Raw genomic sequence first — 563,321 nt, forward strand, 5'->3', positions numbered from 1 at the left:
TAAAGGCATGAAAACAACTGAACGAGACCAGCTCTACACTATTGATTTTTAGACAAACAGCCAAGTCTGGAAGCGACTGCAAACACGAGAAGTGTAGCTGGACGGAAAGTTAAATGCTACTTTGGCTCTTCTACACGCTTGTTTGTCACACGGTCTGTGGAGATTGGTTATCAGAACTGCAATTTGGTTACCACTACAACAGTTTCAGGCTTCCTAGCAGCAGCTTGCTGGAGCTGCTAAGGTTCAAGGCAAATTTCCTTTTTAAACTCTTTGAGTGGTCATTAAACATGATTGCTAAAGGAGCAAACTGTCAAAGTTGTTTCATTTATTTCTTAATATCACAGCTGTACAATTTTCATACATACAGCAGGAAATGCGCATTGGTTACACAATGGCATTTGGCTGCATTTCCAAGTATAATACAGTAAGTGCAACTCCACTTAAGAATGTACATTTATACAACTTAAACAAATTAAGGATCGCTACACTACTATCTGTGACAGTATAAAGCTTCATTTATGTTAAGTTCTCGTTACTAAACCACTTCCTGGTTAAATATAAAACATATTCAATTATTTTAAAACGGCCCTCGTGGTACTTGGCCAGCATATAAAATATTTGTTGTGTAAAATTTAACCATTAACTTTTTCTTTTCTTTTAAAAATAATCCTCTAAGCCTATTTAAACATTTGCTATTGAACTGTTATACTGACACTTTGTAGCAGGAACCAAATTTTTGCCCTCCTTTTGTTTGATCTCCCACTGCTCATCGCGGAAAGAAGTTACATTTGTAATGTACTGCAGCTTTATTCAGATACAACCAGATGGCTAAGCTATTTAACAATTCCGTTCAAATGTAAATAACATTCTTCATTAAAGAAAAAGAAATTACATTTCGGAAATATTTGTCATCAAAATTTTAATGGGTAGAGTGCTACCAGCACTGGGAGGAGAAAAAAAAAAAAAAAAAAAGCATTAATTTATCTTTTAAGACCCACCTGAATATTCGGTTTAAACTCTTATAACTTTACTTTTGGAATACATTGGTCCACAGACCATATTCTTGTTACAGCTTACCAAATGAAAAACAAAAATTGCTCTTATTGCCGTCCCTATAACAGGAATGGTTCAGTTTTAAACCTCCTTTAAAAATATACATTTTACAATCCATTCACCTCAACAAAGGTGACACTGACAATAAATACACTGGTTTGGTGGTTTTATTTTTCTTTGCCGTGAAAAGTCTACAAACTACCTGTTGTAGGCCCTTTCTTTTTTAGACTTCTCCAATGCCTTGTCCATAGTTTTCTCATTTTCTCCTCGACATTTGGGGCAGTACCATTTGCCCTTTGGTTTATGGTTGAGTCCCACACAGGAAAAGTGAAACCACTCGATGGGGCACTCGTCATTATCGCATCCTATCATTTCTCCATAGGAGACTTGGTTGCATAAGCAGTATGTTGGCTCATTGGGATCAATAGGAAGGTCTGGAGGAGAAGCTTCCCTCTCTGCCTTAGCCTTGGATCGCTTCTTCTTCTTGGATGTTTTTGCTTTCTTCTCCTTTGGAGTTCCTGAGGTGATGTCATCGTGATCATGATTATTTGAAGCATTTTCTCGATTCTCGTTATTCCTTTGCCGCCTTGACCTCTTATTGTTGGGCTTCTCAGCCTGGGCGATTGTCTCGTTCTTTGACTTATCTTGGCTGGCTTTGCCGCTGTTCCCAGTGGTGTCGTTAGTCTCTTGGCACGTCTCAAACAGTTCCACGTGGCTGTCCACTTGCCTGGTTCTGTTCTCAACAAGCTCTACCATCTGACTGACGATTTGGATCTTCTCATCGCCCAGCTCCTGACTCCGAATCAGCGCTCTCTGTATGCAGTGCAACATTCTTCTCTTCTGCACGGCATCTGTCTCTCGTTTGAATTTTTCATAGTAATCATCCAGGTCCTTCAGAATCTCTGCAGGGAAGAAGTAAAAACTGTAAGTATTTCAGATAGAGAAATCCCGCATTTTTCCTTCCACACAGCAACACCTTTTTGTAATGCACGAGGCTGATCAAAGGCAGGCTCCCTGAAGCTGAAATCTGACAAGTGGCTCATGACTCCAGCGGAATATTTTTGTCCCAGGAGGTCCCTCAGGAACAGAACGCAAGTGCTGATTTAGAAAAAAACGGGACTAAATATAATCTCACGCACGGTGACAGCTCTTCCCTTTATCAGTAATTAAAGAGAACAGAAAATACACGGATCGCCACAAGTTCCAGCATCAGCTGTGGAATTAAAAGGGGAGTTAATGGATTGTTTTCTAGGGCATTTTCTGTCCGATAAGGCTGATGCTTGTGGTCAATGACGGAGAGTGGGAGAAGAGAAAGAAAGCACAAATTGGTGCAGGAATCAGACAATAAATTACTTAATAATTGCTATCGTGCCTGGCAGCTGAGACACGACCCCAAACACACAGGGCCAGAGCTAAGTTATGGTGAGATTCGCCCGGCACTGCCGCGGGCGATGAATTCCCTGCGGGTACAGAACTGCCGCTGCTGTATGGGAGGCGTGGGGGCTGCTTTCTCCCTGCGGGCTCTGTACAACACCTGTGGCTTACTTTTTATGTAATTTTTCACTAAATATTTGCTGCAAGGAAGGAGTTAAAATTAAGGAGCAGCGTTAAAGATGATTTATGGCGAGGGGAACAGATGAAGCTCCTTGATGATTTAAAACGCTAACAGTGAAAGGCCGTTGGGCCGTGAGTGACACCTGAAGAGAGCTTAAAGAGTTTAAAGTGAAACATTCCTCAGGTGCTCAAAGTTCCAGGGAGCCGTTTACGAGCCCATTGGAAGCACCAGTTTCCGAGTTTTGCTTTGGGGGATGCCGCCTGCAGCCCCCCGCCCGCGCCCAGTAACGACAGGAGCTGCGTTAATCGGTTCGTTAATTGTTTATTAACCGGGAGCGAGCTTTATAACCGCGCTCCCAACGGCCCCAACGGCCCGCCCCGCGCCCCGGAAGCGCCGCGCCGCCAGGCCCGGCCCCTGCCTAGCAACCGGCCGCGCCCCGGAAGTGACGCAGCGGCTATTGTTCTCCGGCCGGAAGCCGGCGGCGGGCCCCCGGTTGGCAGCGCAACGGCCGAGGCGGGGGAGGAGGGGCGCGGGGAGGGGGCGGGGCCCCGGGAGGCGCCGCGCCTATCAGAGGACGCGGCGGGCAGAGCCCGCCCCCTCGCGCCGTCCAATCAGAGCCGGGAGAGTGAAAAAGGGGAGGCCAAGGTTGGCCCGCCCACTGCCGGCGCCGCAGCCAATCAGCGCCCGGCGGCCGGGGCAGGCCGAGATATTCAAATCAACGCCACCGAAAAGTTGCTTCTCGAAACGTCACGGGGGGAGGGGGCGGGGCGCCGGGCGGGACGGCCCGCCCTCCGAGCCAATGGGCGAGCGAAGGCGGGCCGGCCCCGCCCCCCGCGGAGCGCGCCGCCCTATCAGCGCCGCCGGGGGGCGGGGCGAGCGGCGCTATGCTAACGAGGGGCGGTTATAAAAGCCGCGCCGACGCCGAGCGCCCCGCACAGCGCGGAGGCGCCCGCTGGCCGCGCGGTGCTGGGACGCGGGAGCGGCGGCGGCGTGCCTCAGCCCGCCCTGCCCCGCCATCGCCGCCTCCCCGCCCAAGGAAGTTTTCCCCCGGCCCCTTTTTTTTCCCCTCTTCTCATGGGCAGCCGCGGACAGCGAGGGAGGGCAGGGGGCTCCGGGCGCCCCCTCCCCGCCCGGCTGTCAGCGGCGCCGGGGAGAGCCCTCCCCTCCCCCTTCCCCTTCCCCAGCGGACAGCGAGTGACAAAGCTGCCACAGAGCTGCCACAGGGCTGCCCCGCGCCGGCCGGCCCTGCCCCTGCCCCTTCTCCTTCCCTCGGCCCGGCAGGGAGGCAGCTGGGCGCTGGGCACATCCGCGGGGCCGGCCGTGTGCCCCCCCCTTACACACACGCACAAACACACACACACAGAGCTCCCCCCCGCCCTCTGCTTCAGGGGGTGAAGCGAAACCCACCGGGGAGGGAGCGGGGAGAGCGCTCCCTGCCCCCCTCCCCTCCCCTCTCCTCTCTTCCCCTCCCCTCCCTCCCTCTCTCCCTCCCTCCCTCGCTCGCTGCCTCTCTCCCCTACTACAGCCATAATGAATACTGTACATTCCTAAATGTTGTGCTGTGATCTCCCCGTCCGCACGGCACTTTGTGCCGTACCCCCCCCCCCCCCGCCCCGCAGCCCCTCTTCCATCGCGGCCCCCCCCCCCCCCCTTCCCCTGCTTTGTGCAGCGCGCACCCCGCTTCCCTGCCCCCCGCCTTGTCGGCCGGCGATTTACACAGAAAAAGCAGAGTCCTTGCTTCATGAGAGAAGCCGGAGACCTTTTGTTCCGCCCCATGACAAGAGCTAACGCTGCAGATCAGCCCCTCTCCCTCCCCGGCTCTCCTCGCCCGGCTCTCCCCCTGCTCCCGGCTCCCCAAAACCCAAGTACCGACCCCGCGGGGGGCAGGGGGGCGAGGGGAGCCGGGGCGAGGAGCAAAGCCGCCCTCCCCCCGGCCCCACACGGCACACACGCACCGGGCGAGCACTTACCTTGATATTTGGCGTCAATTTCCCTCATCAAGGAGACATTTCGCTGCAGATCGAAGGGCATCGACTCGATGGAGTCCAGGTAATCCTCCACATAGTTCACGAGGTGCAGCTGCTCGCCGTTCGCAGGACTCAACATTTTCATCCGGCGAGAAGGAAGGAGGGGGGGGGGGGGGTAAAAAAAAAAAATAATAAAAAAAATAATAAAAAAATAGATCCTTCTCCACGCGCTTCTCTCTCTCTCTCTGTCTCCGTCCCCCTGGCCCAGCGGGTGCTGCTCCCCCCCTTGAAGGAGGCAGGAGGGGGAGATGGGCTCGCCCCCCAGGAGCCGAGAGCAGCTACATCGGAGTGCTCGCGTGTGAGGCAGAGGGAGCCGCACGCACACACACACACACCACACACACAGAGACACACACACACACACACACCCTCCGCCAGTCCCCCTCCAGCCAGCAGCAGCTGATTGAATGGCTGTCGTCGTGGGTAATTCACGGAGGAGGCGGCACGGGAACAATCGGAGGGCTCCGTGTGTGTGTGTGTGTGTGTGTGAGTGAGTGTGCGTGGAGGGGGGGGGGGAGGAGGAGGAGGAGGAGGAGGAGGAGGAGGAGGGAGGCGGGGGGCTCGAGCCAGCCCCTCCGAAACACTCCGCAAACAAAACGCGCCCTGCGAAGTGCCTGTCAGGGGCAGCCCCGCCGCGGCTGCTCCTCCTCCTCCTCCTCCTCCTCCTCCTCCTCCTCCTCCTCCTCCTCCTCCTCCCCTGCCGGTGCCGCCGTGCCGGAGGCGCGCTGCCCGCAGCCCAGTTTCAAACACTTGGGAAACATTCGGGCCCCGCCGCGCACGGCGCATGCGCACCCCGCCCGCCGCCGTGTGTACACACGGACAGACGGACACACGGGCTCCCCTCCCCCGCCCGGAGCCTTCCTCCTCTCCTCCTCCTCCTCCTCCTCCTCCTCCTCCTGCCACGAGTTGGGTGCTTTGCTTTCACGGGACCAGCGCGGCGCTGAGGGGGCACCGGGAGCCGTGCCCCCCCCCCCCCGCCCTACCAGTGGGGCCGGGCGCTGAGGAGAAGCGCGGCCCCCCTCCTGCCTCCTCCCCGCCCTCCCTCCTTCTGTCCTCAGCGGGCAGCCGCAGCCATCAGCCCCGCGGCGCCTGGCAGCCCCGCCAGCCAATCGCCGCGCGGCTCGCCGCCCGCCCCGCGGCTCGCTCAGCCAATCACAGGCAGCCGTGGGGGGGGGGGAGGGCGCCGCGGCGACAGCGCTGCCCAGGATACCGGCCTGGGCACAGGGGGCGGGGACACCGAGGAAGGGGGGGGGGGGGGTGCGCATGCGCGCTGCTAGCGGCGCGGGGAGAAAATGGAGGCGTGCGGGGGGCGGCCCCGAACTACATTTCCCGGCAGCCCCCGGGGCGGCGCGGCGCGGCCCTTAGCAACGGGCGGCCTGCTCGGGGCTGAGGGGCCGGCGCGGGGCGACCGCCCCCAGCCCCGCTCCCCGGAGGCGGCCCCGGCCCGAGGGGGACGGCCCTGGCCCGAAGGGGGCGGCCCCAGCCCGAAAGGGGCGGCTCCGGCTCGAGGGGGGCGGTGCTGCTCGGCTCCCGCCCTTGGAAATGCAGCGGCGTGGTGGTGGTGGTGGGGGCGTGGTTTTGTTTTTTAAAAAAAAAAATAAAAAAAATAAAAATAAAACTCTGCTGCCTCCGCCCCGAGGAAGGCCGCTCTCTGCCTCGTGTGTTCTCGGAGCGTCACCGGCTCGGGGGCAGCCCGGTTCCCTCACGCCTGGCCGGCGCTGAGGCGCTGTCGGCGATTAAAGGCAGCTAACAGGGCTGTGAGCCGGTAATTACGGCTCAGCAGAGGAAAGGCATCCAGAGGGAGTTCAAGCGAGACCCAGGAAGAGTTGTTCCTGCAAAAAAGTTAACCACCGTGCCACACACGGGGCAGTAATTACACATACAAATAAGATAACACTTCATAAACCAGTTCAAATTATCCCCACTGATTTGCTGAGCAAGAACTTTTGTCCATCATCACAGAAGAAAAAAAATAGGAAGGTGCATCTTCTAAGTATAGTAGTGGCTTGCCAGGCTTCAGTAATTTGCCCAAAAGTAGATCTAAAAGTAGATAGTGAAGATCTAAATTTACAGCAGTGAGAACCAAGGGAACCTGCAACCAGAGCGACAAACCGTGCAACTGCTCTGTAACTTATTTTGTAGATCTACCACATCATTTATGTAACATAAATACTCCAGTAGCTATGTTTTTATCAGCATAACGTTCAGAATTCTTAATATGAGCAGCATCCATTTCAAAACCTTCAGACACATTCCATAAATGCAGATACTAAGGATATAACAACTTACATATATATACGTATAAGAAACACTGCCCCCCTTCTCTTTCTCTAGCTTAGCTGAATGTTGCTGTATGAAATACTCTGTAATTACTACAGCGGTGTTCCCCTTTATTAGAAAAGATAGCGTCTTCTCATCACTAGTCATTATACTTTATAGGTACAGACAACTTGGATGAGTTATTCCTTCTAATAAAGTACTGTTTCTTCACCATTTAATAGCTTAATCCCTTTCTTCTACAGTCACATTTGTTTTTCTTGTCTGTTTGTTCTTTACGAGGCTACATTCATACTTACATGGGAGATGATAATAGTATTTTACAAGTCTATTAATCTTGCTTATGGTTGAAAGTTTTGAAACAAAACTACAGAAGTTTAGCAGGAAAGATGAGCAGAGTTGAATTTTGCAAGTATTAAGGCCAGGAGACAAGTCATAGTTTGTACTTTCATGCAACAGGCATCACTAGACAGCGTATACCATTTACAGGTATTTGGGCCAGAAATACCTGCTTGTATCATAAATTATACAGGATTAATTGTTCTAAAATCTGGAAAAAAAAAATAATAAAAAATCTAGCTGAGTTTGTCCTTCTGCTGCTTCCCAGGAAAGGCTCAAGAACTTCTCAAACATCTAACCTAAGCCTTCCACTCTTTTTTTTTTTTTTTAAAAAAAAAAAAAAAGTTTTAAGTCCTACTTTAAAAAGCAAGCATTTCACTGGCTACAGCTCCCCATCTCTTTGCCTGCTTGCCTTGAGACTGCTAACCTCACTACTTCTTTCACACGTGTTTTCTGGCTGCTGCCATTTGCACCTGTTGCACTTCATGCGCCTAATAAGCACTGGCACTACAAGTGCCCTAAAAATGCTGATTGGAACCGGTAATTGTGCATTGCAGTACAAGGCCAAGGCAGAAGTACAGCTGGAGATGACACAGAGCAAGGGGAGCTTATTCCATGGGCTCCACAATCTAGAAAGAGTTCAGAGGAGATGCACCTCAACAGCTGGAAACAACCAACAGACCAAACCTCCAACCAACCTCTGACCAAATTCATGCAAAATCCCCGGCTTATTTCTGTAAACTGCAGCACAGGAACCAAATACCTCTGATGTTAAACTTGTAGCATCTGCTAGAGCAGCTGATGGATAGGTTGACTGAACAGCAGTGGTGCTGAAAACTCAGGGTCCAGGCCTAATGGCTCGTAGTAAGAGCAAGAAAGTTTATTACATTAACTGTTCTTTATGTCCACCAATCCTGAAATTTCTTTTCAGTTTTATTTCATTTCCCCAGAATTACTCTTCTAGAATAGGTATCTCAAGATGATTTATTATCTTTATAAAACATACTCTTCTTGAACTTTGGGGGAATGGCTGCTCAACATTCACAACATTTCTGAGTCAAGCATTTGTAATAAGCATGAGACAACTTTTATTCTCATTTTAAAAACTAAATTGGATTCTTAGACAAAAAGAATTTGTACATTTTGTAAAAATAAAAAAGCACTATAAAATGTAAGTTGGAGTGTGTCTATTACAGAATCCTCCAGAGTTCTAAGAATAAATTCAGTCCACTGCAGGGGATTTAGCTCGTCTTTTCTTTTGGTTTGTAGTGTTTCTTCACAGCATTTCTTCCCCCCTTACCTTCTCAGGTTCAGATCCCGTTGCAGGTTCCTGAAGTAGAATCAGACTAGATGGGCCATTGATATTAGAAATGTGCTCTTGTTAACCCAACACACGCTGCTTTTCTCCTCTGTCGGCAATTCTAAAACAGCCTGGTTTCATTCTTAAGATAAATGTAGCACCCCAAGCAATACATTGGGAAACTGTAAATGTTACAAATCATGTATCCCCTAGTAATAAACAGAAAAGAACAATTTTGTAGCATAAGCTTTATTTGCTCTTTACTTGTGATACAAGGCATGCTCTGGGATTTGCCTGCTGATACTACATACCTCTTGGGGACCAGTCTTGCATGCGGTCCTGGTCTGAATACCCGAGACTGGAAACTGGAAATCACACGAGGAACCAGGTGAGCCAGAACACTCAGAGATCATCCCTGCCCACCACAGAAACATTGCAGACCTGCAACACGTGTGTGTTTCTACCATTTTTTCCCTTTCAGTCAAGCCTAGAAGGGAAACATTGCCTTCCTGCATGTGCAGGTACAGAAAATAGATCAACTCATTCTAAGGAATTCTGGAGTCACAGCCTTACCTTTGAGTTTCAGCCTGTATTCAAGAGAAGGAAGTTTTAGCCTTGATGGCTCCTATGAAAAAGGTGAAAACATGAGCTGACAATACTAAATATGTGTGTGCCCCCTTGAAACAACAGCCTACCTGAAGCTCTGATAGACACACCTCATTGGGATTTTGACTAAGCGTTTTACCCCCCCCCCCGCCCCCCCCCCCCCCCCCCCCCCGCATACTGCATCTCCTACTAACTAGTCAGCAGAAAATACAGAAGTAACAGGTATCAATCCGGTCCCCTGGCTCCAGCTGCTGGCAATGTCTGAAGGCATCTTCTTCCACTCCAGATGGCAAAGAAGACAAGTCTCCCAATGGAGGCAGAAAATCCTTTCCTGATATTATTCTGCTCCTCTGGTAGATGAGGACCTCATTCTACGTGCTCCAAGATAGGAATAAGGGTATCAGGAAGGGAGGTGGTTATAGGTGTCGTAAGTTGAGGTGTGCTTACAGCCACAGGCTGTTTCTGAGAACATCTATTAGTTTTTTCTAAGGTACATAATTTATGGTTATAATATATCAGCTATGGTTATAATATATTGCTTGCAGGACACTTTCCACAGTTCCAATGAATTTATTCTGCTGCATTAAACCAAATCTAAAGTGTTAACAATGTTAACTGTTTATTTCAGGCATTAAATTATTATTATTATTAATAATGACTGTATAGCCTTTACTACCCTCAGATTTATTTATTTTTTTTTTTTTCAGGACATAGACATTTCTAGACTAAATGCTAAATTAAAGCTAGTTGGAATACCAGCGGCACTAAGCCTTCTGAAACCATCAAGGAAAGAAAAAGTTTCTCCATTCTTCTGATCTGCTGGCAGTTTCATCCATGACAGCTAAACCTGGAATTACAGCTAAAAAAACATCCATTGTTACTTAGTATTGATTCGGCCTCTCTCAAAGTGCTTGGCACTGTACAGAACAAAGAAGACAACAGAGTTAAAGACAACTCTTAACAGGATGTGTGTTGAATAGTGAAGACATCAAAACCAGCCGACTATGGAAACTGGAATAATTAGCTTCCTGAGAAACGTCTAAAGCAAACACTTACAAGGTTACTGGATGGTATCTTTAGTTTTATCCTAGCTGGTCTTGAAATAGCAAGCCCATAAAATAGGTTTCTTATCTAATCAAAAGTTCATTGATAAATGAAAAACATTGTGGAACACAACTGTATATTATGAAGAGCAGAAAACATCTGTCAGTAGTAGGGCTGTATATCTGATACTCTCTACAGCTAAGCCAGATACAGACAGACTGCTTGGATGAAGAGAGGTTTCTGTTATTATGTAAAAGCGGTGATTTAAATGCTCATATTCAAGATGAGAAAAAAAATTCTAAGAAACCTATCCCTGGCAGATTCAGGAGAACACAGCATCAGGATTTCTGCAAGGCAGTTCACCACAGCCAACCCTATTCTCTGCAGAGTGCGGTCAAGAAAGGCTGCAGTCACACACTATTACCTTCCACGCAGAGGCCAGCAAGATGCTTTAGCTGGTGGCCACTGCAGTGCTGTGGGAAAGGAGAAAAGGCTCTGCCCCAAACCAGAGGTTTGTGGGGAGAGAGGCAGCAGGGAGCGGCACAGCCAGAGCGTGCTGGAGCTGGTGGTTCCCTCCTACCACGCAGGGCTAAGGGCTGCGGCAGGTGGAGGGCATCTTCAAAATAGGCCATGAGGACTGCTTCTAAAACTGACAGCGGGCCTGTGGTGCTCCTTGCCAGAGGCTGGAGCTGATGTGGGTTTTCCCTGGTGGCTGGGGAAGTTAACAGAAGTTAACTCACTGGGAATAGGTTAAAAAAATATACATGGGGAAAAAAAGTAGTGTCCGGCTCAGGAAGTCACCCAGTCAGAAGCTGGGAAACTAGGGGGGAAAATATTATATATGCTTGTTCAGTTGTCACTTGTTTTCTTGGTAGCTGCTCTCAGAACCATTAGGTTTGGAAGAGCCCTCCAAGACCACCTGGTCCAACAACCCCCCTACCACCAATGTCACCACCAAACCATGTCCCCAAGCACCAGGCCCAACCTCTCCTTGCACACCCCTAGTGACGGTGACTCCACCACCTCCCTGGGCAACCCGTCCCAGTGCCTGGCTGCTCTTTCTGAGCAGAAATGGCTCCTCATTGCCAACCTGAACCTCCCCTGGTGCAACCTGAGGCCATTCCCTCTGGTCCTATCACTGGTTACCTGTGAGAAGAGGCCGACCCCAGCTCCCCACACCTTCCTCTCAGGTAGCTGCAGAGAGCCATAGTTGCTTAGGGGTTACTTAGGAGAGCAAACAGCAGCTTACAAATACCGTGCGCCTGCTCCATGCAGCTTTAATCACCCCAGGTGAGCAGCTCGGAGCTCCCAGAGCAGGTCCGGGCACTCCAGCCGGTTCAGCCCCGCTTCCTCCCCGTGCTCTGAGTCACCAAACCCAAACCCGAACCCAAACCCAAACCCCGCAGCTGCAGCAGCCCGAGCAGCAGCAGCAGCAGCAGCAGCAGCACATCCCGGCCACCTCCGGGCTGCCGGGGCGGCACGGCGGGGGCGGTGACAGCCGCCCCGACCCCTCCTCTTCCCTCCTGCCTCCCCGCCTCGGGCGAGGAGCGGAGCAGGGAGCGGTGGGGGGGTGCCGGGTGCCGCGGCCATGCTGCGCGGAATGGCGGCGGCCGCCCGGCGGGGCTGGCGCGGGGCCGCGCCGGCGACATGGCGGCGGTGCTGCCGCCGCTGCTGCTGCGGGCAGGCGGGGCGGAGGAGGCAGCGCTGGGTGCCCCCGGCGGGCAGCCCCAGCGGGGTGGTGGCGTACAACAGCCGCAGCCGCAGCAAGGAGCCGCTGGTGCTGGCCCGGGAGCGAGTGGCCACCTGGTAGCGGCGGGGGCGGGGAGCCCCGGGGCTCGGCCGCCGGTCCCTGCCCGCAGGGGGCTGACGGGCGCCGTTTGCCTCCCTGTGTCTCCGCAGGTACAGCTGCGGGCCCACCGTGTACGACCGGGCGCACCTCGGGCACGCCTGGTGAGTGAGCGGGGAGGGGAGGGACGGGGGTTCTGCTGCGGCTGCTCGCGGAGATCCGGGCTGCCTCTGAGCCCCCGGCTCCTAACCCTGCAGGCAGAGGGTGCCTGGGGGTCGTGGGGAGGGAGAGGAGTGAGCTCTGCTGGCTGCTGGCACACCAGCAGGGCATATATGTGTATATATATATATATATATATATATATATATATATATATAAAAATATTCCATATCCGTGGGTAACTTCTATACCCATTACCCCTGTAGGTTCACCAGGACAGTCAGCAGGGGCAACAGCACGCGTGCTGCATTTCCAGGAGGCTGGGTGCAGCTCTGCTGTGCATGGTGCTGCAGGTGCAGGCTCTTCAAAAACTTTCCTCTCTGGTGATATTCCACATAGCTTTGGCACAGTGAACTATTCTAAGATACAATAACGCTATATTATTACATGTAATAATATTCCTGTTATCACAGCTATTCTTTTCTTGATCTTATTCACGTCTTTCTTTCAGCATCTTTCCTCAGTGTGTGTGTGCGTGATGCTCTTTTAACATAAAGTTTCAGTAATCAAACTGTACCAAGGAAGGAGAGGTGCAGGCATTGCCTTGCACAGCTGGCCTGTGGAGTAGAACTTATACCGCTTCTATAAGTGCTGCCCATGTTTCTCTGCTAGAACAGATACAAAGTGGTATGTATAGTGGGTCTGGAGTACAGCATTTATAAAGCCAGAGGACTTCAGCTTCAACTTGGATCATTATGTGTCTTTTGAGTGTCTCAGTCAGTGGTTCTCCACGTTCTCCTGATTAAAAGAGTAGATTAAAAGAGATCTGCTATTTTTTCCATTCATTTTTAGCCTATGTCCAAACTAACAATTTCAAGCTTCCCTGGTCTGAAAGTTTGCCATATTTCTGTGCCACCTATTCCTGACCTTTTCACTTATAGTATAAGAAAGAACAGTTAGGGCTGTATATCACATTCACGGTGGTGTGTCACGCAGATAAGGAGCTATGTTATCATCCTTCTGCCGCCTCTTTAATGCCTTCACGTGTTTTCTGTAGTACAGCAGGATGCCTGTGCTAAAGATCTTCCTCTCTCTCTTCTGAACAGGTGAACCCTTCAGGGGGCAAGGAATTAACTGTTCCCTCCCAGTGTCTGTGGTCTTGCAGATCTCAGTAGTGACATCTCAGCTGCCCTGTTCAGAATGTTTTAATTTTTATTTTTTCCCAGTATCTAGGCCTACTTGCAGAGCTACAAGAACATTGCTTTTGTTGGCACAGCTGAAATGAATGGGAGGCTACAGATCAGGAAATGCTCTGGAAAATAGCACAAAGTCACATGGAATGATGCATGTTGCTACAGGGTCACTCCTATAAAATACCCTCATGGTGTTGCACTGTTGCAGCATCTGATCTTATCACTGGAATTCCTTTTTTCCATCCTTTTTCCATTTCATTTGCAGTGAGCGTAACAAGAACAGCAGATCATGAATAATGGAAATGAGCTTGAGATCCTCAAGAGGAATTTGGAAAGAATTGCATTACTATTTTTCTTTTCCCCACTAAGACTTCCTACTTCTCTAGATAATCCAACTTTCTCTAGCATGTTGTGCTTCCAGACTTCAAAACAGGCACCCTGTGTGTTTTCAGACAGTATCCATAATTTATTCTATATATTAAAAAAAAAAAAAAAAAAAAAAAAGATGCAGAAAATGCCACCTTTTCCCTCAGTGCTGAGACTGGCTTGGATTTTACTGATGTGGGCTACAGCCTGGTTAGGGCCATGGTAAGAATAAGCCCAAATAGGAGGGAGTTCCTTCATGCCATTTTGCCTGGGAACAACACAAAATTTGTATATCATTTGGGAACTAAAGCTGCAGAACTGTTAAATACAGTTTTAAGCTTTTGGTGCTGGCATTGTCCCTTTGAAAGAGGTCCAAAGAAGAATTTAATCTACTGGAATTGTGTCACAACATGAGATGCACATTGCTCCCAGTGAGCTGCTGTTCATTAATATCTCTTTTCTTGGCAGCATGTGCTACCTTCCAAAAGGCCTTTTTAATACGGACACAGTGCAAACAACAAAAGTAAAGTATTTTCCTTCATCAAGATACTAAAATCATCACAGAATCACAAAATGGTTTGGGTTGGAAGGGACCTTAACGATTATTTAACCCCTCCCCCTGCCATGAGCAGGGACACCTTCCACCAGCCCAGGTTGCCCAAAGCCCCATCCAGCCTGGCCTTGAGCACCTCCAGGGATGGGGCAGCCACAGCTTCTCTGGGCATCTTGCTCCAGTGCCTCATAGGAAATAACTTCTTATATCTAATTTAAGTCTGCCCTTTTTTTTGTTTATGTCATTCCCCCTTGTCCTATCACTCCACCCCCTGACAAGGAGTCCCTACCTCCCCAGCTTTCCTGTAACCCCCTTTAGGTACTGGAAGGCTGCTGTAAGGTCTCCCCAGAGCCTTCTCTTCTCCAGGCTGAACAACCCCAACTCCCTCAGCCTGTTTTTACAGGAGGTGCTCCAGCCCCTGATCATCTTTGTGGCCCTCTGGACTTGTGCTAACACTTGCATGTCCTCCTTGTGCTGGTGGCCCCAGAGCTGAATGCAGGGCTCCAAGCCCATGTCCTTGTTACATAGAGTCTGAATCTTAAGGTTGCCTGGTCCCCACAGCTGAGGGGAAGGATGCAAACCCCTTGGCAGTGTTTGCTTACACTCATTTTCTTTGACGGACACGGTGGGTGCAGCCCATCCAGTGGTGTGGGTGCCATGGAAAGCTGCAGCTCCTGGGGCTTTTCTTTGCTCTATTGTGCAGACGCAGTGCGCTTGGGTTTCTTCACAGCCAGTGGAGGCTGAGGTTTCTCCTCATCTTGCAGGACAGAGTGCGAGCCTGGAGTCACCTTTTGTTATTTCACACAGTAATTGGGTTTTACCGAGTCAAAGCATGTTCTGAGAAGGAAGAGCGGGGGGCCTGTGAGGGTCAGCAGGCTGCCGCAGGCCTGCACCACGTGCAGGTGGATCCGTCTGGCCGCGCCAAATGTTCAGCTTTGTCACGTACAGCCTGGATGATATTGAAGATTTATTCTCAGCTGTAAATAAAATAAAGTAACCCCCCCAGAGCAGCTCTTCTTTGCTGTCAGAAAAGATCTGTGGTGTGTTAATGAAATAGCTTGCTTGTAGCTCTACCTGTTACTCGACCCCAAGCAAAGTTAACACGAGCTCTATCACTCTGTGTGGTGGACTTTGAAAGCCTGCTGGCATACACAGACTGAGGGCCTTTTATTTTAAAAATAACTGATCCGTGTCTCTCTTCTGTACTGTTTGCTTGGGAAAAGTCTTCTGGGTGAGAGGCAGCTTGAAACACAGCTCAGTGTTACCATAAAGAGATGCAAGAAAAGAAAGCGGAGAAAATTTGCTGTAATGTGTCACTAATGCCAGAAGAGGGTAGAGCAGTTCAACTGAAATTTGCTTGACTTTTGTGCAGATTGGAACTAATTTTGTAAAAGCATTTTATGCACTCAAGACCACCTTTTTTTTTTTTTTTTTTCCCCCAAGTATTAGGGTATTGAGAATATCTCTGTGGCTGTCAGCGCTCTTTGACATTTTTATCAAAGTTTATTCCTGTTGCTGCATGTTTAAAAACTCTTTTTTTTTTCTCTCTTCCAGCTCCTATGTTAGGTTTGATATAATCCGAAGGATACTGACTCATTTTTTTGAAACTGAAGTTATCATGGTGATGGGGATTACAGACATAGATGACAAGATCATAAAAAGAGCCAATGAGGTGGGTATTTGCTACAGTCTTTGATCCAAACTTTTGGTATTTCCTAGATATAGTTATGTAGGGAAATAACCTAAGTTTGTTTTTGTTGTTGTTGTTTTTTAATTTATTTATTTTTCAATAGGTAATACATTTTGAGATTTTTAGCCCTCTAGCTGCTCCTGGGGCAGGTGCAGCTAAGTTGAAAGGTGGCCTTATGCCTTGTCTGGAAGGCCAATGGAAAAGAAAAAGCCATGGCAACCCATCAGCAGAGTTGAAGCATATCTTTTTCCAAAAGCAAACCGAAGCCAGTAGCTTCTGGCTGTTTTCTGAAGAAATGTTTTATGTTGTTGAGCTTTAAAGACAGTAAATGATGATATACAGGGTTGAGGGCAGTTCCTGAAAGGTGCCAAGCACTCTCTAGCTGAAAAGTCAGCACCTTGAGACGTGTCCTTAGTCTTGTCTGAGTTCATGGCCTCCTTGAAAGTTGACACTTTTGGGTAAGGCTTGGTAAGACAGGGGCCTGGTGGTTGGATCAGTACAAAAATACAGAAGGGAAAAAAATAAATCAACACAACCAAACTTTTCACTGAATTCTCAGGGTTGTTGGCATGATTAAATGTTTTATGGCTGTAAGTAGTTCTCAGATGGATTTTAATCAGACCTTTTTAAACAACTGTGCTTGGTGAATGTTTAATGTCATTTTTAAAAAATGTTTTTGGTCCCCAAAATACCAAGAATTTATTCTGCATTTTGATAGTCCTTTTATTTGCATTTTTTTTTAAGACCAGTTCTCTTTAACCAAAAAAAGAAGGCTGCGTTTCACATTTTTTCTTTATCATCAGAACATCAAGGAGATTTTATTTTGTGTGGGGAAGGTGTTTTAAAAGAACGTGTGCTTATTTACTCCATTCTTTGGTTCTAAGAAGATCTATTTTATGTAGCATTTTTGTGTATTTTTGAATGCCCTGCTCTGCACGCTTTGGTTGTACAATCAAAGTCTCTGCTTCTAAGATCTCTTTTTTGCTTTTGGCTTCTGTTGTTGCCAACATTTGTAGCTGAAGTATTAGTGTTAGGATCAACGTGCCTGACGTTGTTTTTCATCCTCTGGTGGGACTCATATAGAGGGATTCTGAAAGTTGGGCATCTGGTCTGTGAGAAGCATGCTACATTCCCTGAGTGGTCCTTTGAAAAAGAGATGAGTCTGTCTGTGCTTGGAAATTTTCCCATCTTCCTTTAGGTGCTTTTGTCTTTCTGTTGATCAAAGAAGCAGCTGAGCTGCGTGTTGAGGTGAATCCCATTGCTGGAAGAGCTCTCACTCTGGTCTGCAGGCAGAAGCATGCCTTAGCACTGAGCATCTTCCTCCTTCCGTTGCCAGATGAGCATCTGGTCTTCACCAGAACTCCTGCCTAGTCCACTAACTTGTCTGAATAGAGGTACCCACCCCTTGAAGGTACTCCAGTAATGAACTCAAAGCAATGAAACTGGATTGATTTTTGTTAACAATTCAGTAATCTGCAAGCTGGAGAGGGTGGCAGTCTGCTGGCTCTTCCCCAGTAGGTTTTCCTCAGAGAAGATGTAAAACTTGAATTTGAGATACACTGATACCATGCTTTTGCCTGACAGGGCAGGTTTTGCCTTCTTAACGTGATTAAATTGCCTCTTTCCTTTTGGAGTGCACTTCTGCGAGGATCCCAGTTCCTGTCAGTCAGCTTGTGTATGAGAAATGTGGAGAAGATGTTTGAGAACTCCTGCACTTGGCAAAACACGGAACTGACTTTCAGTTAATTTTCCCTGACTGTTACTCATATTTCAGTACAATCAGCTGAAATATCTCATTTTTCTTAATCACTGGAAATTAATATCCTGTCTCATCCTGCAAGTCTCTGACAAGGAGGTGGTATCGGTGTCCCCTGCCAATAAGTTGAATGAATTTTACATCCGTGCACTGTAGTGTATCTTGTAGGTACAAATGGAAGATGACCCTCTCAAGAGGAAAATAATGGGGGAGGGAAGGAGTTCATTATTTTAATCTTCTGTTGCTTTCTCTTAAAAGTTATCTATTAATATTTTGGTAGTTCAGGAGCCTAAATGAAATACTACTTTTAAGTTATAAATAACTTGCATCCCCTTCCCGTGAATGCTAGATTAATAAGCCTTTCTGACTCTGTACCTTGGGGGTTCTGTAAGTCTTCCAATTAGCTACTAACTGCCTGATAAAAGATTGCAGTATTTTATGTTATCGCTTTGATTTACTGATCTTTTTTTCTTTCAGATGAATATATCGCCAGTAGCTCTTGCTCGCATTTATGAAGAAGACTTTAAGCAAGATATGGCTGCCTTGAAGGTATAGATAATTGAGCTTCTAAATTTTAGAGTATTTTAATGCAATTTTTCTAGTAAGGAATCCTTTTTTGACAGTTTGATGTGGGGGGTTGGGGAAGGACACAACAAAACACAATTGATTGCTTGTCTGATGAAGTGTTGTTCAGAAACTGAGTAGTGATTTACTTTCTCATTCTTCTGGGGAGAAACAGGCTTTATGTTGCACACCATCTGAAGGAGGGGGAGAGGAAGCATGGCTATTCTGGAAGAGGAATGAAGAAGTTAAATTTATTTAAGAACACAGACTTCCTGCCCCATACAGTAAAGCCTTGGTTCACAGATAATACTTAGTTACTGTCATGCAGAAATATCCTGATCTAAAGCATATAAAACATCAAATATTCTGTCACTGAGTTCAGGTGACTTTGCTTCTTTTCCAGAGTACTGTCAGAAGCAGGCAGTAAGCCACTGGGGAAAACTAGTAGATTTCTTTTTCTGTCCCTCTTTTTTACTTTTTTAATATTATCTGCATCTTAAATAGTGCTTGCAATCTTTCTATGATATTTGCAACATTGTTTTTTGTAAGATAAAATTAAGAAGAGTGGTCATTAAAATTTGTTTCTGACGTTGGAGTGGCTTGTCAGTAGTGTATTTCACACAGTCTAATGAACTGTCACCATTTCTTTGTTTAAGGTCCTTCCTCCTACAGTGTATATGAGAGTTACCGAAAACATTCCTCAGATAATTTCCTTTATAAAAACGATAATTGCTAATGGACAGGCTTATGCAACCTCGCGAGGTAAGATTTGCAGTAAGGCACCTCCTCTTAGTGATCCTGCTTAGGGATCAGGTGAGATATGCTGTACCGGGTTTTGTTGATTACTACTGCTTGAGCAACTCGTTTGTGATGATACGAGTGTGCCAAACAACTCTTATCCTATTTTTAAGTTAAAAGTAGTTCATTATTTAACATAATTGTTTGCTGTAATGAGCTGCTGTCTCAGCTCCTGTGGGGAAGTCCTGGCCTGGGTTCTGCAAGGGAGCTGGGGGAAGCTTATAGCTGTAGCAGGAGCTGGATATCTGCCATGTACTGTAAAAGACATGCCTGCAAAACACAATATGTGGAAAATTTTTTAGTAGCACTAGTGGCTGTAGAAGGATGCGAGTGTGTTTTAACTGGAACACTAGTAGGTAATAATTCAGTCATGGGAGGGGATTGCTAGTTAGCAGGGGAAAAACCCAGGCAGATGTCCAGAAAACAGTGTTGTCTTAGGTGCAAATCAAGAAAATGCCATGGGGTTACTGTAAAGCTTAGTAACATGGGCTGCTACTTCTGCAGCATTTCTGGTTTTCTAAATCAGAATTTCAAATGGAAGTTCAAAGGTACTTTGTTTTGTTTTGCTTTCAGGGAAATACTATCTCTCCATCATATCAGCAGAGTGAATGTGCCCCATCCTTGCTCTAAAACTAAATATTTCTTTTCTATTAGGCAATGTTTATTTCGATGTTAAATCCTGGGGAGAAAGATACGGAGTGCTAACTGCTATTAGTCCTGACACACAAGATGAAGCAGGTAAGCTCATGGCAGCAACTTGTTTGTGTTAATGCTTCGTCTGAACTCATGATGTATCTACGCATAAACCTTCATTCAACAGTTTAAAGCAGTTTTGTAACTTGTACATAGCCAGCGTTTTTAGTTAACTAAGACATTGTGTTTTAGTGATTGCTTATTGAGGCAGTGCAAGTGGAAACTGTCTTTTTTCATGCTTGGTTTTCTCTATGCCGTTGTTCTGGTACTTTAGAACAATCATGATTCTTAATCAATTTTATTTAAATCCTTGGGAGCGTTGTATACAAGCTGAGTGATGAGGTGGTGCTGTCAGCCCTTGCACTAGCCAGCAGTGAGGTGGGTGAGGGGAAATGCTGGGAAACGTCACCTGCCACATTATTGTTGGGCAGTTGCACCCTTCTGGTGTGTGCTAACCAGATGCATTTACTTCTTTCATTATTTACCACCGGACTACTGCTAAGCAGAGTGGTTGTGTGAGCCCTTTTGATGGGCTGTGGTAATGTGCACTTGGCTGTGTTCTTCTGTTTTTGCTGCTGTTTTGCTGAGCAGGGCTGCTGATCCTCGCAGTAGTTTCCGTAAGTTGGCTCTGACCAGGTCTCTGCATAGGAGAGATCGATGCAGGTCTCCCGTGTGCTTTTCATGCTGAAGTTCACTACCTCTTCATTGAAAAAAATTGTGTTTGCAATTACTGGAAATGTCTAGGAGGTGATACTCAGGTGAATTGCAGCCAGAAGCTTCTCACAGCTCCGCTCTGGAGTTGTTTCATTACAGCCCACAAAGGGAACGTTCTGTAGGGGCAGTAACTGACAGGCTGCAACCATCCTCCTGATTAATCCTAGGCACATAGTAGCATAAGGGTCCCCAGCTGAATATAGGCGAGGATGTCCTGCATTGTATTGTGTTGTGTTACCTTTCTTGAGTTTGCACAGGAGGCATTTTGAAGAGCTGTGCCCTCCTGTTTGCTGCTGGAGAACTGCACTCAGAACTGGCGTCCTGTGGTGTGTGCTCTGCTTTACCAGGTCCCCAGTTTCTTGGGGCCTTGGGGTGTTTTTAGTGACAATTGGAAGCAGACAGGTGCCAAAACAGGGCTTTGCCTGCTGTCTCCTCTCTTCTGAAATTAAAAACCAGAGAATTGTAGGTCACTCTCATTCTCTGCGAATCCAGAACGTTTCCAGTCCTAAATGTCCCAGACAGCACACTCATCGCCAAAGCAAACTGTGGTGGCTGCAGGGCACAGTGTCATAACCAGCATCTCCTGAACAGATCCCTCTTGCTGCTCTCTGACACGAATAAGCACTTGGTTGTAGAGCTCTGTTAACTCTGTGGGCTGCCCTAGGGTTAACAGAGGCCCTGGGGAGCCTGCTGTAGGTGAGCCGGCTCTGGTTAGGGTTTGGAAAAGATGTTTCCAGAGGCGTCTCATGGCTGCAATCATTCATATTTTACCCTGCTTCCCCTCAATTCAAATTCACTTACTACTGAACTTACTCTGATCTCTAAAGATTCAGTGACCGTTCCTTAGTTTATAACCGAGAAGATGAAGAGTGCTGTTTTCGCAGTAATATACTCCAAAAAGGCAAGAGAGGGATGGAATCAACAGATGCAGGTCAAACAGAGCTTGGCAAGACAGTGAAAGCTGAGATGAAGATTCAGTTGGTAGAGCTCAGGTTATATTTCTGTCCCTTTATTTCTTATCAATTTTGAATGATGAAGCAGGTGTAATGGATTTCGGTAATGTGCTCCGCTTAATATTGCATGACGCTCTGAATAAAAACAGCCTCTATATAATATCAATAAAGGACAAGTGGAGTGGATCAAGAAAAATGACCACCTGATAGAGCCCTGAAAATAGCTGTGAATCATCATTAAAATGTGTTGGTAGTGGAATGCTGCAGGGGTAGGTTTAGACCCAGTCATACATGGTGTTTCTGTTAATGATCTGGAATAAGTAGAGAAAAGAAGTAAATCTAACGTCACTGCTGATAAAAACAGATGAGCAATGTTAAATAATTAAGGATTTTTTTCTTCTGCTGCTGCAGTCCAACCTGTATATCCTAGGAAACTAGATGATAAGTAACTAAGCGAATGAGATAAAACCAGAGAAAGCCAAAAGAACAGAAAAGATGAGATGTATTAAAGAATCTTGAATCCATCTTTTTAGCCTGCAGAAATCAAATTCCACATACTATTTTTTCAAAAGCTTGATCAAGGAACTGGAAGCCCAAGGTAAGCAGGAAAGGAGGAAGGGCACAGAAAAAGGAGTTGGGCAGAAAATAAAAACTGAATGGTTCACTAAGCGCACATTTCTGCTTTCTTTCATTTGTTCATTATTTATTTTTCTGAGACATGTCCCATTAACAAATCCCTTTTCCATGGTAGTTGATACTGATAAACGCTACAGTAAAGATTTTGCGCTGTGGAAAGCTGCCAAACCTCAAGAGTTATTCTGGACTTCTCCCTGGGGAAAAGGAAGGCCTGGATGGCACATCGAGTGCTCCACGATATCAAGGTCAGATTTCTGGTATTTTAAATCCATCGCTGGTTTTTGTCATCAGTCGCACTACAGTAGTAGAAGCAGTACTGGTCTTTTTTTTTTTTTTTTATGATCAGTAGAAAGCACCAGTTCTAATCTGAATACTTTCCATAGCTGCCTTGTTATATTTTGGCACTTTCTCTCCTTAGAGAGAAAAGCGTGCATTTAAAATAAGCCATGCAAGATCACGTAGCTGATTAGGGACTCTTTTAACTTGAATTGAGTAACTGAAGTTTTTGTGAAAGTTAAGAAAGACCTCTTTCATCTTCCTCCCTTCCACGTCATGTAATCTCCAGCGGACCTAGTCAAGCCTGTAGTGCTGTATCAGGACACAGGAAGTTTTGCTGACATTATCTTGATGGCACTTGTGGATGTGTCTGCTAATCATCTATCATTATTCAGATTTCTTTAAAAGCCAGCCACACTACTAAATATTCAGATTTCTACGTGGCAGTATATTCTGTGGGCATGATGTGAATTGTGTACAGTAGTAGTTTGCTTAGAGGTGTCTAGAATTTGCTCAGAATTTAGAGTTTTGTTTTATTTTTTCTACAGGACAGGAATACTTTGTCCCATGAAGTGTCAATTTATGACCTATTAATTTGTGTTTGGAAAAAAGAGGCTTTAACTCTTCCTTTGTGAAACACTGGTAGAGGTACTTAGTTTTGCATTAGTTTCATATCTTTTTTTCAAAGCTAATAAGAAATTACTGAGTTCTGACCTTGTGTAACTTGAGAGTTTTGAACCCAAGCTGAAAGTAGGTGGAACAACTGCTTCAGGTTTCTCTTTCATAGGCCGTGCTGGTGCATGTAGGGACGTTAGTCATTACTACCTGCTAGCAAAAAGCATTATAAAGGTGATTTTATGTCACTAAATAGTTTCAGTGCTGTGGAGCAGTTCTTAAAGCAACCCAAGTGCACAAAGGCATGTTGCATTTGAAGTGCAACCTATGACAGAAGTGCACTCTAGGTAAGAAAGGACAACTGGTTACAAAGTGGCCTATGTGCTAATGTGATGCTATTTAGAGGATGTATGTATTTTCTGTACACTGCACTGTGATGAGACTCCTGCCATGTAAATAGGAGTTTACCCGTGGAGAGCGGAAGTGTGGTAATCTGGGACTGTGAGAAACAGGGAGCTTATTTTTGTAAGTTACCTGAGGTGTTGTACTGTCACAGTCAGCTCTCAAGTACCCGTTTTATGTAATAACTACTTGTCTGTTTTGCCAAAGATCTCAAAACTCTTTAAGTTAGGTGAATTAATTTTGAAATATCTTTGAAGTGTGTGTGTGAGAGAGAAAGAGAGAAGGTGAAGGGCATCGGTCTCTAGTTTAGTCCTGGAGAAGGAGGGAACCATCTGGTGTGACTCAGGTCTGATCTGGAGCTTCACTTACAGTCAGAGATGGGCTGCAGCTCCTGTCCCTGAGCATTTTGTCGATCTTTTTCCCTCTCCTCAGCTCTTATTTGTGTTGTCGGAGGAAACTGCCAATGGACAGTGTTTGCCTCCAGGTGGCAAGAGGGAAGGGACAAGCTGGGGTCTCTCTCTGAAGGTCCACACTTAATCTGGTTTTGAAGCAGGCAGGAAGAAGCAGTGGGGTATGAGCTTTAGACATAGCCACAGACAGTCTGTCTTCCATTCTCTCTTTTAGTTTTCTCCTGTTTCTCTGCCCCAAACTGAGAGGGTCTATAAATGTAAAAACCTATAAAGATATATGCCTACAAATACCTGAAGGGAGGGTCCAAAAAGATGGAGCCAGGCTCCTTTCAGAGGTGCCTGGTGCCAGGACAAGAGGCAGTGGGCACAAACTAGAACACTGGAGGCTCCCTGTGAACATCAGGAAACACATTCTCACTGTGCAAGTGACGGGGCACTGGCACAGGCTGCCCAGAGAGGCTGTGGGGTCTCCTCCTAGGAGATCCTCAAAAGCCACCTGGGGATGGGCCTGGGCAGCCTGCGCTGGGTGGCCCTGCTGGAGCAGGTGGCCTCCAGGGGGCCTTTCCAGCCTCAACCACTCTGTGGCTCTGTGAACTAGAACTGCAGTGCCATCACGAGCCAGGGTGTTTTGTCCCAAGAAGGGACAAAAATTTTGACATCTAACCAGGACCAACTTGTTAGTGGGACATAAGGAGAGACTGTGTGTATCCAAAGTGCACATGTGTGGCTTGTCTTTCATTTTCTGCTTGCATAGACATTGTGTCTTCCCCAACTTGAGTGTCTGCAGTTCCTGTGCAGTTAGCATTGGTTTGTTTTGCTGTGAGCTGGTTAAGTATCCTCTATGGAAGAGGCAGGCAAAATAAAGTGACCAGCTTGCCCAGCATGACCTAGCAGGGACTTAATGAAGCAGTGGATACATTTGATGAGCCTTGACTTGTGAGGCTTAACCAGAAAGAGGTTTGTCATACTGCCACGTGAATACCTTCATTCCAACCACCAGTATTTTAGAGATGTCTGTGCCATGCAAGCCCTTGGGTAACCCACACGGAGTCGTCATTGCTGTTGGAATTAGAGAAGTGGGCTTGGGAGAATCAGAGGCAAGGGGCTCAGATAATTCCCTTGTCATTAACCCATGTGCGTGTGTAATTCAGGCTGCGACTGAATGAGAGGTTTGCATTTCCAACAGGTCACTTAGAGATAGATAATATGCATGGCAGTGTTGTTTCTCCTTTGGTTTCTGGCTTTTCAGTGAATTTGTTTCTTCAGTCTCATTCTCATGCGTCCAGAATTAGGCATTTTCTTTTGACTTTATAACAGTGTAGGACTAAGCATTTTCTGTCATAACTGTGTACAGTATTGCCTGTATTCTAACAGGAAAGGTACAAGATAAAGCATAGGAACACCAAATTTCAAGAAACGTTCATCTCTGAAGTTGTTTAGTCTGTAGATGAAGGAAGCTGTCTGATGCTGATACCGTAGCAGAACAAGGAAGGGAGATGTCCTGCTTGCCGTTCTTTGATCTAAATTAGAAAAATAATTGCTCATACAGGCAGGAAGATTAATAGCAGGCAGTTGTGGTCCTGTCCACACAGGTTCTACTGCAATTTTGGTATTAAGATCTGTGTAAAATCCTCACCTGAAACTGTAATCAGTCAATAATGTGTTTATATTTATGATGTTTCACCTTACCATTTTCTGCATTTCTTTTACAAAAACCTTTTGTAGCGTTCCCCTTGCTGACCAGGAAATTATTGTTACAGCGCAGTGTTTGGAAAGCAGCTGGACATCCATTCTGGGGGAATAGATCTCGCGTTTCCTCATCATGAAAATGAGATCGCGCAGTGCGAGGTGTATCATCAGTGTGAGCAGTGGGGGAATTATTTTCTGCATTCTGGTAAGTGAAATATCAATCACCTGAGAGGCCTGTACAAGTATAAGGTTTTTTTTTTTTATTTTTTTTTTTTTTAAGGTTTGACATCGTATGGCATGAAATGGGAAGAAAACCTTAGAAACAGATACTGTACTGCAGTGGCCAAGTTCTGTCCTCACTAAAAGAAGAAACATAAATGAGTGAATCTTGAAACTGTAGAACGAATGCCTTTATTAAGTGGTTACACTGAAATACTAAGTATCATCTGTACAGCGTTTATTCCTAATTAAAAATGTGGAAAGAAAAGTTCTTCCGGCAGAATCTCATCTCCTTTCACTTGATTTCTGCAAAATTTGAGGGCACTGGGTATGATAACAGTTTCTTTTCCAATTTTACTTTGGCTGTGACAGTCCTGCTGGAAGAGGGTGAAAAGAATTGATCTTTTCTATATGGCCTCCTAAAAATAGAAATTCCTGCTGTCTTTGAGATAGAACCCTCGGTATCTGGAGGCAGGTGAGGGAAGGTGACAGGTAGCTGATCATAGTGTTTTAGAAGCTTTGAAACTGGAATAAACCAGTCTAGCTCTCCATCATCTCTCAGCACCAGTTGCCTGTGAGCTTAAAAGACAGTTTTCAGTGGAGTGCTGAGTAAAATAGCCTGTAATTATGGATACAGGGAACAGGCTCTTCTCTTACAAAGACTCCGTACTCCTGAAGGATAAGAATGGAGAGAAGGCTGAGATGCCTGAACCGATGAGCCAACAAAGCTCACAGTTGTGACTCTGTAGAGAAACATCCGAGCTGGGATGTTTTGAAATGTGGGAGAAACCTAACAAGCAGATGCTCTGCTGCAATGAACTGGAAGCTCTGATGCATGATTCACGCACCTGTAACTATTTAAATTCTTCTGAGAAGCTTGTGGGTTTTTGTTGTTTGTTTTGTTTTGTTTTTTAAATCCTCCGGTAGCAGTGTGATGAGTGATGAGTAAGAGGTGCAAGGTTAATGCCGAAGACTGAGTCAGACACTTTGGTCTAGTCTGCTCAGGCGTGACCAAAGAGGTTGCTGCTGGGTGAGTGACTTGGTCTTGGGGTAGCCCATCGATGCCACAGACCTCTGCGTCTCGTTCCCCTAGAAGTGACCTTGCTGCCTGTGCCTGACTAAATGATAGCAAAGTGTCTTTTATTCACTTGGTCTTCAGCATTATGATATTGCTGCTGTGTAGAGCTGCTGCCTTATACAGTAATGCTTCAGTGAAGATTGTGCTGCGCAATGCTCTGAACAACGCTGTTATGTGATGGGGCTGGCAGCGTCCTTCTGGGAGAAACTGTGAAGTTTCTTCTTCCTATTGCAGTTGTAGTGGTTCTGGGTGGTCTCCAAAGGACCAAAAGCAACAGACTGCAGATTGAACCTGCCTTTCTTCTTGCTGAACAACACTTTGTGTAAAATCTCTTGCTGCTTGTTTGAGCAAGAGCTGTGGAGCTGTGGTACACCCTGGGAATTACTGAAGCCTTTATATATTTGTGCTGTTTGGGGTTAATACCGAATTCTAGTTTCAGTTCTCAATGTAGAGGCTGTTAGAAGTTACCAGATGCTGTCCAGAGGCTGGTGCATCCTCCAGGGTACGCTTCACTCCTGAAGTGTTGGGAAATTGTCTGTGCTTCCAATGAGATAGACAATACACTGGCTACTGCCAGCTGGAGCCCTCTGCCAAAAAAAAAATAAAATACAGTTAATCTGAGTTCTCTAGCTTGGAGTCAAAACTATAGGGGAAATATCCTTTGAAACTAAGCAAATAAAGAGGATTCAAGATTTCTTTTCTCAAGAAAATGAAGAAAAAAAAAATAAAAGCTTGATTCCAAGGGCAGTTTGAGTGCTGAGCTTCTCCAGGAGCTGACAGATTACATTCATTAATTCAAAAAATGTTGCTGGAGGACGATAACGTGAATTATTTAGGGCAAATGAATCAGCTTCAGAAACAATTTATTCTGGTAACAGACTTCAGAATTTTAGCAGGCTCAGAATTGGAGAAGCAATCCCCATTAGAGGAAGAAAATCCCTGCACTGGGGATAAATCTTCTTATAAGGACTTTATTTTTAGACTACTTGTGCTCTGGGAAGAGCGCCAAGCCAAAGTTATGAAAATCCTTATATTCTGTGATTCTTTAATGAAACCATTCCAAGCGCTGAGGCTCCTGAAGAGGAGTATTACTTCAAATTCAGGTGTTACCTGTGCCTTATTAAGACAACATGGCCAAATTGCTCGAAATTGGGCTGCCTACAGTTAAGTCAGTCAATATTTAGGCAGCTTCACAAAAGCTAAATAAATCAATAAGTAATCATACCCAGGCTATTCATTTTCCACTGGTGAAAGTTTGTGTATGGGGGGTTTGTTTTAGTTGTTAGAGCTACAAGTGTCCAGTGTTTCTGGCAGTCTGCATGTTTTCATTCAGGGCCCTGAATTTAGCTACAAGGCAATGGGAATGGCCTCACCTGATAGCAGTCAGGACTAAACATCATGAAAATGAGGTTTTTATTGAATTGTAAGTTTTTGTTGTAGCTGGTCCTGGATCCATACAACTCTTGATTCTTTGCTATCCTTGAAAGGGTGCTGTGCAAATTTAGCTGTGCAGGTGGTGGAGGTAGGACTGGAGGTGGCTTTCCCCAGGAGAATCCCCACTGACTTGAACCACTGTCGAAGGAGCTAGGAATCCAGACACTTCTCATGCCCGTTCACCAGGCCCAAGAAGGTTGCTTTTCTCTTTGGAAGAGTTGCTGGGAATTTTGTCCCCTTGGAGAAGGGAGAGGGCTCCAGTCAGGGCGGCAGAGCAGCGCTGTGCAGAGTGATGCAAAATTCAAGCATCAGACTGGGCTGCTTCACAAGATGTGAAACCTCTTCCACCAGACGTTTAGATGTAGAGCTTAGGGAAATGGTTTAGTGGGGACTGTTAGCGTTAGGTCAGAGGTTGGACTCGATGATCTTGAGGTCTCTTCCAACCTAGAAAATTCTGTGATTCTGTGATCTGTGAAAACGGAGCCGTAATTGTATGTAGTGTGTCCACCCCGAGGAGCACCCGGAGGCAGCAGGTATCTGAAGGAATGCAAGGTTGCTGGTGTGCTGTTAAAGAGTGAGGAAAGTTCACGCTTAAAAATCTGCATCTGAGTAGGGTTAAGTGCTGGGTTCTGCAGTTAACAGCATCTGAAAACTGTTAGTTGTGGGAGCTTGGTAACTTCCAGGATTACTCTATTAGTAAGAGAAGCCAATTAAAGCTTTTAACTGCATTTCTGAAATGGTGCTGAGTAGCATTTTATTGGCTCTGTGTTCAGCATCCCTCTGGCTCTGTAAATAATTGATGTCTTCTATCAGTGCTGGTGGTGTGGCTAGTGCAGACAAGGTCCAGGAGCATACAGCCTCATCTCCCGCATTGCTTTGACAGAATTTTATCCTGAAGCCAAGCTCTGCTTACTCTAAGTGTGATGGAGATCATTACTTCCTTTTTCTTGCATCACAGCCCTGCAAATGGAGGGTCTGTGCAGCTATTGAAAGCTGTATTAGTGCTTAGAGATTACATTTTAAAATTAATTCCAATTAGGCATCGCAGCTATAACTTTTCCCCTCTTTCTTTACACTACATCCCAGCAGTGAGCAGACAAATGAATCCCTTTCTTCAGGCAGAACTTGGGCAATTTTGAGCATGATCTGGCTTTGAAGTTAGCCCTGCTAGGAGCAGGGTTCAGCTGAGCAGCCTGACGAGTTTCCTTACCAGCTAAATCCCCCTGTTATTTTCCTTCTACCTCACCAGCTCCCCAAGGCAGCAAGAAGGCAATGAGTCCTGGTGGAGGACCTGCAGGGACCCTGCACATGCCAAGCCTGTGTGAAAAACCTGCACTGTGAGCAGCATTAGCATGCAGCTCCTGGTGCCACGCAGACACACTCCTTGTGCCTGGAGTGCTCCAGGGCTGCCACACCACAGGGGCTGTGGTTAACAGGCACGTGTGCTTGGTGTGACACAGCTGAGAGCTGTGCAGGGGGACTCAGCACGTGGGGAGAAGGTCTGGATGGCCACCTTGGATGCTCCCCACTGCCTTCACTAGCCCCACTTTGAGGAAACATGCTCCCGGATAGTGCCCATGACTTCATTTCCCAAGTACAGTACTCCTCACTAACTCTTCTCTGTGACTATAAGCTCCTGTCAGATTTTTTGGCATAAGTATCCAGAAGAAACACAGACGGCTTTTTCAGAAAGTTACTTCTGAGCAGCAAAATCTACCAGTTGCCTTTCAAAAGCTTTGACTTGCTTTATGGTATCTCTTAAAATCAAACTTCAGAAAACAGATCCTCAGATATGAGTGTCTTCCTTATCCCCTCTAATCCATTCTGGCAACCAAATCCTTCCAAATTTTTGGTAGATTGAGTTTCAGAACAGGAGATGCACAGAAAACTTTACACTTGAGGTATTTTGGATTAACACGATACACTTTTGGATTAAAAAAAATAGTAGTTAGTAGTACATACAGAAAGTTGGGTTTCAAGAACATCGTATTGCAGGATAATTGGATGATCTTTACAAGTCTTAAAACATTTCTGGGAAGTCCAAGGTAACAGGTAAAGTACTTTTCTGTGAAGACTGAAAAGTGCTTGATTGTTTGTTTTTTATCAATTCATCATCAATTTGGTTAAGGAAGACTTTTTTTTTCTTTTATTTTTCCCTCATGTCTCTGCTCCTAGGGTGGTTCTTGTTTGAGTAACATTTTCTTCTGTTTTAAAATTCACCCAGCCCATGTTGAGGGTGGCATGGCCAAGCTTTTGAACAATAATTTACATGTTGCATTGAGATGGTTGGCACACGTCCATCTCAGCGTATGCCTCCTGAGACTCCAGAGTTTTTTCCTCATTCGCTGCCCATTGAGAAGAATACTAACTTATCCCAATTCTTTTTTTTTTTTTTTTTTTTTTTCCTAGGGCATTTGCACGTTAAAGGAAGTCAAGAAAAAATGTCCAAGTCATTAAAAAACTACATAACAATTAAGGTAATCTATTTTTGTGAGCTGAAGAGATGTATGTATGTAACACGTAAGTATTAATCACAGCTTTCTTTTGAGAAAACACATGAGCGTTTGCTTATAGTGCAGTGGAAGAAGTGAGGCAGGGTGTTTTTCTAATGCAGATGTACCTGTTACTCTGTTGGGACGCAGGAAACCTGCTGTGACTCAGGGATTGTTCATAACTTGGGTCTCACTGAGTGGAGAGTGTTTGTAGGAGCAGCATTTGTGCCTAGTACCAGAAATCTGCGTTGCAATAATGCTGTACACTTATCTATCATGTATGAGTTTGGGATTTAGGCAAGGGTGGATATTTTTCCTTGTCCTGCTTTAGGTGAGAAGTGACATAGTCTCAGCATTTTCTTAGTAATTTATCAGGTATTCTGCAACTACACTATCACAATGGGCTCTTGTCTTCTCCTTTATTTTATTTCTTTTTTTTTTTTTCTTTACTTTCACCTTTTTGATGATGTACAGAAACCTTTGTCTTTTCATACCTCCAAGCTGCACAAATACGTCCTGTTTTACCGTGTCAGAGAGAAGGAGCCATTCACCAGAAGCAGTTCAGTGAGTCAGTCACTTGTGGATCCTCTCCTTTCCTCCCCGAAGGCCCACAAAGGGGTTGAGCCAAAGTTTGTGGCACAGCGCAGGGCAGGGTTTGTGTCAGCATGTTGGTGATACGCTGTACTTAACACCATCTCAGCTCCAGCGATGGCTGACACCTATTGTTCGAAGCGGGTAATTTTCCTCCTTTAGACAAAGCTTGAGAGGCTGTTTCAGCACACACGTTCCCCTCTGCCCTCTCGGAAGACTAATTACAGTCCTTTGAAAGGGAGTTCTGCTTTATTCTGAATTCTCCCATCTCGTCTCGTGTGTGTACAGCTAAGCCTCTCCTCCCCTAGGAAAATTATCCATCCCTCACCATTTTCACAGCACTTTCCTGAGTCCAAACAGATGCAGGGTGGAGGATTAGCTGTGAATGCAATGCACACAACGAAAAAAAATGTATAGAAATGCTCCCCTGCATCTGTGCAGTGGCACTTCTTTGTATGGAGCAAAGTGTTGTGCAGGAGGCACGCAGAAATTTCTTTGTAGCCAGCAGCGATGTGCTCAGCAACAAAACATTCAGGGCCTTCTCCCTTTCCTTGTGGGTTTCTTCTTTTAATTTCTGCGATTAGACATGGTGAGCAAGTATTAATCCTCTCCGGCAAGTAACTTTCAGTCCAGTGAGCCAGATTTCTTCCCATACAGTCTTTCTGCAGCCTGGGCGCTAAGCCCTGTGTGGAGCTCCGTGCCTGTGCTCTGAAAAATTCACGGCCTCGGATGGTGCTGGCGGCTTTTCCTTTGTCTCGGGTGGCAGAGGAGCGCGGAGCGCATTCCTGGCAGCCACTGAGGCATGGCTCTCCTTTCCTGCAGCCGTGCTGGATGCTCTCAGTCCAGCTGCGCTATTTTTCTTCCCCCTTGTTCGTGTTTTTTTTTCTTTTTTATATAAAGGCTATTAATTCTGACCTCCAAAATCAAGTGCGTGGCGATAATGCACGGCCAAGCAACGCGCTTGGAAAGATTTACGGGTACTTTCTTCCTCCGTGCTCTGTTTTTAATGAAACGCAGAACTGATTTCTGCAATTTGGATGACCCCTTCCCAGATTCAAAGTTTTCCTCAGTGGAATTTATTTCCTTACTTTAGTGACTTTGTTTTCCTTCTGTGTATTCGCATAAAGCTTCTGGGAACACTGAGTACATAAAGTTATGGGTTAAGTTTATTTCCCCCCCCCCCAAAAAAAAAGAAAAAAGACCACTTAGTTTCACAATCTATTTCTTGATTTAGCTTGCACTGATTGCTTCAATTATTTCTATTTTCACTTGAGAGACTGCACATTGCTGACATTTTGCTACCTTCAGTGTTCAGGCTGGTTTAGTCTGGCAGCAGAAGCTAAATTCCAAAATGTGCATCTTTAAGCAAATGACACTTCCCGTGTTTTTTTCTTCTTGTACTGACTTCACCTTACGATTTTCTATTTCAGTGGTACTTCAGTGTTACAAACTTACTAGCACCAATTTGCAAATTGGGGGTAAAAAAAAAAAAAGAGGCAGGTGTGCGATGTTCAGTTAATCTGCCACCTTGTTCAACCGGCTTGCTGAGAGCAGAGCTGTCAAGGGATTGAATGTTTTATCCGCGTCCCTTCCAAGCACTGAAATAGTTCTTTGTCAGGATAGTAAATTATTTTTAAAGCTAGATAAGTAGCAGGGTGAAATTAATGAGGCTTCACAACTAGCATAGATAAATTTCTGTGATATTTTTTTTTAAAAAAGCTTTTTGTTCACTCCCCCATTTTCCTTCATAAGCTACTCCTCCAGAAAAGGTACGCTCATTTTCTTCTTCAGGAAGTTTTTCTTTGTCAGAAACTTTGCAAAAACTTAGGAGTTGTCCTTTCCTGTAGGATTGTATCCACCTCTTAGTCTAGTAATTTTAGTTTGTTTTTGTGCACAGGTCTTTATTCAATGCATAAACATTTGATCATCCTAACAAAGTATTTTTCAGTGTTTTATATTTGTGATGGACATTACATGTATACTTATATATTCTGTGTATATATCACATTATATGTCGATGGAATTCGATTTTATTTAGTTCAGACTCTGAACAAGTTTTCTCATTTAAAGTTTTAAACCTAATTTAAAGGACAGGGTTTCTTTGTAATGCCAATTTGTCTGAAATATGCTGTAAAACCCGCGTAAGAGAATTAACAACAGATTAAGAAATGATCTGACGCGATACTAAAGCTGTCTTTTTCTGGGTGGAGTTTAGGATTTTCTGGAGAAGTCTTCATCGGATCAATTCCGGATGTTTTGTCTGCGCAGCAGGTACAGCTCAGGTAAGGAAAAGCTACGCCTGGCTTTTCACACACAGCTCCCCGAGCGGAGACCTGGTGGTGCAGAGGAGGGGGCTCCTGCTGCCGTGCCCCGCAGCTCCCACCATAAGTGGGCAGGTTCGCTGTGCTCTGTGGGGTTGCTCTTAGGCTGACATTTAGGAAGGCATCTTTACCGAGGGCAGCACTTAACTGTTTGTCTAAATACCTTCCTGAAACTGAGGTTAATTACAACTCGGAATTAATTACGCTTTCAATTAATGAATTACCTGCACCTCTGATTTGCATCTGTTGCAGCCAGTTACATTTCAGTCACAACCAACTGCTTTTAGAGACGTGTAGGTAGAGCTTTACCTCCTGTTCCTCTAGGGTACGGCAAGGGTTTACTAATAATTTTTTATTTTTATTTTATTTTTGTCCCGTGGAGTTGCTTGGCATACAGGGCGGTGCAGCTCACTTGGGCGAACACTTGATGAGCTGATGATCATGGCAAGCTGGCAGGAGCTGCTGGCAGGGAAAGCTGTGGGGGAATTTTGCTGGCTTCCCTCTCTCTCCACCAGAGTGTTGCCATCAGGCAGGCGCTGCTTTTAACCAGAGGAGGTTTTTGTGTGGATAGCACCAGGTTTTTTTTAAACCAGTTCATTGATATCTGCCAAAAGTGGATGGTAGCACCATGGCTGCTGGCGGATAATGTGATTTGTCAGCGCTCCTGGTACTGTGCTGAGATGCTGGAGCACGCTGAAACGCCTGCTGTGTTATTAATCCAGCCTCCAGATGCCTCAAATAAAGCATACCTAGCAGTAGGACTGGGAGAACTGACGTGGTGAAGGCTCTGTGGCTTTGCTAATGCCTAACACGCTGTGCATCCCCACAGACAGGCAGTTACTGGGCCGGGAGATCTTTCTGCTCATTAATACCTCTGGCTGCTTGCAGGAGCTACCTGCCTGGCGGAGCCTTGCTTTTCCTAAGGCAGCCAAAGGCACCGGGAAGGCTGCGTGTTCCTGAAATACTTGGAAGTTTGGAATAGTAGGAGAGTGAGTGGTGGGAGTCTGGAGTGAATAAAACAAAGGATGAGGAAAAAAGGCCGGCACCCGCAGCATTGTCACACACGTGTTTGTTCTAGAAACAAAAGCTGAGAGGCTGGGTTGCCTTAGTTGCCTCAGGGGTGAGGGATGGCACGGGCAGCCCTGCAGCTGAGGATGCCTGCACACCTCTCTGCACTGCTCCTGAGCTCCTGGCTGCCTTTGAACCAACCTGAGAAGTAAGGCAAAGAATCGCCACGTCCTTCTCAGATAAATATCTTCCTACGATAAAAAAAACAGGCTGCCTGTGCAAATCTAGGTGGCTTTGCTGAAAGGAAGCGGTGGTGTTGTGTCAATATAATGCCAGTAAGCCGCTGTGCAGACAGATACGGGTTGCTGGAGGGTGTGCAGCACTGCCACATGATGAGGCAGGCCCCTTGGCAGACAAACGGGCAGAGCCAGGCACTTACTGTGCAGTGAGTCAGAGTGTGCCCGTGCCGTCAGCTCAGTTCAAAGATGACCGCTGCATTTCTTCTTGCTGCCTGCTTCCACAGTATTTTTATTAGAGGTGAGATCCCGAGCACTTTCTGTTCCTAAAACTCTTCCTGCAGCCTGAGCCTGTTGGTGGTGATTCCTGCCATCCCAGCCTTGGAAGGAGAACACGTTACCCTGCTGGAATATCAGCTTGGAGAGGTGGGCAGTGTTCATTGAGCCCGTAAAAGGCCTTCAGGAGCGCTCAGATGAGGCTGGTGTCTTCCTCTGGAAGCGTGGAGGTGCTGTCTGCTAGGATAAAGCTCCTCTGTGAAGAAGGGGCTGCGTTGCCTGGGGCTGGGGGCAGGTCACCACGGGCTGCAGCCATCGGTGCTACTTAGCAGTAGGAGCACACAACAGCCCAGGAGACACGACCAGTGAAACAGCTTTGGAAATAAAGCCTGAGAAATGAGGCCTGACAGATGCTAGTCGTCTCCCTCTGTGCTTGGGTACTGCGGCAGTGACAGCCTGCAGTTTGCTCCTCTGCTTAAAGAAGCCAGGTAGCAAATGCTGGGTGGCATTGCCACGTGTGGCTTTCTGCCTCCAGCTTAGCCCTGTGTGTCTGCTGCTGTGCACGCCAAGTGCTGAGCGGGGTGTTAGGGGAAAATAAGACGGGCAATAGAAGAGCAGCGTGGTCTGCTGCTGCCACTGCTGATGCTGTAATCGCTGATTTGTGGCCTCTCTGCTCTCCTTACTGAGTTTTTCACTCTGAGGATATCAAGCACATGGTCAGTACTTCGCGATTTCCCTGGATATTTCAGAGATGGTCCTTTGGTGCTGTAGTTTGTGTAGATCTAGTGCTCGTCTTGTGCCTTTTTGTGACCTGTGTTAGGTTTACCCCAAAAACCCTCTGCTTGCCTCTGGAACAGGCTCAGAGATACTCTGTACTTGAAGGAACTGAAACACTTTCCTCGTTCAGGTCTCGAACTGTCGGTGCTAGCAGCAAACACTCGGTTATTCAGCATTTAGCAGCGATGGTTTCCGTGGCAGGGAGGGAAGGGGTAGATGGAGAGCTGCTCGAGCAGCCTGTGTGCCCCGTGGTGCGTTTGCAGCACGTGGCGGGTTAGAAGAATGCCCTGAATCAGTGGAGAAGAATGGCTTTAATCAAAGCTTCATCAGAATAAACTTTCATCAAGTATTCCTCTCGGAGCCCCTGTAACCAGCGTAATCAGCTGGGTAATCTTAGTGGATATAAACGATCTCCTTCGATATCCCGCGGTTTCCTAAAAGTCACTACATCGGTCTTTTTAAAAGCTTAGTAAAGCTTAATTTTAAAACCAATGTTAACGAGCCAGGAATGCAGATTTTTTAATTACACACAAGTGGAAAACCCGACAAGTACAGTCCAGACTAACGCCTCAGTTACACGGGGACAAATCCTGCAGAAAGTCTGTTTGGACAGCTCAGCTTCTCCGGGATTTGTGCTAATGGCACCGAGATCAGGGCTCGCATCTGGCTTCTGCCCTCGGTGAAGTTACCTGGTGCAGACCTAGATTGCAACATGCTGGGTGCCTCTAGGCGTTTAGGTGCTGGTGACACAGTCCCTTAGAGGTAAGTGCCTGTATTCCTCAGTCAGTGGTGAGGGTTAGGGGTCTTCCGAGGTCTCCAGAGGCTGACTGTGTCTACCTAAATTAAAACTGGAACGAAATTCAGGGGGAGATCAAAGGTGGGTTCTCCCAGCTTTAACCTGGAGGGACAATTAGAAGTACATCCCATCCAAGTGCGTGAGATTAATAACCAGGCAGAAAGATTCAATACTGAAAAAATACTTGAATTCAAGCAGGTGTTGCTTCAGAGAGCTTCTAATCTTCAGACCAGTCTGAAGCCTTTCCAGTAGGTTCCTTGTTGTCACATATAATGATTCTCTCTTATGTTGATCTAATTCACCTAGTGCACTTGAAAAGCAGAGTTGCTAATTAAATGTGCAATTAAGAAAAGTTTGCTCTGACAAGTGACTACAAACTTGTGTTCCTGGAACTACCGTGGCTCAGGGTATCGTGCCCATGTGTGACAGCAACGTCCTCCATAGCACAGTGCTTGTTTTTTTTTCTTCTTAGCAGTAGAATTCAGTGACGAGACCATGAATGATGCAAAGCACCTTCTCCAGGCAATCTCCTCATTTATTAGAGATGCAAATGCTTATATAAAAGGACAGCTGGTATGTGACCCTGTTAGAGAAGACATACTGTGGGAAAGGTAAGTGTGCTTCCTCTAGATAGAGATTGTCATTATGTGAGCAGTAATTTGCAAATTGCTGGCAGGCTCCGAGGGCTGAACTTCGCAACATACTGAGTTCTGCTGAAGAAGAACTGGGAAGCAGCCTTCCCTGCTACCCTCACCAAGGGTAGCTTTTTTTCTTATTTTTTTTTTAGCCAGCTGTTTTTCCTCACAGTCTGCTATACTTGGTGCATTGTATTTGTGCAATCACGTTGTTTATCTGGTGTGTCTGACCTCATACAAGCACATTTGCACCTCCTGACTGATGTAGAAGGAAAAGCTCTGTCTGAAGTTGCAAAGCTACCCAGGACATAAGAAGAACTGTGTGCTAGTGACTGAAGGAGAAAGAAGACAACTGGAAAGCAATAAGCCTTGGGTACAGGAGCTTGTAGTCAAACTGGCAGACAGGCTGATGTGAAGGAGGGGAGAGTTACTCAAACTGGTCAGGAGAGATTTCATAGGGAAAGAAGACGTTCTGTTTGCTGGGACCCTGGCAGTGATGAGGAGAATCTCTTTTGGAGTCCCTTACAAAAACTGGGTCATCTTACAGGATCACAGAGTGATTTGGGCTTGAAGGGATCCTTAGGGATCACCTAATTCCAGCCCCTTGCCATGGGCATGGACGCCTTCCACTAGAGCACCTTGCTCAAATCCAGAGATGTGGATGGTGGTGGGAGTAAACCTGAGGAGCCCGGTGCTCTGGATTTAGGGTGGGAGAGGCAGTGAAGCGCCACGCGTACAGGCAGCTCTGAGGCGTGCGATCAGAGGGGAAGATAAAGTGAGAGACAAGTTTCTTGGTGGTGCGTGCACAGTCGTATTGAAGAGCTCGTGGCTGTGCCGACTGCGTCTCACTGTGTCTCATAGGGAGCACCGGAGCATGTTACAAGGAGAGGGGGTGAATTAGCTACTCGTGATACTGGGCAGCTGAAGCTGTCCTTCAGCTGGAGGCTCCAGGGGACTTGCTGGTGAGGGATAAGGCTTAGAGGTGTGAGGCATGTAAGGAAGCCAAAATAGAGTGTCTGTGGAGGACATATGAGAGGGCAAAACTTGGGTATCTCTAAAGTGCTTATTTTGGGAAAGTGATAGATATTGAATGGAGAAGGAGAAACTCAGGAAATAGCTTTGGGTGAATGGATTTAGGGTAGCAGTCATTTGATCCCTGAGAGAGGCAGGTACTCCAGGAGAAACCACTCAGAAACAGGCAAAACGGGGTTGAGGCCATCCCCAGAGGTACTACGGTAGCTTGAGGCTCCCTGGGTAACTCTGCTCCTCCGGCTTTACTGTGGAGCAGCATTCCCTTGTCAGTGGCAGTAAATATTCAGTTCATCTAGCTTTGTACAAGAGAGAGTCCCCAGCAATCGTTGGCAGCTTGCTGTTTGTTCCCCCTGCTCAGCTCACCCTGCCCTGCCAAGCGGCCCTGCCTGACGAGTGCAGGCCGCTCACAGGCTGTGTGAGGCGGGCTTGGCTTTTCCACCAGACCTTTCTCTCACCCTACATCTCACCCTATAGATAGACCTTTATCTCACCCTATAGAGCTGGAATTTGGCTACCCTAGGAAACAGGGAAGCAGAGCCTGCCTCGGAGCCAGATCCTGCCCACAGGACTCCCTCCTGACCCAGCCCAGCTCTCCCGCTAAGTGCTGGAGCAACACATGTGGCATGGCTTTGGGAAAGAAGCGTGCCCTCAGCATGAAGAATGGGCTGCCAGAATAAAAGGACGTAGCAAAACTGCTAATGTGCTTCATATCAAGGCAGCTTTCCATCTGTTTTTAAACGATGAAGGCGAGCATCGCTCCGCGGCTGGTTGCTGTGATTAATGATGTGTTTATTGAACGGATCTAGCGCTTTGGGGTCTGACAGGCGTCAAGTTTTTTCCCGAAAAATGTGTTCCCTCCTGATCGGCGCGGCATCTCCCCTCCTGGAGCAGCTCAGGAGGAAACGGGTGTCCTTCCCGTGACTCCTCCCGGCTAGCTGACGGCTTCAGCCTACTGCTGGCATCTTGTTTGTCTTATCTTAAACGTTACCTTTTTTCTTCTTGAAGGCTAGCCAGCACAAAAGTAAACGTGAAGGCTGCGCTTGCAGATGACTTTGACACCTCCAGGGCTGTTGCAGCAATTATGGACCTCGTTCACCATGGCAACAGACAGCTTAAGGCTGTTACTAAGGTAACCCATTAGGATACAGAGATCAGAAAATGACAGCTGTCCACTGTCCTACTGTTTAATGCAGACAGATTAGTTTATTGTTCACACGAGAAACCAGCAGAAACAAAGCTCCATAAATTGTTGACCTTAATGGTCCCCATTTGTCCTGGCTGTAGCGCAGGAATTATATACGACTATTGTATTATGCCTCGCTGTGTCCAAAGTATCTCTCTTTGCTGCTGCCCGATATTATTTATACCTCGGCTTTTCGAAAGGCCCGAAGCCTCTGTGACATGCAGCTAATTTTTAATGCTGGTTTTACGGCCTCATCTTGCTTCTTTGCTTCGTATCCATGCCTTGAAGTTGGCCTTAGTAAGGAAAGGGGTGGTGGTCACTTCTGGGGGGTCTGAAGACTTGTTCTCTTTTACCCACAGCTCCCTTTCTCGCTCGAGGCGAACAGCTCAGCCTTGCTGCTGTGCTCCTTAATTGCTGTTTTCACGACGGCCACCTTGTTGGGCTGTGAAGGAGATGTCGAGCATACAGCAACAACCAATTTTAAGAGAGAATTTGCTCATTGCTTTAAACATCCTGCCTCCTCCTGGTCTTGTTTTGGTGCCGATTTTGAACTCCCTCTTCAGCCCCATCTGCCCCTTTTTGTTACAAAATCACTCGCCAAACAGATCCCTGGCTTAAGCCAGTTTGCAGTAGGAATCTGCAGTAGCATTACTGCTCCGTAAATACACGTATTGCTGGTCACTGCTCGTTTTCTCTGAATTCGTTTTGTCAGCTGGGTCTTGGTGTCTTGACGCTCCTCTGGGTGCAGTCCAGCTTTTTGTTTTACCTCCTAGTCAACATGTGGGTGCTTTTTCTCCTTAAGAACTGAGTGAATTCGCATCAAAAAGAGGAATGAGTTATGTTTATCTTCTCAAAATTTTTATCTCAGTTGGCACGTGCCTGTTTCTTTCCTCAACAGCTCACTTCAGCTCCTTCCAGTTTGGAAGTTGTAGGTTATGGCTTTTCTCAGACCCTGGTGGAGATACCAGATAAAATCCAGCACCAGCTGCTAATTTGGTTGTGTATATCATTATTCTGTTTTTAGTCAAGCGTTAGTCCCTTAAATCTCTTTTCAGTCCGTCATTTAATTTTGAATTTATTTTATTTTTTTTAGTGCAATAAATGTAGAGGAGAGAAAGAAATACCCGTGTCCTTAAACACTAGTCCATCACTGCTGCGCTGGCTGCTGCTGCTCCTAGGGCACGACAAAACGCCATAAGCAATCTCAAAGCAGACTTCACGTTGTTTAAATCAATAAGACACAAAAAAGGGTGTTTGTTTTTTTGACCTTTATTTTAAGGATGCCCTTGAAGCTGCGATTTTGTTCTTCTGTTTGGTTTCCGTGCGCAGCAGTGCTATTTTTAGGTCCAATTTACGTGCAACGCGCTGTGCTTGCACGCATCTCCCCTCCTCGCCTGGTAATAAGCTCGTCCCCTCCCCCATTTACTTGCATCTTTTCCCCCTCACGGCACAAAGGGGATTGCTGGAGGTGCTTTTATAGCCACGTAAAAGTTCCTGTTTGGGGCAGGTTTTACTGGCAGAGGTGGAGCTATCGAATTAGCGGTAGCTCTCCCTCGCGACCGCGGCTGTGGAGAGATGCCGAGCTCTGTGATGTGTATTGACTGGACAATCTCTTTTGAGTGTTTTTTAAACAGGATGGCGGCTCTCCCAGAAGCTCTGTTGTGTATGGAAGCATTATTTCCTACGTAGAAGGCGTTTTTAAGGCCCTTGGGATGTCCTTTGAAGAACGACAGGTATGAAACACCTCTTCTGTGTGCACCGGTACACGGTAGTGGTGCTAGCGTTGGGTGCTGTGCAACGCTTCCTGAAAGCATGAAGTGTAACAGAGCTGTCTATGGCTTCAGTAAACCCTCCTGCATTGCTTGTGGTTTCTGCTGTGATGTTGTAGGAGAGCGTCTGAGCAGGCAGAAAAGGGTAAAGCACAACGGGGGCTTTTCTCCTTCCTCTGGGTATTCCTGCTTGACTTCTGCAGCGATCGCATTGTAGGAATGAAAGTTGGAGGAACAAAATGAGAAAAAGTTAGTGCTGGAGGCCTTTACGTTGGTACTGTTCTCTGTCTGTCTTTTTCCTGGCTCTGCCTCGTTTTCTGATGGTTGCATCCAGGCTGACTTTGGTAGCCATACAAATACTTCTCTGCCCAGCAGGAGCCAGGGCTCGGCTCCTCTGCAGAAAGCCAAGGTGAGGAGGAAGGGGCTGCTCTGCCCTCAGGAGGGGCCTTCACTGGAAATACCCTACCTATCTTCCAGTGCTTGAAAAAGGGCAGGAACAGGGAGGGAAAAAAGAGAGGAAGAGCCCAATGCAAAGTGCTGCAGAGAGAAGAGGACAATAAGCAGGCAGGTGATATCCTGGTATATGGAAGGGGAGCAGTTTGAAGGTTTGGAGATGAGCGAGCTCTTCTGTGCTCACCTCCTGCAGCTCCATGAGGAGTGTGGGGCTGAAGAATGAGAAGTTAAAAACTTTCTTCAGAGAAACCCTTCTACAGAAATTTCTTTTGAGGGAGGGGAAGAGGGGAATAGGGAAATACAAATAACCTTGTTCATCCAGTACAGCAATCAGTGCATTCAGTTACTTTGCTTCCTTGCGGATTTTCCCAGAAAATTTCTCCTGAAACAGCTGCTGGATGCAGTTCAGCTGTTCGCTGCTCCTCATAACGCACACGTTTGCCATGTTTAGCATCCCACTAAATACTCAACACTTACATTTGTGTGTATATTGAATATTGAAGCCATTCCTCCTTATTCTGAGTTGTCTGTATGCAAGTGAATATTTATTTGTAGTGCAATAAGTGCCTTAATGCTTTTCTTTTTTTGTGTGCTGCTACTTTCTCTGGGGTATCGGGGTCAGCAGCAGATGCTGGTGAGAGGTAGGCAGGAAGGAAGGAACAGCACTGCAGCTCCTTCCCTGACTCTCTGCTTTTTCCTTTTGCCCTCAAATAACCGAATCAATGAAAATCTTGATTTACTCAAGACACCACAAAGGTCTGGGGGCTATGAGAGTAGATAAAGACATTCCTAGCCAGGTTGAAGTCCTGTAAACATTTTTCTCTTGGCCTTACCAGCTACTGCTGGGGGCTTCTAGCTGGCGAGTGGAAACCATCGTGCCTCTTTAGAGCTGGGGGGCACAGGTAAGGCCTTTAGCTCGCCTACAGGTGCTGTCGTCCAGGTGTGACAGCTGATCTTCTGTGGGAGAGGCAAGGACACGTTTCTGCATAAAATTGTTATAAGCCCTTTGGATTGGATGGTACTACGGAAGAAGAAAATGGAGATCAGGAGACTTTATGCAGTGCTTTACTTAGGAGGTGAACTGATCCCATTTCCCAGGCTGTCCCTCCTTTTGGAGGATCTTGCCTTTGTGTCATGAAGTAAGTGCCTCATTTCAACTTTGCCGGTGTCTGTAGAGGCTTGCTCTTATCCCCTCTCATCATTTGTCTTTTCTCTCCCTTCTGCATTTAAGCATTTACTCTGCTCTTTTCCTGTCCCAGGTTACAAGGGGACATTCCTGGCGTTTAGATTTATTTCCTCCTTCATTCTCCTAAGCCATTTCTTCAGCATGTTTACATCTTTTGAAAGTTTGGGGAATTTGCTGCCTCTTACAGTCCTGGAGAGCACCGAGCATCTCAAGCTCTGGCCCCTAAATAGCTTCCTCCTCGCCTCCTCCTCCTCCTCCTCCTCCTCCTCCTCTTTAGTTTGCTTCAGCCAGTGACCTCTGAAAAGGCTCCCTTTCATCCCCCCCCGCTGTTCTGTGACTAAACACAGTCGGTCCCCTCTGCCTTTAATTACTTGGCCCCTCTTCTGCTCCCAGTGCCCCTGGCAGCTGCCTCACCCCGCGGTGCTGCTGTGCTCTGCATTTTGCTGCAGCGTCTGCTCCCCCTCCCGTGGACACTGTCCTGTGTAGGAACACCCCCGAGCTACTCCAAAGCACGACTGGGCCCTAACTCCTGCCCAGCACGAGCAGGGGGTGGGATGTGTTAATCACACCGCTGCAGTGGAAGGTGCACGGCCGTGCGAGGTGACAGGAAGGCCTCCGTGCACGCAGCTGAATTGTGATGGATTTTGGAAATCGTTCTCAGATGTTTTTAAAACCCTGCGTTTGATTTACAGGTTGCGGCGGGAGGAGGAAACGCGGCTCTGCTCTCCAACGTGATGGACGAGCTCGTGGGCTTCCGCACAAAGGTCCGTAATTACGCGCTCGCTGTGCCAGAAGCAGCGGACACCGTGCAAACAGAAGAAGGTGCCCAGGGATCAAAAGGACCAAACCAAGAGCAGAAGGAGAAGAGACAGAAGTTAATGCAGGAGAGAAAACCTCTCCTGGAGGCTTGTGATGGTCTGCGTGGGAACCTTGCTGCCTTTGGAATCCACATCAAGGTAGACGACAGCTACTTGCCTTGTGAGGCTGCTAGGGTCTCTAAGGCAGTGTTATTTCTGCCCTTCCTGCCCCCTCAGCAACTTTCCTCGTTACACCCCGCATCCCATACAGCTGCAGTGGCAGGAGGCAGCAGCTGAGCTGAAGCTGAGCTCTTCCTGATGGTACTGCTGGCCTTCTCTTCTGCTCCCCTCAGCCTCGTGTCTCCGTGCACGCTGTAGCTACTGCAGTTACTAAGGAAGTATTATTTTGCCACTGATAATCCCCTCATGCTCAGAAATCCCTAAATTGTCCGAGTTTAACACACAAGAAAGGCTAGGAGTAACGTGTGCTATTTTAAGAAGGCTGCAGAGGAACTGGAAAATAAACTGAGATGACTTAGGAAAATAATACCTTCCTCTACCTCCTCACATTTCCCCACCAAAAAGATAAGTCCGTGCAAGAAAGCCTCTTCTGTCTTTGGCAGGTGCAATCCTAAATGTCCCTGAGCCACAAGTGCTTTGCCTGGTTCCTGTCGCACTCCTTTTTCTGTGGTGCTTTCTGCTCTCAGCCCGTTCCTAATGCCACTGTTCCTCTTTTTCATTCCCCCGACTGTGTCTCCCGCTGAAGAGAAATCCCCTCGTTGGCTCACTGCTTCCTCCCCGTCTCAAGATGCTGCACGACTTCCTCCGTGTGCGCTGCTTCTTCCACTTCTCCTGCTCCGCTGCCCTTTTCATCTCAGCTCCATGGCATTAGTTTGATCTTGTTCCTCAGGTGCAGGATCACGCTCCACTTTCTGCTCAGCATCCCTCTCCCTCCCTGCAGTTCGTGCTGCTCCTCGCTTGTGTTTTGAGCCTCGCGCAGCCTCCTTGCATCGTTTTACCACGGGAGGCCGTGAAGCACGATTGCATTAGGGGATAGCAGCACACATCCCCTATAATTGCCGAGCGTGAGAGCTGTCACTCGTCGATGCACCGAATAAAATCAAGCGCGAGCTGTGGGCAGCGCTCGGGATTTCATGTGGAAGGGATACAAGCGGGGTTGGGGGCCGGAGCCCGGCGGTGGCGAGCTGCAGCTGTGAAAGCAAAGGGAGCCCGTGGGAAGCTGGAGCATCGGCTTCCTTGTTTGTACGTCGCTAAATCCTCAGCCTCGCTGCTCTGTCAGGAAGGCAAATCCAAGCCTTGGAGAGGAGCGGCCCCGTTTGATCCATCTGGCCAAACAGCTGTGCCCCCCCCCCCCAGCCCCTTTGAAGATTTGTTTTGTTTTGTTCTTAAAGGGATTTACGGATATTTAATAACCTCCTAGAAATTGGCCTTAGCCGGGATCCAGCCCAATTTATTTTAGTTTTTATATGAGTCTCCCCGGTCCCGGGCCATGTTGCTTATTCCCTGCTGCGATCACTGTGGCCGTGCCCCTTTGGAGGAACTCCCCAGGTGCAGGCTGGCTCTTGGCGGCGTTTTGACCCCTGATTCTTCCTGCGTGCTGCAGGAGGGAGCCAGCTCCCTGTTTCGGTACTGACAGCTCCCACCTGGAGGTTAAATGTGGCAGCACCCAGCTTGCAGCCTTTTACCTCCTCTGGCCGGCTCACAACTCGAGCAGAACACCAGAGTTGCGTTGCTGTAGCGTGCTTGTATGAGATACAGCAAAGTGCTTATTTTATAAAGGGAAATATTTTACATAATTCCTGTTTATTACCACTGGAGCAGTTCTACTGCCAGCCTCACCTGGCCTTTCATGGCATGGCCTCATGGCTCTTTGTTCCCAGAACTTTGTCACAGTAAGTGTGCACTAAATGCAAGATATCTCATATAATGAAGTGAAATGACATAGTTATTTAAGCATCACAGTTTTCACTTCAATACAAAGAAAATCCTACATTGTATTCCAGCCTCTCTGATGTTAGCTCCTTTAACATTTTAGCTTGTTGAACATTTAATATTCAGATAAACTTTTGTCATTTTCAACAGCTCTGGTCAAGTGACTACATCAGAACTGAAATTATCGGTTTGGTTATGATACTCTTCCAAAAATATAACATTGCACTACAGATTTTTACAGCAACAGGCTTCTATCCTTCTAAAAATTCACAGAGAGGAATGCGTTAGGCAATATTTTCTTGTGTACTGACCACAGAAGAGATGTTTTCCATGTAGGCCAGCCACTTAAACACGAGAATATGATTATGAGTGCCTAACATTAAAAAATATATATTGTTTTCTTGTAGTGATTTTTTAAATTATTTTTTTCTTAACTGTGAAGAATTGTCTGGGCTTGTTTTACAACTACTGAGCATTGGTAGCGAGGGCATTCCTGTGAGATGGTGTCACCACCTCTTTTCCTAACTTGATTGATAGCTTTGCTGCGTGACGTTTGTGTTGGAGTAGACAGAAAAAAAAAATAATATCTGCACACTCATTGAGCTCCATCTGGTACATTACAGGGCGCGCTGAACGGGCTGCAGCCAGCTCCAGTGATCCCTGTGTGATGCAGGCTGATGAGAGTAACACGTTTCCTTGTTCCTGCAGGACAGAAGTGCTGTTTCGACCTGGGAAATTGTGGAAGGCGGACGAGTGGAGCAGCAGACTGAGAAAAAAAGCTGAACCATCATTACAGGACTTGGTTTTGGTTGCAGCTGCTCAGTGTTGTAAATACCTGTAGTATCCAAATAAAATCTTTGGAACAAAATGTCTAACAGTGATGTAATCTCACCAAAAACATTGGAACTACTACTAGGTAAATAAGTACTGGCCTTGAAGAAGGGGCACATGAGATGCAGGGCATGCGGGCATCCAAACCACCCCTAGCAGAGGTATTTTTTTCTTAGGCACAGAAGGAGTTGATAATGTTAAGCCTTGAAGTAACTCCTACTACAGTGCTGCTGGCTTGGTCCGTGAAATCTTCTCCCTCATTACCACGCAAGCACCTACCTGTAAGACTTGGGCTCCTTCCAGTTTGTTTTTGCACAGATTGCCCTGAGCTTTCCCTAGTGCTGGGACTAGGGCAGGCTCAGGATCCAGCTCTCAGAAGTGGAAAAATGCAATTAGCACATGTGGTGTGGTACCTGGGTGGTCATTAAGCCCCTGTGAAGTAAGTAACCTGAGCATTTTGGAGGTGAACGAAATGCCTACCACTGTGTTTCTGTATGTTCAAATCACTTTGTGAGATGCTGAATAAGAAGATGGGCTTATACATCTGAAATTACACAAGTGATCTATTCAAAAGGATAAAGGCTTTCTTTTACACCAAGTGGCATTTATTAAGCTAAACCCATTTTTAGTCACCAGCCTTCCTTAGCACTTAGGCTCAAGTGCCTCTGCTGGGATTTTACATCTGTTAGTGGCTGCATTGCTTCCACCAGTGGCAAAGGAGAAGGAAGGGCAGACACGTCCCCCAGCTCGGCTTCTGGGGGCAGCGTAATCAGAACACACCAAACTCCAGCCAGTTCATTTGCTATGTTTTTTATTTCCTACTGAAAGAAACCGCTACATTTCCAGAATGCGTAAAAATTGTAACAATTTGCATACATTAGTGAATAACAAAGTTACAACTTTTGTGTAGGTTTAAAACCGACATGGCAGGTTGAAATCTGTACGGATACCTGGGGCTTGATTGCCTTTGCCTACAAACGCCGTTGGGCTAGCATACCGTGATGGTCTACATACAGAAACGCTCGGTATTTGGAAGAAAATCCAGCACTGACTTTATTTAAAAGGAGTTGGGCTTCCCCAATAGGTTCAGGGGGAAAAGTAATAGTAGCTTGGTTTCCCCAGGGATGTAGACAGTTTACAAAATTGCTTAAAATAAACCCCAAGAATCCATCTCTTAGGAGCAGACAGACAGTTGCTCTAATCTAAAAAGAAGTCCGTGAACCCTCATAGACCAAAATGAGCAAACATTTAAAAACCTATTTTAAAAAATAGGCAACTGGTTTAAAAAGAAAAACCAAAAATGCATCGGGGTGAGGTAGTAGTCACAGTGCATACAGAAGTATTGACCGTAAGGGCGGGAGGGGAAGGACTGAGAGCAGCCTGACTTCAGGTGCTTCTTGTGGGGAGCTATTGCAAGGAACGAGAACAAGAACCTATGAGCGATGCCGTGTTCCAGCCTACAGTCAGACCACTGGGAAAAAAGAGTGGTTGCAATGAATATATAACACCTGCTGTAAGAACTAGACACATCTTCGTGTGCTTGTTCCTGCGCTTTAAGGAGTATATACACTCAGAGCTGGGCCGTAGGTCCAACGGTAGCACCCGCTGCCAGACCTCACTGAAAGTTTTGTGACAGCCCTTCGAGTGAGCTCGCCCCTCTCTCCACACTGCTTCAGTCCTTACAAGCTTTGACTGAATTTCCAAAAACTTCAGAAGCGGTATTGTGCAAAATCCAACTTCCCCTTTGTATCCAGCACTCATCTGTTCTGCCCGCCAGGCAGATGTGTTCGTAACAGTAGATAGAGGTAATAGATTGGCAATAATGGCAGAGCAAAACGCCTCTAAACCCAGAGCCTGAGCACCTGCCACCATTCTTCTGTCCCTGTCTTTGACTTACGACTGCCTGTGTATCACTAAGAGCAGACAGATGCGTGCTGTTGTCTGCCTTTTCCTTCAGTTCCTGCTGGTTAATAAACAGCCACCTCTGTACACGTACACTCGTGCTCTGAGCTCCAGTCCAGCAGGCAATCTGACTTTTAAAAGCACCTCGCTCTGCCGCTAGCCCCGCAGCCTGACCAGCTGAGTTAGGTGGCACTACACTCCTTACCCACCTAGCACCTCTCCCAAGGATAATTTCACACAGTTCTTCACGCTGAGCTCCAGGTGAGCTGAGACCAGCTAAAGGAATTCAAAATAGTTCTTCTTCAGGCAAACACAATCACTGTTCCCTGCTAATATACCTACAGCGTGTCCTTATTCTGCAATGGGGGGATCTTCTCCCAGAAAGCCAGACGTGGCAGGCAGGGGTGTGCTGCTGGGAGGAGTGCTGCCCCTGGGACTGGGAATGGAAAAAGGCAACTAGTTACATTCAGAATCTAAAGCAACTTCATGCGTTCCCTTTCCAACGAGGCTTAGTTTTGCTTCTTAAAGTAAATATACTAGCATGGCAAAAAATGAAGTGCAACAGTTAACTCTAGACAGACGGCCTAAGGATGAAATCATGACAAGCTTGGTGCAATCCAAGAAATTCAGTTGAGCTGGTGGAAGAATTTTATTCTTATCTAAGTATCAAGTGCATTTATTATTTATTTATTTTTTGCTGTTCAGACTTTAGTTATTGCTCAATAACTATCAAAAAGAACAGAGGAATACTTTCAGTTTAGTTTTATTATATTATAACAGATCTGCAACTACAGCTTATTTCAGCCAAAACATTTCTGTATTCCAAACTCTTAGAAAATATCTACATTAATCATATTTTTCTATTCTTAAAAATAAAAAAAAAAAATCTACCTAGCATACCAATGCTGCTACAGCACTTGAAAGGGTGCATTACTTATTTCAATTCTACTGTAAATGCAATTACTCTTGCAGTCATTGTTCTTCCTCTTCTTCTGCGCTGCTTTGGCTTCAGGTTTCAAAAAGTTTGTTAAAAGCTGTTCCAACTTCTGAAACCATGTCAGAGGCAGTCATTGAACGTCCGAATTTTTGGAAGGCTTGGTTGTTACACTGCCTCGTAAGAGAGCAAGCTCCAAACGCAGCCACCAGAAAGGGATTTTGACTAAAAGGAAACAAACACAATTACAAACAATATCTGAACACTGCTTTTCTAAAGCAGCTTTGTGTAATTCGTAAGGTGGCAGGCGTAACCTTTGTACCCATAAACGTTTGTCAGCCCTGCTGGGAAAGACTCTTGAGAAAAAATCCTGCATTTCTTAAACTCTTGTGTTGCAGAGCATCCTTGGCTGGGAATTTTTTAACTCATGCTTCTCTTCCCATGGCTCAGCACATGACTAAGAAACAACAGTGCTGAAGGATGCAAAAGGAAAACACACGTGCTCAGGAAGTGGGTCAGAACGTGTTCCATGGCCACGGACAACCAGGTGGTCCCTCACGGACTCAGATGATGTGTAAACACCTCACCAACTGTACTGGGAGCCATCACGTTTCATTAAATCAGCTTACAGAGAGTACGATGACAGCTGTGGGCCACACCAGAAATTAAGGCACACTCTCTTAATGCTTTCTACGTTTACGAGCTGCCTGACAGAGCATCTCCGTCCCCATCGCTCAGGCACTGAACCTCCCCTGGAGAAGCACAGACCTGGCACCTCCAAAGCACCTTTTACAGGCCGTGGGAGCCACTTCTGCTGCCTTTGCAGTCCCTGAGCAGAGGAAAAAAGCAGAATAATTTAGCAACCAGCCCTAGGCACCAGTTGTTGACTTGTTAAAACCAGGACAAGGATTGCTACATCTGGAATTTAAGACACCAACTAGAGAAAGCTGGGACCTGAAGCAAGGCTCTGGTGATTACTGCAGACAGCCATGCTCAGTGGGGCAGCCCAAGAAGGCAAAACTCATGGTCAGAAGCTGCAAAAACCAAGAGCCCAAACAAAAACCAGGGAGGTCAGCTACATGCCTTAGCTCAGCACTGTGTTTAGCCCTGGACATCTTGTCTCCAAACAAATGCCCCTGAGACTGAACAAGGTCAAACAGGATTGAAGAGATACCTAGAAAACAATGGACTCCTATAGGAGGAAACACTGAAAAGAAAAGCTTTGGCAGAGACAAACAATGAGACAGTAATATCCGAATTTTTTCAGCAGAAGAAGTGGAGCTCTCCACACTGACTTCTCATATAATCTGTGATCTCATACAGTAGCAAAGGGCGTACTGCTACTACTGCTACTGGACTAGAGGGGCACGCAGTCACAAGAGACAACGTATCTGAAAGGTGTATGGGGAAATTTCGTTACTTCAGACTGCAGTCTACAGTTCATAGCTCATTACTTACTGGGAAGGGACTGCTGCTCCCTCACTACTTGTCTTAAGGTTCCTTTCAGTGTTATTTAAAGAAGCTACTTTCACAGGAAGCCTACACAGCTATAGGGACCAACTAGTCAGAGCGGAACTGACACCATTTAACACAAGAGCCAGCAGCCAGCTGCAGGTGGGTGTCTGCTTTATGTACGAGCAAACCAGCCTGCCCCTTGGCCTTAAGACAGTCACCCTCTTTGAAACTGTGCTTTGTTTCCCAGTTTCAACTTACCTGTCCCTCTGCCTTACAATGCAAGGTAACTCACCGAGTTACAAAAACAAAACTAAATGACCTATTTTTGAATTACAGAAATATTACTGAGTGACCATCACTTATTCTTCATATTTTTTGCCTGCATTTAACTGTTTTGAAAACATATAACTCCATACGTAAGTGTCTTTGGGAATTGAGCCAGGATCACACTTTTCTGCCTCAAATGTGGGAGATGTTAGTTTTTCTTACCGTAACAGGAACCAGGGGACTGCACTAAAACACACTTACAGTTTTAAAAGTACACGGATATTTTAGTCCCAATTTTATCTGAAAAGTTCTATGGCAGGTCTACAACAGCTGCCACAGGGGAACGCAGACTAACGAGAATTAATAAGTTATTAATTAATATTCATACCCATTTGTTTTCTCAGCTCCAGCCATGAATGCCCAGTGCGCTAAGACTCCCAGAGAACCAGAAAGGAGGTCTCCCTGTCCCCCGCACCTCCGGCTGCTTCCTTCATGGCTGCACACCAGCACTGTGAACAAACAAACCAAAAACAGTCGTGCGTTTTTTCGTCCGTTCACAATAACAACGCTGTAGCTGCGAGGGCTCATCTCGGAAGAAATTCACAGGCAGCAGTACATGCTGAAATACACCACTCGTCAAAAAAAAAAAAGTGTTAACATTTAAAAAATACTTTTCCAATTGCTTTTCAGTCTTTACTAAGTAACAACACAACGCATACACCTTACGTTTTCCATCTCAGACATTCAGTCACTGATTCCTGTTGATGTACACTACTGATGCTGCCACAACATGCACACAACCCGAGCTGGACCACATCCCTCCACCAGCCACAGCACAGACGCAGCTCTCCAGAGCCTCTGACCTCCAGTGTTTCCAAATGTTAAGGCAAGGTGTTTCACAAAGAGCAAATGCTCTCTGAACTCAATGGAGCAACATTCTGAAGCCTCCTTCCATGTCCATCAGAAAGACACCACTCAAAGCTGTCTTTTCCTGAGGCTTTGTAAGAATACAGCCAAAAAAGGGATCTCTTTTTCTGCCAACCAACAGCACCCTGAGAGCCCATGCCTTTCCGTCAGCAGTGCCACCGCGGACAGGCTCTGTCAGAGTATCAGATGTTCCGTTTCTGTGTTAAATATACAAAGGTCCTTTGTCAAACTGATCTCTGCAGAGCTTTAACTACAAAGAACATGCAAATATTGTCACTGAATGTAACTCCCTTGCTCTCCACTCTCAGCAAGCCCAAGGAAGAAGCCTGGAGGATCCGTAAGGCACGGAAAAAGAGACCACCACCAACTCTGCTACCCTTCTCCAAACTCTCTTGTAGGTATGTATATCTGCCCTTAGCTCTCCTTGCTAGGCTCTGGAAGGAAAAAAAAAAAAAAAGAAAAAGAAAAGAAAAAAGAGAACCTTCTTCTCCTCTCCTAGGAGAACAGAAGAGCTGATAATATCAGTAGTGGCCATGTAGCAATGTTTAGGATCTCCAGGCAGGTACTCGGGAGCTATGGGCTCTGCACATCATGGATTGTGCATTCCTGGGCAAGCTACGTACACAAGCAAGTACTTAAAGAAAGACACTGCTGGGACAACAGCCTTTACCCCAGTTTCCTGCAGTCACCTGGGCTGGGTTTCTCCAAGACGTATGAAGAGAGCAGCACAGGCGTTTTAGAGGGAATGCTATTCATATTTGTAGAGGGAACATGTCTCTGAGATAATGGGACAAATCTGAAGGCCTTGCAGGTAAAGCCTTCTTAAATAGAGAGACATTAAAAAACTGCTCAGCACAAGCAAGCTGTTTCCAGTTGATCTGCATAGCTCATTTCTGCTTTCTGTTACACAGTGCACCAGAGAATTGCACTTCGTTTCCATTTCCTACCCATTCTTCCAGCGGGAATTGCTGGGCTCACGAGGCCAGGCAGCTGTGCACTTCTGCTGCCACTGGGAGGGCAAAGAGCCATCAGTCACCCCGCACACCGCAGACACCCCGGCAGCGTTCCCCGCAGCTAATTTTCCCAATCACTCCTCTCCCCTCCCCTCCCCCCGTCCCAAATTAAGATGCTGGCTGTGTTCCTTGGTGAGCAGTAGTTAATGTCAAATTTCACAAGCGTAATACACTTCGGAGTTAGGTATCTGAAAAAAAGGTATGCCCTTTTAGGTGGATTTTTTTTTTTTTTTTAATACAGCGCTTTGGAGAAATTACCTCTAATTCTGCTACTTTGAAGATGGTATCTCACAGGATTTTCACTTTGAGGTCTTGAACTCCTGGCAGGAGGCAGGATGGAAATCCTCTGTTCAAAAGCTTTGAGGCCTTCTGACTGACAGCCGAGCACAAGCCCCTGCTTATTAGCTGTATGTCACCATCTGCCACTATTCTGTAGCCCTGCAACCTTCCAGCCAGTTTTGAGCTGTGTAGGAAAGTAAGATCTCCTCAAACTAGGCCAATTATAATACCCTGCTACAAAAAGTGGTCTTTTGTTTGTGTCCCTTTTTTTTTTTTTATGTAAGTAAGTCTCAAATATGTGCAGACTACCTCACAGGCAGCAACAAAGGCAGACCTTTGTACTCCGCACAGAGATGCTGGAAAACAAATCCATGCAATAGCTTCAAAGCAGCAGAATTACAGGAAATTCACTTGAATGAGGGGGGAAAGGTATAATGCTTGGCAAGTTCTTGCACAGAGGCTCAGTTCCTCAAAAAAATACCTCAAAATAAAAGCGTGATGAACGACAGGCAGTGTGGAAAGGAATGAAAAAGTCCTTTGAACAATCGTCACTGCTGAGGGCTTTTAAAATAAAAGAAGGAATCCCGCACTACCGTCACGACACAGTGGCGTGCTGCCAAACCCACAAAGGACAAAGTCTTCGAGATGCTTTTCTCAACTTTCTCCTCGAGCAATAAAAATGAACTGTTATCTTCCTCATTCTCAGCACCAATCCAACATCCCTGACCAAAGGTCCATGGCCCACTGGATCGAGCATTTCTTCAGCGACCACGTGGGCGACCTCCCGATGTGTTGCCCCAAGCAGCAACCACCAGTGGCAGCCTTCCAAGACCTCAGTTAGATGGACATGATGGGATGTTCAGCGGTGATGTAGGGAAGGCAGATAGCTCTTCCCTGGAGAGATGAAGAATGATGTGTTCGCATGAGGATGAAGCATTTTTCTGCCCACTGCTCTGTGAGGCTAGCGATGAAGACTGTAAATGAGAAGGCCTAGAAAGCAAGGTTCATCTAATTCTGGAAGAGCTGAGGAGACCAAGACAACCAAACGCTGAACAGCAGGGACACTGGGAAGAGTGAAATCACCACTACTTGTCAATGCTGAAAGACAGCAATCGGGGCTACTTAAGGTCAAGTAGTCTAACATCAGTCCCAATCAAAGTAACGGGGAGGTTCACCTATAGTCCTACTGACAGGCCTTTACAGTAGGAACAAGCAGCTAACACCAGCCAAACCGGCTGCTGGGGCAGGGAGTCTGCTTTTGTTTCTTAATAGGTCCTGGCAATCAAATATGAAGGCTTTATTTCAAAGGGTGAAAAATTGAAAAACTCACTATAACTAATAGGTAGAATTTTAATGAAAACCAATTTATGCCAAGCGACTTCCTGAAAAAAAACCCACAACCAACAAAGCAACAACTCCCTACCACCTATCCATGGAGCATCCAGAGACTGTAGTACGAAAAGGCCAGCTGAAATAAAATTGTTATCACTTGATGAAATCGCTGAATGAAATATGGTAAGAAAGGTCTGCTGAACTCAGAAAAACCACAGCCCTATTTCAACAGTTTCAACATAGTCTCAGCGATTAAACAGCACGTAAATATTGCCAGAGCTGTGTGCAGCAAACCCAACATGTTGGTCATACAGTCACCCAGATTTCTTGCTTTGCCTAAGTCCATTAAAACAATTTGTACTGAAATATGAGTGCCACAGAAACAAAAAATAAAAATAAAAATGAAGGCTGTCATGCTGACAGAATACTGGAAAGTAGAAATTTCTAGAGTTTTACGTATTAAAAAAATCAAAATTCAGCCCCAAACTTTAGGGGTAACAATGGGCAAGTTATTAAGTAGCTTCTATATATACGTAACGTACTTCAGGACATAGAGTAAGTTATCATCACTCCCTTTTCAACATACCTTGAAGATAAGATAAAAACTAGCATTTGGGCAAGCATTCAGATCATGGCTTCTTGCTTACCTACACCGCTGCCAGCAAGCCAAAAGTGCCAACAGCCCAAACTGTGCTGGCAAGTCAAGCCCCAGAAGCATGACAAATTTATGGCTATTATACATTTAATTAATAAAACAGCCTGTGATGTAACTGAAAATAGCTGTCTTGTGAGTTAAAAAATAAATAAATGAATGTAGTAGCTTTGCTGAGATCAAAGGCTGTGAATTAAATGGAAAGCATGAATTTTGATACAGCTCTGTACAGGCAGCCCTATTTATACTAGCTACTAAATGGGTCGCAGCTAGAAAACTGAAGGCTCACGTACAGTGTAAAAAGTAACCTATGTCTGCAATATTCTTGATTCACAATATTCACGGTAGTGGAAAAAAACACAGGCAGCTAATTTTTGATGTTTTTATTTAGAGTACAGACTGTGAAATATGGGAATGCTAGTTAAGGCTCAACACTTATTGCTGCTGATGATAATGAAGGCTAAAGAGTCCGTGAAGCACCACATTTACTGAGTCTGCAGACCAAAAGACAGCCTGGAGATTAAAATTTTATTCATGATTTTCAGACATCCTGAACAAGTCCTCTGCACTTGTTTCCTCTTACAAAGCAAGAGAATTGTACTTATCCTAAAGGAATTAAGGATGTGCAAATGAAAGGTACAACCATTCTGACTCCTCTATGACTCATCAGCTACCTCACAGAACAAATAATCTCATTTAATTGGAATGTTTTATGTTTCTACTTTCTATGCTGTATCGGGTGGCAAGGTTTTGATAGCGGGGGGCTGAAGGGGTGGCCTCTGTGAGAATCCAGAAGCTGCCCCTGTCAGATAAGGGCCAGTTTCAGCTGGCTCCAATGGGACCTGCCGCTGGCCAGAGCCAAACAAACGTTGTTTGTACCTCTGTAAGAGCAGATTTAAGAAACGGGAAAAAAAACTTACTACACAAGAGCAGCTGGGAGAGAGGAGTGAGAAGCAGCCCTGCAGCCCCCAGGTCAATGCAGCGGGAGGGCAGGAGGTGCTCCAGGCAGGCAGCAGCAGTTCCCCTGTGGCCTGTGGAGAGGCCCCTGGTGGAGCAGGCTGTCCCCCTGCAGCCCATGGGTCCCACATGGAGCAGATCTCCACACTGCAGCCCCCCCATGGGTGGAGGAGCCCCCGGTGGAGCAGGTGGATGTGGCCTGGAGGAGGCTGCGGCCCATGGAGAGCCCCTGCAGGAGCAGGCCCCGGGCCGGAGCTGCAGCCCGTGGAGAGGAGCCCACGCAGGAGCAGGGGTCTGGGGGGAGCTGCCACCCGTGGGAGACCCGTGCTGGAGCAGTTTGCTCCTGGGGGATGGATGGATGGACCCCGTGGGACGGAACCGTGTGGGAGCAGTGCTTGGAGAGCTGCTGCCTGTGGGAGGGACCCCACGTGGAGCAGGGGCAGAGTGTGACCATGAAGGAGTGGCAGAGACGAAGCGTTAGGGACCAGCTGCAGCCCCCATTCCCTGTTTCCCTGCACTGCTCAGGGGAAGGAGGTAGAAGAGGGTGGATGGGGGAGGTGTTTGTGGTTTGTTGTTGTTTCTCAGTGTTTTAGCTAGTTAGCAATAGGTAATACATTTCTCTAACATCCCTATGTTGAGTCTGTTTTGCCCATGATGATAATTGTTGAGCGATCTCCCTGTCCTTACCTCACCCCTTGAGCCTTTCCATCACATTTTCTCCCCCTTTCCCTTTGAGGAGGGGGAGTGAGAGTGGCTGTGGTGGAGCTCGGCTGCCTGCCTGAGTAAAGCCCCCACATATGCAACATAATGTAGCCAGCTATCAAGAACCACTTTGTTCCATCAAATGCAAGATTCAGGTTTAGACCATTACCAGATCCTTAGTAAAACCTTTTACCAACAAAACCATAATAAGAAGAAATTTATCTTTTTCCTTTTGCAAGTTAGTTCACAAAGCTATGTAGCTGGAGACTGGAGACTCCCAGAAACACGTTCCAGACTGCATAAAGACAGGGCAACCAATATTAATGACCTGGGCTGGAGAAACCTCACTCGACTGATGTGGAAAATGTAAGTTGGCTTTTATATAAAGGGTGCTTATACTTTTGTATTCCCTAATCACACTTTTAAAACTTAGCTAGGTCCTTGAGTGCAAAACACCAAGCAAATTAGGTCGAAAGAAAATCTGAATTTTATATTCCTCTCCTTGGATAGGTGCAGGAGCCAGGGGATGGACGTGATAACAGATGAGTACTGCCAGGGAGGCAACAGGCTGGGCCACACATGCAGTGACAAACAGGGTGGGATAGCGGACAGGAACCAAGACCTCCCTGTTTTGTTCAGTCTGCAGAAGCAGGAGTGGAGCTCAAGGTACTGAGCTCAAGGTACTAAAATCTAGGCAGAATCTGCAGGGCAGCTGGACACTGTAAGAGCTTTTAGCTAAGGGAACCGGGGACTGATGCACAGAGTAGCCTTATTTCCAGCTGTATGGCAGATTAACAGCAGAAATTTTAAGTACTGCTTGGGGATTTAGTGCAAGAGATGGCTTTTTACCCCATACTCAGTACTCGATACTCCCTCTCACATGCTTCTTTGCTTCTCTTGACCATAGCTGCAGCTGGGCAACAGGAGGGAAACACTGACTACTGGCTCCAGGTAAAAGTAGTCAGAGGCAGCAAGTGGTTGGTTACCCATGAGGTCTGCCTTTTGGAAGGGAGCAGAGGACAAACACAGGTGCTGGGGAAAGTACAGGAAAAAATTTATTGTAACGTTAAAAAATAAATAAAAAAAGAGAAAACAACCAATAAAACAAATGATCTAATTCAAGGACCTAACCAAATTTTAAACATGCTAGGAACTATGACTGGTATAACCACACTTTATTATTGACCAGTTCTCCAATGAATAATAAAAAGAAAACCTTAGAGAGCTGTGCCGTAGTGAATAAAAGCTGACTTACCTTCTACCCACAGGCTGAGTACTCATTCCTACCCTGGTCAGTGATGGCACTGATATCACCTACCAAGAGCATGGTGAAGCTCATCTTTGTAGAGCAGGGAATCAACAAGTGTAGACCAAGCTATATAGTGAAATTGCAAAAGGAAAGAGAAAAAGAGTATATAAAACTTAATTTAAAATCTTGCTGATTACGTTTACAGGGCAGTTGGCAGCTCGTTACTGAAAGTGAGACATTTTAGAAAAGCCTTGTTTGTAGTGGACGGCTGTTACTGATTTCACAGAGGCTATGTATGTGATTCGGTTCTGATTTTAAGGCCACAAAGAACCACTTGGATGTGGCCTGTAAAAAATGTGATCTGTAAAAAACAACCTCAGAAGTGTCCTTTTTTTTTTCTTTTTTTTTTTTTTCTTTTTTTTAAAAAAAAGTTTGGGCATTTATCAAGGTTCTAGTTACACTATTCTAAGGCTAATTTCTTTGACTCTTAATAAAATATGCCTTACTTGTCATCTGAATTGTTGATACCTCAGCTTCCAATCAGAGTTTATTGTGCCGGTTTGCTCAGATTAGAGTTGTTTGCTAACAGTAATCCTTCACCAACACCTTTACTTCCAGCCCACTGTCAAATCACTTGATAACCTTCCTGGTCTTAAACTAACAGAAGTAAACCTTCTACTCACTCAATTTCCTACAGACACATGTACAAAAGTATTATGGCAATAGCCACTACAATCACTCGAAGCCAAGAAGTATTCACCAAGACACGGATTTCCCAGCTGCAAACCCTGTATCCTCAGAAAGTTTTCTTTCCACAACAGCCAAGCACTGCACACCAAAGATACATAGCTGGGTTTGCAAGTTTTGTTTTTTCTGGAGAGCATTCAGACTTCATTTTTCAGGAAGTATGCATGCATTATATGCCCGAAGGAGACAGTTTAGAAGTGACATCTGGAAACTGGAGTATCAGCGTGCTAAGCATATAAGATCAAACAAGAAATGCCTGAAAATAGGTAAGGCTTAAGCACAATAGACAGGTGACAATATGAAAAATAAGAGGCAAGAGGAGTACACAGATCTTTTCATAATGTTTCATTGTGCTCAGAGGACATTGGCCTGATCCAAAGATCTGGATTTCGCTCACACTGGAATCATTTGTGTTGTCTCAGCTGAAAAAAAATGACATCAGATCAAAAGAACAGACAGATGAAAAAAGCAGAAGTTAAGAGCGGAAAACCTGGTAGAGAATTCAAGGTCAGTGGCACGACAACATGTTCTGCGTTACAGCCCAGAGCAGACAGTAGGATCTCCTTTCTCCATGTAATTTTGCATTCAAGCCTTTCAAAAACTGACCAACAGTAACTCCCAGACCCAAGGAACATTCTTCTTAAAAGGAAGCTGATGTCTTTAATTTCTGCAAAATTCTCAGGAACTTTCTTACAAGCTACACAAACGCTAAAAACAGTGTTTGTAGTCGACACTGTAACATGCATTAAACCTGACAACTGCTTTCTTATTGCTCAGTAATGCTACCTGTAATGTCTGTAATCCAGGAGAGAGAAAGCATCAATCACAGAGCCAATGTAAGAACACAAAAACAGCCTACAGCTATATCAAACAATTGCTATAAAGCCACAAAATTGTTTTTTATTTCAAATAAAAAGCCACTTAACTAAGAGAAAAAAAAAAAATCAGTACACAAGACAAAGAGGAGGAGGGAAGGGGTAACAATGCAAAGCCCCCAAAGCACACCAGGCATACACCAAATTTGTGCCATGCCTGACCGTTCAAAATTGGAATTGCAAAGACTTTCAGATGCTTCCCCTTTTTGAATCCTGCGTGACAAGAGACAATGGATACTGTCGCTTTTCTCCTGCAAGCAGTGGGGGTACACTTATCTCAAGAATAGCAACTCAAAAGAACAGAGAGATACTAGCAAATGTGCTCGGTCTAAGGTGTCACCAATTTTCCTGACATTCATTACAAAGGCAACAAACCTGCATAAAAATAACCCAGTTGACACAAAAACACAGCAAGAAGAGATGCCACAGTGCTCTAAAGCTCTCTAGCTGACGTAAACTGGAGCTAGGCTATTTTCTCCTCTGGCAGAGTTCATTCTCCCTTCAGCACGGACTGATGTCCAAGGTTACAAACCAAGCCTGCCATTGGTGCACACACGACAGCAGACTTTATGCAGAGCTACTTGGGAACTGCATGACCTATCGAAGCCCTTCACCACATAGGCATAACTACATCATTTCCAGTCCCAGCGTGCTTCACAGTCTGCTACGGTGTCTGTACTAATGGGGGGTACCTGGAAGTGGCTCTGCTCAAACCAACTGTCATGTTACATGTTTTTTTTTTTCTCTTATAAAAGACTCCCATGGCTCCAAGTAATGAAAAATTGACTGCAAATACAAAAAGATTCTGAAAACGCATGAACATTTATCAGAGATTAGCATTTCAAGTAATTAGGGGCAGAGCTGCTGCTTGTTATGTACGTGAAGTAATGCCATGTAGTCAAAATGGGATGAAGGCACTCATGAATTAATTTTATACTTATCACAGCAAACGATCTTAGCATCAGATAGGCAGCAAATTTAATTAAGTATACTTTAACCATATTAGTAAGTGACTGTTTTAAAAAGTTGTAATGGCAATCTAGAGCTAAATTAAAAAAAATATTGTCAGGGCTAACATATGAGTCATATATACACACACACTAATCTACAACCCCACGGTGGACAATAAGCAGTCCATGAATCTCAGGAAATCTTCATTTTTCAGACTCGCCAATATATGGTGAAACACCACTATTATTCTTCATTAGTTTAGCAGTGACATCTGCACTTAGACCAGCTCAGCTAAGGATTTTTAAACAGCTTATAAGAAGTGAGATTCTCAGTATGTGTTTAGTGTAAAACATTATTACAGTCATTTAAATGAGAAATACAATCATTAACTTTTCCGGCAACTAAGTTGCACTCTTTTAAAATATCAACTTACATAAAGCATCGAAAGGTTGATATTTTATGCTTTTTAGACAGCCTTCCCTCCCCTTCGATCATCAGGGGAACAGTCAACCAGTTACTATACAATCCAACCACTGGACTATGTCTGAAAGCAAACAAAAAAATCACATTGCTAAAAGCAAAAGGTTTCACTTACCTTTATCTCCATCTGAAATAAGATCTCGTTCTCCCTTTTGAACAACTGTCAAATTCCCCATGGCTTGGCTGAGTCTTAATACACATCCATGATGATCACTACTGTCTACGGGGTCTCTAAGCTACAACACAAGAATTCCATACACAGTACGTATTTTATTACTAGAACAAAATATTCTAACACGTCACTTCAGCGTGTGTAGGGAAAAGAAAAAGCATCACCATCAGCCTTCCCAGGTATTTTTATTCTATACCCATTGCAGTGCCAAAAATACCTTAAAAAGGGTCTTCTGTAAAAAAAAGAGGTCTGTTGAAGAATATGCATTGTTGTGGCAATTATCCCCTGGAATAAAAACCCAGACAATGCTCATCTTGCATACGAGGAACAGCACATAATGTTTAGTCCAATAGTAATGTGTTCATTTATATAAAGACTACAAGACTAAACTTGCACATACTTTAATTGAAAAAAAGGAAAATAGCTCACCATAGCTTCATATAGTCTACTAAACTCCATATAGTTTGGAGTAAGAATAGCTCGCTGGTAGCCTTGAATAATAGAAGGCTGCTGGGAAATAAGCCACAGTCCATCCTGCAAAAAAACAGTAAGAAGTACACTTTCTGAATAGATTCTTAAATGTCAAGCCACTGAATGAATCAAAAATGTACTTACAGCATCAATAATGATAGGAATTCCTTTGAGTTTCGATTTTTCTATAATACCCTGCAAGAAAAAAATGTAGATAACTTTAAGAAGCTTGCTAATTTAAAGCTTTTAACATCCAAAATAAATTCTGCATTTTCTTCCTGTCTAGAAGGTAGGTGCTGTACAATAAATCTGGTCATATAAGTTGCTTTTTCAGAGTGAAATAAAACATTCAGTTATGGTCATCAAAGTTAGAGAAGACATTTTCGTATCAACTGGTAATTTTACAGCTGCTTTGCTCTCTCCCAGTCTGAAGCAGTGACAACAGGGTTTCTACAACTGACTCCCTGGTGTTGACATGCAAACAAACAAACAAAACAACAATCCAACTCACTCTCCCTGATCTAGAAGGCTATATGCTAACTGGAGTCATACATAGCAAACATATATTTCCAAATAAAAAAAAATAATAATCCAAATAAGTAATGTCATAATAAAATTCTACCCATAACTCTAGTACTAATCTTAGCTGTCTGTCTGATGATGCCCTCGTTGCAGTACTCAAGTTCATATACAACAAACACCCCGAGACAAGCAGTACATCATACATGTCATTCCACTCATGACCCCAGAGGTTTTATGCCTTCAAAACAAAACAGAAAAGGTCAAGAGAAAAGACTGTTTGCAAAACTGTTTTTCAGCAAGCAATATGTACCAGCAGACTGCCTGCCCTTGTTTTCTCTCCTAACAGAGCAGTGGCAACAACTGATACTCAAGATTTTTAATGAGCAGTGAGTGATAATCAAGCTTTTTTGGATGGTGGTCATTATCAACTTCTGTTGTTGAAGCTGGAGAGTTTATCTCTTCCCTGTATAAGATAACAGAGAGTGGTATCCATCCAGAAGTCTAACAGTTTTTGTACATTAGGCTTTTCAGATCAGCTATCATATGGCACCGAGCTCCACAGGTTATCAAGAAATTAGGTAAGGAAGAAGGAAGAAGCATTTAATTAACTTCCCAGGTATTGAATGTACCTTTGTTCTTGTATTGTGGTCAAAAACACAGCCCATGTTGCTTCATGTACATTATTAATGATGGAATCTACATATCCTCACTCCTACCTGACTGTTTTTTTCTCTTCAGTTTCAGTAGACACGTTTCCCTTCTGTTTTTAAATGGATGACCAGAGTCTAGCAGCAGGCTTTAACCTAACATTACTTTTGTTTGCTTTCATGTCCTATGTGTGAGAGTGAAACACTACCCACTGCAACAAGCCTGAGGACATCTCTCAAAACACAGCTGCAGCTAAATTGGAAGCCACTACAGAATATAATCCTTTCCATTACATGCACACACGTGCACAGGTCTCATCTTGGGCAATGCCCACTAGGTGTCCATCCTTCTTGGGTCTCCAGGGGATCACCACAAGTCTTCATTTATATTCAGCTACTTAAAGAATTTTGAAGCAATAGCAAGTTTTACACAACTCATACTATCAAACTACTACTAAATTATTCAAATTTACAAATAAGCATATTTAACAGCTGTGCAAGGAGGAAATCTTAGAACGTACCTAAGAACTAGTTGTGACATATTGAAAACTAGGCAGCCTTCCTTTCAAAGATTTTAAGAAATTTATGAGATGGAGTCATTTCTTTATTCGTTAATATTAATCAGCACAGATGTGCACAGCTCAGTTTTCCTTCACAGAAACTGTACCGCTTTGCCCCTACTGTGTTCATTAACAATTACACTTAATTTGACTCATTTGGTTATATAAAATAAGGCTGTGGATATGGCACCCTGTTTTTTTTCCTGCATAAATGAATGTTATACATCCAGAAGCCCAATTACTTTTGAAATGTCCTAGGCTCTTCTGATTAGATATCACACTGCACCGAACCCCAGAGGTTAGCAAGACACTCTGTAAGAAAGCTTTCAGATCAGCCCCCAGAATTTTTGGCGACACAAATGCCATTCACTGCAACCTTATTTTATAACCAGTTTTAATTAGACGGAATATTTTTGCTCATTGGCAGCTTCCCCAAACCCTTTCAGTACACTTAAATGATTGCTGTCCCATTTCCAATTAATACGACTCCTCAGTTTATTCCACTGTGTCGGTTTCAGTACGCCAATCTTCCACGACAGTTTGCTTTTTTAAAACCAAAAAAGATTTCCCCTAATGAAGCCTGATGCAAGACACAGATCTCAGAAGTCAATACCCATCCAAATGACTCTCCTAACTTCATTATGATCAATCCAGTGAATTAATTTGGCCAAATGTTTTCTGTTTCTGAAACAGTTAAGGTTTGGCTGCTGCTGTTATCGTCTGGCCCCTTTTCATGTTTTCTCACAATTGTCATTTTGCCTAGTGGTTGCAATTTCTCTACATACCTAACAATAGGCTAAATCAATGACTTCTGAAGATCCACTCTCTACCTGAAGATTGTATGCTTAATTAAAAAAAAAAAAAGCGGAAGCCACAAAGCACAGAAGTATATGTACGGGTAAATAGCTTCTGGAAGGTGAGGTCACTGGTACCTTCTGGAGAAATAAGGCATTTCTTCCTAATGATGTTTTGTGCTCTCACTTCTCTAACATGCCCTCCACGGTCTGTGAGAGACATCTGACCTCTACTCTGAAGAAAAATTTCATCTTGTTAAGTAAAATCTACTGGCCAAGCAACTTTTGTTGTGTACTGAGTCTCTGAGGTATCAATTTCTAATCTAACTTACTGAAGCGATCTTTGCTTTCTCTTTCTCTCCAAATAATCAGGGGATACAAAGTCCTTTGCCTTGTTTAGAAAGCTCATTTATTATTCCACAAACACAAATCCAAAAGTAATTGTTCTCCTTTCCTCCTGTTCCTTAAACCCGGACAGAAGCTGCTTGGAGACAGACGAGGAACCTCAAAGACAAAGCCTTAGGGAGAGAGGGAGTAACGCGGTAACCATAAAAAGGGAGATAAGAAAGCCCCCATAAGACAACCACCTTTTGAAGGACACCACAATCATTGGGGAACCTCTGCTTCATATTGACTGGGGACAGGACTCACCTCCTGCCATTTAGGGGTGAAATGTCTCACCGTGAGAATGCCATTGGCTTAGGCACTGCATTTAGGGTGGGATGCATCACCAGCAGACATACGTGTCCCTCCTCAGTTATCACAGAGAGGAGAGAAAACTTACTGCTCTGTTTCTAGACATCAAGAATTAGGTGAAACGAACCCCGCTTTTAAACACTATTACTGCAAATACTGCATACAGTAATTATTTGAGTAAGAGGGGTACAGAGCAATAATGGCTACATCCTCTTCTATTTTATTTATGGAAGCACAATGAATTTTCAGCCAAATCTGTCTCTTCATATCTGGCACGGACTTTCCTGTGTTAATACTTGTGGCATACAGAAAAATCTTCTCTGCTAATTGTATAATTAATACAGCTCAGACTAGCTACTTTCACACCAAAATCTATTTAATGGTTTCTAATGGGACTCTTTGTATGAGCAGGAGCCATCTGTTCACTTTTATCCTGTGTAACAATTACTTATATGCAGAAGGATATGGAAGAGAACATTGCTAATTAAAACTACTAAGAAATGCTACTAAGAATGCACCTGGTATCAAGTTAAGGCAGGTTTCCAAACGCCAGTCACATAAGTAAACAGCACCGCATACAGGTATCAAGGACAAAACCACAACACTGCCCCTTCCCCTCAAATGGCATTTTGAGCATTAAGACTTCGGAGATTCGAGCTCCAAGATGTTCCAGTGGACTACACTTCCTTACACAGAAGCTATTATTCTGCAACAGCAGTGGTTCAGCTTTTTTTTTTTTTTTTTACCTACTCCCACTGCACTGTTGAAATATGTAGTTCCCTGAAAAATCTTCGTTCTGTGACTGGGCTTCTGGGACTTGGATGCAAGCAACCTACGCAGTAAGGACTGAGAAAGAAGTTGTGCCATAGTAGGAGTCACTGCTCTGTCTGGGTAAAGGTAACTCTTTACTGTGATCACAAAAATTTGCAGAGTAAGGGCAAAAAAATTCAGTTTTACTACTTTTATTATGGATTTTTGATTATTATGGATTAATATTTATTATTATTATTTCCTGAAGAAATTATTATTATTTCCAGAAGAAACATGAACTTAAGAGGGGAGTGGAGGGAACATTTTTGGGGGGGAATAAATTTCTCTGGAGCTCCCAGGTACAATAGAAAACCCATCAGCCAAGGAAGTCACAGAGCACAAGGCTCAAGTCCTGCTGCATGTGGAGCAGACAGCAGGAAGCACAGTCTGAGTGAGCCTCCACAGCCTCGTGCAGAACTCTGCAGTTTGGACACCTCTCTGCAAGCCCACAAACCAGCAGCAACATACATATCCTGTTTACTCTGCCTGTGTTCAACAGTATACAACCTGGCCCTCCACGGCTCCTCGGAGAAGACAATTATGCATTGTTTTGCCTACACCTGACTTAAATATGTTTTTCAGCTTTTTTAATTAGACGTGGATTGGCAGCAGAATGCCTGCAATGATTTTGGACTTATTATTAGCCGTATCGCTCCTTGTGGCTTTCCTGATGAACTGGTTTAGCCACACAATAACCTTGGCATTCGGTATCTGCAAAGGGAAGAATCAGGAAATTGGAGCCAATGGTTTTAACAGAAGATTGAATTTTAATGAAATAAGCAGCAAACCACAAGAGCAGCATATGACTCAACAGCTATCCCACAGCGGTAATTAATTTTCGCTAAGGATACATCACAGCCATCTTTCTGCCTTGCACAGGAGAAAGATTGTGGCCAAGGCTTCCTTTACCAACACCAGCAATGAACGCTGCACTTCCTAGGTCCCTGCTAAAGAGTCACGTCTTGGCTCACTCTTGGCAAAATTCCTTACCCACATGTTCAAAAAGCAGCTCAAGCCTCAGCATGCTGGATAGCACTGACCACAACGACATCCAAACACTTCAGTAAGCAGAATAATCTTGCTCCCAGCCCACCAAAACGTATTCTAGTGCAATCTGCAAATGCCAAGCACGTTGTGAATTTTTCTGCTAGATGCTCCAAACGAAAGACAAAATGCATTAGGAGGGCTGTTAAGCAGGTGAGGTCCTTTAAGCAACAGCTTGCATGCCCACAACTTGTCAATAACCAGATTTCTCAGAGAGATGGCAGGCCCATTCTCTAAAAGCTCAAATACCACTTCTGAAATACTGGTTAACACTGAGGTGACTGGTTCTGCAGTCCAGCAGTACGTGCTGCTGACCTGACACCGGGCTGTCCGACTAAGCTGGAGCAGCCAGACTCGAGGCAGCAACAATTCCTAGCTTCTGGAGTGGCAGGGACATGCAAAAGGGCATAATCTTGCCCTGGGTATGTATTGTACAACCACAAATGATCAAAAAGGCATAGCAGCCCCCTTTACAGATAAAACACTACTGGAAGTTGCTACTGTCTTCCAAGGGTCGGAAGGTGCTGCTGAAATGCCTTCTCTGTTTGCTTGTGTTTTCCACATGGACCCAACTCTCATCCACCAAGCCTAAATCCATAGTTTCTTCCGGGAGAAAGAGATACAAAGGAAGAAATAGGCAGAAATTTCGCTATAAATACTGCAGCTGGAAATGTTTCCGCAGCCCCCACCTCTCACCAAGGTGCCCGGGAGTTAAAAACAAGTCCCGCCCCAGCACACTGCACACCAACTCCTACAGAGAGGCACTAAAAACCCGAGGAAGCATTTCTGTGTTCCTGGCTTCAAACCTGCCATAATGCAGAGGTAGCATGGCCTCGGCTGCACAGAGGTCAGGATGCAGCTCTGTGGCAGAGAGGCTTGCAAAATGGGCTTGGCAAGCACAAGTGTGTAATCTTGCACAGCTAGGGGTAGGCACTGATTCCAGGTCCAAGCTGTGTTCAGGGCTACAGCCACGGTTGCTGGGGGGAAGGCAGGGAAAGAAGCTTCCCTAAATAGAGTAGATTTGATACAGAAGGTTTTGAAAATTGTTAAAACTGGAGTTTCTCTGCTTGAGGCTCTTTGCACTGGAGACACCTTTTCAGTAACTTTGAATGATCCTGTTTTTGCCTTTGTTACCTTAGTGTCACCCACAAAGTTAAACAGGAATTGCTCCTCCTTTCAAAATTCAGCATCAATCAGAATTTAACTTTGTAGCCAAGATCTATATAAATTACCTTTAGTTAGCTTAATTGCTTCAGTTTTACTTAATAGGTTTCTGTATGTGTAACTATCACTGGCTTATTAATCATTCTAAGCTCTCAAACCTCACATACAAAATGATTAACTACTAACCACAACTCAGACCACCTGAATGACTCATTTAACAGAGACAAATATCCCTTCGTCAACACAAATAGCATCTTTATCTCATCATTTAAGCTAAATTCAATTTAACTGTGTCTTTTGCCTTTTACCTGCATTATCATATGGCTAGGCCCCATTTTCCAAAATCAATTTTGAGGTGCGCAGGAAAGTATTTCTTTTAAGCCGGTGAAACCAACTCTAAAGAGTACCCCAGTACCTTGGGAGATGTTAAAAGCTGTTGTTGCAACTAACAAAGCTGAAAATGCTGTAAGATGTTGGTTAATCAAAATGGTTCTGTTCCACATTAAAAAAAAAAACTAATAAAAAAAGGTAAGAGTGATCCACTTCGGGATTCTCTGTTTGAATTCAAAGCAGACCAGTTGCTGACTTGGAAGAAAACTGCAGCTTAATGTCTGCCTCAATCATATGTTAAATTTTAAAAGAAGTGACATAAGCGAACATCACGTCTGAACACAAGAAGAAACACAAGAAAACAAAGCAAAAGCCTCTGAAGTGCTATCCCAGTTACGCAGAAGACAGAACGCTCCTTTTTAGTTATCCCTTGCGAATTCATGCACAACTAGATACCACTTGGGAAGCTGTATTTATGTATTCCCACCCCTAAACCCATCCAAACCCAGTTTAAGCAATAATCCTGCTTACTCCAATCCAAAGTGAGAATTGTAAATCAGAATAAACGAATGCACTGAGTTTCCACATGCTGTTTCATCCACTGAACATTCACACTCCCACAGCAAACTCTTTACAGTTTCCAATTTATGGTTGGTTATGTTAATGTTAAATTTGGCTTGGGATATTCATGGTGAGCTGCTGGCGTTTTGTCTTAAAAAGAAACAAATAAACTTAAGTTGAACTGCAGAATTTATCACTGCCAATTTCTTTTTAGCCTTCTTAGCTGAATACTGCTCAGAAAGTTGAAAAGGTATTCAGTGCCAGCATTTTGCTTACAAATGCTTTTAAGAATCAAAATCAAGTTAAACAACAATATAAGCCTGCACACAGAAGGCAAATAAACATCCCACTTCACTGTGAATGACTTTCATCAAGACCCATTACATATATTAGAAAATAAATTCTGCTTGCAAGCTGCATAAACCTGTATTTAAGGTCCCGTTAGCATATTTTCAAACACTGTTCTTCTAATCAAGACATTTGTGAGGAAGCCACAGAATACTAATAGTTCTGAGCATAAGCAGTTGTAATTCGTAGCGTAACCGACAGCATTTTTCTGCTTAGAGCTGGTGCTCCCAAGCTTGATCTGCACCAAAAACAACTGCGTCAGACCCCAGGAGCTGCCTCACCTTAGGTGAAGATCTCCATGGATTCTGACTCTCATCAGGCTGTCTGAAAGCAATGACTCCTGGCTAGTTAGAAAGTATTTTGTCACTGGGTACTACCTGCAGTATATGCATCCATCTTAGGGGTTGTGTGGGGGCTGAGAAAACGATTTACAGATGTATTTTCACAGTGGATGCACATACATGCCCTCTGGTTTTTGTCTCAGCAGTACCACAGGCATAAGACTCCATCCACCTCACCTCCTCCTAGCTGAGGGCAGAAGACAGAAAGCAGCACGTCCTCGGCGCTACTCATGTTCCCTATGAACTGCTGAATCCCCACTGCAGGAATCTCCAGAGGATTTTGCAGATGACATAAACAGGGCGGGAAGCACATGCTCATGTTACACGTAGCAAAAAACTAAGTAAATAAGTAAAAAACTAAGTAAATAATTTTTCTGCTAATTTGAGTCCACGAGCGGTGTTCCCAGAGAGGAACGCATCCTGCTGCTCACACTCACACACAGCAGTAGGCATCGCAGACAATGCTGATCTAACAACCACAGCATTAGCCTGGGGTGCTTCTCAGATGCCTTTTAATAAATACAAGCAGAACCCAGTGCGTTTAGGTATCTGCTCAGATAGCAAGAGGAGAGCGCTTCTCAAAGCCCGTGGAAGCACATTTACCTTAACAGACTGCTCTGACGACAAAAAGTGGCTCCATACTCTGTAGTCCTTTTCAGCTTGTAAAAACCAGTGCAGACAGAGCATACTGAAGCACCTGGTCCCTTTCTTACCATTTATTAAGGCTGTGAAGTGTTGAGTAAATCCTGAAGGCATGAAGGCCCGAAGGCAGGAAATTAATCCAAAACAACAAAAAACAAAGGCAGAAAGGCTGAAACCTCGTTTGAGGTGGGACTGAGAATCCATCTAAAATGGACTCTCTGGGCACACCCCATGGAGGTGACCCATGACAACGACCCAAACTTCTCTCATGCCTTGCTGGAAGTAATTAAAGGCAAGGAATTTCCATGCAACCATAAGTAGCTAGTTATTCAAGAGGGGTGGAAGATGAGCTTTCAGAAATTTATGTCCTAGCAGATAGCAGAGATCTTCAAGGAGAAAATAATATTTGAATGACCGTCTCAGGAGCCTCAGGAGCTCAAGCCCTCATCTTGGGGTAAGGAGGCTGGGGGGAGAGGAACAGAAATATCATCTACCACCAGCAATGGGCAGAAATGGGAGCTAGGCAGGGCCTCAGTCAAAAGAAGAACCCAGGCTGGTATCCAGAACATTTTCTTGGAGCTAAAACAAAGATTGAGAATTGAGTAAGAGGAACAAGCGTGTGCTTTGAGAACCCAGTTGATCTTGCTATTAATCATTACCTCTCCTGCAGGAGGAAAGCAAGCACGCTCTGCTGAAAACAGCTATCTTCCTTTGCTGCTGCAAGACAAAACACAAAGAAGACCGGAGTGGCCAAATGCAGGATTCACTGCTACCAGTTCAGGGGAAGAGGCAATGAACCCAGTGACAGCAAAAGATGATTTCAACGTCAAAGTCATGCTTCGATTAAGGATAAGGCTCTTCACAAGGCTGAAGGCTTTTCTCTGCCTGCTTCCAATAGTAACCACTACACAACAATTCCAATTCTGTATTGGTCCATCTGACCACAGGGCCAGTAATGTACCCCATGGAGATTCACCAAACTCAGAACCAGAAAATTTGACAGGAGTATCACATTCATGCCAGGAGGAGAAGGGGAAAGGAGACGACAAGAGGCTGGAAACCGATACAGGAACAGCTAAGCCCATAACTTCCTGATTGCCAGGCAGCAGGCAGAATACAGGAACAGCCTGAAGCATTAGGGAGTATCATCTACCCTCCCAAAAGGCTCTGCAAGGAATACAGTACTCCTTTCCAAATTCTTCTAAGGAACTGCACTCATCATCCTGCAGGGCAGGAACTTGGTTGGTGGTACAGTTGAGGATTCTCCTGGTTCCAAACCTCAGGCTACAAGAAAATCAGATCAGACTAAGACCAGAAGTGCAATCATCATCCCTGGAATGGCTGAAGGAAGTGCTCTGCAGTGGGGACATATAATATGGGCACAACACCTCTTCTGTGTGAAATACAAAGGTGAGTAGACAGTAGCTTTGGAAATATGCTGCCTCTAAGTACTGACAGAGGTCAATCCCAGGAACCTTGGCCTTGTTTGCACAAGACAGCTGAACTGTCTCAGGGTCTAAACCACCAGCAGCTTGCATACCAGCTGAGGTGAACACAAAGAAGCAGTGGTAGTGTCACTGCTGGCCAGGATCAATCACAGACAATGAAAAACAGATGGCCTGGTATTGCCTACAAGGAAGCTGGCTGTGGCTTTCTCTTTCTGGAGAATAGCCTGGAATGCTTATTTGCTCCAGAGTTGGAAGGTCTATTCATGCCAAGTCTAGAGCTGCCACACCTGCATGGGATCCAAACAAAAAAGGACCCAACAGAAGCTTTCTTTGGTAGATTTTTCTGAACCTGTAGCTCCTGGTCCTGCAAACCTGTAACTAGGGAGCTCTGACAGAGCATCAGACCTCATCCAGGTGACTGAGGAACAGTATGTGAGGGGGAATAAAACTTGTTGAGTAGCTTCTTGTAACAAGACTTGCAGATGGAATTACAGCCAAAAGCAGACAATCACAGGAAGCCAACAAGGACATATTCAGAGCACCACTCCACTCAAGAAAAAAAGTAGGAGGAAACCAATCACAAAGTGCTTCTTTTCCATCAGACTGTTGGAAAGCCCTTAAATGCCACAATGCATGCACATTAAGCATGAAGGAGGCAGATGATACCATAAGGACACTGAGAGAACAAAGGGTCCTGGGTGAGAAGATGCACCACCTGGTCAGCAAGCACACGATCTATCACTCTGGCCATATACCAGAAACTGCAGGTTGCTGCCTTAGTGCCTTGGTTTCGCAATGCTCAGAGGAGAAAAGTAGCCTGAACACCTGACTGTTTAGACAAACATATTTGCTGGCAATGTGCTGGCACAGTTTGGACAAGACCCAGACAAGAACAGCGTCAGAGAGGTGACAGACAACTAGGCCTCATCACCTAAATGGGGCAGAAGGAGGAAGAGGAGAAGCCTCCTCCTGTTGTCACCACCGCTCTGATACAAAACCCTGAAACAAAAGCAGACACTAATCTACATCTCAGCCTTGTGTTCAAATGACAGCATGCTGAGGTTAGCTTAAAGAGAGAAAATTATATACCCAGTCAGCCTCTTAGAAAAGTTTAAAATAGCAATGCTATCACCACTTTCTTGTTTTTTGGAAGGTGAAGAGTGATACAAAGCTTAAAATTCACTGTCGAAGCAAGAGGGAGGCTCAGACTTTCCTGAGCACAGAGAAACACCAGCCCTCCTCAAGCAGGTAACCAGAGTTCACTTTTCCCAATTACATGGACTTCTTAAAGCTTTTGGTTGAACGAAGAATTTAGAAGATTATGGTTGTTGGATTAAAAAAAACCCAAACAACACACACACACATACAACACAACTGAATAACTAATGAACATTTACATAATTATAGTGAAGACAAAGAACTTGAGCTTTAATGTGGCTCGAAATTAACAAGGTCGGATCTACAGCTCACATAAACATGGCCCTAGTATGGAAGAGCTCCCAAACAGCTTGTCTTCACTGACTGGATTTGTTTCTTTAACTTCATGAAAGCTCACGCAGGACACCCAGGCTGAAGTAAAAGTATGATTGTAATTCACCAAGAAAGCAAAAATTATTTTTAGCAATGAAGGAAAAAATAAAGGAATCTTCCACATACTATCTTACAGATAAGTACATGACAGATACTTAGAAAGCCCAGATGGACTGAAGAAGCTTATGTTAGATCTTGTAGATATTCTAAACAAAGCCTTATTTTCTTTTGTTTAAAGTTAATTTCCTCTAGGGGGAAAAAAAAAGTAAAAATAAAACAAAAAGGAAAAATCAAATCTTTTTTTTTCTGCAAAAAGAATTCGAAGGAAAGTTTTCAAAAACCGTCTTTGCTGAAAGTTTACATTCATCATCAAATTTTATTTCTTCATCAGCTATAATAATTTTATTTATTGCCACTCTCCAAAGCCATGTTTTTTGTTTTTTTTTTTTTAGTTTTGCACCTCTACATCATAAAACAATCACTTTTTGAAAGCAGAAGGAGAATTAAAGGAGTGAAGAACTACAACAGCAACTTTCTCTAACCAAAGCCTAGCAAAAATGCCCTTATCAACCTCAAAGTATTCTGAATGTCTTGGATGTCAATGTGGTCTCCAGTCTCTTGCCTCCTCACTTGTAATTTCACTGTGCCACTGTTAACATTTCTGTAACTTCTATTAATTGCACTTGTTAGTAACACTGATTAATTCAGTAACAGTCCTCAGAATTCTTTCTTACATTAGTGTCACTCTAATTTTGTGCAAAGTGAAATATGTACTTTGAACGTGCAGAGATCTATTGGTAGTAATACAAGACATCATCTGGAAGACTGTGTAAGTGCCTGTTAGTTAGAGCACAGAGCTATCTAAGCTCCTGTTTTCAGCTTTCCACTAAGACTTGACAGAAAATAGGATTACTTCTTTATCCAGAGTAGAAATCTGCAACATTTTATAATTAAGACTATTATTTCTTATTGCAAGGGGACACAGTCTCTGTTCTTTGGTCCCTTTCCTTTCACAAGCTGTCAGACACAGCTCCTAAAATTAGAAACTGAAATTCATATTTAGGTTCTTACAGTACAGGTGCTCGGCACCTAGGAAAACACAGAGCCCTTCAGAGGTGCCAACATCTATTTCTTAATGAGCAACTTTCACAATCAAAGCAGAAGCAAATCAAAACAACTATGTGGGTGCCTGAACATAAAGCATCGCTCTTAATTTTAATAATGAAGACCATAATTAACAGCTGCAATTTTCTGTCAACAATATCCAATTAAACTCTTCCCTTTAAATTATAGCTGTTACAATAAACACTAACCACTCATAAAAAATAAAGTCTTCTTAAAAAAAGTAAAATACTTTCTGTAGTTCATTCTTACCACAGAGCCCCCTTTCAATCATGGAAATATATTGCAACAATTTTACTTAATCTGTTAGTTGTTAACCAGAAACATCAGTGTGATCACATAGATATGGAATTGGTTAATAAAATTCAACGTGAAGACATAGAATAAAATAGCAGGAAACATATTACCTTTGCGTTCTCAAGTAGAACTTCATCTCTACCTAAGCCAGGTCCTATGACAACTGAGTGCAGTCGTGGCAACCACTTCTCCACCTCATAGACAGCATTCGGACTATCACTAAACAAAATTAGGGGGAAAAAAAAAAGCATGTTCAAAAAGGCTTCATTTTAGTATTCTCAAAATCTGAGTTCCAGGTGCAAGACATGAAGAGCTCTCTCATATCCTGAGTGTCAGGCAATTTTATCCTTCAAATTACCAAACATTTGTAGCCCAGGAAATGTGGCGTGGTTGTCCAAATAGCTAAAATGAAACATTTCTCTCAATTCATTCCTTAAGGGATACCACATAAAAATGAGGAAATAATTACAAGTATCCCCCAAAGCTATTACAAAATATTAAAAGAAAAAAAAATTAGAAGAAAAGGGCGGGGAACCAACAATTATTACAGTCTGTCACAGTTCCCTATTTAATGTTTCCCTGTAGAGATTACACCTGGGAGAGAGATCCACCATCTCACAAGTGTATACTGCAGCTTGCTGGGAATTACGCAATTATTTATTATTCTATATAGCAAAATGATAAATCTAGTCGTTTGCTTTTTTTGTCTGTTGTTTCACAAGCATTTGTTCCAACTGAACTGCAGCCAAACCATCCCCTTTCCCCAAAAGGCAAGAGAAGCAGCAAGCTGTTCGCCACGGGTATCATGGGGTCGTAGTGTTTAAGATCTCTGTAGTGTTTAGGTTTTGCCTGTGTTGGGAAAACGACATGAATACCCACTGCCAAATGCAACCACTGCAATCCAGCAGCTCACCAGAACCGTTTATGTTGTTTTGATTGGTTTTGTTGTGTAAATAGGTCAGAACATTTTGAAAGCACAGCTGGACAACGCCAAGTAAATCCTCACTGTCAATACGGAGGGGAAGTTTAGCCTCCCTCTCCACCTCCGGCACAAGTGGCTGATAACAGATGAACATTTTCACCCAAACACAGGGGGCAAAAGCTCCCTGCAGGCTAAGCCAGGAGGTGCTGCTAGACGACAGCACTCCTCAGGATATTTTCAGCTTGTGATACTTCGACAGAGCACTGTGACTGCGGACAAAAGCCCCTGCATGTTTTTCATAACCGACAGCTGTACCGCTGGGACACACCACTCGGGAACAAGTGTTTAGCCCGGCTCTGGCAGAATCAGCAAATTCCACAGCGATTTCTGCAAGTGCCAGGCAGGAGCCAGCAGCTCGTGCAGCTGCAGCAGGCGAGGCGGCCTGCTCGCGCCTGGCTGCGGCCCAAAGGCCTCGCCACCACCAAGGGCCGCTGCACAAATCACCACGCTTTTATTTATGTATTAACGTATAACGTAGAAACTGGTTTTAGCTTTAAGACCAGGAGAGCTGATCTACAGCAAAGCCCTGCTTCCTTGATGAGGATGTTTGAAAGGACTGGATTCAAACCAGCTTTGGATAGCGGAAGACGAGTACTCAAAATAAACGTTACTTTAAATAGAGCGAGGATTGTACCAAAACTTCCTCCGCAAATAATAAACTTTCTCATGCAAATAATCTCAAGGTAGAAAGTTTACTACTTTATTTATATTCAGACTTCAAATAAGATAATTTGGTCTCCAACCCAACTGATAATGTACGCTCTTCAAAACAAAGGCATCTCTCGGGAAATGAGCAGTCCAACATGAAGCCACTCCTGCTCACTTTGCCCCTGGTAATAATAAAAACCTACTGGAGAGCTTTTCATCTTCAAAGCATTTTACAAACATTACGTTTCACATAACTCCTTCGCAATTCCGCATCGAGAAGCAACCCAAGGCACATGAAGGGCCAAGAGATTCAGAATGGTGATAATGACTATTACACTGCAAAATCAGCTATTAAAAACATGCCGAAAAATATCTGATGGAATTTTATTCTTTATAAAAGGAAGCAGAATAAATACTGCCTCCTCGTAGCACCACACCACCCTCACTTCAAGGTACCGGATGCTCACAACAGCTGCAATTACGCACCTAAGGACACCTTATAAACTCTCCTGGCTCTGCTTGTCTGGAAGTGGAAGGGCTTATCACATCAGGTTATGGCTTAGTCCCACACACAGACATCAAAGCAGCAATATTTTAAAGCTGACAGAGTAAAAATGACCACCGTGTAACTTTCTTCAGGAAGATGATAAATGGGTATCATCTCCAACTTTCCTGACCACAGGATGTAGCATAGAGAAACTCTTTCAGCTCTTAACACAGCTACAGTCTACACACAATATTTAAACATCCCCAGATTGGTTTTCTGATGCAGAAGTCAACCAGCCCCTGTAAGGAGCCCACTGTAAGGCTTTAGAGCAGGGTTAACAACCAAGCTGCCTACCAGGCACAGCCCCTGGACTGTAGTAATTCCTCAGCAGTGGGAGAAGTCATTTAGGAAAAGCTACATGGCATGGGCCAAAACCTTGCCCAGGATCATTTGGCAGCATGGATAATAATGCTCAGGTAACTGAGAATAAATATGCCTTGGCTCTGTTTAGTTTACTACTGCAGACAAAGCCAACATGTATTCTTGTTTCTCTGGGGATTAAAAAACAAACACAGAATATTTCAGAAGTACCAGCACAAAACACAAATCATATCCTCAGCTGTTTGCTGGGTGCTGTACTCACAAAAATAACTGTTACTTCCTTTGTCCCTTCATGCCAATTGCTCTGATTCCTAACCTGATTTCAAACCACTCCATTTAATTATCACCTCCACTGCCAAAGACATGCACATACAACTTAGATTAGCACCGTTTTTTTAAGCATCTATAAAAGTATGAGGTATGAAGATGATGTCCCCTTGATCAAAAGAGATGTAATCTTTAGTCTTAGATAGAGAGGGATCGAGTAAACAAGAATCATTATTGTCTTCAGGGGTGCAGAGCCATAAGATAAAGAATCATGGATTCTTTCCAGAACACGAATCATAAATGCAATACTCCTACTCTGAAGAGCAGAGCTAACACTAATATTAAAGGAAGTCAGAAGATCTATTGGGAGGCCCCAAGACAACAGCATCTGAACTTCTGCAAAGAGTGAGAGAAAGAGCTGTTATCTTCCCTGATCAAGACTTTGATTAACCAAAAGTTAGTGTTTTCACAGAACTACAGACTAGCCGAGGCTGGATGGGACCTGTGGAGGATATCTGGTCCAACTTCTGCTCAAGCAAAAGGAACCCAGGCCTATCTCCAGGCGGCTTTTGAAGGCCTCCAAGGAGGAGACCCCACAGCCTCCCTGGGCAGCCCGTGCCAGGGCTCTGTTACTCACACAGCACAGAGGTGCTGCCTGGTGTCTTGATGGAACCTCTTGGGTTTCAGTTTGTGCCCATTGACTCCTGTCATATTTATTTCCCAATTTTCTCTTGTCTTTTATTTCCCAAAATAATCTAACACAATGGGAATAATTTAGGAAGCTGAATCGAAGCCGTAACACTAGTAAACATGGATAGAGAACTACAATACCATTGTGCAGATGCATGCAATAAAACATTCTGGTGACAGATCACAGTTGCAGATTTGCAGGCAATGAACAAATCTTTAAAGAGCTATCTAATTTCCAGCTAACCACTATTATGTGAAATGTTGTCAGATACCATTTTGCAGGAAATCTAGATTATGACAGCTCACTGTTGTTCAAGCAAGCAACTAACCAAAACCCTTCCAAAACCCAAAGGCTTTGTCAAAGTCTTAGCTTGTCTGGAGAGCAACTGATAAAGCTCTGACTGCATACAGAAAAGGACTACTTACTGCAGCATAAACACGAAAATAACATCTGCAAGACAACAGAATTATTGTTTTTCAGGCAAACAGAAGAAGCTTGCATAAGCCATCTAATTCCTGTGAAGGCCAGTAGGCGAGGAAGAGTCTAAAGCTAGTGTCAAGTGTCAGAAAGATAGCCTCCTGTCAAACAATCAACTTTACACATTGTCCATTAGTCAAAGCAGAGGTAAATAAATAAGCAATCCTACAGTCTCACAGTGGGGCACACTATGAAAAAGGGCCCCACACATGTTTCTCTGATCGATCTTCCCTTGGCTGTTAGTGAGAGGCTGAGGAGACAAAGCCTCGCTCAGTTCATGAGGAGAGGACTGCAGTCTCTTGGGAAAGGAGACACAACAGCTTTATCACTTGCCTTCCTTGAACCCCCTCTGGAGACAGGGCCAAGGCATGGTGTTCAGAATCTTACATGTTTATCTTTTTGCTCTTTTTTCTGCCTTCAGAATGTAGCTTTCATGGAAAATCCTAAAGAGATAATAGCTTCCCTTCAAATTTAAACACCACCTAGTCTCTGAAATGGTGAGGACAATTTTTGTGAATTACTGGTAACTTTAGATAACTTCTACCAAACTAAAATCAGCACATGCTGAAAAAAACATTCTCTTGGCTTTCCACTCAAATTGTTTTTACGTACAAGAACAGCACCGGTTTCGTTACTGTGCTTATGACAGTAATTGCTAGATTCAGTACTGCCAAGTCTCATTGTTGCCTCTTATCTAAATGCACAGCCTCACAGCCTTTTATATCTTTTGGTTTTGAACTGGTAATAAGGAAAATAAAAACTTTAAGCTTTTTGCTCTTCGGGACTCTTCTGTATTTCACTATCACACAGTAAAAAATGATATAAGACAGTTCTGTAGATCTTTATCTTGGTGAAAGTTTGCTGTAATAACCTTTCCAAAAAAAACAAAGAGCCTGAAAATAGATGGTGACTATTGCCCTAAGATCACCCACAGTTTCTAAACATCTTCCAGAGCAGTTTGTAACAGATATTTGATAGTTGCCATCTGCTTGAAAGTCTGCTCGAGCTGGTCACTGTCCAGAGTTGGAGAACACTTGACAGCTAGGGCCTGAAACATAACTCCCCTCTCCAGCCCCCCAAAACAAAAAGAATTTTGCTGTATGCTGTATCTTATTCAAAGGGTGGCTTTCACCCAGTGATCAAAAGCTGTCAAGGCAATAGCTTTAAATTATCACAGAAAGGTCTAAACACAGCAGCTTTCCCCGTGAATGACAGTTACTGTCATTGCTTTCTAGAAGAGGGAAAAGGAACAACGATGAAAAGCTGCAGCCTTGTCAAATTCTACACGGAAACAAGAAACTGAAGCAAAGTCAGCATGGGTATAACTGGGAGCTACGGAAATAGTAGATAACCACAAATGACAGCGCGTACAGGAGGCAGCAAGACAGCAGCTTTTCACATTTGTTTTAGGCAGGTGGAATCACCTAGGTAATCCGAGTAATCTTCGGTTTGGGCTTGGTAAAATGCCAACCAGTGGGACCTCCTGCTAGAGAAGGTCAAGGGACACGACTGCTGTCACCCGATCAACCACACGGCTCCTCACAGGAGAAGGTATTTTTTTAAAATTCTGCTCATTATCAGTGTGCACTGGGAATGATTGAGCCCAACTCCAAATGCATTAAAATGTATCGTTGCAAAAGTCTGTTATGTAAATGCAGACAAAGACATTTTAAGTGGGCAGTTTCAAAAGCCAACCTGGAGTCTTATCTTCAAAGATGAGAAAAAGTCTCTGATCTGAGGATGAAAGAGTTTTGGTTTTGTTTGTCCAAGCACTGCAGGTAATTATATTAACGTGAATCAAATGCTAGACCTGCTGACATTTAGATCCTGTCATATTATAAAGTACATCAAAAGAGCAAAAGACGGGACATAATGTGTAGCTCTAGAATTTAGGTGGTTATCTCAGAAAGCTAATTATTAACTATTGTGGTAAACCTCAGGTGAAGTCATTATTGGAAAATGGGCAAATAAGATAGGGAGAGAGATTATTCTCCAAAGGTTAGGTCAAAGGAATTACAAGCAAAACCAAACAGTGCAAAAAATGAGCATAAAATTAAAATAATCATATATTCCCAGAGTAGCTGTATTTCTCCATGTTTAAATCATCGTTCTTGTAAATTAAATCCAAGCTTCCAGAAGCCCAAACTTTTCACGTGGCATCTCTCAGCCCCTTGAACAGAACTGGAAATAACAGCTTGTTCTAGGAAACCTCATTGATCCCATAATCAACTCATGGGATCCAAGCACTTCTGCCAGGCAGAGTCAATCTCAGTGATGAGAGTGGTGTAAAGTTGGTTGGATGCAATTAGAGACCAAAAAGACGTATTTAGAGAAGTAAGATTAAAACGCCTAAAACAAAGTGACAGGGAGGAAAGTGACAAAAAATGAAAAGCAAAGGCCCTAATGAGGGAGGGATTGAATAATATTAAAACCAATTATTCCTTTTCTGCTACTGAATAACCAGGCATATGTGATAGGCTTCATTCACATATTAACAGCAGGCAAGAACAGCAAGCCAGCAGCCAGGAGGAGCAGTGGTATTCCAGGTTCACGGCCAGAGACTGCCCTTTATGTGCAGACACCACAGTCTTCACTTGCTGTATTCCACCTTCAAGAGACTGTGAGCGTGGATTACCTATCAAGGTACGTATTTGGAAAAAATGCCTTGGTTACCCTATCATACCTTTCACATTGTAATAATGACGACAAAACCCCAAACATATTCCACAGCTGCTACAAAGACACCAAAGACCCTCATTTCAGGCACAATATCTGTCTCACCAGGCACTGGGCACGTACATTGTCAACACACTACAGGCATCGGAGCCAACCACAGCCTCATTAATAACAAACCTAAATACATTACACAAACGGGGTCACCTCTCTTACGCAGAGCAGGGCCTCATATCCTGCGAGAAAGAGCCCCAAAGGAGAAGCAGCTATCGCTTCAATCTATTTTCTGAGATTTCTCACACAGACATGACGACAGCACTCAAGGGCAACCTCATCCGGCCTCGTAAAGACACCACAAGTACCAACACAATTATTTCATGGCCTTCATTTAGATATATCCAAACCTTCAAAGCAGTTATAGTACATTTCGATCTCAATCACATTACCAATGTAATATTACATCACATCACCAACGTGCGTTGCAGCGATCCACCCCAAAAGTATCATGATAACCAAATGTCTCAACTCAGCTGTTTTCATATTTCAGAGTTAATGGAAGCAGTCCTGCCCTATTAATACTCCCTATAACTGACTTGGTAAGTAGAATCTGTCAAAAATCCCTCCAAACAGACTGCAATCAACCCAAACCTGTGATTTTAAGTGACAGAATGAAGCTGGGATGACAATGTAACTTTCCTCAGAAGGAAGCAGAATTAAGATGTCCCGGGAAAAACTAATGCATGTTATTTTTACTATGTTGGCTGATAAACAAAGTGACAAGTTTATATTACATTGGTATCACTCTCTAGTTTACATTCTGCTCTTAAGGTACAGATGATAGTTGAATCTGTACCTGGAAGGCTTGAGTACTTCAAGTCAGCTCTCTACACCTGAAAAGACAGAACAAGTCTCAGCCCAAACATGTTTTGGTGATTGTCAGCTGGAAAAAAAGAATGAGATCCTAACAGCTTCAAATAATAAAGAAAAGCAAATACCATCATGCCTTTCTTTACTCAAACTCAAGAAAAATTACATACCAAAGAAATCAAATCGCAGTGTCAAATCATAGCAGCATAGCAAGTAGGAAGAATTAGCAAGAAGGATGAATTTGACCAGGACCTAACCCGAATACAATGCACCTACACATGTATATTTCTTTTTCTGACATATCAAGATACAGCAACAGCAGAGCGACCCCCCACAGTGCAGTCAAAAATGTTTTACTACATCTTCCATTTTGAGGTGATAAAACATCTGTAAGTTTTCATCTGGGATAAGGAGCCCTGCCAACAACAGGGAGGAGAGGGGCTATAGCATGAGGTGAACACATCTCCTTTCTTTTACTCACTTGGCAGCACAAAACAAAGAAACAGCAGCTTTTTTGAACAAACTCAGTTTATCAGGAGCTCACTATCCATGATTCGCTTTCACGTTTTTTTCCAATTATCAGATCACGGACAACATCAGGTAAAAACAAGTAAATACGTCCCAGCAACCACAGCCTAAGCTAAGCTTCTTCGTTAATGGTAACCGGCCTCATGAGTTTTATCCTCAATCATTTTTATTTCAAAGTGAGAAAAAAAAATAAATCTTTTTCAAAATCCAAAGCAAGAGTTGAACTCTGCAATCATCTGTAAGACTTCTGGTAATTCTGTCAATCTTTCCCAGTCCATATAGACCCATAGCTATGACCAGCTGGGAGAAAGGTATTAGACCTAAATCTGTATTTTGTTTAAGGAAGGTTTTTTGTTTGTTTGTTTGTTTGTTTTTTTGAGAATGGAAAAACTGCATGAGTTCTTCTGGACCACAAGAAATGTATGACCTGACACCTCAGACAGCTTCTCTGATAAAACTCTGCGGAACAAGGAATATACAACTATTGACTTCACAAATACATTTGACAAGAAGGTTATAAGTGGGTTACTCAGTAGTATCTTGTTCTTTCTAGGCCTATGAAGAAGGAAAAGATTACAACAAAAGTCCTCGTAAGAGGACTTAGAGGTGAACTAGCAGCATAGATTTACTCTTACCTCCTTTTAAAATATAGCCAGCTCTGTTCGTATAGCTCATTTAACTCTGTGATCACTGACCTATCAAGACAGTATAAGCTAACCCAAGAAACGTATCCAAGTAGGCTACTCAACCTGACCTAAACCTAGGAATTAACAAAGGCAATATAAACACACTCCTGAAAACTGTCTTCTAGAAAGTTCCAAGCATTAAAGCATGAAAGTCTGTACATATCTGCAGCAAAGATCCACACAGAAAATGCCAAAAAACCTTGGCTTTTGCATTTCAATAAGTTTTATCTTGTCTGTATTTGTGTAGAAGTTATGGTAGGAGCATGCTAACAGAGAAAACGGAGAAACGTAGCACAAAACACAGGTGGTGGTGGCAGGAGCAAGGCAGCCATGACCAAGCCTTGGTATACTCCACTATTCGAAAGACCCCGACTTCTGCAATACATATTTCTCAGTTCTCCACTGGAAAGCAAAAAGTCAGTCAGCAGAATTACTGAACTGGCTAGCTGGTTAATTTTTAATTAATGCTTTTATTAATACCGTCATTGTTGAAGGGACAATAATGCCTTTGAGAGAACCCCTGACTAAGAAGGAAAAGCTGCTATTGATAATATTGACAACTCATTGTCCCACGAAATACAGCTATAATTTTTCAGCTCAGGCAGTGAGGACACAGAGCCAGGTGTTAAAGCTTCCTCTTCCCAGATCCCAGGCTGCAACATGCAGTTCTGGCTCTCTTACCTTCAGAGAATGAAGTCACGAGATAAAAATCACACAGAAACTTGCATTCTGGGTGTTTCTAGCATGGGATGTTACACTACAAATGAATCTCAGAATGATCTGGGGCTGCAGCCACACCAAATTGCCCTGGTAACACTGCAGTGTTGGATGCCCGTTTTCATAACCCTTCTGCAATCCTACTCAATCCTCCTCACAAAACATTCTTCATATCCTCGAAGTGACAGACGCATGCCAAGGACCTGAAACACAACCGCACAACTTGTAGCTCTCACACGCCTCCGCTAGTCATGTTGTCACACACCGGCTACTGCAGCTCGAAGGAGCCCCTGCGTTCAGAGGTGCTCTCTCCTTAGGGCGATCCCCCCTGAGGCGAAGGCAGATACCCCCGAGAGGTAGCAGCAGCCAAGTCACCGAGGAGATGATAAAATGTCAGACTCCTGGCTGTACAAAATGGCAGTTGAACCCTGGCAAGGCGCCAAGTCGCTCAAACAGCGAATCGAGAAGTCCACAGGGCCATAATTATGATTAGCATAATAAGAGAGCGCTACAACAGCTACCTTGTTACTCTGAAGGGTCACGGAAAAATTATCACAAAGCAAAGTTTTAGGGAGGGACACAAAAGACAACAATGACGTAGCTGGGAGGTTTTTACCCGGAGTTTCTCCCATGCATGAAGCGTGGCCCGGGAGAAAGTACAAAGGCTGTGTAAGAGATCAGGCTCTGAATCAGGAGCAGCCAGCCATGCGAACACAACTCCAACTCCTCTTCAACTTATAAAAGATCATACGAGAAACGTGACACGGAAGACAAAAGGATTTCACCAGAAAAATAGGCGGCTTGTGTAAATTTGAATTAAATACGGGCTCAAGACAGTCAGGCAGGATTCTTTCCTTTCTAACTAAAAAAGGCTATTTTCTCCTTTCTTCAGATGAAACAGAAGAGATAAAAATAACAGAAATTTAACTGACAAAATTTGAACATTCTGGTATTCACATTTTTTCACTCTGAATGTCATATAAGCAATATTTACAGAACCACTGATTCATGCAATTAGCCAGCTGTCTGGGTGAAATTAATCAGTTATAACAAAAGTGTTAGACATTATCATTGATTTTCAGACTTAATGCTAAATGGCTACGAAAATTTTTAGATTCATCACACTTTGTACAGGAATTTATAGAAGAGCTGAAGTTTAAACTCAAAAGTTCTTTTTGCAAACAGAAGAATAAGGGTTTTCATTGAGATCTGAATTGCACAGAAGACACTGATTGAGAATCTGCATATAAAAACGCACATATTTAGCAGGCACAGTTTGGTCCCGACAAGCAGAAATGCTACTGTTTACACAGTCACTTCCACTTTTGATTATGCTGCTTCTGTTTTTCCTATAAGACTTTTCCCTTACCACAGATAGCTCAAACTAAAAATGCTTCTTGCGAGGCAAGGTCAACCATTCCCATAGAAGGCAACTGTACGCTGTATCCCAAGTGGCACTCACCAAGACAGCCTAAGTTACAAGCTAATATACTGCCATTAAGATTTTCCATCCCATTTGTTACGATATGGTATCAGACAAAACATCAACTCAAGATCTGCCTTTTGGATTTTAGAGGCTAAAGCAGCTGGACTTGTAAAAACCCTACCCTGCTACCTTCCCCTTGATCTCAAATTCCCTGTGTAAAATCCACAAAGTCAAGGGTTTTCTAATAAAAATAAAAATCAACCCTTGGCATCTGTTTGACTGACCTCTTTCTAAGCACCTTGTTCTACAGACAGGAAAGAAAACCACCTTTAGACTGTAATATACTTCTTTCAACTGCTACAGCTTCCAATTGTAGGCATCCCCATAAGGGAGATATTCTACTTCTCACACACCAAAATATTGCTACTGTCATAAACCTTTCCTGACAGAAATATCTGGCAAATATGGTTTTAAATATTTTTTTTTTTTTTTTTTTCTAGCTTTGCTATGTACACCAATGGACTTTAACACACACAAGCTAAGCTCAGGGCCATAAAGGTAAGGCACACATCCTAAATCTCATTTACAGTGTTCACTGTATACCATTGCTACACCTCATTGAAACAATCTATTCTGTTAAAATTTACCAACTGGTAGCACATTTCAGAATACAAATTCAGGGAAGTGCATGCTGATTTTCCCAATTAGGACAGCCGCTTATCAAACCTGTCATCTTCACGTTAATAAACCTTTTATTTTAAGTAAGAACATCCATTTATTCCCAGAATTGCTGCGTATCTAATGCAAGATGCTTACGAAGAAACATGCAAACAACTGCCCCTCTTGCCCAGTAATGTCAAGCAAAAGACTATAGACAAAATAATGAGAGGAAATATACACTACTGTTAAATATTTTTTGGACAGAAGAAGCAGGAGAACATACTCTATTTGTCTTTCAAATGCAGATTCTAAAATGCTGACTTGTAGTGAATCTTAGCTCTGGATTTTGCTACTGCTCACATTTAAATGCATTACGATCACAAAACACGTCAGCAAGTAGTGGAAAGCAACATCGGATACTACTTTACAGTACTGATAGTACTCTGATAGTAATGAAAAACTTAACAACTGATTCAACTGATTGTTCTGCAACAAATACCTATCTGTTTTTAATGAAAGGACAAAAACAGGCTTTTTTTTGTACTCTTCATCTCACTCATACTGTAACTAAGAAAAAGAAATGACATAAACTAATCAACTGTCAGACTGAAATGTTCAAACTAGTAATCTATACTTGTTCATTATATATATATATACACTCATTAAAAAAAAGGTAAGTCACTTACAGGACAGGATGAACAATCAGCTCTGGACTATATGATTTGATTACTGTTGCTGCATCTTTGGTACAAAACACGTGGGATAAATCTGCACCCTAAAAAAGAAAAAAAACAAAAACCAAATAGAATCATCAATTCTGTACTTAATAACAACTTAGTCATTCCAAAGCTTACTCAGTAAATAGTTCATCTACTATCAAATTCCTACTTCTTGGTGGTTGAAGCAAACTTTTTGTATTTTTTCTATTTTGGCTTATCACACCATGCAATGTTTTGGAGAAAATTTATACAATTTTTTTGCATCTACCTTCCAAAATGTGTTTTTTTTTTTTTCTTTTTTTTTCTGTTTCTCAACAAAAGGATGGCCAAAAACACAGATCTTGAACTTTTACTCGCTTGAGCATCGTTTCTCATTTCAGATTACCAAAGACTAAAACAGCACATGTACAATAGGAAAAAAAGGCAGGAGAACATAATTGAATAAGAGATAAGCTGCACTAGAGAGGAAAAGTAATACTGTAATATACTTGCAAAATATAGCTGTAACAATCTACAAGTACTATTCCAGTCCTACCATTTTTACTCAACAGGCCAAATCCACAGCAGATAAAGGCTGGCACAGTTTCAACAGCTTCCCTTCAGTTAAATAAAGCTGAGGAGTTTAGCCTCAAACTTCCACTATGAACTCAAAAAATCCAAAGTACACTTAAAAATTATGTAAGCAGTGACCAGAAAGCCTTGTCTGCTATTTGTCTTCCATGCTGCAATTTCACAAGGTTAAGGAAGTGTCTCCTCTGCTTTACTTCTACACGTTTAATATTTCAGGTTTCTATGCAATTCTTAAATTTGATCCTATGGTTCCTCCTATGCAGATGTAATGAGCTGCGACCACGCAACTTCAGCAGAAGACCTCCTGGTGTACTACTGTATTTGCACTTAGTGAACAGAAAGCTGAGTGCTTTAGCATTTTATAAGATGCCAATTTAATAAGATTATTAAATGATATCATTTCAGTTTTAGGATTTTTTTTAAATCCTTGAGGGACTGCATCTTTTGGGGGGAAAGAGGAGAGAAAAGATCTAAACATGCCTTCAGAAGGAATAAACATATGCGACGAAAAGGAAGTACTGAAAGTGCTGGTACACAAATAGAATATGTGTATGTGAAAAGTAGATATACGTTATATAAGCATGACTTGTTTATATTTGTATAATCACAAATGTATTTCGGTAGTATGCTGTAAATATATTTTTAGCCAGTTAATATGTCACTAAAATCACTTCTAGGAAGAAAAAACATTGGGAAATACTTCTGCTAGAGCTTATAATGTAAATAAAATGTACTACTAAAAAAATACATTAAATTTAACCAACTATGGTCAGACTTACAGCATCCAAGAATTTTATTAGCTTAAACCTCTAAGTTTTGAAAGAAAGTTACTTCATTCAACACACTTAGCAAGTATGGAAAGAAATTCTGAAGATTTCTGACTGCCACACTGAAAATGTAACTTTAAACACTCATCTAAAGATATTTGAGAAACTATTTCAGCAACTTTTCAGATTTCCTATCTGAGCCTCTGATAAAACAGTTCTCCCCTAAAATCTTCATTTTTTTTTTTGACTTAGCTCTAATTTTACCTTATACAGAGGAAATACTTCCAAGAAACAGCAAGTGACACACACTTACAAAATATTTCTACAAATCCAGAACTAAGAATTTTCTTTGTTAAATAGAAGACCTTTTAGAACTCCAATTTCAAGTACAGCACACAGCAAATGCTTTTTAAAAATGGCACTAAGCCAACATAACTGATGAAAAGTTCACTTTGGATTGGTGTAGAACACGTACCGCTTTGAGAGCTGTAATTGCAGCAAAATATGGTGCTCCCGTGTATCTAGAATGAAATACAATTTAGGTTAGGAAGCACATTCATGAGGTTAGATAATCTGGAAATCACTCTGCCATAATGAAATCTCAAATTCAAGGGTAAATTAAAAAAAAACAAAACAAAAAAAAAAACAAACAAAAAAAAAACCAAAGCTCTCTCTTTTGTTTGCTGTCAAAGACAGACTAAATCCTGCTATACTGAAGCCAATCTCAAACCTTGCTTTGATTTGAAAGTAGCCAGGATTTCACCTTGGACACCTGATCTTTTCACAGAAATATTTATAAAGATTATGCCATAAAAAAGCAAACTCTTCTCAGACAATCGTCTTAAAAGTTTGGAGACAGACAAACAAAACAATAGTTGAGCACTGTTTGCGAGCCAAGTCTGGGATCCTTGACCTAGATCAATCCCATCTGGTTTTAGATGCTGAACTGAAGTACCTAAACTGGGACTACAGTTGTCCTGAATTCTCTTTATGAAGACTGAAAAGAGGGATATGGGCAGAATCATCCTCCAGAGGTGTCTGCTTCTACCACCAGATAAGAACCTAAGTCCAGTAGACCAACAGGAAAACTAACTCCTGGCTAATCAACCTAGCTATAATATAGCACGTTTGCTCGTTATAGAATGTTTATTAATGGCAGATCTCCAGCAGCAGATCTCTTTTACAGAAGATGCCACCTCTATTTCAAAAGGGGAAAATGGAAAACAGGAAGGTATAGTGGTTTGTGCAAAGTATTGTGCAGATTATTGAAAGTGACCAAGAAACTGAACAGAGGTTTTATTTCTTGGTCAGTACAATGTTTAACTGGTATACATTGTATTTTTTTTTTTTTTTTTTGAAACATTCTATTTCTAGCACTCCAAAACATCATACCTCAGGGTATTGATAGATTCTAGGAAATACCACAGTTCATCAAAATAAAAAGCTCACAGTGACACAACATTCTATTCCTCATTTAAGAGATCCAGTTCCCAAGATACCAAAATACAACAAAGATCAGCTGTGCCACTGTCTTAGTCTATTTACTTCTACAACCTCATCACGCAATGGGAAAAGACATTAATACTGAAAGTAAAGACTGTTAGGGTAGTCAAAAAAGACTGAGAGGGTAGACACAGACACCAACCGCACTCAAGTTTCAACACAAGTTTCAACCATATTCCCTGCCAAAGTTTTGCATCACAACCTTAGGGCAACGAGCTCTTTCATAAGCATGCACGGTCACAATGATGGACTAGTAAAGCCCTCTAGAAAATTCTCCTCAGGTGAGCTCGAATGGCTTCCAGAAGCAGCAGTGATATCCACAACCTCTTGAAAACAACGCTCAGATTTCTGTTTAACTTACTCTTGACATCCTCCAACAATGCCTATCCGTCCATCTTGACCTTTATGCCTTTTCCCTGTTAGAGGAGGGATAACGTTGCGCACCAGCTGAAAAATATTCTCCATATCCTTCAGAGTGTGTGTTCGGTGCAGTGAAAAGGTTCTCTCTATAACTGAAAAAGAAAGAAGTCTTACTGTAAAACATGTTCTTTTTTAAACTAACATGAGCATTTAAGTACTCAAACACCAATAAAGTCACTCGAAGATATACAAATGGACGTACTTGTAAAAACCAAAAGCGTTACCACCTCAAAGCCTTTAAAACACCAAGTAAATAGGGAAGATGATCATTTTTAAAATGAATTTAGCGTCAGAGGCGGTGAACATTCTCACTGCTCACAGTCCTAGCTTAGAGCTCAAGTACAGAGAGAAACAACAGCCCAAAATAGTTACATGTACATTTTGCAACTCAACTATCGTCAATCTGAAATCACTTCCATAATTAAGCTCAACTGAAATAGGTACACTCAGTAAGGACTAAGCACATCCAGACACGGAGCAAGCACAGAACAGCTCAAACCACATTTTATATTTATACCCTACCTTATTTTCACTTCCCCTTAAAGACTTCCACACCTCAGCAGAATCGGGGCCTAACTCACTGCTCTCATTTTGGCAGGTGGCTACGAAGCATAATGCAAAGTCTTTCTGCAAAACTATAATCCACTGCACTAGATGCAGCAAGCATTACAAAAATAACACAAACAAGTTTGAGCTGTAACGCAACTACTGATCTCTGATGCAAGGTTACATTTGACACTATGTATTAAAACAGCTATACACTCCAAATGCTGTATGCTCAAATTACTGTTTCAAAAGACTACGAAAATTTAGCAGAAAATAATGTATCAGCAATTACAACTAAAGCAAATTAACGTTTACCTATCACGGGACAAAACAGAAGACCAGTACTTACATCAATGACGGTTTAACTATAAATTGCAGTAAATAAAGAATAAACTCTTGTATTTCAACAAAACTCATTTACTGTACAAGTTTGTTGAGAAGAGTGGTTTATTTAAACATTATATTTTACTTCTTCACTTTATCCACGTTTCTTTTTTTTTTTTAACAGATCTCCAAAAATATTTCAAGGAACTGCTGCATATTTATAGAAAATTACATAAAAAATAGCTCCCACAATTGTCCTGATTTCCACTTGCACAAAATTTAGTAATCCCACCCCTCAACCCCAAAAACTGGAGGAGAAAGAAGAGAAAAAGATGTGCCAGAAAATTTGGACATAATAATGAAAAAAAAAGTAATAAGCAAGAAAACTATCTGCACGCTATCAGCAGAAAGCATCTTTTTCTCCATCCTTCACAAAATCTAAACCTAAACCTAATCATCAGCAATAAAATGCTTTAGTATTCAATAATAATAAATACTCCTTGCTGATCTTTTGCTTCTAAAATCCTCCTATAATACAGGCATTCTGCTTCCACTGAGGTAAAAATATTTATATATATATATATACACATATATATTCACGTGTTGGATTACGGCCAATGTAGCATTGCAGCAACCCCTAGTAAAACAAAACACTCATCTCCTCTGGAAATAGGGCAGATTAATTTCTTTAAATCACACCTCGTACATTAACTGGTTTTCAACCTCACATTAAACATCCATATCGTACACCTTAGGAGGACTTGAGAAACTCCTCTGTTCCTTTGCTGCTGATTTTTGTTCGATTGTAAATATAAAGTGATTATGTAATAAACAAGAAGAAAAGGGAATCATGCTGAAAGACATTCTTCGTGGAGCCCCACTTACCTACATAAACACTAAGGCATATTTAGCTATCAACAACTGCAATCCTAACTCCTTCAAAGATGTGTTGCCTGAAGCGTGATTTTTCACATTACAAACACTTTCTTTCACCTTCACCATTTGAAAGGTTAGGAACCTGAGTTTCTCATTACTACAGTTAAACATAAAGCATTTTTGCACAGTGTATTACAGCTGTACAACCTGTATGGTGAAATCCAGCAGGAGAAACTAGACTGCAGTTTCGATCCCATACAAATGATAAAACTCCTTCAACTTTTGGCAAGAAAAAGAAACATTTTAGAAGCAATGGTAAAGCCTTGTAGGTACCATCACCCCAGCTGAGCACCTCAAATAACTTCCTTGGAGATTTTCTAAAGCACTTTAGGTTTCCTTTCCTTTAAAAGTAAAAGCAGTGTTTGAAACACAAAATCCATAAACACGCTGTAATTTATCAATAAGTCTTTTGACATAGAGTATTGCTACTGATCAACTAGCCGATCAAGAAGAAACACAACTGAGTCACCTAGCCTAAACCTGTACAGGCCTGAACACACAGTTCCTGATCAGTTTTACAGGGAAATGCCAGAATATTTAACATAGAACTGAAAAGGTTTCAAGGTCCTCTCAAGAATCAGAGCATGCCCTTTATGTTCTGATGTGCAGGATTATTATTCTATGCTGTGGATTTGGGTGTTGTTTTTTTCTTTTCAAACCACAATTTCTTTTTCCAGCAGTGTGAATTTCAGTATTACAATGAGACTTGTTCCAAGACAGCAGGCTACAACCACTGAGTCCCAAGCTGACTCTGGTTTCAGCACTGACAGAATACCCGTTTTCCTCCTGCCCATGAAGTCTACCTCCACATACAAAGAGACTATGATAAAGATAAGTGACACAGAACCACAGAGCTCAGAAGTCTGTTAATGAATGCTAATATCTGATTATCAGCTTCTGGCCCACACATAAGTTACAGAAGAAAAAGGTCTGCGCATAAACACCAAGTCTAGAGTTCTTGCTTTGCCTTCTTCTCTAAAATAAATTCAGGCCCCCCAAGAGTTTATAGATGAACTGGTATAGAATAAAAATACATGCCAGTATTTCCATCTTGTACTGCGCCTCCTACAGTAATATGGTGTTTAATTAAAAGATAGGATTCAGAATACATATTTAAAGAAATTTATTTTAAAGCTGGACTTTAACATTTGGCTTACTTGAGCGTAAGCAAAATTCAAGTCTTTTCCCAATCCTGGAAAAACGTATGCATACCCTTAATTTCACACACTGAATTAGGCCTACTAATTTCAACAGCAGCAGAATTTCTGCTACAACATACCCATTTCCACATCCTTTTCAGCAAACGTACTACTTGTCTTTTATATATAAAACTTCTCCTAACTTTGTTTTACAGACACGTGAATGTGGAAAGAACTCCCCGATGTTTACAGGGTTTCAGAAGTGTTACTTCACTCATTAGAGTTTGTTATAACTAACGCATCTATGTTATATAATCAGTACAATGGTGCAAGTGACAATTTCGCTTTACATCAGACAGACACCTTCACCACGGTATTAAATAATTCCAACTACCTTTTATTTTGAAAAGCTGCTTACTAACAGGGCTTTCACATCGAACCTTTAAAAAAACACAGCTTTTATTTATGCTATAGAAGGAAGTACCTATCGGTGGAGAAAGTGCTGCTGTCACAGCATTATAATTAAAGTTATCCCCATATGAGCGATGGTTTGCCCTCTGAGGTGGACTCGCTGGTATAGATTGTGACCTTTGTGATACCGTAGAAGAAATTCCTGCCAACATCTGTCCCAACATCTGTAACATCTGGAGCTCTCGAGCATGCTCAGCTTCACGACGCTTGTCCTCAATTTTGAGCCTCTGCTCTTCGTATCTGTAAAATTTCTCTTCTGTATCCACGCTCTGTTGCAGAAATTTTTCCATCATTTTATCCAACGTTAAATTTGCATGGCGTTTTTTTGATCTTTTGGGCTGATTGAGAGGTGGAGTAACAGTAGGAGCACTTATTTCTTTAAAGCCTAAAACAAGAGGAGAGAGAATTATCTTTCTGGAGGACTAAGAAGAAAGCACCCAAAAAATCTCCCTGCGAGATGTGGACCTAATGTGTCACTAAGTTGTTATTCTTCTCAGTGAGAACTGTAATTATTTCAGATATTTGTATTTCAGAGTACCAAAGCAAAAAACCTCAAGCTTCTACAAAGTCGCAAAGGTAGCACAAAAATCACGCAGACATCTTTTAATTGTTGTAGTACTAAACTTCAACAATGGGAGTCTTTTTGATCTCGTAAAAAGGTTTAAGTGAAGGCTATTAAACAGTAGAGGCTCATTTGTGCATTGCAGGTAATTACATTAATCTAAATTGAGTTTCAGTCTGTTGGCATTCTGGATTTGCATTTCAAAAGGACATTAGTGTAAACAACCCTTTGATGGGGTTTATGTGTAAAAAGAAGGTTGGTTAAACGTCAACCAATTGGCTGATTCCTCAGTGATGTCAACTGCTGAGGACAGGTTCACGTTTGTATTAAAAACACGGCTCTAATCTAGCTTCAAAACAAACAAATAACGCTGCCCCCCCACCTCCACGACACACACACAGAGCCGGGGGGAAAGAAGGAGAGGGGAAGGGGCAGGCTTTATCTGAAGACTTCTCCTGTCTGCCAGCAGCCTGCTGAACTTGGAGGCAGGCTTTCCGAAACAACCCAAGCCGTTAATTACGTAAAAGCTACCCCTAGCTCTCTGGCCCGTTTCTGCCACAATAAGCAGATTTTTTCCAGGCATTATCTTCATCATCATCGTAATGCCGCTTAGCGGGACCGCACGTCAGCCGAAGGGAAGGGGAAAATCCTCCGGCGAGAGGCGCTCCCTGACGCCTCGCCTCACCTCCGCTGCCAGTCGGCTTCCCCCTGCTCAACCCCAGCCAAACCTCCTCTCCTCGGGGCCTCCATCCCAGCGGCGTCTCCCACCTGCTCCCCTCCCGGGCACCCTTGGGAGGCCTGGAGGAGGCGGCAGGTTCGGGAGCGAGACAGAAGCGGCCGGAGGGGAGGCCGCCCGCTACTCACCGTCGCCCGGCGGCACCGGGATGGCGAAGGGGGGACACTCCACCTTGATGGGGTGGTCGGCGTAGGACGAGCACTCGCCGGAGTCCTCGGTGAAGTTGTCGCGGGGGGACTCCAGCTCGCCGTCCTCGTCCAGCTCCGTGTCGACCTCGCGGCTGTTGTGCGGGGTGCCCGGCGTGGGCGGCCCGCCGTGGGGACCCAGGGGCTGGGGGCCGTCGGGCAGCGGGGCGGCGGGGGGCTCGGGGGCTCCGTCGGGGCCCCCCCTGCAGCTGAGGATGCGGTCCATCTCGTCGTAGTACTTGCAGATCTTGCGGGCGTGCCCGTTCTTCTTCAGCCCGTCCCGGGCCTGGTAGTACTGCCTCTTGAGGCCCTTGATGCGGATGCGGCACTGCTCCGGGGTGCGCTCGAAGCCCAGCTCGGCCAGGCGGCACGCCACGTCCCGGTACACATGGCTGTTGCGAAAGTTGCCGTCCAGCGCCGACTGCACGTCTGCCTCCCCCCAGATCTCCAGCAGCGCCCGCGTCTCCAGGTCGGACCAGAGGAAGCCCCGCGTGTTGGTGATCATCCTCGGCCGGCCGGGGTCACCGCAATGGCCGCGCGCCGGGGAGAGGAAGGCAGGGAGAGGGAGGGACGGAGGGGAGGAGGAGGAGGAGGAGGGAGGGGGCTCAGCGCCCGCTCGCCGCTCGCCCAGGGGGCGCCTGCACCAGCCCCGGCCCGGCAAGCGGCGGGGAGCCGAGCCCCGGGACCCGCATCCCAGCCCGGGCCGCCGCCCGCACGCCAAACTTTTCCCGGCGCCGCCGCCGCGGTCACCTGCAAACAGGGAGGGAGGGTTCCAGGGGGGGGGGGAGTGGGATACAAAAATAAAAAAATAAAATAAAAACCCCCTTCCCCCGCCGCTCGCTCGCTCGCCCTCCGCCGAGAACAACGAGGGAAGAAAGGAGGCGCAGCCGCCGCCGCCCCGCTCAGCCCAGCGCCGCCGCTCCCCCGCCCCGGGCTCCTCCGGGAGCAGCAGCAGCAGCAGCAGCAGCAGGACGGCGGCGCTGCCCGCACTCGGAGGCCCGGCTCATGGCAGCGCCTCCCTCCTCCTCCTCCTCCTCCTTCCTCCTCCTCCTCCCCCCCGTTCCTCCCCCTCCCTCCGCAGCGGAGCGCGGCTGCCCGCACGGGCACGGCCACCCTTGCACACGCCATCCCCTCGCACACCTTGCACACCGGGCTGCCCGCGGGCACACGCACACCCCCATTTTACGCCCACCCCCATCCCATCCCATCCCAGCAGGTGCCCTCCTGCTCCGACCCGCTGCGGGGACACCGCAGCCCCGCGCCCTCCCCCGGGGGCTCCCCGCTTACCTCGCCGCAGCGCGGGGCCACCACCGCCACCACCACCACCCACCGCCGAGCGCGCAGGCAGGCGGCGCACCCAACTCATGGGCTCGGCTTCCGCCTCCGCGCCGCGCCGGGGCTGGGGCCGGGGCCGAGCCGCACCGGGCAGGGCAGGGCAGGGCCGGGCTCCGCGGCCGCCCCTGCCCGGCTCCGCTCCGCGCCTCCCCGCGGCGCCCCGCGGCCATCCTGCCCCCCGCCGGCGGCAGCCAATGGCGGCGCGGGGCCGCGCCGAGGCGGTGGCCGCGCCGGTAATGGCCGCCCGCGGCCCGCTGGCGGGCGGCTGCCTCAGGGCGGGCGGCCGGGGCGCTGCCCGGGGTTGTCTCCTCAGCGGTGAAAAACGCAGCGGAATTACCGTTTTTATTCATCGCCGCCAGCCTGGGGAAGCTCCTCGCCACCCTCATCTCCCCCGGCTTTCCGGGGAAACCTCCGATTCGGGAGCGTGATACGCGGCGGGGTTGCTATCTATATCCCAGACACGTCATCTTAGAGCACGGTTCTTGTAAGATTTTCTTTAAAACGCGCCCAAGCCGGTGGAAATACCCACTAGTGTTCATCTCTGGTCCTACAGCACCTACATAGTCAGCGCAATACATCAAAATACAAGAAAAACCGAATTTTTTAGGCACGAGATACCTGAAACGTTAAAGCTCAAAATATTCCTAATTTCTGCCCTACGCTTCTGGGTATTCCCAGCAAGACTGTTGTTAGTAGCTCAGAAGAGCTTCTGGCCTAATTAGAAGTAAGATGTCAACGTCTCGATCAATATTTTGCTAGGATGAAGACAGACAACATTGTCTTTTACAATTTTTCTTTACACACAGGATGTGGACAAACAACCTGCTGTATTTGCCTGGACCAAACCCAAACAAATGATTTGTGCCCTTCAGCTTTGGACGCATCGTTTTAAAAAGCCATGCTGTCTGCAAATTGCAAGACAGACGAGCTGGGCTTTTAATAATCCAGATCGGACAGTAACACAGGTACCGAAGCAGAAACTTGGATGCCTGACAAGTGCACTGTCAAGTTTTAATTTGTTTGCTGAAAAGTTACTCTTCTATAGGTCCCAGTATCTGATATGATTTTAAAACTAATACCAGGGCAGTGAAACTTGCCTTGTATTCAGTCAGCACAAGTAATGCTTTTTACCCTTTGGTTATTTAACTGTACCACAACCTAAAAGGTAGGTTCAATGGCAGATCATGCTTAGCTTTCACATGAATTCTAGCCCCCAAAAGAATTACCAGACTGTTGAACATCACGTTTCTTACACACATTTTGATTCCAACTGGAAGAATGAAGGCAAAGTAGATTTCCTGTAATGCCAGCACCAATTTAATGTCCGGGAAAGAGGGGGAAACGAACAATGCAGATGTCTTTTTTGATCCCATCAAGTATTTCTAGCTCCACTAAAAACATGTTTTGTGCCCAAAAAAAGAAAAAAAAAAAGGAAGAGAGATAGAATTGTAATGTTGTTCTTCACTGTCTTCTCTGGTTTCCTTCATAGCAGAGTAAGTTCTGATGTTTTAGAACCCTTACTATTTTTTTGGGGATCAGTGGTGTTTCTGGGACCCAATTCTCAAAGTGGAGAAGAAAACCTAAAGGTTGTACTATGTGCTTCCCATATGCCAAACTTGTTCATGCTGTTATACACAACCCTTAACATCAACTAATCTAGTCTCACCATACTTGATCTGTGCATTAGCAAACACGAGTGTAAAACCTTTGAACAAAACGTATTGCCACTCTTCCAACATTCTACTGCTCTGCATCTAACTCTAGTTACATTATTTTCGTATTGTACTGGCTGCTATTTCCATACATTGTACAGTGTGAATCCACAATTACTAGTGCTATCTCTGAGCCCAGCATCAGGACTGTTACTTAACTGGGGGATGAGGCAGGAAAAAAGAGCCATTTATAGAACTACAGAAGATAAAAGGTAGATGAGGTGAGAGTTCACATGCCCAACAGAGAGAAAATGCAACTGCAAGAGGCACTGATTTCTTTGGGTAAATACTGTGTGTGTGTTTTTTTTTTTTTACTGAGTTCCCTTTTCTGACAGGTCCGTCCATTTGTCTGCTTGTTCATCTCTCACATGAAGGAAGGGAATGACTGTGCAAACTTCCCTTTCATACTTTGGATTAAAATCCTTCTTGCTTCATTGCTGGTTTCTCTGTTGCTGGCCCCTAGCTCTTGATGTCAGCTTTCAGTTCCAGCATTTTATCCCTTTTGTAGCTGCACTGTCACCGCAACATAGCTTTCTCATTAGTGGAATTATTACTGCAAAGAAAAGCTGGACATCATTGGCCTACCTGAAAATTTCCTACTCCTGCCAAAGCAGACAAGCAATTGGAAGTTTTACTTAGTAGTAGGTGGCCATGGTCGCTGACAGCAGTTGCTTGCTGAGAACAGAATGTATATACAGAGATGAGGTGAAATATGGGCTGTAAGCTAGATGTAGAGACCCCCAGATCATGATCACTCTGGACCATTGTTCTCATCTGCAGGCTCCTGCTGAATCTCCATTCACAACTGCTTTCTTTTTCAGGTCACTTTGTGCCTACTCAGTCCTTGCCATTTATTTGGATCCTGTGATCCTGCCTACCCAAGCCAATCCAAGGTGAACGTGGACAGCAGGTGGCAACAGCAGAGCTTGCAACATCCTTTGATTGCATTCTCCATTCAAATAAATGTCAACCTGTATTGCAATCACCGCTTTAGGTCAGAAAAGCATATCCATGTTAATAATTGCAACAGAAGGTTTAATTGTGTGGAGTGAGGGAATGGAGGAACTCAGAAGTAGTAAGTAGCTTGGAGCTGCCCATAAAATATGACCTAAGATATTTTTTGTTGTTGTTGTTGGAATGGGAATGTGAAAGCATTTTTCATCATGAAAAGGGTGAAAAACTGAAAAGTCTTTATTTCATCTGAATGTTTACCTAGTTAAATTAGGGGTTGGAATTGACAGTAGTAATAGAGAAGACAGCAGTGCTGTAGGTGTTACGATAAAGAAATAAGGAGCCAATTCTGCAGGTGTTATGATCAGTTAAATTTACTGCCATGAAAGTGAGTGGAACGAGCATGTTTTACAACAAATGTTGTGGTTTTCTTAGTACAGGACAAAATGGATTTTTATACCGTTTAATTTTATTCTCTTAGTTTCGATGTCTCTCTAGGCTGTGAAGAAACTAAATGTTTTTAGTTGAATAAGACAACCTGAAGCTATAATTATTCCTGCCACTATACTTCTGTGTGTCCTTATATTCAGGAGAGAGGACAGCAGCAAAGAATTCATGACAAGCACTTACTATAACACAACATACTTTGGTTTGCCTGCAACATTTACTGAACAGGAATACCACATGGCCTGAAGAGTGGAAAGGAAACTGTAAATGGGAACAAGTTTACTCACACTTGATTAAGTAGTTTGTAATAATTTAGTCTCTACAGTTTCTGTAATTCTTCATACTTTTATGAGTGGTACAGATATTTCTGCTTTTAGACATATTGAGTATGATAACATTTTGAATCCTGTGCATCACTAGATATTTTTTGTTTTATACAAAGTGGGCAGTAAGGTCTTTTAATTTTACTAAGTGTTAATGGTGAAAAAAGCAGGTAACAAGGAAACTGTAAAGAGAGTATTTCTGTTTTTTCTTCTTCTTAGAGCAGTAAATATGAATGACCTATGTACTGCAGTAAAAGTGAAGATGTTTTTGGGGGGCTTACCCAACTGATTCAAACAAGTTCCTGATACCTGGTGCAAACAAGCATACATACAGTTGCACGACTCTTAAGCAACATCCAAAAAGTTAAAGCAAATGGTTTATTTTGGTAGCCTTCTATCATGGGGTTACAGCATTGGTGGACAAGGTTTGAGCAACTGACATAATCTACCTGGACTTGTGCGAAGCATTTCACACTGTCCTGCACCACATCCTTGTCTCTAAATTGGACAGACATGGATTTGATGGATGGACCACTCAGTGGGTAAGGAATTGGCTGGATGGTCCACTCAAAGAGCTGTGGTTAATGGCTTGATGTCCAGGTGGAGACCAGCGATGTGGTGCTCTTCAGTGTGGGAGTGTGGCCGTGGGGATCAAGCCCCATGGCTGGTGATAACATCAGGCTCTTAATGATGAGGCCATGAGGAACTTAGAGAGTTTAGAAGGAACAAAGAAGGGTGATTCAGGAGATGCCTTGCTCTCTGGACTGCTTGTTCTCCAGCCATTAAGGCATGGAAGTTGCTGGGTGTTTGCTGTTGCCAGGATGTGGGCCTGTGCAAACCTCATGAAGTTCAGCTAGGCCAAGTGCAAGGTCCTGCACCGGGGCCGGGACAATCCCAAACTCAAATACAGGCTGGGCAGGGAACGGATTGAGAGCAGCCCTGAGGAGAAGGACCTGGGGGTAGTGGGAGACTCAGCAGGAGCTGTCAATGTGCACCTGCAGCCCAGAAAGCCAACCGTATCCTGGGCTGCATCAAAAGCAGCATGCCCAGCAGGCCAAGGGAGGTGATTCTCCCCCCCCCCCGCCTTTTTTTTGTGAGACCCCACCTGGGGCCCTGTGTTCAGCTCTGGGGCCCCCAGCACAAGGAGAGCACAGGAGTGTAAGAACAAGTCTAGAGGAGGGCCATGAAGATGGTCACGACCTGGAGCACCTCTCCTATGAGGACAAGCTGAGGGAGTTGGGGTTGTTCAGCCTGGAGAAGAGAAGGCTCCAGGGAGACCTTACAGCAGCCTTCCAGTACCTAAAGGGGGCTACAGAAAAGCTGGGGAGGGACTCTTTTTCAGGGAGTGCAGTGATAGGACAAGGGGGAATGGCTTTAAACTAAAAGAGGGTAGGTTTGGGTTGGAAGAGACCTTAAAAATCACCCAGTTCCAACCCCCCTGCCATGGGCAGGGACACCTCCCACTAAGATCAGGTTGCTCAGGGCCTTGTCTGTCCAACCTGCTTTTGAACACCTCAAAGGATGGGGCATCCACAGCTTCTCTGGGCAACCTGTGCCAGTGCCTCACCACCCTCTGAGTGAAGAATTTCCTCCTAACATCTCTTCTTCAGACTGAGCCTGATAGCTTAGCTTGAATATTGTACATACAGGAAAGTAAACCCCTTGCACAAAACGCAGCTTTCTGGGCCTTTAAGAGAGACATAGATTCTCAAAATGATGGACAGATTTGTAAAGTATAAATTGGTTTTACTTTAACTGACACATTTCACTTCAGCCTGGGAAACACAGAGTATACATTGAACATAACTGCTAGGAGAAGACTACAAGCTATATTCACAAAGGGATTTGAACACTGAAAGGTTCCTCTTTCAGGTACCTTGCTTTCCATTTTTTTCCCTGTAATATATTGCTAGTCATCTCACACATCCAGTATATCAAATTTAGTGGTGTCCCCAGGTGTTTCTGGAGACTTTGTAGTAGCTTTCCGCATAATGCCCTAAACCTTGCATTTGTTGTCAATCTCAGATTGCTGCATGCCATGGGTGATGTCTTTGCCTCCAGCTGCTTCTAGAGCTCTGCATAATCTTGTTGCTCAAAGGGAAAAGCTGCAGTTCTCTTTTCTCCCTATGAAAGCTCTTCAGGTTACATATTCCTGAGATCTCGTACATGAAAAATATACTCCAGTCCTCAGTAAGTCTTCTCTTCAGTATACAAGTATTATAATTTAACACGTGTTCCTGAATTTGATTACAGCATCCTTTACTGGAAAGGTAGCATATATGGAAGTGTATTATTTCACTCTAGTTGCCACAGCTGTATAAATGCATGGCTAGCAAAAAATCATTTTCTCAATGCTGAGGCCAGCTCTACGAGTTTTATTGGTATAATTAATCCTACTGGGGGAAGGGAAGGTCATTTAAAAATAAAAGCCAAAATAGGGCAAAAGTTGTAGGGTGCATGTAACTGTCGCTATAAAGACAACACATCAGAGCGATGATTTTCCTTGCTATATGGGAATAACTATCCCAGCATAAAGCACTTTCGTACAAATATGACCATAGATGTATTAGGAAGTTGGGATAGGAGGGGAATTTTATTACTTTAGATCTATCATGATAATTAAAACAGTACCTGTTTCTGACAGATGAGCCCCAATTAACCTATGGAAATTTTAAATTACTTCATTTGGCCAATGCTTTTCCACACATCCCTTCCTGTGAAGTAAAATAAACTTTTCAAAAACACATTTCCATTTTCTGCCCTTCACTATCATTAACGCCTTTCCCGGGAAGGTGTACTGTGTCAGTGAACAGTGCTCTTCTGCTAGTACATTTGCACAAAGAGTAGTTAATGAGAGCGCAGCAAAGACCAGGAGGGGCAGGAATTTTGTGTGTAAATGTGGGAAGGAGAGTGTTGAAAGATGGTTCCCCAGAACTAGGGCTGACAAACACCAGGTGTCCAGAAAGCTGATGTGTGGCTGGAGATTAAGAGAGGTGGGTAGCTGCTCAGCCCGTGAGCTGCTGCTGCTGCCTCTGGGTTCACATTAGAAGTGATCGGGCAGCTCACAAAGCCCCTGCCCCATTCCAGGGTCATCACTCCTTACCAACTACCCTCCCTGCATTGTGCTCTCCCACTGTCTTCCAATGCTTTCCACCAAAATTGGCCTTGATCACAGGTTGAAATAAGATTATTAATTTTATTTTTGCTCTCAGTAAGTAAAGGGGAGAGGTCTCTGCATGCCCACACAGAAATCTTGCTGCCTGAGGCCACCCAATGGTGTTGCCCAGCTCCAGAGCCTTTCCTCTCCCCCTGTGCCTGCCCACTCAGCCCTTTCCCTCGATGGCCATATTGCCAGCTGGCTCCAGCTTCTCCTGCCACACACTGAGGCTGTCCACTTTGACCTTCTGTTCAGACACTCCCCATGGAAGAAATGGCTCCAGCTGCAAGGAGAACAGCATAAACAGCCCACACTTAACCAAAATCCACCCAGGCAGGACTCTGATGGCAGGAAAACATGGGGTGCATGCAGCAAAAAACAGGTGGTAATGGTCAGAATGTCTTGGGATGCTGAGGCTAGATCTCAGCTAGGGATGCAGAACTCAAATAATTGCCAATACCATCATTTATCATCTTCAGTCTGCAATGTCAGGTGAATTCCTATCACACTTAACACACCTCTTCAAACCCACTCTCTCCTCCTTAAAAAGGAAGAGGACTAAAAACCCTTTTTAGGTCCCCCCACTCTGCAAATGAGGCCCCCAAGACCTCTTACCTTCTTTCTTCTTTAATTACACATCCCACTTCCTCAGGCTAGAGCCCCTAACTTTTGCATCCCCACCCTCTCCTTTTTTTCTGCTGAGTACTGCTGCCTCACTGCAGTGCACAATTGGTTCCCTGCTCTGCATTTGTATTTCTTTTGGATATATATATTTTTTTCATTTATGTATCCTTTGGAAAGCGGATCCCAGCACTACACTGAATGTGAGGGAACACCTTGCAGTGCAGCGGGTGCTGTGGCTGGGCGCCAAGGCTCACACACTTTCACAGGACTGATGTGGATTTCCATACAATACACTGCATGTGCCACAGGTGGCCCGTTTCTGCAGGCCACAGAAGAGGGCCAAAGAAATAGTCTGCAAGCTGCCTTCGTCCCAGTTGTCAGATGGTGAGTTACCTGCTGTAAAAAAAATCTTTTAAGGCACTGCTTTCCAAGTGGCCATGAAGGCTTCCTCCCATTATACGGAAAGCAGATTATTGCTGAACTTATTTGATCCACTCCCAGGGAGCAATAAAAAACACATTTTTCTCAGTAAAAATTCCATCTGGTCTCTGAGATATATTGGTATGGCAAGCTTATGCCTTCCACCGTTGCTGCTTGCATTCCCCATCCAGCCACTTATCAGTTCATCTGTCATAAGAAGCAGAAAGATTCCCCTTGCTCAGACAAAAAGTCACCTCCCAGCAGCCTCTGGTAACTGGTCCTGCATCTATTCTGGCAACTGAAACAGCCTGATTTTATAAGGTTGCAACAACCTAAAAAGGACTTTAACAGTCTGCCTGCTCTGTTCAGGCATTCAGAACTGCCTCTACAAAGAAACTATGGGGTGGGGAGGGAAAGCACTGGAAAGAAAAATTAATCACCCTTGTGTTTTGCTTTTTGTTTGTTTGTTTGTTTCCTGTGAGAGGTCTTTTGTAATGCTTCACAGCAGATGGGAGTTTGCAGTTAGGAAAATCAGCAAACTGAATGCTATTCTTTTGAGATAAAATCTGATGCCTTTCATTTGCAGCTGTGCACACAGAGTCTTAATCCACCCGGTGGTTATCAGGTTCAGAAGCAGCTTTATCAAATTCACTGAGGAAAAAAGGAGAGCCATCGGTTTGGGCCTAACTCCCTTCCTGATACCTGTGGGTCAAGTTTGAGACCTCAGGTCTTTCCTCCCATTCCTGTGCTAATTAAAGCTGCTGACCCGTTGCAATTCATCGTGATGACACAAGTGACACAGTCACCTTTCAAAAGCATCACGTTATTTCCAGATAAAAACCACTGAAGAGTATTATCATTCTGGTAAATATTTGATGGGAGAAAAAATACTGTTTATCAGGTTTAACAGATGCTTGAGGTTATTAGTTCTTCTGCCAAGTGCATGCTTTCTGCATGTGCTTCCTCTAACCCTCTTCAGAGGTGCCCTGTTTCTGTGCCCTTCTCCCTCCCTGGTTTTTGTCCTGTTGAGCCAGAACTCACCAGTAATTTTCTTGAGGGCAGAAGGCCTCTCAGGCTCTTTTACCCACCCTAAGAATAATGTTAACTACTCTCCAGTGATTCTGTGATCTCAAAGATACAAAGGATGCCTACTGATGCATTAGCCTATGAACATCTCATGTGTGCACAGTCTGGAGATACAGACTTTTTTTTTTTCCTAGGCTTCCAAAGTCTGTTACAAAGCCTCTTAGCCTATTCAGTGTGAGTAAAAAGACTCAGAATTGGAGGTCAAAGTGACAAGGATGACCTAATTGTGGAGGTGTGTGAGGACTGTTTCAGAGTAGCGGAAAAAGTGGAAATAAAGGAGGTCAAATAGTTTCAGAAGATGCTTCTGGCTGAGTATTTTTGCCAGGTCATGAGCTGTGACGGGAAATATGGAGTGTAATTCAGCTCCAGATTGTAGACCTCTAAATTTAGCTGTTAAATGTAGGTAACTGCCTGTGAGCCACATACCTAAACTTCCATTTCAAGGAATGGAGATCAAGTCCTTAGAGTTATTGGGGCCTGGAGAGCTACTGAGCTCATCCTAAATTAGACATCTTCCAGGCCAGTCAGTCAAAGACCCGCTCCTGCTGCTGCTACGGTACTTCTTAAACTTTGTCAAGTCTATTTGGCACTTACCCAGATACCTAGGGTACCTGAGGATATGCTGGGCTCCCTGAAGCCAGAGGAGCCACATGCAGCCCTCTGGTAACTGTGTTGGCAAGGGGAAATTATGTACCCTTTTGCCCACACAGGAGCACGCCAGATGGTTGGGACAGCTGAGTGTAATGCATCCTTCAGCGCAGGCCTCCTTGAATGTCCCAAAAGGGCATGTCCCAAAAGCTGCTCGTTTATTTGCTTGGTTTACATGGCAAACACAAGAAGGGGTAAACATGGCATCAGCTGCCCCTGGAAAGCTCAAGGGCTTCTTCTGTTCAGAGTCTCTCAGCCAGGCTGACTGATGTGGCTATGGGCTGGAGCTGTAGGAGTCAGGGCTGTTTGATAAGGGTGGCCAGATATGCAGCCACTTTAATCTGCAGTAAACAATATTAACTGAAAAGATGTGGCACACAACCCTGGCACCGTATAGGTATGGAGAGAAAGGGCAGTCTCATGTATTTCTCTTTTATCTTACTCTCTGCTCAGCCTAAAAGGTAAAAAACAATCATTCAATCTAACAAACAAACAAACAGCCCAAAGAAACCTACAGTGACATTATCACAGCTTATTCTTATCTATTCGTTTGCTGCCTTTGCTCACAGATTACAAATCTCCTTGATATATTACACAAGGAGTACAACAATTTAACTGCTAATGGATTTTCACAGTAGAAGAAGAGTACAGAGCATTTCTGGAAATACTGTATGTTCATGCAGAAGAGGATATACACACAGACAACTGACTTGCACTTCATGAAGAAGCTTTTGGTCCCCCGCTGGTCATTGCCCGTTTCCTTCACAAGGTGTTCCTGCTGCGCATTGGCTTTAAAAACATTATCAGCTTTGTCTGTGCCACTGTTTCTACACAGTCATGTCCTTCCTTGCTGTTGTTAGGCTTCTGTTTGCAAGTAAAGGCTGTTACTTCCATCTGCTCTGGGCAAAAATCTGCTTCTGAAAGACTCTTGTTGTCCTTTGGCAGCGTGCCACAGAAACGTTTCTTCACAAAAGCAGTAGCTGTCGGTTCTGGATTTTAGGGACTGCAGGATCACCTTCAACACGCAGCAGCACGCTGTTCAATTAGTTGTCATCAAGTCCCCCCCCGGAGATGAATTTTCTGGGCCTGGACACATACAGACAGCCTGCTGTTAATGCAAACTTTGAGCAGCCCAGTAAGTGGCAGTGCTATGAATCTTCTCCTTCCTTTGCTCTCTCTTTTAAGCAAGAACTACTGAAAGAGAAGTGATTCCTCTCCTGTAACCCACATCTGTCACTGTGCTCTGCTGTTCACCCAACAAAAGATTTCCTTGCTCCTGTGCCCTTTGTAATCATTATTGACAGTGCAATTCTTCTGACTGTTGATCAGATTTATAACTTGGGCATCACCTCCAGGTTGAACTTCGTTTTGAGTTCCTTCCATCTAAACTACACTTAAATCTTGCAGGTAATTTTTGCCTAACATTGAGAGGAAGTGAGCCTTCCTATCTGCTCACTCGAGCAAAAAGCTTGTTAAAGACAGATACAGCAATACCAGAAAAACAGTAAAACTTGCTGCTTTTGGATTTTTTTTTTTTTTTTTTTGTAAGAATCCTTATCTGTAATTACTGAATTACTGGTGTGCTAGAAGCCCTACTTACTGATCAAGACTCTGTTGCATTAAGAACTGTGTAAAAAGGACAGGATCCCAGAAAAATGTTAAATCCATGTATACCGGGCAACAAGCAAACAGGAAGATGCAGAGACTCAAGAAGTCCTTATGGGTCAGCATGGGGGTGACAGTACTTACAACATACCTGTAGCAGAATTGTTTTAAGATCTTTGCTTGAAAGTTTTGAAAAGCAAAGTGTGTTCACTGTATACATATTTATGGCACTCTTCTCCCATATGTGATGGCTGAATAGGAGGAAGCACCAGGCATGCTAGGAAGGTCCTTGAAAATGAAGACAAGGATATATTTCACGATAAAAAAGAGCAAAGAATAAATTGGGGTTCAAAGATAAGCTGATGGAGAGGAAATAAGAAACTAATGATCGACAGAAGTTGTAAGGATGCAACCTTTAGCTCAGCAAGTCTCTAAGATGCAGACTGGGGGAAGAAAGAGAGGAAGCCTCTAAATTTCTGGCTCTCTAGCTTGTGCGCTGATTATCTCTGGGACTGCACAGGTGATTTTGAGGAGTGTGGGATAAGGTAAATGTGACAAAGGTCTTGCAAGTAAAGTTAGGTAAATATTTTGGAAACTGCACTGAAATGTAATTGTCTATATATTATTTTCCTTAAGTACACCTAATGACCAAGGTCATCAGTATAGACGCTATATTTTTGCTATCAGGACAGAAGAGTGAAGGAAACTCAGCACCTCTTGCACTATAGCCCTTTATCCCTGGAAGGTCTCTGCCTTTGAAGCTGCTCACTTCACCTCAGCCTTTCTCAATACCTTTTGTCTGTTCATCTGAGAATGATTTGTGTTATCCTTAGCACAGGTTAGAAGTGGAGTTGCTGAGCTCTTGGTATTTTTGCAAGTTTGGAACTTTTCCTGTTTTGTAATAGAATAAAACCTGAGGGTTGGAATCTTTCTGCTAAAGGAAATACTGGAAACAGTTGGATCATTTTTGGAGATATCATTTTCCAGCTGCAAAATTCTCCCTCTCCCCAGTATAGAATAAAATAAGTTTTGAAACAAACATCACTTACAGTGAAATTCCTTTCAGCTAACTCTTGTAATTTAAAAGATAGCCTATTCATCTAAAAGTCAATCTACTCATTCAGCTCTGGATGACTGAATCCAGAGAGTGGTTCACTTCATCCCTTGAAAATAGATAGACATTTACATTTTCTAAGATCAGATTGTAAGTCCTTTAAGATAAGACTTCAATTTTTCTTGACCTTGATATCAAAATGGTGGGTCATGTGTACTCCAAGGTATATCCTGGATTGCTAGACACTGATTGTGCACATTGAGGGATCTGTTGGCCTACATCATTGCCCCCTCAATTCTCATGTATCTAGATTTTCCTCGGATTGAAAAGAGACTCTGGGGAGGAAAAGGAGCACAACCACCTGGCTTTCCCCCTAGTATACGATCAGGGTAGAGAAGGAGTGTGTATCTGGGTCCAGATGCTCTTTAATCTATGACAAATTATACCAAAAACTTAATCTGTGACGTATCCTACCAAATACCCTCTTTTTATGATTGTTATGTGAAGGTGGTTGTATTTTTTGAGCTGTCAGACATGGTATGCAAATCTGCAACTATTCTACAAAGCAGGTCAGAAAATCCAAGAGGGGGAAGAAGGTAATAGGATTGTGTTCAACGGCCTTTGGCAGCCACTTCTGTCTAGTTCCTGTATCTTATAATAACCTCTTAAAATATTATGATGTTGTTTTCATATGTGTTTTCCCCATTTATTTCTTGAGAATACTTATATGTCTCTTGTTCATGGGTCTGTCTGGTTTTCTCACGATTCTTCTCATTTTTAAAATGTTCACCAATATCTTTTTTTTTTTTTTTTTTTCCCAGGAAAATAACAGTGTGTGCAATAATTTACAGGCACGGTAAACTTCAGAAAAGCTGCTCAGGTTTCTGAGCTCTCAGTTTTAATGCTGTCTGTCCCTTTAATGTCAGCTGAACACTTATTACTGATGAGAAGACAGCTGGTTGCTCAGACATGGATGTACAACATCTGCTGGCTGCTGTATAAGCACAAGACTCGGAACAGCTTCCACTTACTGTGCACCTGACTTTTTTGAAAATGGTCCAGTTTTTGTGTTTATGAACTGATTTTGTGTCTTTATTCATGGGAGGGCTTCTCCTCATCCTTTCTTTATCCATTCTTGAATCTGTGCCACATCATCTGAAAATAATGATTGAAGAACAGCTCTTGGTGTTTAGCTTTTACACGGTTCTTCAAATATTTCTTCAGTTAAAACAAAAAGAAATGATTTTTGGAGTGCCTGCAAGCCTGTGTGTCTCTTTGTCTCACAGGTGGCCGAATTGAGAAAATAAAACACCCAAATTTTCACAGGCTTGGATCTGTGGGCAAGGGGCAGCTGAAGAATCTCTGTAGGGGTGAGGAGTCTCTGGTTCCACAGCAGCTGAACTGTGAGGTCTCTGAGAGGAAACAGATAAAGCCTGTGACTAGTAAGTGTGACAGACAGTTGAGTTAAAACAGCAGCACTGGAAAACACTCACTATAAAGAAATTTAAAGAGCATCTGGGTCTGTGATTGTAGTTAAGTGAGCATCCAGCTAGGAGAAACCTCTCCAGGGCTGTAACCAGCATTCAGAATGGTACCTGTCTTGCTGGAGGCTTTAAGCAGAAAGCCATAAGACAGTCTGCAAGTATTGAAAATGCAAATGTACAGATGGTGGCTTTCTAATTCTGTGAATTGCTTTCTTTCCAACACACAGTACATGCATGTCATTCTGTGTTGGTGTGAACGTGCTCATGCAGTTTGCTAAAACTATCCTTTACATCAGAGGGAGAAATGGGGACATAGGAACTCTATTTACCATCAACACCAAAGTAAGCGTGGATGTATTTCACTGCTTGTTTCCATTCCATCTCAGTCACTTTACCATGACAGAACCTACATGGGCATATGCATTCACTAAGAGGGTGGTCGGGCACTGGGACAGGATCCCCAAGGCAGTGGTCATGGCACCGAGCCCACTGGAATTCAAGGAGCATTTGGACAGCACTCTTAGACATAGGGCTTGATTTTTTTTGGTCCTGTGTGGAGCCAGGAGTTCGACTTGATGGTCCTTGTGGGTCCCTTCCAATCTAGGATACTGTGTGATTTTATGACCTGTCTAACTTCAAGCATGCAAATAAATTTCCAGAGTGGGTGGGAAGGTGTTGATATGCTCAAAACTCAAGGTTAAGAATTTGTAGACACAAAGTTGTCCTCCTAGGCAACTGCATATATACATGTTCAACAGCGTGTTCTTACCCAAAATTCTTGCAACCGTGTTTTGTGTCACATCACTTGGATCTCTCAGTTATGCTTAATAGCTCTGGCTATGAAAACTTCATGAATGTGTCTGTGCATGTTCTGGACTGAAGTTAGCTCCCTGGAGTGTGGGTGAGGTGAGCTTGCTGGAATAAGTATCGAGTACTATCAAGTGTTCAGCACAGGAAGAGCTTTGGTCTTGCTCCAAACCCATATGTAGTATTGCTGAAGAAGCAATACCTTCTGCAACTTTGTCAAGATGTAAGAAGATTTGATGCTTTTTAAGGAAAGAGGGAAACTGTTATTTAGGGTTTCAAAGATCTGTACAAGAGAGATTTTTGTTCTTCTTTGTTGAGGCTTTGCATTTTGACCCCTTGTTGAACTATGTTCATTGGATCATTGCCTAAGCTCTTTCCAAGCAAAGTTCATGAACAGTGCCATGAAGTGTTGGCTTTTTAGGTCTTTGACTCACCTGCGCCGGACCAGATAGCCATGGTGATTTAGACTACAACCATTCAGCAGCTGTCCGCTCCTTCTCTATGCCGAGGAGAATAGAATTTCTTATTTTGTCCAGGCTACTATAATCAATAGGTCATGTTGGCAAATCCAGTTCATCCACATTTTAGCTACAATAAAGTTTGAACTGAAACACTTCACCAAGTATGTGCTTGATTATGCTGTGGCGGTGTGGATGGACAGGACATTTTTTTGCTGACTGTAGTGTCCTCGCCAAGTTCTCCACAGATGCCTTGTGAGGAAATATGGACACACCAATCTACATTTTTGATTGTAGACACAATCAGACTTGAACTTACATCAAGTGTCTTTTCTTGTGTACATATCCCAAACCTCTTGTGAGGTGCATTTCTTATGGTTAAAGGTAAGAAGAGAACTCATTTGCTTTAATTTAGGTGTCAAAAAGTAAAGTTTTTAACCTCAGATTTTCATTGTAGGCTCCTTTTATAATCAATAATGACCAAGCAAATGTACCATCAAAGGTGATAGGTGTAATCCTAAAATGAAGGAATGAAGGCCTGTGAAAAGTTATGCAATTAAGAGAAAAGTCCTCTGTTTCTTTCCATTATGTTTAAAGAGAACTAGCACAGTAGGGTACTAGCTCAGACTTTTGCTCTCAAAGGTTGGTGGCAATAATTTAATGTTTGCTGTACTGGACATACCTCTTTGCAGGCAACAGAAGTAGAATATGATTCTGAAGGCATACAAGTAAGTGTCAGAAGGACTTGGGATAGACATTTGCAGTAACCATCAGGACTGGATGGCTCTCATCAAGGAGTGGTAACAACTGACTTGTTATAAAATACCCGCAAGCGATCATCTCACATGGGCCATGCTGAGACGAAACCCTAGCCCTGCCTAACTCTAGCCCTAGAAATACCAGTTAAGTTATAGATGTTTTATCTTGGCATTATCCTGAACGGAAATACTGACACTCTATTTGCTCTAAAGAATTTCAAGAGAAATACCAGCCAATCTATTCTTATTACTGAGAATAATTATTAGCAAATATTGAGAATGATGAAATCTTTAGATGGTTATGATTTGAGGGCAAACGGACATCTTTCATGAGGATGAGTTCTGACTAATTTTGTGTCTTTTCTTTTGGTAATAAATGAATAAAAGAAGGGATGAAGAAAACCACGCAAATAATTTACTGGCTGAACTTTCACACAACAGTCTGTAAAGGAAACTTGAAAACCATGGGATGGGAGGAACAGTTCTGTCATTAATCAAAACCTGCAGGAGAAAGGAAGCAAGGGATAATAGTATCAGTCTGGAATGAGTTTAAATCTGAATTGTTCCAGTGAATAGTACCTGGAAAAGTTTCAAGTGTACTGTCATCAAACAGATTTAAAAAGAACTAGCCAAGTACCTTAAAAAAAAGTGTATATTTAATTAGCAAAATGTTATAGTTCTGAAACATTATTTCAGGTTGGAGATTAGCAACTATTTTTCTTGGATTTCACTTTACCAAGCTATGCTGCAAAATCTTCTGACAGTGTTGTGCTGTTCAAGTGTCTCTTAGAGTGAAGGAGGATCCAGTTTCTTCATTCAAATCCCTGGAATACATCCATTTGCTAAGTTGCAGGTTCTGCATTTTTTGGTGTCCATGGAGTAGGATGGGAGTGCAGCTGGTCACAGTTGCTCATGCTTTATACCTCTTGACATATAAGAGCCTGAAAAAAGGCGGTGAGCATGCCATCATGGGTATGCTGGCTTGAACATTTGGCCAATGGCATACAAAATGTAACCCCTAATGTGCAACCACAGCAAGTAAAACACACCATACTGCAATACTGCCACAGAGGAAAAAGAAAATAACCCTTAAGGTAACACTAAGCTATGGTAAAAATCTTATTCCAGCTTTAAAACTTTCTCTGGACTTTTGCATAGGTTCACCATCCGCTTTTTTTTTTTTTTTTTTTTTTAATGGACTGGTGGTAACAGAAGCTCAGCAGAACTGTACAGGGGATCTTATTCACTGAACAGTTGCACTGGCCAGGTGGTCCTGTGAGGTTGGCTGGGGACACAGAAGCTTCTTTTTACACTTTCTAGGAAGTGTCCGGATGCAATTAAGTGAGCCAGGAAAAAAATCTGTTCTTCATTCCTTGGAAAGCTGAGGGACTACAGAATAAATGCTTCGGGTTTTCCAGAACATATGCCTAAAACGGTTTGGTGGAGAAGCATGACCAAACACAGACAATCCAGTATTATGTGTTTGGAGGGGTCAGTGTAAGGGGGAACGATTCCTGTAATGTGGACACAACCTGAGGGTACTCGTTGTTGCCTTCTACACCTTGTGAAACCACGAAGAGGTGGGAGAGAGTCTGTCACCAGTAATCTTCCCACACCCTGCAGAAGCAGTTTCATTTACCTCTCCTCCAAACTGGCTGCTGGGATTGAGTGGAGAAGGTCTCAGTGTGGGCTAACTTGTGCTAGAACTACTACATTGCTCCCAAAGATGAGAGCAGTTGGTCTAACTTGGTTTGACACGCTCTTAGCTTCACTTCAATCCCATTAAAGACAGGGTCTTTATCTTATCCATTCTTTTTACACATTTCCATTCTTAAAAACTTGGAAACAAACTGCAAGTAAAATTTAAGGAATATGATCATCATTTGTTTGTTTCAGCAAATCACGAGTTCGTGTGTTTCAGCAAATTTCACTAGAGATTGTGAAACAAAATTTTGAAGATCGGGACTGTATTATTCTCCTTATTGGAGACATGAACTGAGAGATGAAACGGTGAAGGAATATGAATAACAAAGAAGAAAGCCAATCCTAAGGTTTTGATCAGGCAGGCATATTCCCAATGAGTTAATGAAGACTTTGCAATAACCCTTTCTTTTTTTTTTTTTTTTTTTTTTTTTTTTTTTGCCTTCAGCTCAAAATGCCAGCTGAATGAATCAAAATTAGGAGTGTTCAGCAGAGCAAAAAAAAAAAAAATACTGCAGGGAACTGTTCCTGCTAAAATTAATAGAGATGTTCTGGAACCCACCCCACTCAGATGCATAAGTGAATCTGTAATTTCAGCTATCAAAAATTTGTTATATATGTAGCTCTGGGAGATTTAACAAGCTGTTTGGAAGACGGACAAGTATAAGATAAATGAAAAACAAATTAAATATGTTAGTTACAATATCATTACTTCATTTTGCCTTCAGAAAGTGACATGTATGATTTGGCTGAGCAGACATACAACAGTTTCTTTTGATCAGTCTGAATTACAACACGTTTTGCCTGCTGCAGCTCTCTGCTACTCCTTTAGCAGCTCAGGTTGCACACAGTTTGATTAATGTACATGGTTTACATTGGGGTCATTTTTTCTGTTACAGCCCCACTCATGATTATGTAAAAAGAGATTATCTATTCTGGATCAGAATTCCCTTATTAGAGAAACACACACACAGCCTTTTTTTTTTTTTTTTTTTCCTCCCCCCTGTATCTTTGCTCTACAGTTTTCAAAGAAAATAATTTTGAAGCTCATCACTTTTATTCTTCAATGAACATATGAATTTCTATTGGTCTACGGATCAGGAAGACCAAAACTCCAAAACTCCAAATAACTAGAAATAATTATCCAGAGTCTCTTACAGAATACTGACTTGACAGCTATAAATTTGGCCTGATGGATCACATTTTTAATAGAGTCTGTCTCATTAGCCTTACAAATCTGATGATCTAATTTTAGGTATCCAAGTAAAAACAGTTATCCTGAACTATTTCGTATTTTTTGTTTATCCTGAACTTGCTATTGATATATTAGAACGAGTGTAGTGGAGGGCCACAAGCATGATCAGGGGCTGAAGCACCTCTCCCATGAAGACAGGCTGAGGGAGCTGGGGTTGTTCAGCCTGGAGAAGAGAAGGCTCCAGGGAGGCCTTACAGCAGCCTTCCAGTATCTAACAGGGGCTACAGGAAAGCTGGGGAGGGACTCTTGGTGAGGGATTGTAGTGATAGCACAAGGGGGAATGGCTTTAAACTGAAAGAAGCTAGGTTTAGATTAGATTTTAGGAGTAAATTCTTTACTGTGAGGGTGGTGAGGCACTGGCACAGGTTTCCCAGAGAAGCTGTGGATGCCCCAACACTGGAGGTGTCCAAGGCCAGGCTGGATGGGGCTTTGGGCAACCTGGTCTGGTGGGAGGTGTCCCTGCCCATGGCAGGGGCTTGGATATAGGTGATCTTTAAGGTCCCTTCCGAACCAAACCATTTTGTGATTCTGAGATTTATTTTATTTTATTTTATTTTATTTTATTTTATTTTATTTTATTTTATTTTATTTTATTTTATTTTATTTTATTTTATTTTATTTTATTTTATTTTACTTATTGCAATTGGAGTATGTGCAGTTGATTGTCAGAATACAAACCAATGGGATATTATTGTGCTAATATATATACACCACTGCTAAAAGACATAGCCTGGCTCCAGGCTATAAAAAGTTCAATTATCCCATTTCAATATGGAAAAAAAAACAAATCTTGTTTTGTAACTTCCCAAAAGCTCATGCAAAATTTAATTTCATCCAGACTTCAGAGATGTTTTGATGGTCATATAGATGTAACTCTACTGGCTTCAAAACACCCCACATAAAAGTTACTTAACTTTCAGAATTTCTGTAGTTGCATTGAAATTATTCAGGTTGTATAAGCATTTACAGTACTGAAAATGGTGTCAGACTCCATCTGCTTGAAAGTAAGTCAACTTTTCAGCTAGTCACTTTATTTCTTTATTTCTAATGTCTTATAAGAGCGCACTGTATTACTATTACAAAGAAGTCTTGAGCCTGTGTTCAGTTAAATCCAGCCTTCTGGCTACATCCGAACCTCAAGTAAAGCAAAGTATCTGATTAAGAATCTCCTTTCTCTAATATTTCCAGTTATTTCCTTGAATGTCTTAAGACTGTTTGGAAAGCAATGATTTTTCCTGTCCTGCACTTTAAAGCAGCAGAAGTAAAAGTGGCTCTTCTTTTTAATAACCCCTTTACATGCAGTGTCACTGATAAATCAAAAAGAAGATGCCTCACTGCTGGGAAAAGCATTTCAAACTAACCGCAGATAACAGAGTAATGCTCACTTTGCAAGTGCTGCTCCCATGCCCAGAGCTGGCAGAGCCCTGGAGCAGCTGTGGAGAAGTTTTTACTCAGCCAGAGTAACATACACCATTAAAATACGTTTGAGAAACCACACATGACCATTAAACTTAATTAAAGATGGGGGGAAAAAAAACACCTAAAACTCCCAGCACCACAGTTTGCGTCAAAGGAGATCTGGAGCTTATTTTTGCTTCCAATTGCTCTTTCTTTATTTTGACTTTTGCCATGCAAGTTACGCATTCTGGTTTGGGTTAAGACACAAGGATATTTCGACCATGGCTAACTCAGAATTATTTATATGCTTACTTAACATGCAGATGGCAGTATTTTTTTCATGCTGTCAGAGTACTTGATCCAGTCAGAAGGTAATTTCCTAGGTAGGTGAGGAAACAAAAAGTATGGGCATTTTGTTACTCCATATACACTGATAGCGTGCATGAATATAAATCACAATTTGGGAATGGGGGATGTAGAGGTGAATAAAAAACACTGATTGCTGGCAGAGTATCTGGGAGCTCATCATGCCTTTTGGTCCCAGCAGCCTATTTCAGGATGCCTGCCCATTCCCACAGGCTGCATAGGGTAACAATGCAGAGGAATAGGGCAGAGTTCCTCTTCCCAAAGCCACAAACACTGCCAGAAGTGAGGAACAGTGTGTACTTTAAAGGAAATTACTCGTTTTCACATCTTTACGGGATGCTGTCAGTCTCTATGCTTGTCAGAAACAAATAGCAAACAGGTTTCCCAGAAAAGTGAGTGTGATCTTAACAGTGTCTGACTGCACATGTGAACATTTTCTGAGTGCAATGACATTTCTATTGCTTTTTTATGTAAAGTATCCCCGGGAAGAGTACTCCGTAACAGAGAACTTGCTGTAAAAGCAAGGCAAAAAAAGACTGAAGGATGGAAATCCTCTCATTGCAGTGCCATAAGCACGGAGGTGGCTGTTGGCATCCTGCATGAAACCCAAGGGATCTTGCACTCGGCGCTCTTCAGTGTGGCATCCATTTAGAAGGGGTGTAAAGAGGGGTCTCACGCTGGTCCCCAAATCCCAAAAACCAACAGTCCTTGTGCTGTCATGACAACCACAAGCCTGTGGTGGCTGCCTCCGGATGCTTGTGCACACACCTGAGCTGCTGGCAGTGGGGTCTGGGACTGATCCTTTAGCATTAGCTGAACAGAGCTTCTTCCAGTTCAGAGGCCACGAGAAGTCATTTCCACTGGGCTGGTTATTCCTATTGCTGCCTTAATGGTACTTTTCTGATTAATGGTACCAGGCTATTCTGGGAAATAATGAATCAAATGACCTTTTTATCTATGGTCTAAAAAACCCTACGCCCTCCTTTGTTTCCCAATTTGGCAGTGGCCCCTAAACCTTTTCCTTCCTAAGTTCATGGCCATTTGTGATTATTACAGTGGTCGACTCTGGCCTGTGACAGGGAACAAGAGCAGCAATATCCAGAGCATGTCAGCATCTCAGCATAGTGTGACAGCAATACAAATGGTTTGTGGGCTCCTGCTGTGACTATCCAGGGGAAAAAGCTCTCCATCTCCACCACGGTACCCTCAAAGGTCTTATCAGCAGAGCTTTTACCGAGGATGGACAACCTGAGCAATCTCAATCATAAATCTTCATTAAGTATTTCCTGCTGTGATAAGCTTTCTCTTTAATTCATGGATGGGGTCATTCATATTCAGAGTGGTGGTAGCAGAGCTGTACCCAAATAGGATAAAAGCTGGTCCCTACTTGCCATGGTGTTTCTGCAGCTCCATGATGCTGTTGTTGGGTTGGATGAGGGGGGTTAAAATACCCAATACTTAGAGGCAGCCAGTCTCCTGGGCCCTTGGAGCCAGGGGGCTTCCCAAGCTTCGAGCCCTGTGCCTGTGGGGCTAGCCACCTCTCCTCTTGGGTCATGGCACATGCTTTTCCCTTAACTGAATGGCTAGCTAGCAGTCATGGGCTTTTCAGAGGTCAGGTCTGACTCTGTAGGTTTGCATCCAGCGGTGGGTCTGTCCCACTTCTCCTCACTCGCTTTCCTGTTAGCTCAGCACTCCAAGCACACAAGCTTGCAGGCGTGGTGGAAAGCTCTTCAGCCTCCAGGCTGGATTCCATCAAAGTGGGACAAACGGGCTTATTGTGAGGGCCCTGCACAAGGTCACAGGTGCGCCATGAATTTCCCTAAAGCCATTTATATTTGGTGTCATGCTTAAAAGTGAGTCTACAAAAAGAGCATCAGAAAAGTGTGGGCAGCTTGGCTGTCCCCCATTGTACCACTGAGAACCACTGGGATTCTGAACGCAGTTTATTGGCACACTCAAATGAGTGAGCAATAAATAAAACACTTGTTCCAGGTGACCCCAGCAAAAACACACATGAATCGTGCTGCTGAGCAGATAGATGTCCAGTGAACACACCTATGGACCTTCTCCTCTGCATTCACTCACACTCAGCCCTTTGGCCTGTCTAATTTGCTCCAGGCTCAAGGGGAACTTGTCTCGATTCCGCTGGTACATCTGCTCTGAAGTCAGGAAACATGCACTCATATTAATAAAAACAAGGCTGGAAAGAAGGAAGGGTCCAGCAGAGCAGAGCCCCGGAGCATCAAACAGAGCATCCCGCGCTGCGACCCCCGCGGGACGCTGCCGGAGGAGCAAGCCCTCGATTATTAATTAAGAATTACCGATAACGAACGAAAAAAGCCTGAACACTGCCTTGGCAGGAGCGCAGGAGCCCATAGGAGAATGCCTGCTGCCACCTCGCGGTGCCTGGGCTGGAACAGCAGCCCAGCCCCGCTCCTGCTCCTGCGGAAAGCCCCAAAAAGAAATCCCAACAGCCCCGGAGGGCAGGGACCCAGGGCTTCGGTTTTTATTACAACGCGTCCTTATGCTGCTTCCCCTGACACCAACTGCCCAGGTGCTCTCATGGCCAGCAGTAGTCACCTCCAGAAATCATCTTTTAAACTTCTCTGTGACCACACATGCCCCAAGTATTCATGCAACATGTTTTATCCTATGTTGTAAAACAGATACACATGTAAAGCAGATAACACATACTACGTGCTTGACAGAGGTGATGACAAATGATGTCTAAGAGAAGTGGTAATCACTTTTTTTTCTTTGTAGGAGCTTGTTTCAGAAGTAATTCCCCCAGAGTAGGCTGTGCCAGTACTGCTGGTGTTTCTGTACTACATGGTGTCACCTGCAGTCTTGATTTCCCTACTTGTCCAGATAAAGGCACCTGTCCAGGTTTGCTGTGGAAAACCTTTGCTTTGTGGTCCTCCTGTCTGAACATCAAGTTTTCTTATACATGGGAAAAAGGACAGAAAAGGGGCATGTATGGTGTTTCAAGCTTGGAATCAGGACAAGAAATCTTAAGCATCCAAATTCGGCAATAGCGAGATGCTCCCATGCCCCATAACGCAGCCATATTCTCAATGTCCACCTGTGCTTGGACCAGTTTGTGTTTCAGGACATGACAAGACAAATTCACAAAACCCCCATGTAAAGTCCCCCATGTGTGGGACTATGCACCAATTTATGTTGCAAATTAGCACAAAGGGCAGCCACTACAAATCCCTTAGAAGTGCAGAAAGAGCATTTCACATCATCACCGAGGACGTAAGGGTCACAGTCACCAGACTCCCATGACTTTGGACAAAACCCTGTGTGTGAATTGTAAGCCATCTACCAGGGGTGGCATGTGTGAGTGGAGAGCTCATGCTTTCAGCTTCTGATAAAAAAATGTTCTTAGTCAGAGGGAGGAAGTTGATGCAACACATTGAAATCCTCACTTTCTTAGCCAAAATAGAAACGCCTCTATGGGTATGCCTACATTGCAGCCAAATTCACGACTGCAGCTCCAAGTAGTTCAGACTATCATAATTGCCACCCACAGACTTCTGCTAGCAGTAGTAAGGGGTAAAGATATATTGACTCAGCTTTCCTCTCTCTGACATAATTTGGGTCACATGGAAAGCATTTTTTCCTTCTTCTCACTTACTGGAAAAGGTGTCAAGGAAATGACCTGGAACATTCAACCCTGAAACTACAGTATCATGTGCAAATTTTTATCTCATTCCAAATTAATATCTTGCTGTGCATTTTAAACAAAAACATCTGGGAGTTCAGAAGTGAAACACACACTCTCAAAGGAAAAAATGCACAACAGAAATTAATAAAACCCCTACTATATTCGCCTGGCTTGGCCCCTGATTTATCCTGTATTTTTGATAACCTCATATAGCCAATCTTATTAAAGTCATTCAAAAACATTCAAAAATTTAGGCAGCCTGGTTCATGCTGGTACCTATGGTACAGGACCCTTTGTGGGACAGTTTCCATTGTGAGGAAGGCTAGAAAGATGTTCTGTTAATTTGGATAGACATTATCAAAACTGAAGGCTAGACTGTTACTCCCTCAGTACACACTGTTGAACAGTTACTTCTACCACTACATTTGTGACTATATTATATTAATGCAGTTAACATGCACAAACAGTCTATGGATAATGAAGGGGCTATTTTATATATGTATATATATATATATGTATATATATATATATATCTGCTATCAGAAACTTAGTTTGTCAAGGTCACAAGTCATTTTGCTTCAAGGCAATAGCTGATCTCAGACTGACCATACCAGCTTCCATCTACTGGTTAATAGTTAATAGTTCATTTCAAGTGCCAGATGAATTCTGGGTCAGAACGCCTGAAAACATCTGAAGGCTCAGAGTTAATGTTTATTTTAGCAGAGTGAAAATATGAGCCACTTATTTCTGTAGCCTCTTGTGATTTGATTTTATTTCCAGTGTGAAACAAGTGGGGCACAAGCAGCCACCTGCCTTGCCAGGGAGACCTAATAAAAGAGCTGAACAGAAAAACCTCTCAGAAATAGAAGATCAGGTGGGAGGAAGCTACAAAGACCAGAACAATAAGTTACTACTGCTATCACACAGTTTAGGATATAAAAGACCAAGAGCATTAATTCACTCTCTGACATTCTAGCATTGTTCCCTACTGTTTTTTATTATTATTATTATTATTATTATTATTATTTTCATTTCTAGTTTTAAAGGAGATTTAGAAGAGTTTAAGGTCTCTCCAAACTGGAATGGTACTCCACTGATTCAGTTGTTGGCCCTCCTGCTACAAGACTTGGAGGTATTGCTTCTTTAGCTATCTCCCCCAGAGAAAGTGGGCATCTACCCTCATGCAAGTTTTTGCAGGACCTGTTCAATTCTATCATTCTTAAATATTATCTCTACAATTCTTTGCTTAATTCTGCTGTATATTATTCTACTTTCATAAATCTACACTGCTTAATTTATTCTTTGCTTTCACCTAGCGGGATCAAGTAATCATAAATTTTATGACCCTTCCAGCTGATAACTGAGAAGCTCTTTTGCTTCACTTTGCTTCTCAGAGAAGCAAAAGAGCTTCTCAGTTATCAGATTGCTATTCAAAATCTCAAAAAAATAAAGCTTTGGACAGTTGGTAGCAATCAAGTGGCTCTAGTTTGTACTAGAGATGAGCTAGATCGGAATCCAGGAGCCCTCTGTAGCTCCCTTCTACAGTCACCTCCTACCCTGATCACACCACTAAATCTCAGTGTCCCACAGAAGGGGCCAATCAGTGCTCATTTTCACCTCCTGACCTGCCAGATTTTAGGTTGATGCTTTAAGACAAGCTGACCCAAACTTCAGGTTGTGTTTATATATAACTGCAGAGGTTTAGGGGCTGCTTCATAAAACCTTTCCTTTCCCAGAGGTGAGGATGATTCAAGTTCAAATGTGGGTGAAAATATAATGTGTGTACAGATTCTCTTGCCTGGTATGTCTGAGAATCAGGGGTTTGGGGACTTTCTGATTTCCATTACTTACTTTGTCTAACCTTTTTTAAACCTTTGGCTTCCACAAGGCAAGCAGTTCTGCAATGTAATTATGCACTGAGAAAAAACAACGACTTCCTTCTGTTTTAAACCTTCTACATCATGCCCTCAGTAGTGCTAACTCCCAAGTAGTGTTTTTTTTCACCCTTTATATTGGCAATTTTAAGAGCGGAGGCAGTGAGATAAGTGTTTTACCTGGAGAACAAATTCACTTCCATTCCCTGGACTGCCTAACTTTTTTTCCAGTTTAAATAGACCTTGAGTTTCAAGTTGTCATGGTTCTTGTGACAAGAAAGGTTTATTACAAATCTTTCATGATCACAAAATGTACTTAGAATGAATATAAGTACATTATGAAATTGCACGCCATATCCATCCAAACACAGACTTTGACCTAAAGCTTGCTGAAACTGATGGATTTTGTTCTTACCAGCTCTGAAGAACACAGCCAACAAGTGTTCTTTGTGATTTCTCCATTTGTGCAGTTTTTTTTTCCTTTTGTTACTATCCATTTTCTGCTTGTCTGAGTTAGCTAATGCATAACCCTAATAAAAACCTCAGAATTTGAAATCAGGGACATCCTTCCTCAGTGAGTAATTTTAGCATATGCTTTTAATGTTTGTATGCATTTGCTTAGATATGCTTTTAACTGTTAACAGTATTCTTAAGAGCAGAGAAAATACTTCTGACCAGCTGACTGTTAACATGCTATGAAATCAGGTCCCAGCTTGACACAGAGAATGGAAATCCTTTTCTATATTCACTGATGTCTTTCATCCACTGTGGATATTCCTAGTTATTTTTCTTTTACCCATTTCCATTCCTACTTTCCATGCACATATTCTACAGTGAAGCTTTCATTTTACGCTGTGTATCCTCTCTCTTCACTTTTGGATAAAACCTCTTTTGTTTCACCTTTTAATTTCAATTATTTCTTCCATTCAGTTTCATCTATCTACATTAAATTAATTTTCTCCTTTCTCCTTTTTCTGATTTAAGAATAGCAATCTTGCTATGCTATTTTATAGTAATCTCCTCTGAGCTTTACAGAATTACAAGCATCTTTATTGGAATTAAATAGGAACGGGCTCACTCCAATAATAATATCTTCCATTAACATCTCCAATATGTGCTAGAAGTGTTCTTTACTTTTTGTTATTTTTACTCTTTAAACAGACCAGCTTTGACACAAGCAGGTGTTTGAAGTCAATTAGATTATATCATATTAAATTTGGAATGAGTTCCACCCAGAACTTCTGCTTAAATTAGGGATTTAATTTAAATATCAACACGCATAACAATTTCTGCAATTTCCTTTCACTTGTAGAAGTACAGAAAAAGATGTTTTCTTAAAAAAAAAAGTTAAAAGGATCCACGTAATTCGCTGTCTATGAAAAATTATCTCTTAACGGAGTGTAACTTTTTCCTCAAGCATTTTGCTTCTTAATCCCCCCCCTCCCTTCCTTCTTCCACTCAATTTTTGGACCCAAAATTTTGTGTCCCAATGGACCCAACTTTTCCCTCTGAGTTGAGTTACTTTCCCTGGGTGTGAAGGGAGGTTGGGATACCTTATACTCAAAAGCTTCTGGAACCGATCAATGACGTCAGGTGAAATATGGAATTGATTTACTCCCATAAGCCATTTTAGCAACATTGCAGTGAAGTTGGCATAGGTGTAAACTAGCACAGAACATATGGCCACAATTCTGCAGTGCTCTAAAAATGAAAATGTCATGAAAATACTGTGTTTTACTAATAATTAAAGAGCCAAAGAAAAGCAAAGTGCAATTATGTTTACTTCCCAATTGGCATTTCTCGCACATGGAAAAATAGCAAGCAAACAATTTTTCAAATCAGACTTTCAGCTCTGAAGCCCGAAGAGGAAGTACCAAAGCAATTGCTTCAGCAACTTGCTTGTATAAATGAAATCGCCAGCAACAAGTTTCATTTCTAGGTAATTTCCCAGGCTCCCAAGAAACACAGCAGAATCTACAGTCTGGAAAGATGTCAAAACAGTAGCATGCAATTCATTGCAGCTCAGAAACAAAGTGCCAAAAAATACACTGCATGAGCAATCATCATTTGTATCAAATTTTCCCATAGCAGAACTACATAGAGGATAATTGTATTATAACAGCAGAAAAAAATTTAAAAAAAAATCTGTGTCAGCTGCAAACAGTAGGCACTGTTTGTCAGAGGAGATTTTAAATTTTTTTGCTCTTGAATTTAGAGCAGGAATATATCTAGATAATTAGATGGGAGGGTATTTCTTCTGAGGTGGCCGAAGGTCTAATTCCATCACACTTATTTATATCTTTGCTATGAATAGTTCCATTGATCTCAATAAGATTTCCAGTGGGGTCCTCAAGGTGAGTGATGATGGAAAATACGGCTATAGAAAAGAAAGGGCAAAAGCAAAATATTACAGTTTTATAAGACGCATTAACAGCAAATTCATACACGCTGAAATTGAAAATGCTCTAAAGGCTGACACGGAAAGGAATTAAAAAAAAAAAAGGGATGTAAAGGGATGCACTCAGGAGTGGTGCATTTTATGGTAATTATAAATACACAGCTAAAGACACAGAAGACTAGGAAAAACTGAAAGAGCTTTTATCTTTATAAAAGTTCTCTACAGGGTTTTACAGGGTTACAAAGGTAATGGTGTTTATATGCTTATGCCTTGTTTGAAACTATTTTAATAAACCTTAAAGTTGTTTCAGTAGGCTTTAGTGCAAATATATATTGTCTGTATAGTGAAAGTCCAACAAACTAGGTATTAATCCAATTATATTTACATATTCAAAATCCCACTTTGATCATTCCTCTGTCTCCTAATCTCCTATTTCTTCACACATACAGCTAAATCATTAATCTCTTTATACTTCTCACTACATTCATATTTCCTTTCTAAAAAAATCCTATTATTCGCCAAGACCTGGTGCATTCCTAACCCAAAGGCCAGACCTAGGTGGATGAGGCACAAACCCATGAATGGCTTCCCTGATTTTAGGAGAAAGCATTGCCACAAATTTAATTTCACAGTGATCTCTTTACACTTTGACGGTTACCACATTATCTTTCTATGTAAAAAGAGGGCGGCTGTTCTTTCCTGCCAGATTCAATCACATCCTTTAGACCTTTAGCAAGTGCCCAGAGGAGAAGTCACAATTACTGCCACATACTGCCCGTCTGGGCTGGGAGGGGTTCAAAGAGGAAGGAAAAAAGGGATCACAGTGACTCCTCCAGCCCAGGGGTGAAAAAACAGTGTTAACAACACGGCTAGAGGCAGGACAAAGCCTAACTGCTGACTGGAGCTGGGTTTGCCCTGAGGCTTAGACCATGACTGCCTTCAGTGGTCTTTTCAGCCCGATCAGAGCAGTACTGACAAGCCTGGCACCATGTGAATTCTTCATAGGGAAGCGTGGTGGCTGTGGCTCAGAACATAAAGGAATGAATTAAAATTGGGGTAAAACAATAATATGTGTAATAAGCATAATATGATGGCATTGCAAATAAAACTAAAGCTTTTCCGAGTGCTGCAAACCTGGATTGTGAAAATAACTTCACATTCAAAGGCCACAAGCTGTATTCATTTGGGCTCATGTGTCACTATTAGTCACTGGGCTTGTGCCATCTGATTCTGCCAGGCCTGCACTCAGCTTCATGTCAGCATGCTGCCTATGGGACTTTACATAAAACTTAGACCTTTTTATCATGAACAATATACAATAATCTTCAAGGCTTTATAGCCACTAGAGCAAATTCTGTTTTATTGTCAGCAAACTTGATTGCTTGTATGATGCTGGAAAGAGTAAAAACCTAATAAATCTTTTTATAGGCCATAATTCTGTAGCTTCTCATCGGCATATGGACATCCACACGCAGTGCCTTGTTAAATTCTAGAAGAATAATATAATAAGGTAGGCTTGGATTGTTATGTGTTGATGGAGTCTGATTAGACTTTAATGTTGCAGTCAGAAAACAGAAATCTAAGGAAAGTTTGGACCTGGTGCTTAGGGACACGGTTTAGTGGGTGACTTTGGTAGTGGGCTGATGGTTGAACCAGATGATCTTGGAGGTCTTTTCCAACCTTAATGATTCTGTGATTCTATGCCAAACTTACATGATGTACACTTACCTGAAGTGCTTGTTTTGTGGTTACTTTGAATCATGGTTTCTTACTTTCTGACTGAGGCCCTGATTCTCTATTGCCATGTGGTTAGGTGGGTGCACCCCTGATTTGGTGAGCCTGCTGAAATTCAGGAAAAAGGTTCTTCCACTCTTTCATTTACAGACTGGCTATTAACATCTTTTTATAGTATGCATAGCAGAAAGTGTAGAAAAACTAGTAGTTCATTCCCGAGGTAGCACATATCAATGTATCTATGTGATTTTGGTGAGACAGAAGGATTAGTAAAGAGACAATTTGGCAGGGTGGTGAAGTGGGGACAGCAGCCCAGCTTCCTTCACCCTGTGCCAGCTGCTGACTGTTCACAGACTCATACTCCTTGCTGAAGGAACCTGATCTGAGTCCTCAGCTCACAGGCTAGAGACTAAGGTGAAACTAATTTTCACAGAAAGCCTGGGTGGGGAGTTCCTCCTGGGCCCCTCTTTCTGTCTTCATCTCTTGCATCTGTGCCTCGAGGAAGTTTACTGCATCTCAGTGACTCTATCTACAGCTGAAGCTGCCTCATGCTTTTTATTCAAGACTTTCTTTTCATATGCCTGTAGCACAGGCAAATTGTCATCATTCAAGTCAGGCTTTTCCATGACGAGGATGTCTCAGGCTGGTTGACTCACCTGCCTCATTTTCAGGGCGCTGTGATTCAGACACCCACCAGGCAGAAGTAATACAGCAATACGCTCGTTCCATTGCTGTGACAGAAAACTGTCCTGCAGCTGACGTGCTCTAAGGGCTGCGTGGTTTGGAGCAGGGCCAAGAACAGGGCCACCTTATGAACTGCCAGGCCGAAGGGACCTCAAGCTTGTTGGTCCTGAATTGGGGCTGCCTCATCAGCCTCCTCCACGCTGCCTCGGTGCCAACCTCCTGCAGATCATGAAAACAGCAGAAAAATGCTCACTTTCATTTCTGAGTTGTTTTTTATATCAGCTCCTCAAGCTCAGTTGATCTGGGGAAGGGTAAAATGGAAGCCAGAACCAGCACAAGGAAGGGAAAGGGAAAAGGTGAGGGAGGCGGAAAAGGGACTGACTCTTGATTTGAAGTGCAGAGCAATTTTCCTTGATTAGGGAACCTAAGCTGTGGGCTGATCTGTGAGGTGAAGAGCAAGAATCTAGTCTATTTAGGATAAATACACATGCAGAGTAATGCAATGAATAGTACTCTTAGGCTTTGCAGAGAGTGCCCTGAGAGAGAGCTGTAGTTAGGGCTGCCCAGGAGATGAGGAGTGTGAATGTCCCTGTTTAATGAGCATGCACACTCATTTGTTCCTTTTGAAAAACTAAGTCATAAAGGAAGGCATTAAGCACAAACAAAGCCAGATATTGCCATGCTTCAAAAACTGCTAGCTGCTCACAGCTCTTGCAGTGACCTCACATCTCTCAAAGATGTGCAATTCATAAACCACTGGAGAACCAGCACGTTTTGAAGATGAAGAGTAAGCCTTCCTTATTGCCCTTCTCTTGTGTTCTTAAGACACTGGATAACTGAGGTACACACCCCTATTGTATGGATTTGTCTGTTTAAAGAGCAGCGTGTTTCTGTCAGCAGTTTGTACCTCTTTTGTCATCGAAAACGGCCCCGTTCAGTTCCCCCCCCCCGTGATGTTTCCACGAGGCACTCTCTCTGGTGGCAGGTATTCAACATCCCAGAAGACAGAGACACTGTGAGAGGAGGAAAAAGAGACACAGGTGCTGACATCACTTGCTCGGTTTGTCCCTAAAAGAAGGTCAGCTCAGCAAAAATCAACCCTGTTCTGTGACAAACATTTCAACCCATGTGAACTTAAAAAATAGTGGCGGCCCCGAGGCTAAATGAGGCCCATGGGCAGGACAATGTATATAAATACCTAGGGAAGGCTGGCAAGGGAACAACTAAACAGGCTCTAATTTTCTCCTACAAAATTAGGCAGCTTTCATACCGCGGGAGACTAGAAAGGTTGAGTTACCCTGACGCCAGTACCGTCATTATTGGCTCAGCTTTTTTGGCTGGCGTACAAGGCTGACGTTCCTGCTCTTGAGGGGATTTTACTGTAGCACAGAAATTGGTGGGAAACTTCAGTGTGTCAGCCACCTCTGTAAGCTGGTCCAAACTTCCGAATTCCAGGACATCTGGAGACTGACCACGGTGGCCATGTCAACGCTCTGTCAGGAAGGCTAATGAGCAACCTCACTGTAATTAAATGGTGTCCTCAGGTGCTCTAAAATTAAAAACAAAACAAACCCCAGACAACGTGTACAGCCTGCATACACGTGCTATTATCCAAACCGTAACGTATTCCATATGCCTTCCTATCAAGCAACTTCCTACCTTCTTTAAGCCCACACTTACCACTTTGGGGACCTCCCAATAAAATGCAGTGATTTGGGGAAACGATCTTGCAATAGGCCTACACATCTGAGGGCCAGAGAGCAAATTACAGGCTCCTAATGTTTTCCCAAATATCTTCACATATGCTCTGTTATTATCTATATTGCACTAGAGTGTATCATGACCTATTTGACATTAACAACATACGACATAAATTGCCCGCGGAGGACTGGAGAGCGTTCGTACAAAGCGATGTTGGCAGTCACAGCCACATGCACTGCACGGTGCCCGGTGGACCTGTTCTCCTGAGGTCGCTGGAAACTCAGGCTGCTAAGGTCTTCACAACCTTCAGTCCTCGGCTTACCTCAGGAGCCCTTCTGCACACCAGGAGCCTGGCCACATTACCAACTATTTTTCCAAAATCCTCTCAAGTGTCTGAAACAACATGCAGTACTCTCTGATCCTATTTGCATCCCATTGTTAGCCTGAAATGCTCATGCTGAAAAGTGGAGGGTCACAGGTATCTCTTTCAAGCAACTGTGGTAAACATCCATTAAGGGCATCACATTCTCTTTTATAGCACATTAATTAACAAAACCTAAATTCCTAGTTGCTCTTTCACCCTGTTATTGCATGTTTTCTGCAATTTTCCTAACTTTCCTGCATCACTTTTAGAAGCTGTTCATACCTGTTTCGGACACTGAAAAGAGCTGCATTTCAGCAGCACATCGGTAGTAACTCAAGCACAGCAGAACCTTGGTAAAGTACAGAAATCATTGTTTTAAGTGCTGTAAATCAATAATCATACTTAAGCATTTAGGACTTTTTTTTATTACACAGACAGCAAGTCCATGTGTGAGGTAGGAGTATATATACTGAGGACCCCGGAATACATATATGGTATATAAGTATATATACTATATATAAGTATATATACATATATATATATATATATATAAGTATATATACACATATATATATACTTATATATATATATATATATATATATATATATAGTATATATACTTATATATACTATATAAGTATATATATAAGTATATATATATATATACACAGGGGACCCAGAAAAGAAAAACAAAACAAAACACCCCCAAACTAGTTGCTTTGCTCCACCTGGAAGAAGCACTTTGAGCTGGTGGGTTTCTTTTCCCCAATTTTCGGATTACGATGGGAATCTGGGAAGGAAACGGCAATCAGAGGTGAAGGTGAAGGTGCCACAGCAAACTACCTCAATGCAATGATCAAAGTGAAATAAAGCCCACAGGTTTCGCATGGCTCTGAATCGCATTCAGCATTATTATTTTGGAGTCTTTTGCATTTTTTTTTTTTTTTAAAGGATTTAGCAACCTTTCTGTTTGTGTAACTCCAGAGGTTTGCGATCTGGAGGGTATGTAAACCTGAACTGAAATTAGGTATCTCCGGAGGAAGCCTAAACCGCTTATCTGGGCAGTAAATGCAGAATAAGCAGGATTACTGGCACGGCTTCAGTAATACAGAAATACTGCTTTTTGAGCAGGTTTGCTTTGAACAAAATCTCGCTGTTCTGCCTGGAGCCAGGCGGCTGTGAGGACGCCTGCCCCTTTACCCCCCTTCCCAGTGTGTGGGGGCAGCCGACAATAAGGTGACTTCTCCCAGGGACACCCCAGATTCGCCTCCCCTCTCCCGGCCCCGCTTTGCCCCGTTTCTGTCCCACAAAAAAACTTTCCCCGGAGCTTTTCTCCAGGCCCGGGGCCGCGCAGCTCCCGCCCGGGTCCCTCCCCCTGGCGCCGGCGGGGGCGGAGCGGGGCCGGGCCGGGCCAGGAGGAGGAGGAGGAGGAGGAGGAGGAGGAGGAAGAGCAGGGCCCCGGGGCTGGCGGAGCCCCGCGGCGGCGCCGTGTCGGTGTGCGATGAAGAAGCCAGACGGGAAGGTGGTGCTGCTGGGGGACATGAACGTGGGCAAGACCTCGCTGCTGCACCGCTACATGGAGCGGCGCTTCCAGGACACCGTCAGCACCGTCGGCGGCGCCTTCTACCTCAAGCAGTGGGGGCCCTACAACATCTCCATCTGGGACACGGCAGGTCCGTGGGGTTGGTATTGGGGCTGGGGGGGGAGCGAGCTTGCTGCGGGGACGTGGCTTTTCCACCGCCGGGCTCAGCAGGAGGAGCGGGGGGAGAGGAACCGCTGGGGAGCCGGGCAGCAAAACTTCTCGGGAGTTTCCGAAGAAAAAAGGACTTGTGCTTCAGCAGGGACGTGTTTTATTGCGTTTTTTTTTTTTTTTTTTCTAGTAAGCAGGACCCGCGAGGGTGGCTAGCGGTGGGCTGTGCTTCAGCAGAAGTATCGCCAAAGGCTGGCTTCACCAAGATGACTTCTCTTACGCTACTCTGCTTTTATTTTTAAATATATACTGCGAAATAATCGGGTCCGAGCTGAGCTGGGAAGCTGGAAAGCCTCCAGAGATTCTTCTCAGCAAGCCAGGCAAAGCACCCAGGCGATAGGCACCTTCCCGGGGGCTCAAAGCCTGGCTCCTTCCCCGTAGTTGGGGTTCACCCCACAGCGGGACCGCTTCGGGTGCTGCTGACCACGCAGCGCTGTGGCCGGAGCTCCTGTGGTTTCCTGAGCCCTGGCAGGGTGTCTGCTGGTGAAATGTGCCATGCTGGGAGCTGTGGCTTCCCCGTTCTTCCCCCCGGTTGGGAATTAGCCTTTCAGAGGCAGGCACGGCTCCTGGAGGGTCTCCCTGTTGGCTTGGTGCTCCTGCGGAGCGGTGCGAGTAGCTCTGGGCTAGGCAGCACTGGGACCCGTGGGCTGTGGTTGATCCTCTCGTTAGTCTTCTGAGAACTTGTAGCTCCCAGGGCACGTACGTGCCTTGTTTCTGGTGAAGAAGTAGTGGACCTTGTGGGTGCTACAACTCTGATGGTGATAAGATTAAATGTGAGTTTTGTCATTGTTTGCTTTTTGCTTTTACGGTCCTTGTGCTTTTGTTGGCCACGACGTGTCTGCAGTCCTTGGTATGTGGGTATTACTCCTCCATGGTGTCACTGTCATACCTCTACCAGAGGAGTGCCACCTAAGCTTTGAATTTTTATAGCAAGGAGGAGCTTAAAATTCAGTGCTGCGTTTGTTTATTAACCTGGCATTGCTTACTATTGAATTCTTATGAGGCAGTTACAGCGTAATCAAATACAGATACATTGTTCAGTGTAACTGTGTATGCACAGCTCTGTAGGAGAACCCAAAAGAAAAGATCAGCCTGGAGATGAAAAATGCTCCAGCACAGCAGTAGCGAATGTATGTTTATTTTTGTTTTGGCTTATCAACATTTTTCTGGGCACTGCTCTCTCCGTAGAAGTCCTCTTTATTTTATGTTTAGTCCAGTCTGGATGTTGTTTGTTATTGGTAGGGGTTAGGCAGCTGCCTGTAATAAGGTAGATGTTAATAATAAACTGAAACTTTTTTTTGCTGTGTTTTTACAAGATTAGACTTCAGTGACTGATGAGTATCAGCAGTGGCGATAGATCAAAAGTTACTTATGTGTGGATATTAGTACTACCTCAGTTCAGTTGCTGATCCTCTGAATTATTTGAAACATACCATTTTTACTCATTGTTCTGGTCTTCTTGCTCTAGAAATATCTTACCTGTTTTCCAGATATAATTAAATCTGCGTGCCGATGTGCTCGGGGTGCATGTTGTTGTGTTATCACTTAGTAAATCACAGAAATGCACACCTCACATCTACCAAGGGAAGTTTGAATAACAAATCAGCTCTCCTAGGTAGGGCTCCCCTCTTGGCTGTGCATTCCCACCCATCCTTATCCTGGAAAGATCAGCCGCTTAGTCTAATCTACATCTTTGATATTCTTATCCACAGTCTTGTAAAATGGGTGTAAAGAAGTTGTCAGACTTGATTTTTTTTTTTTTTTTTAATGTAAATGCTCACAGCAAAGAACTTGACGTTTCCAGTTTTCCAATCTGATGATTATGAAAGAAGTTGTTTAGAAATTGCATTGAACCCAAGGAGGCAAATAAGCTACACAAGGAAGAATACTTGGGAGAAGCACTGTGTGCTTGCTCTGTTTTTTTTTTTGTCCTCTTTCTTTTCTTAGCCACCTACTTTTGACTGTTTTTTCCATTGTCAGAGGCCTGGCTAGATGGTCCTCATGTTTCACCCAGTGTGGTGGAGTGGAGAATTGTTTGTTAACTCATATTCCTTGGATACAAATTATATTTACGTGTTTTGTTTGAGTCAGTTAATTCAAAAGAATTAAACAAACAAACCCCGATGTGCTTAAAGTATACAAAAGAAGAGGAAAACAGTCGAATTCTAGTGTTTGTTTTTTTTTTTTTTTTTTTGAAGGACTAGTCTGCTAGAGGGCCTTGGTCTCCAAAGCATCTGAGCGTATGCCTCGAGACCTTCCTAGCAGTATTTTTCAGACCCAGGGAACGTAAGCAGTAGCATCAGCCAGAAGAACATTCTGCAAACGAATCGGAGGCTGGAGGCTCAAGGGTGTCCAAGTGTGTGTGTGTCTGTCTTCTACGCAGTGCTGACAGCAGCTTTGGGGTAAACCAAAGCTCTCTGCTGGGTGTTGGTGGGGTGCAACACCATGCTAGTAGGTTCTCTCTTCTCTCTGGCAGCACAAATGTACCTTGAAGCTCTGGGTCTCGGTTCTGCTCTACCTTTAAAGGCGTGTGGTGTTTTTGCTTAACAATTCAGTGGAAGTGTTTGGGGATTTCACGTGTGTTTTCTATGTCTTAATATTTCAAAAGGGAAAAACTTGTTTGTATGTTAGTTTTTGGTCTTTTGAATTGGACATTTGTCAGGTGATGCCCCCAGAAGCAAGGCTTTTTAACTATTAGTGGTCAGGATCCATTGTGTTGCTGGCTTGGTATCAAAGCAGCAGGCCAGTAAGTTAATCACAAGTATTTAACAAAATTCACTTCGTGATGCTGTGACTGCATTTTAAGAAAGAAACCGGCTTTTGAATTTACCATGCGGTGAGTAATGCAGCATGGTAATGAACATAAAGGTTAACTGGGAAAGTGAGCTTCCCTTCTCTTCCTTCCTCTCATCTTAAGCTAGGTGGCTGAATGGGAGAACTGATTTGATTATCTTCTGTGAGTATTCGGCTCTCAAAGAAGTAGAGCTTAACTGTAGCAGTCTGCAACGGTGTTAGGTTCCTCGCTGACTTTGTCTTTGAGCCTCTTAACTTTGTTTTTGGAGGTGGAGGTCTATAGGGGGAGAAAAGAAACTACAGATGAGGTGGGTACTTGGGTTATTCAAAGCCCAAGAGGACCCCGAGGCAAGTGGGACGGCCTTTCTAAGCCAGGTGAAGGAGTGACAGAGTAGCAGCTGACGTTGGGTCTTGATCAGTGTTTAATGAGGTATGTTTGAGGAGGTTTAGAGGATATTACCCCAACAAGAGTCTTGGGCAGGAAGACTCATTCAGTGAGTCTGTGTGTCTGGCTGCGCTCAGGAGCCTGGAACTTAAAAAGGTAGGAGATGAAAACCACAGAGGATAACCTGTCTTAAGTTTGTTGCCTGTGAGTCATACTCTTGGTAACTGGACCCTGAGCTGTCTGAATTTTTGCTTTTTGCCTCTGGGAAGATTATCCTGCAGAATATGATGTTGGCCTCTGCATATGATAGCTGAGGACCAGCGCCTTCATGCGCAGAGCTTCCTTGTGTATGGTTATAGTCCCCACATCTTGAAAAGGAAGCTGTCAGAATGGAGATTCAAAGAGATGGGGTGGTTAGCTGCTGAGAAAAATCTCCTGTGTATTTGGGGAAGCCAATGAAGAGAGTTCACTGTCACTGAGCTCTGTATCTAAAGCCTATGAAGCAGGCTCAGAAACAGGAATAAAGGTTTTGCTTTCAGACGTCCGCAGAAGCCTAGTTTTGTTGTTGTGAAACATTGCACTAGGGGATTTTTCTGCAATGAATCTTCTCTGAGAAGAGCAGAGTAACTTGGGAGGTGATTAAAAGTATGAGGAAACAATGAATTGTACAGAGAAAGTCCTCAAGAAACTTCTGTTTTTTGTGTCCTACAACTTGAGAATATAGAGATGCAAAAGTCAAAGGTGACAAATTCACTGCTGCTGACAGAAAGTGCTTTTTTACACAAAGGCAGTAAAAAAATTGGAAATACCTTGTCACAGGGAACTGTGGGGAAGAAAACAAAAACGTGAACAACACATGGGGGACAAAATCAACACGTTTTCTTCATACAGCTGTGGCTAACTCACTTTATTGAGGGGGGATTATGTTTCTATTGTGTATTTTTTAGTACTGACTCTTGAGGAGGCAAGCTGTTGGGGAGGGTAGGCCACTTGTTTGTTGTATTTAATACAGGCCAAGATGAGTGTCACGTATGGACCTCTCTGGTAATGTCTCTGTTCAGACTTCCATGTTAAATCCATGCTTCAATAATAATGTGCAAAGGGACTCCGCTAGTCCAGCCCGAGTGGGACCTGAAGGTTCAATATGACTCTCTCCAAATTGTATCGGTAACCTGGGATTTTCGCCTGGCTACAGCTGGCAATGTGTTATGGCACAACATCGCTAATGTTTATCAAGCCGTAGCTAAGGTTTGTGGCTTTGGAGTCCTCAGGAGCACCTCGACTTATGTGAAAAACGATGTTGTCTTTGCTTTTTAATTTTGGCCTGGAGTGGGGCCTGAGTTTTAGAGTCACACTGTAAAAGAGTGGAGAGGGATTAATATTAACTGTTTTCAAGAGCATCTAGTGGGAAGGAAAACAAGGATGTGTTTGTCTAGTCTTTGGTGCATGATGTGTGTTCTTATCTTCCTGTGAAAACTCTGCTTTGTGTCTGTGGCTGATATGAATGAGTTTGTACAAGTCCTTGAATTGACTGAACATATCTATTTTCAAACCATGTTTTAAAGCCCCAAATCCTAGGTTGAAGCAGCACTGATAATCTCTGTAATGAAGAGCTTGTGCCTTTGGCATTGCATCCTGTCTTCCCTGCTTACTGAAGGAAGAGGTGTGTTTTCCAGATATCTCTGTCAACATTGACGTGACAGCTGAAAGGTTAGTTTAAGTGATGACTGCCTGCTTAATGACAACACTGACAAAATGTTTGTGAGAGAGAGGCATAAAAGAGGGAAATGGCTAGTCAGACAGTGGAAACAAAATGGTAGACTTGCTTCAGGGTTGCTGACAAAAAATGCAAATGTATGAAAATTCATCTTGCTGGTGGATCAGAAGCAAGGTGGGAAAAACTGTAGAAAATTTCAGAAGGATGGCCGTGGACTGGATTATTTGCTTCAGTAAATTTGTCTGCTAGTAGGGTGTGTGCGAAGGCTTAAATAGGTATTTTGTGCAAGAAAGCAAGTCATTAATGCCTTGTTGCGCTCTTCATTTTGAGCTTAATATCTGTCAAATGCGTGCCTGAGCTGTCTATGAACACTCTTTCAACTATTTGGAGGTGGAGGGGAGGACACAGGGACAGAATGGGACGTGACACTCTTTTTTCCTTGCATCATCCTCTGTCTAGCTGGGTAAATAGTGGTATGCTCCTGACACGTAGGCTAATTTGAGTATCTTAACTTCACGCTGTGATCACATATCATAGCTTAATTGTTTGGTGCACAACAATTATTTGCACTCAAGCCAATTGCCATGTGAGCTTCCAAGTGTTTGTTTTTTCTGTGGCAGCGTTTCTCTGGATGAACTGAAGGTGAACTTGGTAATTCCTTGTCCGAGTCACGTTGTAGTATTGCAAAACATCTAAACAAGTCACCTTTGTTTGGGTCTCCACAAAGAAAGACACTGAGACTGTGGTGGATACGTTCGGAGATGTCAGAAATTATGGAATAAAAAGAATCATTTTCTCTCCCAAGTCTGGCTGATTAGCTTTCTTCTGGGTGAATGTTGGGTAGGACCTTCTGGGATATGATCAAAAGGTGTCAGAGTTGTGATATATTACTTTTCCTGTTTTGTTTTTGTTATATTAACTATAGCTTCATATGCAGTGCCCAAAGATGTGCGGGCCTAGGAAATGGATTAAAACTTAGCTTACGTGAGCGGTACTGCTGAGAGCAGAGGTGGTCAGAGGAAATGAGTTTTGGCTTTTTCTTGTCTGAATTTGAACATTGGCTCATTAGAGCAAAAATACATCCTAGTCTAGTTTGTAGCATGGTGGACACTTCATGTACAAGACTCCAGGAGGAGGGACATTCAGAACTTTCAATATTCAAACAGGTTATAGTCACAAATTGCCTTACTGTGAATTAAAGCTTCTGTGCTTTCAGGTTATTTCTGTTTATTATTATTGAGCCCTCTCCACCCCCTTCAGTTCTTTCAATTTTGTTTTTGCTTTTTTTCTGTCATGAAAATAACTATTCGTATCCTCAGTTTAAAGAATATACCATTTTCCTTGTTTTTCTGGTCTCCAGGTTAATGAATTGAAGATTGAAACAATTATGTTCAGTAACCATTAAGTGTCTGACGTAGATACCTCTCCCTCTTCCCACAGCATGTCCTCTCCCCAGTTGATCCAATGGCATTTCTCCCTTAATTCATTATATATTTAGTATTCCTAACCACCGTTTTTATACTTAAGGATATTCTTATGAAATACAGGAAAAAGATGTTTTCCAGCCATCCAACTGCTCTTGTATACTTTGCTTAAAAATAATGGTTTTCAGTACTGCTGAAATAGCAGGGTGTATTTGTTCTACCATTTGTAGCTGATGACTACTTAACCTTAAATGTGTATGGTTGAATATTTTGTATGACTTAAGTATTTGAGTTTTTATTCTTCTCTTAATTATATCATTATCCATAAAGTGAAGGGTGGCTTAGTTGGGCATTCAGGGAAATGTTGTTCCTGTAAGAATATATAAACCAGGCACCTCAAAGAAACAGTTTGTGAGGTGGGGCAAGGTAAGTGAGTGTAATATGCTTTATGAAGAATGTAAAGTAGAAGGTTAGTACATGGGAATAGCCTTTAAAAGAAAAGAAATACTTAAATTTTGAACACTGGCCGTATAACAACTACTTTAAATGGAGACAGCCAACTTTGGGATACCTGCTTGCACTCATGTTCCTAATGTACTGAACTGCAATGGTATAAAAACATACACGTGTGGTGGTGTGCCCTGGCTGAAATGACCTTCAGGTGAGCTCTTGCTCCCTTCCCTCCCATGTCCCGAGGGGTTTGGGCTGGCTGACTTCCCTGTCTGGCTGCGCAGGTTGCGACACTGCTGGGGCTGCGAATGAGTGCGGTTCTGTGCTTTATGCCGTGAAACTTCTCAACGTTCGTTTTCTGTTCTTCATAGTGAGGTCTGTCGTCTGGATGTACAAATCTGGTGCTACTCTCTTATTAGCTCCCTTATTTGGAAAGAAATAAGGCTCTGGGTTATTCAGAGGGTTTCTTGTTTGTTTATTATTTATTTCTACTCTGCTGTTTCTGACAGCAAACGGCAGCAAAGGATTTTGTTTTATTCAGAAAATTGGGAAGTTACAATATCTGTAGTGATTTATGGTTTAAAAAAAAAAAAACACAAAACAAACAAAGCAAGAGTCCTATGTAATTTAGTCATCATCCTCCAAGCTTTGTAAAAGGGATCATCACATCTCTTGGGTGACACGTGGAACACGTTTTGGAAAATAGCTGGTATAATGAGACTGATTTTTACTTATTTTTTTCTGAAAAGCTGTTACAGACTGCTTATTTAAAAATAAATCTTTAGTTTCATGAAACCAAAAACAGCTCAAACTGCTCACCTCTCCCTGGTCCCTGCCTGTGTGCCTGCTGCTTATTTTTATGAGGAGGAACAAACACTCTCTTGGACTCTCCTTAGGACGTGAGCTTTCCCTCCCACAACAGATAGCTGTCTGTATCACGTTCCTATTTCCCTTATCTCCTTTCCCCGTGTAGCATTGTATGCACCCTCCATGTTTCCACATTTTCCTTCTCAACTGTTATTTTTTTGTTAAACCTTGGAAGCCCAGTGGCAGTGGAGTAGTCGCTGCCTTCCTTCTAGCAGAACAGTACTTTGTGACCTAGGGTTGCTGCCTCATTGCTTTCTTAAGACTAGAGGGGAAAAAAAAAAGGATGTAGCACATGCAAATCTGCAGTCAGTTCCCTTTCAGTAAGTGGCTTCCCCTCGTGTCATGAAGGTTCAATGGATGGATGCTGCACAGTGCAAGCAGATTGCTCTGCGTGGCATATGCTGTGTGTGAGTTCAGAACTGAGCTGTTTACAGGTCTTAGTGGTACTCCTTTTGTGCCAGGCTAGGGAGTGTTAATAAGACAAGATCAGTTTTATTTTACCATCCCTGTTTTGTGGTTTTTGTTTCTTTAATCCTTAAATTAATGCATCTACACAGTGAATATTAAACATGCTCTTAAGAGTGCAGGCAGAGAAGCAAGAAGTGGAACTGGAAGGGAGAAGAAGTGCTGGAAACTGAAAGCCACGTCTTCATCTTCATCAGCAGATCTTCTGAAAACCCAAGCGCTGTGTTCCGTGATACGATTACCCAAATTCAGTAAACCTCTCCTGTTAAATCCTCGAGGCAGCTGTATGTCTGGCACAGTCTCCTGTTCATGGTGCTTGCTGAGGACAGCCCGCCGGGTCACCAGAACTTCCTCCTGCTTCGGACAGACAGCAGCTATCCAAGGGCATCCAGTGAGGGAGACTTCAGCTCAGTCAAAGCTGGTGGCAGCTGGTAATGAGCAGAAGCAATTGTGATTTTCTTGTGGATAAATTAGAACCGAATAAATTGTGTATGTTCTCAGTTGAGAATCTGCCTGAACTGATATTGAAACAAATCATTTAAAAATATGTCTGAGTGGGCCTAGGTTTATGTCCCTTGTTACTGATGTGAGATGATCTTCAGCAAATGAAATAGTAGATCTTTATTCGCTTTACAAGATCCATATCCTTCATTCTACCCATTCGACTTTCTACCCTGAATTACAATTTTTCAAATAGCTAGTGAAGGCTAGGCAATTGAAGTGTTAGAAACCAGGCGTTACTTGTAGTTATCTACTACAGCATGGTTTCATTTCACCATGAGACAGATCAACCTTAAATGTGAAGCACTTATCAAGTATCTGCTGGGGCAGACCATCTTTAGGTGCTTGCTGTTGGTCTGAGAAGGTAACTTAGTGAAGTAGTTCAGACAACTATTATTCATTATGTGTGCAAGAACCATTTCTCAGTTTTAAAGCATGTGACACAAAAGGTCGCTTCTGACAACAAGAACTGCCAGCTCTCAAATGTTGGTTTTTTTTTTTTTTTTTTTTTTTTTTCCTCTTTGTGGAGCCTGGTCTCTATATTTTTCAGAATCTGAATGTTGCATTTCTGCATGTTGACTTTTTTTCCCCTCCTCAGTGGCAAACAGTGGTGACTACCAGCATGCAGCTGCTGTTTTACACAAGCTTCTAAAAGCTGTCATTTTGAAATATTTCAGCACTCTTCTTCCTGTCACGTAGTCCCAGTCAACTTGGAAAGGTACTGGTAAGGTAAAAGATTTATGGAAGTAGTACTTGAGGTACCATCTGGATATGACTTAGCAATTAATTTTATCTCCAAAAGGAACCACGGCTGATATATTCAGGGCACATTTGGCCCTTTCTGTATGCCCTAGAGTGTCTGTACTGAACAAAGCCTTGTTGTTGTGGGAGAACAGGATGATCTCTGGCTGTGGACAAGGGTAGGAAAGTGTGACCGGGTCGCCCTAAATGTCCTCTGGGCTGATCACTGAAGGCTAAAAAATTACTGCTTCTGGTATCCTGGTGCCGTGGTGGAAGCACGCCGGAGATCCTTGAAAATGTCTGAAGCCTGAACTTTTTTCAGTTTCTTTGTGGTTGGATACCTAAACTTAATTCACAGAGGACCTGCTTTCATTAGAGAGGAAAAATAGTGCATAGTTAAAGTGTTGCTGTCCTTAATTAGGATGTGTTTATTAAGTTTATGGTATTTCCTCACTCAAAGAATGGCATGATGTAAAATATTGTAGTGACTTGGTGTGTGCGTAGTCACCCGTCTTCAGCAAAATTTATGGGGAATTTCAATTATTAAAAGAAAAAAGTCTGTATAAAGATGACTAGGGTGAAAGTAAAGTATCTAATGAGGAAGCTGAGAAAACTAAGTAGACTTAAAACAGTGATAAAAATGAAGAAAAACAGGAAGCATTTCTCATTTGTGAGGGAACAGGCAGATGCTGATTGCTAACTGTCTTCACGGAGAGGAGGAATGACTAATAGTGCCAGGGTTTCAAAGGGTTTACTGATGTGCTTTTAGGAGAGCAATCTCAACCCCACCCGCCTCCGATTATTTTTTTATTATTTTTATTTTCTAATATCACACCTGTATCAATGTTTGCTTGGGTGAATTGGAAGCCAAGTTAACTCGCGGTTCTGTATTAAGTAATATAACACATCCAACTTGTCTTGAGTGACCTCCAGGGCCCTGCAGTGCTGGCTGAACTGTACTAAAACAAACCTGGCCCTGCATTCCTGTGTGAGCTAAGGACCAACTTCTCCCTTTGAAGAGCAAACTTTGGGCGGGATTGCAGGCTTTGAAGTTCTCTTTTCTGGAGGTAAGGACCTGGTAACAAGCTCTGCTTAGCAATTGCACGAAGATTGTCTGCAGCGCTGGTTCCTCTGTGGAAAGGAATTGCAAATTTAAGGAAAAAGTATCAGATTTTGGGTACTGGAAAGGGAAACAGGCTGCTTTTAGAGTTTGTCCTGTGGAAAATTAATTGCTTTTCTGTAGGAGTGACTTTTCTTTGAGGTGACGAACTATTGTTCCAGAGGGTGTTCTGGCGAAAAGGCTTCTTGCACAACCCAGAGCTGAGAGTCTGACGTGGCCATGGTGGTTTCAAAGCCCACTTCACTTCTGTAAGTGGTCTCTTTGTTACCTTCACTGAGCAATAGCTGGCTTTAAGCCCTGCTGCTGCAGTTAAGGAGTCGGCGTTATTGCTTCCTGCAGAACTGTTCCAAAGTAAATCCTAAGGTTATTTTTTTCCTCCTCATAGTTTGTTTCTAATCATATCTCTCCTTAAGCAGGTCATCTGCCAAATGACCAGTTCTTCTTTGAAGCAGCAGTTTTAAATTGCCTGTTAAACGTAAAACTTCAGAAGAATTTTACATCGATGCTTACATTTTACTTTCTCAAATTCAAATTTCTCAATTCAGCCTTGCATTCCTGCTCACACCTGTACTGAAGCTTCCTGATTTTAATTCTCTAGTGCTCTGCCACCTATTCAGTAGAGGTGGTGTTGATACTGGAGTTCTGGCACTGTGTTTCCTCTTAGACAGAATGATACTGTCACACGAGTCTGGCATCACCTCATTTATTTTGCCAGACTTAAGCAGATAAAGTGTCTTCTAAAACATCATAGTTTTGCAGGGAAATAGATAAATACCGGTGTCATTTTGTCAGTTTGTATTGCAGATACTCTTGAGATATGCTTGCTGGACTGGAAGGGCTAAGGTCATTTTTACATTGCATTTACAAGGCACTGCATTTCCAGACAGCTGAAAACTGCTTGAAGCTTCTGGGGTTATTTTCTTCTCCTAAAAAATACATATGGATCAAGAGAACTAAATATAATAGGTGGTTTGAAAAAAAAGAAATCTCATTTAGCTAAATGAAAAAGTTACTTGGCGTGGTAGAGGTGTCAATGGGACCTTTAGCTGCAATATATATTTATTTACAGGGGTACCTATTTATATATATATTCACTTACTGGGATACCCAAAGTTTTTGTTGGCAAAAAGCACACTAGATACTGTGGTTAGGAGCATTTTTCCAAAATGTTTTGTGTTACAATAATACATGGTTTAAATTTAAAACTTTGGATGGAAAGCATACCGGTAGAATAAAATTGGCCTGTCAATGGGAACTTTTGATTTTGAAATGAAAATTCTTGTGAGTTGAAAAGTTTGGGCTTAGTTCTAGTAATAGTAGGGTGAGTTTTGATTTGTCAGCAAGAAAAAAAAACAACTTACGAAACAGAATGGACTCCAGCTCCTCTTTTATCCCAGAGAAGTTGAAAATAGTTCATGGGCTAAATCTTGTGGATAATGGGGATCATCTCTGATAGTATTTATTGTCTTTTATTATAAGAGTTATGCAGCTCCTTTGTCTGGTGGAGGCATTCCTGGTCAGATACCATGAACACGCATTTAGTCCAAAGACACTCAGCTGACAAGTCTATCTACAAAAAGACTATTGCAGTTAAAAACACGCAGACTAAACAAATGCGTAAGGTTACAAATATAGACTAATGGCCAAGCTAGGTTTTGTTTGCGCAACAATACGTGTTTTGTTGCAAGGTCCATTGAGCTGGTAGCAGATGACAAACCAAGCTCTTAATGTTTTGTGGTGTCCCAGAGCCCAAGAGCTGTTCCGAAACGTATGTGAAGCATAGAGATGAAAGTAATGAAGAATCGGGGTAACCACGCAGTGGTGGTGACTCTGTGCTACAGTCTTGGTTATAGAGTAATGCAGAAATGTTGGAGAAAAGAGCTACAAGCATGGCTAATGGATTAGAGGCAAAGAGCCTGAGTGTGAAAAATTATTGACTTCTGTGGCCTAATTAGAAGGTTAAGTCATATAGGAGTATCTTTTAGTGAAGAGTTGGGTTTTTTTAAAGTGAATACGGCATAGGAATTTGTGGAATATTAACTCCTCTTTGGTTTTTCTATGAAGTACAGATTCTTCAGTTACAGGATGGGGGCTGAATGAAATCCTGTTGTTACACAGCAGATGAGACTCAAATGAGAATTACAGTGGCTGATCTCTGGCTTTACTCTGAATGTTTTTTTTTCTTTCCTCTCCTTTCTCCTTCGTTGGCTTGATCTCCTTAAACTTGTAAATGGGTCTGTCTTTGGGAACTGGTAAATGCTGGTAAATCTTTATTGCTGGTTATGGAATGAAAGTTTTCAAGGCTGGATTTAAAAAGTTTCTGGCTGAAACTGATTATTCTGACTGAATAATCAGGGATTTCAAAAGATGACTGAGCAATATTTATTTTATTGAGGATTGAGTGAGAGGATTTCATCTGCAGTAACATTTTTTTGATACTTCTGTGGCTTGGTATATTCTGAAGGAGGTAATGGTGGATCGACCTGCACCAATGTAAGTTGCTAGTTACGTGGTTTTAGTTTAGCTGCCTTTAGAATGAGAAGCTAACCATCCAAAGAAATAAAAAATGAAAGAAACACACCAAAAAATACCAAACCAACCCCAAAGCCGACTTTTTCTCATTTTTGGTCGTGGACTTGTCAGAGGTGTGCTGGGAGTTAAGCCTATGTCTTTTGAGTCATTTCTTTAGCACCTCAGAAGAATGTTGTAACAAGATGTTTATTTTGGAGTTTCTACTAGTGTGTGCCTAGAAAGATAACCTTCTCAGAGGGTACAAAATAAAACTAAGCCTGTAGCAGAAGTTCCCATTACTTTCTGTTGTTGGAGAAAAGCGTATCACAACAAGCCATCATCTTCAGATAAAACTCAGATGATCTTGTAGATCATTAACCAAGTCTTCGGGTGTTTGGCATGTGACTCACAGTACGCTGTGCTGGCGTGGTTCTTGCGTAACTTCTCAGTGTGCTGTTTGTCCTACCAATAAAAGGCCCATTTAAGCATACTTCTATGGAAAAGATCTCTTACGTGAATTGCGCCGAAATATCACTTCTGAAATGCAAATGGAATCAATGTTTTAATAGCTATTAAGCAATCAGTTGAAACTGCTTGATCGATTGGCATAGTTCAATCTTAACAGCAGATGCTCATCTCGGAAAGTATGGAGGCATGAAGGTGCTTATTCCCCTGGTCATTCAGGACTGTTCTGTAATCACTCTGGAAGCATACAGCAAAAAAAAAAAAAAAAAAAAAGAAAAGGAAACAAAGCCAAAATGCAGTGATGAACATTTTTTCCTGATGGAAATCGTAACAGCGGAAGGAAAATAAAGACAATTGCAGCTGTTCATTTCAGCTTGCTGTTAAGGTGACTTTCCTTTCGGAAAGGCTGTAAACCAGGAATCTCTAAAGAAATATAAAACTTGAATCTCTAAATAAATATAAGAAGCATTAGCAAAATTATTCATCCTCTTAAGGAAAGGTTCCTATTTTAGAAGGTACCTTCTAAAATGTCTAAAGACATGGCTAAAATTATAGGACAAAATCTTTTCCCTGTTTCATATTTGACAATCCCTTCTGAAACATGCCCTGCAAAACTTATTGGTGTATCTGTTATTTTTAGTTTAGTTATATTTAAAGGGGAGGAGAAAGAAGTAGGCAAAAAAAAATCAGGATAAAATAATTTTTCGTTATATTTATTAATATTTGTGGGTATAGAGTAATGAAATTTCTGTTCTCAGAAAGTAAAAGCCCCCTTTTTCAGATGCTTTCTAGTATTGCTGTCTTCCAGTGGTTCTTCTTGTATGTAAAGAGTCTGAATTGGTGCCTTTCCCAGCAATGCTGGTGGTGATTACAACTGGAGAAAAAAAAAAAAAAAAGAATTCATATGCTGGGTTTGTATTGGAACAAGCAAAAAGAGCAGAAAGGAAAGAAAAAAAGGCAAAAAGGAAGGGGAATTATTGGATGGGAATCCATTTTTTTTTTTCCAAATACTACCGTGTTTTCCTCTCTTTTTCCATGGAGACTATATTAATATCTGTTAAATATTTAGGCATAAATTTGAAAAGTTACCCTCCAAAGATAATTTATGCTTCTTTTTTAATTGCATTTAATTTTTAATTTAATTTAATTGCCTTTTCATATAGTCCTTCAATTGTTCATCACTGAATTTTTCATCTTTTTTTTTTTTTTTTTTGATTCTGAAAAAACTTGTAGGTTTCCTAATAACAGAGTTTATGTATGTTTGGATATGTTTTTTGGATCGCTGATGGCAGATTGCTGGGCTTCTCAAAAGTATCTCTTTAATATTTTTATTTACATAGACGGGTGCAGCTTAATCTCTCAGGATAAAAGCCATCCTGTGGTATCATAGCTCATAAACCCGTGATTACAGTGTCAAGGTATTTCCTGTTTTATGAAAACCATTCTCTGCCTCCAACTTGATAACTGGTTGGATTTTCTTGAGTAAGTTATCAGGCTGTTCGGACAAAATTAGAACAATAAACTGAATATTTTAATATTTGAAAGAATCCTCCTCTGTAATCTGCCAGTAGATTGTGTTAAGCTCTCTGTACGTGAATTCAATGGAGACTGGCTTATAGTGGGATAATGTAATGCCACATCCAGATCGGGAAGATAACATTTTCCTTTTGTACAATAGTGCACTGAGTTCTTGAGGGCTGCCTTTTATTTAAATGCCACTAAATTAAATGTATTTGAGAACATCTTCTGCTTCACTGTTTATAGTTAGTGGGGCTTTTCTGTCTCTGATGAGTAGTTCAAACATTGTTCTTCTGATTTTGGGACTTGCCTCCATTTGAGTATTGTTCTCTATTTTCATGTGAAGATACTTGTCCTGCTTGAAACAAACTTCCTGCCTGGACACCAGCTCTTAGGGCAGTACTGGAGCTCATTCAGCGTATTTCCTTTATTTATAAGGCAGTATAAATTCCTAAATGCTATCAGGCCTGAGGGGTTTTAAGCAATTCATAGCTAAAGATGATGCAGTGGATAAGTTGTAGTCTTTCTAGTCTTCACTTTTTATGTCCAAGTGAAACATTTGTTAACGGGGGGGTGTTATTTGTAGGAAGATAATTAAAGCTGCCTGAAGGACAGTGCTCAGGTTGAAGGCAAGACAAGAAATTGCCAAAGCGAGGAGTGAATGATGGCTCCTGCTTGTGTGGTTTTCATGCTCACACTGAAGGGCTGTGTTGCAGAGAGCTTTACAAGCCTCGGATGCTTCGTGTTTGTAGAGTGGGAATGTTTGCAGGGTGTTTGCCAAATTCTGAAGGAGTCTGAAATTCCATGGTTGTTCTTTAAGGTAAAAACATAGAGATTTAAGGGAGAAGATTGTCTATTTGGCCATTTAAAGTCTTCTTTTAATATGAGACAGATACCTCACTTAGCAACTGGGTGTAAGTTACATCTGGAAATGCAGTAGGATTGTCCCAGTCCTATACTACATACAGGTTGCTTTCCTGGCTGTTTGGTTCTGACAATTTTTCTTCAGAGGGATATACTGAAGAATCTTCCTTTTTGTTCTTTGTTCATTCAACCAATGCAGTTTTTTTTTTTTTTTTTTTTTTCTCTTTCTACTTTACAAGATGAAAGTGAAGCCCTTTGGGTATGAGATCAGGACTTTCCTATGTTTACATTATGTTCTGCTGTGGCCAAGGCATCCGTACACTTCATCTTAATAACTTAAGTAGGTTCTCATGAAGTAGGGCATAGTTCACACCTTGAACGTTGATTAGCTTCTGAGTAATTAATATAAACAAAATAAATGTTGTCTTGATCTTTTAGTAGAGCTAGAGGTCAGTTGTGCTCTGAAACTTCCATGCACCCAAGTATATTCTCTCTTATACCATTGTAAATGTAAAATACCAGGTAAAGGCAAAGCGTAAGTGAATTTTCTAGTTACTCAGCATTAAATGGTTTGGTGTTTTGTTTTTTTCGTTTCCCCTCTCCAAAACTTTTATTCTATGGGGAATTTTGTCTTGGAGCAAAACCAAATGTTGACATTTCAAGTGGATCAGGAAATCATGTATTCAAGCAGCTTCTGGGTATGTGAAAAAATTGAGCTCTTCAGTGTTCTCAGGCTCATTTGTTTCCACTAATTCCTACTTATGTCCTCCATGCTAATCCTTTGTGATGGAGAGCTTTATTTTTATCCGCAGGTAACCACAGGCATAGTCCAGCTCTTCTTAATAGAGTTCCTGGCTGTAAGGGAAATGCGTTAAAGCTGTCTAGAAGGAATAAATATCAATATTGACCAAGAAGTGACGAACTCTGACTTCATCAATGTCAAAACTTTACAGCCCAAGTCACATGTAGGCAGGGGAATTTTCCTGAAGCCTTCAAGGACCTTTATTGCTTGCTTTTTGATAGTCAGCCTGTGTTTTGGTATACGTGTGCAAACAGAAATCTCGGTTTCTAGCCAAATTATTTCCCCTAATGTCAGTTAAAGGATCATAACATTACCGGTCTGTCTGCAAACAGAAGGAAATGCTGTTTATTAAGAAGGAGCTTCTGTGTATGGTCTTGTGATTACATGGATGGTCCTACTGAAGCAAATCAAGAGCATCAGGCCCACCCTTTGAACCTCTGTCTTGCTGCAGCTGAATCTGCGTTTCTTTCTAGTACTGTTCTCTGTGCTGTCTCATGGGTGTCATACTTCAAGGGAAACCAGCTGCTGTGATCTTTTTGGACTTCAGCAAGGCTTTTGACATGGTTTTCCATAGGATCCTACTGGACAAAATGCCCAGCATACTCCTTACCAAAAACATCATACGATGGGTGAGCAATTGGCTGACGGGCAGGGCTCAAAGGGTTGTGGTTAATGGGGCCACATGTGGCTGGTGGATATCACTAGTGGGGTCCCTCAAGGCTCCATTTTAGGGCCAGTCCTCTTCAATGCTTTTATAAACTATTTGGATGTAGGACTAGACGATGTTCTGAGCAAATTTGCCGATGACACCAAACTTGGAGGAGTTGTGGACTCTGATGAGGGTGGAAAGGCCTTGCAGAGAGACCTGGACAGATTGGAGAGCTGGGCAATCACCAACCATGTGAAGTTTAACAAAGGCAAGTGCCGGGTCCTGCACCTGGGACGGGGCAACCCTGGCTTTACGTACAGACTGGGCGATGAGACGCTGGAGAGCAGCCTAGAAGAGAGGGATCTGGGGGGTTATGGTTGACAGCAAGTTGAATATGAGCCAGCAGTGTGCCCAGGCAGCCAGGAAGGCTAACCGTATCCTGGGGTGCATCAAGCACAGCATCGCTAGTTGGTCGTGGGAGGTGATTGTCCCGCTCTACTCTGTGCTGGGGCGACCTCACCTCGAGTACTGTGTGCAGTTCTGGGCACCACAGTACAAGAAGGACATTAGACTGTTGGAGAGTGTCCAGAGGAGGGCAACGAAGATGGTGAAGGGCCTAGAGGGGAAGACATATGAGGAGCGGCTGAGGGCACTGGGCCTGTTCAGCCTGGAGAAGAGGAGGCTGAGGGGGGGACCTCATCGCAGTCTACAACTTCCTCATGAGGGGGAGTGGAGAGGCAGGTGACCTTTTCTCTGTAAACACCAGTGATAGGACCTGCGGGAACAGTGTTAAGCTGAGGCAGGGGAAGTTTAAGCTGGACATCAAGAAGAGGTTCTTCACCGAGAGGGTGGTTGCACACTGGAACAGGCTCCTCAGGGATGTAGTCACTGCACCAAGCCTGTCTGAATTTAAGAGGCGTTTGGATGTTTGGATTGTGCAGTCAGTCACATGGTCTAAACTTTTGGTCTAAAATTAGACCTGAGCAGTGCCAGGAGTTGGACTTGATGATCCTTATGGGTCCCTTCCAACTCGGGATATTCTATGACTCTATACTTCATTTTCTTTCCTGTTTTGGCTACCGCCTTAGGGCACAATTCCTGTTTAACTTTGCATGTGCTTAGATTCAGACTCTCTTTTAAAAGAGAACTAGAATTCAGAAGGGAAAATCTAGGTGGTACATTGTGTTTGTGCTTATTCCTCCTGCTCAAATTACAGTAAAAAGAAAGCCTTGAAAGAGATCTGGCTTTATGGGCTGTCTCAAAAACTTTCTGGACAATTTTGCACTTTTGTTTATTTTGAATACAGTACTAATATACTTCTACCACTCACCTTTGTGTAGTTTTCCATACAACATGTTTACTTTAAAAACTCAGAATTTGGGACCGTTTTCAGACTTAGGTATCAGAATAACATCACTTTTTTCAGTGTTTTCTGGAAGACCTTTTTGGCTCCTTAGTGTTCAAGGTGCTATATTCCCTCAAGACTTCAGGTAACAGGCTGTTTTGCATTCTTCTGTGTGCTCAGCATTAAGAGATTTAAAACTCGTTTTTCCAGTGGAAGATGCCTTGGAAGTGTGTGTGGGAAGTCATGTTTAGAAGCTGCGGTGAAAGCCTTTGCAGAGGTGTTAGGTAAGGAACAGATTTAAATCTGGCTGGAGGAAATTTTTACTCTCCTAAACATCAACAGCGACTCCATAAGCGACCTGGGGTCTCATTCTCCAGGGTGGCCAGGGACAGAGCTCCAGGAAGCAGCTGGGGACAGCTGATCCCATGGCTGGGAAGGGAAGGGCAAGCTTGGTCAGGTTGTGGTCCTGTCTGGAACAAGCCTTCAGGTGGGCTGCAGCCACCCAGCTGTAGGTCAGGCTGGCTAGATCAGACATAGGCCTTCAGTTCTTGTCTTAGAAGACTTCAGAATCACAGAATCATTAAGGTAAGCCCTCCAAGATCACCTGGTCCAACCACTCCCCTACCACTAATGTCACCCACCAAACCGTGTCCCCAAGCACCACGTCCAACCTTTCCTTGAACACCCACAGGGACGGTGACTCTGCCACCTCCCTAGGCAACCCGTCCCAGTGCCTGACTGCTCTTTCTGAGCAGAAATGTCTATGTTTCCAATGTGAACCTCCCCTGGCATAACTTGAGGCCATTCCCTCTAGTTCTATCACTGGTTACCTGTGAGAAGAGGCCGACCCCAGCTCCCCACAGCTTCCTTTCAGGTAGCTGCAGAGAACAATGAGGTCTTCCCTGAGCCTCCTCTTCTCCAGACCAAACACCCCCAGTTCCCTCATCCGCTCCTCACAGGATGTTTTCCAGGCCCTTCACCAGCTTCATAGCCCCTCTCTGGACATACTCCGGGGCCTTGATGTCCTTGTAGTGAGGGGCCCGAAGCTGAACACAGTGCTTGAGGTGTGGCCTCACCAGAGCTGAGTAAATCTAGCCTTGCTCATTTATCAGGTTGGCCTCTTGCAAGATCTGCTTTTCCCTTCTTTTTCCAGTGGGTTTCTTACAAGCTTTAGGGTCCTAAGGTCCATTTGGCTCCAAATTCTTTGCTTATGGCAATCGCCACAGAATTTTGAAAATGCTTCTTGGCTGTGCTGCTCCTGAGTGGGTGAAGAATACAACAAGATTTCATATGTTTGCTGGAAGAGCCTTTGTAATACAAATGGTGCTGCAGGGAATGATACAGCCATAGGGGTTTTGAACTGCTTAAAATAAGGCAAAACATAAAGAAAAACTGAAATTAGTTTTCATTGCTTGGCTTTAAAAATTTCTCTAATATTATTCTTTTGTTGTTGATCTTATTGTTCTTGCAATTCCTTTGATTGCAAATTATTTGATATAGTTCTGCCACTCTTCCCTGTTACCTTTCTTTTTTTGCAAGGGTGAAATTGTTTCATCCTTCGATCCAGGGTTTGCAGTTTTATCTAGCTGACTGTGTAAAAAGGCATGTTGTTGGAGTGAGACCAGGTCCTTCCAGACAAGGAAGTAACTGGTCCTAAGAGAAGGATGGCTATCTCTCTGTAGTAAGTTTTTTCACATTATGTCTGATATTATTTTGACCTTCATTATATTGACTGAGACCTTGAGGATAGTTGAGATTCTAATTTAAATTCATTGCACAGTTTTGACGGGGGGAGTTCTGCATATTCCCGCCTATGAGTGCTACCAGTGGTCTGCACAAGGAGACTGTGCAGAAAAGTAAATTATGCATTTTCTGCATGTTTATGTAGATTAAGATGTGTGGGTGAGCAAAAGACTGTCCATAATTCCTCCAATATAATTAATCCCTTATGCAAGGAAAATTCTTCTTTCTGCTTTTTACCCTTTTCAACAATACGTTAGTTGTAGGAATAGTCGGTTCGTGGTTAGAATGTAATTGTGTCGTGGTTTATGTTGTGCTGTGCAAGATTAGATTAGCATACAAATTCCATAAAACAAGCAATACTATTGTTCTAGCGTTCGGTTGCTGTAGCAAATGATTTTGGGGGCTGGATTTAAGCATCTCAAGTGGGAGAACGAGGAGAATATATGTTCCATTGTGGCTTCCAGACCACAGTATAATAAGGATTCTGATGAAAACAAAGTAGGTCATGGCACAGACTTCTCCTAAAAAAAAAAATATGGAGATTTCTAATAACTCACAGTGCAACAGAAAGAACAAATATGAACGTGAGATTTGAGGAGAAAGTGTGAAAGTACTGACCTCCTCCTTCCCCTACACCCCAATCTCCCTTGTTCTTACCTAGCATAATGAAGCAAGGGCATCTCTTCTTTTCTTTATTCCCCCTTATTTCTGATTTCTACATCACTGGTTAAAGAACTTTTTTTTCTGGAGGAAAACAAATCAAAAGTTATACAAAACTGCACAGATGCAGTTCTCCATAAACGTTGTGTAATGCTTTCCCAAAAGCCGTTCACTGAATTTTTGACCTCTAAAATGTGATAAAACAGCAATTTCCATTATTCACTCTGTAGGTAAGCATTTAAACTACATGCATGCTTTTTTTGATGGGGTATCCTCATTTTCTGTGCTAAGAGGAAGTAACCCAGAGACTACCCAGAGAATTTATAGACATCCATTTATATCCTTTTTCAATCATTCACCATCATTTTTGTTTTAACTATTTGATTATTGTTTATTATGAGTATTTTTACTTACACAAGTTTTCACCATTTCTGGGCATCCACACCATCTTCCTTTATACCTCTCTATATTTTACTCTGCATGCTTTTAGATTAATTTCTTTAGCGGTTACCAGAATTTCAGTCAGTGTTGAAGGACTCAGATGGATTTCATATTTTTAGTTCTGTTTTCCAGTTTTGTTTTACTGATACTTTGATACCTTTGATACTAATGTACTGATACCTTGTCTCTCTTCTGGCCGCCATGGAGTAGTGTCCTGAGGTTTCTCAAAGGACTGTGTACAGTGACTCAAAGGTCTATTTTAAATTCTGTTCCTGATGGGAGGTAGGCTCTAAGTTACCTTCATCATGTGCGTCTTCACGTGGCAGATATGTTTTCCTAATACACGCTGACCTGTGTCTTTTGGCATGGATTTCTACCTTTCCTGTTCTACAGTCATTCGCAATGATTTTGTGATACTGTAACTCTTGGTGATCAGTAGCTTCCTGAAAAAAAAACAACACACAAATGTAACCAGATCATTTCCAGATTTTCTATAAATGGAGGCCCTGTGCGAAGAGACCATATGAAAAGTGTTGATAAATGATGTTAAATGTTCAAAAGAGTGTAGTTGGAGTTGTATTCTTGGCTCTCTGTTATTTCCTTTGTTCATTCACAGTTCTGTTCTGTAGCGACCAAAGGCTGGCTCCAATGGCTATTTGAAGTCTTGTGCATTTAATCTCTTTCTCAATCAAGTCTGGGGAAGAAAAGTGAAGGTGCTAGAGCAAAATTCCTTATGTCCTAGATGTTTGGAAAAGTTGCAGTTCCCTGTCAGAAAGGAAAACACTGTTTGTCTGTCTTGAGTCTCATTTCCCTTGGTTCCTTTGCAGCCACTGAAGAGCAATGTTTCCTTCTCAGAGTTTAAGGTAGAATCAGTTTTGTCTTCCAAGAAACAAGTCAGAAGGAGACCATTGAGGCTTAGGTGGAAGTGATGTTAGGTATTTGCTGGATGATGATTAGGAGAAAATGTTTTGCTATAATTCGTGGTTATTGAGTGAGTCGGGACAACTAAATTGAAAGGTAAATTACAGTTAAAGTGAAGTTATGGTTCATTTGTATCTGTTTAATGCCCTAAAAAGCATAAGTACTTATGATGGGACAGATGCATAATAATATAGACCATATACGGAAGTATTAAATGACAAGGAGTCTCTTCCTGTAAAGCCAATGTACCTGGGAACAGTGGACATGTAACAAAGCACTACATTGCTTATGAAAACCTTCAAAATCTAGGAAGAAGTGGTCTTTGATCCAGATTTCTGAACTAGATGTACTTTGTAAAGTATGTATGTACTCACTTTGTACTGACTAATAAACTGTAGCAGAACTTGACACAATAAAACTTACTTTGTGTTTATAAATGGTCCAATAGGTGGAAGGAGACATCTGTGGATGCAATCAGGGTAGTTACTCACGTGACATAAACCAATGTTTGTTTTTTTTTTTTTCTGCAACTCTGAATGCTTTGTCACACTTGCACAGTCGCTTATCTTTACAGGTTCCCTGCCCTGAATCAGTGTGCAGTGAGCTGAGCTGTTCTGTGGCACAGTTGCACTCTCAAGGAGAAGTTTAAAAAAAAAAAAAAAAAGTGCTAAAAGTAACATATTTTACCTTCAGTGCTCTATCCCATTTTGTGAAATTGGCTTAAAATTTCTTAGAATCTTTCACTTGGTTAATGATCTAGCTTCCAGTACACTAACTTCTTTTGTGTTTAAACCTTTGCCAGGACGGGAGCAGTTTCATGGCCTTGGGTCTATGTACTGCAGAGGAGCAGCTGCCGTGATCCTCACGTACGATGTGAACAGCCTCCAAAGCCTGATGGAGCTGGAAGACAAATTCTTGGCGCTGACGGACAGTGCAAGTGCTGACTGCATTTTTGCTATTGTTGGAAATAAAGTTGACCTCACTGATGACTGTGCTTTGCCACCGGATGAAAATAGGCCTGAAAAGTCTGTTGCCAGCTGTGGCGCAAAGGTGCGAAAACAAGTCCGTGCAGAGGATGCGATTGCACTCTATAAGAAGATACTGAAATACAAAATGCTAGATGAGAAGGATGTTCCAGCCGCTGAGAAAATGTGCTTTGAGACCAGTGCAAAAACAGGATATAAGGTGGACTACTTGTTCGAAACTGTGTTTGAGATGGTAGTGCCAATAATTGTAAGGCAGAAAGCTGAGGGGCCACCGCAAACTGTAGACATTACTGACTACAAGCCAGCAAAAAGGACAAAATCTGGTTGTTGTGCCTGAAACATTTATGTGACGTAAGAAATGGGAGGGACTGTTCACTCTAGCAGACTGAAGACTAAGAAGTTCTTACAGTTCACCAGAAAACAAAAGTGAAAGAATAAATAGACTGTAATGGTTTATGTGGGAGAAAATAAAAAGCCCCACCCACAGCCAAGTCTCCTGAATATTAAATGTTTCTGGGAAACTGTGTGTGAGAATGTGAGTGAAATTATGGAGGAGGACTTGCCAGTTTCCAAGGGCTCAGAAGGCAAATTGTGTTAGTACGTTTGGTAAAGACAATCATTTGAACAGTTGTGAAGGAGTCTTATTTTTAATGACTCACCATTTCATGTTGCATATAAATGATCTATTTGTATACTCTATACAGTTTTCAAATGATAATCATCTTCCCCCTTGTGATTCTAACTTTGGAAGATTGAACACATGGTACTTTTTTATTCTTAAAGAGAAAAAGAAAATCCAGATATAATTTATATTTGTAGCTAATAAAGTGATTACAGTCTTCTTATGTCAGATATGACACTGTAAGATTCAGAAGCTGTACTATTAAAATCACTGTGGATATGTGCTCTTCGTATGGAGACTTTATTTACGTGAATTGTAATGCTGGCTTTCATGTATTAACAGAGCAACATCATAGATCTTGCTGCTGTAAATGGAAGTTGCAGAAGGAAGTTTTTTCCTTCGTTTGTCTCGTGTTATTTCTTTATGTGGAGAAGCAAATTTTTTTTTGTTTCTTTTCTGAGAAGGAGGGAAAGAAACGAGCATGATACCTCTTTATGGTGACTGATACCATAGTGTTGAAAACCTGGGTTCTTCATCCGTTCCAACTCCTCCTTGGCTATGCCCAGACAAATCCACGTATTTGATTTTTATCAGCTCTGCTATACTACCTGGGGGGGAGTATTTTCTGATTTATAACAGGAGGAAGGGAAGAGAAGGTGCGTGTTGTATTCCTTTGTGCAGCTTTCTGTTGTACTAAAGAGGTGCACAGTGACCCTTCTGACTGCAGTAGAGGACGGGTTATTACTTCATAGTGCTCCTAGAGCTTCCCAACCCCCCCAGCTACAAAGAACTCATGCAGTGATGCAGTATCTCACACTGAGACATGGTAACCAGAGAGAAGATGGTTAGTAAAAACAAAACATTGCTACTACTGGGGGAAAAAAATGTAGCTCGTGTGTTTCCAGTTCTGCAAGTTCTTGTGTAGAGTCTCCTTCGTCTTCCTATGGATGCTTCTGGCTTCATTTCCTAAAACTAAAAGGTTGGCTGTTCATATGCTTTGTCACTGCCTTTTTCTGTCCCACCCAGCTCATGGTTGTGTAGTAGATAGGAAGACCATTGCTAAATAAATAAGGAATTAAATTATTATTAAGTATATCTTAAATATTTTTATTTTCACAAGTATGTCCTCTTGAGCAGTTTAGCTTCTCTGCAGCAAGTTGAAGGTCAAAGCAGCTTTATTTGCTGTTTTCAAGTTAGCAGAGTACATAGTGGGGAAGAATGGCTTGTGAGAAGAGTCTCAGTCACATTTAAGGGTTATCTCTTGGGTTTGTTAAGGGTTTGCGGTTTAACACCTGCCAATCTGTCAGACTTAATTGTGCAGGCTCTGTGGTGTTTAAAACATCAGCTGTGTTCAATTAAAAACTTAGCAGTTATTAAAAAAAAAAAGTTCAAGGCCAGTACCAAGAGGTCTTTCTGGACTGGGAAGAGACAAAAAGGCTTGCTTGATCTTGTGATCTGCAAGCACATCTGTGAAAAGTCTGCTACTGGCTTTGCTGCATTTGGTGACAATTGAACTTTGTGTGCTGGCGTGCAAAGGCTGTGCTGGAGCCTTTGGTCACTTGTTGCAAGATTCTTTACACCTAGAACAGGAAAAAATGTTTGTAAACCTAACATCTAACACTTCATAAGGTATAGGTACTCAAAATTCAATTTCTCCAGCATTTTATTCAAAGGAAATCTTCAGGAATTCCTACACTCTTTCCAAAAGCTATAACCTGGGTATTTTTACTGAAGGGGTTGAGACAGGAAGCTGTCCTGCATGCAGTACCTTTGCCTAAAGGGCTACAATTGTCTGGCATGGTGTTAATGGCTTTTCTGGTGTTGCTGGCTATTGCTCCTTGAGAAATGCATGGGTTACAACAGGCGGTCACTCTCAACCTTGTGTTGGACAAGGGGGTTGCACAACAGAACACAGGAGACTCAGTAATGCATGGGGACTATTAATAAGATGTTAGAAGGGAATCTGGACTATTCAATGTACATGCTAGTCCCATTTCTTCACTACTTTCTGAAGTCAGATTGTGCCTCCAAACAAAATTGGAAGGCTTTTTGGGGTTTGATACAGGATTTTTTTTAGTAGTAACTTGAGTTCTGCTGCAGTTGAGCTCCATTTAACAGCACAGTGTTGATGCTCTGCTGCAACAGTGCCTATGCTGTCTTCATGTCTGCAAGTGTGATCACAGAGCATGGTTCAACCCTTGATGCTGAAGTTGCACAGATTATTTTCCTGTTTAGTGGTACTTCTTTATCAACATAGATATTTAATACAATACGTCCTGCTCTTGTGCTTCCTACATGTCCTGTATAAATTTGTTTATTTCCTTGCTGCTTCTGCAGTAGCATCCTGGTATCCCAGCACTGCAAAAGGCATTTTATACCCCCCTTCCTACATAATTTTACTAGAAAATTCTGCTTGACTTAATGAGGGGGAGGAGTAGGATTTCCCCTGCCCTTCCAACCTTGCTTTTCCCACTGATAATTTTGATAGGAGGCCTGGATTCGGGCCTTTCGTGGCTGCATGGGGAGGGCTCTGCATGAGGGTTAGCAGTGGTGTATGAATCCTGACGGGGAGGGAAGCTTATTTTACAAATATTCATTTTTTCTGCTCTTCCTTGTTTTGCTAGACCAGATTATGTGGAGTGTGTAGACAGTGAAATAGTTGCTATTTTTTTGTAACACCACCTGAATGTGAGCTATGGGCCTTGCCAGGCTGGTGCCCATCTGCTTCGGCTGGGCTATGCCACTGTCCGTGTCACGGTGGAAAGCACAACACCATGGGAGCAACAGCATTCAGACCAAACACACGGCAAGTGTGTGTCTTGAAGGTGGTGTCAGAGAGAGGCCAAGGCAAGGTTTCAGGCTCTGGCAGCCAGATAAGGTGCAGCCAAACCCATACAGCAGTCGGTGACCACGCCACCTCTCTGCTGGCAGCGGTCTGATACCGCCTGTTATAGGGTCATGTTTACTGCCTGCACATTGCTGATTTTCTGTTCCCACATGCCTTGGACAAGCCCAATCACTGTGAGAAGACATGACAGATTTGGTTAATACAGAGAGAAAACTTTTTGGTGTCAAGTAGCCAAATTGCATTGACTTCACTATAGCTATGCTTATACATGTATATTGATGCACCATTACCTATGGAGGGGAATATAACCTTGCTGACCTTTTCCAGGCTCAGCAGCATGTTACACTTCAGCATGTTTTCAGACAGAGAAGTGTAGGAAACAAGCAGAATGCTTGGAAGCAAAATTTTTGACTATTACTCAGAAACAGGCAAAATACTTGTGGTTTTCACATCCTAGGCTGGAGTGGTACAGTTCAGTGAAAAGATTGTTTTGAAAAGTCCTGTTTCCTGAATAAAAATGTTTTAACTTCCTGGGAGTAGGTGCTTTGGGGAGGCAAATTTATCTAGACAGTTTCGGACAAGGCATTTCCCCTGCAAGTGCAGTGCTGTGCTCCAAGGTAGCTGGCAGGCTGAAACCCTCTGGCTGCTGCAAGCATCCCACGTGTTCGTGTGTACTTGCTCCCTCCCCTTCCCAGACAGTGAGTAAGCGTTGTTTGGAGAAACGTGTATAAGTACATGGACCTGAAGCACATGACGTACACAAAAAAAGTACAAAAGTTCACTGTGGTGTGGCATAGTTTTTTTTTTTTTTCTTCTAACTTCCTGAGTGCATTTCAGCTCACCACTGCTGATGATACTGTGCTGAGCAAACTTGCTTAGAACAGCTTATGGGAGTCAGAAAACTAATAGACAACACAACTCGTGGAGAAAGACCTATCTGCTGAGGCTTTACACGCAAAAAAAAAAAAAAAAAAGCTGTATAGGGACATTATGCAACATAGCAGCCATTAAAGTCTGAATAGTTAGCTGTTGTTGCTGACATAATTGTTTTTTACAGGTTTGTATAACCTGTACTTGAATTCTGTTGAAAAAAAATTCACGTGCTGCACTGCAGGAGTTGCACGCTATAAAAATCACAAGTGATTTAACTGGTCATCCGACAACCACTGATGACCTGGAAGAGGTAAATTGATGATTATGGGGTGTTTGTTACTGCAGTGTGTAATTTAAAAGGATTGGCAAATGTGGAATAGATTTGGCTAATGTGCACTGCAATGTTTTCAGTTCTAGGTATTTTATTTGGCTGAAACAAATACCAATGGAATTAATTTGTTCAGAGGCTGCCTTTCATAGCTAAAGCATGGCCAGAAAACTGATTTTAAGCTCATGTAATTTCTCACTTCATGGATATATCTAATTATACGCACAACTAATCTCAGCTAGAAACTGTGCTAGCTCAGAACTTTAACTGAAGTTACACTTTAAGTTTTTTGCAGAGGTAACACTTGCCAAGTCTGGTTAATGTTGGTTTCTTGAATGTTGTGGAACATGAATAATACTTTGCTTTAATTTGCAGCATCACAATTTATTGGCTTAAATTCCTCTTTCTAACAACAGATTAAATACTTCCATCTCCACAGTTCAGCTTAAAGGAGCAATTTTAGAACTGCACTTCCCTTCTGGAATGGTTTAAGTGCCACAAAATGTATTCCTGGTTGAAGAAGTAGAATGGAGCGTTATGGTAATGCTTTTATTTTTCTTTCTGCCTTAGGTGCAAACAAAGTAATTCAAAAGAGCAGTCCATATGCATTTTATAGAAAACAAACAAACAAACCACTTTACAAAATGGCAATCACCAACAAATAGAAGTGTGGAAAAAAAACAGATTTTATTTATGATACAGTGAGGATGGAATGTAATTACAAAAGCCAATAAACACCTGAAGCAGGAGTGAACAGTTGAAAAATCAATTGTCATTGTTAGAGAAGTCTCTTTGATTTCAGTTTTTAGTGTTTGGGTATATAAGGAGATTGTGTCAATGGGAAGAGAATCATTTGCAGCTGTGCTTTTGCCCCCTCTCCTGTAATGGAGAGAGACAGCTTTGTGTTAAATGGCTTCTTTAGAAGGGAAGCGCTATCTGTTGTGGCCATTTCTCAAGCCTGGTATGCAATGACATGGTTTTCTATGGAAAAAGATTGTGCCAAATAAGTGCTCTGCTTCCTTCCCCTTTGCTTTTGCAAGGAAGGATGTATGCAGGCAGATACGCTGGTCATCACATTGCCACATGTCCCCAGCTGCCAGGACTACATGCCCCCTGACAGACAACTGGCAGGTCTGCAAGTTTTGACCTTCAAGGTAACATGGCATTGAACAATAGGCTGTCCTGGAAGACCTACCCTACGTGTGACAGCAGCTCCAACAGCACATGGGTAAGACCTGTTTGTGATGAGTAACCTGGTTTCAGAGGGGAAAAGCTGCAATGCAAAAAATACTCAGTGATGTGAGCTGAGTAACATGACACAGACCAATGTCCACAACACGGTGGAGAAGGAGACCTTTGTAACGATCCTTTGGCCTGGAGTATGTCTAGAAAAAAAACCACCGGACTTGTAAAATAATATGCTGATCTTCATCATGTAGTCTCCTAACCAAAACAGGAAGAGATGTGCATTTTCTGGTTACTCTTTTTGGAAGGCTTGTGTGCTTCTCTGCTATTTCCAGTGATTAAGTGCTAAAGAGTGGTGAAGCTTAAAAAAAAACAACAAAACACAACTATAAGAAAAAGATGATTGTTCTGGGTGTGTGTTTGAAATGCCCAAGCATAAAATACTGTCATTAAAGTTAGGTTTTAATGCTGGACATGAGCACCTTCCAGTGTACATTTTCAGTACTGTGCTAGGCTTTTAAGGCTTAGTGTGATCACAGTGTGTTAATTGTTTGAATGAATGGTAGCTGTTAGTGTTTAGTGTTGTGACAAATATAGTTAATAGAAAAGATGCATACTTTATCTTAAAGTAAATGCAGTGGGTATCTGACCAAGTTATTCATTTACTGCTGAAGTTTTTGTGTTTCAAAGCTGAGTATTTGTAACATTTGGCAAATGACAGAATGTTAGACTAGCAAAAAAATACATATATACTGTATAGCAGGAGAACACAACACTAGGTCTGTGTGTTAGACTTGATTTCTGTTACACTTAATTTGCTTTTACAGACACTTACAATTAAATTTCCATTCAGCTTTTGAGGTAATAAGTTAAAAAAAGCACCAACATGATTTATTCAAATGTCTAAACATCATAGAAGGTTTCATAGTACAAGAACTACAGGATAAGCAGGTTCCTTATACTATGAAAGAATTCTATAAATTTTTCATACAGACTTGGCATCTGCTGATATGGCTTCGGATGAGTCCTGCCTTGAGTGTATCTGCTGAGGGCTTGCTTTGGAAGGACTGGTCAATCGTAGTGAGCCAGAAGCTGTATTTATTTGCAAAGTAATGACAGGTTCCACGTGCACCGTTGCATTCGATGAAAGGAGTAGCTCTGAAATCTTCCAGGCAGCTCCCAGGAGAAACCAGCGACTGTCCTCCACCTTCATCACCAGCTGCAGTGTGCTAAGAGAGACAAGAAGGGCAGCGTTCAGAGTACAACCTCAGGCAACGCTGTCAAAAACTTACATGTGGGGAAAAGAGAAAAAACACTAGAAGTGCTCCTAATCCTTAACTCCAGAGCAGAGAGAAGGCTAATCCTGCAACCATGTAAGACGTAAGGGTTTGGCTGTCCTTTATACAAAGGAACAATCTCATATGCTGATGCCACTTCTGACAAACATCTTTACTATAGTTAGGATTTTCACTGTTTCTAGTCTTAGACCTGGAGAATCATTTGGGTGAGAAGCGCTCTGGCACTTGAGCCAGTTCTCTGCTCAAAGCAGACTCAGCTTCAGCGTCACACTAGGTTGCTCCAGGGCACTGTGGAGTTGTTGATACCTCCAAGGATGGAGTTTCCACAGTCTCTATGGGCAGCCTCTGGTTGCCATCATTAAGTAGAACATTTTGTCATATAGCTAACTTGAATTTCCCTCATTATAAAGTCTTATGTACTCTGCATTGCACTTAAGAAGCACTGTGGAAAAAAAAAAAAAAAAGCTTCTATACAGATAACTTCCCTGTATCATATATTCATTAACAGCACATTGTAACAGCATTATGCACCTTTAAACCACTCAACTGTTTCCTTTAACACGTACTGTGGTAACAAACTGAATGTTACTTATGTTCTGCCAAAGGGATCTCTAACAAAACAGGCATTTCCACAGTCCCTTTGAGGGCTGTACAGTTGCATATTTAAGTGCAGTTGCTTAATTTTCTGTTAAAAACTGAAGGTATTTGCAATACAAATGAAAGCAGCTGGAAAAGTTGCTAAATAGTTTTGTAAATGTGGGAAGAAATCTGTTGGCCTTGTTTTATGCTCAGAGGCCTGCTGTGTCCATATAAATGGGTAACACAAGCAGCCACCTTTTAATGGGGTAAAGGATCTGACCTCTGATCCCTTCTAGCATCCTTCTAGATAAACAAAGTTGGTAAGAAGAAGGGCTAAACTGTTCATAGTTTTGAGGCCTCTGCAATTGGAGCTGGAAAGCAGCTGGAAAGCTGCACATGCTATCTAAGCAGTGGCCTGGGAGTTCGACAACCTCATTGCAAGGGCTGTGGCCTTTCTGTGCTCAGTGTAGTCTCCAGCTTTGTGCCTGTGATAGCTTCTCATTTACTAGCCAGGGCTTCTTATCCCTCAGTAAGTTCAGTGCCCTCTCTGCATTAAATCTTACTGACTTCTGAGGTGGTTTGGGCAGGAGTCCACAGTGACTCCCTTCAGGATTGTACCTTAGCCAGGGGAAGGAGGTAACGAATTTAAGCCAAGAAGTAAAAGAACGTGTACTCTGAAATAACCACAAGCATGCCGTACTTCTCCTTCAAGAGTTGCATAAGAAGCAAAAAAAATGTGTATGCCAAACACGTCATTTGATCTGAGCACTAGATGGGAAAATGTGAAAGCTTTAATCTTCTGAAACTCCTCTCACTGTACGTTCCTTGGTGCTGGCAGACTTTGTCCCTGCAAAAGCTTCTTGCTAAGGTGACAACTGTGCCCTTAACAATGCTGAATGTTTACATGGGCTTTACAAACAATCAATCCTTGGAATTCCTGTGAAGTAACTATGAGATCCGTATCGGGGCTTTTCAGAGAAGCAAAAGAAAGGTCAAACATAATACTGGACAAAAATTGGATCTGCCTTTTCTCAAATCTTTTTTTCTACAACTAAATGAAAAATATCCAATTTCCTTTTATTTTTTTTTTTTCTTTCCTGAAAAGTTGAAGCTTTTGGAAAGCAAATAATCTGCAGGAAGGGCTGACTACAGCTATTCCATGATGTTTTCTGCCAGAAAAATCTTACTCTTTTCCAGCCTTGATTACTTCATCATTCAATCCAGCATTTAATGCATTAACACAATATGGACATATTGTTGCAGGTTTTGACTCTAGTGTGCATCAAGCAAGTCAAGTAAACTACTACCAGCCGGATCATTCACTGACATATTCTATGTACTGTTCACTATGTTGAGTCCTCCAATGCCTACATGATCCCTCTGTACTGTTCTGCGCCCAGAGGTAACTGTTTGGAGTGAGACAAAAAGAGGTGAATCTTTTCATTATGTTTTACACTGCACGCCTAATGTTAAGCTCTTTTGTAAGATCCCATTTCCTAATTATCTTGTAATCACACGATCTACGAGATCCTTTGAGCAATAGGATATACAGCTCTGCTCCTGCTGCCATTAGAGGTATGACACTGAAGATTAACTTTTAAAACAACAGGAGGCTGTCTCTCTTTCCAAACTAGATGAAACACTTTGGCTTCTAAATCTTCTACTAAAAATCAGTGATTTTCAGTTTCTAAAAGAAAGGGAAAAAATGTCTTTTTTTCCCCCTCCAGATCAGCCTCTTAACAGTGATGTTCATCAGTAACCTCCACTCTTTTTCTAGCTGTGAAAATGCTCCATAGACTACTGCCTACAGAGTGCAGTTTTACTGGGTAATTCACAGCTGTACCTGTGCTGTGCTCTCAAACACTATTTTGTACATAAAATAAGGGCTCCAGATGCTATTCTGACAAAGAGGCAATTTTCTCTGCGGTTCACAGAAATTTTGCTCCTCACTCCTGTTTCCTAGAAACAAGTTTCCCAGGATGTTGCATAGTTTTGATGTTACTGGAGCTACGACAGAGCAGCCGTCCTAGGGTCTAAGACGTCCTTAAAGCCTAGTGCCACACACAGTGTGATGCTGAAGGACAAATACCATGAGGAAGGAATATCCAATCCACAAACTGCGCCAGCCTTCAGGGCAGCGAGGAATAGAAGCTTCTTGGCTATGGACAGCAATCGCCACAGCTGGGGCCTCACAGACTGAGCAGCGGCTGATATATGGTCTAATTTCTTCTTCTGCCACAGGCATCATTGGGAGAGGTGCTGTAGTCGAGAGCCAGTAGGATTTATCATTTCGATTTGCATAGTAACAAATATCCCCGGGGTTACAGTAGAGGAATGGCATCGTACTGAAACGAGCCAAGCATGAGCCGGCCAGCCCTGTTAAGAAAGAAAGAAAGAAATTATGGCAATCATTTTTGCAGAAGACAACGCGTGTTTTCAGTTTATTGCTCCTTCCCAAGTGTGTGTCAGTAAAACCTTGCAGTCCATAATGTGTCTCCGGCTTTCCTGTTCCCCTCAGATGGCACTAACAATTTGCAAAGTCTCTCTCAGGGATATGCTATGCAGGTGTGGTTTTTATCTTCTCATTTTGGTGCTTCCTAAATCTGGCTGTTGAAGTCCCAGCTTTCTATCAGTAAGCTCTATTTTTTTTATTTTTCATTTTTTCCTTCTTCTCAGTCAGAGGGATGGAATTGCAGCTGCTGCCAGCAATACCTGCACGTACCTAGGTCCTGGTTGTGTGCTTTCTCTTGACCTTCGAAGTACAGGAGGCTGTATCCACTCCAGAGTTTGTTCATGCCGATTGGACACATGGGCTCTTGGTCGGACTGGCTGTGCTTCACCAGCAGGTAGCCGATGCTGACGCTGCGACCCGGCATGCCTGGCAGCCCAGGGCTACCAGGGCGGCCTGGCTGGCCTTAGGTAAAAGGGAAAAAAAAAAAAATACAGCTTAGTTTGTGCTCCCACAAGTGCTCTTGTGCTAGCTGGTATTTCAGCTAAGCTGCCCATGAACAAAGATTGATTGCACAATAACTCTTCTTATGGTAAGTTATTGTTAAAAGAGATGTAGCTCTAAGGTTAAAGCAGTTGATTTTGAAGTAGGTTGGAGCTGGGTCAGGCTCCCTGGTTTCTAAGATATTTCACTATGAGAGCCAGGGAAAGTCACATATAAGGTTCTGATAAACTTTAGCATACTTTGTGCCATACAGATGCGCATCTTTTTTCCTTCAAAACATTTTCTAAGAATAACCACTAGGTTTTGAATTGCTTGCACCTGCTTTATATGGTTAAAACTGTATTCTGCAAATATCTTCTGGTCTGTGTATTTAGTAGTCTTCCCGCTCTTTGACTAGATAAAGACACGGGTATTTCTTTCACAGGTACATTTTCTTAAATGTTGTTCTTGCAAGTATCATCTATGTAAACATCCATTTCTATGAACATAACAGCTAGTAAAACTCTATGCTGAAATAATTAGAGAAAACCAACATGAAAATGTACACAGATCAAAACAAACTCATTCACGAGTGGACTGCCATCTGCAGCTATCAAAACTTATTTTGAAAACATTGCTTTAAGCTACCTCTGTTGAAAGTTAGCTGTGCCTTGTGAAGAAGTTGTGAAGGAACAAGCCGTCTCTCTCCTCCCTCCTCCCATCCAGTGATACAGTAACTACAGAATAATTATGGCATGGAAGTAGGAAAGAGGGAAGAAGTGCTGTGTGACATCTCTTACCTTCAAATCCCACTGGACCTTGAAACCCCATTGCTCCTTGTTCACCTCTGGATCCAGGAGGAGCTGGAATGCCACCTCTGCCCTGGAGCCCTGGGTCTCCAGGTGAGCCTCTGAAACCTTGCACCAACAACAGTTATGAGCACAGTGGCTGCAGAGATATCAGCATGCTACTTGCTCTGATAACACGCGCTCTACTTGCGTGCATTCAGTCCTGTTTACCAGATTTACCAATTTATACTAAAAGTGATATCCCATGGTTCCTGCTCAGGCAAAAAGCACTAACTTTGGAAAAGGCTGCTGGAATTGAGACAACATGACACCCGCAACCTTAATCTCTCACTCTTGCCACCACCATGCATCTCTGACAAGGCCGTTAGCAAGAGGTGCACTGTGTCTGGTCCACGTATTGCTAACACTACATCTCCTGAGCCAAAAACACACCCGCAAGGACGTGTGCCTTTCCACAATTGCATCTATATCTGGTGTTGCTTTGGCAGTGAGTGTTGTCAGAGTTTATTCCTGTTTTGCTTAAGTTCTGAATGTTAGGAGGGGGAAGAAAGCCAAGCCCTTGGCTTTGAAAAACCCAACTTTGACTCTCATTTCTGACCTGTAGAATTTAGAGTTGAAGAGAGCTAAAGCAGTGCTCTGGAGCCCTCTCTCTGCTGAGGGCAACTGAGCATTTGCTATGAGTGTGCAATTCGTACCTGGATCGCCTGGTGGACCCTGAGGGCCCATATCTCCTGGGCTTCCCGGAGGTCCTGCGTTTCCACGGGGACCTGGTGTTCCTTGCTCAGCAATCAGCCTTGGAGGAACAGGCGGCAGCCCAGGAGAGCCTGGAGGGCCCTGAAAGCCTGTGATAGGAGGCAAGATGAGACAGTTTCATTAAAAAATATGCACATTTTCCTTAATATGCTTTCATCCACAGACATGTTGCTGTTAATTGGCTGTGTATGTGAAAGAGGGACCGTGATCTACAGTTCGCTACCTTGGGTATAAGACATATTTATGATCTTGGAGGAACATATGTGAGGATTGGGATTGTCTTGGACTGCACAAAGATAAGCAGAAGGAAATGAATGGCACTACTGCTTCCTCAGTTACAACGTAGGAGGTTGGGATGGTTTCCCCAGACAGCCAACAGCTCTCTGAGGTAGAGCACCATCTTTTGGTGGGCTTCTGGAGACACAAATACACGATGGCATAGATACTGCTAAATATGTAGTATGTCTACTCTGCAGGATTATTTTAAGTCAACATTTTTTTTTTTTCTCTGAAAGCGGGTCTAATTTTGGAATTGGCGCCTCATACAAAATAAATTACTTACAGCAAAAAGTTAACTACTCATGTTAAATTCAGGCACCCATCCCCTACAATGGGTGCTCAATGAGCACCTACGATGAGGCTCAAAGCAGGGCCAGCTGGATCAGCTGTGTGTTCCTAAACAAAATGTGTAGAAAGGAGCCATGCACCTGACTGCACTTACTCACCAGTTAGTCCTCTGTCCCCCTTGGGTCCGATGGGTCCCAGATCACCTGGAAATCCTACTGTGCCCATAAAGCCAATGACACCTTGCTCACCCTTGCGACCTTTAGTGCAAAAAGACATATCACATTACTGCATTTCAGTACAGATCATATAAATTCAGAAGTCAAGCTGCTGTAGCATAGGGGGTTTCCCCCTGCAGATGATCAGCATCTCCCATCCTTACCTTTTGGTCCAGGGTACCCGGGAATTCCAGGTCTCCCTGCTAATCCAGGGTCACCTCTTTCTCCTTTTGGGCCAGTTTGTCCGCTCACACCTGCTTGCCCGCTTTCTCCTTTGCTTCCAGGTGGAGCTGGTACTCCAGGCTGCCCCTGTAGTCCTGGATAGCCTGTTTAGAGCACATTCAAGCTGTTACCTGTTTATACTGCCTCAGTACCTGGGCACAGATGAAACTAACAGATCTAATTGTATCCCATCAGGTTTTATGTCCTCAGTTTAAGCAAGGAGCTTGTGCTCAGTTGACCAACAGATGTATTCAGCACTCCTGCTCCTGCTCTCAGACTGGCATACCCTTCTGCTGCAGTGCAAGAGGAATCAGCACAAAACTCCCACAGAACCCGGTGTCATCTCAAGCAAGATTTCAGCAGCCATGAGATGCCTGCTGAGATGTGGCCTTTGGTGAGCTACCCCTACCCCAGCAAATGCCACTCTTCACTAGGTGCCTCCCTGCTTTGTCCTAAATTCTCCAAGCAACTAGAGGGAAATCAGATATCAGCAAATACCTGACTCGGCGCCAGGTGAGGTGGTAAATATGCCAAGGACTTGCTGTTCCATGTACTCTGGTACTTCAGTTGAACACCTGGATACAAATAACTACTTCACGCTGTCTTGGCAGTTACGGGAACAGCTTCCTTTTCCAGAAGTACCTGTTTTCTGAAGCTAAACCTGGCATGTTCCTACCTCTGCTGCCTGAGAGGAGATTTGGACCCTGTTTCCAAGGGGAGAAGGACTTAGTAACTAGGGTTTTCCGTGGGGCATCTCCTATGCGGCCTGTTTCAGTTGGATCACGTGTGGGTACTAATGCAGGATGCTTACGGCAAAGAGCCATGCCTATCAGCATATCAGGTGGCAGATGGTCTTCCTGTTCTCATCCCCCTCTCCTCACTGCTTCTATTTTTATTTTTTTTTAACCCAATGACTGCCTAGGGAATGGGAATCAGTATGCAGAGTAAGGCCAACTAGCATTCTAGTCACATCTGGAAACCTAGGTACTGTGTTGGCTCCACAGCCAGTTTGCCTCCTGTAAGTTTTTGCTGAGCTTACATTAAATTTCCACACATCATAGAGATGATAATGGGACACCTGCAACTTCTGCTACAAGCACTGAAGTTTGAAATGATTGTGCAGTCCAACAAGCAGCAGGATTTTCAGCTTCTAAATGCAGAGCCACACTGTAGCTCTTTCATAGGCTTGAAAAATGTGGGCTCACAGAATGAACTTTCAGAAAGAAGAGCAGTTAATGGTCTCCTATGCAATTTCACACAGGAAAATTCTGTGAATGATTAAGAAAGTATTCTGTAGATTTGCATATCTGCCACAGATCTAAATTTTAAAGTAGAAAGTTAGCATAGTGCTTCTGAAAGTTGTTAAGGGAAATTTGGATGATCAATTAAATCTGTTATTTGCATGAAAATCAAGTCCTTCCATTAAGACACCCTGCAGGAATGGCCTTTGGCATCAGAGTTCTGTCCCTATTATCTTTTGTGCCATTAGTTGTGTCTAACAATTATACAAGGAGCATCGAGCCATGTACTTCAGTGTTGCACTTAATAGGGATATTTTACTGAACAAAGATTGCAATAACTACTGCTGTTGCTAACTTGCTACTTAATCTTCTGTGTTGTCTGAGGGACACAAGGCATGAATTACCTGGCACTCCGTCCAGACCTGGGGAACCTTTATCACCAGGATATCCTGATATATTTGAAATCCCAGGAGGCCCTGGAAATCCATCCTGCCCAGGAATGCCAAAGGTTCCTTGGATCCCTGAAAAGAAGAGAAGAAATAAACAGTACTGCAAGGAAAATGCACAATTGCAATTATAAGGACTCACCTTTGACTACATATAAAAATGGGATTTTCAAAGTCGAAACACCTGCAGTTCCCACTGATTTCCTCCCCCCCCCCTCCCCCCCCCCCCCAGATGATATGATGTGGAGGTTTTTCTTAAAAACAAAACAAAACAAAACAAAGCCCACAAAAGCTAGTTCTGTTTCAAAGCTCTCTGGATAGCTAATTGCATCTCACTGTGTGGAATGCTAATAATTTTGCATCTGCCAAGTAAAATATTATTTCAAAATAGGAAGTACTTAAAATATCCAAGGTATATTGAAGCAGACAAGAAAGCAGCTTTTTTTTTTTTTTTTCTGTGTCCTATTGAATCAAGGTGACAGACATTTTTTTTTTTTTTTTTGGGTGGGGAGGAGGAATTCAATTAAAACCAGAAGTTCAAATTCAAGGAAATTCTCTAAGATGGAAAGTGTTGAATGGCCAAAAATTTGCTTCACCTTTTTGCTCAAAATTGTCCTTTTGAGCACATGGAAGTTGTCAGGAAGCCATAAAAACCCTCTTGTTTAGTCTTGTAAAAAGAAACTAATATATTTAGTTCCAACAAACAACAGGAATAAAATAAGCCAAAAAGTTATTTCTTGCAGGGCTTGGTACTAAATCTCTGAATGGTGTTTGCGAAGACGCAGCATGTTAGCAATAATAAAGTAGAGCACCAAAGAGCATATATTCAATGACACAGGTAAAAGCAGTAAGTTTATTTTATTATTATTATTATTATTATTATTATTATTATTATTATTATTATTATTATTATTATTATTATTATTTTTAATCTGCCAGTCCTTTTAGAGCCAAAATGTTAGAAAAACTTTGTAAAAAAAGTAGTAGTTGTTCATCTGTAACATGAGTCTGGTGACTCTGTGATGGAAGAAGAACTGGTGGTGAGCCATACTGAGGTAAGTGCTGCCTGCAGGTGGGTCAGAGCTGGAAAGCCGTACGCTTATGTTGCACAAGGGTGATGGTATGAGTAAAGCACTGTGCATGGAAATAGAGCACAGGAGCGATCACAGGGAAAAATCACATGTTAATGGACAGTGAGGCTTTCAGAAGAAAGGTAAATATTGAAGGATTTGCAATGCAAAGAAAGAAAGAAAAGCCATAGTGTTGGTGTAACTGGATTCTCTTTATAAATATTTTGGGAAATGGTGGCTAAGAGCAGCATTTGCAGCGAGCTGAGCTCTGGGTGTGCTACAATGAGCTGCTACTGTGGGGAAGGACCCAGGCTGCCCAGGAGGAGCTAGCTTGTCCAGCACTGGGCAATACACAGTGCTGTTTCTGAGCAAGGTTTGGTTAATTAGCAGCAGGAACTCCATACAGTCTCTCCTATATCTCTGTCTACACTGAATTGCATTTCATGACATCCTTAATGCCCACAGGTGGAACAAAAACCAAGTAGCTCACATTCTTCAGGATACAGACCTGGAACACCTCTGTCTCCCTTCTGACCCGGAGGGCCTCGGCTGCCTTCCACTCTGCTCGGCTCTCCTGCTTCTCCTTTGTCACCCACGGTGCCTGGAAAGCCTGCAGAGCCGTAGCCATCCGGACCTGTTGTGGAGTAGTTCAAAATTAAGAAGAAAAGTTTCTGCATGTAATAACGTATCATCATGCTAACATACATGTAGAGAACGTGTGGGTCTACTGAATACCTGAGCCTAGGGTGACTCATTGAAAAAAAAAAGGAATAAGTAATGCTTGTAATGGAATAAAATGGTCTCGAGGATTTCACTTTGCAAGAGTAAAGAAACTATGACTTGAAGTTGTGTTTTAATTCATCTGTGTGGCAGCATGTAAAGTGTGTGAAGTGTTTTGCCAGTGTCCACAAGGAGGTAAATTCCACACTGGGCTTTATAGGGCACGGTTAGGAAAGTCCCGTTGCAAAAATCTCACGGACCTAACTTGCAGCTAACACAATGCACAACCTGTGAACCGGCAGACTAAAAGTCTCATTTACCTGGTGATCCTGGAAGCCCCTTAGTGCCCGGTAAGCCGTGCAGTCCACTGATTCCTCTCAAGCCAGGCAAGCCTGTTTTAAAGTTATAGTCATGATTATTTTAATAGTTTCTATCAGTCTGTATATATTCCTCAGCAGAAAACTGAAAACCTTGAATAAATACGATTCTGTGTTAAACTCTTTCATATTATATGCAAAATGATTAATTGCGATAAGCTTATTATGAAATACAGCACTCTATGTTTTTTCTTCTTTGATTAGCAATTTTGTTATTATCCAATAAGCTCACTATGAGGTATTTCTTAAAATATCTCTGATCTGTCTGGTAGCACACCATTAGTTCCAGTCCTGAGACCACAATTTTGTTAATAACCGTTTATAGTTTTCAAAAGTCTTCAAACAAGACAGCTATGGGATAATTGTACACTCTAAATGTGATTATAATGAAACCATCTTCAGGAGAAATTCACCGTGGGTCATTAAAGAAACCAACACCAGTTAATAAAATGTCTAATAGCTGTCACTGCTGGTAAAATGTATCACATTTATTTGTACCTATCAAAAAGTTAAGCGTGATTTTAAAACTAGATGGGTACCATCTAGTTATCAATGGTAATCAATGGCCAGAGTTCTGGAGGACAATTAAACCTTCACAAAAATAAGTGTCTGCCTCTCTTCACTGTCTATAAAGGCAGCCTTCAAAACCTTATTAGCTTCAATTTGATGCAGATTCAGATAGATGAATCTCACTAAAAATAGGGCAATTTTTGGCTGTACTGTAGAGAAAAATCTGCTTACTTCATACATTAAGGAGTCAGGTAGCAGACAATGAGATTCTGCATCCTGTGATACAAACAGCTTAGTTCGAAACTACTGCCTTTATTTTGAGAGCAGAATTCTGCCTGAGCCATAAGTCAGATGTAAGTTATCCAAATACATAAAAACACCTGTGGGATCAGTTAGTGGTTTCTGAGGATGATGGAGAACAAATACACTGTTTGCTATCTAATGCCACATTATAATATTCTAATACTGTACATCACCAGTCTTGCTGCATTTTAAATATCTTTTTGCTTTTCTTCCCAGCTGTCATGAAAAATGAAAATGTTTCTTGAAAACTGCTTTCCTGGAAAAAAGAGAGGAAGCTCACAATCACTTAAAGTGATCTCAGTAGACACCAGTCCTTTAGAACCCATGAACCACACACACGGGTCTCCATTAATGCATCTGGACTTTTTGAGGAACACATGTTTACTAGAGGGAGCTCTGCCACTGTGAATTGCAAAAAGTCCCCTTTCTTCTTCTTTACCCCAAAAGAGCAACAGCAAGTGTTCACACTGAAATGACTGAATAGCTGAAGTTGTATAAATACCTGCTTGTCCAGGTAAGCCAGGCCAGCCGGGAGTTCCCTTTTCACCTTGAAATCCAGGTGTCCCAGGGCTTCCTTGCTGCCCTGGGGGGCCAACCAGTCCTGGCAAACCTACGCGACAATGATAAAACATTGTTTTTGAGTGTCCTTAAAAACCAACAGCCCAAAACACTGGCTTGTGCTACCTTCATTCTCCCAGGTAGCAAAATGAAGGTTTCCCCCCACCAGTGTCATTATATGGCACTCCACCATACATCTGAGTGGAGGAAGTAAGAGAGAAAAGGTAGGATGGGCAAGGTGAAACAGAACAGTTAACTGCAAATTTCAGGTTTCTGACAACCTCAGAAATATACTGGGCTCCTCCTATGATAGTTTTACATCTATTCCCAGTTACAATAATTAATTTCATTTGTGTGTACTTCAGTTTCCCCATCTGCCCAGGTTTTCTGACAGGAAAGCTGATCAGACTAGTGCTGTTTCTCAGTGAGGTGCCTACCAAAACGGCTCCAGTCTTGGATGGAGCTTCTAAGCCCTATCATTAAATGAGAAATGTGGAGCAACTGCTCTGAAGGAGCATTTTCGTGATCATCCTGCAATGAGACATGTTGCTTAAGTTGCAAGTTTATGATCCAGCCAGAGCTGGACCTCATTTCAATTTCCTTGTATTCTTGTACAGTCAGCCAAGGAAACTGGCTCAAAGGTTCCCCAGCTGGCTCCTGTGGGATATTTATTTCATTTATGGCAGAAAAGAGCATTGAAATGCCCACCTCCTTGCCATATTGAGACAGCATTAGAATACCAGCAAAGTAAGCCAGCAATGGCTTACTTTGACTGGACACAATTGCTATAAAAAAAGGAAAAACTGGAATAGAGTTATTCTTTTGAAATTTCCTCTTAATAAGTTCTCTTGGGAATTCCATGTCCTTTTTGCTGCTCTTTACCAACTTACAGAATGATCAACATTTTAAAAACTTAATGACTTTCTTTCCAGAGTGTAAGATTTTTTTTTTCTCCTTTCTCATCCAGTTTTATTCTTTGGGGTGTTAAAAAAGAAGAATATTTTACCTTCTTGTCCCAAGGAGCCAGGGACACCCTGTATGCCCTTGATGCCCTCAATGCCAGGGACACCAGGGTCACCCCCTTCACCTTTTTGTCCTGGGCCTCCTCTTAAGCCTGCAAAAGACACAAAAACACATTATTCTCTCAATAGTCTCTGTATGATAAAAGTAACCTGCGTAACGTGAAGTTGGCTACTTGGTGAGTCCTGATCTTGCTGCATAAAGACATTCTTCAAGTCAGAGTGCTTGGATTGTCTGGGAGAACAAATGTTCTTCTACAGTAGGTCAGCCAATCAATCATTAAATTTGTTTTTTAAAAGTACTGCTCATATTATGTGGAATATGACACCAATGTTCAAATGTGCTGAACGTGCAGAGATAGCTCAAATTTTACTACATCATCTAACCAACCCAATCAAAAATAAACCTGATTCTGCTATCCCCTCTTACATAATTATGGCCTTATATTCCTCTTTTGTCACCAAAGGCAAAAAAAAAAAAAAGGAAATGTTTTACTACAGCTGCATGTGACTGATATTTACTGCCATAACCGCACTTTCATTTGAAGAGGTAACCCAAGCACATATTCAAAGATGCACCTCTCTCTTCAGGAGCTCAACAGTCATCAAAAGCATACAGGCTAAGCTCTCCCTCCTTTCCTTTATGGACTTTAGTATATGAAAAATTATACCTCGAGTGACTGTGAAATGAATACCTGTTAGGCCTGGCACACCGACTTCCCCTTTAAGACCGGGCATTCCTGGTAAGTTTATAGTATCTCCCGGCTCACCTGTTTCAAGTGAAAAAACAAATGAGTGGCAAGGCTTTAATTTAAATAGTATTTCCTGTTGTTTTGAAGGAGTTTGGCAACATCCAAGGCAAAATTCTGCAATAATTATCTTTCTAAATATAAAGAAAAATAAGTTTAAGGAAGAAAAACAGCCTCTAGAACAATGCCCTCACTATGCCCCCCATGTATTTATACATGTTATGTGAAATTAACAATATCAACCTTTTCACGGCCTCTCACATTTACAATAACATACTCTAAGACTGTACAAGGATCCTTTAAGACTGAAAACCCTACAGAAATTCGTGTTGTGCACTTGATGATTAATGAATACAAACAATGCTCAAATAAGAAAACAAACTCACCTATTTCACCATGGGAGCCAGGAGTACCAAAATGGCCTGAAATTCCCGGGGCACCCTTATCTCCCTGTTATGTGATTGGAAACAGGTATGAGTTAATGATGATGGGGATTTATTCAACCTTCCAAACAGCATAAGCTTAGATATTGAACAAACATCTTTAAATTTACCTTTCTGTTTTTTTTTTTTGTTTCACAGTTCTTTATAAGTGGAGTCATTTGGTTGAAATTGGTTAAACCAAACCAGTGCAAACCAAGTCAGAAGCTGTGTTTGCAAAGTCTTAAATTTGAAACAGAGAGCTTCATGTTGCACATATTTGGCACTGCTTCTCTATTACATAAATGATATGTGTGAATTTACTGCCACGCCTTTTGCAAGACTTCTTTTTGTTTTCATTGTAAGTCATTTTGCTGCCAAAGTGAATAACGGTGAATTGTGCTCAAGGAACTTAGGTTTTTAGACTTCTTACCATCAGGTGAGTGACAGTGAGCAATTTTTGGCAGTGGCACCATCAGTAGGAGAGAAAAAGAAGAATAAATATAGTGCTGAAAATATTTTTTTTTTTTTTTACCAACAGCTATGGTAGCAAAACCAGGGACCTTGAAGAAACAATCTGAGTCCTCATAGGCAAAGGGCTGGCACCTGAAATCTGAATGTCTCCCACTGAGAAGACTGCGCTTAATGAACGTTAGAGGGATCAAGGAAAAAGATTTGGTCTATTTATTCCATTTTTATTGCATTTTAGTCTTTGCACTGTAGCTCTTTGGCACAATTTCAAGGGGCGAATGCCACTCCCTAGAGAAGCTGAAAAGGACACTGTGTTGCCACCCGTGGGCATGTACTCACCCTGCCTCCTGTGCTGCCAGGGAAGCCTCTGATGCCAGGAGAGCCAGCAGGACCAGGATACCCTTTCACACCTGTCGTTCCTTTTGCACCAATGTCCCCCTTCACACCAGCCACGTAACTGGGGTGCCCTGGAGACCCGGGAGTTCCTGTCTTACCGGGGAGGCCTGGCATTCCCTTGCTACCTGCAGGCGGGGAAAAGAAAAATAAAGAAGACTTAAAACACTAGAGCAGGGAAGGATGATAAGGAGTTGTTAGTGTGGAAGAAGTTTCATGGTAGCAGCCTTCCCTAAACACAGCATCACAACGTGCTGGCACAACAGGGTAGCACACATGAGTGGCATAAACACGAAGCACTTTCTTTGGTCTTTCTCTCTGTGAAACTCAGCTGTGAGCTCAGCTTTTCTTGTCAACCTTGTGGGCTGCAGCACAGCGGTGCATTGAGCAGAAAATATTTTATATGGCAACTGAGAAAATACTTAGACACTGATCAATAGCTGTGAATGTGCTTTCTTTGCTTTGTCGTGACCACTGACCTTTCAAGCCAAAGAATCCCTTGGTGCCGGTTTCTCCAACATCTCCTTTTTCACCTTTAACTTCCATCATCATGCTAGGCTTAAGCTTTGGGGGCTCTCCTGGGGGACCCTGTTCCCCACGGTCACCTAGAGGGTAAGAAAACAATCGTATTTTAAAAAGCTAGTCAGCGGCACTGTGCTGGAGAAAGCAAAAACAGAAGAGTGAAGTTAGCAAAAAAGGGATTACTGGATAACCTTGCATAAGCTATGGAAAACCCATCTGCATAAAAAGTTGCCTGCATCAATACAACATGTCAGCAGAACAATTAAACATAAGAAACCATGGAAAATGAGTTAAACCTTTTGTACATACTATTCTGGGGATCTGGACACAGACTCCTTTGCGATAGATAATCTGCCTCTCAGTAGATCAGTTATCTTGTGTTCATAAAAAAGAAACCACACTGGAGAAAGCACAAACAAGTTGGTAGTTCCAGTGAAAGGGAAACCCTCAGATAAACAGGGTAACGAGGTGTCTGTCTCCAACCTGACCATGTTCAGGATTCATAAAGCCCTCCTTGAGCTTAAAATCCAGGCCTCTGTGCCAGAGGCCCATGTGTGAAATAGGTGGAGAAATGTCTGAGCTAACCCGGCTATGTCAAAAATGTGTTGTCTTTGTCTGTGCACCCTTGCAAAATAGTTCTCCAGATGTGAAAAGCAAACACTGGTACCACCCATAAGCAAATACCTTTAAAGCCTCGTGCGCCCTGTGCGCCTTTATCACCCCGAGCCCCGAATGAACCAAATTCTCCTTTGATTCCTTTGATTCCTGGTCTTCCTTTCAGGCCTGGCATGCCTTTGAAACCATCAATGCCAGGTGAACCTTTTAGACCTTTAAAGAAAGAAGGGGAAGAGAAGTGTTACTTTGCTCAGCGTTCTGCAGACTGAGTAAATGTAAGCTAGTAATGCTCAACTAAAGCTGTATAAAAACCTCACTGCTGCAGTATCTACTTCTGGGTTCCTTGATGCCTAGGGCAACGTGCTGCTTTGTATTAGGCACCCAAGCTCTATGAGAGGTAGGTACCCAAACAAGACCAGGGCTTCACTCAGTTGTGAAGATGGACAGAACTTGGCATCATCTTCTGAAAAATCAATTCAACCCCTGTCCTACAGCTAGAGAAAGTTAGACTAAATTCCATGCAGAATTTTTAGGCAACCCCTTTTTCTGCTTGCACAGATACAATTGTAGGGCATGCCAGTCATAAACCTTTCTCAACAAAGATGACTACACTCCTCTTCTAAACAAGTAAACAAGAGGATGATGTTTTACATGGGTCATGCTAACAAGCAGATGATCATTCCTCTCAAATGAGAGCTAAGCAGCACTTCAGAATAATTTTAGGAAAAAAAGTCTTAGTTGAGTCTGATCTTTCCAACTGATGAAATTGCTACATGCATTTTTAGATATGCACCCTGTCTTCTGTTTTAGTTGGCTTCGCATGGAGTTGAACTTTGTTGAAACTCCCTCTGTGATGCAGATGTAACACTTTTGTGACTGGAAAGTGTGAATCTCACCTTCTTTATACAAAAAGATCGGTATCCCATTAAAATTCAACATTGAGGTCTTGTGTCTGGCATTGCTCAGCATGCAGCTGCTAACTTTCGAAAACTTTAAAGTAAAGGTTTCGAGGAACATCTCTCAAATTCCACTGAGAGCTGGTAGGACTGGGACAAAGGAAAAAACTTTTGGAGAGAGCAAATAGTAAATACTGTATGTTCTTCAAAAGAAGAAATACAGCAGCCATTGCCCTTCAAAAAAGGGTTGCAATAGCTAGATTTTCACCAAACACAACACAAGGGAAAACCAACAGTGATTCTGGAATATACTAGGCCTATGAACATAACTCTTCTGTTTTAAAAAGGTAGCCCAGCAGAAAGCGTGGCTTGTTCTTTTCAGCACAGAGTAGCTTTAAAGAACATCATTTTTCCCAGTGCAGCTGTTCAGAGCTTACCTTTATCTCCTGGAAAGCCATCCATTCCACTGATGCCAGGGGGACCCATCACGCCAGGTATACCTTGCAATCCTGGGTGCCCCATTTCACCTTTGTCACCAGACAGACCTTTCAGGCCCACGGGACCAGGAAAACCTTGCTCACCATCTTCTCCCCTTGCACCTGGTGGACCTGCCATGTGAACATGTGAAAAGAGATTAAAGGTGTTTGGACATACATGATGATTTCACACAAGGTAGCTCAAGAGGGAGAAAAATACTATCATACCAGCTTCAAGTTGAGGGGGGGGAAAGTCTGGATTTTTTTAATCAAAGAACTTCAGAAATGATTATGAATGTAAACCAGTCTTGCTACCAGTCTGGTTCAATACTCAGTCCTAACATGACCTCCCCCTCCTCTTTAATTTAAGAATAACTCCCCTTTTCTACAAGACTACTCCTATTTGGTTGTTCTGTTCTCCCAGTCTGCCACTGGAAAGCTCTGACCTGGCCTGGAAGGTGGCTACAGAAGGAAAAGCAGCAGCTCTGCCAGTGAGGACCATCACCACCCCCGCATCCCATTTGTGACACTGGCACGATTCGCTACCACAGTACCTGCGCTACCTGACTGGGAATTAAAGCCTGGCACATGCCACAATCCCAAGATTAACTTTCCCCTTGGTAAACCATACAGTTGCCTTGCCACAGAGAAGTGGGAGGAGAAAGTGACACAGGACAGCAATACTTCCTTACCAAGGGGTCCTTGAGACCCAGGTCCTCCGTCTGGCCCGGGGTTCCCTGGTGGGCCTGGGAATCCGTGTGTTCCTGGTGATCCTGGCAAACCCATCAGACCAGGGAGACCCTGCAGCCCTGGATCGCCTTTGGCTCCTGGCAAACCTGGGCTACCATCCGCTCCTAAAATACCATAATCTTGCATTAGAGAGCATCAGTATCTAGACAGCTGATTATTACATGTAACTTCTCGAAGCAGGCATATGTACACTGTTCTTTCAGGTTATGCTTTTCCTCTGAAAATTAGTGAGAACAGGAAAAGCGAATTAAAAGACTGCTAATTAGTTTTTAAATGATTGATAATACTGGTACTAATCCAATATTTGCATCAGATAGGTTGAGAATCAGAGAATCAGAAAGGTTGATAGGCTCTTTCCACTTGATGGAAGTAATTTGCTACCAGGTGGATCTAAACAGAGTAGGTGTCTTCCATTTCTAACTCCAATAATTCTGTAATTTCTGATCTTTTCCTTTTATCACATAGTTCTTTGTAAGAACTCGGTTGAGTAACTGACCAAAAGACAGAAACAATGTCTATATCTTTTCTAAAATATGATTGGCAGAAATGGAAAAATTTAAATCTGACAGGGTTCTTGCTTTGTGTTATTGTTCAGAACTTTTCATGTAAGGTATTGTGATAAGATTCATACAAATTCCTAAGAAAAATGGCCCTGATTCTACACTTAATGTATTGAGTGAAAATTTACATCTCTACAAAATAAAAGCAAAGGGGTTGTAAAGCCCTTCAAGATTTAAAAAGCAATGCGCACTTTGCATTAAGATTAGAGAAGCAATAGCATACAAGACTTTAAAAGTACATGGCACTTAAAGTCCAGGCCAACTGGATCTGTTTGTCTTTATTCTGATTTTACATCACAGTAGGTCCATAGGCTTGAATGTAGCTAGATGTGCTTTATAACAGAGAGAACCTAAATGGTCACATACAGTGAGTTTTCTCAACAACAGGCTACAGACTTTAGTTCCCTGTTCTGAAGGGCTAAGAGTTTAAGTGGCACGGATGATATAAAGTATTCACTAACCACTTCATATGAAAGTAAAATAAAATAAAATAAAACAAAATAAAATAAAAGTCATTCATATAAAAAAATCACAAGCCTTTTCTTTTGGCTGTTTGACCAGAACTGTGAAATACATCAAAAATTGACAGACTAATAATGATTTTTATTTTACTGTAATTATTCTTTATAACTGAAAATTTAGTTCTACAGAAACACTAAGAAAGAAGGTGCAAAGTCACATATTTTTTTTCCTTTTCATTCTGTGTTTCCCCTTGAATTTCTTTACATTTTCAGAAAAATAGTCTAGAGGCATTAGTGTCTGCCTTTTCTCAGACTTTCCAAGTATTACCACAGTGCAACAGAGCTGCCTTTATTCTATCACTTCACTCCATGACTCTACTGAAGATGAAATCAACTCCCCTCACTTCAAATAGCTCAGGTAAAATGGCGTGCTCTTTTCTTTTTCAATTTGTATTGCAAATCATGAGAAGAGTCTCCGAAATGAGTTCCTGTGACACACTACTTTGCTTTGAGCTAGTCACAAAATTACTTCTCCTTCCTCATTTCCACAACAGGGCAAGAGGGTAATCTTCAGTCTTAAATTTAACTGTGTGTCCAACTGCTGCAGAAACTGTGCAGAAGGAGATGCTTAACTCCCAAAGGTACTTTTGAAAGTCCCCCACTGAACTCAAGGAGAGTCAAAGTCAGATTTTGTGGAGAAGCTATGATTTTCTCTGTCTTCTGTATGGAGAAGACATATTTTTTTGTAAAAAAAAAACCTGTAAAATAACAAAATAAAATGAACACCTCAAAATTAAGAATAAATACATAATGCTATCCTTCCCTCGTTCCTGAACGTACAAAGACCGATCAGGTAAGACAGATGATTAACATTTTACTAAATATTATGTCCTCTCAGCTAAAATTTACAATTTCTGATGTGAAGCAATTTACTATTCTGCAAAGCCATGTGTTACCTAAACATTTTCTGGTGTGGGAAGTAAGCTCAGTACTATGCAGTATGTGAATGAAAAGTCAGGAAAATTAACTACAATGGGAAAAACTAAAAAGTGTGTCTGAACACAACAAAGATGAGCAAAGTCATGTTCTTTAGTATCCTATTGCAGCTGATTTCATGTAGTACAGTGTGAAGGAGTGTTGGTCATAAGCAGTGGATCTCCAGAAGGTTTATGGAGGAGCCAGGTCCTTTGGTAATAGGCAAGGTACATGGGGAAGGGATGAGAGACCATCAGGCATGGGTATTTGACACTGGGGTTATTGGTAGCTCCAGTGCATTTTGCCATGGTCTCTTACTACTCTCACCTATCCTTAGTTTGGGAAGTAGGCGTTACCTCTAACTCCTGGTACTCCTTGATCTCCAGGTGCGCCTTTCAAGCCAGGGAAGCCAGGCAGCCCAGCATCCCCTCGAGAACCTGCTGTTGCTCTCAAAACTTCACCAGGAACACCCTTCTGTCCTGTCAGTCCTGGAGCACCAGGCTTTCCTGTAAGGCCTGGGTGTCCTTGTAGTCCAGGTAGTCCATTTAGGCCCCTGTCTCCCCGAGGCCCAGTAAAACCTAGAAATAAAACAGGGATTAGGCATCACAGCATTCTCTATAGATGTTGCAGTGCAAATCCTAGATACACCAGATGTGTGGGGAAAAGCAGAGGCGATGACCCATCTCAAGGGACAAATGCCAATTTCTTCAAACTCTTGATAAACCATTGCCAGTATGCCTGTCTTCCACCCTGTAGGTGAATGACTGTGAGGGAGCAAGTCCCCATTCCCACAGATGATGGGAGGAAGACTGGGAAACTGGACCTCATTGTTTCAAGTGCTAGTACTCTGTCTTCAATATAATCAGTATAATTTATATTAATGCTGGAAAGAGTTAAATAGAAACACTAATACTACTAATTTCTTCATTTCTGCAATCATCATTCTATTTCATCTGGAATCTGAAATGTCTTATTACTGAATTTCCTTATTTCTATATCAACTTAATGAACTGTTGTATCTGTAATTTTGCACTATAAAGCAGATTGAAAAAGGTTGAAGTCTATTTTACTTTTCACCATTAGAGAACCTTCAGAAATTCATTTTGGCTTCAAAAAAGACAGTTTTTATAATAGCTTATTGTTTGATCATGACATGGAAGATAAATGAAGATGCATCTGGAATAAGGTGACAGTGCTCCTGTGACTGTAGCAGAGGTCATAAGTACATAACGAATGATTAATTATTTCAAGATACCTGGAGGACCTGGCAATCCTTCCCGACCTGGATCACCTCGTGTACCATTGAGCCCTGGGTATCCCACTGGGCCTGGGTCACCTGGGAATCCTCTTGCACCTTTAGCTCCTAAATTATATAAAAGAAGTAAAAGGAAAGTGATGATCTAAACAAACAAAACAGAAATTTGCATATAATGTAAGCAAAGATAGTGGTAAATATCATAATTATGTATCTCCAGGTACAAAGATAAACTTTAAAAAATATTATGGGATTATACTGTGCTCAAGATCCCAAGAATAGATCAAAACTAAGTGCTCTTACAAACATGGATTAAAAGGACTGCCCCTGACTTTAAGACTAATGATAATGGTGCCTTTTAGGGTGAAAATCATCAGTTTCATAGGCTTTTTGAGACCTTTTAAAATAATATTTTGTAATTAAGCGTTTTAGCTTAAGGTTAAAAGAAAATGTCAAAGGAAGAATGCTCAACAGTAATGGGCACAGGTGAGATAATGTTGGAGGAACAATTTTTTCCCTTTCCTGCTAAACTGATCACAGGACAAAGCTGACTGGTTTAGATAACCAGAAAAAGAAATGTAAGGCTAAAGGTTAGATCTACTTATCCTAGAAACTGAATACAAATTAACTAGCCTACTTACTATTTTTGTAGTAGTGCGGGTTTATAGCTGTGCCCTGAAAAAGTGTTCCTCTGGCACTGAACTCATGTTCATATTGATTTATCTCCTGAGAGGTAAAATGAGACCTCACTTCCTCGTGGTGTAATACTTGACATCTGGGTAAGTACAAATATTACTGTTTCTTAACATCGCAAAATCTGGAACCATTTCATAGGATTCTTTTCTTTCTGTTACGTTTATAAAACTATTATTTGTGTTTTTTTTTTTTTATTTTTTATTTTTCCCAAGCAATAATTTTATTACATGACTCTTGTCAATTAATTGTATTCCAAGATCCAGACATTTGGTGAAGTTCCTTCAAAATAATTCCTGGGGAATGCCTTCTTTCTCTCCCCTCCCTAGCTCCTTGAACTCTTTAAGTTCTCAGCTGAGGATTGAAGGTCAGGAACATGCTTTAACCTTTTAAGTGTTGTTGCTTAGCATCATCATGAATTACAACTCATTTATTTATTACACTGAAAGTAATAAATACTCAAACTATGACAAAACAAGGAAAATATCACTTGAATTTTGGTATTTCTTTCCACTTTAGTTTTCTGGATTTCTGATCTAACCATTGATTTTTGCATTTTTAGCTGGTTTGTGTATGTATGTGTGAAGCAGAGAAGGAAACCTTTCGAAAGCCAGAATTGAAAAGCACATAAACAGCCTACGCAGTGTGAAAAGTATTTTCCCAGTGCAGTACAGGACTATTGTTCTCTCTCTTATATGAACAATAACTTCTCAGAAAGCAATTTAAAAGAAAATCCTAGGCTTTCAGGTCTCAATGAAAAATTCTAACATGTCTCTTATCCAAATGGCATCTTCAACTTGTTTCCCATCTGTAATAACTGACTTTCATTTATTCTGCTCATTATTGTTCTAATTAAAAAGCCATGCTAGAGAAAGAAGGCAGCAGATGGAGAATGCATCCGCTGCTAACATGTATTTCAGTAATTCAATATATGATGCTATCTGGTGTTAACATTGTGCCAAACAGCAGTAAGAAAAGTTTTTATTTTAGAACAATGTTTAATTTGCAAGCATTTTATCTGTATGTTTGAAACAGAAAACTTAAGTATCTTATTCAACAGCAGTTATGTAGGTCCTGAGACTACTGAATACGAGGATGTAACTTAGGATAAACTGTGCGTGTTGCCAGGAATTTCAAAGGAACACAATAACATGAGGGTGTGAGACTATAGAGATGACTTTTTGCTTGATATACTGTCATCAACAACTAGGACACTGAGAGACTTGATTGTTTATAGCTGAGCTCCATCCTGGCTGAAAAGAAGGCAGGAAGTCTTGAGGACAAAACCACAACACCCTAAGCAGAGAATGAAAGTGCTGTAAAGGTGTTGGTGCTTTTGTCAATATGGAGAATGTGGGCAGGAATTATGCCCTAGGAAATCAGACCAACACAGCTACAGTGACAAGAAACTGAAAAGACGTAAAATGTGTCCTGTACCTCTGAGTTTTCCAATTCCAGACCTACCTCCAGTTGAAAGAAAGAGAATGCAGCAGAGTTCTGCATTCTGATCAGCAAGGGCCTTTTTCCAGTTTTTGGAGGGCAGGAAGGCAAAATAAATCTTAAAGTTTATAAAACATATACATTGATGAAGATAGATTTGTTAAAGAGCTAACCGAAGCTACAAAACATAAACCACACAAATCTCTGATTGCAGCATCACCTGCATGCAGCACTCTTAGAGCTAGCAGTCTGACTGCATTCACTGAAAGAAAAAAAAACTGCCAAGTTCATATGAAGGAAAGAAGAAACAAATAATCCTACTTAGAAAGAAGTTACAAAGATGGCAAGGAAAACAACATTCAGAAACATAGATCCTAATGCCAAACTAAAGGCATTGGGACTAAGGTAACACAAATCAGAGATAGTCATCATCTTTCAATAGAGATAAACCATTCCCTTTTAAGATCAATGAATTTGTTATAAATCAATCCATGCATGCCATAATAAACCTTGTGCTGGGAAAAAAAGAAGTTGACCTTAAATGTTATAGTCCAGATCTCTGATATTGCCTGAAGCACAGAGGGAACGGTTCAGAAATGGGTACATCAAGAATTTTACATTTCCCAAACTCTGAATAACCCAGCGATTTATTTATTTATTTATTGGTCAGCTGGTGATAGAATTATTTACTAAAAAAAAAACCAGCTTTATTGCTTAGGCTGTAAGTGTATAAACTTACAGGAACTTATAGTTTGTGGTGCTGGTCAGAAATTCCCTCTTCAAGGTTAATGGTTATGATTGCTCCTCACAACTTCTCTGTGGTTCTCTCAGTTCCCATCTCACATAGTCCTTCAAACCCTGTCCCCATGCCCTCTTTGTTTTGGAAAGTGGTGGGGAACCTGCAGTGCTGTGAAGGCCCAGGATCACCAGATGGTCCTTCTGGGCTTGGTTGTAGACCAGCTCTGCAAGGAAGGCACTTGGTGCACCAGATAGGGCAACTGCATTGCATCAATCTGGCCCATTGCACCAAGCCACATTAAAGAGATTACGCTCACCCTTGCAGAAGGGACTCTGTATATCTCACGAGGAACAGTAAGAAGCTGTCACAGTCCTTCATTGCAACTTGTCAGGTGCCCAGTCATCTTGGAGAGACCTCAATACACTCTCTACCAATATACTTGTATATTTTCTCTCTTGACTTACTTGCACATGCAGAACAGCTTTTTGCTTTTTGTTTCATGTCTGACACTCATTAACACAGGCAGAATTAGTTTAGGATTGGTGCAGCCACCAGGGCTGTGTGCTGCTTAGAACCCTCTGCCTGCTTCAGGTCAGTACTTCCCTCCACTGCCATTTCTAAACTTTAACTTCTTAAACTTCTGACTTTAACAGGTTTGGCAAGATCTCCCTCATAACGTAGTGTATATGGGAAAAAAAGGTGAAGGCAAAGCATTACCTGTGGCTCCTGGCAGTCCTGGCTTGCCTTGGGACCCCTTTGGTGGCCTTACACAGCCCCCACCTGCAAAGAAAGATGGTTAGTCACACCATGTGTGCTCACATGCTGCCTCTCACCAGCTCTGTGCCTACAGTTCAGACAACATTGTTAAAGCAGATGAATGAAATTAACAGGCAAAAGCCTAATTTTGTAAGTTTTATTCTTCATTAAAAAGAAAACAACAACAACAAAACATTGGTTATAGGTGGCATTTTCTGGGTGGCACTCAAGCTGAGCTCCATCCCAATAATCAGCCCAGCCTATTTTACAGAGGCTATGGTAACTGCTCTTGTCAGGCTGTCATGGGAAAGCTATTTCAGGACACCTGACTTACCAGAATAAGAGAGACACTTTGTTTGCCTGCTAGCAATTTGTACCCCTGAATAAACCAAGTCAATTTCTGGTACAACTGAAGGCTCTTTAAACATAAAATTGCACTAAAACTCATTACTCAAAGTTCTTCAGAAAAGTTTCTTAAATTCCCTTTGGTAATTCATTTCTGGGATTGTTGCCATATATTGCATAGTAATCATTATTTTATCGCAATAAACACTCAGGAAAAATGAAACAAGGAACTTCTGGATGGTGAAGGTAAAACTGCAAGAATTTTAGAATATTTTCAATTTGATTCAATTACTTTTGAGCTACATACTCTATATGCACGGTTATTTGTGACCTGAACTTCAAAAAGTTTTCAATTAAGAGTATCCAAACCAGTCATCAGAAAGAACTTATCCAGCTTTAAGAGTTCCATAAGACTAAATATGGAAATACATTCAAGCCATTTGTATGTTCAGTACCTGACCATATTGGTTCAGTTCCGTCTCCTCTAGAAAAGTCTTCAATGACCTGCCCACAGTCTACAAGCAAAGAATGGGAAAGGATAGTTATCATTTAAAAGTGGAAAATCCTAAAACACTCTCATTTCTAAACAAAATGTATATTATAACATCATATAAAGTGTTCTCTTATGTATTATGCATTGGAGAAGCTACTTAAAGCCTATTTGCTATAAAACACTGAAACTCTCTGTCCATATATTAGTTAGAACTAGGCTTGCAACCTAAATTTTCAAATTTTCAAATTAGGAGCCTATATATCCCAAGCAACATATAGGGTTGGCAGGTTCCTGCTGAGGCTTTCATATTCTGCTGAACAACCTGAAGCCAAACAAAAATACTCCAAGTCTGAGCTTTTGGGAACATGAGAGGCTCAGAAAGTTGTGAAGATACTACAAAGAGCTCTGAGGGAAAAATACGTGATTTTCTCTGCTCAAATAAAAGATGAGGTTGGATGGGGTAGACCAGACAAAACCCCCTGTGAGTAATCTAAAGGCAGTACATTGCTGCATTGCCTCCAGCTGTTCAAGACACAAAAGACTACTTGCTGACACAAATATATTCACTTATGCTGTTTCAATACTCTAATTGAAACCAATAAAACTACTGGGACTTCTGAAGTGTTTTTTTTTTTTTTTTTTTTTTTTAAGATTTCTGGACAACTAATATAAGCAATCCCTTTTCCTCCATATAATCCTCCACCAAATGCTAACTTTTCAACACTGGTGCCACACACAATTTAGTAGTGATCTTCCACGGATTTGATACAAGACAGAGTCATCTTTCTTACCTAGTTGGCCAGGCTCTCCTGGTGGACCGGGCAGACCTGGAGGTCCAGGGCTTCCATCTGTTCCATGGTCACCGGGAGGACCACGGTACCCTTTTGGACCAACAAATCCTTCACCTGGAAGACCCGTTTCCCCTGGAAAGCCCTTTGGGCCTAATTCGCCTGGATAACCAGGATCGCCTGGGAAGCCCCTGATAGTATCACCCTGTGGGAAGTGAATAGAGGTGATCACTCCTAACTTTGCTGAGAAACAAACAAAAATCAAACATAAAGTTCTCTCATGAATAACATCTTACAGACAGCTATTCCTCCTGAATTGCATCCCAGCTCTTTATATCAACATTGCAAATAAAACATATTTGAAATTATCAGACATTAATTTAGACCCCACAACACCAAGGGCATAAGAGAAACTCTCTTAGAAGGAGCATTGCCCTAGAAATGATGGCCAATGAAGAGCATTTGGACAACATGTGTCACTGCTGTGGACAGCCTTACTGCCCTTTCTGAAATGCCCTGAGTAGATTTCGGGGAAACTACATGCATCACTAAAGATGAACTAGGTTTAGTTCTGATGTGGCATTTAGTTCATACATCTTGAGAGGTGCTGACATAAAACTGTGCTCAAATGGGTTGGTTCTTCTTGTTCTGCTACTGTAGTGATGTCACTGCAATGCTGAATCTACATCTTTAAAACATCACTGGGAAATGTTTCCATTCACAGAAGTAATGAAAGTACCATTTTCACTGGCAGTATAACCCACCGTGGTCCGTATTGGATGAAATGGCTCTAGCTCATCCTCAGATATGAGGCAAGAGCATCCCAGTGGTCCAAAACATTTGTGAGATGAGTCACTCTTCTTTTGCCTACAGACGGATCTTAGAAGACCAACTGAGACTACGTGTCTAACTGCTTGATGGCTACAATTACTTAGATGAGGTGCTACCAAGTGCATATATGACAACATGACCTATGTTTTGAGGATGTAAAATTGTACTGATTATTGCTTTCAACTCCCTCAAATCAAATTGTCACACAGAATGGCTTACACAATGCTGGATAACAATAAACTGCTAATTATCACAAGTTAACCTCTAATACCAAATTGGCCTAAATGGGTTATATATTACTACATGTACTTATTTGCTTAAATAAAACAGAAATAAAAGTGAAAGGTAGCTCAAAAAAACCCTGAGGATAAGATCAATATTTGATATATCAATAACTAGCACAGCCAGTTTAGTTATGCATCTTTATGTGTGTGTGAAGGACAGCCTGGTAATCTGCTCAGAATGAAATGCATTAGTAATTAAGTGTACTTACCGGAAGGCCAGGCTGTCCCGGTAAACCATCTAATCCATCTCTGCCTGGAAAACCATCTCCCCCTCTGACACCAGGAAGCCCAGGGTCTCCTCGGATTCCTTTGGTGCCTAAAGTAGACCTTTCATTTTAAGACTGCTCTCTCATGAAAGGTATAAATAATGCAAAATAATGTGACACGAACTTTTACTCTACCTTTAGTAGTTATGTAAAAAGAGTCTCCCTTTTGTCCTTTTGGTCCTGGAAATCCTTCTTGACCTGACAATCCCTGATGTTACACACAATGAAAAAAACACACAAAAGAAACAGGAATTCTTAAAGAATAAGTATACATACTTGTATTCCCACTGTTCTACTTAAAAACTTGTTGAAAAAAAAACAAATCAAAACAAAACCAAAAAAACACCACCAACCCTCCTTAAATTTCACTGCTTTTCTGTTACTCTCCGTGTATGGTTTCCTCTCCAGTAATCCCACTCTAGTGCCTGAATCTTTATTAACATGTGCTAACTAGGACCGAGGTCTGTGTGGCATGGTAGGGTGCTTCTGCATGAGGATGTCATTGGAAGACCTGTGGGTTTTCATACATTCGAGTCCTGTAGATGACTGCAACTGGAGAACTGCATCAGTACTCCATCAGTCATTTTTCCCTATCTTCCTTTTACTGAATTTCAAGGCAGACACTGAATGAAGGGAATTCCTGGTGCATTTATTTTTTGTTTGAAATATTCCTTTGCCATAAATTACTTAATATGATATCTTTTGCATCACTGTCTTTTACTGACATTCTCCAATCTTCTCTGAAAAAAAAAAAAGCATGGTGGAAAAAGCATTGGTGAAAAGCATGTGTGGAAACTGTATCTCAGCTGCAGGTCATCTCAAGAATACAGGTTCACACTTCTGTAAGTCTAGAAGGGGAGAGTAAATTTGAGCAAAAAGATCCTGCTTTACCTGTCTGTATTTTCTAGCTGTGGTGGACAGTGAAGCCCCATGTAGAGATGCTTCTTTTGAACATTGCTTTATATAGGCCAAAAGAAATATCAGGAACTTAATATGATGCTGAATTATGTCATTGACTATATAACTGCAGAAATTTTCAGCAATAACACTGCATTAATAGTATGATGTTCACTTTGCTATTTTTTGCTTTCAACGTTTAGATGTGCATAATGCAATTTGGCACATAACGTGTATTTGAAATGGTTTACAGCTGTTCCTAATTTCTCTTTCTCTACAGAAAAGAATGCCCATGGGTTGGGATAAAATTTTACTTTCATTAAATTGACAAAGATCTGATCTAAATGAAATGTATTTATTATCTGTACACAAAATTTACTGAACAAGCTCAAAGAATTATGAAGTCACTTCTGTCTAAGAATATGGACCAAAAATAGCTAAGGTAACTTGTTTTATGTTGAATTTGTTGCAAACCAAAAACTGAGATAAAGTGCTTTCCCGCTGGATGATATTTTGCTATAATATAACATGTCTGTGTATGTCTTAATTCTATAGAATTCTGTGTCTTAAACTCTGGAATTCTGGGATTTCTGGAACAGAAATCATTCATTACAAAGGCAAAAAATCTTGCAAATATGAAAAATTTAACCAAAGTTCCAACACTGAATGTTTCAAAAATACTTTTGCCTTTTTTTTTTTTTTCACAATTCAAAGAAAATAAAAATTTTCATAAAAGTATTTTGAATTTTTCGAAAAAAAGTTTGTAACTTTTTTTTTTTTTTTACATCAACAATCAAGCCAAAGTTTATTTTATTTTAATTCTAAAAAAAAACAAACCACGAAAATCTAGATAGTTGCAAGTGAGTTTGGTTCATGTTCAGAAAGCCAAAAGCACTAACTGAAAGTACTACATTATTATTATTAGCAAAGCACTCTTTTCAGGGCTGTTGACAGTGTTTTTTAGGAAGACTGTATGCATTTATAAACAGGAACCTTACATTTAATCAGTTTGACATATGCATCTTATTAGAAACAATTTGAAGGGACTACTGAAATTGTTACCCTTCTGGCCAGATCATAATCGGTACTACAGCTGCTTTAAAGTGTTTTGCTGAAACAGCTTTGTTTAAATGGAAAATATATTTTGGATTTTGTGGAAATCTTTTGCTCTTCTCAAGATATTCCATTTTCATCCTCATCCCAGCATCTTTTGGCTTTCAGTATTTTGTAGCAATCTGAAAACAATTGAGGTGGTACAGAAAAAACTACTTTTCATCATTATTTTTTTCCTGTGGAGTATAGCTGTTTTTAATTTTTCAGTAGGCATAAAAAACTGCATCAAAGAAACAAATATCTCACTTTTGCTCCAGGGTAGCCAGGAATACCATGTGGACCTTGATCACCAGGTTCTCCTTTTCTCCCTGGCTGGCCAGGGGTTCCTGGAAAACCAGGTGGGCCAGGGGGGCCAGTGGAGCCCCTTCTGAGTTCTTCACCCAGAAGGCATTTACTGCAATCCCCTTCTTCGCCTAAGGACATGTATTGGGAAGAGAAGAAAGAACACTCTGTCACAACAAATACACTTTCAGCTGTACCCATTATATATATATATATATACTTGAAAACACTCGAGCAGTTTATCAAACACTTGAGAAAAGTGCTTATTTTTTTCTTATAAGACACTAACGACTTTACTTGTGTTAGCCTCAGATCGAATGCATCACTCCCTGAGTCATAATTCAACTTAACTCAAACTGAATACAATGGAAGTTTTACACAAAGAATAACAGTAGAGCATCTTTATAGTTATGTATTATAAACTACCTTTGGGTCCTTTTTGTCCTCTTGGCCCAGGGTAACCTTGTGTGCCAGGTCTACCTGGTGTCCCTTCCCGTCCTTTTAATCCAAAGAGAGAACCTACAAGTTTAATTGAATAAAAAGATAAGTTAATGTATTTTAGATTTACTTTTCCTGTTTCCTCCCTCTTCAAGCTGGACTGCATCTGCCTTTTTTTCTGTAACCCTTAATGTCATTGTCTAACCCAGCTTGTTATTTTTGTTGTCTTGTCTTTTTGCTTGTCTCTGCATTCCTCAGTACTGCTTGCTTTCATCTGCTTGCAAAGAATCCGCCTTTGGTATTGCTCAGCATGGACAGTCCCACCTAGACCAGCTTTGTCAGGCTTTTTGTCCCTCTGGCCATGACTGTACTGCATGGCTGGAGCACTCCAGTGACCAGGAACTGGCTGGAGCACATGTATTTGCTTGGCTGGAGACCAGCATGAGGGGTTCAGGGAATGTATATGCTCCGACCTCATTTCAGCATGGTTACAGGACATGGCCTTGACACACATACAGCCCCAGGACCCAGGTCTTCTATCACAGACCTTGTAACTTCTTCCCAGCCCCCTACTCCTCATTGCTTCTTCTGTTATGGTGGATGATTCTTTCAATTCTTTGGTCTCTTACACCCCAAATTCCTTTGCTTTTATCTCTCAGCACAACATACTTTGCAGTACCACAGACCAATGGATTACTTCCTGCAATCCTTTTCTCCACTCCCACTCCTGCACTGCAGTGTGGTGCTTTTCACGCAATGTCTGTCAGAAGTGGCCTCTGGAGACCACCTGGTACCTTCTTCTCAAAGCAGGCCCAGCTTCAAAATCAGAGCAGGTTGCTCAGGGCCTTGTTCAGCTGAGTATTTCCAAAGCTGAAGCATCTATACAACCTCTCTGGGCAACCTGTTCCAGCAGTTGACCACCCTGAAGGTGGAAAAGGATTTTGTAATATCTAAGCAGAATTTCCCCTGTTGTAACTCACGACCTTTGCTTCTTGCCCTGTCACTTATATTCTTGGTGTGTCTGGTTCCATTTTCACTGCGACCTCCTAAGAGGTACAGGAAGACAGCAGTAAGATTTCTCCTTAGCTTTCTCTTCTCCAGGCTAAGGAAGAAATCCAGTTCTCTCAGCCGCTCCTTCTATCTCAAAAGCTTTAGCTCTCTAAACATCTTGTTCATCCTTCGTAAGACTCTCTTTACTATGTTAGTATCTTTCTTGTGCTGGGGAAGATGAAAAAAATGAACTTTTCCAGAACTTCTCATTTTAACCTCTGTTTGCTAAACTTATTATTTACAGTCAGTGTTCTCCATTCCAGACCCTTTCCAATCTACCTCTTATCTCTTGCACACTTACTGGGACACTCTTCCCAGAGTACTGGCACATATCTTTTGTTTGAAATTTCATCTGTGAAAATTATTTTTACCTGAGCAGAATGCAAGTTTAAGCATATCCATATCCCTCCACCAGCCCCAAACAGACCTCCTTTTCAAATTTTGCCAGGAATGTCTAAAAATCATGCAAGCCTTTCTTTCATCAATGCCCCTACAACGCTTCTACCCTATGTGTCTCCCTACCACCTGTTTTGTTTCATTCCCTCAACCTACTTTTTCACTTTGCTTTGCCAACAACTATCTTTAAGATAAGCAATGGTGTTCCCATGAGTTCTCCTCACCTCTCTTCTTGTACTTACCGGGAGTTCCAGCAGGACCAGGAGGACCACGCTGCCCTGGTTCACCGTGTCTACCTGGTGACCCAGGCGGGCCTGACTGATAAGCAGGAGATCCTAATTCACCTTTTTCACCTTTTGGTCCCATTTCTCCAGGTAAGCCTGGCTTATCCCCATCTCCTGAAAGAGAAGCAGAATTGTTCAGAACTCAGAAAAATTTCTTAACAATGCTGCACAAGGAGCTGTAATGTAACAGAAAAGACAGTTCATGCAAACTGCACGTAGCACTCAAGGAAAAATGGAGACATTTAGTGCACAGCAAAAATGGCAACCACACTTTTCACTTGAGCAAATCAATAGCAGGTCCTGAAGCAAGGCTCTGTCATCATCTCTACTTCAGTTGTTTTGCCAGAGCCCCCCTGGGCTGAAGCACGAACACAAAACACACCTCACAGCTAGTTATCTATTACTCTGCACCACGTATTTCACCAAGTGCACATGTGTTTTCTCCACCTCAATCCTGTACCAGTTAAAATTTGCTATAAAGTCTAGTTGTTGGAACAACTGTTATTGAGGTATTACCATCAGAGAATCCAGGCAGACCAGGCAGCCCACGATCTCCTTGCTCTCCTGGTTCTCCCTGTAGTCCAGAAGCACCTGGAAAGCCTGGTTCACCTCTTGTACCTGAAAAACATCCCCAGTTCCACAAAACATGTTAGTGTGATGCTGTTTGTGACCATAAACGCTGACTTGTGGTACACTGCAGATGTCCCAGTTTACTGAAATTCTCAAAATATTAAAGTTTTGAGAATAAAAACAAACTTTTATTCTGTTTTGTTTTGAGAAAAAAAAAAGAAGAAACTTCCTTTCCCTGGAAGTTCTGGTCTTTGCGAACTTTTATCACTTGATGTGGTTCTGGTCTGGTCACCCTGAGCCAACACAGCTCGGCACAAAAGGTAACAGTGGGCAAAACAAGCCTACTGAAAGGATCACTGAAGATATTTATGACCCAAAGGAAAAAGACAAGTCCTCTTCTATTCCTCAAAGATTCTATTTTTTTTTCTTAGCTTTTTTTTTTTTTTTTTTTTTTTTAAAAAAAAACATTAGATTAGATGAATGAGCTGTCAGTGCTGCATTTTATCCAGAGAGTCTGAAAAAGGATACAGGACACAGACTCTCCATTTCTTCCTTTCACTGGACAACAGTCACACTCTTTTATTGTTTTAATTAATTAATTAATTTTCTCTGTGGACTCAGAAATGCATGGATGCCTTTTGTATAGCAATCCAGCTTCAGCACAAAAGACAAAAAAGCCACCTTGTCTGCAAAAAGGTGATTAGTGATCTCTCTTGGAAGGAAATTCTACCTTCTGGAATAGCTTAGCAAACCAAAGTTTCTGAAGGAGTTGAATTCTCAGTCTTTCATTCTTTTGATCTGTGTAGCAAGTGGTAAAACATGGCTAAGATAAGCAACCTAAGCAAAAGAGACCTACCTTTTCTTGGAATGGGGTACGGAACATAGACAGGTGGTCCAGGAGGACCCATCTCGCCCTGCTCTCCCTGTTAACAGAAGTTGAAGCATTGCATTTAAGCACACTATTCTAAAGATTTTCTTTTAATATTGAAACAAAAGCCCAAGAAACACACACACACACAAAAACAACTTTCAAAAACACTACAGAAACTTTTAAGAAATCTGAGACATTTCAAGTTAGCAAACAATGTGACTAGTTCAACAGTGCAAACAAACTCTTTGACTGTTGTTACATCACAGAGAAGAAAAATAAAAAATACGTCTAGTTTATGCCTTCTAGCAAATGAAATTAAAGCAGTACCTTGGCACCTCTAGGACCGTATCCACCTGGTAGGCCATCAGGTCCTGAAAAACCCTGTAATACACATAAAAAGGGTTGACTTTTCCTTTAGCAGAGAGACAATAAAATTATTTGGTCTGCAGCAGCTGGCTTCCCCTGATGTTACCGTGAAAATTATGCAATAGAGCTGAGCAGTTTGCTTCCTGGTGTGTATCAATTCAGGTTATACTATTAAGTCTCTTTGTGCTTTAATGTTCCATCCATTAGACCAAACCTAGCTCCCATCAAAGGCCAGAGGAACTTGCTGTGGCACAGGTTCTGGCAACGGTGCAGAGGGATGGAGCAACTACACTTGCACCATCCCCTTGGACACTGCAGGGTGGGAGAGTAGAAGGAGGATGTCCTCAGTGCTGGTCAACCCTGAGGACCATGGACCAGACAGACAGAACATGCCAAACTGTTTCACCAAAACTAAATGAGTCTGAATCATGATGAGTGCACTTCACTGGAATGCAAACAGCAAGCAACAAAATAGCATGAAGTGCACAGGTCCTCTTTGCTGTTTTCCAAGCAGACGTAGTTGGTTTGGCCAAAGAGAAGTCCCCCAGCTCAAAGAGAAGAACTTGGGACCACCCCTGAACATGCCTTATTCTACCTCTCCTACCCTCAGGCAAGCTGTGTCCTAGAGAAATTTTCTATCCCCACCTGCCACAGAAAACATTTCAGTATCTAAGGTCCTACCCACTTCACTCACTTAAAATGGTCGAAACTCGAAGTGTGTGTATTAAAACACGTGGCAAAACACAACACATCCAATCAAAAGGACATATTTCAGCTGCTGGAGGTGCACAAGGAAGAGTGCAGATTTCAGTGATGCAGATACAGAAGAGGTCAGAACCTGTATATTGTACTCAGTTTCTTAAAAACCTTTGTTCTCTATAGAAAACATTGATAGGTACTCAGTAAAAGAACTGGGGTTAAAAAGGTGAGCTTTTAGTAGAAAACAGTGGCCAGATCCTCAACTGATATCAACTAAAGCAGTTTCACTGAAGCCAGTAGATTTGTAAAATTCACAATAGTTAGATTATTACCCAGCATTTTTAAAACAGCATCTCCTAATTTTCATAATCGGAACAGCTCCTACATGGAGCATTAATTTTTATAGCATGCTCTAAAAGATATTTACACAATTCCACCACTCTCAGCAAGACACCATGAACTGAACCATAGGCATCAAGGACCTTTCTGTAATGGCAACTATACTGCAAGCTATCAGAAAAGCAGCATTAAGTATCAGGTGTAAAATCTCTTTACGCTAGGTGGAGCTGGTGGTCTAGAAGTGAAGCCAGCAGCTTCCTAATTAACCAATGCTTCATATAATGTGGGCAGGCAAGGCAACTATCCTCTCTGAAGAATCAAATCATTCAAAAAACAACAAAGATGGTATTATTGTGAATCGCAAACCAACCAGCCTATTCATAGAATCACAGAATCATTCATGTTGGAATAGACCTCTGAGATCATCTAGTCTAACCTTTAACCTAGTATTGACAAGTCTACTGCTTAACTATGCTAATTAGTACTGCAGCTACACGTTTCTTGAAGACCTCCAAGGATAGTGACTCAAGCACTTTCCTGGGCAGCCTGTTCCAATGACGCACATCTCTTTCAGTAAAGAGATTTCTCCTAATATCCAACCTAAAAAAAAACAAACATAAGAACTATTCCTTTCCATGCATGTCCAAACCAATGTACGTTTCACTAAAATTGTTGCCAAAATTTACTTTCAATAAAGGGAAGCCATTGACCATTTCTGACCAAAGTGGGAACCTAAGTTGAGGTCAATCATTTGGCTTTAATGGCTTTTGCATCACTCTCTCCACACATGTATTACTGCCACACCACCAAGTTTTGTGATCAACTGAATACTTGCACAACAGTTACTTTTATTGCTTCATGTGCTTTACGTCCCATGTGTTTCATGTTATTATTGTTTTACCTTGGTGGCAGGACAAATTCATAAACCTATTAAAGATAGAGAAGCAAAGTCATGCAGCTCATAGTTATTTGAATACTTCATGGAAGTGATTTCTAATGCTGACTGAAGAAGCCTTTTTCTGAGCATAAACAGAAAGTATGAGCTCTTACTTGTCTGACACAATGCTATTTTAAATATTTGGGTGTGTTTCCATGGGGACAGAGATTTAATGGTGTATTGGTGTATTTATCAGTTTCCTTCTTTTTTTTTTTTTTTTTTTTTTTTTTTTGATATCCAAGATGTAGCATAGACCACAGATCTCAACCATGTCTGTGTGTCTGCAGAAAGCTGTTCAAACTAGTAACTTTTTGCATCTAAGAAGAAAATTATAGAAATCATGGTAGCAGTAAAAGAAGAAATGAAAAAAACAATTCCCCACAGCACTTTTAAAACGTGGTCATGTAGAAATGGAAAAATGAACTTTAATTACAGGACCATTTTTTTCTCACTGATGAGTAAACTAACTGACACAAAATTACAATGATAGAAGAATCCAGATGATGCTTTCTAGACTACAGTTGGTGGAATTACAGGCAGAATTTGTCCTCTATAATTTACTTTTCAGACAGATTGTCTACATGTGTGTTGGAAACAACAGTCATGTATGCAATACTCACTCTTTCTCCAATGAGTCCTGGATAGCCATCGATACCAGGTAGTCCCTATGAAGGCACATTGAAATTAATAAATATAAGTAACATCATAATAAATCTTTTAAGAACCATTACTATTTCTTAGACAAAATAAGTCTGACAATTATTTCGAATCTCTAAAACTGACAGTCAGAGTTCAGATACTTTTCCAATGTGATTCACGTATGCTGCAAACACGAAAGATCTGAAATTTACTCTGGTATTAGATTTTTATCTTCTTTCTCTTAATCGGGAGATTACAAATCAACCATGAAGATTTTAAAGTCTCTGAGATTTTTAAAAAATATATGCTGAGTACTGTTCTTAGTCTGTTTAAGCACCTTAGAAACAGTGCTCCCAGAGAAACATCCGTAGATGCTACAAGGTAGTAGGATTTATTTATTTATTTAATTATGTTTCTGGGGTAACTGGAGTCAAACTCGTGTTTGCTGAACACAGTTTGAAGAGAGCTAATGTGGAAATCGTAAAATTAAGACTATGCTGGGGATCAGGGGAGGAACGATCCTCCCCTGGGGAGATCCATGGGGATCGCAGTGAGCGAGCACAGCTTTGGGTGAGTGATGCATGACGTTTCCCCGTGAGGGTGTAGTCAAACCTGTGAGTCATGTGGGGCCCTCCTTCTGTTACCATTTCACAATGCCATTTTTCTTTTCCTGTACCAGGGATTTCAGAGCTGCCCATAACTTGGAAGACATGGGCTGAAGGGCTCTCATGTCTGTGGCTTGTTAACCTATGTTTTGCTCCTAAAGGCAAAGTCTCAGATTGGACTTGCACATTTAGCAATACTAATTTTACCTTTGAGGAGTGACTCACCCTTTGTCCTGCGAAGCCCGTTACCCCTTTTTCACCTCTTTCACCAGTGTATTGTATACCCTAGGAAACATTACATTCAGATAACATATTTCTACATAAAGTGCAAAAAAAAAAACAACAAACAATTTTAATGGAAGCTAAACAGAAGGAAAAAAACATCATTGTAACACATGCATGATCTAATTATAGCTGCATGTGAAAGAACCAGTGTCTTTAAAGTAGAGTGCAACATGCTTGCTTCATTACAATAGCAGGATCAGGCCATTAGGCAGAGGACAGGGTTTCCCTTCTATCATCTCCTCCTTTATTTCTTTTATATCTGTGACTCTGAAGAGAAGCCAAAGCAATTGTTCAGCTATACAACCAATTAAGCAACTCAGCGTATGTCCAAATTATAGCTTTAGAGAACTATTTGGCAAATACAGGCATGCTACTACTATTAAAAAAAAAAAAAAAAAAAAAGGAGAAACATATCTGAAACATATCCCACTCTGCTACATCAAGATAAAATCTGTGGTTTTACTAATAGAGTCACAACAAAATTCTGCATGTATAAAATCTGACCATCAGCTAAAAATATGACTAGGAAGTGCATACGGAGGGCAGCAGGGCTTACACTGCAGGTTTCTGCCATAACCCATAACCTCATTGGGAAGTTAACCAGACTGTTTGAGAAAATAAAGCTCTGCAAAATGCCCAGTGAGGCATCCCAAGTTGGTGAAGACTGTATTTTAAACCACTCTGGGAAGTAAAAAAGAACCACTCAATAGTAAAGCTATTTGGACAGACTAGAGTTTGCATGTGAGTTAATTAAACCACATTCAGTCAAATTCAGTTGACAGCTCTAAAAGACACAGCAACACATGGGATTATTCTCAGTCAACAGACCTATGAGACCAAAGGTTTGTATGTGCTGGGCAGCAGACTGAGAAGGATTGAGAACATTTCCTTACATACATATTTAATGGGATTTAATGTAATTTTTAACATAGCAGACCATCAGCAGTAAAGAGATTTATTAATAGTTATAGCTAAAATTAAAATAAAAGTGTGAGGGAAAATCTTATTTTGGTAAACCAGCAAGAAAAGAACAACAGATTATGCTGTGAAGTTCTTACACATCATGTTGTTTAGATTTCCTAAAGCATCAGAACTGGTGCCCCTATTTGTACTGCTCCATATTATACCATTTCAGTGAAGAATGCACCAGTATTAACTCTGATATTGTTTGTCTTTGATGTTCTCCACTTGACTTACTGGTTGTCCAGGTTCCCCTTTTTGCCCTCGTTCTCCTCTTTCACCCTAAAAATGAAGAAAAAGTGTTCAGATATGTTAGGCATTCCCATTTACATTTTATTAACTTTTTTTAATGCAAAGATACAAATCTTTTTCAAAAAAAAAAAAAATTAGATTTTTTTAAAAAAATCTATATATTTCATAGTTTTTCTGAAAATATTTCTAGGAATATGAACACTGTAGGATATTTCCAGGCTTGTTCATAAGATGCCTGGGTGATGAGTGCCTGGTTAATGCCTATAAATAAATCCACTTTCTTCAAGTTCTACCTATTGCTTATCTGTGAACTGTCTGATCAGATGTAAGAATTCCTCTTAGGATGAGAAAAATTGCAGCCTACTCATGATATTGTCTATATCTCTAAACTGACTACAAAGACTGTCCAGACAACTAGCTCACATCTCCCCTTAGTCATGGAAATTCCATCTTGACACCAAAGACATTTTTACATCTTTCAGTATCACACCAGTTTACTTATATTTCTGGAGCCACATGAACTTTGTAGCTTCAAACTCAGAACTGAAAACTACTGGTCTGGACATTGGTGCTCACCACAGAACATTCCTATATGAGGTATGACTATCTCTGCTCCCAGTAAGAAGCAACAGATGAGAATAAACTGTATCTTGCTGTAGAAGATTTCTCCAATACCTATGGAGAAGCCTTTACTATAAGTATACAAACATCTGCACCACAGAGATATGTTACATAAACATACACGACAATTCTGATTGCTTCCCTAAAATGTGCTTCTTACAGGAGGATGATTTAATTCATTATTATGGAAAATGAGATACTGAATGATTTCTCAGATGGTATTTCTGGTTGTAAAATCAGAAGACATCAGTGACGACCAGTAGCTTCATACTTGGGTTTATTTAAATAGAAATAGCAAGTTTGCTATGATACCTCCAGTCTTACGTTGTGAGAAGTGCTTTCTCAACAGCCAACATAATAACAAAAAGTACTTTATGATTCAAGCTGTAGAAAAGCAGCAGATTTGTCTTTTGACAAACTAATGTCTTCTACGTACTATATGTAAAAGCACATTTGTCCAATATTTTAGTTTTGATAGTAGAGAGCTCTTAATTCCTCTCACATTTTGGGAAAATATTCTGTAGTTACCTTGTGTTTGTCAGAGGGGACACCTGTCAGTTCTTTTGTAGGAAGCCCGGGTGGACCTGGTGGACCTGGTGGTCCCTGCAGCGAAAACGTAAGGGTATGTTTACTAACAGTTACAATACCTTGTCAAGTTGTTGATCATCTCTGGCTGATGAATAGAATGAATGATGAGTAGAAAAAGAGGGATGCATATTTTCCCCTGCTAAGAATACAATTCTAAACCTCTAAATAAATTGATAGCAAGAAACAAGTTTACTTTGTGCTGTGATAAACATAAAGCAATATGTGCTCTTGCCCTGTATGCTTCCAGAATAACTTTAAAGGCTATTGCTTTATATAAAGGAGTCTGGCTCTACACATTTCAGAAATGTCACCTCTGATTTGTGTTGGTGTAAATGAAGGCACAGTTGGACCAAGACTAATGTAAAAGTTAGATGTAAAAATTAGTTCAGTTATGACATTTGTTATGGAGATTATCGAATATAGCTTTCAAAACTATGTTTGTTTTTCTATTATAATAATGTAATATAGTTGCCAACTGATAGTGTATTTAAAATAGGTTCCTTTATAAACAGCAAACAACATCATCCTGTCCTGTAGTGATACTAATTCATCAGTTTTTCTTTACCTGTTCGCCTTTTTCTCCATAGAAGCCAAGGCCCCTGTTGCCCTGCAAAAGCAATAGGTCAAGATTTACTAAAAGTACAACCTGGTTTTCAAATGCAAAATTCAAATTTAAACACACTGAAGGGCCTTTTCAGACTTAGAACTCTGTAGGATGCCACTGAAGAAGAGTAACAAGTAATAATCTAGTTTTACCTCAAAGTATTTTTAGAGATTTAGAAGTATTTTTATAGATGTAAACATCAGAAAGATGACTCTAATTGAAATCTCATGTTACCAGTGTTTCTTATAACAGACTTTGAGTCATTCGCTGAGTAATGTTGTGAAAAGATCAAGCACTTTAGCAATTTTTTTACGGAACCAAACATTAAATAAAAATACCTAGGTGGGTCAGAACAATTAACTTATATATTTATTTTTTTTTTCCACTGAGATACAATTGAATATTGTGCAGACTGCAAGGATTCTCTGTTAATGGGAAGCTACTGTGACTACAGTAGCAAATTAAATCTGGCTCTAGAACTGGTTTAATCATTTCAGGGCAGCCGATCCCAGTGTAAGATTAACTTCTTGTGGTATGCAGCCAACACAGAAGGTCTTGTGCTACACAGCCTTTGGATCAGCCTGTGGTTCTTTATTTTACTGCCTCCAAGTGGGTCTTGGATAAACCTTAGTGACACAAAATCAACATGAACAGCTTTGAAACAAAGACTTACTTGTGGTCCTTGTGGTCCTGGGGGCCCTGGTGGTCCCTAGGGAAACAGAATATGTGAGAGCAAGTTACTTGTCACTTTGTAATCAATGCATGCAGGTCAGTTACTCTATGTCAGAAATAAAAGCATGTATTTGGAAAATAGTGTAATCCTTAGAGCTCAATGTACTATCCTTGATATATTAGCTGTGTTTACTGCTCTGAAAAATACTCTTCTAAATCGTATAATAATCTTTCCTAACAGAATAAAAGTCTCCTGGTTTATGAAATTCTGAAATTAATGAAATTCTGTTTTATTTCAAGTAATAAGAACTTGTGCTTTGGATCCTGACCTAGTAACATTTTAACTTCAGACCTAAAGTTAAGCACATCTTTAACCACTTCACTGGACTAGTGTCTTGGTACTGCATTGGTGTTTAAAGGGTGTTAAACTACCATGAGTGTATATCAGGTTCCCAATTTGGTATATTACAGAATGAAAAAAGAAGATGGTGGGAAATGAAACTAGAACAGACACAAATGCTTGTCTTAAAATATAGTCTTACAAGAAGAGCAGTAAGGAAAGCTATTAATTGGACAGAAAACCTACAGTGCTTCAGTCAACTAGGGTAGTTAATAGGCTCCAAAGGATCCTAAGCATTAAAAACTGTCAAATGTGGGAGAGGTGGGGTGAATAAGAAGCATGAGCTTTTCAGAGAAGGAGATGGTGAATAAGAGGAATAATAAAAGTGAGACAGCTGCCAATGGAACTGACCACCTGCTGAGCCCCAAAGGGGGTACAACCTGGGTTATGCAACATCAACCCAAACTTACAGAAAAAAAGATCATGATGGTCAGGCGAGACCTAAACTTGTTATATATCTCTCCTTTGCTATGTGTCTTTGTGTAAGTACACAGTAGACTGGTTCTGACAAAACAATGCTAAATCAGTTTTGGTTAGTCAAGGAGTCTGTGAGCTGTTGCCTAATCTACAGGGCAGATGCACCGTGCAGGCATGCTGCCTCTGGAGGAGCCACGTTTGCCTTCATGTGGGATCTAGGACTCAAGGATGAGGAACGGTGCAAACCTGGAAGCATTTCCCAGGTCCCTCCCACAGGTCAATCACAGTTTCAGAGATGATAAAGATAGTTTGAACTATTTTGTTAATAGTGGAGATGGTGGGTATCCATCTACTGTGGCAGAGTGTTCAAAAGAGATGTTGAGATGATTGTAACCAGAGGGATGTACTCATAAGGCTTAGAAAATGCACCGTCCATGTCACTCTTTACATCTTACATCCAACACAGTGTCCTGGGAATAGTAGGCTGGGTCTTCTGTGTGAGGCTCATGAAACTAATGAGTTCACTCTAGGAACAAAGTAAAGGACTGAGAAGATTTTCTTTCAGGAGGTTCAGAAGAGAAAGGTAAGATGCAGCTTACCTGCAGTGATAAAGCAGACACTGCAGAAAATTAATTTTGGAGAGGCTTAGCATGCTGTGAATTTAGTCCTAGAATTTTATTTTATTTTATATTTTATTTAATTTATTTTTTGGGGGGAGGAGGCTGGGTGTCCCTGATAAAAGGTTATGGAGGTCATTTGTAAGAAGCCCTGAATTTGATTTTTTTTTTTCCCCAAAAATTAGTGATGTAGAGAAGGTCTGAAGTAAATGTTGACAAATAAAAAGATGAAAAAGTAAGTAAGTGCTATAAAGTTTCTTACAGGAAAATAAAGCAAGCCTAAATAAAACAAAATAAACTGAATTTGAATATCTGCTTTTCACCCATAAAACCGTTAACCATGGTAAACAAGAAATGTAGAAAATGATATCTGTAGAGAACACAATATTTCCAAAGAAATAGTCAGTACCAGTTGTCAACTCCAGTGCTGTAAATGTTGACTTTTGAAAAAAATACTGAAAAAAAGTTTAAAAATAAAATGGTCTTCTAAAAACTAATAAAGAAAGTTATCTATTCAATCTCCTGTAGGAAGGATGAATAGCTGATAACCACATCCTTCATGAGCAGAAAAGATTACATATTTAGATTCTGATATCTCAGAGTAGGGGGGCGTAGATTCTTAAATGGACTGCAATAAATAATCTCTACAAAGAAAACTCTTTCAAGGAGGTTAAAGAAATACAATATAAATCAAGACCTTTAGGTAATACATGGTGAAAGAAAGTATACTTCTTTGTGCAATACTCATCACTGTAGAACCACTGTCTTAGTACTTTTTTCAAGGTTTTCTATCCAAGCACACCTCCTTGCTATTTCTAAATTCATTTTTTCTCTTCATTTGCTATGCTACAGTTCAACATAATGAATATTGCTGAGATGATTCTTTCATTAGGTTAATTTCCTACAGAAAATATTTTAAGCATACTTACTGGTCTTCCTCGTTGTCCTCTTGGACCAATAGGTCCTTGAACACCCAGTATACCTGGAGATCCCTTTAAATTGAAAAAAGAAAAACCCAAAACATCAATTCATGCTGTTTTGGTATTAGTTACTGTTGACACTTTATCACATTTGCTGTACTATTACTTACAGGAAAACCACTGAATCCTGGATCCCCAGGTTCTCCCTAAAGAAAACAAAGAAGTAAAAAATGCAGTAAATACTATACACAAAATTGAATAAAATATTTTCTTACTAGCTTTTTCTTATTCCAAAAGCTATTTAAAAATCATAGTATATATTCCATATAAATCCTTATATACAGATACATTCAGTGAATATTTTGAGATAATTTGAGATAATGTGTTTTATCATAGATTGATTTTATACTTTATATAGTATAGTTACATACAATATACTTGGAAGGTACAAAGATGGTTAGTGAAGTTAGGGATCCAAACTGCAAGACTGAGACGGAATGTTTAATTCCTTTTTGAAAGACCCATCTAATCAGTAGCTTAATTAGGGATACAACATAAGCTGAAATGTACAAGTTAATTTTTCATGAGTTGCATGGGAATTACCAAATCATTTTGATTCTCTTCTGAGTCACTGAGAAGCTCTTGGAACATACCGTTTTCAGTGACCACATATTTTAACTGCAGTACATGTTGAAATGTTTTTGGAAATTGGATCCAAAAATGTTCTAGTGCAAAGACCTTTCAAGCCCATAAATAATACAGCATTCAGTCCAGACACCTTCAATCATCTTAACTTTTTTTTTTTTTTAATATGTCTAGATAATTTGAGTTTAGTTAATGTAATGATCTGTGGAACCAAGTACTTTTTGAAATGAATACAGGTGCCAGTACCTATTCTTGACTATAAATACTTGAGTAGTTCTCCAATTACTACTAATGAGTGAACAGAACTTAAAGTTTCTGAAAGGAAAAGATTCCATTAAAAAAAGTCAAAAGACAAATATATTTTGGCACTCATCACTGGCATAAAATTTACTTAAATGAACTTAGCAGATCCCAGTGCTGAGTACAGTTCTAATGTAGCTTTGTACTTAAATTTGTCACAGTTTATACTCTAACAGTGTATATAACCACTTATCATTATCTGATATTTTCAACTTATACAAAACCATATATATGAGAAAAAGACTCAAGTGATCACAGAACAAGTTTTTAGGATTAGATAGAGTAAGGGCACCCAGAAGAATACTTGGGGATAACTAAATAACTGAATAATACATTGAAGCATATATTATCACAAGTCAACCAAATTCCTACATGGAAGTTATACAGAAAGGATCATAATATTAAATGGAATCATTCAGTGGAGAAAACTGTGAGAAAGGAATTATTTTACCAGGAATGATATATGGGTAGTCATCGAATAAAGAGGATAATACTTGAACTACAACATTTACCACTTTTATTTAAAAGTACAATGTTACAAATGTTTTAAAATCAACAGGTTTATGTCCTTGTCCAGTACCTCTGCAATCCACCTGCAAACTGTAAGTCCTTGCAAGTAAGCGAGTGGACATTTCCTCCCTGGATAGGCTTAGCTGTAACCAGAGACAGAAGAAGCCGCCTGGCAAAACCTACACAGAATTTAAGTGGGTCTCTAGGAACGTGTCTTCCAGAATGTAAGGGAAACTCATTCTCCATCACCTGTTTTAAAAACAGTATTGAGCATTGACTGAAAATTCATCAGCTTGAGGGAGTGACACACCTACCCGGTATTGGCTGGCAATGTCCGGTGGTAGTATATATGGCTCCCCCTTCTGGCCCTTTGGTCCTTGGACTCCCTGGATGTGACCGAAAAAAAAAGGAAAAGTAAGCTTTCATATCATCTGTGAATGCATAAACAGTTACGAGTAATGCAAAATATCTGTAAGGTTTTTCATGAGCATATATGTACAACTGTTTGAAGGCAGAGACTACGTGTATGTCAAACTCTGGAAAGCTGTGGTTTACAAACAAATTATAAACCCTTGTGGTACCTTTAGGAATGGATTTAAAATACAGGGGGAAGAACTCCATGTTACTTAGGAGTGATATTATGGGATGGCACCTGCCAGATAGAGCCATGGCTGCAGCTACTTAGGGCTGACACATAGGCTGGTAAATCAAGGAGCTCCAGTGCTCATTGCAGCATGATCCTACATATTGCGCTATGGCAAGCCAGTATGTTGGGCATGGATAGGGAAGGAAAAGGTTACTTTCATCAGAAATTGTGAGTCTGATATTCTTTTACTGCTTTTGGAAAAAGTTGTACAGGATTTCTTGAAGCAATGACCCTGCAGGACCTACATGATAGGTATGGCAGACCTTCCAGCCCTAAGTGTTATGAAGGTCATCTGGGTAGGTCCACAAGGATGCTGTGCTGGGCCAAAAGGGCCCATCAGTTTCCAACACACACTTGCATGAAATACAAGTACTTCAGTAATGATCTTCATTTTAGGTATCCATTTGCTGTCATCTACTTACAATGGTACCAGGGAAACCAGAGAATCCAGGAGTTCCTGAGTCTCCAGGGTCACCTACTGTCCCGTTACAGCCATCATGACCCGGTTTCCCCCTTGATCCTGGCTGCCCTGGATGACCCTGTTGAGGAAAAAAAAAGTGTTTATCTATCCATCTGTTTCTAGTTTTCCTTTTCCTGTAGTCACACAGTATTTAGACATTCTCACATTAAGCCCAAGGCTTGGATCCATGGGAAACTATGATTTTCAAAGAAAGAAACAGACAGTGCCTTTTTTTAATATAGCTGCAGCTTGAACCAGATGCCCCAGACAGTATGAAAAAAATGAGTAGTGAAGGACCTTTCAGAAAGGGTAAGAAAGCTATGTTCAATGCAGTCTCTGTTAACCAGAGAACTAAGCCAGATGAGACTGCTGTGCAGGGAGCCACCAAGAACTGAGATTGTTAAGAATTTCAGTGCTTCACACTGGAGGAGTGGGAAGAAAGGTTCATTACTGGCTTTGAAGAGCTTCCAAGCTAGGAAAAAAAGTCAGTGATGCCTTTGGAGCTAGGTTGGGTGCCATGATGAAGCTGTAAGTACAGAGATGGGAAGAGATCAGGTGGGCTCAAACCAAGGGCGCTGGGGACACTAAAGTTCCACACTGAGCCTCAGGAAAGCAGGAAAAAGTTACTCCTGCCTTAAAACGAATTTCCATTGCAGTGCCTATGTTCACCTAAATTACACTTATGATTGCTTTGCACTGGGATTGATGAGAAGCTAATCTGCCCTTGAGCAGCTTTCTTCCAGGGGGCTCAGTCAGCAAAAAAAACAACACAGAAACTAACATAAATAGAATACTTTTCTTCCTTCTTCACTACTTAGAGCAAGGGCTTTATTTTTGCTTCTGCTCACTTTCTTAAAAGAAAAAAGAGATCTGTCCATGCCCTCACCTAGCTCCATCAAATACTCATATTCCTCACTCCAGAACAGACCCAGGTTTGTCACCCTCCTCTCTTGGTCTTTAGCCCCACATCCCAGCACTTTGCTGTTACAGTTCATATATGTGCCTATTTGCCTTCTCTTCTTGCCGTGGTCAGCGTTGTGCTTTGGCCTAAGAAAACTGGTTGGAGAACATAATCAAGCGGGAAGGGTGGAGGGCTTGAGGATGCATGCGGGTTCAAATAGTATCTGAAGGCATTTATCCCCCACAATGCAATTGCAGAGGTTGTGAAAACAGGGCTAAAAAAGAAAACTTGCTCAGGTAGCAGAAGCGGTCCAGCTATAGTAACATGGAGCTTCAGAGGAGAGTGATTTACTCGCAGGAAGACAGAGCACTGAGAAACAACTCAATGATGTGGTGGGGAGAATGAGATCCTTGGCTACAGAAGGTTTCTTCTTCCTTTAAGGGTGATAAGGAGAGAGAGGAAGAAGAGTGTGTGAGAGAAAGCTCTGAAACTCGATACAGAGCTCTTTAGGAAACAAAAAGGGTGAAAGCAGAGTGGATGTGGATGTGTGGGTTGCAGAGTGAGGCCCCGGTGTCAGAGAGCACTACAAAGGAAACCCAAGCCTGGGAACTCTGTCCAGGGATTCCAGTGACTCAGATTTCTTTGTTATTTTATGACACAAGATGTAAAGGAGTGTAAGCTGGGAAAATACTGTGCTGTGAACTTTACCCAGTTTTCCTCTTTGAATGCTTCAGTTTCATGGACCTGGACAATTTGTTCAAAGTTTTTGAGATAGTTTTTTTTAAGACCATCTCATGCAAGCTTTATGAGATATAAACCAAATAACAATGGTTAGTATTCTTACATTTATTGGTCTTTCTATGTACTTTACAATTCTGAAATAATTAAGGCATGACCCACTGGTGTCCTTTGCTCACTAGCCTAGGAGATGTGGAGAACTTATCTCACAGCTCTTTCCTACAAAAGAACACACTTAGCTGGGTAACCTCCAGCGACACAAGAAATTTCCTTCTGTTTTTGTCCCTTTTTACAAGAGGATTTCTACAAAGGACAAAGCAAACGGACCTTAATTATCAGAGGGAATGAGCGGGAGCACAGATTCTATTCTTTTGCTGTGCATCTGCAGTTCCACTTACTTTAGCAAATGCCCTTAGTTTAACAGCGCGTACGTGGCTGATGCAGAATTCAGCCCAGAGACTTTAATTAAAGTACAAAGGCATTAAACCTGTCTGCAATATTTGCAGTTGGTAGTTTCTTAAACATGAGGTAACTGGATACTTACAGGAACGCCATCTGCCCCTGGGAATCCAGTGACTCCTCTTAGCCCCTAGAGTGAAACAGCACAATTAAAATGATGTTCTGTCTAGTATTTTGCTCATTAGCTAAAACATCTGATATTCAAAAGTTACCATTTCTCCTTTGGGTCCACTTATTCCTGGATGTCCTCTTTCACCTTTGTGACCTTTGGGACCTTGCACACCTGGGATCCCCATCAATCCTGGTGGTCCAGGGAACCCCTGTGATCCAAGGAGTCCTGGCTGGCCCTGATAAAAGTAATAAAAAAGCATTTATTTAGGAACAGTTATGATGTGTGAAGCTGGGTTAGTTATCACTCCTGCAGTGTAGTCAATCTCTTCAAGAGAAAATAAACAGAATCTCTTTTCATTCCAGAAGAGCAGACTCTGATGAATGTCATCTGGAAACACCATACATAAACTCCAGCAAAGTGACTACATTGTGCATGACAAAATGAATACATGGGAATGAACTCTCAAATCAGTATTCACTACTCGAACATTTGCTGCTACTCTATGAAAAAAGTGTTTTGTCTGGAGTAGGTAGAATGACTTCTCAAGAGAAGGAGGCTGATACTGAATGTCATGAATTTCTGCCTGCATTTCTGCCTTTTGGGGATGGTATTTCTATTTAACAGTGGAGCCTGAAAATTATTAGACAACACCATTAGGGTATGGCATCCACATAGGTTGAAATGTTGCATGCAGGTTTCCCTATCATTAACAGTTCCCTTCCAGAGCTGGTTTGGTAGAACAACCCTAATGACACTCTTCAAGCCATTTCAAACATTGTTTAAAAATAATTCTCTGTTGACTGCCAACATCACAAGGCTCATCACAAGGGAAAAAAAATCATTTTGAAATGACACAATGGTGGTTTAAATAATGGGGCTGTGACAGTATGTCTGAGATCCGTGAACCAAAGTATTTGAAAACCATTCCAAATGCAGTGTCACCAAGGCACATATGTTTTGTATGCTCTGTGGTACTCACTGCATTAATGACAGTAATAGTAAATTGATAGTCTTTTCTGGAGAGAAATGCTTAAATGGCACAAAGCACCATTTAACAAGACATTCTAATGAAGCAGGTTCTAATGAAAGTATTTTTAAAATGCAGCTAGATTTTCACAGGTCATTCTGCAACAGCATTAATATCTCACAAAGCAAAAATTATAGGAAAACATGAACAAATAGATGTATATTTATACAAAAAAAAAGATAAAAAAAATCAGTATAAAATATATAATGCAACAGTTTAAAAATAGTGTAAAATATATCCTATCCCATCTTCCTACAACAGCTTACTTCCTTTTCCACTCTCACCCATGCCTGGAAAGAAAGAATTAAAAAATGAATGTAGTCTCTCTCCAAGAAATGCAGTCGTTCAACTTCATTTAATGTCATTGAGATTGTCATTGAGAAGTGAAATAAGACAGCGTGGGGACTTGAAGAAGTGAACACGAAGATATCCTAATCCTAATTTCTTTGTATTCAGAAAGCAGTAGACAAGCTACCAAAAAATGTTTAATTGATTTTAGGCGAACTTTTATTCTCCTATTAAAGGATAGGCCCACTTGTGACACAGTTTCAAAATGTATTTATCAACCACGCAGAAAATCACAAAATCACAGAATGGTTTGGGTTGGAAAGGACCTTAAAGACCACCCAGTTCCACCCCCCTGCCATGGGCAGGGACACCTCCCACCAGATCAGGTTGTCAAAAGCCCCATCCAGCCTGGCCTTGAACACCTCCAGGGATGGGGCATCCACAGCTTCTTTGCCAGTGCTTCACCACCATTTGAGGGAAGAATTTCTTCCTAATGTCTAATCTAAACCTACCCTCTTTAGTTGAAAACCATTCCCCTTTTCCTATCACTACACTCCCCAGTAAGGAGTCCCTCCCCAACTTTCCTGTAGGCTGACTTTAGGTACTGGAATGATGCTCTAAGGTCTCTCTGGAGCCTTCTCTTCTCCAGGCTGAACAACCCCAATTCCTTCAGCCCGTCTTCATAGGACAGATACTCCATCCAGCCCTTTGATCATCTTTGTGGCCTTCCTCTAATACACCCATGTCCTTCTTGTGCTGCGGGGCCCAGAGCTGAATGCAGGGATCCAGGTGAGGTTTCACGAGAGCAGAGCAGAGGGGGAGAATCACCTCCCTTGCCCTGCTGGCCATGCTGCTTTGGATGCAGCCTAGGATGTGGTTGGCTCTCTGGGCTGCAAGCACACATTGCCGGCTCATGTTGAGCTTCTCACCTGTAGTTGAGAAGTTGAGTTGTCTTATTATCACAAACTACAAAATAAACACCATGACTGAAACATAGTGTACTTCTAGTTAAAAAAAATAAATATCATTTTTCATACTGTTTTTGTGGAAAAATGCTGTCACAATAGTTTTGGTAGTTTTTATGTTTTAAACCCCATTATATAATATCAAACAAGTCCATACTGAGAAACTGAGATAACCAAACAAAGTACAAAACTCAGTGCAAATATTTTTCTTTTCTTTTCTTTTCTTTTCTTTTCTTTTCTTTTCTTTTCTTTTCTTTTCTTTTCTTTTCTTTTCTTTTCTTTTCTTTTCTTTTCTTTTCTTTTCTTTTCTTTTCTTTTCTTTTCTTTTCTTTTCTTTTCTTTTCTTTTCTTTTCTTTTCTTTTCTTCTCTTCTCTTCTCTTCTCTTCTCTTCTCTTCTCTTCTCTTCTCTTCTCTTCTCTTCTCTTCTCTTCTCTTCTCTTCTCTTCTCTTCTCTTCTCTTCTCTTCTCTTCTCTTCTCTTCTCTTCTCTTCTCTTCTCTTCTCTTCTCTTCTCTTCTCTTCTCTTCTCTTCTCTTCTCTTCTCTTCTCTTCTCTTCTCTTCTTTATTATTATTATTATTATTATTATTATTATTATTATTATTAATTTTATTTTTCTGGGAAAAAGACTAGGAATGAACCAGTATGAAGAGTGAATTACATGTTCTTCCTCAGGGACAAGTCACCAGTATGGATCCTTGATCATGCAGATCTTTTGCTATACCATTATGATTAATTTGACAGAACTGATGGGTTAGGTGCATTACCAAAGGATACCATGGATTAGTATTTGAGCTGACACCACAGAAGATGATCTCTCTTGTACTTATAACCAAGCCTGACCTCATACAGCTTCTGTACTTGTAAAGGAAGTCTGCTTTTGGGGATTATTGCCATTTAGAAGGCCAACATATTTCCATTTTTCAATTCAACGGATTGAGAAGAAATAAAGCTTATATGAGTACACACGCAATGATTCCTGTTGACAAAAGGTACACACATCTGAGCAAGCAGCAGCTCATTTCCCTACACCAGTCACAGCTGGCTACTACAGATGCAGCTTTCTCCACATAAGCAGTTTTCAGTCTTTTAAAATCAGTGAATCTCTGTTATCCTATGGAGGTGCAAACCCTTATCTAGCCATGTTCGCAATAGCCATACTTTTGTTAGTTACCTGCCTCAAATCGAAAGCTGCTGATTAGAAGCACTAGAATAATGATTTAAACGGGAACTAGTGTGAGCTCCAAGGTACAAGGTCAGGAAAAAGAAGCCTTTTCTGATGCCACTTCTTGATTTACCTATTTTTAACTATAAAGGGATTGAGTGAGTACAAATGAACATATACCATGAAACAGCCTTTTTTTTTGGAAATTACAGATAATATTTCATCCATTCTAAAAGATGCACTGTAGTCTTTTTTTTTTTTTTTTTTTTTTTTTAGAACACCATCTCAGTATCTGTTCTTATGCTCTTGCATAAGATTTTTAACTAGTTAAAAATTCCATCATACTACAAAATTTTAAAATCTAATTAAATACTTAAGCGAGTTTATCCTTTCCCACATGTACAAATCTGAAAAGGAACCTTTAAAAAGGATGAAAAGTATCTCACACATCTGCGAAGAACATAGAAAAATTATTCAAATTCAATTTTAGGGATTTGAGTTGGCTCTAGTTTAAATTTAATCTTGAGAGGTTCTGGGAAGAAACATTTCAGTTCCTTCCACAAAGAAAGTAAACCATGGATTCTGCATACTGGAAAGGTCACTTCTTTATTATATTGAAGTAAATAAAAGCCAAAGGAGATTAATTTGACAGAACTATTAAGAGAACAGAATTATCAAAGGAAAACCAATTCCAGAAGCCACTCACCCACCTGAGACATATAAAATGACTTTTTGGTTCATATCTGCTTACATTTTTGGGGCAGCACACAGCAGACAGAATGAATGTACGTTTTCAGTTGTAACTTTTGACAAAATGCTGGTTATGGTTATAATTATTGAATCTGTGCATAGCTTTCTGCAGGAAGTTGTAATACTCCAAAGCTGGCAATTGCATGGGACACAGTTATATCTCTAATTCATATATAAAATACCACCCCTATTGTTTGGGGTTGCACTCCCATCTTTTTGTCTGGTAGGGAGGAAGAAGTAAACAAGGAATGAAAAATGAGGAAGAGAGCAGGGCAGTGCCAGTGTCCCTTCCCCATGCTTTCCTGGTTATTATTAAATCACTTGTTTGTTGAGACACTTGGGTGGACTATTTAATATTATTTGTAATAAAGACAAGGTAACCAATCCTTCTGGGACTGGTTCATCACGAGGCTAGAGACAGAGCTGGAGAATTAGTTAATATTATGACAGTTTGTGCAATTCTTCAGCCAGTTCGCATCTTGGCTTATGCTTTATTAACCTTGGATTAATAAAGCTTGGATTAACCTTTGTTAACTCAGACATGTAAGCTTTTACTCTACTTTCTTTATGTTAAATCTTTTGTTGAACAAGTATGTCCTCTCTTCATTAACAAATGACCTAAGAACATGTGCTCTTCTGCAAAGGTCATTAAGGAGATTTAAGCAAAGACAATCAATTTGAAAGGTTCAGTCAAATAAAGCATGACTCAATTATTAGAGTCCTGAATACCCCTGTGTGAAATATGCCATGCATGCTACTACTCTGGTTGTGCTCCTGGAGGTTCAGAAGTCCTAGAAAATTCTCCAAAGCTGTGAAATTGTGTCTGGATTATATTTCCAGGTTTAAAAAAAAAAAAAAAAAAAAAAAAAAAAAGAGGTAAGCCTATGGGAATATGTTGTACCTGGCTGTCATATTTTAGGTAACTCACAAAGCACTTTCTCTGGTGCTCCCTTTTCTCACCTGACAAAGTATTGCAGAAATGTGTTCTGGCCCAAATGTCTCTCCAGAAGAAGGCTTCACATTTTGCTGGGGGGCACTGGAACTCTGCATGGCACAATTTCCCCTTACTGCCACTAGATTTACAGGCTGGAGCTACAAGGCTTATGGGAACATGCATGGCATACATGCATGGCATACTATGGCAAAACAGCTCAGAGGGAGCATGTGAAACGAAAAGGAAAAAGTGGGTGGATGGAATATCTTGAAGACCAACAAGGAGTTTTATATTCCTTTTTGTTCTTGTACAGGACTTCCTTTACCATTCGGACACATTACAAAACTACCAATGTCAGGATACACTCCTAAATAGGCAGTCCCCGCTCCGCTCTTCCTGTGACTCCTGCTGACTGGGAGAGGTCTCGCACAGTCCCCGTGGCCAGCACAGCCATGTGCAAAAGCTATTTACAGGGAGGAGCAGAGGTCAGAAATTTAGGAAGCCTGGAGGAAATCTTCCCGGAAAATATTTGTAATGTTGTATATACATTGTCCCCTGTCCAATGACGTGCATGAAAGAAAACGCTGTCAGGGTCGTCATTGAATTTAATCACTGCATTTTGCAATTCAGTCCCAGTGGACTTAGAAGATCCTGAACAGACTTTTAGATCTGTACTAAATGTTCATGTATTGCAGCTTGAACTTCAGTTTTTGTTTCTTGTAGGATCAGTCAAATGAAAGAGAGATGTTGTGTTGCAAAACTTTCTTCCTTCTAATTTACTGTGAAATTTACACCATGGAAACAAAACTGGTAGACGAAGGTGTGCTGATTTTGAAAACAACCAATTTTGGGGGCTTCTATACAAATAAAGGCATAATGAATGTCAGTTCCTGCTCTGGAGGTTTTAAAATACAAAACGTTCATCATGAATCACTGAGAAAGCTATTTACCAGTGTTTAGATATAAAGAATGGAGAGAATCAGTGATTTGCAATAATGAAGATAGAGAGAGAGAACAAGAGTTACTGCACGGTAATTGAGCCCATTTTGCTGTATTTCATTACAGACTTTTATTTTGCAACAGCTTCTGGTATATGGAATGTGATGATTCAGTATTCCCCACATGAAAATGACCCTTGTAGACCATAATTTGTTTAATAGTGGACAAGAAGAAAGGAGGTTGATTCCCTGACATTTCAGAAAGGTCATTTGTGAAAGGACAAGTTCGCTTCCTGCAGGAAGGGGGATCTGACCGTGATGGTCAAGCGTGAGCTCGGACTTTCGCAAGAGGGCTTGGCCTCGCACGGTTACTCTGAGAATGGATGGGAAAGGGAAGCGACAGCAAGAACCTCGATGCAGCCCCGCTAATGAAAGACATCAGCAAGCAGAACAGAAGGCAACTCACCAGGGAATAAAATCAGTTAGATGGGAAATTAACAACTTCTGAGCTGGTTTAAAGTGTTAATCCAGGAAAAGGCATTCTAGAAGGCACATAGGAAAGAAAGCAAGGAGAGAAGTGTCTGGAGCATCCATCCACACTGCTGGCCCGTGCATGGGAGCGGGATGCTGCCCCTTAGGTGGCACCAGGCATTGCCTTCAGGCACAGCCATGCAGGTGCAGCTGGAGCTATGGGCATTTCTTGCATTTATGCTCTGAATCTGCATCTTGCTGTCTGCAACCAAGTGGTTACCAGCATTAGGAAGGGGTGGACTTCTGTGATCTCACAGGAATACTGATTAGCAAAAGAGGCAAACCTTTCTCGTGTGCCTTAACCTGCTGGGTATTCAATGCTAAAACACAAGAGTAGCACTGAAATACTCAGCAGACTTTAAAAAAAAGTATATTTAAATATGTACTAAATATGGTTAAATATGGTTATTATGTACTAAGCATGGTTCATATTGAACCATATGGTTCAATATGGTTATTTCTGTTTTGAAGTTCTCTTTCATTACTTTACAGAAGGTTATTTAGCTGAGTTTCACATTCTAGCTCATTTTCTCAGAGAAAGCTTTCCTTCTCATTTGTTAAAAAGCTGTTTTATTTATATCAAAAAGTAAACAGAAAATTATAAAGTTGACTTTAAGTTAAAAATAACTGAAAAATGAAGCCAGTTCAGCCTAGTGGCATGGTAACAATTTGCTGTTCTTTCAACTATATTGTCTGGACATGTGACATTTTCTCTCAGGACAGTGGCGACCAAATGACATTAATGTTAATTCCAGAGCAGTGATTCAGCTTGCAGATTTTTTTTTATTATTTTTTTTTTGGTTAAGGAAGGAACAAACATTAAGTCTCCTTAAGAAAGAACTATGAAAGAAGCCACAGTCCTTTTCTGTAGTCAGTAAATGAAATAATTTTGTACTGCTTTCTGTTCCCACGGTTTGATCTAATTTGTGATCTTCCAGAAAGTTGCTATGTCACCCAAGAAGATAAAACATGCATAAAACAAAATATGTGCTGGAATGTGTAGGTCAAGCACTCAAAAGAACTAGTTAGAAGTTTCTTCATGTCACAAAACACATACAATTACATGTCAGAAATGCTTTCTGTGCTTTGCAGAGCTGCTGCAGAAAGAATGATATTGGGACCATGTCAATGCTCTGTTGAAGATAAACACTGGACGAGTCTAGACAAAAAACAAAACAAAACAAAACAAAACTCACAAGGATTTCTGTCCTGTCTTCAAAAGGTCATTACATGGAGGAAAGGAGAAGATATAGGCATGAAGTGATGGGCAAGAAGGACATAGTGTTTTTGTCTGCAGAGTCAGCGAAGGGAATAACTCTGAAAGTGCAGAGTGTAGTTGCACAAGTTACGAGGTGGCAAGTAAATTAAGATTTGTGTTTGCAATGCACCAGGTGCTTGTGAAGCCTCCCACCATTCATGTTCATACTGTGCAGTAAATGGAAAATTCCTTACCCCATCACCACTGAGAAGTCAGCTGCAGTAAGGTCAGCATGTATGCCAGCACTAGCGGTGGAGTTGGGGCTGACAGGCTGTAAATTCACATCCTGCTTTATATCTTGGTAATTTAATGGCTTGGATATTTAGAAACAGAATTGAGATATATTAGCAAATATATCTATCTGGTGAGCACGTTCTACTGAATTATGTGACAGGACTTGAAAGGCCTTGAAAGGCATCATTTTTCTAAACAGGATTGTATTTACTGAGCACATGTAGTCATTTATCTGCCTACATTCAGTGTAGTCAGCCAAAGCTACATTCAGGCGAGGGTGAAATCTTATGGCATGGTATATCCTAATGTAGACATTCAAACTAGTCCAGATGAATACACACTGAATGTGGCCATTTTAATTCATTGTCTATAAAAGGAGCTTAGGTGCCTAGCTCAAATATTGACCACATTGTTGCTTTCTAAATTAATCCACATTGTAGCTTTCTAAACTGTGCAAGAAGGTAACACCCTAAAAGATCAATTGCATATTTGATGGTTAGGATGAATCACACAGAATCACAGAATCACAGAATTTTCTAGGTTGGAAGAGACCTCAAGGTCATCGAGTCCAACCTCCAACCTAACGCTAACAGTCCCCACTAAACCATATCCCTAAGCTCTACTGAGTGGGATAATTATGCTGCTTGAAAAAAAAGAGCTGGATGTAAATGCAATCAATTTACTGAATTTGGCAGGTAGTGATGCAAAATAGTGGGATTTTCTTGGAAGTTAGAAATGTTTCAACTGATCAGATGATGATAATACCATGCGCTCAAGAGTATATTCACTTATTACAACCATATCATCTGGCCACTACCTTACTTCCTTTCAGGCTACTCATATTTCTTTTAGGCTACTAAGAGTCACATAAGTGCCACCACTTCTGCATAGCTTCTTAGCTCAATTTCTGTCATCCTTATTCAAAGCATACCAAAATTTCTGCTGACATCAGGCTCTGCTAAAGTTGTGGTAAGGGGCTCTAGCTGGAGGTTAAGGGGAAAATCATCACATTTCAGAAATGTGCAGAATGAGCAGAGCTGGGGCTGGCCTGACACTGTGGCAGGTGCTTTGGGCTAGTATGAGAGTGGAAGTGTGATGAATGGAGCTATTCATTTTATATTGGTGAAATGAAGAGCATCAGTCTAACACAGAAACAAACAAACAAACAAACAAACAAAACAACCACACTTATATTGACATGTAAGTGTTGCCCCCCTGAGTTCCAAATAAAAGCTTTCTCTAAGACAGTTAACTAAAATAACGTAGAGATGTTATTTGAAATGAACTTAAACATCAGCAGTGAAGTTGAGCTCATGAGCTAGTGATGTTTTACAGAGCAATAAAATGGCATTGATTTATCCTTGCAAACATTCATTAGCATTTAATTAATTGGAAAAGGGTAGTTTTTAGTCAAACAAAAAATTCACTAGAGACAAAAAACATCTTGCCAAATTTGCTTTTCCAACCAGACAAATATTAAGATGCAGGGTGTGGAGCAGGAGGAAGCAGGGAACTCCCATTTACTTCGTGACAGCTGCTGTATCATGCTTATATAAAAGGGCAGAATTTGGTCATGGTACCTATCAAATGTTTGACTGAGTATTTTGAGGGACAGCAAATGCCTCAGACATATTTAGCGCTATGAGTGTGTTTTCAAAACAGAAGAAAATTCTGTTCATTCAACATGGGTTTTGACAGAATTACAAAAGCCAGACAATTTTCAGGGCAAAAAAAATGTGTGATAATTCTTCAAGTCTGCTAGCATCTACATTGCCATTTTTTTTCCCCCGCTCATTTTATTTGGATCATTGTACTAGGATCAACTGTTTTTTATGCCTTTTACTAAATCACATCAAATCCTAAACCTTGCATAAAGGAGGGAGCCGGCGCTCCTGTTTCGGGTAGCAGCACGGTTACTGCTTGGCCAGCCAGGCTCCTAGAGACAAGACAACAAGCAGCACCTGCTCTTGTTGGAACATTCAGTAATAGACTCGAAAACTGATCTGCCAGCGCAATTGTTTTCAAATGGCTTTTGGTGGTGTGTGTGGGAGTGTTCTCAAGATCCTAAAATTCAGGAAGTTCGACACAGATGTTTTTTGTCAGTAGGCGTTGGAAGCACCAATAGTAACATCTGTTCACTTTTTCATATTTGTGAGAACATCTTTTTTCTGTCCAAAAACCATTCACTGTTGAAATTTCTAAATTGTGCAACTGGCCAAAATGTTAAGCTCATTAGGCTCCATGAGTTTAAGACTATGTGAAAATTAAAACCCCTGCAGGAACTCGGTATGTCATATGCCAATCTTTCCATTCTGTGCTCCTCTTCTGGTTAGACAAAACTGTAACTATTTTTGTGGTGGGAACAGCTATCAAACTAACTTGATCATTTAAATGCAACTTACTACTAGCTACTTTAGCTGTAGAAAGAATTTAAATCCCTTACAGAGGCTGTGACTGTTTTAATAAATTCTGTGCTGAGATACCCTCTCCACACGGGAGCCCTGAACATGCTCTCCAGCAGCCAGCACAGGGGACTTGTTGCAGACCTTAGGCACCTTCATACTGCAGTCCTGGGAATTTACAGCTTGGGATGGTCTCTGAGTTCCCAGGAAGGCCAGGTGACTGGCTCTGAACCACCAGGAAAGACTGGGGGCTCTGAGGCAGATGTGCACAGTGCTCTGAAGAGCCGCTGTTGATACAGAATAAGTGACATCTATTTTTCTCTTAACACTTTTATGGCCAGATGGTCCTTGAGAGCAGCAAGGTGCCATGAGATCATCTGAATGGAGCTCAAACAGTTGTTTTCTCTATATGAGTTGCAAATCCTTATGTTAGTATCAATGAGGACGGTGTACAGATTTCAGCAACAGGGACTCTACTGAAGCCTAATGATGAAGCTACATGAACCCTAGGTCTTCCATCCAGTGCATGTGGCTTGCTAGCATAACACCATCACTTTGGTGGTGAGCCTGGCTTCATGCTGGGCTTGTCTCCCAAAAAAATAAATAGTCAATGAGAGGTCTTGCCATCTTTAGGTAGTAAGTGGAAATACTGAAAACTCTCAGTTCTTTTTTTATATAATACAATTAGGTTTCCTGTCTTCTGTATGCACAACATTTTTATAATTTTACAGTACTACATCAAGCTAGATCAACTAGATTTAGGGGAGCTGAATGATCTGGGGAAATTATTATAGCAACTGATTCCTTGGAGAAGTCTCTGTAATCCCACTTTTTTTTTTTCCCTCTTTTTTTTTTTTTCTTTTTTTTTTTTCTTTTTTTTTTTTTTTCTTTCTTGTAATCAGGGAGAAGAGTGAAAATATTTTCCTTTGAATCCTAAAAGAAATAGTTCCATATCACCTAGCTGAAAAAAATACTCTTTTTGTGTAATGTTGCTTGTGATAGCAGTCCTGAAGATGGACCAGATTGGTATATGAACTTGAATAGGAAGATATAGTTCTCCAGATCCATTATGAAATATAATTTTTCCATTACGTCTGGTTTTAGGTAGCCAAGTGTGCCCACACATCTTCTCTAGATTCCAAAATCTCGTCATTTGTGGGAAAGGATGCTCTGGAGAACATCATCAGCAGACTGTTCTACAGCTGTTCATGGAAAAAGCCTATTTATTATTTCAAACACTGATTTCAAAAACTATTGGAAAGTTTTAAAACTTTTACTGTAGACAATGCAGGCTACGTGGCTGTTTCACCAGAGGACCAGAAGAGGAATCAAAGCAAAACATTATTTTTGATCCTTTATTCCTTTTCTATCTGCAGATAATAAAGGGAGTTAAAGTACTATTAAACTGTAGTGGCGAGTTACTTTTTCTTGAAGGAGGTACTATTAGTTTGACAGGCCAGGGAAAAAAAATAAGGTTGATCTCTAACTGGTGGCAAATGCAGGTTATGTGAAGGAACAGAAAGGCCTTCCAGACAAGGAGAAACAGCAGAAGTAGCTTTCACATTCCACAGGAATAACAGAGGTTGTTAAAAAATTTGTTGTGACTACTAATCTGGCCCAATCACTGGGGACTAGTTTCAGGCTTCAGTTTGAGGAGAGCATCTTCAGTATTTCAGATTCTGGTTGTGGAGTGCCTCTAAGCTGTCTTAAACTAGTGCCTTCCTGGCAAAAAAAAAAAAAAAAAAATGATGTGCTAGCAGTATGAGTTGTGTCAAATAAATCAGTACTGTGTTGTCTTCATGAACTTGTGATAAAGTACCTCCATAAAGTGCTTCCATCAGACTCATAGGAAAGACTGCATTTATTGACAGGGAGCTTTGAATTGCTGGTGATGAAAGGCCACAGTGGTGCAGTTCACAGGTTAACCGTAACCCTGAACCTCTGCTAGTTTGCCTCTTCTGCTTTACCCTTACTGCTACAAGCAAGGATGAAAGAATTAAAAAGTAAATAGGAAGCTATTCCTCCTTTCCTAAAAATTAACTGATCCTGAAACATGTGTCCTAGATTTATAGGTCCTGGATCCACTGGGAATGTGAAACCTGAATGGCCACCGGCAGCATCAATCATCTGTGTTTTTGACAATAACATATGAACTTCATGTTCATGTTTATGTTTATGTGGCTCCTATGGACTTTTGACCTCCCTCCCTGCTTTCTCCACTAAAAAGGTTTCAACTCTAATTTTATAACTTCCTCTGTACCTAGGAGAGCTTATAGGTTTTACTTAGCTGCTGAAAAGAGCCAATGTCAGCTCTTCTACACAAGCTAACACCTGTATTTTATATTTCCATCTTTTTTATTTTGCTTTTATTTTGTATTTTTCTTATTTTTGTAAAGAGCCAAAGAACACATTATATGAAAGCACACAAACCCTGAGCAGTATCATTACTGAGTGCTATGGCACTCAGTACAGACTGTCGTAATGTGGATGGTCAAATGAGTCACTACAGCCTAGAGATCAAGAACCCCCAGATTATATGGAAAATAACCAAGGCTAACTAATAACCTGCCCTAGTTGACCCTGCTTGAGGGGGGTGATGGTGATGTGCACTAGATGATGTGAAGAAGTTTCTTCCAACCTTAACTATTCTGTGATTCAGAATATGTTTGATGTCCAGGATCCTCTCTGAGGCCCTGTAAATTAGCTTTTTACCAGATCTACTGTTTACATTTTTTCAGTGCTTAGATTTTTTCTTCTCTGTGGTGTCTGCAATTTATTTTTTTAATGTCTGTGTATGTATTTATTCTCCCTTTGGTTTGCTGTCTTCAGATCTCTGTGTATCTAACATAAGCCATAAAGCCTTCTAGTTTCTTTAAAACCGATAAGGGGTCATTCACATGAGGCACTATAATTTCTTCTTGTTAAACACTGATAATTACTACGAAATGCTCAGGTGAAGTCTGCATTATTAGTAAAAGCAAAGACATAAGTTTGTGACTACCTGCTTGTGGATATAACAATCATGGGCTTGCTGCAGTCATGTCTATGTGCATGTGAGATCTACGTGTTTACAGATGAGAAAACCTAAGCTTCTGGTTCTACAACAGTGTAATAATGTTGGCTAAAGCCCTGCCTGTCACTCTACAGACAGTACTGCTTTATGTGGTACGTGAAGTTCTGAACTAGATTGCAGAAAGTCTCTGCTGCTGAGTTACGTGCTTCTACAATAAGACATTAGCAAGCACTCCTAGGAGAAACCTGTCTTTTTTTTTTCTCAATATATACTAATTATTTCATTACTTTCTGGCACAAGAAATAACTGAAAGTGCATCTAAAATGAGAGATTAGAATAAGACTCAGAGAAAGCAAGATAATACAGATTTTCAGCTTCCTGTGCATGTTTCTGAGCTAGGGCCGTGCTTTTCTTCCTACTCCTGTGCCACCCCCAAACAAAAAACCCACAGCAGACTTTTGAATAGATGCATTAAAAAGCGAATATAGATGCATTTGTCTTAAAAAGGATGAAAGAATTATCAAGGGATACATATGCAGCAACAAATGTTGTATTAAATATCAATGAAAATTTATTTCTTGTCGTGCCAGCTGGTTAACCCAAGAGCAATGAAGAAAAACTGTCTATTTGCATATTCTTTTTGGTCTTGATGATTTTGTCTGGTTTCTGCACATATTAGATACCTTGAAAAGATGGAACTAATTTTAAAAGAATGGAGTTTATTAACCCCATGGGGATTACGCAAGTTAGGAAGAATTTTAATGAAGCATCATATAAAAAAAATTTGCATTATTAACTATGATAGAGTGTGGGCACACAAAAATATCAAAACTATTTCCTTTCAGCATTCAATAAAACTATTTTACTTCTGAAGAGAACAATCATTTAATACAATTTCTTGATTAATTTTGGTTATTTATAAAGGTCTGTCTAGACATGGAGATGTGGATGCCATAGATGTCAAACCATCACAGAAATTCAAAGTATTTTATTTATTTTGTGCAAAATGGTTGAGATTTCTGTAGAAAAAAACGCTTTAACTGAACTTTCCCCAACAAATTAAGATCTTCATACACAGAAAATCTGGAAAAAAAGGTGAAATGTATATTGAAAATACAATAGAAATGGTAATGAAATAGATTTAGCAAAAGATTAGAGTTAGGATACTGCTTTTAAGCTGTTTAGCTAAGTAGCTTGCTGTTTCATTCAAGTCCTATCTTAGAGAAGAGATGACCTCAATCCCCATTTGAATATCTGATCTTTGACAGTTGAAATTAGTGACGATTTGAGAAATTAGTTAATTGACAACAGGACACAGTGTTCTGCACAGCATCAAGAACACTACTGCCCTAAACTACTGCTGATGAAACAAAGAAATGAAACTGAAAAATAAACCAGCTGAAAGTAGTTGGATCAGGCAAAGAGAAAGAGAAATGGTGAGGAAGACCCGGGGAGGAAGAGCACGCTTTGTCAGCACAGGGAAGGCAGGGATGCCTTGGCACAGCCTGAACTGGCAAGCCTTTGCCTTTGTCAGGATTTTTACCACCTGTACTGTTTACTTGTGTTGTTATCTTCTCAGTGGGAAACAGTCATTGCTCAAATTCCATCTGCATACAGTCTCAGCAAATTGTTATCATGAAGTTATAAAAAACCACCAACCCTCCACCAGGTCTGAAGCAAAGAATTTAGAAGTCACAGCCAAAGCATGGGTGCTTGAAGGCTCCTTGGTTCCCACAAGTTGGTATCTCCTTCAAACATAATTACGCCAGAGCTGTTTGGTTAACTGTTTTCTTCTACTCTTTTCTGTTCTGTGCTATTAATAAAGCACATACACTACTTTCATTTATGTATTCGTATGAGGTACAGCTATTAATTAATATGTTTTTAAGAAACACGGCTTCCAACTTACAAAGAGAAATGAACAGTAAAGCCTACAGCGATTCCTTTCATTCACTATGGATGAACAAATTAGTAATACTAAGGAAACATAATTTTTTTTAGGAAAAAAAATACCTAAACTGGGGCAAGAGATGCTCCATGAAGTCATGCCAAGAAACATAATCATTTTTAAAGCCATGACAGCCACCTATCAGCCATTAATCCTATTTGGAAATGTTAGAAATTATATGTCTAAGGTGGAGGAAAGTTGAGAAAAAGAGGTGAAGTTGCATGTAAACCGCTGGGAAGAAAACTGGGAAGAAAATTGATAGTGATCCCGGAACTTGATGCAGTTCAAGTACACACCTCCACTTCCCACAATGACAGTGCTGCCTTTGAGCCATGCTTCAGTTTGTGAAAAATGCAGGCTTCAGATGGAGTGTTCACTGGGTAAAACAGGGTATCTACTGAGAACAAAATAAAATGTAGGTAGATTTTTTGTTTTGTCTTTGCTTCTTTCTGCATTACTTTTTTTTTTTTTTTCCCTACACTGTTCCTTGACTAGCAGTTGCCAAACAGTAGTTAAATTGTAATTATTTTATTAAAGAAGAAATTTCGATAACATTTACTTTTACCTTAACAATTTCTAAGAGTGATTACAGAACAAACAAGCAAAGCTACAGGCATCTCATTCCCCAGGGAGCAGCAGCAGCACCCAGGAGGTTTGGTAGTTGGAGTACAAACTGTCAGTTTTGAGAGATATCTTTTCACAGCAAAAGGATAATTGAGTTTCCTTGGACAGAGGCTGGACAGAGGCTTCAGACTGGGTTGCGCTGAGTTAACAGCAGTATCACTCCTGTGTGATGAAATGGAGATGGGAACCACACTTCCAGAAGAACTCTTCCCTCCAGTCAATGGCCAAAACCTCCTCGCGCTCACCTCTCTAGAGTTAGGAGGGAGCTTTCCTTACCCAGTTGGGTATCATAATCCCTATGACACCTAAAAAGAACTACAGGTCTCAGACAAACCCCTCTACTTCTGCTAGTTTGGTATTTGCTAATTATTTTTAATAAGCCTCAGCACCAGCAGCAATCCTTCAGCACACAGATAAACAGGACTTCTTAAAATTTATGGAGAAAAATAAGAAAGAGTCTTGGAAGCATATTTCAGAATATGTTTTTTGTGCAGATTTTAACAACTTCATACAAGAAATGCTGAAGATATGTGCTTGGAAAATAACACAGAGTGACAAAAATGTAAACATGAAAAGACTAGCTACGGCTTAATTTAAGACTTGTTGAATCGTGCTAGCTAAAGCATGTTTGCACCATTATAATTAAAAAAAAATCTTGAAATTTAAAACACACACAGCAACACAGCAATGCATTGTCCCAAAGATGTGCTATGAAAAAAAAAAAATCATTTAAATCTTTGAGATTAAATAGAAAATATGCAAGCATGCATTTAGCACACTTTAAAATTGTTACTCAGTTCTTTCTCTAAATCTAATGGAACATGTATATCTTCAGTGAAATGCACCAGTTCCTGATTAATAAAACTGATCATACAGTTTATCTTAAATTTTGGGTCATGATTTAAAAAACATTATTTAAAAGACTAGATTCTAGCAGTAATCAATATGCCTTGTTCCACCTCAGGAACATTACAAGGTGGTGGTTTAAATACAATGTCCTAGTCAGACACAACTGTCAAAAGGGCACCTTGCAGACCATCTTCAGTGGAGACAAACAAAAGAAATCTGAGAATCACTCTGGCAGGTACTCATAGCCAAGCTGACCATCAACATTTTACATGGGTACATGGGTACACAGGGGGTCACTGAACAAATTAAGTGAAACTTGAAAAACAGTGTTTTATGGCCTTCAAGATATGGCCCAAAATATGCCTTTCTGCCTTTTCAGATAACTTGAGTACTGTATTACTGTCAGTATGTGATATGATTGTCAGAGCCTCACTCAAGGTCATGTATCTTTGCAGCCACACCTACTTTTTTTTTTTTTTTTTCCCCTCAAGCAATGGGGGGTATCAGGGATGCATGGGAAAATCTACCAAGCAATTTCAAGTACTTAAAACTTCCTCTTTTTAAATGCTTTGAATATTTTTAACGTGCTTCTATATATCCTCTGTGAGACTGAAATGGTACAACACTGACTGTTTGTAATAATGTTGTGATATGTACGTTTCCAAAAATTGTATGTATTGTAGACACTCTTACATGACTGCTATGCCAATGAATAGCCCTGACATGCAGCAGTGCATGGGAGAAGAGCCACCAGCATCCATGGAAGCTGCTGGCTATAGCTCATTGCCGTGGTAGGTGCTCACAGACTAAAAAATGCAAAGTATGAGTTACTTCTGGCTAAATTAAGCCCAGGCTAACTTCTTAGCCAAAGCCCATCAGTTCCTTTTAGGGAGAGAATGGGTGCTATGCAGAGTGGCTGCTCTCCCTGCTGTGCTTCTTAAGGACCATGGGAGACCAGTAGGAGTGTCCAACTCTAAAGAACAGACCAATTATTTTTTGCAGTGCCTGTTTAACAAGACAGCTCAAATGAACTTCTCCCAAACTGTTAGCTGCTTCTCACCATATATGCCAGAGATCTTTCCTCAGCTTTGTCAGGAGACAGAAGTGAGGCATACACAGCCATCTCTTTGCCAGCTTTTTCTGAGTGGATTACCTTTTGGGAGGATGGAGGGGGTGGAGAACAGAGGAGACCTTCCTTTGTAGAGGCTGTTGATCTGCCTTGTATAAGGGAGTCTTTGGTGCTATCCTAGTGTGATATTTTCCTTCTGTTGGTCTTCATTAAGACTGAGAAGAATGGGATAGCACCCAGTACTTGTATCTCCACAGTTGTCATCAGTGCTGCCCATCTGCCTTGAGTAAAGAAGACTGTATCTCCATGCTACTGATCCACAATAGGCTCTACAAACATCAAGTATAGCTCATGCAATACTCATTTTTCTTTATGAAGTGGTATAAAATTCACCTAATCATTTGAGAGACTCATAATTCTCTGCATGAAGACAACACCACTAAAAATGGACAGAAAAACTATTAAAAAATTAATGTCCCAAGGCCACTTACTATCACAAGCATGAAATACAGAGCTCCTTGTTTAAGTTCTCCTACACCATTCCAGTCTACTCCCTCCTCATTATCTCCACAGAAAGACTATTCATTCATGATAAGTCGGTTTGATTAGTTCAGATAATTTTCCATGGCTATTCACATGCTCTAGTCTGCCTCCTGCAAAATTACTTACATGTTGCAGAGTTTTTGACTCACTCTCATTAACTTGCTCCAAAATTTGCCTGCACTTCCCAGTGCCCTAAATCCACCAAAAATCATAATAATGTTTGCATACGGTACTACTAGTTATATATTTGAAGTTCTGAGTGGAGAAATAAGGATTAGAACTTCTAAGCAGTGATTACAGCCATTCTGGATTTGTCTGATCTTCCAGTTGTTGCTCAGCCAGACTATCCATGATAGGAGTGTGATAATCCTGTGGGAAAGGATTGTGGAAGTGAAATCCAAACAGTGCAGCCTATTGGTTTGAATGGAGAAAATAAGTGGGTTTTGTCAGTTTATTTTGATTATGGGGTCGGCAGAAAGAAAATGAATACACCTCAATCAGTAACTTACTTTTTATCATTGAAATGTATTCATTTTTGCATTACATATTTTTAACATTAAAAAAAAACTGTGGCTAAGAAAATTTACTGGCAACTGATATACTCTAAATATTTTTATTTACATTTTATTGGTAAACAATCTTCTGACACCTTTGTAAGTAAACAGGCTGTAAAGCATATCTCTAGAAAAATATAAATGTAGAGGGATAAACAGTCTGAGGGAAGAGGTTTCCAAAAAATCTCGAGCTGTCATGTAATATTAACAGGAATACAGTGTGTTCTCTGCAGCACTACTAGTGAAATGTTATGACCATGGATGGTAAAGCAATGAATAAGCTGCAGTTAGTCCTGTTCATGAACCACTGTGTTTGAAGGCTGCACACGAATGCCAAAAAGTCTGTGCAATTAAGTGCTACTAGTCTGACAGATCCCAATTAGGCCATATAAGAGCTTATCACTCTCACTGCTGTGAAAAACCAAACCGAAACACAAACTAAACCACGGCATGCTTGCAACATTTCTGGAATTACAGGGCTAAACAAAGATGGGAATATAAAAGCAATAACGGCACAACTTGCTGCACACCAGCCAACAATTTTTAGGTCAGTCAAAGGAGATTTGAGCACTGAACTTTAGGAGCCCTAAACCCAGAGCTGTTTAAGATTATTTCAATGAATGTTTTCTAATCATAAAACATTGATTTGTCAGAAATGATTATCTGAATGTCTTGTTTTAGAAGCCATTGGTGGTGGTGGTGGGGAATTGGGACAGATTTTCAAATTCCAGTGTGGAAGTCTTGGACAAAACCAGAACTGGTGCCAACCCTTGTGATGGTGAATTGCACAAAGGCTGCAGCACCCACGTCAGGTGTGTTGGTTCAGGTTTAAATCTAGAGCACGGCTACACTGCCATGCATATTTTTCATTCTAACCATGATTTTCCATCTCAGTCCTTAAAGAAAAATAATCTCAGTTTTGCCTTATTTAGGAATAAAGCATCTCAAGTCTTGAAAATACTTCAGGTAAGCAAAATCAGTTCTGTTAACATTTGTTCTGCCATACTCTAGCAAGTGAAGTTTCCAAGCTTTTATGCTGGAGGACGATATGTTTGCATCTTGCTGTCTCCTGGTTTTTACACCTGCTATGCTGTGAATGGAGTTAATGTCACCAGGCTGGCTCTCCTGGCTTTATTCCAGCCTAAGATTTCCTTGTGTTGGAGGGAACTTCTTCAGCTGCTTCTGCAGAGCAGCTTTAATTCCCCTTACCTCTGCTGGAGTTTTGCAAAAGAGGACTTAACAGAAATCAAATCTGTCTTATTTTTCATCTCTTTTCCAACAGAACTGTTTCTAACAGCTATGACATTGATAACTAATGTGAAGGAGATAACAGCTTGTGCCCCTCCTTCATTAAAAGGACTTTTATTGCCATCTAACTTTTATTTTCCCTAATCTGCATGTGAACTGAACTACATGCATGCAGTTTATAACCCAGAACTCAGACTGGGTGACATTTATTTCTAAAATGGAAAGGATATCCAAAGGTAGTACAGAGTGAATACAACGCTGGAATAGGACTTTCACTGGATTGCAGCAGTGGATGCAGAAAAGGTTTCCACTGCAAGGCAAGATTGATGGTGGAAGTCTGCTAGAATAAGGCTCTCTCTGGACCAACTTCTGGCCATTACAGTTTCTTTGTCAACATGGTGTTCCTGATTCATAGGTTTCTCTGCCTTTCATGATAAGATTTTCTTGATCTGAGATTATCTTAGACATGGCCATTGCCAGTATTTAAACAGTAAGTATGTTGCAACAAACTATTGCCTTGTCATCTCTGATTAACTCCACTGAGTTCAATTAAATCACTCCAGTATTAAACCAGTGCAGCTGAACTGGGAACAAATTTGGGCCTAACATCTAACAGATGTGCAATGGGAAAATTTCCAATGTCTCTCATTTTTTTTCTTAGAAAGCAGTTTATAATAAAAGCTAGTTTAACTCCAATTTCTCATAGCTCAGAATCTCTCACAAGAACAAGCTTTAGGAACAACATGGGAATGAAAGAAACCACACTAATATAACAAGAGGGAATAACAGCTCTACTTAAAATACAAACTATTTCACAAGCTTATTCATATCCATATTATATAGAATCCTTCCGCTGAATGCATTCCAAGAATGTGCCATTTACCATTAAATCAATGAAGTCAAAGAGCATGGGAATGTACTCTTAGACCCCAGAAGAATCCATCCAGATTGCACTATCAAAAACCTGCAATGTAGTGCAAGGTTGAGACCAAGGCCGATATTCTATCCAAAAGCAGGGAGATGATTTTTTTTCCGAAAGCCTCAAATACATGGGTTTTAACAGTACCATTTGTGACCATTTGTCTCAGGGAAGCGAAGCAAAGTTGGACAATAATGCTTTCTTTAACAAACATATTTTATTTGTGCTCAATGTATATGCGAATATTTATTGGAAAGAAATTTTATGTGAGCCATTCTGAAAACAAACCCCTAAACATAAGTAATTGAAGCTTACTCAAATACATAGCAGAAGCAGGAATTTTGCTGAGTTATTACATGCTCAGCTTTTTCACTCCATGCCTCATCTAATGTTAGGACCCCAGCTTCTGAGATAAATATGATTCTTGTATAAACACATTCTTTCCAACAATATTCATCTGGCTCTTTGCGTCTAAAAGAGTATGAAACGTTACAGAGCTCTCAGCACTTCATTCTCCCTCTCATTCAGCAAGCAAAAATAAATCTTTGCTTTTTCTGCTGGTATATGATATGCAGTGCCAGGAGCTGCAAAATCCTTCCCTTTTCTAGTAGTGTCTAGCGCACTCAAGAACTCGTTGTTAGCCACAGACGTGGAGAAATGTTAAACAAAGTAGCTACTGCATGATCATCTCCTCCTCTGTAAACTCTTGCAATAGGTTTAGCACTTGCACTGGAAGAATATTCTTGTTGAGATTAATGTGGCATCATAGCTGGGCTGCTTGCGTAGTTTTATTTAGAGTTGCGTCAGCATCCTTGCTAAGAGATCCAGCTAGGCTATTTAAAACACATCTGAACAAGGCAAGAAATCAGATTTTTCGCAACTCAAGTCCTGGAATTTTCATAGGGAACTGCAGAGTTCAAGATTACAGTTGGTCTTCAAACTAAGAAGTCCTTTTACATGCAGGACAGAATCTGGTCCCTGTTTTTTAGCGTTGGCAAGACAGCTAGGCTACATTTAAAGAGAAGGACCCAGCAGAGCTTCCCACCTCTTGGATAGAGATGCTGATCCCACCCATTTCCTGACTGTGTATTAGGATCAGACACAGGTGCACTTCACCTCCTTTTTCATCTTCATCTGCCCTACACTCTACTGGAAGAGCCCCAGGCTCATCAAGAATAAAGAAATCTTGTAGGGGTACCTGCACTGCAGGGCTGGCTGCAGGGGGACCTACAGTACACTTCAGCTTAGACACTACTTTAGTGAACGAGTTGGTACCAATTACATGCAGACAAGAAACATAAATTCAGAACAATAGGATAATTTCATAGTTAAGAGACTGCATTAACACTTTGTGGACCTGAGTAGCTTAATTCTTAATTCCATCATGGATTTCTTCCTTAACACTGGCAGAGCTCTTACAGCCTCATCAGAGGTTAACATGTCCTGTCTTCAATTGTTTGTCTCCTTTGCTTCAACAGGCAGCATAATGTGCAGTGGTGAAACTATATCTTTTTCTTATTATTTACATTCCTTCTATGTATCAAGCAATCTTTTAGGATTAGGACCAAACTGCTGTGCTGATAATAATGGTAGTGGTATAACAATAACTCATAATAATTTGGAACTGTACATTAAGGAAGTCCAATTTTATTCTTTTGTTTATTTCATATTACAGAGAAGAAAAAAGGAAGCTTCACTAAAATTATTTGCATGACTTTTCTTACCAGTAAACTCATACCCATTTCAAGATTGATTTGTTCAGTAAAAGTATGAGTAAGCAGTCTTGCATATACAAATGTGCACTTGGAGACCTCTTTGTGTCATGCAGGTGTCCATTTTTGTGGAGGAGGGGAGGCACAGTTTTTTCACATTGGCTCATCATCCCTACTGCATGCCTGCTGAGCTCCATTCTCTGGAGGTCCATCTCCGGGGAGAGAAATGTAATACGGGAAGCTTTTTATATTTAGATCTGAGAACAACTGAGCAGCCCAACATTGGCTGCACTGAACAGCTTTTCTGCCTATTGCCATGTCTCCAGCAGCCGTGCAAATTCATGCTCTGCATAGCAAAGGACCATGTTTCTTTATCAGCTATGAGTTGGCTTATATTCCATTTTCAGTTGCAGAGCATATTGGTAATACTGAGACAAGAAAGTGGACAGATGAAAACCAGAACCTGATCAACAAAAGCATCCTTTTTAGACTTACATTACTCCAATTATAATAAAGCACTTCTCAGAAAATATTGGCAACATTTTTCTTTTATGGCCGAGTTCTCCATAAGTGCATGCTTCTGACACAGGGACCTAAAAAAATCTTTTCCTGTTTCTTTTGTCTGTGTATACCAATGTGTGCCAAAAGGAAGTATGTTTGGACACTATTATGTGGCTTGCTGAGAAACTATCTTAAATGTGAGGTTTCTTCTTTCCTACTAGCCATTATGATTCCTTATCTCAAGCATTCAAACTATTTGCTAATTAGTCTCTCTTCTGTTGTTTTTTTGTACTTTTCTTTTGTTTTACAAAGTAGTTGCTATGGAAATAATAACTCGTGGATGTGAACATTATGTCCATTTTTTAATGTTAAAGTGTTCTCTTTCTATTGAGTAAGAAATTTAATAGAGTTCTGGTAATATCTTTGTAAAAAGCAGGTTGCTAGAATATTGCTGTGAGGTTATCTGAAAAGCTGGTCAAATAAAAAGACCAAGTCTTTTGTGAGTAATTGCTACCAGGAACTATTAGTAAGAGCTGAGTCATGCCATTAAAATGAGTAGAAAACACACTACATCTATTTGACGTTATATAAGATATGTGAGGTATAAAGGTTTCTTCTATACCACTCGTCTGTTATCTTGCTCTAACCCGAAGAAAGCCATCAAACATATACAAACATGCTTGTTCATATGTTAACATACTTAGGTGTCTGTTCAGACAAATAATGCTCACAAAGTTGTCAATGTGACTAAACACAGAGTAAAAAAAAAAAAAAAAAAAGGGTGATCTGCATATAGGAACAAAGCTTTTGACAAGAGTTGTGCAGTGTTTTACCCTTGCTGGTGCTAGCCTTGCTCTGGTACTGCACGACTGAAATTCAGAACAAAAACATGGAGAAAGAGAGGTTGTTTCTTTTCAAAAAGGTAGATGCTATCAAAACCAACTCCTAAAATCTTCCAACAGAAACATCTTTCCATCTGCTGCTATAGTTTCTTTATCCTGAAATTGTTCTGTGGAATTTCCTGTTTACTCTCAATCTACTAATTTATAGATCACGTCCTTCGACACCAATGGAAGAGTTTATGTAATTCCTATTCACTGAATTCCTTCTTTTAGAACAAGCTGGATTATTATCTTAATGTGCATAAGTTCAAGAGGGCTAGCATTTCTTTGTAAGGAATATTTCTACAAACTTGAATTTAATTGCAAGTTTGAGCCTCTTACTGACAATTGCCTAATTAAGAAAAACAAACAAACAAACAAAAATTCAAACTACTGGAGTAAAATTTACAATATATCATACAGAGTAACATTACCATTAGTTTTGAATTTCCTTACTTTTTGGCCACTTCTTGTATGTACTGGTTCTATCTGAAACAGCAACAAAACATAATGTCTTCTCTTCAGTTACCTTCTATAAGAAATACTTCTTCCCATCACCTTTATGCCTGATCTCTAAGCTCTGGATCATCCTGGGTCAGACCTTGCACTGTGACAGTGGGGGGAGCTACAGGTGACCAGCCACGAAGGGAAGAGCTTGTGAAGGCATCTGTATGGAAAATCCCTTTCACCTTCTCATGGAGTTGACAGGACAGGTGGCATTTCCATGAGGTAAGCTGTGGGTCTCTCCCCTACCTATACAGATCTTTCATGATCAGTGGAGACTGGAACCCAGATCTTCCAGCCTCTGCCTTCTCGTCCATCCACATGTGCTTACCTGGAAGGTCTCTCTAGCAAATGACAGGCCCATGAACCCAGCCTCTGCAACCCTTCCTAGGTAGCATGGGAGGAGGAGGATGGGTAAGTCACTTTATACCTCCACCAGAAGCACACACTTCCCTCCTTGGCCTTCCTGTCACCTGGGAAAATGGCCGAAGGCAGCGATGGGAAGCTCGGCACACAAAGTACACACCACTGTGGCTCCTGGTGTCACCCAGGACATATTACAAAATCCACAGCTAGAATGGGCTTGGGAAATTGCAACTCAACAAGTAAGATTTATATCACTAAGTCCTCACTGTGTTTCTAAGTGGTTTGTTGAAAATCTTCCAAAGGTTGACTTGGGAGCCAGATTCACTTTAGCTTAGAAGAAACTTATTTTAATCAAGTATGTAACAAGGAAAGGCTATTTGCTGTTGACTGGCCGAACTCAACTTGTGACTAACTAGCACTCACCCCCAGCGATGTGCTCAGTGCCCACAGCAAGACTCTGAACATGGCTCTGAACATGGCTCTGAACCACATTGACTGTGTGTGGTGGGTACGCTGGGCACTGCTGTAGCCTAAAGTGGCCCTCAGACAACCAAAGTGTTACACTGACAATATCCCAGTTCCCTGAGTTTCCAGCTACTTTATTTGAACACAGAGAGGAACACAAACTTCTGTCCCATGACAGCTTATCAGGGATCATGTCTACCACATAAACATTTACACAGAAACAACTTAAATTATCTTCCCCTTGTGCAATGCTGAGTCCTGCTGTGTTTTGACCGCTCTCCACTACTGCACATCTCATCTCCAGCCTTAGTCCCAGCTATCCACCACAGGTTCCTAGACAAATCTCATTCACAACCTTCCTCCTTCTGTCTCCTCTACAGTCCACTCCCACACCCTTCTTAAATCTCTTCTTCAAAGAGCCAGTTGGCAAGAAGAGCATCTTCAGGTTCATCAGTTACACATTCCTGGAGAAAAAAAGGACTAGCTACAGGAGAAGGGTGGAGCTGGCATGGGGATAGCCAGGGAGAAAAACAAAAACAGGCAGTGAAAGGATAGGAAAGCACTCTAAAACTAGGGAGGTTCCTTGCCTGGTAGCATGGATGGCCAGCAGGGTTTCAGTGAACCTTGTAGTGAATAAAACATCCTGCCTCACTTCTACTCCATACCCGGGTCTTAAAAGAGTGAAAAGGAAGAAGATGGCTGGAGCACTTTGATGCAATTTTTATGGGCTGTGAGATGCTCTAAAATCTGTCACTGAAAAACAGCCAGAGAAACAAATAGCCAATTCGAGGGCTCACATTGTTGTTAAAGCAGCAGAAAGTACAAAACAGGCTGAAATCAAAGCTAATTTTCAGGAGACGCTGGGTGGTAAGAAGCAGTTGTGTTGTGTAAGAGTAAGCCATCAAGAGGAAGAATGCATTCTACTTTGATTTTTTTTTTTTCTAAACATGGATTTGAGGTCAATAAAGGCGAATGAGCTCACCTCCCAGTAGAGATAAAATTCCACTCATACAACTGATAGCTACAAGACTGTCCTCATCATACTAAAACTATTCCAATCAAAAAAAAAGCCCACAAAACCTTCCCACAACCCCTAGCCCCCCACCCACATTTCTTAGTGAACAGAAAAAATAGCTGCTGACAAATGGGAGCACTGTCCATCTACTGAGTTTTCAAAGTGTTATGTTTTTGGTATTCACTGGCATGGTTACACTGAAAATTAACTTCTCTCTGACTGATATGTTCTAGTAAAATTTTGACCTAAGCGAAGCGTACCCAGTTATTTTGGCCAATTGGCAGTGGTTGATCAGATTCCGGTTATTTCTACTTTGTTTTGACTGGCTTCGAAAAGGCAGTCCTAAATAGGCTTTTTTCACTTTCTGGAGTCACAGGGAGTTGAGGAGGTATCATGCTGCATGTGCATACAACGCTGTGCTTCCACACAGCACTGCGCAGTTACAGGCTGACACACATACACTAACACCTCCTTAATCTGATTTACTACCTGGCTATCAAAACAAGATGCACTGTTGTGCAAGCATTCCTTCTAACCTTTGATAAGAGAAATGATATTAAAACCCAAAGAAGTATACACACATTTCCATAACTGTTGGTGAATGTCACATTCTTTTCATGCTCCTCACCTTTTCCCAACTACAGACTGCAATTTCTGGCACTTTCTAGGAATATTCTGGGCCTCCAGGATGGTGCGAGGTTCTGACCTGGGACACAAGAAACCTCCTTGTGACAGGAAAAGAGAATTATTGTCATATTAACTGACTATTTTTACAGCATTTGTTGCAGACTTGTCTTATAGTCTATGCAATAGCTCTACACCTCCTGTGATTTAGCTCTTTCTAATAGAAGTTACTTGGAAATAAATGGAATTGTAGCAAATATTTAACTGCAATGTTCAGATACATACATATTTGTCAAAGATCAAATTAAAATCTGAAGAGATGCCACAGCGATTGCATAACCAAAGACAGAAATGACAATTTTCTCATCTAGTGACCTTTCTCAATTCTGAATTGTTGAGTATTGTAGGCAGGCATATACATGTACACTGCATAAAATATATTAAGTGTCCCAGGCTCTTCTCAGTATTGACAAGCTCTTGGCCAGATGGTTTAAGTTCAGAATTGAACATAGCTTTTGGAGAGTCACAAGAAAAATAATAAAGAATGATCAGTGATACAAGAAACTTTGCATACAAGTAATAAATGTGAGAATTCAGACTGCAGTAGCAAAGACTAAGTGGGTACATAACAGCAGAGAGATACCAGCAGAGCACTTCAGATACGTTGACAAGCTTGCTGGGAAACACTGCAGAACCTCCATCACTGGAGATCTTTAAGAGAAAGTTAGACGCATCTGTGCTGAGAACAGTAGCAGAGATGGCATACCATACATTTCATTAGGACATAAATAAGATGAAAAAACCTCTCAAATGTAGTAAGTGCTTATAATTTGCACAATCTATAGAGTTTCAAAGAGATCAAGGCCTCTTTGTGACAGGCACTCTACATGCACATTAAATAACTATGTAGATAGCTTCCACTGTAAACAAGAGGGCTGAAGGTAGGAGGGAACTATTTTCTTTACTAAGAAAATATACTATATTTACTACATTTTCTTTACTAAGATTGAGAAGCTCAACCACAGTGATATTAAGCAAGAGACAAGAACCCAGTTTCCAAAATACTGGGTACAAAACCCTGGCACCAAGTCCTCTAAGAAGCTTTCAACTCCCAGATAGTAATTTTTTAGTAAATAAGTGTGATGAGCAAAAATCAGGACATAATGGGCAGAACTAGATACACGTTTTAAAAGGTTTTATTTAGGTAACTAAAGAGAAGTGAGCTCCTGGAAGATTCACCTTACATGACTTTGCTTCCAACAGACCAGGAGTCTGCAGCTAAGCCAAGAAGGGAAGCGACATTTCCTGTGAGCCCAAGGCTACAAAGCAGGACAGCCTGCCTGGAGGCTGCAGCCTCATTTCTGTTGATGTGCTGGCTGCACACACATCTCATATGCTCATGTAGTAAGTACTGTAGTAAGCTACCAGAAGTACATAAAGCTAGGCCAAAATCAGTGCTGATTCCCCGCAGTAGGGCAAACTGCAAGCTCTAGGAATACCTGCTGCTTCATAAGCTAGCTGCCAAACCCTCTCAGAAGCAGGGCCAACTTAATATCATATATAGAGGATAGGGAAATACTTTTTGTTTCTTTTTTTTTTTTTTTTTTGTAATAATTTCTCATATACTTCCATGTTACACAAAAATGATGCTCAGTTTTTCTATTGACAAATATGTGTGTTAAAGTACCACGTGTCCCACTAGGTCCGAGAGCCCCAGAATGGTAAAATTTGCACTTATAGTAACTAAAAGGTAGTTCTTACATGTTGCCTATGGGCGATACAGAAATCTAATCTCTTTGGGGAAAGAAACCTATTTTAAAAACAGTGTTTCTGGTTTCATTTGTCTGTAGGGCATGGGTCAATCTGAAAGGAGAATTGATACACTATAGTAATGCCTGATTACACCCTGCAGTTTCTTGACTTGCACAGTTTACTGAAAAGGTTAAAATACCTTGATGTTAACAAAATCTGTCTTTTTTTTTTTTTTTTTTTCTCATAGTGACAACTACAGTCTGAGTGACAAGAATATAAAATGAGACAAGCAGTCTTAGTGGAGATCATGGGTGAGGTGCTTAGCTGATATGAACTGGGTTAGCTCCATTACCTTCTTGAAGCTGATGCTGATGTTCAGTAACTGTCCTGCAAGAAGGTCTAACAGATGTTTTGCTATAATCTGCTGATATAGGAGAGTCTTTCGAAGAAACAGGTGTGAGCAAAGGAACAGGAATGATAGTGAAACTATGTCCTTGGCATACTGACTGCAACCAGTCCAAAAAGAGAAAGACAGGGTGCTCAGAGGATTTTTCTTATTCCCCCCATGCTGACCTTCATTAGTTTCTCTCCAGACAACATGGAAACTCCGAAGTCAACCACAGGCTCATTGCAAGATTCGGAGTGGAAGTCAGGAACGCCTAAGTTCTGTGGCCAGCCTTCAGATCAGGAGTGAATTCGGCAGAGGTGCGTGTGGACTCCACAGCCACACAAAGGCTGCACACTAAGTCCTATAGAGTTCACTTACGCTTTTATTTTTTTCACTTAAGGAATCAGAGGGGACCGTTTTTACCATACAAGAGGACCATGAATTCGAGCCTTAAGTAACAGGGACTTGTTTGGTTTAACTTTTTTTTTTTTTTTGTTCGTCACATTGTGTACCCTAAAATCTGGAGAAAACTTCCATACTTTTGACCTGGGAGACTATAAATACATGTAGACAAAACACAGACAATAGCAGATGATTGCATATTTTTACATTTATTACAGCATTTTATATGAAATTATGGCAATATTCTTCTTCACAGAAGTTATTTATTCCCTTAAGCTCTTGATAACTTTGTGTTTAGTGAAAATAGTTGTGCGTGTGTGGCACTTTAATGTAATGACACAATCTGTAAGTACAATAGCCTAAGTTTAAATAATGCTTCCTTACAAAGTTTCAGGCACACAACTAAGGAGTTAAGTAGTTTCCATGTTTGTTTTTCCTGGATCCTGTTCTGAGACTATCTTCCATAGCTGGAAAAGGTCAACATCCTACCATTAATACAACATTATTCCCACAAGTTTCTACAACAACAACAAAAAAGTTTTCATAAACAAAAGCCATTTTTTAATGTGGTGCATCAAGAGCCATGTTTACTTGTGCTGTTATTTTGCCAGTACCTTATGGTTTAGAAAAGATAAGGCTATTAATGGAATTTAAAATACATATTTTTTGATCTTATTCCACATTAGGAATGAAAGAAAATGTTACTAAACTGTCCTCCCAACTTCCTCTCTTGAGAGGTCAGACAACTTGGCAATCTATCATTTTTGAAAAAAGAACTATACATATGTATATTTGAAGGAGCCATGGCATGTAGAAAAAATATTATATACTATCATTCAAAATTTTCTGAATTTTGCTCTGAAAATAAATAATGTTGTGACGTGAAGAAAATTGTAATTATTTTATAGTTATTACAGTAAAACCCTACAAATCTCATAATCAAAATACTCAAGAGGAGTTTCTCTACTTTGACTTTTAACTCACTTTTTTCCAGTGCGCTAGCTGGCAAACAGTTCATCTGGGAAATGTGCGCACATCCGTCTAGTTCTCAGTTTTGTGTAACACTTCAACAGAGTGTTCAAGAACATGAGAACATGTACTGAAGTACTCATATGACATCTGGCTGAAAACGTAAAGGGACAGAATATTGAGACAAGTGAGTTTTTTCTTCATCTGTATTTTACAACTGCAGCATCTGTTTAGATAGCTTACTTGTTCACAATGCATGCGACTCACATCCATTTTCTCCAGAGAACCAATGTGCAAAACTGGGATGTACTATCCAAAACATGGATCCCACTGTTTATTTCCTTCAAACTTTCAAAACTTATGTGGAAAGAATGTATTGAATGGGGGTATCTGAACAAGAAGGTGTGGTGCATGGACGTCAGTATGTGATAATCTCAAACTCTGGAAAACATAAATTGTTATTATCTGTCATGCTAATTGATTCTGTCTCTTCTCTGTAACACAACTTCAATAAAAGAATCAGTGAGCTGGTACATGCAGATAGTTAGCAGTTTTAAATGAGAAATGCTCCCTCTTTAACCCTCTGACACTTTCCACATTGTCTGTTGATGCTGGGCCACGGCATAGACCTGCCCTGGTCTCTGGGCTTGTCTCTGTGGGAACTTATTTTTGTGTATGACTCACAAAAGTTGTGAAGGACTCTCTTCCTTTGCAACTTCTTCATTAATGAAAATGATTTTGTGTTAGGGAAGTATTTTTTGGCATTTGTCTGAAGCCTGGGCAAGCTACAGACTTTTGTAACATTGCATACACACATCAAAGCTTTTTACTTTTAGTGGCTGAAACATGGGACAATCCCACTGCTGTGGAGTGTGTCCAAACCCTCACAGCTCCTAGGCAGGACCAGGCTCTGTGAAGACTGAGCATCCCATGTGGTTGGGTCTGCTGCATACCCCCACCAGTCATTCATGTCATGTGGCATCAGCCTCACAGAGACCTGTGCATGCACTCATCCAAGAGCTGAATAGGTGTGGGAGAGCTTTTGCTAATAGATACTCTTCCAAACCAGCACGGGATTAGATATGAACATTTAGAGCTGATTTTCAGTCCATCCTGAATCAGCATTCAGGCAGCATGGAGCTTTCACCCAAGCAAGAATATTTGTTCACAAACTCACAGGCTCAGCCACTTAGAATATTAACAGACACTGACTATGCATCCCGCAGATTTGGGTTAAAGATAAGGAGAATAAAGTGAAATTGGACTACCCCTAGGTGTCTCATGTAGTTGAGATATGTAATAACCCAACCAAAAGGAGAGGGATAGACCACAGAAACTGATCTGGTAATACAGCAATAAAGTAACAGAGTCTGGGAGTGATTGCAGGAACACACATAGTAGCACATAACAGAAAGCAAATGTGCAGTTCATATTACTTGGGCACAACATCCACCAGCCACAAAGCAGTAAAAATATGAATCACGTTGACAGCGGCAGAGCAGATTACATCATTTCAGAGAGGCATCTGACTGGCTGCAAGAGAATCCAAAGGAGCATGAATATCAGACTAAAAGCTGGCAAGAGCCATCAGAGCATCACAAACATCATGGTATCATAGAAAGGCATATGTGCTGGCCACCAACTAAACTGCTCTAAGCTTTGGGGTCATAAACAAAGCATGAGACTGTTTCACAGCCCCCATAAGAATTTATTCTTAGCATATTCATCTGCCCAAATATTCATAAGTCAGATAGGAAATAAATGAAATTCATCATTCAGCAGCTGGCTGATGCTCTTGCATTCTGGAGTGTTCATGGGTTGTGCAATATTTCCGCTCCCAGGGAAAAAATACTTGTTACTAGACAAAATGTGTTTTCAGTCCTTGGTTCTTAGTATTACTTCATTGTTGAGGTTTTTTTTGCTCTTTCTTTGCTTACCTCATGACAGTCTAGTATCTAAATATTACTGGACAGTTTAAAAGATTGCCTTCTGCTTGGTTTATGTATACACCTTCTACATATATACTATATACACCTTCTACAATTTTTCTTTCTAAATACCATCCTTTCCTCCATCTAGCCCATTCTAACCAACTCAAGGAAACTTCTGATTGTTCTATAATTACAACAAAAGCTTTGTACCCATGGAAGGAAGCACTTCTAAGAAGGAAGTCTTGATGCTGTTTTACTTTGGAGAGTGGCAGATTGGTATCTCCGGATAGTTTTATCTCAATTCTTCCTGAAAGTCAAATTTAAGCAAAGATGGATATTTCCTATTTCCATGAGAAGAAACTGAAAGGTTCTCACAGAAGGGTAAGATAGAAGCTGAAGCATTTCCCTCTTGGAACCTCTGGAATGCCCTACTTACTGCTGTAGGTTTGATTTAAAACACCTGGGTCTTCCCCTGGTCAAACACAGTTAAATTTATCTGAGATGCTTCTGCTGTCTTATGAAACACACTTTACATCTCCCAACAGTTCTTAGATGCTTAAAAAAAAAGCTCTTAAAAACCCAAACCTGACCTCTTGCCAAATTTCAGTTCTGAAAACTAATCAGACCAGCAACAAATCATCACACCAGAAATGCCCCTCTTGCATTCCTTCAAACAAGTTGCGTGTTGTGGAAATTATTGTGATCTATTCAGAAAAGCCATGTCTGGGGTGGGATACCTCCTGGAAGTTTTTATATGTGCCTACAGCTAAAGGGATTCATTTGCAACACATGCTGGAAGGGAATTATACTCTCTTGGAGAGGCTGGCTAATTCACAGGACCCTAGGACTGGCTTGCTTTCCTACGGTCTGAATTCTGAGGAAGTTCTTCCTTGAGCTAAATCACTGCTTAAATGGTAGGCTTAAGTTTGATTTAAATTTCAGCTCTTGGTAAGAAAAGATTCTAATACTTGAGAAAACACAAGCTGACCAATTTTCTTTATGAAAACTGTTGTAGCTGCTTGAATAAACAAGCTACAAGAACAGATGAACTATTATAATATAAGTATTGAATTTCATTACTGGAATGCTTTTAACTGAATTGAAAAGAGATTGTACTCCATCAGACACAGATAAAAGATATGCAACCTCTAAATGCATGCATTTCCTCGGATCTTTAATAGAATTTAGTTTAGAATAACAGAATACAAAAGAGATTGTACAGTATAGAAGATGCCTACATCAGAGATCTCTTGAGGCAAAGGATTCACAAATGGCTGCAAGAGTGTTCCAGCAATTGTAAATACACAGCAGAGAAGTATGTTTATCCCGCAAAAGTGAAAAGGAATCCTGTTGACTTAGTGCACAGACGCAGGAACACATTCAGCTCTACAATCATGCCTTACTGTGTGAGGTTTATTCAGCCAGTTGGTGTGCTGATTTACACCATGCAAAACATCTTTGAAGTCAGTGAGGTTACATGACTTATAAATCAGAACAGGTATTTGCCTGGGAATAAGAATAGAGAAAGAAGGAAAATCCTTACAGGGAATATGCAGAACAGGGTGTCTGTTAGGGGGAGTAAACAGTAACCAACACTGCAGCTGTGTAAATGCACTGAGCTGCAGAAGCTGCAGACACTACAGTGTGTGAGCCTATACCAGAGCACTGGGGCTTTTTCAGCAGACAGAAATATATTCTTTTTTAAAGTGTGCTTACTGAGAATGGTATTTAACATCAGTTTAGGACACACTGAAACTTATTCAGAGGTTTTTTGATGATTAAATACAAGTAACACTGGCTAGCAGTAACTATTGCTGTACTTAATAAAACTATGAATGCGATGACAACGCATATCCTTGATGGTGATATATGTAGTTTGCTCCCTGCCACAGCAGAGCAGTGTGCCCTTCCAGCCACTCACTGCTCACTGCAAAGATGAGGATGGAGGGGAAGGGAGTGTCTCCTTCCACCAAGGGGGAGGACCTCAGCCCCTTCCACATGTTACTTGTTCTGCACACGCCATACCATGACAGGGCATGGGATGAAGCATGTTACCCCTTTGGACAGCGTTAGGCTCTCTTCATGCACTGTTCATGGGAGCGGTCAGAGGGCACCCTGATCCTTTCCATGAGCATTCCCTTCTGTGAGCTGCCACAGATCTGGGATAACCCCAGCAGACCAGTTCCCCATTTCCATGCATCAGTGAGTGCCTGTGGCAGCTCGGGTGCTGTGCTGGAGGAAGGTGGCTCAGGCAGCAGAAGCGAGCCCGTGCTCCAGCACACTTGACTGAGGTTACCACTGCAGAGCAGGACCTGGCACTCGCGGAGGTGCCCCGTGTGTTTAAAAGCACTGCTCCAACACATACCGTTCCTCTCCTCAAGAGATGCTTGAGCCCTTGTGCCAGACAGCAGATAAACCACTACACGCCTGCTGGGCCCGAGGATGTGGCTTGGGCTGGGCTCCACTCCCCTCAGCTGCAAGCGCTGGGTATGGACCTCAGGAACCACCATGTCTCATCCTCCCCTTGCTGCCTGGAAAAAATCCTGACCCATCCCACCCTGCATGAGAGCACTGGCAGCACTGCGGCTGAGGGGAGGAGGATGGGGATGGAGGAAGCAGCGGGGCCCATGGCCTCTCACTGTTCAAGCTGCATACTGACCCAGCCACCGACCAGGGCATTTGGGTGCTTGCTCCTCCGCATTTCTGTCTGCGGGCACAGGCTCAGCTCATTTTCAGTAGAATTCTTTACTGTTATTTATCTGGATAAGCTGGCTTCTTTCACTTTACATTTATATTTCAGTGAACATCTGCCGCGTTTGAGAGTTCACTGCATGGATTTTCCAAACCACACCATAGGATCTTGGCAGTTACACATGACTTCAGAGATTTTATACACATATATCTGAAGCTCTGAGGAAGCAATTAAACCATATGGACCTCTCCCATACAGTAGGAAGCACAGCACAAGTCTTGTTGCTTGATTTATTATAACCCCACGTCATTTAGCAAAACTAACTCTGCAACTGTTTGAAAGAAGTAAGCCAGCGGAGAGGGGGAGGACTTGCACAGGGAGCTGTGGCTCAGCAGACCCTGAGCGGCTGCACTCAGCTGCAGCCGCATGGCGTGGGGAAGGCCACACTGGCTAGACCGAGTGTGGGCTAGCCAAGTTGAAGTCGTGTCATGGGGTTGAGCGACAAAAAGGTAAACAAAAGGATTAAATGGATCCATCCTCAGCCACCACACACCTACAAAGCAGGCAGTGCCTGTCTGCTTGCCTATCCTCCTTTCCCTGTGCAAAGTCTCTAGCAAATAAAAAGTGAAGTAAAAGCTGTGGAAAAGGGCAAGTTTTAACAAGGCAGTGTTAAACCACACACCTATACTGCGCACATGGAGGAGCATGCTCTGTCCTGAGTAGGGAGTTTGTCTCACAGTGGTGAGGGACAGACGCTGCAGGAGCAGTGCAGTCATACTGGAGCTGAAGCGTATGCCATGGAAAATTTGTTCTAACCATAAAGCAGCATGCCAGCTCATGCTCTCATTAAATACCAGAATAATCCAACACCTTTAGCACGGGGTGGTGCCTTTGGGCCCTTTGCTGCTGGAGCTCCTGTCTACTTGAAGGAAGCTGTCACCGTGTCCCTTGGCGTGCTACTTCTGTTATTAACGTGAGAGTGCTAACAATGCTCTTGGCACTGTGCAAAGATCCAAAGGCAAACAGTTCCTGCCCCAAAGAGCTTACATCCTCCCAAAGACAAACACAGCTAGCAGTGAGGACCACAGCACCCTGTGTTCTGGGGGAAGAGTTCATCTCACTGATGATGAGCTTTGCTCATTCCTCTTCCAGGCTACAAAGAAGAAAAGTCCTTTACAGAAAACCTTTAATACAAAAAGGGTGTTGAAATGACAAAGGAAATGATGTTCTAGGTAATTTAAGGTAAAGTAGGGATAGTCCTGGGAGCAGGTCATGAAATAACAGAGAAGTAGAGGGTCTGGAAATTGAGAAACAGCCAAAAGCAAGAGGTAGCTCAGGTGGGAAAGAGGAATATTTGGATCAGAATAAATTAATAAGGACATATCCAAATCCTTAATAGACTGGGCAGAAAAACTCTATTTGCTGCTGTGCCCTGGATGGAGCAAAGCATTATATGTCCTGAGGACAGCAAGCACAGGACTTTTCATTTTTGTTCTAAAATCAGTACTATGCTCTGCCAACAACGTTGAGGCCTCATAAATCTACTTTTAAACAAGTTATAAGGCTTGATAATATCTCTTTAACCAGAGCTAAAGCAAAAATGAGCTTTGCTAACTATTAAAATAAGTGACAGTTATCATCAAACAGCCATGACCCTTACTAAAAAAAAAAAAAAAAAAAATCAAAGAATTGTACTTCATTGGCATCTGTGATGATACCAGACAAAAGGGAATCTGACAGACTACTAAAATATTTTCACAGGAAAATAATTTAAGTCTGTGAGAGAAAAAACACTGCACAGACATATTTGTTCGGGCTTGCAGCTTCATTGTCTAGAGACATTTTCCATGCCTAAAACACAGAAGTCTATCCTTCAAGATCTTCTTTCTGAATACTCCCAAAGAAAGTATCCAAGTGTAAGGTATTTTAATGCTTTTCATCCTTTTCCAGATCAATGTAATGGAAGCACTTCCCTATATTTCCACAGTCCTGTTCATTATGTGAAGATACTTGAAAAGTATTCGGAATCCTTACATACAAACTGAGGTAAATAAAGAACATTCATTCTTTTAAGTGTCATTAAGGAAATGCTGAGAATGGGCTATGTTAGCCTAGGCAGACACTGTACATGATGACAGTCTGCCCATTCCCACATTCCTGATCTGTCCAGGTCAGACTCAAAGGATTCCATTAATAGTTTGGTGCTTACCAAATAAGACAAAAGGAAAATGGGTCAATGCTACTTGCTCCCATGTGACAAAAATACAGAAAATAGAAACAAGCACTATTTGAGAAACTTGTAAAGCCTTGGATACATGTCATGAGAAACCATTCACACTCTCTAGAGTGCAATTTAAACATTACAAGATGACCTGCATTATCCCCCTTGGATGGCTGTGTGGGCTACCCAGTTACAGAGCAAGGCTATCATCCACAGGCTGCACGGTCTTTCAACTACTGCTCACAGTAAGCAGAAATTGTAAAACTTGGCCAGAAGTATTTCTGGGCATTAGTTGCACCATCTGACTGTCAGAAATCAAAGCTTGAAGGTCTAGCCAAATGGACAGTATATTTGTCCTAAAACAAAGCCGACTGCATTTCATTTCCATAATGAAGTGTAATTCCTATGAGAAACACAAACAAAAATATCAATGATACATGAGAATGTACTGTGTTGTGCAGATACTATTGACCACAACGAGTGAAAAGATTACAGATGACTAGTTAATAACAGAATTGCTTAGCTGCATGTACTTGTTTTCTAAAGGAGGTAAAATATACCTTCAATATTTCCTAAGAAGACAGGAAGTAACAACAACAACAACAAAAAGAGCTGTTTAATTTTGAGTTAAAAGGTATGATAATTTTTTAAAATGATTGTGAGTAACATCTTTTACTCACAATCATTTTATCGTGAGGGTTTTTCTTACAGTTTCAGCTATTATAACCATGAGAGTTTTCCACTACAACAAGACAAGCTAGCATTGCTAAAGTTTCCTTTCATTATTTCATTGCTGCAGTTAAGTTTTCTACAACTAAATTTAAAGTCTTTTTTTTTTTTTTTATCTTCTGGTAAAACACTTTAGTGTGTTTTGTCTTGCTTTTGTTCTTCATCTCTCATTCAAATTTGTGATATGCAGATGGCCAAATCCACTCTTAAAAATGCTGCCCTCAAAATAAATTCCTAAAATACCAGTGAAATACCTTTTCAACTTACTATCAAACTACTGTAATATCTTATTTGATTGCAAGAAACCCATAAATCAAGCAAATATGTAGCTAATGCAAAAGGCATTGCATTTGTGTCATTTCAAATACAAGAGCTGAACCTGTATTACAAATAGAGTTAATCCAGCACATTTACTTCAGTCCTAATTTTGTTTAAACGGCAACCTTGGTATTCATTTTGATTGATTATACTAATTCTTGAGCTTTGTCCAACACCGTTGAATTGTTCTCTAGTCACACCAGCTGAGATTGCAAAGGTTTTTGAGACAAGCTTGTAGGAAAAATATCTGCACAGCTCTAATCTAGGTCAACGGGTTTAAAGAAAAAGTGCAATATTTATTTTATTTTTTAACATTTCATATGTGGATGAAGCAGAAATGCTCCACAAAATAAAAGAAGAAAAAGAAGAAAAAAAAAAATTTTGGGTCAATGCGCAGATTTTGTTTGATCTGAAAGAAAGATTTTAGTTTTATTTAAACTTTGAAAAAGACTTTAAAATATACTTTACATTTACAAATGAAAATGTGATTTTGGCTTATACATTTAATTGCATATGTGCACGTATCAAATCACTTTGTTTCTTTAATATATATATATATTTTTTTTTTTTTTTGGTCTGAAACTGGTTCTTAGAAAAATCATTCACTGACTCTTCCCAAATCTCTGATTTTGTGTAGAATGCATATGTGAAAGGCAGATCTATTGCTTCTTGCTCATGGGAAAGTTATCTAACCTCCGTCCACCAGTTCAAAAAGATCCCTGATGTTGATTAAACATGTATAAACAGAGTTGAAAAGGAAACATGCATATTTCACTTGAAAAAATGTCAGGACAAATGTACTAAAGAACAGCAATTAGCAACCAACATGAGTGTCTTGCTACATGACTGATTGATAGCCACTGTAGCCCAGGTTAGGCAATTTGCACTAAATAAAATATTAGGTTGTAAACTAGGCATTGAGTTTCAGACTGACCAAGTCAACTTATGTCAAGCAAACCTGCATCCTGCCTTTCTCTGGTAGCTAACTCAAGAGATTATGGAACTATTCACTACTAATAGTTCATGCTATTAAGCCTTAAACCCAAGATTTAGATTCCTATGGAACAATATCAAGAGTTTAGGGACTTAGGTATGCCAGCAGGACCTTATTAGGTAGTGTTATGCAAGTACAAACATAAACAAAAGCATACATTTGAAACCATATCCTCAGACGTGTATGTAAAAGGGAACTGTACTCTTGCATCTGAGAGCTGCGTTCAGCTTCAGACAATTAAACACTTTTTTTATGGTAACACTTTCTTCTTTTACAGTCCCTGGTAAGCTGTTCTCCACTATTATTTTGACCAGCCTGAGAAAAAATATATAAAACCTGATATACCACACTAGACTTGATTACAGTATTAAAATAATGAAAGGTGCCTTCCTGTCAATGCATAATGTTTATTAGCACTACAGGTAGTTTGCCTATAAATCTGCCACCACTACAAATACCTCTCTCAGATAACTCCCCTCTGAGGCTGTGCATCTTCCTGGCAGCTTTCAGGGAGAAGCACAATTACCTATTGCCTGTGAAGCAATATGAAATTTTGAAGTGTCTTCTTTTTTGGGGGATGAGGTGGGGAGGGAATGGGGTGGGAAGTATTTCATATCCATTCCATTGCAGAATCTGATGATACTTTTGACGATAAATGAGGGAATTCAATCCCAAAGCTTTGCAAACACAGAACAACAAACAGGAGACTTTTAAAATAATTACTTTTTGGGGAAAGAAGGAACAAAAAGAAAGAAAAGCAAGGGTAGGCTAGTGCAGGGCACATAAGCATGATGAATTTTTGGCTTATATGATCAGTAGAGTTTTTCTTGGTGGTGGGAGTGTTTAGTTTTTTGTTGAGTGGCTTTCTGAGGATGTCTGAAGGGCATATGAACTAGCCAGGTGGTTCTTCATCCTTATGAAGTGCAGCTTGTAAAGGCTCAGGTCAGCTTGCCTTCTCCCCACTATTCCCAGGTATGTCTCCTCAAGGCCAGATCTTCCTTGTTGCTACTTAGCTTGATAATGGGTTGAGCAGGGAAAAGAAAAGTAATTCTACTCACCTCACAAATGAGAAGTTGTATTAATGAACCTTCAAGAGCTTACCTATTTTAAGCTCAGGATGCAAGCAGAAGCTGCACAACAGAGCAGACCACTCATTTTTTATTTTTATTTTTTTACACAGAGAAGACAATGTGTGTTATTACTAGCCCAGAAGGCAGGTTTTGTACGTGCAACCTGGCAGGGGTCCTGGATTTGTTCTCTACAGGCAAGAATGGCTGAGCTGAAGCAGCTAAGAGAAACAGGTTCAAGAGGTACTAGGGGGAGAACTGCTCTGTAATAGCTTTGCAATACAACTTGAATTTAATACTGTAGTCAGATGGAGTAAACAAAACAAATGCATCACACAGATATTCCATATCAAGAAGGGAATATACATAAAAATCAGACGAATAGTAAAAAAATAAAAAAGCGGTCCAAAATGTAGGAAGCCTAAAGCAACCTGGAGGCTTTTCAAAACCACTGTATTAAAAGTCCTGGTAAACTGTGTCACATATCAAAAAGAATATAAAACAGTTCAATAAAACTCTGCATAGCTCATAAAAAAGCTAAGAAGGCTATTGTAGGGAAAAAGGTTCACATTTAAAAATTTGCTGAAATGAACAGCAAAGCTCATAAAAACCAGATCAAGAGTAAATGGCAACTCGGATGGCTAAAAAAGAATGTGAACAGTTTGCAGAAGATCATCAAGCTCATAGTAAAAAGTTGTTTAAAGCAAAGCAAGAAGCCCTCAAAGGAAATAACAACAGTACATGATGCCAAAAGTTTAAAAGGGGCACTCAGGGACAGGAAGGTCACAGCAGAGAAACTTAGGGAAATCTTTGCATATGTCTTTACCGCTGAAGGTGTTTGAGATTTGAGTCCCAAACCTAAGCTATTTTTTGAGCCAGATTAAGTTCAGGTAAATATACAGGAAGTAGAAGATAACATAGATAAGGCAGACCTTGGTAAGTGAGTAGAGAGTGGTGACATTCAACTAGACCTTCTGAAGGACCTCAAGTGTGAAATTGCAGAACTGCTGGCCAAGGTGTGTAACCCATTGTCACAAATAGCCACAGTTGGTGCCAACCCAACTCCCATGTGAAAAAGACACTCAGGAGTAGACTCTGGCAACTGTGGCTGGCTGGGCCAGGATGTCTGACTTCTCTGCTTGGCCAGGCAGTCATCTACCTTAAAGAATATCATAACTGAGCACACAGATAAGCATGGTAAAGGAGAACCTAGTAACCATAAAATATTTTCAGTATGGCTTTGGCAAAATTCTTCACCAAGACTTTTGAAAATAAATTCCCTTGGGGTTGGAAGAGAGGTGCTTCTATGGATTGAAGGCTAAAAGAAAGATTGAAGGAAGAATAGTGCTCGGCAGTCACATTTCAAAATGGAGATGCAACAGGGACTGAGCCATGAAACACACAAATTTGTAGATGACATTATCCTTTCTCAAGGTGTTAAACATCTTGATGGTGATGAGGAAGTCCATCACTGGGTGGGTAGATAAACTTCAGTGTTGGTAAGCCTCAGGAGCGGCATTGAGAGGAAAACAAGAGGATATCAGTTTACTGCTAAGACCTTGGTGCACCCATAATCCTGCATGCTGTGTACAGTTGTGGTATCTCAAAGACCAGAGAGTCCAGAGAGAGAAGACTAGAGGGATTAGGGACTAGAGTGCTGTCTCCTAGGAGAGGCTAAAAACACTGTGACTCTTCCTTTTGGACAAGAGAAAGGCGAGAGGGGATGTCATTGAGGTTTACATTGACGTTTACATAATTAAGGGAGCAGGGAGTAAGGTAAATGCAGAATTGCTCCTTTCCAGATCTTACAGAACTGAAAATAGGGTGTATTAGGAAGAGATTGGCTTAGAACAGGTTGGATAGTAATTTTATATTGTTTGATTAGTGGAATCCTTGGTGCCACAGACAGCTGTAAAGACACACAGCAGCTTCAGAAAAAGATTAGACAAATCCAGGGAGAAACACAGATATTGAAAGAATATAAAAATATGTCACGTCTCTAACAGTACAATTTTAATTAAAAAGGACTGTACAAAGTTGCCAGATCTCTGTGCTCCCCCTAAAAAGCACCTGCTACCATCACTGCTGGGGACATAGTAATGGGTTAGATGTATTAGTGGTCTATGATGGGAAGAAACTTCTTGTGCTTTTATTTTGTAAAAACAAGCTAAAATATCAGATTTCATTAGATATATCAGTTTACACTAACCAAGAGTTAAAAAGGAGTTACTGCCATTATACCAGCTGAGAACCTGGTTAATTGTGAAATTCAAGAATTACACTAACAGTTAATAACATGTATTTACTGGATTTAACCATTTTCCTGAAAACACAAGAATGGAATTAACTTCAGAATAGTTAAGTGTTGTATTTTATTATTATTATTATTTTAAACTATGGAGAAGAACATCTGCTAGATCTAGTCTGTGTGTAAAGATTTAAACTGGTACAGAAAGTGCTTGTAAGTTAAGATCAGACACTAGATTTCATAGTTGCACTCAAAAACAGACAGAAATGATTATAGGTGAACTGGTAATAGTTTACCCTTGGCCATTGCATTAGTGAAAGCAATACAACAAATATCTGTATAGGAGTTGTAGAAATGTCTCTTATCAGTCCTGATTAACAAAAAATAAATAAATGTTTTGGCATTCCCACAAAATGGCCTTTATGGGGACACGAAACTGTCCATTCATTTCAGTTTCCGTTATCCCAGCCCCTTGCAAAAATAAGGGCTAACTGGCTCAAGCAGTGCTAGACGCTTGACTCAGACAGAAAGTACAAAGCAAGATTTCAATAGAGCACATTTTCTCACTCTACAGAAAGATCAAAAAGATTTCTATTCACTTCCACTTTCTACAAAGTCCTCTAGGTTGATTATGAAGTGAGGCTGATTATGAACTTCAATAGGTCAAACAGTTGGCCATTGTACTGAAAGGAGTTACCACTTCCTACATAAGCGTATTCATGTACTAACAATTTTTAAAGGTGATATATTATACTCTGCCCAATATATGGTCTATAAATAACTTCAAATCTTAAAATATTAGGAGTTGCAATAAAAATTTGTAAAAAAAATAAAATAGATTTTTTTTTCCCCTTTAGTCCAGGGCCTCTGTTTTATTCAAGATAGAATTTCAATACAGTATCAATGCTTACCCATTCTCCCTTCCTTCTTATGCAGACACCTTGGCACTCCTCACAGTATTTTCTCCACATGCTGCTTAGGGAGAAGATGAGACCACTGTCTTCCCTCTCCCTCCTCACCCTGAGCCCTCCACCACATGTTTACATACATGTAGTTTCTTGTTGTGTGGATCTGGACACTCCTGCAGGAACTTTGATTCTCACTGTAACTCCACTGAGGTTTTTGCCAGCTGTGAGAATGGCCAGATGACTGACCATGAGGTATGGTCAGACCTATAAAGACTGGATATTCATATCCAGCTAACAATAAATACACACCTAAGTTTAAAGTGAAGTAACTAGCCTGCTGTCAACACGAACAAAGACTGGAGTGTCATTAGACACTAGAGAAAGAACAACTTATGAAAGCAGTTCCCTTTCTTTGTTTTGCTCCAAAGGTGTAAACTCGAAAGCAAGACAGGAGGTGGCAACTTCAAGGGGATCGTGTGTGGCCCTGGGAAGATATGCCTTTAGAGAAACTTCCCTGAACAATGGCTAGGCATTTGCTGTGAACTGCAAATGTGGTTATCAGCAACATCCTGTGATTTTCTGAAGGTTTGACTCAGAAATGAGGTAGAAAGGATGGAAATGAGGTAGAAAGTGCCTTTCCCATGTGTCTCCATAGCCCTGGCAGCAGGTCTGATGAGGGGTGGGAGCTTGCATGTTAGCTGCTGTATTTGCCTTGCTGCTGCAGCTCACCACCACCATGGCAGGCAGAAGATGGGGCTTCTCCTGCTTCATTTTCCCCACCCACACTGGACTTCATTGAGCTCTGTCTGAGTCTAGTGAAAGCTTCATGGCAGAGCCCAGCCAAAAAAGAGTCGAGGAAAAACTAAACACATCCAAGTGATACCATAACTCTTTCCAGCAGGCTTGTTGGGTGCATGCACTAATTTGTGCTAGGTTGCCTTCTGTCCCTAGAAACTGCCTGCTTGAAACATGATTCAACTTCTGTGTGCCTTCATAGCTGGTGTTATCAGTCTTGAACCAAAACTGGTGTAGAAAGAACCACAGGGCTTCCAGCTGTCATGCATCTGGAGACCTGGCACACTTGAACAGTCTCGCTGAATCCTCACAAATCCAGACAGACAGTGCCTCTGAGCACAGAACCCCCAGAAGAAAGCAATGGGCATATTTTAGTAAAAAACACTTAAAAAAAACCAACAAAACAAACAAACAAACAAACAAAAAAAAACAAATGCCATTGGATTAAGACAATACAGAAAAGCACCTTTATCTAAATGCTGTACCTTAAAATTTCAACTGCAACAACTGCAGAAAATGAAGTAGAACCTTATATAAATAAAAATAGGCATTTTTCAAACCTTTTCTACTGTCATAATTTTCAATAGTATTTGCTGTTCCAATGAACTTCATTCAGCAATTTCTGAAATGCATTCAGTAGCAGAAAGCTGAAGAAAGACCTTTTGTATGTCTGTATTTAGAGATCTGTTATGAGATTAATGTGTATTTTCACTGCATGGTAGGGCAACGGTATGGCAACTGGTTGCTGGCTCTCACAGTGCTATTTCTACCTGAATACCCAGAGACAGCTGTGTTGTACCTGACACGGAGAGCCACTGAACAAGCACAAATCTAGCAGACTTCTTCAGGCACTCTTACAAGTGCAAACACGCAATATGTCTATTGTGCATGTAATGAGTCACCTCAAAAAGAACATGTGTGTCGTGCCAGATTATACAGAGGTTTTGTGAAAATAAATATTCCCATTGAGGATTAGCATGAGACCAGAAGCTATGCCAAATTTGACTAGTCTCTAAAGGCCAGTTTTGTTCCTTAAAACAGATGTTTAACTGAGGTTCTGACATCTGAAGAGACAAGCAGACGCAAAATACATTTAGTGCATGCTGACTCAGAATGAGGTATACAATTTCAGAGAATTCAAACACAATTTTTGAAGTGTTATAAAATTCTTTAAATCACTTTCCCTGATACTCCTTCACAATTTCCACAGTAACCACAAGTAGCAAAATATAATTAATGTTTTGTAACATCCTCCTTTTCTCTTGTCTTAGTGTCTCTTTAACTAGCTTGATTAGTTACTGGGGTTACTCTTACTTCCCTGACATAAGCAAAAGAGTGAGAGTGGAGAGTATATAAAATATGCTCTTTTCTCCTTTCTAGATACTAAACATCTAAGCTTCTGGGGCACCTGGCTGATTCTCTACTTTAATAACTTAAAATTTTCAGCTTTTCTAACCTACTCAATTACTTCTGTTTAGCTACCTCTCTTCTCTTGCAGACGTGGTTAACTTGAAATTAAGGGTTATTCACTCAATAAGGAAGGAGAAAAATATTTGGTCACAAATTAGGTAGTTTTCCCACAGATTACTGTTTTAATGAACTCTAGCAGAGAACTAGCAGGTCCATGCTTTACCTTAAAACACAAAATGTCACACTGAAGAAAGACACAGTAGCATCGTACTTGAGGCTGTTTCGCACAGCCAACAGTTTTTGTCTTTCAGTGCCCTTGGAGGGAAATGGCAGGAGGCACTCGCTCAACTTCACAGGCTGAGTGATCGGGGAAGGGCAATAACAGCTGGAGACAGCCCCTCCGGAAGCTGTGTCTCATGGGAAGGGTTTGTTTGTTCTCAACTTCATCAGCCTGCCATTAGGCTATTGTAATGGAAAGCAGATCTTGAGCAGGCCGTGGTCAGGCGTTGGGAGTATTGCCACTGTGGTGCTCATGGCATGGTGACCATGGGATCATCTGACTTCCACAAAGACATCAGGAGTTCTGCTGTAAACAAGAGTGTTCCTTGCCTTCCACCTACACGTTGACTTTCCTGCCACCTCTTCTGCTGTAAACAAGAGTGTTCCTTGCCTTCCACCTACACGTTGACTTTCCTGCCACCTCTTCCTCCACTCAGACGTGGAGTCAAGCTCAAGGAATGTGATGGGAATGGGAACTGGCAGCCTGCTGCATGGAAGAAAGGCAGAGTGATAGCAGAAAGAGCATATGACCTGCTGCATCTCTTGCCTGGCCTATTCTTAGGGATGGGTGGATGGAAAAGGCTGAGTCACTCTCAGCTGCAGACGACCAAGCTGTACAGAAGGAGCCTGCCAGCCAGGGCTTCGAGCCATACAGGATAGGAACTGCCCTACTGCTGGGAGCTCTTTGGGCAGGTAGCTAATAGCCTCCACCCCATCTCCCTTCCTCTGCCTCTTAGCCCACTATTCCCCAAAAGAAAGAAAAGGGTATCAGCAACAACCCAGTGCCAGGAAGTCCCAAGCAGTTTCCTTCAAGTGGGTATTTCAGGTTCTGCATAACTGGTTCCCTTCTGCTTTGATGAAAATCACACATACGAGGTATCATCTCATTGGATACCCTTTTGTTAGAAAGAATTCAGGAAAGTTACTGAGTGATTTTGTTGATATTCTTTTAGCATCATCATACAATCTGTACTGACAGATCTAACATCATGGGACAATTATCCGTTGAATTCTGACCTGATCCACTTGCCATGTCCCTGAGGTCCCTTGGCCCTCAGCTTTAAGAGAAGAACCTGCTATACTTGTCAAATCTATGAGTTCCTGAGGAAGTAAGATGAAATAACAGTAACTCCTAAGAAAAAAACACAATAGTTTGAATATTTACAGCACTCTGATGCAAGTTTGCCTCTAGCAAATGGTATTGAACTGATAGCATGAAGAACGTTTTGCAGGAAAAAATATTACTCACACGGCCTCCTTTTTCAGGAAAACACTGGCATCCTCCACTGCAGTCTCTTCCTCCACATGGTCCTGTGTAAGTCTTTGCACCCTGCACACCAGAACAGACATAAAACAAAAGTTAATTGATGTGAACTACATATTTGTGAACTACATATATTTGGCACAACACAATAAACATTAATTAGCAGAATCACTGCAAAGACCTGGATCAGATCTATGACTTCCAGGTGAAACTTCTTAAAGATAAGCTTAGAAGCAGAAGTTGGAGCCCTCCCAGTTCTTGGAGATCATCATCAAGAAATATAATGTTACTCTATTAATTTCCCTCCACATTTGCGAAGTGCTGCAGCTCCATGTTGAGTGATATTTCACACATCTTTTTGACACATGCAGCATGTATCATATCGCAGAAACACAGCTGCTTGGATTCTTCAGGGACACTGACTAAGTCCTAGATCACAATGCAGCACATCCTTCCATGCGTGCTCTAAATCACTGCTACATTTTGCAATATTTATTGGTAGACATAAAGAAAGACGTTGGTATCATGTTCAAAACCACAAGGCAAACTCCTGCCCTCTCCTTTTCAATGGCTGCCTGTTCTAAAGGCACCTAAAACTTGCTGGCAGCCAACCTCTGTGACCTAGAATTCAGTCCTACATTAAGCTGCAGTTACACCTGTCCTGCCTGTGTAGAAGTGCCTTGGCCTGGGCTGTGAATCTATCGGTCACAACACACACACTGCTACATGCAAATCCCTGGAAGGACTCGGGCAGGCTGGCTGGCTCAGATTACATCTCGCACACACTGGCTGCATGAAGAGCAGCAGCCACAGTCACTCTTGTTCAGAAACCTGAACAGCAGAGATGCTGTGCATGCTGTGGTGTAACTTTTAGAAGTGTAACCTAATAATTAGGAATATTATGAAGGCCAGCCTGTGGCCCACCTCAGCTCAGGGTTTCGAGCCCCTGATGAAAGTGTCTCAGCAGCCTGGTAAGGCATCTGAGAAGAGGAGAAAGGGATTTCTCATCACTATTACTGAACCAGTTTTGCCCCACAGAAAATAATAGCATCAGAAGAAATAGAAGGACTGAAGTCCAGCAGCTACTGGAAGTATGTTTTTGGAGCCAAAGCTCCTCATTCAGGGCTGCTGATAATTTTCACATGCACTGCTCAGAAGATAAAACTGTAAAGCACCCTCACTCTAGGGTTCAGAGTCAGGCTCCATTCCATTTGCTTCCCTCCTGCCTTGAAAAACCCTGAATTTGTTGTTGTGCTGGGGCAGGAACAAGGAGTTCTTTCACCCTCCCCATCTTCCTCATATTTGAGTACTTGGAAGGGGGGTGACATGGGTATAAAGCCTCCAAAACAAGACGAGTGCTCTGAGCTGCTCTGCTATTTCTTAAAAAAGCAGTAATGCTGCCGTTCCTGCCTCTAGCCCTGACTCAAGGACCTAAACCATACAGAGGGACCAACAATGCAATGCGTGGCATTCTTCAGGTAGCTCTAATCAATCCCCTACTCAACACGTGGGGCTGATTTCTTAGGTATCCACTTCTCGCTTTACACTATCAGGAACCTGAAAACACAGCTTCAGGCTTTGGATTCCACTCTGTGAGCTAAACGAGTACAAGGTATGAAGCAGGTAGCTAACAGACATTGCCTAAGCCCTCCTTTGATCATATTTGTACAGCTGGCTCTTAATCTCATGACAAGCGGCTATACCAAGTTTCCAAAACAAGTTGTTATGCTTCTCAAGAGGGGGTTCCTGTCTGTATCATAACTCATCTCATGTATTAAAATGATATTGTTTCAGGTTTATATTTACTTCTCACATTTAATGAAACAAGTAGGCTTTCCATGCTGACAGAACAGGTCCACATGAAAAACTGAAACCATGCCTCGAGCTATTTAAAGGTTAGGTGTCTGACTCAGGAAATTATTTCACAGAGGTAACAGTGCTCTACGTCATGTTCTGACTCTGTTTTTTCTTTAGACTATTATTTAGAGGAAATAACAAGCTAAGACCATTTTAGAAACTCAAGCAGCTTCCTCAGGTTGGTCCATTTCAGTCAAATGACTGGATGATTGCAAACTTGTTATGCCTGTGTTTTGTTCTTATTAACCTATTTGCAGATGTAACGTGCACCTCTCTTTCAGGATCCTTCATTTCACAGTTTCCCTCTTCCCCCCCATTCTGCTTTCATAAATGAAGAACTGATCTATTCATTTCTATGGATGCCATGCTGATATAATGCTTCTGTGAGCACATTCCTCTGCAGGATGCACATCTGCATTAAGGTGCAATGTAATAAGTAGTGCAGCCACTTTCTGGAATTAATTCTGAACTTTTAGAGAGATGTTTTGGAGCTGCAAATAACAGTATATTGCAGCCCAAGAGTAATAAACTGACAAATACAGTAATTTAATCAGGAGAAATTTCAATTATGCCTACTGAGAAAATAGCAAGGAGAACAATAAGTTTATTTATTTTTTAATTAACACAGTGTCTCTAAATTTGGTAAATTGTTGCTAAGGAGAAAATAGAGTATGAATCAGAGCTATGGCAAGATAGTTGTGCACTTGCAAAAAAAACCTGGAGGCTGCTAATTCTTATTTTGGCTGGAAGAAGTTCAAGGTCTATTGTTTGTGTACTATCCATCGTCCAACATTTTAATTTGCATGTTTTAACAATACCAGCAGCTAATGTGGGGACACAATTGTTTTCTTCTACAATCTGAGGAAGCTTTATTTTATTTTCTCATTTTATGTCCTTTAATGCACACAGATCCTTGAGATAATGAAGAGACAAATCAGGAAGACTTCTCCAAAGGTAGAGAACATAACTGGAAAACATTTGAGACTAGCATTAATATATTTACTCTGGATTACACTTGGTCTCTCTATATTGCTTTATTTCCACTCCTTCACTTTTTGACTGCTAGTGGGAGGGCTCTGGGAGCTTTTATTCACATGTAACATTTTCTGTTTTATTATCTGTTACTGTTTCTAATCTCTTGAAGGCAGATAACTGCGCTGTCATTTAATCTGACATTACCAGGAAGTTATAGTATAAAACATAGTTTAAGAATTTTTCATGTTAAAAATAGATCATTTAAGGATCCTTGTAAAACCTTGAGAAAACCAACTATACACACGGACACACAACTGAGTTGAAAAGAAATAAAAGAGAGGTGTATCAGTCAATAATTAGAATGGAAAAAGCCCAACTTAAAACTTAGAAATGGGCTATGTAATTTTAAAGTAACACAAAAATGTTTATTTCCCGAGGAAAATACATTTGTAGGAATTCAGCACCAATGGTTAATCCAGATGTAGTTCTCTTGATCTGAGGCAGGAGCCATGACTACCTGTTTGGTCAGAGGGAGAACACCCAGTCCTAAGATACAATTCACCCCATCCTGATACTGGCACCTAAACTGATCACCTGCATTTCTCCCAGAAATTACCTACTGCTATCACTTAGTTGGAAAAGCTAGTGGAGGCGTGCAGCTTACTTGGAGACATCCACCTACTGTAGAGGTCTACAGACAAGGAGATGAATGTCCTGATTTGCTCAATATGAGGTTGAATGGTAAAAAAATGTTTGCAGCAAAATGATGTTCTAGCATCTGTGCAAACAAAGTAGAAGAGTAGTAACAGCCCCAATTCTGAATCACAGAATCACAGAATCACAGAATTTTCTAGGTTGGAAGAGACCTCAAGGTCATCGAGTCCAACCTCCAACCTAACGCTAACAGTCCCCACTAAACCATATCCCTAAGCTCTACAAGCTTAAAAAGTTCTCTGAAGTTCTCTGGTGTGAAAACCTTCAAATCCAGGTCTCACTTATGTTTTGGATGATCTCAAATACCACTAATGATTAAAAAATCCAGAGTCTAGGCAGAGTCTAGAAATGGGTTTTATATAACCTAATTTTAGATATCTGCAATATACACATCTACACTTGAACACAACATTTGTCTTGCTGTTATAGACTACACAGAGAATTTCATCAAAACTATTTCAGGCAGTTGAGATAAATCTTATCCCAGAAGTGCCACGAGATGAGAAAGGCAGCCTAGGTTAACTAGTTCATATGTGTCTACAGCACAGACATCCAGTTTCAGGTGAGATTAATACTATGCTAAGTGTCCTAATCTCACACCCATTTATTGAACAGATCAGCACAGAAGTGGGAACAGTCTCCAAGGAATTGTGAACTAGTTCTCTGACTGAGAAAATCAAACAGGCATCTACCCTGGGAAAGCTCTAACCAGCAGGTCATGAACTAGGCTGGAATGGATACAGAAGGGGGAATGAGGAAAGAAATGAATAGAAAAAGAGAAGAGGGAATTTTCAAACTCTTCTTTTAATATCATTTGGTAACTCTGTGGTGGAATGTATATATGAGTGATGACTCAAGAAATTTGAACGTCACTCACGTTTAAGCACAAATAAGGGAAAACATACAATCTATGACTTTAAACATGTTTTTTGCCTGGTGCAAACAATTTCCCTTTTTATGTATGAAACATCAAGCATAAAATATCTATGTTGCAACAGAAAAAATTGTTGACCTCTTGCTTTTTCATAATTTTTTTTTTTGTCCCAAAACAATATTACTTATGTTAGTATATCTTCAGCCAACAATTGTCAACTTCTCTTCCAAGAGTTCATGGAGTTTTGCTTTTGACTTAAATGTAGTTTCTTTCAGCCAAACTCCTAAAAAAAAAATAGAAATATATACCCAAGTCTCTTTAAAATTTTCCACCCATTAATGAATTTTTTATTACTGATCTTGACTACATTTATGTAATTGTTATCTCTGCATGCCCATTCAAGTATTTTCACTTTAGTGGTTGGTATTCTGGCAAAGAACAAAGGCAATCAGAAGACAGAACTCAAAGTAAAGTTCTAAGAGTACAGAAAGACCTGGAAATATAAGCCATTTCATTACATGCAACCTCACCCCCCCAAAAAAATACAGAAATTTTAATGTAAATATTGCAACCTGAAATCAAAACACTCTGCACACTGACATTTTCTTTGATAAAGTTTTACAGGTTGCAGTTGCGCCTTAACTTCTGCCTTGTCACAGCCTGATTCTGTGCTTTCCATCAATCACAGCAGCCCCTCCATGCAGAGTAAGGTTTACAAAGGAGATTTCAGAAGGCCTGGGAACTTGCTGACAAGCTGAACCATAGCTGAGGGTGCTACACACTGCGTGTGCATGAGATTTTAGCCAGAAAGTCAAGTCAGAACTGCAAACCTGCCTCTGAGGCAGCACACTGTGTTGACTGGCCCATGCTTCCAGTACGAACCTCTTTTTCCATGCCTGACCTTCAGTTGTCAACACTCACTCTAATTTCAAATTTGGTCTGTAAGGCCCTGACATGGAAACATTAATCCTTTGCTGCCTTTGAAAGAAAAGAGAAAAAAAAATAAAGTAAGAGTATGGTTGGATACTCCAGTTGCTGAGGAAGCAGACAGATAAGAACTTCATTGGTTTCAAATGTTACTGCACAGTTGTATTTGCTCAAAACAAGCTTTTCACTCCTTAAAAAGATGAAAACATTTGTGGCCTGGATGCCAAATTTATTTCTCTAGAAACACTCATAAACAATCCTTCAAAACAAATATGGAGAACGCTGTCTGTGGGGTAGCCTGGGTTAGCCAGCATTAAACTTGGTCTGGAAAATGCTCTGTCCTCAGAGAATTGCAATGCCAGGGGAAGAACCAAACGTCTGAAACTGTCTGCCTGCAATCCAGTAACTACGAGTTCACTGGATAGTACGACCACTGTGAAGACCTTAATTGGTGAGGGAAAGGAGATATAAATTGGCACATTCAGAGAGGAAGGAAAAGATGTGGGTGTGGATCCTTTTTCCAACTGTTCTGAGAATTATTTAGCTAAGAAATAATTCTTTCTTTCATATTTGAATGGGAGCCAGAATCTTTCTAGACTGGATGCATGGCGAGTAATTTAGTGTGTGACCTCAACATCATATGAATGTTTACACTTCCCACAAAAGCAGGGGGAGCCATGTATTTACATATCCTTCAATGAAAAATAAAATAAAATAAATGGAGCTGGAAACTGGCCCCAGGATGAACATGAAGAGACTTACCACCAGCCATCCAATAAAGCTGGTTGCTTCACTACTGCCTAAGGCAACATCCCTGGTGTGATGCTTCAATGCTTGTGGCAAGCACTTACGAATTTTTGATTTGTGTGGAGTTTCCAATGCCACCTCTCTTGTGATGGATTGTGTAGAGAAAACTGTAAAGCAGGTTGCCAGACATGCAAGCAGCTTGCTTGACTTCTGGGTCCTGATGGGCATATGATTGTCAACAGACAAGGAGTATTCCAAAGCAGCACAGCTCCTGGGGACTGTCTGGGGCTGAGTGGATAAAGGATGAGAGAATACAAAGTCTCTGATGCTGTGAAGTCCCCAGAAGACAGAAATTTGTCCTTTCTAGTGTGTCTCTGCAAGTATGTCAAAGCTAGCAATGAGAAACGTGAATTCTGTACCTCTCAGATGTGAAGCTATAAAAGACTTTCCTCTTATGGACTGGCTTGTGGCTCTTGATTATATGAACTTTCTGGCATGCAGCCTTGATTTGAAGGCTGTATAGTTTCATTTCAAAGTGAAACTTCACAGCTCCACATCTCACTTTATTTGAGGTACTTCTTACCGTCCCCTCTTCAAATTAAAAAGCTCTCTCATCCCAGTCTTGAGACACTGCCTTCTAACAACTGCAGAAACCAGACGTGCTGCAGTGCGAACTTACCCTTCGCATTTTCATAAAAGCATTTCTAATTGTGTGGCTTTCATCCAAACACATATTTACCCAGAAAACCAGATGGAATACAGAAGGAGCTGCTGCGACATAGTAGGCAGTAGAAGAAGAGGAAGGTCTTCAAGAGGCTTAGTTACAGCATAAAGCTAAAAAGCTGCCTAAATGTATAGCATGGATATTTGAATAATTGTCCAGTGGTCTTGCTCACTTGCCCAGCATGAGGCTGTTTTCAAACAGCAAACTTCCCAGAAAGCAGCCCACGCTGTGACATAGTTTTCTGTCAAGAATTCAGTGCATGGGAGTCTGGTATTCACAGGTAAAGAAGTTGGATTCAGCTGTATTTTGCATGTTGTTGGTTTTTTTTTTTGTTCTTCACAGAGTTGTTATCTTAAGAAAGTGACTAGAACACAAGATGGGAAAACCCAGTTAAAACATTGTAAAATGTCAAACAATAATAAATGGTCACCTTTACATAAAAATTCATCGTTGCTGTTTATTTTTGAAGAATCTGCAGTGCTATCAGGTAGGGAATGCTAAAAAGCAGCAGCTGGTCTCTACTCGAATACGCTGCAACTCCCAGGACCTAATGAGGGTGGGTTAAGATATAGATGGCTTTTCATAGAACAGAAATGCATCTAGAGGAGGAAAAGCAGTATCCTCTGCCACTTCCCTATTTGAGATAGGTGATTTTGTTCCTTAGAGGAATGAAAATTTTTTGTCTTAATGATCAAGTAAAGCTTGAACACGTGGTAACAAGAGACAAGAGAGGTGATGTTGCAATGTTGCAAACTAAGCTTTTTTTTTTTTTTTTTTTTTTTTTTTTTAAGATGGTTGCAGCCATGGCTGAAGATACATAGATACATCTTATTTCTTACAAAGGGGCAAATACAGTCATCAGTTGACACCTACAGCCTAGAGTGATTATGGAAGAACAATAAATGTGTTGCTCATGAGCACTCCATTTGCAGATTTACCAGCTTAAGAATCAGACTTGCCAACAGAAAAAACACAGATATGAGTCTACTAAGAGCTTGAAGTTGGAAATGTATTACTGAAGGTAAGCAAAGGTTCAGAAATTCATTATTACTATTAATTAAGGCAGGGTCATTGGTTTCCCCGATTATAATAGGCTCTGACACTTTGTGAATATGTAGATGCCTAAATTTAGGTGACTTTGTATCAACTGACTCCTTGTTCAGAAGGTGAATTTACTTCTTTCAGCTAAATCTGAAAGATAGATATAGAGGTAGCTGAAGGGAAATCTGGACTGGTAAACTAAAATTTGGTTTAATATCCTTTAAACTTGATTTCTTCTTTGTAAACGCTTGATTTTAGAGATGTATACTATTTCAGTCTATTATTGTTTCTTACGAGACAACAAGACTCTACCATCTTCTACCATCCAACACGGCACTCCTCATCTGGTAGGATGGTGGTCTTTAGCATACAAGTGTTAGGACATCCTAACCTGATCCCTGCTTCCCAACACAATATTCCCAGGAACAAAGTGTATCTCCATAGAAGCTACTTAGGTGATTTTCAAAGCTAGTATTTCAGGAGTCAGAAGTGTTTTCTAGTTATCAGTGATGCTGATGAAAGCTCTCTGATACGGTGAAGTAGACATAATCACTCTCTTGGGAGTCTGTGATGACAAAGTATACTGAAAAGCAGTCTGCCTCTCCCTTAATTTTTATTCTATCATTTTATGTTATGCAACCCCCTATGTATTTTGTATTTGACTTGCATAAGTGTAAATGCTCATGCAAGGTACAAGTCAGTGGACAGTGTAATCACCTCATACGTTCAGTTACACTGCACGGTGGATGAAAAAAGATTTTCCATAAAGGAATGAGTGTCAAGACACTGTCAGCCCTTAATCTGGATTTGGCTTCTGTCCAGTATCTTATATTACTGGAATAAAATCCCCCTTCTCATCCCCAAGCACAGAAAACCATTTGTTCACATACTAGTAGCATAATAATGAAATACAGCATCCACTCATTAAAGTAGCAATTTCTATATTTAACTTCTTTTAGTTTCCGAAGTTCTGGAATGACATCCAAATAATGATATCATTTGCTTCAAACAATAGAAAGTCTGGATGCTATTCTATATATGGAGATTTTTGTAGTCTATTTATAAACCACGCCAGTTATTTGACCTGTCTAGTTTACTCACCTACGTAAATTGACAGACTCAGGAAACTTGCTTGAGAACATATTATTCTTAGCAGTTGGTAAATCTGAAAGTTGTTAAATTATACTTGAGATATGCAACCAATATTTCTGAAAACTCATTTGCACCTTTTATGCTAGGAACAAACAAACCTGTCAGTGTAGGACAGATTTTTGCTTTTGAACAAGCAGCAGTGCAATTGCATTAGCCCTACTCGTGGAGAAAGGATTGATATAAAACAGCCGCACAGCTGTTTTCATGGCTGTATCGTCTATATTTGTTCAGTGCAGAGCAACAGAGCCAGTTTTTCCCGAAACATAAGCACAACCACAGAGGTTTGATTCCAGTTCCATGATTAATTATTTAAAAGTGCTTGATTGTGCATGCACTGCATTTATAAACTGAGTTAACTTGTTTTCCTCTAAGAATAGTTACATGTATTTACAGCCGTAACCTGCTGACCTGGTTTGTATGCGTTCAGAGATCATGGGACCAGGGCACCGTTTTTTTCGGCTTGGGAGGGGTTAGGTTAATGACAGTTTTTGATGACCTTTTTTAAACCTGTTGTGCCTACAGAATTATATATAGCAGAGATAAAGAAAGAGTTGAGATGAAACAGAACTATGTACTAAATTGCAGTTTGTAAATAAATACACCAAGAATTGGGATTATGGAACTACTGAGAGCATGATTTGAAAGGAATGGATTTGCACAGGTTTATCACTGATGGCACTGCCTGACTGACACTGCTTTTATCATACATGAGAGTAGTTCTAGCCCTGTGTAACTCTTACAGTTGTGGCTCATTTTTCAGAGTTTGCTCTTAGACCAAGGAATGATCTGGAAATATTAAATGTGGAAATTCGGTATGCAACTTTTCAGAACAGCTTCTCAGGACTGGACTGGTATTTCCTTAAAAGTAAGAAAAATGGACAAGAGGTTTGCAAGCTGGGAGAAGAACTATATTTTATGATGGAAGTGTTTACAGCTAACTGCTTGGTCAGATGCAACACCCACCATTTCCTTTCTATTTCAGTCAAGAAAAAGCCCATGAGAACTAGCTTTCTAACTGACCCACTTCACTTTTCTGTTTAGATTTAAAAACTTAACCTCCTCACTGAGCCTGCTCCTCTCTGCTCTGTGTTAATCAGTGTCATCCCTGGTAAAAGATCTGTGCAAAGCTGACTGCTATAGGAGGTATAACAGAGAAACCATGTTAGAGGATCTAACGTATCAGGACTAAATGCAGACCTCAGTGAGTTTTCCTATTTGGAATGGAGTCAGGGCAGGTAATATAAAATATAGAAAAAGGTGTTGAGGTAAGATCTCTTTCTTTTGGATACAAAAATGGATAGTCACTACTAGTGATAATCTTATTTCTCACCCATATGCTTCTGTCTAACAAAATGTTTTGATACATTTTCACAAAAGAGGAAAGAAAGGATGCAGATTTTTTTTTTTTCCTGCTGTTTGCAAATAAGGTGCCCCAATATGCACCTAAGACATAAGAAACACACTAAAAATCAAACAGGAGAAGCATTATTATCCTTTCTCATAAAAGATGTGTAATACTTTTTAATTCCCACTTGTACCAAAAAACTGTTTTATTTACTTATTATGTACTCAGGTGACAAAACTTATACCTCAATATAATGCTTATTTTGTATATTTGTAGTCTATAGATGTCAGAATCACAAACCTGGAATGGACAAATTAAGTGCTCCTTGATACTAAAGAATAAATAACAGCCAGTTTTTGCTTTGGTTATATTTTTCATACCCACTTCTACAGAAATTTCTTCAGATGGGTGGGGAAGAATTTTTGCAGGGGGAGGTTCGATTTCCTTCAAAATATCCAACTGAATGTACAAGAATGTTAGCACAAGCACACCATGAAACATTGGCTCGGGAGAAGATGATGCAGGATTTAGGTTTATCCAGAACAAGAAGAAAAGACTCATCGTTCCCATATGTACTACTGACTTGACACTTGCAACCTGCTTCTGTTCAGTTCAACAGCTGGGCGGATTTCTGCAGTACTGCAGACTGGAGTTGAACGAACTTTCCCAGAGCCATGAGTCACCAGTTCAGCTTGGTCTAGGATCTGAGACCTTGCTGCCTTCCAGTCCATTACTCTAACCAACAGACAAACACTGTCTGCATTGCTGTTATAAGTGTTGTGGCTCAGTCTCCACACCAAAAATGCTCTTATCACAGTACAAACAACTAACATACTGAGATTATAAACAACCAAATATCAAGCTTCTTTAAACTGACTTAAGTGATGTCACTTGGTTTTTCTTTCACATCCTTTTTCATTATGTGCTTCTCTTTGCAAAATGATCTATGAAAATCCAGAAGTGTTCATGCCTTGGCAATAAAGAGCAGAAAACAGATAAGAGTAAATGAAAGAACACAGCCATATTTCACTGTATCAGAAGTGAGACGGTCTTAACTCTTAAAAGAGGTAGGATGGTCCACGCAGTGCTCATCAAGCCCAAGTGTCTTAGTAATTTGTAAGCGATGTCTGATTTGGAATGTGTTTCCTGCATAAGTTGTACACCCCATGGACCTCAGAAGGAGAACTGATTTAGAAATTCAAAGGAGGCAACCAGTAGATTGGATTTATATACTAATCTTTGCTATAAACATATTTTTTGAAACTTCTCATAGGTAATATCAACTCAAGATGTTGATTTTGAGCCATAATGCCCAAAGACCAAGACTGGAGCTTAGAAACACTTTATCAGCAATATCATGGAAATAACCTGGGATTGCAAAATTCATGTTAAAGGGTCACAGTACTGCTTATCAAAAAAATCCAAGCTCTATCTCCTTGCTTGCCTCCCTGAAACCTCACAGGTAACATCTCATGGCTCTGCTTGGAAGATATCTTTAGATTGGAGACCAGCAATGAGACTGTCAATGTCTTGGGCAGGTACCACCATATTAGGGCAGTGATGAGGCCACTTTTAAGCTCCCAAACCTGAAAACCCTGTGGCTTTTACCTAACATAAGACACAAGACTGCCAAACTCCTGGTATGGGACAACAGCTCTCCATGTGTAGCCTAAGGTCTCTGGACTCCAGTGAATCTTTATCATAGGTATGCCTCAGCCACTGTCAGACTCTTCTCCAGGGGCTCTTTGCTCTCCTATGCAAAGCCACAGCTTCATTTTCAGGCAGTATGGGGTAATACAGAAAAAACGGTGTATTTATCTCATCTATCTTCTCCCTCATCACAGAGTTAACAATTTTTATGCTGTATTCTGTGAGCAGGATAGATCCTGAATGTGACACGTTTCTGACAGGACTGCTACTTTCCCCTCCTAGAAGATTCCTCTCACAATTTACTTCTACAGAAGAGATTCAGTGCTTGAAGAGCTGCCTCTTAACTAAATCTTTCCTTCTTTTTTTTTTTTTTTTTAAAGCTCTAATAAAGTATTGACCCACACTTGGCTCTCACCAAGCATGTATTCTTTGAGGTGTTGAGCTTTGAGTGTACAGCACCTGCTATCTGCATGACTACAACCTCATTCCTTGCCTAGTGAGATGAGTAGCAGTCCCCAGAAAATTTCCACTTTGTTTATATTGCATAGTTCGTGAACTCTTATATTCTGAAAGGTAAGAAGAGGGTTTTCCTAGCTGTCAGATCCTGGAACCTGTTTAACTGAATTGGAAAGATGCTAAAGCAAGTATTGGAGGCATTTGCTCCAAAACTCATCCTCCTTATTTCCTTAGTGTGTACTTACATACACACAGAAGTGTAATTCTTTTTCCAGCTGTGAAGTATAATATTTTTTCTTCTGGCTCTTCTTCCTTACTTTTCTCTTTCTTCTGATGCACACATCTCTTGGGTTACACTCAGGCAACTGCTTCTCAGTAGCAGGAGATCCCAAATCAGCTGCTATCTTTGTTTCAATTTCAATTTTGCTGCTCAAGTACAATCTTTTAACACAGTTGGACCTTTTCTCTACAGCTCTGTTTTCATGGTGCCAGCTGTTCATGGTCCATTCAAAACACTTATGCTGCATTTTTTGTTTCTGCACAGTATTATAATTTCCGCAGACTTTTCTGACTGTTGCCCACTGCCTTCTTTATGCATATACATGCTTCTTCCTTCTCTCTGTACAACATGCAAGTCACCAGATCATTTGGAGGACTCCCTGGATTATAGTCACACTATTAACCCTTCTTTTGTGCGTTAGTGATTCCTGATGTCCCCTGTTACACAGAACACTGGGTAGTATCTAAAGAAAGTGCTTCTCCCTCCTGATTCTCATGTGTTTCTGTATTACATGTGAGACAGATTTTGGAGTCTAGATCTAGGAATGCAAGACAACTGAGAACATGGGCATGACAAAACAAAACTTTGGAGACCTTGGAAAGGGAATAGCAAAGCACCTTAAGGATTTCCCCATCCCCTCAATTTACTGAGCAAGAGAAAGGATGTCCGTAGAAACAAGTTTCCTAGAAATTCTTGTGACTTTCCTGCATCCTGTTACTTCTCATTCATCTTGCAGTGGAAATAGCCAATAAATCTGAACTTACTGAATCCATCCATATTCCTTAAAGATGGACAAAGAGCCTCTTGTCACATACTAGAGAACTTCATCACCATCATGAAGTGTGATATTCTCAGCTGCAAATTCCTGGTACTGCGTGCACTAGATCCCATGGCAAAGAAGAAATTTTTCCTGTTATTTATTTATTTTTAACTTTAGGTGACTAAAACATCAGTTCTTTTGTTTTCCTTATTAAGTGACAACAGTGATGTAAGAAGTTATGCTAAAATCTACTCTTAAAATCTCATAATAGCAGAAAAAAACTCTTCTCCACACAAATTTCCTTTTTACATTTACAGACCAAAATCCAATTATGCTAATCTTTGTACAAAAGCATGGCAATTGTGCCTATTACCCCTTAGTAGTAACTGTCCAACTCACATCTTCTTCTAGCAACAGGAGACCTAGATGATACACAACTTACAATACCCTTACAATAGCAAAGACAATAGTTTATGCCAGATGCTAAAAGAGCAATGGGATGCATTACAAAAACAATTTTTGGCTTTTTTTTTTTTTTTTTGACTGAAGACATGTAAGTTATTAGCCAACTCTTTCCTATCATCCCTTTTTAACAATCTTCTGCTTTCAAGGGGAGAGCAGTACAGTGCCAACACGCTTTGCTGTGTCTATTTTGCTAGAAGTAGCTGACAGAGTTGGCAAAGGGGAGGTTAACTTTTTTCTCACTTCCCCTACCCCCATCCACCCCCCATCCCAGGAAGGCAGTAGGAAAAAAGGAATTGTTCTTCTGAATTGCACATCCGTCCCGTCTCCTCCTGGGAAGAGACAGCTATTTCTTATCTTGGCTGTTTTACATCACTGAAATGTGAAGGGAGAGCTGGAAGGAAGGAAATGAGAGAAAAGACAGAGGGACCTCTATGCTTCAGAGCATTGGCGGGAATTGCTGTCTACCAGAAAAAAGAAGGGTGGGGTGTTGGTGGTGGGGATGGGAATGCGGTAGGTAATGACAACCTAGAAATCCTCCACTGATAGAAAAATAAAAATAAAAAATAGTGAAAAAGTGATCTTTGACCTTCTATCTGCTGTTTAGGCTTTTAAAAAATATGCTTAAATAAGTTCCTCTGCATTGAAGAGTATTTCATATGGTTTCAAATCCATTTTCATACCTTCTAAAGTGTTTCATCCAGAGCACATCTACGACTGTCGAGTACCAGATTGCAGGGATCTTTTTGGAAAGACTTTGCCTGAAGCATTGATTTGCAAACGCATTCTATGATTATTTCAGTCTGCAAATTTCTTTCAATAGCTATTGACTTCTGAGATCCTAGAGAAAAGATGTAGCTGTCCATATTATTAATGGCTCAAAGATGCAGAGGAAAGAAAAACATCATTTCTGCACTAGTCTAAGATACACTGCCCCTGAAAATAGGGACCTATGGCTAAAGCTTGCATAAATAAAATCATTTTGTAATAATTCAACAAATAACAGCATGGTTAATTTAGCCTTCCTGCTGGGGATCACAAATATGCATATGAGTTCTCTGAGAAGACACAAAGAAATTTTGGTTATCTCATTTAGAAGAAGCTCTGTTTAAAAGACAAGGACTAGATAGATATGAGAGGGGTAAACTCCAAAAGATTGAGAGTTAGAGATAAGCACCCCAAACTCAGAGTACTTCTCTGAAGCTTATCTCAACTATTTGATGCTCTGTGAAACAGTACCAGAAACGTTGTACAAGCAGGCTCTCTGGTAATTTCAGAACTTCATTTCAGGCCAGAAACTTCATCAATTTGGTAGCAGTTTTCACCTCTGGACGTTGCAATACACTGAGAGTGTGGCGTGAGAAAAGGAAAGACAGCAACTTAGAAATTCCTCCCACCAGAGTGCTAACCAAGCATTTCAGAACTCAGAATTCCTCAGAATTCCAGAGTTTTGCCACCGCAGTAATGGAAGCTTAGAAAAATTCAACTATTTTTTTCCTGAGAAAGTATGTGGTCTGAAGAGCAGACATTTCCCAAGAACTCCAGCAGGCAAGTAGTCTTCTCCAGAGGCCAGAGAAGGAACAACATCTGTTGGCATCTGCTAGGAAGGACAGGGAACTGCATGAGATGAAACAACAGACAGGGCAGTATCAGACTTATTCAAACTCTTATTTTTTAGCGTTTCATGCCGTTGTGTTAAAAATATCAAAGTTAAAATGTAGAAAAAAGTACATATGAACACATTTGTGAAAACTTGTGTAACTTCCCTGTGCCTGATATACCTGGGGTAAACAGTAGTCCGAGTAAGCTGTTCTAGTCATAAGAAGCAGGGACATGTGTGCATGTCGGGAAAAAGATTTCAAGATCTTCCCTCCCTCCCTTTTGTCTCCCTCTCTTCCTTCCTTCCTTCCTTCCTTCCTTCCTTCCTTCCTTCCTTCCTTCCTTCCTTCCTTCCTTCCTTCCTTCCTTCCTTCCTTCCTTCCTTCCTTCCTTCCTTCCTTCCTTCCTTCCTTCCTTCCTTCCTTCCTCTCTCCCTCTCCCTCTCTCCCTCTCCCTCTCCCTCTCCCTCTCCCTCTCCCTCTCCCTCTCCCTCTCCCTCTCCCTCTCCCTCTCCCTCTCCCTCTCCCTCTCCCTCTCCCTCTCCCTCTCCCTCCCTCTCTCTCCACTTTAGGAAAGAAAGAAGACTTAATTCAGCAAGCCTGTTCTGTGCAGCTGGGGCTCTGCATGGATGCTTGCATCACTGCACTTTTTGTAAAGGAACAGAAACACCATGCGGCCTGCTGCGAGGCAGGCTGAAAAGCCCAGCAAAGGGAGTTGTCAGGAAACTGGCTGGCGGAGCAGCAGTCACAGCTAGCAGCAGCAACTAATGGCCAAGCCAGCAGCGGAGCTCTGTCTGGCACAACATGTGCCAGGATTAGGGCCAGAGCAGGCTCGTCTGCAGACGGCGCCCACCCCTGTGACCTGGTCAGCCTGCTCCCACGGGGGATGAGGGCACGAGGGGAATGCAAGCCACCTCGGCAGCTGCTCACAGCTCCTGGAGGACGGCTTGACGCTGCCAATGCACCCGCGATAGCAGGTTTGCCTCCTGCTGTGGATTACTTAGGTTTTCCTAAAATGACGTATGATTAATTGGGAGGTAGAAAGAACAGGGAAGTGTAAAGATTTATTTATTTAAGCCCTTTCATTTGATTCATTGTTCCTGCGGAGGGAAGTACTGCTCAATAAGAGAGTGTAATTTAGATTGCCAGATTTCTGGGTGGAGGCTCAAACTGGTGGTGTTTGTTTGGCTCTCCAGTGTTGTTTTTTTTGGTAAGGAGAGTTAAAATTGATGCTGACCTATTCTGCTTCTTGCCAAAGGGGTTCCTCTTACGTTGAATTCCTTGTCGGGTTAGACATCAGTGCTCTTCCTGAATGACGTGGGCAGACACAGATGTCTGAAGAACCAATGCAGACAAGCATGTACCAAATCTAGAAGCATAATTATCTCATTTGTAGATGGGTGTGATGGAGAGTAATTTATCACTAGGACAGTTCGTCCAGGAAAAGCTGCTGTCGCAACTGTAAATGTCAAATCATAGTTCTGCCAGTGGAGTACTTCTATACCAAAAATATGAATTGGGAAAAGCACAGGATTTCCATTTCTGGCTTTATCTATACTAGCGGCTTTTGTCAGCAAAATATATACATGGAATCTACAAATGGCTGGATTACAAATCTGGCTAAGATTGCTTAAACAGACCCTTACATTTAGCTAGGTAATGAACATGACTCAACTGAGATGTCCCACTGCAACGCTGTCCACTACTTCATAATAGTAAGCTCATCTATAAATATTACATACCATAATAACATTACTCAGTTAATTAGTTATTATTATGTTTAGATCTTACACATTTTTGACTGAATTTTTGGTTTCATATATGAATTCTTGGTTTCATATAAATGATAATGTAAATTATGCTATTTTATCATGGATATTAATTGAGAATTGTTGCTTTTTAGAAGATCATTTCTCTATTTTCATTTTTGGAAAGAAATTCCGATGAAAACTGAAATTCCAACGGAATTTGTTCTTTTTTGGAGATCAAGCTCTGAAACCCTGCAGAACTTTCTACATTCCCATAATAAAACTCCCTTGACCTCTAGCACCAGAACTATCCGTTCCTCCAAGCGCGGAACACACCAATGAAATATTTACTGTCTCGGAAAGCCGCTGGCAGTGATTTTCATACCATCCGCGTTCAGTTCTCAAGAGCCGGGTGAGGGTGCCTCCTGGACAGCTGTCAAAAGCTGGGCAGAGAGTGCTTAGCATGCCACGGGAGGTGAAGGGCCTGCAGGGGAACCGTTACTGAGCTGCACCACCCCAGCACGCCTCGCCTGTGGCTGCAGCTCAGCCATCACCCTCCAGCTTCGACAGACACCCTCCTTGCTTACGTTCCTCTAGCAGCTCCAGAAGCATTAATTGCTTCTAGTTTTCAGTCCTAAAACTGTGTTGCTGTGCCAGTCCCTTTGTTTCACCCTGAAGAACCTCTCCTTCAGCAAGGAGGTACCTGCAGCATGTATTTTGTGGTGTGATTCATTTCCATAGCTGATGAGATGTACTTGCATTTGCACTGCTCTCCACATAGCTCTTGTCCAGCCTGCCTAAATAACCCCAGCTGCAATTTATATAATCCAAGGAACTGATTGAAATTGGTGCTACCAAATATTTTCATTATGCTGTTTTTAACAGCAAATTATGCTCCTTCTAATAATCATGAAGATGAAATAATGAAGCCGAAATTATGAAGTCAGATGCCTACCTGGGCAACCTGCTCTAGGGAACCTGCTTTGGCAGGGGGCTGGACCAGATGATCTCTTGAAGTCCCTTCCAACCCCTACATTCTGTGATTCTGAGAAATTTTGATACAGTGCCTAAAAATGCATTTATAAAGCTTTCTGTTACTGTGTTTTATTTTATAATTTTGGGACTCAAAAATAGTAAAAATTGTGTACAGTAGGAGACAGCAACAACTGTATCAAAACATATAAAAGTCTTTAATCAGCCAAGTCAAGGTTCAGAAAAAGTATTTACACAGGTGTTAATTTTTTTGGGGGTATGGAAACAAAATGTAGACTGGATTTGAAAGAAAGTATTTTGCAGCTTTGACTATGTTTTGGCTCTATACAGTCAGGTAGGTGACACACTTTCTACATAAAAGCAAAGTAAAAAACCTCCGTATCAAAAGGATAGGTCACTTGAGTTACTTGTTTCTCTTTCCTGAGCACAAAAGAACAGAGTAGGAAAAAAAAGTCTTTCGGGTATTTTTCAGTGACATTTGTTATGCATATTAGAAAAGTGTCTTACTTTGTTTTATCTCAAAAATAGCACACACTCTCCAGAAAATAGTAATAATATAAAAATCATGCAGCTTTCTTTTCCATGCCTCAATACTGACTGATGGAGCCTGTGCTCTAAGACATTTCCTCTGCCTCCAGGAGGCATGCCTAGCTCCACTGCATTCAGGAGATCAGATAAACCCACGGGTTGAGCAGACCAGATCACAGGCCATGAAGAGTGGCAAGGCTGCTGCAGCTGTCTTCAGCGTACAGCAGGAGCCTGGGGACATGACTGCTGTAGCACAGCATTTTGCATGAGATCATGGGTCAAGCGGAGATGAGCTTCAGTGGGCTGCCAATGGTAGATTTGGTATTCATCACTTTGCTATCTGACCTCACTGAGATGTCAGAAGGAAATTAGGTCCTATTTCAGCTGTGACTGAATTTTTGACTTTTGTCAGCCTGACTGATGGACACTTGGCCTGGGACCCCGCTCCAAAAAAATTATCAGTAGTGAGAACCACATGCAAAGCCCCCTCAGAGACACAGCAATGAGGATGTGTTCATGTCCCAGAGTGTCAAGGAGGACTAGTGTTGGCAGCTGGAGAGGGCAGAGCATGCTGCCACCACTGAGGATGTAACAGCTCTGTTTGAGCGCTGCTGCCAGGCTCAAATTCCAGATGCTGAGACAGGAAGTTAACAGGAGAAGGCAAAGGAGACAAGTCAGGCAGTGATCCTTTCCAAGGCAAGATGTCTTTTTTTCACTAAAAACTTCCGCTGCATTGAAGCCTTTTTCTCCTGGCATTCAGCTGCTCCCCAGCTTTAGGACAGGGCAACACCTACTCCATGAGGAAACGGTACCACAGCAGCGTGTGTGGAACAGGTTCCTGGCTAGCAATACAGAGAAAAAAAAAAAAAATTATCTCTTTCTTGCTCATTTGCAAAAGAGGGAATACTGCTGAGAGCTCTCAAGCCTCTCTTATCTCTGAGACTGATCCTTGGAGAACAGCCGGCAGTGAAATGAACTTTGCAGGGAGGCTGAATAGCAAATAAATGTGGGTTGCCTGGACTAGAGAACAGCACCACTACATCTTATCTTCTTTTGACAAACAAGTTAGCATATTCTTCGTTCCTTACTTGACGAATGTAAGCAGACACAAAGGGTATGTAGGGACATAACATCATTTTCTTCCATTTCTTAAAAATAGCAAAGCTAAAAGATCTTCTCTCTAAGCACAGCATATTCTAAACTTAGAAATACAAAGACAGCAGAAAGGTTTCTAGGACTTATTAAATAATGCAAAAGACACTTCCTTCCATCCTTCCTGTTTTCCTACATGTCTGTTAGCAAGTAGATGGGAAATGTTATTGTTAAGATACAGGGAACTGAGTTATATCCAAGTTAAAAAAAAAAAAAAAAGAGAAGAAACTAATGAACTGAAAGAAACTGTATTTCAGCATTAAGGCAGAATTATGTAGGGGTTTCCCAGACTTGATTGAATGATGGCAACAACTCTTGACTTCATGAATGGGTGTCTATATTCTCAACAATTCACAAACAATTCTGAACTCACAAATTCAAACCTGTGCAATCACTTCTTTCACTCTCCTATTACATACACTCACACCCATGCTCCAGCATCCTCAGCTGGAGCTGTAGATATTCTATGAGCTTCTTTGCAGCGTGCCTGTGCTCGGGACCAACAGCAGAAATGGGCATTTCTGATTTTACCCATGCATGGACAATGATTCAAGTGGGCAGAGCTGGAAGCCACCATCTCTGGAGGGCACACACGTACCACTTTCAAATAGTGTGCATATACGGCTATTACAAAATACATAGTCCGGGAATCACGCATAAGACTTAAGTGGAAAGAAAATGGAAGTTCTGCCCATTTAGACTGAAAAAGGACAGTCACAAAACATTTGGTTCCCTACAGCAGCCCCAGTCATGAAGCAGGCATCAAAACAGCTGGTTTGCAGCTTCCGTTTTAGTATTAGAGACCAGTTATGTATGTCATTTGTGTTGGCCTACGAAAGGAAAACATTTATCATCACTAGTCCTGAGACCTGTGTATGGAAAAACCACAACAATAAAGCAGATGATTTGGAATATTCATTCTGTATAAACACCATAAAGAAGATGCAGTTGTAATGGCAGCACTGGGTTGGTGAAAAAAAGTGTGATGACTTGTGGGAAGCAGAATTAGGAAACCTAAAATCTCAAGGAACACATTCAGAAAAGAAGTATAATTTGACTGCTACTGAATATTTCAATTGCACTAAAGAATGTCACATAAGCTAACTTCTGTGCTGCTGAGTCTTTTTAAGCAAAAGTATGCAAAGTAGCTTTAAACTTATCTCTTATCTCCATGATTGCTGTATATGGAATTTTCCAGAGGAATTTGTCTAGCAGATGTTTTTAACTAGAGCCCCAGTAGGGAAAATAAATAACAGTGTTGTGACACTAGGAACCCAGTTGTCATTATTAGTGATGAAGAAAGATAACTTCCTGCCCTGAGCAAGAGTGTTCTGGTGGTCTCAATAAAACTTGAGACAGAGGAAAACAAGCTGGGCTGAGCAGTCAGGGAAGTGCAAGTATTGCCTCATGTGCCTTCAACATACAAGCCCCAACCAGTTATTCACCAGTCATCAGTAGCACATTTTAGGAGTGCTTGCTATGTATCTGGAAAATAAAGTATTGAGAAAAAGAAATTGCCTCTCCCCCAGGTGGATGCTAAGAATGAAAGGCTGGGGTCCTCAGACCCTTAAGATGGAAAACATTTATCTTATAGACGAGTTCTTCATCATTAAAATACTGAAGATGGTCACGCGGGACATGGGGGCAGGGAGGGAGAAGGAGCTGGAGCCTGCACATTTCATGCTAACCATGCAGTTTTTTCTTTCCAGGCTGAGGAAGGAAAACCCCTGGAGGAAGAAACTGAGAGGAAATTCTACATGGAATTTTGAAGATTTTCTTCCTTTAGTTTTCACACAGAAGAAGGTGACCTGAATCCTTCAAAGTAAAATAAATGCTCCGTAAAGCCTCATATGAATCAACTTCATGTCAAAAGCCTGATCTTCTGCATGCAACGCTCTTTAAAGAGCTCCTATGGAACAATTTAATATAATTAGTTCCATGCAATCTGCAGAACTCCACTGCTAATGCACTGCTTTTGCAATACCAGAAGTAAAATTGAGCATGACTGAACTCTTTTCCTGCAATGTCACATTGCTGTACAAATAGGAATGAGCTTCAGGCACAGCACTGCACTGCCCTTTGGGTCCAGGTTAGGCTGTGCAGGGTGGCTGCACTCTCAGGCCTCTTTGGAGAAGCAATGAATGGACACGGTGGGTGGCAGGCTCTCACAGTGCTAATGGTCACAGAAAAAAATGAAGCAAGACAGGGGGCAGGGGAGGAGGAAAGGGAAAGCAGGACCAAGAAGTGGAAAACTATTATATTTCCACAAAGCTCAAAGGGAAACAATAAACAAAGCACTATTATCTCGGCTGTTGATGCTTTATTTTTTATTTTTTAAATTAATTTTCTCTCTTTCTTTTTTTTTTTCTTTTCTTTTTCACTAGATTTCTTTCATCTTCCTGTCTCCTGATCTTTCTTTAGCAAAAAAAATACCATATTGAGATGCGCTCAGGCTTAAAAATGATTAAAAGAAGCACACTGTACTTAGCCTCACAAGTGCCTCTTTGTGAGGAGATATCTCCCTGCCTTGCTGCCAGCCACAGGCAGTGGTACTTAGCCAGGTAGTAAAAGCATCTTATTTCAGCATGCATGTTCCCTTTTTCCCTGGACACTGGATGCCCACAGTGGATGGAGCAGGGGTGCCACACATTCCTCTGGAAGCCCCCCTGCCGCAGGGCTGAGCTGAAGAAGCCCTGTGGTGGGCTGTGGCAAGCACTAGTGCAGACTGGCAGCAGCTTCTGCTGGGGCAACTCACCCACAAGATGCATTTGGGAAGTCAGGAGGCATTGCTTGTTACAGGTGCATGAATGCAATGCAACACTGCTAAGCTGTGCCTGTGAGATCATTACAAATGAAAGCCTATAAAGGTGAGGGGAGGCCAATCCTTTTGCAAAACTGACTTCTCTGTAGCATCTCAGGTTGGACATTTACATTTGCCACTACTTTTTCCATTATGAAGAGGAAAGCCTTATATTAAAGGGTTTATCAGGTTGACAATATATAGCAAGTTGGCAATGAGATTTTCAGTTGCCAAGTATCTTTCATTCACTCTTCCAGGCAATGTGAAGAAATTCTTGGATTAGCAGCAAGTAAAAAAAGTGATGGATGTCTGTGGCATGCATTCAGATATATGAAAAGAAATGCAAGGTGTTAGAAATGCATGCCTGGTAACATTTTAATTTATTTGAGAATGTATATTTTCTTGTCCTAAGTGTGAAATTAGTTTCAATAACAGTTTCCAGGAGATCCTATTATTATAACATAACCATTAAATTTATAGTACTTGTGGAAAGGCTTCCCTCTGTTTCTTGGGATACCTCCCAGGAGAGCCTGGCGCTGAAATGTCTGACTCAGTAAATACTTATTTTTTGGTAGTATAACCTTCTTTCCAGCAAATGTGTGATTTATGGTTATTTTTGTGGTAGAATAAGTTTGGAATTATCTATCTGCATGGTATTCTTCAATAGGCTGAAAAAAAATACTTTCCTTAAAAAATAAGACTTTGAAAGATGCTAAATTTTGTGAGTTATTAGAGTATAATCAAAAAATTCACAGAAGGGATCATTGCCTGTGCAAGATGAATGACATATTAGACAAGCATGTACAGATAGGGAAAACTTTATTTGATTAGTCCATTAACTTTGTCTCAGGCAAGTTAACCTCTCAGGAAATACCTTTTTCTATACAGAAAGTAGGACCTCAGCCAAAAGGTGGAATCTTATGAAAAGGTTTTAAGTAGTCAGTAAAGCTGAAAATGTCCATACCGTGTTTTGTGAATTACAGCAAAGATTTCTATGTCCCAGTATATGCTAAAATTACCATTTCCAAAGAAGCAAATACTTTGTTGCATGCTAGTCTTGTAAGTAAGACAATCTCTTGATTTTGAAAACTGTAAACTCATGAGAGGAAATAGCCCCCAAGCCTCTTGAATCCAGATACAGACTTAACAACATAATACTTTCCAATGAATGCTAATGGCAATTTCATCTCTTCAACAATTACTCAAGAACTACTGCATTTTCTATGTAAACTTCATTTGTTTGTTTCCATTATTTTATTGTGAAAATCTAAGTTAGGTAACATACAAGCTCCTCTCCCTATTCCCAGTGCAGTCCTTTATACATGTAATTAAAAATTCTAACTCAAGAGAACTGTTTGTAAACAATGGTAAACAATTTCCTTCTTCAATGAGATGACCTCTTTTCCTAGGTATCAAGTATCACAGCTTGAGTTTCTCTCTCTACACTGTGAGGTCTGTATTAGGAAGCAACAAAGTAAACAATAGAAAGAAGAAGGAAAAAACACCAAGGTCTAGACCAGCTTAACTTAAAGAACTTAGCCTAACTTCAGAGAACTTGACCGAAATAGTATGGTTTTCTTATTTCTTCAGAAAATGCTGCAGGGTCCCTAGACCCTGAATGCGTATAAAGAATATATATGAAAACATATAAAGAATAGATACTATACTGCAGACCATTCCTAAATTTATATCAGTCTCTTTTAACAGACCAATACACGACTTTTCATCATGTCAAAATTGTAAAGAAAATGTAACAAAAATATGAAAAGATTTCTGTGTGAGCTACAGCCTGCCTTTGCAGGGGTCCTTGTACTGCTGCACAGTGCTGGAGTGAAAGATCTGCTTCTACCAGTGCTCTGCATCTACACAGAAGTTACTGTATTACCCGAAAAAGGGGAAAAAGACTGTTTTGTGAACAGGGATTAAACTCATACTTCCCACCATTGTGAATTTGACCACAATCAGCACGGCTACCTGAACTGCAATAAGATGTAGGATTATGCAACAGTATAAAGTAAAATTACACTGATGAAACTCTAACCTTAAAAATGTCAAGTTATACTGACCACAGTAACAGTGCCCCACTGCAGATCCAAGTAAGACAATGATGAAATTAACATCATCATGGTGATAATGTTACATTTGTGGAAACAGGTGAACTGATGAATGAACATATCTGAATTTCTGGATTTCCCCAAGTAGAAAGAAATCTCAGCTAAAACCTCATACTAGTGTTAGTTACAGGCATTTTTTATTAAATGTAAACACACAATGAACCTAAGCTGAAATCGATAGGATTGTTGGTTAAATCATTCTAACCCACCACAACTATCTTATGACCAAAGAAAAATGCAAGAGAATTAACCGGAATTCATTACACTGTAAAGAGTAGACACACCAATCTTGAGTTACTATTTTCAGCTTAGTACACATAATAGGACAAGAGGGCAAAGGTAGAAATTAAAGAAAAACAAATTCCAGCCATCAGGAAGAATTTTTCACAAGAGAATCATAACTGTTGGAACGCTCTATCAAGTAAGGTTAATGAGGCTAACAGCTAGCAGCCAAGGAACATAAAATTAGATGGCATCATGGGTGGATGACAAAAAGGAAGCAATTTTGTAATTATCCTGAAGGCAAGAATGCTTCTGATGCTCCCTGCATACCAACATACATACAGAAACACAATTGCCTTTCAGTTACATCTGCAAAACCTGATTACAATCCTTAGGAAATTACACAGCATAAGTAACAGGATAACCTGGACCAGGGGTTTTACAAAAGGTGTATAGGAAGAGGAAGGGTTATTTTTCCTTAATGGTCTGCTGTTTAAAAACTAGGTTCATTTTTTCCGATTTGTTGTATTTTGCAAATTTCTTATATTCACTTACAGCTTTCTACAATAAAATAATACCTGGGAACTATGAGAAAATCTACTCTCAAAACTTTTCTTGTGGAGCTGGGAGGGGACAGACCCAGGACAGCTGATCCAAACTGGCCAAAGGGGTATTCCATACCATCTGACATCATGCTAAACAATATATAGGGGTGGCTAGCTGGGGTGGGGGGCTGGCTGCTCAGGGTTAGGCTGGGCATCGGTCAGCAGGTGGTGAGCAATTGCACTGCGTACTTGTTTTCGTACTTGTTTCATACACATTATTATCAGTAGTACTATTATCACAGAATCACATAATCACGGAATTGAAGGGGTTGGAAGGGACCTCGAAAGATCATCGGGTCCAACCCCCCTGCCAAAGCAGGTTCCTCAGAGCAGGCTGCCCAGGTATATATCCAGACGGGCCTTGAATATCTCCAGAGAAGGAGACTCCACAACCTCCTTGGGCAGCCTGTTCCAATGCTCCGTCACCCTCACCGTGAAGAAGTTCTTTCGCATGTTGGTGCAGAACTTCCTGTGTTCTATCATCAGTAGCATCATTATTGATATTATTGTTATTGTTGTTATTATTATTATTATTAATTATTGTTGTTGTTGTTGTTGTTATTATTATTTGATGCTACTATCAATCTAGTGACACACTCTGCAGACACTCCAAGTCCTGTGACAAGCCCAACTGCCACTCCAACCCCTATGATGGACCCTGCAGCCACTTCAGCTCCTGCTCCTGCAGTCATTTCATTGCTTGCTGATGTTCCAGTTCCAGCTCCTGCAGCCGTTCCAGCGCCTGCACGGAAGGATACGTAGGAAGGGTATGGAAGGATATAACATTTCCTTCCTTGTTACTTTTCCAAGTTAAGAGGTATTACAGATAATGTAATGCAACTGCGTCATAGAAGTATTCTGTGGATGTTAAGGAGGAGAAGTGTTTAACACCCTGCTTATGGGCTAACAGGGAGAACAAGTTCCCTCTCCCCCTTGCTATGCACGCCTTCTGCATCACGTAGGCCGGGGCCCACCTGCACTGTGACTGCAGCAAGACCAACACCACCAGGATGGACAGGCAGCGAGCCCTGACTTGCTCACACTCACTCACTGGTTATCGACCATGGCTCTCATGTTGGGGTTATGTTTTAAGACAGTCTTCTGTGTGGCTCTGCTGCCGCGGGGGCCGATGGACAGTTTGAAACTCATGCCTGAAGGACAAGAGACACGTGGACCTACAGTGGTCCACATTTCCAGGTCTCCCGCAGACTTGGTCCTGCAGCAGGACCCCTCAGGCACCTGCTCTCTGCTTCTACTTGTAAAATGCTGGAGTGTCCCTTTTGCTCAGGTCTCCAAGTTCTCTGGTATTTGTCTTGCTGCTTTTGGATGTGCGGAGATTTTGGGAACAGATCATCAGATCAAAAGGTCAGAAGTCTTTCCTGCTTGTGCTCTGGAGCACAGTCTTTGTGTACATTGCTCATCTGAGACACAAGGGACAGCTGATGTTCCTGACCAGACCCTTTGAAAAGGTTAACCAAACTATCTAAAAATTACACTCAGTTCTGAAGTGTCAGAAAAAAAGTAAATTTCTTCAAACTATGGCAAAAATGAGTTGGTCTTTCATATCAAAAAACAGAAAACAAGAAACAAGCAACCCCCTTGTACCTGATTTTAATTCAGTACTCTCTCATTCCCTTTCATAGGAAAAAAGTACTCCCTTTTGACAGTCTGCAATCTTGGAAGTAGGAAGATACAGCAGAAATTCTGGGATTGAACTCTCTAGCTGAAAAAACTTCAGGGCAATCAGAGTGGACCACAAAAAGACAGAACAACGATCCCAGGCCTGGCTTTTCAACTACTGAGGAACAGCAGTTTCCTCAAAGAGAAGGGTAAGTTCATGTTTAGAGAAAAGCTGTATGCAGAGGGGGATCTTGAGATAAGATGAACAATCTTAGGAAAATCTCTCCTGATATGATAGGAAAACAAAACAAAACAAAATGAAACAAACAAAAAAAAAAACACATTTTTTTATGGATAAATGGTTTGGGGAAGATGATACTTCTGTACAGATGAATAGATTACCATGGGGTTACCCATTATCACTAAGAGGTGCCATAACCTTGCTGCAGTCTAAAATGTAAATTGTGAAAATACACGGCACGTGCACTTCCATATCCCTTTATCTCCTGAGAATGACGAACTTTATTTTCCCATTATGAATTTTTCTATTTGATGAAGTTAAATGTGTACTTGTCTTAATGCAATATTTATTAAAAAAACTAATTGGTAGCCCCAGATTGGTAGCCTCAAGGCTAAGAGTAAATAGCAGAGGCCACTCAGTCTACCTCTCATTCATAACAAATGATGGCTCTACCTCAGTTCCTCTCTCCTTCCTTACAAATATTAGTGGCTCTAAGGAAGATGGTGAATGATACACTAATAAGAGTGAAATCACATTCATGGAAAATGACATACCTTGAAGAGTTAGTAAAAAATTACACTATTCCTAATTGGGGGTGGTGTACTTCCAGTGAAACAGATGACCAGTCCAGACTATTTCATGGAAACTGGATTCTATATACAAAACGTTCCCAAAATGCCAGTAAGATGTTTCTGATCTGGTCACAGTAACTGTCCTCTATCCTTCTTTGGGTAAAACAATAGACTAGGTGGTTGAAAGCATGAAGCCCTGCATACCTACTAAGCAACACAGGACCATGTTCACATGTTGCTGTAGGGCTTGCATGGATTCCTTGCTCTGACAAACTCAAGACTACCGTCTCAATCTTCAAAGTGATTTATGATCCAGCCTCAAGCTATCTTACTAATCACCCATCTACTCAATGGCGACACTATGTAATATTGTGTCCCTAAGGGACAATACAAACCTCAAGCAAGCGATTAGAGTTGTGAAAGCAGAAGTAATATTTGCTTGAGGTTTGCTGACATCTCAGACTATTGAACACACCTTATCAAGAATGGCTCCAACCTTATCCCTTTGAAGGCAAAGAATTTATTCCCTCCTACACAGGAAAATAATCAGAAGATCAGTATTGGTCAAAGTATGTGTTGTATGGATGGTGTAAGATGTTTGGATCTTGATTTGATGGCATAAATTCCTCAAAGGTAATCAATATTCAAGAGAAACCTAAATTTTTCCAGATTGTTCCCTAGTCCATGGGCCATATGAGTTCATTTGGATAACCATTCCTTGGAGAGGGATTCAGGTATAGATAGTCTGATGACTGAAACTGTTATGAAACCGCGTAAAACTGTTAACATGTTCTACGCCTTTGAGCCCATTTAAGCCTATTTACTCAAAGTAAAGGGGTACTGATTACTTCAGTCCCTGGGTCATTAAAAGGTTGAAGTCCCAGGAAGTCCTCTCCTTAGACTTTGGTAAAAGGTAAGCAGATTATCTTATAGGGATTTTTTTTTTTTTTTTTTTTTTAAGATAAGGTAATATTAATAGTTTCATAGATAGGGCACAAAGGCCGTGACCTGCCAAACAATCCAAAACTGTTGCCATAGATGAGGACTGGAAAAGTAAGAAGCAAATCTAGACTGGAAACTGACACTGTGTGACTGATAACCAATAAGCCTCAGTTTACAACAAATGAGGACAATTAAAACCCCCGCCTTCCACTACTCACCCAGTCTCAACTTTAATCTAAAATCAGAAGGTAAAAGCACATTTTTCACATTCCCCTCATCTGACCACTGTACATAAATACAAAATCTCTAGAGAGAGGGAGACAGATGAAGATGTGCTGAGGTTCTCATACTTTCCAAGAACAGATGAAAGAGCAGTTGGAGAGTGCAGCATAAGCCAGAAAATGAGCCTGTAGCCAAGTGCTACGTACTTGAGTCACTTGGGGACTTCCTCACGTGGGGAGGATGATCTTTCCTAACAGTTGTGTACAATGAAGAGGACTAGTGAATGCTTTTTTAACTTGCTTTTGCATTTTTGTTTCTGACCTGTCACCATTTGCATGTTTTTACGTGCTTATTTTTGTCCATTATTTTACTTGCATGATGCAGATACCAACAAATATGATGTCACAACACCATGAAACATCACATAAAGCTTCAAACAAGCTATCAGGACAGGATTTACTTTACTTATTCAAGCAGGTGACATAGAAATACAGTTGTGAAGCAAGCCACAAGTATTCAGAATGTTAACTGCTGCCTGCATTTTCTCACAATTTCTCAGCTGCTCATAAAGCAACTTAGTTTTCATGCAGTCCTACACAGATAAAATTGCCCAACTCACTGACTTATGTGAGAAATGAGAGAGGGACCCTGATTTCCAGCCAATTAATCTGCACTGAGGTGTCACAGTCTGAGGCACACGTGCTATGTCTATGTTAATACGTTAAGTATTCCCATGCCCTGCAGCTCTGTAAGGGGCCATCATGGTTCAGTGGGTGGCATTGGTAGTAGGGTGATGGTTGGACCAGATGATCTTGAAGGTCTTTTCCAACCCTAATGATTCTGTGATTCTGTAATTCTGTGATTCTGTTTTGCAAACGAAGGAGGCTAATTACTAAGACTAATGACTATTATGGACATGGACAGACTGTGCCAGCTGGCCACAAGGGCAGAGAATACACCTGGGACTCTGCGGTTTGCAGTAAAGGACACAGCCAGAGAGGAAGCAGTCTGTGGGCTTTACTGAGTTAAGAGATACCAGATGTGCTGGCTACCACATAAGCACATACAGCAGAGAGAAGATTTAGGCAACTCTATATCTTCTCTGACCATGCACCTGCAAATCACCTGGGGAAAATTTAGCTTCAGTTCCACACCATGGGGGAAATGCTTAAATTTCCCCCCTTGCTTCCTTCTTCCAGCGAGTGCAACTGAAGATTTTCCAAGTGTCACGCAGAGACGCCTGGGCCGTTTTCCAGCAAGCTGTTTCTCTGGCTCCCGGCTTGGGGAGATATGCTGGCTTCCCATGCTCCGCGGCCCCAGCGGCTATTCCCAGCCCTGCGCGGGAGCGGCATTCCTTTCTGCCCACTCCCTGTGCTAAGGCTCAGCCCAGGACACGCCGGCAGCCCCGGTGGGCAGCTCCACTCTCCTTCCGGAGGGGCTCCCTGGGGCTTGGCTGGGGCACCGTGAGACTGTGACCAGGTGGCTGAATACCAATTGCCCTGGGGTCAGTGGGGCTGCAGCCCAAACGTGACATGCCTTCCTGCATCTGTTTGCAGTGTGCAAACAGGGGTTGTGCAGGCAGAGCAGGACTGAACCTCACAGAAAGCCAATGCTGTGCTTGCCAGTGTGGCAGGGAAGCCTGCTGAGCTCTCCCAGCTTCTCCCATCCACCTTAAGAAGTGATTCTGCTCCCTACGGCTGCCAGGCTGCGGTTTTGCAAGCGCAGGCAGGACCTGAGCATGGTATAGGCAGCAAATCACTGATCTGTACAAACTTTTTTTCTCACCCCCCAGTCTGGAGCTCTGCACACCCGTGATGAAGAGCAGATGTTTTCTTGACCCCGTGTTTCCACAATTCAGACATGCAGAGAGATGGCCAGTGTCCTGCTAAACTAGGGGCTGCAGCAACCCAAGGATGAGAATGGGCAGAAAGACACCCGCATGGCTCTCTGCCTGTTGCACCAGCACCAGTGGCTGATAGTGGGCTCTACAAGCTTGGCACTGCGTGTAGCACTCATAAGCTCAGAGTTGGGACAGAGCTGCAATCTGAAACAGTGATACTTGTTTTCTAAAGAAACAAACAGAAATAAAAAGATCAACAAGAACAACAAAAAGCTTTTGGCAAAGTATGACAAGTAGAACGTCTGTGTCATATCCAAAATTCTTCACTCCGCCTCAAATATTTCTTTTTACTCAGTCTGGTTACATTGTCAGAAGGTAATTTTGACCAGCAGAGAACCTTAAAGAGCCTTATGAAATAAAAAGGAAAAGCATAGCTGGAATAAAAAAATGTTACATGGCTTCATCAGTCAATGGTGAAGGGAGGTTTGGGCATGATCTGCAGCTAAGACCTGCCAAAAAACAAGCCAAGCCCTATTTATCTGAATGATCTTCACTTGCTGAGTTCAAAAAGCTACTTCAAAATAAAGGTTGGGATTACTTAGGAATAAATAGGATATCTGAAATATCCCAAGCAAGTGTACATCACTGGGAACAGATATGATATAAAAATTCTTCTGATCTTGCACATATAAGATTATTTTAAAAAACACATGCCAATAATAGAATCCACAACACATTGCAAAATGCAATATATAGTTGGGAGGAAACAAACTTTGCTATTCACAAAAGTGGGATGAAAAAAACATATTCTGGAATATAAACTACCTGGAAGAATTTTAAAGACAGATTCTCTATGATGGATATAGTAACGGCATATGTCTTCCACCAGCAAAGTATTTGCAGTGCCTCTTGCGTTACAGAGCAAAGATTATTTTATGAGATGGAGTGGCAGTTTGCAAAGAAAGAAAGCTGTTAATAGACAAACATATTTTCCTGTGCTACAAGGACTATTCTCAATGATCAGATGAAAGCTTTTTTTTTTTTTTAGTATTTAGTTATGCATTAAAACAGATGTCTGATGTCTGACTGAAGACTTTAATGGAGATCCTTGCCTTGGACATAAAGACATGGATTATAATGGTGAAAGGAAGACTCGGTGTCCAACCCCAGTAACCATCCCCAGCCTTGCTAACTGCTGTGGGGATGTACCAACCTGTGAAGCCTTCTCTGCCTCTCCACCCTAGTTGACATTTCCTATCCCCAGCTCCCCTGCCCAAAGCAGCAGCACCCTGCACTGTCTCTGAGTACAGAAAGTCCCTACTACCCCTCCTTCTTGGGCTACACAACCGTAATGACATAATGGTGGAACAGTAGAAACTGCACATTATTCTACTGTGAACTTAGTCAGTTGCTGCAATTTGTAAGAAAATAACTGTTAATAAATACCTGTAAATACTGCAAATCTTACTGAGCTTTTTGGTCCCTGGGAGCAAACAAGGTATTCCAAATAGTGTAAAACATTAGTTTCCTAAGGGAGAACATGGAAGATAAGCTGCAGCCTTTGGCAAGCAAAAGCATCATAACAGTCAACTGCAAGATCACCTCTGAATCCTTCCAGATCTTGGATAAGTATACTGCAGTATGAAGAATGTTCTACTCTTTGCCTTAGAAAAACAAAAGGAAAGAACTGATAAAAAATACTGTAGTTTCAGGCAAGAAACTCACTCATGAAAAAAGAAAAAGATCCACTCAAACAACCTGTGTTCTAAACTACTCAATCAAGATGTTTATAACAAGTGTCAGTTTATAGACATAACTGAATAAGCCACAACAGTTTTTTATTTGGGGTAAGTCTATTCTGCTTACAGATTTATTTTTATTTTTTTCCACAACATTAAAAAAATATAGCTGTAAAGCCATAATGCATGAAGACTTCCTGTGGTGCAATTACTACACAACAAAAGCCAGGTATACTACTTTATAAGTTCATGGAAAATCAATGTTTAATTTTTGTAACCACTTCAGCTGCTTTCAGATAAAGGTGACAAAATAAGTACATCCTTTCATTACATGCTAATGTACCATGACAGGATTCTTGTCTCTCGGTGTCAACATTTTAACCTCTGAGAAATATGGGAAGCTGCCAAAACTCTGTCTCTTCTACCAAATACAGCAAAACATGAGTATATATTATGTCATTTAATAAATGTAAAAGACAGAATTACACTGAATATATTATTGCTACCATCCCTTGAGCGTGCTCCTATCTACTCACAAGAAAAAGTGAGTCAAGAGTCTACACATGGCTTTCCACTGAGATTACAGAACAAGGGCATGTACAAGAACCTCTTTCCATTGTTAACGCAGTGAGACAAAGTATATTGCTTCTGGCGTATCCAGTTCTTGCATGAGTAACTTTAACCAGTGTTACAAGATACGTCTGTATACAAAGATTGGTCTGATTTAATACATATAGACATGGCAGAAATCTACCTAGGAAGAATGATTAATTCATAAGAAATTAGGCTGAGCATTGGTATCATAGGCATGACAGCTAAAAAGAATTTCACTAAGTATTTGAGGAATAATAAGGGAGTGTAACATTTAAGGAAATCCTCTTACTGATGAGTGGAGCAGACAGCATATGAGAAAGAAAGGACCAGAAGAAAGGAATTCATAGCTATAGAACAAGACTATTTCCATATATGTAATACTTGCAGAGAGTGTGTTTGTCTGACATTGTAAAGATGCTGTCAGATGAAATCTTTGCTCTGGTAAAGAAAAAAATAATCCCATTTGGGCAGCCATCTAGAGCATGATGCACACTGTAACACTCATCATGATGGGGACACCACTGCCAGATCAAGGCATGACGGTGTCAGTGGAAGTGAGGGGTTGTGCCTACTGCAGCTGCCTGCAAACCACCTATTTCACTCAAGACTCCTCACAGTTCTTTAATGGAGTTGCTGCTTCTTCACATCTTTGTGGCTGAACACAGAAAGAGTCCTCTCCAAACTACCCAATAATTCTTTCAGGGTCCAAAGAAATAGTGAATAAAGTGATCAGATATACTGGGAGGCTCCCCTAAATGATGTTTTTCTTTTTTTTCCACATAACATTATTCTGTCCAATTTTTCTTATAAAACACCACTGTTACTGAAAGATGAACCAAATTGTACACTCAGCTAAACAGACATGAAAAAGCCATGACTGCAAGCTAGTGGAATTGTCCCAAATTGCCCCATTGCAACAGTGAAATGAAATTGTTCTAAAATGGGATTGCCACATTTCTCTTAGGGAGATTTCCTAGACAGAGCTGTTTCTGAAGTAGTGCACAGGTAAGGTGTCCGATATTAGCAGGAAGTGATGTACTCTGCATGCACTAAAGAGTGTAGCAGAAGAATTTGATAAGTCAAGTTGACTACTCATTCCTATGTCACATGTGCAAGTACACATGGAATATCATATTTTGCACACTGTGATCTTGGTGCATGCATTTCCAGTGGACATGGCCAGCAGGGTGGGCTGAGTGATTGATCCACCCTAACCTCTATTGGCCTGGAAATCCTGGGTCAACAAAAAAAGTCCTCCTATTTCCACCAGATAAAGGTTTCCAGATGGAAACAAACGGTACACATCTGGGAAAACTTGCATATATGATAGCTGTAGTGCACTGACACATAACTTAGAGCATCAACTTGTGTTAGCAACCTCATTTTACTACAAAGTCAGCAGAAAGAAGTACATACCACTGTTGGCTTTATCCTCTCTTTTTAGGGCTTGTTGCCCTCTTTGATGCCATCCCCCTGAATATATCCCTTTACAATATCACAGAAGTAAAAAAGATCATATTCCGTACACTACTTTGACTCTATATTTTTTCTCCATACATTTTTCTATGCATCTATATATGTTGTTCTTTTTAAATACCTATCAGTTGTGATCAGTTATGCATAGTTATTTTTCCAAATGTTATTCTAACTTTCTCTTGACTTTCTTTCTTTAGTCTGACATTCATTCCCTTCTTTTCTATGATTCCACTGCTCCCACCAGCATTTAGCTTTTTTAAAAAAGTGATTTTCATTAGGAGCAGTTAAAAAAATATACTAAGAGGGCACCAATGAAGTCATTAAATGTTTCAAAGCTATTTAGAAAGAAGTGCGCTTTGGGAAAGACAGGAAAAAATCATCATCAGTAGAAGGTATATTCTCTCTGAAAAGAAAAAAAAAAAAAAAGGTATTTTGGATGCAATACACTTGCAGTGAGAGAAACAGTGAGAAATTTGTGAACTTGGCTAAACTTCGGGTATTTAACACAACTTAATTTTATTTAAGCCAGATGAACATTTATATCTACAATTTAGAACGGTTCCAAATTTATTTGAGGCCTTTAACATCACCAGCCAGCATATGCCAAAGACTGCTAAAGATAACTGGGGCCTGATCCACTCCATTTGGCTGTCTCCTTTAGTATTTTCATCCAGGAACTTCTCTTCCCTAGCTCTCTGAGCCCAAAGCTGGAGTCCTCTCCTCTGGCCAAAGATACCATTACTTCTGCCCTGATCCTCTGATATTCTAAACATCCTCTTTCTTTTTCTTCCTCTCATTTCTTTCTTTGCTCAGAAACATCCACTCCATAGCAGCTACAACAGTCTGCCAGACACGGTGTCCAGTCAGATGTTCTGGGTTCCCTTCTTTCTCTCTTCCTCCTTGCTGGCTTTCTCCTTCATCTCATTCCAGTGTCCTCCCATGTATAATTTAACTCATTCAGCAACGCTTATCTCCACCAACTGGAACCTGTTCACACACATGGCTGTTGAATTCAGCTGCTATGCTTGTCTTATTACAGGCAGAACAATGATTTTTAAGATCTGTCCATAATAATTCATAGCGATTTTTGATGATGACTGCCAGTGCCCACCTGCAAGTACTCAGGTGCTGCTTCTTCCCACATGTCTACTTTGTCACTTTGCAGACACATTCAGACGGGGGCTGTTGCTGCGAGGAGCGAGCTGCCCGCCTCTCACCCCCAGCTGCTGTCTCCCAGGGCTGTGACAGCCCAAGTTTCCATGAATGCACGTGGGGATCTGAGCAAGGCTAAAGTTAGCTCTCCACACTCTTCTCTTTTTGGGGGCTGGTTAGTTTAAACCAATAATTTTCCAGTTTAGCTCGCCACGTGACTATAGAAAGATCTGTGCTGGCTGAGGGAAGAGAGTGGCACTTGGGGGGAAAATGGGATAAATACTTTGGTAGCAATGTGGCTCTGATTCTTCATGGAAAGATGATCATACTGCCTCACTCACATGCACAGGAGTGTTTCATCTCCTAAGCAGCTGCCACTGTAGAACTGCCCATCAGGGAAACCGGACATCCATGGAGGCCAACTTAATCTTCCGTGAAATTCTGGGGAAAACATCACTTTCAAGGAGATTCAAGGAACCGTGACTAGACTGCATGCACTAACTTGAGGAGGTAGCTCAGATACCTCCTTGGTATCCCTCTGCATTAACTCTGTAGCCTGCGGTCTACAAGCAAGAACACGAAGGAGAATAAATCATCCCACGCTGTGGCTAAAGCTCAGGTATCACACTACACGCTCTGCAGCACACCTTCAGAAAAAGAAGAGGCAAACCACAAATGACACCGTTTTAGGTCAGCTGATCCCAATGATGTCATTACTGGACCTAAAATGCTTTAATTGTCATCAGCCTGTTCTGTTTTCAATAGCACATGGTAGCATCATTCCTTTCGCACAACTCAGCAGAAGGATGACGCCACCAAAAGATCATGGCAAAGAAAAATAATACATGACACTTGGGGGCCTCACTCACTGCCCTTCCTGTGGGGCTATGGGGCTTGTCTGCCAGCTTGTGCTTGGCCACAATGTGGAGAAACTCCCCCAGTACCCCACCTGGCACAACCAGCCATGCAGACCGAAGGGCAAACTGCAGCCACAATTGTGTGCCACAATACCTCCTGCAAAAGCCCTGATATTTCCTGCTTTTTAAGACATTATGCCATCTCCCTGTAAAGACATAACCACACCAGGTATCTACGAGGAGGGTAACGTAATAAAAAATAAGGGGTAAAAACTGCAGAGAGTGGGATTAAAATATCAGTAGAATAGCTCTTAAAAAAGGTAATTGAGGTGCACCTTACCCTCGCATGGCGTTTTGGTGGCCTTCCAGCATCTACTCTGACGGCTGACAGCACCACCTCCAGCAGGACCAGCGCGATCCCCAGATCCCTGCACGGAGAAGGGAACAAGCTCAGTGTTGTTGCAAGCGAGCACAAACACAAGCACGTGATAGACTTCCGCGGCTCAAGGTGACAAGGCGACTTCGGAAAAGTTGTTCCCCGCAGCCCCCCGGGCGGATTTACTTACGGACGAACCAAAGCACTCGCGCTGGGAAGCTGCGCGATGTCCATCTTCGCTCATTCCCAGCCCGGGGGCTCCGCTCACGGCTTCCTCTCGTCGCCGGGCCGTCCCCTGCGAGCCGAGCTGAGCCGAGCCCGCTCCTCGCACCCTCCGGAGCTCGGCGAGGCGCTGCTGGGGGGGCTCGCAGCCGCCCTGCCCGGCCCGGCCCCTGCCCCGCTCCGCTCCTCTCCGCGACCTCCCGGGCGGCCGCGACGGTATGGGATGAGGAAGCGACGCCTCTACCCCCCCGCCGCCCGCACCCACCCACCCATGGCCGGCAGAGGAGGAGGAGAAGGAGGAGGAGGAGGAGGAGGAACCGCGGGGAGCGGGCGAGGTTGCGCGCTCCCAGGGTCTCCGCCCGGGGGAGGAGAGGGGGCTGCCGCCGCCCATCGGTTACGGCGAGGCGAGTCCCTCGCCCTGAAGGCAGCCGCGGCCGCCACGGAGGGGAGAAGCACGGCTGTGGGGCCGGCCCCGCGGAGCCCCCACGCCCAGCCGCCGGCACGGTGCGCGGCAGCATGTGGCTGTGGCTGGGCTTCGGGCTGCTGCTCAGCGCAGAGCTCGACACCGTCGCCGCCGCGGTGAGTACGAGGGGGCTGCCCCCGCGCCCCTCTCGGACCCCCTTTGCTGTGGGGACGGGACCCGAGGGACCGGGGATCCCCCGGAATCGCGCGGGGGGTCTCCGCGGGTGGGCAGGCGCGGCGGCCAGGTGGGGGGACCGGGGGGATGCCCGGCTGCCCCGCCGCTGCCCTGCGCGGGTGCGGAGCGGGACCGAACGCGGGGCGCCGCGGGATGGCCGCGGGGTCCGGGTCCGGGTCTGGGTTTGGGTCCGAGCTCCGGGCACGGCCCCGCCGTGGTCTCGCTGCCCCCCGGCTCCTCGGGGAACGGCTCGGGGTTGGGAGGGAGGATGGAGAGCGCAGCCGGGACCTAAAGCAGCGCGGGCGCCCGGAGAGTGATAAACAAAACAAAACAAAACGGAAAGGTGAGCTTTTGTAGGGAAAAACAGCGACAAAAAATGCGGCTGGCTGCTTGGATTCGAAGAGTCGTGCTCGCTGCCTTTGACCCCCGCGATGGGCAGTCGGCCGTAGACCAGGAATGATTCTGATGTTAATGATTAAAGTTCAGTTCTGGCACCTTTCCCGACAGAGCGAGATTCAGCTGCAGACATGTAAAATCGAAAGTATGCAAGTAGTCTGAAAGTTTTGCTAAGGGAGCTAATTTTATCCCTGTGATATTAGCTACCCGCTGCCCTTAAGTTAAAGGACTCCGTTTCCTAGCGCTCCTGAAGTATTTTGCAGTGCCTCGGACCGTCTCTCCCCTAAGCAAAGGGAGTTGACATGATAACGTGAACTGAGTCATCTTCTCATGGTCTTTGGTTTCTTGCTTTTGGGGAGTTCGACCCCATAGCAGTGAAATCCAGGGGTGCAGAAAACTAGTAGCCACGGGCAGATGGGTTGTTTGTCACATTCCCTGCCGTAAATGTAAGATCTGGCATTTTAAGCAGTGAAGGAAGTAGCAGAGAGGCTCATTGTAAACTTGTTTTCTGCAGAAAGCAAGTTCTATATTGAACTGCTTTTTTCTGTGTGACCATGGGGATGGTATCTATGCCTTGGATCAGCTGAAGTCAGAAATGCACTGAACTTCTGACGTCTGATCTGTTGCTCCTAGGCTGATAGTATCAGGCTCGCAGTGATGGCAGTAAATCACTTGGTGATGCACCTTTGGGATGATTCACCCATCATTTGGCATTAAACTGTCTTCCTTTCAGGATATAATTAAATTTAATTAATTAAAATCTTTTGAGGTAAATCATTCATGTTTGAATTCTGAATTTGGTGTTCCTAGAGGTATAAATGTCTCTCTGTGAAATATGTTCCCACCTTGCACAGTTTAAGTGAAGTCATTGGGTAAACCCCAGCCGTCAGTGACAGACAGACAGCTATGTGACAAAGACCTGCACATTAAAAGAAAATTTGAGCTTTAATACTACTTATACAATTTCAAGTCTTCCATAGCAACCCTGAATTGTTCTAAAGTTGTCCTGTGTGTGCAGGATAAGTTGCTGTATTCACATCAAGGCTCCTAAATGCAATCTGGAGCTGTTAATTACGTTACAGAGCTGTCACACTATTAACCACCTTTTCTGTGCTATGCTGGCTACAGATTGCTCCTGATTGCTCGGTGCCACCAGGAAACACAAGCATGCCACGGAAGCCGAGCTCCTTGAGGCTTTATTGCCATGGATGAACTTTCAGCCATGCATGGCTGGCCTTTCGCTGCGTGCCGTTCTGCCAGCATTGCCCTCAGCAGATCCCCAAAGGCTCTGGGGCCTGCTTCTCTCCGGAGAGCCCAGAGCTGGCTTGGTGCACCCGGGTAATGGTGGCCGAGCGGGGCTGTCACATACATGAGCCTCATTCTCCTGCTTTCTGAGGGTTGGTGGGGCTGGCCCCATGCTCATATTGTCCTGGGCCAAATGTGTCCCTGCTGCTCGGTTGTTCTGTTTATGTTTGAGCAACGGTTATGTTAAAAGAGGGCCGTGTGGTAGGAGAGGTTGCATGCAGCGCTGGGGGTGACAGGCTGAAGGAATCAGCTGGTTCTTTCCTGCCCTGAAATAACTTGTATAATCTAGATGAAAAAATCGTTATGTTTGTGCAGCCACCGTCTTGTCATGCTCTTAGTCGTTCTGTGGCCTTCATCACAGAATCTCTGAGGCTGGGGCACCTTGCAGAACGACTCATCCAAACCCCGCCCAGAGCAGGCTCACCTATAGCGGGCTGCTCAGGGCTGTGTCCTGTGGGGTTCTGAGCACCTCCAAGGATGGGGACTCCACAGCCCCTCTGTGCAACCCGTCCCATGTAGTAGACATGTTTCTTCATAGTTCTCCTTGTGGTTGTGCAGGAGTGACTAGCTGAAACTCGAGGTCATGTCTGCAAGGGCAAATGTAGCAGAAGCAGCTTGTGCTGTGTTGCTCTCAGGGATTCTGCAGAGTAACAGGGCCAACAGTAAAAAACTCTTTTTATCACTGACTTACTCATGATTAAATACATACAAGGAGATTTGGAAGGACTCCTCTCACGTCGGCATTTGATGCAGCAACGCCAGCCTTGAGCCAGCTGCTGTCAGGATCCCGTGCCTTAGTGCACAACAGGGGACCACTCTTTTGCAGCTCCCATGGGGACCTTGCCAGGGTGTGAAATGGCACTACGAAGTACACCCACATGTGACACTGGAAGCTCAAAGCATTTCATGTTCACCCATTGTCATTGAAATACTAATTATAGCTGATTTGGGCTTTTGTACTGTTCCATGTTTTACTCAGGAGATTCATTTTCAAATTGTAAAGGGAGCAGAGCAGAAGACAGGGCGGCAGTTTATTGTGTTTTCAGGTCAGACTGAGAGAGAGCTCCCGTGAGGCAGTTACAGGAGAAACTTGTTTTGATGGATCTTTGCAGGGGCTCTCATTTCTGACACTCTTCAGCTGCCGCTTCCTTTGGAGAAAGTCTGCTTCCTAGCATTAGTACTGCTTGGTTGAGGGATGACAATGCCATGGAAATCCTGGTTTCGTGTTTTGATACCCTCTCCACACCACTGCAGATGCCTTCTGTGTGTTTTCCAAAATGGAGCAAGATCTCCTGGCTGCATTTAAGTAGTGGGGCAGATCAGCCTTGACACGAGCAGGCTGGGTGCTGGTGGGAGGCCAGGAGGTCCCTGTCCCCAGGTGAGCCCTGCCTGGTGTGTGTGTCCTGGCAGAGGCTGGGATGAGGCTGCTCTGCCCTGTCACCCTCACACCTTCCTCTCATCACCCTCCTGTTTTGAAATCATAAAAACACAACCAACCAACCAAACAAAAAACCCCTGCTCCCAACTAGTCTGAATGATTTTTCTGTTCTGATTATGTTAAACACAGTTTATTGAGATAAAAGCAGATAAGCCAAGGGCAGAGAAAAGAAATGACTAAAGAGGCCTGGATGACTGACAGCAGTTCAGGGTGTGCTTTTACTAGTGAAATCAGGCTATGTTGGGCACCTGCCTTCTGCAGCCTTTCATGCCTATCACTGTGACTGTCTTTGGTGTTGAGAGACTCAGCTCACCTCTCCCTCGAGGCCATTTGAGATCCTTGTCCCTAAATGACCTCAAGGACTTGTCTTGTTGACACTAAGAGCACGTCTAACAAACCTTGGCAAGTTTGAGTTCAGGATGGAGATGTGGTTACTGTAATTCAGAAGATGTGGCCAGAAGGAGAGACCCAAATGACTTCCGCAGAGTTAAGCACCTCCCAGGCTAGAAGGCATCCCTGAGAAATGGGAGATGAGGGTCGATTCCCCCTGCCAGGCTATGGTGGGACACAAGAAGGTGTGAAGGACAGCTCTCTCCCTTGCTCCTGTAGGAGCTAGGTGGCCTGATAGGAAGGGGTGTGGGACTGGGGGTGGTAGATGGTGCACTACAGAGAGAGATGAGAGCATGGACATGCATGTGGCCTTCCAGCTGGGAGATTCAGATGTCATCTCCTCCCATGTGATGCTAGTGTGGTCTGTAGCCTTGTTGTTACAGGAACTGTACTTGCCCAGGAGGTGGGAGAGGTGGATGAATCCCTCTGGGCAGAAGGGGAATTGAGATGGGTTGCCCAGCTCCCCCAGGGACACCACTGTTGCATGAGAAGGGCGTAGTGGTGGCTGCTCCTCCAACCCTATGTCAGAGCAAGAGTAACCCAGTTCTGCATCCCTCAGGTATTTGAGGTTGGCTACTTGCATGTAGGAGAGGGATTGTGGCCTCAGAGCTGAGCTAGCGCCTGATTGTGAGCAGTGGTTTTGGGAAGGGAGAGTGTGGTAGAGGGTCTAGAGAGGCAGGTCGCTTCAGGAGCACATAAGGGGTTGCTGCCGGCTGTGTTCGAGCACCACCAGCTGAGCACACCAGTGACGGAGATCTCAGCCAGCCTCCTTCCCCGAGCAATCCTGACTCATCTTCGTCAGCCCCTTCCCGCAGCCAGCTGTACAGCGTCAGCAGGCGCAAGTGCATTTCTGAACCGTCATCCCAAGTAGCACAGTTCTCACTTCTGGGTGCTCGGGTGTGTTCAGTGTCTTCAGAACTACTGCAGTATTTCATCGCAGCTCATCTGCTTAGCGTTTGTAGTCCTGGGATATATAGTTGTGTTGTATGGGGTCTGAGGTTATGCTGGTTGTATATGCTGTCAGTTGCCATGATCACGTAGAGAAATGTAGGATAGCTGCTTTAGGCAGCTAAGACAATTGTTTAAAAACGTCAGAAACCATCTCTAGGGATAGGCTTGTAAATATTGTTCTTTTTATAGAACTAGACTAAACACGATTCAACAACCTCAACATGAGAATAAATTGACTTACTTCATCAGTGTTTAAAAGTTACATAGTGCTCCCTTCCCAGAATTTCCGCTGGTATTACAAAGGCGTTTGACACCTTGCAAAATATGGCCAAAGGGAGAAATTTGGGCATGGGCTATAACCTGACTGAAATAGCAACCAGTGTAGATAGGGAGCAGCTGAATATATGAAGCACTGCTACAATTTAACGATGTTTGTGGGAAGATAAATTTTGACTTCTCAGGGTTGTGGCCGGCTGGGATTATTCTTGGTAATTTAATACATCAGAAAAGTATGTGGCATTAGCCCTCCAAGAGTCTTTATATAGCAGTATCTTGGACAATGTGGACATAAAATACAGAACAAATTAAAACATTGTTGACATATATCGGTTACTGTCATTGTGCCATTCTAATCTGCAGTGGCTTGCAGTAAAGAGAAAGGCAAATGTGTACTTTATAAATAATATAAGTAGAAAATACAAAAAAAAAAAAAAAAAAAAAAACATGGTTTGCCGTTACTCTCTGACATGTATAAACAGATAAAGAATAATCAAAAGATTTAATCAGAAAAAAATGTGTCTATTTCAGCTTGATGTTTCTACTTAGTATTGAGAAAAATACATGTATACAACTAATTAGGATTAAGTAAGTATTTCTGAGGCTGAAAAGATGACTGTTTAACCTCCATTTATCTTTGGCATATTCTCTTAGAGGAAGGCAGAACATGGGTAAATATTCTAAAGAAGAAAAAAAAGTGTGTATTTAAGAGCACCTTTGCTTCCAGTTCCTTGTACTTCTGGATACTCTATTCTGCTTTAGATTCGGTTCTTACTGCTTTAGTTGATCAAGTATCTCACCTGGGTGTTTCTTTGGAAACCTCTTGCAGCCTGCATCCCATTGTGCTTACCTCCATCGTATTTCCAACCCAGGCAAAAAACACAGGAAGCCTTAAGGTTGTATTAACTCTTTATAGCTTAGTTGAATGTGTAGTGATTGTAGGAAATACTCCTCCTCACCTTGGATTTGCCAAGTTTTAAGGATATGAAGCTTTGTACTGACAAAGTCTCGGTTCAGACAATAATTGTGGTGCTGCCTGTATACCTGTGCTGCAGAGTTTCAGTAACATTGGTGCATCACTGGTCCAAGGTGTTGCTGTGTTGCAGCAGGCAGCAGGTGCTGTGGGAGCCTGGGAATCCCCTGGGATTGGAGATGAGTCAGCCTGGCCTCACAACCCACAAAAAAAGCTCTCTCTCTCTCTTTTTTTTTTTTTTTTTTTTCCTGGAGGGTGTAATATGACAGAAAAGGCATGGCCAAAGATGAAAAGAGAAAAGCCAGAAGAAAATGTGAAGATGATGGATTTTCTTCTTTTTAAAATGCCTTCTTGTAGCCACACACATTTTCTGAAATAAATGGCATAAGATTTTCTGACGTTGTGCCAATCTAATTCATAGAAAGTGTAGCTGTGTTTTTAACACAGTTATTCCGTTTGTTTTATGGAATATTATGTAGGTTGGGGTTTTTGGGTGGATCCAAGAGATCTACTAAACATCCTCTGTTCCCCTCCTTTCCTCTGCCTTTTCTGTCTGTGCACACTCCTGCTGCCTTTACCTTCACTGCTCCTGTTGCTGGCAAACAGCCCCTTACAGGGTCTAAGGAAGGGTGTGCATCACTAGCAGAACAATGCAGCACACAAAACACAAAGTGCTGTCAAGTGTGTGGGGTAAACAAATTGCAAAGTAATCATTCATTTTCTTTCATCTTTTTTGTGGCTTTCATCTGCTAGTAACCGTGACAGATACAACATTTTGAGATGAAGGTTTTCAAGATGGCTGAGAAGGAGCTGGTGGAATAAATGATAAAAGTTATAAAAATACCAAAATTAATTTCAGTCTCTACAACTGGGAAGCAAAAATAGGTTTTTAAGTAAGATTTTGTCACCCCAGTGGAGAACTTTGTGTAGCTGTTAAAGTAGTAACAGAAGCAATGTGCTAAAAAGCCTGGATTTATAGACTCTGTACTTCATGTCTGAACTGAGATATGATGAAAACCACAAATTAGTTCTGGATGTTGAGCTTCTTTGAAAGCTGCCAGAAGTCCAGTGGTATTCCCCTGCACCTGCTAGAAGAAAATGACCTGTGGTGGCTAACATTTCATCTCCTCTACCACCTATAAAAAACACTCCTTTTCTCTGCCCTGTTCCTTCTCACCTGCTGTGGAGTTCATGGTCTCTTTGACCACATGAAGGGTCTGTGATTTCACCAGCAGGGTCACCTGTCCTTCTAGCCAACGTGTTCTGCTCTTGTGTATGTCTTCTTGTATTTGATGATGTTGCCTTTCCTTTGAGTTCTAGTTTAGTGGATGGATGATGGATGTGTTCTAATTCATCAGTGTAGTTGATGTGTTTTTTTTTTGTGAAGATTATTTCTACAAATATTCACATGGAAATTCACAGTGAAGTATGTAAGTTTTCATTCAAATAATCAAAAACTTAGAGGAAAATTGTGTGTGTGTTGTTTTATTAGCAGTAGTATTTTGATAGATAATCTGTGGAGTCCCTAATTTAGAAAACAGATGCCAGGATAAGAACGGCTTTTTTTTTTTTTTTTTGTGTCACATCTCTCTTCAGGCAATGTTTCACTTGTAACTAAGGGATAAAACAAATTAGCCCATTTTCACTGGATAGCTATGTTCTGACTAGGTATTCTAGGTCTTTTGGTCTTACTAGTCTTGTTTATCTAGTGAAGAAAACTTCTAGTCTACTGAAGACTTCTGTTGAAATATTTGATAGCCTAAAAGTATTGAAACAAATTCTAAGATTGTAATGAAACCCAAATAAGGCTGAAAAAATATGCTGGCATGGACTTTTGGGGCCCTAAAGAATTAGAACAAAAGTATGAAGAAAAATTAGTACATTAATGGTTTGTATTCACAGTGCACATATTAAGGGAAAAATCAGCTAAGTGAGGTTGACTCAAACATTCCAGGAATTTTCATATTGTGCTTGAAGCTCTGTCCCTTTTATGGCAATGGCAAGTCAGTTATCTGCTAGTAGAATAAAAAAGGATAAATTCTAGCTGCCATAAAGCCCAGATGCATGTGCAAGCTGTATTCAAGGCCCAGACTCAGAAGATGGTTTAGCTGTAAATATTCAAACGTGTTTTTAACAGTTTGCAGGAACAGGCAATGAAGACTAAAACTATGTAAATGCTCATAATATTGCTTGAGTAAAATATATATATATAAATATATATATATATATATTTATGGAAACTACCGTCCTTTTTATCACAAGTCTACTAACTGTGTACTTGTTATTAGCTGGAATTGCTTGTTATTTTGGAATGGACATGGAAATACTTAGAGAAAACTTGGGAATAGGAAGAGGTGTAAATGAAAGTAAGAAGCAAATAAAAGGCTTAATGTTATCCTAGGAAGTTTATGTTCTTATCCTGTGTTAAAATGATGCAGTGGTTGTAAGGAGTCAAGGCTCCATGACTGATGCCAAGGGGCCAGAGTAGAAACCAGGGCAAGAAACATCCCAGAAGGCAGGAATTAGAAGAGATTGTCAAAAACTGGAATAAAAAAAATCAGGAAGAGGGAAAGGACTAAATGCTGGAGCCATGGACTTTATGTTTTGATCATCTGCAGATCAACTGTGGAAGCAAACTCCTGCCCCTGCCCAGTTGCAGGGACCCCCAGCTGGCTGTCCCAGTTTGGACAAGGTTGGACAAGGTTCTTCTTATGGCCATTCCTGGCAAGTCCCAGTGGGGGAAGACTCAGACATGGGTTCTGATGACGTTAATTCCTATGTGACATAATTTTACTGACTTTCTATTGCTATTTTAAAACTTACTTCCCATTATGGACCTTGGTGATATATCAAATGTTGTACCGATGCCTAACATCTTTGGGTTAAAAAATGTCTCAGCTCATGCCCTTGGGAATGCCAAAATAATAGTTCAAATCATGCAGAAAAACACATCCATCTTGCTGGGGACATGCCTTTGAAAATGTTCTGTGATTCACACTGGTCAGACAAACACTGGTGCTGACTTCGATGCATTTTCCAGGAATGGTGTCTGGCTGGGAAAGTGCTCATGATCTGGAATAAACTGGAAGTGTCATAAGCATAGAAAAGCTCAAGGTGGCAGCCCATGAGATGTGCCCCAGACAGTTGCTGACCTGGCAGTGATGCTAGCTCAGTGGCCTTAGTCCTGTCAGGTGCAGAGTAATCTGCAGATTGACAATGATTTCAGCTTCCATTGAATTTATTTTTAGAGTAACTGAAGTTGCTAAGGACATGGAAAATATTCTCCTAGATCACAAAGGAGGCCAAAGAAGATGATGCTGGTAGGGTAAAGCTAGGAAACTGTGTATGTCAAAAATGAGGAAGAGTTTAGCTAGGCTGTCACCCTGTACCATCAGGCCCACAAACAATTCTTTGTCTTTCTAATCTGCATACATTATTGTAGATTAAAGTCTAAACATTTCATGAGGAAAATGTGAAAAGTTCTGGATTTCCCTCTCTGCTTGCTCAGATGCTTTCTGTCATGGCAATGCTAATGTGTAATTATATGGAACGGGCTTGCATATGGCACAGAGTGTATGTATATTCTCCAAATGAGATGTAGGAAATTGATTGATATGGGAATGTGCATATGTGGTTATGTCATGTCTTATATTGTTTCTGATAATGCCTTTCAATTGCTGATAAATGTGGTTCAGCTGCCTAGAAAATTATTTCACAGTTCTAAATCTAAAGATACGTAAGTCATATTAAATCAGTCATAAAAACAGAGGATGAGTTCTCAGTGAAGTTTCATATGTTATTGGATGAAACATTGCTGAAGTGTATGTTGTGATATATTTAAAGTATGAGCATCTTATATGAGTTTTTCTGTACCTGAAAACAACTAATGAAGTTCCAGAACTTTACTTCAAATGTAGAGCTTGGGTACAACAACACTAGTTTAAAATGAATTTATAATATTGGGTATAAAGTAATCTGTTTCTCGTCATTATTATTTACTGTGTTAGAAAGTGTCGAGTACAGAATTCCTGTTCTTAGATTTATTGTATTACATGGAAACTGCCAAGAAAGCATTTTTAAAATCTGAATCACTCGATGCTACAGGCAGATTTATGATGGATCTTCGTAATTAACCAATTTCATAATTGTCATTGGTGGTGGCCAGCTCTGTATGCTTCCTTCTGATAACCCCATGTCAAGTGAGATAACTGGTCGAATGGTTGTCTGCTCACTTACTTGACTGGGTTTGGTATTTCAAAATAGTGCTTTTTATACTTGAAAATTTGTCTGGCTGATGGAATTACCTCATGACCCTTTTCTTAAGTGTAGAACTGGGTCTGTCATGGAAAAGCCTGATCTTACAAAGGTCTCCATAAGTTTCTTTGGACTGGATTTTGGTGTGTGTGCATTTGGGGAGGCAAGAAGGGAACGGGTCGTAAAACAGTCAAGATACTTTGCCCATTGTGGTGAAATGCTGCAATGCAAGCGAGGCAGAGGAATACATGTATTTCTCAAAGTATTGGCTGGGTAAGACCAACCTCCATGGTGAGATGTCCCCCAATGCATGCTGTGCTCCCAGTGGGATGGCTGGTGTTTCGGTCTTCGCTTTACACCTGCTTTCCCATGGTGTGTTGTAGATCAGACTGGAAGCATCACCAGCTTTTTCTTCCCCAGCTGTTTCCTCCTTCATGTAAAGCCTTGGAGATGAACCAGCACCGTTTCCCTTGAGCTGGCTGCTGGCACCTGTGTGTTGAAGCAGGAGCACAGCTGGGCTTGAGCTAGCCAGCAGAGATGTGCTCCTGCCTCAGTGGCAACAGCTGCTGCCCTTCACCCCACGGGAGAGACAGAAGAGCACAGATATGCCAGTGGGCTGTTGCCAGTCCGAAGCTGGGAACTTCATGGCCACATCTGCTTCCCATGAGCGAGAGGACGAGCAGCAGCAATCGCACAGTGTCTGCCAGGGCTGCAAAGGTTTGGTCTGCAGGGGCACATGCACAGGTCACACTTGTGCTAGGGATTGAGCTCTCCTGCTGATGGCTGTAGGTGATGAGAAAAATATCCTTGCTCTCATTGCTTGGCATCCACTTCCAAGTCTATAAGCGATGAGAAAGTGGAGAGAGCATGCCGCAAAAAGTCAGTATGATTTGTGTGTCTTTTTTTGCTCATAGGGTGTTCTAGCAATTTGTTTATGACATGAGGAATGAGGTCTGTTACTTGAGAATTATTATGTGCAGAGTTAGCAGTCTAAATTCTCTGTCACTAGAGTGAAAAGGAGTTTCATCATCTCAGTTTTTTGAGGGTTACTTGGTATTAGGAGATTTGCCAAGCAAAAAAAAAAAAAAAAAAAAAAAGAGGCTGGTGGGATTGTCTTTACTGGTTTCTTCCCTTACAGATGGCATTGCCCTGTTCTGTAGACTGAAAGTGTCATGTCTGTAACCATTTTTATTTTTTTCATACATGTTTATTTAGATGTTGGAACTTAGTAGCTATAGTCTGATAGCTTCCTAAAAATGAGTCAATTAAAATATAGCAGCTGAAAATGCGTGCTGTGGTCTAATGTCAGGAAGCCATTAAAAACCTCTGGATGTCTTGACAGCTGAGAAGCTATCCAGGTAGTGATCAAAGTATTTAGTAGTAGAAAAACACCTACTGAGGCTTTAAGCTGAGTGATCAAAGAGAGAATTTTTTTATATGATAAAGGCACATTAATATAGAGACAGCTTCCAAAACGTTATTGACAGAATACAAGGGAACTGGTTTTCTATAGGTTTTGTTTTAATATTTCCCAGTGTTAAGTAAACAGTATAAAGGAGACAGACTACTGGGGAGGATGTTTTAGTCCAGAGTTGTCTTCACAGAAGTGGGAATAAGAATGAGTGGTTAACTGAAACCCATAAAGGGGAAAAAATTCCTTAAATGTTTCAGAATAAAAGATAACTTTAGTTTTTTTTTTTTTTTTTTTTTTTTTTTTTTTTTTTTTTCCAGGCCTTTTTTAGAAATACTGGAAAAGAAAATTCTGAGGAAAAAATTGAAAAGAAGTTTACATTATGTATTATTCTCAGAATAGGCAGTAAAATAATTGTTAGGATAATGATAAAAGTATTTGCACTGTACTTTTATTTATTGGAATTCTTTCTACAGTTATAAATAGTTTTGAGTAAACAACTTCATTTTGGAACCTGCAGTATCAGCCAGGCACAGTTCCTGCAGTCTGTATTATTCTCAGTCCTGTTCTACATATGCAATCATGTCTATATATTGCCATATGAAGTTTCTTGACTAAGATTGTTTTCACCAGAAGCATCTCCTTTATTTGTATGATTGAGTGAAGTACTTGTGCACATCCCTGTTTCTGAAATCTTCCCTTTTTGTTTACAAAACAATGATACTGCTGCTTTTTCTCTTTCAGTTTTTATTTTTATTTTTTTCTATTCTAGTCATATATTATTGGTGCCTATTAACAGAAGCATCTCTTAATAGACCCCCCTCAATATTTGGTGTAGTATTCAAAAGTATTTTATACTTAATTTCAAGCAAACATATCTAGTACTGCTAAATCCTTTTCAGACTAACAGGTGTGCTATGCGTAATGTAATAAAACCTTATTTTGTTAATCAAGTATCTGTTTCAGGTACTTCTTCTGTTTTTCTGCACTCATCCCCTTTTATTTTTCTTTAGGAAAAGTGTGATCCCCACCCTGGATCCTCTCCCAATGCCTTTAAAACCTGCAAGAACTTCTCTCATCTAAGTCAGGACTATGGATCTAGATGGATAATCAAGGAAGAATTACAAGCTCCAATGAATTTCTGTTCCCTTGACAATAAACTCAGCATAGCCTAGATTCTGACTCTGTGGTAAAAATAAAATATACTTTTTAATATTCTTTTAGGTTAAATTGTGAACTTTCACACTGTGCAATCTAAGGATGCAGCCAGCATCCAGTACAGCCACAGGTGCACGTGGCTGGCTTCATGCTCGCAAACAGGAGTCTATTCTGCCTATTCTGCCACAAACAGCTTCTGCAGTCCTACAGAGCATTTTTAGCTTCTCTGTATCTCATTCTCCCCCAAGTGAAGAAAGGGTAGTAGAACTTCATGATATTCGAAACTAGATATAAGTCTGTTGTGCTAGCGATTATACAAAGCCTGAAAATGTATAATAAAAACTAATTTGATCAAGCTTGAAAATTAATTTTCAGTACCACCTTCAGGAATAGAAGTCACATGCATGTCCCAAACGGTGGCAGCTCATACTCATCACTTACCATGTAACTTTGCGTTGTCTAACATTTTGCTGTATTGGCCTTTACTGTTCTTGGGTGTTTTTATGGCAACCACATGTTTTATTGGCAACCCCAAAAACTTTATTTAAAGAGGCTAAATGTAAGAATGGGAAAAAAAGACATGATCAAAGGGAATTGTGTCAGAGAGTTCAGGATAGTGCACCAGATTAGCTGGGGATTTCCATCTCAAGCTTTATTTTGTCTACTTTTTCATGACCCTCTTTGAGAGAGAAATTGTTCATAACTGAATTGATTCTGCTCAAAACCTTAAAATAGAAAAGCCTTTTTTCTTTTTTCTTTTTTTTTTTTTTCCCTCCTATGAGAAAAGGCAAGTATTCACAAAATTATTTGGATGAGTAAAAGCAATGGATTTGAATTTTGATATCCAGTGTAGTGGAAGAAAATAAAAGTAACCGGACAGAATAGCTTTAAATCCACATGTCTTATGATGCCTACCAATTTGATTTGTCTGAGGAAAAAAAAAGAAAAGGTAAGATTTATAATCCTTAAGATAAGTTTAGTATAAAAAAATCTTTTGGAAGTTGACAATCTCATTCTTATTTCTTTTATATTTTTAAGTTTCTTTGACATAAAATTCCTTTCCAGTCAAAGAAAGGGAAATGAAGGAAATTAATAAAGAAAAGGCTTGCCAACAAATGATAATCTTTGGATTGTCATAAATACCTATAAAAATTTTAGTGTAATAAAAAAATAAAGTAATTTGAAAGCATGCTACCTGCTCTCCTCTTGAGTGGTGCTGACTGAAAGTAAAGGAGGAGTGATTTAATTCTTTATGATTACATTTACAGAGTTAGACAAGAGGGAACCTAGTCTGTTCTCAGCTGGATAGCAAACAGTAGAGTTATTCTTTTGGTCCCAAAGCCCTGACCTCGTAGGGAAAAGTGTTTCCAAAATAGGCACATCTGTATACTAGAGTACTTTGTCTCTTGGTGATGCTTGGTGAACATCCCAGTAGTTGACATGACAGGATATGTATCACAGCATTGAAAATAATGCAGACTGCAGGGCACAGGAATTGCGAGATAAATGTCGAGCTAGAGAATAAAAGGCATGAAGCTGTACGTCACCCCCAAATCTAGGAGCCCCTATGTATTTTTTTATTTAGAAAGTTGTGTCTATCTATTCTAGGAAGTATAGCGGACAGCTTCTGTTCTTCATTCTCCTCACTACTTGCAGTTTCTGGTGGCCACCTAAATAGCTTCACCTGTGTTAAATATACTTACAAAGACTAAATCACTCAAGTGTCATTATAGAATATTTTTTTTCTGTGCTCGGATGCTGAAATACAGAAATAGAGATGGAAGTACAAGGAAAATGACTGCTGTTTGCTCTCACAGTAGGATTGGGAGAATAGGCTGGCCACACTGGCAGCATACTGGCAGTCAAGAAGTGGGATCTCTGCTGTAATTTCTCTGTGATTAATTAGGGGTGGAGAGGACAGGGGAGTAGGTTGCGGGAACTTTGCTGGCTGGTCCTAAAGTGGCAGCATCCCGCTGAGAAAGAGATGCTTCCTCTCCTTTCCCCGTGCCCAAGTGTTCACTTTGCTGTAAGCGGGAGCTCAGTCAGACAGGCTGGCCGCAACATGGAGGCCAGCACGGGAGCGGGGCCAGACCGCAGCCCTGAGCGGTGGCGGGGCCTTGGTCGGTGTGCCAGGAGCTGTGCAAACCACAGCTTCCAGGTGTGGTTTCACACCACGCCTCAGCTGGCCTTGAGGAGGGGTGGAGGATGCCTGGGGCCAACCTTCTGGCAGCCGCTGGCTTCCTGAAACTGCAGCCATGCTCCCGCTCCTGTGTCTTTGAGTCTGGAGCAGCAGTAGCTGTTAAATATGTTTGCATGATGTACAGCCAAACGTATTTCCCCTTTACTGCTGCCTGAATGTTAACATAATGTTAATACGTCTTCCTACAGAGAAAATCCTTAAAGAATATTCTGTTTTTGCAGTTGAGCTCCAAAAAGCTAGGAAAGCTCTGTGCAACCTAAACACAGGCCCTTTCGCATCATGCTAGCCTTTAATTGCTTGATTTATTTACCAGGACCCCATCTTATTCAATGCACAAAACAGATTGTGCTCACTGAATGAGTGAAGATGCAAGGTTTTTTTTTTTTTTTTTTTGCTTTACTCTTCAGTTTTTGGACTTGTTTCTTTTTTAAGATCTGATAATCAAATCACCCGATAAAGACAGCATAACCATCTTCAGGTTCTTAAGAGCTTCAGTTGGCTTTTATCACAATCATAGCTGAATGCTCCAACAAAGCGTGCACTGATTTCTTGAAACCTACTCGTGTTTAAGGAGGCGGTGTGTGGCTGCTGGCAGTTGTTTCATCCCATTCTCTTTGCATGAGCCAAAGTAGTGCTAATAGATATTTCCTAGAGATTTCATAGTTATTTATTGACGATTTGAGAGAGAATGGATAGGAAATGTTAGAAGTACCTCCTAGTTAGCATTTTATAGTCTGGTTGGTTATGCTTTTACCACAGTGACTTCAGCTGAAACCAGGTCTTCAAGATCTTTGGTCTGAGAAAAGACCCTAGACCAAACACATAGAAAATGAAGAATGTGTGATGAGTGGCTGCCTGTAAAAAGCGTGGAAATGATTTTTGCAGTGTGTTCAAGGGATTTCGTGGTAGAGGCAGGGACCAAATCTCATCCTCCAGGACACCACTCAACTTCCTTAACCAGGAAAAGTCTTTGCAGTTCTCTTCCTCAGGTCTCTGTGCATCTTCTGGTATCTGCAGCAACAAAGCAGTAATCATGCAGAGAGCCTTAGAGAGGTAGCAGAGTCTAATGCTGAGACCCCATATTCTCTTTAAATGGATTTAAGTGGGGTGGCACTGACAGGGATGGCCATGCTCTCCTTACAGCTTGTTACTTTTTTTCAGAGAGAAATGTATTTTCAGCCAGACCGTTCCTTGCTCTGGCTTGCTAGACAGCAAAAGTGCAAGGGAGATATGGTGGTGCCAGCTTGGATAGAGCAGGCTGTCATGGAGAACTTGGGTGGCCCCAGACCAATAATAACTAAATGAGTTTAGCCTGTGCAAGGAATGCTATTGAGCTTCTTGGAAGACAGTAACCCTCTGCTCAAGGGAGGGCTTATGTGGAGCTTTCCCAGAGGACTTTAAATTTGCATTTTCTGACTTGCTTTACCTTGGAATGAGAAGATTGAAAATCTAAAACCTTCAAAAATAATAAAAAGAAGAAAGAGAATTGAACAAAGAGAAAAATGTCATTATGTTTCCATTTTGACTCTTTCAGGAAAGTAAGGTTGTGAAGCATAGTTCTACCACAGAGATTTGTGACAAGGTCTTGGTTCTCTGCTGCTCTCAGTTATGCCATCACTTTCTCTGGGGTTAGGAAGGTGCAGGTATTTGAAAGGTATTTGAAATCCTGTCTCAAAGTCATCCTAGTTATGGAAAGTAGTGGCAAAATATGGATTGCTTTTGACATATCTCATCCAGACTATTATTTCACTACAGTAAGGAGCCTACACTCTGATTTACATGTTTCTTCTCTGTCTCTCAGCCCAACTTCTTTGCCCTGGCTGTATTGGTTATTTTCCTTTTGTTATCTGTTTGTCATCCTTTTTTTCCTCACTCTTCTGTCCTTATAGTCCATTTCCTGTGTGTTTGACTATCATTTCAGTCTTGCCCTTCACTATTCATGTCAAGCCAGTTGAACTTACGTATATTGCCAGCACTACTAGATTTGCCTCTAATAAGAAAAGAAAAAAAAAGTGAATGCAGTAAACCAAAGGTTTTCATATTAACATGGCAAGTACTTGACTATTTTGTCTTTTAACTGCTGATGAGCAAACAGTTCCCAGTTTACAAGCTGCTTAATCTGTTTGATGTATCCATTGCAACATCAGTGCTTTGTCTGTGCTCCTCTTTTGGTGTTCCTGTCTTTCTATTGAACTGTTGCCAGATACATCTCGTATGCCTGAAAACATGGAAAGAACTGATGGAATAATTGTGTTTCTTTTTCCCTGGAAATTGTTCAGTCAGTCTTTGGTTCAACAGCTTCTGTGTTGTTTTTATAGCTGTCCTGTCCGGTGCTTAACACTGCCATGAGAGCAGGGAAAGGTCAGATGCTGCAGGACCTCCTTGTGAACCTGCTTTGCATCTCATGAATATGAAGCTTTTAAAACTAGCTAAGAGCTTTGTGGGAACAACTAGAGAATGATAAGATCTCTGAATTCAGCTGAATAACAGTAGAGCTGCAACACTGTTATTTTTAGGCTTTATATAGGCAGATGCAGGTTTTTGTAACCCATTTTGAATTATTGGTGGTAATAGAATATTATGTGTTACTACCTAATATATAATCCTTAAAGTTCCCTTAAGCATGTTTCTAATTAGATAATATCTCTCAGAAAGTCAGTGTTGGCATTATGACAAGTCATGTACTTCTAAACATGGTGCCATTCATGTCTTGTTGGTTGTACATAGCCCCTGCTATTTACTGGATAACAATGAGCACCTCAGAACTAATTGCAAAGCTGGCATGCATTACAGATGTATTAAAAACAGAGTGTATTTTTTTTTCTTCCTCCCAACTATCTGTACTTAACTCATAACAAAATGTCTTGGTTATCCAAAAAGATCTTTGTATGCTTCTCCTGAATAAAGTACTTTGACAATGTGAAGCTGTATAAGCAGTGTGATGTAATCTTGTACAGCCCTCAGGACAAAAAGAAATATGTAATTCTCACTCTTCTAATAGTGTAAATACAGTAGAAGGGGAAAATATGAGGGTTGAGTGTAAAGTTATAGCAGGTGTTTTATAGCTTGTACATGCAGCAATTTCAAAGCGTATGAAGGCAAGTAAGGTCCCCATGGGTTCAGTGAGCTTTAGGTTAAATCTTAAACATTAATAGGTCTTAGATCTGAGTTAAGACTAAGAAATGAAGAAAGAATCCAGAAGAAACGTAACAGTCAAAAGTTCTGGAGTTCTGTGTTTGTATTTTGCTAACTATGATCAGCAAATATTGATGAATAATCTGAGGACTGATGGGGATGGCTGCTTTGGCTGCTGGTGGTGTTTGAATAAGAACTGCTGTCTTGTAATTCAAAGTGAACAAATATTAGAATTGCATCACATGTCTTTTAAGTGTTTGTGGGTGTCATGACTTCCATAATGCATAAAACTGCAAGGAAAATAAGTTGTGCTTTTTGAACAGCAAGATTTAAAATTTCACTGTTGGCTTTCACTGTTTTTTAGGATATTTTCTTTTAAGGAGTTTTGCTTTTAATATAAATGAGTAATTGTTTTACATTTTCAAAGGAATAATAATGACATTGTTGCATTCAAGATAGTTCGGAATTTAGGAATGCGACTTTTATTTTAAGGTTGCATGGGATCTCCCAAAGGCATTTCACTTTTGACCTTTAGATGAAATAAATGGATGTTCGCTTTTTGTAGAATGGACGGAGTCTTCTGGTGGTGTGTAAAGGCATTTCTTATTTAGCACAAAGTCAAGCTTTATGTGGAGAATTAGATATACAGATTAAGCACCAGCTAAAATCCAGTAATGCCAATATAATGCCAATCTTGTTCTCACCCTAAATAAGTTTGCATCCTTAGATACAATTTGCTAATGTGAATCTGTGTTACTAGTTCTTTAAGCCTTTAGTTTCTGTGCTTCTAATGTTCTGTTCGTAATTTCCTGGCAGTAGAGACACCTGTTTGTCTACATGTGTGTAAAAGGCCAAGCTTTGTTTCTTCAGAAGTCTGGGGGGCCTGCCATGTGTGTTAGCACACACATTTGTTAGCAGGTATATCTAGTTTTCATCGTAGAGCAGTTTTGATTGCAATTAGCAGGAAATAGAGGCTAAGATTATGACTTCTGTATTACATGGATTGTAAAATATGTCTTCATGTTACTATGGTACTTACAACATGTTAGTTCTTCCAACTCTTCCTCAAGAGACTGTATGTGCAGCAGTTTTGTGTGGTATTACCTTTTTAAATAAATCCCTGTGCCATAGTTGGATTTCAAATATTAGAAAAGGCAAAGTCAAAAAACCCGCTGCCCACTGGAAGCAGAAGGTGGAGATTTATTGTGATGCTCTGTGGATCCTCTGGCAACATGTTCCTGGCTGCAAAGCAACCTGTTTTAAGTGCAGAACTAGCCAGCTGGAGCAGGCTGAGGGCTTACCACAGGGCTGTCCAGCTTTCCAGCAGTAGGATATGCTGAAAAGAGGCGATGAAGGCTTCCCTCGGCAGCTGTGAGAGCTGCACTGTGCAGCAGTACCTGTTTGAAGCCCGTTCCTGAAGAAAGGCTGCAAACTCAGCAGTGCTACCTGAGGTCTCTGTCTGCATTGAGGTTGCGCTTGAACAGTATGTGCCGCACAGAGGAAGCATCAACATTGTTTCCAGTTATTTACCGTACATACAAAGTAGGTCAAAGAGGCACTTGGTTTAGATGAAACAACTGCAATACTTGCCAGCCCTCTTCCTCTCCATCATCCCCCTCTGCTGGACCTGCATAGCTTGGGGAAAAAGTCAAGACAAATTACAGAGGAAAGCATTAATCACTGTCCTGGAGCCAGCTGCTTCGAATCCCAGGTGGCATGGGGCAGAGAGTATGGCACTTCTGTACTGAAGCAGAGTGCATTTACTTTTTTGGGCTAGCTATAAAAGGATTTCAGTATTTAAATGGAGTGTTGCTCGGTTAAATTATATATATATATACATATTCACATACATATATGTTTATATATATGTATGTGTATATGTATGTATATGTATGCAGATAAACTTAGGTCCAAACTGAATATTGCACAAGCAAGATTGTTGATGGAGCAACAGTACCTTTGGGCCTGCTATGGTATTTCATGGAAGCCAGGCTTTTTGAAGAGCAGCTGCTTCTAAAACTCAGAGAAGACTGAGCCCTGAATGGGCTGAGTTGATGCAAACGAGTGCTTTCTTTCACTGAGCCTCCTCACCCCTGTAGCTTGAGCCCCTCTTTGTAATCGAAAGAATTGCAGAGAAAGTTAAAACTTACAGGCTGCAATAATGCCTGCAGAGTTGCTTTTGTAGGTGAAAGATGGCTCCAGCTGATGAGCCCAAAGAAGATGCCTTTGTGCAGGCTCAGGTCTTTGCTGCTTTCCTCTGGCTTTTTGTGCTCTTTTCTTCCTTTGCCTCTGGCTGCTTGTTCAGTAGATGCACTCTTTAGTGCAGTGAGCTCTCTGTACTGCTTCCTTGTAGTCACTCAGCTCCTGTGGTGTGATGGGAAAGGATTCTTAGCAATCTTGCTGTCACCAGTGTATCAAATGTGGAAACAAGAGGGAGAGGGGTATTTCCTTTCCCAGTCTCCTCCTCAGCAATGAAAGTGAGATGGATGGAGCACCCTGAGCAGCAGCTGTGTCTACTAAGTGGGTTTGGCTAGGCACCGGTTCCAGCCTTCACTGGTAAGGACACAGAAAGAGGTCTTTGTCCTGGTTATTTGCACTGTGGGCTTGAATTAACGTGCATGATTTTGTCTAATGGCCAGTGACGTTTTGATCTTGAAAAGCTGTGTGGATACTTCTGTGCAAATGTTTGGGCTGCATTTAGCTTACAGGAAAGTGGAAGGGGGAATTTATTTGTAATAAATAAATTCTCACCAACTTTTTTTCAATTACAGGCATATGAATTTGGGGAGGATTCTTACTTTACTTTCAACTGAGTATGCCTGTTCTAGAATAACCAGGTAGAAACTTGGAGAAAACAGCAGAGTTTCCTGTTCCCTGCATGGTGGGGGGAGACGGGGAGAACAAAACATGACCTCCCAGAGGTGGTGTCGATCGGCGTGAATCAGATGCACGCAAAATACAATTTCCTGTTCGACAGAAGCAGTGAGTTCAGCGACTGCCCTCTCTGTTGGCTGCAGAAAAAAACATTCTTGAGCTCTTCCGAGTATTTAACCCGTCGTCCAGTTACAGTTGTGAGAAATACAAAAAGCTTAGGGCCCATAAAAGGAGATAATTCGAAGTTAATGGAGGCAGCGCTATGTAGCACATAAATGGAATGCGAGCAGTCGTGTGGTTTACCCTTGTATTCTGCTCTATTAAATTATTCTAATCTGCCAGTTTAATTCCTGTCTGTGTTAAACAAAGCTTCACATGACATAACAGAAAAGCGCTTGTGTGTCTGCCTTGTTGCCTTGGTTCTTTCATAATACTGCAACTTTCTGTGAGCCTGAGGACAGTGAGATGAGCCTCAGCGTGGGCTGAAAAGCAGCGGATTGAATAGTTAAAAAGATTGAATAGATAAAAAGTTTGAATAGCTAAAACTCAAGGGTTGATTAAAGGGTTGGCCAACATGCCCACCCCTGCTTCTGTTGTTATCCCTGATACATATTAACCTAAATTGGTTAAATACACTACTTGATTTATGAAGCACAAAATTGCTCCGGTGAGTGAAAGCTAACAAAGTCCGTGGAGGTAGGATATTTCACCACTCTGCTTTCTTGTTTTCAGTTAATAAGTTAGGACGTTAGTTACTGAAGTTAATATGGAGTGCAATGAATGAAAATGTCCATCTGAGTACATCTGAGGCAGGGACGAGAAGATCAAGTGAGTCATGATTGCCCCTATTGTTTAGGGCAGGTGGATTTTACAGCAGAGAATTCACATGTTAAAATCATATCTTTAAACATTTGAAACGGAGATTGGAGTGGGCACAGCTATGCCCAGGTGGCCGTGGGCCATGATGTTGGGGATCACTGGAGTTTGGAGGCCCTTGTGTGCCCTCTCCTTGTGTGCTGCCTCCTCTGTGTTGTTTAGCATTAAGCTGCTGGAAGGCATAGGGCCTCTGTCTGCCCAGAGGTAAACCTGTTTTTAATCAGAGGGCTACCATATACCTGATATCAAAAAATGAGTGGTAAGGGATAGAAGTAAGCCTCTGTTGTGTCCTCTTGTCCCCCAAATGAGCATCCTGTTGCTGGTGTGGGGAGGAGGGTGGCACTGGGGACTCAGAGAAGGGAGGGGAAAATGACTGGTGATTGCGATGGTCCTGTAACCCTGTTTTTAGCCCTCCTGCTCCAGCTTCAACTGCTCCATTATTTTCCTACCTTTGTGCACACAGAGATGCACTTCATGCAGATCTCTGCAGTCCAGAGATGTCCCTCAAACCTTCCTGTCCCCAAACCCTCCCACTTGAGAGCTGGCCTTCCTCTTCCTCCTTACCAGCATCCCTCTGGTGCCCCAGCCAGATTCACCTCTCTTACCTAGCCCCAAATCCCTCACCACAGCAGGTTCCCTCATCCTAAACTCCCCCAGCTCTCAGTGTACAGGACCAGGGGCTCCTGATGCTGCATTCCTTCAATTCCACTTGATTTTGAGACTACTTTCTTCCCATGTCTCCTGTGTGTAACTCCCATCAGCTGCTGTACCAGCTGAGCATCACACCCTTTCCTCCCCCTTCTCCCCAAAGCCAGGTTCATATTTCTAGAGATTTTTGAAAAATAACCTACAATTGCCAGAGATCTGCCAAGACAGGACCATAATCGGAAAGCAAAGACATAACATATGGAGCAGTAGATTGTCTTTTAAGTATATATTTTCTTAGCCTTGTGCTGGTCCAGGGTGACTAATGCGTGAAAGACTGATGGTCAGATTCCATCATTGATCTGTTAATTGAAGATGGCTTTTGCCTTAATCTCCTATATTGCAACATGGTTGATATGTGCGTCATGAAGTGTTTACTGTTGAAGATTACTGATGTTCGTCCAGGCTGCCTTGTGTATGCTCAGTTTTGAAGACTCCAGCACAATTGCTCCACTGTGAATTTTAGAAACATATGTTGAAGAATATATATATCTTCCATTGTCCATGTGTGCAGCTGCTAGCAAAAACTTGGTACTATCTCTTGAGGGAAAAAAAAAGAACGTGCTGTACCCATGTATGAGTCATGGTTCATTTATTTTCTGTGAGAAATTTTAAATGTTCTATTGCATGACCTTTGTCATCTTTGTGTACTGTGGAAAAATATACCAAGCCAGGAATATCAATGAAAGTCTTCTCAATAACCAAAAACAGGCAAGTAACTTTCCATTGGACCTTTTTTTTCACGAAATGGATCTTCACTGTGGAACAAATGATGATGACTGCCTGAGAATTTACAAGCTAAATAAGCTTTGAGATCATACTAACTCCTTGACTAACCAGCATTCTCTGATCTTACATCAAAGGAATGGGGCTTTTTTCGCTTGGCAAATTGAGAAAGAAGCAAACATGTCTGTTTTTATGTTTTAAAATGAAAGCATTGTTTATTTTATACATTCATCATTTGTTAGTATGTGTAATGCATTAATTGCAAATGGTGGCTGCAGATACGGCCTGTCTGCTTGGTGCAGTACTGCACAGGGTAAAAAATAGCAAAGAAAATTAAAAAAAAAAAAGCATACCTAGGCCTGAAGTGCAGCTATCCCATCTAGGACAAGGTGCATCTACCAGGTTCCTTTGCCCACATGGTTCAAGTAGCATTATTACCCAGCGAGTTGTGTAATGCAGCAAACATTTCTCACCCGCCTCCTTCCCCCCGGCATCTTGGATTCATTTTCATTGAGAGTTAATGTTTGGCTTGGTGCTAACCTAACAGCTTACTGCAGCTTGCCCTGTGGAGCCCAGCATGCCTCGTAATAGATTGGATACGCGTCCTTAGAATAAGAGGGGCAATGTGCCCGCTGTCCAGTGATATTTGTGGGGGTGGCAGAGAAATCAGAATGGACAGGCAATAAAATGCTCTTTCATTCACAATATTCGTGAAGCTTCATAATGCTGTTTTTGTGAGTACTTCATGAGTCTATCTCCTTGTGTTACTTTTTTGTTTTGTTGTGTTTTATTTAGTATCCTGTTTATTAACATACATTCTATAGAAATGAGCCCTAACATAAGGATACAGCATTTGCCTTAAGAAAATAGGAAAGTTAGAACAGCTTTTTAAAACAAAAAAGGATTAAATATCAAGGGAGTATTTTAGGGGTATTTTTCTCTTAGGTCAAATTTTATCCTGTGGGGAGAAACTGATAGAGATGATGAAAATGGTGATGAACTGTGAATTATGATTGATGATGATTGTAAGTTATAGTTTTCATAATTTCCTAGAAAGAAAGAAGTAGAAAATAGTTGGAAGAATACAGCTGAAGAAGATTCTCTTCAGTAGCCCCTGGAATGCTTATGTAAGATCCTACTGTAAGCAAAATCAAACAATTAAAGACAACATGTGATACCTTTAAGAAAGGGAAGCAGCATAAACAGTTTGGCCACAATGGAAACAAGGAAACAAGCAAAAATTAAAAACAAACAAACAAAAAAACACTGAAACATAATAGGAAACTAAATGAGGGCTTCAATGAAGAGATGAGTGGATTGAAGTTCATTATCCAGAAAATATCAGTGAGGCCAAATTGCTAAGAATCATTGCTATCATTGCTAGTAAGTAACATGGGCATGCATGGGCAAACTTGGAAAGGTCAGAACGAGATAAAATGAATGAGAGCACTATCAAGAGAAATTATTAAATGTGCTTGTAAGCAGTAAGAGAAAACCACAGGCAAGAAGTTGCCTGTTGGTAATTGGAGAAGAAAACCTCCTGATGAGTGAGGCGTATGTGTTCAGGTGGTTAACCCATCAGCAGGAATCTGAGCTAACTTAGGGAAGGAGCAGGCTAGAAACTACTTAATTTAGATGGATATTTTAAAATTAATCGACCCTGGTGACTCAGGCTCATGGCAGCACTCTGTCTAGTTTGTTTAAGCTGCACTGCCTTGAGACAAAGCCATCTTGCTCTGTCCTGCCCCTTCCCACTTGCAGGAGCTTACTCCCACTCTTGAACTCTGCCCATTCCTCTGCTGCCGTGGGGGTTCATACAGTTACATGGCAGAGCAAATTAGGGATTTGATCTGGCTCAAAACCAGCGAATTTAAAAAAAAATCCTTTGCAGTTATTTTTTTTCAGAAATGAGCTTCACCAACCCAGTCTGCTGTACGCTTGTGCTGCTGGCTGGAGGGGATCAGTGGGATGTCTGCTTTTGATGGCTATGGTGGTTTCAAGCGTTGGTGGACCTACAGCATTACCTCATGGACCCAAGGCTTAACACAGAGCCTGTAAGAGCTATGGAAGTGTAGTTCTCTCTGAGATGAGAGGAAAGAGAAAAGACGCAGGGTTTGAGGTATATAAAAAGCTGTTGAGAATTGGGTAGGAAGAAATCTCTCTGTTCTGTAAGTGAGAGAAGGAGTCATTACATTGCCAGGAGAGGGATCCAGGTTGGGCATTAAATGGGCAAGTTTTCAGATAATGACAATGAGGAACAGGTATAGTTCATCCTTCCTTGAGACAGCAGCCTTAAGAGCTTCTTGGGTTTTCTTTTCAGATACTATTTTTATTTATTTATTTATTTATTTAGCTTACAGAGGAAACATGGTGCTTAACTGCTAATGCACAGCAGCAGAAATTCAACATGTGATATCCTCAGAGAAATTTTATTTTGCTTCAGAGGAACTGAAAGACTGCTGGGCACCATGTCTTGTCTTATAGCTGTTCCAAACATTGCAAACTCAGTTGCAGTGTGTATCAGTGCACACTTGGAAAACTAATCAAACCTATTTGTATGTTATATTCATATGTTTCTTTGCTTCCCATCTCATCCTTTGTACGATGTAAGAGGGCAGTTTTTTTTTTTTTTTTTTTTTTTTTAGTTTAAAGACAGCTTTGTGAGATGGTTTTAAGTAATTTTGGGCAAGATTTTACATTCAAGCAACAATTTTCTGTCATCTTCAACCCTGCCTGATGTTGCTTAATCTCATTTAGCCTGGAGTAATGATGTACAGGGAAATAGAAAAATGGCTTTGTTTGAGTGGACCTCAAACTGAATGAAAATAAATGTACAAAAGGTTTAGAGGATCCTTTTAAGGCTGTACACCAGATGTAAAGCCCAGATGCCTGTTCCTCCTGACCTTTAGTTTACTTTTTTTTTTTTTTTATCTTAGCAAAAGAAAAGCAGAGACAAAAAAAAAGTTTTTAATTAAGAAAAAAACATCAGCAAGGGTCTTCTTTCATAGGAGAAACAAGAAGTTTTAAAAAAGTGCTTCATAGAAAGATCTTACTTCTATTTGATGCTATTCTTTTTTAATAGCTAAATTTACCATTCTCCCAGATCCTTCATATTGCCCTTAACTGTGGGTTCTTAATCACTGTAAGACTGAATGTGCATGGAGTTAGGAGGAAGTTGTTAAAAACTGCAGTGAGCACAGCTGAACTGGGTGAGGACCTGTTGTGGAATAGAAAGAAGCCTGACGGCACTTGAGAGGTCTGTGGGACCATAGGGATTTTTTTTGTAGGTAGACGGATATATTGTTAATATGCTGGTCAATGTCGAGGAAAAGTCCAGTGTCTTTAAAAAGGCTCTTTCCTCAACCCTCTAGCTTGCCCTCCCACATAACGCAGCTTCTCAGTTCTGCTGTTTTTTTGTTCTTTTTTTTTTTACACAAAGCATACGTACTGGGGCAGTTAGTTGAGAAGACAGAGCCAATATATTGTTCTCTTAATTTACTTAGCATATGACCTTGCATGTATCTGTAGTTTACATTAAATTACATGAGCCATGGATTTAGTATTTCTGGGCATTTTTTAAGCAAATATTTGTTACAGAGATAATGCTTCCACTACTGGGAAAAGGAAGACCCTATTGTTACAGTGACATGTCTTTGTAATTTGAGATTACTTAGTTCTATTCAGAGCTTAGGCTTTATGTGTGTAATTATAATAGTAAAAAAACAGATCCTTGATACTCTAAAACACAAACAGTTCAGTAGAGGGATGCAAAAAGTTATTTTATTTTTAGTGGTTTTCCTTATTACTTAGAAGCCCTAAAGTTGAAATGTTACCCTGTATTCCTCCCTATGTACAATTTACAGAGGTCTGAGGTGCTGATTCATGAAATAAAGTCAGCCTGAGATGGATTTTGGATGGCAAAATATGTGAGCAGTTGAGGGTTAAGATCGAGTGGCAGCCCTGTGTGTGTCCACACACCCAGGTTAGAAGAGCCAGGGGTGAGTAGGGAGACCTCTTTACAACATGCCTTCTCTTTTTGGTCCACAGTGTTGACCCAGTTTTAATTTTCAGCTGAGTGCTGACCCACTGGGGGGATACAATACATGTGCAATACATGCTAGGCCTGGGAAGGTGCTTTATTTCGTCTGCTAGTCCAGTTAATCATGGTCAAAGGGATTTTTTTTTTTCTCTGATGACTTCACTGAATTCTCTTGTCATTGAATTTTGTTGGTACCTGTAGCGTATGCATGTTTAAAATAAATTGAACAATCTGAATGTGTGTTGCTAGAATGACTGCAGAGCTCATCCCATTTGCTTCGCAAATGAAGGAGCTCATGCCAAGCCTGCACTCTGAAGCTGCTATGCTAAGGAGCATTAATGAGATCCATGCTGTTTTTTCTTAGGAACACGTTATCTCTTATCTTTGTAAACCATGTAAAATAAACTTTATGGAGAGTGATTTGTTCTGAATACTGTTTCAGTAAATTGGTGATAATATAGCCAGACCATCTGTTTGTCTCATAAGTGCAATGGGAGCTTACCTGACTTGTGATTTTGGGGGAATTCCTTGAAATTAAATGTATGTAGTATGAAGGTTCACAAAATGAATGCACATTTTTGCTTAAAATGAAATCTTCCATCAGCATGACTTAGCTGGTCAAATGAAATTCTAGCATCCTCAATAAAAAGAATACATTAGTACTTATTTTTCTCATTTTGATTCCTAAATTTGTTATTGTGATTCCTTCAGTAATGAAATATAAATGTGCTACATAGTTTGGAAGTGTACTATAGTACACTTCCAAACTATGTATTCATGTAACCTGGTGATGACTGCGGTGTTAACAGAAACTGTTCTCAGGCAGCTCTCCTAAAGGTTGGGTTGAAACACTGCATCAGCAAACGTTAACAGACCATATTTAAGAAAATTTCACAGTGTCAGTTGAACCAACATAGAGTTTCAGAGTGTCAGTGTTTCAACATAGAGCGTCAGAGTTTTACAACATTTCCTGTTTTCAGTGCTTTGTAATTGTAATATAATTTCTTCTGGTTTGGAGGGGAGATTAAATCATTTTTGAAAATTGAAACTACGTGAATAGTCAGCTGGTTTTGCTTGAAAGTGAAAATATTAAGTGAAATAGAATAGGCTTGTATTTTGAAGTGAAAATATACTGGCAAGTACTCCATAGTTCAGTGCAGTCATTTAAAAGCAGTTGTTCAACATACACCTGTAAAATGCTATTTGTTTCTAGGTAAGAGCAAAGACTGTAGAAAATCCATTTCTGTAGTAATCTGTTTCTATAATCCACTTCTCTAATACAATAAATACTGCTTTTCTAAATCACCGAAGTACCTTTCAAGAATTCTTAAGCTAGTGCACGTGGCTGGCATTTATTTTTCTATAGCCATCTTATTATGGGATATGCACTTAGAGGAGTTATTATAAACAAAATAAAATATTTGATACCCGAATGTCTAACATACTGCCACCATTTATTTAGAATAAACAAGTACAACTCAAAATCAAGTCTGATAATCCTTCATTAGAGGCACATGTGACTCTCCTTAAGCATGCATGAAGCTGCTCTTCTGACTTATACTTACTTTGCTTTTTATACCTCATCATACTCCTGTGCAAGGGTGCCTTTTCTCTACTTGATAGGTGTTTGAAATCAGTTTACCACGTCTTGCAGTATAAAGGTGGCTGATCTCAAAGAACAGAATGTTTTTTGCCTGAGGTAGTGCTGTGGTTCAACATCCTGCTCCAGCAAAAGTCTGCCCAGGGAAGGAACTTTTGGGCCAGTCTCAGGGGCTCCCTCTGCTCTTTATTCCCTCTTGGGCTGAGTCTCAAACCACGCAGGAGTTTATTGCCAATAGGGCACACAGTCCTATTGTGAGAGAGATGAAATTGTACTTATGTGCAGTGCGCAAAGTGCAGAGCAGTTTCTGTATCATACTGCAAATTACTTTGAGAATGGGAACGCAATCTAAACAGCAGGCTCAGGAATTCCCTGTGCATTATCCAGGTGAGCAGCCTTAAATTTGCTTTGCTAGACAAGCTCTTTCCACTTCATGTTCATCTCCTTCATGTTCTGTCCAAGTCTTGTCATGGCACTCAGTTAAATATCGTGGACCCACACCCAACTACTAATGATGCTGCATGCCTTTGAAAGGTGTAACAAATAGGTCATACTACTGTACAGTAAGCTATACAATAAAATAATGTCTCCAGGGACTTGTCTGTGAGATGAAAGTCTTCACACAGGACAGGCTTAGTCAGGGCACACCACAAATTGCCAGGAGCAGGGCTGGGGTGTGAGCTGGCAGTGTCTCTGTTGCACACCCAGACCCACAAGGCACATCATTTGTGTGCCTGCATAGCACTGTGTGTGTGGGGGGAGTGGTTGAAGGGGAGGGAGTTCTGTGGAGACCCTCCTTGCTCTGACTGTATGGTACGGATGCCATGAACACCATACAGGCTAACGAGCTGACAAGGCATACCTTAGCTACACGGACACATTAAAGTCAAAGAAGCTAACCTGGGGATTCCTCAGAGAAGAGCAACTTCAACTATTGTCAGCCAGTTTGGTCTGTCCTTAAACTTTTCACCGCCAGCAGTATCTTTAGGTCAGCTTTCTACTGCCAGTGGTGTCTTCTGGTCAGAAATGATCAAAAGCTTCCCATTCCTTTGCACATTTTTGTTAAAGCCTGTTTGAAGTTTGCTTGTGATTCAAGTATTTAAGAAGTTTTGGGGCAGGTTGCACGTATATTAGAAGTAGCACTAGAAACAGAAAAGGACAAAAGGATTTACAAGGAGAGAAGAAAATGCATAAGTCAAGGTTCCTTCTGACCTGTACATTAAAATAAACCATGTGGTATTTGAAGTTAGTCGCCATCATTAAGAGGAATGCACGTTTATGTAGGTAAGACTGAAATATTCCAATACCTCTAATTCTTATGATTCATCACTCCTCCACAATGATTTAAAAATTCTGGAAAAAAGAGAGAAGACCATTTAGAAGGTTTGCAAAGATAAAAGTCAGATGCCTTCTTCTTTACAAAATGGTGACACATAGCCATCTAAAAGGAAGGAAGGATGTGAAAAATAAGACCAAAGGAAGAAGGCTGCTATCCTAATGAGTATAACAGAAAATGCTGTGGTGCTAATTCCCTAAAGTTTCCATCTTCCCACAGAAGCTATTTTTGTATAGAGTTTTTCCACAGGATGAAATGGTGATTCCATGATCTAGAAAGTGATATGAGTTACTGTTACATCAGGCGTTGATTTGGGAAGTGTAAAGGCATTCATATTTTTAATATGTGTCCATTTCAAGAAGATTATTGCAATACACTTCGTGATGACATGCTCCTGAGCTAAAAACAAAAAATATTTGTTGTTGTTGTTGTTGCACCTGACATTACTGTTTTTACCCAAACAACTCTTAACTTTCGTTGTGGCATTTTGGATCTTTTCAGAAAGTCTTCCATTGTGGAGACACAAGATGACTTCATAACTTGCTGTTTTTAAGGGAAAATGTAAATTTTTTCAGATCAGAAATGAAACTGCTATGTTAACTGCATACTCATTAGGAATAAGTAGCAAAGACAGGAGGCTACAATGGAGGTTAAAGAATTTTATGGTGTTCTTGCTTGATGCATGGCCATTCGGAGTGCCTCTTCAGTTCTTAAAGCTCTTTGACTTGGAAAATTATACAAAATCTAATCATATTATTGCATAAACGGAAGACCAAATTTCTGCTCCTCCACCCAAATATAAATGAGCAACATGATTTTTCAAAATTGTTGGATACTTCAGAGTTTCTGATCATATTGCTGGATCATGTAGTGGGTGCAGCAGTCTGTCAAAAGAATCTGCTGCAATGATTTGGATCTGTATAGTACTCTGCAATTTCCAAAATTATGAAGCTTATTTTGATTTGTACAGAGGAAATGCTAATATTAACACTAATGCTATTGCTAAACAAAGCTTTGCCAATGTTTTTCAGTTTTCCAATAGCATTTCTCATGACTTTTTTCTTTTTTAGACTTGAAATCTCTAAGAATTGTACCTCTCCAGCAATCTTCTCATTCAGCATCTCAAAGCTTGTTAGATGTTCAGAACCCCCCAAAGGCCTTTTGACTCACATAGCTTATTTGGCATCACTGTTGTCTCTTTTTTTGAGGAATTGTGGCAAGGAATCAGATACTATGGGTGCATATCAAAAGAAACCAGCCATCTCTTCTTTCAGCCTGGGCACATTTTCAGTTTTACCAAACAGTATTCATGCTCATAACCATTCTGCTGCTGTGTATGGCTTGTAAATCTTTGTGGGGTATGTTTGTTCGGGGAGGTACTGTGGGATGAGCATGTTTGTGACTAGAGATGCTTGGATTTGAAATTCTCTCAAATACTCTCAATTAAAAATTAGTTCTGTCTTGTTTAGTTGGAGTTGAATGAAAAGCCAGGTACAATAAAATTGCAATGTATGAGCTTGGCTGTGTTCCTGCAGAGATGTCTGCAGGTTCTGGAATCTCAACGTCTTTCTTCTTCTCCTGGGCAACCCATCACTGTTCTTCGTACCACTGTGTCAACCAGAACTCCTAATCCCACATCTCTACGCTTTTTCCTCCTTTCCTTTCTCCACTGCTGGAGTGCTCTGAGTAGTGCCAGTCTATGTTGATGCTCTAGATGTCATGCTGGACAAAGAAATGAGAAAAGGGTTAAAAACCCATAGTTAGGTTTTGTAGGTGGGAGCACTTTTGCTCCACACATTTCCTGGGCTTCCAGTTTTCTTCATGGGTGATGATAGAGATGTAAACTCTTCCATTTCTGATGATTCTGAGAACTACTGCAGGCTTCATAGGTTCATTATTAAAAGCCTGTTAAATAAAGTAACTTCTGTTTCTTTCTAGCACTATATACAACTTGGATGAAATGTTTTGTCTTTATCTTAATAGGGTACTTTGTAACCCAAATTATTTTACTTGAAGATCAAATAAACTGTTAGAGACAGGGAACAATAAATATTGTAAAAATATAATATAAATAAATGCCTCATTTAAAGAGAGCACCAGTGAAATTAAGGGACTAAATCTCTTGTAAAATTTTTGCTTACATTAACTCAGGTTAAAATATGCTTATGATAACTTTATCAAACAGACTGAATCTGCCCTAAAAGCTTGAATTATTTCATATTTGACTTCTTTTTGTTGTTTCAACTTCTGAGTTACATCAGTTAGACAAATGATCCGTGAGCAAATCCAAACGGAGTTACCATTATCTGTGTGCATGAAATGTGAGCTGGGCTCCAAACAACTGTGACTGTATCTTAAAAAGATTTTTGTTTGTTTGTTTACTAATTATCCTCTAGTTGCTTTGAAATTTGTCAATTTTTGATCTTTAGGTTACGGATTTCCAATCTATAAGACAGTCAAGACGGATGACACTTTTCAATTAAAAAACAAAACAAAACAAAACAAAAAAGCAACTAGAAGGTTTTCATGAACTCACATAAATGCAGCCTAAAGAAGAGTGCCAAAAACCAAATGACCCCGGGTAGTCGTGAATATTTGTGACACATCTTTAAGGCACTAGTCACAAATTTAAGGTTATGTGTGGGCAGCATTGATTCCCTTTCAGTTAATGAACCACTTTTACTAAGTAGATGTAGAGCTTTTGAGAATGTCAGTTTTCTTTTAACTCTTTGTGTGGTGTAAATATGTTTTTTTTTTTTTTTCCTTTTTTTTTTTTTTTTAGAAGTGTTATTTGGATGTGTGGTTTAAAGTGTGGTCTGTTCTAGGGAACGATTTGGGAATACATCTGGCGCATTAAGGATGTTGCCATGAGAATGACATGTTCTGAACTTTGAGTTTTAGTACGACTTTTGCAGATGTGCTGGCATTGAAAGGCGGTCTCGTGATGTGGCTTTGGGTGGTTTTGCTTACATTTATCACTTTTATTCCTGTTTTTTTGAGGACACTTGTTACTCAAAATTGTCAATATTTGCATGTCTAGTAGCGGAACCATTAAGCTGAACATTTTTTAATTAGTTAATCGTAGTCAGAATGTTCTGAAACAGCCAGACTAATTTATAGCTTGTAAACAGCTTTTCTCCTGGCACTGAAATGTCAGTGAAATACTGTAGATCACAAGGATATATAAAAAAGGATGCAAACTCAGGTTTTCACAATTAGAAAATTTTATTTTTTTTTAATCAAAATTACAAATTCTGTGTTCGGCTAGTGCTGCCCATGACATGTCTTCCAGAGTTATTCACGGGCTGGGAAGGCTCTAGCAAAGAGCACTGGGAAACTCGTTCTCAACATCCACAGGAGTGCCCGGAAATTTGCAAGTTATGGCATGAAGCCAGGTTGGTAATGCCAATGTGTATGATAATTTCTGACAAACTAGAAGCCTATCAAAGCTTGCAGTCACATTACAATTGACTACTGCAGACAATTCTGCTCTTTGGAAATTAAATGAAGTTGGTCAACCTATTCTGAAAAAAAAAAAAAAAAAGAGAGAGAACACCATGTCTTACAAACCAATGTTGAAAGGGGTTATGAAGAGAAGTCATATAGGTTTAGAAAATGGGAAGTAACTATCAAATTTGTTCAAGAAAAATTTAGACCAGCTTAACTTTAGAGATGCTTTCAACCTCCTTTCACTACTACCACTGAAAATGGAAGTATCTTTGTTAGTAAGTGGAAGTTACACTCTTGGAAAAGGAATTATGATCAATAATATTTCATTTAAAAGGTAAACTCAGGGGACCTCCATCTTTTTCTAATACAATGGCATGCAGTAGCTCATAAATACATCAGTTTAACAAATTATCTAAGCGCCTGGTATAACTAAAGTGCTCCAGAAGCCTACATTAGTTTTACATCAGACTGATATAAAGCATAGGTCCTCAATGGTTCAGTTGCTGGTTCTGCTTGCATCACCTTGCCCCTCAATTGCAGCACCATTTTTTGGATTGACCTTAGCATGAAGTTACCTCAAGAAGCTAGAATAGGCCATTAAGAAAATGAGGGAAAACGCCACTGTATTTAGTCCTCATACAGTTTAGTTCCAGGATGAATTTGATGCATGTCAGTGGCAACGCAAAAGTGGGGATAGGACTGTAGGAAGGAGAGGACAAACCTGTGGCAGGTCCCACCAAGACTGTATTCCATGGCATTAGCTATCAACAACCACCCTTTCAGTGAGTCGTGGGAGGAATAATCTTTCTTGTGTGCTGCGTGTTGTTCTTTGGGTACCTTGAGCCTCCTACTGGGAGGATATTTTTTGGAAGAGCTCTGGAATTTACACTTTGCCCTTTTCTGTAGTAACCCATGTTTATTAATTTCTTATATATATTTGACAAATAATGAGATCTTTAGTGCTTATTAGTGCATTTACTGGATGGATGAGCTTACTCGCCTGTATTTGTTTTTTAATTCTAAATAACGTGCAAAGCTCTTGAAGCCTATTTGAGTCTGCTTGCTTGTCAGTGGAAGAGATCTTATTGCTGAACATGGCTTCTTTTTACTGTTTTTAAATAAACTACTCACAAAATATTTACAGCTCTATGTCAATCTTCATCAGTGTTTGCAGTCCTCCTGACCTTTACATGTGGAATGCAGGTTAGGCAAATGTTTAATTATACTCAGCTGTAGCTTTTCCATCACTCAGGAAGTTGCCACAGAAAAGAATGGATTCTCTTCTATATCACATTATTTCCGTTTCTGCATTAAAAACTATTTATTTTTATTTTTGTACTCAGTTAGTTCATCATTCTTGTAAACTGTCAGATATTAAACACTTTCCTGGTTGCTCATGAAGTAGGTTTATTTACTGAATGCAGTCAGCAACTGAAGTGGTACAATAAAAATTACGTTGCATGTTTTATAGGAGGAAAATAAATAAATTTTTGTCAACTTCCTGTCTAGGCAACAAAGAAACATAAAAGAAAGAGAGGTCTGACAAGTTTGTTTCCTTTTGCGTCTGACAAATGTTGCACACTAAATATTTCCTGTCTCTATTTTGCTCTACTGTGGTCCTGTTCCAACATTCAAATTTTTACTGAAACTGGATTTCAAATGTGGATTTTGAAAAATGTAATTTCGAGAAAACTGTGTCTGTTTTTCATTTGGGCCAGACAAGTAAATTAGAGTACACATGGCTAGTACTGATTTTTTCTTGTGGCTAGGTTTTAAAAACGTTGAAGGACTACCCATTGACTAGCCACATTGCTCAAATTGAGTTCAACAGCAGAAAAAGAAAAAAAGTAAGGTCTTTGAAAATTATTCTAGACTAGTCTTGAATTCCTGATTTTGAGACAAAATTATCTTTAATGTATGCAGTTATTTACAGTTATTTACAGTCTAGGTGCAGTTATCATGCACCTAGAATTTTGCAATCCAATAGCAAGTGAAAACATTTTCTGGAATTAAGACCTGATTTGTATAGAAAAACTGATGAAAAGCTACTGGTGTATTGTGAAGAGAGAAAGCAGTACATAGTCAATGACATCCTTAAAAGGAGGAAAAGATAGAATTGATTGGCCTGTTAAGGTGCAAAGGAAAAAATACTCCCAATTATGGATTTTTAGGAGTCCAAACAGAGGTCTGGCTGATGATTTGTTGCAAAAATATTAATTTAGCTGAACTGAAGTTATAACTCTAAGCTTTAGAGAAGATGACCTGGTAGATGTTGATTAGCGGTTTGTTAACATAGTGGAGAAAAATGCATGTAATAAACACCTGGTCCTGCTTGCAGTCCAGAATTTGTGGTAGGATTATAATACAAATACCCCTAAAATAGATTTCACTTCAGGAAATTTATTAGGAAATGATGTTCCAATTTTAAGTCCGCTTGCTATAGAACTGGCTGTCCACAACAACTGGCTGAAATCTTTCACTGTAGGAATTAAAAGCATCTTTTTATTGTAGCAGTGGTTTTGTTATAGGATGAACCTATTTGGAAGAGCTTTTAGATCTGTGTGGAAAAAAAGGTGGGTTTATAAAATGAAATTTTGTGTATGTGTATATTTTGGCTGGCTGCTAAGCAGACTAAACATGCTGCATGCATTCGAAATCCAGTGTTTGACAAGGATGTTGGAACTGCTGTGGTTACTGCTGCTGTTTCCAGAATACCTTTTGGTTCTTAAAAGGTATTAATTGCTCATTAGCAATCTTATGACTCTTTGTTGAGTCTGCCGTCCAGAGTGAGGCTACCACTGTCACTTCTTCACAGTGTTACTGAGACTAGTGAGCTAACCCCCTATCTAGAAGAAAAGAGACTTAATGTGTTTTCTTAATGAAGTCTTCTAGACTGTTCTGATAATTTATGCAATAAAAATTGCATGCAGTCTAGTAGGTTTTGATAGCCTTCAAATATTCTAGCAGACTGTCCTCTTTCGATTTTACTCACAAATTATATATGCTTGCACTATTCCATGGAGGTCAGTAGGGATTTCCCTTAAGGCTTTCCTTTTAGAAGCTGTGGAATTTCACAAGTAGGGGCAAATCTTGTTTGCTGCACAGGATGCTGCACCTCTTGTGAAATGGGGCTGTGTGGGATCTCTCCTCCGTGCAGGTTTAGCCACAGTTTCAGGGAGCAACTGCATGAGTTGTCTGCTCCTGGAGCAATCTGTCTGTCCTGAGAAAAAGGGCGTAGAGCCCTTACTGGTACTTGGACTTGGAGCTGGGCCATGGACATGTACATGAAGCTAAGTCTTTTCAGGAGTCACACAGAATCAGACTCAGGAGTGGGGAGAGGTAAAGGATAAGAAACTGGTTATAGTGAGTAGAGGACTTAGAAGGTGCAAATAGATGCCATTCATGCAGTATATGGGATGTGGAGGCAGGAGGCCTCCTGGGCAAGGAGTGTGGTTCCCTGGCAAACCTGCACATGCATATAACCTTCCCTGGTGAAAACTGGAGTTGCATAAGTGAAAACACAGTACTCATAGCCCACACAAAGGAAAGCCATGCTCAGGCAGGGGCATTTGTTTAAAACACAGGTCTTTATCTATACTGGACTGTAGGTCACCTGGGTTCATCCTCAGGGCCCAGGCCTAGAGGCTCAGGAGTTTTTCTTCCTGGGCTTTTCTCCCATTCTTCAGTGCCTATCCCCACCAGGAGGATTTCGCCTCTCTGTTTATTTAGTCTAGGCAACCGGTAGCCAAGGGAGAAGCCCTCCACTCCCCAGTGCTGTACTGTTTTCAAGTTGTTACTTTCAAATCTATTTGTTTATGTTGATGTCCGTGTTTATCAGCTAACGGAAGGGAAAGCACCGCTCACCAACTCACTGTAAACATTTGCAAAATTGCTCTACTGGCTTCCTGCACATCCTTCCTCCCCCGACATGTCTCCTTGGCCTTGAGGTTTACAGAAAAGCCTGGAGATGGGTAGGGTCGCTGAAGGTGGCATCTCCACTGCATACTCACCCTTTCTCCACCATCCCTGATGTAATCAGGCATTGTAGGTGCCAGGAGAGTACTGGTTATAAAAGTGAAAGCCCAGCAATAGCTCTGGACAGACACATGGCCCAAAGGGAGGTCACCTTTCACTCAAGGTAGCGGCTGAAAGGGGAACAGCCTTAACAGGATGCCCACCTCGCATGCCATGGATCACCAGGCACATCGTTCTGTCCCTGTGCAGCGCCTTCACTGCCCACGTGGATGTGCAAAGACACATGGGCTCTGAGGGTTTTTTGGTGTCCTGCAAACCACCATGATCAATGAAAACACAAGTGAGGATCCTGGGTGGTTATGAAGGATGCCTTCTCTCCATTGGAGGTGTTCTGCCACACACGAGGTTGGCCTGTGGCCACATGGCTGCAGAGGTGGCACTTCTGCAGCACAATTTTCTGTCTTTCCTGCAAGACTTGTTTGTTTAAGTTAGCAATATGGGGTATGGGAGCTTCTCATCTGTATCTCCTGGCTCAACTTTGCCTCTTCACAAAGTAGAAGAGTAGGATGGGAATTATAGGCAGTGGTTGCCATAACTGAATTAAGAGAGGATCATGCCTTTTGGAATGTGTTCCTGGAAATACTTTTCACTGAATAGAAGGTAGTCCCAGATTATACTCTAATTCTCAGCTGCCGATGAAGAACAGTGACTGTTGTACCAAAGGATCCACCTACTCTTGTGTGCTACTGAAACCTGGAATATTTTTCACTTCTTTGAAGATATAACTAAAAATGGAGTTCTTAAATAGGAAAAGGGTACAAAAACAACTGGATAGACAGTAGTCCCTTGGTAAATACAGTAGTCTCTGTTTGCTGGAGGCTAAACAATATCTGGTAGTCTGTGGATTTAGATCTGCTTGTACATTCACTGATGGACGGGTTTGTATTATAACGATAATGAGATTAGTTAGTATTTGCATTAGTTAGTATTTTGCACAGTTTGAGCTGTGCAGAACAGAGTGGCATAAGGTGATATTTTGAAAACTTTACTAAATAAGCAAATACCTTGATTCTTGTCAGAGCTTCCTGTAAAGGATTTTAGTTTGAGGAAATGTTTGCTTTAAATGTCATTTTTGTCCAAATATGGAACAACAGGAATAGCTTTATATTTCCTGTGAACTGACTGGAAGCCCCCAGGATTTGCATTGCTTTGTGAAAATGATGTTCACATCAGCAGCAGGAAAGTCGTGTTCACAGAGCAGCTTTCAGGGGACTCCCATGACCCTACCTCCAGGACAGACCGTTGGGGAATTTGGAAAGGAATGTCAGAAATGAGGTCCCTGTGATGAAACATTTCAGATCCAGAAATCTGGGATTCATTTGACTAAGATGTGACTGTTCATTTATTACAGCTTTTTACTGAGTACTTCTACCAATGCTAATTTAAAAAATAAATATTTTCTGAAATAATTGTATTAAGTATTAAAAAAAAAAAAGAGACAATATTTTTTGAGTGGCCAAAATACACTGGAGATCTCTGATAAGGATCTGTGGTCTGTCTGCAGTTTTTGTGTGAACATCCTGAAGGATTCTGGTAACACTAAAAACAACAACAACAAAACAAATACAGCCTCTGGCCAAACAGAAGAAAAACTTGCCAAAATCTACAAACAGCCCCTCATGTCCCAAAAGCAATAAAGAATTTATTTCCAACTATATTATATAGAGATTTATTTGTAGAGAACCAGTTTTGTGAAACTTGTAAGAGGATTTTAAATAAAACCAAAGTTGAATTGTTGTAAATATTTCAAATTTCATTGTCCATGATGATACTTCAGACAGTAAATTCTCATTTCTTTCAGTTATATGCCAGTTTGGGTGAGACTTGCTTAAAGTTTCCCTCAGATTAAAAGTGGTACTTGCCTGATGCATTGACAACGGCAGTGCCACAGTTTTCCACTGTGTACGATTGTTACAGGACATTTCTTATCTAGTCTAAAGCTATTCCTAGAAGATGTGTTAGGAGAACAACTCTGCATTAACAGAGAGCAAGTGGGGACCACTTCTGCTTCTTTCTGTCCTACCCATGTACATCAACGTACATCCAAGGGAGGTCTTCAGCAGTATGAGAATTTTAATTCTTCTTATGCATGCAAGGTTTAATGAGTCTACAGAAACTGGGTTGCACTTATTACTGTTGCTTAAACCTAGGCATCTAGAACCATGTGAGAGACTTATCAGACATGGCAGATACTACCTGGGACTGAGGGGAGAGCTGTTGCCACCTGGCTTGGAATCTGGAGGCAGGTGGGATACCACAGGACATCGTGAATGGCACTGTTCTACTGTGCTCTATGAATACTGGATTTACAGAAAATAGAAATGACACAACTAAGGATTTTAAATAGCTACTACATGACAGAAACTTTCAGTTACTGCTGACTAGAGCTGAACTTAATTTGGAGACCTAGAGGTGGAAAGCTGTAAAACCAATAAGCCATCCCTTGGTTCAAGGAATTCCCAGAACAGTCGTAATAGTAGTCCGTCCTTGATATGCTGGGTAACAAAAATGGACATGAAGATAAGTTGCCAAGTTTTTAGGTTGTTTGGTTTTTTTTTTTTGACTTTGAAGAGAAGGAAAGAGACGGAAAGACTGGACATTATAAATATTATAACATTATAAAATCATAAAATATCCTCTTCTCTCTATTATTTATCTGTCTAGTGATATCTGAAATAGGTGTCTTTACAACTGAAATGAGAGCTGTCCTGCATTTCTGTTCTCTGCTTTAAGCCCTGAAAGTGAAGGCATGACAAGCGTTCCTCTTCCTGAACCATTTTGTGGGTTGAAGTTCATCTGTCAGTCCAGGACAGTTGGCTTCCTACTAACTCCTGAAAAGGGCAGACTTCCACTGTTTAGGCATATGATCAAGGCCAGTCTTTTAGCACAGACATCGCCAAAAAGCAGCTACCCCTGTCACAGCAGAGCGTATGGGAATAACTGAGTGAGTGACTGCACCAAGTCACCACTCTCTCTCAGCACTTCTGACAAAGCTTGAACTGCTAAATCCCCTGTGTGTGAATCTTCCTCTGCTTGCCCACAGTACTTTTCTAATGCTTATGCCAAGGTTTCCATTGATGAAATATACTTAGAATAAGTAGGCAAACAGATACCATGCTAATTATCAGTTAAAGCTAATTGTCATCAAAGTAATATGTTGTATAATTAACTTCAAGCTAGCCTTACAAGTTGATTCATTCTGAAGTGAAATTTTCTGTTCAGATGCTACAATTAAACTGACTGTTTTTCTGATGACAAAAGAGGATACATCCCAATCTACATTGCAACAATTGCTCCATTTCAAACACTAATGAAGGAAAAGTATAACCTTTAAAAATGAAAAGCTGGTAGATTTTGATCAGGATTGGGTGAGTTTGTCAGCAAGTTGGTGATTTGATGAAAAATACGACTTTAGAATTGGTGAAATAAAAAATGTAAACCATATTCAAGGAATAAAACAGTAAAAGAAATTATTAAGAATAACAATTTTTTAAAAAGAAATCAGAGACATTTTTGAGAAATGCTTTAATAGTGCACTTTGACTTGTTTGATTTTTCATCATTTGCTAAGAGCAAAGAAAATATACCTGGACTCAGAAAGGAGTTGCTTTTTCATTATGGTATTTCCTTGAATTTTGAAGATACCCGTGTTCAGTGTAGTCAGGGGGTTTTGAGTACCTGCTTGACAGCCTGCACTTGGGATATCTACTCTCACACTGCTGTAGTGTGGTTCCATACCCAGCTGTTGTGGAGGCAGGATGAAAGCAGGTGAAAATGCCTTTATACTCCACTGCTTTGCACATTGAGGAAGATGCTCAGGTTCCCATCTCCGATCTAATAAGATTTCAATGTGCCATGTGAAATGAAATTATTTCAGTGGGAAAAAGGGGGGTCAGTCTTGCCTTTGAAATGCTCCACAGCACATCATGTTTCTTGTTCTTCTGAGAGAAATGAACTCAACCCTCTGAGGCAGGAGGTAATGTATAGCACAACTTTTAAGTCTGGGTCAAATACTTCATGCAAAGCTCTGTTTTGAAGGAGGAATATGACTTTGAGGTGTGGTAGTTCTGTGTTAGTGTTTTTGTTGTTGTTGTTGTTGTTTGTTTTTTGTTTTTTTGTTTTTTGTTTTTCCCCTTAATTATGGCAAGGAAGAATTGTGTTCTTATAATGAGCAGTCGGTTTGCTTTGTGAAAATCCTAGGAAAAAACGTAGGCAGGAAAAAAAATCATTTTCTTCCACAGACTTTCTATCAACCAGGAGATCAATACATAAATTAACCTTACAAATGTAATATTTCAACATGTACTTGTAGCTAACACTTATATTAATACTGATCCATACCTTATCACTGTAGTCTGTAAAGACCTAGAAGTTCATAAGTTAGACATTTAGGTCCTTTTTAATAGATTAAATTGGATGTTTCTTGCAAATATTTTTATCCTTTTATATAAATACAGTATGGTGAGATAAAGAAACAATGAAGCTTTTCATCCTGCTATACTTATTTCAGAAAAAAAAAAAAAAGTAAAAAAAAAAAAGGAGAGGAGAAGGAGTTTATACTCTTCAAGTATAGCAACCTGTTTCCAAAATCTAAAATAAATCTAAATCTAACATTACAGGGACAAATAAGACATTCTTTCTTTTCTTGTTATCCTTTTTGTTCTAGCTAGATGCAACTCAGAAGTTGTAGCAATGTGATTTTTTTTTGAAGTTGTTAATGGACTGAAAAATCAGTTAAGAAAAATATTTTATCTGAGTGTTGCAGTTAACTGATTAGTAGTGATTTCCTCTGATGATATTTTACATACAAAAAGAACAGTTCAGCTAATTCAGTGCAGTTCTATCCAAAGGGTAAACATGGGAATAGTAATGCAGCTAGGGAGCTATTTTGACATTCTGAAGAGAAGAAAATATGTGAAGAATTTGAGATAAGTATCCTGCTGTTGGCATCACTTCCCTGTTCCCGTATTTGGTGGGATGTGAAACTGAAGACATCTATTGATCCAGTTCTTTTGTCAGCTACATGAGCTGTACATATGTGTGCGCAGGTAGAAGTGCAGTCTTTGCTATGTAGAGATAAATCTCTGCTGTGATTAAGATAGCGCAGGGGAGGAAAGATTGTCTGGTGGGAGGAGGTTGAGCTGTCACTCGAAGCTGTCACAGAAACATCCCACTGACATAACCAAAATTGGTGTTTGAACTGGGAATTGGTGCTAGGATGCAGTCCAAATTGGGATTTGAACTAAAGCAAAGCAGACAGGGAAATCTTTACTATTCTCATCAGAAAACATGGTCAGTGTAACGTCTAAACACAAAATGACATTTTATAATGAATAAATTATGAGATGAAATAAGTATTTTTGCTTGTTGAAGCATTTCAGATATGAATTAGAAACGGTGAATAGTCCCAGAATTTTAACATCTGTGCTAGCCTCATCGGTCACCTGTTCACAAGGTTTTCAATCACTGGCAAGACATTGCATTTTGGTGTAGGGGAAGTGACTATGTGCCCTGGAATGTGATTTTCAACACAAATAACGTTGAGTAAACAGTGAGAAACATATCGGGTATCTGCCTTATACCTGTGGTGTACAATGCAAGACTGGAACTAGACTGAGGCCAATGCAATTGGCCTGTGCCTGCAGGAAACTCAACCAAGGCTGGGCTGATATTGTAGGATGGGAAACTGCATTCTGTCGTGAAAAAAACACTTGTGCGAGAAAGACGAGTGTCCAGGAACCAGCTCTGCCTTTGTGCCCTTTGGGTGCTCTCTGCAGCCTCCAGACACGGGGCATTTCCAAATATGGCCGCCATCTCCCTCGTAGGCTGCTACTCTGGCTGTTTGTATTGTTCCTGTATGTGTTCCAAGCAATAGTCCTCGACTGCCAGGAAAGTAGCTGGACGGGGAAAAATAGACCAAAATGCGAAAGTCTGTAGTCTGACAGATGTGTTAGAAACGGAATTGCAGAGTAGAGTTTCTCCCATCCGCTGCAGGAAGTTTCAGCAGTGCTGCTCTCAGGGCTGAGCACCCCTGAGGCCTGAGTAGGCAGGGGCTGGGCTGGGTGCTTTTAGGGCTTTCCTTTAGCATGATGGTAAACAAATGTCTCTCCTTTAGGCAAATATTCAGTCTGCATGAAGCACGTTCCCACACGTGATGTTAAAATGGCATAATCTTTTTTGTAGTTTTATACTGATTTGCTAGCGTGATTCACAAAGCTTATCAGTTGCAGACAGTCTGGGAGGAAGAAACAGAACGGAAATGCTTGTCAAAAAATAAAGCAATTTGTACTGCTAAAATGAGCTTGTGCTTCTGGGCTAACTGGTATTTTGTGGGAGGAGTAAGAAGAATGAATGCCACCAAATATTATCTAACAGGCTAGCCTGAGCTGCAAGGGAGCTGTGGCTGTTTGAAACCTGCTAGCTGGCCATGCAGAGTAGGTGCATCTGGCAAAGATCTTTGGGTCAATCTAATTAACTGCTACACAAGGAATAAAGACCCTTCCTTTACAGTGCCTCCCCCACTACGCATAATACTTCCTGCACAGCACCATTCCTTCTCTGTTTTTTTCACTTGGAGGACAGCAGTGATTGCTCCAAGCTCCATGCGGTTCCTGGAGAAGACACTGTTTCAAAGAGGATGCCTAGGAGATAGGACAAGAATATTTTTCCCATCTCTAGCCATGTGTGGTGGGAAATCACAAACTGGATTCTTCATATTAGACTTGTTCTAAATCAGAACAATTTCAAGTAAGAGTAATAATTTGCATAGTTTCATCTCACTTACCTTGAGATGATTATCATTTTTCCTTCAGGATGAAGTTTCACATTTAGGACTTGATTGTGCAAGGTTCATAAGTCATTCCTAAATGAGCTTCAGAAATGCAGATCTCCATGTTCACTGTTCAGAAGATACTCAGATAAATTACAATACTTTTTGAGGAATGAGGAGATATTATAATTCTCCATCCCTGTAGCCCTCTGTATCCCTTAGCCCTCTAATTGTCTGTGTGTGTACACTTTGCTCTCCATTTTTACCCTTGTTCTCCCCATACTTGCTTATTTCGGTCTCTCCTGCTTTGTCCTCCAAGGTGTGATTCATTGACATTGAAAGCAAACATCCGAAATAGGTGAGATGAATCCCAGCCCAGAAATGCCTGTTTCTTACTGTCAAATAAAGGGAGACTGCAGTGAATAGATGTTTGTAAGCACAGTAGGTCAAATTAACACAAATCCTTATTCCTGTACCTGCTATAAACATCTTGTTCTCCCAGTTTCCCACCTCATTACTTAAATGCCCCTTTGACCTCCTTAAACTGACATTTGATCCATAAGCTTTTTCCAGTCTGTGCCTCCCATCTTCCCAGATGACCAGGAGGAAAAAGTTCATACTTCTTCCTAGCATATGCAGAATCTTGTCACATCCTTTAGATTCAAAAATAGGCATTGGTAGCTGCAGATAATGTTATCCAGTAGAGGCTGTCATTGTTAGCCAATCTTCCATCTGTTTATAAAGGTTACAGTCAGTAACAGTAGGAGATGATGCTACTGTAAAATAAACATGGAATTTTGGAGTACAGGTGGCGTGCTCTGGCATAGTAGGTTACAGCACTTGACTGCAAATAGGACGTTATGCAGCTGTGCCTCCTGATGCTCTGTACTTTTTTACCTTATGTTTTTCTAAACTGAGGCTTAAGAAACAGGAAAAATGGAATATAATGAAGTCATTTTTGGGAGCACAAAAGGAGACCTGAAAGCACAAATCCATTCTTCTGGCCATGCCAGATTTAAGAACAAAACCCAACTGAAAATAAATAGCAACATACCTTTTTCTAAAATGGTGCATGTTAAATAACAGGCTGAAGGAAATATGAGGGGATTAACATGAAAACAGATGTTTATAATGATACAATGACGTATTTTAATTACATTCCCAGATGCAATTAAAACAGACTTCTTCTGAATTTAAGGGATGTGTTGATACAACTGATAACATTCTACATGATGCTGGAGGAGGAAGTATGAGCTGCAGGCATGCGTCCTCCAGCTGTGATCTCATCAGGTCTGAAAAACTAAGAGAGGTTGTACAGGGTCAGTTCTTGAAATGGGAGGCCCAATGCTTTTCTGGGCAAAACCATGTACTGCAAGAAGTGAAGTTGATTATTCAGAGAGTGGCACTTTTCCCTACTGGTCAGTACTGAGTTGGCGTTGTAGCATGTGTTGGCATTGTTTTCAGATCCAATTGTCTTTCTACAGTATAACAGAAGAGAAAAATAGGAATATTGTTGCTTTATATGAATGTGGAGAAAATTTAACATCAAACAACAAACTCAGCAGATCTACATATATATATATATATATATATATATAAAGATAGCATCAAAAGCAACAAATGCTTCAGGAGCTGGTATTTTAGTTTTATTGGACAGCCTTTAGTAATTTTATTTTAAGCATTAAAACCCAAGTTCTCTTTGATGCTTTGCTTTAAAAGTAAATGTACTTAAAAAGTGTTACTGTATTATCAAACTTTCCTGAGTGAGAATGTTTATTGGTCTCTTTCCAAATTTAGAACAGTTTGGGTGCATTTGCTCTGACTTCCCAGCAGCACTGAGGTCCCTGTAGCTTCTGTATTCCGTAGGCATGAAGGGATGGACGCTCAGCATCCTTGCTGAGAGCTCATTCTGGAGAGATGCTGCCCCTGACTGATTCCAGTTAATGGCTTACTAGGACTAATGAAGTATCTCACGTGCATTAGTAGAATATTCAGGGATATACATTTTTGCTTGTTTTCCTCGTAGTTTGTTTCTGAGGGGCACAACAACTATAAAAGTGATAGACTGCCTGAGTTACTCACCAGCTGCTTCATGACTATGAGGAGAAGTAGGGAGTAGTCCAGATGTACTTGAGAGTGCAGGAGTACTTTGGTAACACAGAGCAACCATAAGCTTTCACTTGGGCATCAGTTAATCTGACTTCTCTCATCTGTTACCAGCTTTCATGTTTTGCAAAAATATGAACGTCTCTTCATGAGTATGTGATAGAAATCTCAACCATTTAATTATTATTGACTTAGAACAAACAAACAGACTTCCAAATCTCTCAAGTCTCTGTCTCTTGGCTTATATGAACAAAAGTGTGAAAGCTTTTAGTAGCATTTATTCTCATTGAGCTCCCATCCTCAAACATCTAAAGCAGGAGTCTTTCTCCCTTACTTCTGAGGGAAGTTACACTTTGGAGTATTTCAGGTATTGAGATCAGCTGTCGGGACTAGCAGAGCCAGCTGCACAGTGCACCGCCCTTCCCTCTTGAGATGAAGACCCCCCTCTCCCAAATTCTCCTGTCCACCTGGCCTCCAGAATTTTACTTTACAGAATCCAGATAAATTTGGGAATCTGTCAACATTTATGCTGAAGTACTGACATTTTCTGGAGGTAGAAGTTAACTGCATCTAGACTTTAGTTTATGTAGTGTAGAAACCCCATAAGGTACTGCTGTACTGAGAAAACAAAATCTTTCAGGAAAAGAATCTCTGCAGTATTGACTGGAAAGTAATTCAGACTGGCTATGCCTTTCTTTACTCATGTGTTTGCATACATTCTTCTGCTGCAGTGAATGTGCTTTTCCTAAATGGAAGATTTCCCATCATAATGACAATTACAGTTTGGCATTACAGAAAGCAAGAAAGGAGATCATCTGAAATGTAAAGTAGATGTAAGAAGGGACCAGAACCCTGGAGATAGTCATTGCCAGTCCAGTAAACATTAACAATTGTCTCCTTATCTAATGTTTAAGATTAGGAGCAGTTTACCCTTTTGAAGGCTGTGGTTTGGCTTGATTTTGTGAAGTATTTGCAGATGTGCTTGTTTAGATAGTGTACCATGGTAATTATACCACTATTTTAATTTCCTTTAAAAACTTTTTTTTTTTTTTTTCATATCTGAAGACTGCAAATCACTGATTAAAAAATTGAGTAAATCAATATCAAGATCTCAGAGTAAAGACCCAAAGGGTATAGACAATATTTTGCATCTTCAAAAAATAATCAAAGACTGTATTTTTCAGGTCTTCTGTTTTCTTCCTTAACTGTGGGAGATAAGTCATGAAATACAGTTTCCCCATTCCTTTCTCCTCAAAGCAATGACATGTATTTATAGAGATTAAGTATGCGTGCAGCCATTTATTGATGAACTGGTACTAAAGAGATGCTTCTAAGAAAGGATTGATTTTATTTAAAAAAATCTGTTGGGCTTTGAATGTATAAATGCAGAAGAATCCTAGAGGCAAGTTCAGAAGTTGTTTTGAATTGGGACTTGAGACTTTCATATTGTTAGATGGAGAATATGCATGTGTTCTGGAATAATGATTTATATTGAAAATGCTGGCCCCGAAATACAATGATTTAAAAGCAATACAGCATTTTTATTAATGAGTAAAAACTACAGCTTTTTTTTTTTTTTTTTTTTTTTTTTTACAAAATCGTCTTTGACTGTGACAGAATGTACGTCTGTATAAAGATAGCAAAGTACTGCATTGGGCTTAAGTGGACATTCCATGTGCTGACCACCCTGCTGATATCCCTGACTTGTTGCTGTATTTTTTGACTGTCACCCAGTTCAGACAATTAATCTTCTATTTCTGTTTTATTTTCAGGGTTGTTCCGGTTGTGGAAAATGTGACTGCAGTGGAGTAAAAGGGCAAAAGGTGAGTATGTCAGCTGTCTCTGCTTCATTATCTCTCTTACTTAAACCACACAGTGTATAATCTACTGGGCGGCAGGTCAGCCGTGGGTTTCCCTGGGCATTTGTATCACCATAGAACATTGTCAGGCCCTTTAAGCAGTGTTTCCAAAATGCTGCCGCCTCAGTATCTGCAGTGGCAGGGGGCTGGAGGCTTGGGGTGGGAAATGCCTAATGCCATCACTGTTGGGTGAAGCCCCCAGCCTGGTGCTTAGCCATGCCCTCTCTCTGTCCCCACTGAGCGTGATGCTGACCCGTCAGCCTCACCTTTCTCGTGCCTCATCTTTCCCATGCCTCACCTCCAGACTTCCAGTGCAGATCTTGGTTTGACATTCTTGACCACCTTTGGGAGAGAGGTGAGCACCTCCATTCAGAAATGGTCCCCTCAGTGCTTTCCAGGAAGTCTGTGGGCTGTGATGCATCATAAGCAACATACCTTGACCAGGGGTCAGGTAACCCCAGAGGCAATGACATCCAGTAGGAAGAAGGAAGTTGATAATAAACTCAAATACAGAAAAATATTTCAGATCAAGGAAAAAAAAAAATTCCTTTTTTTTTTTTTTTTTTTAACAGAACCTTGCAAATCTGTTCATTCAGCTGTGCAAGCTCTTTCTGTGTATGAAACAAAAAATATGTATTAAAGATTTCTTTTGAAGCAAATAGCAGTGAAGAAAAAATACAGTGTACTTAAACATTCCATGAATTCCCTCTGCAAGTTACCTACTTCAGTAAATATTGTAGACACTCAATCACTTTCCTTATCTCTTTCAATTTTGCTGTAGAGATTTTAATCTACACTATCTTTGGTTGTGCATGCACATGTACTGTATATCTACCATTACAAATGAGTGTAAACCAATGGTTTTATCATCCTGTGATTGCAGTGGGTACATTTTTCAAGGTAAGTTGTTTAGGTCACCCAAAGGAGTACTTAGAAGAGTGTTTCTTTCTTTAATTGTTGGCTTTTTTAATATGTAAATACACATCCAGTTTTCTACATTGTCTCATATGCGATAGCTACATATTTACAGATGAGGATTTTAAGAATGTTTGTTGGTGGCTTTTCTTTGGTGTTCTCCAAAACAGAGGAACGTAAGTGGCTTAATTAGAGAATAAAGCAGAGATAATTTTATTTGTAGCAGAACGTAGATTAATTTCTGAGAAACATGAAATGTGTCAAGTTAGAAAACATCTTTAAGATGAAGTCTCCTTTTTTTTAATGACCAATTATTATCTGTTTAATAAAAGTCAGCCATCTATTAAAAACAAATAAGGCAAAAATTAGCTAAGGGTCTGGAACTCTGAAATTGTTCCTTGATATCTTGATCTTATTTTTCAGTTGCAAGTACAAATGAATTGTAGAAAAAGATAGATATTATATAACAACTCTCATGTTGAAAGCCATTAGTTTGCAGTTCATAGAGTATGCCAGCATCTTGTAACTAGATCATTTTAAAAAATGATAGTTTGGGGAAATAAAATGTAAAACACTTCATTTGTTTCCATCTGTGTTCTGTGAGAACAAAAATATTGTTTTTGCACAGAGTTACATTGTTTAAAGGTAAATTGTTAAATGATAGTGTTTGTCACTCCAATTTTATGAGTACAAAAGCCAAATGGTCCGTACCAATTAGTACAAGACCTGAGAAGAGTCAATGAGATAACAGGAAAGCGCCGCCCTATGGTTTGTAACCCTTATACCCTCCCTGATGAGTAAAATCCCTTATGAGCACAAATAGTTCAGCGTTAGAGATTTAAAGGATGTCTTCTGGGCATGCCCACTGGATCCTGAAAGTTGGGATATTTTTACATTTGAATGGGAAGACCCAGAAACAGTCCATAAACAGCAATATAGATGGACTGTTTTGCATCAGGGATTCACTGAACCCCCTAATTTGTTTGGGCAAGAATTGGAAAAGATTTTAGAAACATTTCAGATTCCAGAAGGGGTGAAGTTGTTACAGTATGTAGATGATTTATTAACATCTGGGGTAGAAAAATCAGAAGTAAAAGAAGGCACAAACAAACTCCTGAATTTTTTAGGAAAACATGGGTTAAGGGTACCTGAAGATAAAGTACAGTACGTAGAAAAAGAGGTTAGGTATTTGGGACATTTAGTCTCTGAGGGTAGATGAAGAATAAACCCTGGAAGGATTCAGGGAATTGTGCAACTTCCTCTCCCTAGAACAAAGAAGGAATTGAGAAAATTTTTAGGTTTAATTGGATATTGCAGACTGTGGATAGAGGCATATGCGCAGAAAACAAAGAAATTATATCTCAAATTACTGCACAAAGAATCCAATATAGTGAACTGGACTAAAGAGGAAAATGTAGTGGAAAATTAAAAAAAAAAAAAAAAAAAAAAAAAAAAAGATCTTATTACAGCACCAGTCTTAGCTCTTCCCGCCCTAAAGAAATAAATCTTTTTATAACTGTAAGTGAGGGTGCTGCTTTGGGGGTCTTAACCCAAGAGTGGGGAGATAAGAGGAAAGCTGTAGCGTATTTGCCTAAATTATTAGACCCCGTGTCCCAGGGATGGTCAGAATGCATTCAGGCAGTAGCAGCAACTGCCTTATTAGTAGAAGAGAGCAGGAAATTGACCTTTGGAGGACAACTGATTGTTGTTACCCCTCACCAACTGAAGACTGTTCTCACTCAGAAAGCAGGAAGGTGGCTGACAGACTCCAAAATAATAAAATATGAAGCTATTCTAATTGAAAAGGATGATTTAACTATAACTACAGAACCTGTTTTGAATCCTGCTTTCTTCTTGTCAAAGGGAATTGAAGATCCAATGAATATGGAACATAAGTGCTTAGGTCTAATAAATTACCAGACAAAGATAAGATTAGATTTACAGGAGGTGCCCTTAGAGGAAGGGGAAATATTGTTTATAGATGGATCTTCTAGGGTAGTACAAAGGAGGCGATGCAATGGTTATGCCATCATTGAAGGAACAGATGGGAATGTTGAAGAAATGGCAAAACTGCCTAGTAATTGGTCAGCTCAAACTTGTGAATTATATGCATTAGATCAAACATTAAAGTTGTTAAAAGGAAACAGGAAACTATAAATACTGACTCACGATATGCATATGGGGTGGTACATACATTTGGAAAAAAATTGGGAAGAAAGGGGCTTAGTAAACAGCAAGGGAAAGGAATTGGTCCATGAATAATTAATTAGACAGATTTTGGAAAATCTGTTACCACCAGAAGAGATTGCTGTGGTGCACGTGAAAGGACATCAAAAAGGAAACTCCCTACTTGAATGGGGAAGCAGAATTGCAGATGAAAAGGCTAAAGAATCAGCTTTGCAATGACAAGTAGAAGCGAAGCTGCTTCTTGTACCTGAAATAAAACCTCCACCTGAAAAGCAAATATTCAGTGAAAAAGAGGTAGAAGCCTTCAGGGAGTTAGGAGCGAAGGAGACTGAAGGACGGTGGATTCTCCCTGATGGGAGAGAAATGGTAAATAAGTAATGAGGGAAATTTTAGCTGTTCTACATCAAGGAAGCCATTGGGGAGTCCAGGCATTGTGTGATGCTGTATTAAGAAAATATGTATGTGTAGGCATGTATACCATAGCTAAGTAGGTGTGTAATAGTTGCATAACATGCCAATGAGTGAATAAGAAGGTCTGCAGAAACAGCCTCTGGGTGGGCGGGAGCCAGGACTTCGACCTTTTCAAAGTATCCAAGTAGATTTTAACTGAATTACCTAAAGTAGGTAGATTTAAGTACTTGCTAGTATTAAGTGACCCTTTGCCAGGATGGGTAGAAGCTTTTCCTTCAGTATCAGCAACAGCTAGTGTGGTGATAAAGGTAATCCTGGAACAAATAATCCCTAGATATGGGGTTGTTGAAAATATAGACTCAGATCAAGGAAGTCATTTTACTTCATCTATTTTTCAAGAATTAACGATAACCTTAACAATGAAATGGGAGTTTCATACTCCATGGCATCCTTCCTTCTCCAGAAAAGTAGAACGAATGAATCAGACATTAGAGAAACATCTGTCAAAACAGGTTTTAGAGGCTAAGCTTCCCTGGACAAAACGTTTACCTTTTGCAGTTCTCAGAATTTGAACTGCTTCTAGAAAAGATGTAGGAGTTTCACCATATGAGATGTAGTTTGGGCTACTGTACCTGGGTAGAAGCAGTGAGATACCTACTTTTGAAAATAAAGATATTTTTCTTAAAAACTATATACTTGGATTATCTTCTTCCTTGGCACCTTTCAGGATTCGTGGACTTTTGGCTCAAACCCCACCTTGTACATTCCCTGTAAATTCATTCCATGCAGGAGATTGGGTCCTGATATGTACCTGGAGAGAATCAAAACTCCATCCTGAATGGGAAGGACCATTCCAAGTGCTACTAACCACTGAAACAGACATAAGAACTGCAGAAAAAGGTTGGAGTCACTATACTCGAGTGAAAGCATCCGTTGACCCTAGTACCTGGGAAGTTGTTCCTACAGAAGACTTGTTGGAAGTTAAAATCACAGAATCACAGAATTGTCTAGGTTGGAAGAGACATTAAGATCATTGAGTCCAACCTCTGACCTAACACTAACAAGTCCTCCACTAAACCATATCACTAAGTTCAACATCTAAACATCTTTTGAAGACCTCCAGGGATGGGGACTCCACCACTTCCCTTGGCAGCCCATTCCAATGCCTCACAACCCTCTCAGTGAAGAAGTTTTTCCTAATATCCAACCTAAAACACCCCTGGCACAACTTTAGCCTGTTCCCCCTCTCCCCCAGGCACGTGGGAGAATAGACCAACCCCCACTTCTCTACAGCCTCCTTTAATGAGCGATAATCAAAAAGAAAAAAATCAAAATCAAAAAGAAAAATCTCATAATAGACTCTGAGCAGGATAAAAGCTTACAATTGTAAACTAACCTTTTTATTTTCACAGGTAACCAGTAAATGTGACTTGAGATTGGGAAAAAGGACTGGACTATACAGAATTGGAGTGCCTCCAAGGCGTTTTTATTCTAGTAACAGTGTGCATCTTATTCTTTATATTGATAATTATTTGGAAACCTACGATTTAAAAATAATGACAGGGAGAGGTCAATTATTAATTTTTATTCTGGTGATTGTATGCCTCAAAGAAGGCCTTGGCCAGCAGGCAACATGGAAAAAGGAAGACCAGATAATAGGAGCAGCAGGATACCCTGTCAAGATGTAGGTGAACGTGACAAAAAACGAAATACCACAAAGCATCACATTTTATGCTTGTGAGGTGTTAGCTTGTGGAGATTTAAATGCCCAATGACAATTAAGCAGTGAAAACAAGTATCTGTCCTGAATCTAAGACTAGTGGGCTGTATAAAGGACTCCTTTGCCCAGGATGGAGTAATGTATGGTGCATAACCACTTATAAAGGATGGACATATACACCCAGTCCAAGTAATAGTTTAAAGGCATTAATGAGCCAGATTAACATATTTAAAGGAACTGTTCAGTCCAACTGTCACCCTCTACAATGTAATCCCATAACTATAACAATTAATAAGGCTGGTGGCCTTATTAACTGTACTTTCGGTCTCGGAGCAGATGTGAGTGGGAAAGACCCAACATCCAGATTTAGGATAGCTGTATGGGATCCACCCTCTATTGTCACCAAAGGTAGGGAGAAACGAGGAGAAAGCAAGAGGCCTTCTTCGAAATGAGGCAGTTGTGACAGTTAAATAAATAAAAGATCTTAGGCAAACAATTGAGATTGAAACAGGGTATTGGAATGTGAATGCCTGGATAGAAAGGGTCAAATATACTGTCCAGAGTCTCAACCATAGCAATTGCTATGCTTGTGCCTCAGGACGACCGATTTCCCAGATAGTGCCCTTCCCATTGGGGTGGACCAAGGACTCCCAGGGAATGCAATGTATGATTGCATTGTACCAAGAGAAGACTGCCTGGGGAAATGAGGCCTGTAAGTCTCTCTCTTTGTTATTCCCTTCCTTGCATGATAGCGATACCGGGGTTCCCCCTGTATTCTCCACAGCTGTAGGTAACCATACAGCTTGCCTCTCACGGCAGGGTGTGAGTGCTACCCAGCACCTGGGAGAGTTTGCCTTGTGTACAAGGACCTTGAATGCTACCAAGGACTTGATGGGAAACTACTCAAGACTGGAGATCCCTAGGGCAGATCTCTGGTGGTACTGTGGAGGAAAGATGTTATGGTCCACCCTACCATCTAATTGGGGAGGTACTTGTGCAGTTGTTCAATCAGCTATACCCCTCACCCTGGCATTTGAAAGACAAACAGCCGCTGGTTGTTGCATTATTCCCTGTGTAAGAGGACTAGTCCATCAGTTAATTGAAACTGCACTATTGAAACAAAATGACCGTGGAGCCACCACCTTACTAAGATACTATGATGATATTAGAGGAGATAGAAAGCAAAGAAAGTGAAGAAGAGGAAGATATCTACCAAATTACACCTTAGAGAAAGTTTTGCAAAAATCACCAATTTATAAAGAAGAAAAGGGGGGAATTGTGGGAACAAAAATGTTTTTGCACAGAGTTACATTGTTTAAAGGTAAGGAATGTGGTATTGAAATATGCTTGCAGTGATAAGAAAGCTTAGTAGACGACCTTGTAAAATGCAGACAACTAGACTCCTTAGAGCAATTAGGTGAAAATAATGGTGTCAAGTCTCCGGCAACTGAAGGCCATGTATTGTCTGTGAAGCATTGGATAGGTTGTGAACCTGGATTACCCAATCAATGGGGTAACAGGGGAGGGTCCTGGGTGTTGAGAAATAAAGTATATAAACTGTGCTATGTGACTACCAGGTGTGCTTCTGCTTGTGTCCACCATTGCAATCGTGAATAAAATTGCTACTTCACTGAGATCCTTGCCTGAGCCTATGTTACTGGCCACAGAGTGTTTCTCACAGTTCCTGCCTTTGCTAGAGCTTCTCTTGCTGACATTTTCTATTTGCGTAGCTCAGAGACTCAGAGAGTCCTATTTCTTGAAAAGAAATAGGTGCTTGCCTAATATGATCAAAGCCAAAACAACCTCAGATTAATGTCGGTCATTTAAATATGTGGAAGAGTGTGGTGAGACACTGGAACAGGTTGCCCAGAAAGGTTGTGAATGCCCCTTCCGTGGAGGTGTTCAAGGCCAGGTTGGATGGGCCCTGGATAACCTGATCTAGTGGGTGGCATCCCTGTCTGTTGCAGGAGGGTTTCAACTCGGTGATCTTTAAGGTCCCTTCTAACCCAAGCCATTCTGTGGGAGTGTGGCCATGGGGGTCGACAAGCCCCATGGTTGGTGATAATATTGGACTCTTAATGATGAGGCCATGAGGAATGTAAAGAGTTTAGAAGGTACAAAGAAGGGTGATTCGGAGACACAATGCCATCTTGGGTTGCTTGTTCTCCAGCCATTAAGGCATGGAAGTTGCTGGGTGTTTGCTGTTGCCGGGCAAAGCTGTTGACCAATGAATAGTTAGTGGAAAAGTACTGCTGTGGGGCAAATGGTATAAGAAAGGAGCCTGTCCTCAATAAGTGAAGAAGTTATGCCCTCCATAAGAGAGAGAGGAAGTTACGTCCTCAATAGGAGAGAGTTGAAGTTATGTCATCAATAAAGTGGTAGCAGTTACTGATCCTGAAAAAACCATGTTGCCCGTGTGGTCTTTACGCTACACCATTCTATGATTCTATGCTATCAGTCTGTAGCAACAGAAGTCAGTAAATTCAAGATCTCATGCCAACTTGTCCAGCAAGTAAGTGTTAAATCTTGACATACTCTCAGACTATGTAGGGAAGATAATTTTAACAAAAGAGGCACCTGAACAAGTGAACAAATAGTTATGCCTAGAAAACCATATCCAATAAAATAGTTTGAAATTATTTTGAAATATATTTAAAGGTAACTTCATTCACATCAATATCTATTTAATCGTGCTTACTATGTTAACACTGTAAGTCTTTCAAACGTGTAGATTGGAGATCGAACTGAAAACTGCAATTTATTTAAAAATATCTCCCCCCCCCCTCCCCTTCCCCCCAGCCCTTGTTTTAGCCTACTGCAGGTTTGAGTGACAGTTCTTTACATCTAATGCCCATCTAGAATAAGGACAGACTGGTACCCAGTCCCAGTCCCAGTCCCGAAGAGAGGAGAAGTTGGTCAGGCAAAGCAAAGGAAGCATCCTTCCCAACTTCCTCTTTAATGTTTCTAGAAATGGCCTCTCCAGCCAGCACATTTGGATTTGAAATGTGTCTTTGGTAAATGTGGTTCCCATTAACACTCACATCAGTAGAGGTACCTGTTGCTTCAGAGATCTATGTGAATATTGTTCAATCAGACTGATTAGAAGGACTGATCCAAGCTAGGACCCAGGACATGAGAAGGCTGCCATGCCCAGCCCATAGTGGGACCCAAGGTGATCACATTAGAGAACATCTGCTCTCCACCTCTCACGTAGCCTCCTGCGTGGGAAGTACTCATCCATTCTGCCCTGCGCCATCCACAGCCAACAAATTGCCTGTGCTGGAAGCCCTTTTGATCTGGCTCCCATGTTGTGCAGAAGTGCACACACGCTGAAGAGCCCTTTCCAATCCACCCACACTCTTCAGCAATGTAACCACAGTAGTTTACTGCCGTGGGAGCTTAGGCAGCTGCGGAAGTGGGTGCTGGGTTTACCCTTTAATGCCTTAATCATTAACATCTGGAGATGTATTTCTTACCGTAGTGTGGGAAGAAGTTCCAGACCCTATGGTTTATGTTTGGAGGGTGGGTATTAATTAACATATATTTGAGGAAGTAGTCGTATTAATGATCTCACCAGAAAAAGTGCTGAAAATAGTATTTGACTTAAAAGCTGTGAAATGCCCAAGGAATGTTACTCAACAAAATTACGGACATGGAAGAGTGAGTTATACTGCCATATTTTCGTCCCTCATTTGAGACTCTTTTCATCAATATGACCATTTGGATGGCCATATTTAGAATGCATTCAATATATTCTCTCATTAGACTGTTTCCATGAAAATTACATCTCTATGCCAAACGCCTTTAAGATGACTCATAGTTCTTCAAGGGCATATAATTGACAAAGTTTAAAGTTTTTCATCTCTTTCAGAAAATCTCAGAAAGTGAGCATAATTGCAACAGATGGCTCTTATCCTATAAAGCCTTTATTATTACACTGAACATCAGGCTGTTATTTTAACTAATGTAATATCAAGCATCAACTTTTTGCAGAACAGAAGGTGCAGAAATTTTAGAATAACACTATATTGCTAAAATAATAAAGCAATAAATAATACCTTGATGTTTTCCATTAAATAGATTAACCTAAACCATCTTCAACTGTTTCCTCTTGCACTTTTTATTTGTCAGTCTACATATTAACTGTTCTTTCTGACCTCATTGAAGTGTGAGCTCTGTTTAAACTGATTAGACTTCTGAATGCTTGTCTACATTTTATTGGGTTACTCAGAAGTAGGCAGAAGCTATATTTTCTCTTTTATCCTAGCTAGACTTTGCGAACAATTTCAAGCAGCTGTGGAGATAAGAAATTCTATCCATTGAAGTGTATAGAAAAAGCAGGTTAAGCATTTAATTGCTATTTAGAACAAAGGCTGTATAGACTGGAGTAAAATTCCTTTTGTGTGACTGTTTTCAATAATTCATGCCCTCATTCATGAGTATTTACACTCATCTTAGTTCATACAGAAACATGCATAAGTGGAGGTAACACTGCATTTTTTCTGTCACTAACATAGAATTATTAATCTTCTAATGTTTAACAGTTAGAATGCCTTAGAATACAAATTCTCATTCTTTACTGTAAATATCATATGAAGATTCCCTTGCCTCTGCATTACCCAATAAAATTTAAAGTCACAAAAATCTTAAATGTGATATTGTCCTTGCACACTGAGTAATGCATTAAAAAAACCAAACAAACAAAAAAAAAACCACCTCTGTTAGGAAATTCTGAAAGAAAATAGAAGAGAATTAATTACTTATATAACTGTTACTCCCAAGGGGTTTTGTTTTAGGATGCAACAAAACTTGAGCAAATCAATTTGTACTGGTATTTTTTGTTTGCCTCATTCTGAGACTGTACGCATTATTATACCTACATAAAAATGACTTTTCTGTTTCCCTTGATGGATGCATCATTCCTGTGTGGATTGACCACGCTGCAGAAATGCATGCACTGGTTTATCTGGAGCCATATTGGGTCTGGAAACCAGGCAGTTCTCTTCCTGGCTTAGGTGAACAATCAGTAGGGCACCTTTGTGGCCCCAGTCAACAGCAGCAGCAACCGGTCTTTCCTCTCCTGCACTCTCTTTGTACAGTCTTAAAAGTCACCCAGGATTTCACTATTTGCGGGTGATATGGCTTTTCTAGTTACTCTCCGTAATGGAGAGTCAACTGTGCCCTTTTATTTTATTTTATTTTATTTTATTTTATTTTATTTTATTTTATTTTATTTTATTTTATTTTATTTTATTTTATTTTATTTTATTTTATTTTATTTTATTTTATTTTATTTTTTAAGTTAACCAGATTGTGAGGATCTTCAATGCTTTTCCTGTCATTTTGGGCATGAACAGATACAGCAAAAATATTTGTGATATTGACAAGTTAAATCAATAACCCTCTTCAGTCTCTTGCTGGAGAGAAGCTCAGGTAGTCAGTGAGCAGATCAACTCTATGTAGTTTGGGGTTTTCTTTACAATATAGCAGATGGTAGCAGGTCTGGTCCTTTCATGCAGCAAGTCAGTAATCTGTGCTTTTCATGTTCAACCTATATTAACAGCATCAAGATCTTTTTTTTTTTTTTTTTTTTTAACCAAGAATGTACATTTTAATGTTTTTCATCGTTTCATTGGCACTATATCCTGTAAATGCTTAATATTTGCTTTTCATCCCTTCCTCCATGGTTTTGCTGAGTGTTTCTGCGTAAGTGACTGCTGTAGAAATGTTCCTCATTCACAGCACCTGCTCATGTCTGAGTTGGAGAGACTATGAGTGAAGACACCAAGGAAAGCAGAGCTAAGTTATACACCCTGGAGAGGGACCTAAAGTTGAAAGAGAGGTGGCAGGCAATGTGGGAGGAAATAATATGTTTTCTGTAGGGAAGGGACTAATAGATTACATGAAAATATCTATTCATTCTTGAAAGGGGGAAATCAGAAGATTATAATGAAATAAACAAAGATATTGATCAGCTGCAGATCTGATATACTTCAAGGAGACTTGTGGTTCATAAATATTTTTGAAAATCAGGCCATTATCACAACGTTTGTGCCAATTCAGCAGTGGCACTACTGTATTTTTATTGATTTACCCTTTCTCAGAGAAAAATAATCTTTTTAGTTCAAATCAAGGAAAAAGAACATCTATATTTCATAAAGAGAGCCCACAAACAAAGCTGCTATTCTTGAAAAGAACAAGCTGTCAAAAGACTGAATAATACTGAGTGAGATATGATAAGTATTGATAAGTACAGTTTCCCAGTTTGCAGGCCAAACTTTTAAGTGGCATCTGGATTCATCAGATTTTCTTTGTTTGAAATAGTTACTAGGAAGCGTTTGTACCATGTGCCCAAATGGGACTGAATTTCTCTGGCAAAGTTTTCTATATTGAGGTGTATAGATTAGTAGATTACCTGATGATTTTATCTCTATGGAAATAGTGCTATAAAAGCATATATCCCAGTAATACTGTGTGGCAGGCTGTGTTCATATTTAGTTTTCAGAGACAACTTCTAAAGGTTTTCACACAGTAATATTTCAGCTGGCATAATATAACTTTTTCAACAGCTGTTGCGAGATGCATATCTGTGCTTGTGAAGATGTTGGTAGAATAGTCTCAGGCATTTCATCATGAAATAAAGCATACTCTATAGCCTCACAGTATTTGATTTTACATTAGTACAACTGTTGTTAGTGTATGTCTTCATTCTGGTTTCTTAAAGGATTACAGGGCTTTATCTTGATCTGAATCATGTAAGCCTTCAAAGAAGTCAGTAAAGTTTCCTAAATGGGATGTCAAAGTAAGTTCAGAAAAGACCTATAAAGTCTGCACTTCTCTGAAAGCCACATGTTCCGAAAGCAGAGCCACCCAGTGCCTCTGCAATATCCATGTGTAGTTTGGAATCATCCTAAATTTTAAATTTTGTCCGCGCAAAAAGAGTCATGCTTTTAGTGTCTACTGACAGCACAGGGATTACTAAAACTTTTGTATCGGTATGCAGGTGTTTTTTACTATCTGTTTATATGTGACTACACCTGCAGTCTGCTTCTGGTTTCTGTATATTCGTAAAATAGCCCATAACACGAATACTCCATCATGCAGACAGCATTCTGTGGGCCTGGGACAGCAAACGTCTGGGGAGCAGCAGTAGCTGCATTTTGTAGTTTACCCCTCAGGCTTCTTTAAATCATTCTTCCATTCAATTTATATTGTGTTTACTGGGGATCTTAGACCAAGCCAGCCAGTATAATTGGCGGCTCTGTGATATGTCAGTTCCCACACAAGAATTTAATCATACTTGATACATCTAATCTTGGATCATTTAATATATCTCTGCCTACATTTTCTCTGTAGCAGTATTTACAACAAGCAATCTTGTATGTATAATTGTTACTAGGGAACCACAGTAATCTCCTTAAGTCACTTGCTGGTCTTCCTGGCCAAGAGCAAGAAGTGGTTTGGTTGGTTTTGTGGTTTATTTTATCTTGTACTGGTGGTAGTTAATTGTTTGGTTCTATTAGCTCAGCCACCTCCTACTTCAGATTATAGAGCTACGTTTTCAGTGAGAGGTCATAATTTAGATTAGTCATTGGAAACAGCCAGCCATATGGTTTAAAGAAAAGGAGATCTAAATTCTCTTCAAGTTTGGGTTTTATTGAGAAAGGGTATCAAGACAAATTTCAAACAAAACACTAAAAAAAAAACCACTTCCATCAGGAGCAATAGCAAAACTTGTAGCCATATATGCTACAAAGGAGATAGAGCAGTAGGAAACGTCATGAAAGTGGAATGTCCAAAGAGGAAATTTTGAAGTAGCTGCTAAAAAGGTGATAATAAGGTACTTTATCACCCAAACAAATTCCTAACCAGCTGAAGAACCTCTTTAGTTTAACCACAGAAGAAGCTCATGTCACAGAGGGAGCAAGGACAGCTGAGAAAGCATTTTCAAGAGATGCTAAAACGATTTAAATTTTCTTTCAGGTAAACTGAGAAAGTTCACAGAGCAATGAGTAAATTGAGTTATAGACAAAACAGGAAAGAAAGTTAACTTAAATTATGAAAATAATTATTAGCTTTCAGTGACGGGTAAAGTCTTCTTATATATCATCTTACTATCAGAAGAAAAACAAAGTTAAGGTGAAGCCAAGGGGAAAGCAACTCAGATTCTTGTCTGGAAAATCATATTTCTATTCCTTAGAATATTTCAAGAGTAACTAGAATGGTAAAACCTACCCATAAATTTTGTAGCTCTTAAAGAAAGCATGTGGCAGCTTCCACTAAAGTTCAGCTGGAACATTTTTAAATGTTTTGATATGCCAACAAAAATAATTCTCACTGAGGCTTGTGTCAAAGATCACCATGTACAGTTAAAGTAAATACTGAGTTGACCAAGTGAGTGAGCACAGACACTGACATCAAACTGGATGTCTTCTCACTCTTTCCTCATTTGATGCTGTTGCTGACTATAAACTTATGAAAAAAAAAAAAAAAAAAGTAGTTGGTGGATAGTTAAAGCTTTGGGGCTTTTGATAACCCTTGGTTTTGCTGGAACAGTTTGATCAACTGCCAAGAGAAGGCTGAAAGGCAGCAGAACTGCAAAACAAACGGGTGTAAGTAGCAGGAAGGGAGCATAGGGACAGTAGGGCAGGAGTGGAGTCTTAAGTGCACTTAAGTGCACTCCTGATTCTGAAGTCAGGAGTTATTTGAAAAAATGAAAGAATACCGAGGGCTTGTATAGGATAGCAGTGAAGAGAGAAGTCATTGTTGCCCAGAAGTGCTGCTGCCAGCTGTATGCAGCACCTTTAATGGCATTTGTGAATTAAGGATGCAATTACAAATCTGCAACTCAGATTTCTTTTCTGTCTGCTACGGAGATGGAAGATGGCAATCCAACGGGGACACACACAGCCTTGGCAAAACTCTTATGAAGGGAATTCTTTAGGATGTTCTAGGTATCAAGTGCAATGTATTTACACCAGTACCAAGGCATGGGAGTTGAGGTATGCTTTTTACCTCAGAAAAAAAAAAAAAGAGGATAGTGGAAAAGTGAAAGTCTCTAAAGCTATGCAAAGTACAAGCCTCAGGCAGAAAAACTTTCATTCTGCCCTGCCTGTCACTGGGTACAATCAGATTAGGGGAAAGAGCAGTGAGCATCAGCGTTGCCACTGTGAGTGGTACCAAAGGGGAAGAGCTGGTCCATTTGAGTCACAGTCTCGGACCAGCTCTCACCAGGACAGATTCCTTGCTCCAGTGGCTGTTTTCCTGTGAGTTCCTCTGGGTGGCAGCAGTCGTACATCGCAGGTTTTTTTTTTTTCTGACATGCTGCCTTTTTTTTTTTTTCTGACATCAGCCTTTTTTTTTTTTTTTTTTTTTTTTTTGTCAAAAAGACAACCTTTAAGACACCTAAGCAGTACAGCAATTTCTGGTTGGCATTCACTGGCAAGTAACAACTGATTGATTATGCTTATGACCTCCATAGTGTCAAAATAAGGAAAATATCTGTTTTATATATTTGTTAGCGATTATTGCATCTTTGATAACTTAATTGGTTTAGGTTGCATTATGCTGAAGGTGCTACAGAAATTATATTGTGCTGTCTGTTCTCTAATGCTTCTGGTTGAGTCAAGAGGCTACAGGTTAAATTGAAGAAACATTGCATTACACTTTGAGGTATAGTGTTATCTGCCTTGTGGTCTTTTTGTGATAAAAACTCAGAAGCCAGAATATTTCCTCCAGCTTTTTTGGAAAGATATCTTACTTCTATGCAACTTGTAAAATGTTTAAAACTTTTGAAATGCCATTTCAAACCTAACCAAAAAAAAGTAGCTAGAATAGCACTGTCTAGAATAGCACTGTCTGTCATGTACTCTTTAAGATATGAGCTACTTCATTATGAGAACTTTATTGCAGTCTGTACTGTCTAGGACCAGCTGCCCATGTTTTTACTATTTATGGAAGAGATTATTTTCTGTAAATATGTCCATGTCAAACCTTTGGCAAGAGAATAAAACTCGCATGTAACAACGTCAAATTTCATTCCAGGTCTAGGATGTGAACATTTCATTCCAGGTCTAGGATGTGAACAAAAATAAATTAGAAAAACCTGAAAAGTTCAAACCTTTTTTTTTTTTTTCTGCTGTTTCATCTTTAAATGTGAGCCTTTAAACAATGCCAAATGCAAATAAATGCTAAATAATTTTCACTAATGAAGAAGGAAGGGTGTGGAGCATTTTTACCCCTTATTTTCATGGACCTTCAACAGTGGAAGTGACTTAACACAATGTGCAATAAAACAAAGGAAGAGTTACTCAGAAGTAATGAGTTCAACAGATGATTAGAAGGGGTGGGAAATATAGCACCCTTTTGATTCAACCTGTCTCCAGGTGATAGAATTTCCTTTTTTTTTTTTTTTTTTTCTTTTAACACTGCATATGCATTTTTCCTTCCCACATCCGCTTCTCTTGAGGCTTTTTGAGGTTGTTCTGTTCCCTAGGGTGATTCTAACTTTTGGAAAAGGACTCCTTGAGCCAAGTTTGATTTTATTTTTATTTAAAGTTTTGGAAATACACCATGTACACCTTCGGTGACAGGTTTTTGTGACTTCCTCCTGAAGCATCATGGGATGTGTCTTTTACAAAAATCAATAAATGTTTAAACATGAAGACAGTGAAACACATGTGTTGGTGTTAAACTGCCAAACACTGTTCAGGCAGACTTCCACAGTTAGCAAATGAAGCTCACACGCTGTCTGTTGGCTTCTGCTCTCTGTTATTCTTGCCTTCATACTCTTGTCATACCATGCCCTCCATCATGTGTTGAGGTAGACTACTCCTAGCTTATGAAATGGTGAAATTAGGGGTCATGAATTAAAGTGGTTTTTTTTTGTTTGTTTTTGTTTGTTTGTGTTTTTTTGTTTGTTTTTTTTTTTTTTTTGTTTTGTTTTGTTTTTTTTTTGTTTTTTTTTTGTTTTTTTAATGGAGGCAAACCAAGCATGTCTTCTAAATCATAGTTTTGTGTAAATAGAAATACACTCCTTCTCAGCATCCTACCTACTTCTGGGTCTGCAACATTTGTCTACACTGGAGTTAAATACACCACAAAATATACAATCGCCAAAGACAAACAATGTAAGGAATCACTGAGAGCTTAGTTTAACCTGGCTCAGCAAGTCCTAGAAAGTGAAATGTAGGTGCCTTTGTTGAAAAATCCGAAAAGCATTTGGAAAATGAGAAATAACTATGAGATGACCAAGAAGAGGAATTGCATGAAGCACATAAGTTAAGTATGGAGGAGCCATTACTTACAGCTGGTTTAGCTGAAATTGTACAGTGCTGATAAGCAACCAGTTGCTTGACACTAATTAAGTAGAAGTTGAGATTGTAACAGTGACCAACTTCTGAATATTAATTTTACTTGACTTGGCTTATTTTAATTCTCCTTCAGCTACTAAATCAAATTCAGACACACTGCATACCCACCCACTTTATTTGCAGACAAACTAAGCACGTCAGTACAGATATGTAGAGGAAAGGATACACAAAGATCGTTATTTCTATTTTTATACTCTTGGGAAGCACTTAGCAACTTCCTGAGGAATGCTCTTTGCAGCCATCAGGCGACACTGATATACACTTCCCGCCTAAGCATGCTCTCCGATTTGGAAGGCAGAGGCACAGACAGCCCTCAAACTGCCAACCTGAACTGCTCTCTAACCAAATTGTTACACTGATTGATTCACTACTGCAGCTCTGAGTTCACTGTGGATCACTCTGCACAGGTTCTTCAGTGCTGCAAATTTACTAGACTTGGGAGCAGATAATTGCATAGCAGGAATGACAGCAAAGCCAGCAAGAAGCTAGTGCTGTATGAGATGCCATCACGGGGTGACAAGAGTGCACTTTCCACACTTGTGTGTACAAGTCTGTGTGACACTGGCTTTTGCACTGTCACTGGGTGCTTTTCAGTGTTCCCACCTCAAAGCACAGCTCAGGAACTGGTTTAACTGGGGGCTGAAGGAGTCCCATGGGTAAAGGGCACCAGGGAGTGGACAAGGAGAGATGGAAATGGCAGAACCAGCATCGTGACAAAAAGGGCATGACTGGAGAGTGTTGTTCACCAGCAGCTGCTGGGAGAGCTCTTTGTGTGTCTGCATATAGCCTAGAGCAGCCCTTGTAATGCCTCAGGTTTTCCAGGGGACTCATCCAGCCCACAGCCAGCCCGACTGGGGAGCTGTGCAGGTGATGCAAAACAGTCATGGCTGCCCCTTCTGTTAGTCATGCTGGATTCATGTTTCCACATGAGTGAGTTTTCTCAGATTCTTTCTGGCAGTGCAAGAATCCAGATTTTGCTGATTTACATCCCCTCTTCCTCTCCCTTCCCCTCTTTCCATTCTGCATTCTGTCAGCCCCCAAACTGCTGGGAGAGCCAAGATGTTTACACAGCTCCTGCACAGATTCTTTACATGTCTTCACAGTTATGTTTGTGTAATTATTTACTAGTTACTCGTGTGGCTTCAGAACTGTATCTCTATAGTGTAGATAGATTCTCACACTGAAGAATGTGCCGTGGGAATTCTGTAATGTTAAGCATCCGCAGTGCATTTAAGGACTCTTGTGCTGTGAGCGTATAGCAATAATTCTGTTTGACTGATATCCACTTCACACTTTCAGTAAAATACTGAAAATGGTAAGTGCAGCTAAGGACAAACAGATGATATTTATTGTACACGTTTATTTTAGACCTGAAAGATATTCGATGCCGGTACTCCCTCTGGTGGTTAGAAATACTCTTTTAGTTAAGGATTTGCTATTCCCCACCATTTCTTCATGAAATCAGCCCTGAGCCAATTACAGTTCTGTAAAACGTGTTTAGAAGAGTGTGGAGAGAAACACAGTGACTCAGGAGCGCTACTCAGATCCCACAGTAGTGTCTCCCACTGTGTATTGTAATTACAGGTCTAACACTTCAAAGCCAATTCGCTTGAGTGCATGCAGTTATATCAGCTGAAGGAACAAACACAGAGCCTGCATTCACCTCTCACGTGGTTTGGGACAGTCTGTCTAGAAACCGTGTAGGTCACTGCAAGGCTGTTGTGTGTTGCTGTGGATTTTAAGACACCAGAGCATCAAGGCATGATGAGAACTTCAGGATTCGTGTGAATGGTACATTTTTCATTAACAATTACACCTGGACCTCAAATTAATCTCTATCAAAAGCAGCATTTGAGACTATTTCTAAAATCACACTAAGAAAAGAGAAAAATAGGGAAGAACACTGAGCTGTCAGGCCCTGTCTCTCTCTTTTTGGAAAACTGCACCCTCAGTTTTCATCTTGAAGCTGTTGCATTTCTTTGGCATACGTGCCCTTGGTAGTGTTTCAGTTCAATGCACGTGAGCTTTGGAAAGAGGGATGCATGTGTGCTTGTGAGAGAGGAAGCTGGAGCTCAGAACGGATGTTGGACTCGGCATTAATGCTGATCTGAAGATGTCTGTCCTTCAAGTTCAAGCATTTGTTGGCTCTGGGCTCAGTTCCTCCTGCAGCAAAGGCACAGCTGAGGAGCTCTGGTAGATGAACTCTATCCAACCTGCCGTGCTGCTGTGAGAAGTTGTTGTTGCAGCCTTTCCGCCCTGCGTTGCTGTATCCTTGCATCAGTTTTGGCAGCCACCTCGACACCTGATGGGCTTCTCAGATCACTGAGGCCAGAGCAAGCTCTCTCACCAAGGAAAAGTGTGTGAATTTAGTGAACTGGTCTGGTGCAGCGGTGCTGGAGGGAATCATCAATGCTATAAAGAAGGGCCAGGAGGCAACATCCATTTCAAAGGAGCAGGAAGAGGAGCAGAGCCAACTTTGCTAACTAGACCAGCTCAGCTGCCTTTTAGCATCTCACCGTAAAACCGTGTTACGTGTTTTCAGCCAAAGGGCAGGCACATGTCTGTTCTGCCGTCTCTACCACGGGATGATCTACAGCAGAGGCAAACCGAACAGAAGAAGCCAGCTAGGGGCTGTGTGATAATCTCGTAAATGCCTCCAGAAAGCTCTGCACATTGTTATTCACCACATGATTTGGTCTCTGGAGAACTGGAGAACACAGCATATGTATGGGCCCAGACATTGTGTGAGCCCACAGCTCTGCAAACATTTGATTTATATCTGTGTTACCAGTCTCTCAAGACTAACATCTCCCTGCCCAATAGTCCCTAGACGAAATAATAGGGGAAATAATTTATAATGTAGTTCTGGTTGTTTCCTCCCCCTCAGCGCTTGATTTATAACTCTTCTGAAACTACTTGCTTCATGTGACTCTCCTCAACAGCCATCTGCAGTTGCTCCATGTGTGAAACAGTATTTCATGGCTAATTTGGAAGGATGGATGCCAGCAAAAATGTCAGCGCCTGTAGCTATGCTCTTAACAGGTTCACCTCTCTTTAAAAGTCCATTCAGTTGCTTTTAATTTGAACTATCTAATGCAGAGGCATTTGGAAGCATTTCACAAAAGCTGGATTTCAACAGGCATCTTGCTAATCAAATGAGTGCAACAGTGACTGAGCACTTGCTGTCTTTTTACATAGCATCTCCGTATTTTCGACAGCAGCTGAGAGGCATGATATTCATCTTTGTGAGCTGAATAATGTATTCTCCTTTGTGTTTTCTGACAGTTTGCATTGAATCAGTGGAGGTACAGATGACTCGGTTACATCTGTTTTAATTTCCGAGTCTCATGAATTGATTTGTAAGAAGCAGAAGCTCTTTTAATATTACTTGCCAAGATTTTGCAGCTGTGAATATTGGAACTTGAACAATACATAGCACTTAGAGTCAGAGTCTCATGCTCTCCACGCGTTGCAGCTAGGAATCTCAGTGCTGAGCAAAGAATAAGTGGGGTAACAGCAGTGATCTAGTGCTTGCCAATTTATGTAGTGTGGATGCTTAATGAGTTGCAACATAAATGTAGTGCAAACACTGTTGGGATGTTTGGCTGGAACACCGGATGAACAAAGGAACTGGGCAGGCAAGCAAGGAAGGGATGCTGCTCAAGTATTTCCTTGCAATGCAAAGCATCCTCAGGACATGCATATGTCTGTACTGCATGGTGTAATACATGATAGCTTCATCTGAGCTTGCAGTTCTAAATAAGCCACTTTGGGTAGGAAAGCAGCAGTACAAATGTTGCTACCCCAGTGATCTCTGCAGGATAATACCCAGTCAATGTAGGACACATGGAGCTCAGCATTCACATGAGTTTACTAATTCTCATGACAGAGTTTCTGTATTCTTTTGTTCAGTGTAGACATTTTGAGACTGATAGAATTTTACTGTAATCCTGTAATCAGTTTCACTGATGCCAAAAAGACATGGTACAGTGTGAGTTGGTACTGTCTGGGTCACTGAAGCATTGAAGTTAGATCTTTGTTTGCTAGCGATACTTCTTTCCTTACAGCCTGACACATGGAGTAAAAAAAAGGCCTGGAAACCAGGCCCCTAGGTCTGTCACTGGGTCTGGCTGGAAAAGGTTGTCCTAACTCTTGTGAGTTTCCATGGATGGCATGGAGAAGTAAGGTCCCACTGTCTGTCTAGCCAGAGACTGCAGAAGGTTGGGCTACTGATTCAGTATTTTGCAGTGGCATTAAATGGGAAGGCAAAGTAGAGAGAGGGGTGTAAGCAGTGGGTAAATGCATGCTCCCCAGTTAGCATGAGTGGCTAAGGTGGCTAGAATGTGGCTGTGAATAAAATGCTAAGGTGGCAAATTGTGTGTAGAGTGAGATCCTGTGTCCTGTGGTTCTCACACCCTCAGAGCCAAGACTGTCAACAAACTTTATGGTTTTTGTTTTATTTATTTATTTATTTATTTATTTATTTATTTATATATATATTATATATATTTTTTTTTTACTTCCCTCTGGCAAATCACAAGCAAATACACGAGCTCAGTTCTGGTGTGAGAAACTGTGAGGCTGCAGTATTTGGGATGGGAAAGACCTCCACACACTCAGGAGTTGCGCTCTCCAGGCCTCTGGGCATCTGGCAGCTTGACTGGGTGTCCAGAAGCCCTGGACAAATAGCCATTTACTTTTCTTCCTCTTGGCCTAACAGTTCAAGTCAGTAAAAGACAATGTTTCAAGGGAAACCTGGATCTATCTTGGCTCAAAGTGTCCCTGTACAGTCTCTGACCTGCTTCTGCAGCTATGTTTAACCCCTCAGAGAGGGCAACCTGGGAGTCTGAAGATAGCTTTGCAGAGCTGGCTCTAATTGTCCTGGAAGTCCAAGCTTTATTTATGTCAAGCCTTAGGTTAATGTCTTTGGCAAGACAAAGTGGTCATTACCTTAGTGAGTGATTTACAGGCACATAAAGGGCCTTTTACAGTGCCAGAACAGTCTTCAGGGAGCCTTAGACTAAACGAAATCTCTAAACCTCTGTTTTATTTTTCCATGAGAATGGCAGAATGAATATTTTCCTGTGTTGCAGGGTGCAGTGGTTCAAAGTGCATTGAAAGCCTCTGGACAGAGCTCCTGAGTGCAGAAAGTATTAGCCGGCTTACATATGACTCATACTTCTATGTAGGTGTCAGAAAAATCTTGTTTTGTTCATGTTGTGCTTTCCTTCAGCGATGGAAAACCCTGTTCTATGTATTTGAGTGTCTTCTGCCTCCTTAATAGATCTCCCGGCAGGTCATGAAGGAGAGTGCCCATGGTTCAGAAATGTGTCCACTGTTCTGAAATGATTACTTCAGAACTTGGACTTTGGACATTTAACAGCTGACTTAGAAATACGTTTCTTGATCTGTTGGGTTGATTGCTTTGCTTTGCAGTGTTTTATAATAACAACACAACAGGATTTTGGTAACTAGCAAACTTTATTATCAAAGCACGACAATGAATACTGAGAAGTAAATAGAGGAGATTGTGCCGTTTTGGTGCTTCAAGGAAAAACTGTTTGATTGCCTCACAAAGTACTTTTTTTAATTGAAAATGCTATTTTTCATGGGAGCAAAGAGAGGAGAGGCAACGTAAGAATTTTTCCCAGTGGAAAATTTTAAGAAATGAGTAATATTTTGTTTATAGAAGTACCATGTCCCTCAGTTTGCATGGGCAAGGACTGCCATGACAGCCAGTCCAGGAAACATACCACAAAGAGGCGAATGGACACTTAGCATGCACAGACATCAGCTCCATCAGCAACTCTTGCAGTAGCATTACAAAACCAAATTATTATGTTATTTGACCTATCAGAAATTTCAGACTTGCTCCTTCTCTGACTCCTTCCATTTTTCCTCCTTCCCCTTCTCAGCAAGGTGCAGGAATGGCTGCACAAGCTTTGGTGGGACTGGTTGTTACCGTTGATACCCTGCTCACACTAGCATGCCATGGGGCAGGGGCTGTAGGTGCTGGGTTCATCTCTGTGTCCTTTTCTTTAAGACTTGAAATATAAAGTACATAAAATATAAATTATATAAAATATAAAGTATATAAAATGAAATGCCAAGATCACATTTCCACCAGACCTGTAGAAACTCAGGCTGGCAGGAGCAGCCTCAGCAGGGACACTGAATAGAGCTGGTACCAGTAGATCTCCTTTATTTCCACCAAAGTCACTTCTCTGTATTAAGTGGTTATTTTGCTTTAATTTCCCCTCTACTTCCTCATACTTTTATCATTGGCCCTTTCATCTTACCCATCAGTCACCTCTATTCTTTTTCTCTTCATCTGAACAAAAGCCTACCCTCGTGGCCAACTCCATCATCTTCAGAAACTAACAAGCGCCACATCTGTGAGTCATCACACCCCTTCCTCTGACTGCCTACCATAATGTTTTCCTTGCAACGTATCTGTTTTACCTACTTGAAGAGTGAGCTCTCCAATCTCCAGATGTTGTTCTTCACTTATTTGCTCAGTCCTCAGATGACCCCCACCAGCTACTAGAATGTAGCTGGTAATCCTGAGCAAATGGGAGAAAAGTTTCTTGCTCCTCACTAAACTACTCACCATCCTAAATTCGCAGTACCAAATCATTTGTTAATTACAAATAGCACGGTCATCTCTCAATGTTCTGCTGAAGATACTGAAAACTGAGTAGCTTCCTTTTGTGTGTTTGGAACTTTGTTGATTTTATTACCTTGTCTGTATTCCATGAAAATTGGTCTATTTTTTGAGTTTCTAAAACAGATGTCATGTGTTTTAGTTCTTGACCAAACCTGTATACCTTTTCCTTTTATTTTATTTTTTTTTTTTCAGTTGCTCACTAATGTTTTATTCATTCATATTACCACATTTTTGGATAACATGAGGTGCTTCTCCCTGTTTCACCCTACACCTTGAAAAGACAACTCTAGTTATTTCCTATGTGGAACATTTGGCTTTTAATTTGCTTGATTTGCTGTTTTCAGACTTTGATATATGGATACATTTTTTTTTACCCTCTCCCCTATGTGTAGATTTTTTCAGCCTTTATTCAGTGTTCCTCTTGGTTTCACTGGGAATGTAACAGCTGCAATATTGATCTAGAGCGTGGATGGATTTTATTTTCTGCCTCTAGGTTTATGTGTTTTAAATGCATTTGGAGTAATAGGGAGAGTGCAGAAAACATGTATATCCCATATGACTATAAACAGGAACCTAAAGGATGACAGATACAGTCACTGTGTTGAGCTTCTCAGAAAGACCCTGTATCTTGAACCACCTCTGATTCTGAACCACCCTGAAGCTCAAGACTAAGTGACAAAGCCTGCTGTCCAAAATCTGCTGTTGTGAATGACTTGTAAGACAAAGATTCGTACTGGCCTTTCATATACTAGTGGCCGAACAGTGATGTTTGCAGTTTTCAGGAATATGACTGCTAACTTGGGGTATTAGATTTTCTGGCCTTCCTATTACTAGGGGTATAAACATGCTATGAATAGTGCTTTTCTGTCATGCCACAATCACCTTGTGCCAACTTGTCATCAAACAAAAATATTTCTTTGTTTATAATAATCCTCCTTTCAAAGACTAGAATGAAATGTTGGTTGTCACATTTAACTTCTTACTATTTTCAGTGGTGTTGTTGCTAATGCCTATTCTTCTTTCCACAGGGAGAAAGAGGCTTGCCGGGTCTACAGGGTGTGATTGGGTTTCCTGGAATGCAAGGACCTGAAGGTCCTCCTGGGCCACCAGGGCTTAAGGTAGGAATTAAGCTTTAATATTTAAAACACTCAGATTTCCCTAAATTGTTGTCCCTAGGAAAGACAAAGCTATCTCTTTTCCTTTACAGGGTGATACTGGAGAACCAGGACTGCCAGGAACAAAAGGAACAAGAGTGAGTTCTAACTTACATTTTTGTAGTTTATGTTTGTATGTCTTTCATGTTTATATGTCTTTCATGTTTTCATGTCTTTATATGTCTTTCATGTTTATATGTCTGTTCATGTTTATATGTCTTTCACTCTTCCTAGCTGCCTTCAAGTGGATGATGGGGTTATTCTCTTCTTTGCGTTAATCAACTGCATCCCCTTGTGCTGCACAATAATTCAAGATTTTTGCTCTTGCCTTTGAAGTTCTTTCTGCATTGTGCAGTCAGTGATTTTGCACATTTGCATTTTCCCCCATTACTTATCACTGCATCAACAACTCTGGTTTTAATATTCCTTTGAGAGCCTTCTGACCTACCAAGAGGCTTCATTCCAATAGAATGTGAACCATGTAACCTCCTTGAAGTGCTCCAGCAGAGATGCTGACACACTCACAAGCATGTATATGTAAAAATTTACACAGGGTGTAGAGACAAATTAAAGCTGGGGCTTTCATCCCCCGACTTCTTCAGTTTTAAGGGAGGCCCTAAACACGCCTTCCTGTTGTAATTTCTGTTTAATGTGGTACTTACAAAACACTCAATTAGTATATTATAGTAGCCAGGGCTGTGTCTTCTTGTGTTTTGTCAGATGCCAAGCTCATTCTGAGCATTTTCACATGTTGTAATGTACTGATGAAAGAGAATTTGAATGACTTGATGAGCAATGATACATTTTAAACTGTGCCCTCTTGTCCATAGATTTTCAAAATGCTGTGTCAGTTTGTTCTCCATTTGCCTGCAGCACACAGAATTTACAAAATCAATCACAGTGTCTAAAATATTATAGAGAGGTATTCTGATAGATCAAGAAATCCTCATTTCAGTCCATGAGGTTCATGGTATCCTGTATGTTAACATAAATTAGCATCTCCTGGCAAATCCATTCATGGTTTGCAGTGCAAGTAGACTGTACTTTTGCAATGGTAAAGTTTTGGAAGATGCAAATATGCTATCTGAGCTTCTGGAATCTCATACATCTTTTCTGTTCCACAATAAATAAACTGGTAGGATGAAAATGAAGTGCCAAGTCAAACTCCTGATTCATTACACTGGAAAGCTATTCAGGGAGAGAGAGTTATTTCAAGTCAGTTGGTTTTTTTTTTTTTTTTTTTTTGGATGATAAAAATGAAATTGACAAACTGATGTGGCTGATGAAAGATGAAAAAGCATCTTTACAGTGACTTAGCATCCTCCTCTGCTATGAAGAGGTGTCTACAGTAAATTTCACGTTGTGAACCATGGTTGTGAGAAGACAGAAACTCTGCATTCCTTCATTATGCCTGTGTAAGGTTCCGATGCAGTTTCAGTTGAATAAAATGCATATTGCTGCTTAAAAATTACAGAAATATAAAAAAGTGCTTTCAGCCACCAATTGCTAAAATGCTGTGGTTGGGAGGTTTGGAGATTAGGGCTATTTTCCCAAGAGAGTTTAAAAGAAAGTTTTACTCTGATTTTTACTGTCCCCACTGGAAAGGAGACCAGACATGCAGCTTGTCATTGTTGTTTTGTGGTTTTGTCATTTCAGTTTCCCAAGTTCAGTATGTTTTTGTCAATTGCAGGGCCCACCAGGACCATCAGGATTTCCAGGAAACCCAGGCCTTCCTGTACGTGTGAAGTATATGTATTTTTACAAAGAATGTCAAAAGCGAACATCAGGTGATGTCTGACCTGGATTGCTAATTTCTTTACTTCCTTTTTATGTAGGGCATTCCTGGACAAGATGGCCCTCCTGGTCCACCTGGCATTCCAGGATGTAATGGAACAAAGGTGACATTTACATATGTTTATAACAACATCTCTGTGTTGGAATAAAAACATCCTTCAAAAGTGTTCCCTAAACAAAACCAATTTCTCTGTTCTCCTTAGGGTGAAAGAGGTCCAGTAGGTCCCCCAGGGTTACCAGGACTGACTGGGAGCATAGTAAGTAGATTCTTCATGTTTCATTCACTTCACTTGTTTCAACTCCGATTCTTGAAATTTAGATATAATTATACGGCATTATATAGATTATAAAATGTAAAATATGCAATACTGAGGAAAAATAACATCAAATATGTCTTTTTCCACAGGGACCCCCAGGACCTCCTGGAATGAAGGTACATTTTGCTCTAGATGTGATCATACCCTGTTTCTAATGAAAAGAATTAGAATGAGCTCTACGCCCTCTAAGACTAGCAGTCCTTTGTTAAGTACTAAAAAACTGTACTGATGTGCTTCACTTTCTACTCTGCTCTGCAGTCCTTCTAAATAAAGGCAGTGGAACAACATCCAGTTCATAACAATTAAACGTTTGTGTTGTTCCATGCAGGTCTTTAAAGTGTAAGTATTTTATGAAGCACAATAGAAAAAATAGTACATATCATTAACTTTGCATAAGTATTGTGGTGGCCACAAAGTTGTGCATAAAGATTTAGATAGGTTTTATGTTTCCAACATTTGTTTTCATACTGGCATTTCATTTTTCAAAGTAGTTTAACATAGAGAATGTTTGTGGAAGAAAGTCACCCCTCAAGTTATAGCAATGTTGTACAAAAATGCAGGAAAAAAACAGGATCTTTTGCTATCAGAAAAAGAGGCATAAAGAAGCAGGTAACAATTGGAATAGTTTTCCAAAATAAGAAAGACAAAGTGTATCTATTTTTTAAAGAAAAAGGAGAGCTTTGATTTCAAAATTAGTTTTAAGACTAAGATCTCATTCTGGAGAAGAGACTGCAAAGTTACCAATTCCATTAATAGCCAGGCCAGACGTTCTCATTGTCTACTAATGCTGTAGTAGTGATAGATTGGTGGGAAAATCTTTCTGATTACACATTACAGTGCAGAGAATAAGAGTATGAATGATGATTTGGTACTGGAATCTCTTAGATGTTAAGTGGTGACTCTTAAAAGGGAACTTTCCAAATGATTCCAGATTTTACATAGCTCTAACTTTCTTCTTACCTTAACATTTTTGAATGTGTTTGAATGGATATTAAAGTACTATTGTTTTTATTTTATTTTATTTTATTTTATTTTTTGTTATAGGGAGATCCAGGTGAAGTGATTGGTCTTTTTCCTTCTAGTGTGCTAAAAGGTGATAAAGGCGTTCCTGGCCAACCTGGACTACCTGTAAGTTTAAATGATGTTTGAATACCAGAGAGTTTCAATTAAAATTATATAAATATCATGAAATTGCCAAATACATATCACTTTTTAATTATGCCTTTTCTTTTTTTTTTATAGGGTCCACCTGGAACTGCGGGGTTTCAGGGACCAATGGGGCCACCAGGGCTTCCAGGAGAACCAGTAAGTTTCCTGTGATGGAATCACATGTAATGGTGATTTGCACTTCACCTACAGGAAAGTCCTACAAGGTGTTAGGATTTAGGAAAGACAACCTGTGGTTTCAGGCTGTGTATTTAGTCTCCTAGATTCTGTCATGGTAGGATTGCATAGGTACATAGCTATTCAATAGCACTGCTCCTAGAGTCATCTTCTTGGAGGATTTGGAGGATTTTATTTGTGGGAAAGGGGTTGTAATATACTTAATCCTCCTTTTCTGTCTTCCCGCACTTAATCTATAGAACATAAACTACAGACCTAGCAGCCAGATCTAAATCAAAATGTATGCTAAGATTATTATTATGGGCAGTTGAGTAAGAAGCACTGTGGAAAGCAGGACAGCATCAAATTCATATTATTCCTAATGCTGAAGTCATTTTAACTATCTGAAATGTTGTCAGATCTAATAGATATCTAATGTCTTCTCTTCCTGTGCTGGATGCGGGTAATGTTCATAGGGATCAGTTACTTCCATCTGACGAAAGTCCACTCAGTGTTTCTGGCTATTAAGTGAGCATCTGTTTTCCTTCTGAAGAAAACTGAAAGTGGTCTAAAGGAAAATGGTCATACAGTTTAGTCAGCACTTGCACTTGTTGATGTAAAAAAGAACAAGTTTAATGAAAGAAAGGTGAGGATTAATGTTTATCACTGTCTATTTATGTAGTTAGTAGTGCACAAAACTGTGAAAAAAAAGTCATTAGTGAAGTTATTTTGCAGTGCAGTACCACAGATTTTCTGTGACTGTCTCCTGTCTACATGCTGATTAGATCCAGCACTCTTAACTGTAAAGCAAGCTCTGATGAAAGATCTTTGACAGGTTCTGTTTATTTTATTATTTAGGCTAAGTTGGGAGCTACAGGCAGTAGAAGAAAAATACTTTAGATCTTGGTTTAATGGAAAGATTTGCATTTTTGATCTCATTATAGAATAAGGAATTATTCAGCCTAGCATACTTTATATATGTCTGCTGAAATGTACTGTCTTGTAGGGTCCCCCAGGGCCACCAGGACCTCCAGGCGAGAAGGTAAGACTTTATTATAAAGATTATCTGTTTGTTTAGTTATTTGGCACATCAGTTACCCCCCAAATTTGGAAACTAATAGTCCTAAAGGAGTGGGTTTTCTTGCAATCTGGGGATAAGTTGATGAGGCATCACAGTGAAAGCTTTTTATTTTTTCATTTATTTATTTTATTTTTAATTAGATCTGTTGCCTCAGTTGATCAAGTCAGTAATAATTACAACATTCTGTGATTATTGGGACTCATTTTAAAATGCCAAAATTTAACAGTAAAATGTTGAAAAAAGAGCATGATGACACTAAAATTATTCAATAAATTTAATAATATATATATATATTTCACAAATTGCTGTGACAACTGGAGGTTTAGGACATGATTTATTTGTTTATTTAATATGTGCATTTAAAAGACCTATCTTGTCTTTCATACTCTCTTTACTTTAGCCATGTACAAAATATTTCTATATGTGTGTATGTATGCACATGTTTACTGCTGATGAAAATTTACTATGTTTAATTTTTATTTTCAGGGCTACATGGGTTTGGGCTTTCAGGGTCCAAAAGGTGAAAAGGTAAGTCTCTTCTGAAGAATTAGAGAACAACTTCCATAAAATATTCTTGAGACAATTTGTTTTAACTAAATAAACTTCTGGAACTAATCTGTGAAGAAAATCAGCTCAAAGGCATTGTAAGTTTTAGGCAACTTGAGTTAATCAAATCTGTAACTCATAGCTAAATGAACAGAAGTCCTAAACAGTTACAGATTTTTATCTGTAACTGTTATCCTGTTTTCTAGCTGTGACTAGTACCAACTGCCTTAGTTTATCGTAGGGAGATCTGGAAACATTTACTCTGCATATTAGGACTCATCCTGAGATTAATTTGAAAACAATTTTGTTCTGATATATGCTGTCTGAAATTGTCGGAATTAGTTGAGATAGGGCTCTTGAGGTCCTGTCTGTACCACTGCTTTAGAATGAATAGAGGGTGTGATTTTGAGTCAGATCTTGCGGTTGTCCCCTGTGTTTTGGCTCAACTAGGAGCATTTTTGAGAGAGTGCAATCTGGTTTCCTTTAGCATGAAACTAAACATGAAGCTGTTCTTCAGGAGCATGCTACAGTCAGTGCTGAGGGCTGAACCTGTTGGAAGAGAGTGTGGTTAGTCCAAAGTAAATTGCCCAAAACACATACAGTGTCAACACTGATCCTTCTCTATCAACCCTTTTGCCTTCTACATGGGCTTCTGTTGTGCTGCAGTACCTGCTAAAGTGGAAGAGAGCTGCAGCCTTGCTGGTGCTGTGTGACTGCAACTGGTGATGCAGTTATTTTCTTAGTTGCCAATGCTGCCAGCTTGTTCATAAATATGGTCAATGTCCCAGAGTGCAGCGTGAGACTTCATGCTGTCCAACTCCTAGCCCTTTGCTGCAGTAGTACCAAGCAAATGACCTTTCTTATTTTTGCCTTGTTTGTTGATTTTGCTGTGATGACTGATTTCCTGCCTGCTGCATGACTGTTTCAGCATTGATGCATTGCTGAGTTACCATGTATTACCTTTGGTGACTGATCTCATTTATTCCCTTAGCCAGCATCAGGTGAGAGGTCATAAAAAGATGCATAAAGTGCTCTATGTTGCATTTTCAGGAGGCAAGAAATGCTTGGAGTCATAGGTTATTGGGTAAACTGCTAATGTGTCTGAGCCCTTCTCCAAAAGCTTCTTATGTATGTCATTGGCAGAGACCTTTGGGAGTATAAGTAAATCATTACATAGGCTTTTTTTTTTTTTTTTTTTTTTTTTAAGCATACTATTCCTACTGGATAGGATTTTTCATGACATGGTACATCACTGAGATTAACTTTTTATCATAGAATTGCTTGAAAAATGTTGATAATAGAACTAAGTATGTGGAGATTTCCTGGACACCTTAGGCTTATCTTTAGCAAAAAATAAATAGTATTGATATGTGTTATTTTCTGGCAGAAATGCATCAATCCTCTTTGGAGGTGTTTTACCATGAAAGATAGTCATATTGCATTATATAAGCATATATGGTTTTTACTCTGTTGTGGATGCACACACAATGAAAAAATATGATCCACACTTGTTTTATTGAAGTTGGTCTCAGTAATGTTTTCAATGGTCTGTCCCGGATTTGGTGTTGACAGGGAGAACAAGGAGTCCGTGGTCCCCCAGGGCCACCAGGACCTTCACCACACGCGAAAGAAAAAGGAAGCGAAGTCATAAAGGGAGAAAAGGTGAGACCTTAAATGATCAACCTTCAATACAATGTAGTCGTTAGAACTAACGGTAAAAGAGGAAGAAGAAAATAATGAGTCATCCACAGCCAACTATTCAAAACTGTTTGGCTTTATGTAATACATTTTGATTGTCTTTCTGGAAGTTTCTCTGAAAAATATGATGACAAATGTATAAACAATTGCATACAGAAGTAACACAAATAGCAGAAGACTTTCTGAAGAAGCAGAATTGATAAACATTGTAAATCCTAAATTTTATAAAAATTTGAATTAAGTAGCTTACACTGGACTTTTCATTTACAGAATCACATCCATGGAGTATGAGTGTTAATGAATTATCATTAATTTTCAGTTATTGAATTAAACCCTCTAAGCAATATATAGTAGCATAAAAATTAGCTTAATGGATTCATGTTTTGTGTTTTGTCTAACCTCTTTTTGCATGTCATACTATTAGGCATAGTTCTTGAAGTGGAGAACAGTATTAAACGTGCTATGTCTGATATGAAGAAGTAAATGATTTACAGCCTAAATGAATTATGGGTAAAATTTTCCTTACTAATCTACCTTTTTTTTATAATTTCATTAGGGTGAACAAGGTCAAAAGGGAGAACAGGGAACCCCAGTAAGTATTTGTAGATTTTTTTTATTACAATAAAAATACTGAAGAATCTAATGATGGCCCTGAATATCTTTATACCTAAAAGCAAATTTACTTTTGAATATGGCAGTATTATTAATCTGGTATGTATTTGCCTTCCAGGGATTGCCAGGCTCAGCTTTCAGAGGAGAAAAGGGTGAACCTGGGGCGCCTGGTCCACAGGTAAGTATCAATAATGTGATTACAGTCATTGCATTTCATCCCTAAACTAATTAAACTTAGTAACTATTAGTGAAACATTAAATTTGGTATATATCAAACAACAAGGGCAGGTTTACAAGGCAAGATAGTGATAACGTCCAGTAAAGTTAATAGGTAACATGCTTTCACGTAACTAAAGACAGTGGCTGCAGTGCTGAAGGCAGAGGCAAGACTCCCATTGACTACCAACTGAAGCAAGGTAAGGTCATTCCAAAACAGAAGGAAAAGCAAAGCAAAGCAAATCACACTATATAAATGACTTTAGCCAAGTGTTGAATTTGTTTCAGATACTCAGGAATGGAGCAAAAAAAATTAGATGACTGATAAAAGTTAACTTGCTGGTTTCTAGCCTGACCATAAGGCCACAATGTCTGTTGCGTTTGCCTAGTTTGACCTATATCATAGTCTCATCCATACAATTTCTGTGAGCCATGCTGTATCTTTCACAGCTGAGCTGGTAAGCAAAAGCAGTTTCTACATGAAAATGTATCTACAGTTTCTCAAATTGTGGGTCATCATAAACCATTAGAAAATGACCAAGCACAGCTATAGGCATTGAATTGTATTGCAGTCTGAAAGAGATCTTCCTCCTTATTTCCTACTATACTTCAAGGTTGAGTGTTCTGTCAACCCATCAGTAAAGGTGCATGACGGAAGTATCCCTGCTATCAGATATATGTTTTTACTCCTACAGTAAATGAGGGTTTGAAAGCTGGAAGGATGGATAAATGTTGGCCTGGAGCCGGCTGGGGAAGCATCTTTGCATTGTTCAAAAATAAATCTTTCGGGTTCTGCAGAGTTCTTTGAACAAAGCTTCAAAGATCTTTTAAATATAACTATTGCTCTTCAAGGAAATCACAGCTACTTCTGAAATTAAGAAAAGGCACAAAAGATTAGTCAATACTAAGATCTGATATCATAGTTTTATGGAATTGTTTGACTACCATATGGCTAATTCCAATCAGAGAGAACATAAAAAGATTCTCCTGACCTCCTTGGTCTGGTGGATCTTTTTCATGTCCTTCTTGTGCTGGGGGTCCCAGTGCTGAATGCAGAAATCTAGGTGGGATAGGATATAATTTATAGTATGTTGAGTAGTATAAGCACCAGGCAGTCACAGTTTGCTTGTTTTTTACCCTCTACACCGTCAGCTGTTTTGGCACTCTTAATGAATGCATTACAGTAGTGATTATTTTGTTCTAGTAGTTCACCCATCATATTTAGAAATTGTGTACTAGTGACCGTCTGCTTAAGCAGAGTGGAACTTGCTGTTTTACAGGGAAAGCCTGGAAAAGATGGCGAGCCAGGACCAAAAGGACAACCTGTATGTATTTCACTGAATTATACTATTTCTTACATTCAAAACCAAAGAGTTGTCTGTGTATTATAAGTGGTTGACATTTTCTAGCCTTCCAAATTATTTATTTAAAATTATTGTGCTTGTTGAGTTTAATTTAAAACTTGGATGCTGTCAGAGCTAATGTGCAACTATGTTTGTCTTTTTTGGTGTCACTGTCTTCTACGTTCAGGGTTTGCCTGGAGGGTTTGGGATTCCGGGACGGCCTGGGGAACCTGGTGCTAAGGTGAGTCAGAGCCTGTGCTTGTCACTACAGAGTGAGGAGCTATGAGCTCGTATGGCCAGTTCATATGTGTGTATTGAAACATCACATGTATGTAAAGCAGTGTTAAATGAAAATTGCTATGTTGCTACATTGTAAAGTCATCACTCAGAGACTACAAAAAGTCAAAGTCAACATGCTTAGGTACCCCTGATTTAGTTCTCCTATATGAATTGTTTAACACAGCCTTTATTTTCACAATCTCTTTGCTCAGCCAAGAAATGTACTTTTCTAAAAATCCCTGTTTCTCTTTACGCAGTGTAAAGCAGTACAGCTCCACCTGCTAACAAATTATTGTTTAGTATGATATTCCAGGTGCTTAGCATTTGGATTTTGTGTGAATCTGTGTCAAAGAGTTCATTTGCTAAAGAAACTATTATTGTTATTATTATTATTATTATTATTTTGTGAAGAACATCTGATCTGGATTTAAAGCATAACTTGTATTTTCCTTTAGGGTGAAAAAGGTGATCGAGGTCCTCAAGGTCCTCCAGGAAGAGTAAGTAAAACAAATTCTTGTTTTATTTTAAATTTAAATGAAGATAAAAATTTTGAGAAAGTCAAAGCACTCAAACATAAAGAAAAAAAAAAGAGAGAGAGAGATTATGCATATTCTGGTCTTGTTCAAATCAGTTATGTCCTCAGTTTTTCTTAATGGAAACAAAAGCCTTATTTCTGAAGTATGTTAGAAATTTGGGAAAGGAGCTTTCAAAGAATATGAATTTTGAATGTTTTTGAGAATGGAACTATTAGGCATTGTTAATCAGTACACACTAAGAGAGAGTTCAAAAGAATACATCTGTCAGCATTGTAGTCTATAAATTTTTTAACACTTCAAATAAAAAATGGGACTAGTTAGCAGCAGACATATCTTTGATGGTGCTGCTTTCCCAGCAACTGAAAAAATTCCCAACATCTGCTCATTTGTTTTGAAAAAAGGTGTGTACTTCTTGAATATTGTATTGTAAATGTTAGTATCTTCTATGTCAAACTCAGATCAACAGTAGAAATCACTGGAGTGGAGTATTTTAAGATGAAAGGTAACACAAACCCAATGGATCAGTGCTTAGAACATACTGAGGTTTCTTTACATCATCTTCATTCAGAAAGGTGCTATCAAGTTTTCCACTTAAGCATATGACTGATATGAAGGAGTTTTGGTAGAATATGAAATCCTTATTTTCTCTGGTAATTCCTCAGCAGCTACAACACTCTCACAGCAATTGGTACCTGTCAATGAGATTGCCAGTATGACCAAAACTGCTCAAAGCTGTTAACACAAAACAAAGTGGCTTCTGTGCCATCAGGTTGGGATGGATGACATACAAACTACTAGAGCACAGTTGTGTGTTTCTAGTTTCCTCATCTTTGTCCTACGATTCAGGTTATAGATACTGGACCAATGGATGCTTTTGGTGAAAAGGGAGACCCTGGAGTTTCAGGTTTGCCTGGACAAAAAGGTCAAAAAGGTGAAAAAGGTATGTATTCTCTATTGTCTTTATGACTGAGTTGTGCTTTTCATTTTCTTGCTAAAGGAAATTAAAATCCCACTGTCTGTGGGCTCAGCAGCTCTATGTAACTGTGGAATGTTCCAGTTTTTCATTTAATTGCTTTCAAATTATTACATTTTTTCATAGTTTTAGTCAACACTTCTTCTCATCATTAATAAGACAGCATTTCATTAATAGTTTGGAAAATAATAAAATGGGGCCTGGGTTTATGGAGGTTAAAAAATACAATGAGATTTTTTAATAAAGAAGTGAATACAATCACAAAGTGGGTAATAGTGCAGAGAATCTTGAAGAGATGCCTCAAAAAAAGTCAATAGCTAAATTTTAATTCTTTAAATGGACTTGTGTTATTTGCAAAATTCCTCAGTAGACAGGAAATTCCTATAGAGAGCATTCTCAATTTCCCCATTACAGACATTTCCCTGTTGAAGAAAGTCCAATGGAGAAGATGGCACACCACAGGGACTTTTCACTAAGTGTATTGTTTGCAGATATCTATGAGTTATTTAACTTTTGATACAGAGAATACTTGCTTATAATGTGTACTTAATATGTGATAGAATTGCATTCATGATAATAGCATTGCTGACTTGATTGCCTAATTGAAAACCTCTCTTTTTAAAGGTTTTCCTGGATTACAAGGAATCCCAGGAACTCCAGGTATGATTTTGTTCACTTTTTTCCTTTGTTCTTCTTGGGTGGAGAATCCTGAGAGGTGGTCTCTGCTTTCAGCCTGACTTACAGGGTGCCCAGGTAGTGGCCTCTCTGAGGATCTAATCTCCACCTCAGACCATTCCTGTTGATTGCTTTTCTGGAATCTCTGCTGTGATCTAGCTTTGCTCTTTGTGTAGAGCTCTGATAATTCTTAAATCTTCTGTGATCACTGCTTAAATCGAGAAGTGTTAGTGTGCACACGTCATCTGAGAGAGTCCAGAGAGTATGGCTCCATTGGGCATGAGGAGCTGTAGAATGTGAATATGCGTGTGTACCTGTGTATGTATACTCTTGCACAGATAATCTGGTTTGCTTTCTCTTCAGCTTTATATGCATTTTCATAAATAACAATAAAACAAGATTTGCTGGAGGAAATACTATTTATTAGTCAATTGACAAAGTCATTCCTGAAGGCTTCCTGCTATTTTTTTTTTGACTGTGTTATTTGATCTAATAAAAGTTATTTCTCTTGCCTGCAAATGTTGCCTTTTTCATAGTCTAACGTCTTTGCATACGTGCCCACAGTACTGTTATGCATATGTACATGTGTATGTGTTTGAACTAAACCACAATATTTGCTTTTTAAAAATGAATCAAATAATCTGTAGAAACGTGACTCCAGCACATCTAGTAGTGATACTACCATAATCTCCTTTGCTCATATTTTCCATCTTGACAGTTGCTATGTATGAAATTATTGTGAACCAAAGTCAGATAGTTGCCAGGAATTTTTTCACAGTTTAGGGAGGAGATACTATATACTGCAGGCAGTAGTAATCTCTAAAGAATTCCGTATGACATAGAAGAAGAATGGTGGCTCTTTGTCTGTTATTACCCTACAGAAATTGAGATTTGTGTGACTTAAATATCTTCACTACAATGTTGCAGATGGCTCAAAATGGTTTAGCAGTCAAATCTCATGATTAATTGTTAATTAAAATAAGTTATTGAAGTAGGAAGACCTGTGTGACTGTGCAAATAGCTAAAAGGAGATCTTGAGTAATTTTTTTCCTAGTTGTTTAACTGTCTGCCTTTATTGGCTGCTGTTTACTTATTATTCCTACAAACAGTTTGGGGTTTAGCATTCCTGAAAATCTGCTAGCATCATTGAATACTAATTTACTGAAGTTCTTACAGATGCTGTTCATTTCCAGGTGTGTTTAAGATTTGGCTTATTATGAGAAGAGCATAATGGCTTCTAAGTGTAATAGCTACATGAACTCCTTTGTCACCATTTTTTCTTAGCCAGCAAAAATTGGTTCAAAAAATAACTCAGAAAGTTACTTTTCCCAGTGTTTGCTCGGGGACTGAATGGAAGTGAGTTATTCTGAGCTGTAGTGAAAATATGCCCTGAATTTTGTAAGTCACCAATAGTAAAAATACAGTTCCTCTTTATTTTGCACTAGCATTTTCCAATTTCTCTCCAAAACTTATTGTAAGCTAATGTGTTGATAATGTTACTATCATGTATGTTTTATTCTGTCCAAAGGTCGACCAATTCCAGACAGAGTAGGATCACCTGGTGTCCCTGGACAGAGAGGTGAAAAAGGTGAAAAGGGTTCTCCTGGATTCCCTTTACCTGGACCCCCTGGAAGAGATGGTTACCCAGGTCCTCCTGGGCTCCCTGGCCCTCCAGGTCCTCCAGGTGTAACAGGTAAGTAAAGCACTTGGCAGCTTTTCACAATGAAGTCTCAATAATGCACATTGCATGCACTTGAAAAAGGAGACAAGATTATAAAAGCTATAATTAGGATGCATTTACATCTTGGAAGAAATGTATCCGACCTGTTAATGAATAAAGTGAAGAAAAAAAAGATGTTAATACTATTCATAGCATAAAAGATAGCTGTCCAATATCGCAATTTATAAGTCTTCAGCACCAATATATATAACACAAAAGATATACAGACTAGGGGATGAGAGCCCCATAGAAAGGGATCTGGGGGTTTTGGTTGATGGCAAGTTGAATATGAGTGAACAGCGTGCCCTGGCAGCCAAAAGGGTGAACTGTACCCTGGGGTGCATCAGGGACAGAATTGCTAGCTGGTTGAGAGAAGGGGTTGGCCCACTCTGCTCTGAATTATGGGCTAACATCGAGTACTATGTACAGTTTTGACTGCCACTGTAGAAGAAAGACATGAAACTATTAGAGAGCCTCCAAAAGGAGGGTTAAAAAGATGGTGAAGGGCAAGATGTAAGCAGAGTGGCTGAGGTCCTTTGGTTTGTTCAGTGCAGAGCAGGCTGAGGGGAGGCCTCATGGCGGCCTGCAGCTCCCTCATGAGGGGAGAGGAGGGGCAGGCGCTGAGCTCTGCTCTCTGGGGACAGCGGCAGGACCTGAGGGAACGGCATGGAGCTGGGACAGGGAAGGGTCAGGGTGGGTGTTAGGGAAAGGGTCTGCACCCAGAGGGTGGACAGGCTGCCCAGGGCAGTGGTCACAGCACCGAGCCTGATGGAGTCCAAGGAGTATTTGTTCAGTGCTCTCAGACATAGGATTTGATTTTTGGGTGGTCTTGTGTGGAGCCAGGAGTTGGATTCAGTGATCCCTGTGTGTCTCTTCCAACTCGGGATATTCTGTGATTCAATTAAACTAGACATTACACTAACACTCCATTTTGGACAGTACATATCAGACAGCATCAAATATGTAATATAAATAAAGAGGCATGTATTTTAGGGTTAGTTGTTACCCAGAGACATTAAGTAATTATTAGATAAAGATGTCTGCAGTTTATTCCTAATACTGTATTTTATGATTCTGTTACTGTATTTGTCATGCATACTTTTTGTGAACCCTAGGCCATCTATACCTTCAAGTAATAGTTGCAAACTAATTTGCTCAACATGAAACTTTAATATTTAATCATACTGCTTTTTTTTTTGGTCCCTCACAGTGTTCATTTGAACTTTATATTGCATAACTGTAAATTGAGCTGGCTTGATGTTGTTTTTTAACTAAAGGACAATGATGTAAAAATAACAAGGGAAATACTAAAAGCATAAAAGAAAAATAAGAAATATAAAAAGCAGTGTTCTGCTTTTGCTCTACAGTTCTAGGTAAATGCTTAAAATTAACTTGCCTTACCCATTTTGTTGGGCTATAAACCTTAATATAAAAATGACTGGTTTGTTTTACATACACAGTCAGTGAGAGGAAAAGTGCTGTTTTACTTACATTTCTTTAGCAGATTTCAAAATGTTTAGAGATGACTGGAGTAGAGTAAAACTTTAAATAGTATGTGCAGGTGTCATATATACCATATGCAGGCAATGTTTCCTTTCTGTTTTGTCCTATAGATTTTGCTGAAAATTTAAAAGCTCTAGTGTTTTTCCATAGCTGTGATTTTCTCAACCTTTTTAAAGATTAAATATGAAATAGATGATTCCTGTTAAAAGGAACATTATTCTCTATGGAATTCCTAAACCAAAATTGTTTGCTAATGAATCAGTATAAAATTCAACACTTAGAACAGGTAATTAAATAGTGAAATCTCACCCTGCCCCTTAAAGTAATAAGAGCAATAAGAGCAAATCCGTGGTTTTTAATAAATAAAAATGTTTCATGTTTCTTTCACTACGCCTTCCCCAGACCCTTCTTTAGCTTTCTTCAGATATAAAATCAGAGGAAAAAAGAATCCCTTCATGTTTAACTGTTGTTTGCCAAACTTCACATAAATATTTTGACTATTGACTTTGGCCAAAATGATTAGGTTGGAGCCATAATATCAAACAGAACAAGCACAATTTGTATTCCTACATTAAGTTTGCTGGGTATTCTTATTCGTTAGCTATTTCAGTTCCTACTACCTGTAGTTTCTTGTTTTCAGAAAGCTTTATTGGTGTGAAGAAGGTAAACATATTTTAACAAGCTGCTTTTGACCTAGGAAGTTTCCAAGAACTCCAGGCTAGGTACAAAAAACTCTACATAAAAATATCTACATACAATAATAATATGTTTTGTGTGAAAGCTGTTTGTAAACTCGTTATAGCAGAGTCATCTCTTTTTCTGTAATTCTGGGGGTTTCTTAAGCAACATATCTGGAATCAGAATGCAGAATCCCAGGTGGTTTTTTTTTTCAGATTAAAAAAAATAAATAGAAAAATGAAAGACTATCCTCATGTACCACTACTCTCAGATAAATTCAGCTAGGACATTCATAAATGCAGCCCTGTGATAGAAACTTGCATTTGCCAGACAATAGCTCTCTTGCATTTCAATTGCAGATGGAATTGATCAATGCCAACAGGGGCAACCTGGTGCACCAGGTATACCTGGACCTCCAGGGCAACATGGATTTCCAGGAGAGATGGGAGAGAAAGGTAATAATATTTAAAATGAAAGTGTGGTTGCTTCCATTGCTTTGTACCCTGGGGCTTGGATATGTGGAGGTACTGAGCCAGTTAACTGGATCCAGAGAATTGGTACTTAATATTAGTTACGCTAACAGTTCATGGATGTGCAAGATGTTTCTTGAGTCTCTGGTGAATAAAAGAAGGATACTGTGTATTGAGTTGTGTGACACAGACTTTACTTACATTTCACTTCTCTTAGGCATTGCTGGTAAGTGATAAAAGATGGGTGATTTCAGGGCCAAAAAAGTATCTGGGAATTAAAAAAGACTTGAGTATAGACTAATTAAGTATAAATTGAACTGTTCATGGCAATATAAGATAAGGATTCTGGGATGAAGAATTAAATGGGAAGATGATTTGGGAATAAAGATAGTTTATGAATCAGTACCTTGACTAATTGAAACTAAAATTGCCACACCTGCAAGTAGTACTGTCAACTGTGTGGTATAGCAGTGTCAGCTAAATGGACATATACAAAAAATGAACGGCACTAATTTACATATCATTTGATTCTTCCTAATCTCATTCTGCTCACTTCTTACTGCAAAATTGCAGTAGCTGTCGAGTTTCTTTTTTTCTACTTTAAACTTTTCATATCTTCTATACCCAGTGTATATTTCTCTTCTTTTTGATCCTCTTCAGCCTGGTTCCATCTAACCCTCCTATTAAATACTGTCTGTAGAATAATACATAAGTTGATTTTAATGCCATTCCTTTAAAAGTTTTAAAGACTTTTGAATATCAGTTTGCTGATAAATTCTCTTTGAAGCATATAGTTAGAAATAGCACATTTATTTTTATTCCTTCAACAAGAAGTGTATTAAATTGACATTTGCTACTGGATTCCACCTGATTGCAGCTCTCTTAAATCTTGTCATTTTTATTCATTACTTTTTTTTTTTTTTTTTTTTTTTCAGGTGAAAAAGGAGAAACCTGTACTTTATGTGATAAAGTAGGACCTCCTGGACTTCCAGGACCACAAGGACCACCAGGTCCAGCAGGTAAAAAAAATTAACTACCTGAGAATTAACTGTTACGGCTAAAACCTAAAAATACAGTGTACATTATGTGATAAATTATTTTTTCTCCCACTAATAAAATTGCTTGTGAAACTAATGAAAAAAAGATAGAATATTCTTATTTTTGGCCTGATTCCTAATTCCCACTGAAATTGACAAGGAAGTAGAAATAGGCCACAGTGAAGTATCTTTGCAAACTGTAGACCAAATTGTGAAAGTGAAAAAAAGTGTGGGAAGCATTTTCCCTACATGCTCAGGCTTGGCAGTAGCTCATACATATGTTCCCAATCCTAGGATCAAATTGTGTGACCCAAAAGAAATGATTTGTCTGCTGCCATGTCAGAGAATTGCCACATGCAAACACGGATAATATTCTTAATGTTTTTTCCAGTAGTTGTGAAGAAAAATGAACATGTTTTAGGTAGTTTGAAGATTGCAAAGTTTGCACGATAGATATAAGTTTAATCAATTCCAAAGTCAAATGCCTCATCAACTTCTGAGCTTGGGAATGCAGACACAGGGAGCACACGAGCACATGAATACAGACATCTTCACTGACTTTTTATTATATTTACTGGGGATAGAATTAAACACTTTGTGAAGAATCACAAAAGCTTCACATACAATGATCTATTTTTAAACCATGTAATGAATAGAATTCTATTTTTCTGTCTCTGAAAAGGTTTTCCAGGACAATCAGGTTTCAAGGGTGACAGAGGCTTACCTGGACTTGAAGGCCTTCCAGGGTTACCTGTAAGTAATGCCTTACCAAATATTGTGTGCTTTCTTCGTATTAGATGTTTGGTAAGACAACATTCAGTGTCATTGTGTAATAGTTCTGATTAAAAATAGATCAACATGGTGATATAACAAAATTAAAGAACTGGCTATACTTAGTAAAATAAACTAGGAAGCAGTATTGTCTAGCTATGAGATGAAAAAAGAGCTGTTGGAAATGGGTTATGTTTCCATGCTTACCCATCAGATGAATTCAGCAGTGGAGCTGGGTAAAAAGTAGGATTTTGCATGAAATAGATGCAGGTCTGCCCTGACCTTGTGTAGCAAGGTATCTTTCCAATAACTCTTTGGTATGTGAACATAATATATTGTGAGAGAGATACAGTGCCATCTAGTGTAATGTAAGCAGTTAGTCAATATTAGCAATCAGTATACTTTAGCAGTTTGTCTGAATTTTGGGAAATGTGTGCAATGTATTCTATGAAATCTAATTTTCAGATATTTAGCAGGGAAGCCAAGTGGTTTTCAAGAAAGAAAGAAGGTCTGTGAAAGCATCCTTAATTATAATGGGATTACTTGAAAATTATGTTGATGCAGCATAATGCAGTTCTCACTAAGGCTGGATATTAGAAGCAAGAAAGCCTTAATTATAGCACATGCTTAAAATGGCAACACAAATCACTCCTTGATGAACACTGTACTAGCACAACTACGTTTGATCTTGTCAGAGTTCACTTGAGTGTCCCCGCATACACTGTGGTAGGCTGTGAAGACCTACATTAGGATTTTGACACCATAGAATCATAGACTCATGGAATCCTAGAATGGCTTGGGTTGGAAGGAACCTTAACGATCACCTTGTTCCAACCCCCCTCCTGTGGACAAGGATGTCACCCACTAGGTCAGGTTGCCCAGGATCCCATCCAACCTGGCTTTGAACACTTCCAGGGATAGGGCATCCACAACTTCTTTGGGCAAGCTGTGCCAGTGCCTCACCAGCCTTGGAGTAAAGAATTTCTTCCTAACATCTAACCTAAATCTCCCCCCTTTTAGTTTAAAACTGTTCCTCTTGCTTTATCACTATCTACCCATGTAAAAATTCACACTCCATCTATTTTATAAGCCTCTTTAAGTACTGGAAGGCCACAATGAGGTCTCCATGGAGCCTTCTCTTCTTCAGGCTAAATCCCCAACTCCCTCAACCTTTCTTCTCAGGAGAGGTGCTTGAGCCTTCTGATCATGGCCTTCCTCTGGACTCATTCCAACAAGTTTATGCCCTTGTTTTGCAAGTCCCAGAGCTGGATGCAGCACTCCAAGTGGCCTCATGAGGGCAAAGTAGAGGGAGACAATCACCTCCCTCTGCCTACAGCCCTGGTTGCAGTTGGCCTTCTGGGTTGCAAGCACACACTGCTGTCTCATGTAGAGCTTTTTGTCCACCCAAGAACCCCCAAGTCCTTTTCCACAGGGCTGCTCTCAATGAGTTCTCCAAGTCTGTACCCAGATCTTGCATTGCCCACTCCTCAAGCTTGTCCAGGTCTCTTTGGATGGCATCCCATCCTTCTTTTGTATCAACTGCACCACTCAGCTTGGTGTCATCTGCAAACTTGCTGAGGGTGCACTCTATCCCACTGTCTATGTCACTGATAAAGATCTTAAACAGCCCTGGGCCCAAAACAGACCCCTGAGGGACACCACTTGTCACTGACCTCCACCTGGATATTGAGCTATTGACTGCAACTCTTTGGGCATGGCCATCCAGACAATTCCTTATCCATCGAATGGTCCACCCTTCAAATCTTTTTCCAATTTGGAGATAAGGGTGTCATGGGGAACCATGCCAAAGGCCTTACAGAAGTCCGGGTAGATGACATCTCTCAATCTTCCTTTGCGGACTGATGCACTGCGCACTGAATCATAGAAGGCCACTAGATTCGTCAGGCACAATTTGCCCTTGGTGAAGTCAGTCTGGCTGTCTTGGATCACCTCCTTGTCCTGCATGTGCCTTGCTTGCAGGAGGATCTTTTCCATGACCTTTCTAGGCACAGAGGTGAGGCTCACCAGTCTGTAGTTCCCCAGATCCTCCTGTCTACCCTTTTTAAAAATGGGAGTGATGTTTCTTTCCCTTTTTCCAGTCACCAGGAACTTCACCTGACTGCCAGGACTATTCAAATATGTTGAAGAGAGGCTTGGTAACCCCATCAGCTGTTTCCCTCAGGATCCTGGGATGCATGTCATCAGGCCCCATAAACTTGTACCTGTTCAGTTTCATCAGTTGGTCTCTAACCTGCTCTTCACTTACAGTGGGAGGGACTTTGCACCCCCAGCCCTCATCTACACATTCAGTGAAACAAAAGATGTGGGAAGCCTGACTGGCTGTGATGTCTGAGGCTAAGAGTACTCTCTCTGTTGAGTACCTCAGCCTTTTCCATGTCAGTTGTTACCAGTTCTCCCTTCTCATGTATCAGAGGAGGTACACTCTCCTTTGCCTTTCTTTTCTGACCAACGTACCTATGGAATCCCTACTTGTTATTATTTGCCTCTCTTGCCAAGTTCAGTTCCATTTGTGCCTCAGCTTTCCTCATCCCATCCCTACACATCTGAATGGGATCTGGACACAATTCCTAATGTAAGCAGAGTGACTGTCAGAGTCTTCCCAGACTTTTTTTTTTTTTCCTAAAGCTGTTTTCTCCTTCCAGCTGAGCATTTTTGGCAACATAGCTTCTCAGTGGTGTTCATGTGTGCTGACTGTAACACACACTGGAATTATCCAAGCACCCTCTACCACCAATGGTGAGAGATAGGCACCTTCAGAAGTTAATCCAACCTACCTATATTAATTCCTTACTCAAGGAATCTATTTCTTGCCCTTGAGTATGAATAAAGCCTAGATACCCTAATTTAGGCAACAAAAGTTAGCTGGGATGGGAAACACATTCTCTGTGTTTCCACATTGATAAACAGGATGGTATTACTCAGTGACTGAACTTACTACAATACAAATGGGTCCCTGAAAGAAGGAATGGAGAAAAAAAGGAGAGATAAAATATGAAAGAGACAAAAAATAAAGACATCCTAACATATTTAAGCTTTTGTCATGTTTGGCATTTGTTCTTAGCACATTTTTGCCACATCTTTACATTTTCCTTTAATTGCCACTCAAGTTCTGTTCATGTCTTTCATCAGACGAGGACTGGTTGTTCTTCTGAATATTTTTAAGCTTATCTTTGTCTTCAAAATTCAGACAGATGGTGATCCAGCCTATAGTTCAGTTTGGAAAAACTAGTACCTAGAGGCCATCTTTGCAAGCCTACATTGTTCCAATCCATTCCACAGCATCAAAGTCTGATTCAAGATCCACCAAAGCTAAAGGAACTATGTTCTAGTTCAAGTTTAAATGAAAGGTACACTTAAACCATAAGACATTGGCTGTGAAGTTTGTGCTTTACTATCCTAGTCCTGATCCAGCTGAAAATAGAATAAAAATTCCAATGCAAAAAGTCCATACTAGTCCATATGTAGGGAAAAACTGGAATTCTGGACATCCTGTAGGTGTATTGTTATTGTACATATACATGTACATATATGTATATATATATATGTACATTATTATACATATACATATATATATATATTATTGTTATTATAAAGGACTTCTTCCCTGGAAAGCTTACAAACTTCTTCTGATCATGTGTATAGTATTCTATGCAGCAAGAGATTGTGAATGTTAATTGCACAAAATCAATGAATGTTGGTAATGATGTGAAATGTATATTTTAATCAGCCAAATGTCATAAATAAACTCGTTCTTGTGCAAATAATACTTGAATTTTATATAAGACAATGAATTGAATTTAGTAGGCAATCTATGTATTTAATGAATATTTCAGTTGATTTTAAAGTTTCTGAAAGAAGCAAACTCAAGAGTTTTGGGCTTGTATAGGCAGTTTAAACCTGTACATTTGGCTATGCTTTTCTTTGCATAATTGAAGCGTGCTCTTCTCATGTATTAGTACTATTTCTGGTATTGTAAATTATCCTGGAAATGTAGGATGCAACCTTAGTTGCATTTGTATCATAGAAATAGGGTCTGCAATGTTACAGAGTACGACTTTGGGGGCAGATGTTAGCTCTGACAAGGCCTTTTCAAAAAGCCTAGATTACTTTGATATAATATAAATATATGTAACTAAAATTCAGTATGTAGTATATTGAAAATTCAGAGTAGATTTTTGGTGGCAAGACCTGCAGCTTTTGTGTAAATAGTGAAGTTTTATATTGATCGTCAAAAATGATGTACCTGTGGTATGATACAATGACAGTGTGGTCAAGACAGGGAAATTAGTACTAATTCCTTATTTACACTGCTATATCCTGGAAGATATTCTCATTTGATTTCCTTGGTTGAAAACTTAATGTTTTATTTGATTTGTGTCTACTTTTTGATTTCTGAAGATCTGTTTTCTTTATTTTATCAATTGAAAAGTTGATAGGGCAATTGATGACATTTGAATTTATAAAATTTCAGGGGCCCCCAGGTGCTCCAGGACTTATCGGCGCCCCTGGGGCAAAAGGAGAACCAGGAGATTTTTCTTTTGATTCTATCCTGAAAGGTGAAAAGGGAGATCCTGGTTTCCCAGGACAACCAGGTATTCCTGGAAGAGAAGGAACACCAGGAAAAGATGGATTGCCAGGTCCACAGGGTCCAAAAGGAGCATCGGTATGTGTTATTTCTTTATGTTTGCACTGTCCTGCTGAATGTTTCTGTATTTTTACATATTGTCCTACACATGCTTTATGTTTATTGGCCTCATACATTGTTCCATATGTGATCCAGCTCAGACATATTCAGATTACAAGGCTTGCTGCTTTCAGGACTACAGCAAGGTTACTTCCCCCACATTGTGGGTGTGGGCAATATTTTTTTTTTCATTTCTCCCTTTCTCAAAGTTTTATAATGAGAACTGGTGTGGATGATTTAACTCATATCTGGAGACGATTGAAGAAATGCAGTTGTCCAAGTACAGATAATTAGGATGAGGTTCAACTCTGTTCTAGCAGACTTATCTTCTTGTGGAAACTAATGTTTCAAAGTCTTGCCCAGTTAGAGGGTTCAGCTGATGTGGATGTGGAGATGGATCTGGAGCTCAGATTTGCTCCCAGATCCACGACTGGGAAAATAGTCAAAATGATCCAGTTACCTGCATTGCACACTAGGTATGATTTCCATGTACTTTTCTACATGGAACACAATTCTACTTCCATTGAATTCAGTGATAAAGGAGTTACAGGTAGGTATCCTGTGCTAAATCCAGGTTACAGTATATTCACACAGATGTAAGGATGTAAGGCTGTGTTCTGTCTTGCCAATCACACAAGGAGTACATTTATACTGTCTACAAATTAGGGTACAGCTGGCTTGAAAGGAGAACGTGGTCCCCCTGGCCAACCTGGATTCCCTGGAGTACGTGGTGAAAGAGGTTTTCCTGGCCCTCCTGGGATAGGCACTGCAGGGCTACCTGGTGACAAAGGAGACAGAGGCTTTGCTGGAACCCCAGGTTTACCAGGCCTTCCAGGTAATGCTATAGTATTCTTTTTTTTTTTTTTTTTTTTTTTTTTTTTCTATCAGGCCAAACAGGATGGTTTAAAGTTATCCTAAACCTAGTTCATTGTAGTTTTCTATGGATATTCTATAAAAAAATTCATAAAAAGTCAGTTTTAATGGTGTGGAGGGTCTAACACTGCTGGCAAGGTGAATGAAACTCCTCTGTTTAATTTCATCGGTTTGGACTTAATACATCTTTATGTTCACAGGGGCAAAGGGTGAAGCAGGACGAACTATACCGCTCCCTGGACCTCCTGGGGCAGATGGCCTTCCTGGGCCACCTGGTTTCCCTGGACCCCAAGGTACAGTGTTCTGTTAATCTTTCTCTGATCTAATGTTTCTGTTTCCAATAAGTTAACATTGGTATCAACGTTTGTCTTGTTTTCACTTGCAAAGGTGACAAAGGGAATCCTGGGCTTCCAGGGATACCTGGCCTGCCAGGAGAAAAAGGTGCTGTTGGACAGCCGGGTATAGGGTTCCCTGGGCCTCCGGGACCCAAAGGTAAGATAAAGTTATCCATCTGACAGGGCTGGTGTATCTTAAGTGTGGATGGAGGACTGCACTGTTATCCAGTCATGGCTGCACAAGGAGATCTGCAAGGTGTAGCAGAAGAACTTCCCTTGTGAAAGTCCACAGACACTTATCAGGATACTTTCAAGGCACACCTGCTTTGTGCAGTCATGTGGTGCAGATACAGGCAACGCTACTGCCAGAACAGAAAGTGATATAGTGCATCCTGTGTTGCAGCAACTGAGGTTGCTGATAGATGAGATGGCCTTGCTGAAAGATGATTTAGGTTGCTGAAAGATGACTTAGGTTGGTCAAAAAACCATGCTAACATAAGTATGACTTTTTTTTTTTTTTTTTTTTTTTTACCAGAGCTCACAGGTCTGTGGTGTCCCAGGTGGATGGGAGTGTTTGGTCAAATACCAGCAGATTCAGTAAAAGTTTAGGCTTCCCCACATGGCCATTGTCAGGGTGTACACATAGTTTAGAGTCTATAAGATCATACCCTCATTTTGGATTTTTGGGAGACGTATTTTGTAATGCTAATGCTACTCATTCTGGACTAGATGACTGAGCTTTCAGCACTTGAACCGCCATTCTCTCCATCTCACACACCATGAACTGGGAGGGTCAGATAGATTTTTAAATAAGAAAAGGGAAATCTTTACCTCTAGTTCTTCCAAATCTGACATGACACAAGCCTGAACAGAAAAGTTCCATAGCATCTAGAAAAGGATTGCTATACGCTCTTAAATGCCAGCAATAAAGGAATGAATGATGTATCAAACCCTTTTATTTCCAAGACACTTTCTTGAATGCAGCTCTGCCCCGTGACTTTCCAGGGGCTTAGTCTAAAAGCTGGATTTCCCACTCTGTGAGACCTTTGTGAAAGGAGCTTCATCTCAGTTGAGTGAGCATTATCTTTAAGTGATCTTCAGAATGTTGGCTATCTTGCTTCCTGAATTCCTGAGGGATGTTCCTTGTGCCAGGTGTGGTATAGAAACATGTGACCCTCAGGGATATGTGTAGGACAAGTCACATTACATATACAGTACAGAAAGTGTTGATTCACCAAGATGGCTTTTGTTCTGCATCCCTGAGTCTTATGCCTCACACATTTAGTTACCCCTCTGAAAAAGACTCTGGAAACACATCTTTGCAGGTAGAATATTTCTCAATGATGTGAACCCACAAGGCTATTAATTAAAGAACAGTCACTCCATATTTGTTCTTTTTGGGTTTGAAGCTCAATGTTTAAATACCTGTTGAGAACACTGACATTTGGGAGCTGCCATTTTTTTCTCTAGGAATTTGATGAAAGAGACTACACAGACCTTTTTGAACATATTCCTCCAAGGATGTGAACAGTTCAGTTAGAAGTTTGAAGAAACGATAAGGGACATTTACAGGGACAGACAGCAATAATGTGAGTTTTATTTTTTTATTTTTTATTTTTTTGTAGGTTTTCAAGGTCAGCCTGGCTCACCTGGTCTACCGGGGACTCCAGGAACTCCTGGCCTGGATGGTTTGCCAGGTACACCAGGTTTACAAGGTCAAAAAGTAAGTGTCTGCTGCTGATACTGTTTTCTGCGACTTCATGTTAACAGGAATCTGAGAATCTGGGAAAAGATTCTGCTTCTTTCAAAAACTGCCCGTCATCTTACGTTTCCCACTGTATATGCAAAGGAACAAAGTAGATGAATGCTTTATGTTAACTCTGAATGGTTCATGTATGTGCAGCATTCTTTCTGAATGATTTAAATACAGCCAGCAAATTAATTAGTGGTTTTGATGTATTGATTCCCAATCTGTTGTGTTTCTGTGACTAGGGTGAACCTGGTGTAGGTCTCCCTGGCCCTAAAGGATTACCAGGCCCCCCAGGCCCAGCTGGCATCCCTGGAGAAAAGGGAAATCCAGGACTGCCTGGCTTACGTGGTGAGCAAGGATTCCCAGGCATACCTGGACAGCAAGGATTCAGAGGTAACATTGCTGAAAAAATAAAGATACATCTCTGTATTTATATATTTTTTTTATAGTTTCTCCCCTGTAGAGGGAACAAAAAGTCTATTCACCACTTAAGTCCTACTGATAACTAAGGGCATTCTCTTTTTTCCTTTCCTTCTCCTCCCTTTTGCCTACCACAACTGCTAATAAATGGCAAGCAACAAAAAGCAACGATTCCCCCAAGCCCAGGCAGGAGGTATTAGAGGCTGAAATGAGGCTTTTGTTGGCCACATATTTCCTAAACATCTGTCTAGCATCTTCTGGAAACAAGATCTCAAAGACTCTCATCTCTGTCTCCCCACAGGTGACCCTGGCCTCCCAGGACTGCAAGGCTTGCCAGGCGCCCCAGGTGCACCAGGGGTGGGCCCACAGGGTTTGCCAGGGCCTGCTGGACAGCCAGGACCCCAGGGACCACCAGGTGAGAGAAAAATGCTTCTATGCTGATGCTTGGAAGTGGATTTTTTGGCATAAACATATGTTGGTGTTCATAAATTGCTTGTGCTTTGTGGGTGGGGCACAGGAAGCATGGCAGCAGACCTCATCCATCTGGTCCAAAACACAAGGCAAGGGCTGAGAAAATATCTGCCATTTTGTTCAGTTTCCTTGGGTTATTGTGGGTAATGTGTACAGGATCGAGGCTGCGCACAGGAAATGAGGAATATTTCTGCTCTCTTGACGTTACAAGAGAAACTGTCTTTGGGTCTTCATGCCACATAATTTCTAAACCATGGGAGGACATTTTGGGGTATGCTTGTTAACTGTGTTTCCTGTGTTCTGCTAGGGACTAATTCTATATCTTCTCTTTTTCCTAGGATTTCCTGGAATAAAAGGAGAAAGGGGTTTCCCTGGTATCCCGGGTCTAGATATGCCAGGACCAAAAGGCGATAAAGGTAGCCAGGGCCAGCCTGGAGTACCAGGGTCTGTGGGGTTACCTGGCCTGCCGGGTCCACAAGGGTCTGTTGGACTGAAAGGATCAGAAGGTAAACATGCTTACTGCTGGGAAAGTAATCTCCTTCCTTGGAAATTGGCATCTTTGGCAACTGTTTTATTAAGTCCTGGTAGCATTCCCCTTCACTCAGGAATTGATCCTTCAAGGAACCTGAGCTTGAGGAAAACACGTGGGCTTCTATCAGCAAAGCCACTCTGTGCATGTGTAGCTTTAAACTCATACAGAAGTCTTTTGGTGGATCAAATCCAGCTATATGCAGGAACTAGGCGTTAGCCTGTAGTAATGGAAGATGATTATTCTGCATAGTTTCAGTGATAGAATGTGGTTTTAATAATGCCTTTGTTAATAACAGCATTGTTTACTGTAGTTACAAGTTTTAAGAATCTGTCAAAAACCTATTACAAACCATGTTTTATTCTGTATTTCCTAACACAATTTTAACTGCTGTTTTATCTGTCAGGCTATTTAGATTAGATCATCCTCTTTATCCCTTTTTTCCTTAAGTAGTGTAATTCCTGATATAATTGGAAGTAAAACATTCCACTTCTCATACTTCTTTACACTGCTTGCTTTATTTCTCTTATTCACTCTTCCACTTTGGTTTCAGGAGCCAAAGGAGAAATGGGAGTTATGGGAACTCCAGGACTGCCAGGGACTCCTGGACCAGTTGGAGATCGAGGGTTGCCTGGTGAAAAAGGTAAGACAGAGACTTTCTTAAATTCTTCTCGTACATTTTAAAATTGATGTTTTTCCCAACTGAAGTCTGGAAATAACCAAATATAGAGAGTATGCTTGGCCTAAAGGATGTTTTATGTCAAATAACTTCCTTCTAAGTTAGAAATAATGTAATCTAGAAAGCCATATCCTAGGAGCAGTTGTATTTGGGCACTGAGCCAGGAGTTTTGGTCTGTTCTTCAACAACATAAGGGTTGGCTGTTTGAGAGCATGCTATGGATATTACTCCAATAGAAACACTGTGTTTGAAGTTATAAATAGCCAGCAGGAAGGACTTAATTAAATCCTTCAAACAGTGCCCTATATTTAAACTCTTCAGCTCATATTCCTATTGTTTTGAGAGGGTCTCAAGCTAATGTCTGTGAAGCAGGTAAAAGATACCAACTTTTTCAATAGTTATTGTGAAGTCCTGGTATAGAAAAATCTGCATATGAGATAAAAGATGTGGGTGTTCAAGAGCATGTTAGCCCATGCTCAAAATGTAATAAATAGCTTATTTAATTTGTTCTTGTCTACTAAATATTTTTGCAAAGTTTTATATGCCTCTATAACATTCTGTGCTGTTACTTTATAGGTAGCCCAGGGTTCAAAGGGGTAGTTGGACCACAGGGTGATCCAGGTGTCAAAGGGGATAAAGGTGAAGCTGGTCTCCCAGGAGTACCTGGAAGCATGGATACCATGGACATGGTTAGTCTCAAAGGCCAAAAGGGAGATCCAGGAGAAAAAGGTAACTTTAATCTCTAACTAAAGTTAGAGTGGCAATACTTGGAGTTCTGTTGTATCTTAGTTTAGACATCAAGTTTCAAAACAAGATTAAAGAACTTTACACAACAAAGCAGATATTTTTCTAGCATCCTCCAACTCCATAGAAACAAAGATCAATCAGACTTAAAGGGTTTTGGTTGGATGGAAAATGCTCAATTTGCTATTATAAAATCAGTTTTTACCTCGTTTCTCAGAAGACTCTCTGAAAATAATAATAATAAAAAAAAAAAAAACTAAAATTAGAAACTAAAGCTTGCTAGAACAGTAAAGCTTTCTTTCATGTAAAAAATATAGTTTTCACTGTTTTCACCACGAAGACCAACTGACTCTAAGAAAAAGTGGTCAGCCTTTTTTGGTGTACAATTGTTTCTTTGGGACCTGAAGAAATTTCAGGAAAGACACATGTGAATGCCACTGATACTGAAAGACTACCTTACATCAGACTGGAAACACCCGGAAATATACAGGAGAAAAGCAATCAGCTTTTTATTTAGAAATTAAAAAAATATATTTTATATATTTAAAAAATATATTATATACATTTTATTATTTGTTCTTTTTATTATGATGTACCTTTTATTAAAAAATCCCAGTAAGAGTTTTTGATAAATAACTATTTTTATTTTATTTTCATAAATAAATTGTAATTGTTTTTTTTGTTAAAACAGAAGTGTAGAGCTGGAAGGGAGCTACTGGGATCGTGTAGTCTGCCATTTCCATCAACCAAATGCTTCAGCCTTTCATTGTGTAGCATGTTTTCTGAAATAATTATCATTCTTATTACCCCTTCTGAATTCTCCCCAATTTGGCTGCATTCTTGTTACATTGCATTGTGCTGAAACAACTGAAGGACTCAGGCCCTGCTGGAATAAAACTTACCAGGGTTATGGACTGAGAGGAAGGGCAGGAGCAAGTGTGGAGTACATCTGCCTCTAAGCTGAGATTCAGCTTCTGACCACACTTGTGAATTTGTTGAAGCTCTCAGCCTGTAAGAATTTCATCTGGATTCCTTTCTCTCATTTGTGTCTGATCTTGATGTGGTGGTGTGAAAAGCCTTAAAACAAGGCTACATAAGTTGTTTTTCATTACCTCCTTTTCTGCAATTGATCTATAGGTTGACTGGTTGATAGTTTTATTACCTTTCCAGAAATCAAAATCAAGCACAGTGGTTACATGCGTATAAAGAAGCCTATGCTGAAAGGTTCAACTGGTTTATTTCTTTTGTTTCTAACTCCTTCACCCCTCCAGCACTAATAATGCGCACTTCCAAACTTGGATGTTCTACCTTTCCCTGATCCCACACAGTCTGCAGATTATCCTGGCTCATGCAGCATGGAAGGGTAGGCTCCAAACGGACCCCAGACTGCAACCTTCTGCTGTTGTTTGTCTGTCTCATCCTCTTTAACCCAGAGATAAATAGTACCAGTAGAGAAAAAATCTAGTTATATTCCATAACTTTCCTCATCTGTTTGCTGCCTTCACCTCTCTAGTCATGAATATCACAGTAATGTTTTAAAAAACTTGTAACATACAAGCAAAAATAGAGTATTTTAATGGAATGGTAATGTTTAATAAAAAAGGTTGGGTTTGGACATCTTGGGATTTTTTTTTTTTTAATAAATCCTCTTACTTAAAAGCATTCAGCTACCTATCTTCAGTAACGTATTGTCCAGCATTTAGATACAACACTAACAAAAAGGATTATAACCAGAAAGCTTGAACATTGCGGTTGGAGAAGAGGCATGCTGCAGAAGAAGAGATAGAGCCTTCTGGAATGATGAAGTTGCTTTAACATTAAATAGAACTGAAGAAACGGAAAAATTCTGCCTGTGAACTGGTGGCTCGCGTTTACCCACATAAACAGCAGAACAGTCAAATCAATCATTTTTGTTAACACCTGATATTGTCTGGCACTTCAGAAATAACTCATTAATCTAACTCAAACATAAGTTTGCAAAACACTGAGTTTCTTTTAAAAATATAATTTGTCTTGTAATCTGTGCAGACACCTGCAAAATTTATCAGTTTGTAGCCTTCCTTCAATGCTGGCTTGAGTGGAGAGTTGTTGCTCAAGTTTCACTCTGCCGTACAATGTATGAAGCTTGAATTCAGCCATTCCCTTGTTAAGCAGAGAAGCAACAGAGATTAAAAAAAAAAAAAAAGTAATTAGAAGGATTATTATATGACATTACAGTAAATTTTGATAAAACTGATCAGTGTTTGTTTTATTGTTGTCCAGGGGACCATGGACCAACAGGAGAAAAGGGGTTACGTGGGGAGTATGGAGAACCAGGAATTCCAGGAAAGGATGGTGAACCTGGTACTCCAGGACATCCAGGTATGTCGGAAGCTAGCAAAAGGAGATAGTGTTAACCAGGTATCTTAAATGACATTAACTATCTGGACTCTTAATTTCTCTGCTGTCTCTAGGACCAAAAGGTGATCAGGGCCCCCCAGGGTTCCCAGGAGAACCAGGAATTCCAGGACAAAAAGGATCAGTTGGTGAAATGGGTTTGCCAGGTACTGATTGCTGGGATTTTTTATTTTTATTTTTTTCTTCAAGTTAATCTGGAACATTGTTACAGGCCTATCTAGAATATTAGGTGGTGTTGATCTACTAACTGATTGCAATATTTACAGTGCCTGAACTGTAGGCCTTGGGAACACTGCTTTTTTAATCTTATTATGATATACAAATAATTCACGTTAAATAGCTTCCTAACTTTCTACATGTGCGTCCTTCAGACAAATGTAAAATGATTATTTGTGCACCTCAAAGAAAGGACATATGTCAGATTTGTGTTTTTGTTGCAAGCAGGCAGTTTTTCAAGTGATCTCTGCCTGTCTGCCCGTCTCTGTCTCTGCCTCCGCTAAAGTGTGAAGTCCTTTAAGCTTCTTGTGCATTTTCCCCTTTTTAAAAAGCTCTGTGAGTTCCAGTGCATTGCACATTATTGATAAACTGTAATGCTCTGAGAGGAGTGTTGCTGGGGAGGGGAATGGAGAAGAACATATATCTCAATAAGAGAACTTTGTCTCCATTCAGATGGTCTTGTGCCTAATGTATTTAGGAAATCAAAGACAGAAGACTGAAGTGGGGGTGGGGAACAGAAAAAAACTGCTACGGCAGAGTTCCTTTGTCACTGCTTGTCTTGGTAGACATTTGTGAAATCAACATCAACTTTTAGACAAATAATATTTTTAGCAACAGTTCTGCTTACTATTAATCCAAGATTATAACCTTCTTTTATCAGGAGAGCTTATCTTCCCATAAAAAGACCCCTTTAGATGGTAAATCTCAAAAGTGAATTTATTAGCTATTGTAGGGAGTTGCTTTGTTTTTCTAGCTCTAAGTAGCTAAGGCAACCCTGAAAAAACATTGGCAACACTGCTAAGGTGCCACCAGCTCTGAAACACACATTTTTCCTTTTCTTTTACTAGGAACACCTGGAGAAAAGGGTCTGCCTGGAGTACCAGGTTCACCAGGCACACCAGGGTTCCCTGGGCAAAAAGGTGAAAAAGGAGACAAAGGAGCAGCAGGTTTTCCTGGAATTGGCTTTCCAGGGTCTCCTGGTGAGAAGGTATTTACACCCCTAGGGATTTAATTGTCTTGTCTCTGCTGAGTATCTTACCTGAAAAGATGCCTTTGGCCTTTAAGCTATGTAATCTCTATTTTCTATTATGCTCATTTAAATACTTGATGAGAAATTTGAATGGTGTGTATATGCACAGGTTTAGATGCATTCTGTTTGGTGGGACCATTGTGTTCAGCATTCGCATTTATTCTGTCTCTTTAGCTCATACTAAATTTACATTGCTAGAAATTTGGGGGAGGGGAAGAACTTTTAAAAACGTTAAGGAAATAAAATGAAATGGGCTTCATGCAAACAGAGTAAATAGGTGTACTGAAATACAGTAAATACATTTTTAAGATATCACTTTTTTCAGATTCACAATAAAATGCTCAAATATGAGTGGAAATACAACTGTATTAATACTGTCTGTAAAGTTAATTTCACTTCTAATACTATTCTAATAGGATTCTCATTTGTTTCACATTGCTTTTCCTAGTTATACAATGACACTAATCCTGAATTTATAAGTAAAAATAAAACTTAGTTACTTGGTAGCAAATTTACTGAAGATTTAGAAGAGATTTTTTTGAAGATGATTAAGTGTAGTAAGTTATGAGGCTAATTTGGAAAAATCTTTGTAAAATCTATTACAAAGATGCAGAGAAGACTTGTCATTTTCATATGTAGTTATTAAGCAATTTCTAAAGAGTCAGTACTTCTGATAGTGCTAAATTTAATCTTAAATTGTTTTGTTTCTAAATGGAAAAAAGAGTGAAATTCTTTATAAGTCCAAAAGATAAGAGGGGGTTACATCTACCATTTTCAAATAGTAAAAGGTGTTTCACAATTAATGTGTGGATTTTATAATGTGTGCTGCTTCTTCTAGGGAGAACCTGGAAGAACGGGTAGTCCAGGTTTATCTGGAGACAAAGGTGAAAAGGGAAATATAGGAATTCCAGGAATACCAGGTGCCCCAGGTCCCAAAGGATCTCCTGGCATGGCAGGATTTCCAGGTAAGTGTTCTTGAGTTAATACAACAGAAAATGCAGTGCAAAGTTATTGTCAAACTTACAGGTTCATATGCTGGATATTTCTGATGTCTTCTTGCTTTTTTTTAGGGAGCCCTGGCCGCCATGGAGAAAAGGGTGAAAAAGGACTTCCTGGCTTAAGTGGCATCCCAGGTTTAAAAGGAGAACCAGGTAGAAAAGACATATAAAATACTAAATGCTACTTAAAGTATTGTTTATCTCCAAGCCGTATCTCAAAGAAATAACATGATCTACTACCTTCATTCTGGCTCAGATGTTTCCTCTTAGATTTGTTCATTTCATAAGTAAACAAAACACTATGCTGTTTCCCAAGTAAATCTGAGTCAGTGTAGTATAGGGCTAGTACTTCTTTTGTAGTGTTAGTGGAAGAGATATTACTACCTTCCTCAAGACTGGTTATTACTATAGCCACAGATGTTAAAGAGAGAGTAGAGTAATTCCATTGTTGTCAGGACTATAACAACATTTTTGAACATTGAACCTTGTATTCTTAGTTTACTGGCTGAAGGATACATCATCTCATTGGACATGGACCATGCTATTCACAAGTATTTGCAGGAGTTCCTATGCTCTAAACTCACTGAGATGTGTGATAATTAATTATATGAAAATCTGTAGTACTTGAGCCCTGTCTCACACTAATTTAATTCAGAAGTAAGCTCAGAGAAAAGTCACACTTCGGTCATTATGCAATAAATATTTGGTCTTTGTGGGAGCAGAAGAAAGAACAGGTTAAGTTTTTCATTAGAGAAAAAAAAAAAAAGTAAAAAAAAAAAGAAGTGATGATTCATAGTTGCAATGAATATGGTGATGATTTTTCAGGTGAACCTGGTGTTCCGGGTCCTGCTGGTTCCATTGGTCAGAAAGGTGAACCAGGTTATGATGGGATTCCGGGTGCTGCTGGCGCAAAGGGTGAACAAGGTACTGTGACTGTCATGTTACGTTGATGTGGTACAAAAACACACAGACAGACTACACAAGAGCAGCTGGGAGAAGGGTGTGCTGGTTTTGAGATTCTTTGGACTGGAACCTTTACAAATGTCTTGCAAACTATAGACTATCATCCATCTTTATAAAGTGGATTATATAGATTACACTGATTAAACTGTGTTTAATCGGTGTGATCGTGAAAGAATTTCTTTCACAAAAGCTGGTAATACTTTAAAGAAAATATATGTTTTGGAATTTCATTTTGCAAGTTAGCTGGGACATAATATCTTGTCTTTCCTCAGTGTAGAATTTTCAATCATGAAGTACCCATTGTACTAAAAGCATTACCAATATGTAACAGTCTCTGCCCTGAAGAACTTTTTTCTAAACCACTTAGATTTTATATTTGCTGAATGGAGTTTTGTTTGTTTAGTTTAAATGTAACTGTAGTTCTGTCTTCTTATTTTTTGCTGCCTTTATATTCCAGGTTTTCCAGGTAGAGGATTTCCAGGATCTCCAGGTGCAAAGGGAGACAAAGGTAAAACTTCTTTAAACAAGCAGCTAACCTCCCTTCCAACATACTACAAATATAATTCTGTCATTCAGACATACTTTATGCTTCATTATTTTACATGCTATACCTTTTCAGAGCAGGCAGAAACTCAGAGGCTCAAATACTAATTTCTGTTACAGTGGAAGCATCTTGGACATGAGTTAGATATGCCCTAAAATAGGTAATTATTAATAGTGTGGAATTTACTGCAAGCTGTGCTGTGATGAGGTAATATAAATAACTCCCTTATTTGTGTGCTGTGCTTTTGATTCCAAGTATTTATGTTTTCCTACTAATTTTATAAGAATCAAAGTCTAGTGAAGCTTTATGCACTAGATAGCTAAAGACAATAATTTTGTTGCCAAGATACTACAGTATTTTATTTTTTTTACCCGAGTCTGTTGTACAGCTCTGATGCAATCATATTTGTTGCTAAAATAGGTGTTCTCTGTAGCTCAGTGGAGCATGTCTAAACTATGCACAGGAGCATGGTGCAGAGGTGCCAAAAATAAGAGACCAAGTGTGGTCTTACTGAAAACTGTTATAACTAGACTCAGGACTTACTAGCTTGAGTACAGGCACATAGCTATGACAATTTGAAGACCACTTTTGGTCTTCACAGATCTGTCACTACACTGTGAATGACTTGATTGGCTTGAGTCCATGCTTGTCCAAGGTGTCTGTATGCACCATGTTCCATTCTACCTGATAAGTATGTCCTAGATACTAGACTGCGGTAGACACAAACTCACAGCTCAGTAAGGCAAATAAAATGCTAGACTATGAAACCACTTTTCCGACCCCACTCATCTCTTCCATTTTGTTAGCACAGCTCATTTAAAGAGAACTGGTCTTAGAGTAAATATATATACAACTGACATCATTTGTGTTCCAGAAGTATTGTAGTTCCAAAAAGCAAGTCCAGGATTTAAAGACCCCATTCTGTTTAGGCGAAGAGCTGGGAAAGTGTTCTTTATACATTTTATTTCTCGTATAGATTAGCTTGTATAAAATATATTATTTTTCTTCAATCATGATCGAAAATTCAACTAAATTGCAAATATTTACTATTTGTACAAGCTTGAAAATAAATACTAAGTTTTCAAATCTAGATCTTAGTAAACAAATTCTCTTCTTCTCCAAGAGCAAGTCTGTGTACTTACCTAAGCAAAACATCCATGACTCGCATATGACAATAATAATTGTAACAGAATAAGGATTTGAGGGCTTTGTTCCTTGTGAAGGGCTGACAGAGATGTTCATTTATTTTTATAGTGAATGAAAATAGTCCAATAATCAGTTTAGTTAACAAAAGGTCTGTCAGTTAACCTACTCTTTACCCCTCACTTTATGTCAATAATATGAAGGATAACACACTTTTCCTGAAGTTTTGCATTTTAATGCGAATATGTAAAGGTGAGGTCTATAATTTCTTAAGTAAAAAAGCTTACTATGAGTGGACAATAAGACAGAAGCTTTCATTGATGGTAATCCTTTCTCTCATCAAGTTTTGGGGGTTGTTTCAAAATAGGTGCGAAAGGCGATGTGGGTTTCCCAGGATCCCCAGGAAGTCCGGGGATACCAGGTCTAAAAGGAGAACCAGGATATGCTGGTCCACCAGGCCCTAAAGGCAACCAAGGTCTTCCTGGACTACCAGGAATTGCAATGGAGGGCCCTAAAGGAGACAGAGGACCCCAAGGCCAACCTGGCCTTCCAGGTAATTATTCTTCTTTGGTATTAATCTCTGTTAATCAATGCTAAACAGGTCTATTTATAATATAATCAATATTTCATATCCTTGTTTCTCCTCTTCTCAGAGACCAGGCAAAAGCTGTCCTTCATAGGCAGCTTGGCATCATGTCCTGCAACAGACAGATATGATGTCCTCAGGGTGTTTGTTTTGACCAGAAGTCTTTCTGACATTGAAAACCTTGCCCTCCTATTTTCATGTGTTTTCCTCTGAGCTTTATTTACTGTTGTGGGGCAACCATAGCTGCATGTTCCTATGTCCTGGTGTGTCAATGTCTTTAAAAATAGCTCAGTGTGGCCTTACCTTGGCAGGTACTCTATGCTAGTGGTTAATGAGGAAAGTAGAGTAGAGCTGTAGTAAGTCTCTAGCACATTCACACCTGAGAACATACAATATGTTTTTCAGCTCATGTAAAACTCTCTACATTATTTTCCATCAACTACAGACAAAATAAATGATAGATACCCAGTCATGTGGGTGGGTATTCATATAGACCTCCCTGCAACAGATATTCCTACATATTTTCTTGAAATGTTGTTATAATTACTTCAATTATGCCCATATGTAGTTTGAGCCAGCTCATCCTCCTGCAGGTACTGCTTTTGTACAGAACAAATTTTGCCACTAAATACGTTCTTCCTCTTCTGGTTTATAGGTTTACCAGGTCCAATGGGGCCACCAGGGCCACCAGGTCTGAAAGGGGCCAAAGGAGAGCAGGGGAGCGAAGGCTGGCCTGGGACTCCTGGAGGTCCAGGAGTCAAAGGTGATCCGGGTTTCCAGGGTCTGCCAGTAAGTTACTTTCAGCACACTATCCAGACTTGTTGAAACCTGGTTCTTGTAATTAATGGATATATTTCTTCTTCAAAATAATGATACTTTATGCTCAAGGTGCCTTTGGACTTACTGCTGATAGTGTAAAGTCAGTTTCAAAATATTTTAACTCTCTCTTTGAAGGCTACGTACCAATGATCTAGTGAACTAGTGAGCTAGTGAACTTATTAAGAAGACATTTATAGACAACGAATGATAACATTCAACACCCAGAAAGTAATTTGCAATGTATTAACAGTACAGGATGGCTGCAGTACATCCATAAATCCTGCAAATGTATTAGTAATTAATTTTAAAGGTTGCTTATTTAAAAATAACTTGCCTTCTGAAAATATCCAAACTGCTTGGTTATGATATGAAACCTTTCAAACAAAGTGCACTTTCTGTACTGTAAGTAATGAGATATAGCTGCTGATTTAGAAATACAAGCAGGAAGTGCTGTTAATACATTGTTGTCATATATTTTTCATTTTTCCTGATATAAAACAGTCCCTTTTCTGTGTATTAGGGAGAATTAAGAAAAACAGGGCAGGCACACAGAATAGTTGGTACTCTATACTTTCTCTCTCAGAGTGTCTGCCTTCTTTTTCCACAGTAGAAAATATATTCTGTATTTTAACTTGTCATTTCCACTGTCCTACTAAGAAAATAATAATAAAATTATGGAAGAAGGGATAAGAAAGTAGGTAAGTATGACTCAGCAATTCATAATGTATATAAGGAAGGAAGACTCAAGAAAAAGGTCCTGGTGAAAAAACAAGATACTGATAGTGGACTTAAAAGATCAGATTCTTGATAATGCAAAGATCTATTGCAACCTTTTCTGCATCCAGGAGTCAGAAGGGACACCTTCTGTCTTAGAGAGCATTGTATCATAGTAGTTCTGAAGATAGTAAATTTCAAGATAACATTCTTTTTCTATTAATTTCTATTTCATTTCTATTCATTTCTATTTCAAGATAACATCTTCATCGACGACCTTGATGAGGGAATAGTGTCTGCCCTCAGCAAGTACGCCGATGACACAAAGCTGAGAGGAGTGGCTGACATGCCAGAAGGCTGTGCTGCCATTCAGCAAGACCTGGACTGTCTGGAGAGATGGGCAGGAATAAACCAAATGAGATTTAATAAGAGTCAGTGTAGAGTCCTGCACCTGGGAAGGAACAACCCAATGTATCAGTACAGGCTGGGGGACGACCTGCTGGAGAGGAGCTCTGAGGAGAAGGACCTGGGGGTCCTGGTGGATGACAGGTTGACCATGAGCCAGCACTGTGCCCTTGTGGCCAAGCGGGCTAATGGGATCCTGGCGTGCATTAAAAGGAGCGTGGCCAGCAGGTCAAGGGAGGTGATCCTCCCCCTCTACTCTGCCCTGGTCAGGCCTCACCTGGAGTACTGTGTCCAATTCTGGGCTCCCCGGTACAAGAAAGACAGGGATCTCCTGGAAAGAGTACAGCGGAGGACCACAAAAATGATACGGGGCCTGGAGCATCTTCCCTATGAGGAAAGGCTGAGAGACCTGGGTCTGTTCAGCCTGGAGAAGAGAAGACTGAGAGGGGATCTCCTCAGTGTATATAAATATCTGAGGGGTGGGGGACAGAAGGATGTAGCCAACCTCTTCTCAGTGGTTTGTGGGGATAGGACAAGGGGCAATGGCTGCAAGTTAGAACACAGGAAGTTCTGCACTGACATGCGAAAGAACTTCACGGTTAGGGTGACAGAGCACTGGAACAGGCTGCCTAGGGAGTTTATGGAGTCGCCTTCTCTGGAGATATTCAAGGCCTGTCTGGACACCTACCTGGGCAGCCTGCTCTGAGGAACCTGCTTTGGCAGGGGGGTTGGACCAGATGATCTTTCGAGGTCCCTTCCAACCCCTACAGTTCTGTGATTCTGTGATTCCCATGTACTTTTCGTAATTCAACAATTTGAGGCAAGTTCTAAAGCTTTTCACAGGTTAATATTCTACTCCAAGACTACCTGTTTTTTAAGAATGAGAAATGCCAGAAGATTTTGTTTCTTGTCTTTGGTCAGAACAAAATGTTTTACTCCTTCAAGAAATAACACTCCAAGGATAGGATTTCTTTTGTTTAGCTTTGGAAATCTTACTGCTGACATCCATTTTTGAGCTAGCCATCTCTTCTCCCTTTATAGGCAGTGAAAAGAATTAGGCATTTGTAGGGAGTCATTCTTCTCACCTTAATATAAACATCTAATCCAAGTCAGTTGAAAAATCACCTTTGTGTGTGTTCATTCTATTGCTATTGTAACACGAGATTATTTCCCAACATTAGTGTTATTTTTCACTGAGTACTTAATTCACATCTCCAACAGGTTATGTAGCAAAGGGTCTTTGTTTCTCACCGCCACATGTTTTACACTATGTTATATAGCAGACTCTCATTGCCATGTTGCTTCATACTAGGGTTAGCAATTTGTTGGGGAAAACTCTAAGGTATTCTTAAAAGCTTTTTGCACACGATGTAATAGACAAAAGAAAAAAAGGATGTTGGCCGTCAGTTAAGTGACTGTTTATAGTGTCTTTAGAAATATAGGTTTGATTTTCCTTGAAGTGAAGCTATGATGAATTTGTCATTAATTTCAGTGGAGCAGTTTTTAATAGTGAAGGTCAGAGGAGTATTTCACATTATGTTTGAAGAGTTTAAGTCCTTGCGTATTTTAGCCCTATTGAAAGATGAAAGTCTTCAAAGGATTATGAATTCTTGAGTACATTTAATTTCATTCCATGTGTCAATGTAGAAGTTTTTAAGTTTGCTGTGGTTTAGAATTACCCTGTGTGATTATCCTCTGGGGATAACCATCCTCTGGGGATGCACTGAATTTATTTTTTTAAATTGTAATAATCAGTGCTTAGTGAAGCTTTTCATAACAGTATGGTCTATGGTTGAAGACCTTTATATTACCTATATTACTTGTGAGACACCTTATTCTGATCTAGTATTTTGTAAGGCAAAAAATACTTTAGTAATGTGACAAACTTGTTCATGCAGGAGCAGCTTCTCCTCTAATAATTGTAGAGAATTAAACTTAATTCTTCCCTCTTACTAGTTTTTCATATATTTTCAAAAATAAATTGCCTATTTGAGAGTTATATTGTAATAGTGTAGGATAACTTTGCTTCACGTTCTCTTTTGTACAGGGTAGTCCAGGTTTACCAGGAGATATCGGTCAAAAGGGTGATCTAGGGCCTCCAGGAGTTCCAGGAGTTCCAGGTGAGAAGAAACTTTGCCCTAAAAAGCATGCAAAAATTGTTTTTTCATATCCTTCCTCTCTCTCTCTCTCAAAAAAAAAAAAAAAGTGGACTCTGTGTTACAAAGTAATGCAAGCAGAACATTGAAAGCTGTGTCAAAAAATACACAAGAAGAATATTGGGATTTTTATTCAAGTTTTTTTTTTGCTGTTTCCTTGTTGTCTTGCTTTGGCAATTTTAAGTGCATACTTGCTTTAGAAGATGGGTGTAAAATCAATTTTTTGGACATTACCAGTCAAGAACCATCAGGATTTTCTTGAGAGTGGGAGGGGCAAGTGTTATTTGTTATTTGAGGAAACATGGGTTCAATATATCTCCATTGTTGACTGAATTGTTGTTATTGTCACCATCACATACATGAAAACACTCTGTGTATAAAAAAATGCAATTGCTAATAAAAAAAAAATCTAATTTAAAAAGGCTATTAATTAAGAAAAATTTGTTTTCAGTCACCAGTTCTTTGGTGACTTAGTGCATTTGTTTTTATGTTTGTTCTTGAAAACAGTTTAAAAGTACTTGTTTGAATAAAATCATGGCCCTTATATGATCATGAGTTCACCCACGATAATTCTGAATATGTCCTTCCAAGTAGAGAAATTATTCAATACTCATGTAAACATTTCCTTTGACTTCAGGTCCAAAAGGATCTCCAGGCTTCCCAGGCCTTAAGGGTGAGCGAGGTGACCAAGGTCTTCCTGGATCTAAAGGTATAATGCAAAGACATACTTTTTTTTTGTTTCCAGATTTTGTTGTTGTTAAAATGGTTATTTGTGACTAATCAATGTACATCGCCTCCCACGGTTTTATTAGGCACAAAAAGGTAGAATCTGAAAACAGATATCGTGGTATCAGCATCCAAATATTCAGATTAGGTTTTAGTATTGGGTAGCTTTGGGTGGAGTATTGTTTTTTTTTTCTTGAAAATCAATATTGAGGATTTTTTTATTATTATTATTAGAGTCTTTAAATGGTAGTAGAAGGCAACGTTGTTTTCCTGTTTTATTTATTTATTTATTTATTTATTTATTTTTAATTATGCCACTTTACATATGTTTTGTTTTGCTTTGTTAATTTTCTAGGTTTACAAGGCCCACCGGGCCCACCAGGTCCTTTTCAGCTTATCAAAGGAGAGCCTGGTTTACCTGGCCCTGTAGGACCAGTTGGTCTCAAAGGGTTCCCAGGACTTCCAGGTCCCAAAGGACAGCAAGGTGAGAAAATTTGTAATTTGCCAGTAGTAATGCAAAAATATGCCAGTGTCAGGCTAGACACTAGAATATTTTTGGTATAATGATACCCAGCTTTGTATACTCCGCTCAAATTATGTTGGACAAGGAGGAAGAGCGTACTTCTCTTTGAAGCTTATCCAAAGGAGTACCAGAAACAGATGCCTTCCTTGTGATTTTTATAAGCTTCCTCTCTGTACTCATCACATAGGTATCTAAGATCAGTGGTAAGCAGGATGACCTGCATCATTCCCCAGAATGTATTTGGTTGAGTGTCTTCTGTCTTTAGTGTTTAATCCAAACTTAATTACTGTGTATCTCTGAGAGAAAGCAAACCTAAGGAAAAACACCTTGATCTTGGAGTGGAAAGTGCTCCCTGCGGAACCTTGTTCTGCAGTTCTTGACTTCCTCTCTTAGCCCAAACATTGCAATATTTAAAAGAAAAGGTGAATTGCAAAAATTTGACACAGAGAATAAGGGAATGGAGCAAAAGCTTATGTGAAAGAAATGCTGACACAAGGGTATGTGTCCTTCAGAATGACAGGGCATGGAGAGTGAGAGCTCACATGCATTCTTCAGCTATTAAGATTTTAAGGGACAGCTTTCTTCCTGGATATTTATGAGAAGGTGATGGAGAACTATGGTGGAATATAATGAATATTTTATTTCTAATTAATACAATATGTAAGTTTGTTCTAGAAAGTGGAGTTAAAACCCTGCAAAGACCATTAGGAAATAGCTGTGAAATAATCTCAGTGATTAAGCACAGCATGGTTTGCTTGTATGGGATCTGTTGCTGTTCTCTAGCAGTCAGTTCCATAGATAACAGAAAACTGCCTTTTGAGTGATCACTAAGAGGACAGCTGTGACTAATTAAAGCTACTCATCTGCCACAGAAAGGTTGGTATGGTGCCAATCGTGTCAGCTTATTTTTAGCAAAGTCATAGTTACTGAGTTTATATAGTACTCAGAGCATCCGCTGATGTGGAAACTGATGAAGGGAAGACATAATATATGTTTGAAAACCTGTTTGGGAAGAAGAAGTTAAGAGAATACTGATTTTCCTGCTGTTCGTGACCCTACTTTTTATGGTCTTCTTTTGAAGGAGTCATATAACAAGTAGCAAGAGATTGCTGTCCTTCCTTTTCATATTCCAGGCAAATGCTAGTGTTTTAGAAACACACACACTACTTATTTTTTTTTGCCCTTCTCTACTACAGTTATTTTGCCTTCAGTAACCCACATATTTCCTCTAGATATTGAAGTATGCACTCTGAATCTGAATGAGCTTAGTCTGTGCTGAGGTGTGACAGCACTGTACATGGTATCAAAAGACAAAAAGTCAGAATTAACATGGAGTAACATCCAGTAATAACTATTTCTTTTTTTTTAAACAGGGATAACAGGACCTTCAGGTGTACCTGGACCGCCCGGTAGTCCAGGGTTTGATGGCAAACCTGGGCAAAAAGGAGAAGTTGGTCCTTATGGTCCCCCAGGTAAGTCCATGAGTTTTTTGAAGACTTCTTAGAAAAATAATATAGATTAGGTGTGAAAATATGTAATCTCGGTTTCCTTCCCTTCCCTTCCCTTGTCCTTGTCCTTGTCCTTGTCCTTGTCCTTTTCCTTTTCCTTTTCCTGGACTGAAAATGAGAGGTATAACTGAGAGAGAAGGAAACCTGTCTGTGTATATTCTTTCATATAAAACGCGTTTTGATACCTAGGAAATGTCTGCTGTTTGCATTTCATTAGAAGTAATGAAGTAATGCTTGCTTCAAGTATAAGTAATGAACAATTTTGTAGATGTTTCTCCCTCAATCATACAACAGAAATTAGCATTTGAGACATTGGTAAATCTACAAATCAAGGTCACCTGTAGGTACTACTGGGCAAGCTTGAGGACCTTGTGATATTAATATAAGCCTTTCTCTGTGTCTGCAGATCTATCCCTGTCCTGCAATTGATAAAAAAGGAATATCTTTGTTTCCGTCTATATGAAGGCTGTAAATTCCCCACAGTGTTCATTGCAAAGGGGAGAACATTATCCTGCACACAGAATCAATCTTTTGTCTGAAGTTCCACTTCCATTACCAAATTTATATGGCTGTATTATTTATACATATGTAATATAGTATAGTACGTTATATTTATATATGTAAGTATACATATATAAAGGGGGCTCATAAGAAGGACAGAGAAAGACTTTTCACCAGGGCAAGAGAGGAATGAACTAGATGATCTTAAAGGGTCCCTTCCAAACCATAACATTCTATGATGAGAAAGAGAGACAAAGGATAAGTAATAAAGTCACAATATCACTGCAGATATTGTTACTTCCACAAATTTACTGACATCTGAGTGTTTCAACTTCGGTCACAAAAGATAAGTTTTAAAAATTGTGATATATTGTGAACAGGTCAGTTTTTGTTTTGTTTTTGTTTTTGTTTTTTTCTGATGTTAATGACTAACTGGGAAACACCGATTAATGAGATTCCATTACTTACTGTATAATTTCAGCCCTGTTAGAATTCAAAATATTTTTGTCTGTAGATGCTCTCTAATGCATTTTAGTAACAATGCAAATAATGAATCAATGATCACTGCTACCTGAGTCTCTGGTAGCAGACAGTGTCTGTAGAGATAAAAGGAGATTCTCTGTATTGTAGGGCCCAGAGGATTCCCTGGTCCACCTGGTCCTGAAGGTTTGCCTGGGGCTATGGGCCCACCAGGTGCAGCATCCGTTGCTCATGGCTTCCTTGTTACCAGACATAGTCAAACCATTGAAGAACCATTATGTCCTTCGGGAACAAGGCTCATTTATCATGGCTACTCCTTGCTTTATGTACAAGGCAATGAAAGAGCACATGGCCAAGATCTGGGTAAGTAGAGACCAAATTAGAATTCAATTAAAACTCATTATAAGCGTTTCTTTCATTTGTAAAACTGTATTGAACAGAACTGTATAATTATTCTTGGGTAGCTGGTTCTTTATGCTCTCTGGGTTGGTACAAATAATAGGTTGGTTTATAGGAGGATAGGTGTCATTTTATTTAAGAAAGGTTTTATCAAAGCCTTTGGCATGGTCATTCATAGGATGCATATAGACAAATCAGTGAGATATGGGTGGCTAAGTGGATGATAAGATGCATGGAAAATTGGTGGGTTGAGAGAAGAACCTCAAGTCTAGTAAAGACAAATGCGAAGTAGCATCCCTATGATGAAGTAACTCCCTGCCACAGAACAGACAATGGACTGACTGCTATTTCCAGTAGCAGTAGTAGAGACTGCTACAAAGCAGCATCACACAAAAGGGCCTGGGAGTCCTGGTGAGCAACATATTGCATATGAGTTAGCAGTGTGCCCTTGCAACAACTACCCACCTCCCTGCTGCCAAAACTGCTAGGCTTTATTGGCCAAAGTACAACCAGCAAGTGAAGGGAAGTGATTCTTCCCCTCTATTTGGCAGTTGTGAGATGAGGTCTGATATATTGTGCCTAGGACTTGGGCCTTCCAGAACAAGGAAGATACTGATATACCAGAGTGAATACAAGAGCTGACTACTAAGATGGTTAGTGGGGGCTGGAGTATGAACAGTCTGGTGGAACTGAATTTGCTGAGCTGTAACTGAAATTTAAGGAGAAGCTTTTATTGATGTCTATAGCTACCTAATGGAGGGGGGCATAGAAAAGGTGGAGCTCAGACTCTTCTCAGAGGAACTCAGTGATACTAGAAGAAGCAATAGACACAAGTATGAGATATTCCAGTGATATATATAAAGAAAATACTTTTCACCATAGCTGTGCTCAACCACTGGAGCAGGAGCCCAGGGACATTGCATCTCTCTATTTGGAGACACTCAAAACTCTGGCTATGGACCTGAGCAACCTGATCTAACTGGCAAGGGGTTAGGACAGGAGACTTCTAGAGATCTAGTCCAATCTACATTATTCTGTGATTCTACAGGAAAGATTAGGCTATTCCTTCCCTTGCCCTATTCCTTCACTCTGAAACTAAGAGAAGTCACTCCCTCTGAGAAAGCTGGGCCCTCCAAAGCAAATGTGGTTTTAAAATGTTTTGGAGTTGCTACTGAAATATTTGTTGGGCAACTGGCAATGTTTTAGCAAAAATGGACTAACTAGCAACCTTTGACTTAACATTTCAGGCACGGCAGGAAGCTGTCTTCGTAAATTTAGTACTATGCCTTTCTTATTCTGCAATATCAACAATGTATGTAACTTTGCATCAAGGAATGACTATTCCTACTGGTTGTCCACGCCTGAACCCATGCCAATGAGTATGGCTCCTATCACTGGGGAAAATATCAGGCCATTCATCAGCAGGTACAGTATCATAAAATGAGGAAGCCTGTGAAAGTCATATTTTCTTTCAAAAGACTTGTATTCTATGTTTTTATTTCCTCCCTTTAAATTTAAAGTTTGAGTTGTTTTGGTGAAATGCTTCAGAGTACATGTATTCAGTTTAGACTTTGATCAAAAATAAATCCATCTTGGAGGAATCCCAAACAAATGAGGTATTCAGTTTTGAGTCTAATTTAAACAAAAATATTTACTTTGAAATTATGTTTTGTGATATACATTGAAGGAGAAAAAGTTCTGAATTTATTCACAGTTCCTGTCCAAAACAATTCTTTTTTTCACTATCCATAGCTAGAAGCTTTTCAGGGCTCAGTTTCCTTTCATTTGCAAATGGTAGCATTATTTATCATACAGTAGAGTGCCAGGCAGGCTTCTTGCATTGCTTTGGATAGACTGCTTGAATACAGTCACTACTATCTGCCTTATAGGAAACAGTTGCAAAATCATTAATCTATTTTTCAATAAATCCAGATTCTCAGCTAGCAGAAATTATAGCACTTATATTGGATGTAAGTGTTGTGCATCAATCCAACATGTTAAAATTCTGGTCCATCTCAAGGTTGCTAGCAAAAAAAACATCCTGGCATAATAGGCCTAGTGCTGAAGGCAGAGGGGTGAGCAAAAGTGTGGTAAACTGTACCACTGTCATTAAGAGTCTGACAAAGGAAGCTCCAGCTAAAAACTTTGATGATAATCAGTAGATCTATGTGTTACTAAGATTCCCATCATTGCTTCTAATGTGTATCAGCAATTTTGGTTACTCTTCCTGCCATATAAAGTGGATAGGAATGGAGGGTGTTGGCAGTGCTTCCTCAGGCTGGTATATACCACCTAAGGGAAAGGACAGTTAACATCATCTGAAGGTTGTAGTCTTGACATATTGATATGTTCAAAAAACCTGCTTCATCGTATCGTACTGCAAAATATTTCATATTTATTTTGCATAGTAGAATCCATTGTGTATCTGTAGTTGTACTCTGTACTCTAATAATGGTTTAGTGGCAAATAAATATATATGCCTTGAAAATTAGATGGGCAGATTGAGGCCAAGATTCTCAAAAGTGACTACAGTTTTTGTTGGTCTTACATTTTTGGTTGTTAATTTGATATGAATGGAAAGGGTTTGACTTTCAGAAAGATTCAAATGACCAACCAATAGAAATTCATGTTCCTTTTATGACATCCATGGTCAAGCACCCAACATTTTGCACCTTTGACTATCACTTTGGAAAATTTTCCTCAATGAGGTACCTAGCAGTATTTTGCTGTATTATGCATATGGAGTAGTTTTTATACCATAAAAATGTATATGTATATATGTAAAGGTGTGTGTGGGGTGTATATATATCTGTATATATATACATTATCTATGCTTATTTAGATATATGAGTTTTTCTCCTTTTAGCCATGGCAAAAAGTGACGTAATTGCTGTACACATTTTTTAAAACCATCAAGGAATCCAATAAGACTACTCTTTTAATTTATTTTACTAGCTGAAATCTTTAAACTAACAGTTTCCCCTGACCAAAAGTTGAAAAGGCATATATGTATCACTTGCTGCCTTGGGTCATGAGACTTCTTTTCATGTATACTGAAATACCAGTAATCTCTTGAAGCAAAGCAGAGCTCCAAGAATAGAGGCAACTTTTACATTCTTTTAACTTACTCTTTCATTGATGTTTTTCTAAAATAACTGTTTTGCTTCTGCACTAAAGATGAAGGCAGTAGGTATGAAAGCAGTCTTCACAAGACAGAAATAGAAGGCTTTCATTCTGAATTCCTTTGCTTTTGTGCATTTTCCAGAATCCAGCTTAATCCATTTTGCACTTGATTTATTATTTTTTTTCACAGCTTTGATAATAATATTCAGACTGTGTACTTCCAGGTATTTGGTTTGCATCATTTTCATCATTGCTTACTGCAGTAGCCAGTTCAGGAGTTGTACAAGAAAAAAATGATTGTATCTATTGAATTCCTTACTACCAGCCTCAATATCATAATTGTCAACCCAACTCACATTTCTTATAATTCTCCTGTGAAGTCATGAGTGGTCTTTGGATTATTCAGTAACCTAGCAGTTCTGAGACACGACAAATTTATCTGAAGCAAAAGAACTGCTGCAGTGTAGCTTTCAAAGAGTTGCTTTCAGGTATGTTATTCAGTTACATCGCTAGAAATCTCTTATAGGAGATAAAGACCACAAATGTAAATAAAAGCCACTTTTAAGGAAAACGCATAGGGAAGAGTCTGTGTTACATTAGATTAGCAGCGATTGTCTTTGTAAGACATTTTCCACAGAGATGGCTTTCTCTCTGGAAGCCACTCTGAGCTATGTTTAGGATGATGAATTGCTGTTATTTGTCTCTGATCACAGTAGACCACTTTATAAGTGATACCCGCTGCGTTGCAATATTAGGCTATTTGCCTCTCATGTTCATGACATTGAGCACTTTAAGAGCACTTTAAGAAACAGTACAAATGGGACTAGCAAAAGACAAATGCATTCAAATATTCAGATAAGTCTCTTGTTCTGAGCTCTTAGGAAGGCTAGTATGAGTAATACTCGATTCTTAAGCAGTCCCTAAGTAAATGAGAAACAAAAAAGAAACAGGTATTTTTCTAAATGAAATGCTTGGATTTTTGCCTTGCTTTTTAAGGTGACAACATTTTTGATTCAAACTTTCTTAATGAAAGTAATTTCTGAAAAAAAAAAAAAAGAAAAAGTTCAGTCTTAGTAGAGTGCATGTATCTCATTTGCATCTTGGTCTTTCTAGATGCGCCGTGTGTGAAGCCCCTGCTATGGTAATAGCTGTTCACAGTCAAACAATTCAAATACCACCATGTCCTGAAGGCTGGAGTTCACTTTGGATTGGTTACTCCTTTGTCATGGTAAGTGCGCTGAGCTGAGAAACTATGTGTTTGATGCACACTCCTGCTCTGGGAAAGTTCATACCTGACTCTGTCAGTTTAGGTCTCAGGAAGGCATTAGACCTCTACCCTTTCTGTTGATTTTAAAAGGATTTGGGCTAATTACTAAATGAGAATAATGCAATAGCATTTTCTTGTTAATTTTTCGGGAAATGCACACAGCATGCTGTCTTGTTTGCAGCTCCAACAAAGGATCCAAGTGTTGAATAAAGAAGCAAATAAGCATAATTGTCTACCGTTCTTCCTATGCTGCATCAGCTTCCTGAGTACAGCAGTGTTGTGCTGCCATACTTGTTCCCATTTTTTTGATAAATAAGCCTTGAGTTTTCAACTCGTATTTTCTGCCTTTCATGCCGTTTCCTCAGCTGTATCTATACTAGTAAAATAAACAGGGCCAGGGAATGGTCTGAAAAGCCAGTCCATAGCTCTCCATAGTGGTTAGTTGTTAGCATGTTGTCATGCTCACAGCCTATAACAGCCACTCTCTCAGGTGTGGTGTGGGCATGATCTGAGACAGTGTGGGTCCAGAGGTGTGAGCACTTGGCAGTGGGAAAGAGGTCACTGTGATGTGGGGAAGGAACTAGGTTTAACTATTCAGATATAAACCATACTGGTCTGGTATGGACCTGAGAGACGGCCATGCCCTTTGGCTACTACATGGATATCTTGGGTCTTACTGTCAGTCCTGAAAGATTTCTGTGCATAGAGCTGCCCTGAGGTTGGTGTTGGTGGTGTGTTGTGCTGCCATTAAACTAATCAGGCTGGTGCCACCTCAAGAGCCCTGCAGCTATGCCCTCTTGCTCTTCCCTGAGCAGAAGGTCAAAACAGCAGACAGACACAACAGAGGACAAGGAGGGCATGTGAAGAAATATTTGTGCAAGAGTTAATAAATGTTGCAGCAGAAGAGACGAAAAGTTCCTTTCTCACTGATGTTTTTTTCGCTTTCCTAGCACACCAGTGCTGGTGCTGAGGGCTCTGGCCAGGCCCTGGCATCTCCTGGTTCCTGCCTAGAGGAGTTCCGCAGCGCTCCCTTCATTGAATGCCATGGCCGGGGCACCTGCAATTATTATGCAAATGCTTACAGCTTCTGGCTTGCCACTATAGAGAGGAATGAGATGTTCAAGTAAGTTCATGATTGATTTATCAGTATTTGAGACTCAGTCAAACCTTGTCATTGAATAACAGAAGTATTGTTTGAGTGTAATACATGGTTGAAGTACTGGCTGTACCTCAGCATGCTTATTATGTACAGTTAGTGATTTCATAGCAAAAAGGAAAAATGGTGGTAGTTTTGGGGGGGAATGAATGAGTGTATTCACATTTGTGAACGAGTGTATTTACAGACATTGGTGTTTACAATTTGCCATTTGCACTTGGCATTTTATTCTTCAGAATTATCTAAAATGTTTGCATTTCCACTATTTTGATTGTATTCGTTGAATTGTAACTGGCATAGGCTGAAATTTTGATTGAAATCAACTCAGACTATACCATTCTCTCTAGTGAATGTTAACCTGTAATAGAAACACAGGAAATTAATGCAGACGTTGACCATGGAGAGGGAAGAAACTAAGCGAGCTGAGAAATTGTTTACCTCTCCACAATGATGGAAGAAGTATGCCTGAATAAAATGCAAAGGCAGAGACCCTAGGTATTTCTTCAGTCCTGCTGAGGTTCTAATTTCAGGAATTAAGTGCTAGTAGGCTTCGTTCTAGACTCCTGCACATAACTGTATTTTTCAATGTGGTCTCATTTGTTCCATCCAAATTTTATTAGCTATTAGTGTATAGACGAGTTCCCAGGTCTGCAAAGTTTACCCGATTAGCAGGCACTCCTCTGGAGCACAGGCAAACATCTTCTTCTACAGAAGTCCAGGCTGCCATTTTGCATACCCTTTATCTGTCCATGTCTTCTACATGTGAATGCTCATCAGCCTGTCTCAGCCAAAACGAAGCAGGCTGATTAGCCAGTTTTGACTGTTTGTCTATAAAATAGTTGTCAAGTAAGTAGGTGGAAAAGTTGAGCACCATGACTGACAAACACTGGGGCTGTGATAATTTAATCATCAAGAAAAGTTTCTACTGAAAGAGCCCATGTGCCAACACTGGAGTGAGCACTAGCTCCCTAGGAATGAGGAAAGCAGGTCAGAGGAAAATTTAGAAGAGTCAGCACTACAATTGTTTGTATTCATTGAGTTCTATTCAGAGACGTCTCAACTTCATATCCTTTTCTGGCAACAAACTTTATCTCAAATTGCTAAAATAACCCCAGATTAAGATAACTGTTCTGCTATTGTAATCCACAAGTACTCTTCAGTGTCCCATACACTCACAATCCTTTCTCAAGAAAAAAGTCAAATGGAAGCACACTTTTGTCTGAAAATGCTTTATTTCTGGTTGTTAGGAGTAACTCCTTATGACATGTTAACCACTGAAGATTTTGTTTAGTCTTTCTGTATCACACCACTTCACACACACCATTTCCTTTGCTTGGTCTTCATTATTCTGCAGTCACAAGGATTACCAGAAACTCATAAATAGTCAAATGTCTCCCATTTCCTTGCCCAACTTTTCTTTTCTTTACTTTATTTATTTATTTATTTATTTATTTATTTTAATGCCTAAATTTCAGCATGTTTTCAAGCTTCTGTCTAAGCAGGTAGTTCCTTCTGCTTAAGAAAACCTTCAGCCTAGCGACAGAATTCTAAATTAACTGAAAGTGGACGATGTTTGTCGGTAATCCTGTGATAGTTTGTGGTTTAGGCTTGTGAGTGAACAAAGAAATCAAAGAAATTAGGGATACCTTCTTAATTCAGCACAGCTTGAAGAGGCACTTGGTGGCATGCAAAGTTTGCCTTGTAAATTGTAAACCTGAAAACTGACTGTTTGTATTAACAGTTTTTAATGGGTCTTCCCTTTTCTTTATTTGTAATAGGAAACCGACTCCGTCAACTTTGAAAGCAGGGGATCTGCGCTCAAACGTTAGCCGTTGTCAAGTCTGTATGAGAAAAACATAATGACTTTTGAATTTCAACTAATTTCACACAATATGGTGCTATTTGTTTAACAGCAATGAAGCCTAGACATATATCATATGTACCTCATTGTTGTCCAATATGAAAACAGTAAAGTGCCTTTTAGGAACTTGCATAACTAACACACACTGCTTTACTGGCCCTGTCCTTGCTGAAGAAGAAAAGAGACAACAAAGATAAGCTTCAAATGTTGACATGCCAAATGGCACTTTTGATCAAAAAATATATATTTTTTATATAAATGCAATGCACTGATAGAATAAAAAGTCAGCATTCATCCAGAAAAATGCAAAGGTGCTAGGAGGTATGCAGTTCTGCCTTATACTGTTTGACTCCCCTTTCTTATTCTTGTATTATATATTTAGACTCATTTTTCTTCCCCAGATAAGTTTGTTGTTACCATTATTTAGGTGTCTCAAAATCCCACACTCTTGGGTATGTACTTATTGTTCCTGTACAAAGCAATACTAATGTAAAAAAAAAAAAAAAAAGAGTTTTGGGATTACAGACTGTGGTTAACCATCTTTTCAAAGCATAGATTGCCATCCTGCAAACCTTTGCTTCTGTTGTAGTCCTTAGTGCTATTGGTTTTAATGGGACTACATCTGGAAGAGATTGCCAAATTGGGTTCACATATAGGCAAGTAAGTGTTTCTGCTATGTTGGTACTATGCAGCTTCTTTATGCAGTAGAACAAACTTTCCTGTGGAATAAAGAATGATCCAGCAATGATCAAGAAAAAATATATATATAAATATTATAGTAATTTATATAGATATCAACCATTAGGCTTTGAGTTTACCATTTTGAAAAGAAGCTTACAAAAGTTTTCTTCTTTTCAGTGTCATAAATTAGATGTTAAATGCCAAAATATGATGTGAAATGTTCATTTTACATAGGTCATTTCAATGCCAAAGTTGCAGATACTGAACCCAGGTTAATAGCTATTTGTGTTTATTATAGTAAATCCTGCTTTGAGCTTATAGTCTTTATTCTGTATTTAATGTTTTTCAGGGTTTTAAACACTACTCACACACTGAATGACTTGATATTGAAAAGGATAAGGCCTTAATTTTGTTAATATTGTGCCAAAAAAATCTTCAAAGTAGCCTCAAAAATATTTCTAAAGGATTTCTATGCAGCAATAACAATGTTTGAGCACATCAGCATCCAAAGGTGTTTTATAGTCTATAACCATGAAAATACCAAAAGATTTTTGCAAATGTCAAGGCCTTTGTGTAATTTCTTAAATGTGTATTATATCTTAAGAGTTCAAGTTTGTAATAAAACTATTTGTGTAAAAAACAAAAAAGCAGAAGAAAAGAAAAAAGTTTTTACTAATTTGTTATTAGCATTCATTTACAGCAATGAATTAATTTTGAATAAGCCACCAATAAATGCACAAGCTTAATGCAATCACAGATTATTTTTGTTTTGCACATCTTGCAGATGTACAAAGCATCTTCAAAAGGGGAAAGCAGGACACTGTACTGACACCTCAATTGTTACTGTGTAAGAACTGGTACTGATAGACAAAGCATGGATTGTGCATCTGTTACTGAAATGTGTTTGATGTTAACGTGTTACAGAAATACTCAAACTTCATTTTAGCTTATGGGAAGCAGTCAAGATACAGATTTTTTTCACTCTTCCTTTGAATTTTTCTAGACAAAGTGGAACTAAATTGTACAGGGTGAAAATCAAAATATCTGATATAATTTTGCTTGTAAGCAATGAAGGTGAATCTTTGCTCAGGTTGTCTGAAGAGGAAATGGGCCGTGATATCTTTTTCCTTGGCAAAAGCACATACTTTGTTAATGTTGCATATTGTTTTCCCAAATTCATGGGTAGGCTGCTGCTGCTGCTGTTCTGATCTCACTTTCACTTAAAATCCTTGAGAACGTTGGCTGGCCAAATGACTGAGTACCCCTGAACAGAAATTGGCCATTTCCTTCAGTTCTGAGTCTTTCTCACATGGAAGAGTTCTGACAGATGATCCTTTCATTTATAAATGACCAGTCCTCACAAAAGTCCTTTACCAGCCTATGAAGTACAATAATGTGTTTCTGTCCAATCAGCTTGGTGCAGGGATTTCCAAAGTGCTATATGTTTTTCAGAGGAAGAGGAGAATAGAGGGTGATTCCAAACAGAGGGTGATTCTTGTTGTCTAGGAGGCAGACATTCAGCCTTCTCCATCTTAGAGGATCCAAGCTACTGGTCAGACATCTTAATTGCACTTCACAGTTTATCTCCAAGGGGTTATCTCAGCTAGGGATTTAATTTGATTGGTTCAAATCACCTCAGAACTGATAGATGGTTGATTTTTCAAGTCCTACATGCATGTTGGAATCAAATTTGTGCATAAGAAAATAATTGCCTTTGCTGGTAAAGGGACTACTCATTGCAGCTGGGTGTGTACTAACCTGTATTTCCTTAAATGGGAGCATTTTGGAAACAAGGTCCTTTGGAAAAGAAAAAAAAATAAATCAAAAAACATTTGAACTATAGTTTTATGTCATACTTACCTAGTAGGAATTATTTATTCCATAACCTCCAGCTCTTAAAATGACCTCAACCTCTGTAATGCTAGATATGCTGTTTCTACTTAAATCAATGAGTAAACTTTTCAGTGGTTATTGAATATAAATCAGATCTCCTGAAAATATTGTGAATGCTGGATTTTGATGCCCAGCATGAGGAAGAGCCCACATACAATTGCAGAACAATTGTGAAATTCTTTCTTACTTTCAAAAGTCTGTAAGTATCCCATATTCAGTCATTCTTGGCCAGCTTTGTTGCTACAGTACAGTTCATTGTGTGAACAGGCAACTGCAAACACATAATTTGTTAAAATTGTCTTGCATAATCTTAAATTTCAGGAAAAAGCTTTCTTAAAGAAGTACAGCTTGTTTAGTAGGCCTGACTGTTTTTGAATGCAGTACTTGAAAAGTAACTTTAATGACCCAAATAAATACATTTCTAAAACAGCAGGTGGTGCCCTTGCTCTCTTTATGCTAAGAGTGGTACTAACAACTTCAACAAATAATGTGTTCTCCAGTTCACCAAAATGTAAAGCAGGGTGGCAGTTCTCTGCTTTCCTGAGTCTCTGTCTTTATTCCTACATGTTCTATTCACCAGCAATTTTCTTTTTCAAATATAGGTAAAGCAGTGTTCAGTAAAAAAAAAAATAAAATAAAAAAGGCAGATTCTAAAACCAGGCAAAATAAAAATAGAGTAAAGTGAAATAATTTGTTTCAAAATATATATTTGATTATCTCTTAGCCTGTGTATCTTTTCTGGCAGATGCACATTCAGTTCATAATTATATATCTTTTTCTTTCATAGGGGTAACTTGCTTGATAAAACACGTTTTCCTCTTTTTCTTTTTCTTTCTCTTTTTCTTTTTCTTTTCCTTTTTCTTTTTCTTTTTCTTTTTCTTTTTCTTTTTCTTTTTCTTTTTCTTTTTCTTTTTCTTTTTCTTTTTCTTTTTCTTTTTCTTTTTCTTTTTCTTTTTCTTTTTTCCTTTTTTTTCCTTTTCTTTTTTTTTCCTTTTCCTTTTCCTTTTTCATTTTTTCCTCTTTCTCTTTCTCTTTCTCTTTCTCTTTCTCTTTCTCTTTCTCTTTCTCTTTCTCTTTCTCTTTCTCTTTCTCTTTCTCTTTCTCTTTCTCTTTCTCTTTCTCTTTCTCTTTCTCTTTCTCTTTCTCTTTCTCTTTTTCCTGTCTTCTTCAGGTCTCCTGAGAGCAGTATTCCCTTGTTATGATCCCTGAAACAAGATTGTATTGAAGCCATATCTTTTTACATCTGAAATCATAAACCTGTGTGACTTTCTGAGAGTTCCTTTTCTGCCTTTCATGTTTTACAAATCTGGAGTAATCTACACTATTTACACAAGACAAAACATCAAGCATCTGTAAAACACAAGGCCCGGCACTTGGGTCCCAGAAGACCCACTAAACACAGTAAGCAGAAAATATGGCACCTGGCACAAAGAAAGACCCCTGACAATTTGATATGTTGGTATCTCTAATAATGATGATCATCAGATAATATCTGCGTGTGGGCATTCAGGTGGAATTTAGTGTCATTTTTCTTGATGCTGCAGTGGAGTTACCTCTGTCTTTGGTGTTTGCATAGCAGCAGCGATGTGTTACTCGCTGTATTTCTACCTATTCATACAGAAATAATCTTTCCTATGAACTTCACATCCTGAATTAGATAACACAGTGAGAAAACGGGACCAGCATGGATGCTTAAATGCATACCTCAGGCTTGGGCTAATGCTGAGACTAGTGATGGACTGGGATATAATTAATCATTATTAAGAAAAGGTATTCAGTGACCAAATGGAAGCATTCAGCCTCTCTGTTTTCAGGCTGAGGTAAGAGTGTGCAGAAGAGGAAATTGTTCCATCCACCCACTAGTTATGCTATCGTTTATTTAATATGAACTCAATATTACTTGTAAATGTGTAATATTGGTGAGATATGCACAGTCTGATTATAAATCAAAAATAATATGCAACCATTTTTATTGCTAACAGCTGAGCAAGAAGCACATACTCTTTGTGAAAGATGTGCTAACAGTCAGAAAGACCTCAAAAATAATTTCCTGGAAACAAGCAAACAAACAAAAAAAATTGTTTTTGTGTGGTAAAGATGCTTCACCCAGGCTTACTGACACCACCTTTTGTCTTCAGATCCCACCATAAAGGGGATATGTCTGAATTGAATATTCTTACTTATATGTTGATTTCTAAATATTTAATCCTTTCCAATTTCTTATTGTCTTGAACCCAAAGAGAACAGAACATTGCTTTTAGGTAAACAATCAAAAGATTTACAAATGCCTGAATACCTTAGTTGTACATACATTAGAAAGCTGCCTTCATTTTCTTCTGGCTATACGCCATCAGCTATATTTATTATAATTGGCATGCAGAGGACAGAAGACTTGACAGAGTGAAAGTTATAGATGGAACATGATCATTTGATGCTCTGTCAACTTCTGTCTCGCCTAAGAAAATGTTACATTTCATGCAGAATTGTGGCAGGCTTCATTTGTCATCTCAGCTCCATGAAGTATGATTTACGCTGTAGTAAATAAGCATGTAAAAGGGCCTGGGCAGGGGAGAAAGCCCTTGTAAAATAGTTTAAAGAGCGTTGATCAAACCTTTTTATTATTCTTAGAGCACAGCTTTCATACTGGTATAATTCACTGTATTCTTGCTCTAGAATATACCTCTTGGGCTTTCACCAACGTGGTTATTTCTCACCACTGGTTCCTGGAAGAGGTTCAAAATGGAGAGTGCTAGCACATGCCCAGTGCTATCTTTTGCCAAAGCTTTTGTTATCCTTGTGGGCATTGTGGCTGGCACTGGAAGGTGCTTCCCTCTTCCTATTTCCTGTAAATAATTATAGCAACATTTTCTTCCAGCCTAATTTTGGAACTGAACCTGTCTGTGAGATGTGATCAAAGTGGCAACCAAATCACAGAAACTTGAAACGCAATCATATGTCAAGAATTTTTTGTGTACCACTTTTAAAAATGTTTCTGGGAAATTCCCAACTATACACAATGCTCAGGCGCTGATTCCCAGGCAAGTCTAAGTATTGTTTTATATTTACATGGAGATTTACCTCCTATTACCATAGCATGGAAAATGTGCCACAGCAGCATCTGCACAACTTTGGGACCAAGGACACTGGCAGGTAAGAATGTACATACCTGACAGAAGTGATTGCTGGCACTTGATAGCCCAACAGAGACATGTAGGGATGATAGCACTGGTTCCTCTCTTTGCCAGAGATGCTACAGCTTTTTCACAGATTTTTTGGCCACCTTTGATCAGCAATTGGGAACTATCAATTGTCTCTGATCAAAAGCTGTTTGTAATACCATCCAGGCTTTTTAGCATTGTCCCTGAACCAAGAAAAGGAGTTAGCCCAAGGCAGTGAAAGATACTCCCTATCTTATTCTCAGCCCTGCCTTTGCTAATACAAAACACATAGAAAAAAAAAAAAAAAGTGCTGGCATTCCATTAAAAAGAAACTGCAGCCCTCTTCCTCTCTTCAAAGACAAATCTCACTCCAGGGAAAGGTGGTGAACTCTCTCAAATGGGAGGGAAGGAAACCCGAAACAAAAATTTGAGAAAATTCTCTAGCGGATATATTCACATTATAACAACAGAATAAGAAAGGCGATTATAGCATTTCAGATATTGCCTACAGTTATGAGCTAAAAATGGGGATTTCTTAACAGGACAGATACAGAACTTATGAAGCTCAAATTGAAAAAAAAAAAATAAATACAGGAATCAAATTGGCTGAGTAGTCTCTCTGTAACCGCAAGCTTATACATTTGAAATAAAAATCGTATGCTGATTCCAAGAGTTACTGTGATTGCTGGTGGTGCAAACCAGAAGCACTGCATTTCCTACAGGAAGACACCGTGACCCTAGGGTCACAGATCCGAGTAACTGCAGAGAGAATAATTGAGATTCTGCTCAGATGAGGTGCTTCAAAGCATCTGTAGGATTCCAGTTACAGCCACTCTCCTTTTCAGAAAAGTGGCCTAAAAAAACTGGAGTAGGTCCTATTAGTCAGAGCCCGAGAATCTGAAAACTGCATTTGTGAAGAGGATCTGGATGCTGTGGCCAAGTGCTTGATTCACTGATATGAAAAATCTGAGCTCTTCTAAGTAGCTTTAGTACCAACACATATTTTTTTGTCCTGATCTATTGTAATCAATTTAGCCAACACATGTAAAATAATAACTACTAGCAAGTAGATTTCTTTTCAGAAACACACAGTAGAGTGGAATTTCTTTAAGTTCTTTTCTTCCAGGCAAATTACAGGGGATCACAGAGCGAGGGAGAGAGATTTTGTAGTTGTTTGTTTGCTTTTGCAAGGCACAGAACATGACCCCTTAGGAATGTGTAGGAGAGGAAATGAAAAGCAGACGTGGGAAGCTGAAAAAGCAGCACTTCTCCTCTATCATTAAGTGTATAATAAGGCAGATTACATCAGTTGTTGGCCTAGTCTCCCTGGTGAACAGGTGTCATAGATACTGTACTGCCTAATCAAATATTAACTCATCATGTGGCAGCAAGTGCTAAGAGAAGGCACATATAAGATCATCTACCTCCTTTTGCATGCAGCCAACTCTTCCGGGGGACAGTAGGGTTCCGTAAAGGACATTCCCGTCGTGTTTATGGAGTGAATCTAATTTTATACGGTTGCATAGACTTGTGACAACCAATTTCATTTTCTACTTCCTATAAGAAACTGTACTGGATACTGACATATGAAGAGCCACAAACACAGATAAGTGGTTTGTTTATGTACACAGTTCTAAAATAAACCCATAGGAGTTTAGAAATAACCATCTTCAACAATTACTTAGAATAAACTGATATACAAGAGTTTTGATTCATTGTTTAGAATAGCAAATAAATACCAGTGCTCCCATTTTACAAGCAAGAAGAAAAAAAAAAAAAAAAAAAAAAAAAGTAACATGCAGTAAGTAAGAGAAAAGGTCAGTCTTTTAAATTCTGGGCCAGGATCATGCTCTGACCCAAACTGTCTGGCACTACTGGATAGTGACCAAAAATGGAAAAAAAAATATTTTTTGCATGTTCCATTGTATATGTTAGACTTTACTTATACAACCTTACTTTATACTTACTTTATACAACCTTACACAGAATCCAAAGAGTTGCAGTAGTTGCAGCTGGATCACATATACCAGTGTTGTACATAGGATGCCAAGTAACTCAAGTGTCCCTTTCTGTCTTCTCAGTTGCTTTCCTGGAAGAGAGGAAAATTACTGAAGTATGGTGTTCAAAGTAAAGTCTCCAAAGCAAACTAATGATAGATGAAATGAAGCAAGTATACTAAAGACAGCATATTACTTGCTCTTTCTCTGGGCTCCAGGAAAGTCCGTATTGAGGGAGAAACAATGACTAGAAGAGGATTTTTAGGATGATCAAGTGTCCTGGTGTATGGACTGTTACAAGTGGCCTCTTTGATCCATCCTAGCTCTTCTTTTTCTGAGATGAGAAGTGCAGAACTCATCCACACATTTTCAAGGAAGGGGCTAAAAAAAATCTTCCTGTTTAATAGAGAAGGGACTTAGTGCATTGGGTGTAAAATGACAGTGAAAATTAATCCTGGAGAATCCTTTATAACTATCAAAGGAGGTAGATTTGGAGCTGTTTTGTGTTTTGGTTTGGTTCGGTTGCAGTAAAAATGTTGGTGCAAAAGTATGTTAAGGCCTGGCAAATTTGCACAGCTACCTGATGGGATTGCCTGGGCTGGTAGGACTGAAAAACTAAGGCACTGTCCAAGCTGTGTTAGCACTTCCTGAAAAGAAATGCACATCTGTTAGCCATACCCTGTTGTCAGATAGTGTCTTTCTATGTTCTAGTGGGATTCTTCATATGGATAACACATATATATTTTCAACAGTTATTTTATGTAGATTTTACATCTGAGAGCTATTACGCTATCATCTGTACTACTTGTCTAAAATATTATTAAAATTCAGCCGACAGAAGGAAGAATCTGATGTATGAGTTCCTGTTCTATAGTTTTTAATTACTCAATGGAGGTGGGAGGTGTGCCAAGAGCTGGACAGATCTAGGTGGAAATTTTAGCTCTGACTCAGCTCCACCTTGAACTGAGATACAGGTGCAGGCTGTTCTCTCTCCACCCCGCTTCCTTTTGGAAAGAAGCCCAGAGGTGTAGGACAGGGATCCAGCAGATTTGTCAGTGAGGTAGGACTGGCAGGTGCATCAAAGGGAACATTTGCTCCGGGACTGGGACGTGGCCAAGGTGCATGGTCTACAAACACAACACCTGCCCCACGGTGCAAATACACCCAGCATCATCCTGCTCTGCTTCAGCTCATGTCAATGGGAGCAGAGCTGGTGAGGCTTGAGCACCTCAAAAAATCCACAGTGATTTATTTAGGGGGTTCAAAAGAAGCACTGCTAGGCCACCTGTTGATGATAAAGCCTTGTCAATTTGAGAATAATTGAGGATATCTCCTTCAGTCCTGTATTGCGCCAACTGCAACATATTTTGGATGCCCTGCTGTGACAGTCAGTGAAAATAGGCAGTCTTCTTGAACTCTCACTTCTGAAAATGAGACCAGTAAGAGCTTGTCATCGGTTTTTATTAACACAAAATATTTTAGCAAGCTCTTGCCATTTTAAGTATTGTGGGGAAAACAAAGCATTCATCTGCCTCCTCTAGCAATTTTCATAGCTCATGAGACTGATCGTTCCTGTCAGGTAGCTGGATAGCTTGTTCATTCTTCATAGCTGACAACCTTTTTACATTCGGTATTGAAGCACAGGCTTCAGCCTTATGCTGCAAAGAATATCCTACATATTTTAATCGCTTCCTAGAATCACTCACCTTTTGAAAGCTGCACAGCACTGTGCTGAAAAGCACAGAAAGGACAACATTGAGTCTACAGGATTCATATTCTGCATTGGATTTGCTGGCAGAAATGTAATGCTCTCAGCAAAAGGCATCTAGAATGGGCTCTGCTGTAATCTTGGTGAACTGGTGATCCTTACTTTTATTTCATACTCGGCATCTGCTGTGAGTTGATCTAGATTTTAATTTAAAAAAAAAAAAAAAAGCAAAAAAAAGCTATATTGTGTTGATGGGTCCTAGAGGGCTGGTTAGAGGGAAAGAAATACAGAACAGGAATATTCTCTTGTTTTCACAAGGAGAAGCAGAGTTGTTACCAGCAAAGAGATTCTGCTGCAGTGAACTTGTCCTGGTGGGACAGGTTTAAGCACTTAATCCCTTTGCTGCTCCTGTTATAACAATTCCTAGAATATGGCAGCACTAACAGGATGTTTTCCATAGAGATTAAAAAGGATTATTCATTTTAGTGACTCATCTCCAGCCAGTCCATTGTTGAAAGCTGTGGCTGATTGTACAAACAGTGTGTTGTCCTGATGAAAGGAAAGCAAACTGAAGGGACCAGCTCCTTTTCAGCCACCATCTATTCTGACCTTTGCTCTCTGTTATCAGTATAGTGACTAAACATCCCAGCTAACTCTCTTTGGTGTGTCCCATGTGTTAACCCAAGCATCCATCTCTCACTGTCCTTTACAGGCTGCTCAGAGACAAACAGCACAATGTCAGGTGATGGTTACCCCTCTGTTTTGTACCTGAGTGCTGTGCAGCCAGTGTGCCAGCACTAAGGGCACATCTTGCTCTGGTACTGCTTAGGAGTTAACTCTGTGAACAACAGGCCCATGAATATTTTCTGCAACAGAATAAATCCTCTTTTCATGAAGTACCAGGAGCAGCTGGGTGGCAGCACGAGAGCAAGTAAACTGCTACACACACACACAAATATGCAAAGGTGTCTTGATTTCTTATGGTAAAGCAGGGATTATGGTGCTGAGCAAGGCTTTCTGCTCCGATGTTCCTCTACTATCTACAAAAATGTCTGTCACTTTTCTAAGGACAAAGTATAAACTTTTGATTAAATTCGTTTTTCATCCTCAGAGTCTGCTTGGAATAGGTTTAAATAGCAAGGACAAACAACAAAAGCCTTTGCTTTAAAAACAAACAGCCTAGCTTGGAGTGTTTCTGTTAATATTAACTTTCCTGGCACAATTAAAGAGCTTTTTACCCTTTCCTTATCACCAAGGGTTTCTCTAGGGTTTCTCTATGAAAAACTTGCCACATTTTTTTTTTTTTTTTTTTTTTACTAGTTGGCAAGGTCCCTGGTTTTCTAAGAACTACTTTTAGTCTTCCAATTTTGTAAGTCTTCTTCTGGCTTGCTACATACTGCTTTATGGCCATGAACTGCAAGAAGTTTTTGAAGCATAGCAAATGCATATTATTTGAGATAATATTTTTGGATATGTTTTCTGAACAATTAACTGTACCTAGTAACAAAATGTAGTTTTCTTATACTGTAAACAAATGTTTATAATGTTCATTTAAACATCATGGAGCAAAAATTGCTTGGATGAACGACCTTCCTGTGAAGCAGGAAATATATGTTCTCTTGACTTTATTGACACGGTACATGCTGCCATCTGGGTGTCCTGAGAAAGCACCTTAACTGCTTTCTTAACTGCTGCTCCATCCTTTCTCAGTGGTCACATCAAAGGGCACTATACACACAAAAAAATGTCACCAAATGCCAAACTTTCAACCTTACACAATGCTGTTTGCTCTGGGCTTTTGCAATACGATTGATCATCCCTGTTTTGCAGGTGGAGGAGCTGAGGCAAAAATGCCTCAGAGCCGTGGGCTGGGCATTTATATGGCATGTGTGCCAAGCTCCTTCACACATGCAGTGCCCACATCTGAAAGCCATGTCCACGCACATTGTTGTCATCATGTCCACAACTACTGCCAGTGTATACTACCAGTACAGATATATAAAAATATTCCTTCAAAAGCACTGAACCATCTTAAGAGATCATATGGTACTGCTACATTTACATCATGATTTGATGCTGATGAAGAACCTGATTTTACACATGTTATATGATATATGTCTATGTGTAGGTCACAAAGAGTACATTATGAATGCAGTGACATTTGTCATTCAAACTAAAGGATCCACTAAGCCACTGCTAGTGATAATTATTCTCCAAGGGACTGCATGCCGATGGTGAGACACCAAAGTGTCTCATGTTGGTGTACAGCCAAAAGAGGGTGATTTTTTAATGATTTTTTTTTTTCCACACTAGGACCTTGTTAGATGGGATTATGCTCCTCAGATACATTCAGATTAATGTGAAGACACTTTGGGTACCAAAGAAAAAGAGGGTAAAGTTGCCAACTGTTGGCTCTCCTGTGTTTTCTCTCTTTGTGGCAGATTTCTGAGGTTCCTGGTGGTGCACTGTTCAATCTTTCAGGAGCTGAGAGGCAACAAGCTGTTTCAGTGCTCGCTGGAACTCAAAGGGATTTGTATTACCGTCAAGTTGCATGAAGACATTTCAATTGGTGCAGTTGCCAGGAAGCTCACAGAACTGTTTAAGTCTTTGTCATGAATCCGTGAGTTTTTTCATAGCATAGGCTGAAGGAAGAACCACAAACTGTACTAAAAATCAGTATAATTTAGCAGCATGTCAGAACAAGCAGAATTTTTCTAGAAAGGGAAGCATTTTGCAACAAATTGTTTGTAGACTATAGCTGATGGCTTAATTTCCACTTCATTCAGTGAACAATAGGACATATGGCCAGCTGGGGTTTACTAGATACTTCCAAAGCATCGTTATTTCCAGTTAGAAATGCTATCCACTGTGAAGTCAAATCCCCACAGTGAAGGCTGCTGAGATTTTGCACGCTGCCAGAGTAAAGGCACTACCCTGATCATATGTAGTCCAACTGGAGCCATGTCTGTGTCAGGAAACTGAGCAGAGACGGGGCGGTCTGGAAACTCTGTCCCTGGTCATTATGTTCATTGCTTCTATAAAAAGACTTCAGTCAATTATGAATTTTGTCAGAACATTCTAATACAGATGGAAAGAGAAGGTCACTTTGAAAATAGCTCCTATTTATTTGTCTGTCATTGCTCATAAGAAATTATACACACACACCAGATGCTAGACTGGCTCTGCCCTTTGTTCATAACACAGGCAATTAAAACAAAAAAGAAGAATGCCCAAGTGATATAGTTTTAATAAGCCCAAAGATTAGCAACTAATGCCAAACCATAATGAATTTTCCATCAGCGTGACTTGTAGGTCTCTGTCACTATAAATCTAGCCCAGCGAAGCCCATTACCTAAAGGAAGGTCCATGGACTGAAGAAAAACAGAAGAGAAGCCAGGATCAGTAATGGAAAACAAAACAAAACAAAACAAAACAAAACAAAGCATTGTCTGGAAGGTGTTGTACTGGCAACATGTAGGTGTCAGTAGACTAAACTCAACTTCTACTCACATACTCTGCAAGGTACATACCTTTGAGGAGGTAAACATCCCTCATCATTTACTTCACTTTCTGTTCCACACCACTTTAATAATAAATACCAACTCTTGCTGCCATATGGCTGCTAGAGTCCTGGTATTTAACCATAAATATTTTTGACTGTTAGGCCTGTTGGGTGAAAATATGAGGACTTCTGCTAGGGTGCCTAAATTCTGGACAAAAATGTTCCACCTTTGTAACCCTGTAGAGAAATAGGTGTGTGAGGGCAAGCATTTTATTGAGAAAATGAAAAAGAATATATCCTCTGGTTAGGGCATGCCTTTGCTGAGTATGTTGTGTGAGCACTGCCAGCATAGCATGAAATACCAAAAAGAAAGTCCTAATTTGCTGTTGTACCTGAGGCCAGAGCCCATACTAGACTGAGGTTCTAGTGCAGATGAAATCCAGAATTGTGATCCAGAAGCTTTCTGTTCAGGAATTAATTTAGCAGGGGGGAAGGGATCATGCAGGATTACTTTTAACTGTGTTGTGACTAAACACAGTTATGAAACCGTGACCAGAGTGATTGTCCAAAATATTATTAAAGACATTGCGGTGTGAACAAATGAACATTTGACGTTGTCTACTGTAATCTGAGTTAGGCTGTTATAATATGTATGAGAGGACAACCAGACTGGTAAGAAACCAGCTGGATGGTCAGGCTCAGAGTGTCAAGGTCAGCAGGTCATAGTTTGCCTGGAGCTGCAACAAGGCAGGTACTGCATTGTCATGGAGTATGCTCTCATCAGATTTGCAGATAATTCCTAGTTGAGGGTGGCGACTCCTCTTCAAGGCAGGGCTGCCATTCAGAGGGATATAGAGGAAACACGAACCTCATGAAATTCAAGAAACCAGAAGCAAAGTGCTGCACCCAGGAAGGAATAACCCTTTGCAAATATGTAGTCTGCAGACAGACTGGCTTGGGACCAGCTCTGGGGACAGTGGCCTGTGGCAGCAAGCTAGGCAGCAGCACCTGAGGCCACCTCCAGGAGATGGGACAGGGCTGCCCAACACTTGCCACCAGCCAGCTCTGTGCCCCCAGCACAGGGCTGGTGCTGATGGCTGGGGCAAGCTCCCCAGGCTCAAGCAGAGGCTGGGCCAGTGGGGCTCATCCAGCCAGGGCAGGGCAGCCCTGGGGGCACCTCACATCCATCATTACATGTGGGGACGGGCCAGGAGGCAGCCAGGCCCTGCAGGGCCGCACATGGCCGGAACACAAGGCTGGGCAGGTGTGGGCTGGAAGCACAGGGGCTCAGGCTGGGTGTGAGGAGGCCTCTGGCAGCATGAGGCTGCCAGGCAGAGGGATGGGCTTAGGCAGGATCTGTCCTTGGGGTGTCCAAGAGGAAAGCCCTGAGCAGCTTGGTCTGGTCTCACAACTGGCCTGGCTGTGAGAAGGGGGGCATGAGGGGCCTTCTGACCATGAATTATTTTGTGATTCCACAATTCTAACCAACAATATTAAGCGTAGGTGCATGAAGAATATTTTTCCCACTGTTACACTATTTCCATCCAGTGTTGTGCTTGTGATAAATCCTGGCTGCGCATGGTGACCCAGACTTGTGCATCTTGACCACCGTCATAATTTAGTGTACACTTTATTGACTCAGGACTACTTAAATATCATAGTATAGAACCATAGAATCACAGAATGGTCTGGGTTGAAATGGACCTTAAAGGCCACCCAGTACCAACCGCCTGCCACAGAAATGGACACCTCCCACCAGACCAGGTTGCCCAAAGCCCCATCCAACCTGGTCTTGAACACCTCCAGGGATTGGGCATCCACAGCTTCTATGGGTAACCAGTTTCAGTGCATCACCACCCTCAACAGTGAAGAATTTCCTCTTTGTATAATACAGTAGATGCTGTTGCTCATTTCTTACTGTGAATGAGAACTTTATCAGCACAGTATGGATGACTTATATTAGAGTGTTTCCTCTCAAATATGGACCATAGAATCCAACTAAGAGTTCTGTTTTGTTTGTTTGTTTGTTTGTTTGTTTGTTTTGTTTTGTTTTGTTTTGTTTTGTTTTCAGTTACTATTTACAGTTCAGCCACAGTATCCTGTAGGGGAGTAGGGGACTTGAGTGTGACTTAAAGAGTACATTTTGCTTCTAATGTCTTTTTTTTTTTTTTTAAAAGCTCTTATCATTTGAAACTTGATTGCTATTTTGGTACAACTGGTGACATTTCACTGGTCAGCAGTTTCTGCTACCTCCTCCCTTTTTAAAATTAACACCAATCATCACTGACATTTTTCTTTCCTTCACATATTTTAAATGTTAATTTTGAGGATTTATTTATTGCTCTGTACCTTTAGAAAAATCCATTGCATTGTTCATTGTTGTTCAACCACAGTATTTTATTTAGCTTCTAAGTAGTTTTTAAACACTTTCTGGTCTGATTTTTTTAAAGCACTTCTACCTTTAGATGCACATTCCAGTCTATTATGCTGCTAAATACTTTAGGCATTAAAAATGGCTATTTAAAGCTTGATAAAGTATAATACTGATTAATACCAGTACTTAGTCAACTAAGTTTAACCAGATCCTGGTCTATATATAATAGTCTATAATGACTACTATAAGGGCTCAGTAATTACCCGTACCTAACTCTTCATCCAGATGTAACAGATGCTAGAACTCACAGTTTTCTAGACTCCCATGACAAATGTCTAATCTAAATGCCATCTAAAAAGGTGAATTCCTTTTTCTAAGTGTTCCTAAACACAGTTAACACATCGACAAGACCTTGAGAGATCCCTTTAAACCACAACATACTAATAGTACCCGTGATTTCCCCAGATGTGTGTTCAACATTTATTTCAGTACTATCCATGCTCACTGCTTCCAATTCTGTGCAACACCTATCATGTCATCTTTTAACTGCTTCTCACTAAGCACATTGTAAATGGAATATAAAAGCCTGTGTGCTTCCAAGACCCTTGAACTTTGACAGAATTGCTGTTCATGCAACTGAGTTTCAGGTTCAGAAGCTGTGTCTGATACCTTATTTAGTCAGCGGGATCCCACAGACATGCTGCTTTAGACAACAACACTGGTGCCACAACCTTTCTGAGCCCCTAATTACCAAGGCACTTTTCCTTGCTTGCTGGGGAAGCTCTGGTTTCTGGATAAATGTAGAGCAGGGTCTGTGGAAGAGAGTAAATTGAACAGACAGGAATGGAAAGTGTAGCACTCTGAAAAATAAAAATGTTCTGTGAAGCCCCTCCAAGTTTGATCTCACCCCTCTAGCTTATCCTTGGTTTGATCAGTGCTATTGTGCTATGTTGTCATTCCTTCCCCAGCACGATTTTCTGGCTAGCCTCTATCTTTTCCTTACAGGACTAGTGTCCAGGTTGCAAAACCCACAGCTCCTTTCCTCATCAGCTTTCTAGGAAAACAAATAATATATTGAAAGACAGTAACCATCATTCCTGTTTGGAGACGTGGGATGCTTTGATAGCCCTTGACGTCTCTGCTGCCCACCCCAGCTGTAGTCTTCCCACCAGGGTACAATGCCTGTGGCATGGTGTGGCTTCTGCAGCTCTGTGTTCACTCTGCTGCTTCTCCCCCACTTCCCACCAGCTGCTTCAACCCACGGGTTGAGGAATTGCATTCTCAGCATTTTTAAATGCTCCAATAAGTAAAGCTTAACATGTGTAGTTAATCATTGATTTTTATTTTTTTTAACTTAACACTGAAGGTTCAGAATAAGAGACTCCTGAGTCTTCAGAGGAATAGGGAGGCAGGGGGAGGCAGGGAAAGGTGTGCTCTCCCCATTACTGACCACGTTCCAGCCACTGACACATTGCTGGGTGTAAACTACAGCAACTATAGGAAGTACTGTAATGCGAAGCCATTTCTCAAGGATTTTCCACTGGCTTCAGATCCTCCAGACTTATGAGCTCTACATTTGTTCCCCACTCCACCTTGGAAACTTCTGTACTGGCTTGTGAAAACAGCCACCTATTTTGGCCTTAACCTACATTTCCTGGATAGAATCAGCTCCCTGAGGCTCATGCAAGTTCCCTAAATGCTGCTTGATTACAGGGGAATATGTGGGAGGGATGCCGAGTTGACCCCTTCCAGTTTCTTACTTGTATACATATGTGGAATACAATGATACTTAAGAATATGTGTATTACCTACCATGGGTACCTATGAATAATGTAGCTTTACCTGATCTCAGATGCAGACTGCATCTGTGATTCAATATGATAAGGCAGCTCCCCTTTATGAAGCTGAGTTCTGCCACGTCGAGTGAAAAAACAGCGGAATTGAGTGGGGTTTAGAGAACTTGCCACCCATGCACCGTCTGACTGCCATCAGCCAGAGGTTTCAAAACTTTCTGGGCTTGTAATCAAGGTTGTGCAGATATCTGTGATTTTGAGGAGCTGGACAAAACATGGTGAACGAGGATAAAAAAAGATGAACAGGTTAAAAAAAAAATCTTATTGCAGTGACAGTTGATTAGGGTGTTGTTATTTGTTGTAAGGTGTATGGAGTAACCCCAAACCCATAAGAGAATCACCAAGAAGCAGTTGGAATCCAACCACACGGTGTCATGTTTGAATCAGATTTCGAAGTCAAATCTTATGGGACAAAGTTACCCTTGTGATGCAAAGATGCATGAAATAGAAATGTTTGTGCATAGATGTAGCATCCAATGTAAAGGAGACACAAACAAACTGCAAACAAACCATCAAGCACAATATATAATACAAAAACATTTCCTGTCTGCTTCATTTCACTAAGTAACATAGGCTGTACCTTACCTGAAGGATGCCTCCATAATGAGTGGATGCATCTTTAATGCATTTGTACCTCTTCTCATTTAGAAAGCATACTCTGTGTTTTTTGCAGTCTTAGAGAGGAGATGATTCCCTGTTCAGGCTCTCATTCCCAGATGAGCCATGTATCTCCCTGTTGTGCAGTGCTGTACACTTGTACTGCATCTCACTGTCATTAAAAAGAAATGAAACAGCAGCACAGAGGGGATGCCTGGCAATGGAGTTTTACTATGTGTCAGTGTTGTAAATTGCAGCAAAGCTAAGGAGTGGCTCTAGCCCCTGGATCCAACTGCCTACCACAAAATAAGGCATTTGGTTGCCATTTAAATGCACCTCTACACTTACAAGCTTTCCCAAAAACCTTCCCAGTATCAATGTGATCTGAAGGGAAGCTCCTACCATCCCTTTGGGCCTATTTGCTTACATATGTAATGTGTGAGTTCATTAGGAAAAGGAATATTGTGGAAGTTTTAAATGACTTAGAACAACCAATTGAGAGACAGAGAACAGATGAACCAAAATCTGTCTATCTTCACCCTGACGAAGAGATAACCTACACAGCTCAGGCACCTGACTTGAATTAATTCAGACACCTTGGGCAGTACAGAAATATACTGAGCAAAGATGCCTTTATAATAGACACATTTATGCTGATATGTAAGATTTGATGTTATCCCTACATATTGCTTGGAATTGCTTGCTAATTCAAAAACATGTATATGAAGTCACTCTTTTAGCTTCTGTGGAATTCTAATGACTATTGAATAATATATCATGGTGACTTTACTTCTAAAATCCCAAGGTCCATATTATTTGGGTCAACCCTATTAAATCAAAGGGTTTATCAAGTGAATTTAGTCATACCTTTAAGAATCCCTAGCAAACACCATTGAAACTAGTTGTCCTGCATTATGCAGAAGCTCACTTTACAGAATGTTGATCATTATGTAGATGCTAGACAAAGCAGACCTCTGTCAGAGCCCTTGGCTCAAAGTGGTTTCTGAAAAACACACACTGTCTGGGAACAAAATATTACCTGCATGAAATACCCTGAGTGGCAGAATGAAGTAGCTAAAAAAAAAAAAAAAAAAAAAAAAAAAAAAAAAAAAAAAAAAAGGACACAAAACCAATAGAGTTGAAATTTCCTGGAAATTTGGAAGGCAAATGTCTTGAACAGTGCTTCATTCTGTATCTGTATTTTGCACTGACGAATCTGCTAAGTTTTGTCATATATGCCAAAAGTAAAAGCCAAGTGAAGTGAAAGAGCCCATGCCGATGTCACTGAAAAAAAAAAAAATCAGACTCTTGGAGCAAAGGAGACAGATTTGCTTATTAAGGAACATAAAGACTAGAAAAGGTCTCTGGATCTTCATTGTGCTGTATGGAAAAATATATATACATATATATTTATATATATGTATATAAATATATATATTTATCTGTGCTTGTGTACTTGTTGTAAAATCCAATTCTTGCTTCAATGACATCATCTTACTAAAAAACACTACAGTTAAAAGAGGTGACGTGGTCCTGGGCAACCTGTTCTGTGTAGCCCACCTTTAGCAGGTTTAGAGGTTGGAGCAGATGACCTCCTGAGATCCCCTGGCTTAACTCTGAGTTTGGGCATGAATTAGCTCTTTACACCAGACCCATCTTTGAAGCCCCAGACTGGGAAACACATTGGAAGATGGCAAGAACCACACGCACGAGACTGCTGTTTAGATCAGTTAATGAACTGGTTATAAATATCACATTAACATCATGTAACCATTGTCACTTCTGTTATCTCGAGCTGGGAGAAGAAAGCCCTGGGAATGATATTTTCAAGGGATTTTTCTGCAGCCAGCTGAAAGCAGTTAGGTTACACGCAGGCTTGTGTAATGTGGCACTGCCGGCTGGGGCCCAGACATGCAGTCAAAAAGACTTTGTCAAGCCTTTGGCTCTGATGGATTGGTGAGGAGCACACAGGTTATTTCTAAACTTCAGCAGCTACAGTTAGCTCACTTCTACGTGCAGTCTGGACACTCCTGAAATGTCTGTCACAGGACATAAACATTTATGATTCCTTTAACGCCAAACCCTTGGGCTCAGAACCAGTGAAGGTTGAATGAATACCTGCTATTATTCTTAGCTATTGCAGCTTAAAGTAAACTCGGCATGCTTAGTTATTTAAAAATCAGTTACTTCATGCTTTCATTGAGTGTGAGGACAATCCTGCCTGTCTAGCTGGTCTACAACAGCTTGCCGATAGCCTCAGTGTACAAGTGTGTTCAGGGCCACCCTTACAGGCACATGTGCTGCTGCTGTACAACTTTGCTGAAGTGGCCCCAAAAAACCCTTCACAAAACATAACAAAAATCCCAAACCATTTGAAACAGAAGAGGGCTGGAGGAGCCTCTCATCCAGCATATTCCCTAGAGTTAGGATCTGGTTCCTGAGCCTTGGGTGTAGCTGTCTGCTCCATGGCAGCGTCTCGCTCGCCCGCTCGTTTGTTCTGGCTTCACGCCTGCATTTCAGCTCCTGCTTCTATAGCACTCAGTAACACAGCACGCAGACCTGGAGCTATGCAAGTCAGCTTTACGTAGTTATATGAGGGATGAAATCACTAAGCAGCAGTCTCTTTCTTGAATAAAGATTATAGGTTCTTTACAATGGGGCTGGAGAACTTCTATAGGAAATAGCTTTGCTTAACAGGAGAGTTTTTTCTGGATGTTTCAAATCACAGGACAGCTCTCAATACATTTGTAACATCCTCACAATTTTTTTTTCTGTTTACATTGGTTTGTTAATGCTCAAGGAATTATCTGCAAGACAGTTTTTGCTTGATGTTGTTTTGATTTTCCTTTTATACCAGGAGTCTTTATTTCATGAGTGCTTGGTATTGAGCCAGATTTCAGTAGTACAACATCAGTGATTATACCAGGGTAAATACCAACTATTTTTGTGTTCTGATAGACTTCAGACTATAACCCCACCCTTTGAGGCTGAGTTGTGCTCACTCTGTGCTCTCAAAGAGGACAAGTCAGGTTACAGTGCTCACTAGATTAACCAAACATAAAATGTGAATGCAACAGTTCACAATCACAATGAGTAAATGCCCTTGAGAAACAAGAGTTCCGCTTTAGCAGAACAACAACAAATTAGCTTGTGATGAATAACATTTACAATAACTTCACAAGTAAAGTTGCCATTCTGTTCTGCTAAATATATAAGACGTGAAGTCACAAGGTGAAACTGCCAACTGCTAGAAAAGTTAATAAAATTCAGTCGTTTACATCAAGGCTGATTAGAAATAACAACTATTGCATATCAAATTTTTTTAACCTGCTGTTCCTCAGCTAAAGGTCCTTTCTACCAATGACAGTTTTGTAAGATAAATCTTGCAGGTGCTGATCTGCAGTCAAAATGCACATAGTACTTTGCAGACAGTCAAAAGGTGAACTTAAGGAGTCAAAAAGATATAATCTTGAAAACACGTGAGTTATCTCTTTAATTTCAAATGGTAGTTGTAATGTGATTAAGTTTTCTCATGTGCATATGCATTTGCAAGTTTAGGCATAAAACATGAAACAATACCTGATTTTAAAAAGAAAACAAACAAACAAACAAACAAAAAAAAAAACCAAAAAACCACACTTTTTTAGTGGAAGAAGAGAGGAAACAATGACTTTTAGGCTTTATTGACCTTTTGTATTTTTCTGCTTAAACTATATGTATGGGTTAGTGGTTTTTAATTTATGTGTATGGTGGAACAGAGATCAGAGTTGCAGAGACAGGTAAATAAAAATAAGAAAGACTGCTCATGTCAGAGAGGACTAATAGGGGTGCAGGGTCTTGTGTTGGGAAGCAGCCAGAAGGCAAGGCAACATCAAGTTAAAACTATCTTTGCTGATTTTAGGGATGGAAGGTAAGGAAACAGATTTTGCAAGTAGAACTACATGTGGAACAGTTGTTGCCTTGAAAAATCCTAAACCAAGACACATGCAAGACAATGGTCAGCAACATATTCATGCCCCCTCCCCACACTGTGATTTACTAATGTTAGTTTAGCTGAGAAAAATGTAATGTTTATCTTTATTATGCTTTTGAATGGGATGATTTCATCATGAAAACAACACATTTATATCAGTAGCAGAACATCTGTCCAGAGGCCAGACTTCACCACATTTCCTGCATCTGTGGGCGGGCACTGACCTCAGTGTAGTCAAAAGGGCTAAAATCACCTTATGATGCCTTTTCACACCTGTGCAGATGCTGTTTAATTCTTGAGAGATGAAATTGGAGCTAAAAATTGAACAGGGTGCAGGACAGGAATGAAAACATAAATGTGGGAAGATGACTATTTTCTGAAATACCATTAAAAAGGAGAGTAAGGTAAACCTATTTTAGCAGCAGCATGTTTTGGTCAAGGTATGAAAAAATACAGAGACTACAGGGAAAGTGATTAGATGTAGAGGTCAATGTGAGATTAGCTTTCAAGATCAAATTGAAGGATTGACTGATTGACTGAATCTCACCCTAAACCGTGTTTAGAAAGTGATAGGTAGATGTCTAAATTGTGGTGATGGCACTTAGGTGTCATGTAGGAACCACTCATCTAAGCTCACACTACTGTCAGCAGAGGTTTAGTCAACAGTATCCAAAGAGAAATTCAGCAGACAAGTTGCTTGTGACATGATTCAGCTGTCTAAGCATAGATGTCTAATGCCAGTTGAGATGCCCTAGGCTATGCCATCTGTTTTACAGCTGTCTCTCCTGAAACAAGTAGGACAAACAGGTCTGTGCTGTGTCTGCCAGCCAGCACAGATGTCTCAGATACCTGCATCCATCTGAAAAGAACGCTTACATCTACATCTGACCTAACTAAAACAAGTCCTAGATGCCTGCTTTAGAGGGAGCTTCTAGGATGCTCTCCAGAGTCTCTTAAATTTGGGTATTTTAAATCTGATAGTGCTTCCAAAACTAATGCTAATTCCAAGTTAGTCATCATCACCTCCCTCACAGGTGTATATATATCAGGCTCTTGATGAATGTGAGCTGTACCATTCAAAAATGGTACTCAAGATTTTACTGGAGGATATCCACTGGTACTCTCCACCATATATATCTTTCTTTATTAACTGCTAAGGGTGTTAACACAGAATAACTTGCACTTTGATATCTGAATGCTAAACATCTGGTGAAATGAAACCCAAACTAGGGAACCGGTTCCAGAAGAATTGACAGGAGTCAGGTCTGGTCTACACAGGGAAAAAAAAATATTTTTCTGTAATTAGTGGTGCAACTTTATCTGAATGATGTCATACTGGTGTGAACACTTTATTCCTGGACCTTTTTCCAATCTCATTTATACTGCATGTGAGAAGGTTGGGGTAAATAGTTCCAGGATAAGTGTGCCTGTGTGGCATAACTCATAGTGTTTCACTCTGGAGGCAAAGTCTTGGGGATAGAAGAGAGGAGAAAAGGGCTGATAAAACCAGTGTCACAGAGAAGGTTAGTCAAACCACGGACAATTGTAGTAAAAGAAAACACTCATTTAAATTCCTTCTGATTGTCTAATAGTGATGATAAAACGTTGGCTCCATTTACTTTGTTTTTAAATGGTTTGTGTTTTTGTACTTACTGGCTGTTCCTTTCATTCTGAGCCCTTTGTTTGATACAAATTGTTTCAATATGGCTTTGAACTGCCTGTCTGAACACACTGTTTAATTCACTTCCATTTTCAAGAACAAAGTATTTCAAGCACTCAAAAAAGTTTAGAAATAACTCCACACTCATAAAACATTAAAATCTTTGCAAGCACTTGGAGTAGGAAATGCTGCTAGTTCTTAAGATGTGCAGTCTATTTGAAAACCAGTTGTGTACTTAATTTAAAATGGAAGGATATAAACAGTTTGTTGGTTTAAAGCAATTCTAATATAAACTGTCCCTTAAAATTACTTCCATCCTCAAAACTGCTTCTTTTTGCTGCCATTATTAGCAGCCTCCAATCCTGCAAATAGCTGTGCATGATAATTGCAGTACTCTAATTGACTTCAGTGGGACAACACATAAGAGTAATGTTATGTGTGATAATTTTTGCATTGGCAGGGTTGTTGTAAAGTATTCAGAGTTCCCAACTGAGGGACCTAACTTCAGTTTTCTTCTCTGTGTGTGTGTGGTTATCAGTTTCCTATATAGGAAACCAGGTAAGCACATCTTAGAAAAAGCCTACTGCAATTACAGTACAACATTTTAATCCAGCATCCTATTAAAATGTCTATCAAACTCAGTAGCCAGTTACTGCACATGATGATACAACCTTTCTTCTGAGGATGGTATGGATTGTGGTCAGAAGAGAATTAATTTCATCCTAGGGTTACAAATATGCTCCAGGACATGTATCTATAATAATGCTCAAAACAAACAATATTTTGTGTTATCAAGTACCTATGGCACAGTTTTATAAAAAGGTCTGGTAAAAGATATTGTAAAAGAAGCAGAGAAATTATTTTAATGTTTAGTTTTCTATGCCTTGTTTCATTAGCACTTCATCTTTGCAACGTTAAATTAAAGTTGCCTTTGTATATATATATGTATATGTATGTATATGTATATGTATATGTGTTCTTAAACATTTCATTTTCTCAATGAGAAGCCAATCCAATTGCTCCCTCTTAGGAAATGTTTGAAACATTGTCTTTAATGTGCAAACAAGAGGAGCCTCTGTCACCTTTACTAAGGGATCCCTTCTACAGAAAGTTCGGAAGCTTTACAGTGTGATTTGCTACACTGGCTGAGGTATTTTTGTTTCATTAAAAACAGATGCTATTCCTTAGTATTAAGACAGATTAATTTCACAGATACAATGGGATCCTATTATAGCAATCTGGTTTTGTTTTTAAACAGAGCAATTTCATCATATGCATGACGCCTGGCTATAATATAACTGTTTTGATGTGCAAATGGAAATCTGGGAATCTGACTTTCTTACAGTATATGTAAAAGGTGGCTATATTTGTAGTCCATAAAAGTAGATTCAACTCTACAAGTGTTTGGATATATACCATCTGTGTTAAACATACGTTCTTTTTAGGCCTGAGTTTGCCACTGCCATTTTTTCTTTGAAATGATCATAATGGACATCAAACTGACCAGGCATCTCCAAATTCAAGATTAATTGACAGCCATCTTGCAAAAACTTGCAAAAAATTAACATATATTGACAGTAACTTGCACTGTAAGTAATCAAAATAAAATAAAATAAAATAAAATAAAATAAAATAAAATAAAATAAAATAAAATGGAATGTTTGTGGGATGAGATGTATTCCATTGCCCAGTCCTTTGAGGAGAACTTAGTGTGGCTCAGGATAGAGTCAGGACATGCACAGACTTAAGCTTCAGAAGCCACAAGGAAGGACCTCAGAAACATGACCACAAAATACTATAGAGAACAGGAGCAGCCTACATGTAATATTGTTATCACATCTGGTCCCAGATTATGGGAATGATTGAAGGCCTGTTCATAAACAGCTGAGATATGGCACTGTTCTTTGGTCTTCTCCAGTGAGGTATCTTTCCAGTGAGTAAAAGCTTAATTATGGAATTTAGATCTCCTTCAGGACCATCTGTGACTTGTTTTTCTAAGGGCAGTCCACAAACAATGTGTTATGTTGGGAGAAGAAAGAACAGCTCAGAAAGAAGCTTAGGGCTTTAGGAAAATGTGACAACTCACAAGGAAGAAAAATAGACAGAACAGCCACATCACTTTTTGATAGTGTGTCATGTGAGCAGGTCCCAGAAATTACATGTATGGCATAAAATGAAAAGTCGCTGGATATTCCATTTATTATACTCCATCATAACAGCTTGAGTCTTTCCAGCACTGGCTTTGATCTTACTGTTTGATTTATGTGAGCTGATTGTAATGCCTTGGATAACCCCAGCTGAAATCAGTTTGGCTTTGTAAGGGTGTAGACGGTTGCTCTGCAGCTCAGCCTGCAGAATAGGAAAATAGTTTCATAAGATTAAAAACTGTTTTTTTGATTTGTTGCTATGAAATGTCAGACTCATGTACTCAAAATTTTCATTTTCATGAAAGCTCTTGTTTGTACATGGCTGGAGAATGTGAGTTTCTGGAACACCAGACTGTATAAGTGCATACTTCCCAGCCTGTACACCACTGACCCACAGGGTGTTGAGACTGCTGTGTGGATTGAAGAGATCTGAATCTAGCACTATAAAAACAAATGAAGGGTTTGAAGCATGTTATACAAGGAGAGGCTGAGCGAACAGTGACTGCTTAGGCTTGAGAAGATACGGCTCTGGGGGAATCTCATCAATATGTATAAAGACCTGATGGGAGGGAATGGAGAAGAGACAGACTCTTTCCAGTGTTGCTCAGTTATATAGGACAAGCAGCAATGGGCACAAATCAAAAACCACAAAATCCAGTCTGAATGTAAGAAAGGAAAAATATTGTGAGGGAAGTCAAACATAGGAACAGCTTGCCTGTGGAATCTCCATCTGTGAAGATATTTAAAATTGAACTGGATACCATCATGGGCAGACTTCTCTACCTCACCTTACTTGAGCAGTGCAGTTGTACTAGATGATCTCAGGAGGTTCCTTCCAACCTCTACCATTCTGTGAGGTTCATAATAGTGTTGCTTCCATGCTTAATCATATTTGATTGCCAGATACTAAAATATCTCTCTGGAATCACCAGGTATAAGAGCAGATGCATATAAGGGTCATCAGTCAAAGCAAAAGCTCTTTTACTACTACTTGCTTCAAAACCTACAGGAACTTCGTAGATCACAAAGGGAAAATTGACTCCCTCAGAGTGACTACTCCCCAGGTTTCTCCTGTTCTACATCTGCAGCTCTGCAATACAATGTGAATGATACTTGCCAGTAAAATAGACATTGTAGCTATTTGGTTAACTACTTGAAATGAGCTCAAGTAATATCTCTGGAGGCAGGTTTTAAAAAAATGGGCTAAGAGTAGACCAAAAGCAGAGAGGTATACAGCTATCACGTAGGATTTCTGCTTTTCTTCCTGCTATGCGGTTATGCCAGGAATTCTGTCATAAGGGCGATGTGTTATATCAATTCTATAGAATATTTTCCTTTTATGGCTATGCTTTGTTGCTCATCTAGCTGCTTATATGAACACTGCCCTGCCTGCTTGGCAGTGCATTATAATTAATATTATACTAAGTACCACTGCCTTTAAACCAATGTTTTGTAAATGCAGTTATTAGTAGTAGAAATAGGGTTTCACATGTGAGATGAGTAATTAAAGTAGTGGACTGAGTATTTCGTAGTATTACGTTCTATGGTTGTTTGATGGCACAAGCATGTTTTATTAAGGTAAGAAAATCTCTTAAATGACCAAAACCAATTGAGTATATCAGATACTTCATGTGAAGACAACTAGTTAGATGTTGTCACATAAATTATTTCCTCTCTCAACAATGTTGAAGTAGATACTGTCTTTTGTTTGTAATGGGTTTACATGGCAAGGTTTTGGTAGCAGGGAGCCATAGGGGTGGTTTCTGTGAGAAAGATCTAGAAGCTGCCCCATGCTTGGTAAGGGCCCCATTGTTTTCCAGATCTGAGCCAATAAGCGATGTTGTTTTGCGCCTCTGTGAGAGCATATTTAAGACGGAAAAAAAACGCTGCACCACACAGCAGCCAGGAGAGTGAAGGGAGTGAGAAAACAGCCTTGCAGGTGCCAAGGTCAGTGTAGAAGGAGGGGGAGAAGTGCTCCAGGCGCCGGAGCAGAAGTCCCCTGCGGCCTGTGGTGAGGACCATGGTGAAGCAGGATGTCCCCCTGCAGCCCATGGAGTACCACGGTGGAGCAGGGTTCCATGCTGCAGCCCGTGGAGGAGACCACGGTGGAGCAGGTGGCCCTGCACCGACGGAGGCTGCCGCCTGTGGAAGACCCCTGCCGGAGCAGATTCCGGGCCAGACCTGTAGCCCGTGGAGAGGAGACCACGCAGGAGCAGGTGACCTGGCAGGAGCTGCTGCCCGTAGGGGAGCCAGGTTGGAGCAGTTTTCTCCTGAGGGATGGACCCCGTGGTACGGACCCATATCTGGAGCAGTTCTGGAAGAGCTGCTGCCTGTGGGAAGCCCACGCTGGATCAGTTCATCAAGGACTGCATCCTGTGGGTGGGACCCCACAGCACAGGGGATGAGAGTGACCGAGAAGGAGAGGCAGAGAAGAAGTGCTGTAGACTGACCATAACTCCCATTCCCCCATTCCCCTACGCCGCTTGGGGGGAGGAGGTGGAAGAGGGTGGATGGGGGGGAAGGTGCTTTTGTTTTTTTTTTTACCTTTGTCTTCTCACTTCTCTCGTTTGTTAGTAATAGGCAATAAATCTTACTATCTCCTTATGCCAAGTCTGTTTTGCCTGTTACAATAATTACTGAGTGATTTTCTCATCCTTATCTCAACCCTTGAGCCCTTTTCACATATTTTCTCCCCATTCCTCTTTGAGGAGGGGGAGTGAGAGAGCGGCTGTGGTGGAGCTCGGCTGCCCACTCGAGCAGAACCACGACATTGTTCTTTCCTAATGCTCATTTATCTGTGATTTCAGAATCACTGCACAGAAGCAGCAACCGCTTCCATATAGCTGGAAAAAAAAAACAAAGATGTAATTGTTTCTGGAAAGAATCATATTTACATATTTACATGTTCTGTCCAGGCAGTCACTTTCCAGAAATACTGGGCTGTGTGACATATGCACACGCACTTGTGTTTGGGAAATCCCAGAAAGAAATGCAAGACACTATATAGGTGTGTGTCCTCTGAGTGACCAAACCAGACCTCTATACTCATTTCAACACCCTCCGCTGAGTCTAGTTGGAGGCTGGTAGCTAGCATTGTCTCTTAGGAGTCAGTACTGGGTCCAATATTATTCAACTTCATCAATGACTTGGATGAGGGGACAGTGCACCCTTGGCAAATTTGCTGATGACACAAAACTGTGAGGAGTGGCTGATACAGCTGAAATCTATACTGAAATCTATACTCAGAGGGACCTCGACAGGCTGAAGAGTTGGGCAGAGAGGAACTTCATCAAGTTCAGCAAAGGGAATTTGCTGAATCCTTCATCTGAAGAGGACTAATCCCGTGTACCAGTATACATGTATGATAGGGGAGGGTGTCAAGAGGGTGGTGCCCAGCAACAAGATAAGAGGCAGTAGAAAAACACAAATATGAATATGAGGAAAAAAATATTTAGTGTGAGGGTGAGAGAGCACTGGAACGGGATGCCCAGAGAGGCTGTGGAGTCTTCTTCTCTGGAGATATTCAAAACCTGTCTGGACCTGATCCTGTGCAACGTGCTTTAGATGACCCTGCTTGAACAGGGGGTTTGGACTAGATGATCTCCAGAGGTACCTTCCAACCTGTGACTGTGACTCTGTGACCCTTACCAGACAAAGCCCAATCTAAAGATATTGCTGCCTGCCACAGACCATCAACACTTCCACCCTATCCAAACCACTGGCTTCTTCCCTTACTATCTAAAATATTCTCCCCCTGATTTGTTCCCAGAGTACAGACCCAAAGTGTGAGTCCCAGATGCTGTACCTAGAAACAGATAGTACTGTTTTGGATGTTCACTGCAAGCACCAGGGTTGATGAGAACAAAACTGATGGTATGCACTGCTGTGGGTCACTTTGCCATCCAGAATTTTTCCCTCTCAGTCCCCAAGACTAATAACACATTTATGGCTCGTTAGTCAACTGGGAGGCTCTTATAAATAGATCTACTGCTTGTTTATTACATTACAGGTGAGAATCTATAAAGAAATGTAAGGTGCTTGGGTGCTGGTGAAATGTAAGGTGCTTGGGGGTTGAATTAGTCATGATCTTTGTGGGCATTCACACTTGCAGTGGGACAGTGCTCCCCTCTGCTATTTTTATAATTCTAGCAAATACAATGATAGGTAAGGGAGAAAGGGAGTCTTTGCAACTCAGAGACACTAGGAAAGATGGCTTTGGAGCTCTACAGAAATTACAGGTGATGGGAGAAAAAGATTTGAGGCAAAATGAAGAGAAATGCAAGACCTTAAATTTGTAGAATTTGAAGCATGTGTTTGAATGCAGTCCCAGTTGATAGGTTTTCTATCCTAATGATAGAGGAATGTTCCTCTTAAACTTATTGAGATAAGGTTGATGGGCACTTCTGACATCTTGGCAGCCAAAAGTAGTGATTCAGGTGATGTTTTGTTGCTTGCAAGAAAACATACCTGTTGTCTGATGGGAAGGGAAGGTGAAAGTTCTTAATCTGGCCATTCTTAGCCTCCAGGCTTCTAGTCTTTTACTTCTTCTAGCCATTCTTGTTTCCTCCTCCTCAAGAAACAGTCTCCAAACTATGCCCATTTCCACCCTTCCATTTTCCTTCCCATTACTCCAGTCTTCTGCCAGATCCAAATCTCCCTTTGCAGGCCTGTTCTGTGCAGTTATCCTTTCTGCTTTACCCTCCCATGTCCTGCCTGTGGGGCTCACAGTCCCCTACACACCCCCTGCCCTGAAGTCCTTTCCCTGACCTGGACTCTGCAGCTTCAACTCTTGGTTTCCTTTTTGGTTTTGCCCAGGTAAAACCTAGGTCCTGCTCTGCCCTCTGCAGCTTTCACCTGGAATGTGTGGGAAGAAGGCAATTTCTAGGCAATTAGCTATAGATTTCTAAAAAATAGGTGAAATCACAGTTTTTCAAAAGTTTATAACTGGACCATAATGAGTGGGATAAAACAGAAGATTTTTTACATGTAAGCCACTCATCCCCCTTTAGATTTCAAGTGCCTTCTCTGAACCCCTATGTGTAAGAATAGCTTTTAAGAGTTTAAAAAAATGTATAAAACCCCACTCTTTCCCCACACATGCTCTCCTGGGTGGCTGGACCTTGCCGTATCTAATCTTATGCAAAAATTCAATGTCCAGTGTCCACCTCAATCTGAAGTCTTCCTTACATGTAGCTAGAGGTTGACAAATCCTATAATGAGAAGTCTTATAAGAGTATTGTAGTAGAAAGTGCTGGGCTGGCTTCCTAAGAGGAATAGCTGCCAGCCACACCTAGCACAGAAAAAAAGAATCGTTTATTGATTTAAAACACTGACTATGAAACATTCTACAAAAATATGCTATCCTGACACTATGTTTTGGTACCTCACCCAAGACTTAATTAAGTCAGCTCAAAAAAGATACTGACTTCAATTAGCTTTGTATCAGATTCTGGCTGAACAAACAAATGCTCATAAGAGATATGAGAGATAATAAACACAGCCAGCCTTTATTTTTGACGTGCATTTGGAGGAGGGAGGGAATAATAGGCTGAGAAATGTTTCATTTCTTTTTGTAAAGGTGAAAGAAAGGAAAAATACACCCAAGATGTCTCTTTAAAAGAGCCATTTAAATGGGACCACTGTTGAAGGAGGTAATTTTTTTTTTTTATCATAAAAGCTTGACAGCCTCCTTTTAGGGCTGAAATGCAGAAACAAAATGAAACCTTTTGTATGATGGATTGAGTTAATGCACAGCAGCTTTCTGAGTGGGAAAACCAGAGAAGTGATTAGGTTATTTTTATTACTTTAGCTAGAGAGACTGGATACTGCTGTTACAACTAGTCACTGGGGTATAATTAATAGACCATTTGCTAATAGAATATAGAGCTTTAAAGGCAGATGCCATTTGGGACTTCAGCTGTCTCGCTGGATCCCAGAGGGCTGTGAAGACTACAGAGCTGTGCGGTGTGGTCCAGGTTGTTCTCCAGGGCCTTGCAGAGTTAATATGGGTTGCTCAGAGAGACCTATGCAGCGCAGAGGTCTGGACAGGCCACAGGACCTGCCTGGCTGCAGTGGCTGGGCTGCAAGCCGTCTGGCAGCCTGCACACCAGGGTTTGTGTGCTCAGCTGCCAGCCGTGCTCAGTGCCAGAAAAAGTCCCAAACTCAGCTCAGAAGCTGGGAGAGGTGGGGCAGTTTTGGAAGAGAAAAAGAAGACATTTTCACCACTCTGGGTCAGGTGGTGAGGGGCTGTCTGGAGAAGTGAAGAGCTTCCCAAAGCCTTCATATGAGCTCTGACCTACAGGTACGTGTTGAAATCTTGGAGCTCCACAGACAGTTTCTCTTTCTGCTGTCGTCTCAGAGGTAGCCCTTATTTTTTATCCCATAAAGATGTTCTCCATGTTGTCTGCTAAAGCTAATCCAAAGGTAGCAACACAAGAACAACTTTCCAGCACTGCTGGGCATTACAGCTCTTTGCAAGACAAGGAACAAGGGAGGGATCTGGTCTTGTCAGTTGCATTGTATGTCTAGAAAGTCCAAGGGAAGAAAGAAGCAAAGTCAACCAGGAACTTGAAAACAGTGTGTGTAAGGCAATCTCTGACACAAGCAGACTGTACACTGGTAGGATATATCTCAGTATTCAAGATATCTTTCAGCCTTTAGGATACATCTCAAGTGCCTTCTGTGAACCTCTAGGTATAAGAATAAGTTTTTAAAAATTTAAAAAACTATAACTCTCCCCCCCACACACAACTAAATTATTTGTTGTGGATATAGTGTAAACTTTGAAGACACACATTATATTTCACTGCCTGTCTGGTATGATGCGATTCAATAGTCTCCAGACCTTTTTTCCATTTTACTCTTAATTGTTTGTAGTAGATGTCCCTGTGTTGATTATACATACATGTTTAGAAATTTTCTCCCTGAATTTCTGTCTGCAATTTGTTAGGAAAAGAATATATGCTTGTCTTCTTTCTTCAGTCTTAAGTTGCTCCTCTACTGTCCACATAGGTCTTGTTTCACATTTTCCATTTATGAAAATAAATGGAAAGCCTTGTGAACTGCGTACATTGTGGGCTTGCTCCCTTTCCATGTGTGCTTGGCTTTGTAGGTGTTTGTTAGAGAGTTTAGGACCCTTTAGCTGACAGGGAGAAATATGTACATTTTATTCCATAATAAGCAAATTTTGCAGGGATGATGCCCTCACCCGCATCCGACATTTTTGCAATGGAAGTATGTTTTAAGGGAATGGATCTGTGTAGAGCATGTGCTGTTCTGTTTTCTGAATGGGTGCCCCAGTCTCCTAAACCCAGCAGTGGACATACACCACAGTCACTCTCCTGGGTGCTTTGAAGAAGACGTGGCTCCCAGCAGGCTGGAAGGTCTCCCTGGCAGGTGCTGCTGGAGCCCATTGGTATCTCCCTCCATCCTAGGGGTTTGGCCACCTGGGCTTCTGGCCAGTGTGTGGCTGTGTAACCTGGAGTCAGGTGGCTGGGAGAGCTGTGAGAAGTCTCCTCTGGGGCCTCTCCTGGCTTGGGGACTGCTTTCCCAGATGTGGTCCTTGACTGAGCTGTGCTGGAGCACAGCTGCACTTGGCCTTGCCAATCCCGACCCTGGCTGGCCAATGTGACGTCCCAGCCTGGTCTTGGCCTTGGCCGGTCCCTGCGGCTCTTCATGGCCACTCCAAGGCTGTCCCCGACCCTGGTGACCATCCCTGGACCTGCTGGGCCCCAACGCCATTGCCTTCAGCTTTTACTCCCCTGCCTGCACAAGGACAGGATAACAAGTACCACCACAGAAAATACTGTCTGTGTCTTTTGAGATTTACCACAGCAGACTCAGATGTACAATTAACTTGGTTTCCGGAACTTAACTAGCTGCCACCCATCAGCTGCCATGGTAGCTGCCTTTGTATGTTCTTAGTCTGCAGCAAATGCAAGATAATTCAGCTTATCTTAACTCTTTATTACTGCAGGCTCAATTAAATCCAATTACCTCACATTTGCTACAAGATTACACACAGAGGATTACTGCCACTCAGCTGATGGTGGGGAACCTGACGATCTCTGAGCTCAGCCTAAATATTTCTTACTACTCTTCAGGATCATTTACACTGGTCTCTGCATCTCTTCTGAAGGTTTTCCCCCAGAGTCTTATCTCTGAGGGAAGGTGGAATGCTTCTAAGTGCCAGCGGCTGTTAGTAAAGGAATTCACATTAGGGTGAACTGGTGACAGTGGAGAGGAAGGACCAGGCTCCACAGCACATGGAAAGCATTCGCCTTGGCTTACATTACATCCAAGCACTGCATGGTTAGGGAATTCCTCTACAAGAATCCCAGGCCCTACACAGTTAGCCAGAAGCTATCAGGAGTGTTTCTAGGGATGAAGTCATGCAATATTTTTCTGTTACTATTTAATGTATTTCAACAGGAGACAAATTAAAGCTCAGATCTCCACAATACGTTCACAGTTATGTTTTGGAGAAGTTTACTGCTAAGCAGGTATACAAGATGAAAAACTTAAGCAAAAGGGATGGAATCATTCCAGGTATGCAGGAAGAAGGATCAATCCAGCAGAAAGCAGTAGTGGTGGGAGAATGGCAATATTGGTGGTCTCTGAGGAGACACGAAACTTTCTATGAAAATTAGGCTTAAAGGTTATAAGAAAAAAACAAAAACAAAAACAAAAACATTTTAATAAGGTATATATTCTGAGGCTCAGATGAGTAAGATAATTATAGAAAAAAATTTTGCACAGGTGATGCTCTGCCCTTTGCGACTTAGTGACGCCCAGAAATCTGCTACTTAGGCAATTCATTATTCACATGATATAAGCATATGACAGTGGTTAGAAAATAAGGTGCACACTTCTTTTTTTGTAAAACAAGGTTAGCATGCATGGTCTGGAGGGCAAGGTGAGAACAGATTACCTTTGTACATAATATTAGTAGCCAGCTTTTCAGGTAAGGTAGCTATGGTTTGTAACAGTATATCTGAAAAAATAAATAAATAAAATAAAATAAAGAAACGTTGTCTATTTCCCTCAGACATATTTTATGGGTTTTGAAGAGCTAATTTTGTACCAGAATTATCTTAAGTACCATACTGTTAGCACTCCAGAAAAGTATTCCAGCACCTGGTCTCACACAGAATTAGCTCTAGCTATACCCCTAAAAAGAGGACCAAATGACTTATACTATCTGCTATTAATTTCGCTTGTATCTCCCAAGAGCCATGATATTGCAAATAGTCGGCAGTTTCCATTCGCACAGTAATTGGAAGAGGTACTACAATACATTATGGGCAATTTTGATTTCAAAATAAGTAGAGACACAAATGTTTGATGTAGATATAACAGAAAATGCTTTTAAAATATACAATCCCTACAGTTTTGGTTATTGTCCAGTGTCAAAAACCGAAAACTAGAAAAGAAACAACTATGTCCATGTCAGTTTGTGTAAACTACCCTTTTTAAGCATTGTGATGGATGGTGAGTCAAATGGCATGCTCTTTATGGTTAGCCCTATTTACAACATGGATTTCAATAAGGTCAAAACCAGTAAGGTAAACCTTGAAAGCATTTGCTATTTATAAATCACTGAACTTCGAACAAGTACACATCATACATTGGAATCTGACCTTAGCAGAAATAAAATCTAAAGGGGATTGAAACTCATGCAGTCATTATACCACTTCTCACACAATATCATATTTAAAACAAGTTATCCTAGGAGCTTCTTCACTGAATATAGTTTATAGGTCAAAACATTCAGCTCATTTTATCATAGCCTTAAATATACAACTTCCTTGAGTGTGAGTGGCTTTAGACAAAAAAGAAAGGACAAAGAAAGGAATTGGAAAATAACAGCAATGTATTTGTCAAGGTAAAATCAAAATCAGCCTGATAAGTATAAGTCTGGGGTCCAGTTCAGCCCAATTCCCTCCTGCCAAGTGGCAGCACTGGGAAAATCTAGAAGATTTTACAGGTTAAATCTGATTCTATCAACAATCAAATAAACACAAATAGGTAGTGATTTTTATTGTTCATCTTTACTACTAAAGGTTTTTTAATACAGGATTTTCCAGCTGAACTCTGGGAAGTGTCAGACCTCACCTGCTTTCTGTGGTTTTACATCAGATACACACTGAATGTGCCCAGCCTCATTAACTGCAGATATGATGCAGAGTCACAAGGTTCACAGGTGATTTTAGCTAGGTAGGACTGCAAAAGTCAGAACATCATTCAGAAGCCTGTGCCTTATGCAAACTTTCAAACTCCCACAGGAGCTTTGGATAAGGGAAGTAAAATAAGACACCCCTTACTCTGTCTGTGCTGTGGTAACAAAATGACTGGAAGGGAGTGGGAGCTGATATCATCTTCAGCTGACCTAGATGGATTTGGAAGAGGACATATGTCTACAGCTTCAGCCAGGGGTTATAAATATGAGATTAAGTTCCCATTCCTTTATACTACACTTCTATCTAGGAAAGCTGAGTTACCTCAGTGTTTCCACAGTTCTGAAGTACCAATTTTTGCCATAATGACTAAATAGCCACATTTCCATTGCAGAGCTGTCTGTCTATCATTTATAGGTCACCCATTACAATGACCTCTTTAGTGAGATCTTCGTATAGCAATTATATTTGGGAATCTTATCTTTTTGGTGTCTTGATTTCATTCCTATGATTGGCACTCAGTAAATGAAAGATATGATTCAGAGTTTGAACACAGAGAGATGAAAGTCTCTGTGATCCTCTTAACAATCTATCCAAAATGTGGATAATATATTTAGATAAAAAGAAATGTTGCAGCCCTGAGAAAGATCTATTAAGCTGTCCGAATGGAAAAGAAATTAGGGAAATGATTGAAAGGGAATAGAAAATTGTATTATTCATGGGAGCATCTTCAATCCATTTGCAGTGTCCTCATCTCTCTTCATGCACAGTATGAAGCCCAGCTGTTGATCAGACACGCAAATGGTGGATGTGACTCTCACTCCACATTTTAACCATGTCAAAGTGACTCTCAGCAAGCACTCTCCATATGTATTCCTGTAGAAAGGAAGGAAGGACAAAATAAAAATAACACTCCCATCTGAAGAGAAGGATTTGGACTTATATTGGAGATGGCAAACTGGTCACAACAGACACCACAGTGAATAACTAGACCTTATGTGTTCATCTAGAGGTGACTCCTTTATCCAGCAGCTGAAATATTCTCTTGGTTAAGGAGTAGCTGCTGAGTGACAGAAATCATAAGTTAAGATGCCAGAGGGAAGGGCTCGCTTTACAAACTTGGTCTGTTAAAAATGTGAGATCTCCTTGTAGCGTATTTAAAAATCTTCATAGGCTTAATTGTTCCAGTCTTGTCAGTCAAGTTCATGTCTCCTATCCACAGGTAGATAGGAGAAAGAATAGATAGATAAATGCTTGGATGGAGAAATTGGACAGGAACAAATCTACTGGGGTCTGCTGTTGTACTGCTGCCTTGCAGGAGGCAGGCTTTGGGAAACTAAAAGCAGCAGAAGAAACAGTGGCTTGTGTCAAAATATACCCTTGCTGCACAGCCTGGCTGTTCTGTCAAATACTGGTAGAAAAACTACAGATGCTGGTTTTTCTGCTCTGCCTAAAAGGACAGAACAACCTTCTGATATTAGGCCATTTATGTTAAGTTTGATAAACACCAGGGGCCAAAAGGAAGGACTGTCTGTGCTGAAACCTGGAACCAAAAATATGACAGGCATTTTATTAATGATATCCCAGGGTAAAAGAGCCCTCAGAAAATCTTTTTTTTTTTTTTTTTTTTTTTTTTTTTATATCCCTTTATAATGTGAGCAATTGTGCTGAGATTCAGGGAAAGATGAAGTGATGACTTTAACAGATAGCGAGCGAATTGTAATTTGGAGGTAAAATATGTCCTCCTTCCATTAATAATTTACAGGGATAAAATTTACATTGACTTCATGAGGGATATGCCCCAGGTAACATCACTTAAAGCACACTGAGGCTTGAGCCCTGGACATTTGGAAGCAATGAGTTCACAGGGAAAAATTCTGCTGTTCACTTTGCATTCCTGATTTCTGCTTTATTTCTGTGATTAAAGGAGTACCTGCCACCTCTGCCCCTCTTTAAAGTTTCAGTTTTGTAAGATGATTATGTCTTTCAGAGTGTGTGGAAGGGTTACCTACCATCTGAAACACAAAGATATTATTTTCATGCTGACAGGAGCAGCCTGTGATCTTCAGTATCCCTAATTGTGAAGTGACCTATAGTTACCTGATGACATGTGGATGTATTTACTTTCCAGTCAGCTTTGAGTGTCAAATGGTAAATGCAACATACAAAGACATTAGGTGACTCTCTAACATTTTCTCGAAGAATCTGGAACCATATACTAATTAGTAGCCTTTTGCAAGTTTCACGAGCACAGTGGTTAAAAAAAAAATAAGTTAAATTGAGATTTACAGAGTTAAATTACCTGCTATAAATGAGTCCAAAGTGGAAAAGTTGACAAGACTCAGTAAATGCCCAAATGGAGGTGCATCCTGGAACAAGAAGAGCCTACAATCAAAGCAGATCCAGCTACATTGACCTAGGGTAAGTAAATTGAAGTTTTCCAGCACCAGGCTCTGAACAAACCCTACTTCAGAGCTGACCCAAACTGCATTGCATTGCAGACTCTGTGCTGGGATGGAGCTGAAGGGAGAATTCACTCTACCATCATCTTGATATGACTGGTATTATCTTATATCTTATGCACAGCTTTTTGCTCACTTTAGGAATCTGTAGATGTTGTAAGGTCATTGACTCTGTCATGTGCATTGCATGCACTTTTAATTCAAGGAAATTTGTTCTTTTCTGTCATGTGAAGCACATGAGGAGCATAAACCATCCTTTGGCAAGCATCCTACCCATCCTTTGGCATGAAGTGGGCAGAAGGTTTCAGTGTTTCAGAGCTCTTTCTTCAGAGAAAAAAAACTGACCTGGCATTTATAGGAGCAGCTTTCAGCCCAGCAGTGACCTTTAAATAGATAGTCACAGGGAATAGGATTTGGCTGGGTGTTGACTGCAAAAGAAAAGAGGTCCAGTAACCAATTCTCAGCCCAGGGCTATTTGCCACAGACTGGGATATGTCCACCCAACCTATGGCTAGCTAATACTAGACACTATTAGCCCTAGTGATGGAAAATGGGAATTGCTTGAAAGAGAGCAAGGGAGGGAGCTAGGAGTGAAGCAGTGGGAATGATCAGGTGTCCAGGAGCTGAGCCTGCTCACTTGTCCTCTTGCTGACCAGCAAGGACTGCGCTGGTAGCTCCCAGGAGATGTGTTGCCTTAGAAGGGTAGGAGATCTTTCTGTCCTATCCCTCTCCTTCTGTAAACTAACCTTCAGAAAAGAGTACAAAAAAGTGTAAGTGTTGCTTTTAGAGATGCCAGCCTTCCAGGAACTCCTGGAGCAGTGTTTCTTCACATGGCTCTTTTTCAGTGAAGTGTTTATCCCACCTGATTCACGCAAAGCAAAATAAGTATGAATCTACCTACTTGTCTTATCCCACCAGGAGCACAGAAGCAGTTTTGGTACTTGCATATGACTCTCATTTCTCCCTGTGCAGCAGCAGAGCCTCACCTTCAAACTGAAAATGTAAATGTAGGGATATTGAGCATCATCTTTAGCCCCTGGCTTTGGATACCCCAAGTTTAGTTGTGCTCTGTGCTGCAGAGAGGACCAATTTGCTAGCACTCTTGTCTGCTTTTCTATTTTTGGTTTGCAACAATATTTTCTTTGGGATTTGTTTTCCTCCACCACCACAGAACAGTGGTGTTGTTCTGTTGTTGTTGATCTTCTGTATCAGTTGAAGGAATTAAGCAAAAATGCTTTATTTGTCAGGCTGGCAAATGGAAAGAAAGAGAAAAGAACAAATCCAACATCACAGGATGCTAAGAAAATGACTTCTATTTTTAGCCTGGTACATTTTCAGACATGTAAACACCTCTGTTAATCGCAGACCCTGCGGCAGTGCTCTAGGGATTATTGAATTGCTTGGAAAGCTGGCAGCCCTATATGGCATACCAGTGAAGGACTTGACAAGGCTAATTGTGTTCCAAGTTGTTTTCAGCACCAGTGGGAAATGAGGTCTGTGTCCTGGATGTACTGTACAAACTGAGTAGTAATGACGGAGGAAAGGGAGGTGGGGAGAGCGGGGTGCTGAATAAAGGTAACAGGATCTATAAGCATATGACATTTCACTAATATATTTGGCCTCCGGAATTTGAAAAGCAGTTGCACATTTAAAGGGAGTATGATGTGCTCTGGAGAGTGACTGTGTTTCCTCTGGAAGGTTTAAATGGCTGTTAGGGCTTGAGTACATCTTTCTATCTCCCTTCCCTGTAACAGTAAGAATATGAAATTCATTATTAATGAAATTCCCCCTCTAGATATGAGAATTTTCACATCCAGTGTAGTTAGTTTTTTTTCCTTCCATACGCTTACCAAGACTGCAATTTATATGTACGAAGTTTCAAGCTCTAGTAATAACATTTCAGGATTGTCCTCTTTTAGAAATTCCCAGTAGTAGCAAATGATTTGCAAATACCCTTTTGCTTCTCATCTTCAGATATAGGTTTCCCCCTAATCTATGGCTTGAGTGACTTATCTCCTGTCCTGTGAAGTATTCCTTAAAGCGTACTTAATTCAAAACCTGTGTGAGCAGGTGAAACTTCTGCAGTGTTTGCACCTGCTTATCTCACATTTAAAATTGTCTCTGTTCATCAAGTTCAATATATTTAACCAAACAACTTTCACAGTATTTGGCATGCATTCATCAACCATTTACGTGACTTTCTGGATTCTGGTGGGAGGAGGCAGGTAACCTTTTATGGCTCACAGCTCCTGGAAAACCAGTTTGCTTTCAGTGTCACAGGAACAAACATGCCATGAAAACACCTCATTGCAACAGATTTAACAACGTTTCCTCTTTTTATGAACCTGGCAGTAATTTGTGCTAGGTCTGGCTTTGGTGTATCCTTGTTCTTTGCTGTGAGATATACATCTCCTGCAGAAAGTGAGCTGTTTCTGCTTTCTTAGGACTTATCTTCTGGTCTTACAGTGGCAATTCATCGTAAGATTGTGGCCATGCTCAAGTGTGCTAGTTCTTAAGAGACGGTGTTATGAGCACTCTGACTGAGAGCTTAATAACAGGAAATTTTGGGGAATGCAATCTCAAAGGGAAATCATTGGCATCCTGGGGCTCAGGAATAATCTGTCTACCAGAGTAAAATGGAAGCCAGATAAAAGGATGAAAGGATATGAGAGGAGGTATGGAGGAATGGAGGCTTGGGGAAAATAGCCAGGAAATGACAGAAGGTCTGGAAGAATATCAGGGGTGTGATGGAAAGAGATTGTGAGGAGAAGTGTTTCCAGAAGAGAGAAGCCTGGCAGAGAACTGTGAAGTGGTATTAAATGGAGTGATGCATGCTCTGGCTTGGGGGCAGGAGCAGACTGAGGCTTGCAATGTGAGCTCTCTCCTTCCAGGGCTCTGTGCCAAGCAGCAAAAGGATTTTTATGTTTGGGAGCAGGCTGACAGCAAACTATAAGCCCATCTTCCTAAAGGTATTATTCAACCTTTTGTTGGTACACCTAGAACAAACTATTGAGAATGTTACTTTCCATCAAACTTGTTCAGTTAGATCTGGAGTGGGCAGATCCAGAAGGGTATGTATATCCTACTAAAAAAATGCACAGGGTAGAGGGTGTTCTCTTGCCCACAAAGCAAGTGGCAGTGAAATGAAGGGGCTAAAATCTCTCTTCTGTCATCAGATAAGCTCTTCCCATTCTTGCTGTCTACTGGAAGTTTTGACCATGCTTTACCTCATGCCTAAATATTGGCCAGCAGAAGTCAAGTCATGCCAGGGAGTATACCAACCAAGTGGCATACCACTGTTTCAGCATCTGCTATAGCCCTATTTAGTTTTCCAGTAAAGTCAGAACCTCATGAAAGTACAGTGGGGATCAGAAAACAATGGGGTGAGGATATCTTTCTGCAGAGAACTACCCGAGTCATTCTTTAGCTCTGAAAATGAACGTGAAGTCTTCAAGGGATGGTTCTAGTCTGTGTAGGTTTTCTTGTTTTCTGCTACACTAGGGACAAACAAGATCAGCATCTAAAACCTGCACCAAGATGAGCATAGAGCTTGTCTCCACTAATTTCCCCTATCACAGTAATGATAACCAATTGACAGGGGTGCCAAATCACCAGGTGAGTTTTGTGATGGTGCCAGTACTGTGACAATTTTAAAACTGTTTGAAATACATCCAAAAAAAGTTAATATAGGGTTGTCAGGTTCAATATAGGGACAGTTCCCTTCTGTGGGGACCCTGAATATTTAAAACTGAGTTAATTGATGATAGAGAGGGATTAGAGAGATTGGCCCCAAGACACTAAAATGAGCATTTATAACTACCATGCAATGCTACCAAGAAATTAATAGGCAATCTGTACTGGTGTATGTCATAGTGTAAGCTGCAGCATGGTTTCCTGATGATCAAATCTGGGGGTCATGGTTGGAGAACACATCTACCCACATGCCCTGTCCTTTAATCCCTGGTCTTGGGGATAAAATGGGGAAGGAAAGTAAGTTGTGTGTCTAGGAGCTAGGATGTAGCCAAAGAACTTGTGCAGGAGCATTAAACGAAGAATACTCAAATCTTCCAATCATACATAGAGCCATAGTCAAACTCAAAACTCTTATTTTGTTAAAAATAAGTTCATGAGAATCTGCTCTGAGAGAAGCTGTAACTATCAAGACCAAGAGCTGCTATGATTACTCCACAGACTTCAGCACAAAAATGGCAATATATTCTGCCAACAAACAATGTGCTGTTCGATTGCGGTAGGACTATCAGCCCCAAATTGCCATCTGTGTCTCCTGCAGTGTTCGGTGTCCCATGTGGCTAATTAGCTGGCATATGCCATCATGTGAAAGAAGGAATTGTTCTATCTCGTTGGAATTTTTTTGTTCTAAATGTAAGATGTTTACGCTTGTTCATCTAAAAGGTAGTATTTTTTTTTATGGTGAACCATAACTGTTCTGTATACTACACAGAACAAATAGGACATATAATCTTGACTATAAAGAATTTATCTAATTCCAACAAAAAGCTTAGAGGGGCAGGTAAATGACTAGTCACACATTTTCAAAATTGCTTCAGATGGAAAACTGGGTTTTCAAGAACAAAAATTCACAAGAAATCCTTGCTTCAAAATGACTTGTTGGTTAGAAACCAATCACTAATTTCTGTTCAGATATTCTGCTGCAGTCTTGCAAGAGTTATAGTTAGGTTGTTTGTGTTTTCTTTCTTTGTGTGTAATTCCCCTCCATCAACTGAACTCTGGTCCCACAGATGCAATCTCCTCTTTTGCTAATAGGAGACCATGTGGCATCTCATGGAATATGTAGGCTAAACAATAAACCTTATTTACAGAGAAGAATGCACAGCAAATAGTCCGTAGCTCCCAGTGGAATAGAAATATTTAAGAAAAGAAAAAAAAAAAAAAAAAAAAAAAGAATCACAACAAATTTTCACAAGGCAATTTCATTTCATTGGTTTAGTCTGCCTTTCCCTTGTGGAAGGGCACTGTCTCAAAGCGAAACAGACATCAAGGAGCCAGAAGGGTGGGGGATTTGTAGTTGAAAAGATGAAGAGAGGAGACTGCTTGCTAAAATACTTGGAGCTGAAGATGCTGCTAATAATCTGGTGCTGTTTTTTAAAGAATTATAACCTGGCAGATTCATTCAACTTCTGCTGACTTTAGAAGGTTATTGAGATAAATACATGGTTGCTTACTTTAGCAGTACAGATTCGCCTAAATTTTACAAACACTAGAGAGAAGAAAAAAAAATTGGTCTGAGACTGGCAATTTTGAACTCAAGAAGCAATGAAACCCTGCCTAAATATAACTAACCAAAATTATTATTCATAATTAATACATCTTTATTATGACTGAACTCAAATCTAGCTCCTGTTACAAGTACTCTGGGATACAAACCACCTTTTTCCATCCAGAATCTAAGGGCAGTACTGATGGATTCCTGTTTTGTGCATAGAGGCTCTGATGAAAACAAAATTCCCAAAGAAGCCCTAGATGCAGCAGGGAAGGTGGGATACAGCAGCAAGGGTCCTTTGGCAGGAATTTTCTTGTTACTTCCTTTTGGTACAGAGTTGGTCTAGCACAGATCTGTATCTTCTCATCTGAATCCCATACATGAAATAATTTCCTGCTGCTGGTGGTTTAAAATGTAACTATTAGACTGCACTCAGAGAAAGCTCAATATACCAGAAAACTCTTAAATAGATTAACTGTGAGCAACCATGATCTCTGTGGAGACCGTGCCTAGGTAAGGCACGCTGATCTTGTTCTGCACTTTCAAATGCTGCTTGCAACTCTAAAACTACAATAAATCTGTAATAATTCACCTCAGAAGCCTCTCTCAGGGGCTTTTATCCCAAGTAGTTTGCCAGCTTTCTTAAGCATGCTTTACTGTATGTCGACACTTTGGCTTTTTGGGTATTTCTGTTTCTTTGCCCATATGAACCACTCCTTAAAATGGCCCGTTTCCCTGGCACTGGGAATGAAACTGGAACAGCTTGTCCTGGCAACTGTTGCTAGTCTACAGTAATTGGATGTATTAAAAATAAAAACAACAACAAAACAATTGTTTTTCCTCATTCCTTCCCAGTTGAAATCAATTAGTCACAGCCTTTATTTAGCACATGTGACATTTACCTAAGCAAAGGCAACTGGTGAGCCGGTTTTGTGTAACAGTCCTGGGGAGCACAGGTCTTACTCATGCTCCAGGCCTTGCTCTGTTGTCCTGGTTGTCACCAAGAGTTAGTCATTATGCAGAGCAGTGCCGGGTGTTTCTGTTAATAGGACAAACCGCTACAAGATCCTGCTGCCATGAATTTGGAACAAGCTGGATGGGGGAACTGTTTTCTTCGCTTGCTGTTGGAAGTGCCCTCCATCAGCACACCATGCAAAGAGCTTCCCTTGCTGGGCTTCCTGCCAGGGCCTCAGCATAAGCTGTCACCTTCGGTGCTTGCTGGCTGCTGTCCACCAGATCTCTATGTGTGCCTGCTCACGCAAGGGCTCACGCAATAAATCATGCAAACACGCACTCGTTCCTCCATCGAACAACACCTGCCTGCCTCCCTCTGCATCCAAGCCCCAGCAGCACTTGTCCCCAGTCTCAAGGGGATGTGGGGAATCATTTTATATTCCTGGCAGACCCCCGTGTTTGCAGTTCTCTTGGCAATGCCGCTCAAGTCAGGTCGAAATTCAGCTGGGGGGTGGAAATGATAATAATGAAAGTCTTGGTTTGGTTTCCGGGGTTTCGTTTTGTATGAACCAAATTTCATAGAAGTTGAGGTCCAAGGGATCTGTTGCAGATTTGGCCTTATTGCTCTTTTGGGGCTGAGGTCACTGTGCTTCATCACCCATGTGCAAAACAAACATCTTTGCCACCTGGAACAAGGCAGATGTTCTCTTGATACCTCTGAAACAATGCAATTTTTTACCCTCCAACCTCTATTGTATTGGTATGCATTTGAGCAGTAGTAGTACAGCTAGGGTGTAGGCCCTGTCCCCCACATGGTATGTGCCCTACTAACTGCTGGTCTTCCTCTGCTGCAGCCTCCTGACAGTGTTGTCACTCCAACTCAACATTTCTATTGTATTTATTACCAGCATCAAAGACAGAATTGAGTCAAATGAAATGTTGAATGCAACATGAAGAATTTTCTCAAGGCTTCCTTTCACTTCAACAAGAAATATTAGGAGTAATTCTTGGTTTGTGCCAAATTGATTTATTCTTTTGATTTTACCCCTATTACTGTCACATTAGACATTTTCACTGTCTCAGTTCTGACCAGCCTTGTGTCTTGCTGGTGTTTTGAAGGGCAGTTTCTGTCTGTCATCTTTCTCACTCAGAAAAGGAAGCTTTCTTGTCTCTGACATTATCTTGAATGAAAAACAATGTTCTCACCCCTCAGTTTCATCTAGGTATCACCCTGCTTCTGCAAAGCAAGCTATTTTGGTGGATACATTCACACGAGGGCATTCTTTAACTCTATCAGCTGGTGATTAATCATTGCTTAGATTTAGAATATATAAAAAATTTATTTTTAAAAGTTACAATGCCATACATAAAAGCCTCCAAGGGTGACTTTGAAGTTTGAAGATAATTATTTGGCAAGCAATGTGGGGTCTGCTGACATGGTTGGTTAAAGAACATATTGTGCTAATTTACAGTTACACTAACAGAGATAAGAAGCTTGAACTACAGAATTGAGTACAATCAGGGGCATGAAAACGGGACCTATGTTATGTCTGCTAAATCTCCTGAGGTTCTGGCTCCAGTTTAGAGCATTTCTTTACTTAAAACCCTGCTGTTGGAAAGAGAGATGTGTTGGATATTCCAGAGGAATTTGAAAGCTGGAAGACTTTCCAGAAAATGAGATTTTCCTTTAATGCTCAATAACATGATTCATCTATTGTTACCTGCTTTTCCTCTCCTGACTAATTGCAGAAGGTATGAGTTTTGTTCCCCTTTTTAATACATCTACCAGTGTCAAATATTTTACTGGATGGATTGATAGGTTCTGAACTTCACAAAGACTCCATAGTCGAGGGGGCAAGGCAGCAGAGAAGTGTAAGGGCATTGGTCTAGTTTGGCCTTATTGAGAGAACCTCAAGATGAACTTTGGTTATTTGTGTAGGAGTGATTTAAAATTCCTGCTCCATTTTTCTGCCAGACATTATTACCCCAGTAGCAGAGGCAGCGGAAAGGGTGATATACCCTTCTCTCAGCTACAGAGGTCACAGCCTGGTGTATTCAGTGAAACTGCAATAAATCTTAGCTTTTGGGTAGTAACTCCTGTCTGTGTGGGCAGGCAGCTGAGAATAATAACCTCTTAAATTACTCCAGCGTACATTGCAAGAACTCATTTAGAGGCAGTGTGCATAATCCTGGGCCCAGATTTTCAAAGGTGTATTTCCTTGCATAAAGCTTTACATACAGGCTATATGTTTGCACATACGTGTGGTCATTAGGTTTTGTCTTTGTGCATGACACTATCAAAACAGCATGCATGAATTTGTCTTGTGTAGTGTGGGTGGATACTCATAGTGCTACTGATCACAGAAATGTACTGTTGCCTTTGGAAATGCTGCTCATCTGCCTATGTAAAATGGCTGATACCAGCACTGTGCTCTGTCACATGGCTGGGAACCCTGAGATGAGAAGTCCAAAGTCAGACACTTCGTCAAACCAGAGGTCTATGTCATGCCAAGCTTTGGATGTATGTAAAACCCTTGGGTTTTCCTCAGGGAAAAGCAGTTCTCACAGAAAGCAATATCCTTCTTTCCCAGAAGTTGGGAGCTACTGTCTCTCACCAATGCACCTCAGGATGCCATGTCCCCAGGCCCTGTGTCCTGCCCTGCTGCATGCCACTCAGCTGCTTACATACATGCCAGGTTTGTCACCTGTGCCACTAATTCCTGCTCACAGGTGGAGGTGCACAGTTCAGCAATCAGCTCAATTACTGGTAACATCACTACCATGCCTCTGAAAATACCTCATGACATGGAAGCTATGTGGATTGGCAAGAAATAGCTATAAAACTGTGATCTTTGTGTTCATTTATTTATTTTTGGTTAGAGGGTTAATTACATGCTGTAATCCCACATAATTACTAGATTCTTAATGGAGCCCAATAAAAAGATTAATAAAGCTATTCTGAAATAATTATTTCAGTACCCTTTATGTAGAGAAAGCAACAGTAATGAATTCAGTCTAAGAGGCAAGCAAGAGCTATGGCAATCTACATATCACCTCACCATCACATCCTCTGCGGGTCTAGTCCCTCATTGAAAGACTTTAAATAGGACTGTGAAGTCACATTGACCTTGGCTGAGTTTGGACTCCCAGAATTCTCTAAATGGATATTAGTTGCACCCTTAGTTCTTTGTATTTCCTTAGAAATTTCTGATTAGAGTGAGGCCTGCATCTTCTTTGATTCTAAGTCAAACTATTCTTTTCATAGCTTTCATTTGTTTTTAATAAGTGTTTATTTATAAACAGCTGTACTTGACATTTAATTTGAGATGGAGCTGGGTAGTGTTTTTCTTTTTGTGGTAGATATATCTCTTCAGGAAATGCCTGCTAGCAGCAGGACTTCTGGGTTTGTCTTGGCATATTCGAACTGGCACTTGGAAAAAATAACTTAATTCATGACTCTTTAAGTTTTTGTTGTAGCTAAGGGTTTTATGATTACAGAAGTATAGTATGCATGCATGTATGCTTGAGTACAGATACAATACTAGTGGAGTTGTGTATGGGGTTTTGCAAATAGTTATCTGAGAGAATGGTTAGTAGGCATGTTGACGGATATGTGAGCCTCCATTCACGTCCATATGGCTTGCAGCTGAAGTCACGTAGGAAATATGGTTAATATGAATCACCCTCAGTTAAACTTTAGTGATCATACATGTCATCAAATCAATAAAAATGCTGACCTGATTTAACCCAGGTTGAAAACCATTGTACTCAGGTTGACATCTTCAGTTAGAGTGGCCTTGCAACATTTGAAAACTGCAAAGCCAGTAATGACAGAAGCCTACTTTAACCTACAAATGGCAGGTCCTTTTGGTTCTGTGAGGATTATTTTTATCAGATCTGTTTTCTGGTTTTGATTTTATTCCTCAGAAAATGAAGTCTATTAACAGCCCAAGTACATATTAAATTTTGAAAGCGTAGATGTTTCCTTTTTTCCATATACTCTTTGGCTGCTTCTGCCTTGCAATGTTTCTGTTCCCCTCCCTCTACCCTGAAGAATTCTAATAATGGGTTTGGGTGAAGTCATCAGAAAATAAAAGTAGTGAAATGCATGAAAACTCAGAAGGGTGTCTACTTTTTCTTGGAATGCTTCCTTTGAATAAGGTCTGAAATAATTTAAGCAAAACATGATCTTTTCTTCTTTTTCCATTAGGGAAGGTCAGTTTAAATATGACTTTACATCAGTGGGCTATACCTGTGTAGAGAAGTTACCTTACCATAATTATTATTTTTACTCTTATTCGTTAAGTTTACCTTGTTGAGAGCTATGCTATGTTGTATATTCCGTGTAATCATAACAAAATTATAACATTATCTGTAAGCACAAGATGTGGTTGTGATTAGAAACTTTAATTACTTCAAGTTTTCTTCCCAATTTCTCCCCTCTTTCTCTTTACTCGGCAGCAGATTGCAAATACTCCAGTAAATAAAGACTCAAGCTATATATTTCTTCTTACAAACAATGTTTTTATGAATATTTCTGTCTTTCTTCTAAGAAAAAGGATCTGTGGCAGATCTGGTACTGAAGGTGATTCTCCTTGTAGCCCTCCCCCCAGACTTCATTCGTGTTCCACTTTGAACCCTAAACCTGTTTGTAGTGACTTTTCTGCTATAGTTTCTAAAGATTCTACAGTTTCTAAAGATTGTGTGGTGAGGATGGTTGATGCAACTGAGGATGTAGAGGTAGGTATCTGGTGCCTGAAATACAGGCATACTGTCTTGGGAATTGCTGTAAACCACCTGCACTGATTTTCAGGGTAGACATAAGAGAGGATTTCTATCTGCACATTGGTCCAGTGTTCAGAAAACAATCTAGCTTTCTAATTTACTAGCTTGCTAGCTCACTAGAAAACTGACTCCTGAGAATCAGTTAGCGATGGTTCATGTATCTTAAATTGGCACTGCACTGTGGAGCACAGCCATAACCTTAAGAGCCTTTAAAGGATGAGTGGCTATTACTGATCTATAAAACATTATTGCATAGCAATTTATTCCACAAACACAAAATGATACAAGGAGAAACTGTATTCATTACATAAACAGCACACTTCAACAAACAAGACTGACGTTCTATAAGCAGCACACGTGTAGGAATAAGAACTTTATAAAACAAATAATGAAAGGAACAAACTGTTACAGTCTGATGTAATTTCAGTAATTTTGTAATTGAGAATTTCCACCCACTACCCATGAAAGGGAAAGTACACATAGTCCTGCACACCCATTATGTATTTACTTCTCTGATAGTGGCAAACACGTTAGCTGTTGAAATAATGGCTTTGGTTCCTTTTCATTATTCCATGACCCTTCATAGAGGTGTCATTACTTAAAGTTAGGAAGTGGAAAAATTTTATTTTGATAAGTGATATCATTCCTAATTGAAATAAATAATTTTTTTTACCAAACCCAGACCAGCTATTTAGGTTTTTTTATTATTATTTATTTATTTATTTATTTATTTTCTGCAGCAAGATAAAATAAGCTTATTGGGAGTAAAGCTGTATGATAGCTTACAGTTGATTCTTTTCAGACAGCAGTAATGGAAACTGTCCTTTTGAATATAATTACATGTATGAACAATCATTGAGATCTGCCAAAGTTTTCACTGCTGTGAAGTTAATCTTTCATCTTTTAAAACATTTATTTATAGATCCAGATCAGTTACATGGAGAACAGCAACAACTATGGCCTCAATTATAAATGTTTGTACTAATTGGTAGAAAAGTGTACATGTACATGTATACAAAGACACATATCAGTATTCCAGACACACACCAGAGATGTCTGCACTCCTAAAAGTAAAATCAAACTCATATTTTCCATTTCCATTTTTGAACCTACCTTTCTGTTATGCTGCAAATTGTACTGACTTACTAGGTTTAGACACTGCTTATCATTCAAACTTAGGTTATTCATACAAACCAAGCCTGAACACCAGATATTGAAAGGTCAATTTTTGGCACTGTGCTTTTGGAAAGATGTGAACCAGTTGGAAAGAATCTGGAGGAAAGCACAGGAATGAGCAGAGGTCCAGAAAACATAACCCATGAGAAAAGATGAAGGTATTGAGGTTGTTTAGTCTAGAGAAGAGCAGACTGAGGGGAAAAAAAAAAAAAAAAAAAAAAGGAAAAAAAAAAAACTTTTTAAATATCTGAAAAGCAGCTATACTTATCTATTTTCCAAGCTGATGGCTGATAAAGCAAGAAGGAATGGTCTTAAACCATGGGGTGGAAGAGACAGATGAAACACCAGGAAACACACTGCAATGATATAGCCAGAAAAACACTGGAAGAGTGCTGGAAATCTCATCTGGAGATTTTAAAGGGCAGGTTAGAAAAACAAACAGCCAAGAGTAGAGTTGGGAGGTGGAGAGTGGAGTGAGAGGGTTGAACTACAGACAATTTTGAGGGTCTTTTGAAAGCACGTTGTTTCTGGATTATATGATTTCACATCCTGGGCCATTCTAGTAGGGTACCACTAGAATGGGTACCCTTCACTACCCTCTTATGAGTTCACAGGAATGGACAGATCTCCTTTTCCAGATCAGGAAGCACCAGTGGAAAAGGTTACCACCTCACATTGTTGCATGCAGCAGGAGCATACCATCTCCTCATTTAATTTTTCCAGACAGATATCGGAGTGTGGATGATCAAAACCATGTCAGTCAAAATAACTAGATCAGCAAAGACCTATTTAAAGTGTGTATGCTACCATGGCTGTATCATTTGACCAAGCAGCTTCAGCCAGAAGGTCTCCAGCAAGACCAATGACAAGTACTGGGTGAGGCTGGGCTAATGGGTTGAGCTTGTTTTCTTCTCTCCACTTAAAATGGTGTGGACATTGGTCTGACCATAACTGCCCTGGTAATTTTGCTGCTTTCCCTCCTGCCATCCTTTCTTCGGAAAACAAATCTCTTTACCATTTCCTCACGTCCAATTCATTTTTAAATAACTTTTGCTCTGTCGGACAAAACTTATGTATCATGGGTTGTAACTCTGACATTTTTTACTAAACATAAAGTTAATATATGTTAGAATAAGCTACAGTCAGGGCAATATAGAGAGAAATTGGAGGCTGTAGTTGTCCTCAGAAAGAAATGGACAAGGTAGATAATGTTTTACTCTTGTTTTAAATATCACACTCATTTTGATGTATTGCCTTTCTGGCAAACCAGGTCCATTTTTTCAGGAACTGCCAGCATGAAGCTGATAATGCATTACACAGTGCAAAATCAGTCCAAGAAGTTATAGTGGTAACTGGCAAGGCCTCCTCTCCATAACAGCCTGTTAATATTTAGAGAGTAACTCGGACATTGCAGCTCTTTGCTAGCTGAAACTCAGGACACAACTCCAGATTCTGGGGAAGAAAACAAAACCTATTAAGAGACTGATTAAATGTTGCTTCTCAGAGGCTTGCACTGAGACCTAAGGGGGATCAGAGGCTGTGTACATTGCTTTTTTGTGCCTGGATTTGAGTTATATCAGTAGGCCTGAGCCAGGTGCTTGGTCCCACTGTTTGGTGTGTGGGGAGAAAAGAGCACCTCAGAAGAGAGGGAGAAGTGAACGCCCATGAGCAGATCAGCAAACCACCCCAGCCAACCACTAGAACACATGGTGGTCAGAGTCACCCTGAAGATCCCTGTTTCTCCCCCCAAGCCTGTCCTAGCCACTGCATTAAGTTTGGGATGCTGTGAAGTTCCTTCAGAATGTAGCTTCCAGGAGACAGGAGGTGAAAATGAGAGGCCAGGCCAGGGAAGGATGCTCACCTCAGTGAGTGAGGACATCTGGGATCTAAACTAAGTCTTACAACTATGACATGTACCAGCAGGCTGACAGATGCCCCTATCACAGGTGAACGTGTAAATTGTTCTCTTTCCTATCTGGTGCCTCCAAGTGACTCTGTAGTTACTATACCCCTGTGGGCTGATTTTGGTCAAAGATGGAGAGTGCCTTCAGCCTTGTGTCTACTACATCCCAGAACTATCCCCTACCAGTGGAGTCTCTGGTCAGGGAGAGGAGACTGATGCCATCACATTCACTTCCTCTAGCTACACCTGTGAGGGAAGAGTCCACCCCTGTGCTAGTTTTGAAAGAAAGATAAGGAAAATATTCAGGACTGGTTGCAGTATCACCAGTACTGGCCTCCTCAGAGACAACAATACTTTACTGGACTGGAGGAAGATGATAGGAAAGATTCTGAATATGTCATATCTTAGTTAATATCTATGTTTTTTTGTTTGTTTGTTTGTTTTTGTTTTTGTTTTGTTTTGTTTTGTTTTTGAGAGAGAGGAGAGCTGTGTTCTTTCCAGAGGCAGTCTTTTTATTATATGGATACTTTGCTAGGGTCCTCATGAAACTGGACATGTTTACCAATACATAATGTAGATCCTGAGACTGGTAAACCTGTGTCCATGACTGCTAAAAGCTTAAAATAAACCCCAAATTTTCTTCCATTTTTTTGAGACTTTGCATCCATCTGCCATATCTCTTGCCCTACCTTTCATTTCTGGACCCTCTAAAATTCCCAGGGGTGTATAAGCATGACTCACACAAACTCCATCTGCTCTGTAGTCCATGTTGGGCATAACTACCTTACATCACTGCCACAAAGCCAAAGGGCTTCCTTCAAATGAAACACACTTTTTGGGTGGGTATAATGTCATCTTAAAGGGATACTCATATCTGAAGATTTTATTGCACTTACATATAACTGTTTGGAAAATGAAGAGGGCTATAAACATTAGTAACACTTTTTTTTTTTTTTTTTTTTTAAATCAGCAATACAATGGAGGATGAAATTATATGCCAAAGACTTGAGCATTTTACAAGAGTTCTTCAAGATTTCAGATTGTCACACAACTTAGCATGACCATGATCAATCTTAAATTACAGATTTAAAGTTGCTCTTGTTCTTCGTGATATTTGCAATTGCTTATTTTACAAAGATAGAATGTAGTTTTTGCAAGAGACACTGTACCATTCTGTAAGTGCTCAATTTACAGATTTACTCATGCTGATCTTATGAAATTTTACAAGATAGTTAAAATTATGTTCATAGTTTCTTTTAAATAGATCCTTCTATCTGTTAACAGTTCTGGAAACACTCCTTGACAAGATAAGACTTAGAAATCAACGGTAACGTGTGCATAGCAGGGGAAATCAGTTAACACTTATTAAGTAGGACATTATTTTGCATGGGTACTGGTCAAAATAGAAAGACATTTACCAGAGCAAAACACCCTATCTAGAAATACAACTCTGCCTAAAACATTTCAGAAACACTGCCAAGGAGTAAGTGACTTCAGGAAATGAGAAGTAACTCTGGTTTTGCTCAGGAAAGCGGGCTCCTTTTCTTGAAACAGTTTCATAACCCTTCACTTGAATATAAATTGCAAGTAGCAAGACACTTGTAAGAGTTGAGAGGCATGCTTGTATGATGAGCAGCCTCCTCCCAGCTACAGTTTTTGGAGTGGGGGGGTAGGGGTGGGGAAAGACAGTAGCAGCAATCTTCTTAGGGTCTCCATTCACACTTCAAACGAGACATATATGGGAAACAGAATAACACTGGTGCTGTTCCAAATGTATATTAGAAAGCACCAAAGTGGATATAATTTATCCCTATGGTATCCAGATGCCATGGAAACCCATCTCATGTAAGCCAGGATGTTTCTTTTATGATTTAAATACCATTTCTTCTGGTCCATGTGAAACATATGAATACCACCAAGGGAGAATTCGCATATAAACTACCAAATGCTTCTTAACAATTTCAAACCTTCCAAAGTGACAGTAAGATCATTTGTATGATCCCTGTGTACATTTTCAGTCCTTTAGCTGCTTCAGGAAGAAGCAGAAAACTCTTTAATGTAAATTCTTATGTAAAGCTCTGACTATGACATTTTAGGATGAATGCCCTTACACAAAACCAAACTGCATTGTACTCCCACTGCACAGAGAAGTGACCAGCACAGAGTCCTTAGATCATGCAGACCTAACGAAGACACTGTTTCCTTACAGAGTGACTAAATAGAAGGCCTTAAAAGTTCTTAAGATGCTGCTTAATGGTTCAAACAACCTTTTGTCGTCCCTTTTTGTGTCATGGCTCTCCACCTCTGAAGGCTCCCAGTTGTGAGAAAGGGAAGTAGGCAAGTCCTATGCTAAAGAGGAGCAAGATGGCTGTGCTGTTGGAAATCTAACTTTAGTAGCAAAGTTGCATCTAAATTTTGTAGGAAAGGAAGAGACTGCATGGCAAACTCTGAATTGTTTGCAATATCATGACTAGCTGAAACTTGATCAGCTTTTTTGTATTTTTTTTCAGAGGCAAATAACCAAAGTGACAAGAAGTGTCTGAACTCTCTCATGTAGTTTCTGATACTGAAGAAGACTGATGCTATCTCTCAATCACTTATCAACCTCCAACTATATCCTTCAGTCCTTCACAAATCTGAAATGAATCTTACTGCACTAAAGCTTTACAAACTCCTGTCCTTAAAAGTGTTTCTTGTTAGTAGACAACCAGTCCTTGCTGTCTCTGCCTTCCTGTGCTGTCAGTAACTTTCCCTTGTACTACCTGTGTCTTCCTGTCTCAGTGCTGCAATACTTGCAGTCATAATGATTCTGCTCTTTTACTATCTGCAATAACTGCATCAATGACAGCAATTTGTGTGTGTATAAATATGTGGGGAAAAACAGAGTGCCATGCTTAATGCCCTGGTGGACTTTGACAATGACAACTACATATCTATTCTCTTTGAGGTTGGCCAATAGTTATTGGTAAGGTCCAGGCATGAACTGCTTCTGTCAGCATGTTGGGAGCTATATTCTTCAGGAAATTTTATTCATTTATAAATTCTAAACAGAGTTTATTCATTAATATTGTTAAAGTATTTCATTACAATTTTCTTTAAAGTAAATATTTTCTTTAAGTCCTGAGGCCAATACTCCTTATAGCCTACCATGTATTCTGTGCCTACAAAGGCTATTGTGGTAAAGTCACTTTTCCTTTCCCTTGCTGCTTCATTCCCCTGTTGTTAAAGGGCTCAGGCAGAGAAGGACTGGAGCATGCTATGAGGCTAGCCTTGGATGTGACCACCACTAAGCACCTGCATGAAGATGGTCAGCAGAGCAGAATGTGTGCCCACACCTCAGCTGTTCCAGTTCACACTTAAGCTGCTGACAACAGTGTATTTGTGTTAAGATGCCTAAGTGCAAAACTGTATTTCTTTCTGTCTGGCTTCTTCTGTGGCAGTGATGGTGACCACCAGAAGAAGAAAAAGCAGCTACAGAACAGGGACGACCCATAACATCTTCGGTTGCTACAGATATTGGCTAGCGCCTGTGATCATCTGCCCAATGACCTGCAGTCAGAGCTATCACCGCAGGTTGTACAGATGTATCTGAACACCCTTTGAAGTACCTGCCTTGGATACAGCCTGACAAACAGCTGAGGCAGCACAGAGTCCAGTGTGGGCTGTTTCCAGTTATTTATTCAGCTTCTCAGGTGGTTTGCATAACCCAGGCTGAGTTGTGCTGCCATAGCTACGCAGTAACAGCACTTCTGCTAGTTTCAAATTAGGGTGGGTTTATGTGCAGGAGCACCAGCCATGGTTCCACACAAACAGAACAGTTCTGCCTTTATTTGCTAGTACAGTGGGGCTTCAATTCCCCATTGGTATCTTCAGGCACTGCTGCAATAGAAATGATAATGAATCATTAATAACTTCTGCTGAATCATTTGAAAACTGTTCACTGTGCAATGGATGTTTATTTATTAGTACAGAATAGGTGATGCAACAAAAGATGGCAAACAAAATGAGCTGTGGGCTGTTTTGCTCCTATTCATTGTACATTTTCTTCTGGGGATAATTATGTCTTAGAATGAAAGCAAATTGTGTGCATTTGTGGTTGGAAAGATTCCCCTTGCCTCTGAATATCTTCTCAAAGTGCCTTTGTTTATTAGTCCTGGTAATGTTTTACTATTAATGTACTACTGATAAAATGCCTGGAGAGGAGTGTGTGTGTGTTTCTTTCTTCTTTTTTTTTTTTTTTTTCTTTTTTTTTTTCTTTCTTTCTTTCTTTCTCCAAAATAGAGTTATGAGATGTCAGAACTGGGTATATTTTGTCCTTCTGTTAGTATTTCATGTTCTTCTGGCATAAATTCATGCCAGCCTCCACCTTTGGATCCAGAACAGCTAGATGGAGCTCTTTCCTCTCTAATTAACAGGAAACTGTCTTAAAGAACTAATTTAAAATCTTTGGCCTAGTCATACCAATGAAAATATTCTCATCTTTTAAATAAGAGAGCTCTGAGTAAGAGCTATATAGGAAGGTTTTGCAAGATCCAACCCAATGGCTTAAGCTTGAAAGATACTAATACTGTGCACATGAACAAAGCAGGTTGGATTATTGACAAAAAAGATAGCACGAAAGAGAATAAGAACTTGAAGATTTCCTGCCAAGTGGTATCTTTGTACTTTATATACATATATATGAAAAAAGATTGGATTAGGTGTCATATAAAGGTCTCTCTTTGTCTCTGAGTCAATGGATCTAGACAGATGTCAACTGCAATGGTCAGTGAAGATAGCTGAGATGCTGCTTGTAAATAGCTGTGTTGAAACAAGCCAGGTAGTAGTCCTGTGATCTTGAATGGCATTGCAAAGGCACAACTAAACATTGTCCTGAAAACACACAAAATGAGGCTGCAGTCCCAGATATTCACGTTACTTACTCTTGCTAAGTTAGGAAAATATGTCCTAGTATGCAAGTTTAGGGTAACCATCATTTCCTGACCTGTCTGACACACATAAATACAGATCTGTCAACCCTCAGAAAATGAAATTAAATGAAAATGGAGAACCATTTGCTTTAAAAATATGCACAGTAAATAAATGCATCATTTATATGTTTAATTAGATATTACATTTTGGAAGATGAAATATAACTGTAATAAAGATATAAGGATGCTTATTCTTTGTTGGCCTTTGCAATACATATACTTATGCTGGGATTGCACTAAAACCTCTTAGAATCAGTGGAAGTGTTTGCCACTGGTTTGGAAATAAACTAAATCACATAATTGCTTTCCCAAACCATTCACCAAACTCCACTCTCAAAAGCTTTTCTTCTGTTGATCAGTGAGAGTTTCTGCTTGCATGCAGAGGCAAAACTGAGCTATCTGCTTCTTCTTTAGTCTCCTCTTCATAGTCTATCAACACCATAAACTAACAGTGAGGCACTCAAACATAGCCCAGCTTCAGAGCACAGGCTTTTTCCAGAGGCTACAACAACCTCCTGCTAGTTCTTCTATCTAAGGCCTTGAGCCTTTCTTCCTAGCTGAAGTGGGGTGGGCATATTTGCTTCCATTAAGTACCTTCTTTTCCATGGTCCAAGATGTAGGACTCCAAAGCAGAGCCTGTGATTTTCTCAGCTGTATATGGCACTGTGGGCCTGAAGGAGTCTGCCTGAGCTGCAGAACTCAGTCTTGTGATGCTACAGACAGCCACAACATCTAGCATGCTTTGCCTGAGTAGCCTCCAGCTAACAACAGTTGCTGGTTGTTGCCACAGCTCCTACTGGACAGCTGTTCCAGGATCTCACTGTGCTGAAGATTAGAAATCTTCCTCTAGCCTCCGGATATAATTTATTAATAGCCTGTTTGTACCTATCTGTTCTTGTACAAACATACCTGAAAGATTAAATATGTCTTCTCACTCCATGCTGCTAATGGATGGAAAATGTTGGCTCCAGCAGCTATTATAGGACAACCAGAGTGAACTGTCACTTACACTCTTGGTTTTCTGTTTGCTGTGACTAGTCCAGGCTTGATTGGTGTTGAACTGAGACTATTGGGACTGCATCACCATTGGAATGACAGGTATGAAGCTCCCCGCTGCAGAGAAACACCATCAAAAATCTCTCCTGTGAGTGGGTGTCAGGACCTTACCACCCTTACATGAAATTTTGGAAGCCGGCATCTGAATTCAGAATAGCATCATGAGCCCTGTGGAGTCTTACAAACTTCAGAGCCTACTCTGTGGCTAATCAGTGTGAGATGGGCAAGTCCATCATAGGCCAATACAGTGAAGCTCTCCAAGATCATCTTCCACACCTGCTTCTTTCATATGGTGCAAATAGGTGACATTAGCAAAGTCATTCAGACCTTTACACTTTAAGGGCTGCAGGTCTGTGTGTAGGGTGGAGGAACAGGGTAGAGCCCATCTTTCTCATCTACCTCCTGGATTTCATAACATGAAAGGGCTACCACCACTTGCTGTCCAGACCCAAGACAGGACAAGATACCTTGACAGATTTCACCAAACGGACTCAGGGTACTCATGCCTTACCGTCTCTTATTCCTTCTTTACAAATTTTAGGAAAAATCTCATGTGTCTTCTGTACCTAGACTTCTGCCTGAAACGGTCAATTCACAGATGGACCAAGCCCTTCTGGCCTCACAAGCAGCCCATGTTCCTTGCCCCAGAGGGACTTAGAGCTGGACCTCTTAAGTCCCAGAAACTGTGCTTGCTCTCTCACACATGAAGCATTTGGAGTCTTAGATCAAGGTGAAATACACATAGTCAATCAGAAAATTGTTAGCGTAGGCAATTTCATTTGCTGAGAAGGCTGACAGGCCCCGTCACTTTTAACGTGAACAGGTTAAGGGGTGGGAGGGCCAACATGGCTAAGAACTGCTTAGGAGCAAGTACAGAGGTAGAGAGATGGGGAAGGGATGCAGGGGGTGGGGAGGAAAACTCAGCCAGAGGCACAAACTTCCCCCTGGGGAAGTGCACACTGTTGTCTCTGCCGTAACACAACTCACCGGGGTAATGGTGGTAAAAGCTGGCTAACATGGCCTAGTCAAAAGGCTGACACAATGCCTATAATAGTGCCTGCCTAAAAGAGGAGAGCTGTCACCATGCTGCTCAGAGCTTGCTCTCTCTCCACCACGGATGGTGTGGAGGTCTCTCTTCAGGTCTCTTCCTCCTCCAGCTCTTTCATGTTCCAGGAACCTGGCCTTGAAGCTCTGAAGAGAAGTGGAGGAGCTGCTGTTTCTGCTACTTCTCCTGCTTCTGAGCTACTGGTCCTTTTAAGCATCCTGAATAGTCCTTGCAACACCAGCTCAGAACTCTGCCTTCTCCTTTCTCAGGGCTCACTTCAGCCTGAGGCACTGTATGGGATGCCTCTTTACCCTCTTGTTTTTGGGATGTGAGGGCAGAGGAAGAACAAGGCAACCTCTGTGCCTCATCTTCATGAGACAGTTATTGGAGGAAGAGGAAGTAATTTTGTCAGTCCCTCTGTGCCTGTGAGGGTACAGTACCCTGTTCTGCTGCCTGTGATCATCCTCTCCACTGTTCTCAAGCTGTCAAGAGGATAGCTTTCTGGAAAACTGGAACAGACCCACTTCTTCTCTGACAGACTCATCTGAGAGGCAGATGAAGACAAGGTCTGACTAGCCCACCAGGTATTCATTAATTGTCTCTACACTGTGTCCAGCACTTTGACAGAGTCTCCTTTGACAATGTCTCCTGTATATAAACTTGTCCAAGATGCTCCTCCTGCCAGAGGCAGGAGATGAAATTTTTGGTTGCAATGAAGGCATCCCCTCAGGATTTGTCACAAATCTGTTTGATGTCTTGCTATATCTGTCAGAATGAGGAATGGTTTGGGGCTGTGTATCGTAGGGCTGTGCAAATTCTGCTGGGTGCTTTCTTCAGTAACCAAACACCTGGAGCTGCTGCTGCCAACATTTGTCCACTTTCCCATGTCTCTCCATGCCATAAGACACCATGCTGTGGACTCTATTAGAAGTGATGGTGTGTCTGCAGATATGCAGAACACTTTTCACTCTCCATTTATCTTCCAGGAATACAATACTCACACTTTATTCTCTATTTCCAGGCTGTCTGTTCACATAGGAGACAAGAATCAATCTCTGCCCTAGATACTCTCTCCCTGGGACCACATTTTCTCCAAAGGTTATCATTTTGTGCCATAAGGGATCTCTATGAAATGACAGGCATGGCCATGGGAAGTTCTGAAAGGAGGAGGGCATCTATGACAGTGGGGAACCATGAAGCTTCTTTACCAGTGTGAGAATGTGAAAGAAAGATAGAGGAGTATGGTAGCTAGCTGCTATCCCAGTAGGAGCCTTTTAAATACATCGAAACCCTTTAGCATATACTTTTCAGCCTTGTGGATGAGATCAGGAATGGGAGAAATAAATGTTGTTGTGCACGGTGCCATTACTACATCTTCACATGATAATGCGGTACACATGGGAAGGGACCATGTGAATGTGTCTGTCTCTTCAAAAGGCTAAGAGGGATGAATCGCCATGGTGTGCTGCACTTCCAGCTTGCCTGGGTGCCTGGACTTGAGGTGGGTGCTCTTATTGGGTGGGACAGGATGAATGGTTTTGGATGTAGATGGTTGTTACATGAAGGAATTCTCTGGCAGCTAATTATTCTTGGACAATAGTTTGCAGAAGTGAATAAACCAGCAGTGTGCTAAACCACAGCTTTAAACATACAGCTGTAATTCTGCCAGAGGTTCACTCCTTCTCCTCCCAGCCTAGAAACATGAACAGGAAACTCTATCCTTACCCACTCTACAATTAGCATGGATGGAGGTTGAGTGTTAAAAGTCATGTTGGGAGCGGCCAAAGCAGAAGCCCCTCAAAATGCACACATATATCATCTGTCCGGGTCTAGGAATGGGATCTCTAAGTCAACACAGGCTTGGTGGCCCCATGACCCAGGGAATGGAGAGTTTAAAATAGGCAGACAACTTTATGGTGGACTCCCAACCACAGAACTGCTCAAGCTGTCTGTACTGGACACACATCTTCTGTTGTCCCCACAATGTGATTACTGTCTTCAGAAATATTCCCTTCTGTTTCTGAATGTCATAAAATATTTCTAACAATCTTCTAATAGTGATCATTGTGTTATTCAACTGCCCAAGAAGTTTTTAGCCTTTTCTTCTCACGATTTTATGAATGGTGTAATTTCCTAAGGCTCTGCGAATCTTTTAGGAGAACATACAGCTAGCTGATACTTTGACAGACAAGACAAAGGTTGCAAATTGGAAAAAGAAATGAGGCGTTCTTCTAGGCAGGGTCACAGACAAGGCTGGATAAGTAACCAAGTGAAAGGGTAACAAATCTAGAGGAGACTTCAGAAGATGAAAGGGCATTTGCAAGAACAGATGAGGCACAGCATTCGATAAATGGAAAGGCAAAGATGGCACTTGCTTCTTTGCATGGCAGGAGGGACAGTTTTGGGTGTTATGGGATCTGCGGAAGTGTCAAGAGCCTCCTTGTAGAATAGGTATTTTACACATTGCCTGGTGGTGATGTGGCCCACATGGAGGTTCAAAACCCACAGTCTCCATGGAGCACCAGAGCACTTCTGAAGTGGATATTTCTTTTCATTCTTCCCCAAGCGGAACCTAACTTATGCACACACAAATCACTCTGCCAGATGAACCAAGACACCAGAACAGAGGCAAACAGGAGAGAGTCTCTTCAGAACTGCATGACTGCTTCAAGCCACAGTGTCTATGTAGACCTTACCTCACACCCTCTCAGCCTTCAGAGGTTGAGGTGAAACAAGCTAAGATTTTCGTGTTGGTGTCCTGAAATGTGCATCTGTAGTTGGTGCAGTACCTATAAGATCTAGTCTGCACGCCAACTTTCTCTTCTAGGTAATTTATGTATAGGGAGGCTTTTTTTGCATCTGACCCACTCCAAGGTAAATTTGGTATCTGCACCTGTGAACTTGGAGGCATGTTTGGGCTGGCAATAGGGACATGATCTGATGGCTGCCTCCACTGAACCTGCCATGTTGCATGACAGTTGGATGCCTCCTACAGTGTCCAAAAAGAACAAGGTTCCTAGTGAACGTGCCTCCTTAGATATGTGTAGAGAGTGCCTTTATTATTATTATTATTATTATTATTATTATTATTATTATTATTATTACTATCATTTGGCAGTATGTGATTCAAGATGTCCTCCAGAAGTCCTACAGTACTGAAAAGATTGAAAACAAAACAACAAACAAACAAACAAACAAAAACTAAGTGATCTGGGAGAATAAACTTACCCCACTGGATCTATGTGCTTTTTCCACTTCTTTCCTAAAATGGTGTATTTGGAACCAAACAAAGTGGAAAAAGTAGACTGGAATTTTTTATTCCACTGAAGTGTAACAAAGGGCTGTGGTTTAAGCCACATCTGTTTACTCTCTTTAGGAGATAAAGTGCACAATCTTTACACATAATAACATACATTTTAAAAACAAATATTTGACATAGAATTATTATTATTAAAAATGAAATGAAAGCTTCCCAAAAGAGAGTCTGGCATTTTCCCTTCACCATTTTGTATGTTCCGGTTGGATAAGCATCAATGAATCATCACAAGGAGTTTGCCTGAGGTTCAGCTGTATGATCACATCTAAATCTGTTCCTCACAACCTGAGGGATTAGCAGGAGCATAAATTAGGAGTTACATCTACTTGAACCATTAAGAACAAATATTCAAGCTTTATGTATCTTTTCACACTTATTGTGTGAGGATAATCAATATGGGGTTTTTGTCTTGTTTTGCTCTTTTGATGTATTGCTTTGGAAACAAGATACTCTAATATTTCAAGATGAATCATTGTTAACATTTTGCAGACTACCAGGCACCAAAAATCTCCTGAAATACCTGACAAAAAGTATTTACAATCAGACATGCTTAATCCTAAATCAGTCATCAACCTCCATTTCTATATAGGCTAGGAGAATCTTCAAACTAGCATGAAGGTGACAGGAAGCCAGATTGCCAGATATTTGGATAAAGTAAAATGGGATTAACCAAGTCTAAGAGATGTTTTGCAAAATGAAGAAGAGTAAATCCCAGTTTGGAGTTCGGAACAGCAGGTGAGAAATAATATTGCAGACTGCCTCTGCTTTGTCCTATTAATAGCAGGACCTGAGGAGAATAGTCCCTCTACAGCCATTGGCTTTGCAGAAAGCTGCTATCAGAGTCCAGCTACACACACTGAAGAAAACAAGGCTCAGGGACTCCATCTGGAACTCAAGGAAGTTGTTTCTGGCATGCAGGTAGTCCTGGTTGATTGGCAGAGCCATAGAAGAGATACATCAAAGCAATTCCAATTTTAAAATCCCTGTGTAGTCCGTGCCCTGCAGCACTAGTAAGAGTCATCTTTGGTGTCGTTATTTTTTCTTCTCCCATTTTCAACAGCATAAGGAACAACATGTTCCCAGGGTAGCTTGTGAAACTGTCTGCTACCTGCTCCTCCTCAAGCCCTTCTCTCAGGACCTTGTACTGTGACCCTGCAGGAAGCCACTGACTTATAATGTTCATGGGAATTTCTGCTATTAATTAGTTAATGTTAGAAACAAAACTTCACTCGAACTGGCTTCCTATAGTTTATGTACATTCAGTCACGCTCTTAGAAATATTATGCTTGCCGTCCTCCTCTTTCTCCTATTGTTTGTAACACTCACTTGTGTTATTTCCTATGCTAAAACGTAGGATGTTATCAGATGTCTGTGGAATGGAGTGAGTGTGTCTATAAAGGGATATTCTACATAACTAGATGCTTCTCTGAGGTGTGGGAGTATACTGGCATAACCACGTGTGCGTATGAGCCTCCTCTGATTCCTTTCAAGCCCCTTATCATATCCACATTCCTGTGCTTCTGGCTCCTACAATGTTTTTGAATTTGTAAATGAATATTAGCCACTTCCTATTTATTGTCTCAGATAACCTGGTTGGGGATAGGGTGAGGAAAACAAATGGTGAAGACACTATGCCACATGGAAAACAGAAACATTAAAAAAGTTGTCAAACTGAAATGGATCATGCTTCTACAGGCAGCAGCGAATATCAGACGCTTCAGGAAAAGTCACGTGTAATATCCACAGAGCTGGTTTCTAATGCTGTTATTGGTATTCTTTCCTGATATATTAGTGATTTTTAAAAAATCCCTATCCTTGTGTATATCTGTAAAATGAGTCCCAGAATGGATCAGGATGTTCTAAAATAGAAAATCAGGAAGATGTTACTCCAAATGAAAACATTGGGATTAACCTTTGTGATGATGCTGATAAAAATGACAGTTGTGAAACATCATCCTCAACGATACCTGTAAATTAGCACATCTGCACTCTGTTAGGTAAACGTCATATTTCCTTCATTTTCTTACCTTATTAGACTGTTTTCCTTCTTCCTCCCTCCTTCCCCTCCCCCCCCAACCTCAGCAAGAGACCTAATGTTGGGATGTAGAGAAGGCAGGTAGGAAAAGAAAGAGGAGACAGCTAGGGGAATGGTACAGCTGGGCAGGGTGGCATGCAAATTAGCCAGATGATGGATGATACCGAGGAATGTTTGCACGCTGTGCCTTCTTAATTGCTCTCCATGAAGTAGTGAACTGAAGAAGGAAGGGCTGTTTTTATCTTAGCCTGAATTGTTCACGTCACCCATGTTTAATTTTATCAGATCCTTTTCCTCGTCAGCTTGAGCTCCATATCAGTCTATCAATGAATATTCTCACTTTTTGTGCTTTTTATATATCTTATACATTTCATTATTCATCTTTCTGAATAATGATTGCAAAGCAGGCTTGATGGATTCAAAAAGGGAGCAAAATATGTGCTTACTATCTTTGAACTGCATACTACCTGTGGGAGAGCAGAACCAAACACTGCCCATGTTATAAAAACAGAGCATATCAGAGTAAATTAGTTGAGAGCCTATACCCCCACAAATTCCATACACTCAGTTCAAGTCTTAGAGATCCTAAATAGGCATTTGATGGATGCACTCTGTTATCATTTTATTCCTAATGAAGAACAATATCCAAAACTTCACTTAAGCACAAGGTAACATAAGGAACAGAAGGCAGTGACTAAGAGTGGTGACTCCAGTAAGCTCCCTGCTCAAGACATCGTTGCTGCCCCTCTTTGTGGGTTGGAGGTGAGGGTGATTGAAAAATAGTTTCTGAGCAGTCTGGCAGAGGCAGCGTGTATGTGCTCTTTCCAGCTGGAACCTCTATGTTTATTTGCACAAATGTAGGGGCCTCTTCCTATTTTAGATCGTGCAACTTACAGTGTGTATTCTGTAAAATGACTTGGATAGTTGCAGCACAATCCCACTTTGTTAATTAAACCAGAGCTGTGTTTAATTCATTTTGACAGCATACTTCTTTCTCCTGTTATGTTTGTAGCAGCAGGAATCCTACTTGCTGGCTAATAGTTCCACAGAAACGTGCAATTACAGAAATTGCCTATCAGTCTTCATGTCTCTTGCTGTGTCCAATGCAGTGAAAGCAGTGAAACTTATCTGACCAGATGTGAACTGAGTGTGTGCCATGGAGGCTTTCCTGTCCCTCCAGGCAGTCACAGGCAGCACGAATTTGTGTGGTAGGAAGGGGACAGTAGCACAGCTACAGATGTTCTTACGGCTGTCAGATTGCTCAGTCGTGCTTAGAAATAAGCACTATTCTCTTTGATCCCTGGGGCTAACTTCTAGAGTAGACTTAACTAGTTACATAACAGAACAAGTGGAAAAGGGAGTAGGTGTATGGTGTGAATCCATGGTGATGCACAGACTCGTTGTTAGGGTAAGAAAAAATCATGTTTCCTTCCAGTTTTCAGCTAACTGTGGGAACAGTAACTGGCAAGAATAATGTAGGTGAAACTGGACTCTATAGGAGTGTGTCCATTGTGACCCATCAGAAAAAGATATAAACAATAACATCTGGATTTGTAACAGAGAATAAGAAAAGAAGCATTGTTCTGGGCAGAAGGAAAGTCAATGGTTTCCCTCCATCCATATCTCAGCTTTCTGTGTCTGTTGCTTTCATCACCATTACCCTAGGACCATTGTCTTTGAACAATGGTCCATAAGAACATTCAAAATTCTAGAAAAAGGTTTGAAAGTCCTAACTTTGTTGGTTATACACAACATTTTAACCTGCAGCAGAAAATATAATACTAATATTTATTAGATGCCATTGCATCCCTGGAAAACAGGAAAGGGTTGTCTCCTCTATTTTGCAGATACAATAAACAACAGCAAATATTAACGTGCATGCATAAACCTACAGGATCTATAGCAAAAGCTAAAACACATTGCAACATTCCTCAATGTAGCCATCTTCTTCTTTTTAATGAGTTTACCAGTTAAAAAAGAATGAGGAAATTCAAGTTAATAAAACGTAAGGAATTATTCATGTAGGATACCTGCAACCTTGTACATCTAGTCTCTCTAGAAACTGAATAGAGACGGCTAGGATGAGCTGCCCACTAAAGGAAACTCTCTCCCTTTTTCTCATCTTCTGAATCCAGGTGGCCAATTGCACAAGGTTCATAACCGGTTCAAAGAAGACGCCCATGTGAGAACAATATTAAATTCTTGAGGTTACACAAGGAGTTGAGGCTAGAGGGCAATCCAGATCCTGGAGAGGGGAGGAGGCTGTGGACTCCAGCACTGGCTTTCCACATCCCATTCCCATCCCATGGTGAAGCAGACAGACCCTTGGTGGAAACCACCTCTTTCTTTCTAGGACCAGCTCTCATGGTCCTGCTCTCCTTGGGTCTCCTATGTTGTGTGGCATGTACTTTATGGCTCTTGTTCGTGCAAGTACACTATATGGCTCAGATTGACAGGAAGACTGATTACTCTGGGATTGTTTAAGAAATTATGCTAAAATTAGCTGGGAATCTCCCTTCAGGGTGAGATTTGGTGGTGTTTTTTTTGTTTGTTTGTTTTGTTTTGTTTTGTTTGTTTGTTTGTTTTTAAGACTTCTGATTTTAACTAAAATCTATTTTTAAAAGTGTTTGAGCCCCTGACAACATGAGAGTTAAGCACCCGGATACCTTTAAATATGTGGCTCCTAATCTGTACTGAATATGCATTACCACCTTAGGCGAAACAAGACACTTGGAGGTTTAATGTTTGATCTAGGCCCTCAGCAGACGTTTATCAGAGCTTGGCAGGTGCCCATTCATTTACTCTTTTCCCAAGAAAAGGATTTTCCTTGTTTAAAACAAATGATTTTCATTCTGTTCCGTATTGGAAGAGTTGAACTGAGGAATACTAGTTACTTTGCCTTCTCCTCTGCCTCCTGCACTGTTTGTGTGTGCTTGTCCGTCTTAGTAAGCAAAGAGAGCTGGGACGTCGCCGCCGACGTAAAAGCGCAACCCTTTGTTTCTTTCAGTGTACAATGACTTGCTCAGTGCCCTGGAAATCTATTTCCATGACAGCCTCCTTGAATGGCGTATTTGCCATTTCCAGTTTACTCGGCGCATGTTTGCGTATGCTCATGTGAGTGTGCGTGTATGCCAGTGGGCGGGCGTGCCCAGAGAACAATTCCCATTGATGAGAGAGGCAAAAAGGAGGTATTTGTGAGATGTTATGAAAGGCTGAGGAGGAAACAGTGCAGGTAGCTGCCAGAGCGAATTAATTATTAATGTTTATAGTTTGAAAGTTTTTAGAAGCCCAGCTGTTCAGGGTGTGTGTGCGTGTGTGTGTGTGTGTGTGTAAATATAAAGGTTAATGACTCACGCTCTGTTTAGTCAATGAATGAGTAAAAGTGCCCAGGCTTCAAGCAACAACTAGCAGACATGCCTGAGAATATCCACCCTAGTAATCATCACCCAGAATCCGTAAACATTGAAATTTCACTTGCTTGGGACTTTCTGGCAGCGCTGCTATTATCACTGCTCTGTACTGAGTCCCTTATGAAGTGACAGAAAGGCACGTTGCTTTTTTTTTTTTTTTTCAAAATTGTCCTTCATGTTTACAGGTGAATGATAACACTGAAGACAGCAGACAGCTTAATTCCAGGAGAAGCCATGAGGCTGGTTTGCAATGCTAGGAGGCTGGTGTTCCCAGAAATGACCTGTATTTAAGGAAACAGTTGCACAACTAGCCAACAACCGGCTTGGCATGAGAACTCATTTTGTCTTCATCTCGAAATACCTTATGGAAAAATTTCATATGGAAAAAAAACTCCTTCCAAACCCAAACAAGCAGAGAGAGAGAAACAATTAAAAATTTAAAAACCTGAATTAAGACTCTATAGCCAAGCACAAAAAGTGAAATCTGATTATTATTTTTTTTGTATAATTTATTTGAAAAGAAGAAAAAAATATCTTTGTTCCACTTTTACCCCTTCCTCGGGACTAACTGCTTTTGTTAACAGCACAGAAGGCCTAAGTCCTGCTTTTGTCCCCATTTAAGTGGATTTGCACCTGGACCTCCAGCCCCACGAGCAGTGTGTCTAAATATTCTGAAATAAACTATGTAGGGCTGGAGCTTTCCTCATCTGTGTGGGATCCTGAAACAAGCACTGATCCTGGTATTTGAAAACATGCATAAAGATGTCTAAAATACCCAGGAGTTTATTCTCTCTGTGCCAATATGAGTATTTAAGCATGTTCTCTCTATTGAGAGGAAGGGGTTCACATCTTTTCAGATGGGGGAATAAACTGAACCTCAGATTCCCACATCTTTGGTGGCTGAAAATGTGATGTTAGATTTTTTTTCTATGCTATTTTTGTGATCAATGCTTACGTCTATCCTTTCTTTTCCATTACCTCATTGTTGTTTTTAATTACCTTACTTGGAAACAAATGAAAAGTTTCATTTGATCTAAGGTTTTGACTTTTTTTTTCTTTTCTTTTTCACTTGATCATTTCAACAAGTCAAATGGGATGTTTTTACTTGTTCATCTCTTGGCATTCCCCAGCTTTTGCTCTCAAAAACTTGGCTGCACCTGTTATATTTGCTTTGCCTAAAACTGCAGCAAACCAGGGCCTGTTGCTGGCCAGAGCATGTGGTCCCTGACTGTGCTGTGCACAGGAAATAACCTGGCCACATAGAGCAATATCACACCTTCAGAAGTGGCTGCAGAAAGGGGACAGAAAGGACCCATCCTCAAAGCTCTGAGGTCCTGACTTAGAGAAAAAGCAAAAGCCATGCTACCAGAATTTCAGTAATTCTTCAATGCTTTATATGAATCTGTAGAATTTTTGGATTCATATATATATATATATGGAGATTTTTAGTAGTAGTCAGCAAATTCCAGAGTTAAGTTTAGGTTTCTTTCTTCTCTGTCACTTTGCCAAGTTTAATCAGTGGTTAAAGCTGAAACATGTACACTCCTGGTGTGCAAGGTTCATGCATAAGGAACTGGGGCAGGGGGAATTGCAGCTACTGCTCCAGCAAACACAGCAGCATGCACTCCTGGGCCTGGAAAATAAGGAAAGCACAGACATGTCTGCATCTGAGAAGAGCCACTAGCACTAAGGGTGTAGAAACTAAGCACAGCCAGCTTGTGTAGACGTGATTAGCATCCAAGATTTGCAACATAGTGGTTACTGTTCAGAGGAGGATTAGGTATGGTTGCACCCTCACAAGGCTAGAAGTTGGAGGGCTCTGTGTTCCTATCTAATTACATTACAGGCTGCAGCTCCCAAATGTCGCTAATTAGGCTTCTGAAGTCCAGGTAGCCAATTTCTGTGCTGTGTATGCATGTAATATACACAACATCTGGAAGGTCATCTTCTCCTATCTTCACTTTAGGACTCTCACCTTCAGGGGTAAGGTTGGCAGGCCAAGCATCAGTGAAGATGAAGTCTTCATCAATGCCCTTCTAGAAAGACAATGTTCGACCTTAGCTCATGTGTGTCTCTGTGTGTTTGTAGAGATGAGAGAGCAGTCACCACCGGTGTGACAATAAATACCCACTATGCCATAATCTAGGGTGGTTGAGAGGAGTTTGTTGAGAGCTAAAGAACAGTAATGTGGGACAAAAGCTTGACATTAAGTGGAGGAACACAGCATTCCTCACCTAGAGGGTTTTCTTAAAAACCACTTTCGACACAGAACAGCCCTGACACGTCAAAGCTGGGTTGTAACACCGTACCAGATATCATTACACAAGTGTTAAAAACCTGAGCAATGCAGTGCCAAGGATCCACCATGCACAGGTGAAACCTGCTGAGCCCACACTGTCGGAGGTTTCACAGTGGAGCGCAGCAGTCCCTTGGAAAAAGGGAGGTGCCTTACACTCTGTACGGTCATAAATACCAGCTTCTGTCCTCACACTTTATCAAGGAAAACTCAAAAGCCCTTGGAGAAATTTCTTCAATATTCTTGATCAGGTGGATTGTATGTAGGGGTGTTCAGGGGCCTGGGGAGCCTGCCCTATCCATACTTTAGAGGTATTTGCAAAGTGATGCCTAGGTACCTGAAAAGGCACAGAGTACCTTCCGTTTTCACAGTAGTGCAACTCCCTCCTCAAGTTGCTTTGTGTTATGATTACACATACTGTTTACAAGGCTGTTAGCAGAAGCAAATTAAAATTATAACAGACCCACCTTCATCAACACCTGACCACCTCCAAACGACCGGTGGTGTGAGCCATGGGTGCTTGTTGGTCTGTAATTCCTTGACACTCAGCAGATGCTTTTTCTCCTCCCACCCATTCCTCTCAGGGCACTTTCTACTTGAAAAGCATCGTATGTCTGGGGCAGAATGTTACCACCCCTGCTGCTGAGCCCTGTCTTGGCAGCAGATAGTCATTAGATCAGCCCTGCAGCCAGCTGTACAGTGGCCTGTTTTTCCATACAGTCCCCTCTAACCATACGGCCAAGAACTCACATATCCCACCAGTTTTCCCTAAATTCCTACTTAGCCACCTACAAAGCAAAAATAATTAAAAAGTCATTTGTCACTTTGATCACTGAAGCATGTAAAAATTAAAATGTCCATCGACACACATGACTCTGATCAAAAATCAAGGAGGTAGCTGGGAGACTGTACTTTATACAAATGATAGTTAACGCTTGTTAATAAAGTATAACAGATTCCTGGGACTAGGTTTGGGATAGTAATTCTGAGGTATACAAGGAAGGATAGAAACACGAGGCAGTGTATTGAAATCAGCTTCTGTACCAAATAATATGATGGCAGTAAATGCTGAACCTCTCTTTAAAAAATATCATAAGGGATGTTCCTGAGACTGAAACCAGAGAAACCAGTTCTTCAATAACAAGTAAATTAATTGAAGCAGCAACCAAAATTAGAATTATAAAATGCGGTAATGAATGTAACATAACAAGGGGCAAATAAGCACAGCCTCTACCAAAACAAAATGTTTGTGAGAGCCTCAGCACAAAAATAGATTACAAGAGATGGGACAGACAAAACAAGACAAAAAAATGTATGGAAAATAGATGTTTGACCAATCTGTGTCCTTTTAACTTTTTGTTGAAATCCAGGAACCCCTGGTAGAGAGGAGATCCAAGCAAACAACCATAGATGTGCGATCATAAACTTTGACACACTGGGTATGAGCCCTGACTCTACATCACTGACAATTTTGAGTTGTATCTATCTCCCTGTTCCACATACACACACACAAATACACTTCTTTTTGTCACAATTTCATGTGATCATAATGCACTCAAAAAGGTTACCACTGAACGCCTTCGTAGAAAGGCAAAACATTTTAATTAAAAGTTGAATTTCAAAATAAAAACATTTTGTTGAAAAACTCCTAACTATCCTTAATACAAAAGTGTGTAGTCTTGGCATTTGAACTGCTTTTATTAAAGCCTGTCACAGAAGTTTTGTAAGTGTTGCTGTGTATGACAAATGTACGATGCTATCTATTTTGGATTAAACAGAGCTTCTAGGGATTGTTGGAATCTAAAGTGACTGTCAGCACTCAGGAAAAAATTGTTTTCACCACCCAAACTGTAATGAAAATCTCTGTTCAGAATGTAACACTGGTAATAAAAATCAAACAAATCTAAGATAGACAAGAAGATGGAGAAGAATATGGTTATGTAAATTGACAGTATGCCAAATTATGGTAGTCACATCTAATAACAAAGCAAAACAAAACAAACAAACAACAACAACAAAAACAATTGGAGTTTCATGGCAATAGTCTAATAACTTGAGGCTTATGCAGAAACCTCCACATTGCGAGAGTGAAAGATAATTCATACTAGGAGAAAGACAAGTAAGGGGAACTATGAGAGACAGAGATAAAATATTGGGAATTTACACAGACAGAGAATATAAATTGGGAGCTTCCTTTTGTGGGTCTCATAATAGGAGAGAAAGGGGGTGGTCTGTGAAATTGGGAAGAAACGTGTTTAAACATGGTTTAAAGGAAATGCTCTTTATGCAACATATAATTATCTATTAGGACTAATTGCCAGAAGATATGGAGGCAAAGAGCTTAGCAGGATTTGAAAAATGGTTCAACATCTATACAGATAATGAGGACATTCATAGTTAATTAGATGGCACAAAAAAATGTACAGAATATAACCATGCTGTGTTAACAGTGTAAAAGAACTACCAGATAGTGGAGGTTATGTGGATATTTCCCCCATGGCTACATTATTTTGTGCTTGTTCAGTCTGGGTTTTCTTTCTCCATTTTCTGAAGCATTTCAGAAAAATTGTTGTCAGACACAAGGTAACAAACCAGTCCATGGATCAATGCTGTGTTCTCAAACGATAATTCATGTGCCACAAAGACAGTAAGGTTAAAAGAATTTTATTTGATCAATTCTAGGATCTGAAGCTCTATCTGGGACAGAAGAAAACCTGTATAAAAATGATATTTTACACGCTGCAGAGCACTTGGGGATTTGGGTTCCCTGGGCTTCTTTCCAGCCCACAAACCTTGGTGTCTTCTCTGCGAAACCAGAGAAGTGGGAGACCGATACTTTACTGCACCTCATCTCACAGGTCTGGTCCATCTGGGGTCTGCCTATAGCCCTTACCTGGAACCCGGGGTTCAGAAGAAGTCCCTGATCTGGTAACTGAGACATAGTCTCAGAGATGTAATGAATCATTTAAAAAGGATGAAAATTTTCCTTTCATATCTCAGCCTGGTCCACAGTGAGACTATGAGTTTCTCCACTTCTATAGTACAGGTTTCTTTTAATTTTCAGGGAAATGTAACTGTAGAGAAGACAGGAGACATTATTATTATTATTATTATTATTATTATTATTATTATTATTATTGTTGTTGTTGTTGTTGTTGTTGTTATTATTATTGTTATTATTATTCATTGACCTAAGTTACACAAAATTTACAGCAATTTTATCACCCAATAAATGTTGCTATTATCACAGTACTAACCTACTTTCCAACAGCATGGGTGTGCTGGGACTAAGGGCAGGATGCTCCTCAGAGTGACAGAAGAATTCAAGTCTTTGGAAAAAGGCTGGATTTTTTTTTTTTATTTTTTTTTTTTTAGAGAAAATGAGAAAAATGACAATTAAAATAGTAAAATGACTATTCTTGCTAAGCTTTCTTACACGCAGTATTGTCAAGTGGATTATAGTAAATATTTAAGTAGACTGTATGGCTTTCATGGGTCATTCTGCGCATCTTAGAGAAGGATCATAGAATAATTGAAATGATTAGATATGGTACTCTATAGGCTGTTTTACCAGAATTTTGGCCTCCCATGATTTTAGGATCATTCTTAGAAGGTTATGTAGGATGTGAAAAATTTGCTGTGTAGTTTCTGAGAAACTCTTCTTGTTTAATATTTCCTATGTCTTCTGCACTTAGGTGTAGAGGTAGTAACAGAGAGCACTGTATTCTGAAAATCTTTGAAAAAGATAATTTGTATTCCAAAGTTCTTAAGTCAACTGATTTTTTAAATAAATCTTTTATCTTAAAACTTACACTGTCAAGGTAATGTTGACAGCATATGCTTGACCTTAAAATTACTTGAATTCTTGCAATAACTTTAAGAAATGTATGTTCATGGCTTGTATCTCAAACTATATCTTGTAACCTTCTTTGCAATAAATAAACCATGTTGATTACAAATGTCATTGTGGGATCATTTTTAGTTTAGTGATAGTTTAGTTTATAGGGATTGGATACAATATATTATTATTATTATTATTACATTATAAATAACAAAATTCGATATTATTATTACAATATTATAAGTAACACAATTCAAAACATGGATACACAGATTAAGAAACACATAAAACTAGCATAAAATGACTTAGTTAAATAATATAGTTAATATTATAGTTAAATAAATCATATAGTGAAAACTCACTGATACGTGCATATACTATGAAACTACATGTACATGAAGCATAGTTGTTGCTGTGTAGATTAAGGCTTAAAATCTGCAAATGAAAATATAACATCTTTTGAATAAATGAAGAGTAACCATGCTTCTCTGCATATTTCCACAATAATATAAAATAGTACAAAACTTGACTTTTCTTCACTGTGTACATCTAATTGACAAGCTTGTTTTTCTGCTACTTTCTTAAAAGAACAATTGAAAATTTGGGACATGACTGTATGAAAATTCATGTTTATTTTTACAAATTTGTGCTTTCAGCTGAAATCCAATGTACCATAATATAAATTATATCAGAGATTTAGCTTTCTTGTTTACATGTTTTCAACAACTTCTATTGTGTGCCTGTGCAATTTACATGTTTCTGGTAAACAACAACATGTTTTGAAACAGACAAAGATTTGAATACCAGCCCTGTCTAACAGGAACAGGATACAGAGACATTTTTATGATTTAATTACAAAGGATAGGGTTGAGTAATCTCAAATCCCCTTATTTTCAGTTAGGAGCAAATAAAATGGGGCCAGATGTAAATAGGCACCTGTGACCAACACAGCTCAGAAGCTGTGCTTTCTGAGAAAAAAGTAATTCAAACGCATCCAAGCAGGAGCTCATTAAATGATACACACACCTAAAACCACAAGACCTTTTAAGGAGCAGCTTTTTACAAATGGATCTCAAATGACTTCCTATGAGAAGGAGTGTGTGTGTGTGTGCGCGCGCGCACGCGCACGCGCGCACAAACTATTTTAATTCTTGTATCAGTTCCCAAAGAATTCAATTGCAGCCTTTGGAGTAAAAACCGCCCAGGAGTTGTCCTGTCACTCAGCTGTAATCTTTCAAGTTGTTCTCTTGAGGTTAAATAAATGATTTAAAATCTCCTTGAAAATGTTTTTGAAATTAAAAGAACAAAGTTTATACCGTCATCACCACTTTTGCTAAGATTCAAGCCACTTGCTTGTTACTACTATTGCTTGAGTTACAATTAACTTAAAGAAATCTCATCTGTGAGGAACTGACTGGTCTCACTGAACAAGGTATTGTCCACCATCAGGAAGGGAATCAGTTCTTATTTTAAAAATTGAATATTTTTTAAAAACACATTTTTATTTTAGGTATTTAAAATGCTCTTTTAACCTCTATCTGTTAAACACATTTTATCAAATTCTTTTAACACCCTTCTTTGTCTGTGTACTCTATTCTCACCACTTGTCTTTACTATTCATTACCCAAATGTGGGGTGATGATCTTTCACTGAGCCTGGGGAATCTAAATGGAGATGAAAAGAGCCAGAGGATAAGGGAGAGGGCAGCAGCAACTCAGCAGAGTGTGATTGTGTTTTACCAATAGACAAATCAGGCTGTGTTTGAACAGATTCTAAACCACAGGTTTAGAGATAGATGATAATTTCCCATGTTCTCTTGAACCTCTTCATAAATATCTGGCCATGTCAACATTAGTTACACAATATGATTTTTTTATGTATAAGTTTCTCTGTTTTCATAAACACATGAATTTCAAGCTGTTTCTTCATCTTCCCATGGGTTAAAATTTGACATACTTTTTAAATCTGGCTACTTCACTTTGTCTCCTACAGAGGCAAGCAATGAGGACTCCACAAGTGTCTCTCCTGGTGAAAACCGGTCCTTCCTCAGAAAGAAAGCTTTATCGGCTGATCAGGTAACGTACAACTTGCCATGCTGTTGCAGATGTTTGAGGTTAGCCGTAATCATGCAGTTATATCAGGGCAGCTGGCCCTGGCCCTGCTGTGTGGTGCCAGCTGTGTGCCTCTGCCTTGCCCCTAGGCAAGGAGTGCTGTGGGCAAGGGGCTGCCTGGCAGCTGTGGTCTGTGAGAACAAGAAGGCAAAGTTCACCTGGAAACTGCCAAGTTATCCTTCAGCGATGTCTCTGTTTCCATCCTGTTTAGCACCTGTGCGCATGTTATTTTTTAATTTGACAGAAAATATGCTTGTTCTCAGGGTGCTATGCATTTTGCAGTAACGGATGTCTTCATTTTTCTTCAACCATAGTTTTATGTAGCTCAGTTCTGCTGGTACTTCTGGTAAAGGTGATGGTGATAAACATTAGGTTGTTCATGAAAGCACAGTGAGAGGTAATTCAGGATATGGCGTTTTCTAGTAGGTTGAAAGGAGGTAGCTATCTCCTTATATGACTCTTTTTTATTACTGTACATATTGTGTAAACACAAACTCTTTTATGTCTAGTTACTTTGTTCATCATATGGCTGCTCTCTTCATATACTTACACAATTTCTTAATTAAAAATTGCAAAATCTTTACAGTTTCTTCTCCCTGGTCTTGTCTCAAAATTAACCTGATGAAAGGAAATGCTGCTATGCCAGCTGTGTGTTTTACAAGGACTTGAATAACCGAGGCGGCTCTGCTGCACACTCCCTGCAAACTTGCTAAAGAAAAGCAGGTTGAAAAATGCATTTGCCTGTGAATTTTTTTTTTTTCCATTTGCCATGGAAACTCTATTTTGCTAGCTGGTTCAAGCACCCAGTGCTGATATTTGGAACTCACAGGATGGTTTTATCTTAGAATAAGTAGCTCATTATGGATCGTGAATTTCTTTGGTATAGTATTCATATATATAACAACAACAACAAAATCAAAGTTCTGTTCTCCTAAACACTGTAAAACTAAGCAGGAGTCAGCTTCCATTTTCAGGAATTCAGACATGCCCTTTCAGTTAGCACTTTTCCCCGAAAACCATCCATTCGCCCAAAAAAGCAGTGCCTGAAGGTGACACACACTACTGCATTTCTTTACCTCCTGGCATTGTAGTCACTTTCTGACTGTCTCAAACCCAGCTGCAAAATAAATCAGTACTACCAGATCCTGTTTCTGCAAGCAAGTCCCTGGGAAACCTACCAGTTCACATAGCTCAGGTTTTGCTCTTGCCTCGCTGGGCATTATCTTAGTGTTACAGCTGTCCCTGACCAAAGGAATGTTTAATTGCTGCTTCAGTATGCATCAACCGAAGGATGTTTGGTGTACACATTACCTTTAAGCACACCTATGACTGATGGTAACTTCCAGCGTCTTTCAGCTGGACTTCTCAAGTTTATTCTGCCCCAGTGCACAAGGTGCTGTGTATTAGTCCATACCATAGGAGCTGCCCTGCACTTTGGACCACCAGATCTGAAAGATCTCTCCTATGCATGTGTTGTGGGAAGGGACAGGTTCTGATGTAAGGTTGTAGCCTGGGAAAAATACATTTGAGGTTCTGCCTGTGTCTGGTATGATCATCCAGCTGACCGTGGAAGAGGTAGACCTCTTTTTGGATAGAAGATAAGCTGTGCATAAATTCATGGGACTGGGCCTTTGTGGTGGGGAAGGTGGGAATCAAATGCTGAAATCAAATCAGATTGTAAGCTTGCATGGTAGACTCCTGTCCTTCATTGCAGTATGTCACCAGACATACTAAATAGGTTAACACTTGCTTTTTGCCACCCTGGTTAGTAATGTTTCATTTTTGCCCTGAACTGTAAATAAAAGTTATCCTCAAAGATGCCAGATTGATAATGAACTCTAAATGCACATACAAAGGGAACCACTCTTATCTTCTTAGGAGATATGTTACAGAAGAGATGAAGTGCACCCATAGGTACCTCACCACTACTCCTGCACCCCTCTGTAGGAATTCTTCCTGTGAGCTGGTGGGTGGCTGATCAATCAGCTTTCATTATCACCTATGGCAGAATATTTCCCACACCTACTTAATCCCAATGTAACATTTCCCAGAGACAATGAAAAGGATTTGATTTCAGGCCTGGTGGAGGCCTGTTTTTTACCAGCTGGTTTAATAAAACTCATTACACATCCCTACAAAGTTTGCCCAACCCATCTTTTGGCCATTCCTTCAACAGCAATACAAGTAAAGATGTCTTTGGCTTATAAAGGGCCAGAATCAAGGAACTATGCCTCCTTACCCCTTACAAGTACTCCTCTTGGAGTTGAGCATCTGGACTTCTCTAAGGACAGCTAGGCTTTAAATGCAGTATTAAGTGCACAACAAATGGTGCGCAAATTAAAAATAAATTTTTAAAAACAAATCCTAGAGAAGATCTTTGGTTGTTTCAACTGCAAAATGAGTTCCTCAAAAGACTGTTTTAGATGTGGGCTCTTGTTCTATGTAAGTAATGCAAAATATAGAATTATATTCCAACTATTTATTATATTCCAACTATTATATTCCAACTATTATATTCCAACTATTCCAGCATTATATGTTGGCTGGAGCTCTGTCCCTGGTTTACCAGGCTAACATTAGACTGTGAAGTATCATTTTTATTTTCATCGACTAGGTTAACTATTAGCAATCATATTTGCGTGGTTGAACTTTCCCAGAAATACACATTTATGTTTCATGCAACTACTCGCTTATGAAAATACCACCAAGAGGTGTTAATTGTATGTGTTTCTCTCTCACACCCGGGGGTGCCAGTTTGCTAGGTACCACCAGGCTGAGCCCAGAGTAGGTTCAGTAGCAGAAACCTTCCCTTTAAAGACTGTCAGGTCTAACAGATTTCAGCTCCAAAAGCCTGATCACACATCCTCTGCTGACTGCAGCAACGCCACAGTGGAAATGCTTGACGATCCCCATCACTGTTGCCTCAGCTGATCTGCTTGTGCTAGCACTCTTTACCCTGTTTCAGCTTTAACCTGGCTCATTTGGACGGATCTGGGTCAGAGACTGACTATCCATGTAGCTCAGCAAGCAGGTCTATGGAACAGTAATCTCAACAACAGAAAATTGTTGCTGTCTGGCACCAACAGACCTTAAAGGTGGGCTTTTTACCTCATCTTTCCCCTACAGTTAACAGAGGAGAATGTCACCTGATCCTGGAAGATTTTTTTTTTCCTTTTTTTTTTTTTTTTTTTTTTTTTTAATGTTTTTTTCCTCTGAGTCCTCTTCAGCACAAGAAATACATCTGGCAATGTAGTGGCAACATGGGCTAGGGGACTGACGTATGAATTTGTATCGGAAAGAATATTCAGCCTGAGAATATGGAGGGTTTATTTTTCCAGGCATTACTGAGATTATCTAACTATGGAGGAGGACTGTTTCCATGCTTCCCTGAAATTCTCTTCTGAAGCTCATTGAGCTTCTGATTCATTCATTTTGTGCAAAGCAGAGTGATTTCAGACTTTAAAAGCCTGTATCTTTATTACTGTGGGTGTACTTTTCCCTTTCTTTTTTGTTGCTGGGTAAAAAGAATGATTTCTTTAATTTATCTTTTAGTTCAGAACTCATTATGCACACATATTAACCACTATTTCATAACTTTTAACAGACAAAGCTTTATCTTCTGAGGCGTGCAAATGTCTTAACAAAAGTATCTTTACTTTTTTTAAATTTTTTTAAAATTTTTTTTTAAGGAACAGTCACTGACATTCTGCTGCTTGGGGATCAGTGACAGAGGGACCCAGATTTCTTCCTTCTTGACTATACAATGACATACCTACATAAAGACCAACTGAAGCTTTCTTGGGAGAAGCTGGCAGCTCAGGCATAGTGGGGAGAGCAAAAGGCCTGGGAAGTGGAGAAGAAAAGGAAAAAGTAAGTGGTTCCTCAAAGCAGTGTCTCCCACCCAGGTCCTGCTGCAGTACCACAGAAGGTGAGCAGGCAGGGGGTAGCACTGGCCTTCTGTACTGGGAGTTGACTGGTATGTTAGTACAGGATTTCAGAGAAGGCAGCTGGTTAACAGATGCAGAACATGTTGTCTCTGCATGTTTTCTGCATCCAAACAAATCACAGAAAAGTGAAAGAGAGAAGTAGCTGGGGAAACTGAGGCATAAGCATACACATTTTTCCATTGCATGAAGCAATTTTGTCCAAAATCACACTGGGCCAAGACCTGTTGTCACCTGTCAAACTGAGGTTACAACATGAGGGTAGTGCTGCAAAAATGGCATTATCATCCCTCTTCATTCAAAATATTCTAATGAGAAGTATGCAAATGTTTCACTTGCACACCAGGTGCGTGGTCCTCAGGTAGCTGTGCCAGGGCACAAGCCACCCTTCTGAAGTGGGAAGAGGCGGCTCACCCCTCACTTCCACCAGCACAAACTTGTCTTACCTTTTCAACACCATTGAAGCATGATGCCACCGAAGCTTTCTGCCAATAAATATCCCCAGGATAAGGCTGCTTACAAGTCTCTGCCATTCGTGAAATTCTCTAAATATTCACTGTCATGTGCAATATTTCAAAGGCATAAAAGTAAGAAAATGTGTGCTATTTTACAAGGGTGAGCTAAACACATTTCTGTTGCCCTGTGCTTGAGATGAAAAGAAAACAGGCAATTAAATAAGGAAGTCTGAGGCCCATTTTATGGCATTGTATGTGACCGCAGAAGGCAGGGTGGTAATTGCCACTGGTGTGTGATATCCTTTAGCAACCTGACTCAGAGACTATCTCTGCATTCTAGAATGCTGGCATTTTATAAAGCCTGCAGGCATATCAGTCTTCAATAAGAGAGCTCACCCCATTAAAGCATTTAAAATTAATTTCAATCCAGGGAATTCAATTCTTGCCTTTAAGCCTTTATGAACAAGTTTAAAGCTGCCATGTACCATAAATTCATGGTGGTCTACAGAGTGGTTGTTTTTTTTTTTTTTTTTTTTTTCCTTTACAAGCTGAACAAAGCATAGCAATCACATGGGGGACTCAGCAAGGCCCAGTTGGAGTGTACAGATAATACGCCTAGAGAAGAGCTCTTTCTGCCTTTAATAATGGCTGCTGTATGGATAATGTCTACAGGAGAAATGTCACTGTGATAACTACTGTCCCTTAAATCAGGCGTGCAACAAGGAAAAGATTTGTTCATAAAGCAAGCAGGTATCCTATCCCAACATTATAATATAGGTGCAGTTTGTCATGCTAAAATTTGTGCTGTTCTGCTACAAAATATGGGAAATTCTGAGGCTGCTTCACTTCACACATTGCTTCATAATGAAATGTACAATTACCCTATTCAACCTGTAATGTTTGTAGCTTTGAAGATGAAATAACACAGACCTTCAGCTATTGCCTACTTCACCTCTCAGTCCTAAGACATTGTGCTGACCATGGCTAACATGCAAACAATACCTCACTAACCAGGTTTTGTTTCCCAGGCTGTTCTGGATTTCTTCATGTTCGGCCTCTTTTCTCATATAGTAAGGTAACATTGATTCCCACCTCTTCCGTCCAAGACTCTGCCCTTCACGACCTGTTATGTTTCAAGCAAGCACCGTGTGCTGCCACAGGTGTTATTTCACCCCCAAAACACACCATCATCTGAGGAGATGGTGCTAAGTCCCCTCCCTGGAGCCAGCACATTGACACTGCCACTTGTTGTGTTGTGTCCCTGCAGTGCTGTTGTGCTCTTTGGCAGAGGTGCCCTGCTACAACCGCACTGGCAGCGATCTGATTGCACTGGCAGGTCTCTGGCTGAAGCACCAATAGCTCACGGGATGCTGCTCACTGCCCCATCGGGTTTGCTGATCCAGCTCCCAGCAAGCTTACATGCCAACCCCGAAAAGTGAAATGACCCAAGCTAACTGCCCTGCCAACACCGTGCTAAAAATAGTGGTGGTGGTTTTTAAATAGGATCACTTCTTCGATCCTAGAAAGAAGTAGCTGAAATGGAAGAAGGAGAAGACATCTCTTAAACCTGCTTCCCTTCTGCTCATTTATTTTCTGTTCTATGATTCTCTTGGTATTTACACATTGACCCCAGTCATAATTAAATTGCAAGCTCCTTAGGGCAGAGACTAGCCTTCTGTTCCGTGTTAATTAACAGATCATTTTTTTTTTAACAAGACCTCTATGATCGGACTTCTGAGTGATACAAAAATCAACATCTTATATTTTTCAGGTTCAGGGCAGTTGTCACACAGAGAAGATTGTCAGCTGGTCTAGAATGATAATACATGCACACGAGTTCAATGCTGCTGCTAAAATGATAAACAGTTATAAATCAGTGGATGCTAAAACTTGAATTATCATATTAAGGATTTTGAGTCAGTACTCTACTGTGATAAACAGTCCCATCTCTCCATGCTTTATTTCAGGCTGTCTGCACAGTCAGTAAAGGAACAATGCATTGATTTACTCCCAGTTCATATTTTCAGTGTCTTCTGGAGTGGTTAGGGTTGGAAACATATTTATTTTCCTAAGTTAAAGCTTGGATTCCTGGGGGATTCCAGTGGGCTGCTAACTTGGTAATGGCTGCCAGGAGCTACTGACCAAGAGGCTTCTGGCTCAAGTCTCTGGGTCAGTTAGAAAACAGTAAATATTGTCCAACATTTTACAAAAGAACTGCAAGAATGTTTCTAAAGGAAAAAAAAAAATCAAGTATATTTCATATTTTCTTTGTGAAACTAAAATTGTTTGATTCTGAACACTGGAAATGTTTCTGGTCTTTCACTGGTTGGTCAGAAAAAGTGAAAGAAGGAAACATGCTCTGTGAAAATGTTCATTTCAAAGTCAGTTTTTCGTTATAGCCTTTACATCCTCTGTATTTGTGACAAATAGAAACCACATGGGGATTTAAGTTATTGTTTGTGTAAAGTGTCAGAGAAAGAAATTTAGAACTTTTTCCAGGCATCAGAAAATGTTAGGAGTTCACAAACTGTCACCAGTCTCATTAATCAACCTGGACTTTTAAGTATGTAATTTTAACCATGCTAAACAATTAAATCAAAGTTAAGGCCAAAGCTTGCCTCTGAATATGCATACACAATATCCATTTAAGTCAATGTGAGGACAAAATTTAGCTCTTAAACCTTTTAACTGATAAAGTCCTAAAATAGCTTTATAGGCAAGAATTTCCTGGCAAGAGTCGAGTTTTGTAAATCTAAAAGCATGCAATCATATTTCAATGTAAAATAGCATATAAATATCAAACGAGATCTTGAATTGTAGCCAAATGCAACACTATATCAAGCATGGCTCAGAAGTGCTATGTAGAAAATTAATGCTTTGTCAAGTTTGTGTGTCAGTACATAACAAACACGGAAATTTGCACATACATATGTATCATTGCACAGGATGCTTCTGCAGTTCTTTTTGACTCAGTTACAAGCTCTTTTGCTAAAAAGAATATAGCATTTAGCTCTTAAAGCCAGAGCAGAAGTAGAGATTATTTCAGGGAGAGTTTTAAGGCCAGGCTGAGATAAACTTAGCGCCATTGCATAGTGCTGTATCCCTCCAGCAGCCATGCTCAGCTCAGTCATTGGCTTCCTTTAAGAGAGAAGTAAAGTACTTCTGAGTGTGAGCAGCAGAGAAGTTTTGATAAAAGCCTTTTAAGCCACTCATTTGGGTAAATCAAAAGCCAGCAAGAAATTTTGACATGTCAGAAAGTAAAATACAATTAATCTTTTTCAGAAGTTCCTGTTTGGTTATTACAGATCTGCCTATGCAGATCCATCCTTATTTAACATTGTATGCACTACAACTTTTCATTTCCTCTCCTAAACCTGATGTTTAGTGTTATCCATTGCTGGAGCACCACCCTGGAGGAAGCTGCAGTTCAGCAATGGAGCAAGTGATTTCCTTGTAGATGAGATTTGAAGTGCTTAGTGACTGATGCAATGGAGAAAGCAGAAGCTGTGTTGGGATGCAGCTCGGAGGATGATGTTGTCATAGAGATAAATCAAAACCATCTCCGCAGCAACATTATGAACAGATGTTAGTGGCTCTTACTGAGGCCAGAGAAGAGGACTTTGAAGCAGTCAGGGTAATCAGAGCCCAGATTACTGTTTTAGCTGTATGAATGGAAAACAGCAGAAGGCACAGGACCAAAGAGGAATAAACTCCAAGGCTAAAGGGAGTGATGATGCTACAGATAAGTACATTTTCTTTCCTTGACACAGGTTTTCTGGGTATACATTCATTTTGTGTGTGCATCTGTAAGATCAAGGAAAATCAAATTTTCTGTCTACCTCAGCCATACCCATGATACCCTCAGCTCCATGATTAAGATTCCCAGAGAGACAAGGAGATAAAGACAAGAGAAGAGACATTGGTGGAGCCTGACTAGAAATGTGAGGCATAGCTGCAGAGACCTGAAGATATGCCTGCAACTCTGATCCCTGATGAACCCCTTCAACTTGGCTACTTGAGCTGGGTGCTGACCTGCCTCAGTTCGCTACGTAAACTCCTCAGGGAAATTAAAGCTAGTGACAGCCACCTGGCATCACCCAGAAGTGTTTCTAGGGTGGTGTCACAGATGGAGGTAGTCTACCCAGACCCCTGCTTAAAGAAGAACCAGTGTTTTGTTCAGTCAGGATCTGAATATTTCCATGGATGGATTGTCTCCACAACCTCGCTGGCCTCCTCTTCCATTGTTTTACCACCCTCATGGTGAAAATATTTCTCTTGTATCAAGTGGGGAATTTCCAGCATTGCAGCTTGTGCCCACCACACCTTTTCCTCCCACCTCACCTCACTGGGAAGAGTGTGGCTGCATTTTCTCTTCACCTTCCTATGAAGCGGCTGCAAGCAGCAGTAAGGTCTCCACCTTCTCCTCATAAGGATGTGCAAATCCAGTTCTTGGAAGTGGCAGGCCAGAGGCTGCATCTAAGCACTTCAGCCACCCCCAGCTATGCCAACCCCACTCCTGAATCAGAGCCCATAAAGCTGTCGGTGGGGAAATAGAATCTTGTTGCATCTTGTTGTTCACTGAAACAAGCCTTCCTCTGAGTTCTCCATGTAAACTAATAGTTTATTGTAACAGGAAAAAAATATAAACAACACAAAAACACCAGCCTTGTATCTATGATCAAGTCCTTATTCCAGATACAACAGCTGTCAAGACACATATTACAGAAAAACCGCTAGCCTTTCCATGAAATGGAAGAAAAATGATATGCTCATTCCTATAATTCCTGCAGTTTGGTTTCTAGAAGCAGTAGCATGGCAAAATTGTCTTTCAGTGAAAAGTAACTTAAAATAGAATTTAATTTGCAAATGTCTTACCTGTTTCTCCTGGAACATTTTGAATTTTTGCACCAATTATTCTGTGACAAAATCTAATCCTAAGGTATTTTTTTCACTGTACTGATAGGAAAGAAATTCCAACATTCAGTCTTTTTCTTAATGCATTTTTTCTTGCAGAGAAGAGTTTTTTTGGCATTCCTGTTTCCATATAACAGTATGTAGCAACACACCAAGAGCCCTAAAACACATAAAAAACCATGCTGGTTCTTTCCTATTTTTTTCCCAGGTAAATGAATTCTTCTTAACAAAGTCATATCCTTTTGAACAGACCTCCATCAAACACAATGGTTGTTGGAGAAGACAGTTGCATTGTCTTCTTCGGACAATGCCTGTTCTTATAATCAATATTCAGAAACATAACTTTTTAAAGCAGATTGAATTAATTTTATGGAAGAAATTAGAGTCCTTCCATATTGATTAGTAAGTCAGTTACATTGGAAATTTGTCTGCCAACTGACCTCATTTCTAATACCAAGGCATGGAGTCCTTGCTTCATCTTTCACCAATACTTATTTAAGAATGGCTTAATTCTGTCAGCTCCACTGAGGCTTTCTTGTCTTACCCCAGTGAGAGTGAGAAAAAAAAAGAAAGAAACAGGTTTATTGAGTCTGAATGCAAGCACACATGAGGATTCATACAATTTATTATTATATATATACACAGAACATACATAGAAATGTTGGTTTTAAATTGCTAAGGTAAACTTGCATTTCAGTAGAGTCCAGATTTTTTTTTAATTGTATTTTTTATAATACCTAGTTTTATTATTTTATGTATTTTAAGAAAATCTTTCAGAAGGTCTAACAATTAAAGAAGCTATAAATCCCCTGCACACTTGTCCCAGTCAATTCACACATCCCTCCCACTTATGACCTGGGACATTCAAAAGTTTTTCATTGTTATGCAGACACATTATGGTCTACAGCTACTGATTTTCTCTACTGTTTTAAACACACACAAAACTTTCTGAGAAGGACACTTTCTGGTGACATGCTCAGTTATGTCCCTGTAACCACTATTCCCTACAAATTCAGTTTTATGCTCGGGTAACAGTTGGACTTGATGATGTTGAGGTCTTTTCCAACCTAAATGATTCTGTGATCAAACAGTCATCTCTGATGGCAAGGTTTTAAGAGCTCTTACCATCCCCACCTTTGGCTGCTCATGTTTCCTCAGTAGTGCTGAAGCAATAGTTGCCACTCCATGATACATCACTAAAAGGATCCAAAGTTTTTGTTTTGGTTTTTCTTTTAAATGCAGTTGTGTTTTATTATTATTATTATTAGTTAATTTACTTTATTTTGCTATTTGATTGTACCCAGTATGGTGTCTGGCACATCTCTACAAAGAGTTAAACCAGCACAACTGAGGAAGCAATCAATTGTAGCTATGGGGCAGGAATAAGCAGCAATTGCAGGAACCTCTTAAATCAGCTGCCACCTGAAAAAAAGTTCCTGTAACTCCATCATTGTGTGATGTGCTGGGGGAGTAGAAGAGTATTTTTATGAATATAACTGCAGTGATTCATGTGTTTGGTGTTCTGGAATGTGTTGAGCATATGGTATTGCAGGCTTTATGTAAGTGACCTTGCAAGTTTGTATTTTTAAATCTATTATGGAACAACTAATGAATAGGTTCTGATTTCTCCTTCCCACTGATGCAAATCTTGAGTTTCTGATAAGTATACTGCCTGGGACAGACCCCACAGCTTGTCCTCGAGGACAAGAATTTCTTCCATCCCGATGAAATGAGGAGTTCTCTGCAACAAGATCTCTTGGGAGATTTTTGCTCCTGGCACACGCTACCTTGGGTTTTTCCGTGGGAAGAAATGATGTGAGCCATGATAGCAATGAAGAGACATGCTGTGTACAAAGTCTTATCATTTTCCAGGAGCACAAATAAGCTAGAAATCATTCTACTGTTCCTGTTCCCTGACAGAAATATAAGGCTGTGACTGTACTAGTGAGCAACATGCTGCCAGGGAACATTTCTGGACCCAAAAGCTCCTTCATCTCTGGTGCTGGTGGACATTTCCATGGTAGGATTTTGGCCTGGCATCCTGTGGATGCTGTATTGGAGAAAAGAACTTGGTTAGGAGTTTTTCATCTGCTTGTTGATCACCTCAGAAAAAAGCTGGTACCTACGCACGAAGGTCAGCTGAACTCTTCTTCCAAGTTTTGTAGTTTAATGCAAACACCCAGCATGTCATGGCAAAAACTATTTTTCTTACTTTAGACCATCAAGGCCCTAGCAGTATATTGTAGGCAAATGCATTTCCTCCGTATTGTGCTGAAATTCCTGTGCTAGGCATTTAACGACTGCATACTGTGTTTAGCTGGCTTGTAAAGAGTGACCTAAACATGTGATAACTATATATATATATATTTTAAACTGTAAGTGGTTAATTCTAAATATTGGATCAAATAATCTTGAAGCCTTGTAAGTGAAAGGCATCAATTAGTACTTTGTGGAATTCTGGACTGCCTTTGGTGACACATATGGTCTGTAAGGTCTCAGATGCAGAAATTGATCAGAATAGCTCCTCCAAAATAATTATTCCTCTGAGCTATTCTGCAGGCACTAATCCAAAATGTAAATTAGCATGTTCCAGAAAAATTACTCTCCTTATAATGCAGGGTAAATATCCTAAATGATTTCTATTCCAAATTAGACTACCTATATGGAGGAGTCACTGTAGAATATAGGAGTAGCATAAAAATACATAGACTGTGTTAAGATTTTGATTACTCATATAATCCTGATGTCAGTAATTTTACTAAAAATTGCTGTATTCCTACATTTCTAAAGGCATTTAGTGCGTGCGCAGTTGTTTCTGGCACATCTATAAAGCTAGATGATTATGTCACACATTTTTGTCCCATATAAAAAAAATAATGAGATTGAGTTCCCAGGTTTGCAAACTTCCTGTGGAGATAAGAACTTTTATAGTTTGAGTACAGCAAGTCCAATGCAACCAACAAGTTTACTTACCTGAATGATAAATCAGCTAAGGCCCCATTTAGATGAACAATTATTTGTCTGGCAGAGTGAGTTCACGTTGTGAGTCCCTATCCTTATGCTCTCCCGCTCTCCCATTGTACAGCTGCAGAGTGATCTAGGCTGAGGAGCTGATAACCCAGAAAAACACCTAGAAAAAAAAAGTATATCTTTCTAATCTGTATTAATATCTTGTTCCACATTTGGGGTCTTTATTTGGCACCACATAGTTGTGCTGCACATGTCAAATGAATGGAAAAGAATGGCAGGCTTACAATACACATCCCTTTTTACTTTGATTTCCTTAGAACCTTCCATTGCTTTATCTAAACATAGAAAACTTTCTGCTGTTAAAAGCTGTAACTAATAATTTCAAGAGCAAAAGCCAGTGTGTGTGCGGGTACCCAGTCACAGTCATTCAGTCCAAAGGCAGCTTGTGAAAGATCATATTCCCTCCACAGCTTTCAGTATCTGTATTAATTAGCACTGTGTTTAGAACTACAGTAGTTTTTATTTTTGCTTATAGATACTATGTTGACTTGTCAGTATTAGATTCTTTTCTTTCCCCAGTGGCCTCCAAGAGTTTGGTTCAGGTCTCTACAAGTAACATGGCCTGCTCAAAATTATACTGCAACACCACAGTTCTAATTATTTGCATGCAAAATTAAAATGCAAGAGAATAATTATGCCAAAAATGTACTCTTGTCTAGACAAAGCCTTTTAAGGATGGCAGGAGTGAGGAAGGCTCCTGTGTTTCTCTCCAGGGAATCCTGCACACTTACCATGCAGAACAAGCACCCTGAGGTCAATGCCTCTGGGACACGTCAGACCTGCTGAGTATCAGTGCACGTGCACCAAGACTGTTAGGTTTTGATAGCATCAGGCTGACTACTCATAAGGTACTGACTGTATGCTACATGTAACAAGACTAACATGTCCTGCCTCTGCTGGCTTTACTTCATACCTGACTTTTGCATGAAAAATAACCACTGTTTAAGAAGAGTCTTCTTCCACCAGAACAAAAATTCTGAATGGTAAAAGGCAACTGGCCTAGAAATCCATGGCTATATCAGATCAGGCCCCATAGTAAATTTAATCATAAGAGAAACCTTTTAGATCGAATAATAAAGTGTAGGAAAAAAAAAAAAAAAGTAAAGAAGAAAATGTCTTCTTGAAGGCATCCTGCTAATTAAGGAGTTGAAATTCAGGCAACTACAACCTTAGGAAATGTTTCATGAATGTTGGTGCACATCTTTGTGCATGTGCCAGACTTTTGAATGTATAGCTTTTCCACTGCCAGGGATATGAATGTGAAAATGTCTAATAAGTAAACCCTGAGCCAAGCAGAAATTAGAGCCAAAAAAATCTGGCTAACCCAAAACACTTTTTGATATTTCTCTTAAGAAGGCATCTACAAAGCACTAAATTTTAGGACCAAGGCTTTTTACCGTTACTGAAGTGTTAGCAGGAATAGTTCAGTAAAAAGCTGGGGCTAATAAATCCAAATGAAAAATTGTTACAGAGCAGACACGGAAGCCAAATTAAAAATAGGACTATCACCGCTTTATTAAGAGGCATATTTTTAAAGTGCCTGCAGGGTAGTGCTTCTCGTATTTTCACCCCAAGACCAAATCTTGGTTCTGCCTGCAGTTATCCCAAGATAAGTATGCACCAAACACTTGCAGCCAGCTTTATTTTAATATGCACACATACCCTGAACAGCAGAAATTGTACATGCCATATCTTGTAAAATGTATTCTGTCCACAAGCTTAAGCAGTCTTCACAGGAATGCAAGTACAGGCTGTGCAGTTACTTCCATGACTGAGTATAAGCCACCACGAACTGGGTCAAGTGATGGGTGGCAGGGGTCCAGGGTGCTGGAGTCATGTGCCTGATGTGCGTGCGTGGTGCGTGTCTGTGTGATGGGGGCAGCTCAGGGCACTGCAGATCACATGCTGGGAGGGAGAGAGAGGAATGAAGGCTGTCCTGCTGGTCTGCTGGTCTGCAAGATCCCTTGTGGAGCCACGATGATAACTGGGTAACTAAACAACTGGCTCCTTACCAGGTGAGGGATGCCAAACACCAGCTGAAGCCTGAAGTAGGAGAGTAACCATGGCACTCTGTGTATGCATCATGTTGGCTTGCCCAGGCAAGAGAGCACTGATGTACAAACACAAGGCTGTCAGTTTCTGACCTTTAAATCATGCTCTCTGTTCCTTCTCTGTGCTTAAGGAGGGATTTTTTGATGGGAAAAGACAATCTTTTGGCCACATGCTCCTTGTGAGCATGGACTTTGTAACAGCTGCCTGAAAGTGAGGAAAAGGCATTACAATTATCTAACAGAAAGGACTTGGTTCTTAAGATAATAAGATCTAAAATTAAATCTCCCTTCCTCATATGAGGATGAGATGTCTGTTAGTGGCAGCAGAGAAAAGGCCTGAGACTGTATTTGGGACCCAAAAATTTCCTGGAAAGATGCTAGGGCTGGATGACAGGGATACTTCAGTGGTCTTGTTTATCTGACGGCTATCTGACCCATTTCTTACAGTGTGAAGTGTGTCTTAGTGCTGTTTCCTACTTGCTGTGTCTTTCATTGTCACACTTTCACAAAGCTGGCTAACATTAAGCATAGTAGAAACTTCTTACTATGAGAGGAATCACAAGAAGGCACTATTACAAATCGGGCTTGATATAAGACAGGATTTAGGGATCAGAATCCCCCAAAGTGAAATGTATAGGACCAAAACTGCAATTTTAGATTCCAATTTCAGTACTGTCTTGACTTGCAAGCTCTGTGGTGGGAACCGTGGGCATTTCCTGATCACTCTTTGTGAGCACTTCGGTTCTCACAGGTCTGATTGAAATCTAGCTGCTCAGCTTTACTGCACATAATTACCCTGGGGATCCTAATCTATCAGACACTATCAGAGCACACTTACAACACTCACTGGATTGGACTCCTCAAGTAATGTTATTGTTTCTACTTAAAAAAAAAACAAACTGGATGAAGTAACGCTTCTCTTTCATAATTCAGTGGTCAAAGCATCCACTCAGGAAATAGAAAACTCACTGCAGTGCCCTCAAACCAACATCTGACCGTGTCATTCTCTATCAGCTTCTCTCCTGCACCAGTTAAAGCTATGCCACTCTAAAGAAAAGATTTCAGCTGTAGCGAGGAATGAGATAGAGATACATACTTATGATATTGCATCTTAGTGAACACAGCACTGAGCTGAGAACATGGAGTCATTTGTTCCTGTTTCCAGCACAACTTCTGTATGTATTCTGATGGCTATTTTATTTAAAATACAAAACAAAACCTGTGAAAGGAACTGTAATTTGGATGCTCTCTGCTCTGCCATCAATGATAAGCTGAAGAGTAGCTCTTTTGTCTGTATTACATGGTCTCTGGCCCTGCCATTTCTGTGATAGCTCCTTCTTCACCATTCACTGCAAGGTGCATGAAAGGTGACAGCCTCCATGGAGAACAAGAGCAATAGCCTCTGGAAAAAAAATAAATAAATAAAATAAAAAATAATAATAATAATAATTTGGAAGCTTCACAACTTGACTTAGTGACCTGAGAAAGGGTAGAGCAGGTTCTCACCCCCAACTCTCACACACTCTTGGTAAGCTTGAACCACAAGTGACTTGTGGAAAAGATTAGGGAAGGAGTTGGCCTGGAGAAGGAATTGCAGTTGGCTTGCCTAGACAGACAGAGAAAAGTGACATGGGAGAGACATCCTGTGCTGATGAAAAGGCTGGAGCAAAATCCAGAAATACCTGTATGATAGCAGACTTTTCCCAGAGTTAGCAGTCACAGAACATGTTTGTCAGAGGAGAAAGCAGGCAACAGTTACACTCCATCAGAATCAGAAGGGAGAAAGTCCCATGACACTGTCATCTCAGAAGAAATTCTCAAGCAAGTGTCCTCCCTACCAGCACTTTCATTAAAAATCCGAAGGTCAGAAATGACCTTGAGACTGTGACCTAAGGAGATAACATCGTTTCAGTTACTTTTGGTTTGCTTTATGTCTTCACTGCCATTGTGTGGGAGAAGGCGAGGCACAAACTTCCTTATTCCTTGAGAAAAGAAGACATCACAGGTGTTTGCACTGCTTGCATGGAGGAAACTATGGTAAGATGGACCGATGGAGGACAGTCTATGATTTCTTGTGGCTGTAAAAACAATATCACATCACTGCCAGAATGGGTCATGACTTAGAGCAACAGAGTTCAGGCCCCATGTTCATCACTGCCTGCCACCAACGTTCTCCCCTTCTCAGATCACGGGGGATGAAGAGACCCAAATCTGCAGGGAAGACCTGGAGGGGCAGCCTGGAGACGATATCAAATTGTGTCACTTCTGCTTTCTCTCACAGCTGTTGTGGCCTCTTGGCTTGTTCCTCTGCATCCAGGCCAACAGGACTGTCACCTGTTGTCAGTATTCAGGCTCTCAAGCTCTTTAAGCTCCTTGATGAAAGATGCTTCCCAAGTGTCAGCTCCAATCGTGCCTGAGCCACACCAGTGAAGGTGCAACCTCAGTAATAGTATGCAGAAATTACATGGAAGTGATAAATACTTGAATGATTTAATCATTAGTCATATGATTATCTTTGATAATCTAAGCAAGAATAGCACTGCTATCTTGATCCGGCCTCTGAATGGAAGTAAAGAAGCTACTGCAAAATGTAAAGGCAAGCAGCTAACCTAGAGCCTGCCCTCCCTGGATTTCAGGCGGCCTCCTGACTGTTTGCTGAAGCCATGTCACTTTGGCCTGCCTTCTGTGTTGGTGACACCTAGGCCTGACCATGTCCTGGCCTATCCTGAAGGTACACCCTAGGATCTGTCATTTGTAGGCTGCAAGGTAACCTGTATCCCAAAGAAAGCCAGCTTACTTTCAGCAGTAACATGGTAGCTATGCTCCCCAACGGTCTTCCAAAGACCATTAGTGAAGTGTTTTTGTTTGTTTGTTTGTTTGTTTTTTCTGTATACCGTACTATTCCCTTAAAAAAGCCAATAAAGACAGGGCAAATAGAGTGCCCATGCTAACGACTGGCTAATGTAAGTGACAACCAAGGTATAGTAGTATTAGCTATTGAGAGACAGACAGCAGCAAATAGTTGCTGCTTGCTTACATGTTAGTGTGTAAATCCTGCTGATGACTGAGATAAGCAGAGAATTGAATTGTATGTTCAGATGGACTATGTGGTCACCTCACTCATTCCAGTAACCCTAATTCTCTCAGCTTCTCTAAAACAAGAGAGCATCCTTGAAGACCTGGTAGCAAGTGCTTCCTTAGAGCAGTTGAAGTGCTGCTGTGTATGTGTGGTCAAATATATATGTGCACGTGCATGCAAAAGTGTCTGTAGTAGAGACAATTATATCAGCACTGTAAGAGGAAGGTAGATGGCCTTTCTTGTTTGAGTACAAGTAGTCCTTTAAGTAATAGCAAGGTTGCATAACAGCACGGAAATTTAAAGCCGATCTCTGTTTGCTCTAACAAATGTAAGGCTGGCACCTCGTCAGTTATGACTCAAGTAACACATTATAACACTTCAACCATATTCAACTGTGCGTCACCAGAAGAGTTATTTCGTACTGTATTTTCTTACTTATGGAGGAAGAGTAAGTAACAGAATGGATTTTTTTTTTTTTTTTTTTTTTTTTTTTTTTTGTGAGCTGTGGGTTTCCATTCACTTTGACCTGGATGCACTGTAACACAATATGACTGCAAGACTGGCTTTCTTACAAAAACACCTTATACAAGTAACAGTGTTATTTCTAAAGAGGAACTGTGCTTTACACAGTACTCTTTACTGTAAGCACTGGTGAGGTAATGAGGTCATAAAAAATCATCAAAAGAAAAAGATTTAAGGGTTTTAATTTCACTGTTGACCAATGTGAGGAAAATAACTCCCTCTCTTTTGCTTTCTGCTTTTCTGTAGGCAGGTCTGCAGTCTCTGTTACTGAAGACCACTGACTAAGAATGGAGCTGGAACAGCTGTGACTTCCTTCATCTTTTGCTCTACTAAGAGGTAGAGCAATCATATTCCCCAATATTTTCCCTATCATTCATAAAGCTTTGCAACACATCCAAAGCATGCAACACTTCCAGTTTCCTTTCCTTTCCTTTCCTTTCCTTTCCTTTCCTTTCCTTTCCTTTCCTTTCCTTTCCTTTCCTTTCCTTTCCTTTCCTTTCCTTTCCTTTCCTTTCCTTTCCTTTCCTTTCCTTTCCTTTCCTTTCCTTTCCTTTTCCTTTTCCTTTTCCTTTTCCTTTTCCTTTTCTTTTTTTTTTTTTTATTTTCTTTTTCCCCTTTCCCTTCCCTTCCCTTCCCTTCCCTTCCCTTCCCTTCCCTTCCCTTCCCTTCCCTTCCCTTCCCTTCCCTTCCCTTCCCTTCCCTTCCCTTCCCTTCCCTTCCCTTCCCTTCCCTTCCCTTCCCTTCCCTTCCCTTCTCATGCTATTTTAATCTTAGAATTTTAGGCAGCTTCTTGTGTTAGCCATTTTATCTTTTGTTCTGAATAACAAATCTTTTTCCTTCATGCACTTATTGTCACAATTTTAAAATCACTTTTCCTCTTTAATGTTGCAGGCTACTATACTCATGCGTGTTTTAAGTGGCTCCCTAGTCCGGTTTTCACTCAATACGCAGTTAAACCTTTTTTCCAAGATTAGCTTGACTCGCAGAGTAAGTATCCTACATTCTTCTCCTTTTGTTCTGTCAAGAGCTCTTTCTCTCTCTCCCTCTCTGTGTATGTGCTATACAGTAACTCCATATTCTGCTACCAAAAGATAGAAGTGAAAGAAAAACACTGTGATTTCTTTCCCCTTGTTTTAGTGCCTGAAGCAACACTGGGCAGCCATTTTCTCTGTTGCCCTGTATGGTCATTCACCGGGTTCTCCCTTACCTGTGGTAACCTTACAAGAAGAAATAGGAGGAGATAAACCAAAGTGTGGATGTTGTCATCGGCATTAAGAAGCAGGATCGTTTTTGTGTAACTTTAAGCTATAAAGGAGGCTGTACTCTACTTCAGGTTGTCAACAATATAGAAGAAACACAGGTCTAAGATAATGAACTTAGTTTTCAGTACTTTGGAATGATTTATACAGTTGCAGTATTGCAGTATACCATGCTATCTTCAAATACTAGTCTGATGTATTCCTTTACAATCCCAAGTAAGTGATGCTACTGGTAAATTATGCTAGCAATAACAGACAGTCGTATTTCACATGGGAATGTTTGAGGCAGAATGAATGAATGAACAAGGGTTCCTCAGTCCTGAGGGGTTGCATTTCCAAGGATGTTTTAAAACCTGTCTTAAAATCATTCATAAGTGGTTGTTGTGATTGCTGGTAATATGTGACAGAGTCTCTCAGTCATAAAACACCCTGAAACTTATTAATATCTGAGTATCATTGACTTCAGCTGAAGACTGTTTAAATCTGGGCTTTGATCCATGTTTAAAAGAAGACTTAGCTGGGAAGTGACCATTGTCTCAGCTGTCCACCCTTCCCAAAGTTTCAACCACAATAATAAAGGGGTTTAAATGGGATTGACACCTAGTCCTCCAGTGTTGTAATATCCAGCATGATATATTATTGACATTAATATTAAACCACTATCAATTTTGTTTGTGACTATAGGACAAACTGTAAAAAGAAGGTGATTTAGGTATTTGTCCTGCTCAGCTGCTGCTGACAACAACTGCCAGGAGAGGAATGAGATAGCTGTGGGTGAAAGCTGCCTCAGCTATCTCAGCTGAGTTGGCCAGTGAACACAAGCCTGAGCCTTTTTGTTGTAAATTTATTCCACCAAAGCTGGAGGTGTTCATGTATCTATCTAGAAGCTCTATTCAAGGAGATCATGAGTTCTCAGACAAGCAAGTAAACAAGTCCCAATAAGACTGACAGTATATTTCAAAGGCCTAATTATTACAAGCCTTGCATAAAAGATGCATATGTCAAAAAAATCAAAATTAAGAAAAATAAAAGAAAATTAGGGCAGTGAAAGCTTTGACAACAGTTGATCTTTCCAGTGACTCAGGCATTTCTCCTAGTCCTCTTATTCTTTTCATGGGGAGTCCTGTTAAGGCTGTAAGATAGCAGCTTTGGGCTATGCCCTTTCAAATCACACCTACCACTCATTCCTTCCTTACTTATTCACTGCTTCATCACTCATCTGCTCCCATCTATCTGTTTGCTAACGTCATTCACTACCTCCTCCAAAATTACCTCCCCATCCACTTTCTGAACAAGGGATTCAGATAGGTCATACATGTAGAGTTTTGTTTTTTGTTTCTTATTTTCCTACACTCCAGAGGGTTTCCTCTCACAGGGGCAGCTGCAGAAACCTGCAGAGCTCTGCAGGAATTTGCTGCCAGCACAGTCTTTACTCTCCAGAAATACTCTACGGTATGGAGCTGTTGACCCTCTCTGTTTCCTCCCTGTGGCCATTGGATATCGGAACTCCATAGCAGCTGGATGAGCCTCTCTGCTACCATGAGATTTTTCACTCACCACACTTACAAAGCACGTGCTTGGCTCTGAAATACTCCACACTGAACTGCTAAGGTTAGTTGCGTAAAGAAATTGTAACATTTGTAAACAGTTGTAATGTTTGAGCTCAAAGATTTTCTGCAGTATGCTCCCCTTCAAAATTATTTTATAGAGAAAACTCCAAACCTTAAAATTTAAACCTCTTGAGCTTTAAACTCCAACATCAACATTTTTTTTTGTGCCAAAGTGTCAAAATTATCTCTTAGCACAAAGCATTTTCAAGTATTGAACTCAGTCCACAATTCCAAAACTTTAGATACTTCAGATTACAAAGCTTCCCAACATTGTGCTCTTATTTAAACACTGTTTCCCTTAGCTATAGAAGATTCTCAGTTTTTTTTTTTTTATAGTTTTCTAGCCGTCATTCTAATATAGACTTTTAAAAAACCTTAAAGATAGATATAAATACAATGAACTCCAAATCTATCACATATAAAGTATGATGTTTAAGCCAATTTCATGTATTTTGGCTTGACATGTGATTCTTGAATGCTGTGATTGGCAACACTAAATAAAAACTCATTAATATTCACCTTTTTCCTACCAGTCTGAGTTATTTTCCTTTTTATATTTCCAACTACAAGAATCCTTTCAGAGTTGTGAAAATCTCAGTTGTAGCCCACCCCTCTCTGTCTTATTTCTTAGCTGGTTTTAAAATTATTTTTCATTTCCTGCTTCCAAAGGACATACCTGAATAAAATGGGAAAAAAAAATAAAATAAATAAAAGTTAGTAAAAATATCACCTGGCAGCATATTTGAACTTTAGAGAAAATTTCTTGAGCACTAAAGAAAAATATCAAATTTGAATGAAACAAAAGAGAGGGTGCTAATTATGGACTTGCTGCCACCATTTCATCTTCCACTTGCAAAATGCAAATATAATTCCCACTGAGTTGTTTAAAAGATCACACGTCTGAATTACAAAACGGCATGTGCCATAGCCTTCTGAATAATCATGTTTGCTTAGGATCAATGTATTGAGTGACTGAAGGAGATATGTCCGTCAGTGTGAATGTTATGATACACTGTGCATCTGTTGACAAGAAGCACTCATGTTTACAGAGCTGAAGCCTGGTTGCTTTGTATCTCCAAGTATAATGTATAGCTATGTTTGCAGTTGCTTCAGGTCAGGAATATGCTAATGAATCACGTTCTGTGACCACAGGTAATGCTTAAGATGACTTACAGGTAGATAAAAACAGTTTTTCAAAAATGCCCTGATAAAGGAAAAGGTAGATTTCATGCATACTTTTCTGTAAGTGTGCTGGCTGGAACTGGGCTCTGGACAGCAGGCCCTTAAGGGTTGCTGTGGAAGTTTCCTAGCTGGTACTACCTCATACACATCATATAGCTGCCTTGGGTGGCCTAAGGGCAGAGAACAAGCTAGTCTTTACCAGCTTCAGCTCCCAGGCTCAATGGAAGGCCTTTTCTCCTCCATTTATTTTCCCCAAGTCCCCTCAGATCTCACGGCAACTGTGGTACCACACTATGCGCTCCCCCTCCACAGCCCGCTGCCCACATGTGGGTGAGCACAGCCAAGACCGTGTCCAGCAGCTCCCTCTCCCTCCTGAAGAAACGAAGTCATGCCTGTATCCAGTAGCTCCCTCACTGAAGAGACGAAGCCACTGCAAGCTGACCAGAGGAATTGCCTCACAATGTGGGGCTGAGCCTTCTCCTTGTGGCACCACCGCCTTTCTACCTCTGCTGCAGCTTTGCATGGGGGTCACAATTTACCTTAGGACAACAGCATAAATAAACCAAAATCCAATGGATTTTCAAGATTTTGGTAGGTGTTTGTGTTTTGGTTTTGTTTTGCTGGTACAATAGCAGGAGACGCTTTCCTAATAGCTTTACTTTGCTTTACCTATCAGGTCTGCAGTAGTACACTGAAAGCTTGTAAGCCATAGGCCGGAACTATGAGGTAGTGTAAACTTTTGAGTGAAATCTGTGAGACTTTGCCAACGAGCCCCTGGCCAACCATACGTACTCCAGCAGCCAGAGGAAGCACTTGGTGGGACGTGCGAGCAGTGGCGTCCACCTGAATTACACGGAGCCCTGCCCCTGCCTGGGCCCAGCCAGCAGGTAGGGAGGACATTTTTAGCTCACCGAGGGGAGCTGCCACTTCTGGCTGCTGGGGAGAGCCCGAGCAGGAGCCTTGGCTGCACTCCCTGGCTGGACTCGCACACAATGAGCCCATAAGGGCTCTGCCAGCTCCCCACCGCTGGCTGGCTGCTGGCTGGCAGATGTAAACGGCTCCTTAGCTGGAGGGTGACCCTGGTATTCAAAGCCAACACACAGACACACACAATGAATATTTTTATTCCCTCGTATAAATTGTTAGACGTTTGCTGGCAATTATTTGCTAGAACTTAAGGCTTGAAAGCCTTTTGCAGTATTTTTCTAGCTTTTTTTTTTTTTTTTTTTTTTTTTTTTTTTCCTCCCCCAAAATGCAGCACTAATCTTGTTTTGGCTCTGAGTGTTTTGCATTTTATTGTTTTTGTTTAAGGTGATATCTGGCTGCTGCTACTTTGTTTATATGGCAGGAAGAAAATTTGTTTTCCCAGGCAAATGTTTTACCTCTTACACATGCGTTGTCCTGTTAGGAAATGAGGGCCTGATCCCACCAGGAGCTAGGTGAATGGACCTACTACTGCAGGGACCCCAGAATGAGAGTGGTTGACATTTTGGCACAACCAGGACCCCTGTCTGTGTCGAGGACTACAGGAATAGGCAAATGTGTGACTGAAAAATGCAGACAACAGTCCTGTCCTTCTTTGGCACCTCTTTTGAGACCTAAGGGCATGAAGTGTTATATAAAAAATAAAGTTTTGTTTAATATTCTGCTGCCTGTAAAATCAGCCAATGGTGTGGATAGACATTTGGCTCTCCATTTCCACTTACAGAAAACAGGGAAGAAGAGAATAAACCTTTAGTTTAAGGAGATAATTCTCACTATTGCAGGCATCATGACTGTTGTCTTCTTTGCTTTGCTAAAAGAATCTCTTAAACCCCGTACTCCAAGTACCTTTCCCTTTCCCTCTAAAACTTAAGTTATAGTGTTTTGACAGAGTTTTTATGTACTTCAGAAATTCATTGACTTCATGTTGTTCCTATTCTTCTTGGCTGTCTTGTATGATGACAATTACAGAGGCCTCTTTAAGTTTTATTTTCCTCACTAACATTGCTGTCAACATACAGGATGAGGACAGCAAGCTTTACAAAGTATACTTGGTCTTTTAACATACCAAGAATGTATTTTTGAATCCTCAAGTAACTTGTAATTTCATACTAATAGTATCTTCAGGGTCTGCAGAATTTATTTCAGCTCACATTTATTGCTTTATTTTTTCTTTCTGCTGAGATAGGTGGCCTTCTAAATTTATAATGCTACTACCACTGTGAATTTACTACCAGCCAAGTACTTACAATTAAAACAATACACAAAACATGTACACAAAGCTCACTGCAGGGAAAGTATTTGATTCCAAGTCTGTGCAGACAGGGAGAAAAAAAGGGACTGAAACTGCCGAGTAACTCAGTGTTGTGGAATAAAGCTGTAGACAGGCGCACTCCCTAAATGCAGCCTTCTGAAGAAGGGTTCTGCAGTCAGCAGTCCAAGGGTATATTTTCTTGAAGCAATATCATACTTGGTTTGCATTAAGGACTTTGTACAGTTTTATTTAACCTTTATCACCTCATAGAGTCATTATACATAATACTTACTGCCAAAATGATCCTACATATATCCATACCCATAGCTCCCAACAATCCCTGATTTCTAAGCAATGTCACTCATTTTAAACTCGATGAAACACATAGTACGCAAGCTCAGTGTCTGATGAATTTTGCTGCTGAAAGCTGTTCACTACAGAAACAAGGAACTCCATGAATTCATTGTGGAAAGGGTGGGGGACACTTTGTTAATAAAGGGAATTGATCCCCTTAATAGTTTAAGCTTGTAATATCAGTGTGCTGTGCCTTTTATACTGCTCGGGCTTTTTCTGCCAACCACATCTCCACTTTAAGCTTTGAAACATCAAAAGGGATGTCCATAACTTCAGTTGCTACTCTCAGTTTCTGCTGGTATGAGAGGAATGCTGGCCCTGCACTAGAAACCACATCTCTCCTTTTTAACCCCTACTGATAAAGCAGTTCATGAAAATCATGGATAGATCTCTTACTTAAACACATTTGGTTTGTTTGAACTGGAAACTATCACAGCTCCCTGACCTTTTAATAGTTTACCAACAAAAATGTAAATAGTGGCATTTGTGAGCAGATGCACGTCAAAAATAGTACATCCTGGTACAAAATGCATCCTAGAAACTTGTCTTTGCATTCTCTTGTGTGTCTAAAGGAAATAAATAACTTAACTTCTGTTTCATCTTTTCACCAGCTGGCTTTCAAAGCACCTCCATATTTAAATGTGAACTCTAGATCTTTAGCTGAAATGTAAAATTCTGGGCTACAATAGCAAGAAATAAAAGGAAATATACTCCAGATTGCTGATAAATGCTATGTAAATTCATACACATTCTGTGTGTGCTGGGTTACTATTTGGTTGTGACTAATTGCTTACAAGGATTCATACATAAAACTCCTGTGATTTCAGTGTGAGGCTTCCCTTATTTAGGAAGGCATTGACCAGGTATCAGGTCATTGATCAGGTATTGACAAGACTTTTTCACATAATACCTTTGGTATTTGCTTATTTTCTGCATACATATACGCATGAGGTTGTAGAATAAAACTTTTATTGGAACAATTGTGGAGAGACCCTACTTACAAATGTAAAGCAGCAATGTATGACAAATAAGTGTGTCACAAATGTGTTACACAGATGAAGTTAGCATGTTTTAGAAGATTTTTTTTTTATGTTTATAGAGTTCTTTTTAATATTTAGGGTACATCCCTTTTAACAGCTGGTGCAATGCAGAGGGGGTTTTGACTTGCTGAGATGTATTACAGCTCTAGCACCATATGTCTACATTGCATCTTTACCAACAGCGATGTTCATGCCAATGGTAGGGCCTTGGCACACACAGTGTGTGCATGGCAGGTGACTTTAAGCCCATGCAGCAGGTGAGGTGTGCTGGGTGGTGATCCTCTGCATTACTCCAGCCTTGGTTCCCTCAGGAGCAAAACTGGTCTGAACACCAATTATGTGCTTGTTTGTATCTCTAAGTATAAAAGGAAGGCAAACGCATACCAAACCCAACCTCCTCCAGCACACTGAGTCAGTAATATAGATGTACAGAATGCTTTTTTGTGTTCCGTTATCAGCCTTACAAGTGTGTCTATACATGTGATATAGTCCAGTAATTTTCCAGGGTATATCAATGATGATATTACAGTAAAAGCCTTATAAAGATCTCTCATACAAAATCAACATATATGCACTTAGCTATTTATGCATAGTGAAGTGCTTGGCATGACCAAATCTTCTACAATGAGAAGTCATGCTTCTAAAGTCATATTTTTACTGTATCCAGTGGGACTAAGTGCTGTTATGTGGTAAGTAACATTGAAAAGCAGTCCACTGACATCTTTCTATTTATGATAGGAAAATAGGATAGGAATTTGTTTTGCAAATTATGGAATTTATTACTCTTCAGTGATTGTCCAAAAGCAAGATGTACAATATATTATAACTATTGGTAAGATCTATGATTTCAAAAGATAAATAGCCCTGTTTGTTGGAACTTGCAGGTTGCATGATTTAAAAATGGCAATATTTAATAATTTATGACTTCGTAAGGTGATTTTGTTTCAGAGTTCAGACTCTGTTATTGTATGACAAAAGTCTTTCGAGATCATGATATGTTCAGAAGACTTTTAAATATCTGTATATTTCCAGGTGGCAGGTGTGTCAATTTCCAGAATAATAAATAATAGAATTATTATTATTATTATTATTATTGTTGTTATTGTTATTGTTATTTTGCCACAGTTTAATACAAACCATATAAGGCAACTAAGAGTTGATAGATTTGCAGGTATTCTGGTTAATGAAAGTATTATATAAACAAATTAGCCCTTCTAACAAGAGTAGGAAAAAATCTATAGGCAAGGGACAATCTGTAATGTAGTAAGTAATTGACTTACTATCAAATGATTCATGTCTCAGCTATATGTGAAGTACAGATAGTAGATATTCCAGAGCACAGCACACACTGTTCCCTGGGCTGTAAAATAGCAAAAGTCCTTAGGCCAGAAAGAGCTTATGAGATAGACACAAATGCTTTAAGCGCTGTTATGAACGGGGGAGGACAACCATTCCAGATTTAAGCTTGCTGTAACCGTAGCCCCCATGCTCCATGGAAACTGATGCCTCTCATGTGACAAAGGGTAACCTTCAAGACGCTGACACATGCCAGGCAACTAGATGCAGAATGTAAAGTGTCCCCTACCAGATTCTCTGTGTGGTGTGACGCTGGTACCCCTTAATTGAATTTCAGTGACTTACGTTGTTTTGTCATTTCTAAGATCCATGCATTTTTCCCTTTGAAAATCTACCTCAGAGTGACTAAATTAAGGATACATAATTAGTTTTTCTACCGAACGTGATGAGAAATATTGATAACACAAAGTGGAAATGCTCATCAGAATTTACTCTCTCTCTAAATATTAGTTTTGTCAGCTTTAAGCAAAGAAACAAAAACTGATAAAGCTTTCCCTGCTGGACTCATCTGACAGACACCTATAACACTTTTTAAAGAAGAATTGAGTGAAGCACCATTTAAAATTTTTACAAATGCAAGGCAATAGTGTTAAAATTGTTGCTCAGCTCCAAAAATGGCAAATGAATTTCCTAGCATGTTACCTACAAACTCATTAGTGTCTGGGGGAAGGGAAATTAGAAAGGCATTTCTAGGCTTCCTTATAGTGACAGTCCTTCTCATGTAAAACATTACTTGAGGCTTTGACCTTAAGCCATCACTGTAGTTTTATTTCAGGACAATTGAAAGTAGTCCAATAAGCTCTCTGTAAAACAAAACATATTTAGATAGTAATCAGCAGGAGTTGAAAATTTTGCTATTCCCAACATGAGCAATGAGTGGCTGAGGTAACTTATCCACATCTGGTCCTTGGAAACATTTAAACTGCTTGCCATGTACCTTAATTGCAAGAAGGCATGGGGAGGTCTGCAAATAAAGTTAAAGGGTTAGCAGCTGACATTTCTGATCATTAAAAGTTTGGGATCACTATTTTCTGATTCTTTTCCTTACTGATTTCTTTATTTTCCCAGATTTTTGCGAGCACAAAATGGGAGCACTTGCCTGTGTCTTTCAGCTGAAGTTGCTGACTTCACTAACCTACTCCTGAGGCCCTTCTGAGGTGCTCCTCTCAAGCATGATTGCTGGAAATATCTGTATTTTCAAATACATTAATTCCTTGGCAGTTCAGCCTATCCTTCTCATTACTCTGTATGACAAGATATTTCAGACATGAAGCTGGTCTTATTTTTACCAGCCTCCATATTCCTACAGGATGTACTGGAGAGGAATTAGTTGTTGGTGATATACATAAGCACCATCTCCTTTCAGATATATTTGTAAACGGATGGAAAAGCTATTTGCGGTAGTGCTTGCCACAGTGTTTATCCAGAATTATGGCTTTGTCAGTCTGGTACCTTTCAGAAAACAATTCATCGTCCATGGAGAAGCAAGCATGGTTGTTTGGTTTCTGAAGGCTCCTACGTGTTCTGCAGCAAGGACATTCTTGCTGTCAGGGGATTCTAGCCAAAGTGCTGCCTTTCAGAAAGAAACTGCCAAGCTCCTACTGCAAGACTGGAAAAATATTCTCAATAGTTAAGTCCTCAAGTGCAACAAAACATGGGAACTAAAATTCCTTTCCCAAAGTTCCAGGTCGCTGATTTTAGATAATTTATGGCCTTGTTTTCTCCACTCCCGCTCACATTGGGTTGGTTCAGAATGTGCTGGTTGTTGTGAGTGAGAAGGGATAGGATGAACAGGAATCTGTATGTAGACCCTCAGGCGAAAAATAAATTCACTAAGCTGTTGTCCACACCTGTGGACTAACAGACTTCACTCTGTCTGCAGGTACAGGTTAATACACATTCTTTGAAATCTGGGATCTATTCTGTTTTACACCAGTCAAGAATCTTGTCCTTGAGCTATCCATTTTCCTTGTTCTACAGGATCATCATTAGTATCTGGCTTCTAATAAATTTCAGTAATAAGCAGTAATCTATGTATAAAATGTATCATCATAACTTTTAGCAAAACACGCCCTAATTTTTCAGTTATAGACAACCCTTAATACTTACTGAAGCTGTTGGGAGCAAACAGCATAGCATTTCATAAAATGCTCCTAAGTTTTAGTAACTAAAATGACCCATTGTATGCCATTCCATACTTACTGAAAAACGTCTTACATAACTGCCTACTCAGCATCATGACTCAGCGCTGGGGAAACTGAGAATACTATTCCTAAACATTAATAGAACAGTGTCGAGCTTTTCACTGATACCTGAACAGGAGCTATGGTGATCCCTGTTCAGCTTGCTGAAGTTTTTAAACTTAGCTTTTAATCTGAATCTAAATGAGTAACATTACTTCGCAGCTAGATTTTGAAGCAGAATATATTTATTTGGACGGTCGTGCTGATTTTTTTTCTAGTTATAAATTTAGAAACACAGGACATCTTATGTTTTTATAAATCATTAGTTTTGAGGTTGCTGGAAAACTGGCTTAACTCCACGGCTTCTAGGTATTTTAGAAATAGTTCTCATTCTGTTTTTCCATGGGTAAAGGAATATATTTTCTGCCAGCTATCTCCACAAAACAATTAATTTATTTCACAGTAACTTCATTTGCTGTCTGCAATGACTCTAAAATCTATCTGGTCATGCTTGCCAGTAGTGTTTTGCAAGTTTAAATTAATTATTTCTCCTTTATTTATAGAACATGCCACTTTCTTACAGAGTTTCACAATGTATACAAAAGGAAACTGATCTTTGTACATCAGAAAAGTTGCCTGAGACAGACTAAAATCCATAAAGAATAATCTTTGCTGTCTTACCTTACCTTTAGGAATTACATAAACAACACCTAAATATACTCTATTTTTTCTTTGAGGGACTAACGAATTTTGACGTGTCAGTCTTTGACAGTTTATTCCCAACTGGTATTCCATGGTCCTTGTTTTTTAGAAGAACTTGTGATTTCTGGTCTTTTGATTTGTCTAATATATCTGAAAATTAGTAGGTTCAAGATGTAGTTTCATGGTATGCAGATCTCAGTGTGAACACTGGCTTTAGGTATTCTACTCCTTTTCTCCTCCTGCTGCATGTGGCATGCGGCTGAGGGCAGACCCTCAGCTGTGCTGAGAAGTTATTTGTGGCACCACACCTTGAAGTTGAACATGGCACTGAAAATCTTGCAGATAGGCTCTTTGTAGTGTGAAACCATAGTTCAGAAATCACCTGTCACTCTAGACACTGCCGGTCTTCCTGTTCAAGAATTTCAAAAATCGTCCTCCTCTGTTTTTCCATTTCTAATGTTTTTTCTTAACAGGATAAAGACAGCCATGACCAGAAGGAGGATCCACATAGTTGCATTGCTCTGTGATACAGAAGGCAAAAGCTTATGCATCATGGCATTCTGTTCTTCCATGGTAAATTCAAGCCTGATTAAATATTTCTAGGGGGTCATTCACTGTCAAATGTTCCATATGGGAGCCACAGCACATGGTGAATTACATAGCACTCTTGGCTAAAGATAACACACAGGGCACTAATTGGTCTATGACAGTGACAATCATAACCTTGTCAAAAAATAACCTTTGCTTAAGCAGAATTAAATAAGAATATTTGAATATTTCTGCCCACAAACGCTACTCACTGCCCTATCAACTGTGTTCACAGATATGTCATTCAGAAAAATCATAAATATTTACTTCTTTTTCTCCATCAGAATGACTTTGATATGTTAACTTAGCTATTGCATTTGGTTGTATCCTAGCATTGCATCTTAGCACAAAACAGGATAGATTAAGAATCACAACCATTTGTGGGGCTACAGCCTGTAAAAGAATAATTACTAGAAAATTAGAAAACACTAATTTGTTGGTGCTGATTTGCTTCCCAAGAGGACATAAGATCATATCTTTTTCTATTAACCTGAGACACTGTGCTTCTAGCCATAATCCCGAGGGTGTTTTGATAACAAAAGTCTAACTATGTTCTCACTGATACATGTTAGCAAATTACTTAGGCTTTTTATTTATGTGGATTGATAGGGCTTCTGGGAAATAATTGCTCATTAGGAGAAAGCTGACATAAATGTATGAAATAATATTTTAAGGTATGACAAAAGCATTATGCAAGCTGATGACATTAACAATGACTCTAGCAGCTATTTGATTAATCTATGGCAAATGAGCTAGTGTATTTAATTACAACTTTTATGTGCTGTTGATACTTTTGCTATAAATAAGGGAATTACATGTGGGTCACTCTGGTGTTTAGTTATGGAATTGTTTACTTGACATACTGATGTCATTAAATGATTATTCCAGATCACTGGATAATCATGGTGACTTTTTACAACAAGGAATCAACTTTTTATTGAGTCAGATTCTAATTCAGTCCCTGAATTCCTTTAGTTCCAGGTCTATTTTAAGTAAAATATACAGAGGGGGTGCAAGTGTATTTGTGTCACTTGCATCTCTTTGTGCAAAATTCAAGTATGAACACTTTGTTTTGGCATTGCAGTTTCTGGATCCTGACCTAAAGCCTGCTGAAAGCTAAGGGAGGGCACTCAGGTCTCTTTCTATTGCTTAACAAAAGTAGGATAAGAATCAGCACCTGGCTTGAAGCCCCACATGTCACTGCTGTCCTGTGCACACACTGTTTCAGATTTGTCCCTGTTACATACGAATTGCCTGAAGAGAGCAAGATGTGACACTCTAGTGCAGAGGCTGGGAGTGAACCATCAAATCAGCTGTGGAATGGTTAAGATCAGGACTAGAGCCCACTCTGTGGCTCTTGGTTATGTATCATGGTGTACCTTCACTGACCTCTATGAGGTTTGGTTTAGACATTTACAGCAGTGTTTTACTACTGACTCACCCGGTATAATATGAACCGGGATGCAGTCTTGACTGACATTTCATTAGCTCGTCATGGAATTTATCCCCTTGTTTGCACTAAATGTAAGAGAATGAGAGCTTGATGTGTTTAATTTGACTAATACTAGCTGAAAAGCATGGCTGTTCTAGCTGAAAGGTGAGTAGATTCAGTTTTACAATAGCTCCTCTTCAGTGGTAAGACCAGTTTAATGAACTCCCATCCTTTCTACTCCTCTCATCTCTGTCAACCCTTTTCTGCCCCCCATTGCTCATTCCCACACCCTGGCCCCTCCAAAGCAAATGTTATTTTTAATCCAAATCAGTTCAGTGATCCAGTTTAGATTGCAGTTCCACAAGCAGTTGTGTTGACACAACTGTGGAGGTGGTACAATATGGGGAGGCAGAAATAAGTGGTTAGGGACAGCATATTGTGAAATGACAGCTTGGAAGTGACACCTGGAAATGAAAAGCTTTTTATATTAGACCTATGGAATATAGCATAGCTACGGAATTATAGCATAATTATACATTAAAAAATTAGAACATAAAGCTCAGTAGAGAAACTTCAACAAAATAAATCAACTTAACTCCATATAAACTCTAAAGTTGGGGAGTTCTGGTAATCTGCCTTTTCTTGGCTTTAGTTCTGTCAAACTAAAGCACTAGCTGAAATGCTCAAGACTGTCCTGAATTATAAAATGGGTTGCATATGTTGTTGTTTTCCTCCCCTCCTCTCCACTCCCAAATGAGTTTATCTTTCATTTTGACTGTTTATGTCGAACTCTCTGTCATTCTGCTGCCCATCTAATTCCTCATTCAGTTTTATAGTCAAGCAATAATTAGAAACTATCGCTAGGGAAAAAGCATATTTTAGTTATTTGTTGTGATACAGCCTCGTATAAAATATAAGTTCTCCAAAAGTACCGGTAAGAGAATTGCAGAGGACCCATCATTACCTCAGTTTCAAAATAAAATGCTAAACCCTGTAACTTGACAAGTGTTTCTTCTCATAAGCATCTCCAAACACAGTACAGCAGCATTCAAAATGGAGAAAAGGAAGATTATGCTTCTTTTCTTAAAGAGTTTGAGTGAAAGAAACTCAACAGAAAGCACAATAAAGTGGGCAGCTGTATAACGAGTATGACAGATCCTTCCTAGATCTCAGTGCTTCTACAGACCAAGCCCTGCTGTTTAGTTTGTTGATGGACACATTCGTCATGGACAAGTTGATGTAACAGTGCAAATAAGTTTCTCCGGTTCCCCAGTCTTCTTCACCACAGAGGCACCAAAACATGGGTGGGATGAGTAGGGAAAGAGCCGATGTGTGTGTGGTGGGAGGCATTCCTGCCTGAATGCCCAGCCACTGCCTTTGTGAAGCCCACCGCCTGTCTCTGTGCTGCGAGTGTTGGAAATAGCTTTCCATCCTTCAGAAAATCTTCCAGCAAAAATGAGATCCTATTCTTTAAAGGTGGAATAAAACCAAACTGATTGGTTCCTTATTTATTTATTTGTTCTTTTGTTTGTGTGTTGTGTTTTTTTTCTTGTTTGTTTTATTTTTTTTTAAAACAGCTTTACCTATTCATAAAATAAAGCAGAAGGAAGCAAATGATTTATTTTCCCCTTGGGTGCTAATAGCCCATGGAGACCCACAAGATAAGAGAGAAAGACAAGCGGTGAGAGTTACACATCAAACCCTGTTCTTTTTTTAACCAGGAATGTAGTGGGAGCAGGAAGCAGGCAAGATCACTAAGCTTAAACAGAAACATATTTGCAAGACCTTTTGTCTCTAGAATCTTTTCTGTGACCTTTTTTTTTTTTTTTTTTTTTTTTTTTTTAACAATAGCTCAGCTTCCCCTCCTCTCACATGCACGGTGAAATGCAAATTTGACTTTGCATTTCTGTTTCCATTGTGGTATGTTTATTGGTTGCAATAACATTGTGATTGCTTTTCATTGACTTAGAGGAGCAGAATATGTTTTATTGCTACATCGATATTTTAACAAATGGTGTTCAGCAAACTGTTAAATCTGCTAGTTTTTTTTCACTGTAGTTCTTCACCTAACCCATGGCAAATGAGTTCAGGCAGAGTTATTTTACATTATTCTCCCTCACCCCATCACTCCTTGATGAGATTCTCAGCCTGTCATGGCTCTGAGGGCACTGAGGGCCTCCTTCTTCCTGCCCACCCCTGGGGCTTCCCTGTACTGCCCAGACCTAGGACCCTACCTCAGCCCTGTGGCTGTCAGCTCCAGCCCCAGCAAGGCCCCAACAGGGCCAGGCTCCAGCTCCACACAACCCTGTCCTGTCTGGCTATGGGAAACAAAGGGCTGGGCCCCGCCATGGGCCCATGTTGGCCTTGGCCTGGCCCTGCCCATGGCCCTGCTGTGCTGTTCCCTCAAAGGGCCTGATCCTGAACACCATTTGCAGGCCAGCGTCCTGGTTTCACATGTCTTTGGCCTTGCTTTCCACTTTATTCTTTCTCATGTAATGCTTTACCTAAAACAGTCTATTTTTTACCGTTTCCTTTAAGAATTTTACAGAACCTCTGCTCTTCCTCAGGGACTTTGGGCTATACGTTCACCAGTTTGTCTTGAATTACCCAGATATTTCTTCGTAAAGGAGCCACTACCAAAGCTGTCCACATTTAAATGTAAACCTAAAAATGTTACCACTCAATGTAGGTAGGTACACACTACATGCCCATTCTCCATACCTAAAGGCCAGGTGTTTCCAGGATTTTCCTTGCTTGCTGGGGTCCCAGCCATAGACCAAACAATCTCTTTTTGACTGTTGTTATGTAATGTGTACATAAATACCATTTCACAAATTTTGTGAATTGTATATTCAAGCTTTTGTCTGTTCTGTGTCAATTATCTCACACTCCCAGACGGACAAGAAGCTACGCAAGAAAAGGTTGTTCACAATGGTGACCAAAACCTTATTCTGAAGCAAAAGAATAAATTTTTCAAGTGAAAAGTTCAAAGGCAGCCTTAGAAAGCTGCAAATTCAGTAGACAAGGAGTAAACTGTAAGTTTGGTTCCTAAATCTACTAACAAATTTTATAACAAATAACATACAAATAACAAACAAATAAAGAAAGAAATTTTCTTGATGAATAAAAATGCCTGAGTATTCAGTGGATTTTTAGAGCACTCTAATATGTGTGGGTTTTCATAGTTATTACTAAATTTGTTCTTAAGATTTCTTTGCACTTCTGGGTTTCTGCATCATAGAAAAGTAGAGCTCCAGTTCTCCAGAGAAGCAATTAAAACATACAGCATCTAAGGATAGAGGTCCATGATCAAGCTTCCTTGTGACAAAGTTTTCCTCTCTAGCTGCTTGCTTCTGTTCCTGTGTTGATGTTTATCACTTCAATTCTGCCAGTGCAATCATTTATAAGATTTTACTCAATAGGATCAGCAAAATGTTCTAAGCTAAAAAATAAAATAAAATAAAATAAAATAAAATAAAATAAAATAAAATAAAATAAAATAAAATAAAATAAAATAAAATAAAATAAAATAAAATAAAATAAAATAATCTTTTCAACCTAGATTATTTCACTAATCTAATTTTGAGCATGGCACTGAACATGTATTGTCCCGGAATGCAGGTACTGCTCAGGAGGTGATAAATTGTGCTACAAGGGAGGGGATGGGCAACTGGGGTGAGAAAGGATGGAAATCTATTAAATTAGTTTTGCCACCAGAGAAAATGAAGTCTGGAACTATGCTATGGCCCTTCTTTGAGTAGGGCTGGACAACATGAAGATTAAAAAAGCACTGATAGCTGCCAGGGGCTCATCTGTATGAAGAGCCTGCTGCCGCAGGATCTATGAAACAGCCCAGAATTTAAATAAAGAAACAAAGTGCCATGAAGACAAGGCTCCAAGGGTTAAGCATTTTGGGATTATGAAATTAAAATAAGTCTACTCCACAACTGCAAATCATCTGTTTTTCTAGTGGAAAACCAGAACAGGTGTTTTTAAAGGAGATCTTCAGGTGTGTGAATCATATAAGTGCATCCAGGCTGACTTTGCAAGAAATTTATGAGAAAATCACAAAGGGAATTAGAATTGAGACAGTTAGAGTTTGGAACATAGTGGGGAAAATGTTGGTTTATGGAGCTAGAGGAGGAAGAATTTTGTGTAGGTGTGCGCGTTAAAGTATTAGCCGACTCCTGTAAGCCTATGGTGTTTTCAGTGTAGGTGCTGATTAAGAGCTTAAACTTATGATTACTTTATCAACAGTCACGGCAGTTTAAGATGTTTACACCTGACACACGATTAGCTGGTGGAACCATCCTCTGACACAGGTGTTTTAGGGATCTTGGGCTGATCAGGTTACTGTCTACGTGGGTGCCTGTGGCAAGGCAGGGGGAAACACACTCCTGGGCTATCCCTGATGTCAGCTGAGCTCTAGGGAGAAGAATTTTCCACTGAGGATTAGTAACAAAGCACAGAGTGGCTAATTTTAAGCCACAGTTAGATCCAGAAATGACCACCTCTGGCACCTTACAAACCAAATAAGCTGGTAGATCTGCCGTGCTGCACCCTGGTCTCCTCCTGCCTCAGTTGCACTGAAATGAAACATAAAAGGGTCTGACTCTCATCAGGGCTTAGGAAATTAGCCTACTGAATGCTAGCCTTGAACTCAAAAACTTCCAATTGTGTCTGCAATGATAATGTGTAAACCAGAAAAAAATCCGTGAAATAATAGTAATGCTATTATTGGCTTTGCCATTGGTAAAGTGTATTCATTTATCAGTGCTTACACTGAGCAGCCATGGCCTCTAATAGACTGCAGAATTGTCGACTGCTAGTTGAAAAGGAGCTTAAAATGCATACTGATTTGCGGTAATTTATTATTGGTCATTCTAGGAAATAGCATGGAATCAGCTGAATACTTCTGTCATTAATAAAGTTATACCAAAATGGGATTCCATAGGATTCTGCTATCATTCAAATAATATTAAACATGCTCTTAATAACCTTGCACTGTTAATAACCTTTTACTGTTAATCTCTGTATAATGTGAAACTATGAATTAAGAAGTCTTTTCATGTACAGTGGCAGAACTTCATTTAAAGACATTGATGGTGCAAGAAGCAGACTGAAATAAATCCATATTGCAAACAGTCAGCTAATGGATGCAGAGATAAAGAAGGACTTGTGAAGACAGAAGCAGAGCAATGTCAAATCTATTTTTTGCACAATTTCCTATACAAAATATTCCCATTAAAAGCAGGAATGTAGCAGCAAGTGAGGGGTTTGTGCAAGGTAAAAAATGTAAATGGCAAAAAATGATCGATGAGTCTGATAAAATAAAATTTATTTATATTTAGTCAGACAGAGAATGAAGATTAATAGACTCTGATTAATCCCATATTTAACTTTGGAAATCCACTCACTTGGCAATATTGAATATCCTATTCACTTTTTATTTTAATATCAAATTACAAGCCAAACTTTACACTAATTTTATAAATGCTGTTTGTACTTATCTTAATTTACCGTTTGTGCTTATCTTAATTCAATGTTGATTACGTTAAAACCAGACCATAGTATTGATGACTTGTATTCTAAATTTTCATATAACTTTTTTCTTTTTCTCTTAAGTGCAGCAGTCTGTTTTATTTTAATAGCGTAATTGAAATTCACTGAAATAAAAAGGCTTATTCAGCTAACCTGTCCAGTTAGTGTACCCCTGCCACACAGCCTGGACAGATCTCAGCATTGGCAAAAACATTTTTCTGGCAGCAATCCTTTCAGAAAAAAAAAAAAAAAAAAAAAAAAAAAAAAAAAAAAAAAAAGCTTTCTTTTGTTATTTTTTGGGTGGGTGGGGTTGTTTAACACAGAAAAAAAATCCTTTTTTTTTTTTAGAATACGTGCTTATGGGGCAAGGTGCTTTATGGGGCAAGGTGATTTTAAAATTATTTGTGATTATTTTATGCTTAACGAAAAAGAGATTTTCTTCCTACAGACCCTACTGCTCACATGTCCTTAGCCCATCCCAGCTACAACATTACTGCCACTGTTTTCATAACAAAGTAGTGGAAGAGCACATACTGTTCAATGCGTTTGTTTCATGCCTGACGCTAGGCAGGCAGGTCTGCGGAAAGAGGAGGGTCACACCCTTCAGACAAATATTGGCAGGTCATCCTGTCCCTCATGGGGACCTGCTCTAACCATGCAGCCCTGGAGGAGTGTTTCTGCTGAATAAGAGGACCAGGGACCAATTCCTGCTGCTGGAACCAAGGGGCATCCTTCAACAGGATAGGTACCCATGCCATGAAATGTTGCCCTGTGAAGGCTGCTGTGGTCTGAGGACGTATTTACCCTGTTCAAGTGGGAATTTCTTTTGGTTTTAACAGTCTAAAGTAGTGCAACAGTTGCGTTGCCATCCACTAGAGTGAAGCAGCCTCCTCCATTTTGGAGGATGGAGTGTTGCCATCCCCTGGACTGTGCCCCAGACATTAGTTACGCAGAGATCCAGCTGGAGCTGGGCAGGGAAAGGAGAGCCAGCGGTGTCGGGGATGAGATGTCTGGCGCTCAGGTTTGGCATATGGGCCTCTTTTATTTAGCCTGGAGGTGGGCCCGTGCTGACTAGAGAAGTATAAACGTGCCACTCAGTCTAGGCACAGTCTATCAGATCTTGTTCATTTTGGCAGGGTACTTGGGGAATGGCTCAGGTTGTACCTGTTGGTGTTAGAGATACATGAAGCATCTAGCAGCAAGCAGCCCCAAAAGTCAAGGCTCTTCCAGCCAGGAAAGGAAGCACAGGAATTGCATTCATGCAGGGAATGAGTCAAGCTGAACAGTGAAAACAGCCTGTATCAGCTTGGTTGCAAATGTTGTGAAGTGTGTCATGAATATGGCAGAGAACATCAAATAGAGGCCTTTGGGTCACTATGTTTTCTTCATTTTCTGAGTATCCATCTTAAAACACCCAAGAGTCTACTCAGCTGAATGCTAGGCAACAATAATCACAGCAGAAGTGAACAGGAACAGTACTTTGACCTTATGAAGGCCTAAAAATTGCTAAGTACCCTGAAAAAGCCAGCTGGAAAGCATGTTATGTGAGGGAAACAAAATTAGAGGACAGTTTTCACTTTTCAGTGTCTCCACTCACAACACATAAGAGGAGGATAATAATACCACCAGGGTGTTGGGAAGATAAATTCATTAATATCTGTGGAGAAATAGAGTACCACAATGAGGGCACCATTGAAAAGCCCATGAGAAAATGAGTGATTTTCTATTCAGTGCAGCATTCAGATGGTGTGCAGTAAATAATGGATGGGGCACACATTGAAAGATGAGTCTGAAAAGAAATATTGAACAACTACGCACACTGAGCTCTGTTCATCCTTTCCCCATTCTACTATCTGCACCTCCTATGAAGTATGTAAAAGGAAAATAAATGCTGTCTGACTTTGGAGCAGCTGGGTAGCCTTAATCTCACCTAATTTTAGCCTATAAAATAAGATGTCTAGTCTGTGCTTCCTCTGCAGTCAGTGAAAAGCGATGGGTACCTTAGGAAGCCGTTCATCACAGCACTTCTGACATCCGTGTTAGGATGGGGTGATCACTGTCTCGTGGTGTCCATCTCTTTTCCTGGACACACTGAGGGAGTGCGGAGAAACAATTTCGCTTCAGACTCTAGTGTTGAGATAACTTCAGTGTTTAGATTAATCCCGCCCTAAATCTCAGTCTGGATGGTACAGTGTGCCATCCCAAAGCAAGTAGATCATTTTAACTGCCTTGTTTTCCTTCTGGTTTTCTGTGAATCATGATCTGTTTTGCACTGTTGAAGGTGCAAAAGGTGCTGAAATTTGCATTAGACTGTCACTGACAAGATGCTTCAAAGATGCCATGTGTGTGGCAGCTGGAGAGTGATGGAGTGATGCCTGATTAGATGTGGAACAGCTGCTTGTGGTGACTTGTATTGACTGATCAGAGAAGGATCCTTCCCTCTCCCTATCTCACTGTGTGTACAGGGTTCCTTTTTTAAAATAGCACTTTAGTTTGAGAAAAGTACATGATTTAGAAAGATCCTATTTTGCATTAGGAGACAAGTCCCCTTTTTTTATCCTGGACAAATTATTTTAATCATTCATATTACAAATTTGACCTTTGTATTATGTCAGGATGAGAAATCAGATGTATTGCACAAGTATGTCAGCAAATAGTGCAGAACACATGAAGAAATTTTATTTTGTGATTAAACTTACATTTTAAATCCAAGATGAAGCAGAGAAATAAAAGCTCATAGGAAACCAAGTTGGTTGCATTTGGATAGGAGAAATAAAGATTATTTCAGGGATAGATTTCTTTTTAATATATGTTTGTTTGTTTGTTTGTTTGTTTGTTTTTAAATAGAGCTGTGAGGGCTTACCTCTGTATTATGAGGACCATCAGCTTCTGAGGACTGGGCTTCTAGCTTTGAAAAAATGGTAATTAACTAGCCCGGACTTTTTTTTTTTTTTTTTTTTTCCTTGAAAAGATTTCTGAGTTCAAATCCAGTTCTATTATATTTGCCATTCATTCCTTTTTTTCTTTCTTTTTTTTTTTTTTTTCTGCATTGTTATTACAAGAGTATCTCTTGTGAATGAAGCTCATGTTCATATTTTTTGATGGTTAAGCTGGAAAACTTGCTTTCAAAGGACAGTTCAGATTCTGTAGGAAAATGTAGAATAAAGAGGTTAATTAACAGAATGCTCAACAATCAATCATCTTCAATTAAAATTTAGCTATACTTAATGCAGTCACAAGTCTATGTCAGTCTCCGTGCTCTAGGGACAAGTCAAATACATAATGCAAATCCACCCTACTTCTCTTCATAACATTAATATTCATTCTATAAAATTTTCATGGTAGGTGAAGTTCTGCATTTTATTTTCTAACAGCAGCTCAAGATAGCAGTTTTATGCAGTTCCTTACAATTGTTTTCTTCATTCACTGAACGCTTAGGTTTCTTGTGTCCCTGATCTGGCAAATACTTTGCCACCCGCTTACACTAAGTAGGTCTGTTGAATCCTATAACAGTGTTGGGAACTAATAAATGAGACAGCTGACCAAAAGAGATGTTATCAAAGGTAAATCCTTGGTGCTCAACATTCACCATGGCTTTGCAGGCCACCTTAATAAAAGGCAAGGTGGGTTCCAATTATCACATCTGGTGTCTCTCAGAGTAGAGGTGGAACTGACAAGGATGTACATTAAGTTCCATACTTTTAGCTATAGCTAAAACTTTGCTGATCTTACACTTCTGCAGTGACCTGCAGGAAGTGATCACATAAGTGATCACAGGATAACCAGTAGTGAATTTCAATGGACTGATTTCAAAAAATTGTCAACTTTAAGTTGTCAGAAAGCTTTTTTTTGGAGGTTAGCATTTGGAGATACTGGAACTGATCACATGAATACACCTCATCTGCTCCAGTGAAAAACTGGTTTAAACTAGCTTAAATGTCTTTATGCTGCAGTCGATGAAAAATAGACAGTTTGCTCTGCCATAGAAGTGATACCTCATAGAGACGTGATGTTAAGCAGCTAGAAAGTGAAAAAAAAATGTTAAGTCCGTGTGTTCTGCAATGAATATCTGTCCATGTTCAAGTGGCCCCAAACACATCAAACGGTGTGCTAATGAAAAACTTTCTAAGTGCTGGAATTTGTTTTCTGTCTTTCTGTGTGTCTCTAAGGTGATGTTCTGCACAATGTCCAAAATACGTAACAGCAGCATCTATGTTCCATCCATGATCTGAGGAAGGATCACCTTGTGCCAGAACAGCTGCCTAAACAACCCTCAGTGGCTGCAGAACAGTTTAATGCAGAAAGGCTGCAAGAAAATAAGGCATTGTCATAAATGTTGGTAACTGACAATATTAATTTGGATTCAAGAATCTATCAATATCTGATAGCTTCCAGAACAGTTAATGGTCAATCACCTCACTTGCCATCATTAAGCAAGTAGCTTGATAGCTACTTGTGAACATGAGGCAAAGCTTGGACTTTTATAATGTGGATTTGTTGTTGCTGATTTTTTACTTGCCTTTCTTAAATGTGTTTTTGGTCAGCTCATTTTTTATTTCAGCTTTTGAGAGTGGAACAATTAACCAACTGGTTAACTCATAGACTTAGGAAATAGATTATATAGATAAATTTTAATACACTATAGTTACTCATCAGTCCTAAGTTACCTAATACTCCCTTTCTGAAAACTTGTTTTGAAAATCAGATATTTTCATTTACTGGCAAGGTCTGGACTGGGGAAAAATGTTGTCTTATGTGGTGAACTGTAACTGAAATTATTGATGCAGTGGCTGTAAATCAAAACTTGGTAAACAATTTTGTTTAGTGTGTAGACATTTTTCTCCATGCTTCAGGGCCTTAATACCGATTTCTTTTATGTTGACCTTTGCTCCTCTCAATTGACTCTTCTGTCACTATCTGCCAGTTTTCCATAACTGTTTATGCCCCATATGCTGTCCTTTCTGCTGTATTTTCCAGCTATTCCACAAAGTGTCCTTCTTTCTTCTCAACTTTCCTTCCCTGAATGCCTGGAGGAGACATCTGAATAAGACCCCAGCTAAGGATAAGTGAACTCCACTTTTTTTTTTTTTTATTATTATTATTATTGTTATTATTTATTACTGGAAAGACTTAGAGATCTTACAAAGTGTTCATTCAGCTTACTTCCTCTTTCTCTTTCCTGCTCTTTCTTTCCCTCTTGTTTTTAAAACTAGTCCATGTTAAACTGCATTACTTTTTTTCTCAGTGAGTTAAACCTTGGGGAGGATATGCTGAGGACTTTAGGAAATCTGGACTAAATTTTGTCCATGGATGAATTATGGTTTTTGAGTGAAAACAAGGTAAAAGACAGAAGCCTTATTTAATTAGATATGGATTTCTTCTGAAACAGTAAGAAAATGTTCCTGTTTTTGCCATGCTTCCAAACAGAATGATGTGAAATACACTTTCTTTTCCTGTTTTGAATCAAAGTATGTTCTGAGTTGCCAAACAGGAGAATCAGCATACAACTAATGTTATTCCAAAGTAGATTTCTGAGTGACATTTTGAATTATGTATTCCCACTATTGTGTCTAACCCCCTTTTAGTCTCTAATTGTGGGTCCCTTTTCATGCATGTTAAGTAGTTTTTCATCTTGACTGAATTCTAATTTTATCTGAACCTTTGCAAGTATGTATGCTAATTGCAGAAAAAAAATATTTTGCATTCATTTTGAAACTAGAACATATTTACAACAAAATGTTTCCGTTTCATAAACGTGAAATTGCAACTACTCCCAGCTTTGTCACTCAAAAGGATTTTAAATGTTATACTTTTAAATATACTTGAGATACACATTAAATTTATCATTTATTTTCTGTAGTTTATAGCAGTGTTCTTGTTAATAAGACAAGAAACACTTAAAACATACATATGTTTATATTTCTAACACAAGATACAGAATAAGACAGGTGAATATAAGGGTTTGTTTCTTTTTAAAGGTAATACTCTGGAGTAATTTTAAGGAATCATTGTGCAAAAATAGTCAGAGTTCCTTTTATTAATTTATTGGAGCTATCAAATATAATTCCATTTAATTTTATATATTTAAAATGATCCCACTCTACTTATGATTACACACATAATAATAGGTATTATTTTAAAATGAAAGGAGCCCCAAGAAGATAGCCTTCTAATTATTTCCTACCTAGTACTGAAAAGGAAGGACAATGAAATACAAATGATCACTTGAAGATTTAAGTGCTTAGATATTAAATGATTGGAAGTATAAAGGAAGTAACTAATTTTAAAGTCGATTTGAAATGTAATTGCCCATTATGCCATCAGTGATCTAGGCATACTATGATTTACCAATGAAAAATTCAGCCTTGTATTAAGAAAGAGAAGAAATGTCATTAGTTGCTACACCTCATTTGCATAGGTTTTCAGCAGAGATAACATGACGCAAGCTGGATGCAGTGCATTGTTTTGAACAATTCACAAGTTGTTTTGCTTTATTACAGAGCTTTAACGGTAAAAATAAATAAATAAATAAATAAATCCGTTGACGTATGCATTATCTTTTGACTTAAGCAAATTTAGTTCCTGCTATTACCATGGTTCTTTCATAACTAAACTTCACCTGAAATTCTCTGGTGACTAGAAGTCATAGTGTTCATAACTATGAAAATACAGATACTCTAATGTCTTCCCAGTGAAATGTGACATTTCACCATTTCATGAAATCAAACACTTAACAGGAAAAATAAGGCTCTGGAACAATATTTTAATATGTATAAGAGGGACTCATAACTTAAGTTAACTTAACTCTTTTATAAGTATGAATGCCAATGTAACACTGGTGATAGCGTTACCCGAGTATTGTGATGAGGTTTTAATGGTGGCAGAGGATCCTGACAAGAAGACGCAGGCAGGTTGTCTGTTTCCATGTGTCTATACTGCCAGTTTTATAGTTGGGAAAATTAAGTCAAACATATACACTCAAGTACACTGCATGTTATAAAAGTTTCCAAGCTACAGTATTGAGTACAACAGTGATTAATAGATGGGAATGTGTATGCTGTTCAGACAGTTACATAGTAATTATAGTCTATTTAAACTTCTTCCTTGTGAACTAACAGGTATCTTTGAGCAAATATTTTTTATTATTTATTTTTTTTTTAGATTTAACATACTTTTAACCAACCCTATTCAGGGCCAAAAGGACAAGCCTAACTCCTTAGCTGGCTATTCCTGTCATGAAATTCTGATCTATCAGTTCTAAAGATGTACTCTTCTGGCACCAGATATGTGAGACAGTATTTTGAATTGCACAAGTAACATAAAGTCAGCATAATATCATAAAAGTCAGCCTGAACAACATTTTTTTTTTTTCTGAGTAGTTCAACAGTTATGATCCTGGACCCATAATTGATCCAACTAACATCTCTTTCACTGGGTGATACAATATAGAGAAGCTGTATTATTTATGACTGTGGAACCACCTCATAAATAGCCCAAGATTTAGAATATTTTGAATTCCAGATTTTTTTTTTTTTTTTAAATCTGAATTTCTAGAACTGTTATACTAGAAACTGCAGGGCTTATAAATAGCAACTTGGATACATACAGTCTTTTAAAAAATATTGTTCAAAGGAAGTTTTAGCCATAGGCAGACCAGATTTTTTGAATACCAAGTCACTGATCAGTCATTCTGTTGGGGTGGTGATCTGAGACTACGCTGTTCACAAAAGTGGTGATTTTGTCCTGACAGTGCATTCGTTTCTCCTCTGATCCAGCTGAAAAACAGCCTTATATTTTTGGTAAGATCAGTATTTGCTGAGATCAACAAACTGATCATTGTATGCCAGCATGGGAGGGATGGCAGGCACGTGTGGCCAAGGGTGAGCAGGAAGAACTTGCCCCATCAGTGGCAGTGACTTTTCAAATTGGCTTAAACTGACTGTGATACTGTGTCTCTGATGTGATGGCAGCACCTTTCTCTGATTGTGTGAGTTTCAAACTGAGCTTTGATGCATCAGTGAGCCCTTCTCCTGAAAGTAATAGGGCTTCTGCCAGCAGGGTCTTTTATTATCTTTCATAGACTGCCAATCCATTGCACTGAATTGAAAGAAATTAATTGATTGACACTTAGCTGATGGGTTTAAGAAGTTTTTTGTTGTTGTTGTTGTTTTGTTTTGTTTTTTGTCTGCCTGCTTTTTAAGGAATGTTGCCAGTGATTTCTCTGAAGCAACACTTGGAAAAGACCCGTTCTTAAAAAATTCCCCCTCTTTTAAGTGTGGAGAGAAGTAATATGTGATGTTCCTGTCCAGGGAACTAAGGGGAAACATTCTGTCTGAATAGTAAGGAAGAGAGAAACCAGCTGAAACCCAAATGTTAAATAGATCAGCTCAGAAGTGGCCTCTGTCTAGACAACAGAGTAACCATGGAGGTCTACACAAATTTTGTTTGTTTGTTTGTTTGTTTTTTCGCAGCAGTGCTCATTTCCCTAGTGTTTCCCAGTCAAAACATGTTGTGTAATGGAAAGAAGGCACATTGTACTTAACGTTGTATCGACTGATTCCTTGGGAGGAAGGTATTAATGTGAGTTGTTAGTGAAGACATAGCCTGTGTCTATGTTTCAGACTGCACAGCTTCACATCGCTATATTTACGATGATGGTAGAGTACCAGACCCACCTTCTGGCCTTGTATGGCCACGCAAAGCACCATAGAGGTAGCTGTGTTTGCACAGTATTGCTGGGAAAAGGTAAGTGACATCAACCGACAATGCAAAATAGGAGCAAATAAAAGAATGCTTTAAAATGAACACAGTTAGGGCAACTTAGAAAAGTATATTGCTCCTGTTGGCTGCTCTGCTTCTTGGAAAGAAATTTTCACCCTTTGTCACCTGACAGAACAGGAACTATGCCTGACCTTCAGCTGCCACAGTCTCACATTTGGTGTACTGCCTTAAACATCCATCAGTTCCAGTTAAATGTAATGTGCTGGGCCGTGGGCTGATATGGCTGAGAAGCAAACACCCTGGTTGTGTTGTAAGCATGGTAACCTCCCCAGAGAGCTGCAGAAGAGGGCTGGGGGCACTACCTTCTGAAATCATGCCAGCACGAATCACCACGTTTCCTGGTGGTACCCTACTTCAAGGCACGCTTAGGAAGTTGGCTTGCTGTTGCTCACAAGTAAAATAGCCTTTTGCTCAACTCTCTTCCAGAGATTTAAGTTAGCATTAAAGAGCCTGTGGCTTGGTCTCCAGCATTTCATGTGGCAAACAAATGGTATGTGTGGTGACCTGGACAATCAAATTGCCTTCACATGGTAGGCGACTCATGCCTCCAGAGATCACATGTATTTTCTTACCCACTCCGTCTTTCTTTTTCTGGGCCTTACGAGAAAAATAGCTCTAATGAATCCTTCTTCTGACAAGGTTGGTATGTTCTCATAAGACCAGTGTTGTAAAAGGTCTATTTTGTGGTAAATTGCTGAAAAATAAGAGGCAGAACAAAATTAAAACTGAAATTTTCTGAAGGCTTTCATCTAGTTCCTCTTCATTGGCAATTTAATCCATCCTGTTCATATATTACCTTTCCCATTAGGATGTTCTTCCTGAGTTGCCAATTTACTCATAATTTTAGACTACAAATCCATTTTGGCTTGTCTGAAGTTACAGTTAGAGCCAAATAGAATACCTATTAAATTTGGCAAAATATTCCTTCTTTGTTTCAGTGGGTGTCAACCCTTAGGCCAAGATCATTTAAACTGGTTTATCTGCACCAGTGTAGGTACAACCTGAAACCCTAAAGCAAAACTGGAGAGTGAAGCTTGCACACCAGCTGTGTAATGGGATTTAGGACCTCATGTCATGTCATTTGGTCCTGTTCTTGCCACTAAATATTTAGAGGAATGGCAAGTGAACTGCAGTATTAAAAAATGTTATCAACTGTAGCTATTTGGTCCTTCACAATTAATTTTCTCTCTGACCAAGATGATAACCTCCTCAGGAGAACGGCAGTACAGAACACCCAGACGCTTTGCAGCAGAGTTGAGTATCTCAGTGTCAGTTTTTGACACAGGTGAGCTTAAAATAAACTGTCAGGTTTGGGACTTGATATGGTAACATGTGGACTTGTATTTGATCCACTTGACTCTTGTCTGGGAGGTGGTTTTCTGTCTGAGCATTTGTTGCACAGGTCATGACACTGCTTTTAATGGACTTTGTTTTGCAAACAGCAGCACACTCTGATAATGTTTTAATCTCCTAGATCCTCAGTATCCTTTCAGGGGAGGCACCTCTCTGTTTTCTGCCATTCTCCTTTAATCTTTCTCAGGTAAAACTGGCTTGGTTAACATATCCTGCCAGTACGTGGCTATGGATGATATTAATTTCTGACACCACAGACAGACTTGGAAAAGGATACATGATCACAAACTAAGGTTTTTAACTGGGGAGCAAGGGTGACCAACCTTGGGCAAGATGGAGCAATTCCCAGCTACAGTTCTCCTTTCCCACCTTTACTGCGGGGATTACTAAATTCTGAACGATGTTGCTAATGGCTATGAATTAAAGACCAGGCATCAGTGCTGGGTTATTTTGACAGGTCAAAAACCTTTGTTTGCATGGCTGCTTCCCAAGAGGTCTAGCCCTTTCTGCAGTGGAGATAGTAAACTTGAAAGAGAGGAGAAAGCTATACCAAAATAGATGACTGTGAGCAGGAAGCATTACAGCCATGCCAGCTTAAGCCATTCCTGCTCCTGAGTCAGAGTCCTGTGTGAGCATGAGTCAAATGCCTTAATTGTTGCAGCACAACCACAGAAGATTTCTAGCTATAGCACCTTACTAAGGCTACTAAGCAAACCCTAATACAGGGGGAAAAAAACAAACAAACGAACAAACAAAAAAACACCTATTTAAAAATTAAACAGCAGACAGAACTGAACTTTTTCAAACTAGAGCTAAACCACTTTAACATCTTGAAAAACTGCAAACTTCGTACAGGTCTGCTTTAAGTGAGGAAAAATATCTGAAGGTATATGTTTAAAAACAGTCACCTTCCTATATGTATGTTTATTATTATTATTATTATTATTACTTTCCCATGCTTCATGCTGCTGGAACATTCTTAAAGTTCTTTAAAAAAATGCATCCAAATATGCCTGGATGCTGGCTTGTTACTCAGTGATAGCAGTGATTTCAGACATGCACACACAGAGAGAATTGCATGTATAAAATCCACTTGAGCTAGTAGGATGAGTAGAAAACTGAAAACGAGTGGTGTGAAAAAAAAAAAAAAGGGACAGAAGGAATGTAGTGATTTTAGTAGGCATGCACTATTTTCTGTAAAGTATGAAGGGGTAATCAGGCATTTTTTGGTGACTTGGGGTCACCTAAACTTGAATGAGTTTTTCATATTCTCATGATTCTGTTTTCCATATGCAAAACGAAATGTTCTTGAAATGTATGTAAATAAGTGTTATGTACAAAGACGGTCCAGCCATAGATGTAATGAATCCAAATAGATTTAGCCTTAGCTCAGTTCAGTGTTATTTTCCAAGCTCCTCTCTTCACATGCAAGAGTCATGCATTTAGAGCAGGCTGCCTGAGGTCATAGACAGGATTTAACGAGTGCAAGCCTGCTTAAGGAGGCCGATTTGAACTGAGTGGATACAGAGCCTTATTTATGACACAAACATAATCTGAATGAAATTGGTTTATGTCTTGTTCATGTTTAAGAGTACTGTGCTACCCTTATGCAATATTTGCATTGGAAAATAAGAGATTTGCATGGGAGTGAATCACTAAAATTATTCACAAGGCATTACAGGGCTTTACAGTGGATCTTTCATAAGGGAATCAGGGATAGATACTGTGGCACTGATTTCAAAATAAAATCTGTGTGCTCTCTGTGAACTTTTGTTAATTTCTTTTAGTAAAAAGACTATCATGTTGAACTAAAAATACAAATTCTCTTATCTTTTGCATAATAACTTTTGCACCAGAAAGCTTGCAACCTATCTGCCTACATCACGGTGTCAGTGCAAGCGCTGAACATGAAGAAATGATTTAAGCAGAATGAGAAAGCAATGTTTGGAGCACATAAGGTCATCCCTTGAATAGTAGGATTTTCTGCTAGCAGCTGGCACTGCTGAATCTGACCAGTGACTAGAAGGCATTGTGCCAGGAGCTAGGACTTAAAAAGATCTTCAGTCTGGGGAGCACAAAATTGAAATGGAGAGGAGCTGATCAGCTTTTTTCTAGTTTTAAAGATAGGTCAGGGAGGTAAGTGAGGCAATGCTTGATGGGGTTGGCACTTCTGGGTTTGTCTGTGGGGGAAAGCTGCACTGAGGTAAATTTAATTAGCTTTGAAGCCATGATAGTCACTGTAGTGCCTCTCTGTGTTTTGTACCTTCCTGGTATAGGAGGATGTTTATCATTTTTAACCTGTCAGTAATATATTCAAGATAAATCAGAAAAATCATTCTTACACTGTCATAGGAGTATGTACATGAAAGTTTCCACTGGTTAAAAATTAGAGCCAAATCCACACCAGGAAGGATTTACCAGAATAGCCTTCCCAGTGAGCACTCTTAAGACAGGGGTAGTCTGTATAAGCAAGTAAAATGCTTTCCCTATGTAACATACACCAGGGCAAAAGCACAAAATAGGCTGTACCACAAATGGGTGCCACAATAAGTGGGTTTCCCCTTAGGCTTCCATTGGTATCAGAAAGATGCAAGAGAAAGCACCTCACTGGTCATCTGTATGACTGCCAAGGTTACTTATTACGCCAGCCTCTGTCTGTTTAAAATATTACAGCTCATTTTATACTGTCACTATCAAGACTAGTCCTACATGTACATACAGCTACCACCAGCCAGACAACTGTAATGCTGTGTCCATAGGGTGGCTACTGATCATATTCTAATGCACAGTTAGCACAAAGAAGAACATAGGTAACCCATGGTTTTGCAGAGATACCATAATGGAGAGGGGTCTATTGATTTCGACTTTTCTCCACCACTAAAAAGATTAACTCATTTATTTTTTTCAACCTCAGAGAAACCAACGTGCGTCAGCTCTCCTGTGGTAAAACCACAGTGAAGATAAGGTGCTTTAATTTTGTATCGAGGTCAATTTTCCAAGGTCAATCCCAGGCAAGAGGATAGGGCTGACCTTGCTGAATGAACCTTGTGGCAAAATTAAAGTATCCAGCACTTGGCTGTATTTCCAGTTTAGTGTATCCATCAGTGATTTAAATGCAAAAATATCATATCATTTTAGTAGCAAAGTCTTAGTCTCTAAAATCTCCTTTTCCATTCCCTCAGAAGCAATTCTGTAGTTCATCTTCCGCATAATGCAGAGCACAAGATTTATCAAAAGGACCTAAATTCTACATGCAATTGAAATTTGCTTTGGACATCTGCATCTACGATAAGTCCTCTGAAACAGGGAGCAGTATGTCCAGAGGGTTTCGTTATCCTCGGTGATGCAATTTGCGTTTGGAATAGTCATGTCTACACAGTGCTCTGGAATAGCTGTGTCTCCACTGCTCTTACAACACTGCTGCTTTGCATTCTTGGAAGATTCCACAGTTTATTGCTTTGCCCTTCTGTTTTTTTCCATGCTGCTCATTGTGAAAGATCCCACCAGAAGCTAATGGAGTATTTCCCACGATTTCTCTCATTTCATTGCAGTGCTAGAAGTGAGCTGCATTTGCATTTTGCTTGCATTTGTTGGGCACCGGGCAAGAAGCACTGAAGACCACTAGGATGTTCCTGGTGCTATTTGTATATCTTTAGGGACAGGGACACGTGCATAGCTGAAACTGAGCAGAGACTGAACTAAACTAGTCTGACTAAACTAATGCATGAAATGGTGAGGCTCAATGGTGATGCAGAGCAGGGACAGCCAGCAATTTCAACAGGGTTTGAGGATATTAACTTTCAAGAGCCTTAAATGGAGAAATTGCCCTACAACTCTAAGAGTGGAACATGTCATAAGAATTTCTCTTGGCACAGTGAAATATAATCATCCATTTTCATCTGAAGTCTCACCATTCTCATTTGGTAATCATTTCTGTGGAGATAAATCCACAGGAAAAAAAAAAAAAAAAAAAAAAAAAAAAAGGTCAGGATTACTGTGAAAGAGTTATGTGCAACAACTAAGAAATTATCTGGTTTATATGAGTTGGCAATGCACAGGCATTTATTGATGAATGTCAACATTTGGAATTAGCTAATTATGTTTAGGACATTAATATGACCACTGTGGCTATTCTCACTTCAGATCATACTTAACAGAAGGCAGGATTTTTCTATAGTGTCACAAAGACAGATGATCACCGCAGGAGACTTGCTAATATTAGAATGATGTGATGGATATGTCCAAGAAACCTACATTTTTAGAAACACTGGGCTACTTAATGCCTTTTTTTTTTTTTTTTTTTTTTCCTTTAAGGGCAAATATAGAAATTGGAAGTGCTGTGATTATTCTTGTCTATCTGATAGACTTAGTATGCTCATAGTCCCATCTTTCCTCTGTTTATTAAGCCTTTCACTGGATGCTGAACAAAAGAAAGGCTCAATTATTTGAAACCTACTTTTGACTGTGCATTAACAACACTGAAAAACTTGATCTTGGATAGGCAATATTTACCTCACATGAGAATTATTTCCTTTATGTTATGCAGATTATTTTAGAGCAAAGTGAACAGGAAAACACCAAGATATTTTGAATAGTAGAAAAAGTAGTGACAGTGCACTTCTCCATCTGGTCAGGAAGGCAACAGACAGAGATGTCCTACAATTCAAATATGAAATGAAAGCAGATTTTTGAATAAAATGCATACCCTCTTGGGGCAGAAGTCAGGACATTTGTATATAGAGAGGGTTTTAATATATCACATAGGGATTTTACTGAGTTCTGCAAAGCTTTTTATGTCGTAGAGCTGTGGTATGAAAATCGTTTCAGAAGTTGTAAGGTAGTTAAGGGCAAGAGAAAAGGGAGAAATATTCTGTGGAACTATAGAAAGAACCTATGTCTTTGGGTAGATAAGTGTGCTTATGGTATCTCACACTATGCACATTTACTTGTTGCTTTGCAATATGGAATGTGATAGGACAAACTTGTACCTGCAAACTGGTGTAAAAAGCTTCCACCTCAGAGATTTACAGGGTGTCCAGGACCATGTCCAGGCAGCTTTTCAAGATCTCCAAGGATCTTGTTCCAGAAGATCTCCAAGGCAACTTGTTCCAGTGCTCCATCAGAAGTGCTGCCTGGTGTTCAGAGGGAGCCTCTTGTGTACCAGGTTGTGCCCCTTGCCTCTTGTCCTGGCACTGGGCACCTCTTGAAAAACCCTGGCTCTGCCTTCTCTGTACCCTCCCTTCAGGTATTTACAGACATTGACGGATTCCACCTGAGCCTCCTCTTCTACAGGCCAAACAGTCCTACCTATCTTGGCCTTTTCTCACAGGAGGGGTGCTCCAGTACCTTTATTGTATTGGTGGACCTATGATGGACTCTTTCCAGTATGTCCATGCATTGCATTTACTGGGGAGCCCAGAACTGGACCTAGTACTGCAGGTATGGCCTTGCCAACACTGAGGGGAAGGATCACCTCTCTTGACTTGAAGGCAACACTTTGGCTAATGCAGCCCGGGAGGCTGTTGCCTTTCTTTGCCATGAGTGCACATAGCTGGCTGATGTTATCCAGGACCCCAAGTTGATCCTTCTCAGCAGAGCTGCTTTCCAGCTGGGTAGCCTTCTGCATGTCCTGGTGCCTGAGGTTGTTCCTCCACAGGTGCAGGACTCTGCCCTTCCCCTTGTTGAACTTTGTAAGGTTCTTTCAGCTCACTGCAGTAGATGCATTGTTAGAGAAAGGCTGACGGACACAGAAAGTGGTGGTTAGCCTTTGAAAAAAAAGTGTATTTAGACAGTGCTCTGTCTCCTGCAAAGGCTGTTCCTGAAGTCCACAGCCATTTTTCTTCTCCTCTCTCCTCTTAACCATGCTAAATTTAACTTTCTTCCACCTTTTTATCACAGTTGAGTTGTGTACATAAAATCAGTGAACATGCCATCCCTTGATTTTCTTTCGTTCTTGCATAGATTGGACAGGTGTTCATCCAGTGCAGGCACCTGTGGCCACAGTTGCGGCAATGTGGCATGGGTGGGAAAGATAGAAAGGAACAGGTTGTCATTGCCCAAGAAATATCCTCTGTGCCAAGAATAATAAAATATTGCTCTTTCCTTAATTGCTCAATATCCATTCCAAAATAGAGTATTATCTTTGCCGGAAGCTTTCTTTTCTAATACCTGTAGGTCAGTATAGTCATCTGTTAAATAAACAGGTAAAAAGGTAAAAATTATTTAAAATCTCTGTAGTTATTAAAATATTTGTGTAGTCTAGTGTTTAAATGTTAAATTTTAAGCACATTTAGAACCTAAAAACCTGTAAAAAAGTAACATTTAAGTAAAGTAAAAAATGAATGAATTTAATTGTTATTTGAAATAGAAAATGCTTTATTAATTTGTTTAGTATTATTTGTTTGGCATACAGTAACTTTAAAGATCAGTAGTATATATTTATAATCATTACTTAAGTGCAAAGCTGTTTAGTTAAGAACTTTAAGTGCTTTCATAAAATTTAACTAAAATAATAAAAAACTCACAATCCTAGTCCACTTTGTAATTTTTTGTAAAGAAAAGCTATTCTTTTAAGTAATTTTTGTCAGCTTGAATATGCACAGGTGCAGTTGTTTGTTCAAATTTTCCTCATGATTATATAACAATAGTTTCAGTGAGGAAAAAAATAACAACCTGCAATATGGATGATCAGATGTATATGTGGGAAATGCAGAGAACGAAATCAGGACTAATCATCCTGGTCTCCCTTTATTTTTATTTTTTTTTTTTTTGGGAGGGGGGCACTTTAAGGCATGATTCATTCCATTCTTATGTAAACATCCAAAATAGGTCAGATTAATTGAGCTCTAAAATATCTATTTTTCTCTGTGGAGAGAGGCATGGTCACCCAAGGGAATGACTAGTTTAGGTGTGGTTATTTAGTTATCAAGTAAGGTGAGATGATTTGCACCCCATGTAACTGTTGTAGTGAAGAACAAGTATCTATAAAGAAAGAAATGGTGCCTTTACAAAAAGGTTTCTAATATAATAATATGTGCTCAAGCTCTTGTTCCACATTCCCTACAATGCCCTAGATATTCTAAAACTTGTAGCTTGAAATTTCTGTCACAAAGAAGAACATGTTGTAATACTGTGTTGTCCTTCATTCTGACTTACAAAAGCAATTGGATGCTAAACTTGAAACTAGCGCTTGCCAAGAAATACATGGCAGTGTTCTGATTAAAGATGTGCACACAGAATTCAGTGTTCATTCATATGTGTACGATAATTACTGCACAGAACAAGACAACAGTGTGTGTATATATGCATGTACATGTGTGTATGTACACATACTAATAGAATGGTTGAAAGACAATTATAGGTAACAAGTGTAGTTAAGAAAGCAACTGAAAGCCAACAGACCCATAAATTAATAAATGTCATACATTAATAAATGCAGTATAGCATTATGCAAACTGTATCTACACAAATATAGGGATAAAGATAATAAGAACATGTCTGTGCTTCATGTAGGACTATCAGGACAAAAGAAACCCTAGAGATGACACAGTTCCATCGCTAGCAGTGGAAAAGAAAGATACATTCAGTGAATATTTTTGATTTGTACTTAGAAATGAAAATAGAGTCTGTATGGCTAAAATGACATCTATTCTGACATTCCTTTAAGTGGATGGTAAAGAGCATCTATTAACTTTTTCAATTGGCAGGACAGGATAACTTGATTTAAAGCTTTTAAAAGGAATCTTGTACTTGTGCTTTCTGTCAAAAAGTCTTGGCATACTGGAGAAGTCCAAGGGGCCTAGAATATCTCATGCTGTGCAGATATTTCAAAAGTGTAAACAGGGTAATTGTAGATGAGTTAACTTGACCTTGGTTCCATGTGGAAGAATGGAACAGCTGATATCGGACTCTATCCATAAGGAAACAAGACATGGTAACATAATCACTGCCAGTCAGCATGACTTTATGCAAAACGGGTTAAGTTAAATAAATGGAATAGTATTTTTATGAGGTCAGAATTTTGATTATTTGATTTGTTTAATAAAGGTAAATATGCTGACAAAATAATGGCTTTCAGACTCATGTGAAACATTGATATTGAATAACATCCTGATTAAAATATTAACATCAGAGCAAAATCAAGAAGATATTTATTAAATGAGATTAAACTGCATAATGTGGACATTCACCATGTAATTGTTAATGAAAACCTACCAAGTATCACCAGTGCAGTGATCAAGAGAGAAATTATGAGGAGAGATTACAAGCAGGAAGTAATCTAAGATGAATTTCCAGCTGAGCAGAAACAATACGGATACTAATATCGCCAATTAAAGGCTATATATTTGGAGAGGAGGACATAGATTGCACTTGCAGGTCTGAGGAGTGTAATGTCTTTGAAAAAATGGGAGGGCAATGGTTGATAGTCAACTTTTTAGTGTAAAATGACATGAACTTGGTTAATGTGATAACTCTGGAAGGTGTCAGAGATGGTCTTGTAATGGGACAATGTTCAGACCAAATTAAGCTCTCCATAGAGAAAGGCAGAAACAGTGAAAGCTACCACTCAACTGCCACATTTTACTCTGCTTTGAAATATATGAACAGAGCAGTTTCTTTGGGATACACTGCAAACACAGTGGAAGAAGAAATAGTTAACAGGGGTTATGTACATCTGCATATGTAAGTAACAGAACAGGAGGGAGTATTTCCTTGCTGTTTTTTGTTTTGTTTTGTTTTGTTTTGTGTTTGTTGTTGTTGTTGTTGTTTTGTTTTTTTTGAGAAAGGAGACTTTGGCTACATTATTTGTAAATAAGATTGCACAGCTTTGCTACCTTTTGTGGTGGCTTTTTTGGTTTTGTTTGATTGCTTGCTTGTCTGTTTTAAAGCTTTTTGATATTTAGTAAGCATAAAGCAAGTCTCAGAGGGAATCAATAAGCTCTAGACAGTGCTGAAGTGTTTGAGATGTTTAATGGGAGACATGACAGTTTCCTGCTTATTTTCCTGTCTTCTGGTCCCCAGAGTTTTGCTGCACAGAGGTAGAAAAGTCCCTTGGTCCCTTCCAGGGCAGTCATCACTGTCATGAGAAGACAGACCCACCTGTCCTCCCTGTCTCCCTTCTCCAGGAGCATCAGAGAAATGCTTTCTCTGCTTTCTGCATTTCTGGAACACTTTGAAGGGGAAAGAGGTTAAAGAATTGCTGTAGGTCTCACCCTACTTTTTGGTTTGGAAAGGAGAAAGCACATAAAAAGACAGTTTGATGCTAACTTGTGAAGATAAGTCACACATTTGGCAGAGTGTATGCAGCTGGTCGAGGACCCTCATCTCTCAATATTGTCCAGTCTCCACAGTCAGGGTTTCAGATGGAAACCAGAGAGCAGGAAAAGGGGCCACTCAATATTTAGGTCTCGTTTCTATATGGAGCCAAACCTCAAGTTCCAGCTTGGGATGCTGAAGGTCCCTGGGATTTGCCAATCTGGTAGTATTAGGTAGGCTGCTGTAGGGAAGCAGAAGTGAAGATGAGGAGAAATAAGTGGGGAGATACGTATCTGTTGGTATTCCTCTGTGCCAGTAGATAAAATAGTAGCAATGTCTGGTAATGTGATGGGGAATCAGAAAGGTGCGTTGGGTGGTGTTCAGAACCTTCATGCTGCCCTGCAATAGGAACATATACCCCATATGCCTGAGGGCGTGAAGTCACTCACTGCATTAAGTTTCTGCAGCCAGTCCTCTCTGACCTGACATGTGATCCAGTATCTGATCAGTAAAATTAGGGTGTTTTCCATCAGCTGTGTCTAGCACATCAGTTCATGGAGCAGAGGACTGTGCAACAAATCCATGTGAGATGTGGGCCAAATGGAGACAAGGGTCAGGCAAGAGCAAATGTAGAAATCTCATGGTTAATGCATGAGAGAGACCGGGAACAGAGAGGGGCAGGATTAATATCAGGGCTGGGAGGCAGCCCAAAATCACCTAACCTAATAATCACCATCATTCCTATGATTCCACAGGAATGAAGATCAGTATAGATGAAAATGGATACAAATGGACAGGTTACCTCTGAATAAAGCACCAATGAACCTATGGCTGGAATACCATCCCTGCCCCTCAGCATCTTCACCACTGTACTAAAGACACTTCTGGCTTCTGTTTTTAATCCCCCCTTCTAAACAGCCTGTAATTCTGCCCTTTCTAAAACAATGACCCAACAGCTGGTGCCTTCCTTCTTTCTCTATCATCAACAAACAGTTTGTGTGGAGGGAGAGGGAAAAAACGAAATGTCTTCATTTTGCTCCTCTCTGGCTTCCCTTGCTGGCTAAGCATCTGTCCCACAGCTGTTGCACAGCACTCAGAGAGCGATGAACAACTTTAAAGTACAGATGTCTTCCAGTTTTCTGATTTTCAGCAAAATTGTTAGGGTTTGGCCTCATAATGCCTAAAATATTTCCTGAAGTTTTCCGTTTTGTTTCTGATAAATTCCAAACTGGTCACATTGTATCCACACAGGCGAGCAAACAAATGCATGTATTTCTCTTAGCCATCTAAAAGGAAGGGGGCAAGTGTAAGTTAGTTCTCCAGAGTCCCTTTACAGCAAGCGGAAAGAGACGTTTATTTTCTGATGGAAATATGTCATGCCTATTTTAGGCTGTCAGTTTGTGATCATTAATACCAGAGCTGAACACAAATGGACAGAAGCAATATAAAGCATATCTTGAACATTTCTTTTAACATAAGTTGAATGTTTTTGTTAAATGAGCAGAGCACAGAGTATTGAGTCCACAATGGCATGAGGGTTTCAAGCTGCCTATAGAATCATCAAAGATGCCCAGCCTGGCATAGAGCTGAGCGCTGACAGTGGATGGTATCTGACTAGGCATAAACTTCCTCATACAAAGTTAATGTTGTAACTCTTTGTAAATTGAGATAAATTAGTAGTTGCAATTGTACAACCAATACCTACATTATGTAGCTACAGATTATATCCTCCAATATTAACAGTAATATAAATCCAGACTCACTATGCTGTGAATATACTCACTGTAAAGCTTCAGATCTACCAGTACAATGGATGAATGACTCTCCCTTCACCACATTTTGAGGAACTCTAGAGGTTAAAATGCATTAGCCATCTGACTTTTAGATAGCTGAGATGAATTTGACCTCACCAGACATCCAGGAGGATTCAGTCCAGCTGAGCTTATAGAATCTCTTCACTTATGGATATAACTTAATGGCCACTTGAGGTCTGCATAGGAAGACTTAAATATTATGCTGTAGTTCAATGACAAGTTGTTTGTGCCATGAAGGACATCAGATCACCAAACCCCCAACAGTTTGCTTTGAAACCCATGTTGCTGTAACAGACACAACTTGAATTATGAATATCTATTTATAACTGACTCATGAGACCTAAGGAGAAAGTATAAAATTTGTTCAAGAAAATCAATGTGCTTGTTGAGAGAAAAGAGGTCGTGTGGACTGTGATGGTTTTCAACAGCTGTAACATCACTCGTGGACATGCAGAGCAGAGCTGCTGCAATTTATGTAAAGTACCCCCAGTCTGTACAGCACTAAAAAGTGTGTTCTCCTGAGCTTATTCCTAAAAAGGGACAGAAATTAATTTACTGGAGCTAATTAACTTGAGACAAAATATTGTTAATCCTGTTGGCTTGTTTTCAAAAAGAAGGGAACCTCATCAATTGTGTGTTCCTGAGTCCTACTGAAACAATTAAAATGGAATGCTTTAAGATTTTTTAAAATTATTGAGTCCAACTGGAGGCAAGATATTTCTTTAAAGTAATATGTAAATTTGATGTGTGTATGCAGTGTAGTTACAAAGTTGAACCTGCACATGGAAAGAGCAAATTGAAATTAATTATTATTATTATTAAAGACAGCCTTCAGAAGTGAGAAACTCGACAATCTGCTTTTTCCTAAGTGAAAGCAAAAAAGTAACTAAAATCAGCAAGTCATTAAATTGGGTTGCAAAATTATTTCAGTATTATCAGTCTAAAGGATTAGTAATGTAAGGATGTCTGAGTGTGAATGTTTTGGGGATTGCGATTTTCAACTTGCTGGTATTTCTTTAAATGTAGCCAAGGCAGGAGAGTGGCAGACAACTGTTGTTTTTAAACTTGATAATCCTGCAAGAGTATCTAGATCACTTACCCACAGGCATTTTTCAGCAAATGTTCAATTAACAACTTGACAGCCATCCACTGACTTTAAAACTATCTGATCTTTTCACAATCGATACCTCGCGTCTGTGTAATTTATACCACTGTGATGCAGTTAGATGTTTAGCACATTTGCTGTTCTGACGCCTTTCTAAACAAAGAAAAAAAGGTCCCGTGGTTACCAAGAGGGACACTATCCCAGGGCAGCGTTGCAGAGGAAACTACGGGGCAGATACATCAGCTGGGAAACGTAAAACAAAGGCCAAGCTGCTGCGCTATCCAAGGACCTTCCGTCAGGTCCGAGTCAGTTGGGACAAAAGAAGTTTTTGTTAGCAAACAAACCCAGGACGTTTTGTACCAGAAATGAAAGGCCCTTTCAGCTTGCTGGAAGGTGTGAGAAAAAGATACCTGGGAGGCTGTGTTTCCGAGGCTTCTGCCAGGTCCTTGTACAGCTCCAGCTGTGGGAAGAGTTTTCTTTGCTGGGGTCACTAAGAGGTGGTGCACCGGGTCTTGGCTGATGGATCCCCAGCCATGACAGCTGCTTTCTAGAGACAAGAGCAACACCGACAACATCTGGCTTTGGAGTTATTCACCTTTAAAAAATCTACTTCCGTAGCCTTGAAAGATTTCACAAAGTCAGCAATTCCTTAGCCAAAAACGATTACAGTCCCCCATCGTATCACAGAAATAAGTGAATTTCTAAACTCAGATGTATCCTGAACTTCCTATATGCAGCTTACCTCTCCTTATTAGATGGTCTGAATAGATGGAAGAGTAATCAGATGGACATTTTCCATTCCCTGTGGGTTTGGGGGAAAATATTCCAAACCTCCTTTACTGATGTAAGACACTTGGGAGAAAATAACACAGTGAGGAATAGAACTGAAAGACAAAAACAGCAAAAAACAGAAGCGTGTAGGAATGAAGTGGGGCACCCAGAAACATTTTCGTATTGTATGATTAAATAGAAGAGATGAAATTAAAAACATGTTCATTTGCCATGATTACCTCATACTCTCCTGTTGTTAATGTTGTCTAATTCCCTTTGCAAAATCAGCAGTTTAACTGAAAGCACACTCTTCACTTGTATTTGATTTTGCAGTCTCCCACTCCACTAATGAAAATGTAATGTTCACATGAATATTTTATTATCATAAAGTGACCGTTTTGTTCTGTGTCCATGAGCACTCAACAGACCACACATGACATCTTTTTTGTGTGTGTGTCTGTGTGTGTGTGTGTGTGTGTGTGTGTGTGTGGAAATTACTTGATACTAATTATTGTAGTAACTTATTATTTAGACATATAAATTGCCCCCAAGCATGGCAGTGCTTGCTATTACAAGGATCTTGGAGATAACCACTCCTCTTTGTCCTGCCCCACCATCCAGCCAGCCAGAGTCTGCAACAGTGTCTGTGGTGTTCTTGCCATCAAGTCCACCGCCTGGGAGAAGGTTTTATTCAACCTCTGGTGTAGGCACAAGAAACTACAAAAATTTCTAGTGTCATAGTTTCGGGCTTGTTTTGTTCGGGTGCTTAATCTTTCTGAAATTAATAGCTGGTTCTAAACTGCATAGCTGAGAAAATATGGAAAAAAAAAAAAAAAAGAAAAAGATATTCCACCTCTTCCTTCAGCACACGTGCTGCCTTTTGTGCTTTCTTCATGCATCTGAGCACACCAGAATTTGTCAGGTTGGCACTTTTCAGTTCTTCTTTAAATCCTGAGCATGCCTGCAGTGTCCATCAGTTAGGCAACTGGCAGGCTGAAGCTTCTCCTTGTCAGCCATACCGTTTATGGGGCTGCAGAATCGCCTTTCCCATTTGACTCCCCACGTCGGCAATCTTCCTCAATTCATTGTATACATACAATATATACATTAAACAAAACAGAAGGAGGCCCACCATTAATTACTCATCTACACAATGTCTAACACAATGGGAGCCTGGGGCTCCGCTGAGTTTCCCAGAGCTGTCTAAATAATGCAGATAGATGATAACACTCCTTGAAAGCAGCCAGTCCATTCCGAGGGCAAGCCTTCCTCATTTTATTCACATAAAACTTCCAGTGAAGGGGTACACTGAAAGAAGCAGGCAAGGTTTTGTAGTGACTATATTTCTACAAATGTCTCTTTATCTCCCTGGTGCTCGTGTGTGCACAAATTAAGCCAGCAAATGCTTTGCATGAGTAAGAATTGCATTGATAGCATATTCCAAACAGTAAGGGTAAGGGGAAAATTCAGAATCACAATAACTCATAGTTTTATGCTCTTTATTTTGCACCATCATATAAGTAGGCAGAACAAGAAAAGACATACAAAAAAGAGAGAAGGCTGTTTTTTTTCCCTTTTAGTAGTAATAAACCTGGGGCTATTTATAAGGTGTATATATCATAGAAATCCAATAAAACAGGACTGGGAGTAAACATGAGATCATCTAGACTATCACACCGCCCTGAGTCAGGACAACTGTACTAGTGTCATTCCCGATAAATATTTGCGTAGCTTAAAATGCTCCAGTGATGGGGACTCTACAAAAATCCCTTGACAATCTACCCCAGGACTCCATTACCCCTGGTGCTAGGAAAATTATCCTGGTGTTAAGATAAATGACTGAGGAAGTTAGGCTCCCTTCTGAAGTTAAAAGCAAAACAACAACAGCAAAAAGAGGAAAAAAAGAGTTAGTACCTAAAGCAGATGCAAAGGCCATCTGAAACAAAGACAAATAGCCAACTGAATTGTAGGGTAGAGGGGAAAGCTGAATGCCTGGGATTGTTTTGCTGGGGAACAGCCTCCCAAAGCCGTAGGAAACAAACAGACAGAGGCCAGAGTAACCTGACTTGGGAAGGAAGCAAATGAGCGGACTTTCAAACAGAAGCTACCTGGAAAGAAAGAATTTGAAAAAAAGCAGACCAGAAACCAAACCAAACCGAACAAAACAAAAACTGTTCTGCCGGAGTCCCATCATGCTTGAGTGAATTTTCTGTAAATATTGCATGAAAGGAATAGTGAGTTCTATCATTAGGCTCTTCTTGAACAGAAATAACCTGAAAGACCCTAGATCCCGGCTATCCCTGCAGCTCAGCAGAGTACATAGAAAACCTCTTGGGAAAAAAAAAGTAAAAAAAAAAAAAAAAAAGGAAAAGAAAAAGAAAAAAAAAGGGCATTGTTTCCAACGAGTCTTAGATATGTGCATGTTCTTCTCCTGTGCAAGAGTGGTAGAGGATTCAACCACTGTTTGCAAATATTTGCTCCTATTGCTTCACGAACCTTCTTCCTAAAACAAGATCGGTGATATTCTATCAAGCTTTTTTTCTTTAAAATAATAATGCTAATAATAAACCAGCATTGTTTAGCCTCCAGGTAGCTCCAGAAAGCTGCCTTCCCCCCCCGGAGCATCTCTCCTCCACCCGCGGGTGCCCTCCCCGCAGTCCCGCCGCAGCCAGCGGGGGGCAGCACGCACCCGCGACGGGTCCCGGGTCCCCCCCCGGTCCCGGGACACCCCCGGGATCCCCCCCGGGAGCCGCTGGTGATGCTGTGGGTGCTCCCTGAGCGGCATTTTTTGGGTGCACCTGTCGCGGGAAGAAGAACGGTCTCCTGGCTCGCTGCTTGCTCCGAAACACGGCTGCTCCAAACTTTCCTCTGGCAAGGCGAGCGCTGAGATGGGAGCGATCTCCGCGCAGGGAAACACTCAAGGAGGCACTTGTCGAAAAGTAATAAGCTGGAAATAAGGCATGCCCCGGATTCCCCTCCGTTTTCTTTATCCCCTCCCACGCTGGAATGGACAAGCAAACATTCCCGTTGTTTCAGTGTGTGTTTAATGCAATTAACACAAGTCTCGGAGTTACTGAGTATGCACAGAGTTGCATAATTGTAAGCCCGATTTATTTAACCTGGAATTGTCTGGAAATCTGCTGGCACAATATTCTCTCAGAAAAGCAATCCCTACTCAAGAAAGAACCATTTTCAGACCCTACAGCTGCTGACTCTCTCCGCTTCACGTGCAAAGCCACCCGTAACCGTTTTCATAGGAAAAAGAAACAAGGAAAAAAAAAAAATTGGCAGCCCCAACCTCAGGGGGTGGATCCCTCTGAGCTGCTCTTGCTACAGAGGCGTAACACACGCCAGTAGCTGATGCTAGTGAATGCGTAGTATCAACAAACAGATTTATAAAACTGCCCGGAGAGATGGCCCGTCCTCCCGGCCAAATAACACAGGCTTCACAACCGGGTAGTAGCTCGGTCATGGTACATTAGCCCTCAAAGGAGCTGAGAAAGGTTAGGGAGAGAGAAAGACGTGGATGGGAGTTCATGTCCTCTCACGGTAAGGTTATGAAATGTATAACCAGAATGACACTGTATCAGAAGTACGCAAACAAATGTACAAGGGAATAAACTGACTTCACCTGTTTATGTAGAAGTTCAAGGACATCAAAATATAAATCACTCTATTTTGTTGGAACAGATAACTGTACTCCTGATAGCACAAGAAAGTGTTGCTGACGCACATAATCTTTCTCCACACTTTTCCCATGGCTTGACTACCATCAGCTTTGTGATCCTGGCAACAGGTAGAAGGCAAGAGCCAAGCCAAACATCGAGCACATCCCTTTCAACTCTTGCTCCTTATCCTCAAATGGAAAGATGTTTCAAAACGAGATTTAGACTAAGAACAAACAAAAACGAAGCACGGGGCAAATTCTGAAATTCAACCAACTCCTGCATCCTGCCTCTCAGAAGGTTTTGAGTAACCTGGCTGTGATCTGGAGCAATATTTAAATATACCTACATATTCATAGCGCCTGGTGCTCTGAAAAAAATGGGTCCTGCATGTGCTGGGCTTGTAGAATCAAGCTTCTGCACGTACCTAAAAACAGCTGCATGTCCCTAGAAGTAATACTTTTATCTGACCAGGTGCAGGCAACATTTAACTACTGTTCCAGCAAACAGCCTTCCCAAGCACAATTCACTCACAGCTTGCGAAGTTCATTGCCTGCAAATCACAGAGTTGCTGGCCACTGTTTACCATCTGCCCATATAGTTTAGTAACCAAAACATAGAGTCAAAATACATTTATAAATAAATGATCACCTGTGTTCTTTTGACGTATAAGGACCCCAGATACTCAAGGAGTGGAAGCATGAAATCAGTAGGGCTCCGTGCTGGCAAAACTGTATTTGGTATCTCTAAAGACAGCTTCATAAGCAAGGTTGGTGTAGTCCTTTCTTGGCTTGTCCCTGCCAGTTGTGGGTGGAAGGAGGAACATGTTTCGACTGACATAACTGTGAGCAAATGCCCCTAACACAGATAGTCCATTTTGATAAGTCTGACCATTACCTAACACAGCTTATTTTGCTTGGAGGACAAAAAAAGAGAGAGCTGGAACACGGTATGCTGGCAAAAGCACAGTTTAGCAGGCATGAAAGTTGTTAATATGAGCACTATTTTGTTGGTCTACTTCATATATTGGCAAAGCATTCCCAGAAGAGACTTCAAGCTAGAAGATAAATGTGTTGAAACAGAGATGGGGCAGGGTGATATGACAGAAGAAAAGGAATGGGAGAGGTAAAACAAGATTGTTTTTTCTTTCATCATGATGGAATTATTCTTTGGAGATGATTTAAGCAAACATCCTCTGGCAAATCTATTGCAGTTACTGAAGATGCTGCTGTCCCTATTTGCCACCCTGTGTTCTTCCTGAGATGGCTCAGTGGAACAAGAGAACAAGTGCTATGCTTCAGCCACCCAAATTCATAGCCTGCCTCATTGAAAGCCCACAGAAATTAAAGCTAGTATGCCACACGACACATGGAAATGGCTGATGCATAAGATATGCCAGCCTGTAGGAACAGTGAACTGTGGCAGAGAGATCGGATGGAGCAGTGGTGCCTGTCCATTTGTTTTAATTAAATGCCCCTGTAATTACACTGAAATGACTGGGAAAATTTTCCAGAAGGGGGTATAGTTTTGAAAAACAAATCAGAGGAGTTCAAAGCAAACTCTGAATGAGGTAGATCACCTATGGGTCATTCATTCTAGAGGGTCGGTCATGCAACAATAGTTGTGATTTTGTTGTTGTTGTTGTTGTTTTTACCTGAAGTTTATGCACAGCTGAGAACCACTTCCTGTGTTTTGTAACAGTTATACATGAAAAACAAAACAAAAACAAACAAAATGTTATTTTAGGGAAAAAAAAAAGAAAAAAAAAGAAAAAGCTTGTTATGCATCAGCCACTGCTAAAATTAAATGATACAGATACTCTTTATATCAATGTCAATATAGAAATCAATCCTGACTGCTAGTCTATCTCAATGCCTGTCATACAAATTGTTTGCTTAGTTCTGCTGCTAGTCAGTACATCAAAACGTTTATTGAACGTATTGTAATGACTTACATATATGAAAATACCATTTAGACAAATGAATATTCATCTTCTTTAGCATGTCAGATGTAAGAATGCGTGCGTAAGGTCACCAAGTGTATTTCACAAACGTCTGGAAAAATCTTTCCAAATTTGCAAGGGGTTTCCAGACAAATGACTCCTGACTGCGTTTACGGGCCCAGCTCGCTCGGAGCGGCAAGAAATTGCTCACCTAACGCCCCTGAAGCCTGCAGCTGACAGCCTGGCGGTAGCAAAGCCACTGCGCCTGATTTTCCATGGGAAACCTTCCGCGCTGAGGTCTGCCGTGCCATCGCAACGCGTCATCTAAAATTCACAATTCCCTGCCTCTTCCACGCATTTTCCAGACGCGGGAGCCGTCGCCCGTTGCCAGGACAGCGAGCAGGGTCAGCACGCCTTGCTTTCGGCTGGGGCGCGGGGAGCTGGTGAGGACCTTGCCCAGGGTGACCCGCTGCATCAGCAGCGCACAGCGGGCACCCTGGGGAGAGAGGTCAAGGCCTCGCCCCCCCCTCACCTCCTGCCTTTCTCCCCTTGCTTCCCCTTCCCCAAAAAAATACAACCCAAACTCCGCCAGCTCCCAGCCAAGCCGCTCCATGGCAGCCTCCCAGCGCTAGGCACCACCGCGGTGGTCTCCCCCTGCCTCTCCCCCTCCTTCCCTCAGCTGCTCATTGCCAAAGGAGGCTGCGGGCAGCTTTCTTCTCTCCCCCCCCCCCCCCCCCCCCATTTTATCCCCTTTTATTTATTTTTTTTTAAATTTGCGCGACCCCAGCCTCACTTTTCTCCCCTCTCTCCGTGCGTGTACAAGAGGCAGGGGCACCCCCACCTAGGGAAAGGCGTGAGCCCCGCGGCGTTAAAACCCATTTTATTGCATTTATTATTGCATTTATCGCATATATATAAATATATATATATATATATATATGCAGTCCCCGCTCCGGGCGGCGTTTCCCCACCTCACGCAGATAACGGGGCGGAGGAGGGAAGGAGAGAAAAAGGAGGGGAGGGGGGGGGGGGGGCGTGAGGTGGGCGCCGCTCTGCGTGCGTGCGTGGGGAGGGCTGACGCACACACACACGCGTGTGAGTGAGTGTGAGTGTGTGTGGAGGCAGGAGGAGGGGCGGCGGGCACACGCACACGCCCGGAAGCT

The 563,321-nt window shown here is 40.7% G+C and overlaps 6 protein-coding genes across 10 annotated transcripts; 3 read left to right on the plus strand and 3 right to left on the minus strand.

Annotated features, from left to right (window-relative positions):
- Positions 1–416: 416 nt before the first annotated feature.
- Positions 417–5,097, minus strand: ING1 (inhibitor of growth family member 1). Its single transcript, XM_084290263.1, has 2 exons — positions 4,579–5,097; positions 417–1,955 (listed from the first exon to the last, which is right to left on the minus strand). Exons 1-2 carry the CDS (start codon positions 4,718–4,720, stop codon positions 1,252–1,254), a joined length of 846 nt encoding a protein of 281 aa, XP_084146389.1. The 5' UTR covers positions 4,721–5,097; the 3' UTR covers positions 417–1,251.
- A 6,692-nt stretch (positions 5,098–11,789) lies between these two features.
- CARS2 (cysteinyl-tRNA synthetase 2, mitochondrial) lies at positions 11,790–46,529 on the plus strand (the record flags this gene model as incomplete). 3 transcript variants are annotated; one of them, XM_084289893.1, is made up of 15 exons in its annotated part: positions 11,790–12,007; positions 12,101–12,151; positions 15,813–15,930; positions 18,182–18,253; positions 18,925–19,030; positions 19,721–19,804; positions 22,178–22,307; positions 25,526–25,659; positions 30,595–30,662; positions 33,484–33,550; positions 37,155–37,293; positions 39,355–39,478; positions 41,167–41,265; positions 43,633–43,896; positions 46,399–46,529. In XM_084289893.1, the coding sequence occupies 15 exons, from the start codon at positions 11,790–11,792 to the stop codon at positions 46,471–46,473; spliced, it is 1,749 nt and encodes a 582-aa protein (XP_084146019.1). In that variant the 3' UTR covers positions 46,474–46,529. The 3 variants fall into 3 exon arrangements, with proteins under 3 accessions (XP_084146019.1, XP_084146020.1, XP_084146021.1); XM_084289894.1 differs by having other exon boundaries at positions 37,158–37,293; XM_084289895.1 differs by having other exon boundaries at positions 46,404–46,505.
- A 786-nt stretch (positions 46,530–47,315) lies between these two features.
- NAXD (NAD(P)HX dehydratase) lies at positions 47,316–96,848 on the minus strand. Of its 2 annotated transcripts, none has more exons than XM_084296187.1 (12): positions 96,783–96,848; positions 95,054–95,860; positions 93,641–94,012; positions 90,153–90,303; positions 88,764–88,809; positions 86,919–87,007; positions 74,853–74,961; positions 62,031–62,081; positions 61,845–61,949; positions 61,359–61,479; positions 51,468–51,588; positions 47,316–49,582 (listed from the first exon to the last, which is right to left on the minus strand). In XM_084296187.1, the coding sequence occupies exons 1-12, from the start codon at positions 96,829–96,831 to the stop codon at positions 49,432–49,434; spliced, it is 2,172 nt and encodes a 723-aa protein (XP_084152313.1). In that variant the 5' UTR covers positions 96,832–96,848; the 3' UTR covers positions 47,316–49,431. The 2 variants fall into 2 exon arrangements, with proteins under 2 accessions (XP_084152313.1, XP_084152312.1); XM_084296186.1 differs by lacking the exon at positions 96,783–96,848 and adding an exon at positions 96,398–96,590.
- A 33,763-nt stretch (positions 96,849–130,611) lies between these two features.
- RAB20 (RAB20, member RAS oncogene family) lies at positions 130,612–154,993 on the plus strand. Its single transcript, XM_084286178.1, has 2 exons — positions 130,612–130,797; positions 154,059–154,993. Exons 1-2 carry the CDS (start codon positions 130,626–130,628, stop codon positions 154,577–154,579), a joined length of 693 nt encoding a protein of 230 aa, XP_084142304.1. The 5' UTR covers positions 130,612–130,625; the 3' UTR covers positions 154,580–154,993.
- A 4,582-nt stretch (positions 154,994–159,575) lies between these two features.
- COL4A2 (collagen type IV alpha 2 chain) lies at positions 159,576–295,027 on the minus strand. Of its 2 annotated transcripts, none has more exons than XM_084284865.1 (47): positions 294,726–295,027; positions 294,500–294,587; positions 257,166–257,246; positions 209,588–209,722; positions 209,461–209,505; positions 207,240–207,356; positions 206,486–206,557; positions 204,887–204,922; positions 204,726–204,788; positions 202,364–202,399; positions 201,652–201,693; positions 201,027–201,101; positions 199,863–199,907; positions 198,606–198,665; positions 197,757–197,801; positions 195,123–195,176; positions 194,781–194,847; positions 193,871–193,972; positions 193,313–193,465; positions 191,613–191,705; positions 191,151–191,317; positions 189,030–189,102; positions 188,838–188,944; positions 187,517–187,718; positions 186,688–186,747; positions 185,849–185,911; positions 182,260–182,367; positions 181,361–181,582; positions 178,951–179,112; positions 178,220–178,390; positions 176,956–177,099; positions 176,229–176,354; positions 175,696–175,877; positions 174,853–174,916; positions 174,413–174,487; positions 173,705–173,812; positions 172,643–172,750; positions 171,271–171,342; positions 170,739–170,864; positions 169,119–169,235; positions 167,416–167,577; positions 167,195–167,293; positions 166,412–166,558; positions 165,708–165,824; positions 164,698–164,889; positions 164,065–164,351; positions 159,576–161,327 (listed from the first exon to the last, which is right to left on the minus strand). In XM_084284865.1, the coding sequence occupies exons 1-47, from the start codon at positions 294,767–294,769 to the stop codon at positions 161,073–161,075; spliced, it is 5,169 nt and encodes a 1,722-aa protein (XP_084140991.1). In that variant the 5' UTR covers positions 294,770–295,027; the 3' UTR covers positions 159,576–161,072. The 2 variants fall into 2 exon arrangements, with proteins under 2 accessions (XP_084140991.1, XP_084140990.1); XM_084284864.1 differs by having other exon boundaries at positions 193,313–193,468.
- Positions 295,028–295,160: 133 nt separating this feature from the next.
- COL4A1 (collagen type IV alpha 1 chain) lies at positions 295,161–422,745 on the plus strand. Its single transcript, XM_084302814.1, has 52 exons — positions 295,161–295,336; positions 343,569–343,619; positions 367,956–368,045; positions 368,135–368,179; positions 369,772–369,816; positions 369,917–369,979; positions 370,079–370,132; positions 370,282–370,308; positions 371,237–371,320; positions 371,435–371,497; positions 372,522–372,557; positions 373,083–373,124; positions 374,715–374,804; positions 375,397–375,432; positions 375,571–375,630; positions 376,949–376,993; positions 377,199–377,252; positions 377,746–377,787; positions 378,673–378,766; positions 379,424–379,459; positions 381,003–381,167; positions 383,735–383,830; positions 384,781–384,864; positions 385,565–385,635; positions 390,146–390,337; positions 391,025–391,193; positions 391,432–391,524; positions 391,619–391,723; positions 393,192–393,289; positions 393,559–393,709; positions 394,038–394,151; positions 394,546–394,713; positions 395,290–395,379; positions 395,992–396,144; positions 398,422–398,520; positions 398,613–398,702; positions 399,621–399,760; positions 400,641–400,767; positions 400,873–400,953; positions 401,626–401,724; positions 402,221–402,271; positions 403,818–404,003; positions 404,692–404,825; positions 408,022–408,094; positions 408,768–408,839; positions 409,212–409,340; positions 410,753–410,851; positions 412,019–412,231; positions 413,515–413,692; positions 416,504–416,618; positions 417,608–417,780; positions 419,592–422,745. Exons 1-52 carry the CDS (start codon positions 295,274–295,276, stop codon positions 419,671–419,673), a joined length of 5,010 nt encoding a protein of 1,669 aa, XP_084158940.1. The 5' UTR covers positions 295,161–295,273; the 3' UTR covers positions 419,674–422,745.
- Positions 422,746–563,321: the final 140,576 nt, after the last annotated feature.

This window comes from Netta rufina (genome assembly GCF_964035555.1).
Source record: "Netta rufina genome assembly, chromosome: 1".
NCBI lineage: Eukaryota > Metazoa > Chordata > Aves > Anseriformes > Anatidae > Netta > Netta rufina.

What these genes read in the sequence shown, in the direction of transcription:
- ING1 (XM_084290263.1), bottom strand. Translation starts at nt 4,720, where the DNA reads ATGAAAATGTTGAGTCCTGCGAACGGCGAGCAGCTGCACCTCGTGAAC. An exon ending in AATTGACGCCAAATATCAAG is followed by an intron (nt 1,956 to 4,578) that starts GTAAGTGCTCGC and finishes TCTTCCCTGCAG; the next exon opens with AGATTCTGAAGGACCTGGAT.
- NAXD (XM_084296186.1), bottom strand. Translation starts at nt 96,476, where the DNA reads ATGAGTTGGGTGCGCCGCCTGCCTGCGCGCTCGGCGGTGGGTGGTGGT. An exon ending in CAATTACAGCTCTCAAAGCG is followed by an intron (nt 87,008 to 88,763) that starts GTACGTGTTCTA and finishes TTTCTTTTTTAG; the next exon opens with GGTGCAGATTTATCCCACGT. An exon ending in TATTTCAGATGGAGATAAAG is followed by an intron (nt 51,589 to 61,358) that starts GTAAGTGAAACC and finishes GTTTGTTCACAG; the next exon opens with TGCTGGTGTGCAGCCATGAA.
- RAB20 (XM_084286178.1), top strand. Translation starts at nt 130,626, where the DNA reads ATGAAGAAGCCAGACGGGAAGGTGGTGCTGCTGGGGGACATGAACGTG. An exon ending in CTCCATCTGGGACACGGCAG is followed by an intron (nt 130,798 to 154,058) that starts GTCCGTGGGGTT and finishes AACCTTTGCCAG; the next exon opens with GACGGGAGCAGTTTCATGGC.
- COL4A2 (XM_084284864.1), bottom strand. Translation starts at nt 294,769, where the DNA reads ATGGACATCGCGCAGCTTCCCAGCGCGAGTGCTTTGGTTCGTCC. An exon ending in TGGTCCTGCTGGAACTCCCG is followed by an intron (nt 191,706 to 193,312) that starts GTAAGTACAAGA and finishes TTAAACTTGTAG; the next exon opens with GTTCTCTCTTTGGATTAAAA. An exon ending in TTTTTACATAACTACTAAAG is followed by an intron (nt 188,945 to 189,029) that starts GTAGAGTAAAAG and finishes GGTCTACTTTAG; the next exon opens with GCACCAAAGGAATCCGAGGA.
- COL4A1 (XM_084302814.1), top strand. Translation starts at nt 295,274, where the DNA reads ATGTGGCTGTGGCTGGGCTTCGGGCTGCTGCTCAGCGCAGAGCTCGAC. An exon ending in CAGGACCTCCTGGAATGAAG is followed by an intron (nt 370,309 to 371,236) that starts GTACATTTTGCT and finishes TTTTTGTTATAG; the next exon opens with GGAGATCCAGGTGAAGTGAT. An exon ending in CTGGCCAACCTGGACTACCT is followed by an intron (nt 371,321 to 371,434) that starts GTAAGTTTAAAT and finishes TTTTTTTTATAG; the next exon opens with GGTCCACCTGGAACTGCGGG.